Raw genomic sequence first — 432,272 nt, 5'->3', positions numbered from 1 at the left:
GACATGATAAAAGCCTTACCCTCTCTGGGACTCAGTTTTCCCATTTATTAATGAATGGGTTGAAAAATGACATCTAACTTTCCCTCCAATTCTGACATTCAACGAATTTAAACCAGGTAATTTAATCCCAATTTTTCACTGCCTTCTGTGTGTATTGAATGTCTCCTGGAATGAGGTGCATAGAGGATTCGTAACTGAATGGGATGAATCTCTGTTACCAGAAGTTCATAACTGGCGGGAGAAATAGATGCATAAACAGCTAACTGGTGTAACCTGTGGAAGTATTGCTTTGAGAAAAGTTTACTTCTGGCTAAGGGATTAGGAAGGACTTCTTTATCTACACTTTCAGGCTGAGTAAAGAATGCATACACTTCCAAGTCTTCTGCACCCTTGTTTTCTCTCCAGAGCTCCAATATCAGAAAAGATGGTATTTGTACTTTGAAGGCTGTGGCACTTTTAACTGGCAAGGAGAGAAGGTGGGCATTCCAGAAAGGGAGATCAAAGAGCAGAAAATAGCAAGTCATTAATTCTGGTTTGTTTGCCTACTTAATTTAGCAAATAATAGGCAGCCACTGGAGGTTTGTGGAGAGATCAGTGAGCTGAGTAAAGCTCTTCATCAGGAGAATTAAAATAGTATTGTAGTGAATAAAATGGATTAGAGACTACTGGTAGACTTCTAAAAGATGACAAACACCTGAAAGCAGAAGCAGTGGAGAATGGAGACTAGGAGATGAACTGGAGCAAGATTTAGGAGATAGAGTCAATTAGATTTAGAGAGCTGCTATATGGGAGGTAGTGGTGAAGAGCTCAGCTGCTTACCAAAAGTTCGGCAACTCAAGTCCACCAGCGGCTCCTTGGAAACCCTTTGGGACAGCTCTACTCTGTCCTATAGGGTCGACTTCATGGCAATGGGTTTGCTTTTTTTGGTTATATGAGAGGAGGAGAAAGAGCCCTGGTGGCATAGTGGTTAAGAGCCATGACTGCTAACCAGAAGGTTAACAGTTCAAATCCACCAGCTGCTCCTTGGAAACCCTATGGCGCAGTTCTACTCTGTCCTATAGGGCTGCTATGAGTCAGAATGGACTTGATGGCAATGGCTTGGTTTGTGAGGAGGAGAAGAAGAAGAAAGTACCAAGTTTGGGGGGTCTCTTATTAACAGAGACAAGAAAGACCTAAGGTTTGCTGAAGTGCTGAGGGAGATAATGAGTTCAGTTTGTCAAACTGAGATTAAGACAATGGCAAAATTTTTTTGAGACATGTTGAGAGGAAATGTAGGCTTGGAACTCAGGAAGGAGGTAAGGAGTACATATATGCAGTATGTTGGTACTCCTTAAACAAGTAAGCTTTTCATTCATTCATTTGACAAGTATTTATTGAGTGCCTGCAATGTGCCAGCACCGTTCTAAGCACTGCAGATACAACAACATATAAAACAGACAAAATAGTCCCTACTTTCACAGAGTTTACATTCTAGAGAAAGGCAGCTAAGAGACAATGGTGGTAAGTGCTAAGGAGAAGAATAAAGCAGGAAAAAAAAAAACTAGAAAATATTGACAGTTTAAATTTAGAAGGGGTGGCCAGGGAAAGCATTACTGAAAGGTGTCATATGAGAAAAGACCTAAAAGAAAGTGAGGAAATGAGCTATGTAGATATCTAGGAGAAGAAAATGCCAGTCCAAGGGAACTGCAAGTACAAAAACCCTAGGGTGAAAGCTCACCTCCTATGCTCTAGATACAGTGAGCAGCCCAGTGTGGCTTGAATGGAGTGAGCAAAGAGAAGAGTAGTAAGAGATGAAGTCTAGAGAGCTAGCAGGGGGCTAAATCACACAGGTCATTCTAAATCATTTTAAGGACTTTGGCTTTTACTCTGAATGAGCTAAAAAGCCATTGGAGAGTTTTGAAAAGAGGAGGGACAGCATCAGACTTTTTAACAGAATCACTCTAGCTACTACAGAGAATTAACAAAAGAGGGGCAAAGATGGAAGAAGAAAAATTACTAAGAGGTTATCGTAGTATTCCAAACAAGAGATGATAGTACCGTGGACTAGAGTGGTATCAATGAAAGTGATCAGAAATAGTCAGGTTCTGGGCACATTTTGAAGATAGAGCAATAAGAATTCATTCAGAGAAAGGATGAACGAAGGAAATGAGAGGAAGCAAGGATGACTGAGGTTTTTGACCTGAATCAAATTCTTCCACGTTTGGCTGGAAGAATGGAAAAGAGATTAATCAAAATTTCTGAGGATGGAACCTTTAGGAACACTAATAAAGAAGAAGCAGAGAAGGAGATGGAAAAATAGTAGCCAGAGAAGTACGAAGGAATCAGAAGACTATAGTGTCATCGAGGATAAAGAAAGATAAACCCTGGGAGGGCTGGGCTTGTGCCTCTCCTTTCAAAGTAAGACTCTCGGAGACTAGGGACAAGCTTCCCCCATCAGACAGGGACTTCTTGAGATTCCCCATCAGCCTAGGTCTCCTGATCAGAGATTTTTTTTTTTTTCTCTGCCCTCTTGTCTTAAGTAGGGACCAGGTTACTGAGTGTCCACTCCTGAGCCAGCCTGTCTTGTTCCACCCACATCCCACAGAGGTTACTCATCCTTGAAAAATGGAAGGAAAGTGGAAAAACAAACACTTCTTAACCTTCTTAAGAGTGGTTTATACTTGTGGATCTCAAGGTATGACTCACCAGGGGCTAGAATAGGCTGAACAAGATGCCAGTCTTCTGCTGTCACTGCTCTGTGTCTTTCCCTCCCAGTGCCTCTGAATAGCGTCCAGTATACCTGCTGGTCTGCGGCAGCATTCCAGCCCGAGAAGTACCAGGTTACACTCCTCCCTGTCTCCATTTTTTTTCCCCCTCTTTTATACCCTAGGCATTTAGGGTGTCTAAGAGCAGAGGCAGAAAAGACAATCAGCTCTGAAATCTTTTATTCATTCAGCCATCAAGCACTGACCAAGTCATAACATGTGCCAGACATCATGAGTCTACAAAGATGTTCTCACAGAGGCCCAAAGAGGCAGTCAGTCACAAAAGTGCGCAGATAATGATAATACCCGGAAGAAAATCACCTGGGTTTCTTAGGTAGCACATTCCATGCCTGAAGAGTAGAGAGGAAAGAAAGTTCAGATGGACTTGAGAAATCAAAAAAGACTTCGTGGAGAATTGATGCATTTAAGTTAGGCCTTAAAGGACAGGTAAAATGAAGTTTACCCAAAAGGAGTAGGAAGAACAGTGAACAAAAGCATGGATGCAGAAAAGTTCCAGGAAAATTCATAATCAGTAAGTAGAACAAAGGATATATGTAAGAGAGCAGAGGGAGATAAGATTGGAGAGACCAGAAGGAAAAAAGGTTGGCTTGGGTTTAACATTTCTGAGGTTTTGAAGTGACTGGTGTCCTTGGCAAAGGAATATTTTTTCCTGGGAAAACCAAAAGTTGGGATGAATCATTAGAGCCTTGAAAGTCAGGTTGTAGTCCTTTGCACTTACCCAGAAGCTCATAGTTAGAATTAAGGACTCAGGTCTCTGGCTGATCTCTGAGATTCCTTCCAAGTCTAAGACCTATGTGATGACCATAATATAAAGATGCAATTGTCCTGATGAGCATGAAGGAATAAAAATGATTTCAAATTCCAAAAGAATAATATAAACTCAAAAAAATAAATAAATCTCTAAAATATTAAAAGAGACTATAGAAGAATATTTTTTGAATAATGGGATGGGAAGAGCTTTTCTAATCATGACCCAAAATTCAGAAGCCATAAAAAGTGGTTGACAGATTTGATGATGGCAAAAGACCCCATACACAAAGTGAAAAGACACACTGGAAGAAATACAAATAGCCGGTGAACATGAAGATAGTCAACATCACTGATCTTTTTCTTTTTTTTAATAATGTCATAACATTTGTTAGATTTTTAATATGGGAAAAGGGTAAGGAAAATAAAACTAGCCTTTAATCCTACTGCCAGGTAACTCCTGTTAACATAACAATAAAGAAATAAAAATAGATATGCATGGTCAGAAAATTCAAAGAGTACAGAAAGATAAAACACGTAATTCATTCCTCATTCCATTTTCCATCTTAGGGCCCTAGTCCCCTCTCTCCAAAGGTGACCACTGTAAGAATTTCTTGTTATTTATTCATCCAGAAAAAAACAAGTTGAAAGCCCTGTGTTTTATTTACACTAAAGGGGTCATTTTATCCACTGTTCTGTACCTTGTGTTTTTAATTTGACAATATATCAAGGAGATGTTTCAATATCAATCCCTACAGAGCTCACTTACTCTTGTTAACCACTGCATATTCTTCTATTGTTCAAACATAGTAGAGATTGTTAGCCTTGTCCTCTGTTCATAGACATTAGGTGTTTTCCATTTTTTGCTACTATAGGTAAGGCTTTAGTGAACTCCATGTTGTTGTTGTTGGGTACTGTCAAGTCAATTTCTGACTCATAGTGACCCCATGTGACACAGTAGAACTGCCCCATGGGGTTTTCTTGGCTGTAATCTTTACGGAAACAGATCACTAGGTCTTTTTCCTGTGGAGCTGCTGGGTGGGTTCAAACCACCAACCTTTGAGTTAGCAGCCAAGTGTTTAACTATAACACACCAGGGCTCCTTTTTTCATGAACTCCATATACACCTTATATTTTGAGGGGTGGGTATAATTGGAGCATAAATTCCTAATAACAAAATTGAAGGACCAAAAACATGTGTATCAATACAGGGGAGGTCAGCACAACTGGACTGGACCAAAAGCAGTTTCCTGAATAAACTGACTGCTTCAAAGGTCAGCGGAGCAGGGGCGGGAGTTTGGAGACTATGGCTTCAAGGGACATCTAAGTCAATTGGAAAAATAAATTCTATTAAGAAAACATTCTGCATCCCACTTTGACGTGTGGCGTCTGGGGTCTTAAACACTAACAAGCAGCCATCTAAGATGCATCAGTGAGTCTCAACCCACCTGGATCAAAGGAGAATGAAGAACACCAAGGACACAAGGTAATTACCAGCACAAGAGACAGAAAGGGCTACATGAACTAGAGACTACATCATCCTGAGACCAGAAGAACTAGATGGTGCCTGGCCACAACCGATGACTGCCCTGACAGGGAGCGTAACAGAGAACCCCTGAGGGAGCAGGAGAGCAGTGGGATGCAGACCCCAAATTCTCATAAAAAAACCAGACTTAATGGTCTGACTAAGACTAGAAGAATCCCGGCAGTCATGGTCCCCAAACCTTCTGTCAGCCCAGGACAGGAACCATTCCCAAAGCCAACTCATCAGACATGGATTGGACTGGACGATGGGTTGGAGAGAGATGCTGATGAGGAGTGGGGTACTTGCATTAGGTGGACACTTGAGACTATGTTGGCATCTCCTGTCTGGAGAGGAGATGGTAGGGTAGAGGGGGTTAGAAACTGGCAAAACAGTCATGAAAGGAGAGACTGGAAGGAGGGAGCGGGCTGGCTCATTGCGGGGAGAGTAAGTGGGAGTATGTAGTAAGGTGTATATAAGTTTATATGTGAGAGACTGACTTGTTAACTTTCACTTAAAGCACAATAAAAATTACTTTAAAAAAATGTGTAGTTTAAATTTTGATGGATATTGCCAAATCGTCCTGCAAAAAGTTGCACCAGTGTATCCTCCCATCAACAGTATATGAGAATGCCTCCCATGGGAAAATTATCTTGGAAATTATCAAGCTTTTCATTTTTGCAAGACTGATAAGAAAAAAAAAATTTCATTGTTTTGATTTGCATTTCGTTAATTATCGGAACAACCAAACATCTTTTCATATGTTTATTAGTTGTCTGTATTTTTCTTCTCTGAATAGACTATTCATATCCTTTGTCTATTTTTTTCTAAATTTTATTTATTTTGTTGTTATTGTTGAGATCACTGATAATTTTTAAAAATGAAACAAGGCCCCATTTTTCATCTAACAAACTGACAAAAGATGAAAGGATAATTACTACCAATGCTGGTGTGGATGGAGAAATAAGCATTCTTATGCACTGTTGATAGAGTATAAATGGGTAGAACCTTTTTGTAAAGCAGTTTAACAGTGACTATCACAATATGGGGCCCTGGTGGCACAGTAGTTAAGCGTTTGGCTGCTAACCAAAAGGTCACCAATTCAAATCCACTAACTGCTCCTTGGAAATCCTATGGGGCAGTTCCAGCTCTGTCCTGTAGGGTTATTATGAGTCAGAACTGACTCATGGCAATGGGTTTGGGTTTTTTTGGTTATCACAATACATTGTAAAATAAAAAAGCAAGTTAAATGATAATGTATTTTGTACCCGTACGTATATGTTGGCTATTTGTGTTTCTTTGGTAAATTGCTTCTTGACAAGGTACTCTCATTTTTTTCTACTGAATCATTATATTTTTCTTTATTGATTTGTAAAGGTTCTTAATGAACTGGGAATATTAACCCTTTGTCTATTATACGGGTTACAAATATTTTCTTCCAGTTTATCTTTTCAGTTTTAGATAGATTAAAAAAAAAAATTTTTTTTTTTTAGGTAAGATAAATATATAGATGATACATAGACCAACAAAAAAAAACAGATATGTTTAAATGAGAATAGATAAAAGGCTGAAAGAATGTGCACCAAACTATATACTGTGGCTCCTGGGGGAGAAAGGCTTAGCTGGAGGGGGATGAGCAGCAGGACCTGGAACCAAAAAAAAATTTTTTTTTTTTTGAGGGAGAAAAAGTGGAAACCATGTGGGATGTGCAGCAACTGCTGGAAAATGCCCCCACAGAGGAAAGAGAAAAGAATGAAGAACTACCCTGGCTTCTCCCGTCCTCCCGCCCTCCAAACTCCTGCCAGTGCCTCCCATTGGCTGAATATAGCTAGAGTCTGGAGCCCTGCGTAAGAGCTACGAGTGCTAACCAAAAAGGTTAGCAGTTCGAATCCACCAGCCACTCCTTGGAAACACTATTGGGCGGTTCTACTTTTCCCATAGGGTCCCTAAGAGACAGAACTGACTTGATGGCAATGGATTTGGTTTTGGGTTTTAGCTATAATTCAGGTGGCAAGTGAAAGGGAAATGTAGTTTTCAGAAGAACTGAGAATAGGTCTGTGAGGACAGATGCAATGACCAACCCCAGCAAGTTATTGGGTAGTTCATAGAATCAACAAGAGAGTTGGAGAACTAGATGTGAAAATCTAGGGGAAAAGTACAACAGGAAGCATGGCAAGAGTCATACTGCAAGAATAGCCTGAGTAAAAGATAATTAATTTTCTAAATTTTTAAAAAGATGGTGTAGGTAGACTGTCCTGGCACTGGGCCTAAAGAGCACTGTCCATAGTAATCCGTTCAGCTAATACACTGAGGTCTACTATACACCAAGCCCAGTGCTGCATTGGAAACAAAGATTAACAAGACCAGGTTCCACCCATCAAGAAGCTCAGAGGGAAAACAAACACAGAAAGAGACAATTACAACAGACAAATAGTCTCAGAGAGCCTCGAGGATAAGGCTAGTCCCTAGGCTAAACTGTGCCTTTGCGAACAATAGAAAAAGGTGGTTGCAGTGCCAGGGCATAACACCGCGGTAAACTGAGTGTAGCTAGATTTCAGCCTTCTTTGGACCCTCAGCCAGGCCCTTTAGTGTAGACAGTGTGCATCCATACATGGCTGTCCTACTTGAGGAAGTAGAGGCTAGCACTTATGGGAGGCAGAGTGGAGACATCCGGTGAAACTGTGTACTTGTGTAGCAAGAAGGCCCAGGAACCCATCCTACTAGCCCAGAACATCATGAGAAGCCTCCATGGTTTCATTTGCTTCAGGCGCTGCTAACTGTGACAAGTTGGCCAGGAAACTGCTGGGAATCTGGAAAGGCTCCTTTGGAGAGAAAAATTGAGGGATAATGTTTTCAGCTTTGTTTTGGTTCGCCCATCAGGTTGAGTGCCAGATGTTTTTTTCTGGTTCCCAAGATAGCATGTTAGATCTAAAAGGCTCCTTTGTCCAAAGATAATGAAATGTCAGTATACACAGTTAAGTGTGAGAACATGGAAATTGAGTCCTGTGTCAAGTCAGCAAAACTTTGATCTGCTGCTGTGTCAATCCAAGATTTGATATTACCATTTGAGTCTCTACTTTAAGTCACTGATGTATAACAACATCAGTGTCCAATAATGTAGGATCAACTGGATAATCCATATGAGAGAATGTTATGCAGCCATTAAAAAGGAAGTTATACGGCCTAAATATCCATCAACAGATGAACAGTTATACAAAATGTGTTATGTAGGTACAGTGTAATATTACTCAGCCATAAAGAGAAATAAAGTCCTAGTAACATGCTACAACATGGATGAACCTTGAAAACATTATGCTGAGTGTAACAAGTCACAAAAGGACAAATATTATATGATCCCACTTATATATGAAATACCTAGAATAGATATAATGACCAAAGACCAGATGAGTTGTGGGATGACATCAAAGACATCATACATGAAGAAAGCAAAAGGTTGTTAAAAAGAAAAGACCAAAGTGGATGCCAGAAGAGACTATGAAACTTGCCCTTGAACATAGAGTACCTAAACCAAACAGAAGAAATGATGAAGTAAAAGTTGACTAGAAGACTGCAAAGAACGGCTTGAGAAAACCTAGAGTTAGAAAACCAAAAGGGAAAACATGCTCAGCATTTCTCCAGGAAAAAGAACTGAAGAAAAAATTCAAGTCTCCAGTTGCAATTTTGAAGGATTCTATGGGCAAAAGAAACCTGAATGATGCAGTAAGCATCAAAAGAAGATGGAGGAAATATACAGAGTCACTGTACCAAAAAGAATTGGTTGATGTTCACCCATTTCAGGAGGTAGCATATGATAAAGAACTGATGGTATTAAAGGAAAAAGTCCAAGCTGCACTGCAGGCATTGGCAAAAAACAAGGCTTCAGGAATTGAGGAATACCAGTTGAAATGTTTCAATAAATGGATGCAATGCTGGAAGTGCTCACTTGTCTATACCAAGAAATTTGGAAGACAGCTACCTGGCTGTCTTACTTATCTAGTGTTGCTATAACAGAAATACCACAAGTGGGTGGCTTTAACAAAGATAAATTTATTCTCTCACAGTGTAGTAGGCTACAAGTCCAAATTCAGGGTGTCAGCTCCAAGAGAAGGCTTTCTCTCTTGGCTCTGGAGGAAACTCCTTGTCATCAATCTTTACCTGGTTGAGGAGCTTCTCAGTGTGGGTACCCTGGGTCCAAAGGATGCACTATGCTCCTGGTGCTTCTTTCTTGGTGGTATGAGGTTCCATATGTCTCTCTGCTCGCTTCTCTTATCTTTCAAAAGAGATTGGCTTAAGACACAATCTAGTCTTATAGTTCTTATCAACATAATTGTCTCTCATCCATCTCATTAACATCATAGTGATAGGATTTACAAAGCATAGGAAAATCACATCAGATGATAAAATGGTGAACAAGCATACAATACTGGAAATCACAGCCTAGCCAAGTTGACACACATTTTTGGGGGACACAATTCAACCCATGACACGGGCCAACTGACTGAAAGAGATTCGTGTACATGCCCATTCCAAAGAAAGGTGGTCCAACGGAATGTGGAAATCATCTAATAATATCATTAATATGTGCAAGTAAAAGTATGCTGAAAATAATTTAAGAACAATTGCAGCAGTACATCAACAGGGAAGCCAAATTTAGAAGAGGGATAGACATCATTGCTGTTGTCAGAGGTATCTTGGCTGAAAGCAGAGAATACCAAAAAAGATGTTGTCTTAGTTATCTAGTGCCGCCATAACAGAAATACCACAAGTGGATAGCTTTAACAAAGAGAAACTGTGCGAATCTCTGTTTGAGTCTCTGCTTTCAAGTTTTTTGCAAGGCTGTAATCTTTATGGAAGCAGAGTGCCCCATCTTTCTCCTGTGGAGCTGCTGGGTGGGTTCAAACCACCAACCTTACGGTTTGCAGCCAAGCTCTTAATCATTGTGCCTCCAGGGCTCCTTCTGGAAATGATACCAGAACCAAAAACCCATTGCTGTCAAGTTGATTCTGACTTATAGTGACCCTATAGGATAGAGTAGAACTGCCCCATAGAGTTTCCAAGGAACACCTCGTGGATTCGAACAGCTGACCTTTTGGTTAGCAGCCTATCTCTTAACCACTGCGCCACCAGGGCTTCACGGGAATGATAGGATCCCAAAATAATGAGTCCAGATGGCAGCATTTAAACTAAAAAACAAAGATGCAATTTTCATAATGACCAACGAGGTTGGAATGGCAGCGTGAGTGGCCTGACCTGCAGGGAGCTGTGGAGATGTCTGATAGTATACGGTGTTCCTATGGGCAAGGCAGTGAACAAGGATATTACTCAATCTAGACAATTAAAAAAAAAAAATCAAGGTTAGAACATCAAGAGGATGAATCATGATCTATTACTCACTTTCTGGATAAAGGCCAGCTTTCAGACTGGAACACAATCAGGGCTTTGAACTGGTTAATTCCAGTTCGAACCTTGATGAGAACTTGCATTTCCACCACAGATACACTGAATCAGAATCTACATTTTAACAAGATCCCCAGGTGATCCATATGTATAATAAATTTTGAGAATCACTGCTCTACTAGTGGAAACCCTGGTGGCAAAGTGGTTAAGTGCTACGGCTGCTAAACAAAGGGTCAGCAGTTCAAATCTGCCAGGCGCTCTTTCGAAACTCTATGGGGCTGCTCTACTCTGTCCTATACGGTCGCTATGGGTCGGAATTGACTCGACAGCACTGGGTTTGGTTTTTGTTTTTTGGCTCTACTAGTAGGAGCCTTTGTGGTGGTACAGTGCTTAAAGTGCCTGGCTGCTAATCAAAAGGTCAGCAGTGTGAACCCACCAGGCGCTCTGTATGAGAAAGATGTGGCAGTCTGTTTCTGTAAAGATTTACAGCCTTGGAAACCCTATGGGGCAGCTCTACTCTGTCCTATAGGGTTCCTATGAGTCGAAATCAACTCGACAGCAATGAGTTTGTTTTGTTTTTGTTTTTGTTTTGTTTTGTTTGGGCTCAACTAGTGGTTCTCAGGAAACCCTGGTGGCGTAGTAGGTCAGCAGTTCAAATCCACCAGGTGCTTCTTAGAAACCCTATGGGACAGTTCTAGTCTGTCATATAGGATCACTGTGAGTCAGAATTGACTCGATGGCAATGGGTTAGTGGTTCTCAGGGAAACCCTGGTGGTGTAGTAGTTAAGAGCTATGGCTGCTAACCAAAAGATGGGCAGTTTGAATCCAGCAGGCTCTCCTTGGAAACTCTATAGGGCAGTTCTACTCTGTTCTATAGGGTTGTTATGAGTTGGAATTGACTCAATGGCAACAGGTTTAGTTTTTGGGATTTAGTGGTTCTCAGAGTTGGTCCCTAACCACCAGCATTAGCATCCCTGGAAACTTGTTAGAAATGCAAATTCTTAGCAGGGGTTCAAACCAGGATGAACCTGTTAGAAGCCCTGAACACAATGACTGAAGGAGAGGCCAGGAAAAAGGACCCTGTGACATCAGGGCAAAATATATGGTAATGATGCCCCCACTCCTTCCTTAAAGGATCTACTACAATTTACCTGGACAACCACACTGGGGAAAGGAGAATATCATCCAACCAATTCCAGGACAGTTGGACACTGGGCCTGAGATGAAATTGTTACTAGGGAATCCAAAATATCATCATGCTTCTGGGCCATGGTAGAAATGGAATGCCTGACTATAAGACATCAACCACATGGACAGAACAGCCCATAATGAGCTCAGACTTAGGAAGTCATAAAATTAAGTGACCCCAGCATTAGTCCTTCACAAGATGGAAATGGTACTGTCAGGATGAAGCATGAACAGAGGATACAAGTAAGCAGCATGAGCAGATGGCCTGGCCCCCAAGTCATCCACTGGGAGGAGCAGGACACCACCATTTCTCATCCTGTCCACAGTTACTTGTTGCTGAGGCTAAATTTCAGGTGAGTGCTGCTGAGAGGTAGAGGTTTCCTTCTTTTACCCAGCCCCCACACTTGGGATGGAGGCTCTATCTTGGGCATAGAAAAAAAAAAAAAAACTGGGACTCTAATTGCCTTTGCCTCAGCTCACGCCAAGAGAGGCAAGCCAAGGACGCCTGGAGCTGTTTCCTCCTCCATCCACCAACCACTCAGCTTCTAAAGTGGGGGTGTCACTCAAAGGGAAGGGATCATTGTCCCCACCCCCAGCACCAGAGTTATGACTCAGAGATTTCTTTCCAGGGGAGAAGCAGGTCATAGAACAGAGAGCTCCAATCTCTCCCCAAAGGAACTGACTTCACTTGCAACAGAACCTGGAGAAGTTCAAGCCTAAGGGAGCTCTCAAAACCAGTTGAAATTGTGATAAAAAGCAATTGGGAGAAGACTGATTCATTGGAGAAATAGGCTAAACTGTAGGCTGGCTAGTTTTCCAGAAAAATGAAAAGAGATAGCTGGGAAGATCCTTCCTGAAGTTAAAACAAATCTCAAATGCTGACCTCAGGAATTATCTTTTCAAGGACCCCAAATTTTATTGGATTAGCCTGTGAAGCAATTTATACCTGGCATTGTTGAAAACATTAGAACAATCAGCAGGCAATTAGTGGCGCTTAACAGCTGAGTGTGATCAAGGAAAGAGCCATGAGAGTCAAAACCATTATAATCCCATGGTGACTGGGGACACACCAAGGCTCTGCCCCTTGAGGAGCAACATTAGAGACACACACTACAGAGGATAAATAAAAATAAAACAGACTTCATTAAAATAATCCAGCCAATCACTAAACAGGTAAACAAGCAAATAACAATAACAAGTTGCAGGGTGGTAGGGTCTAGTACCCAGAGTTGTTACAATATATTATCTAAAATGTCCAGTTTCCAACAAAAAATTAGACAGTCAAAGAAAAAGGAAAGTATGACCCATACACCAAGGGAAAAAAGAAAGCAATAGAAACTGCCTATGAGAGCAACTAGATGTTGGATTTAACAAAGACTTCACAATAAAAATTCAAAAAAAAAAAATTTTTTTTTCTTTTTTTTCACAATAGCTATTTTAAGTATTTCAAAGAACTAAAGGAAACCATGAGTAAAGAAGTTAAAGAAGTTGTGATCACAATGTCATATCAAATAGAGAATACCAATAAAGAGATAGAAATTATGAAAAAGAACCTATGGAAATTCTGAAGTTGAAAAGTATAATAACTAAGATAAAAAAATTCACTCTAAAGGATCAACAGTAGATTTGAACTGACAGGAAAAATAATTAGTAAACTTGAAAATAGGTCAATAGAGATTATGTAACTTGAAGAACAGAAAGAAAAAATGAACAGCGCCTCAGAGAAATGTGGGACACCATTAAGCGCACCAACATACACATAATGGGAGTACCAGAAGGGGATAAGAGAAAGGAGCAGAAAAAATATTCAAAGAAATAAATGGCTGAACACTTCCCAAATTCGTTGAAAAACTATCTATATATCCAGGAAGCTCAGTGAACTCCAAGTAGGATCCACAAGTAAATTCAACAGCCCAGACTAATTCCAGCCTGACTACTGCAAAAGGCCACTGCTTAGGTTGGCCTGAAATGCTGGAATATTCTACATGTGTGAAGGTCATGAGAGTAAGGGGGTTAACTGGGAGCAGATAGGCAGATAAGAGGAGAAAACAAACATTTATCAAGCACCTGTGCAGCAATTAGGGTTCTAAGATTATAAGCAACAGAAACTGACTCTGGCTAACATGATATGGAAAAAGGGATTCATTGGAAGGACATGGGAATGCTCACTGTCTCAAAATAAGAGCTGAACCACCAAGCCTTGGATAAGGTAAGAACCAGGTGACTCCAGGGATCTAGATGGCAAAAACTATTAGATAGTCTCTTCAGGATGATGCCATTGGGATGAATCAGCTCCAGCCCCAACCATTTTCCATTTTTGTTTCACTCTGCAAAGGATTCAAATCACGGGAAATTTGACAAGGGTCTGGCTGGCCTAAGTTGGGTCAGATGCCCACTTGGCCAGGAACCTTGACTGACATTGCAGTGTGCATTGGGGGAAGAGTAGTTCCCTAAAGGAAAATCAAAATATGCTACTAGAAAAAAGAGGATTAGATACTAGGCCAGGCAAAAACAATAGATTCCACCACAACTTAGTATGTATTTGGCATTCACAAACATCATCTTATTTGTGCCTCATAATAACCCTGTGTGGTAGGTATTAACATCTCAGAGAGATTAAGAACTTAACTGCTAACCAAAAGATCAGCAGTTCCAATCCACCAGCCACTCCTTGGAAACCTTATGGGGCAGTTCTACTCTGTCCTATAGGGTTGCTGTGAGTCAGAATCAATTTGACAGCAATGGGTTAGGCAGTATAAATAGCATTTGAACTCAGGTCCAAACCCTCCTTTCAAAACCCATACTCTTTCTACTACACCATGCAGAAGATTAAATTTGTACCGTTCCTCAGTTTCTCCATTATTAGAAAGAAGTAATTACCTGCTCTGGGTCTCCTGAGTAACTCAGATATCCTATCTAAGTAACTTAGGTTTGCAGAACAGCCAGAGCATCTTTGGAAATGAGTGGCATCCTATTTCCTCTATTTCTTCGGTTACTGATTAAAAAAAAAAAAAAAAGCATGTTCTAATGAAACACATATTAACCATTTTCCAAATGCTTAGTATGTTCCAAGCATAGTGTTTTATGTCCATCTTTGCGTTTAATTCTCATAATAGTTCTATGTAATAGACAATGTTATTACCCCCAATTTACAGTGAAGGAAACAGGATTAGAGAGTGGAAATGATTTCCCAACATCACTGGCTTCCAAACTCAAGGTGATCTGGCACCCAAACTGGAGCTCCAAACCACTGTACAACACTACCCCCATCAGGGGCTCTCTTGCCCTTTTTGCTACTGAGGCTGGTCGTCTTGTCTTTCCTTCTTTTTGAGGGAAGGGATGGTCTCCGTTTCCTCACCTATAAGAGAGAATCAGATTTGCTTATCTATGAAGGCCCCTCTAACTTCTGTTGGCAAGGCAAAGAGCTGAATTCTGTGTTGTCCATATCAGGTCCTAAAAATAGTCCCTTAAATTAACATTTGTATAACACATTACTCAGTGTTTCAGACACATTCCCGATTTCTGGCCCCTGTCCCTACCCCTGGGGTCTCCCAGAAAGTAGTTGTTATTCAGCTGACCAGACCTCAGGTGACCAGACCTTATGTGACTATAACTCAGTCTCAAAGATTTACGAGGAAAAGAGGAGCATTTCAAGCTCCTAAGAGCAATAAAAAAAAAAAAAAGTCTGAACTCATGCTGATTCCCTGGGGGCATCACACTCAGAAACACAGTAGTGTTCTCCTAAAACAGAGGAAAAAGCAGGGCCCCACTTGATGCACTTTCTGCCCCAATCACATGGAAGCTCTAGACCAAGTAGCATAGCCTATTCCAGTAATGAAGGGGGCACTCTGAGAGGCTGAGAGAGGAGAGGTAGACTTATTCTGAAAAGTGACTGGGTAGAGTGAAAAGTGATGTATACAAAAGAGAGAAGTTGATAAGAAAAGTGAACCACCCTTTGAGGCAACCTTCTTCCTCTTCTAGCCTCTTGCCCTCATTGTTAGCTGTCTTTTTTCTTCTCCAGCTTCTTGGGAGGGTGGGGAAGAACGGATGAAGTTGAAGGATAATTGCTGCTCAATGGCAAAAACAGACAAAAAAGTCCAGTTGCTTAAATCAACTTTCTCCTCTTTCCAAACAGCCTACCACTAGTTAGTTTCCTTCTAGTGGTAAATAGGAATCTGAAAAAAACCTTTTTTACTCATGATTTTTCATTATAGAGAATAAATTTTAACAAAATCAGTATGCCACTATTTCTAGAATTCTGTTGTAATATTATTGTTGTTGTTAAGTGCTGTCGAGTCGATTCCGACTCATAACAACCCTATGTACAACAGAATGAAACACTGCCCAGTCCTGTGCCATCCTCACAATTGTTACTATGTTTGAGCCCATCGTTGCAGCCACTGTGTCAGTCCATCTCGTTGAGGGTCTTCCTCTTTTTCCCTGACCATCTACCAAGCATGATGTCCTTTTCCAGGGACTGGTCCCTCTTGATAACATGTCCAAAGTATGTGAGACAAAGTCTCATCATCCTTGCTTCTAATGAGCATTCTGGCTATACTTCCTCTGAGACAGATTTGTTCATTCTCCTGGCAGTCCATGGTATATTCAATTTTCTTCGTCATCACCATAATTCAAAGGCATCAATTCTTCTTTCATCTTCCCTATTCATTGTCCAGCTTTCACATGCACATGAGGCGATTGAAAGCACCATGGCTTGGGTCAGGCCCACCTTAGTCCTTAAAGTGACATCTTTGCTTTTTAATACTTTAAAGAGATCTTTTGCAGCAAATTTGCTCAATGCAATGAGTCCTTTGATTTCTTGACTACTGCTTCCATGGATGTTGATTATGGATCCAAGTAAGAAATCCTTGAAAACTTCAGTCTTTTCTCTGTTTATTGTGTTGCTGTTTAATTGGTCCAGTTGTGAGGATTTGTGTTTTCTTTATGTCAAAGTGTAGCCCATACTGAAGGCTGTGGTCTTTGATCTTCATCAGTAAGTGCTTCAAGTCCTCTTCAGTTTCAGCAAGCAAGGTTGTGTCACCTGCATATGCTAATGAGTCCTCCTCTAATCCTGATGACTGTTCTTCTTCATGTAGTCCAGTTTCTTAGATTATTTGCTCAGCGTACAGATTGAATAAGTACGGTAAAAGGATACAACCCTGACAAACACCTTTCTTGATTTAAACCATTCAATATCCCCTTGTTCTGTGCAAATGACTGCCTCTTAGTCTAAGTACAGGTTCCCCATGAGCACGGTTAAGTGTTCTGGAATTCCCAGTCTTTGCGATGTTATTCATAAGTTGTTATGATCCACATCGTCGAATGCCTTTGCATAGTCAAGAAAACACAGATAAATATCTTTCTGGTATTCTCTGCTTTCAGCCATGATCCATCTGACATCAGCAGTGATATCCCTGGTTCCATGTACTGTTTTGAATCCAGCATGAATTTCTGGCAGTTCCCTGTCAATGTACTGCTGTAACTGCTTTTGAATAATCTTCAGCAAAATTTTACTTGTGTGTAATATTAGTGATATTGTTTGATAACTTGTACATTTGGTTGGGTCTCCTTTCTTTGGAATAGGTACAAATATGGATTTCTTCCAGTTGTTTGGCCAGGTAGCTGTCTTCCAAATTTCTCAGCATAGACAAGTGAGCACTTCTAGCACTGTATCTGTTAGTTGAAACAGTTGATATTCTGTCAATTCCTGGAGTCTTGTTTTTTGCCAGTGAAACCCTGGTGGCGTAGTGGTTAAGTGCTACTGCTGCTAACCAAGAGGTCGGCAGTTCAAATCCACCAGGCGCTCCTTGGAAACTCTATGGGGCAGTTCTACTCTGTCCTATAGCATTGCTGTTAGTTAGAATTGACTTGACGGCAGTGGGTTTGGTTTGGTTTTGGTCTTCAGTGCAGCTTGGACTTCTTCCTTCAGTACCATCAGTTCTTGATCATATGGTACTTCCTGAAATGGTTGAACACTGACCAATTCTTTTCGGTACAGTGACTCTGTGTATTCCTTCCATTTGCTTTTGATGCTGCCTGCATCGTTTAATATTTTCCCCGTAGAATCCTTCAATATTGCAACTCGAGGCTTGAATTTTTCTTCAGCTTGAGAAATGCCGAGCTTGTTTTTCCCTTTTGGTTTTCTAACTCCAGGTCTTTGCAAATTTCATTATAATACTTTACTTTGTCTTCTCCGGTTACCCTTTGAAATCTTCTGTTCAGCTCTTCTACTTCATCATTTCTTCCTTTAGCTTTAGCTACTCAACATTCAAGGACAGTTTCAGAGTCTCTTCTGACATACATTTTGGTCTTTTCTTTCTCTCCTATCTTAATGACCTCTTGCTGTCTTCACATATGATGTCATTCCACAACTCACCTGGTCTTCGGTCATTAGTGTTCAGTGCACCAAATCTATTCTTGAGATGGCATCTAAATTCAGGTGGGGTACACTCAAGGTCATACTTTGGCTCTTGTGAACTTGTTCTAATTTTCTTCAACTTGAAATTGCGTATGAGCAATTGATGGTCTGTTCCACAGAGTGCCCCTGGCCTTGCTTTGACTGATGATACTGAGCTTCTCTGTCATCTCTTTCCACAGATGTAGTTGACTTGTTGCCTGTGTACTCCATGTGGTGAGGTTCACGTGCAAGGCCGTATTTTCTAACTACCAGTTCTTCTTCTTTGTTTCCAACTTTCACATTCCGATCTCTAGTAATTATCAATGCATCCTGATTGTATGTTTGATCAGTTTCAGACTGCAGAAGTTGATAAAAATGCTGGTATTTGAAATACGGTGGCAAAGCTTCCAGTATCACAGCAACACGAAAGCCACCACAGTATAACAAACTGACAGACACGTGATGGTTGTAATGTTATTCACCTGTATTTAAACATATTAAAAATATTCTCATGCTCACGCTGATGACTCAGCTTAAGGCAGGTCTGCAAAAGAGAGATAAAGCTGCAAAAGTTTCCCTAGGGGAGGAGGGAAGGAGATCTTCACTTCTTCAGCCAGAGTAGGCCTCCACCCAGATGCAGCTTTTGGATATTTGTTGGTGGGAAGGGTATACTTCTGTCAAATGGTCCTCTGATGGTAGTCCCAGGGTATCAGAGAGATAACTGGGAGGGAAGGGTTTCTCCATTTTCCAGCCCTCCTCCCTGACAAAAGTGATCCCACAGCCAGATGGTTGGGAATGGGGAGAGGGGAAGGCTGGAGAAAGGAAGGCCCAGCCAGATCAGCATGGGGCTCGTGTGTCAAAGCAGGGCACAGATGGTCTTCTAAGTAATTAGAGAAATGAAATCCCAAGCATTTTTAACCCTTGTACAGCCAGGCGCCTTCAAAATAAATAAATAAGTAAAATAAGCACACGGAAGATGAAAGATGTCTTTCAGGCCCTTTGCATCTCAAGGCCTGACGGCTTGGGTAAAGTGCTACAGTTTGACATTCCTTTCTAGAACCACTAAGGTTTCCCATCCACCTCCTTTACAAATTTTGGAACCATGTTTCATCCTTTGCCTATTCTGGCCCTCCCCCTCTCCCACCTGGCCTATATTAAGGAGAATTGGCGAAATAAAATCTCTTGGCTGGGGCCAGAAATTTCCGTCTTATGGATACTTACTGATTATTTCAGCTGAATAAGTAGTAGAAAAACTCCATTATAAAAACACTCTGTAATGTTAAGACTTGAACTAGGAGCTGGGATAGTGATTCCTGCCTGATTCTTAAGTAGCTGGGAAGGGTGAGGGAGCTCTTTGGTCACAAGCACAGGATCTGGTGTCAGAGTTACTCCTGGCCAAGGAGAGAGAGCTTTAAAAGGACCAGAGGAATAAATGACCTTAACAGACCTACCTGTGCCTACGATGAACCTCCTGGTATATGACAGGCCTTTGTGAGTCCTGATCCCACCATGAAAGGGGATGAACTGAGGAAAGGCCACTGGATTAGGTGGCAAATGATTTTGGTTTTAGTCCTGTCTCTGCCACTGATTTCACTGTGTAGCTTTTGCAACTTGCCTTACCTCTCTGAGCCTCCAATTCCTCCACTGTAGGATTGGGCTAATGCTATCTACTTCTTAGGGTTTTCAAAAGCCTCAAGCAAAATAATGTTTATGATAGTGTTTTGAGAAGGTACAGGGCTAGAGAACAGAGCAGAAAATGATTTTATCCAACTTGTCCTCTAATCACACTGTTACATTTTAAGTGTTGTAGATGGGTCTCCCACCCCTGATTTGTACTTCTGGAAGAAGGGGGTACAAGAGGATTGTGCAGTGATTTCAGAAGGCACCAAGGTTTCAAATTCTCATGGACTTCAGACTTTCTGGAGCCATGGAGACTGAATGAACCCTTGAAACTATTGCCTTGAGATAATCCTTTAATCTTAAACCAAAAACATCCCCTGAAGTCTTCTTAAAACCAAACAGTAGTTTAGCTTAACTAGTAAAAAATGCCTTGAGAATTATGCTCTTTTAAGACTATCTACATGGAATCAAACTAACAACAGCAACTCAAAAGATTAGGGGGCAGTGAGTTTATGATAATGGGGAAGAACAACTCAAAAAAGCAGGGTGAAAATGGTTGTGCAGCTCAAAGAATATAATCAGTGTCACTGAACTGTACATGTAGAAACAGTTGAATTGCTGTATGTTTTGCTATGTATATTCTCAACAACAAAGTAAATAAAATGTAAAAAAAAATAAAAAGGCACCGAGGGGCGTGTGGCTGCCATGGGTCTGGAGAAATGTGGGTCAATGGGCCTTGATTTCACAGGTTCATGATTTCACAGGGAGTGTGTATTCATTCATTCACTCAGCAAATGAGCAGAAGGGGAGGAGTGTCCTTTTCTATTGCCACAACAGCTTGTATAGGCCTCCAGCCAACTGTTATATCTAACTGCCATGCTGAGCAATCAACTCTGTGCCAGGGCAGGAGAAAAGCAGTTGCTACTGTGCTCTCTGTGCAGGTTTTGGGATGCTGGTTTGGAAGATTTTTTAAAACATCTCCAGCTACCACCCAGGAAGCACCATTTACAAGATTAAAATGTGGCAATTAGTTGCTTTTTTTCCAGATTAGCAAATATTTTAAAAACTGATAAAACAACATTGGTTAGGTATAGGAAAATGGATACTTTTACAAAGAAAGTGCAAATTAATACAGTCTTTTGAAGGACAATGTGGCAGTATCCTTTCCATTCCACCCCGCCCCCCCCACACACATACAGAGTCAGGCTATGAAGATGAAGACAGAATCTCTCTAGGTCCTGAAAGTCTATCTTATATAGTAATGATAATTCTTTACATGTCTAAAGCATTTTACATTTTACAATTCACATGTGTGATCTTACTTGATCCTCAGTACAATTCAGGAACACGTATATAGTCATTTTTACGGATTAAATTGTGACCCTGAAAAAAATGTGTGTTTCCTTGGCTAGTCCATGATTCCCAGTATTGTGTGACTGTCCACCATTTTGTCATATGATGTGATTTTTTCTATGTGTTGTAAATCCTACCTCTATGATGTTAATGAGGTGGAATTATGCCAGTTATGTTAATGAGGCAGGGCTCAAACTATAAGATTAGTTTGTGTTTGAAATCAATCCTCTCTTTTGAGATATAAAAAAGAGAAATGAGCAGAGAGATAGGGAAACCTCATACCACCAAGAAACAAGAGCCAGGACAATACTGCATCCTTTGGACCTGGGGTCCCTGTGCTGAGAAGCTCCTTGACTGGGAAGATTGAGGACCTTCCCCTAGAGCTGACAGAGAGGGAAAGCCTTTCCCTGGAGCTGGCACCCTGAATTCGGATTTCTAGCCCCCTAGACCGTGAGAGAATAAATTTTTCTTTATTAAAGCCATCCACTTGTAGCACTTACAGCAGCACTGGATAACTAAGACAGTCATATATCTATTTCAAAGACAAGAAATTGAGGTTTAGATTTATTTCTCTGATTTGTTCAGTTTCACTGTTAGTAAGTGTTAAAGGCAGGATTAAGGAACCCTAAATTCCAGCCAGTACTCTCTTCCCTACACAACAAAATGGACAGAACACTTTTTTTTCACATTGAACTTCTGTTATTAAATTTTTCAACTTACACACTTAACACCATGTACCTTTCATATTGAAATACTTCCAATACTATACCTTAGAATTAACATTTTCTGCTAGTTATCACGATATGCATTTTCTGACGAATACAGAAGTATTTTTATTTTTTTCACTTAATGATGCAACACACAAATGCTGACAATATACATTCACATATAACTTTTTCTCTCTCATTTACAATCAAAAGATTGGTGAATCCAGAGGAACTGCTGTAATCACAATATGGAGGATAATATATTGGTATTTCAATAGTTTATTCCAACCCATTTCTTCTTTTATATTCTTAAACATCTTCATTATGTTGTTTGATGAGATAGACCCAGAGGAAGACTGTGGTGCCCAAGGTGAGTCCAACTTTCAGCCAATCAGGCTTGCTATTCGGCAACTCTTAAATGTAGAACTTTGACCGAGCTGAAAGACCGCTCGAGAGCCAGGCCAGGGCCAGCAACCAGGAGAAGCAGTGCAGCAATGTGGATGGCACCATCCTGCCGGCCGGGATCCCCAGAACACATTTTATAACAAACATCTTGGTAGGCATAGCATCTACCAAAAGGTCACTTAGCTGACAAGTGGTTATTAGTCAAGACTTGTTTGGTTGCAAGTGACTCAAACTAATGGGGGTTCCAGAACAACATTATCAGGGCTGGCGGCTGTCTCTTTGTTCTGTTTTCCTCAGTGTTTACTTCATTCTTAGGTAAGCCTCCCCTATGGGATGGTAAACTGACCCCAGCATCTTCAGCCTCATATTCTTTTAGCTTAGCGACCCCAGCATCATGGGAGCCTTTTTCCCAATAGCTCCAGCTTTGTCCAGAAGTAGATTATGTACACATTCCTAGAGTCAAATGAGTCCTAGAGTCAGCTGCATGGACTGATATTGGGAGTAAAGACATGATTCTTTAACAAAAAGAAAGGCGCAAGTATATTGGGCAGACCAAAACAATAGTTGTCTACTATATCCCGTAAGAGAATGTAGAAAGTTGGAAGTTGCAGTGCAATGGATTACATTTGTGTGGCCTTTCTCACCGTGGTCTTCTAACTCCCACCTAAGTGATTGGGCAGGACTGTGCAGATATGGTAATTGTGGCCCACCAAAGGGTCCAGGAATTGACAGAATACTAACTGAGATGTTTCAACAAATGGATGCAGTGCTAGAAGTGCTCACTTGTCTATGCCAAGAAATTTGGAAGATGACTACGTGGCCAACCAACTGGAAGAGGTCCATATTCCAAAGAAAGGAGATCCAACAGAATGCAGAAATTATTGAACAATATCATTAATATCACACACAACTAAAATTTTGCTGAAGATCATTTGAAAAGCAGTTACAGCAGTACGTTGATAGGGAACTGCCAGAAATTCAAGCCAGACTCAGGCGGGCTTGGAACAAGGAATATCATTACTAATGTCAGATGGATCATGGCTGAAAGCAGAGAATACCAGAAAGATGTTTGCCTGTGTTTTATTGACTATGCAAAGGCATTCAACGGTGTGGATCATAACAAATTATGGATAGCATTGCTAAGAATGGAAATTACAGAATGTTAAATTGTGCTCACGAGGAACCTATACATAGATCAAGAGGCAGTCATTCAAACAGAACAAGGGGATACTGCATTGTTTAAAGTCAGAAAGGTGTGTGTCAGGATTATATCCTTTCACCATGTTTATTCAATCTGTATGCTCAGCAAGTAATCCGAGAACCTGGACTGTATGAAGAAGAATGGGCATCAGGGTTGGAGGAAGACTTATTAATAACCTCTGTTATGCAGATGACACATCCTTGCTTGCTGAAAGTGAAGAGGACTTGAAGCACTTACTGATGAAGATCAAAGACCACAGCCTTCATTTTGGATTATAGCTCAACATAAAGAAAACAAAAATCCTCACAACTGGACCAATAAGGAACATCATGATAAATGGAGAAAAGACTGAAGTTGTTAAGGATTTCATTTTGTCTGGATCCACAGTCAACACACATAGAAGCAGCAATCAAGAAATCAAAGGAGACATTTTTTAATGAGATGGAGAAACAAATCACCAACTTCATATGGAAGGGAAAGAGGCCCCAGATAGGTAAAGCATTACTGAAAAAGAAGAACAAAGTGGGAGGCCTCATACTACCTGATTTTACAACGTATTATACCACCACAGTAGTCAAAACAGCCTGGTACTGGTACAACAACAGATACATAGACCAACAGAACAGAATCGAGAATCCCAACATAAATCCATCCACATATGGGCAACTGATATTTGACAAAGTCCTAAAGTCAGTTAAATGGGGAAAAGACAGTCTCTTTAAAAATGGTACCTGGCATAACTGGATATCCATCTGCAAAAAAATGAAACAAGACCCATACCTCACACCATGCACAAAAACTAACTCAAAATGGATCAAAGACCATTTTATAAAATCTAAAATGATAAAGATCATGGAAGAAAAAACAGGGACAACGCTAGGAGTCCTAACACATGGCATTAACAGTATACAAAACATCACTAACAATGCACAAACACCAGAAGAGAAACTAGCTAACTGGGAGCACCTAAAAATCAAACACCTATGCTCATCCAAAGACTTCACCAAAAGAGTAAAAAGACTACCTACAGACTGGGAAAAAGTTTTTAGCTATGACATTTCTGATCAGCATCTAATCTCTAAAATCTACATGCTATTGCAAAAACTCAACAACAAAAAGACAAATAACCCAATTAAAAAATGGGCAAAGGATATGAACAAGCTCTCCACTAAAGAAAACATTCAGGTAGCTAACAGATACATGAGGAAAATGCTCAAGATCATTATCCATTAGAGAAATGCAACTCAAAACTACAGTGAGATTCCATCTCACTCCAACAAGGCTGGCATTAATCTAAAAAACACAAAATAATAAATGTTGGAGAGGTTGTGGAGAGACTAGAACTGATTGGAAATGTCATAGCTAAAAACTTTTTCCCAGTCTGTAGGTAATCTTTTTACTCTTTTGGTGAAGTCTTTGGATGAGCATAGGTGTTTGATTTTTAGGTGCTCCCAGTTATCTAGTTTCTCTTCTGGTGTTTGTACATTGTTAGTGATGTTTTGTATACTGTTAATGCCATGTGTTAGGACTCCTAGCGTTGTCCCTATTTTTTCTTCCATGATCTTTATTGTTTTAGATTTTATAAAGCGGTCTTTGATCCATTTTGAGTTAGTTTTTGTGCATGGTGTGAGGTATGGGTCTTGTTTCATTTTTTTGCAGATGGATATCCAGTTATGCCAGGTACCATTTGTTAAAGAGACTGTCTTTTCCCCATTTAACTGACTTTAGGCCTTTGTCAAATATACCCTGCTGGTGGGAATGTAAAATGGTACAACCACTTTGAAAATCGATTTGCTGCTTCCTTAAAAAACTAGAAATAGAACTACCATAAGATCCAGCAATCCCACTCCTTGGAATATATCCTAGAGAAATAAGAGCCTTTACACGAACAGATTATATGCACGCCTATGTTCACTGCAGCACTGTTTACAACAGCAAAAAGATGGAAGCATCCAAGATGCCCATCAACAGATGAATGGATAAATAAAGTATGGTATATTTACACAATGGAACACTACACATTGATAAAGAACAACGATGAATCTGTGAAACATTTCATAACATGGAGGAATCTGGAAGGCATTATGCTGAGTGAAATTAGTTGCAAAAGGACAAATATTATATGAGACCACAATTATAAGAACTCAAAAAATAGTTTAAACAGAGAAGAAAACATTCTTTGATGGTTACAAGAGGAGGGAGGGAGAGGGGTATTCACTATTCAGATAGTAGACAACTAATTTAGGTGAAGGAAAAGACAACACACGATACAGGAGAGGTCAGCACAACTGGACTAAAGTAAAAGCAAAGAAGTTTCATGAATAAACCAAACGCTTCGAAGGCCAGCATAGCAGGGGAAGGCGTTTGGGGACCATGGTTTCAGGGGACAGCTAAGTCAATCGGCATAATAAAATCGATTAAGAGAACATTCTGCATCCCACTTTGGAGAGTGGCAGAGTGGCATCTGGGTCTTAAGTGCTAGCAAGCAGCCATTTAAGATGCATCAATTGATCTCAACCCACCTGGAGCAAAGGAGAATGAAGAACACCAAAGACACAAGGTAATTATGACCTCAAGAGACCAGAAGAACTAGATGTTGCCCGGCTACAATGGATAACTGCCCTGACAGGGAATACAACACAGAACCCTGAAGGAGGAGGAGAGCAGTAGGATGCAGACCTGAAATTCTTATAAAAAGACCAGACTTAATGGTCTGACTGAGACTAGAAGAACCCCAGAGGTCATGGTCCCCACACCTTCTGTTAGCCCAAGACAGGAACCATTCCCAAAGCCAACTCTTCAGACAGGGGTTGACCTGCACTGTAAGATAGAAAATGATTCTGGTCAAGAGTGAGCTTTTGGATCAAGTAGACACATGAGACGATGTGGGCAGCTCCTCTCTGGAGGGGAGATAAGAAGGCAGAGGGGGACAGAAGATGGCTGAATGGACACAGAAGTATAGGGTGGAGAGAAGGAATGTGCTGTCTCATTAGGGGGAGAGCAACTAGGAGTATATAGCAAGGTATATGTAAATTTTTATATGAGAGTGACTTGATTTGTAAGCTTTCACTTAAAGGACAATAAAAATTAAAAAAAATCAAAGGACACATTTCAATGGCCAAATCTACTGCAAAAGACCTTTTTAAAGTGTTAATAAAGCAAAGATGTTACCTTGAAGAGTAAGGTGTGCCTGACCCAAGCCATGGTGTTTTCAATCACCTCATATGCATGTGAGAGCTGGACAATGAATAAGGAAGACCAAAGAAGAATTCATATCTTTGAATTATGGTGTTGACAAAGAATTTATGCTCTTAAATTAGTCGATGTTCTAGATAAAATATTTCAGGTTCTGAATAAAGAGAAGGCATGTAAACAACACTAGGAGAATGCTAAAATAAATACTACTTGTAACTTCAAGTGGACCCAAATATTTTTCTCCAATGTGGCAAAGTAGAAATCATCTGAGCCAGAGTTGCTTAGTTTCAGTTTTGGCTCCTCCACTGACTAGCTGCATGACCTGGCTTTTTTGGTTTCAGTTTTCTGTAAAAGCATGAGTTTAATTACATAAGCTGCCTCTATAATGTATTCCACCTTTAATAACCTATGCCCCAGGATATGGATAATATTTCCACAGTGGGTGAAGTAATTACCATTCACATGCCTCAGAGAGCTCTTTGCAAAGTCTAACATCTTTACATCATCAAAGAGCAGTTGTTGAGTGCTTACCATCTGTGCCAGTTCATGTTTCTGTGTCCTCCAAGTCTCTTTCCTTGCTATGTTTTTATTATGGTTTGTATGAGTTACAATCCCAAATCCTTTCTCCTAATAGAAATGCTGTTCTCCTGAGCCTTCATTTGCCCCTTTGTTAGCAAGGATGGTTAATTACCTCCAAAGCGTGAAGGATAGAGTCATACAGGAAATTGTGGCAGCATCTGTTTGTTCCAGAAAATCTATGCAAATAAACAAGAGAAATTACTGTTACTAAGAATGTATAACACAATTCAATTTGTCTGAAGCATTTTGTAGTATTTCCTATTGTTTATTCTTCCTGGCAAGACCAAGCCAAAGAGAAAGTAAGAGGTAGAACAGGTCTTGGGTCCCTAGCCCACTGATGGGTCTCTAGCAGCACATGCATTGTGGTGGAAGGGTTACAAGGACTGAATTGGATGGTGGGAGTGGAGAATATTGGAACTGTTGGGGTTTTTATTTAAAGTTATAAAATAGTATAGCTCAAAATCATCTTTTAAAGGATCTATATAGGTCTGTATACAGATAAAAGAACAGATAGATAAGCACAAACACGGGTACATACAAAAAGAACTGGAAGTCTACAGCCATAGAAACGCCCAGATTGTGTGTCCCAGCCACCCAGTGTGCCATCTTTGTGCTCATTCCTGGTGGTGACATTAATCTCAGATTCACACATAAGGCATTGACCCTTAGGACTCCTTACTCCTTTCTTTTCCTCTCTTGGCTGCTCCTGAATCCCGACTCCTGACATCACCAAAGCCCCTCCAGCCATCTTTCTATGTCTCCTCTAAGTCCTGTCGAAATCGCATCTTCCTGCTCCTTCAGCTCTCCAACTTCTGCTTCATCTGATCATGGTTCTTTTTAAGCCAAAGTAGCATTTTAGTCCCTGCTCCTGCCCATAGTAAAACAGCGTGAAAGGTACCATGCAAGAGAATAGTTTCATGTGGGCTACCTTGGTTTCTATTTTAAAGTGTGCACAATCAGAGTACTATGCAATCTGAAGACAATACAGCACAATTTTTTTTTTAAAGAACTGGAAGATCAGACATCAAGATGTAAACAGTGGCTATCTCTGCAGGTTGAAACTATGGATGATTTTTTTTTTAATGGCTTTCTTTCCTGGAATTCCAAGTTTATAGTTTGAGCACATATTTATTTTGTAATTAAAAAAAAAAGTTATTTTAAATAAGTAAATAAATCCTGGAATCGAGTTACTGCAACATTATTCTCATTGCACAGTCTCTTCCCTTTAGCTTATTGTTAACCCTACTGTGACATACCTAGACTTTGTAAAACATGCATTTGACTTACTTTTCATTCAGTCATTCAACATTTAGGCAGTGTATAAAATGCGCTAGGTGCCTTCCCACTTGTGTGTGAATAAGCGATGCCCTCTGTCTTCAAGTAGCTCCCAAGCTAGTGGGAGAAACAGACATGAAAACAGATTATAATAAAGTATGATAAATTATCCACGAAAAGTCCCTGTGGGAGCAGAGAAGAGTATCTTAGCCAGGCTGAAAGATGGGTAATGGTAAGGGAGGACCAGGTCACAGAAAAGGTGATGCTTGAGCCCAAAGAATTATTGTATTTATTAAGAATAGTATTTACTAGATGGTGGGATGAGTGGACAAACAAGGGACTTTTCTTAACATTGGGAGACAGTTTCAAAATTTTTTCATTTATTAATTTATTCAACAATTTTTTTTGAATGCCAGCAAGTGTTATGCACTACAGATACAACAGTAGCAAAAATAGCCATAGTCCCTGCTCTCATGGAGCTTACATTCTAGCGAGGGAGACAGGCATTAATCAAATAAATCACACAAGTAAATGTAAAATTCTAATTGTGGAAGTGCTACAAAGGAGAGACATCCGGTGCTATGAAAGCAAATGGTGGGAGAGGCGGATTTACAACTAGTCTAGGGAGGTGAGGAAACGCTTCCCTGAGAAAGTAATGTTTTCACTGAGATCTGAACAATAACTAAGTATTACAACAGGAAAGAGGGATAGAAAGAGCGTACCAAGTAGAGCTAAAGCTGTGCTAGGTCCTATAGAAGGACTGAACAAGGGACAGTGTGGCTGGAGTTGAGATAGGAGGAGGAGTGTGGTATGGATGAGGCTGGAGACAAGTTAGGAGCCAGATCATTCAGGGTCTCATAGTTGAGATTAAGGATTTTATCTTTATCCAAAGAGCAATAAGAAGGCATTGAAGAGTTAACCTGGAGGTGGGAATGGGGATAGCTTGATCAAATTTGCATTAAAAAAGACAACTGTATATGCAGAGTGGGGCCCAGGTGGCACAGTGGTTAAGAGCTTGGCTGCTAACAAAAAGGTCAACAGTTCAAATCCACCAGCTGCTCTTTGGAAACTCTATGGGGCAGCTCTACTCTGTCCTCTAGGGTCACTGTGAGTCAGAAGCGACTTGACAGCAATGGGTTTTGGTTTTATATGCAGAGTGCAAACAGAAAAAAAATTTTTTTAATAATTTTTATTGTGCTTTAAGTGAAAGTTTACAAATCAAGTCAGTCTGTCACATATAAGCTTACATACACCTTACTCCATACTCCCACTTACTCTCCCCCTAATGAGTCAGCCTGCTCCCTCCTTCCAGTCTCTCCTTTCATGACGATTTTGCCAGTTTCTAACCCTCTCTACCCTCCTATCTCCCCTCCAGACAGGAGATGCCAACACAGTCTCAAGTGTCCACCTGATACAAGTAGCTCACTCTTCATCAGCATCTCTCTCCAACCCATTGTCCAGTCCCTTCCATGTCTGATGAGTTGTCTTCGGGAATGGTTCCTGTCCTGGGCCAACAGAAGGTTTGGGGACCATGACCGCCGGGATTCCTCTAGTCTCAGAACATTAAGTATGGTCTTTTTATGAGAATTTGGGGTCTGCATCCCACTGTTCTCCTGCTCCCTCAGGGGTTCTCCGTTGTGCTCCCTGTCAGGGCAGTCATCGGTTGTGGCCGGGCACCATCTAGTTCTTCTGGTCTCAGGATGATGTAAGTCTCTGGTTCATGTGGCCCTTTCTGTCTCTTGGGCTCAGTTATCGTGTGACCTTGGTGTTCTTCATTCTCCTTTGATCCAGGTGGGTTGAGACCAATTGATGCATCTTAGATGGCTGCTTGTTAGCATTTAAGACCCCAGATACCACACTTCAAAGTGGGATGCAGAATGTTTTCATAATAGAATTATTTTGCCTATTGATTTAGAAGTCCCCTTAAGCCATAGTCCCCAAACCCCTGCCCTTGCTCCGCTGACCTTCGAAGCATTCAGTTTATCCATGAAACTTCTTTGCTTTTGGTCCAGTCCAGTTGAGCTGACCTTCTGTGTATTGAGTATTGTCCTTCCCTTTACCTGAAGTAGTTCTTATCTACTAACTAATCAGTAAATAACCCTCTCCCACCCTCCCTCCCTCGTAACTACAAAAGTATGTGTTCGTCTCAGTTTATACTATTTCTCAAGATCTTATAATAGTGGTCTTATACAATATTTGTCCTTTTGTCTCTAATTTCACTCAGCATAATGCCTTCCAGGTTCCTGCATGCTATGAAATGTTTCACAGATTCGTCACTGTTCTTTATCGATGCGTAGTATTCCATTGTGTGAATATACCACAATTTATTTAACCATTCATCCGTTGATGGATAACTTGGTTGCTTCCAGCTTTTTGCTATGGTAAACAGAGCTGCAATAAACATGGGTGTGCATGTATCTGTTCGTGTAAAGGCTCTTATTTCTCTATTCCAAGGAGTGGGATTTCTGGGTTGTATAGTAGTTCTATTTCTAACTTTTTAAGAAAACGCCAGATAGATTTCCAAAGTGGTTGTACCATTTTACATTCCCACCAGCAGTGTATAAGAGTTCCAATCTCTCCACAGCCTCTCCAACATTTATTATTTTGTGGCAAACAGAATTTTTTTTTTTTAAAGCCCAGAATGGATTCAGGTGGTTCATCTATGAAATCTTTGCAGATGGTTCACATAAGCAAAAATGGTGACTTGACTAGGGCGGTCATGATGGTGGTGGGGAGACAGGAATAGACTCAAGAGATATTTAGAAGGTAAAAATCAATAGGACGTGATGATGAAATAGATGTGTGAGTGTAAGGAAACGGTATGAGAATAGAGAGAGACAAGAATATTTCCAGGCTTTCCTATGCCTGGAGAGTATTTTTGTTTGTAGTGCTGAAATGATAAATGTTTTCTCCAGGTTAATTTCAGACTAAGGCTGTGGCTTTTTAATTTTTCTTCTTCCCTAGCCTGATCATCTCTTTAAGTGTACAGAGGAAGGGCCCAGGTGGAAGAATTTTTAATATTTATTTTTATTGAGGCATATTTATATAAAAACCAAAACCCACTGCCGTCAACTCGATTCCGACTCATAGCAACCCTATAGGACATAGTAGAACTGCCCCATAGGATTTCCAAGGCTATAATCTTTACAGAAGCAGACTGCCACATCTTTCTCCCACAGAGCAGCTGGTGGGTTCAAGCCGTCTACCACTTGGTTAGCACCTGAGCACTTAACCACTGTGCCACCAGTGCTCCTCCCATATTTATATAAGGTACACAAATCTTAAATGTACAGCTTTATACATTTTTAAATATGTATACACCAGTATAATTACCAACCAGAACAAGATATAGAAATTTCCAGCACACCAAAATGCTCCCTCTGGTCCCCTCCCAGTTAGTAACCCCCAACGATAACAAATATTCTGATTTCTATCATTATTGATTAGTTGTGCCTGTTTTTGCATTTCAGAAAAATGAGAGGTGGGAATGGGAAAAAAAATGGAATTCGTATGTATTGCTTTGTGTTTGATTTCTTTCACTCAACATTGTTAAGATTTATCCATGTAGTATACCACTGTGTGAATATACCACGATTTATCTTTTCTACTGTTGATTGACATTTGAACTATTTCCAGTGTGGGGCTATTATAAACAAAGTTGCTGTAAACATTCTTGTAGGTGCCTTTTGGTGGACATACACACACATTTCTGTTGGGTTTATAACCAGAAGTAGACCTGTTGGCTTAGCTTTAATAGGTGGGTACTGCCGCAGATTTTTCCAAATTTGTTTCATCAATTTACATGCCCTCTCGCAATGTGTGAAAGTTCCAGCCACTGTAACTCCTTGCCAATACTTGGTATTGCCAGTCTTTTTAAAGCAACTGTGAACTTTTAAACTTCCAGATGGGCTTTCATCCTATTTCCACAGAAATTATGAGCTCTGCTGGGAAGTACTTTCAGGGATGGTTCCTGGGATGCAGAATCCTTGTCAAGATAAAGCACTGACCTCAAGAATGAGCCTGCAGCAGTGCCCGGTGTGCCCCTCTGACATGGGCAGAGGAGACCAGGATCCAAACACAACTCAACCCTGCCCTAACCTGGGGATTCTCAGTGGAATTCCAGACTCTTGCCCAGTGGGCTCCTGGGTCATTCAGGGCATTGTGAGTCAACACAGAACTAGAACAACAGGCTCAAAAAAGGAAGCTGACCCACTCCTGACCCACTCACTATGTGCATGTCGCTGAGGGGTCAGGCCTGACAAGTAAGATGGAACTGCCTCTCCCAAGGTGGCATTAGGGGTTAATGGCAGTGCTGGCTTGGGATGGTGGAGGACTCTGTCTCAATCCGTCTTTGGTTTGGCTTGGAAAACAAATCCAAATCTCCTTGTAGGCAGAACTTCAAATGGGCCAACAGAGCTCCCAGGAGGTATGAGGCCTGAAGCCTGAAGGGACCAGCAGGTAACTGGGCATCGCAGCCTGAGGCCGGTCAGCCCCAAGCAAGAGCATCCTGCTTCCTCGGTTTCTTGCCTGAGGAAAGTGGTGGCTGGCACTCAAATACCTACAGGATCTTCTGAAAATGGAGGCAAGGGTGATCCTGAAGAAGCCCCCTTGTTTGGATGGTGACCACTGTCCACACTAGACTGACAATCCAAAAATAGCCACTCTCTTTCCTGTGCTTCAACCTGCCCTGATGGAGACGAAAGCTGGGCCCTGAGGGGAGGCAGGCAGTGACCATCCCGTCTCCTCCCCAGTTTAGGACTGCATGGTAGATATAAGAAATCTATGTTACACAGTGTGAGACCTATTTCAAAAAGCCCAAGAAACAGTGTAGCCTGAACGGCAGGTCATAGGAATCCAAAGTGGGCAAGGTCGCTGTAATGGGAAAGAAACTGAGGGGCAGTTACGGTATGGGAAAGAGAGAGGTTCAAAAAAAACGGGGGAGGGGGAGGATAGAAGGTGGGGTAGAGAATGGAGCCTCAAGGTTCCCAGGGGTGGGGAGACGGCGGCCAGAAGGTCAGGGGCAGCCTGGGCTAGTTGTGCTGGGAAGGGTCTCTGCGGTGCGAAGGTCCGGTCAGGTTGACGAGAGTCTGAGCCGTTCCCCACCCTGAGAGGGGGGCGTTTTTCTGCCTTTCCGGACAGCGTCCGGGGCACGGCTTGTGATAGGTCGGGGGAAACGTGCGCCGGATGGGAGGTACCCGGTGGCGACTCCCAAGTAAAGGCGTGTGGTGGGAGGGGGTCCTTCCCGGACTAGGGATTGTCGTCCTCACTGCCGGGTGCTTGGGGCTGGGCAGGCTGGGGTCCGAGGACGGTGCTCAGAAGCCAGACTCCCTTGGCCCCAGCTCGCCCCCCTCCAGCCGCCACCAGACAACCGTTGGAAAGGGGCGGGCGCCGGCTGAGTAACAGCCACGAACTTTCCTCCAGCCTCTAGACCCCGCCCCCGTCTTTGCAGCGGCTGCGCAAGAGTGACGGCGCGCGGGAGAAGGGGGAGGGGGTGTTTTGGTTCTAGTCGCTCGCCGTCCTTTCCAAACTTGGGCGTCCGATAGTGCTTGTTCCGGCCTCCTCTTCCTCTTCCTTTTCCCTTCCCCGGCCGCGATTTTCCCTACCTTCTTCCCTCCTGTCCGCCTCTTCTTTTTCTACTTGCAACTCCGGGTCCGGGCCACTTTCAGGGCCGGGTGCACTACGGTGCGCGGTCCCGGGGCCCAGTATATGACCCGCCGTCCGGCTGCCGCTCGCTTCCCCCGCCCCATGTGGCTGCGGGGCCGCGGCGGCGCTGCCCACTATGGCCCGGAAAGCAGTTAGCAGGAAGCGGAAAGCGCCGGCCTCGCCGGGAGCTGGGAGCGACGCTCAGGGCCCGCAGGTGAGGCTTGAGAGGCCGGGATCTGGGTGTTAAGGCCGAGTCACCAAGAGGGTTTAAGGTCCGCAGATGAGGGGGCAGAAATGGGGCCTAAGCTCTGTAATCAGAGGCGTGGGACTAGAGCGAGGCCTGGGCCTACAGGGTCAGGGATGGACCCACAGGAGCTTACTGGAAAGCATGTAGGCCGGAGGATGAGGAGTCGAAGGGGAACCCGGAAACGGGGCCTCCGCTGGAGGCTGCAGCTGGGAATGGGGCCTTGAAAGAAAGGGTAACCGAAATAGAAGGAAATCTGGAACAAAACCAGTCAGGAGATACAGGGTGGGAGAATGAAGACCGCCTTCCGGGGACCCCGGGAAGTGGGGTTGATTCCTATCTCATCGAAGAAAGATTCTTTCTATGGATACTTAAGCCGTGAATTTGGGCCTTTTGGCACTTGGACCGTTAGGGAAACTGCGATTCCCTGGTGTCATCTCTATACCGCCCCATTTACAGAGGAAGACCTTGTTGGAGGCAGATTTGGGTTCTCATTTCCCGTGCGCTCCACCCCGTTTGTGTTTGTTTTTTCGAATTCTGCAACTGACTGGAGCACGGGCGCGGTGACGGGAGCGGCCATCAATAGTGCATCCCTGGAAGACCCAGGACCCCAATCTGGCCCCTTAGGTTGGCCCCTTCAGGCTCCGCGGGGAGTGCAAGCTGAAACAGAGGAAGGGTCAGGGTAGAGATGCAGCCTAAGTCGGTATAGGAACCGCTCGACCCCTCATTTCCTTTCTTAGGGAGGGTAATTATGGGGGATCTGAATCCTTCACTCCTAAAATGTCTAGGAAATCTTATGTCTTTTTCTTTTCTGCTTCCATTCCAACGTAGCCTTTGTAATTCACACAGGAAGGTATGAATAGTGTCTTTTCTATGTTGGAAGGGTTAAACTGGACTTTCTGGATTGAGATTGTTGTGTTATATTTCTGTTGTATGTAAAGGCTGCAGGATGAGTTCTTGGTGGCTTCCTTAATACACTAGAATCCCTTGTTCTGAGGGAGAGTAGCCAAAGCCCTGATTTCTAATTTGTTTTCCACAGTTTGGCTGGGATCACTCACTTCACAAAAGGAAAAGACTCCCCCCAGTGAAGAGGTCCTTAGTTTACTACCTGAAGAGCCGGGAAGTCAAGCTACAGAGTGAAACCAGCTACTTCCGAGTGTTGCATGGTTATGCAGCACAGCAACTTCCCAGCCTCCTGAAAGAGAGAGAGTTTCACCTTGGGACTCTCAATAAAGTGTTTGCATCTCAGTGGCTGAATCATAGGCAAGTGGTGTGTGGTACAAAATGCAACACGGTAAGTGTGTTGTTTTGGGGGGACCATGAACTTTCTTCTAGGTGCTGGATATGTGGCTTCACATGCTCTAGAACCTTTCAGGGCTTGTTTCTCCCATCTTTGGGGAGGAGATTGCCTTACTTTTCTTTCTATTTCCCCCTATCTGTTGATGACCTCTTCCTTTTTTTTTGTTCCTTTTCCCACGACTACATTTATTTTCTAGGAAGTTTTCAGAGGCATCTATTTTTTTGGGCTTCTTTTCAGTATGCTTCTACTTTAGACTTAGTTTTTGTTCCCACTTGTTTTTACCTGGAAATGCTGGCGGTGGAGTGGTTAAGAGCTACGACTGCTAACCTAAAGGTCAGCAGTTCTAATTCACCAGGCACTCCTTGGAAACCCTATGGGACAGTTGTACACCATCATATAGGGTTGCTATGAGTTGGAATCAACTTGACAGCGACGAGTTCGACAGGTTTGTTTTTACTTTGTTCATGCCACTTCTAGAGGGTTTTTTTTGTCTTTTTGATGTTTGTTTGTGAGTCCGGAGGCCTCAGAGGAACAATTTAGGCTTTTATGGCATCATTTAGGATGCATAATAATGAAAACCTAGGTGTTACCTGCCAGCTGAAGGGCATATGTAGAATACTTATGTATTTAAAATATTTAACATATTTGAACTAGTATGTAATTGTATGTCGTAAATACTATGACATATTTAAAATATCTCTGAAAATAATAATAATGCAAATATTTGTAAAATTTTTTTTTTGAGGTGAAGGTCACGTGATATAGAATTAATCGTCTTAAAGTGATCAATCAGTTCATTGGCATTAGTACATTCACAGTGTTATGCAACTACCATCATCTAGTTCCTGAACATTTTCATCACTTCTGAAGGAAACCACTAGCCCGTTAAGCAGTTGTTTCTTAGTCCTCCCTCCCTCTGTCCCCTGACAACCACCAATCTTTGCTCTGTGTCTGTGCAACTTCCTATTCTAAACATTTCATATAAATGGAATCGTACAATATACAATATGTGATTTTTCATGTTTGGCTTCCTTCACTTAGCATAAAGTTTTCAAGTTCAACCATTTTATAGTATGTATTAGTACTTCCTTTTTATGACTAAAATTACATCGTATGGAATTTTATATTTTGATTATCCATGTAACAGGTGATACTGAACTTCTATCAGATAATATAGAATGATTTGCAAATATTTCTCCCACTCTGTATGTTGGCTAGAAGTCCAAATTCAGGGCGCCAGCTCCAGGAGAAGCCTTTCTCTCTCTCGGCTCTGGGGGAAGGTCCTTGTCATCAATCTTCCCCTGGTCTATGAGCTTCTCAGGCGCAGGGACCCCAGGTCCAAAGGATGCATTTGGCTCCCAGCACTGCTTTCTTTGTGTTTGGCTCCATGTCCCTGCTTGCTTCTCTGTTTTATATCTCAAAAGGGACTGCTTTCAGACACAACCTAATCTTGTAGATTGAGTCCTGCATTATTAACATAACTGCTCTGATCCCACCTCGTTAACGTCACAGAGGTAGGATTTATAACACACAGGAAAATCACATCAGATGACAAAATGGTGGATAATCACACAATACTCAGAATCATGACCTAGCCAAGTTGACAGACATTTTCGGAGGACACAATTCAGCCCATAACAGACATGAACTCTTTTTATAAGAAAAGCAGGGAGTTTGTGTTAGGTGGTATATTTCAGATTGTAAGCATTTGCTTTATGGAAAGTAGTCTGAAAAGGATTCAGAGGAGAGAGGAAAATTAGTGACACAAGAAGGAGGGTATGGTATTTTTTACAGAGAGTGACTTAGGAGACAGTTAAAAGTGAATCGAGGGGAAAAAATTTATCACTAAGCTATATAACCAGCATGATTACAGGCCCAGATTTAAAAATGCAGACAATATATTTGATTGGAATAGAAGGGCACAAGTAGCATGATGGCATAGGACTGGCAAGTGAAAAGAGGCAGGGCTTGGAGATGGGACATGTTTCAGAAAGAAACATGAGAAAAGATTGGGTCTAGGCCCAACTGCTTCCTCCGTTTTCACCCCACTCTATGTGAGTAGACAAGTAGTGCGGTCGTAACAGCGGAGTAGATTGAACCCAGACAGTGAGATATCTTGGATCAATTGGAAGAGAGGTAGTTGCTCTAGTGCAAGAAAGTGTTAACTACTAGAAGTATGTGTTTGTAAAAGACATAGGTAAAGATTTAAACATGAATTTTAAGGAAGCAAATAAATACCATGGTGGTTGAGGCCAAGCTTTCATTTCCTTTTCTGTTGAAGGTTGTTTGTCATATACAGAAGCCTTCCAAAACTAAGTAGTAGTAAGTGGCAAGCCTCCACAAAACTTCCTGGTCTATCAGGCCGCCCACTCATAGCCTAAGAGAGCTGCCATCTTTTTCACTGAGAGTAGAAAAAGTGTCTCCTGTTTGGAAGAGTTTATTCTACTTCCCACATATGCCATAGGAGTGTATTACATATAGTAGTTGCCCAGCAAATATTGCTGGATTATAAACCGAGTTACTCATCATAGTCTCCTGCTGCTTGAGTTTGCTGCCAGTATTTTGAAGACTAGCATGTTAAGTAGTAATTTAACCTACTCTTAATGCCTGCGTCTTTCCATCTTCCTACATTCTTATTACCTAAAGTGTTTGGGAGAGGGGGTGCTGTTTTTTTTTTCTTTTTATAGCTACTGTTTTTCTTAACTTCCAGAACCAAAGCAGGGAAACAGGAACACTGCTCATCTCTGGGCCTGTGACATTTAGCAAATGATTTCCTTATCTGTGCCTTTGTTTTCCCATCTGTAAAATGGAAGTGGTAATATCCAGTGCTGAGAAGGTACTTGATTGCATCTTTTGCGTCTGGAGAATGCTTCAAGTTGGCAATAGCGTCTTACTTATTCAGAGATATGTGGTGGTAAAATGAGTCCAAAGCCTTTTCCAATGCTCTTGGCATTCCCTGGGACTTCCCTCAGTATGAAAGCAAGGAAAGTTATTTAAATGGTTAAAACTGTCTTGGGATAAATATGTGCAGATCGCAGGGGAGGGAGAGTTCATGTTGGGTTCTCAATAGTAAATTAAGTTTTGATTGAAATTTTACCATTAATGAAATTATATTTAAGCATATTCAGTAGGAAAAGTATGCCCACACCACTCATGTTCTAAAATAACCTTTTATCAGAAGCTGACTTTAAAAGCTAAATGAGGTGGGGAGCTTGGCTGGCTATGAGGGAGTTTTTACTGCTAGTAGGTCAGAATATTTATCAGCATTTTACTGAGGATACACAAATGCTAAAAAGCCAGGTCATTCCAAGCTAATTGGCTGGAGGCTATTGTATTTGAAACCTCTAATGAGGCAGTGGGTCATCTGAAGTAATTTCTCTATGCTGTGGACTAACAATCCAACACCTCCCCAGCCCCTGCTTGTCCTGAGTCAGTTGAGCACAGGGATAACAGTAAGGATAGCCAACCTGTGTTTTAATCATTAATAATAATAACAGGGTCATTTAAAAAAATTTTTTTTTATTGATGTAAAAATATAATGCAACATTTGCTTGTGGTCGGTTTTATATCAAATTGTTTAAAGAGGTAAAGGTAGTATAACCTTAATAGGAACATGGGTCTTTGATTCAGGATGGCTGGGTATATTTTCTTGGTCTAGGGTTACAAACTCAGATTGCCTACAGAGCCAGACTGAAAAGCTGAATGACGGGGAGCTTGCCAGGCCTAAGACAGTAAGGAGTAGTGGGAACGCTGAAGAGCTAGAAGGCATTCTTGGCTCCAGCCAGTTGTTGCCATGTAAGAATTTGTGCCTAGTATTAACGGATTGTCTTTTTAAAGAGAAGCTGGAAATCTGGATTTTTATGGGGAAGAGTTTTGACCATTTATGAGAAATACTGCGAATCCACTGTGATAAGAGCTTTAAGTGTCTGGAAGAGGGTTGTGAGGTTAGGGCTGGAAAGGTTGATGAGGATCAAATTGTGGAAGCCCTTGAATGGGAAGCTAAGATTTTCTTCTCTGGGGAACGGGGAGACAAAGGTCCAAGGATTTTAAGCAGGGAGTAATGTGGTTGGGATAAAGCTTTAGGGAGAGCAGTTATAGAAGGGCTAGTGCCGTGGTATAGCTGAGAGGTAATGAGGTAGTATACCAGGACAGTGTCAGTAGAGAGGGTGAGGAGACAGATAACAGACATCTTAGAGGTAGAACCTGCAGATGATGACATGTTCAGACTTAATTCATTGCAGAGAAATAAGTCAAAATTGGTTTTGATATCTTGAACCCAGGTAACTGGGAGGATAATAGGATGAGTATTAAAAAACCAGGTTTGAAGAGAAAGTTAGTTTCGTGCTTTCCATCAATTAGTTTGGGAAAGGGGAAGGTTTGAAGTTAGTGAGTTGGTAGTCATTTATGTAGAAGGGACTGTTGAAATTGTTATATTACAGTGGGAGAGGGTAGAGCAGGAACTCTTAAGGTTTATAAATCTTTCCTAAAAGTGTAAAAGTTTGTACATTTCCGAGCAGGATTGAGGGTGAGGTGCAGGGAACAGTCCATAGTTTTCAGGGGGAGCTGTGAGGCAAAAATGATTAAGAACCATCGATAATGAGAGAGGGGCTAAGGACCAGAATCTTGGAGAACACATACTTTCTGGGGTGGGGAGCAATGAGGTCATAGGTAAACCAGGATCCTGCAGAAAACAATTCAGGAAAGGGAATATTTTTGAGAGGGTGGTGCTTTGAGAGGAAGGGTGGTGATAGGCAGTGTCAGACGCAGAGTTTGAGGTATTTAATTGTAGATGTGAACTTGGTTTTGGTTTTTTTTTTTTAACTCAATTTTCCATTGTCAGTGCCCTCTAGCCAAAGATTACTAGGGACCTACCTGTAGTAGAAAAAGTTGGCTTTAATTGCTCCTTGCAGCTAAAGAGGAAACTGTGGTGGCATAGTTAGTGGTTAAGAGCTATGGTTATTAACCAAAAGGTCGGCAGTTCGAACCCACGAGGCACTCCTTGGAAACCATGTGGGGACATTTCCACTCTGTTCTGTAGGGTCGCTACGTGTCAGAATCAACTCGATAGGAATGGGTTTGTTTTTTTTTTTTTGGCAGCTAAGGAGAACCTATACTGTAGGAAACCATGGGGCTACTCAGTAAGAGGATATGAGAAAGGACTCGAAAGATTTGGACTTGTTAGGTGATTTGGGGGGAAAGGTTTAAGGAAGCAAGGCTTTGCTCTTGTTTGGATACTGTCAAGAACTAGGAAAAAAATTCCCTATTTGGGTATCTTATCTAGAAGGAGAGAAGACTAGAGGGAGGTTAAAACTGTAATTGGTAAAGATGAAGCAGTCACTCATATGAGCCAGGTTAAGGGAATGTTTGATCTCTGTGGCTTAGACAGAGTTCATGTTTTTGTGTGTGTTCAGATAAGATCACAGACTGACTTTGTTTTTGTCATGATCTATCACAGTCACAGAGTAACCTTGTCTGATGTTGATGTTCCTTGAAATTATTTTCAACAGGAGGACACCAAGAGCTAGCTAGCTGATAGTACTGGGCCAGCTCACAGATGGCAGGACCGCTTTTCGCTTTCTCACCATCTCCCAAAGTCATGGACATAAATACACTGCTGACTTCACAGGTGGACTTGGTGGATCATAATTAAGCAGGGAAGACCAGTTTTTTCTGTGATTTGCGGCCAGATTGAGACAGCCTAATTTGGGGGGTGGGGTAGAATGATAGGCACTGGGGTTGAGAAAATAACTCTAATGTTATGTCCCTGAGTTTACGTATATTTAGATTCCTAAAATTATCAAAGTAGGATATGAAACTCAATTTGAGATGCAGGAAAGTGAAATATGATTATATGTAGGGCTTTTGTTCTGACCAGATTTTTTCGTTTCAAGATGATCCTCTAATTAACTTACTGTTTTATGTTCCCAAAGGGATACAACCTTTTAGAAGAATGCTTTGAAAATGGTTGTAGAAACCTTAGGCTTGGCCAGGTGTACATTTCTTTATTTTCCCGTCTGAACTGATAGGTTGACAATATTCTCATCTGTATGATCCATCTATATTTTCTAGTTCGCATGTTGTTGTTAGTTGCCATCAGGTCAGATCCGACTCATGGTGACTTCATGCATAAGTTGGTGTAGTAACCTGCTAATAAGTCATTTTTTTAAATGGCATATGGCTATTTTCTTTCTAGTAAGAAATGTTCACTTTATCTCAGAATTAGTATTTTCTGAATATTGTACTCTTCTGGGAGGAACATTTTAGATATGGAAGTGAGAGAATGGCTGTGTTGTCAAGTTTTTTCAGTGGGGGCCAGGTGCAGAGTGTCTGTAGATGGAAAATACATGTAGAAATGCTTCATAAACTCTGAGGTTCTATGCAAAGTTAATTATGTTTATTAGGCTTTAGGAGAGGAGTAGAATGAGCTATGTTTCTTACATGTGATGGTGCCATAGTCAGTGATTTCCTGCCCTTTTCTAAACTTCATCTTTGGAACAGGCTTTCTTAACATTAGCACAGGTGTGGGCCCCAGAAACCCTGTCCAGTGTAGTGCTTCCCAGACTTTGAGTTGCCCTTTGTATGTGAGGAAATTAATGATTAAGCATGTTAGGGCCTATGGAGAGAGTCAAGAATACTTTATTTGGAGCAGTTTTTCTCAGGAAGGACATTGTTGGTGTTTTTGGTGGATTCTTATTGTCTGGTCTTTGCCTCACATTGTAGGATAGTTAGCATTTCTGGCCTCTGGTCTCTAGAGGCCGGCAGTGTCCCCTTACCCCAGTTAGTGTGACAGTCAGACAATTATTAAATCCATAATCATTTATTGATTTTTTCCTGTGTATAACTAGACACTGCCTAGTGTCAGGTTGCAGTGATACACAAAGAAATCCCAGACTGGAAGGGACTACGAAGATAATGGATTCTCAATCACCCCCCTCCATTTCTCCTTTTATAGTTGAGGAAACAGACCCAAAGGAGGGAAGTGATTTTCTCGAGATTCCATAGTGAGCTGGAAGCAGAGTTAAGTTTGGGCCCCAGGTCAGAATTCTTTCTGCTGTACCAAGTACTTCTCAAACTTTGTCCTCTGAAATACCCCCAGTAGCAGAGGACAGTAAATGAGTACTTGGAGTCTGGATAGTACTGAGCAAGTATGAAATTTCTTTGATGTTCTAAGTTCCACAGTTTATCCTAAATATTCTTGTACATTTTGTATTTTATACTATAATATATCCACGAATCTCTTAATATAAAAATATTGTGTGTGGGCATGGAAACCTTCCTTCATCTTTTGGTTAAATTAATGCTCCAGGAAGATGATATGCCGTTTTATCCTGTAAGAAGCACAACGCTACGTGTAGTGAGTCCTGACCTCTGCTTAGCTTACCTGGGATATGATACATGGCCACAAACAAAGTTAATTACAACATAAATGCCTCATTAGTAGTGCTATTCATGAGTTGCCAAGGAGGAAGAAGTCATTCATAGTAAGAGTGCTCAGTGAGGATTTCTTAGAGGAGGAAGAAGCCTTCATCTGATGGGAATTTGGAAACAGGGGTGTCCACTCTAGAGCAGAGGCAGAAAAGTACAAGGGTTGTGGGACTCTATATAGACCCATTTGATTGAAGCAGGGCAGAAACTATAGAGGAAGAGACTGATTCAGTGACCAGCTAGCTGAGGATGGCAAGGGCTGTCTCCTTTTCTTTTCCTTTTCCCTTTGGTTCATGTCTAGCCTTTAATCATGAATATTCTTGTTAGTTACTTTTCTCATCTGGAGAATTAGAGTCACATGCCTAGCATGACCCCTGAATTTAGGGTCTGTTCTGCAGCCCTGTAGCTTTGGGGATGTCTTAGTCATCTAATGCTGTTATAACAAAAATACCACAAGTGGATGGCTTTAACAAAGAGAAGTTTATTCTCTCACAGTCCAGTAGGCTAGAAGTCCAAACTCCAGGGGAAGGCTTTTTGTTTCTCGGCTTTGGAGGAAGGTCCTTGTGATGCATCAGTCTTCCCTTGGTCTGGGAGCATCTCAGGGCAGGTACCTCAGGTCCAAAGGACACGCTCTGCTTCTGGGGCTGCTTTCTTGGTGGTATGAACTTCCCATGTCTCTTTGCTTGGTTCTCTCTTCTATATTTCAAAGGAGATTGGTTTAAGACACTATCTCATCTTGTAGATCTCATCAATATAACTGTGGCTAATCCATCTTATTACATCTTAGTGATAGGATTTAAAACACATAGGGAAATCACATCAGATGATAAAATGGTAAACAGTCATACAATACTGGGAATCATGACCTAGCCAAGTTGACACATATTTTGAGGGGACACAATTCAATCCATGACAGGGGAGTAGGGGAGTCCGGGTTGCTAAAAAGTAGAGCTTTGGCAGGAGGAGGGTGGCAGGCCAAGTATAACTGCCTGGGAAAAGTTATTAAGATGTGCCCAGTTACTTCAGTTCCCAGCTTTCTGTGGCCCGTACCTTCTCTCCCTGCCCCCAAGCCTAATCACTTGGAATGGCTGCTTTAATGGCAGACGATTTAAAAAGTTGTTCCATGAGCTAAAAGCATGGCTTCTTTTGCCAGTCTCCAAAACCAACTACCTTTGAATTGATTCCGACTCACAGCGACCCTGTAGGACAGTAGAACTGCCCCAAAGGGTTTCAAGTATGTAATTTTTACAGAAACAGACTGTCACATATTTCTACCACAGAGGGGCTGGTGGGTTCAAACTGCCAACCCTTCCATTAGCAGCTGAGCATTTAACCACTGTGCCACCAGGGCTCCTTTTTGTCAGTCTGCCTGCTATTAAATGGATATTTGATTTCTGACAGCTTAGGCTATTGTTTCCCAAGCAAGATCCGTGAACTACCTGCATCAAAATCACCGGAAGTATGTTTTTAAAATGCAGACTCCTGGTCCTCATCCTGGGACTGATTCAGAATTTCCTTTGGTGAGGCCCAGGAATTGGCATATTTAACAACCTCTCAGGCAGTTATTATATGTGCTAGCATTTGAGAATCACTGGCTTAGACTCTACTGCATAGCTTTTTTTTTTTTTTGCCTCCTTGTTAAATCTAGACCACTTGTTTGATTCCTCCTTATATTTTCTAAACAGGCCCCAGGTCACAGGTGAGGCTTCAGGTTTAATGGTTCAGAGTTTCCTCATAGGCATATTGGTTTATACAGTAAAACCTGCAAAAGCTGGAACGTGTGTAAGGCAGAAACCTGTCAGAGAAGGAAAACTCAAATATTTTCACCAATAGAAAGTGATAAAAAATTGATAAGACTGCGCCCTGTCAAAGACTGAAAACTGCTAAAGCCTGGAAAAAACAAGGCAGTCCCGCCGAGCTCCAGCTCTCACAGATTTCACTGTATCTGTGTAGCAGCTAGTTAGGTGTAATTAAATCTTTTTTCTGCACTTAGAAAAAGCCCTTGACAAATGGTGGTTTTCCTTACTGACCTCTTCCTGATCTCATTTAACACACATGAAAACTTAAGTTGAGCTTTTTAAGTCTTACTAGCTTAGGCCTTTAGTTTTTCAAGCTTTAGGTTCATTTTCTAGGAGGAGAATAATATATAAACATACGTTTAAAAAAATCCAGTTTTATGCCAACAAATTTTGTATTATATGTATGTATTATTTGTTGAATTAAGAGCCTAAAAATTTAATAGCCTTTGACCTAGTAATTTCACAGCTAGGAATTTATCCAAAGGAATAGAAGAGCCTTTTGTTTTTTTTAACAAAATCATCATTGGACTCTGTCTTATCTAAATGCTAACAACAGAATACTTAAGTAAATTATGGTAAATCAAATCTGTATGATATTATGTAGACTAACGTAATTACGAACACTGTAGTAATGTGCAAAACGTATGCTTAGTTAAAATAAAATGCAGAACTCTGTCTCTGCTGATGATAGCAATGCACAATTATATATGCATGTGGTTGAGAAATCCAACAAATTAAAAACAGATTTGAAAAGAGAGAATTCTGAATGACCTTTCCTGGATTTTTTTTTTATCTCCATTGTTGGTATTGTTACTTCAGCTAAGCAAACCTTGCTTTTTCTTGAAAACAATGCTGAAAGTGGCCTTGTGGAGTTAATATTTATGGCTTGTCTTGTTTGTTGAAAAGATTGAACACAGCTGTATATTACACATCTTCTTTGGGAAAAAGGAGTGTAGTCAAAACCAAACCAAACCCGTTGCCATCAAGTTGATTCTGACTCATAGCGACCCTATAGAACAGAATAGAACTGCCCCATAGGGTTTCCAGGGGTGACTGGTGGATTCGAACTGCCAACCTTGTGGTTAGCAGCCATAGCTCTTAATCACTGCGCCACCAGGGCTCCAGGAGTGTAGTAGGGGATCAATAGTAATAGTGTTAGGATATGCAGCAAAAGGAGTTCTCCATCCACCCCATTCACACAAGGAGTTTTTTGGAGCTCAGAATAATACCAAAGGGAGATGTTGCTTAAAATTTCTTGATATACCAGATACATAACTGATATGTAATTACAATCTCTGCTGTCCAGTAGTTTGCATTTTAGAGATAAGGCTTCCTATTAATTGTGAGTAGGAGACTTTATACCTGGAAATGCTGTCAAGGAATGAAGAGCCGAGGCTGTTCTGCATAGAAATTGTTCTTTTCTGAATAATTTCTACATTAGCTTAGCATCCTTGATTACTATAGACATCAATTTCCATCTTCCATAGGAAGAAATTAGGATTCGTATGAGTCAGACTAATAGGCCTATTCTTTTATTTAACTTTTTATCTTTCTGATTGGATAGCATCGCTTGGCAAAATCTTAGGCGTTTTTCCACAACTGACTCTCAAGATTTACTCAATTTTTAGCAGAGAACTCCAGAACCAGGGATTAGAAATCAGTTTACTGAATTTTGCTAGCTATAAAGCTTGTGAAGAATTATGTCACTTAAATCCAGGATGATCATAAGTCCTAATATGGTCCCTCCTTCCACAAAATCTTGATTCTAGTGGGAAATTTTTAGAATTCAGAACATAATATGAAGTACCATGTCTGTTCTCAGCCAGCCAGCAGTGCAACCATGTTTCAGAGAGGCAGTCTAGATTCGTGGCTCAGAGTGTAGTAGATCTTGACATAGCACAAGTACCTGAATTTAGGTACATGGATGTTCATTGCAGTGTGTTTTTTATTACCCCAAAATTGGAAGCAGCATAAATGTTCAATAATAGGGAATATATTCAATAAATGCAAGTGTGTCCATGTGGTAAACTATCTTGTAACCATTAAAAATTATGTAGAAGTGTATTTATTGTTTTGGGAAGGTGTTACTGCTGTATCAAATGAAAAAATATTAAATAATATATATGGGATCACATTTTTATAAATGGAAAAAAAAAAAAGTGCGTGAGTGAGTGTGTAGCAGAGGACCTGAAAGAAAATACACCAGATTGTTAATTCACTGTATCATGGTGGTAATGGTTTTTATTTCTACTTTTCTTTGTTTTAGAAGATTTATAAATTATTATATGTTATTTTTGTAATTACACCCAAAAACCAAACCCCGTTGCCATCAAGTTGATTCCGGCTCATAGCGACCCTTATAGGGCAGTAGAACTGCCCCTAAGGTTTCCTAGGAGCAGCTGGTGGATTTGAAGTGCTGACCTTTTAGTTAGCAGCTAAGCTCTTAACCTCTGTGCCACCAGGAACCCATATTTTTGGTAATTGGGGCCCTGCCAAACGTAATTCTTTTAGCAACCGTGTGGTCTTGCCTTTAATAAATAGCCTTGGAATAGAACCAGCGACCTGGGCTTGCTGGGTGTGGCAACTCTCCTAGTTGCTGACCAGTCCAAAATGTTTGTAGCTACAAAGTCTGGATTGTTCAGGCAGCTTATTGAGCTCAGCAATACCCCCGACTCTTGCACAGCAGGATGTAGGTGGACAGGCAAAACTAGCTTTTAGAGCTGGGCTGGACAGAGTGCCCAGTTGTCCTGTCCTGTCCATTGTAGGAGGCCCAAATGAGCACAGCTTCTTATTGCTTCAGGGCCTGTAGCTCTTTTCTTCTTGCTTTCTTTCGTTTTTTATTATGGATTCACATGTGTTCGTTGTAGAAAAAATTAACATACCAGAATTATGTTATACATTTTTTTTTAATTAACTTTTATTGAGCTTCAAGTGAACGTTTACAAAGCAAGTCAAACTGTCACGTATAAGTTTATATACACCTTACTCCGTACTCCCACTTGTTCTCCCCCTAATGAGTCAGCCCTTCCAGTCTCTCCTTTCGTGACAATTTTGCCAGCTTCCAACTCTCTCTATCCTCCCATCCCCCCTCCAGACAGGAGATGCCAACACAGTCTCAAGTGTCCACCTGATACAAATAGCTCACTCTTCATCAGCATCTCTCTCCTACCCACCATCCAGTCCCTTTCATGTCTGATGAGTTGTCTTCGGGAATGGTTCCTGTCCTGGGCCAACAGAAGGTTTGGGGACCATGACCGCCGGGATTCCTCTAGTCTCAGTCAGAACATTAAGTATGGTCTTTTTGTGAGAATTTGGGGTCTGCATCCCACTGATCTTCTGCTCCCTCAGGGTTCTCTGTTGTACTCCCTGTCAGGGCAGTCGTCGATTGTGGCCGGGCACCAACTAGTTCTTCTGGTCTCTGGATGATGTAGGTCTCTGGTTCATGTGGCCCTTTCTGTCTCTTGGGCTCTTAGTTATCGTGTGACCTTGGCGTTTTTCATTGTTATACATGTTTTTAAAAAGCGTATTCATTCAACATTATAGCATGAGCAAATAGCATGTTAACAAATATCCTTCTATGCCATCATTTTTAAATGATGTATAATATATAATAGTCCATCGTGTGAGTGTATGCAATCCCCTGTGATGTTTCGCTAACGTAAACATGCTGCACTCTAGTTGAAACTATCGATTTATCATCATTTCCTTGGGATAAATTCCTGAAATTAGAATTGACGGGTGTACACATTTTTAATTTTTTATACATATTGTCTGGCCATTTTTTGTTGTGTCTCTTTATCTTCGTTCTCTCCTTTACTCTTCTCCTTCTTGTTGTGGCATAGGGAATGGATTCCTCTGCTTTGATTTCAGTTGTCTTCCCTTTTTCTAACATTCAGGCCTGTTGAGCAGGCTCATGTTGCCCACCTGCCTTTTGCTGTTGACTGCAGTATATCACCTGCCTTGATTTGGCTTTTTTTCCTCCATTAGGCTCCAGTGTAAAATAACTCTTGAGTTTTAGAAACTTTTGTGAGCCGTCTACCTTTTTTAAGCCACCTTGGTCTTTTTATATATACACATTTGCATGTGTCTACATACACAAACATGTCTGTAGAGATGTACTTACTAGTCTTACAATTTTCCTGGGCAACAGCCTTTAGTTTCTTTTTTTTTTCCTCTGTCCTAGAGTGTAGCTGCAGAGAGCCATTCAGCCTCAAGCTTACCTTGCCATGCTGCTAGCTATTGGTAGGGATCCCAATAGGTTAACATGGAGCAGCCCTACTCTAGGAGATGTTATAGGAGCTGCGTGAAGCCTTGGCCCCTTGTCAGAGGACTTGGGGCTCTGTGGCAGCTCACGTACATCCCTGTCCTTTCCCAGGAAGAAGCAGAAAGGCTCTGTCCTTTACATGATGGTTTGTCATTCCTTTGCAAGGATGAGGTTGAGGGTATACTCCTGGGTTCTCTACAGACCCCTTTTCTCAGCTTTTCCATCTCCCTTATATCTCGGCATTTTTCATCCAGTGCATAGCCTTTCTTACATCCTGCAAAACTAAACAAACATCAGAATAATAACAGTAATAACAATATTAGCTATTATTTAAGTACCTATACCGTGCCAAGCCTTGTGCTAGGCGCTTTGCAAGTGCTATTTTATTAGACCTCTTAGCAACTCTATGAAGTGGATAATATCCAAGTTTTACAGATGAGAAACAAGATTCAGAAAGGTTAAGTGACTTGCCCAAGATGGCATAGCTAATAGGTCAGCGATCTGGAATTCAACCCTAGATCTGTGCAACTCTGAAGCTAGAAAGGTTGAACATAAGACTTCCTTGGACATGAATAGATGAAACCTTTTCTCCTCACCTACCTGAATGGTAGAAATGGAACCCTGTCTTAAGGCAAAGGACTAGATTAAAAGAAGTCTCAAGATTTTAGCCAACCCTCAGACTCCATAGAAGAAACTCAGATCTTTATATTATAGGTTGCAAGTCACAGTTTACAGGGGTCGCTATGAATTGAAAATCGACTTGGCACCACACCACAACAACAACAGTGCATGAGATTCAGATACATAAAATATGTCCAAAGAGACAGAAAACTTTTAGTCCAGGATATTTAGGTCCATGGCCTAATGCAAGACCTCTTTGAAGCCATCTGTGAATCTCTAGGCAGAATTTATTGCTTTCTAATCCATTCATGTAGCATATTATATCTATCTCTAACGTTATATTATTTTCATGTTTCATTTGACTAGTAGTCCTGACCATGTCTTTAATAATTCCAGTGTCTAGCATGAGTAGACACTCAGTAAATGTTTGATGGGTAATTGAGTGAATGATGTTTATACCCAGGGTCAGCCACATTTAATAGAAACTGTGTTCAGTGTCTCTATCCCTTTTGTCTTGTAGCTATTTGTAGTGGATGTCCAGACAAGCCAGATCACCAAGATTCCCATTCTGAAAGACCGGGAGCCTGGAGGGGTGACCCAGCAGGGCTGTGGTATCCATGCCATTGAGCTGAATCCCTCTAGAACACTGTTAGCCACTGGAGGAGACAACCCCAACAGTCTTGCCATCTACCGGCTGCCTACACTAGATCCTGTGTGCGTGGGAGATGTAAGTTTTCCCAGTAGTTACAGTTAGAGTGGCCTTGTTTTTATAAATAGGGCCCCTGTAGTATGGGCCCTCCTCTCACAGGCCCTCCTGGGAAGGAGTGGTGTCCTTTAAATTTCTGCTGACTCCAGGGGCATGGGATTGAGGTGTGGGGGTAGAGGTATCAAAATGAGGACCAGACTCCCTGTAGGGAGTACTAGGTTATGTTGACAGAGAATGTATGTTTGTTAAAGGGGACAGTGGCAGTGGGTTGGTATGTCAGAAGGTGGTAAGTGCCTTGGAGAAAAGTAAAGTAGGTTAAAGGGATAAGGAGTCCTGATGGAGGATGATGCTATTTCAGAGGGTAGTCAGGGAAGACCTCACTGATGAGATGACATTTGGGCAGAGAAACTTAAAGGAAATGAGGGGACAAATCATTAGACGTCTGGGGAAGAGGATTCCAAACAGAAGGAACAGTGAAGAAGCTGGTTATAGCCATAATCCTAGGGTGCAAAGGGGAGATTGATAGGACATGAGGTTGGGAGGGGTAGAGGGGTAGGTGATTGTATCCAGGAACTCCAAATAAGACAGCCATATGTAGAAGTCTAGAGCTGTGTGTCTGCTAGACGTATTTATTGTTTGGAGGAGTGCTAATTTCATTTCAGCTTTGAGGTCCTTGAGACAAGCTAAAGATTGTGTGGTCATCTTTTTCCCTGACTTACCATGTGACCTTGGATAGTCATTTCCCCTCATCTTCACTTCTGATCAAGCCCTATGGGCTGAGATCACCAGGGTTGTAATTTTTACGAAGATATTTTAAGTCAGACTTGTATATTTTTCAGGAAGGTGCATTGCAAGCTATATTTCACTAATTTTTTTCCCCCTGTACCCATCACTCCCTCCTCTCCAAGGATGGACACAAGGACTGGATCTTTTCCATCGCATGGATCAGCGACACTATGGCGGTATCTGGTAAATTTGCCTTTTTGTGGGGAGCTTTGGTGTGGTGAAAAGGGAGAGAGGCAGAAAGTTGGAGAGGGATAGTAGTATGATTGGTATCTGTTGCCATCGAGTTGATTCTGACTCATAGCGACTCTATAAGACAGAGTAGAATTGCCCCATAGGATTTCCAAGGAGTGGCTGATGGATTCGAACTGCCGACCTTTTGGTTAGCAGTCGAACTTTTAACCACTGTGCCACCAGCGTTCCCGGTATGATTGGTGATAGCCCAGAAAGAGCATTGGTCAGGGGCCAGGAGATAATGTTTCCAATCTTGGCTTTTTCCCTGGCTTGCATAAGTCATTTCCCCTGTATCTTTACTTCCTGATCTGGGAAGTGGAGATACTGGCATACTTCATTTATTACTTATACTCTGTCTTGTTCCAAAAAGCATGTATGATAGCATGTTAACCTCAAGGTTTTTGTGGGGCTCATCAAGACAATGGTTGTGAAAGTGTTTTAGAAAAGTTGAGTGCTTGCCAAAGTATTAGGAACAATTGTCATTTTCTGTATAATTGTATAGCATTAAATTTCTTGTTGATAAAAGCTATATTGGATTGGGTGAATTTCTTCCTCAGTGGTTAAAACTGCCGGAAAAAAAGATTTGGATAAACGAATGTGAAGAAGATAATGTACAGATACACAAATGTTTTCTGGGTGCCTGTACCAAAAACCCATTGCTGTCTAGTCGATTCCAACTCGTAGTGACCCTATAGGACAGAGTAGAACTGCCTCGTAGGATTTCCAAGGAGTGGCTGGTAGATTTGAACTGCCAGCTTCTTAGTTATCAGCCAAACTCTTAACCACTATGCCACCAGGGCTCCCTGGGTGCCCACAGCAGCCCAGAAGGAAGGCTCAGGGTATAACCAGCTTCACTGGGTACCCATATATAAAAACTCAAAATTCTGTTTCAGATTGCCAAATAAAAATAATCATAATGGTCACTGTAAAACCAAAATATACTAAGTGCTTAATATGTTATCTCATATAGTGCTCAACAATAGCAGATTTGTATTATTAGTCTCATTTCACAGATGAGGATATTTAGATTCAGTGGAGTCAAGATTTGAATCCAGATCTGATTTCAAAGCCCAACCTTTAGAACGCTGCTTACAAAACTAAGAAAACAAAAATGTTTTTTCCTTGAATTCTTAGCAAGGCAATAAAAGCAACTAGAAGGGAAACTACTGAATTGAATAATGAAGCACAGTTGCGGGTCACACGTTACCCAGGAGGGGTTCAGAAGTTTCTAGATTCCCTGTCATTTGTCTCCCCCAAGGAATGTGAGCTCCTTAAGGGCAAAGGCTGCGTCATGTTACCTCTATGGGAATTGTTCCCACGACTGTAACACTAGATTTGGTTGTTGGGATCCAGGATTTGGCTTTGTTTTAGGAGCCTCCCATCTCTTCTTTCAGATACTCTGCTTCAGTGTCCAATATAGTCAAGCTGATAACTCCCTCAACAGTATAGTAAGATTTAAGAGCATTGGGTGTGATACTAGAGACTTGAATTGGTATTCTGGCTCTACCATTTATTAGCACTGTGACCTTGGGCAAATTAGTTAACCTTTTTGAGTCTTGGTTTCCCTATCTGTAACATTAATAATAATTGTGTATACCTCAGAGGGTCACTGAGAAGAATAAGTGGGATGATGTGTAGTGGCTACCGTATTGAAAATGTACAATGCTTGTTAACCGTTGTTAATGTGCAGATTTGACAATGAACATTAACCCCTAAACATTCCACCTCAAAATCCGTATGTTCACACTTACCAGCTCTCTTCCAAAGTGCACCCCTCCCTCCCTTTGACCTCCACTGAGGTGCACAAGCCAGAGAATGGTCTCATCTTAGGCTCTTCAGTCTCCTTAGCCTTCATATGTAGTAGATTAACCAAACTGTGTTGATGTATTTTCTCGAATATTTCTTAAATCTATCAACTAACTTTATTTCTTCTCTACTTGTGTGGTTATCTATCTCAAATTATGCCAATATCCTCCCATATTTTCTCTTTGCCTCTAGTCTTGTCTCCTTCATTCCAATCTTGAGGTTGTTGCCAAATTCTTAAAATGATTTTTTTCCTTATTGTAAAAATAATACATGTTTATTCTAAGAAATTCTTTAAAAAATACAAAATACCCACAGTATCTCCACCCAGATATTATGGCTGTTAACATTTTAAATTATCCTGCTATCCTTTTATTACTTAGCTTATCTTTTCTTAATTAACCTTTTTCTAATACATATCTTTTCACTGGTAAAAAATGAGATGATATAGAGGGGTGGATATATGGATAGATAAGTGATAAAGCAAGTATAATAAAATGTTAACGGTAGGATATATGTGTGAGTGTACAGATACTAATTTTAAAATTCTTTCAACACTTTAATGTGCTTACACATTTTTATAATGAAACCTTGTGGAAAAATGAGATTGCACTATATACTAAGTAATGTCCTGTAACACATCTAATTATGTCACCTTTATGCTTCAGTCTTTGAGTGGCTTTCTAGTATCCGCAGGATGAAATACAAACTTCCTAGCAGAATATAAAAGGCTCCTGTCCGCCTCTCCAAGTTTGTCTATCCTGCACGCACCCTATAATCCAGCATAATGAACCATGTATAGTTCTCCAGATGTGCTCTCTCTGGCCTTTTCTAGATTTTCAAATACACATGATGAACCTTCCACTTTGAATTCCTGCCCACTAGCCTTATGATGCAAACAAATGGGCTAGTATTTCTCCCATGTTAGACACTTTTTACTATGAAGCATTCAGGAGATTTATAATGGGGGAGGATCAGTTTCTGGTCTCAAAGCAACGTTGGCAAATAACTTTACAGGTAAAGGAATTAACCTAATTAGAGCATTTGACATTAGCTGTCAGATTCAAGGCCCGAAGCTCTAACAGAGAGGTAGGGGGAGGCTTCTGTGCATCATCTGGGCATCGTTGAGTTCTTCCCTCACCATGACGAATCCTAAAATCTTGCCAGAATGTCCTTTCTCTCTTCCTCTCTCTCTCGCTGGCTTACTCTTCCAAGATCGGTTTTTCTTTATCATCCTGTTTCTAACCTCAGATCATTTAACATAGGAGCCTGAAATTAGTGGGGCTTCAGTTTGGAAAACAGGCAAAAAAATTTTTAATAACTTCTTCCTGGCAAATTTGAAAAATATTGAAGAGTTAATGTTCTGCAGTATTTGAACATGATTTTCTTTTTTAAAGTGGTTTTTGATAGTCTGTTTTTTGGCTTTCACATATCCCTGCAGCCCTGTTGCTGGACATGTATATGGTTCTGAATAAACATCTTTGTATATAGGTCTTTTTTTTTCCATAATACTTATGATAGTGGATTATTCCTAGATGGGAACATAAACTTTAAGGATTTTGCTGTAGGTTGCTCAGTTGTACTCTAGAAAGATGGTATCATTTTAGTGTGCTAACAGCAGTGTGTTCAGGGCTTACGTCAAAGAAAAACATTCTTAGTTTTTTAAGTGCTTCATTATTGTTCTATAAACCCAGTGCCGTCGAGTCGATTCCGACTCAGAGCGACCGGTTTATCTTTTTAAACGTTCATTCTATGTAGAACACTGGTTTTTAAATATGGGATTGTGGTTCCTCTGGGTCCATGGAGTGCATTTAAGAAGCCCGTGAACCTCCGTGAAATTGAATATAAGACGTGTGTATGCATATTTTTTTCTAGGGAAAAAGGAGTCTGTACCATTCCTAAGTGTCTCAGAGGGATCCAAGACTCAAAAAGGTTAAGCATCACTGATCTAGACCAGAGGTTCTGAAATCCTACTGCACTATAGAAATCCCCTGTGGATGCATACCCACATGACCTAAGCCTGGAAAATTACTGAGCTTTATCACAATGTAGGAAACCCTGGTTGCGTAGTGGTTAAGTGCTACAGCTGCTAACCAAAAGGTCAGCATTTGGAATCCACCAGGCGCTACTTGAAAACTCTGTGGGGCTATTCTGCTCTGTCCTATAGGGTCGCTATGAGTCGGAATTGACTCTACAGCAACGGGTTTTTTTTTTTTTTTTTTTTTTTAATCGCACTGTAAAATCCTCTCTTGAAAAATGTAATCAATCATGTTATGCTTAAAGGTTGTATTTTAATTCCTATACCTTAGCTGAATCACCCTCTTTGTGTGTCTCTTAGAATACATAACGGAAACCCTGGCGGCATAGGGGTTAAGTGCTATGGCTGCTAACCAAAGGGTCAGCAAAAATGCATGCTGCTCTGTGTTTTGGGTTAGGCCACCTGATGAGGTTTTAGCACACCTGAGGATGATAGACCCATCTTGGCTTCTGTGGGACGTGAAGGGCTGGGCATGTCTGACATCTGCGGTCTTCTTGTGCAGGCTCACGAGATGGTTCTATGGGACTCTGGGAGGTGACAGACGATGTGTTGACCAAAAGTGATGCAAGGCACAGTGTGTCACGGGTCCCTGTGTATGCCCACATCACTCACAAGGCCTTAAAGGACATCCCCAAGGAGGACACAAACCCTGATAACTGCAAGGTCCGGGCTCTGGCCTTCAACAGCAAGAACAAGGTATGAGCCCACTAAGTGATCCCTGAAGCCTGTACTTTATCTTCTTGGCTTACAACTTGGAAGATAGTCTCCCTTTCCCCTCCCTAGTCAGTGTCTGCTGCATAGCTTGAAGGGTTGGGGAATGCTGGTGAGAAATCATAACAGGCTGTGAAACCCGCCTGATAAGTATTGAAGTGTGTCCCTCTAAAAAAAAAGTGTTGTAAATCCTAATCTCTGTGCCTATGGTTATAATCTCACTTGGGTTTGGGCTGTCTTTGTTATGTTAATGAGGTAGGTTTAGTGTAGGGTGTGTCTTTAGTCAATCTCTTGGGATTAAACAAGCAACAAGCTAGCTAGCACAGATGGGAGAAGAGCCACATGAAGATGGCCCAGGAATAGAAGCTCAGAGAGACAAGGGCCTTCCTCTAGAGCCGGCACCCTGAATTCAGACTTTTAGCTGCCTAAACTGTGAGAAAATAAGTTTCTGTTTGTTAAAGCCACCCTTCTGTGGTATTTCTGTCATAACAGCACTAAATAAAGACAGAGTTTCCCAGAGCCACTCTAATTTGACTTCTCACTCATTTGCACATGCCTGTCTGTGCAGGTGCTCTGTCTATTTTGGGTGTAATTTTCATGCATGGCTCTGAAAGCAATCACTTTTATTTTCTTTGGTATTCAGTTTCTTCTCAGCCTCCACTCCTCTCCCTCTGCACTGCCACGGAGTCATACCTACTCTTTGAGCCAGATCTCCTGAAGCTGGGGGATGAAATAGAGTGTCAGGATGGAGGCCCAGGGTCAGAAGAGAAGAAGAGCTTCTCCCCGAATCTGAGTTCGGCCACAGTTTGAGGGGTAGTTCCCTGAGCCTCCTATATATATTCATGGTTTATTTAAGTCCTTAAGATGGAGTTATGTGTCCTAGATTAGACCCTCCACTTCTAGAAGCTCTTAAACTGAGACTTACGAAGCTGCCCTTAATATTTGTGCTTTTTTTTTTTTTTTTTTAACTATCCAACAGGATGTCATGGGGATGGTTGCCCAGTGAAGACTTTGTGAACCATGGGTACCTGCGTTATTGCTGGGTCTTGGACTTGTTTCTTGGGTTCTCTCAAGAAGCAGGCTCAGTGTTGTATGCTGCCCAGCTGCATTTCATAGGGGTGCTGAGGCTGATAATTGTTGGCACCACTGCTAGGATCTTCATGGGATAGTAGCGAAGAACGGGGAAGACCGCAACCTTCAGAATCTTCTCCTGGTTACTTTGTATATTAGTTGCTACTGATAGGACTATAATCTGTTTTTCATTGCTTTTGCAGGAATTGGGAGCAGTCTCTCTGGATGGTTACTTTCATCTCTGGAGGGCTGAAAATACACTATCTAAGGTGTGTGAACCTGACTTAGTAACTTTACCTAATAATTCACCTTACAATTAAGATACTCTTGAGTCTCCTTGACCCTTCTCATTTATTTGCATGGTGCATGAAATTCTGTCTAGGTCTGGCATGCCTTTCTTGAAGGAAAGTCTTTTTTAAAGAGATCAGTGGGGGTGGTTCTTTCACATTGCAGTGGCTTCGTGAGAGGCTCCTTTAGCTAGCTGTCCTTCAATCCATAGTGATTATAGACTACTTGGCATGCTGTGAGGGCAGAAAAACCTAAATTGTAGGAACCAGTGGCAACTGAAGATTAATTTAATTAAGCCATCTCTGAAATAAACATGTAAATTAATAAGAAAATGGATTTAATTTACAGTATTTACAAACAGCTTTTGCGTAGAGTTAAACCTACACATGGGTCTTGCCCTCTTCATCCCAGAGGCCTTTGCTCCTTGTTACTTCTGTTGATAGGCTCTTTCTCAAGAGGAAGCAGGACCCAAGAATTATCGATTCTTTTATGTCACAGCCTTCTTTGAGCTCCACTGACCTTACATGGTGCCTCCGTAGGCACTCATGAGGATTTGCTGAATGACGAGGAGCCAGGGTTGAAGCCAGTTTGGATTTTCTGGGATTGAGCCAGTCCTATGAGTGTGCTTTCTCTAGGGTACAGCTCCCACATAATTGGAGAGTTAGGCTGAGGGTAGCCAGAAATCAGTCCTTTATCCTTATCCAGTGAGCAGTGAGGAGGGTGGTGGCTGTTTCTAAGAGAACAAGGTGGGACCTTGGCCTCAGTACCCTGAGGTTACCCCTGGAAAAAACCTGTAGGTCTTGGCCTTTTCCCTCTACCTCTGATTATTTAATTCCAGATTTGCCTTCTTCCCTAATCTTGCCTCTTTAGTTCCTGGATCATATTGTTTAGTATAGTCATCCTCTCTTTCTCGTGGACACCTAGGGGTGGAGCAAGGTGATATTTCCTTAATCAGGGCTCATCATTTTCTCTCTTTTTGTGACTTGTATATGAGGGAAGCCCACAGAGGTGGGAGTCCACAAACACCACCCCGTCCTAGGCTCTCTGGTGATGCCACAGGCTTCTCTCTTTTGTTTTCAGCTTTTCTCCACCAAACTGCCATATTGCCGTGAGAATGTATGTCTGGCCTATGGTAGTGAATGGTCAGTGTATGCAGTGGGCTCCCAAGCACATGTCTCCTTCTTGGATCCACGGCAGCCATCTTACAACGTCAAGTCTGTCTGCTCCAGAGAGCGAGGCAGTGGTAAGAGTCCCAGGGTGCCCCTCAGGCTTACAGCTGCATTGCAAATGGGTTTTGATCTCATTTTCTATGTCGTTTTTGCAAACAGGGATCTATATGGAAAGATGGATGTTTGGTGACACAGAGGGAGCTTAAGTACCTGCATATGGCAGCAGAGTTTCAAACACCACTGACAAATGTGTGCTCACAGAAACCATTAGTGGAGACTAGCAGTCAGAGTATTAGTGGAGACTAGCAGTCAGAGTATTAGTGGTTTCCGTGTTCTTTCACAGAGCTTTACTTTCTATCTTGTAATTTTTTGCAGGAGTCCCACCTGAACTAAAATTAGGTTTATGTTAATGAGTGGTATTGGGGGTGTGAGAAGGAGTTTACAAAGGGGCTGAAGGAAACTTTAATTATTTTGATTGTGGTGATGGTGTCATGGACATGCGACGTACGTCACTTCAAATATGTGGAGTGTATTGTATGTGAATTATACCTCAGTAAAGTGAACAAAGTATTTAGTTCTGACCACTGGGTGACTTAGGCTTCAGCCTCCAATCTTTAATGGTCTGTTCTCTCTGAAAGCACCCTCACTGTGGGTGAGGAGATGAAACTGTCTGGGGGCAGGGGGTGGGGGGGGAAGAGACTTATATTTGTAGTGTACTTTAAGGCTTCAGGATACTTTTTTCTGACATTATCTCATTTCATCTGACTAAGAGCCCTGTGGGAAGCAATTAGGAAAAGTGAGTACTAACCCCATTTTTTAGATGAGATTGAAGCTTACCAAAACCCAAACCAAACCCACTGCAGTCGAGTCGATTCCGACTCATAGTGACCCTGTAGGACAGAGTAGAACTGCCCCACAGAGAGTTTCCAAGGAACGTCTGGTGGATTCGAACTGCAGACCTCTTGGTTAGCACTTAACCACTACACCACCAGGGTTTCTGATTGAAGCTTAAAAAACGATTTAAGCTTAGAGCAGTTAAATAACCTGCCCAACATCACACAGCCTGGTGGGAGAACACCCAGGGGCCAGAATCCAAATCTTCCAATTCTTCACCTCATTTTGTCCCCTTTCTCATGCAAAAATGTGGCTAGAAATGTTTCCTGAGAAGTCCTAGAAAGCTATGGATCACAATTTAACCTTTCAAGTATTTGTCCCTGTGTAGATACTGCAAAAGTGGCATTTCTTTTGGGTTTGTTTTTAATTACAGCTAAGACCCTTAGATTTTGGGACAAAGAGACTAATAATATTTGTCATGAGTAAGAGGAGGAGGAGGAGTAAATAGGCTTGGCTGGAATGATGTGTGTAGTGAAAAAAATTTTTTTTTTTTTATTGTGCTTTAAGTGAAAGTTTACAAATCAAGTCAGTCTCTCACACAAAAACTTAAATAAACCTTGCTACATACTCGCAATTGCTCTCCCCCTAATGAGACAGCCCGCTCCCTTCGTCCACTGTCTTTTCGTGTCCATTTTGCCAGCTTCTAACCAGTGAAAAAGTTTTAAGAGATTTTGGTCACTCTTATCAAACACCTCTTATGTGTCAGGAAACCCTCGTGGTGTAGTGGTTAAGTGCAACAGCTGCTAACCAAAAGGTCAGCAGTTCAAACCCACCAGGCTCTCTTTGGAAACTCTATGGGGCCATTTTACTTTGTCCTATAGGGTCACTATGAGTTGCAGTCAACTTGACGGCAGTGGGTTTGGGTTTCTTTTGGCTCTTATGTGTCAAGAGACATCTTCATGTCCCATGCATTTATTGAGCCACAAGTGAGACAGGTGTATTTTTTTTTTTAACCGTGGTGCAAATACGCAGAACAGAACACTGACCAATTCAAAAGTTTCTACATGCACAGTTGAGATAGATATATTTTTTTCTCTGTGATCCAAAGCGATAAGATAATTTGTATTAAAGTGAGTGAGACAGTGCTTCTTTAGGTGCATACTTTCTGGCTTTTTGCCTTCCTCATAACATGTTTAACCAGATAAAGACCCTTGTAGTGCTGTGCTAGTGGTTTTAGGTCAAAGACAAGGAAGTCTTTATTTATGTAATGATTTATAAATATGTAGATTACCCTGAGTTGCAATATAGGTTGGAAACATAATGGAGAAGAGCTTAGAATCATGAAGGGTGACTCCAGAGTGAGTCCAGAATAAGTCTAAGGGAAGCAAGGAGATTTGAGGCATGCTTATGATTTTAGGCCAGAGGTGTGTTGTGCATCCTCGGGCACCTAGCACTTCTCCAAGACTCATGGGAGGGTCTATGTTAATGTATGGATGGGCATTGTAGCATGAGGCTTCCCTTTGGCTTTTGCATGAGTTATGCCTGTCATTGGAAAGGCACTGTCTGGTACTGGAGGGTACCATGTGGACTCAACACTGGAGAAATTCAGGCTAGCACTATCAGTGCGTACCTCTCCCTCCTCATTGTTCTTTGCCTTTCTGTGTTTCTCAGGGATCCGGTCAGTGAGCTTCTACGAGCACATCATCACTGTGGGCACAGGGCAAGGCTCCCTGCTGTTCTATGACATCCGAGCTCAGAGATTTCTGGAAGAGAGGCTCTCAGCTTGTTATGGGTCCAAGCCCAGATTAGCAGGGGAGAATCTGAAATTAACCACTGGCAAAGGCTGGCTGGTGAGTAAACCCCTGCCTGAGATGATTGTTAGACAGTGACAGAAAAATTGTCTTTACCCTGCTGACACACCGCCTACACATACACTCTTTCAGTAGTAAGAGGCACTTCTTGGAGCAGGGAAAGCCAGGTACTTTCCCTTGGTTTTGCTTTCATATCTGCATATTGTCTGTGGCCCAGTGAAGCCCGTTGTTTGACGAGGATCCCCCCAGGTGGTAACAGCTCAGGAAGGCTAACGAACCTTCTGCCAAAGCTGCCGGTAAATTATTGAAAAACATGATCCCAACTGTCCTGAGAAGACCTTAGGTTTGTGTAGCAATTCTTCAACCTGGTTTGTTCCTCTATAATGTTATGTTGGAAAAATGAGGCCCAGATTCCTATGAGTACCAACCTCCTGGCATCAGATTATAGATATAAGACCTGCTCCTCTCAAGGAGACTGGAAAGCATTCCTGTCTCTCCCTCCCCCTTTTCTGCCCCTTCGCCTAAAGGTGCTAACAGAGTTTCTTTTTCTTCCCGTAGAAGCATGATGAAACCTGGAGGAATTACTTTTCGGACATTGATTTCTTCCCAAATGCTGTTTACACCCACTGCTACGACTCGTCTGGAACGAAACTGTTTGTGGCAGGAGGTCCCCTCCCTTCAGGGCTCCATGGAAACTATGCTGGGCTCTGGAGTTAATGATAATTAACTCTCTCCCAAAATGCAGAGACTTACACTAACATCCATCCTCCGTTTCCTTGTTTCTTCTTTGGATTCCGCCCCCCCCCCCGCCCCGCCCAATTGTGTGAGGCTCTCAAACTATAGGGGGAACAGCGGAGTTTACCTATGGTTTAGGCATTTGACGGGAAGAAGCTCTGTATAGAAATCTGAATAGGGCCTTTTCCTTTTTGGTAATCAGAATTTTAGTTTATTGCTCTTTTTGTTTGTTTCTCACCAAACGTTATTAATACCTATTTGTGTTTTTTTAAGTGACACACAATTTCCCTTCTCTGGCTTCCTCTTTAGGCTGACACACTCATTCTCATCCTTACTTCGCTCATGAGGTAGGGTTCCTTTATATTTACGTGGTTGCTGTCAGACTTTCCGTGAAAGTTTGGGGGCTGTGTGTGTGTGCGAGCTTGCGTGTCTGTAGATACTCTGTGTCACTAAAATTATCTGAAGTGAGGATTACTTGTAATTGAAATATTTATAAAAGAAACAACTTTATTTAGAGTCCAGCTTTGGACTAGTCTTTATCTTGTTTTTTGAAGTCTGACAAGACTGATTATACGAAGTAAAAACAAAGAAAAACAAATATCCATCAGGAAAACCCTTTGAGTTAGACTGTAGGCTTCTGGGGGGGCCCCCATGCCAGGATGTCAGAGTGTTCCAGCCCCTACCTGTCCCTCCACCTGTGCATCCCCAGGTGAGAACAGTTCTGTGTATGTGTCACTTCCACTTACCCACCTCGCCTCTGCTTAGCTAGTGGCCACCCCCCTAAGACATCAAGGTCTCCATCCAGATGCAGCTCTGCAGGCTGCAGAAGGCTTGGTAAGAGCCGGTAAAGAGACTCAGCCCCCCTGGCTTTGGGGAAAAACTCTCTTCTCCTTTTGCCATTCTTCCAATCTCCCAGTGGATTTTGCTTTTGTTTTCTAAATTGAGTTCAGTCCAGAAGGGTGGGGGTGAACAGGGGGTGTATCTGTGTGTAGGGAGTGCTTTGTGTGTGTAATATTTGTTTCCTCAGTGCATTGGGGCTGGGGCTGAGGCTACCCCTCCCTCTCTGTTGGTTCAGCACTAGGGTGGTAATGGGCTGGTCTGCAGCCAGCAACGTTGTGCATGTGAGTAGTATTTGTCTGTTCCTCCCTTGAACTGTCTGTGTAGTCTGAGGTTTTTAAACTTGCAGGCAACTAACTGACTGATGTCCAGTTGTTCCCTGCTTTTTACGTATCATGTTGTAGATAACTAACAGCTGTTCCCACTCACAAATTCTTCCTCTCCTGTAAGCACATACTCTGTGTCTGTCAACAGCCCCTCCTGGGGAAAGGAAAAGTCCTATTTTTACTTCTGCACCCCAGCTTCTAAGCTGCTGTCCCAGTTATCCTCTTCTGCTCTGGGTGTAAGTGGGGAGAGTGGAAAGAAGAGTATCCTTCCCTTGATAATGGGGGACTGCTAGAGAGGGGAAGTAGCAAGTCCAGCCCAGCTTTGTGGTACAAGGTACACACCACTCATTCTAGAATTCCCATCTTCTAACCTAGAGAATATAGGTGCTATAAACAGGGAATTAAGGAAAATGCTGGATGCTGTAGATATTTTAATTGTCTTAATTATTTTCTATTATTAAACTACAAGCTGTAGATTTCTTAGTTCTCACAGAACTTCTGTTATTTTAAACTGACTTGTATAGTTTAAAAAAAAAATCTCAAGTAGGATGTTTTGTACTGTTGCCTGACCCTCTTCTGTGATGGGTAATGCGTTTGATTGTTTGGGATTTTCTGTCTTTAAAAATGTAGTACTTTTTGGAGAGGAAAAAAATAAAAATTATTCCAGAGCAAAGTAGTTTGTGTGAGTGTACACCCAAGAGGCTGCAGAAAAAAAGGCCCCAAATGACTGGTTGGGGGTTGGCTTGGGATGCTGGGATTGCTTGGGACAGTGAGGGAACACAAGAGTTCCTTTAAGGCTGGAGGCAAATCAAGTGCAGAGACATAAACACCAAGACTTGCCTGTCCCTGATCCCCAGCTTTGGCCCATACCGAGAGCAGATATGCCCAGGGGAAGTAGTATGGTACCTAGGAAAAAAAAAAACAGGGTGAAGACGAGGAAGGAAGGTGCTAGTCCTTGCTCTGAATGACTGTGGATGTGGGAAAGATGACCAGCATCTCCTGCCATCGGGCTTCCCTTACATCAATCGGGTGGTGATTGGCCCTGTCTGTTTTAGTCTGGGAGGTGCCCAGGTTACTGTGAGAATGGCTGCACAGTGCCCTGGGAACAGGATTTTTTTTTGGAGTCGGGGCCATAGATCCTAGATGCCCTATATAAGTGAAGGACACAGTGATCATGGTGAGTGGTAACTCTCAGAGCCTGGTTGGCCCTGTAGCTGAAAGAAAGGTGGCTGAATTAGACCACCCTCATCACACAACCATCTCTGGAAGACCCACCAGGGCTGGGCCACTGAACCTATTCCTCTGCCACATGGCACTTGTTCCTTTCTGAGGCAAGCTAGACACAGCGGCCCTTCGCACCTGCTTTAAAGGCTAGTTCAGAACATGGCTCACACAGGGATCAAAGGCTGCAAGGCAGGAAGGGGGAGGCGAGTGAGTTGAAGCAATGTGAAAGGGCTTCCTAGAGAAGAGTTAAATTAGGAAAGAGACTATAGAATCAGCCTTTCCCAATATGTCCTTTTCAGAGTACTAGATCCGTGGAACAGCAATTGATACTTGTAAAATGTTCCATGGTCGAGTCATTTTTGGGAAATACAGGTTAAAGACAAGCTCGCTCTTTCACAACTTCTCAGGTTCTTAGTTGGTTACTGTGGAATTTGTGTTGCATGGAATATGCTCAGAGAAAGGTGACTTAGGGGATACAGGGTGAGCCTGGCCTGGGCCTCTGGTCTCAATGGAATCTTGGCCCTGCTCCCATTTTCCAGTCAGACTTTCCAGCGGAGTATCTATCACAGAAGGGCTTTGTGGACTTTATGGGATCCCTCCCTTTCCTGCCAGCAGTCCCCACTCCCAGGCAATGAAAGAACTTCCTTGTTCTTTCACGGGCTCCTCCCATCATCCTTTGAATCCTTTTGCAGGAAACTCTGGAACTGAACTGAATTCCTAGCCTTCCAAGCCTTGTTTATGTTCCAGGCTCCTGGCCCTAGGTATTTTTAATAAACATGAAGACTCCCAGTCCAGGCCTCTCTGATATAGCTACAACCCAGACAATTCTAGAGCAAGTACCCAGAAATGGCAAGTCAGGATATCAAGACCCTTGGCTTAGCATCAGGGGTCTATCTTGTAGGGATCAGCCTGTGATCCAAGTGTTTTTATCTCCTTTCAGTCGGCTGGTATCTAGGATACAACAAAATGGTGAGGGGGTGAGGAGGATCACTCAATGTTATTTACTTTTAGTCACATCCTATTTCATGCTAGTATTCTGAGATGACAGGAAGCTTTGGGAAGGTAGAAACATGGGCATCTAATTCTGGAACCACTGATGAAGCCAAAAGAAGGCTCAGTTTTCTTAACTTGGTTCTTTTGCCCTCACCTCAGCTCCTCCAGAGAAAGAAATGTGAACCCTACCCCTAGAGAGAGAGGTGTGAAATGAGCTGCTGGAGATGGGTTGTAAGCTGTTCCATGATTCAGCTCTCCAAGACAGAGGTGTGAGCGGTCATCTCAAATTCCTGCTGGGTTGGGCTTTACATCAGAACACTCCCCTTGATTAGCATATAATTGCCAAAGTCAGAATTTTTACAGGATAATAATACTCATTAACTGAGCTCAGTCACAGGTTACTGCATTTCTTGTTAAGCAGTATTCAGAGCTGTAATTAACATCCCAAGTGCTGTGGACAGGAAGAAAACAAATGATCCACTCATATCTTAAAGAAAATAAATTTCCCTCACTTCTGGCTGTTTTGTCCTAACTATTGGCAGCCTGGACAGAGGACTGGAAATAATAATGAGGCCATGAGTCAGGACTGACTCGATGGCAACCAACTATAACTTTGTTCTCCAGGATCAAGGCTATATGCCAAAAGCAGAGAATATCACAGGGCCGGGTACCACAGCCTGAGGTGTTGAAATTTGGGCCTTACAGTGTGTTGGTCACCTGAGAAATCCCTCATCTTCACCACCACCACCCCTCTGCCCCTTTAGATCTTTCTGCTAAAAACACTAAATTGCTGCCCCAACCACCATGTGTAAGGTTCCATACTTAGATGTTTTGGGGGTTGGGGGTGGGGCTGTTACATTACCTGATTTAAGATACCACTTTAAAATTGTAGCTATTCCCTCCAGATACGTGACACCCTGTGTGTCAACCACTCAGACTAAGTATGAACAAAGTATGGAGGATGTGGATTCTAGTTGCTACTCATGGTCAAATGACTTTGAGCAATTCTCTTCTCTTCTCTGGACATCAGTTTTCTCATTTTATAAAATGAAGAGTTCAGATTAGACATTGGATGATTTCCTGGATCCTTAACATCCACATCAACTATTCTGCTGGTGCAGGGAAGACTAAGAAGAATAGGCAGTAGTCACTGTCTTCAGGCAGTTTGTCCTCAAAACAGGTAAACTATAAAGTTTTTGTTACGTACCTCTTATTTCCTAATGGCTTCCAGTGAAACATTGAAACTTGTGTGGGTTGAATAGTGTCCCTGCAGAATTCATGTCCACCCGAAACATCAGAAGGTGACCTTATTTGGGAATAGAATCTTTGCAGATGTGATTAAGGTAAGGATTGATGTGCTCACACTGGATTAGGGTGGGCCCTAAATCCAGTGAGCGTGTCCTTGTAAGAGAAAAGGACACACAGGAACACGCAGAGAGGGAAGACAATGTGAAGATGGAGACAGAAATTGGACCAATGCCTCTACAAGCCATGGAATGCCAGAAGCCACCAGAAGTTGGAAGAGGCAAGGGAAGATTCTCTCCTAGAGCCTTTGGAGGGAGTGTGGCCCTCCTGACACCTTGATTGTAGACTTCTAGTCCCCAAAACTGTGGGAATAAATTTCAGTTGTTTTAAGCCACCAAGTTTGTGGTAATGTGCTATGGAAGCCCTCAGGAAACAATACAGGAGTATTCTAAGGAATTTCTTAGACACCAATTTTTGTAAAATCGCACTTGAGATTTAAGAAAAAAAAAAATTTTTTTTTTTTTAATGATAATATGAAGATGAACTAACACGGTAGAGCTAAGACCTGAAAAAGCAAAAAAAAAAAGCTGAGAACCACACTTAAAAATTAATAGAAATACCACAAGTGGATAGCTTCAACAAACAAAAGTTTATTCTATCACAGTCTAGTAGGCTAGAAGTCAAATTCAGGGAAAGGCTATCTCTGTCTTTCAGCTCTGGAGAAAGGTCCTTGTCATCAATCTTCACCTGGTCTAGTAGCTTCTCTATGCAGGAACCCTGGATTCAAAGGACACTGCTTCCAGTGGTGCTTTCTTGGTGGTATGAGGTCCCCATGTCTCTCAACTGACTTCTCTCTTTTAGGCCTCAAAGGAGATTGGTTTAAGACACAACCTAATCCTGTAGATTGAGTCCTGCCTCGTTAACATAACTGCCTCTAATCCTGCCTCATTAACATCATAGAGGTAGGATTTACAACAGTAGGAAAATCATATCAGATGACAGAATGATGGGCCATCACACAATATTGGGAATCATGGCCTAGCCAAGTTGACAGATATTTTTAGGGGACACAATTCAATCCATAACAAGGACCATAGTAGTACTTCTTAAAGCTGCCCACCACTGGTTGCTTTTCCCTACCTATCTTGAACTCAACGTTTTAAATTTTACTCTAGGTCATCTTTTCACAGTGCAGATTGTGTAGAACGTTAGAATGTTTTTCCTATCCTGAATTTTATTACCCAGCAACATGTACAAGCTATCTGGAGTCTTCTTTGATAGCAGGACATAATAGGAGATCTTGCTGAGATATCTTAACCTGCATTACTCTAGGAACTGCCTTGTGTCCGCCTATGCAGACCTGGAGTTATTAGCCAGGACATAATAAGGATCTCTGAGGATCAAGGATGCACAAGTCACCAGATAAAGTCAGAATTGACATTAATGTCCCTAGGCTACTGGTTTATATAACTGGGGACTACGGTCTTTATTAGGAACCCTTAGCCTAACACACGGGGTCGCCATGATTCAGAATCAACTGGTAACTAGTAGCCTCACAAAATGATACTTGTTGCACTAATTATATCCATTGACCCAGTAGTTTCACCTCTGGGAATTCAAGGAAATAATCTTGGCAAGTGTGCAAAGATGTATAAGGATGGTCATTGTAGAATTAATTAGCAAAAAAAAAAAAAAAAAATACTGGAAGTATCCTAAATTTATCAGTAAGGGAATGGTCAAATAAACATACACAAAAAAGATACCACCAGATACTACTTGCCTCCTAATAAGTTGCAACAAGAAGTAAATGGCATCACCTAAGAAATATTCTTGCCAGAAAATTAAATTTGATCTAAACAAACCTTTAGATTTATCAGTTCTCAGAAAATATAGTGGATAGAAGAACATACTAATAATACCACAGGGATACAAACAACCAAATCCAGAATGTAGGAAAAATGACCTGACTTCAACAAATAAATAGCAAGAAAAAAGAGGGGATGAGAACTGTTACAGATTGAGAGACTTAAGAAAGATATTAAAAAGAAAAAAAGTAATGCACACACTGTTTAGGTCCTAATTCAAAATAATAATTCAAGATAATCATGGAAAATTTAATACTGATTGAATATCAGATAATAGTAAGGAATTATCGTTAATTTTTCTAGGTATAGTGATGGTATTTTTTTTTTTAAATCCTTATCAGAGATACATATTACAGTATTAATAGATGAAATAATATGATGTCATAGACTTGCTTCAAAATAATCCAGAGGGTTGGATTATTTTAAAGCAATATGTTGATAATTGTTGAAGCCAGTGGATGGGCATATAGGGTGTTCGTTATACCGTTGCTGGGTGCCATTAAGTCGATTCTGACTCATCGCGACCCCATGTGATAGAGTAGAACTGTCCCAAAGGATTTTCTTGGCTGTAATCTTTACAGAAGCAGATTACTAGGTCTTTCTCCTTTGGAGCTGCTGGGTGAGTTTGAACTGCCAACCTTTAGGTTAGCAGCCTCAAGCTTAACCGTTAAGCCGCTAGAGCTCTTTTCATAGCAACCCTATAGGACAGAGTAGAACTGCCCCCTAGGGTTGCCGAGGAGTGGCTGGTGGATTTGAACTGCCAACCTTTTGGTTAACACCCAATCTCTTAATCACTGTGCCACCAGGGCTCTCCATTCATTATACTAGCCTCTGATTTTGTAATGTTAGAAATTTCCATAATAAAAAGTTTTTAAACAGTTCTTTGAAAGAATGAGGTAAATCTATTTGTATTCACATAGTGTGATTGCTAAGATACATTAAGGACAAAACAGCTACAAACCAATTTCTAGAGTAGGATCTCTTTTTTGGAAAATTCATAGTCTATAGTTAGGCATGTCTATATTTAGGGTTGCTATGAGTCGGATTCGAGGGTCAACGGGTATGGGTTTTTTTGGTTATATTTAGGCATAGGAAAAATCTAAAGTGTTATCACTAGAATGTCAAGAATGGGTCTCTTGGCAACAAAGTTTTAATTTTACCTTTTTTCTTATCTGTATTTTCTAGTAATATCACTTAAAATGCATTTCTTCCCAGTTTTTTTTCAACATGTATTGCTTGTGAATAAAAAATAGTGACAGAGGAGAACATAGAATATTTATTGTTACTCCTTTGCTCAGAAAGCTTACACCAAGCTCTACTCGCGCTACCTGAGGAGGATTCTCTCCCTCTTAAGCCGCAGCCACGGGCGCCGACCATGAGGCCTCTCTGTTGGCACCTGGATTCATGAGGGCAAAGTGGCACCAGAGGATGGGATACGTAGGCTAAAGCAAAAGAGAAGACAGTAAAGTGTCTTGAAACTGATAAGCCTTGGAGTGAGATAAGTCACCAGCTACTGCCGTAGAAATTGCTTCCAATATTTTCACCTATTGAAAGAAGTGCTTTTTTTGTTTTTTGTAAATCTCTTTTCCTGGTTTGTTAAACTGAAAATAAAGCTATGAAAAGATTTTACTATTTAAAAAAAAAAAAAGCCTACACCAACCAAAAAGTCTTCATTTCCCTTGTCCGCGTGAACCTTATTAGGCCAGCCAGATTATCCAATCCCCTCAACTCACATCAGCATACTCACTAGCTCTCTCCTTGTCAAAGTTGCTCCCACCCAACTCCTAGTCCTGTTCAAATCTTTCATGGTGAAGCTTCCAACTCCTAGAAAGTCTTCCATGATCACACCCCTTCTCAGCGAGACCACCTTTCAGGAGCTTTCCAAGCTTCGCCAAGGTACAGACGTACGTCACTGTACGTGGGTGCACTGGTAGGGCTGCCCTCAAGCCTGGGCCCTGAGTTTTGTGGGGAGACTGGGTAAATTCCTTTCCTTTGGGCCAATGACTCCATCATACATCCAGTAGGGGGAGCCAGAGCTTAGTTCCTGGAGAAACTATGTCTGGATAAACAAACTTCAGATGGAGGTGATAGAACAAAAACCCGTTGCCATCAGTCGATTCCCACTCATAGCGACACTATCGGACAGAGTAAAACTGACCCACAGAGTTTCCAAGGAGTGGGTGCTGGATTCGGAGTGCCGAACTTTTGTTTAGTAGCCGAGCTCTTAACCACTGGGCCACAAAAGATATGCACAAATCATGTTCTTACAGGGAGGAGTCAGGAGAGGCAGGCAGAGCTTAGTGTCAATCTTTGAAGGAAGGTTTTTTTTTTCTTCAGTGACCTTTATAGGGTAGCAATCCCTCAAGGTCCAAGCTTCCCTGTGCATTTGTGTGCGGATTTGATTTATAAAAATATATGCATACATGTTAGAAAAAAATATATACATACACACATACACTTCTCAAAAGTGTGTGTATGTGTTATAGAGAGCAACATACACCTTGTTCCAGCTGCAAGCGTGGAATGTTACCATTGGATCCCCAAATTCAGTAAATTGAGCCTTGGTTGAAACAATTAGTTCTGAGGCACCTTGGACAAAGAGCACTGGATCTGAGGTTGATGCTCCTAGTTAAATCCTGTCTTTAATCATTAGCCAGCTGTTTGGCTGTAGGCAGGTCACTAAATCTCCCTGGGCTGATAGTGAACTTCTGCAGTAAGGGATGCGAAGGTGCTTTGCAAACAAAGAACTCAACTGAAAGACATTCTTAAGGCTCTCAATGTTTGTATCAAAGCCTGAATCATCTGGGGAGAAAATTTCAGTCCCAGGGAGATTGCACATCTCCATCAATTAAACTCAGCCCAAATAGTTGTGACTCTGGTGCAGCCAGGAACATGGGGATTGGTTGGGGTTAACTTTGACAAAAAGCTCCAAGCCCTCAAAATGCCTACAGGCTTTTACACAAGCCTGAACCAGGAGCCTCTTCTTGCCTCCTGGTTATGGCCACAGAGAGGCAAGAGGCTCACCCAGGCTGCCCACGGAGGCTGGAGGAAGAAGCCACGTGGCCTAGGGCACAAGGGACCGAAGCAATCTGGAGAGGACGCTGAAAGCTGGGTTGCCTTAGAGGTTACTGGGCAGCAGCTTCTCAGGGAACACTGAGAATTCTACTAGGAGCTGAGCTGGCAGAACTGGAGCAAGGCCCCAAGCAGAGAGGTGTTGGTACTTGTAGGAAAGGCCCTCTTGAGGAGAAGTGGCCACTCTGCTGGCCAGGAGTGGGGGTGGTTTGAGCATTAATTTTGCTCTGTGGTGGTGGTGGGGGAGGCGCAAGACCCAGCCCAACAGGTCTAGTTTGGGTCGGCCTGTGTTTGGAGGCAGATGCTGATTTGTGTGTTCTCTGAGACCTCTGCCCTCCCCAGGTCTCTTTCTGCAACATCTGTAGCTGTCTGTGGCTACTGTTGGGGACTAGAGTTTTCTGCAGGGGCTATTGCTCAGCCTGGCACGTCTAGGCCTGCAGGAACTGGTTTAACTTGCTTCTGAGAGTCTTGACTCTACCCCATATTCCTTTGGCTTCAGGTTAGGGAGGTGGAAGGATTGAGGGAGGAGACAGGATACAACCAAAGGGATTTATGAAGTCCAGAAGGACCTTGGAGAGGTTAACTTTACTCTGAAGAAGGAAGAGAGGGTCCCCCAGTCTTCCCTGAGCTCCTACCAAGCTAGCTTCTCACAGGTCCCAGGACATATTCTGTCTCTAGCCCCTCTGTACTCCTCCTATAGGACCACTTCTAGTTAGTTTCACTCTTGATTTTCCAGAAAGTCACCCTCTTGCAGAAATCTTCCCCTGCCTCCTGGACCCATCCCCACCTGCAGGCCTCCAGCAGCAGATGCCTCTGATCAGGCCTCACTCCTTATAGACTATGGTTCCTTCAGGGTAGGGCCTGAGCTGTGTCTGTGAACCTCCACCAGCTTCGTGTGGAGTCAGTGTTGGGCTGAGGAGCAGAGCAGTCTCTTGAAACCTCCATCCATCTAGTCCTCTGCTTCTGTCAGTATGTGACAGCCCAGTGCTCTAACTTGCAACTTTCTTGACATCTGTTTGCCATGTTCTTAGTAGCCACTGTGTTACACACTTCATGACCAAATTATAGGCATAAACAATATCGTTTGAAATTAAGTAAATAAAATGATGGTAAGTGTGCTGCTAGCTTCCTTGCAACCCTCCAGATCAGCTCTCTATCCTGCTCAGTGCCTGCTTGGTCTCCATCAACAGGCTTCCTTGTTCTCTGGATTCTGGTTAGGTTCAGTCAGTGGAGATTAGGAGGGAAGGGGGAGATGTGAGGTTATTTATTCCCCATAGCACATCCCACCTTCCTCCAAGCAGGGTCTCTGCCTGTATGCTCACTCTCTGCTTCCTCCCATTGTCCCTGGAGGCCCAGTGGTGATCAAAAGAGATTAAACAAGAGAGCAGAGCAGAGATGGGGGAAGACACATACCAAACCACATCAAGATCACCCAGGAGCAGAAGTTCAAAGAAACAAGGACCTTCCTCCAGAGCCAACAGAGAGAGAAGGCCTTCCTCTAGAGCCGGCACCCTGAATTTGTACTTCTGGCCTCCTAAACTGTAAGAAAATAAATTTCTGTTCGTTAAAGCCACCTGCTTGTGGTATTTCTGTTATAGCAGCAATATATAACTAAGACACCTCCCTAGAGCCCCATGCAGCAGGGAAGAATCAGAAAGCTCTTTTAAAAAAAGGCTTCTGGCAGGCATACAAATGAGGCAGCCAGAACTGACCAGCACCTGGAGCTGCCAGTTAGAGAGAAAGAGTCCCAGATGCTGGAAACTTTTGGCCCTGGAGAAGTTTTCCCAGGCTGAGGCCAAGGCTGACAACTAGTTTTAACTTTACACTTTGGACTGAATCCTCTTTAGACAGAATCCATCTGGCTGTTTCTTTCACTATCCAGGTGCTTTGTACCTGTGATTTCAGGAAAAGTGCTTATAAACCAGAGGGAGGCTGAGAATTCTCTGTAACTGGAGTCAGAGATGGTCCTAGGATTTTTAGAGCTGGATGGAATCCAAAGATTATTTATAGTAAAACCTCTTTGTTTTACAAAGAAGAAACTAAGATCCAGAGAGAGGAAGGGTTTTGCCCAAGTTCGCACAGTAGGTTAATAGCAGAGCTAATAATAACTAAGACATACATAATTCCTTTTTCTGCTCTTTTCATATATTAACTCATCTAATCCTCACAACAATTCTATGGAGGAAGCTCTAGTATTATCAGCTCATTTTACAGCTGAGGAAACTGAGGCCAAGAAAGGTAAAGTAACATGCTTGCTCCACAGTCTATGTTCTCTGCTACTTTACCACTTCCAGGATTATTGTGAGGACTTGAATCCAGGTATCCTAACTACTAGGTCACACTAACTAGTAATGAGGGTAGGGAAGGTGTGTGGGTGGGCAGGGAGGGAGTAGTTTAGTGCTGACCAAGGGTTTCTTAGTTATCTGGTGCTGCTATAACAGAAATACCAGAAGTGGATGGCTTTAGCAAATGGAAATTTATTCTTTCACAGTTTAGGAGGCTAGAAGTCCGAATTCACAGTGCCAGCTCCAGGGGAAGATTTTCTGTCTCTGTTGGCTCTGGAGGAAGGCACTTATCATCAATCTTCACCTGAGTCTAGAACTTCTCAGTGCAGGGACCCCAGGTCCAAAGTATATACTCCACTCTTGGTTCTTCTTGCTTGGTGGTAATAAGACCCCTCTTCTCTCTGCTTTGTGGGTCTCTGCTTGATTCTTTCTTTTATACCTCAAAACGGATTGGCTCAAGATAAAACCTTATCCTTTAGATTGAGTCCTGCCTCCTTAACATAACTACCTCTTGTCATGCCTCGTTAACATCATAGGAAGTTAGAATTTACAACACATAGGATAATCACATCAGATCACAAAATGGAAGACAACCACACAATACTGGGCATTGTGGCCTAGTCAAGTTGACACACATTTTGGGGGGATACAATTCAATCCATAACACAGGGACTGAAGGCAGAGAACTTGGGGCATAGCAAAGGACTGAGAAGACAGCCTTTTTTCTTGGGTCATTTTACTCATCTCCTCATTCTCCCTATCCTCCACCTTCTGCCCAGGTCTTTCTTAGGTCTCCAAGTGGTCTCCAGTGAAACAAGGTTATATGTAGTTTTACCTGATCTTCTCTGAGGACTCTGAATGCCACAAAGCCCTAAACAAATGTGTCCTGATGATGTTATGAATGGAATCACTCCTGGTCCTCAGTGCTTCTCTTTTTAAGATCCCAGCACCTGTGGGAGACACATTCCATCAAACCCTGGGGACCTTGGCTGAATGTGTCTCTAAACTGTTTAGGAATTCACTCCTGGTACCTTCATATTCATACTTCAAAAACCAGGCAAATGGTCCCAACTGAAGGGGCAGCCCTGGGCAGGTCACATGACCTACTACTACCTCCAGCCTCAGCTGGTAAGACCAGGAGTGAACATCTGCATGTCCCATAGTGACCAGTGACCTGTAGCATCACCTGGCTTGAAAAAACTAAGCTAGGCCCTTTAAGACCTCTCTTTCAAGAATTTATACTTTTGTACTTGGAAATGAGGCAGTTTGGAATAATAATAATAATGACAAAAAGCACTTATAGTGTGCCAGGCATTGTGTTAAATATCTCCTTATATCATTTAATTTAATTCTCTCTCTTTTGAAATCAGTATTTTTAAATCCCCATTTTACAGATGGGGAAACTGAGACTTCTTAGGTAAAGTAACTTGCTCAGGGTCATAAGCTGGTAGGCAGTAGAGGAGGTTTGACCCCAGGAAAGCAACTCCAGTGCCTAGACACTTGACCACCACACATCTGCTTCAAGGCGCTGAGGCTGCCTAGATGACATAAGGTAGAATAGGAGCCCTGGTGGGTCATGATAAGCCTGAGTTGTATGGGAGTACAAGTCCTGAGGGTTAGAAAGCTGGTTGGAGGTGAGTAGGAAGAAGAGCAGATATACAGGGAGAAATGAGAGAGATGGAGGGAGCACCCCCAAAATTGCCTTGGTTCCCCACAGCTTCCAGATGGATTCCCATTCCCAATCATGTATATTCTTTTGTTTAAATCCCCCTTTTCTTGAGTTTTCACCATATCAATAAATGGTAATTTCTTCTGTGTGTGAGTATTTAGATATAATTTATATAAGATAAAATGTAGAGCTAGTAAGCGTTCATTGATTTTTGACAGTGTATACACTCAGGTAAACCACCACTCAAAGTAACACAGAGAACACTTCCTTCACCCCAGAAAACTGATTTAAACCTCTTTCCAATAAATATCTACCATGACTTCCAACCCCCCACCAGACACAACCACTCTCTGATTTCATATAAGTGGAATTTCAGCCTTCAGTTGCTCACACCAAAAACCTTGGAGTCATCCTTGACTCATCTCTTTCACACTCCACATCTAATCCATCAACTTTTCCTGTCAGGTAGATTTCAAAACATATATAAATTCCAACTGCTTCTCATCAACTCTGCTGCCTCCCTGGTCCAAGTCACATCATCTGGATTATTGTGACTGGTCTCCTTCTTCCCCACTTGTTCTCTTCCCCTGTAGTCTGTTCTCCACACAGCTGCCTGAGTGATCTTTTAAAAATATATATTCAAAATCAGATCAAGACAACTCTGTGCAAACTCTCCAGTGCTTTCTGTCTCTCAGAACAGAATAGACCCCATAGAACCTACGATGGCCTACAAGGTCCCCTCCACCTTTAGGATCTCAATCTACTGTTCCCCATTGGCTTACTGTGTTCCAGCCAAACCAGCTTCGTTGTCCCCTGAACACTCAAGCACATTCCCACCTTGAAGCCTTTGTCCTTGCTGGCTCCTCTACTTAGGACACCCTTCACATGGTTCACTTCCTTCAGTTCATTCAGGTCTCTGCTCAGTTGTTCGTCTTTAATTAGAGAGAACTTCCCCCACCACGCCACCCAAAAGAACACATTCCCCAGACACTCTCTGGCCCTGACTCTCCTAGATTATTTCTTTCTAGTCTGTAAGACCTCACATTACATTATATGTCTGTTTAATTGTTTATTGTCTGCTTTCCCAGCGGATGTGCCGTTAATATATTTAACAACTAGCTGTCTGAAAAACATGCATGCGTATATGTACATACATAATTCTATTAAAACATTTTACTGATATAAAGGCTATACAGCACACAACTTACAAATAATAACAAAACATACTCTTTGTTGTAAATTCCGCATGCGTTTTTATATGTACATACATAATTCTATTAAAACATTTTACTGATATAAAGGCTATACAGCACACAACTTACAAATAATAACAAAATATACTCTTTGTTGTAAATTCCATATACCCACTGAACACATTTGATTTTGCCAAACCTTGTGTCCATAGCCAATCTATGGTTGCAACTGACTAACGAGTGTAATCCTGATATTAACTTAATATTGGTTGATATTTTCATTTATAGAGTAAGATAAAAGTACAGGAATTTCACTTATTTATCAATGAAGCCAGCAACTTCTTTGCCAAATTAGATAACAGTTTTTGAATACTGGAAAAGTGTTTCTTCCATTTATTGTTCTGTTCACAATATAACAACTACAGATATGACACACTGTTAACTTTAATTTGCGTTATTAACATTTCTTCCATCACTTTTTTTAGTCTAGACAATCAATAAAAGCCTGATTTGTGGCATTTGCTGATTTCTGAACACAAAAGTTAGGAAGAAATGCATAGCAGCATACCATTATATAGTATTTCTACCGTACAGATACAATAGCGTAGATAATAGTAAAATTAGAAAATGATGAAGTTTGACCATTTACTACCTTTGTTTTTAATATAACTTGCTTCATTATGAATTTCTAGAGTTTAATTTTTTAAAAATGTCTTGCAAAATTCCTGAAAAGTTAACAATTAACTTTCATGAGCCAGTATCAGCTGACTCTAGCATACAACTGGTTTTTCTTATTAGAATGTAAGATCCATGAAAAGACTGTCCGGCATATAATACTCAATAAATGCTTCTTGAATAAATGAAAGTTATTTGAGTAGTATTTGGTTCTTTGCCACCCAAATAAAAAAAAATAGCTTCACTAAATTGATTTGAGGGAGGGTCAGGGGTAGTTACCATTTAAGCTGTTGTCAAGCCCTCATACCAGTGTTTGGAACCAGTTTGTTTCCCCGCTAGAACCCCTGCTGAGAATTTGCATGTCTAACAAGTTTCCTGCTGAGAATTTGCATTTCCACCCCAGATACACTGAATCAAATCTACATATTAACAAGATCCCCAGATGATTCTTATGTACAACTTCCTGGAAACTTGTTAGGAATGTAAATTCCTAGCAGGGGTTTGAATCTGAAAGAACTAGTTCAAAGCTCTGCTTTATACCTTGTCTAAAGGAATCTAGGAGCAGGTTGGATAAAGGGGATAAAGAGGGAGACTTGAGACCTCCAGAGCTGAAGAGTGGGAATATCAACAACATTATTATTCATCCCCCGCAAAGCCCCCATAATTTTTTTTTTTAACGCAGATCCACTTAAATTCCTGCCATGTCCTCTAGCACCTTCAAAGTGAAATGCTAAATTCTTCCTAGACTCTTCATGGTTCCAGCTTAATCTCTATCACTATATTCTATACCCCCAATCTCCAGCCTTACAGGCCACTCACCCTCCCCTGAATTTGCTCTGCATTTTCCTGTCTATAGACCTTTGCCCATGCAAGAGCCTCTACCGGAAATGCCCTCCTACTCCTTCCTAACTTGGAGAAATCTCAATCTTTTTGTATCCTGCACACATAGTTTCTCCTTTGTGAGGCCTTGGGAGACATCCCCCTCCCCCAGGCACCATTAGTTCTCTGTTTCCATACACCTAAAGAATTTACATATCTGTTTCCCTGCTGGATTATGAAGGCCTTCAGGACAGAATCTGATTCACTGTCTCCCCATCACCTAACACAGTCTCAGGCATTTATTTAGTAGGCAATGAAAATTGTTTGTCCAAGGGGCAGCCTGGGAATGGGAAAGCATAAAGGCTAATCTCTCTAGGCCTCAGAGTCTTCTCTTTAAAATAAGGATAATGTTTCCTTCTCCGCCAGGAAGCTGAAGGAAATGAGCTCACGAGTCATTTCCCAGATCCATGACCTACTTCACAATTTCCCCTAGAGCAGAGTCTGGCATCAGAAATGTCAAGAAGCATAGTGGTTTATCTTTCAACCAAAAGGCATTTGGTTTTACTTTAAGAAGCCGACAGGTGTAGGCATTTTGTCCCTGCAGAAGACCATACTTAACTATCTTTGGCCAGGAATAGGGCCCAAGCTGCTGGGAGATTAGTGCTTGGGTGGGGGAATGCCAGGGAAGGTCTGGACTGAACAAGCTGTTAAGGCCTCTCCTCCCTCCCCAGTGTTCTGTGGGAGGCGTATTTTCTTCTACGACCAGGCTGAAAAGTATTCTCGTCCTCATTAGAGCAGATTTCTTCTGATGACTACCATGTATACATTCACTTGGAAGATCAACAGCAAAGTTTTGCTCAAGTTTACTCAGCAATTAAAAATGACATGTAAATGGATGCTCAGTGAAAATATTCTTTCTTTAGCGACCACAGCTGGCCCACCCTCAAGTTGGCAGAACTGACGCCATATTACCAGAGGATCTGAGGGGGTGGCCCCTTCATCTAAAATATCAATCCTACCACCTGTCATTCCACCATTAGAGCTTAATTCCTCGGTGTCTCTAAGGAGGCTTTTCTGCTTCTAGAGACCTCTATTGACATCCAAATTGCATAAAAAGGGCATTTTAGTAGGGATTTGTAGCAGAAGGAAATAAATTCCTTAGCCTGGCATTCAAGTAACTATACAATCTGATGCTGCTGAACACTGTAATTTTATCTTCCACTACATGGACCCCAAAGAACTCTCTCCTTCAGCCAAACTGGTCTTTTAACATAGCCTGCACCTATTCCTTTCTGCCTGTTGTTTATACTGTTTCTCCTGCCTGGAATTCCTGCCTGCCTGAAATATCTGCCTGCCTACCTTCTCCTAGTCTCTTTACCTTTTCACAGTAGATGTTTATTTAGCATCTGCTCTGAAACAGCGTGTCAGGATTTTTTTTTTTTTTAAATCATTCACAGCACCTAGAACAGAGCTGGGCACGTACTGGGCATACAATAAATCTGAGGTCAAACTTGCTTCAGGTTCCTCCCGTCTCTAGAATTTGCAAAGTCCATAGTTTGGATATACAGCTGAGTGTGTATTAGTTTCTACATTCTCCTTGTAAGCAAAATGTAAACTTGCAAAACAGACATGTTACTGGATAACTCTGTATCACTCATCATTTTTAAGATATTTATTGATTATGCCTGCTGCGTAGTGGTTAAGACCTTGGCTGCAAACCAAAAGGCTGGCAGTTCAAATCCACCAGCTAGTTCTCGGAAACCCTATGAGGCAGTTCTACTTTGTTCTATAGGGTCTCTATGAGTCGAAATGGACTTGTGGGCACCTAACAACAACGACTATGAGTAGATCCTACACTAAAAGCCAAACTGAACCAATTTCCAGTTGTGGCAACCCCATGTGCTGCAGAATAGAACGGTGCTGTCTCAGGTTTTCAAGGCTGTGCCTGTTGGAAGCAGATCACCAGGCCTTTCTTCTGTAGCACCTCTGGGTGGGTTTGAACCAACAACCTTTTATTTAGTAATCAAATACTTAAATGTTTGCACCACTCAGGGACTGCTGATTCTATGGTAGGTGCTAGCAATACAGAAATAAAAAAAAAAATAGGCCCTCTCTTCAAGGAGCTTAAAGTCCAATGGGAAGTCAAACCAAACCAAACCCATTGCCACTGAGCTTATTCCGACTCATAGCGACCCTATATGACAGAGTAGAACTGCCGTGTTGGGTTTCTAAGACTACGAATCTTACAGAAGCCAATTGCCACATCTTTCTCCTGCAAAGAGGCTGGTGGGTTCAATCTGCTGACATTTTGGTTAGCAGTTGAGTGTTTTAACCACTGTACCACCATGGCCCCCTCCAATGGGGAGAGACAAGCAAAATCACCAATGGTGTGGGAGAAAAATAAAGTACCATATTTGAAGTTAGGGACACCTGGCCTTTAATCTTGTCTCTGCCACTTGGCAGCAGTATAATTTTTAATAAACTATTTCTGAGGAATGATGACGGTGATGACAACACCTACTTCAGAGTTGCTACGGAAGAATAAAATTGTTTTTTGTAAAACATCTTGCACTAGGCCTGGCACTTCGCAGATGCTCAATAAATACTAGTTTTCCTTCCTTCTCCTTTAAACCACAAGCATTTATTGAGTCCCATCTCTGAGTTCCATGGGGGATAGACCAGGAGAGGATTCAGAACAAGTACAAGATATGGTCTTCTACTCTCAAAATAATTGTTTGCATATCAAGACTCGTATGTATAAGAGTTAAATAACAATACAGAGAGTTTCAAACTGTGAGACTGGCAGGATTAATGAGGGCTGGGGTTTCCTGGAGAAGTCAGTCTGGAGAGGAGTTGAGTCCTGTGGTATGGGAAGATAGGTGTTAAAATCCTAAAACATGGGCTCTTAGGTGTTGTGATGCTGGAGTGGAGGGGCTCCGATGGGTAGGGGAGAGAAATAAATTGGGACAGGTAGGATGAAGCCAGGTTATAGGGGACTTTGAAAACCAGGCACAGGAGTTATTTTATACTTGTTTTCACAGGACTGTGTTGACTTTTGAACAGGGTAGAGACATGCTTTAAAAATACAATTTGTATACATTTAAAATGCACTCATGCTATAAAAAGATGGATATGCAATCATCTTTTAAGGAAAAGTGTATTAAGTGAAATCTTTGACCTTGAGGACATAGAAAGTCTTTGGTAGGTCCAGTTCATCAGACAGAAATGGCCCTAGGTCTTTCTACTTATTGCAACTGTGGAATTACCAAAATGAAAGTAATTTCTTCCAAGGGAAAGGAAGACAGCATGCCAGCTGCCTATTCTTCCTGCTTAGTAGAACCCTAACATCCCATCACAGAAATTCAGTGGGCCCTGTTAATTTATAATGTATTCATACATCATGGGTTCTTCTCTTAAAGCATACAGCCTTCAATAGCTCAGCCCTAAATATTTTGTTTAAATATTTTTTAAATCATGAAGGTAAAACCTGAGTATCAAAGGCAATTCAAAAATACAGATAAGTGGAATTCGGAAAACGTCACCTATAATCTTATTATCTAAACATGGACTATATTAATAATCTTTTGATGTATTTCGATAGTCTTTTTTTGTTGTTGTTTTTCTGTGTGTAGTGTTATTACATAGTTATATTCTTTGGCAGGTTTGGTTTTGGCTTTTTAGACCTAACAGTTTATAGCAAGCATTTTCCCATGTTCTGGCATGTTCTTTGTAAATGTTATTTATAAAGGCTGCATTATCTGAGATCTAATATGTATGCCATAGTTAACCATTTACTTAACCATTCCTCTACAGATACATAAAATGCTTCCAATTTTTTCTGTAATAAATAAAGCTGTGAGAAATGTTTTTCCTGCATAACTATTTTTCCATATTTAGAATTATTTCCTTCAGGTGGGGTACCAAAAGTGATTTGGGTGAAGGCATTTTAATTTGCCATGACTTTTTGCTTTCCAAAAGATTTATGCCAATTTATACTCTTATTAACCAAACAAGAAAGTGCCACTTTCACTAAACACTGATTAGCATTGGGTGTCATTATTTTTACTCTATTAATTTGATAGGCAAAACGTGTATTAGTGTTATAATCTGCATTTAAAAAATTGCTAGTTGGGTAAAACATTTTTCCATATGTTTGGTGATTATGTGTGTTCTCTCTTTTGAGAACTGTTGGTATCCTTTGTCCATTTATCTACTGGAATATGAGTATTTTTATCAATTTATTTGAGCTCATTTTTATGGTAGAAGTATAAATTATTGTAACTTTTATCTTCACTGTTTTTTCCCCAGATTTGTTTACCTTTTAATTTTGCTCTTTTTTAAGGTTACATACAGAAGTTTTCTATTTAGGAGTAGTTTTATCTGTCAGTTACTTCCTTTCTGCCCCTCCATAGTTTAGGTGTCCATTTCTTTTTTCTTTACACTTTTTCTATTAAAAAAAAAAAAAATTTAACTATGTCATAAGACTGGCAGCCTGGTTTACTGGACAGATCACATCTTTCTCCCATGGAGCTGCTGGTGGTTTTGAATCACCAACCATTTGGTTAGCAAGCAATCACTTTAACTACTGTGCCACCAGGACTCCTCCTAGGCCCATTAGTGGGTCATTAAGTCTATATTGTGACAAGCCCTATTAAAAATTTTTTTTTTCTTATTTTCAAATAATTTTAAACTTAGAGAAGTTGCAAAGATAGAACAGAGAGTTTCCATATATCCTTCATCTGGCTTCACCTAGTATTGACATCTTACATAATCATAGTAAGAAATTAACGCAGGTATAAAACTTTTGGAGCCCTGGTGGCATAGTGGTTAAAAGCTTAGCTGCTAACCAAAAGGTCAGCAGTTCAAATGTACCAGCTGCTCCTTGGCAACCCTATGGAGCAGTTCAACTCTGTTCTATAAGGTCGCTGTGAGTTGGAACTGGCTTGACAGCACCTAACAACAACAACGTAAAACTTTTTGGGGGGGGGGGACAGAGTTTCCTTTATTATGTTAATGAAGCCATATCATTGTTTTAATTAATTTTGATTGTGCTTAAAGTGAAAAGTTTACAAATCACATCAGTCTCTCATACAAAAATTTATATATGCTTTGCTGTTCCCTCCTAATTGCTCCTCTCCTAATGAGACAGTACACTCCTTCCCTCCACTTTCTCTCTTCGTGTCCATTCGGGCAGCTTCTGGCCCTCTCTGCCCTCTCATCTCCCATCCAGACAGGAGATGCCAACATAGTTTCATGTGTCTACTTGATCCAAGAAGCTCGTTCTTCACCAGTATCATTTTCCATCCTATATTCCAGTCCAATCCATCTGAAGAGTTGGCTCCAGGAATGGTTCTTGTCTTGGGCTAACAGAAGGTCTGGAGACCATGGCCTCTGGGGTCCTTCTAGTCCCATTTTGACCATTAAGTCTGGTCTTTTTATGAGAATTTGGGGTCTGCATCCACTCCTTTCCTGCTCCCTAAGGGGTTCTCTATTGTGTTCCCTGTCAGGGGAGTCATCGGTTGTGGCCGGGCACCATCTAGTTCTTCTGGTCTCAGGCTGATGTAGTCTCCGGTTTATGTGGTCCTTTCTGTCTCTTAGGCTCATAATTACCTTGTGTCTTTGGTGTTCTTCATTCTTCCTTGCTCCAGGTGGGTTGAGACCAATTGATGCATCTTAGATGGCAGCTTGCTAGCATTTAAGACCCCAGACACCACTCTGCAAAGTGGGATCTATTTCTTAATAGATTTTATTATGCCAGTTGACTTAGATGTCCCCTGAAACCATGGTCCCCAGACCCCTGCCCCTGCTATGCTGGCCTTCAAAGCATTCAGTTTGTTCAGGAATCTTCTTTGCTTTTGGTTTAGTCCAGTTGTGTTATCTCTCCTGTATTGTGTGTTATCTTTCTCTTCACCTAAAATAAAACTTATCTACTATCTGATTAGTGAAACCCCTCTCCTTCCCTCCTTCCCTCTCCAGTCTCCTAACGGTCAAAGAATATTTTCTTCTCTGTTTAAACTATTTCTCGAGTTCTTATAATAGCGGTCTCATACAATGTTTGTCCTTCTGCAACTGACTAATTTCACTTAGCATAATGCCTTCCAGTTTTCTCCACATTATGAAATGTTTCATGGATTCATCATTGTTCTTTATCTATGCGTAGTATTCCGTTGTGTGAATATACCCTAATTTATTTATCCATTTATCTGTCGATGGGCACCTTGGTTGCTTCCAAGTTTTTGCTATTGTAAACAGTGCTGCAATAAACATGGGTGTGCATATATCTGTTCGTGTAAAGGCTCTTATTTCTCTTGGATATATTCCAAGGAGTGGGATTGCTGGATCCTATGGTAGTTCTAGTTCTACTTTTTTAAGGAAAGGTCAAATTGATTTCCAAAGTGGGTTGTGCAATTTTACATTCCCACCAGCAGTGTATAAGTGTTCCAGTCTCTCAAACATTTATTATTAACAACATAAAACTTTTAACCAATCTACAGACATTATTTGGATTTTCCCCACTTTTCCCACTAATGTCTTTAATCCAAACCCAGATACCACATTGCATTTACCATATTTTTATGCAAATAACAGGCCCATTTTGTGTTGGTTTGCGGGGCACGCCCTCCACCTGTGAGGCTGCCATGTCAATCTTCTTCCACATGTTGCTATAAAAAATTAGCATGGTGCACTTACAAAAATATGTTGTGGGAGGAGGGCGCGGCCAGCAAACAAACTCAGAAGGCATGCGTCATTTGCATAAAATTAAGGTAGTTATGTCTTTTTAGCCTCCTTCAATCTGTGACATTTTTTCAGTTTTTCCATGTTTTTCATGACTTAACGGTTTTGAAAAGTATCGGTCAGCATTACTGAACATTCTGATCAAAGAGTCTGTAGACAAATCAGTGATCAAAAGACAGGGAAATGCAAAACAGAATGTCAAATGCTCATGGAATCCAGGCTTTCTGAAGCCATAAGAGCTGGTTGAACCCTTGACTATTGCCTTTAAATAATCTTTAAAATTTAAACCAAAACTATCCCCCAAAGTCTTCTTAAAACCAATCAATAGTTTAGCTAGTAAAAAATGCCTGCCTTGAGCATTATGCTCTTTTAAGAACTATCTATGTGGGATCATAGTGACAACAGCAATTTGAAAGATTAGATAGGAAATCTTAGGTGGCAGTGAGTTTATGTTAATGAGGAGGAACAGTTTAGAAAAGGAGGGTGAGAATGGTTGCACAACTCAAAGAATGTAATCAGTGTCACTGAATTATACATGTAGAAACAGCTGATTTGGTGTATGTTTTGCTGTGTATATTCTCAACAACAAAAAGAGTACTGGTCATGTATTTTGTAGAATGTCCCACAATTTGGATTTGTCTGGTATTTCCTCATGATTACACTCAGGTAATAGATTTTTGGGAAGAATGCCACAGAGGTTATATGCCCTTCACATTGCCTCATATCAGGGTGTACGTGATATCAGCATGGCTTCTTACTGTGATGTTAACCTTGATCATTTAGTTAGTGCGGTGTAGGCCAAGCCTCTCCATGTAAAGTTATTTTTCCTATTCCATTCTTTATTTGTGAGACATGAGTTACTAAGTCCAGCCCACACTCAAGGAAGAGGGGAATTGAACTCTACCTCCTAAAAAAGAAGTATCAAAGAATTCGTGGGCACATGTTAAAACACAACAGTGATTAATATTTTGGGGGAGATACTTTGAGGCTGTATAAATGCCTAGTTTCTCATCAGCCTTTGTCCACTAGTATTAGTATTCATTTGGTACAACAATAACTACTGTGGTGTTCTAATGTGGATTTTCTATTTCCCTCATTCCTTTTACATTTATTGGACCCCTGGTGGCACAGTGGTTAAGAGCTCAGCTGTTAACCAAAAAGTCAGCAGTTCAAATCCACCAGCCGCTCCTTGGAAACCCTATGGGGCAGTTCTACTCTGTCCTATAGGGTCACTATGGGTCAGAACTGACTCAGTGGCAACTGGTTTGATATGGTTTTGCTCTACATTTATTAGTTGGAATTCTTCTGTAAGAAAGACTTGTCTCTTTTCCCCATTTACTTATTTATTCATCCATTTTTATGCCAGTATTAACTCATGGAAGAGGCCCTCGTGGCACAGTGGTTAAGAGCTCGGCTGCTAACGGAAAGGTCATTGGCTCAAACCCACCAGCCACTTCGCAGGAGAAAGATGTGGCAGTCAGCTTCCATAAAGGTAGGGCTTCTATGTGGCAGTTCTACTCTGTCTTATAGGGTCACTGTGAGTTGGAACTGACTCAAAAGCAGTGGGTTTGGTTTGGTTTTGATATTGACTCATGGATATTTATTTTATTCTTTGACTGATAATCCAATTCTATCATTATTTATTTTCTTGCTCAGATTGTTCCATCTTTGGCCATTGGAAGCTCTATTTTTTAAAAAAGGATAAACTAGAATTTTAAAAAATCAGGGTTTAATAATTGTAGTATAATTGTATAAAATGTTAACATTAGGGGAAGCTAGATGAAGGATATATGGAAACTCTCAGAGTACATAAATATACAGATGTTATTTTGTAAAACTCATGTTTCAGTTACATATGTATATGTGTGTGTATTTCTTTTTGTAAATTGCAGAAAAAAAGTGAAACAAACAGATCAAAAACAAAACAATAACAACCATACAACCAACACTATAATTCTTTTACTCCCCTGAGCAATTCTCTGAGGTAGGACTGCAGGTGAGAAAAGTGAAACATGATCAAATTAAGTACCTTGCTTAAGGTCGCATCTAGATTCTTCTAGAACAGGGATCAACAAACTTTTCTGTAAAGGGCCAGAGAGTAAATATTTTAAACTTTGTGGGTCACACAGCCTCTGTTGCAACTACTCAACTCTGTTATTGTAGCACAAAAGCAGCCATAGACAATACATGAATGAGCATGGCTGTGTTCTAATAAAACTTTAATTAGGGATACTAAAATTTGAATTTCACATAAGTTTAGATGTCATGAATATATTCTTTTGGTTTACTTTCTTAAACATTAAAAAATTTAAAAACTATTCTCAGCTAGTGGTCATACAAAAGATTGGACTGGATTTGGCCCACTGACTGTAGTTTGCTGATCCCTGTTCTAGAATCCAGCCCTTCCTGAATTCCTCTAAAACCAAAGCTTTTACCATTAACTTGGGCTCTGTAAGTATTGGTGTAACCAAATAAAGCTCTTCCTAGTCATGACAAAAAAAAAAATAATAAATTTTTTTTTGACAGCTCCTGACAATTCTTAAAGTTCAATTATTTGAAGACTTTCACATGCATTATCTTGAATAAATTTAATAATACCCATATTAACTCCTGAGCCTGAAGAAACAGACTTAGAAAGGATAAGTTATTAGTAGAGTCAGGAGGAAGCTTGCTGGACTTTTAGAGAAATAAGACACACTATTACTGAGGAATCTTTTTGGCCATTCCAAATAGGTGTCACACAGTAGCAGTATCATTATCTGTTTTGGGTCACTGCATTTAAGGATCAGCATGCCCAGAGCTCAGCTGGCTTTGGGGATTTACTATTAACTAAACATACCTCAGAAACTGATGGCATATTCCAGATTGTCAGTGTACTCATTTTCTGCAAGAGACACTGCCAAGAAAAATAATACATGGCTCTCTGGTCAACAATGCATTTACTTGCCTGGAGGAAAGTCCTCGTGGGAAGCCAAATTCTAATCAGAAGGTTGCTTGGTGACATGGAAACCAAGTCAGGGAATCTTGGGTCATCTTTATGAATAATAGCCATGGAGCACCCACGTACATCTGCTAAAGGCGGTGACTTCCCAAGGGCACCGAAATGTTCCATGTACTGAGTCAGGGCAACCTTTTCCCTGTATACATTTTTGCTTCTTAAGGTTCATTTTTTTTCCTGACTCTGTACAGACCATCTTCTCTCAGTTAGATGATCATTTACTTTGCATTTAATGATCATTTATTTTACTGTAAGCAAGTATATTAGACTTGAACTGTGATTAGCCTTTCCTAGATTGTGAAATTTCCGCTTTGGAATTTATACATCTTGATTGTATCTTCGTAAATTTCAGCCACCTATTTACTGTTTCTGGGGCAAGGCCTCATCTATGAATGACTCATTTCATCCACCTACCCTACTGCCTCCCATTTGTACAGACATCAGAACGCAGGCTTCTAAGAATTTCCCTATCACACAAACAGCCCTGCTGGCGTAAGTGCTTAACTGAAAGGTTGGCTGTTTGAACCTACCCAGTGGTTCCGTGGAGAAAGACCTGGCGATTTGGTTCCATAAAGATTATAGCCTAGAAAACCCTATGGGGCAGTTCTACTCTGCCACGTGGGGTCACTCTGAGTTGAAAATTGACAGCACCCATCAACAACATTTTTCATCACATTATGTCCTCACTTTAGTCTAGCCAAGAACATTTAGTCAAACAACTGGTGAAAGGGATGGTGATGTTCTTTGTAGTTAACTTACAGGATGTGAAATTAGTCTCACAGTCAATGTCTTAGCCTGGATGGAAAAGAGTGGTAGCAATACTCCTTAGGGGGGACTATTGTGAGAGAATATTTCTATTGCACCCAGATTGTAATAACTGTAATTAGTGAGGTTTTAGGGATTGATTGCACTTATATTCTTTAGTTCTAGGCAGGACATCTCCTTTGATAAATGAGATAATTTACTGAAAGCTCCAGTACAATGTGCCTGGCAAAGAAAAGGCAGATGTTTTTGAATATAACGAAGAGGAAATTGAGACCTGGAGAGGTGACACAACTTGCACAAGGTCACAGAGCTAACATGTGGTATCTGGTCTCCCTTTTCTTAGTCTTTAAGTAATACATGAGTACCTTCTCCATGTAAAAATTAAAACATTACAGATTAGGCTATGGTCTCTTTTGACCAGTGCCCTCAATCACAAACCCTCTTTCTACTCCTTAGAGACAGATGCTGTTATCAGGTTTGTATAAATCCTTTCAGACTTGTTTTCTTGTGCTCTTTCCATTTAAGTCCCTGCCTCTTGAAGGTAGTTTTTATCTTAGAGTCTCCTAAGAATTTCTATAAAGCAGGAATGCAGAGAAAGAAGACTGAACTGGGCAGACACAATCTTAGCTTATTGTCAAAAGGGGAGAGATAAAATACATCTACCTGAGGTTGTCTCACATACCTTGGATATATTATCGGAAGGGACCAATCCCTGGAGAAGGACATAATGCTTGGTAAAGTAGAGGGTCAGTGCAAAAGAGGAAGACTCTCAAAGAGATGGAGACGGACTGACACAGTGGCTACAATGGGTTCAAACATAGCAAAGATTGTGAGGATGGCTAGGACCAGGCAGTGTTTTGTTCTGCTGGACATATGTTTGCTATGAGTCGGAACTGACTTGAGGGGACCTAACAACAACACATGAATGGTCACCACAATAAGCTCTATTTGTTAAAGGCACAGCCAGAGCATTCTCTGATCAATTCAGGTGAATAAGAAAGGCTTCCGTTGAGCTGTGCAGGGCTGTTGAGATTTCTTTTTTTTTTTTTTGTGAACTTTTTAAATCTTGTTGTAGGACTGTTAAGGTTTCAAAAGTTTTACAAGTAATTTAACACACATCAAATATATTAGTAACTGGCAAGTTAGTTAGTAATTGATACAGTGCCTTGCACAAAGTTCAATATGTAATTTCTTTCCCACCTTACTTAGACATGTTGGGGCCAAAAGTGTATCTATAGGGGTGTGAAAATAGTTATAATTTATTGTGCATTTACTATGTGCTAGGCAGGTATTTTCCCCTATGTGTCTGTCAGTTTGTCGTACTGTGAGGGCTTGTGTGTTGCTGTGAAGCTGGAAGCTATGCCACCGGTATTCAGATACCAGTAGGGTCACCCATGGAGGACAGGTTTCAGTTGAGCTTGCAGACTAAGACAGACGAGGAAGAAGGACCCGGCAGTCTACTTCTGAAAAGCATAAGCCACTGAAAACCTTATGAATAGCAGCGGAACATTGTCTGATATAGCGCTGGAAGATGAGCCCCCCAGGTTGGAAGGCACTCAAAAGATGACTGGGAAAGAGCTGCCACCTCAAAGTAGAGTCAACCTTAATGACGTGGATGGAGTAAAGCTTTTGGGGCCTTCATCTGCTGATGTGGCATGACTCATAATGAGAAGAAACAGCTGCAAACATCCATAAATAATCGGAACCTGGAAAGTACGAAGTATGAATCTAGAAAAACTGGGAATCGTCAAAAAATGAAATGGAACACATAAACATCGATATTCTAGGCATTAGTGAGTTGAAATGGACTGGTATTGGCCATTCTGAATTGGACAATCATATAGTCTACTATGCTGGGAATGACAACTCAAAGAGGAATGGTGTTGCATTCACTGTCAAAAAGAACGTTTCAAGATCTATCCTGAAGTACAACGTTGTCAGTGATAGGATAATATCCATACGCCTACAAGGAAGACCAGTTAATATGACTATTACTCAAATTTCTGCACCAACCACTAGGGCCAAAGATGAAGACATAGAAGATTTTTATCAGCTGCTGCAGTCTGAAATTGATAGAACATGCAATCAAGATGCGTTGATAATTACTGGCGATTGGAATGCGAAAGTTGGAAACAAAGAAGGATCAGTAGTTGGAGAATATGGCCTTGGTGACAGAAACAATGCCGGAGATCGAATGACAGAATTTTGCAAGTCCAACAACTTCTTCATTGCAAATATCTTCTTTCACCAACATAAACGGCAACTATAAAAAAAAAAAAAAAAATTTTTTTTTTTATACATATGGACCTCGCCAGCTGGAACACACAGAAATCAAATTGACTACATCTGTGGAAAGACATGATGGAAAAGCTCATTATCATCAGTCAGAACAAGGCCAGGGGCCGACTGTGGAACAGACCATCAATTGCGCATATGCAAGTTCAAGCTGAAACTGAAGAAAATCAGAGCAAGTCCACGAGAGCCAAAATATGAACTTGAGTATATCTCACCTGAATTTAGAGACCATCTGAAGAATAGATTTGATGCACTGAACACTAGTGACTGTAGACCAGACGAGTTGTGGAATGACATCAAGGACATCATCCATGAAGAAACCAAGAGGTCAATGAAAAGACAGGAAAGAAAGAAAAGACCAAGATGGATGTCAGAGGAGACTCTGAAACTTGCTCTTGAGCATCGAGCAGCTAAAGCAAAAGGAAGAATTGATGAAGTAAAAGAACTGAACAGAAGATTTCAAGAGGGCCTCTCGAGAAGACAAAGTAAAGTACTATAATGACATGTGCCAAGAGCTGGAGATGGCAAACCAAAAGGGAAGAACATGCTCGGCGTTTCTCAAGCTGAAAGAACTGAAGAAAAAATTCAAGCCTCGAATTGCAGTAGTGAAGGATTCCATGGGGAAAATATTAAACGACACAGGAAGCATCAAAAGAAGATGGAAGGAATACACAGAGTCATTATACCAAAAAGAATTAGTCCATATTCAACCATTTCAAGAGGTGGCGTATGATCAGGAACCGATGGTACTGAAGGAAGAAGTCCAAGCTGCTCTGAAGGCATTGGTGAAAAACAAGGCTCCAGGAATTGATGGAATATCCATTGAGATGTTTCAACAAACAGATGCAGCGCTGGAGATGCTCACTCGTCTATGCCAAGAAATATGGAAGACAGCTTGCTGGCCAACTGACTGGAAGAGATCCAAATTTATGCCTATTACCAAGAATGTGGGAATTACAGAACAATATCATTAATATCGCACGCGAAGCAGAATTTTTCTGAAGATCATTCAAAAACGGCTGCAGCAGTATATCGACAGGAAACTGCCAGAAATTCAGGCTGGTTTTAGAAGAGGACATGGAACCAGGGATATCATTGCTGATGTCAGATGGATCCTGGCTGAAAGCAGAGAATACCAGAAGGATGTTTACCTATGTTTTATTGGCTATGCAAAGGCATTCGACTGTGTGGATCATAACAAATTATGGATAACAGTGGGAAGAATGGGAATTCCAGAACACTTCATTGTGCTCATGAGGAACCTTTACATAGATCAGAGGCAGTTGTTTGGACAGAACAAGGAGATACTGATTGGTTTAAAGTCAGGAAAGGTGTGTGCCAGGATTGTATTCTTTCACCATACCTATTTAATCTATATGCTGAACAAATAATCTGAGAAGCTGGACTTTATGAAGAAGAACGGGGCATCAGGATTGGAGGAAGACTCAGTAACAACCTGCGTTATGCGGATGACACAACCTTGCTTGCTGAAAGTGAAGAGGACTTGAAGCACTTACTAATGAAGATCAAAGACCACAGCCTTCAGTATGGATTGCACCTCAACATAAAGAAAACAAAAATCCTCACAACTGGACCAATGAGCAACATCATGATAAACGGAGAAAAGACTGAAGTTGTCAAGGATTTCATTTTACTTGGATCCACAATCAACAGCCATGGAAGCAGCAGTCAAGAAATCAAAAGACGCATTGCATTGGGCAAATCTGCTGCAAAGGACCTCTTCAAAGTGTTGAAGAGCAAAGATGTCACCCTGAAGACTAAGGTGTGCCTGACCCAAGCCATGGTATTTTCAATCACGTCATATGCATGTGAAAGCTGAACAGTAAATAAGAAGACCGAAGAAGAGTTGATGCCTTTGAATTGTGGTGTTGGCGAAGAATATCGAATATACCACGGACTGCCAAAAGAACGAACAAATCTGTCCTGGAAGAAGTGCGGCCAAAATGTTCTTTAGAGGCGAGGATGGTGAGACTGTGTCTTACATACCTTGGACATGTTGTCAGAAGGGATCAGTCCCTGGAGGACATCATGCTTGGCAGAGTACAGGGTCAGCGGAAAAGAGGAAGACCCTCAACGAGGTGGATTGACACAGTGGCTCCAACAATGAGCTCAAGCATAACGATTGTAAGGATGGCGCAGGACCGGGCAGTGTTTCATTCTGTTGTGCATAGGGTCGCTATGAGTCGGAACCGACTCAAGGGCACCTAACAACAACAACAGGCAGGTATTTTACATAATCCCGTTTAATTTTCACAATCTTGCAAAGTGGGTATTATTATCACAAGGTAACAAAGCTCTGAGGTAAGGCTTCCTGGACTCAAAAGTCCGTGTATCTAACCAAGTTGGGATAATGCTTTTGAGGCTCAAATAAGGCAATAAATGAGAAAATACCTAACATACTAAAATTATAAATGTACTTATGCTTAATTCCTGAAGGAATAACTGGGTCAGATCTTATGGAGAGGAGGGTCAGCGTTCGAAGACAGAAAACCTGGTTTGGATCTCTTAAATCGGAAAATAACTGAACCTCTCTAATCCTCTTTCCTTATCCTTAAAATCCGGTCAATCCCTGCCTCAGGGGGTTGTTTATGAAATTTAATAAAATGATAATACAAACGGCTAACGTTGAGCAGGCGTCCGATAGATGTTAATCTTTCCACACAGAAAGGAAATGGGGAATGCAGAACCAATTCGATTCCACATTAACCAAGGCGGAACTCGCGAGGTATTCCTGCCCAGCGCACCAGACCCGTTCAGGGTCTTCTTGAACCCGCCCGGGTACTGCAGGTGCTCTGGCGAACCGTTGGCGTTTTCCCGCGCAGGGGGAGGGGCGGAGCGCAAGGCCGGGAATTTGGTAGCGGCGTCCGCCCACCAGGACTACATCTCCCAGCAAGAACCAGGTTCAGTCACCTGGTCGACGTAACCCACTGGTATTAGTCTCAGAAGCTAGAGATGTCCACTTTTCTTCTTGGCCTTCCCTTGGCACTATGTTCCCAGGTTTACGTCTATGAACCTGCACGGAAAAGGCTGTGGTAGTGCATGTCTTTGCTATGGAGCATGCTGGGAGTCGTAGTCCTCTCGTGCAACGTGTGGGAAGCCAGGCTTGCCTTGAATGGTTACACCATATCACGTGATACGAGATCGCCGGAGGTGGCCGACGAGCGACTTGCAGTGCCTTATGAGGTCATCACAGCGCGACAAGCTGCAGTTAGGGCATCCTGGATGCGGTGGGTAATATTTCCCTAGCCTTTTCCAAGTAGGGGAAATCCCATAAAACTTCCCTCACTTGCTCCTTTCTCTTGCCCCCCGCCACCTCAACGCTGTTGGCCTCACGGGGTTGAGAGAAGCAGTGGCTAGAGGAAGCGGTGCGCGCTTTGGGAGGTCTCGGGAGCCGCACGGAAGCGGCTTGTGGCTCCTCCTTCGGTGGTGACGTAGAGGTCACGTGACGGACCGGGCCGCCTCCGCTGCTGCCGCGGCTTTGTAAGCGGCACATTGGCAGGTAACGAGAAGCGGCGGCGGCGGCGGTGGTGGTGGTGGCGGCGGGTCGGAGTGCAGCGGGAGCAGCAGCGGTAATTGCCACCTGTCCTTCTTCTTCCCTTTTCCAGGTTCCTGAGCCTTGCAGCGTGCGCTTTCTAGTCCTGGGTTCATCTTTTCTTTGCCCTAACCATCTTCAGACTGCCCCAGCGCCCACCCGCGAGGACCGGGCCAAGCTTCCCTCCTCAGCTTGACGCTTCCTCCGTATCCTCAGGCCCGGGCACCCCCCTTCCTCTCTGGGTTGCCCTGGTTCTCCTTCCTGTCTACCCCCATCCTAGTTCCACCGGCCCCACCCAGCCCCTGGGGGCGTCTCTCCCCCCCCCGCCACCGATCTTCTGTCCTGGAGGGTGTGGTTTTCTCTACCACCTCGTCCCTGCCAGTCCTCTCGAGCTCCCGCGCCACGCTCTCGCTACCATCCTTACCATCTTTCCGCTTTTACGCCCGTCGCTAGTCCTGGGACTGGCCCTCTTAGAGCCCAACTTCTGCGCTAACCCAGAGGCATAGTTCAGTTCTACCTCTTATTCTCATTTCGGAGGTCTTTGGCCTCAGACTCTTAGAACTCCGTTTTCTTCCTCAGCCCCAGTTCCTGTGATCTGGTTGTGTCACAGTTTGTTCTTTAATGTCGATTTGAGAGCGCTTTGTAAACTGTGGAGCGCTGCCTGTCAGACGTGTTCAAAATGTTGTATCTTTCATTGGTAGATGACAATTCAGTTTTCTTGGCTCTGAATCACTTTCCCACTCTCCTCCAGCCCTCTCCTCATTCAGTGTAATTAGTTGCCCAGGCATCTCACATTCACTCTATGGATTCTTGTTTTCTCTAGGGATCGATCCGTAGTCTTTCATGTTTGACCTAATTCTGTAGTTTACTACTACTTCTCTTGGAGATTGCTTTTCCAAAGTTTACGATCACTCAGTATTCAGGCTTTTCTCTTATCCAGCGCCTGCATACCCTAACAGTTAAGGCCTTTTTAAGGTCTCCATCCAAAGATCATCTTTTATTTGAAATTGTTTTGTATGTATGTATGTGTGTGTGTGTATATATATAAATATATGAAACATTCACTTTCTGTGTGAATTCACTTATATTTTTTCTTCCATTTCGATAGCACTTTTTTTCACCTACGGTTATGTCAAGAATTATTGTGTTCTCATTTTTAATCATGAATTGTACATTCTTTTTACTGTCAATTTGTTTGATAAAGGTGGAGGGAAGATGAACATCACACCTAAGCACTCCTTTACCTTAGTCACTGGGTGGGTAGGTTGGGCTGGTCCCCATCTATCTCAGGAAAGGGAATAAATTCCACTCTCTGAAGATGATATAGTCTTCCAGTATACCAGTGTGGCTTCTCTGCGTCTGGAGCCCCTTGGCTGGAAGCAAAAAAGCATTTTTTGGGGGGCACCCTTTAATTGCTGTGAAGCTTGCCTTATCCTTAGGCAAAGGTGATTAGTTTCCTACATCACTCTTTTGCTTGCCTCCAGTGTGCTGCTCCTGGTTTTTCCTCCTTATGGCTAGTTCACACGTGGGATGAAAGATTGCCCCTGCCCCTCACTCCCCAATGCCCTACTTGTTTCCCACAGTTCTGGTTTCTCCTGTTTCCTTGTTGCCGGCTGACCTTCAATTATTATTAAACGGTTCAGTGAGGGGAAGTTTTTGTTGTGATTGAAATATGGCTGGGAAATGGTGGCTTGGGAGAGAATGAGGCCATAGGAAAGGGCTGTGGTAATTGTCCCTCCTGCCTGTTTCCTGCTGCTCTGGTTTCCTCTGGCCTCTCTCTTTAAATGTGGGCTGGACCAGCAGCACTCACATGGAGCTACCTTTAGAACAAGGCCAGAACATCAGTAACACCTCTGCTTCCCTTTCCTGGTAACTGGTGCAGACTGTATAGTGCTCACCAGGAGTGTCTTGATACTATCGTGAGTGACTATTATTTGGGGGAGAAATGGTGGGAGAACAGGGAGAAGAATGGGTTTATTGTCTTTATTCTAAATATGCAGTTGTGTTTTGATGTGAACTGGTCACTGTCTCTACCACCTTTAAGTACAAACTACATGTAGAAAGTACAGACCTATTTTGAAGATTTGAAGTGATCTCAAGTGAAGCCTTTACTTTTAAAGTGCTAGTCTTATTCCCAATCCTCCCCCCACCCCCAATGGTGACTTACTGTTAAGATTTCCTTTGTTATAAGACCTATTTTTTTTCTCTTTTAATTTTTATTGTGCTTTAAGTGAAAGTTTACAGATCAAGTCAGCCTGTCATACAAAAATTTGTATATACCTTGCTATAAAAAAAAAAAAAAAAATTTTTTTATGTACTTGTAGTTGCTCTCCCCCTAATGAGACAGCACACTCCTCTCCACCCTCTAGTTTCGTGTCCATTCTTCCAGCTTCTTTCCCCCTCTGTCTTCTCATCTCCCCTCCAGACAGGAGCTGCCCACATAGTCTCATGTGTCTATTTGATCCAAGAAGCTCACTCCTCACCAGTATCATTTTCTGTCCTATAGCCCAGCCCAATCACTGTCTGAAGAGTTGGCTTTGGGAATGGTTCCGGATAAGACCTATTTTTCAGGATTGGGAGTGTGTTATAAAAGAGCAAATGCCTGTTCAAAAGAAGCAGTCTGTATGAGCTCACAAAGTTGTGATGCTCCTCTGCTCTTAAACAAACCTATTTTACTTTGTTACTCTTTGTGAAGTAATCTGTACGTCAGCAAATATTGCTAAGCTCTTCGTTAATTTGAGTAAAGGAGTGTCCTTTAAAAGCTAAGTGTTATGGCACCTGTGGTGTTGGCTGGTAAGGCGGTGGATCTCTGATAGATCTTAGAAACAGCTGTTTGTTTGTTTTTTTTCCAAAAAAGAAAGTGGAGATGTAACCTGAAGGAAGGCAAAGCGAGGGAGGACCTGTATCATCATGTAAGCCTGTGGTAGTTGTGAAATAATTTTGACCCAACTATCAAATAAGTATTTAGGAATGGGATAAAGGTCAGAGAACCAAATTTCTCAGGTTTGTTTTGACAATTGTAGTGTAAACTGCTTAAGCTGATAATTGTTACTTTTTGTTTTCTTGACAGTGTTTCTCCCAAAAATGCTGCATGTCGTGTTCTTTTTTAAGAAAGGAAATATTTTAGTTTTGAAATTTCTTGGCAAAGGCCTTGAAGACCAGGTTTGTGAATTTCTGGCTGTCACAGCTTGTATACTAGAGATTGAGTTTCATTTTTCAAATAGCTGATTTTCTTACTGAATCTAATTGAATTGGAATCCAGTTAATTTATTTTTACTTTTTATTTTTTTATTGTGCTTTAAGTGATAGTTTACAAATCAAGTCAGCCTCTCATACAAAAATTTATATACACCTTGCTATGTATTCCTAGTTGCTCTCCCCCTAATGAGACAGCACACTCCTCTTCTTCACCCTGTATTCCCATGTCCATCCAGCCAGCTCCTGTCCCCCTCTGCCTTCTCATCTCCCCTCCAGACAGGAGCTGCCCACGTAACCTCAACCTCATGTGTCTACTTGAGCCAAGAAGCTCACTCCTCACTAGTATCATTTTCTGTTTTACAGTCCAGTCCAGTACCTGTCTGAAGAGTTGGCTTTCAGAATGGTACCAGTCTTGGGCTAACAGAAGGTCTGGGGACCATGACCTCCACGGTCTTTCTAGTCTCAGTCAAACCATTAAGCCTGGTCTATTTTACAAGAATTTGAGGTCTGCATCCCACTGTTCTGCTCTATCAGGGGTTCTCTGTTGTGTTCCCTGTCAGGGCTGTCATTGGGAACCCAGTTAATTTTGAATTAATGTTTGGATTAAGGAGTAGGTGTTAAATTTAAGACAAAGAAATGCTCTGCTTTTCAGAGTTGTTGGGAATGTGTGTGTGTGTGTTTTCTTCTGTTAAAGCTAAAAACCAAACCCATTGCTGTCAGGTCGATTCTGACTCATAGCGACCCTATAGAACACAGTAGAACTGCCACATAGAGTTTCAGGGGAGTGCCTGGTGGATTCCAACTACTGACCTTTTGGTTAGCAGCTATAGCATCTAACCACTATGCTGCCAGTGTTTCCTTCCTTCCATTAGGAACTCTAAAAGTTAATAGGACATGTTTTTGATTGGGTCTCAAAATTAAAAAAAAAAGAATGGTTTTAGTTGTGAGAATATTTTTAAAAAAATTATAGAGGAGAGAATTTGGATTTAGAACTTTGGATGGACTGTATTTCTTGCTATTAGTATGCTGTTAAAACCTGTTTTTAAGTAAGATGTCACACAGGAGTGTTCTCATTTAAAGTTACATTGTACATACACATCTAATATTGAGCACTTTACTGCTTACACACTTTTTTTTTTTACATGTAGTCTTAATCTTCTCATCGTATCTGTTCTGGGATTGTAGGTATTATGTCTATGAAGACTTTCGAAGGCTTACTTCTTGTTAATGGTGCCTTTTTTCTTCTTTCTTTGAAATTCTCTGCACTTTCCTACCTTCTTTCTTTTTTTCTGTTATTTCTCTTTCCCTATTCTCTCTCCGTTTTCTTTTTCTCCCCTCTTTTCTTCCTCTAGACCCCACTTCCCCCAAATATAAAAACACTCTCAACATTTGCTCAGTCTCAGCTGAGAAGGCTGTGGGCCCCAGTCTCTTTGGAGACCAGTCTTCTGACTCCACCTGCCAGCGCAACATGCTGCTTCCCTAGCAAGCAGATTAAAACCTAAAATAAACTTACGGCTTCATAGACTTGAGCAAGGAATATAGTGCTATGTGTATTGTATGTGCCTCCCTGGCTAGGCTGTGTGTTCTTCGAAGGCTTGGATTTTTCATTTGATAACAGTGTTAAATCATTAAACAAGAGACCAAGTGGGCTTTAAAAAATACAGGTTTAACTGAAATAGGGCCTAGAAGAAAATGATTGGCTTTAGGATTTATTGGCAAGCCTTTAAATTGTTTTCCAGACCAAATTAATTTATAAATTTCCAAATTAGGGTAGGTTTTTGGATCAGACTGACTGATACTGTTTTACCTAGGAACGTAGAGATGGGGTACCAAATCCAAATCCGTTGCTGTCGAGTCAGTTCTGACTCATAGTGACCCTATGGGACAGAGTAGAACTGCCCCATGGGGTTTCCAAGGAGTGGCTGTTGGATTTGAACTGCCAGCCTTTTGATTAGCAGCCGAGCGCTTAACCACTGTGCCTCCAGTACTCCAGAGATGGAGTGTGAGACTGTAATTAGGAAATAAATGTAAAAAGCATTACTCTCATTTTTTAATTTCTCTTTCATTTACAGTTAAAAAATTGAAGACACACATTTTAGAATATTTGAAAAAAGACTAGCACAATTTAACATTTTACTATAAATTCTTCATCATTTTCTTTTACATAATGTATATATTTAAAAAAAATGGGATCATATCGTGCATACTTACTGATTTTTATTGAAGAATATAGTATACATGGAAACCCTGGTGGCATAGTGATTAAGTGCTACAGCTGCTAACCAAAGGGTTGGCAGTTCAGATCCGCCAGGCGCTTCTTGGAAGCTCTATCGGGCAGTTCTACTCTGTCCTCTAGGGTCGCTATGAGTCGGAATCGACTCGACGGCACTGGGTTTGGGTTTGGTTTTGGTTTATTTTTTTGATAGTATGCATGCACAAGGTACGATGTGTGAAAACACGTATAGAATCTTGAAAAAAAGAAATAAAATGGACAATCAAGAAATAGAACACTACTGCTGCCTCCAGCCCCCTGCATATTTCTTCCCTTAAAAGCATTCCTTTGTCTCTTCCCCAGAGGTAACCATTACCCTAAAGTTTGGGTTTGTCATGACTTTTTTAAGAATTATTTTTACCCCTTGTATATAACTGTAAATATATGGTTTAACATTGCCCATTTTTGATCTTGATCTAAATGGAATTATATGATTCTTCTGAGCCTTGCTTCTTTCACTTTACATGTTTGAGGTACATCATGTTGCCTCTTACAGCTATCAGTCATTTTCAGTAGTATGGTATTTCATTGTGAGGATCTACCAAATCTTATTAATCTCTTCTATTGTTAATGGATATTTGTCTTACTTCCAGTTTTTTGTGTTTACAAATTGTACTTGTCTCCCAGTGAACATTTGTTCCTCATCCCCCCCAAAAGCAAACCCCAGTTTCTTAGTATAACTACAGGCCTCATTTGAACCATGGAACACAAATGTTGAGTGACTGCTCATTTCTCGAGGGTGGTACGTAAACTAATACCATTCCAGATGCCTAGGGAAGACCTTTAATTCATTACATGCAGTGCATATACCCTAGGCCCAACCAACCTAAATCCACTGCCATCGAGTCGATTGCAGCTCATAGTGACCCTATACGACAAGGTAGAACTGCACCCTATAGTTAGTTTCCAAGGCTATAAATATTTATGGAAGTAGGCTGCCACATCTTTTCTCACAGACCTTTTGGTTAGCAGCTGAGTGCTTTAACCACTGTGCCACCAGGGCTCCTTACACCTTAGGCTTTGGGACTTAATTCTCAAGACTGAGTGAATTAGAGCTTTTCACATTCTTGCCAAATTTTTAGTTTTTCCTAGTTCTGGTGGGATGTTTTAGGTATTTTGTTAACATCACATAGCTGGATTTGTTTTGTTAATAGAACGCATAGCTGGATTTTGCTTGTTAATACAATCTGCCAGCTTTTCTTTTAACTGGATAACTTACTGTAATTAAAAATATATTGATTTTGTGTCTGCCACCACATTTTGTTTTTATCAATCTGGTCTTTGTTTTTTCTATGTCTTTTGCCTTTTTTTTTTTTTTTTTAATTATGATCAAAGGAGGTTTATTCCGGAGATGTGAGGCTGGTTCAGTGTTTGAAAAACAATGTCGCATATGCATGATTCAGTTTATGTAGCCTTCTTGGATTGACAAAGTTGCAGAGATAGAGAACAGATTAGTGGATACCAGGAGTTAATGACAGTGGGGTAGAAGTCCCTGGGTGTTGTAAACATTCGACCACTAACCTAAAGGTTGGAGGTTCATACTGCCCAGCGACGTCGCAAAAGAAAGACCTAGTGCTCTATTTCTTTAAAGATTATAGCCAAGAAAACTCCATGGAGCAGTTCTGCTCTGTCACATGGGGTTGCCATGAGTAAGAATCAGCTTGACAGCAAAGGTTTTAGTGACAGAATCAACTTGATAGCAAAGGGTTTAGCGACAGTAGGGAAATGGCGTTGGGACAAGAGGAGGGAGGAAAATCTTTGTGGTGAGGGACAAGGCCTGTATTTTGATTGCAGTGGTGATTAATATACACATGTGGTAAAATGACATAGAATGAGGCACACATTGTATCAATGTACTACGTGTACTACAGTTATATAAGATGTAACCACTAGAGGAACCCGAGTAAAGGGGTGCAGGACCTCTTTGCAACTTAACCTTGAACCTATAATTATTTTAGAATTTTAAAAATGTTAAATGTTAAGAATCAGAACTATTTGTCTTTTTTCAATTTCTTCTTGTCAGTTTTAGTAAGCTTTTAATTAGTAATTTATTTCATCTAAAATTTCAAAAAATTTTTTGGGTTAAAAAGTTGTTAGTAAAACCCTTTTGTGTCAAACTTTTGTTGATACTGATTTTTTTAAAGTCACTCTTACTGGATTTGTTTTTTGCCTTGTCTTTTTATATAAGTAAACCCGTTGCTGTCGAGTCGATTCTGACTCATAGCAGCCCTGTAGAACAGAGTAGAATTACTCCATAGTTTCCAAGGAGTACCTGGTGGATATGAACTGCAGACCTTTTGGTTAGGAGCTGTATTTCTTAACCACTACGCCAGCCGTGTTTCCATATAAGCGAACGCATACAATATTTGGCCTTTTGTGGTTGGCTTATTTCGCTCAGCATAATGTCTTCAGGTTCCATCCATACTGTAGCATGGATCAAGACTTCATTTTTCCTACTGACTGAGTAGTATTCCATTGTATGTATGTACCACATGTTGTTTATTCATTTGTTGATGGGCATTTCGGTTGTTTCCATCTTTTGGGTATTGTGAATAGTGCTGCAGTGAACATGGATGTACAAGTCTCTTTTTGAGTCTCTGCTTTCAAGTCTTTTGGGTGTATACCTAGGAGTGGAATTGCTAGTGTTGTTCTATTTTCACTCTTTTGAGGAACTTCTGTACTTTTTTCCGTAATAACTATATTGTTTTACATTCCCACCAGCAGTGGGTAAAGGGTTCCAGCTTCCCCACATCCTGGCGAACATTTGTCATTTTCTGTTTTTTTTTTTATCTTATCCATCCTAGTGGGAGTGAAATGATATTTCATTGTCGTTTTGATTTGCATCTCTCTGATGCCTAATGATGCTGAGCATCTTTTCATGTCTTTGGTGGCCATTTGAGTGTCCTCTTTGGTGAAATGTCTCTTGAAGTTCTTTGCCCATTTTATGATTGTCTTTTTGTTGTCGAAGTTTTATATGTATTTTGGTTATTAGATTCTTGCTGGATACATGGTTTCTGAAGATATTCTCCCAGTTAGTAGCTTGTCTTTTCACTTTTTTGGTGAAGGTTTTTTTTTTTTTAATATTTATTGTGCTTTAAGTGCAAGTTTACAAGTCAGTAGCTCACACAAAAACTTACATACACCTTGCTACATACTCCCAATTACTCTCCCCCTAATGAGACAGCCCACTTTCTCCCTCCACTCACTCTTTTTGTGTCCATTTCATCAGCTTCTAACCCCCTCTACCCTCTCATCTCCCCTCCAGGCAGGAGATGCCAACATAGTCTCAAGTGTCCACCTGATCCAAGAAGCTCACTCCTCACCAGCATCCCTCTCCAACCCATTGTCCAGTCCAATCCACATCTGAAGAGTTGGCTTTGGGAATGGCTCCTGTCCTGGGGCAACAGAAGGTCTGGGGGCCATGACCACCAGGGTCCTTCTGGTCTCAGTTAGACCATTCAGTCTGGCTTTTTATGAGAATTTGGGGCCTGCATCCCACTGCTCTCCTGCTCCCTCGGGTTCTCTGCTGTGTTCCCTATCAGGGCAGTCATCGGTTATAGCCGGGCACCATCTAGTTCTTCTGGTCTCAGGATGATGTAACCTTTGGTTCATGTGGCCCTTTCTGTCTTTTGGGCTCCTATAGCCTTGTGTCCTTGGTATTCTGCATTCTTCTTTGATCCAGGTGGGTTGAGACCAATTGATGCATCTTAGATGGCTGCTTGCTAGCATTTAAGACCCAGACACCACTCTTCAAAGTGGGATGCAGAATGTTTTCTTAATAGATTTTATTATGCCAATTGACTTAGATGTCCCCTGAAACCATGGTCCCTAGACCCCTGCCCCTGCTACACTGGCCTTTGAAGCATTCAGTTTATTCAGGAAACTTCTTTGCTTTTGGTTTAGTCCAATTGTGCTGACCTCCCCTGTATTGTGCTGTCTTTCCCTTCACCTAAAGTAGTTCTTATCTACTATCTAATTAGTGAATACCCCTCTCCCACCCTCCTTCCCTCCCCCTCTCATAACCGCAAAAGAATGTGTTCTCAGTTTAAACTATTTCTCAAGATCTTATAATAGTGGTCTTATACAATATTTGTTCCTTTGCAACTGACTAATTTCACTCAGCATAATGCCTTCCAGGTTCCTCCATGTTATGAAATGTTTCACAGATTCCTCACTGTTCTTTATTGATGTGTAGTATTCCATTGTGTGAATATACCATAATTTATCCATTCATCCGTTGATGAGCACCTTGGTTACTTCCATCTTTTTGCTATTGTAAACAGTGCTGCAATAAACATGGATGTGCATATATCTGTTCTTGTAAAGGCTCTTATTTCTCTAGGATATATTCGCGGAGTGGGATTGCTGGGTTGTATGGTACTTCTATTTCTAGCTTTTTAAGGAAGCGCCAAATCGATTTCCAAAATGGTTGTACTATTTGACATTCCCACCAGCAGTGTATAAGTGTTCCAATCTCTCCACAGCCTCTCCAACATTTATTATTTTGTGGTTTTTGGATTAATGCCAGCCTTGTTGGAGTGAGATGAAATCTCATTGTGGTTTTGATCTGCGTTTCTCTAATGGCTAATGATCGTGAACATTTCCTCATGTATCTGTTAGCGACCTGAATGTCTTCTTTAGTGAAATGTCTGTTCATATCTTTTGCCCATTTTTTAATTGGGTTGTCTTTTTGTGGTTGAGTTGTTGCAGTAGCATGTAGATTTTAGAGATCAGGCACTGATCAGAAATGTCATAGCTAAAAACTTTTTCCCAGTCTGTAGGTAGTCTTTTTAGTCTTCCAGTGAAGTCTTTGGATGAGCATAGGTGTTTGATTTTTAGGAGCTCCCAGTTATCTAGTTTTTCTTCTACGTTCTTAATAATGTTTTGTATACTGTTTATGCCATGTATTAGGTCTCCTAATGTCGTCCCTATTTTTTTTCCATGGTCTTTATCATTTTAGATTTTATATTTAGGTTTTTGATCCATTTTGAGTTATGTTTTGTGCATGGAGTGAGGTATGGGTCTTGTTTCATTTTTTTGCGGATGGATATCCAGTTATGCCAGCACCGTTTGTTAAAAAGACTGTCTTTTCCCCATTTAGCTGTTTTGGGGGCTTTGTCCAATTTCAACTGCTTATATGTAGATGGATTTATGTCTGGATTCTCACTTCTGTTCCCTTTGGTGTATGTATCTGTTGTTGTACCAGTACCAGGCTGTTATGACTACTGGGGCGGTATAATAGGTTCTAAAATCAGGTAAAGTAAGGCTTCCCACTTTGTTCTTCTTTTTCAGTAATGCCTTATTTATCCAGGGCCTCTTTCCTTTCCATATGAAGTTGGTGATTTGTTTCTCCAACTCATTAAAGAATGTTGCTGGGATTTGGATCAGAATTGCATTAAATGTATAGATCGCTTTTGGTAGAATAGACATTTTTATAATGTAAGTCTTCCTATCCATGAGCAAGGTACGTTTTTCCACTTATGTAAGTCTCTTTGGATTTCTTGCAGAAGTGTACTGTAGTTTTCTTTGTATAAGTCTTTTACATCTCTGGTAAGATTTATTCCTAAGTATTGTATCTTTTTGGGGGCTACTGTAAACGGCATTGATTTGGTGATTTCCTCTTTGATGTTCTTTTCGTTGGTGTAGAGGAATCCAAATGATTTTTGTATGTTTATCTTTATGCCGATACTCTGCTGAACTCTTCTATTAGTTTCAGTAGTTTTGTTGAGGATTCCTTAGGGTTTTCTGTGTATAAGATCATGTCATCTGTAAATAGAGATACTTTGACTTCTTCCTTGGCAATCTGGATGCCCTTTATTTAGCCTAATTGCTCTGGCTAGGAACTCGTACACAATGTTGAATAAGAGCAGTGATAAAGGGCATCCTTGTCTGGTTCCCGATGTTGATGGGCATGCTTTCAGGCTCTCTCCATTTAGGGTGATGTTGGCTGTTGGCTTTGTATACATGCCCTTTATTATGTTGAGGAATTTTTCTTCTATTCCTGTTTTGCTGAGAGTTTTTATCATGAATAAGTGTTGAACTTTGTCAAATGCCTTTTCTGCATCAATTGATAAAATCATGTAATTCTTGTTTTTTGTTTTATTTATGTGCTGGATTACATTAGTTGTTTTTCCAATGTTGAGCCATCCCTGCATACCTGGTATGAATCCCACTTGGTCATGGTGAATTATTTTTTTTGATATGTTGTTGAATTCTATTGGCTAGAATTTTGTTGAGGATTTTTGCATCTACATTCATGAGGGATATAGGTCTATAGTTTTCTTTTCTTGTGTTTTTACCTGGTTTTGGTATCAGGGATATATATGGTGGCTTCATAGAATGATTTTGGGAGTATTCCATCCTTCTCTATGCTCTGAAATACCTTTAGTAGTAGTGGTGTTAAGTCTTCTCTGAAAGTTTGGTAGGACTCTGCAGTGAAGCCCTCCGGAGCAGGGCTTTTTTTTAATTGGGAGTTTTTTAATTAGCTTTTCAATCTCTTCTTTTGTTATGGGTCTATATAGTTGTTCTACCTCTGTTTTAGTTTAGGTAGGTAGTGTGTTTCTAGGAATTCATCCATTTCTTCTAGGTTTTCAAATTTGTTAGAGTACAATTTTTCATAGTAATGTGATGTGATTCTTTTAATTTCAGTTGGGTACATTGTAATATCGCCCATCTCATTTCTTATTGCTTCCTCTCCTGTTTTTCTTTTGTCAGTTTGGAGGCAAAGCTTTTTTTTTTTTTTTTTAAATAATTTTTATTGAGCTTTAAGTGAACTTTTAGAAATCAAGTCAGTCTGTCACATATAAGCTTATATACACCTTACTCCATACTCCCACTTAATCTCCCCCTAATGAGTCAGCCCTTCCAGTCTCTCCTTTCGTGACAATTTTGCCAGTTTCTAACCCTCTCTACCTTCCCATCTCCCCTCCAGACAGGAGATGCCAACAGTCTCAAGTGTTCACCTGATACAGGTAGCTCACTCTTCATCAACATCCCTGTCCAACCCATTGTCCAGTCCCTTCCATGTCTGATGAGTTGTCTTCGGGAATGGTTCCTGTCCTGGGCCAACAGAAGGTTTGGGGACCATGACCGCCGGGATTCCTCTAGTCTCAGTCAGACCATTAAGTCTGGTCTTTTTATGAGAATTTGGGGTCTGCATCCCACTGATTGCCTGCTCCCTCGGGTTCTCTGTTGTGCTCCCTGTCAGGGCAGTTATCGGTTGTGGCCAGGCACCATCTAGTTCTTCAGGTCTCAGGACAATGTAAGTCTCTGGTTCCTGTGGCCCTTTCTGTCTCTTGGGCTCATAATTATTGTGTGACCTTGGTGTTCTTCATTCTCCTTGGATCCAGGTGGGTTGAGACCAATTGATGCATCTTAGATGGCCACTTGCTAGCATTTAAGACCCCAGATGTGGAGGCAAAGCTTTTTGATGAACAAAAGTTTTTAGTTTTTATGAGGTCCCACTTATTTATTTTGTCTTTTGCTGTTTGTGTTTTGTTATTTTATTAGATAACCCATTGTTGAGAGCAAGATGTGACAGCACTGCCCCTGCTTGTTCTTCTATGAATTTTATGGTTTTAGTTTGCACATTTAGGTCCTTAATCCATTTTGAATTTGTTCTTGTCTATGGTGTGAGACATGGATCCTGTTTCATTATCTGCCTGTGGAAATCCAGTTTTCCTAGCACCATTTATTGAAGAAACTTTTCTTTCTCTATCACATGGACTTAGTACCCTTGTCAAAAATTAGTTAACCATAGACGGTATGGGTTTATTTCTGGACTTTTAATTCTCTTCCATTGGTCTTTGTGTCGTTGTTACACCAGTACCAGGCTGTTCTGATAATATGTTTTAAAATCAGGAAGTCTGAGTCCTACTTTGTTCTTGTCTTATCAACATTATTTTAGCTATTCGGGGCCTCCTGTCATTCCATATAAGGTTGAAAATTAGTTTTTCTATTTTTCTAAAGAAGGCTGTTGGAATTTGATCAGAATTGTATTGAATCTGTACATTGCTTTGGGTAATATTGATATTTTAACAATATTAAGTCTTCCAATCCATGAACTTGGAACATCTTTCCATTTATTTAAGTCTTCTTTAATCTCTTTCATCATTGTTTTATAGTTTCATTGTATAAGTCCTTCACATCCCTGGTTAGATTTATTCCTAGGTATTTTATTCTCTTAGGTGTTATTATAAATGTTGTTTCCCTAATTTCACTTTTAGATTTCTCATTGTTGGTGTATAGAAACCCAGCTAATTTTTGTTTGTTGACCTTGTACCCTGCAACTTTGCCAGATTCCTCTATTAGCTCTAGAAGTTTTCTTGTGGGTTGAGATTTTCTATATGTAGGATCATATCACCTGCAAATAGGGATAATTTTACTTTTTCTTTTGCAACCTAGTTACCTGTTGTTTCTTTTCTTGTCTTATTGCACTAGCTAGGACTTCTGATACAATATCAAGTAAAAGTGGTGAGAGTGAGCCCCCTTGTCTTGTTCCCAATTTCAAGGGGAAAGCTCTCAGTCTTTTTCAACTAAGTATAATGTTGCGTGGTGCATTGTATTTCTTAATATGGCCCTTCTAGCCATAATCTTTGTAACTCCTACCAAATGACTGGGTGGGACTATGCAGATGACGTGCTTTTGGCCCACCAAGGAGATTCGATAGCTTTTAGGTGCATGACATTGTTGTGGGGGTGAGATCATGTAAGTAAGGTGTGTGGAACCCTAATGAGGGAAGTGGTCAGTTTTGCCATCCTGCAAGGCTTAAAATGAGCCATGCAAGAGGTGAGAAGGGAGGATCTCACCACTACCAAGAATGAAGAACCATGAGTGAAGTGCTGCCTTGGGACTTGTGATCCCTGCACCGAGAATATCGTATGTCCAGGACAGCTGTAACACCAGAGACTGTGAGAGACAGTGAGAAGCAACAGCAGAGAAACTGTGGCAGCAGAGGCAGCAGAATGAGTACACTAGCAGGAGATAGTGCAGTGGGTGTCCTGGCCCATGGAGCAAGAAAGCTGAGCTCGTTTGGATCAGGGCTTACATGCGGAGTGGGGTGCCTCTGGGCATTTTTTGGCAAAGTTAAAAGAGCTTTGTAACACTTGTGCGAGCAAGGCAGAGACTCAGGGGCCACAGAGAGGTGTGCCTGTGGGCACAGTTAAGAATAGACTGTTCTGATTTAAGAACTATATCCTGAGCTGGGCCTTCCTGAGCCGAAATTTTAACTTACTGCTTCCCTAATAAACCCCGTAATCGTGAGTATTGTCCGTAGGTTCTGTATTGCCATTGCAACAAATTATGGAACCCAGCAGAGGAGTAGAGAGTGCCATGGGAGGGATGGTTGGTGTCAGAATTGGTAAAAAGTTTGGAGAGGCATGTCTAACCTCCACCTCATAAGAATCAGCCTTGGGCTGTTGATCTTGCCTTGTCTTTCCCCTTGTGAAGTTAGAGGAGGTCAGATGCTCCCTGCCATGCCATTTTTATATGTTGGCTGTTCGCTTTTCATGTATGCCCTGAATCATATTGAGGAATTTCCCTTCTATTCCAATCTTTAGGGTTTTCATCAAGAAAGAGTGTTGGATTTTATCAAATGCCTTTTCTGCATCCAAAGAGATAATCATGTGGTTCTTTTCCTTTGTTCTGTTAATGTGGTGTATTACGTTGACTGGTTTTCTAATGTTGAGCCATCCCTGCATTCCTGGAATAAATCCCACTGGCTCATGATGTATGACTCTTTTAATATGTTGTTGAATTCTGTTCGCTAGTATTTTGTTGAGGCTTTTTGCATCTGTATTCATAAGAGATATTGGAGTGTAGATTCCTTTTTTTGTGGTATCTTTGTTCGGCTTGGGTATCAGGGTTATGTGCTTCATAGAATAAATTAGGGTGCATTCCGTCTTTATCTTTGGAAGAGTTTAAACGGTATTGGTGTCAATTTTTTTCTAAATGTTTGGCAGAATTTTCTAGTGAGGCCATTTGGTCCAGGACTTTTTTTTACCCCCACGATTCAATCTCTTCACTTGTTATGAGTCTGTTGAGACTTCCTATTTCCTCTTGAGTCAGTGTGGGCAGGTTGTGTGTTTCTTAGAATTTGTCTATTTCATCTAGGTTATCCAGTTTGTTGCCATACAGTTCATAATATTCTGTCAGAATTTTCTTTATTTCTATTGAGTCAGTTGTAATGTCCCCTGTTTCATTTATTATTTTGGTTATTTGCATCTTTTCCTTGTCACTGTAGCTAAGGATTTGTCAGTTTTACCGATCTTTTCGAAGAACCAACTTTTGGTTTTATTGATTGTCTCTTGTTTTTCTGTTTTCAATTTTATTAATTTCTGTTCTGATACTTGTTATTTCCTTTCTCTTATAGGTTTAGGCTTAGTTTGATCTTCTCTTTCTAGTTCTTGGAGTCACGGTGTTAATTTGAGATCTTTCTTCTTTTTTTATGTGGGAATTTATTGTTTCCTTCTGAGTACTGCCTTTGTTGCGTCCCCTTAGTTTTGGTATGGTGTATTTTCATTTGACTCTAAGAAATTTGTGATTTCTCTTTTGATTATTTCCTTGACCCATTGGTAGTTTAATAGTGTTTTGTTTAATTTTCATATGTTTGTGTATTTTCCAGGTTTTTTTTCTATTGTTTACTTCTAGCTTCACTCTGTTGTGGTCAGAGAAGATGCTTTGTATGATTTCAGTCTTTTAAAATTTATCAAGACTTGCTTTGTGACCTAAAATATGGTCTGTCCTGGAGAATGATCCATGTGCACGGGAGTAGAATGTATATCGTGATATTTTTGGGTGGACTCTTCGCCTCTTAAGCCTAGTTGGTTTATAGTGTCATTCAGGTCCTCTGTTTCCTTCTTTCTAGATGTTCTGTCCAGTATTGATAGTGAGTGGTGTATTGAAGTCTCCAATAATTGTTTTAGTACTATTTATTTCTCCTTTCAATTCTATCAGTGTTCGCTTTATGTATTTCCATGCCCCAGTGTTGGGTACATATATATTTATGATTGTTAAATCTTCTTGATTAATTGATCCTTTTATCACAATATAATGTCATCTTTAATTCTTGTGGCAGATTTTGTCTTAAAGCTTATTCCGTCTGACATCAAGGTTGCCACCCAGCTGTCTTTTGGTCATTATTTGCATGGAATATTTTTTTTTCCCAGCTTTCACTTTCAACCTGTTTTTGTCCTTGAGTTTAAGGTGTGTCTCTTGTATGGTTGGATCATGTTTATTTTTAATCCATTCTGCCACTCTCTGCTGTTTGATTGGAGCATTTATTTAGTCCGTTTGCATTCACTGTGATTACTGATAAGAAGTGACTTACTTCTGCCATTTTATTATGTTTATTGTGTGTCTTAAGCCTTCCTTGTCTTTGTCCTTTAGTACTGCTTGTTTTTGTGCTTTGTTGTTTTATTGTAGTGAGCCTTTTTGGTTCCCTCCTCCTTTCCTTTTGTATATATATTTTTTATATATTTTTTTTAGTGGTTACCGTGAATATTACATTTAAGAGCTTGTGTTTATAACCTTCTAGGGTAGGTTGTGTCTTTTGCCTTTTGATTCTTTTTTACTTTGCTCTCTCCAGCTTTTTAATTAAAAAATTTTCAAATCAGTAAAATAAAAGTTGAGAGAAGAGTATAATATGCCCTTTACCTCAAGTCAGTACTTAATATTTTGCCACATTTGCATTTCTGTGTATATACACTATACACTTTCTTTTTTTATTGTGGTAAAATATATATGTAACAAAACATTTGCCCTTTCAGCATTCTTCAACACATTATCTTTTGAGGCTGAATGAAAGTAAAGTGCAAACATCATGACATTTACACCTAAATATTTCAGCAAGCATCTCTTTAGAATAAAGTGCTTCTCTTCACGGTAACATCATTCCTAGGAAAATGAATTAATGATTTAATAATATCTTATTTAAATCCACATGGAGATTTTCTCAGTTGTCCACAGTGCCTTTTATAGCTTCCTCTTCTGTCCGGTTAAGGTTTCTGTATTTACATATTTTCACTGAAGTATACCGCTGAATAATACATTTTTTAAATTGTCCTTTAGATGAAGGGTTATAGAGAAAATTAGTTTCTCATTAAACAATACACGTATTGTTTTGTGACATTGGTTGCCAACCCTGTGACGTTTCAACACTGTCACCTTTTCGACATTGGTTCCCATTTCCATTCATCCAGCTTTCCTGTCCCCTCCTGCCTTCTTGTCCTTGCCTCTGGGCTGGTGTGCCCATTTAGTCTTGTATACATAGTTGATCTACTTGTACTATTTTTTTTTTAATGGGCCTCTCCAATCTTCAGCTGAAGGGTAAACCTCAGGAATGACTTCAGTACTGAGTTAAAAGGGTGATCGGGCGCCATCCTCTCCAGGTGTCTTCAGTCTCTGTCAGACCAGTAAGTCTGGTCTTTTTTCGTGAGCTTGAATTTTGTTCTACATTTTTCCCCAGCTCTGCCTGGGACTTTCTGTAGAGATCCTTGTCAGAACATTTGGCGGTAGTAGCCAGGCACCCTGTAGTTGTGAATAATACATTTCATAAGTGATTATTTTCTCAGTTGTTTATCATGCATAACTGCCAGCCAGATTGTCTGATAAGCAAGTGATAAAAAACCAGTTGCCACTGAGTCAGTTCTAACCCATGGCGACCCCATGTGTGTCAGAGTAAAGAACTGTGTTCCACAGGGTTTTCAATGCTGATTTTTCAAAAGTAGACCGTCAGGTCTTTATTCTGAGGTGCTTCTGGGTGGTCTTGAACCTCCAGTTCAGTTAGCAGCCAAGTGTTTTAAGCATTTGCACCACCCAAGGACTCTGAGGAAGAGATAACTACTGCTGTTACTTAGTTTAGATAATCCTCCAATGTTAAGTAAATTGCTAACTTATTATAGGAAAAGTGTAACCTTTTGGGCTTCTGGAATGACTGAAAATGTTCTGTGTATCCTATTACTGCTGTAAAGATTCCAGATTTTGAAACAGTGATGAAAGTTCGTTTTGATGTATGGGAATAAGGTTGAACTACTAAATGTGGTAAATATATTAGGTAGTATATTCTTACGGCTTCATGAAATGCTCAGAATTTAGGTTAACCACATTAGACCTGAGTGACAATTTTTTTTTGTATGATATTTGCTCTACAGGTGACCACTTAAAGATTTATTGTGGTAGTTTTACAACTTGGCACACTTACTAAAAATTATTGAATTGTACATTTAAAATGGGTGGATTTTATGGTATTTAAATCATACCTTAGTAAATTTATTTAGAAAATTTTTGAGTAAATGGATTCAATATTTTTCAATAAACAGATTTTAACAGGCAAAACTGTCATGCGTCTGTCAGTTTATCGTACTGTGGGGGCTTGTGTGTTCCTGTGATGTTGGAAGCTATGTACTGGTATTCAGTTACTGAAGAAGCTGGACTATATGAAGAAAAACGCTGCGTCAGGATTGGAGGAAGACTCATTAACAACCTGTGTTATGCAGATGACGCAGCCTCACTTGCTGAAAGTGAAGAAGATATGAAGCACTTACTGATGAAGATCAAAGACCACAGCCTTCAGTATGGATTACACCTTAGCATAAAGAAAACAAAAGTTCTCACAACTGCACCAGTAAGCAATGTCATAAATGGAAAAAAGATGGAAGTTGTCAAGGATTTCATTTTACTTGGATCCACAATCAGTGGACATGGAAGCAGTGGTCAAGAAATCAAAAGACACATTGCTTTGGGCAAACCTGCTGCAAAAGACCTCTTTTCGTGTAAAAAAGCAAGGTGTCACTTTAAAGATTAAGGTGTGCCTGACTGAAGCCATGGTCTTTTCAGTTGCCTCATATGCATGTGAAAGCTGCACAGTGAATAAGGAATACCAAAGAAGAACTGATACCTTTGAATTGTGGTGTTGGCTAAGAATATTGCATATAGCAGGGACTGCCAGAAGAACGGAACAAATCTGTCTTAGAAGAAGTACAGCCAGAATGCTCCTTAGAAGCGAGGATGGCGAGATTTTGTCTCACATACTTTGGACACGTTATCAGGAGGGACCAGTCTCTGGAGAAGAACATCATGCTTAGTAGATCACCACAGTGAGATCAGGCATGTAATGAGTGCGAGGATGGCGCAGAACCAGGCAGTGTTTTGTTCTATTGTACATAGGGTTGCTATGAGTCAGAACCAACTCAATGGCACCTAACAACAACATAGCAGTTATTGAGTAGCCCTGGTGGCACACTGGTTAAAGAGCTTGGCTGCTAACCAAAAGGTTAGTGTTTCAAACCCACGAGCTGCTCCATGGGAGAAAGATTCCATAAAGATTACAGCCTTGTAAGCCCTGTAGGACAGTTCTGTTCTGTTGTGTAGGGTCACTATGGGTTGGAATTGACTCGATGGCAGTGGGTATGGGGGATGGTTGTTTTTAGGGTCTAGGCTAAGCATATATGCTTGGCTGGTAACTGAAAGGCTGGAAGTTTTATTCTACCCAGAGGTGCCTTGGAAGAAGTGCCTGGTGATCTGCTTCTTAAAAATCAGCCATTGAAAGCCCTATGGAACACAGTTCTACTTTGACACCAATGGGGTTGCTGTGAGTTGGAGTCATGGCATGGGGCTTTTTTTTTTTTTGGTTTTGTTTGATGTTCCCACAGGCTTGAGAGAGAGGAAAGTACTTGGCCAAGGTTACCTGTCTAGTAATTTGTGGAATCCAGGTCTATCTGACTTCCAACCTGTGCTCTTAATCACAATACTGTGCTACTTTACCTATTTGGAATACTGCTATCTGGGAATACAGCCAAGTGCTAGCCGATAAGTCAAACAGCCAACAGGGCTTTACAGTTAAGTGTCCTGGAATCAACAGAAAGGAAAATGAACTCATTTGTGGTACATAAGGTTGGGGTTTTACACTGAATGGGGAATGTGCGATGGATGCACAGGTGGGGCCCTTGAACTCCTGTGCCTTTTTTGACTGGGCTGTAAGTTGAGATTTAGTCAGGCATTTGGTTGGACCTGAGTTCTGTGACTTCAAAAAAAATCTGCCTCTCCTTTAAGTTTTTCATTCTGGTTTAACTAGCTGTTCTGATCTAATAGCGAGCTGGCCCCCTAAGCCCTCAGCTGATTTAGGTGCATCCTATGATGGGATCATGCACACAACAGCGAGGAGTGGCAATTGATACCTCACAGTGAGAAAAGAGAGGAAGGCTATAAAATTACACTTAAGAACTCAAGCTGCTGTTTAGTAGCGGTGTTTATTATATTGCTAAGTGACCCTAAAAAGCCTGAGAGTTAATATTGACATAGAGTAGAAAGTAATTGCTGTTCGCATTGAGGAACACAAGAGATGAGAAAACGGGGCGTATGTTCAGTATGCTGTTGAAGGTAGAGGCAAAAAACATGCCTGTGTAAGGTGGAGGCAAAAAACCAGGTGCAATTTGGAAGAATAGCAAGGCCAGTTTGACTAAAAGTTTAGGGATCAGAAAAATAGTTTGTATTTTATTGAGGAGTTGATGATTTGTGAAAGGAAGGTGACAGGTTTTAGCAGTGTTCTGGAAAATTAAACAGTCTGCTTTGGAATAAGTGTCACAATTAAGATAGTTCAGACAAGAGTTAAATAAGGGCATGGTGTTTCAGTGCAGTACAGAAAAGGAGGTGGCAGTTTTCGATACTGTAGATAGTTAATTAAAGTACCTTACACTTCTGGGTTATATATATGGCAGGTTGACATATCAAAACTAATACTATGGAGGGTTTGAGGGCTACCTAACTTACCAATTGAGATGTTTCAACAAATGGATGCATTGCTGAAAGTGCCCATTCATCTATGCCATGAAATTTGGAAGACAGCTACCTGGCCAGCTGACTGGAAGAGATCCATATTTATGCCCACTCTAAAGAAAGGTGATCCCATAGAATGCAGAAATTATTGGAAAAATATCATTAATGTATGCACAGGTAAAATTTTGCTGGATAATTCAAAAACGGTTGCAGTAGTACATTGACAGGGAACTGCCAGAAGTTCAAGCTGGTTTCAGAAGGGGACATGGTATGAGGGATATCATTGCTGATGTCAGATGGATCTTGGCCAAAAGAAAAACCAAACTAAACCTGATGCCATGGAGTTGGTTCTGACTCATAGAGACCCTGTCGGACAGAATAGAACTGCCTCATAGGATTTTCAAGGAGTGGTTTGAACTGCCGCCCTTTTGGTTAGCAGCTATGCTGTTAATCACTATGCCACCAGGGCTCCCCTAGGAGACCAGAAGGAGGTTTTGGGAGCATAAGCAATGACTCTTAATCAGGTAGGTGTACTAAGTTTATGGCAGGAAGAATTTAAAGGAAGGCACAGATGTAAGGCCTTAAATCCTTGATGACACATGGTTGGAAGAAATGGTGGCATTGAAAGAATGGCTTAAGGGTTTTGAGCTCTAGGATATTTGGAAAATATTGGTCATGGAACATGTTGTAAGTCTTCAAATGCAGATACACATGAGATGGTTTTGGACGAGTTCCATTGTAGGTGCAGATATCCAGTAGGCAGTTAGATGAAGATTTGTCTGTTGTGAAAATATATTTGGAGTTTAATCACTTTTATTAGTGACATCTAATATATGAGAGTGGTTAGCAGAGATGCCACATAACCCAGATGCCAAAATAATAAATAAATACAAGTGAGATAGCGAGTTGAAACTTTCAAGGGGTTATGAGTTTAACTAGGTAACATTTTGAGTAGTGTCATATATGGGATATTTCCTGAAATTCTTTTCTAACCATGGGTGTTGACAGTTTTCCTGTGTTGAATATTGTTATGGCTTTTCCCTGCTCGAAAATAAAAAGCAAAACTTGATCTGAGATACTAGGTTCAGGTGATGTTTTGGCCTAGAGTATCAAGCATCGAAGATAACTTCTGATTGTGGCCAGTGTGACTTGAGTAGAAGAAAGATTTGGTTTATTAAACTTGTCTCCCTAAGAAAGATGAGGTAGATTAGCCTATAGTTTGACACCCTCCTTCCCCTTTCTGACTGGCTCTTATGAGGAGGTTATTTGCCAAAGGGAGAAGAAAGTGGCTTCCCTGTTTACCCCTTTCCCTGTGAAGGCCTTGGGAAGGGTGATGAGTGATAAATTAATCTTGCTCTAATGGACGAGGAGCTGGAGGGTGGAGGTGGAGTGGGAATGAGAATGTGAAGACAAAAATATATAAAAATATGTCTTTAACACAGGCTGTGGCTATTGTTTTTGGCCTTAAGTCTGTCCTGTTCTAATGACTCATTGAGACTTCGCTTTGATTCTTTTCAGATAGATGAGGACCTATGCAGCTGAGCATGGTTGGGGAAGAACCACATTTAACTAGGGTTAGGGATAGAATGTGAGGTGAGGGCTTTTAGTTAGCAATTTATTACCACTTTTCGTTAATAATACGCAGAAAATAGGCTCTCTTTTTCTTTTTTTTTTTTTGTGCTTGATACGAAGCATGCAGCATTGGGTGTTTGCAGGTGGGCAAGGTTGTTCCTTAATCATGCAAGCTAGTAATAGAAGTCATTCTGCAGTTTGCTGAAAATCAGGAAATATTTGAGGTCCTACTCTGTATAAGGTTTGGGATGGAAAAGCAAAAAGGAAAGTTATTCAGTGTTTAAAAACAGCGAAGATGATTTTTAAGTAAATGACAAGAAACAGCTTGAAAGATTGCTTTGTCCTTGAATTTAGAATTTTTTTTTTTTGGGAAAGTAGCCATATTATGCTGCCCAGAAGTCATGCAGATACACATAAACACTGCCACTTTTGAGAAACAGGCCAAGGACAAAGAAAGAAAGGTAAGCCTGGGATTAGAGTAGCTTCAGACTAATTTCCCGCATCAACCATCACATGGTTATAATAACAATCAAGAAAAGTTAAATCAAGTTCAGTAGTATGTACTGCATTTAAGAAGGTTTCTATTAAAAAAAAAAAAAAAGCCCCTGGGTGGTACAGTTGGTTAACCCACTTGGCTGCTAACTGAAAGGTTGGAGGTTTGAGTCCAACCAGAGGTGCCTCAGAAGAAAGGCCTGGCAATCTTATTTTCAAAAAATAAGCTGTTGAAAACTCTGTGGAGAACAGTTCTACTCTGACACACACGGGATTGCTGTGGGTTGCAGTCAACTTGATGGCAACTGATTTTGGTTTTTATATCAAAAAAGGAAGTTTTGGCTCCTAAAGAGTTTGCTGTCATGTTCCCATAAAGCTGATTTCTCAGCTATTCAGGATAATTGAGGTGTTATAATTGTAATGCCACCTTCCTTTTACATAGTAGTTTATATGTTAAGGTTTAGTGATAAAAGCATGACACATGCATGTTTAGTAGATCACAGTGATGCAAAACAACACACTGGAAGGATATGTACTAAACTATTGACTGTTGTTATTTTGGAGCAGTGGAACTATAGGTGGTGTTTTTTTTCCATTTTTCTGCATTTTTTTAAAACTGTAATGGCCATATAGCTATTATATAGATAAAATAATAGTAGTGAAGTTATGCTTTTTGCTACTTTCTCCTCTTTTAATTTGATCCTCAAAGCAATTTTTTTTTTTTTTTGAGGCTCAAACAAATTAGAAATTTATTTCTTTGTCTTAGAACAGTCTGGAAGTAAGTGAATTGTCAGGGGCTGTGGGAGCAGCTCAGCACTACATGGTTATTTAGGAGTCCTTGTTCTTTTTATCTTGGTACCTTACCATCGCCTAGAACAGGGTTTTTGTTTTTTTTTTAAATAATTTTTATTGTGCTTTAAGTGAAAGTTTACAAATCAAGTCCGTCTCTCACACAAAAAACCATATACACCTTGCTAAAAAACCAAAAACCAAACCCAATGCTGTCGAGTTGATTCCGACTCATAGCAACCTATAGGACAGAGTATAACTGCCCCATAGAGTTTCCAAGGAGCGCCTGGCAGATTGGAACTGCTACACCTTGCTACACACTTGCTACACACTCCCAATTATTCTCCCCCTAATGAGACAGCCTGCTCTCTCCCTCCACTCTCTCTCCTCGTGTCCCTTTCTCCAGCTTCTAACCCCCTCCACCCTCTCATCTCCCCTCCAGGCGGGAGATGCCAACATAGTCTTAAGTGTCCACCTGATCCAAGAAGCTCTCTCCTCACCAGCATCCCTCTCCAACCCATTGTCCAGTCCAATCCATGTCTGAAGAGTTGGCTTCGGGAATGGTTCGTGTCCTGGGGCAACAGAAGGTCTGGGGCCATGACCACTGGGGTCCTTCCAGTCTCAGTCAGACCGTTAAGCCTGGTCTTTTTATGAGAATTTGGGGTCTGCATCCCACTGCTCTCCTGCTCCCTCAGGTTCTCTGTCGGTCAGGGCAGTCATCGGTTATAGCCGGGCACCACCTAGTTCTTCTGGTCTCAGGATGATGTAGTTGCTGGTTCATGTGGCCCTTTCTGTCTCTTGGGCTCGTAATAGCCTTGTGTCCTTGGTGTTCTTCATTCTCCTCTGCTCCAGGTGGGTTGAGGCCAATTGATACATCTTAGATGGCCGCTTGCTAGCGTTTAAGACCCCAGACACCACTCTTTCTGTCTCTTGGGCTCGTAATAGCCTTGTGTCCTTGGTGTTCTTCATTCTCCTCTGCTCCAGGTGGGTTGAGGCCAATTGATACATCTTAGATGGCCGCTTGCTAGCGTTTAAGACCCCAGACACCACTCTTCAAAGTGGGATGCAGAATGTTTTCTTAATAGATTTTATTATGCCAATTAACTTAGATGTCCCCTGAAACCATGGTCTCCAGGCCCCTGCCCCTGCTACGCTGGCCTTCGAAGCATTCAGTTTATTCAGGAAACTTCTTTGCTTTTGGTTTAGTCTAATTGTGCTGACCTCCCCTGTATTGTGTGCTGTCTTTCCCTTCACCTAAAGTAGTTCTTGTCTACTATCTAATGAATACCCCTTGGTCTTTTTTTTATGAATTGGAATTTTGTTCTTCATTTTTCTCCTGCTCTGTCCAGAACCCTCTATTGTGATCCCTGTCAGAGTGGTCGAATATTCAGCCTTTTATTAAAGTGTACAATTCACTGGTTTTTAGTTATTCACAAGGGTGTACAACAGTCACTGCTATCAAATTTCAGAACCTTTTCATCACCCAAGAAAGAAATCTCATACCTATTAGCAGTCACTCCCCATTTCTCCATCTTCCCATCCCCTGGCAATTACTCATATACTTCCTGTCTTTATGCATTTGCCTGTTCTGGTCATTTCATATGAATGCAATCATATAACGTGGTCATTTGTAACTGGCATCTTTCACTTAGCGTAAGGTTCATCCATGCTGTTGCATATGTCAATACTTCAGTCCTTTATGTGGATGAGTAATCTATTGTATATATGTGCCACATTTTGTTTATCCACTTACCAGCTGATGAACATTTGGATTGTTTCCACTTTCTGGTTATTATGAATAATACTGTTGCGAACATTTGAACATTCATGTGCAAATTTCTGCATGAACATATGTTTTCAGCTCTCTTTGGTATATATCTAGGAGTGAAATCGCTTGGTTATATGATAACTTACGTCCGACTTTTTGAGGAACTGCCTGGGGAGCTTTTAAAAACAATATTGATGTCTGGGTCCTATTGTAAGCAACTTGGATTTTAATAGGACATGGCCTGGGTTTTTTCGATGTTTGCATTGATTGTATTGTGCAGCCTGAGGGGTGATATATTATTCCACAGTCTTAAACTTCATTTGATAATGAGAAATTTATGATACTTCTGGAGATATAGTCACTATTACCATTCAGACATGATAGAAAATGGCACATTTAGCTGGTGAGCATGCTAACAAACCTGGGCTGAGGCTTTCTAATGTTTTGTGGTTTTTCTGGGCTTCTAACTTGTCTTACCATTCTCTTGGACGTTCAGGCCCATTGTGTAACAATAGGCTCAGAACATGACAGGAGGTAACAGCATAATTATCCAGTAATTCTTTGTTGCCATATCCCGTGAGGAACTTGGAGGGTTTCAGAAATGGAGATTGAAAGCAAAAAGCAGACTGTGAATGTGTTACTGTATATGTGGCTGGGTACAAATTCTGAAGGAACAAGTCCTTAGGATGATGTACAAGAAGGTAAACAGAATCTGATATAATAGAGCAAGAAAAAAAAAAAAAACCCAAAACTAGCCTGTATATGTCTGTGTGTGTTTAACAAGGATGATATATGTGAGGAAGCCGTTAATGATTTGTATAGAAGTTTTTGATCTGGTTACATTTTATTTTTTTAGTTTTGTCACATCCATCACTAGTTCTTGTCTATGTAAATCTCTAATGGTATTGTTTGAGGGGTACTTGTTTGAGTGTATTCTAAACTACAGTATTCTTATAACTTCATAAACCCCCACTAAAACCAACCAACCAACCAACCCACCAACCCACCCACCCATTGCTATGGAGTTGATTCTGACTCATAGTGACCCTATAGGACAGAATAGAACTGCCCCCATAGGGTTTCCGTGGAACGGCTGGTGGATTTGAAATGCCATCCTTTTGGTTAGCAGCTGAACTCTTTAACCATTGTACCACCAGGCTTCCTTATAACTTGATAGGTCTTGGGAAATGCTGTATCAGCTGTGTTTTTTTTGTTGTTGTTGTTGGAGAGAGGGCTCTTAGAAGTAGGGGTTAAGACTGGTCATAAGTAATCAGGACTTTTCAAAGAATTGGAGGGCAAAGAATAATAAGGTAGCTGCCGGACTACGGTCTTAGGTAAAAGACTGTTCAGAGCTGAGATATTAGCAGATTGGGAGGGACAGACACATGAAGCAGCTCTAGGCAGTTAAGTGCTTTTCCTTCCCTGACTTTAGGTAACCTGAAAGGGAAATGTAACTGTAGCAAATCATTTTTTTTTTCTTTTTTCTAAATTTTATTAATTTTGTTGTTGAGAATATACACAGCAAAATATACACCAGTTCAACAATTTCTACGTGTACAATTTAGTGACATTGATTACATTCTTCAAGTTGTGCAACAATTCTCACTCTCTTTTCTGAGTTGTTATTTACTTATTAACATAACCTCACTACCCTCCGAGGTTCTTACCTAATCGAGTTGCTGTTGTCAGTTTGATCCCATATAGATAGTTCTTAAAAGAGCACAATACTCAAGGCAGACCTTTTTTACTAGTTAAGCCTACCTATTGTTCAGTTTTAAGTTGATTTCAGGATATATTTTTGGTTTAAGGCTTAAAGATTATCTAAGGGCAATTATAGTGAATAATTTTTCATGTCTCCTAATATTCAAGAGTCCACCAGCAGTCATCTTTTCCATGGCCAGATTGTGTGCACTGAACAGCAGATAACACTTGGCTCCCCTGCCAGCCAAGCTTGGGAGTGGGGGAGTTCAGCCTTGTCCACCAGCTGCTTGAGGCCTGATCCTGCTCTCAGCAGCTGTGGAGAATAAAAGTATCAGCTTGGTCAGCTTCTGGCATGCAAGGCACAAGCAGTTGAGCGGCATGGAATTGGGTCTCATGGTAGAGTTCCTTGGCACCCCAGCTACCTTACTGTCTCTTGGGTTGGGAGTATAGGCTTCTTCTTGCTGGCTGCCCTGGGCCTCCCAGATAAGGGAATTGGAAGATTAATCTAGACCTATCCTGTCCTCTGCAGGAATAAATACATGAATTGCCTTTGCAGGAAAGGGTTGAGAATAATTAAGAATAATGGGTATTTTATTTTTATTTTTTCGTTCCTGTTCCTGGTTACTATCAGAGAATATATAAATTTTTTTTCTGGTGTTACTTTATAATAATGGTCTCATGCAATATTTGTCCTTTTGTGATCAACTTATTTTACGCAGCATAATGTTTATTCACATTGTGACGTGTTTCAAAGATTAGTCATTATTCTTTATTGTTGTCTAGTGTTCCTGTTGTATATATGTACCACAGTTTGTTAATCCATTCATCTGTTGACGGCCACTTAGGTTGTTTCCATCTTTTTGCTATTGTGAATAATGCTGCAGTGAACATGGGTGTGCGTATGTCTATTTGTGTCATGGCTCTTATTTCTTTTGGGTATATACTGGATCATACGGTATTTCTACTTCTAGCTTTTTGAGGAAGCACCATAGCATTTTCCATAGTGGTTGTACCATTTTATAGTCTCACCAGCAGTGTATGAGAGCTCCAGTCTCCCCACAACCTCACCAACATTTGTTGTTTTTTATTTTGATTCATGCCAGCGATGTCAGGGTGAGATGGTATCTCATTGTAGTTCTCATTTGCATATCTGTAATTGTTAATGATTGTGAGCATTTCTTCATATCTTTATTAGCTGCCCAAATGTCTTTGGTGAAGTGGGGTACAGATTGGAAGTTAAATAAAGCATCGACATATAGAGCCAAAGAGAGCACTTATGGATATCTGAAAGGCTGGGAAGCTAGGTGAGATTCTGGCCCAGAAACAGATCTTTCTTACCAGGTATGAGATAAAATAGTACACATAAAATGGTACAATCACTATGGAAAACGCTACGGCATCACCATAGCGTTTTCCATAGTGGTTGTACCATCGTATAGTCCAACAGCAGTTAGGCTGCCTTATAGAAGAGGAAGCTGGGTTGGAGACTGCCGTATATCTATAATTGAACAGTTAGCCTTGCAGCATAGCATAGTGGTTAAGAGCACAGACTAGAGAGCTGGATGGTCTGTGGCTTGGGTTTGAATCATGGCGTCCCCACTTCTGAGCTGTGAATCTCTGTGTGTCTTAGTTTTTTATCTGCAAGATGGGAATATTAGTAGTATGTAATTCAGAGTGTTATTGGAAAGATTAATGACTTAATACTATGTACGTAAAGCATTTAGAACAGTGCCTGGTACATAGTAAACAGTATGTGTTTGCTGTTATTATTACCATCATTATTTATTGGCTTTAGACTTTTGAGAGTAAGTGGACAGGACCCTGGACACACCCTTGCCAGCCTAAGAATGATCCCCGCACCACTGGCCTCATGACTGAACAACATCTCTGTGGGTATGCTTAGTAGAGATTTGCTTATTGGACATAAATGGTATATCCTATTTTTAGTGGCAAAGCCCTTAGCCCATTAAGTAATTGTTCCTGTTGTCTGGATTAATTATATTCTGTTAGGAAAAAAAAAAGAAGACATGCATATTGTTCTTCTGGAATGTAAATTTTTTAGATGCATTGGATGAGATACTCTGTATGAATGTGTGAACGTCCTGGCCTTAGAAGTGTCTTCTAATCCTGAAGTTTTGTGATACTATCTTAAAGTTCTCTTTGGTACTTTCAAGAAAAAGACCTTTTGGATTGGGTCAAAATTGAGTTACAGATTGTGTATTTGAGTCAAGTTTACATGAATGAGTGAATGCAATATATGCCTGCAATTTGGGATTTAGTGATCTGTTCAAATTTTTACTAAATGTCAACGTAGAAATCTCTGTTCTCAGCATTTTATCAAGTCTCCTGTAACTTTTCAGAATGATCACATATGCCCTTGTACTACTTTTAGGATATGATAATACATGGTTTTTATGTAAGTTTTACCAAGCAGTGTTTTTTGCATGCCTTAGAATCCTCTTATGATAAATCTGTGGTATTTGCTTGTGTAAGCTTTAATAGAAATGCAGGTGGCTGTTAACCCAACCATTTCCAGTTCATTCTAAACTCTGAGATCACTTGAAAATGTAGCTGTTTCACTGAGGCCTCTTATCTTCAAAAAAGTCCTTGGAAAAAAACAACAATTTATAAACTTTTTCTAAAAATGCCCCTCCTGGAGGAAAAGTTTTTATGGTTTACTTTCTTGTACTACAAATAATTTAGTCCAGGCGTGCACTTGAAACAATCTAGGAAGCTTTATATGATATTTTGCTGGTTTTGTTTTTAAAGAGGTTCAGAATGTAGCAGCAGTTCCTACCTATGTTAAACTCTACCACATTTTTAAGTTTTGTTGGCTGAGGTACGGTAAACATGGGTTTTTTTTTTTTTTAATTTAGAGTTTGATAGATTGAAATAACCTGGTGCTCCTGTAGCTTAAAACCTGAGATATATATGTTTGAGTTTCTACTGAATTATTTTTAGAATCTCTTGCTCTTGTCTGTTTCTATTCTAAGAATTCTCTTGGAACCTGTTTCAGGGTAGTAGAACTTGTGGGGGTGGAGAGTGTTAGAGGGGATGAAACACAAGTGTAAACTGAATTCCTATGATCTGGCAGCTGGGTGCTTGTTGTAGAAGTGTTCCTGTTTACTATGCATAACTCTGTTTCTAGAAAAAAGCACGCAGAATTTCCCCATATGACAGTATGTTGATTGACAGTGTCGATTTTTACAATTTAGTTTCCATGCCCTAGTCATTTTCACAGTCCAGTGATGATAATAATTTTTAAAGATGTTGATTATTATTTTGGCTGTCTTGATTTATGAACTGATAGTCTTCATAAATTTTATTTAGAATTAATACAAGAAAGTTTGTCTGAGTCATGCTGTTGTTAGGTGCCGTCCAGTCAGCTCTGACTCATAGCGACCCTGTGTACAGCAGAACGAAACACTGCCTGGTCCTGAGTCATACATCATGTTAACTTCATGTATTTTCTGGGCTCCATTTTTCTCGAGGATTTCAGTACGTTTTATTCCCCTGTTCTTGTTCTGTAAAACAGTATTACAGAAATTTTTTTGCTGGACATCTTAAGCAATAACATTTTTGATTAACAGGACAGAAAATAAGCTAGTCTGTATTTGTTTAAGCAGACATCTTTGGGGGGCATGTGCTATGGCCATTATTTATAGCTTAAACACTTACTCATTTATATATGGAATGCTTTGCACTGAGAATTGATTCTTGGAATTGGACTATAAAGTCTTAAGGTTTATATTGAGGCACTGGATTAGTAAAATTTTAATGGTTTGACATATGAGAAGGAGTTTAAGATTTTCTTGATTGACAGATGAAGATTCAGGTACATCACACCAAAGTAACATTTGCTTGCAATAGCAATGCTATAAAGACAAAAAGTCTTTATTATAAATTAAAAAACCAAGTCATGGCACCCATTCAGTTTAGGTTAAGTATATTCCTGTACATGCGGATTTTCATCACCAGATGGCATTCCTCTAAGGAGAAATTCTCATTTTGTTATATTTAGTGTACCCAGATTATTTTCATAAATGGGGAGATTGAGGAATAAATAGTTCAAAAGATGAATGAGAAGATAATCACATAATTCAGTAAAAAAGAGAATGGTTTGGAAATTTGTAAATAAAAGCTACCAATGATTTTTTTTTTTTTAAAGTTTTACCTTGGGAGCACCAGTCAGCCAGGCAGGTTTCTCTTGGATGCTCAACTTTAGATACTTCAGATAGAATTACAAAGCATTAGTGCAGGGGTGATTTTAGAAATAATCAAGTGGATCTCTTCACTTCAGGAATACTAATATATTTTAAATTTGTATAGTGCTTTGCATTTAAAAAGTACACTTATGCATATCTGAGGACACTAAACTAAGAGAAAGCACTAAAAAAATTAATATAATCCCAGCAAAACAATTAGCCTTGTCTGATACAATACAACCAAAATAATAATAAAAGAACCCAAACCAACAAAATCTCAGAGCTGTTAGATGCAAAGTGTATACTCATATTGAGAGAGGCAGATTCAAATATAATTAAAAAAATAAAATAAAAACTAGTCTATTGGGCAAGAGAAGTATTCTAGTTAATTGGATATTTGCTATTACAGTGTATGTAAAAGGCAGTGCAGTAATGAATGTACCTGTGGCCTTTATCTAACCATTTGGTTAACAGGATCTATCAAGAAAATAAGTAGTAATAATATTAGGACAGCTAACAGAAAAAAGTCTGTCAGATCTTTTCTAGCTACAGTAGGTTTCAGGGACATAATTTTCCTTGTGATATCTGAATTGGTATAATGATTTATGGTTAATTCTACTGAACTTTAAGAAATATAGCTTCAAAAAATAAGATAGTTCTTAATTCGAGGCCATGAAACTTTTTGTAGAAATGCTAGTATATTGTCATTTCCTTAACCTGAAATGTTTAAGATTTATAAATAGGGGTACATTGTTCCACATCATGTGACTGCTTGCTTTGAGGCCTCCATAACTGATTGTTTCAGAAAACAGAATACCACTTATTGTTCTTTTTAGGATCTTTGATTGTGCTATGTTTTGGTCTTTCTTAGGTAAGTCTTAATTTCTAAAAGTTACCAGCTTCTGTAGAGTGTCATTTCAACACATGTAACGAACGTCTCTTATATGTGGCAGTTACTGAGTAAAGGGAACAAAAATAAAAATTTCTTGTCTTCACTTCTTTATAATATTAAGGTTAGGAAGGCAAGTCAGATATAGAAGAGATAGAGAACAAGCAGAAATATAAATGTATACAAGCACCGTAGGATTCAAAGGAAAGTAATATATAAAAAGTTTTAGGAAGTATAATCCTGGAAACCTGTAGCCTGTTTTACAATATTTTATATGGATTTTGATAGAAATTTAAGGACTTGGCAATGTGATCTAACCTATTTGAGTTATTTTGCCTTTACACTTGTAGGTTATTATGCCAACAATTAAAAAGATCCAGGGACTTTACATTTTAATTTTGTGTTTGAAAGACCAAAATGGATGTCACAAGAGACTGTGATGCTTGCTCTTGAACTTCGAGCAGCTAAAACAAAAGGAAGAAATGATGACGTAAAAGAGCTGGAGATAGAAAACCAAAAGGGAAAACAGGCTTGGCGTTTCTCAAGCTGAAAGAACTGAAGAAAAAATTCAAGCCTTGAGTTGCAATCCTTCACTAAGAATTCTATGGGGAAAATATTAAATGACGTAGGAAGCATCAAAAGAAGATGGAAGGAATACACAGAATCATTATACCAAAAAGAATTGGCTGATGTTCAACCATTTGAAGAGGTAGCATATGATCAGGAACCGATGGTACTGAAGGAAGAGGTCCAAGCTGGACTGAAGGCATTGATGAAAAACAAGTCCCCGGGAATTGACAAAATATCAACTGAGATGTTTCAACAAATGGATGCAGTGCTGGAAGTGCCAGGAAATTTGGAAGACTGCTATCTGGCCAACCGACTGGAAGAGATCCATATTTATGCCTATTCCCAGGAAAGATGATCCAACCGAATGTGGAAATTATTGAACAGTATCATTAATATCACATACAAGTAAAATTTTACTGAAGATCATTCAAAAGCGGCTTCAGCAGTCCATCAATAGGAGACCACCAGAAATTCAAGCTGGATTCAGAAGAGGATGTGGAACCAGGGATATCATTGCTGCTGTCACATGGACCCTGGCTGAAAGCAGAGAATACCAGAAAGATGTTTTTATTGACTATGCAAAGGCATTTGACTGTGTGGATTGTAACAAATTATAGATAACATTGGAAAAAATGGGAATTGCAGAATACTTAATCGTGCTCATGAGGAACCCGTACATAGCTCAAAAGGCAGTCGTTAGAACAAAGGGATACTGTGCATAGTTTAAAATCAGGAAAAAGTGTGTTAGGGTTGTATCTTTTCACCATACTTATTCTATCTGTATGCTGAGCAAATCTGAGAAACCAGACTATATGAAGAATGGGGTATCAGGATCGGAAGAAGACCCATAAACAACCTATGTTATGGAGATGACACAACCTGGGTTGCTGAAAGTGCAATTGAAGCACTTAGTGATGAAGTTCAAAAACTATCTCCTTCAGTATGATTACGCCTCAACATAAAGAAAACAAAAATCCTCACAATTGGACGAATAAGCAGCCTCATGATAATTGGAGAAAAGATTGAAGTTGTCAGGAATTTCATTTTACTTAGATCCACAATCAACACCCATGGAAGCAGCAGTCAAGAAATCAAAAGACGCATTGCATTGGGCAAATCTGTTGCGAAAGATCTCTTTAAGTGTTGAAAAGCAAAGATGTCACCTTGAAGACTAAGGGGGGCCTGACCCAAGCCATGGTGTTTTCAGTCATCTCATGCATGCGAAATCTGGACAATGAATAAGGAGGATGGAAGAAGAATTGATGCCTTGAATTATGATGTTGGTGAAGAATACTGAATATGGCATGACTGCCAAAAGAACAAATAAATCTATTTTGGAAGAAGTACAGCCAGAATGCTCTTTAGAAGCGAAGATGGCCAGACTAGGTCTCACATACTTTGGACATGTAATCAGGAGGGGCCAGTACCTGGAGAAGGACATCATTCTTGGTAAAGTAGAGGACTATCGAAAAGGAGGAAGACCCTCAATGAGATGGATTGACCCAGTGGCTGCAATAATGGGCTCAAACATAGGATGGTGCGGGACTGGGCAGAGTTTCGTTCTGGTGTGTATGGGGTCACTATGAATTGGAACCGCCTCCACGGCACACAATAACAACAGCAACAACAATATGTTTGAATAGTTTATCAGGAAAGCTTTTTTTAAAAATTTATTTTTAGGGAATGTGTTTCAAGTATGCATTGCTTTGAAATAATTCTTATTAAATATTGAGTAGCTGGAACAGAATACCTAATCGTAGATGTTGTCGATTTTACTAAGTGTTCTGATTTCAGAGATTTTACAATATGAAAGAAAATATGTTATCAATGATGCATGCTATTTATAAATATATAATAAGTATAAAGAACAAAATAAATAATACCCATATACCATTACCTAGTTAAGAAAAAATATTATTACCTTTTGAAATTCCTGGTATGATACCCCCAGTTCCAGTCTGTGAATTAGGCAGTTAACTCCTAACCAGGATTTTGTTGTTATTCTTTTCTAACTTTTCATTATAGTTTTAACAGCTATTTCCATAAACAGAATATCGCTAATTTTGCATTTTTTTTTAATACTAAATAAATGGAACCAATAGTGCATATGTTCTTTGGAGACTTTTTTTTTTTAATTTGCCTTATAGGGTGTTCCTGAGATTCTTCCAACGTGTAGATTCTTCCATCATGTCTGTAGCTATTGTGCATTCATTTTCATTGCTTTATAGTATTCCTCTGTAGAGCTATGTTGTAAACAGCGTTTGGGTTGTTCCCTTGAAGATTCTTTTGGTGCAGGTATGCTGTTGTTAATGAGTTGCCATCACTTTGGCTCTGACTCATGGCCACCTTATGTATAACAGAACAAAACTTTGCCTAGTCCTGTAGCATCTTCATGATTGCTCGTATGCTGGAGGTATATATAACTAGTAGGGTGTAAACCAGGGAGTGGAATTGGTAAGTCATAGGGTATATGCGTGCTCACCTTTATTAGATAATACCAAATTGTTGTACAAATTAGTTACATCACTTTACTCTTGAGCCAGCAGTGGATGAGAGTTCCTATTATTTCACATCATTATCACTACTTGGTCTTGTCTTATTTCTAGTTATTTGCTAACCTTGGGTGTTTTGAAATGGTATCTCATTGTGATTTTAATTTGCATTTTCTAATTTTACTAACGAGGTCAAACATCTTTTAATATATTGATTAGCTGTTTTTTATTGTGGTAAAGTATATATCACAAAAAATTTGCTGTTTCACCCACTCTTAAGTGTACAATTTAATGACATTAATCGCATTCACCATGCTGTGTAACCATCACCACTGTTCATTTCCAAAAGTTTTTCATCCCCTCAAACAGAAACCCAGTAACTTCTTATTCTCTGCCCCCATCCCAGGGTAACCACAGATAAACTTTTGTCTCTATGCATATGCCTGTTAAAGATATTTCGTATACATAGAATCATAGTATTTGTCCTTTTGACTCTGACATATTTGACTCAGCATGATTTATATATCAGAATTTTATTTTTCTTCATGGCTGAATAATACTCCATTATATGTATGTACCACATTTTGTTTATCCATTCATCTGTTGATGGACATTTGGGTTGTTTCTACCTTTTGGCTGTTATAGATAATGCAGTGAACACTGGTGTACATATGTCTGTTTGTGTTGCTGCTTTCAAGTCTTTTGGGTGTATTTCTAAGGGTAGAATTGCTGGGTTGTATTGTAGTTCTAAGTTCAACTTTTTGAGGAACCTCCAAATTGTTTTCCACAATGGCTGTACCAATTTAACAATCCCACCAGCAGTGGATGAGGGTCCCTGTTTCTCCACAGTCTTGGCAACACCTGATATTTTCTGTTTTTTTGATCATTGCCATTCTAATTGGGGGTGAGATGGTATCTTATTGTGGTTTTGATTTTTATCTCCCTAATGGCTTTTAATGGCTAAGAGGAGCTCTGGTGGCACAGTGGTGAAGAGCTTAGCTGCTAGCCAAAAGGTTGGCAGGTTGAATCCACCAGCCACTCCTCGGAAACCCTATGTGGCAGTTCTACTGTGTCCTGTAGGGTCACTATGAGTTGGAATTGACTCTTTGGCAACAAATTCTTTTTGGTTTGGTGGTGCAGTGGTTAAGCACTTTGGCTGCTAACTGAAAGGTGAGTGGTTTGAACCCACCAGCAGCTCTGCAGGAGTAAAGACCTGGCAGTCTGCTCCTGTAAAGACTACAGCCTAGAAAGCCATGTACTATAGGGTCACTATGAGTCACTCCAAGGCACACCACAACAACAGTGGCTAATGACTTTGAGCCATTTTCATGTATTTGTTGGCCATTTGAATATCCTTCTTGGTGAAATGTCTTCTGTTCAAATCCTTTGTCTATTTTTTGATTGGCTTGTTCTTCTTTTGTTGTTAAATTGAAGAAGTATTTTTTTTTTTAATTTTTATTGTGCTTTAAGTGAAAGTTTACAAATCGAGTCAGTCTCGCTCATAAAAGCTTATATACGCTCTGCTACATACTCCCAGTTACTCTCCCCCCAATGAGACAGCCCGCTTCCTCTTTCCACTCTCTCTTTTTGTGTCCATTTTGCCAGCTTCTAAGCCCCTTTACCTTCCCATCTCCCCTCCAGGCAGGAGGTGCCAACATAGTCTCAAGTGTCCGCCTGATCCAAGTAGCTCACTCCTCACCAGCATCCCTCTCCTACCCATTGTCCAGTCCAATCCATGTCCGACGAGTTGGCTTCTGAAATGGTGCCTGTTGTGGGTCAACAGAAGGCCTGGGGGCCATGACCACTGGGGTCCTTCCAGTCTCAGTCAGGCCATTAAGCCTGGTCTTTTTATGAGAATTTGGGGTCTGCATCCCACTGTTCTCCTGCTCCCTCAGGGGTCCTCTGCTGTGTTCCCTGTCAGGGCAGTCATCAGTTGTAGCTGGGCACCATCTAGTTCTTCTGGTCTCAGGATAATGTAGTCTCTGGTTCATGTGGCCCTTTCTGTCTCTTAGGCTCTTTATTACCTCATGTCCTTGGTGTTCTTCATTCTCCTTTGATCCAGGTGGTTTGAGACTCATTGATGCATCTTAGATGGCCGCTTGCTAGCATTTAAGACCCCAGATGCCACTCTTCAAAGTGGGATGTAGAATGTTTTCTTAATAGATTTTATTATGCCAATTAACTTAGATGTCCCCTGAAACCATGGTCCCCAAACCCCTGCCCCTGCTTCGCTAACCTTTGAAGCATTCAGTTTATTCAGGAAACTGTTTTGCTTTTGGTTTAGTCCAGTTGTGCTGACCTCCACTGTATTGAGTGTTGTCCTTCCCTTCACCTAAAGTAGTTCTTACCTACTATCTAATTAGTAAATATCCATCTCCCACCCTCCCTCCCTCCCCTGTCTAGTAACCACAAAAGAATGTGTTCTCAGTTTAAACTGTTTCTCAAGATCTTATAATAGTGGTCTTATACAATATTTGTCCTTTTGCAACTGACTAATTTCACTCAGCATAATGTCTTCCAGGTTCCTCCATGTTATGAAATGTTTCACAGATTCATCACTGTTCTTTATTGATGTGTAGTATTCCATTGTGTGACTATATCATAATTGATTTATCCATTCATCCATTGATGGGCACCTTGGTTGCTTCCATCTTTTCGCTATTGTAAACAGTGCTGCAGTGAACATGGGTGTGCATATATCTGTTCATGTAAAGGCTCTTATTTCTCTAGGATATATTCGCGGAGTGGGATTGCTGGGTCGTATGGTACTTCTATTTCTAGCTTTTTAAGGAAGCGCCAAATCGATTTCCAAAGTGGTTGTACCATTCTGCATTCCCACCAGCAGTGTATAAGTGTTCTAGTCTCTCCACAACTTCTCCAACATTTATTATTTTGTGTTTTTTGGATTAATGCTAGCCTTGTTGGGGTGAGATGGTGTCTCATTGTAGTTTTGATTTGCATTTCTCTAAAGGCTAATGATCGTGAGCATTTCCTCTCACTTTTTTTTTTAAGTAAACTTTTAATTTTAGGATAGTTTCAGATTTGCAGAAAAGTTGCAAAGATAGTACAGAGAGTTCTAGTATACTCCATACTCAGTTTTCCCTACTTTCACATTGCTTTGGTTCATTTGTCACAAAGAGTGAACCAATACTGATAAATTATTATTAACTTTTTACTTCTTTGATAAAGTCTTTTGATGAATGTCATTAATTTTTAATGTTTTTAAAGAGAGCTTACTAATGAAGTAGAATGTCTGAAATAGTGGAAAGAGTGCAAACGTTGGCATCAGACAGACATGTATATCCTCACAGCTCCCTTACTACCCATGGATCTATGTGATGGGTTACTCCTTCACCTTTAAATAGGTAACATAATACTCACCTTGCACAGATAATGTGAAAATACAGAATTAAAGTGGTTCCTGGGGTGTCTAATAACATAATGGCAATTGCTGCTATTATAATACATTTATAATGCTAAATATTAAAAGTATAGTTAGCTTTGTTTAAAATGCTTCTGTTTGACAAATTAGCATATGTCTGTAATATGTCAGTTGACATAGTTCTGTTTGTAATTCAGTACCCCTTTCCATAAATATTCTGTGGCTCCAGAACTAGCCTAGTACAAGCCTTGAACTTAATTTTTTTTCTTTTATAATTTATTTTGTTACTGCTGAGAATACATACACAGCAAAGCATACATCAATTCAACAGCTGCTACATGTACGTTTCAGAGATTATATTCTTTTAGTTGTATGACCATTCTCACCACCCTTTTGTGAGTTGTTCCTCCCCCATTAACATAAACTCACTACACCCTAAAATTCCTATCTAATCTTTATAGTTGCTTTTGTCAGTTTGATCCCATAGAAATAGATCTTAAAAGAGTATAATGCTCAGGGCCAACATTCTTTGCGAGTTAATCTAAACTGTTGTTGGATTTAAGAAGACTTCAGGGCATATTTTTTAAGGTTTAAAGGTTATCTTAGGGCAGTAGTTTTGGGGGTTCATCCAACCTCCATGGCTCCAGATCATCTGTTCCATGAGAATTTGAAACTTTCTGCATTTTCCTTCTTTTGATCAGGTTTCTTTCTATAGAATCTTTGATGAAAATGTTCAGTATTAATTGCTGGGCACCATCTAGTTTTTCTGGCTTCATGGCAAAGAAGGCAGTTGTTCATGGAGGCAGTTAGCTACACATTCCATTTCTTCCTCCTATCCTTGAGTCTCATTCTTCCTCTGTTGCTGCAGCAAATAGAGACCAATTGTTGTGCCTTGAATGGCTGCTTGTAAGCTTTTAAGACTCCAGGCACTGTGCAGTGAACTAGGAGATAGAGCAGACACACTAAACACGTTATTAGGCCAAGTAACTGGGATGTCCCATGAAACCATAACCCTCACCCTGCAAACCAAGGGACCAAATCTCATGAGATATTTGGAAATACGTACTCTGGTTGTTAATATACTTACTACCTTACAACTTTTGTCTGTTCAACCTTTTATAGATGTACAACATATTGACAGCTCTGATAGTAATTGACTGTGCAACCCTCTTGATCAGTGCGATTTTTCCATCACTGTAAACTGAAACTCAATATTCCATAAGCAAGAACACCTCTGTCTACCTCCCTCCTACCACTGTTGTTGTTTTTAGGTGCTGTCAAGTTGGTTCTGACTCAGTGACCCTGTGTGTAACAGAATGAAACACTGCCTGGTCATGTGTCATCCTCACAATGGTTATGTTTGAGCCCATTGTTGCAGCCACTGTGCCAGGCCATTTTGTCAAGGGCTTTTCTCTTTTTCTCTGACTGTCTTCTTTACCAGGCATGATGTCCTTCTCCAGGGACTGGTCCCTCCTGATAACATGTCCAAAGTCTGTGAGATGAAGTCTCACCATCCTTGCTTCCAAGGAGCACTCTGACTGTATTTTGTCCAAGACAGACTTGTTTGTTCTTCCGGCAGCCCTGGTATATTTTTCGCCAACACCATAATTCAAAGGCATCAATTCTTCAGTCTTCCTTATTCATTCACATGTATATGACGTGATTGAAAATATGGCTTGGATCAGGCGTACCCTATCCCTAGTGACCAGTAAGAAACTTTGGCCTGTTCTTGTCTTTTTATAGAAATGAGTTCATACAATATTTGTGCTTTTGTAATTGACGTATTTCACTCAGCATAATGTCCTCAAGCTTCATCCATATTTAACTCAATTTTCTTCCTATGTGCTTGGTTATCAGATTTACCCAGGATTGACTTCAGGAACCGCCTTTTTTTTTTTCTTCCCCTTCAGGTGCCAACTTTTAAGAAAATAATAAGATTAGTGTGTGTCTCTTCTGCTTTATCAAATTTACCCAAGTTTGACTTCAGGAGCTAAGTGTTCTTCAACAGCAGACATCTTTTTGATTTCCTGGATTGCGGTCTTCTAGTGTCTTGATTCACAAGTTGTGCCTTATTTCTTTGGTGTATGGATTGACCTTGCATCTACAGTCTCCTTGCTTTTGTTATGATTATAGCTTAGAAGTGAATTTGCATGGAACTTATTACTCTTTGTTAAGAGGCTTTTCTTTTCCCCTGTGCCACACATTTCACTGAAGACTCCCTGGTCGCCCATTGCCTGCCAAGTAGGTCATTCCTCGTGCTAAAGATTTTGTCATTTTTTTCAGCAGCTAGCTCAGCCTCTTCTCAGCCCTCAGAGTGGGGGCGGAGGTGGCATAGTGGTATCATTGTTTTTAATATTTTTCCCCTAATTCTCCTGAATCATACACTTTGAAAGTAGAGTCATTTCAAGACTCTCTCTCTAATCTCTTACGTGTTACTCCATTATTTTTGGTTTCTATGATTAAAAAAAGTAAAAAAAAATTTTTTTTTTATCAGGATGTGATCATGTGTTTATTTTTTGTTCTTTGCTGGGAAGTGCCTTTTGTAGACCCAGAACCTTTAACTTTTGCCAAGAACTGTGGATGCAAAGATGTTGTGGGGTATGAGGCTGAGGGAAATAAGGATTTAGGGTCCTAATTATTGTTCTCTGGGTAGAGATGAGGGTATATAGAGGTTTGTTCTCTCTGTCTCCCTCTCTTTTTTCTCTCTTTTCATTTTAAATAACTTATTATAATGGGGCAATGAAATATAATGGGGCAATGAGGGCCTCTTAAATATGATGTAGTGATAATGGTGGTACAACATGAAAAATGTAATCAATGTCATTGAGTTGTAAATGTGGAAGTTGTGTTGGTAGATGTTTTGGTGTGTATGTTTTCACCACAATTTAAAAAAAAAAAAAGGAAACATGACTTGGTGAACTTAGATCCAATTTTTTTTTCCCTTGGCTAAAAGAATATTGTTCCTTTGGAAGCAATGCAGGTGACTTTTGGTTTTAGGGGAAAAAAAAAAAAAAAAAAACATTGCTGTCGAGTCAATTCTGACTCATAGCGACCCTATAGGACAGAGTAGAACTGCCCCGTAGAGTTTATTTAGGGGAATAGAGAGTCGTTTTAAAAAAGGTAGTGCGTGAATTATAAGATTTTGTTTCACGACCAAGTTAGCAGATATGTTCTTAAAATTTTGCCTGATCAGGGATACTCTTAAGCTTTGAAATCTGTTTTAGAGCTGCTAAATTCTTAGAGCAGAGTTTTAGCCTGGGGGGAGGGAGGGTGCCCATGAGCATTGAGGGGGTGGGATGCATGGGTGGGCTTTGGGCAGGATTAGGGGAGATGTAAATTCCTGAAATTCCAGGCAGAATTTTGTGTGCCTGTACATTTTTCTGAGGAGAAGGTCCATAATTTTCATCAAATTGTCGAAGTATTTAATGACCCAAAAGGCTAGAGTTGCCATATTGTAGTGAAACATCTTTAATGAAAACAGATATTTATTTAAAAGTACTGTTTTTATGTTTAGTAAGATTGCAAGTCTGGCAGCCGTGAATTGTAAAAAGCTGGAGAGTATTCCTTAGAGGAAGAATATTTTCAAATACTTATTGACGCTTAAAGGTTTGGGAACGCAACCAGTATTAGAGGTGTATATGAGCAGCTCTTCACCAGGCAGCAGCATCTGTGCCTTGAAAGTAATTTCTTTCCAGTTTAAAATTCAAATCTTTTTTATTGTGGGACATTTAAACAGGGGATCTATTCATCTTAACCCACCTCTCCTTTGATTATTCAATTAAGTTGTGATACTGAATTTTTGGCATTCCAGTTGTTTCCATGGCACTATGTATATTAGTGCCTCTAGATAAGTTTGGTTTTTAGATACTCAAGATCTCTGATTTTAGTTAGGATTCTCAGTAATGCTCTTGCGTTCTTTTTACTTGTTTTTAGTCCTCTGATGTTCATCCTAGTAGCTGTTAGAAACATTTGCCCTTTTTTTTCCTACCATACCACTCAACTCATTCAATACTCACTCCAGATTTAAAAAAAAAAATCTGTTTCACTGAAAAATTAAAGACTGATAAGACTAACTCTGTTGATTGTCTCTCCGAATCCCCTGACAATTTAGCTGCAGCCATGTCTGCCCCTTTCTTTATTCACCTGGACTCAGGAGGGGGATCCTTTTCTCTCGTCCTAATGAATTATTTCCCTTTAATGCTATCCTTTCTGTAGACTCCTTAGGGCTCTTTTCCCACCAGTCATTTTCTCTTACCTGTGTCTTGAAATTTTCCTTCTCAATTATCTCCTTCTCTTCAACTTATAGGTAGGCCTTTTTCTTTTACTCAGTAAATATATTTTAAGTTAAACACATATCATGTGTTAGCCCTTGGGCAGACAAACATGACAGCACAGATATAGTTCCTATCCTCTTGAGGCTTACAACTGTTAGGCTTGTTTAGTTCACTTCATCCTTGCAAAATTCTCTTGATGCTCTGTGTCCCCCTCTAGCCACCACCTGTGCTAAGTACAGTTAGCTTGCTCTTTCCTCTTTCTCACTCACCTTAGCTTTGTCCTCACCACTGTTCTGAAACCTTACTGGCACTGGTCACCAGTTACCTAGTTGACCAGTCCCAATGGATACTTGATTCAAGAAGTGATGTAAAATTCTTGAAAGTATGAAGATCTCACTTGCATGGTTTTTTTTTAACGTGGTAGAATGTATAGAAAAAGACACACCAGTTCAGCAATTTTTACATGTATAATTCACTGACATTGCTTACGTTCTTGTTGTACAACTGTTACTACTTTTCTTTTCAAATTATTCCACCACCATTACCTCCATACTTTCTTTCATAAGTGCAAATCATCTCTTAGGTGGTCAAAAACACATTACCTTCAGCTTTTTCGTTAATCTGTCTCTGGTGGCCCTCCCTTGTACTGCCCTGATTAGATGTGGTTGCTTTGTCGGCCTCCTGCATAAAAACTCTCTTCTTGATGTCTTTCACCATTGTTTGGGGGAGCCCCCCTCTCCTGTGTTGAATCTTCTTGTTATCCCCCCATCCCTGACAACGACTGATCTATTTTCCACCCGTTATAGCTTTGTCTTTCCCAGAATGTCATAAAAATGGAAGCACGCAATATGTAGCCTTTTGAGTCTGGCTTTTTTAACTTTTCATAATGTATTTGATATCTACCCATGTTGCATGCATCAGTAGTTCATTAATTTTTATTTCTGAGTAGTATTCTGTTGTATGGATGTACTCTAGTTTATCTGTTTACCTGTTGAAGGACATTTGGGTTGTTTCTAGATTTTGAGGACTGTGAATAAAGGTGTCATGAATATTCAGATGCATATCCAGAAAAGTAGTCCATGGCTATCGTGTGCTACAAGAGAGGCTGAGAAATTGAGTATTTAGAGGAAGACAAGGGAGAAAGTATGTTGTGAATGAATTTTGGTAGGTAATCTCTGGTATCAATTGCATATGCTTTTTTTTTTTTTTAAATAATATTTTATTGTGTTTTTGGTGAAAGTTTATTCAACAAAGTTGGTTCCCATTTGACAATTTCTACACAAATTGTTCAGTGACATTAGTTATGTTTTTCACAATGTGTCGACATTCTCTTTATTTGCATTCTGGTCGTTCCATTTCCAGTACTCTAGTTTCCCTGCCCCCTTATCATCTCTTCTTTGCTTTAGAGTAATTGTTGACCTTTTGGTTTCATATAGATGGTTTTTTAATGGAGCCCTGTATTCATGTGCCAGTCTGTTATTCCACTCAAAGGTGACCTCGGGGGACAATTTCGGTTCAAGGTTTAAAGAGTATCTCAGGGTGATAGTCTCAGGGAATCCTGTAGTCTCAACTGGTCCAGTAAGTCTAGACTTATTAAGAATTTGAGTTCTGTTCTGTGTTTTTCTCCTGTTCTATCAGGGTCTATCTATTGTGGGTGGCCCTGATGAGAATGGCTGGTAGTGGTAGCCCAGCACCACCTAGTTCTATGCATGAGCCTTCTTGATTGGTTTGCTCTTTTGTTTTATTGGCACATATTTTCCAGGAGTTTCCTGAGAGGTTATGATGTCTTACATATGTGAAAACAACATGTTTCTATCTTCAGATTGGTTGGTGTTTTTGCTTTGTATAGAATTCTAGGTTGGAATTTATTTACCTTTAAACTTTAAAGGCATTGCTACACTGCATTGTTGCTGTTGTAGTCCTCGCCATTCTGGTTTTTGATTGCATGAGACCTGATTTTCTCTTTCTAGAAATCTTCAGTATCTTCACGTCGTCCCCAGACTTCTGAAGTGCTTCAATAGATCTGTCTCCCCTACCCCTTTATTTACAGTGCTTAGAATTCTCCCAAATTGTAAACTAAACATGTTCTTCAGTTGTCAGAAATTTTCTTAAATTATTTCTGTAACTTCCCCTCTATTCCTAGATTTCTTCCTTTCTGGAACTTCTGGAGCTTGGGCTACCAGGACTGAGTCTTATTTTTTTGTTGTTATTCTGCTTTATGTGATGTCTGTGTTATTTATGCTATCATATTTAAGATCTCTTTTGTTCTCTCAGTGTACATTTTAAAATAGCATGCTGTTCTTTTGTGGCTATAATATATTATCTCTCTGAGGAAATTGCTTTTTCTTCTTGTAAATGTTCTCACTACGATGTTTTTTTCAGAGGTCCTTTTATCCCTTTGTTTATTTTAGCTTTTTCATGTTTAGAGACCTTTCTCAAATGTCTGGTGATCCTTGAGTAAGGTTCATAAAATCTGATGGAGTCCTGTGTGCCTGATCAGGGCCTAGGGACTGGTGGGCCTCATTGTAAGTGATCTGACTGAGCCAGTTGATTCCTGGGGTACCCTCAAATGTCAGTTTCTATAAGACTTTTATCTTGGGCTGGTTAGTTTCCCCAGAGATAATTCTTCCATCCTTTTACAATTTTAGAAATAAGTAGAGGAAGGAGATGAAAGTCCACCTGATTAGTGTGTAGATTGTGCTTAAACCCAAACAAAACCCATTGCCGTTGAGTCGATTCTGATTCATGGTGACCCTATAGGACAGAGTAGAACTGCCCTATACGGTTTCCAAGGAGTGCCTGGTGGATTAGAACTGCCAACGTTTTGGTTAGCAGCTATAGCTCTTAACCATTATGCCACCAGGGTTTTTAGATTGCACTTAATCCTCCTATTTTCAGAGCCCTGGTCACGGAATGGTTAAGCACTTGGCTGCCAACTGAAAAGTCAGAGTTTCAAACCCATGAACCCACCAGTGTCTCCGCAGGAGAAAAGACCTGGTGATCTGCTTCCATAAAGAGTCCAGCCTAGGAAATCCCATGGGGCTGTTTATATTCTGTCCTATAGGGTCACCGTGAGTTGGGATTGACGGCACACAGCAACAACAACGTAGAGTCCCTCTGCTGGGCTCTGGTTCAGCCTTTCTGGAGAATAAACCTTAGGGACCTTGACTAGAATGGAAATGAAGTAGTTGCACAGCCGTCTGGTATGAGGAAGGGTTCCAGGAGTTTATTGCCTCTTACATAGATTTTGAACTAATCTGTCTTTATTTCCAGCCCATAAATACCCTTACCTTCAGCGTCATGCAGTGCCCTCAATTCCTTAGCCTTCCTAGGATGCAGCAGCAAGGACTGGCCTGCTTCTGGGCTTTCTACTGCTGCTGTAGGGTGCTTTCTTGGTTCATGAAGTCCATAAGTTTAGCTGCTTCCTAGCTTATAAAGCTTTGTTGCTATCCTTTTTCCTAGTTTTTTATTCCTATGGGTTTATGTGTGGCAACCTGCCCCCCCCCTTTTTTTGTTAAATATAGGGTATGTCATTTGAGTGGGGCTTGGTGATGAACAGTGATAAACATCTTCATCTGCAGTGTTTAGATGAAGTATTTTTACAGTTAATTAATATCATGTTAGTTTACTGTAAAAAATAAAAACCTAAGCCTGTTGCTGTCCAGTCAATTCTGACTCATAGCAACCCTGTAGACAGAGTAGAACTGCCTCTAGGGTTTCCAAGGAGTGGCTGGTGGATTCAAACTGCCTATCTTTTGTTTAGCAGCCTAAGCTCTTAACCACTCAACCACCAGGGCTCAACAGTAAAAAATAGTACTGCCTAATAGAATATTATGTGAGCTAAGCCATGTATTAATTTTAAATTTTCTAGTAGTCATATTAAAAATTAAAAAAGAAATGGATAAAATTACTTTTCATAATATTTTATTTAACCATGTGCATCCAAAATGGTATCACTTCAACGTATAATTAATATAAAATAACTAGTGAGAAATTTTACATCCCCTTTTTTGTACTAAGTCTTTGAAACCTGGGGTGTATTTTAAACTTACAGAACATTTGGACTAACCACATTTCAAGTGCACAATAGCCACATATAGCTAGTTGCTACAGTACTGGACAATGCAGGTGTAGAGGGCCATCTCATTACAGCTCCTACTTCTACTCTGCACTACTTTGTTAGTAGTAGTACATTATTTTGCTTGTAGTTGGCATTCAAAATCCTTAGCCTGAGAACCGTTTAAGAAGACTGAGTGAGGAGTTTGATGTAGTTCAGTTACTGGACAGTAGATAAGATTAAGTTTTGTGTAAAGAGTATCTCATGATTGTGTATAATCACGTTTTAGTGGCATATTATGTTATTTATGTGCTTGGTAAAAAAATACCAAAACCAAACCCATTGCTGTCGAGTCAGTTCTGACTTACAGTCACCCTAAAGGACAGTAGGACTCCCCATAGGGTCTCCAGGGAGCAGCTGGTGAGTTCAGACCGCTCACCCTTTGGTTGGCAGCTAAGCTCTTAACCACTGTGCCACCAGAGCTTGACACTTAGGAGCTAGTCAATAAATATTTGTTGATTAAATGAAGGAAAATTATATGTACAATTTTTTTTTTTTTGGTCTCTTTGGGAGATTGTTTATAGGTATTTTTTGCCTCTGAATATGGCTTGCCCCGAAGATCACATTTTAAACTGATTATTGCCGGATAAAATCTTGACTGGGAGTAGTGTTGACTTAGAATTCACATACCAACTACTTGTGGGAAGAGCAAGATAGAACTACATATAGAGATAGCTATAGGTAGTGGTAAAATGATTGCCTGTTAAAACTGGTGGTACTTAAGATTTTTGTTTAGAATTGCCAAAATTATAACCCATAGATGTTTACATTGCATGAGGAAAATTGGTTTAAGAGCTGCCTGCGCAATTAAGCATTCATGAAAGACTGTTTAAGAATGTGTGTTTCAGAGAGCTTTTGTGTGTTATCTCAGGTGTCCTCCTCACCCCTGTATTCTTACTTTTTTCTATGATTTGGAAGTTTTGCTTACCATGCCTGCTTTCTTGCAGATTTTCTATTTTGTACATACATTATTTTGTATATACTGTATATGATGACTTCGGTGACCAGTGACCGTTCCCGAGGTGCTCGGGAAAAACCACAGATTTCGGCAACACAGGCAACACAACCACAGAAACAAGTAGTACGGGTAAGTTTTTGTAGAACTCTTGTTTGCCTCGTTTAGAATTAAGGAAACTAAGGGAACATAGATGACTTAATGTTTTCCCTTGTAGGAAACTGCAGGACTTTGAACCTTGTGTTAAAAAGTAGGTAGTGTGATAGGAAAGATCATATTGTTGAAGAGGCACAGTTGGGTGTTGTTCCTTGAGAACTTTTTAATCCTGAACTTCCTCCAGCTACTCATCAGCATCGAGGTGTCTCCTTTTCTTTATTATTAATTTAGGTGTGTCCCTGGAATGTAATATGCAAATCCATACTGTTTGGAGAAACAGTACTCGGGAGTTGAGAAGTATCTGCGTTATAGAGAATAATCAAAAGCTGCCTTTTCTTTTAAGCACCATTACCTGAGACGAGTGCTTTAATCTTAGAATGGCTTTTAATTATAAAAATCCATTTGCATTAAAATATTTTATCTTAAATACTTCTCTCTCCTCAATTTGTTTATATTACCATTCTAAACGAAGTGAGACAATCCAAGCACAGTGCTGAGCACATTTCCTGGTACAAAATTATGTTGTTGACTAGATTGGCAAACACTTTTTCAGAGGCAGTATGTAAATAAGTAAATAAACCTTATCCAACCCATTATAATTTCAGAAAACCAAGCCCAAATCCACTGCCCTCGAGTGATTCCAACTCATAGCAGCTCTATAAGAGAGAGTAGAACTACCCCATAGGATTTCTAAGGCTGAAATCCTTATGGAAGCAGAATGCTACCCCTTTCTCCCATGTTGCTGCTTGTGGGTTCAAACTGTGGAGCTTTTGGTTAGCAGTGGAGCACCTTAACCACCGCACCACCAGGGCTTCTTATTATAATTTCAGATGGATGATTTGACTATACTTTGATGGCTAATTATATGAGCTTTTTAAAACCATTCATACCCAAATGCTCTGTTAAAGATATAGAGGGTGGACTCTAATTGTAGAATTAAATTTTTTTTTTTTAATTTTTATTATGCTTTAAGTGCAAGTTTACAAATCGAGTCAGCCTCTCATACAAAAACTTATGTACACCTTACTATATACTCCTAATTGCTCTCCCCCTAATGAGACAGCACACTCCTTCCCTCCACTCTATTTTCTTGTCCGTTCGGCCAGCTTCTGACCCCCTCTGCCCTTTCATCTCCCCTCCAGAAGAATTAAATTTTTTAATATAAGATTAGTCTCCTCTTTTATCTGTATCAGTAGACAGACATGTCTGCTATTTGGTTGTTGTTAGGTGCCGTCCAACTCATAGCAGCTCTGTGTACAACAGAACGAAACCCTCCCTGGTCCTTTACGATCCTCACAATCGTTGTTATGCTTGAGCTCATTGTTGCAGCCACTGTGTCAGTCTATCTCACTGAGGGTCTTCCTTTTTTTTTTTTACTCACCTTCTACTTTTTATGATGTCTTTCTCCAGGGACTGGCCCCTCCTGATAACATGTCCAAAGTACGTGAGATGAAGTCTCATCATTCTCACTTCTTTTTTTTTTTTAAACTGTGCTTTAGGTGGAGGTTTACAGAACAAATTGTTTCTCATTAAACAATTAATACACAAATTGTTCTGTGACATTGGTTGCCAACCCTGCGATGTGTCAACATTCTCCCCTTTTCCACCCTGGCTTCCCTGCTTCCATTCGTTCAGTATTCTTGTCCCTTCCTGCCTTCGCCTCTTTGCTTTTGGGCTGTTGTGCCCATTTAGTGCCGTATACATGCTTGAACTACAAAGTAGGTTCCTCACCTGTGTCGTTGTTTGCCCTATAGACCTGTCTAATCTTTGGCTGAAGGGTGAACCTCAGGAGCGACTTCAGTACTGAGTTAAAAGGATGTCCGGGGGCCATATTCTTGGGGTTTCTCCAGTTTCTGTCAGACCAGGAAGTCTGGCCTTATTTTTTGTGAATTTGAATTTTGTTCTACATTTTTCTCCTCCTCTGTCCAGGACCCTCTATTGTGACCCTATCAGAGCACTTGGTGGTGGTAGCTGGGCACCATTTAGTTTAGTTGTTCTAGGTTCAGGCTAGCAGCAGTTGTGGTAGTTGTGGTCCCTTAGTCCTTTGGACTAATCCTTTCCTTGTGCCTTTGGTTTTCTTTACTGTCCTTTGCTGCAGCCGGGATGGGACCAGTAGATGTATCTTAGATGACCACTTGCAGGCTTTTAAGACCCCAGATGCTACTTACCACAGACGGATGTAGAACGTTTTCTTTATAATCGCTGTCATCACTTCTAAGGAGCATTCTGGCTGTACTTCTTCTAGGACAGATTTGTTCATTCTTCTGGCAGTCATGGTATATTCAGTATTCATCGACAATACCATAATTCAAAGGCATCAGTTCTTCTTTGGTCTTCCTTATTCATTGTCCAGCTTTCACATGCATATGAGGCTATTGAAAATACCATGGCTTGGGTCAGGTGCACCTTAGTCCTCAAGGTAACATCTTTGCTTTTTCACATTTTAAAGAAGTGCAGCAGATTTGTTCAATGGAATATGTCATTTCACTTCTTGACTGCTGCTTCCATGGTGTTGTTCGTGGATCCAAGTAAAATGAAATCCTTGACAACTTCAGTATTTTCTGTTTATTGTGATGTTGCTTATTGGTCCAGTTGTGAGGATTTTTTTGTTTTCTTTATGTTGAGGTGTAATCCATACTGAAGGCTGTACTCTGATTTTCATCAGTAAATGCTTCAAGTCCTCCTCACTTTCAGCAAGCAAGGTTGTGTCATCTGCATATTGTAGGTTGTTAATGAATCTTCCTCCAGTACGGGTGCCCTGTTCTTATTCATATAGTTCAGCTTTTCAGATTAATTGCTCAGCATGCAAACTGAGTATGGTGAAAGGATAACCCTGATGCATAGTTTCCCTGATTTTAAACCATGCAGTATCTCCTTGTTCTGTTCTAATGATCGCCTCTTGGTCTATGTACAGGTTCCGCATGAGCGCGATTAAGTGTTCTGGAATTCCCATTCTTCGCATTGTTATCCATAATTTATTATGATCCACGTAGTTGAATGCCTATGCATAGTCAGTAAAACACAGGTGAACATCCTTCTGCTATCCTCTGCTTTCAGCCAAGATCCATCTGACATCAGCAGTGATATCACTTGTTCCACGTCCTCTTCTGAATCTGGCTTGAATTTCTGGTAGTTTGTCCATGTACTGCTGTAGCCATTTTGAATTATCTTCAGCAAAATTTTATTTGCCTTCAGTGCAGCTTAAACTTCATCCTTCAGTACCATTGGTTCTTGATCATATGCTTCCTCCTGAAATGGTTGAACACTGGCCAATTCTTTTAGGTACAGTGACTTTGTATATTGCTTTCATCTTCTTTTGATGCTTCCTGCACCATTTAATATTTTGCCCATAGAATCCTTCTGTATTGCAACTCGAGGCTTGAAGTTTTTTCTTCAGTTCTTTTAGCTTGAGAAATGCTGAGCATGTTCTTGGCTTTTGGTTTTCTAACTCTAGGTCTTTGTACATTTCATTATACTTTGTCTTCTCGAGCCATACTTTGAAATCTTTTGTTCAGTTCTTTTATTTCAGCATTTCTTCCATTCACTTTAATTATTCTACGTTCAAGAGCTTGCCCCTAAATCCTCTTACCCTGATAGACATCCACAACTGATCAGGAAAGGTTGTCCAGTGTTGAAAAAATTTGGACTTTTTGAACTGGGCCCTGCCTTTAGAGATGAGTGCTTAAGAAAAAGTTTCTTTTATGAATAGTCTCTTTTAAAAGAAGAGATAAAAGTTATGTATATTCATGGGTGCCAGTCTGGTAATCAAAGAAATATAAATCAAAACAAGGACATGTTTTATTTCTTTCATTTATCAAATCAGGAAAGATTAAAAGCTGGTCTTCTGAAGGGAGGGCCAAATGAAATGTTGGGAATGTAAACTGTCTCTCCCCCCCATCCGCCCCACCCATGCTATGTCCTTGGGCTGTTATCCAAAGCATCCAGATTAGAAGAGGGAAGGTTCTCTTCCTCCCAGGAATTGTCACTGATAGTTTTTTGTCTGGGCCTTTTGGGGATGGCTCAGCTTATGTAGTAAGGAGAAAAACCTATCCACTGAACTGTGGGAGGGATTCCTACATACTTCGGTTTCTAATTTTTCCCTTGTATAAAAGTATTGTGAGCGTTTTAAAAAATTATGCATCAGAAATATTAGTTATTTGTCCATTAATCTAATTTTTGGAAGTCTTCCCTAAGATGGTATCCTTAAATTGGGGAAAAAATGGCTTTATTTGGTAAGATGTTTCTTGCTCAGTTGTAAATGTCCAACAGTAGAGGTTTTCTGAGATACCCTATGGAGATAACATGATGTAAGAGAGAAGACCATATGCTCTTTGGAATCTGAATAAACCTGGGTTTGTGCCCTGGACCTACCACTTACCAGTTAGATAAGTTATGCACTTAAGTATCTTTGAACGTCAGTTTTTTTTTTTTAATTAACATAATTTCAGACTTAGAGAAAAGTTTCAAAGTAGTACAAACAATACCTGAATATCTTTCATCCAAATCTGACATTTTTACCATATTTACCCTTTTCTCCCTCTTCCTCTCTACACACATTTTATCTTCTGAGCCTTTGAGAATAAGTTGCGCACATGGTGCTTTACTCATGAATACTTTAGTGCGTATTTTTTAAAAACAAGGATATTCTCTTATATAATCATAGTATAATGATCAATATTAGGAAATTAGCTCGTTAATCTGTAAATCTTATATTTTCCCAATAATGTCCTTTTTATTAGTGTCAGTTCTTGTTAGTCTCCTTTAATGTGGAACTGTTCCTTAGTCTTTCATTGTTTCATGACATTAACGTATTTAAATAAGGTAGGCCAGTAATTTTGTGGAGTGATTCCTAGTTTGGATTTGTCTGATATTTTCTAATGATTAGAACCAGTTTATGCATTTTTGGTAGAACAGATAATCTGTACTCAATGTGTCATTTCATGAGGTACAAGATGTAGGTTTGTTCTGTTTACTGGTGATCAGTTTTAACACTTGTTTAAGGTGGTGTCTGCAAAATTTGTTCAGTGTCTTGTGGGGAAATACAAAGCTCAGTTTGTTTTTTTTTTAAATTGTAAAATGGGGGATGATATTTACTTTGATTTAGAAATTGTGTAAGCTTATGATCAGGAATTGATAACCTTTACTCTTTCGTATATTCCACATAAATTTTGAAGGGATTGTAATTTTTGTGAAAATTATAACATGTCGTAGAAAGTATATGGTTCCTGATCAACTGAGAAAAGATGAAAAATTATATTTACAGTATCACCAAACCAAAAAACCAAACCCAGTGCCGTCAAGTCGATTCTGATTCATAGTGACCCTATAGGACAGAGAAGAACTGCCCCATAGATTTTCCAAGGAGCACCTGGTGGATTCGAACTGCTGACCCTTTGGTTAGCAGCCATAGCACTTATCCACTATGCCACCAGGGTTTCCTACAGTATCACACAACTGTTAAAATATTTAAGAAAATATGTTAGCAGGTGTTTTAGGCTTGGTTCTCTAGAGAAGCAAAACCAGTAAAGCGTGTGTGTGTGTATATCTATATATATATATCTATATATATATATAGATATATATACTAAACCCAGTGTCGTCGAGTCGATTCTGACTCATAGGGACCCTACAGGACAGAGTAGAACTGCCCCGTAGAGTTTCCAAGGAGTGCCTGGCGGATTCGAGCTGCCAACCCTGGTTAGCAGCTGTAGCACTTAACCACTATGCCACCAGCATTTCTGAATACATATATATAGAGAGATTTATATCAAGGAAATGGCTCACGTGGTTGTAGAGACTGGAACGTCCCAAGTCCTTGGGTCAGGATAGAGGCTTCTCCTGATTCACGTAGTTGCAAGGGCTGGCGAACCCAAGATCGACAGGTCAGAGGGCAGGGCTTTAGTTCGCAGGCTGCGAAGATCAATGAATCCCAAGATCCACAGGCACAACTGTAGGAAAGCTGCTCGCTCAGTCCCAAGAACCGGGTCAGATGAACAGGAGCCAGCTGCAGGATCCAGAGTGAGCAAAAAAGTCCAGGAGCTCTGCCAGAATGTCCACTTATATTTGATGCAGGCCACACATCCAAGGAAACTCCTTTCAACTGATTGGCTACTCACAGCAGATCCCATCATGGAGGTGATCATGTTATATCCAGTCTGATCATGGAAGTCATCACATCCTCCTATGACTGCAAAACTATATCATAACTGCCAAACCACTGAGAATCATGGCCCAGCTGACATACAATCTTAACCATCACAGCAGGATATATTAGTAGTGTTTATCTTTGTGTTGTGCCATAAAAAAAATTCCTACTTCATTATGTTTTCTAAATTTTTTGGGTGGCAGAAACAAAAAAAAATTGGTCCCATTAGAAAAGCTATCAGAACAGTCTTCATTGTGAAAGCATACAGCTCCATACAGCTTGTTTATGGAACATAGAGCCCTATACAGATTCTGTATGGAGGAGAGGTCCAGAGAGTTAGTACTGATGCTCCGTTTCTTGGCAAGAATTTTTCTCAGCTTAAGAGTTGCCTGGTGGATGTCACTACTGTTTGTGTTAGGGGAAGGTGCACTGACCTTGTTTAACTTAGAATTACCAGTCGGTTCTGCTTTTTCCCCCCCTTTTTTCCTCAACTTATACAGAGAACTTGACTATTACTCTCTAATTTATGTTTGGTGCTTTATCTAATATTTAAAGTAATTTTCTTCTTGACTAGGGAAGTTGGCAAAGGTAAAAGTATTTAAAGCTCTGATTAAAAAATATATTTAGTTAATATGCTAGTTGTAGTATTGAAATGAGGGCAGTAGTGGTTCAGTGGTAGAATTCTTGCGGGTTTTTCTATGTGGGAGACTTGGATTCTATTCCCGACCGGTGCACACCTCGAGCATAGGCATCACTTACCTGTCAGTGGAGACTTGCTTGTTGCTGTGATGTTGAACAGGTTTTAGCAGAGCTTCTAGGTAATGATAGACTAGAAAGAAAGGCCTGGAAATCTATACCCAAAAACCCTGTGAATCACAATGGTCTGATCGTGCTGTGCACAGGGTCCTCATGAGTCAGGGGCTGACTCAGCGACAGCTAACAACAACAATGTTGTAATACTGTACTTGTTAAACAGCTGTTGAGTGCATTAGCTGTGCTTTCAGAAGTTATATCTGGATGGTCTATAGTATAGCCTCTTAGAACTAAAACAGGTGGTACCACTGGAGAGAAATGCAAAGAATATTTGAGTCATGGTCCTTAAGCTGAAAAAGCCAAGTCTCTGAATAAATTAGTGATTGGTATTTACCTTATGGTGTTGGCAAGGAATATTGAATATATGATGGACTACCAGAGGAAGGAATAAATCAGTCTTAGAAGAAGTACAATCAGATACTCCTTAGAAGTGAGAATAGCGAGACTTTGGCTTGCTCCTTTGGACATGGACTCAGGAAAGACCAACTGCTAGAAAAGGACATCATGTTTGGTGTCAGGTTCAGTGAAAACGAGGCAGACAATGAGTTGGATTGACATAGTAGCCACAACCGTGAACTCAGACATACCAGGAGTTGGAACCAACTCCATGGCAACTGACAAAAACATAGTAATGAATAGAAATATGTGACTAAAACTATCAAAATGAAAATACAGAAATACATAGAAGCCCCAGACAGTTCCTGATAACAAAATGTTATTATTAATAACCATTCTGTTTATAACCTACCTTTAATGAGGCTCTGTCACCTTGAGTGTTTTCTTGTTTATATTTTATGGGATGTTTTTAATAGGGCCAGGGCAGATTGTTTTGTAACTTATGTACATTTTCAAAATATGAGCAGTTTTCAAGTTTAAATATTGCTACCTTAGAACTGTATCATTTTTTGATGTTTTTCTCTTTGTCCATTAGTTCTAATTGGCCCCAAGCCCCTTTTCAGTAAGATTACAGCCAGGGTCCCCGGCTTTGGTTTGTATTATATACTCCATGACATTTCTACATGCAGTTTTTCTGTCTGAAATATCTTGAACCAGGCCCATTCTTATAATACTCATTGTGCATTGAGTGGTTGAGTGTCCACAATTTATTTACTTGGATTTTTTCCCCTTTTTTTTAATCTGTTTGTCTTAGCTCCTGTTTAACACCTCCTCGTTTTCTGTCACCTTTTTTTTTTTTTTTCCCCTCCTTTTTCTTTGCCCTCTCTTTTTGACTTCTTCCAGGGCTCCTTTCCCAATCTGCTGAAATTTTTTCTCCCTTACATTTTGGTATAAATGAAAATGGTCAAACATAATGAAAAGTTGAAAGTTATACCTTTGTGCTGTATTTGCTTTATCACACCTATCTAGCCATCCATCATTCTGTCTTAAGTTTTTGATGTATTTCAAACTAAGTTGAATTCAGCATACGCTTTGCCCCCCCCCCGGACATTTCGTGCGTATCATTAACTAGAGTTTAATATTTATTTACATTTTTTTTTTTAAGGTAAAGTTTACATATGGATACATTGTAAGTGTATCAATCACTGATTTTGTTAAATGCCTATACCTGTATCTGTTTTTTCTCTACTCTGTTTCATTTACTTCCACTGTAGTCTCTCATTTCCTTCCTAATGCTTTCCTTTGGTTTAGCTTTATTTTTTCTGGTCTCTTAAAGGGGAAGTTTAGCTTACTGATTTGACTTTTTTTTTTTTTAAATGCAGTTGTTTATAGCTATAAATTTCTCTCTAAACACTACTTTCACTGTATCCCTTAAGTTTTGGTATGTTGTGTCTTTTTGTTTTTTAATTCATCTTAAAGTACTTTGTAATTTCATCTGTGACTTCTTTGATCCTTAAGTCTCTTAGTAATCTGTTGGTTTTTCTCCGTTTTCTAAGACCCATCTCTTCTGTGCATTCTTCCTCTCAGTACTCCAGCTTCCCTTACTGTGAATTTCTTTCAAGATAATTACCTGTTTTACAAATTTTAAACAGACTAGACAAATTATTGGGAGTGAACACCCCTTAGATCTTGTATAATTTAAAACTATCCACAGTCCAGAACTAATCCATATCAAGAATGGAAGGTATTTAAAGTTTTATTTTAAAACTTTTTACTGTAAAATAAAACACAAATACAGAAAATCACTAAAACAGAAGTATAGTTGCAAAGATGGTGCAGTGGTGTCAAACCTCATCTAACTTCAGGAGAGAAAATCAAGATCAGCATCAGCCCAAGGCTGATTCCAATGAGATGGAGGTCAGACATACTTCCTTTCGTTAACCTTTTTACCAATTCTGACTCCAGCTGCCCTTCCCACGCCACTCTCTACTGGGTTCAGTGATTCGTTGCAATGGCCACACACAACTCACAGACCATACTCACAGTAACAGGTTACAATCCAGGTTCAGGAATGACTCAGGATACAGTTCTTTGGTCAGGACAGCTTCTTCTCAGCCATGCCTGCAGGCAGCCCTCTCTTTGGCCCTCAGCTTCTCTGCCCTTCTTGGGCAAGTGTTAACAAAGCAATTTAGCTCTGCCAGTAAGTGCCCGGAGGCACCCATCTCTGCCAGCAAGCTTCCTGCCTGAGGGTGCTCAGCTCTTCTTGCTCCGTAGATTGGCACACCCCTTGTAGCTGCCTCGCCCCATGGGCTGGGAAGCCCATCTGCATTGTCTTGTGCCAGTCTCCTGGTTCTGTTGCCGACCTTTCTCTGCCACTGGATTCTGCTGTGCTTGCTGCTGCTTCTCTCTGTCTGCAGTTACAGCCCTCTCTATCTCCTGGATCTAGAAGGTCTCAGTGCAAGGAGCCCAGGTTCAAAGGACGCGCTCTACTCCTGACTATTCTTTTTTGATGGTAGTGAAGACCCCTCTTTTGCTTCTGGGATTGTCTCCCTTTAAGTCTAGCAGGATGGCAAAACTGATCAATCCCCTCGTTAGGGTTTCATGGTCCTGTAAGGGTTCCATGTACCTTATTTGGATTTTTAGCAGGCTGTCCAATCTCCTTGGTTGGCCACAAGCATTTATTTGCATAGTCCCAGCTAATCATGTGTGGAGTCACAAAGGCCATGGCTAGAAGGGCTATCTTAAGTAATTCACTGCACTGCAATAATTTAATTAGTTCTTAATTAGGTCACCACCCCTGAACTTCCACCCTGGCCAAGAAATAAAATTTTGTCAGCTATCCCCAAAGTTCTCCATATGTTCCACATTACTTGTAACCTCTTTCCTCTCCCCAAAGGAACCACCACCCTGTTACTGCAATTCTTAGAATTTTATCATCCATGTGTATCTCTAATCACTCTACTTTAGTCTTGCTCATTTAAAATTAAAATTTCATGACTCTTGTAATCTACAGGTTTCTCCTCCATTCTATGCCTTGTTTTTCTCTACAGTTTTTCTGTTGAAGAATCTGGGTCATTTAACCTGTAGAGTTTCCCACAGTCTGGCTATTGCTGATTGCATACTCATGGAGAAGTTCAGCATGTGCCTCTATTCTTTGTATTTCTTGCTAATTGAGAGCACAGTCCAGACCATTGATCACTCGTGTTTGATACTCTTTTGTTCTTTCATTAGGAGACATATAATGTCTGGTTGTTCCTTTTTTCATGATGTTAGTAGCTGTTGATGCTTGGTTCCTGGATAAGTTAATTCATCTGAGGCTGCAGAGTGGTGATAGTCTATCATTCTTTTTTTTTTTTAAAAACAGCTTTATTTATAATCGACACAGAATAAACTGTAAATATTTAAAGTGTATAATTGGATATGTTTTGACATCCTGTATGTATGTTCCTGTGAAGTGATCACCACAATCAAAGAATGAACATATCCATTACCCCAAAAGTTTCCTTGTGCCCCGTTGTAATCCCTTCTTCTTACCTTCCCCATCGCCAAGCAGCCAGTTGACTCTTTTCTGTCATTAGGTTAGTTTGTAATTTCTAGAGTTTTATATTAATGGAATCATACAATATGTACTCTTCTTTTTATTTTGGATCTGGCTTCTTTTACTGAACATAATTTTTTTTACGATCATCCATGTTGTTGTAGCTATCAATAGTTCATTCCTTTTTATTGCTGAGTAATATTCCACTGTATGGATACACCATAATTCATTTTTCCATTCATTTCATAATGGAGATTTATGTTGTTTGCAAGTTTGGACTATTATTACAAATAAAGTTGCTGTGGACATTTGTGTACAGGTCTTTGTATGTCTATGGATTTAGTTTTCTTTTGGGACAAAAACCTAGTGGTGGAAGGGTAGGTGTCTGTTTACCTTTTTTTTTTTTAAAAAGAAAAAAAAAAAACTAGACTTTAATTTTAGAACAGTTTTAGGTTTGTAGACAACCATGCAGAAGTATGGACAGTTGCCATAGCCCCCCTCCCACCTGCACATATTTTCCTCCTGTTAACATCTTGCATTCCTGTGATACATTTGTTACAGTTGATGAACTAATATTGATGTATTATTAACTGAAGTCTATGGTTTACATTAGGGTTTACTCGTTGTGTTGTATAGTCCTATTATGTTTAACTTTTTAAGAAACTGGTAAATTTTCCAAAGTGGTTGTACCATTTTACATTTCCACCAGCAGTGTACAAGAGTTCCAGTTCTTCTAAATCTTATCCAACACTTGATATGCTCAGTCTTTTTGATCATGAAGGTAGACAAATAGATCAATGAAACAGAATAGAGTGTGGGAATAAACCCAAACATATATGAACAACTGATTTTTGACAAAGAGCAAAGGCAGCGCAGTGGGGGAAGAGTAGTATTTCAACAAATGTAGGAGCAATTGGATAGCCATATGTAAAAAAGTAAATTTGGATCCATATCTGACACTATATTTAAAAAATTAAAATGGATCAGAGACCCAAAACTAAAACTATAAAACTTCTAGAAGAAGTTATGGGAGAACATCTTTGACCTCAGATTAGTCAAAGATTTTTTAGATATGATGACAAAAGCATGATCCCTAAAAGAACAAATGAGTAAATTGGGCTTAATCAAAATTAAAAGCTCCTGCCTTTCATAGATACTGTCAAGAGAATAAAAAGACAAGCCACAGACAGGGAGAAGAACTTTGCAAAGCATGTATCTGATAAAGAGTTTGTATCCGATGAACTCTCAAAACATACTAATAAAGGAAGCAAACATCCCATTAACAAAATGGACAAAAGATTTGAACAGCCACTTCCCCAGTGGAAACATGGATGGCAAATAAGTACATGAAAAGATGCGCAACTTCATTAACCTTAGGGAAATACATATTAAAACCATAACGAGACACTATAAACCTATTAGAATGGCTAAAATTTAAAAAGACTATAATTTTTTATTCAGTTATTACTTGAAATATTTTTATAAAGAGAAGCTTCTCACCGATTCAGTAGGATAAATGCTTGAATCTTTTTATTTAACGTTTTTTTTTTGTAACCTTTTAAAATTTGGAAAAATGTTACAAATAATGATACAGAGAGTTCTCTATACCATTCATCCAGCTTTCCTTAACGTTAATATTTTACGTCTCGGTTTGTCAAACTTTTTCAATAAAGTGTCAGATAGTATTTTAGGGTCTGTAGGACCCACACGTTTCCTGTTGCATATCCTTTGTTGTTGTTTGTGTGTTTTACTACCACGGGCTGTAGTTTGCTCCACTCTGTCTTACATAATCATTTGTCAAAATTGAATAAATAACATTAGTACAATTTTAATAACTAAATTATAGACTTTATTTGGATTTCACTAGTTTTCCCACTAATGTCCTTTTTCTATTTTAGGAACCAGTCCAATTAGTGGTCATGTCTCCTTAAGTCTCTTCTGGTCTATGACAGTTTTTAAGTCTTTTCTTGTTTTTAGGACCTTGACACTTCTGAAGAGTAATTTATCAATTTTAAAGATAATGGGTTGCATATCATCCTCTAAACGTAAACAGTGTTTTGTAAAATATTGTTATGAATTTGTAGATCTAAACATTTGGTAGGTTTCAGTGATTTCTAGTTACTATCCTTTTTGAACTTAAGATTATCTAATTTTTGGCTGGTGTGAATCTCCTCGAGTTGGCTCCTTGTTCTTTTTGACTTGGTCCTAGTAATCTTTCATAGTTTATCCATTGCATATGTGACAAGATACTTCAGACTTACCATGTACATTTCCCACCTTGAACCTGTAATCAGTCATTGCACTGATTTAGAGACCTCAGTCTGGTCACTGGAGATGTTTATTGTGGCTAGGTTGGTCATTGTTTATAGGTCTCAGTGGACAGAGCTATGAAATAATAGTTTTTTAAAGGTGAAACACCTCGTGAGTTCGTGCTCATACTTCAAATTCAGGGTTTTTACTTCTTTGATATTTCATCAGAAAACTTTGGTTTCCACAGAACCGGGAGATGTAGAACCATAATTTTTCTTTTGTTTTACCCCACTTTGTGCATATAACAGTCTAAGACTAATGATCCTAATACTACCACCCCATATGTTTTGTTTTCACAATTTCTACCCCAGTCGCCTCTTCTGCTGCAGTACTGTTTTCATTTATATGGAGTTCTGGACTTGGAGAAGTAGAAAAGGCTTCTTTTTCATTCCGGTTGTTGTTAGGTGCTGTTGAGTTGGTTCTGACTCATAGCCACCTTATGTACAACCGAATGAAACACTACCCGGTCCTGTGCCATCTTCATAATCATTGCTATGTTTGAGTTCATTGTTGCATCCACTGTATCAATCCATTTCATCTAGGGTCTTCCTCTTTTTTGCTGGCCCTGTACTTTACCAAGCATGATGTCCTCATCTAGGGACTGGTCCCTCTTGATAACATGTCCAAAGTGTTTGAGACAAAATCTCATCATCCTTGCTTCTAATGATCACCCTGGGTGTACTTCTCCAAAACAGATTTGTTTGTTCTTCTTGGAGTCCATGTTATATTAAGTATTCTTCACCAACAGTGTAATTCAAAGGCATCAGTTCTTCTGTGGTCTTCCTTATTCCTTGTCCAGCTTTCACATGCATATGAGGCAATTGAAAACACCATGGCTTGGGTCAGCTGCACTTTACTCTTCAAAGTGATATCTTTGCTTTTTAACACTTTAAAGAGGTCTTTGGCAGTAGATTTGACCAAAGCGATGTGTCCTTTGATTTCCTGACTGCTGCTTCTATGGTGTTGATTGTGGATCCAAATAAAATGAAATCCTTGCCAACTTCAAAATTTTCTGCATTTATCATGATGTTGCTTCTTGATCCGGTTATGAGGATTTTTGTTTTCTTTATGTTGAGGTGTAATCCATACCTGAAGGCTATAATCTTGGATGTTGATCAGTAAGTGCTTCAAGTCCTTTTCACTTTCAGTAAGCAAGGTTGAGTCATCTGCATAATGCAGGTTGTTAATGAGTCTTCCTCCAACTCCGACGCCATGTTCTTTATATAGTCTGCCTTCTCAGATTATTTGCTCAACATACAGATAGAATAAGTATGGTTAAGGACTACAACCCTGAGCCACACTTTTCCTTGTTCTTTTTGAACAACTGCCTCTTTGTCTATGTACAGGTTCTGCCTAAGCACAATTAAGTGTTCTCGAATTCCCATTCTTGGTAATGTTATCCATAATTTCTTATGAACCACACAGTCAAATGCCTTTGCATATCAATAAAACACATAAACATACCAATACCAATAAACATCTTTTTGGTATTCTCTGTTTTCAGCCAAGATCCAACTGCCATCACCAGTGATATCCCTTGTTCTACATCCTTTTCTGATTCTGGCTTGAATTTCTGGCAATTTCCTGTTGATGTTCTGCTGCAACCATTCTTGAATTGTGTTCTGCAGAATTTTGCTAGTGTGGGATGTTAATGATGTTGTTCGATAATTTCCACATTCTGTTGGGTCACCTTTCTTTGGAATGGGCACAAATTTGGATCTCTTCCAGTTGTTTGGCCAGATAGCTGTCTTCTAAATTTCTTGACATAGATGAGTGAGTGCTTCCAGCGTTGGCATCCTTTTGTTGAAACATTTCAATCGGTATTTTGTCAATTCCTGGACGACTGTTTTTTGCCAGTGCCTTCAGTGCAGCTCAGACCTCTTCCTTCAGTACCATAAGTTCTTGATCATGTGCTGCCTCCTGAAATGGTTGAATGTTGACCAGTTCTTTTTGGTATGGTGACCCTGTGTATTCCTTCCATCTTCTTTTGATGCTTCTGCGTCGTTCAATATTTTCCCAAAAGTTTTTCTTCAGGTCTTTCAGCTTGAGAAATGCCGAGCACGTTCTTCCCTTTTGGTTTTCTAACTTCAGGTCTTTGCACAATTCGTTATTATACTTTGTCTTCTTGAGCTGCCCTTCGAAATTTTGTAATCATTTCTTCTGTTCGCTTTAGCTACTCTAAGTTCAAAAACAAGTTTGAGTCTCTTCTGACATCCATTTTAGTCTTTTCCTTCTTTCCTGTCTTTTTAATGATCTTTTGCTTTCTTCATGTATGATGTACTCCCACAACTCGTCTGCTCTTTAGTTACTAGCGTTCAACGCATCAAATCTATTCTTGAGATGGTCTCGAAATTCAAGTGGAATATATTCAAGGTCCTACTTTGGCTCTTGTGGACTTATTTTAATTTTCTTCTCCTTCAACTTGCGTATGAGCCCCTGGCCTTGTTCTGACTGATGAAGTTGAGATTCTCCCATCGTCTCTTTCCACACATGTTGTTGATTTGATTCCTTTGTATTCTACTTGGTGATGTCCACTTGTATAGTTGCTGTTTATATTGAAAAAAATATTTGCAATGAGTGAATCATTGGTCTTGCAAAATTCTATCATGTGATCTTTGGCATCGTTTCTATCACCAAGGTCATTTCAGTTTACTTCTACAATAAGTTTGTTTAATGGTTCCCGTCAGTACTTAAGTTGATGTCTGTCATGGATTGAATTGTGCCCCCCAGATATATCTGTCAACTTAGCTGGGCCATGAATCCCAGTATTGTGTGATTATCTACCATTTTATGTGATTTCCCTATGTGTTGTAAATCCTGTCACTATGATGAAATGAGGTGGATTAGTGGCAGTTATATTGATGAGATATACGAGATTAGATAGTGTCCGAAGCAATCTCTTTTGAGATATAAAAGAGAGAAGTGAGCAGAGAGACATGGGGACCTCATACCACCAAGAAAGTAGCGCCGGGAGCAGAGCGTGTCCCTTGGACCTGAGGTTCCTGTGCTGAGATGCTCCCAGACCAAGAGAAGCCTGATGCATCACAAGGACCTTCCTCCAGGGCCAACAGAGAGAGAAAGCCTTTCCTTGGAGCTGGTGCCCCAATGTCAGGCTTCTAGACTACTGGACTCTGTGGGAATAAACTCTTTGTTAAAGGCGTCCACTTGTGGTATTTCTGTTACAGCAGCGCTAGATGACTAAGACAATGTCTCTAGTCATTTTGTTTGTCTGAAGCTGATGCTTTTGTTGATTCTTCAGGAAAGGATCATGGGAATATTATTCCCTGACTTCTTTCATGTTGGCAACAATTTGTTCCCTTTATACTTGAGTATGAAGTCAGTTTTGTTGGCTATAAATGCTAAGTTCACATTTTGTTTACTTGAGTATCTTAAATGTTACTTTACTTTCTTTTGGACAAAGCATTGCTTTTGACAAGTTTATTGATAATCTCATTTCTTTCCCTTCTCTTTCCATTTCTGCCTTGATGTCTAATGACAGTTTTCTTTTAAAAGTCCAGTACTTTTACTAGAAAATGTCTTCATATGAATTGTTATGGGTTAATATTCCCAAGTATGGTGTATTTTTACCTTTTTTTTTTTTTTTTTTTTGCTTGCCTCCCAGCATTTTTCTTGAATTTTAGGTTCAAGCATTTGTGTTGTTCTCTTTCTTTACTTTTCTTATTCAGAGATTCCTGTTATCCGTAAGTTGAGGTTGGATTGTCTTTCTTTTCTTCCATTCTTTTTTGCCTGTTCATTTTTCTCTTCCTCTTTTACTTTAAAAATTTCCCCTTTTTATATTCTATTTCTCTTGAGGTGCTATTATAAGTTTTTTTTTTTAATTGTACTTTAGATGAAGGTTTACACAGCAGTTTCTCATTAGACAATTAATACAATACTGTTTTGTGACATTGTTTGCCAACCCCACAACATGTTAACACTCTCACCTTCTCGACTTTGGGTTCCCCATTTCCAGCTTTCTTATCTCCTCCTGCCTTCTTGTCCTTGCCCCTGAGCAGGTGTGCCCATTTAGTCTCATTTTGTTTTATGGGACTGTCTAATCTTTGGTTGAAGGGTGAACCTCGGGAGTGACTTCATTACTGAGCTATAAGGGTGTCTGGGGGCCTTACTCTTGGGGTTTCTCCCATCTCTGTCAGACAAGTAAATCTGGTCTTTTTTTTTTTTGGTGTATGTGAGTTAGAATTTTGTTCTTCATTTTTCTCCAGGTCTGTCTGGGACCTTCTGTTGTGATCCCTGTCAGGGCATTCAGTGGTGGTAACCGGGCACCATCTAGTTGTGCTAGACTCAGGCTGATGGAGGCTGTAGTAGTTGTGGTCCATTAGTCCTTCAATATTTCCCTTGTGTCCTTGGTTTTTTTCTTTCTCCCTTGCTGCAGACAGTATAATAAGTTCATTTTTTGTTTCTTCTAATTGAGTCTTTATTCCTGAAATTATTATTTTTTTATTTCACATTCTTTTCTGAATTCTCTTACATCAAGTCAGAATTAGAAAAACTTAGAAATATGTTTAGGTCGATTTGAAACAAGACTTAGTAGTCTTGCTGTTTTTTTTTAAGCACATTTTCTGGAGTGCTTTCATTGGTTTTGAGGATATTATCCTGCTTCTAATTCTTTTTCACTTATAATAACTTTGTATGAGATTTAACATTTATTTTTCTATTGATCATTTTTTTTTTGTAAATAATTTTTATTGTGCTTTAAGTGAAAGTTTACAAATCCAGTCAGTCTCTCACGCGAAAACCCATATACACCTTGCTACACACTCCCAATTACTCTCCCCCTAATGAGACTGCCTGCTCTCTCCCTCCACTCTCTCTTTTTATGTCCGTTTCGCCAGCTTCTAACCCCCTCCACCCTCTCATCTCCCCTCCAGGCAGGAGATGCAAACATAATCTCAAGTGTCTATTGGTCATTTTTATGTGAAACTCGTTTTCTCGGACTTGCAGAAGATAGCATGGTTCAGGGTGGCTTTTCTAACTTCAAAGAGTATTTTTTCTATGTCATTGTGTTGGCTTCTTTCTGAGACTTACCATTTCTGTTCCCTTCCTTGAATCTGGCCCTTTTCTTCCCTTCCTGTCTATATTGTTCAATTTTAATTTTACTCACAGCAGTTCCAGTTGAAGGCAGCCCTTGCTGGTTAGTTTCAAGAGTTTATAATAGTATACTATCTCCTCCTATTTAAACCTTTCTGCAACCCTTGCACTTAGCCCACTGTTGAAGTGGTCAAAACCCTGCGGTTCCAACTGCTCTTCTCAAATTGGCCCACTTTACTGTCCAGTGAATTAGCTTTTGACTTTCTGAGATTTTCTTCTCCTTAGATTAGTCAGAACTGTTACGTTTGCTTCTCCCTTCTGTGGCACAGAGAGATACCATGCAGGTCCCCTATCTGTTGATGGTTTGTCTTCACTTCTTTGTTTCTGGAGGTTTGTGAGGGATACCTTGTACCTAGTTGTGTTGTAAGTTGTTATTTATGTGTTTTTGATTTTACTGAAAAATTGCAGGAGTTCAGAGAACTCTTATTTACCCTTAACCAGATTCGCCCGATTTTTAACATCGTATAACATTTGCTGTGTCATTTAAAACCAGTCATATACTCTTTGTATTTATGTATTTATGTCTGTGTGTATACACACACAAACATACGCATACATTTTTTATTGTTCTGAACCATCTGAGAGTAGGTTACATGCATTCTGCCTTTTACCCTTTACTACTTAAGTGTGTATTTCCTAAGAACAAGGATGTTCGTTTATATAGCTACAGTTCACCTCTCAAATTTAGTAAGGTTAATATTGCTATAATGTTCTCTGTAGTTCATATTCTAATTTGTCTATTAGAGCAGTAGTGTTAGTTACCCCAATAATGTTCTTCACAGCACGCCTTCCCCTTCCAATACAGAATCATCACATAAGGCATTTAGTTGACATGTTTCTTCACTCTCCTTTAATCTTAATCAGTTTTTCAGCTTTTATCTTCTATAATATTGGCAGTTTTGAGGAAATACAGGTCAGTTTTTTATAGGCTGTTCTTTAATTTGAGTTTTTTGATGTTTGCTGATGATTAGATTCAGGTTGTAGATTTCCTGTTGAACTACTTTGTAAGTGATATTGAGTACCACGTTTAGAGGTACATGATGTTCATCTATCCCCCATTGGTCATGTTTATTTTCATCTCTCAGTCAAAGTTTTGTCCATTTTCTCTAATGTATAGTTACTGTTTCTTTTAACAACTAACAAGCAGCCGTTGGAGAGACACTTTGAGACCATGTGCAGATCTCCTAGTCCTTGTGAAACTTTTCCCCTTAGAATTAGCATTCATTGATAATTCTTGTTTGAACGCATCTTTACTGTGGTGGGTACAAAACGGTGTGTCCCAACTCCATTGCTCCCTCTGCTTCGTCTGGAACAAGGCTGAATATATTTGCTGGATAATGAATAAGGCACATTTTTTAGGTTTGAGGGTCAAGGAATGGAAGGCATTGATATCAGGGAAAACGGGCAAATTATTTATGTAGGCTTTTTACACCAGGGTCATCAACAGTCTACTTTCATTCACAAAGGGTTGCCATTACCCAAAACCTAAATGTATAATGCAGGGTGCCATCTTTCCAGAGCTCATCTTGCCTTTTTGGTTTTCCCTTTTACCTCACCTGGTTACTTCAAGCCTTTGGTCCTTTACTCAGTTTGTTATCGGTCAGGGAAGTGATTGTAGAGGTGCAGTTAGGGATAGTGAGAGTGTAAGTCAGTCCCTTATATTGGATAGGATTAAGGTAAAATCAGCAGTAAATGTGGACACTGAGCTTCTGTGCAAATGTCATTCTGGCTATAATGTAGTAGCATTACAGCAGTTAAGCTGAGGTCACAGTAGGCACAGGCTGGGACAAAGGGACTGGCCATTCGACTGGACAGAGCAGGCAAAAGCAGGCCGCCCATGTGTACTGGAAAGCCCTTGTGAGAAGCAGTCTCATAAAGCTAAAATTGCCAAGAAACCCCTTTCCCTTGTTTTGTTTGAGATCATTTAAAATGGAACATGTATTAAAAGCTGAGAAGAAAAGCTGTTCATTAATTCTTGTGCTTTTTCCTCCAAGGTCATTCAGTAGTTTTAAGTGGTTTAGTTTTTTATTTTTCCTTTTTTAAAACATTTTATTGTATTTTTGGTATAAACTGTATTTACTTTGGGAGTTAATATAGACTTTAGCTAATAAGAATTACCTTCTTTTTTAAATAAACTATTTTGGAGTAATTTTAGATTTACAGAAAAGTTGCACAGATAGTACAGAGAGTTCCTGTATATCCTTCACCTGGTTTCCCTGTTAACATCCTACATAATCATGGTATGTTAGTCAAAACTAAGAAACCAAATTGGTACATTACTATTAACTTACTCCACAAAAGAGTAACTTTTAAAATGATTTTTATTCAACTAAATACATCTTTTTCTTATCAGATCGGACCAGGATACCTTTTTAGAATTGACAGAGATTTGCTGGTTAAGCTGGTTTTAAGGCAGTGTGAGGCAACTTTTTCCACTGCTTCTTGTTCTTCCACTTTTTCTTGTGCTGGATCCCTCCCCTCCCTAAGGGAAAGAAAATTCAAATAAACCACATGGCTAGTGAAGACGAACAATAACTTTAAGTCAGTTGGTCAAAGGAATGGGACCTTTATGCTATTTAATTTGATGCTTATTTATCTTATGAGAACAAGTTGTATACATTCGAGAGGCCAAAATTCAAGGCTCTTTTGTTTTAGTTAAGCAGTATTTCTATTATTGTAGTGCTGTAATTAGCACCAGTATTTGGCATCTAACTTACATTTTTGGTGCTCAAATCATGAACAATTTTATGTGCTTTCCAGGCAACAGCTGAACAGATGCGTCTCGCTCAGGTGATCTTTGATAAGAATGATTCAGACTTTGAAGTTAAAGTTAAACAGGTATGTTTCTGGCAAAGGATAACTGTCATTTTGTAATCTGTTCTTATTGTGCTTAAGAATTTCAGCTGAGATGTTAGTTTTAAAGCATGCTTCTTGTTTAGTCTTAACTCATATCTTTGTATTGAATATTGGACTTGTGATTAAGTACTGTTTTAGGTGGCCAGAATGAAGGAATTGATTATGTTCATCCTCTTGGCAGTAGGATCTTTCTGAGTTACTAGGGTTTGCATGTGAATACTGGGCTAGACATTTGTGAAAGCACATTGACATTTTCTACACCTGTGTACAGAAAGTAGATTTGGCACTTTCTTAGTTTAATGTTAGGAAAGAGTCGAATTGCCTTTTCAAACATGGGTGTGATTCCAAACTCTAGTTAGAAAGGTATAACATTAAGTTTTAGTGAAATGTATTTATATAAAACTTAAATGAGTGGTTTTCTTGGTATCTTAATCTTAATTTCAGCTCCCTTCCCGATAAGACTTCCTTTCCATTCAAGATTCTAAAAAACAAGGTATGACCCCTGTCTTAAAGCCAGGCTTTCCAAGCTTTGGTATGTGTCTTCCAGTAATTGTTCCCTGGAGTGAATGTCCCAAAGTGGACATTTAGCCCCTTACTATGTAGACTCTTTTGTTCTTGCCTATAGTTGCTGAAAGCAGGCTAACGGTAATTTTTTTGGAAGGCCACAAAGGATTTACTAAAAATTATAGAATGTATTCTGTACTTACGTTTTGAGACATACGTCTACATATGAGACCTACTTAGATTTTGAGACATACGTCTACAAATTTTGTTGCTTCTTCCCTGAATAGCATAGCAGATATATAAAGAAGAGAGCATCGGACCATAAGTTCAAAGTTTTGAGTTCTGGCTTGAGGTCTGTCTCTTAGTAATCCTATTACTGGGGGAGTTTTGATGTTGACTGTTCACTTTAACAGTCATATGTAGCAGGTATTCAATTAATACAGATTATTGATAACAATCTGACATTTTTAGTAGATGACTAAAGACTGCAGAACTTCTGCTGCCTAAAAGAATGGATAGAAGAAAACAGGGATGCAGAATGGTATAGTGCAAAGAACTGGGTTCTACACGGGCTTTTTTATTAGCTTTGTGAAATGTCGGGCTTAAGCTATTTTGAACTGCAGCTAGTAGGTATTAAAATGGTTAAACGTAACTGAAACACAACAGATACTTAAATCATAGATTTGTTCACTGACACTTGAGAAACCTAATTGTACCTAATCTATGATTGTTCCCAGTGATGAAAATATTTAGTTTAGCCTTCTTTGTTAAAGGGAATGAGCTGAGGAAATTTCTTTGATTACTTAAAACATAGCACCCTGTTGAAACTTGAGAGAACAGTACGTCCAAGAGTGAGTTTTGTGACAGCTGCGGAATTCCACTTGTGAGACTTCAGGGTGTTAAAACTTTGTATGTCTATGAAGTGTTCTAATTCAAGCAGTGACAGTCCAGGTAGAGAATGCTGATCTTGTACGAAACAGTTGGATGGAATGTTCTATGAAGGGTGGCCACGTAGTCATACTTGGTCTTTGGGAGATACATGTTGTTGTTACTTGATGTGGGGTTGACTCCGACTCATGGCGACCTTACATATAACAAAACAAAATGTTATTCAGTCCTGTATCATCCTCATGGTTGTTGGTATGGGAAACATGTAATCCCATCTAATACTTGAGTAGTTCAGAAGTTTGGGAGTCCCCCTGCTATTGAATTAAGTTTGAGCAGTCAACTGTCTGATCTTGGGTGGTCTGGGAGTGTTGAGCATATGAACAAATATTTGTGTGTGTGCTGCTGATTAATAAATCTGATAATTGGTCAGCTTGGAGGAGGGTTGATTTGTAGTTTGACTCTGCCAGTACTTATAAAAGGACATGGCATGGCGACACACACACACACACACACACACACACACACACAAACGAGTAAACTTGTTCTTGGACTGTTAAGCTCAAAATCTGGAAGAGGACATCTTTCGTATAGGATTGCATAATTTCTGTCTTTATGTAGAAGAATATTGAAATTAATATCTAGTAGTGTTTTTGGCTCACTGTAACAATTTTCTGATAATTTCAACAGCTTATGGAAGTGACAGGAAAAAATCAGGATGAATGCATAGTGGCCCTACATGACTGTAATGGAGATGTGAACAAAGCTATCAATATATTGCTGGAAGGGAATTCAGATACAGTAAGTATTAATAATAATTATTATTAATTGATTTGTAGTGCTCAGATTTGTCTCCAATTCCAGATCACATCTTCAGCTTCACCTTGGTTGTGGGTGGGGGTGGAGGACATTATAAATGGGTACCATTCTATATTTGTTTTAAGTTCCAGAAACAACACTAACCTGAAATGACTGTTCTTGTTACGTATGGCTTCTTCATGAAGTCATAGAATCTGAAGACTTGAAAGAGAACTTGGTCATCTACTCCAGTTTTACACAGTTTCCAAAATTCTATGGGCCTGTGGACATTTTCACCACCTGAAAAATTTCTCTTGGCTCCACTGCTCATGTTTCTTTATCTCAGTCATCACCTCTGACCACTCCTTATATCTTTAGACTAACAGAAAACCAGGATTTGCTGGTACATCTATTTGCTTATGTGTGAATATTATACAGACGCATCCTCATGACAGTTTGACAGATACATATTTATAAAATAGAAAAAGTTTTTTTTAAACTTGGTAAAGTTTGGGGAATGTGTAGCTCACTGGAGCTCATCCGCTTGATTTTTAGGAACGGTGCAACTAAAGCCACACCAGGCAGTCTTAATCTTTTTGATTTCTGTGTGGAGGTTACACCCTGTATTTTGAGATTGAGGAGACCATCACAGAACAGATCAAAACAAATAATGATTCAACTAAAAAGGATTACAAAGATGAGCACAACAAAAATGCCTTCTTTGTCAGTGATCCGGTTTAATGAGGTTCTCATTTTTAGGGACAGGTTGTATTAGGAATAGGCTTTGTAAAAATGAACTGTCATGAGAAGCTGAAAACTAAAATGAATATCTTCATTTGATGTCAAAAAAGCAAAATGAATTTTGTTTGTATAAAGGTTAGATAATTGGAAAAAATATTTTACTATTTGAGTAGAACAGTACCTGTGGGTAAAATTCTATGCTGGAGAACACTGGTTGACACTTACTCACCAACAAATGTGTGAATTGGTTAGGGAAATACATCATTTAATAAAGTGATTAATTAATTTTGGATAATTTTTGTTTGCTGACATTTAGGCATATATTTTCTGAGTTTTATAAAATAATGGGAACTTTACTTCCTTGCTTATGGCTACAACATAGACCGACTCTCCGTTATTTTCAAAGTGAACTGGCGATCTTAACTGCCTTCAAAAAATAAAAAGAAATCACTGTGAATAAACTAAATATTTCCAAATTGTTAATTGGAGGGGCTATTTTCTTTTATGGTAGAGAAAAGCCAGAACACTGTTTTCTGTTGCCGTTCCTTTAACTCCAGCAGATTTCTTTCCTTTGCCTTTTTCTGTGGTAGGTGGATGACTTTCTGAGTTTTAACTTTACAGTTCTTTCTCTGTGTTTTACTAAGATTTAACTTCCTCTCCTCATGTGGGATTGAACCCAAAGGAGGTGGTTCTGGGCTGTGCATTAGAAAGTAAAGATGAATTGTTGCCTAAAGAATGTCTCTGGTTACCTCTTGAACATAAAAATTACATAGTGGGGGCCAGTGTCTGACTCCTTGTTTTCTTCATAGATCAGAAAATAGCAAATCAGGACTGAATACAGACACAGAAGCTGTACGCTTTTTGGGGGGCGAGAGGCCTATGGGCAGAACAGAGAGGCAGAGGGAAAATCCTTCTGAGACCCTGCTTTGTTTAGGATCATCGTTGGTGCATCTTTTCTGTCATATTGTTTGCCATTGTCTTACTTGGTCCTTGTTTACAACACCTGTGGCTGACCAGCTGCAAGGAGCATCTTCTCCTGGCTGGGATGTAATTAATTGGAGTGGGGCTAAACACTGCAGGGTTGCTAGGAGCAAGTGTTTAAGCTAAGCCATTAAGACAAACTCATCTTGTCTTATTGGCTAACCTTATTCTGTGCCAGTGTCTTCTGACACAAAACTATTACTTTGAAAAGATGTTAGCGGAATTGTACATGGTATTTTTAAGGAAATATCTTCCTCATTTAAGAATACCTGTCACAAAAGCAAATATTCTTTTTCTCTTTTTTATTGTGCGTTAAGTGAAAGTTTACAAATCAAGTCAGTCTCTCATACAAAAATTTATATACACCTTGCTACGTGCTCCTAGTTGCTCTCCCCGTAACGAGACAGCACACTCCACTCCTCTCCACCCTGTATATTCTGTGTCCATTCAACCAGCTCCTGTCCTCCTCTGCCTTCTCATCTCGCCTCTGGACAGGAGCTGCCCACATAGTGTCATGTGTCTTGAGCTAAGCAGCACACTCCTCACCAGCATCATTTTGCGTCTTATAGTCCAGTCTAATCTTTCTTTGAAGAGTTGGCTTTGAGAATGGTTTTAGTTTTGGGCTAACAGAGAGTTGGGGGGCATATCCTGTTAAGTCTGGTCTTTTTACTAGAATTTGAGTTCTGCATCCCACTTTTCTCCTGCTTCATCAGACAAAGGCAAATATTGAACATGATAATAAATACTGAACTTTTTTGATTCATCATATTGCTGTTTTGTTTAGGTGACAAAATAGTTTCGAAGTAATCAGCCCCCCTACATTTAATGTACTATTAGATTTTAGTATGTTGTTTGTGTTGTTTAGTTCCTGGCAAAGCTGAAGGAGTGGGAGATTGATTTTGAAATAGGTAGCCTTGAAAACTGCTTTTCTGAATGCTAAATGGTGGTGCCTGGCAAGACCTTTCCTCTTGAAGTTTCTTCAGACTTATCCTATAGACAGCAAAATACAGATGGCAGAGGCTGCCAGAAGTTCTGTTAGATATGTTTTGTCATTATTTCGTTTACCTTGAAAGGCTAAATGCATGCTTATATACCACTGTGAAAAATGCGCGATAATTTCGTTAGCCTTTAATATGATCTTAGACAAATTGCCCCTTCATGGTTCCTCTCCGTAGTTTGCTCCACAAATAAGTTCTTGTTAGTCTTTGTAGAGATCATAAGCCAAGACTTACTTTAGGGGTATTCTTTGCTGAATGAAATGGGGTAAAATGTTTCCCTCTCTCTCAGATGTTTTACATAGAAAATCTGTCCTTTTATAATGATTGAATTCTTTTAGGTCTGGCTGCATAAAGACATTATAAATTGTCTGTGTGTGTGCACACATACACACACACCCCTTGTTCTGACCCTACCGTGTATAATTTTTCCAAGACCTCTGGAATGTGTTTTTTTGTCTTGCTAACCTAAGAGAACCAAATTCTGTTTTACACAGTTGACTTGTGTGTTCATGTTAGTGAGCATAAATTAAGTTCATAGACTATGGATTCTTTTTTCTGGAGTAAATAAGCGTAATTGTTTTCTCTAATTAAAAAAACAGTGCAGAAAGATAAAGTTAAATCAAATTAAACATTTTCACTTAGGTAGCTACCAACACTTTCTCCAGTCTATACATAGGCTTCTATTTCAACTAAAAAACGCAGTCCTATTCTATATGTTGTTTGTTTACAGCTTGCTTCACTTACATCATAGACCTCTTTCTGTGAACATGTGTTTAACTGTCTTAAATGGCTACATACTGCTCCCTTTATGGACTTAACCAGAGCAGGCAGATATACATATTTTTTTACTTTTGTCTGCTGACGATTGCTTGTACCTAAATGTTTGTACAACTGTCAGATTATTTCCTTTGAATAAAGGCCTAGAAATGAATTGCTGGGTCAAAGGGTGTGTACTAATAAAATTTAGAAACCCTGGTGGCATAGTGGTTAAGTGCTACGGCTGCTAACCAAAAGGTCCACAGTTTGAATCCACCAGGTGCTCCTTGGAAACTCTATGGGGCAGTTCTACTCTGTCCTGTAGGGTCGCTGTGAGTCGGAATTGACTTGATGGCAGTGGGTTTTCTTGCCAGGTAGCGTTCCAGGAAGGTTAAATAGGTACCTGCTCAACAGAGCTGTTTGAGAATACTTTAAATATTGGGGGTAAAGCCAAACCACTTGCTGGGTTAATTTCGACTCATGGCGACCTCATGTGTAGCAGAGTAGAACTGTGCTCCGTAGGGTTTTCAAGGCTGTGTCCTTTCAGAAACAGATCATCAGGCCTGTCTTCTGAGGCACCTCTGTGTAGGTTTGAACCACCAGCCTTTTTTTTAGTAGTCGAGCCGTAACCAACTGTTTGCGCCATCTAGGGACTCTACTATTGGGTGTAGATATTTTTCATCTCTAGTCAAAATTTTTTTTTTTTTTGGTCGAAACTTAGAGGCAGAAACTTACTTATTGTACTTTGTATATATTTTTTTTGTAGTCATTTTATGCCTAATTGGTAAATTCATATAAGTCCAAAAATTCCATTAAAAAAAAGAAAAAAACTTTTTAAAGCTGGCTTCTATTGTTTTGGAAGTAATTTAGCTATTGACCTTGAATTTTAATAATTTCCAGTGCTTATGTTTAGATATACAAAGTTAGTAATTTTTTTCCCTTAAGATTTTTAAGAAAGCTTACTTATTGCACTTATTCTGGGATTGAGTCACTTCAAATTCCTTTTGAAATATGGTAGATTATGAGTGAGTATAAGAATATCAAGCAGAGTATTACTAGAAAATTCCAAAATTGGCCTACTAGTTTCTAGTTACTTTTTCATGTACTCACTATTATATGTAGAAGAGTATAGTGTCTCATTCTGAGCAGTTTGTAGGTATGTCCTGTGATTTGAATTGTTATTATTAGGTAAGGGACTGGGAAAAGAGATTATTCAAATTGATATGACTTTTCATTAGAATCTTTTTAGAGGTGGAATTTTTGGGTACTGTTTTAAAAAACAAAATTGAATCCCAAATTTTATTTGTCTCTCATTAAAAAATATTTTTAGGTGCTTCGTTTGGATTACTGACTAGGCAAAGTAGTATTCTTGGACCTTTTAGAACCTCATTTTTATGTAATATATAGTCTTCGAGTTAAGTTTTGCATTAGTAGGCATGAGTCTACCACTGAGGTAGGAGGGAGTGATGTAGAGTGGGAGCTTGGGAAAATGACGTTTGATTTATAGGAAAGAGCTCTATGGTGGGAAGACATATAATATGCTGTCAATTCAGCTAAAAACTAATTTATTTCTGCTCTGCACATGGCAGTAGGATCTTTACAGTTGCTGTCTTTATCATGTGATAAGCTGAAGTATCTGGAAAAAATTAAAATGGTAGGCAAGCTAGCTGCAAGTTGTGGGTAATTAGGCTTGAAAGGTAAGTGCATGCACACTCTACAGTTGTATACACTTTGAATGACAACTCTGAATGACGGCTCTTCTCTTTGGTAGACGTCATGGGAGACTGTAGGGGGTAAGAAGAAGAATTTTGGGAAAGAAAGTTCAGAAAACAAGGAGAATAGAGAGAAGAGAAGTGAGAGGGAAGCGAGTCGTGGACGTGGAAGCAACAACAACCGAAAAGGAAGAGGCGGCAATCGTGGCAGAGAGTGTAAGTACAGACTTTTCTCTTCAACTTTTTTAATGAAAATTTTCAAACATATTGAAAAGCTGAAAGACTAGGCCAGTGAATGCCCAGTAAACCCACTCCCTCAATGCAATCTTTAACATAGTTAGTAACACTTAGGAATGAGCTACAGTTAGGTAGTTTATTAGAACCTACTGATGCAATTTCATATCAGCACTGAACTGGGCTATAGGTAGTTTATTGTGTTGTGTCTTAAGACCGCCTTCTGTTTTGAATCAAGAGCATTGTCTAATTTTAAAGACAGAAGGGGGTTTTCATTCCCTGACAGACAAGGCTGTTTTCTCTTCCTCACTTACAGATGCTCATGGTGTGGGTAAGGGTTAGATTAAGAGGAAAGTGGTTGAATAGGGAGATCTAGGTTTTGACCCCGTTTACCAAAACAAGACTGCCTTCTCTGCAGACTTACCAAACTAGTTAAATTATGAATGAATAAAATGTAAGTATTTACCATATCACCCTAGAGACTTATGCTAGCTCATTTATTCCACTGGTATTTATTGAGGTACCTACCATTTAGCAGGTATTCTTATGGGCGTTGGAAATGCAGCAATGAATAAAACAGATAAAAATCTGTGCCCTCCTAAGACTTCTCTTTTAATAGAGAAGTAAGATATATAATACTTTAATGGTGTTAAGTGCTATGGGGAAAAACAAAAGCACAAAGAGATAGGAATTATGGGAAGGGGTATGGCAAATTTAAATGGAGGGACCGAGGAAAGTCCTCGCTGAGAACTCGTTTGTCTTAAGCCCTAGAAGAGGAGAGGGGAGCAAGCCATGCCAACATCTGTTACAATGCTGCCATACTACAGAGAATTATTAATGCCAATATGGGGTTGAGAAGAGAAGAATGTGTGTTGGCATATTCTGAATTGCATCCTAGAAAAGCTTGTGTCTAACACTTTATTTTTTCCAAGGATTCAGTATTTCCTTGGTATTGCTACTGTGTTTTTCTGTTCCTTCCTAGGCTTTGAACTGAACATAATTTGAGCAAATTTTGTGGTGTATTGCATAGCTGCGTAGCAAAGGTGGTTTTTTGAAGCAGACTTACTTTAGGTGAGGGCGAGCCCAAACAGAAGAAAGAAAAAGCAGTATGTTACTATTTTAATTTCCTTTCAGAAGTTTCACCTGTGAATTAAAAAGAAGTCCTGTCATTCAGTTTTTTGAGCCATTTTGTTTTTTAGTTTTCTGAGCCCTTGGGTTGCGTTGTAGCCTTTTTAAAAGTCTTGTATTTTTGTTCCTACTTTTAATAGTTGTCAGGAATCATCATATACAAGAGGTTTAGAAAAGGAAAGTAGCCTTTTCTGCTCTTTTTTTCTTAGTTATGGGCGAAGAGAATGGAATCAATTGCAATCAAGGGGACAAGTCTTCAGATCGTGGCAAACGAGCCCATGGTAGAGGTAAGCCCAGTAAGGGGGAAGTAAGTGCTTGTGATCTGAGAGAAGAAAGCAGGCTTTACTGGATTCTGAATAGAAATGACAGTGCCCTTTGAAAGAATGGTCGATCTTATGAAATCTCCTGATTTGTTTACTGATGCCTATGAATGAACTGTTGGGATTAAGTAGTTTTGAGGAAACCTGTTGGTTGTTTTCAGATGAGCTGAGAAAGTCCTTTATATCCATAACGTAAAACTTGAAGCTCTGTGACCAAAAGTCATTATCAAATTCGTCTGTATTGGGCTTTGACAGATGTGTTTTACTCATATATGTGATACCAGTCTTAAAACTGAAATTATTAGCTCCTTGATTCCCTCCTCCCCTTCAAAATGTTCCCTGGTAGAGATCACTGCTTCCATTTATCAATTAAGAAAGTCATTTAGCCATTTTAGGAATGTAGTTTCATAGATTTTAAAGTCGTGAATAAATTTTCTCAAGGATATAACATTAAGATATGTAATATAATATGCACACCTTTTTTGAGTTCAGTGGGAGGGTGACCTGAATGAAATGCAGTTTTGCTTGAAGCATTGTTCAGTGCAGTTGGGGCTGTTCTCCACATGGGCATTTCACAGTGGCACAATTTTTTTTATCAGAAATATTAATAAGGGTAGAAATAATGTAGGTAGCACATATACTACCAGTTCTCTTGGTTGTTTGTTCATTCAACTGTTATTTACGGGCCAGAGATAAATGATTTCCAGAGGTCAGAAAAAGTGAAGATTATGTACTAATTTTCTAGGCACGATCAGAACAAGTTTGGCATTGTCCAACGCGTTAACTATAATCCTTTCGCTAGCCTTTTTTTTTTTTTTTTAAGTGATAAATTTCAAACATACGGAAAATAGAGAGAGTAGTTAGTTAAATGAACTCCATGTACCCTCACATATTCAACAACCTAAGATTTTTGTCACACTTACTTCTCCTTCCTTTTTCCTTTCCCTTTCCATTCCTTCCTCCATGTCTCTAGAGATAGTTTAAGGAAGATTTTTGGGTCGTATTTACCCTAATTACTTCAGGAAGCACCTCTGAAAAATATAGACACTTTCATACGTAACCGTAATGCCATTATCACACCTTAAAAAATCATAAGTCTTTATCATCTAATACTTGATCCATACATAAGTTTTTTTTTATTATTTAAAACAATGTCTTTTCATTGTTGGTTTATTTGAATCGGGTTTCAAACAAGATCCATGCATTTGTTACATATTTTGATTCTCTTTTCACTCATTCGTCCCCCTTTGTACCTCCTCCTTTTTTCCCCATGCCTTTGATTCGTTGTTAAAACCATGTCAGTTGTCCTGTAGAATGTCGTTTCACATTCTGCACTGATTTCTTGTGGTGTGATTTAGCTTATTCCTTTAACCCCTAATTTTACTGTAAATATTAAGTTAGCGTTATGCATTAGATTCAAGTTCAGCTTTTTTTGGCAATGATGGTGTTATGCATTCTCTGTTGCATCAGAAGTCATTTTATGTCTTAAACTTTTTTTTTCTTATAGTAATGTGAAGTTAATCAGTGGATTGTCCATTTTTAGTGAGTTTATTGATCAGTGGGTTTTAACATAATCCTAAACCTTGTTTGTTACAGTTTAGTTTTTAAATGAAGTCTCTCAGAGTTAAGAATGCTGTAACATGTACAAAATGGCTTTCCTTGTGGTAAGGGTAGTTTGCTCAGGGGAGGCGTTGGACTTTGCTCTGCCTCTCTGGTGTTGAATGCTTTAGCAAGTCTTGCTAGAACTTTTAGTGAAATGAATTTCTGTGGCATTTACCTAAGTCATTGAAGTTACGTTTTTATGGAATGTTTCTCCTTCTGTGAAATAAATAACAACAACTAATATTTACTGCGTGTGCTTTGTTGTATAGCAGGCATTTTGCTAGCAGTTTACATATATGTAACTCTCTGAGGGTTGTTATCATTCTCATTTTACAGATGAGAAAACTGAGGTTTAAGAGAGCAGATTACTTGCTCAGTGCCAGGGTGAGCTCCTTCTCTTTTGACTTTACATTGGTTCTTTCTTATTCTGGAACCTGGGTTCTTACGGAGTTGGAGGGAGGGAGAGAGAATTGGCTAGAGAGGGTGGTAGGCTGGTTATCTGCCTTGCTGCCTACTTTCTTCAAGGATTGCAAACTTCTTGTTCATCTCTGAGGTCGAGGTAAATAGCTTTTCATTATGAAAAGATGGGAGGGCTGACCTAGTGAATAGCCTTGAAACCAAGGGAATTGTAACTATTGAATAGCTTTTGAGAGACTCTGTGGATTGAAAGGTGTTAATATGTTAAGCACCAAACCAAATAAAAACCTATAAAGAAATGATACTGGCTAGCTTTAAAATCCATCATTCAGGTATGTTAACTTTTAAGAAAGGATTTAAAGTAGCGTATATAGGACTTGGACTGATCCTTTATGTCTCATTCAGTCTTTTTTTTTAATAAATCAACAACACACACATATTTGTATACTTTATTGAGGTGTAATTTATATATCATAGCACCCATGTTTAAGTATATTTAAACGGGCTATTGAAGGGTAGTAGTTTGTCTTTTAGCAAAAAACAGCTATCTTTTCATGTGTGATTTGTCTGGAGAATTCTTTATGAGCATCTTAGTACTCAAAGTCTTGCATGGGGCATGGGAGAAAAAACATTTAGTGTCCAATGTGCCAAAAACCCAGTTATTTTATTTAGTGGATATTGGTAAAGTACAGTTTGATAGTAAGTGCACAGTGGTACAGTTGTACATGTTCTTCTTCACTTTCATAGTTAAAGGACAAGTGTTATTTGTTTTATGTAACTCCAGAAATTTGGTTATAAGTCATTCGATGTCTTAATTTACTCACTTTTGAATTAGCCTTAAAACAGTTGACTGTTCTATCCCTTTCCAAGTTATTTGTTAATCTCTTGGGTAGTGTGCTGATTTTTAAGTGTATGTGTTTAAAAAGTATATGTTTTAAAGTATGTACTTTAAAAATGTTCTTTAAAGTCCCCATTGCATTTGTTGTTTGATTTTTGACCATTCTTATGAGTTCTTTCTCTTTTTGAATTGATCTTTTATGTCTCATTCAGTCTCTTTTTAAATAAATCAACAAAAACGCACACATATTAGTATACTTTATTGAGGTGTAATTTCTATATCATAGTACCTATATTTAAGTATATTTAAACAGGCTTTTGGAGAGTAGTAGTTTGTCACCTCAGCTCCACTCAACACTAATTCACATTTGCTGTTTAATACATGCTAAATTTTCAGTAGTTCACCCTCTACCTCAGTTTTTGCCTTATCTTCTTATTTATTTTCATTGTGCTTTAAGTGAAAGTTTACAATTCAGATCAGTTTCTCATACAAAAACTTAATATACACATTGTTATTCAACCCTAGTTGTCCTCTTTACCATGTGACAGCATACTCCTTCTCTCCACCCTGTATTTCCCGTGTCCATTCACCCAGCTCCTGTCCCCCTCTGCCTTCTCATCTCGCCTCCAGACAGGAGCTGCCCACTTAGTCTTGTGTCTACTTGAGCTAAGAAGCATACTCCTCGCCAGTATAATTTTATGTCTTGTAGTTCAGTCTAATCTTTGAAGAGTTGGCTTTGGGAATGATTTTAGTTTTGGGCTAACAGTCCAGCGGCCATGACCTCTGGGGTCCCTCTAGCCTCAGTCAGACCATTAAGTCTGGTCTTTTTACTAGAATTTGAGGTTTACATTCCACTTTTCTCCTGCTTCATTCCATATCTTCTTATAATTGACTTCAAGATATTATGGAACAGCATGAATTTAATAGGCAAACCTATAATTTTTTTTATTATATTCATAATCTTTGTATTACCTCAAATCATGGATGCTATATATATATGAGAGAATGTTATATAATACAAGAAGTGTGAACTTCAGATATTGGAGTAAAATTAAGTTTTCTATGTATGCTTATTTTTCCTATACCATTTCTGAAAGCATGTCTTATGTTCAGGGGAGCAACACTTGTAACAAATCCTTTTTCGTGAACTCATTTAAAGTTTGTGGAAAAGTATCTGGTGAGTTGTGTGTTTTTGTAAGAAAACAGCAGCCTCTTTAGGGGATGACAGTACTATATTTCTAACCAAATAAAGTGCCCCTTCTATGCTTGTTTACCACCTGCTCCCTCCTCCCACAAGGTATTTTTATATAACACACTTAATGAAAATACCTCATGGGGGTACGGTTGACAAACAAACGTAGAAAAAAGGTATTTGTTATTTGTGTAAAAATACAGTGTTGGTTGTGCAGGGCTGTCCACAATGCCCTGGTCTTTGCTTTTTGGAAGCTGAAGTAACAGTTGGGATGAAAACCTTTGAAACTTTATATTGACAGTTAAAAGGTACTCAGCCACCAAAATAATATTGTGTGTGAAATGTGGAATTTAGCTGATATTTATTAAGTTCCTACTACTTGGCTGGAATTATTCTTGAATGATACTGATTTAATCCTGAGGTTAAGCTGAAGACCATATAAAAAGTCCCTAAGATTTATGACAAAGAACTTTAATGCCATGGAATAATTAGTTAAAACTAAGTATAATTCTGTGTTCCAGGAGCTGAAACTTCCTAATATTGTATATATTTAGAATTAAGTTTTTAAAAAGAAAATTTCTGATTTTCCATTGTCATAGTAATGATAGAAAAATACTAAATGATAAGACTAATGGCATGCATACTCCTGGGGTTTTAGACTTTAGACCCAAAAGTGCACACCTTGGGAGAGAAAGAAGACAGAAGGTAACAAGATGAACCGAATGACCTTATAGGCCACTGAATTTTACTGTGTCCCACTGGACATTGCAGTCAACGTATAGTACCAGTATTACGTACCTGATTAATCCTTACTTCCCTATGCCAGTTAGAAGATCATTGCTGTGAAAATCCTTATCTCTTACGTCAGTTGTTTGAAATATCATCTTTGTTTCAAGATTCTGGGAGTGTGTACGAACAGTGGTGTCTTATCATGGAAAGGTTTTTCTATTCCAGGGTTTTTGATCCTTGAGATGCTTCTGCCAGCCTTAATAGGCCTAGAGAAATGGTCAAATCTTCATGACTCAGTTGCCAGCCACTGCCATATTGAACTCTTCAGTTTGCTCTTTCAGAGTGGTTGCTTAGGACATTTTTAAAGATTAAAGGCAGACCAGTGTTATAAACTGAACAAATGGGTTGTTATAAAAACACATTCTAGAAACAGCCAATGAACATGAGTATAGGTGGGTTGGGTAGAGTTATTACTCTGAGGTAGAATTGGTATGTTTACTTTGGTTTTATTTAGGTAGAGAAAACCAAGATAAAACTTAAGTAAGTAAAATCTCATATAGCTTCTCTTCTTTATAAATGTTACAGATTAATTATGCAAGGGGTTTTTGCTTTACTTGACTTTTTCATCTTCTTTTCTGGACTGTATGATAAATATACTGGTAAATTTAACAGTGAATAGGAACAGAATGCAATAAAAAAAAATACGGTCCATTTGAATTATCTAGGTGAAAAAACAGGAACTTATGGGTCAAAATCTTTCAAAATAACTTTATATAAAACTAGCTAGACAGACCAAATGGCTTCTTTGAATTTGTTCTTCATTCGATCAGCTGGCCTCATTAGATAGCAAGTTTTCACAAGTGTGGAGAGGAGCCAGATTCAAGGTGAACTACTTGGAAAATCTTTCTATTTGGTGTATCTTTCATAGATTTTTGGCTGTCGGAGTTGAAAGTAAGGATTTGGGTTAAGGCTAATTATTAGAAAGTCGGTTAAGTATGTTTGCCAGCAGGCCCTTTGATAGTTTGTCCGTGGTGAAAGGGATTGCTAGCTGCCGGCTGCTGGCAGTCCTGATGGACTTTTCCTAGGACCTTCCTGAGGCGTAGCTCCAAGGTTTTAAAAATCAACTGCAAGGTGTGGGCCTGTATTGAGACCAGCCATGTGTGTGATGATCACAGGGCAAGGAGCAGCTGAAATTGTGTTCTTTAAACTAGTATTCTGAAAAGCAGCAAAAAGATAAGCAGAAAGGAATTAATTGTCACGTGGAGAATAGTGTTTAAATTGCTATTATTCTGATGGTATTTTTTGCAGTCTACATCAGTGCATTTTTTTAAAAAATAAGTAATTTTAGAGGTTCTTGCCTCAGATATTTTAGACTTTATATGTCATAGGCAGAAACCCTGATGGCGTAGTGGTTAAGTGCTACAGCTGCTAACCAAAAGGTCAGCAGTTTGAATCCGCCAGGCGCTCCTTGGAAACTCTGCAGAGCAGTTCTACTCTGTCCTCTAGGGTCACTATGAGTTGGAATTGACTTGACGGCAGTGGGTTTTTGGGCTGGATGTCATAGACCTTTATTTCCTATCATATCTTCTCCCATCTTTTGTCTATTTATATTTCTGAGTGTGTGTGTATGTATATATATATATATATAATTTTTTTTTTTTTTTAAAGTAAATTAACCCATATTTTTCCTTTGGTCCTGGTATATTTAGGACTCCAAGATAATATAAAATTTAACGTATTTCACCATTTTTATTCATTGTTTTATTCAACTTTGTGTTGAATATGTTTAATGCAGAACAAAGGCGTTGAAATACTTTTCCTATGAACTTTATGGTGTAACCTCATCTTTTTCCTGCGCTATAGCAGAGTGCATTTATGTATTAGAAATGTCATTCTCAGCCTGAAGATTAGATTACATGGTAGACACTTATTTTTATGCCATGTAAATAAGTGAAAGATGGTATACAAGCAGCAGTGTCACAAAACAATGTGTGTATTAATTGCCTAATGAGAAGCTAATTTGCTCTGTAAACTTTTACCTGAAGCACAATAAAAAAATAAATAAATTTTAAGATTAAATTGTCTTATTCCTAAATTTGGATTGTATTCTTGCCAAAATCTGTTGACTGAAAGCTTTCTTCTTAGATGGGGTTCATGTTCAGGTATAAGTCATAGTGGTTTAACTGGAAAACCTTGGTTCTATAAAAATGAGGAAAAACAATGATAATCTCATGAGTGAATCTGTGCCTAGAGGTAGCTGTTTAGAATAGTAAAATGAGAATTTGTTCTTAAAGTTTTGTAAAGGATGGGAAGTTCCTGATTTATATATGTCTGTTCCGTATAAACGGGCATCTCTGGAGCCACAGGAGCTCCCTTTTCGCTCTCAGCCCCTACATCTGCTTTTGTCCCTGTCTTAGGCTTGCTGCCATCTTGGTTATTGATCACAGTGCTAGTGTTAAAAATGATAGTTAACACTGCCTGTAGCTTACTGAGAAGTTTTCTCTTTCTGGTTCTTATTTTATTGAAAAGGCTTATGTCATGTGTTTGCACTAGCTGATTTTAAAAGACCTACACTGTTTTGTAAAATAACCTGACTGTGTTAAGGTGCAACATACCACAAATATTCTATAAGCAGAATTAGATGCTGTCCTATATTTGGGAGTCAGTAAGTGGTTAGGTACTTGTGTCAGCAGGTGGTGTGCACTGGATGAGAATGTTGGTACGGTTGGAAACAATGACAGTATTGTTTCAATAAGGGAGTATGAGATGAAATTGGTAGAAGTACAGTAGTGTAGAAAACAGAAAACCAAACCTGTTGCTGTCAAGTCGATTCCCACTCATAGCGACCCTATAGCACAGAGTATAACTGCCCCATAGTGTTTCCAAGGAGCGGCTGGTGAATTTGAACTGCCCACCCTTTGGTTAGTGGTGCTGTAGCTGTTAACCACTGTGCCACCAGGGCTCCAACAGTGTAGAGCATAAATATTAATTTAGGCTATATTCGCTTGTTTCTTCTGAAAGGATTTGGACGTGGCAGAGGGAGAGGGGCTGGAAGGTTCTCTACTCAAGGAATGGGGTAAGTCACACCATCCTACGTTTGTAGTTTGCCTTTTCGAGTTAATACTCTGGTTCCTTCTTCTCTATCCTGTACCCAGTTTATTTATTCTGGTGACTTGAGTGTTGTCTATACTTAAAAAGAGCTTACTGACAAGTGAAATAGTATAAATAAAATTGATATTTCAGTAGACATTAGAGCAGAGTTTCTCAGCCTTGGCATCTGGACATTTTTGATTGGATAATTCTTTGTTGGAGGCAGGAGGTATCCTGTGCACTGTAAGATGTTTGGCAACATTCCTACTTTCTGCCCACTAGATGCCAGTAGCACCCACCACATTCCGCTACCCACCCTACACCACCACTTTGTAACAATCAAAAATGTCACCAGACATTGCAGAATTCTCCCTGAGGGGCACCCTTACTCCAGTTGAGAACCCAATTCTCTTTGAATACTAAGTAAATGCAATACTTAGGTAAAAGTGGAAACCCTGGTGACGTAGTAGTTAAGAACTACAACTACTAACCAAAAGGTCGGCAGTTCAAATCCACCAGGTGCTCCTTAGAAACCATGTGGGGTAGTTCTACTCTGTCCTATAGGATTGCAGTTAGTCGGAATCGACTCAACGGCAGTGGGTTTATGTGAAAGTGATGAGTACTCCACTGAATCCAAGTAGTGAAGAATGTGCATACTATCAATAAATAGATTTAATCAGCAGCTTCTTCATTATTTTTGAGTGTTCTTTCATTTTATGCCACTTCTAAACACATTAGTTCCCACTGAATTTTTAGAAAAGTTAAGTTCTTCAACATCTTGTGGACATCATGTGTGGATGGAGGGCAAGTAAGGAAGGGAATTGGCTCTAGGAAGAGCCCTTTGTCTCTCCATAGCCCCAGGGCAGCACCACTGGGGCCAGTGCCTTCTAGAGGTGGTCATGCCGCTTGCCATCTCTGATTTCTGCCTGAGCTTCCTGTGAAAAAAGGATAGATTAGAACACAGGAAGCAAGCTGACAGGAACACTTAAACATGTAAGCCTAGCCCATTAAGCTTTCAACTGTTTTGTGCATTTTTTAGTTTGCTCTCAAAATTACTCATTTGTGAAAATTTTAAAGATAGTATTTGTTTTGATCCTTGTTAAACCTCTGAATCATGATTCCTTACATGTTTTCAGTGTACGATTTTAATGAAGAGAAAATGGAGAGGTGTCGAACAAAATATTTTCCTTTTATCTATACCCAGCGTTTCTACACACAAAAAATAACCAGTTGCCCAAAAAATAACTCATGCCCACTCCATGTGTGTCAGAGTACAACTGTGATTCTTAGAGTTTTTAATGGCTGATTTTTTGGGAAGTAGATTGCCAGGCCTTTCCTCCATGGCATCTCTGGAACCTCCAGCCTTTTGATTAGCAGCCAATCACATTAACCGTTTGCACCGTCTAGGGACTCCTTCCTAGGAAAAAAAAAAAAAGAGCATATAATTCTGTGGTAAAGGTTCAAAGCCAAAATTGGATTTTGATTTGGGAAGAAAGAAACTTGTTTTCTTCTTCAACCTGGCCTTGGTTTCCAGGGGCTTTCCATTAGAGCTCTTGTTCTGCCTACAATGACTTCAGGTCTTAACACCTTCCTTAGAATGCAGAGGACATTGTATTAGGGAGACAGAACCATCATACAAGGGTGTGTGTAGGATACCTAGGCAACCTCAGATTTTTGTATCCCGACTGTCGGATGAATTAGCTATAACTAAACAGGGGACCAAGGGCGAAGTCTTTTACGGGGGCAGTTAGAAGGAACGGAACTTGTTTGAGGGAGGATCATGTATAGTCAATTTGGTGGCTTTGCTGCTTGCTTCATTTGCCTTTTTCTTTATCTGTTTCAACTCCCAGGACATTTAATCCTGCGGACTATTCAGATTCTCCATCCACAGTTGGATGTGGGACAAAACCAGTAGTTTGGGAAGCTGCTCAGAACGGTACAGATGAGGGAACGGGTAAGTGTTCTACTCTTGCCATGCTTTTTAAACTTTTGAAGTCCTTACTTTTATGTTTTCATACAAAGATGATGTCAGAATGTGTGTAGATGGAGAATAATGAAACACAGACTGCTGTGCTAAGTCTGAGGTGGTTCTTACCTCCAGAGTCTCTCGCTTGTTAATCTCATTGACTGCGAGGTATTTGATTTTTTTCCCTCTGCGGTCTAAATAAGAGGCTGTAGAAGGCAATCAGGCACAAGTCAGTATGAATCCAGACTCAAATCTTAGTGTGTCTAGGATATACAGACTTTCTTAGGAGTACTTACAATTCCCAATGGTGGAAACTAAAATTTAGCAATAGAAAGTGCTAGGTGATAGATGGGCTTGGGGGGGCAGCATTGCTTTTGAAAGTTTTTCTGTGTCCTGCTGTTTTTAGGTTGTTTATTTTCTGAAATTCAGAAGTAAATATTTGTTGTTGGAGTATTTATTTACATAAAGCTTTTCAGACAATTTATTCATGAAAATATATATCAGCAGTGAAATTATAATTACAAAAATATAATGTGGAACATTTGAACACATAAATCTGTAGCTCAATAAATTATCAAAGCCCATTAACATCAACTCTGGTCAAAAAATAGGACAGAGCCACCATCCCAGAAGCACAAATTAATGAACTAGAAAACAAAGATACTGGCGAGAAGATCAACAACAGTTATAATGATTATTTGAAAAGACTAATAAGGTTCAAAATCTTCTTGTGAGGGTGATCAAGAAAAAGAGAGGAAGCGTAAATAATTGGTGGCAGGAATGAAAAAGGGAATATTGATATAGATTGTATAGGTCTTAAGATCATAAGAAGATACCTTATGTATTAAGATAATCTCACTTCTCAACACAGATGTAAAAATTAAACATAATACTAGAAAACAGAACCCAGTAAGACAGAAAAAGGATAGTATATCATGTCCCTGTTAAATTTACACTTGATATTCAAGTTTGTTTAATGTTTAAAAATCAGGTCCTGGATATATACCCAGGAGAATGGAAAATATCTTCCTACGAAACTCTGTACATGAATGTTCATAGCATCATTCATTATAGCAAAAAAAATAGAAACAACCCAAGTGTCCATCAACTGGATGAATGGATAAACAAAATATGGTATATCCACATAATGGAATATTATTCAGCCATAAAAAAGAACAAAGTCCCTGATACATGCTACAGCATGGATGAACCTTGAAAACATTATGCCAAGGGAAAGAAGCCAGTCATAAAAGACCCCATATTGTATGATTCCATTTATATAAATTGTCGAGAATAGGCAACTCCAGAGACAGAAAGTAGATTAGTGGTTGCCAGGGGCTCAGGGAGGCAGGAATGGGGAGTGAGTGTTAATGAGCCCGGGGTTTCTTTTTGGGGTGTTAAAAATGTCCTAGAATTAGATAATGGTGATTCACAACCTTGTAAACATACTAAGATGCACATAATTATATACTTGAAAAGGACAGAGTTTATGATATGTGAGTTACTCAGTAAAAAGAATCAGTATTATTCACTTCTGTATCAGAATAAAGGATAAAATTTGCATGATCGTTTCAATAAGGAAAAGCCTTTGACAAAACTCAGTGTTTATTCATGACTAAAAAAAAAAATATGTAAAAATCAGGAACAGAAGGAAATTTTCTTATACAAGGTAGCTACATAACTTAGAGCAAGTGTTACACTTAATGTTATACTTAATGTTTTCCCTCGGGAAGAAGATAAAGATGCTCGCTCTTCCTACTTCTGTTCACCACTGTACTAAAGATTCTAACGAGTGCAATGAGGAAAGAAAAAGAAAAGCCATAAGGGATGAAAAGGAGAGGACACACCCTGTCATTTTTGGAAATGATATAAAAGAATCTGTAGACAAATTATTAGAGTTAATAAAGGAGTTTAACAGGTGTTGGATACAAGTTAAGCAAACATATTTCTATAAACGATCAACAAAAAGAAGGTAGACAAAAACTGATAGTAACCCCACAAAACATCAAATACATAGGGATAAATCTAATGCTATGCAAGAAAGAAAAAACTTCTACCTGGAAAAATATAAACAATATTGAGAGATTAAAAAAAAAAAAGACATAATAAATGGAAGAATATACCATTTTTATATATTGTTAAGTCTCACTATTGTGACATTTAGATTTTACTGACTCAGTCTTTGGATTTACTTCACCATGGTCGTCAACCACACTAAAATTTTACCTGCTGATTTTTTTAAAAATCCGATTTATTTAAGTGTAGTTTACACACATTGAATTTCACCCTTCTTAGGGTTATAAATCAAGTGGATGGATTCGGACAAATGGATAAAATCATAGAACTATCACTACAATGGAGATACTGTATTTCTGTACTAGCAGTGTTGTATAGTTGAAAGAAAATTGCAAGTTGAAATAAAAAAGTACTGTTTATAACACCACACACACACAGAAAAGATACATCTGACAAAGTGTGTGCAAAGTATCTATTGTATGTTGAAAATTATGTAACATGATAAGAAAAATCAAAGAAGACCCAAATAAAAGGAGAGACAGTCAGTGATCATGAATTGGAAGACTCAGTATTCTTCAGATGTTATTGCTATCCAGCAGACTTTTTTTAATACAAATTGACAACTTGATTCTAACATTTTTAGAAGAAAAGCAAAGGAATAACCAAAACAGTTTTGAAAAAGAACAACAATGTTGAAAAAGTGACACTCCCTGATTTTATGACTTACTCTTAAGCTACAGTATTTAAGACAATGTAGAGTTGTCAGAAGCTTTGTAAGCGGAACATAATAGCAAGTCTAGAAATGAACCCACATACATGGCCAGTTGATTTTTGACAAAGGTGCCAAGGCAATGTAGAATGAATATTCTTTTCTGCAAATGGTGCTGGAACAATTCGTCATTCATATGTAAGAAAAATGAACCTTAATCCATACATTATACTGTATACAAAAAATAACTTGCAAGTGGCTAATTAGACACCTTCACGTTAAAAACCTGCGCGTGATGTTTATATTGCCTTTTTTATAACCCCCACTGTAGAAATAGAATTTTGAATTAGTTGATTAACTGTTGTTTTTAATTTCATCTTCTCTCTTCTTTTCTTCTTCCCTTTCTTCCTTTTCTCCCTCTCCTTCCCCTCCCACCCCCATTTAGAGTAACAGATTGCTTGTTGAAAAACATTTAGATAAGCAAAGTGCATTTGTTAAATGGTAGAGTTAAAGGGTCTCATTAATAGATGGCTGTTTCTCCAGAGGTCTCACTAAGTGCTGTTGTTTTGTTGATAAGACAGTTCTGAGTCTAGACTCACTGTAACCAAACTAGAGACCAGTGTATACTCAGAATGCTATTTTATAAATTTACTCAAAAAATACACTTCTCACATAGATTGGAATGTTCTCTTTGACAGGTGGGAAGGGCACTTGCTGAACTCAGATAGTTGATGTAATTTGTACCTTGTGGGACCATCGAGCTACCAAGATTCATAGCTTGAGTCACAGTGGCCTGCCATAGTGGACAGCAGTGTTTCCTTCTCCTTGGACAGTAGCACAACATATATACTTTTCTTTGATGGTTTCCTTTTTCTGTTTATTTGTTTTGATATGTTAAAACCTTCCATTTTACTTTGGCCCACAGAACTGACATCAGATTCTCAAAGTGTAGCTCAGGATCTGCCAAACAAAAAAAGTTCTTTGGGACTCAGAGGTATAAATCATTATTTAAAAAATTCACTTAGTTTAGAATCTTAGAAAATGCTTGAAATATCTCTCATTTTTATCAAAGCTAGTTAATAAAAATTCATTAGATAAACATGAATTATATTTTTACAACCACTTGATAAAGCCTATCAGCTTTTTGCTTATAGAAGTGTTTGACAGATTGGCCTTTAAGAGCTCACAGAATTTTGCATTATTGTTTTCCTTTTTCCTAAGTGGCTTTCTTCTAAGCGCTTTCCTTCGAGGTGTAACTTAAGTTTAATTGAACTTAAAACAATTCAAATTTGTTGGTTTAAGATGTACATAATTTAACGTCATTAAACTTTTTCCATGTGTTTGGGGTAAAAATCTGTAGGTGTAACATTCTGTAATGTGGACCAAATTTTTAAATGCTGTTAAACTTGAATATTTCAAAGTATGAATAGGACCTGTGACTGTATGCTTCTCTGTCTTATGTCTTGCATTTTTTATAGTCTGTATTTGGGGTTGTGTGTGTCAGTGCAGCAATTTTGTCCTGATTCATGATGAACATACCATTTATTGTGGTGCCCTTCTGCTTATACCCATCTTTATTGGCCTGCTTTTCCTGCAAGCTACAGATTATTTAATCCCTCTGCCTGCTTTTAAATGCGGGTAGGCTGTCACCCTGTTCTGTATGTCCATATTGTGTTCTAATTATTTTCAAAATACTTCTAAGTGGTAAGCCAATCTCTTTACATATCATGTATAAGAAAGTATGTTTTACACTTTCAATATTTTTATATTTGGTTTTTGTAATACCACATTATGGTTTACACCTTCTTTATACCCCTGTCTATTCAGATCTCTTCTAGATTTCAAGCTTTTTGCTGCGCCCCATCTTCCCCATGAAGCTTTCCCTTACTGTTCTACGCTTTCACTAATTTCTTCGTTCTCCAAACTTGCAGTGTACTAATCAGCTCCCAGTAATGTATCATTTGATCATATACTACCTCGATCACACCTGTTTTTAGTTGTCTTTCCAATGAGGTATGACTTTGCTACCACTTACAGTAGTACCTAGCATCCTATGTAATATGTAGACTTTTAATCTAGTAATGGTCAGTTAATGAAAAGGGTTCTTAAGAAAACTTCCACTGTAAATTTTTCCCTAGAAATCCCAGGTGCCTCAAAGATGAAAGTTTTAGGAATGATTTTTTGAGGCTTTGGTTTCTATTTCATGATCAGAATGTTTCCAAAACTGCTTAGGTCAAGCATTAGCTTTTGAGGAGAAGTCATTAGCTTTAAATTGGAGTACTGGCTCCCATGATGAATATGGCAGCATGAACAGAGGGTAGAGTGGATGGAAAGAGTGGCAGCAAGAGCGTTATGTGCTGGCCATCTTTGACGTGAGTCCACTTGTGAGCTTTTAAAAAATTATACAGATACTTAGAGAATAGACTGGAAGGAAATCTATTAAAAGATTGGTGATTGTCAAAATAATGGATGTGGAGAGACAGGAGCACTTACACACTGCTGGTAGGAATGTAAAATGGTTCAACCACTTTGGAAATTGATTTGGCGCTTCTTTAAAAAGCTAGAAATAGAACTACCAAACGATCCAGCAGTCCCACTCCTTGGAATATATCCTAGAGAAATAAGAACCTTTACATGAACAGATATATGTACACCCATGTTCACTGAAGCACTGTTTACAATAGCAAAAAGATGGAAGCAACCTAGGTGCCCATCGACAGATGAATGGGTAAATAAATTACGGTATATTCACACGATGGAATATTACACATCGATACAGAACAGTGAGGGATCTGTGAAACATCTCATAACATGGAGGAATCTGGAAGGCATTATGCTGAGTGAAATCAGTCAGTTACAAAAGGACAAATACTGTATGAGATCAGAACTCAAGAAAAAGTTTAAACACAGAAGAAAATATTTTTTTATGGTTACAAGGGTGGGGAGGGAAGGGAGATGGATATACACTAATTGGATAGTAGACAAGAACTATTTTAGGTAAAGGGAAAGATAACACACAATACAGGGGAGGTCAGCACAGGTGGACTAAACCAAAAGCAAAAAGTTTCCTGAATACAACCAAAAGCTTCTAAGGCCAGAGTAACAGGGACAGGGGTCTGGGGACCATGGTTTCAGGACACCTAGGTCAACAGGCATAACAAAATGTATTAAGAAAACGTTCTGCATCCCACTTTGGTGAGTGGCGTCTGGGATCTTAAATGCTAACAAGCAGCCATCTAAGATGCATCAATTGGTCTCAACCCAGCTGGAGCAAAGGAGAATGAAGAACACCAAAGACAGAAGGTTAATATGAGCCCAAGAGACAGAAAGGGCCATATAAACCGGAGACCACATCAGACTGAGACCATAAGAACTAGATGATTCCTGGCTACCAACTACTGCCCTGACAGGAAGCACAACAGAGAATCCCTGATGGAGCAGGAGAACAGTGGGATGCAGACCTCAAATTCTAGTAAAAAGACCAGACTTAATGGTCTTACTGAGACTGGAGCGACCCCAGAGGCCATGGCCCCTGGACCTTCTGTTAGCCCAAGACTGGAGCCATTCCCGAAGCCAACTTTTCAGACAGGGATTGGACTGGACTGACTATAAGTCAGAAGATGATAACTAGTTGAAGTAGACACATGGGACTATGTGGGCAGCTCCTGTCTGGAGGCGAGATGAGAAGGCAGAGCGGGACAGGAGCTGGCTGAATAGACATGGGGAATACAGTGGGGAGAGGAGGAGTATGCTGTCACATTAAGGGGAGAGCAGCTAGGAGTACACAGCAAGGTGTGTATAAGTTTCTGTATGAGAGACTGACTTGATTTGTAAACTTTCACTTAAAGCGCAATAAATAAGAATTAAAAAAAAGGTGGTTTTAATTCTTGAAGTGAGTTTAGAAGGATGATCTAGGGTAGGTAGATGATTTGTCTTAGATTCATTTAGCTGAGTATATAGTGCGTTCTCTCAGAGGCATATGCAGGGATCTAGAAAATAAGCTTCCACTACTGACTTCCAACAGGGACTACTGGCAACTTGCACTAGTCACTTAATGTATTACTTCTTTCTATCTTTGTTGAAGAAAACATTTTAATTCAAAGGATTGTTGTGGAGCTACATAAATTCATGTTTGTTGTATGACATTTCTGGAGAAATTCTGGAAAACATTTAAATGACTGAGGGGCAAGCCAACAGAAGGGATCACATCATCAAATCCAGTAATGAAATTCTGCTCAATGTCGAGCTTTAAAATATATCAAAGTTAATGCAATCAGGAGATACAGGAGAAGAGAACTGGGATCTCTAGCTCGGTTTCCTAGGTTCTTCCTTCCCATAATGCATATGCCCTCTGATCCAGGGAAATAGATGAGGTCTCTAGGTGCATGAATTTCTCACACAGCAGGGAGTGTTTTCAGTTTTGAAACATCTCCATTTTATACCTATACAGTAGCATAGCTTATATGACATCTTCTAGGGAGCCATGCTCCATAAATCCATAGAGCCCAGGTTTGTTTGCCATGTTGTTTTTAGTTGCTGTCGAGTTGCCTCCGACTCATGGCAACCTTGTATGTAACAGAATAAAGCATTGCCTGGTCCTGTGCCATCTTCATGATCTCTGATATGTTTGAGTCCATTGTTGTGGCTCTTGTGTTAGTCCATCTCATTGAGGCTTTCCTTGTTTTCACTGACCTTCTCCTTTACCAAACATGATGTTCTTTTCTAGTGATTGGTCTTTTTTGATGATATATCCAAAGTAGGCGATCTGAAGTCTCTCCATCCTTGCTTTTAAGGAGCATTCTGGTTGTACTTCTTCTAAGACTAATTTGTTCCTTCTTGTGGCAGTCCATGGTATATTCAGTATTTTTCAGAAACATCTTGGTAAAAGCATTCCATAGTGAAGGACTCTATTCCTAACAAACACCTTCCATTTATTTATGAGGAGATTGGTTGTTACATTATTAGTATGTTTCTAAGGAAGTTAGACCTGGCCACTTGCCTTCTTTTTTTCTCAGGAGCCTGCCCCCTCAGGTCCCCAGTGTACTCAAACAGCGCCCCCCGCCCCCCCCAACCTTGGGAGAGAAATGGATTTTGCAGGTCAGATGCTTAACTCCTTTCTTCTTGTTGAGGAACTGAACAACATTCACAATCTCATTTCCTAAAGATGGTTACTGTTAATGTCTTGGGTGTATTTCCTTTTAAACTATTTTCTCTGAATATGTGTTTGCATTCATACTTTAAAATAATGGGCCTGTACTGAAACAGGGTCTCTGAGCACTGAATCAGCATTTTTGAACACCAGTACTTTTCTTTAATTCACTTTATTTTATGAATGATTATTCTGTATGAACTGTTTGAGTACATCCTCTGTAGCTGTTCCTCAGAAGTTAGAGCACCAGACTTGGTATGAGCAGGGAGACCTGTTAGAAAATCATGCAGTGGAGCTAAGGTCTTTTTAAAAAGTTGCTTCTGTAAATTTGATAATTCAGTAATCCACCTAAAGTACTGTCCAAGTCAGACCTGCTTTAAATTGAATTTTGTTCTGTTTTAAATTATATATATTGTAAGGAATTGTAACATTGCTAAATATGTATATTTTTGGTGTGTCCACATTTTCTCACTCCTGGCAGAATTGCTTGGATGTGATGTTCAGAGTAGATTGAAGCAATAGAATTTTGCCTTGATTTTTGAGACATTGCATTGAGTTTGTGTATAGTACATAGGCAAATCACATTTGAATATGACTGATTTTATTGAGAGTAGATTAAGGGTCTTATATTTCATGGATTATAAACTAAATTGCTAATAAGGTATATAGTATTTATTTTTCTTGTGCAGTACACAATAGAGAGTCATTCGGGATGAGGTGGTATTTGACTTTGTGGTGTAAGCTTTGTTGTCATTTTCTAACAGGGGCCTGGAAGAATTCTGTGGAAGAGTGGACAACAGAAGACTGGACAGAAGATGTAAGTGTTTGGTGTCAGATCAAACTCGTCTTTTTTGTGTCAGGTGGGGCATGTGTACTTTGAAGAAAGCCTGAGACATCTTACCATTGCCAAGTTCTCAGAGATGGGCTTTTGTAGCAGATGATTCTCTGAAGGAAACTGGTGTTTTCAGATATTTAAAGGATTTAGATTTAAAGCATCTACTTAAAAATGACCAGGCATTAAATAGGATGGAGATATTTTTTAGCGTGTCTTTGTTTTGTTTGGCCTGCTAGCCAAACAACCCTGGACTGTGACCTGTTACTCTTTAGAATATTTTTATTAAGGGAAAAAGTATACGTTTTGAGTCACAGTTGAAATTAACCTGCATAAGTCATCCTGGTTCCAGGCTCAGCCCCTCCCCCTTTTGTCTAGAGGATCTCCTTTTATATTTGTTCATTCCACAGACATTTTTGAGCATACTATAGTAGTTTCTGTGTAGTGTCATAAGTTCTTGGCTCAGCCTAGATAATCTTTGAGAAAACATATTCTACTTAGATGATTAAAAACAAAAAAAGAGTGACTAAACTAGCTCAGCTTCATATTTTATACCACTTTCTGTGTGATTTTCAAGGTTTGGACAGAAGCATGTGTGTAATAAAGAGTTTGATCAGACATTAACCAGGAAATAATATAGAGGTTAGAAGTAGTATCTTCAAAATCACATAAAGTGACCCAGACTTTGAGATGTATTATCTCTGTCCTTTCCCTGTCAGGGATTGAACTGTGTCCCCCCAAAATACCAACTTGCTTGGGTCATGATTCCCCGTATTGTGTGATTGTCTACCGTTTTGTCGTCTGATGTGATTTCTCTATGTGTTGTGGATCCTATCACTATGATGTAATGAGATAGATTAGTGGCAGTTATATTGATGAGATCTACAAGATTGGATAGTGTCTTGGGTCAGTCTCTTTTGAGGTGAAGAGATGGGGGAACCTCATACCACCAAGAAAGCAGTGCCTGGAGCAGAGCTTGTTCTTTGGACCTGAGGTTCCTGTGCTGAGCTGCTCCCAGACCAAGAAAAGACTGATGACAACGACCTTCCTCCAGAGCTTACAGAGAAAGCCTTCCCCTGGAGCTGACACTCTGAATTTGGACTTCTAGCCTACTAGACTGTGAGAGAATAAATTTCTCTTTGTTAAAGCCATCCACTTGTGGTATTCCTGTTAGAGCAGCACTAGATGACCAAGACACTCCCATATGTGCTGACAGGAGCTCTTTGGAATGGCAAACAAGATGTAGGATTTCTTCCTGACTTGTTTAATGACCTTAGGGAACTGTTCCTTGGGTCTTGGTTTCTTTCCGAAAAAGGGCATCAGTAATTCCTCATACAAAGTATTATTGAGCTTCCAAACGGTATGTTTTTTACCTTAAAAGCTATCTTGTAAAAAGTAATTATAACTGAATTTACTGAATAGTGTTTAATAATAATAATAAAAAAAACCTTTGTGCTTATGCTTTTTCCTTTTTTATTGGTAGTATATCTGGCTTTTTAGGAAATGACCTGGAATATGGTGTGAGGAAGGATGAGAATAAATACGCTCATTTTGATTGAGATTTATATTCACTGCTGTTGTTGTTAGGTGCTGTTGAGTTGATTCCGACTCACAGTGACCCTGTGTACCACAGAACAAAACACTGCCTGGTCCTGCGCCATCCTTACCATCGTTGTTATGCTTGAGCCCATTGTTGCGGCCACTGTGTCAGTCCATCTCGTTGAGGGTCTTCCTGTTTTCTATGGACCCTGTACTTTACCAAGCATGTTGTCCTTCTCCAGGGACTGATTCCCTCCTGACAACACGTCCAAAGTATATAAGATGGAGTCTCGCCATCCTTGCTTCTAAGGATCATGCCGGTTGTACTTCTTCCAAGACAGATTTGTTCGTTCTTTTGGCAGTCCATGGAATATTCAATATTCTTCTCCAACACACAATTTAAAGGTGTCAGTTGTTCTTCAGTTTTCCTTATTCATTGTCCAGCTTTCACATGCATATGATATAATTGAAAATACCATGGCTTGGGCCAGGTGCACTTTAGTCTTGAAGGTGGCATCTTTGCTTTTCAACACTTTAAAGAGGTCCTTTGCAGCAGATTTACCCAATGCAATGCGTCTTTTGATTTCGTGACTGCTGCTTCCATGGCCATTGATCGTGGATCCAAGTAAAATGAAATCCTTGACAACTTCAGTATTTTCTCCATTTATCATGATGTTGCTTATTAGTCCAGTTGTGAGGGTTTTTGTTTTCTTTATGTTGAGGTGTAATCCATACTGAAAGCTGTAGTTTTTGATCTTCATCAGTTAAGTGCTTCAAGTCTTACTCACTTTCAGCAAGCAAGGTTGTGTCATCTGCATAATGCAGGTCGTCATTGAGTGTTCTTCCAATCCTGATACCCCGTTCTTCTTCATATAGTCCAGCTTCTCAAATTATTTGCTTAACATACAGATTTAATAGGTATGGTGAAAGGATACAACCCTGATATACACCTTTCCTGACTTACTACTCAGTTATTCAGGATACTACTACTCTGTCTGAACAACTGCCTCTTGATCAATGTACAGGATCCTCACGAGCACAATTAAGTGTTCTGGAATTCCCGTTCTTCCCAGTGTTACCCATAATTTGTTATGATCCACACAGTCAAATGCCTTTGCACAGTCAGTAAGACACAGGTAACGTCCTTCTGATATTCTCTGCTTTCAACCAGGATCCATCTGACATCAGCAGTGATATCCCTGGTTTCACATCCTCTTCTGAGTCCAGCTTGAATTTCTGGCAGTTCCCTGCCGATACACGGCTGCAGCCACTTTTAAATGATCTTCAGCAAAAGTTTGCTTCGCGTGTGATATTAATGATATTGTTCGATAATTTCCGCATTCGGTTGCATCACCCTTCTTGGGGATAGGCATAAATATGGATCTCTTCCAGTCGGTTGGCCAGGTAGCTGTCTTCCAAATTTCTTGGCATAGACGAGTGAGCATTTCCAGTGCTGCATCCATTTGTTGAAATATCTGAATTGATATTCCACCAATTCCTGGAGCCTTGTTTTTCACCAGTGCCTTCATTGCAGCTTGGACATCTTCCTTCAGTACCATCAGTTCCTCATCATATGCTAGCTCTCGGAATGGTTCAGCGTCAACTAATTCTTTTTGGTATAATGACTCTGTGTATTCACTGCTACCGTGTATTAACCATAAGTTCTTGGGGTGTGATGTCAGTACGGTCTCTGTTACCAGTGATATGAGGAGACTGACTAGATAAGTGGCTATTTAAACCAGCAGAGGGATGAGTCCCAGTGATAAGGGGAGGTAAGAGTGAGTACCCTGTGGGTAACCCAAAAGTGGGTACCATACCTTATTTCAAACAGAGCCATCCTACTTTTAAGTATTTTATATCAGAATTTTTGCTAGAGTTTGAAGAAAAATAGGTTCCAGGGCTAAAGGCTTTACATCTCTTTGCCTGTCAGGGTCAATAGGCAGGCTAGAAAAGCAACCGGGAATCAAGGCAAAACCTGATATTCAGATTCTAGCTGTGTTGACCTATCGATCTTGGAGAAGACATCTTTCCTTTCTGTGCCTCTTTTTGTTTTTGCCTGTCTAATGAATATCATAATAATTGGTCAAATGAGATCTTACGATAAAAATTTACTGACAAGTAATACACATGTACGTATACAGAGAGACAGTATTCTGCTGTATAGGACATACTGTATCACCATATAATTTATAATTACTGAAAACAGCAGAGGAAGTTCGGGCATCTCATTTTATGTGGAATTATCAAAAAAAATATAAAAATTTTTTGAAATGATAAAAATGCTGACTGGCAGGCTAATAATTTAAAATGTAGTCTTAAATTCTTGAAACCTTAGAACAATAACCATTCACCTCTGTCCCACTAGCCGTATTTTAAGAGAAAGAAGGAAAAATAAATCTAATTTTCAGTATTTTCCCAGGGTTAGATATGATGTCAGTGATGAAAATGCTTTTCATTTGCCTCAAACTTAATGTTTATAAGGCTTTAGCTTTACTCTGTCATTGCTTTTCATAAAATTACTTCCTTATTGCTTTTCTGTCTTAAAACTCTATTCAGTTTGTAAGTTTCTGTGAGGCAGAAATGGATTCCCTGGGACTCTTAAAATACTGCCTTGAAATGGAGTACAGTAGGTCCTTGTTGAAACATCATTAGTTTGGCACTTTTTGTTTTTAAAGAAAAGGAACACCTACTGTCTACTCAGTCCTTGCCTGAGTATTTCTGTCTCAGAAAGTCTGAGTTTACAGTGTTTCAAAGTTTTGAGGCATTTAGGGTTGTGAAGAATAATAGCAGCGTTTGAACAGCACTTCATGTGTCTCTCATGTTATCCCATTAGAACATCATTTCTCAGCTTTCAAAAGACTGTGCCTTGCTTTGAAAATGTAAAAAGGGCACATCTTTCATTAATGACAGTTGAAGTTTCAAAAAATTTTATTGTAAGTAACCTAAAAGTGAGTTAAAACAACATTATGTGTAGAAAGAAGCCAGACAAAAAAAGAGTGCATACTATATGAGTCAATTTAAAATTCTAGAAAATGCAGCCTAATTTATAGTGACAGAAAGCACATTAGTAGTTGTCTGGGGACACAAGTGAGTGACAGGAGGAAACTTTGGGGGGTGATGGATGGATATACGATGGTGCCGATAGTTCCACTGGAGTATACGTATGTCAAAACATCAGTTATTCAGTTTAAATATTTAGTTTATTGTATGTCTGTTATACCTCAATAAAATTATTATTTTTTTAGAAAGGCAAAGAAAACCATGACTTAATAAACATGAAATACAAATTACTAATCAATGAAATACTAAAGCCATCTTTCTTTGGGGAAAAAAGTGAGTTACTTAGCTTTTTCAAACTTCTTCACTCCCTTTTGGCGTTTATGATAACACTGGTAATGGTTTTATTAGTATCTCATTTTGTTTAATGGCATTACAGGGTAGTGGGGCTGGGACTTGAACCCTGGTTTAACTCACTGGTTTGACTTTGCTGTGTTGTCTCCCATGGTTGATTGATATGATGATGTGAAATTTTTATTGTAGGCGTATCAATCTAAAATTATCATCACCTTAAGAAAATTACTGATCATGATTGCATGTATGTTTTCTTTGCTTCAGACGACCATTTGGGTGAGCTACAGTGAGTGTACTGGTGACTAAAAATTGCCAGGAATTCAATACATTTTTGGCTTTATATTATATAGAATAAGATTAAAATATTTTTTCATGCTTTCCACACAGCTTTCTGAAACAAAGGTCTTTACTGCTTCATCTGTTCCAGCAGAGAACCATGTCATGCCTGGGCAAAGGTAAACACTTTTTATCACCTTTTGTTTGTTAGTCAAATCACAGCTGAAATTTTTTGCCTCAGGAAAAGTGTTTAGGTTCTTGAGGTCCCCCCGCTCCTTTCCATCTAAGACTGACTTTTATTTTACCTCTAACCTGCCTGGTCAGCTGACGGAGCTTCAATCATATCCAGATTGGTTGTACTCCCTGATAAAATAGCTAATATGTTTCATTTGTTAGCAATTGTGGCAGATTGTTAAACATATTTAATGATTGCTCTTTTCACTTTTATAAACCTATTGTTTTTTGACAGAATGAACTTAATATAGAATATCCTTTGGTTTCTTTATATAATATCATCGATTTAGATCTCAGGCTAATACAAACTTCTCATATTAGTTTTAATCTACCAGGTGTGTGGATTACAGAAAAGGAAGGAACTTTTGGGGTAATTACAACATTCATAGAACATGCACAGAACTGAATTATTGAAGAATATTAATTTATATCTTAGTGGTACAGTAACTATAAAAACCTTTGATTATGGTTTCAAAAGGCATTGATATAGAAGAATGAAAGTCTTCTTATATGATATCTTAGAAATTAAGGCACTTTTGAACCTTAACATACTGAATCTCATGCTAAATGAGGTGGTTATATAGGGAGAAAAATCTTTTAAAGGCTCTCTTGCAATGTATTGTTTTTGGAATTGCTCACATTTTCTTATTAAATACATATATATGACTCAATTCGATAGGATAGTTTCCATTAAAAAAAAATATTCACTGGAATTTTTTGTAGTGGTTAGTTTTTTTCTTTTTCGGAAGATGGTACTCTACTATTTTTCCATGCCTGTATCTTATTAGGAAACCCTGGTGGCATAGTGGTTAAGAGTTACGGCTGCTGACCAAAAGGTCAGCGGTTCGAATCCACCAGGCGCTCCTTGGAAACTCTACGGGGCAGTTCTACTCTGTCCTGTAGGGTCGCTATGAGTTGGAATCGACTTAACGGCAATGAGTTTGGTTTTTGGTTTGGTATCTTATTAAGTTTTTAGAAAAGAACTTGCTGTGTTTTTTGTAGTCATGCAAATTTTGAGATGAGTCATAAGTAATAAAACTATTTTGGATTTGTATCCCTGGAGTTAGACTATCATAAAATGCTGGTCTAGGACTTCAGTTTGGCTATGGGAAAGCAGGAGCGGCAGTATATAAGGAGAGGAACTCAGGGCTAGGAACTTTGCTGTGAGTCTTGAATTATTTGACCTCCCAGGATGCCTGTCTCACTGGTATAGAGAGAGAACTGATAATAGTAACTGGCCTTTTTTGAAAGCGATTATTAGTGGAATGAGTTACCATGTTAGGTAATCCGGTGCATCTTACAGATCCTATGATACTAGGTAAGTGTGGAGAAAAAATGGTACAGGAAGTTAGCAGTTTGCTCTCATGTCAAGTAGTCTTTATAGAGAAGATCATTTTCCCTTTCTTTCAGATATTTGGCTATGCTTCTCAAATTGGAACATCTGCCTTTCTGGGGACACCACAAGAATTCTAGTTAACATCCCCACCCCATAGGACAGAGCAGAACTGCCCCATAGAGTTTCAGAGGAGCGCCTGGTGGATTTGAACTGACAGCCTTTTGATTAGCAGCCGTAGCACTCAACCACTACACCGCCAGGGTTTCCCTAGTTAACATAGTATTTGTTAATATATTGGGCATTTCCTCCTGAATATTTAGGTAAGAAAATAATGAGATTTACATAAACTTAAATGTATTATGGAGTAGAATGCAAAACTTATAGATAGGAATATTTAAGACAAATGCAGACTGCTTGAAATGGTCTGCTATGGCCGTGACCCTCATTCCCCAAGAATAAGCGTTCACTGGCCTTTGGGAAAGCTTAAGAAACCCTGGTTCCAAGTAATAAATGGAGTAAAATATGCTAAAAAAAAAAAAAAAAAAATGAGCCAAACTTCAGAATATTGGTTAAGTTAATTACTTGAGGTTTTCAAATCATTATCGTTGTGCTGTGAAAATTTCTCAGTACACTATTTGGTTTCCTTTCTCTGCAAAGCCCTGCTTCAGGCTCTGTGACTTCATGTGTTTTGTTTGCTGATTAATGCTCTCCTTTTGGCACCCTCAAACTCCAGTTTCCCAGAGTTCTCATTTAGATAATTTTTAGCATGAATTAGTTAACTGTATCTTGATTCACTTCTCAAATTAATTTTTTTGGTAAGATTTGCTTATAAACTGGTTCCTCATTTCCTTTTTGTCTGCTTAGCATTGATCTGGTAGCCTTGCTCCAGAAGCCTACTCCTCCCAGTCAAGCCTCAGAAGTGAACTCCTTTGAATCTTCCCAACAGCAGAGCTTTGGCCAAGCCCTTGTCTTCACAAATTCTCAACACAACAATCAGATGGCACCAGGGACTGCCAGCTCCACAGTTGTCAACTCCTATTCGCCTCAGAGTCTGGTAACTCACTTTTGTTTCTGTATGGGATCTTAAAGAATATACTCATGGGCAAATGTATTCTAGAATATGATACATGCCTTGCAGTTATTTTCTAAATACAAAAATTTCTACAGTAAATCTCAGTCCAGAAAACAATGATGTAATTTCCAAGCACATATCTGATAATTCCATGTGGAATACAACTACTCTGAGTTTCCTGGACAAACAAAAAAATATTTTTTTATGATTAGCTGAAGTCTTTTCAGCCATGGTCGCTCAGCCAGACTGAAGTCATCCTTCTTATTAATGATTCTTTTTCTTGGGTTTTGTTTCAATACCTGTCGCTAGACTGAAGGTAGTAAAACTTTTATGTTTTGCAATTTCCCTAAACACAAATGTTTGTCAGTATTGGCTTGCCAAAAACATGTAAAATTAATTCTTTTCAAGTCTGCCAAGGTACTTATATTTTTTACATTTTCATTTCTTTGTTATTCCATAAGATAAAGCTACTTTTTCTTAAAATGCCAAACTATGTAGTAGAAAAAAAAAGGTAGAGGCCTGTCTAATTTGGGTGTGTTTTCATGGAAGCAGTGTCATCAATGTTCCACTGAGAGTTAAACTCCCAATAAAAAGAGCTTCAGAAACTATTGGTGAAGAATGCGAGGATAGGCTGAGCACAGCATGTGGAAGAATATGACTACAGAATAGTAAACTGAAGTGCCTGCCCAACTATAGGAAGTTCTGAGCTGGCAATGGGAAGGTTGAATGGACTATGACCATACAGGCCTGTAGCTTTCATTAGTGATATTTATTTGGTTCAGTCTTAGTTGTGTTTTATGTTGAGATCTACCATTGGGAAACAGAATGTTTTATGAATATGATATATTCTTTTTCCCCTACCTGACTCAAATAAGTCATTAGCTGTGCCCTAATAAAATGGAAAATTCACTACATAACCTTTTAATTGCTACCTGTCTTCTACTCTATGTAGTCACTTCATGTTGCTGACTCGGGAACTTGACATTTTTATGAGAACTTGGCATTTTTAATGTCACTCGCGACTGTATCAGATGGTGTTAATGCTTGAAATGGGACAGGTATGATGCCATTTATTTTGAAAAGAACCAATAAAAGGAGGCAGGGCCGAGAAGACAGAGTAGTCAGATGTTTCCTGTGGTCCCTTTTACAACAAAAACCTGAAAAAATAAGTGAATTGATTATATTTGACGGTCTAGGAGCTCTGAACATCAAAGGCAAAGTTAAGGAATTGGACCGAGTGGCAGGGGAGGGAGAGACAGTTGAGAAGCAATAAGGAGTTGCCAGACCTGACCTGGCCAGCACTGGCTCCCCGTAGGCTGGATTGGCTGGCGTGCGTGGTGTGGCAAGCAGTGGCGCTCGGGACGCGTTTTCCACATCAGGAGAGACTGAGCGGCGGAGAGTCTTTTCAAGCCTCTAGAACTAGTAAAAAAATGCCACTCGGCGAAAGATAAGTACAAATGTCTAACCTACCATGTGGATAAAAAAAAAAGCCCTCCCCCACTTTGGGAAGTACTTCTCTTTTATTTACCTGCCCCCTCCCCACTCTGCTCCGGGTCCTGGTCCAGCTTCAGAGATTGCTGCACTCCCTGGACTGGAAGTAGGACCCATTGCATGCCCTGAGCCATTACTCCCACCTTTGGAGAGGGAACAAATTAACAAACAGGAAAAAATAATCTGCCAGCTCCTGTGAGCCAGGAACTGAGGGCAGGCACAGCCCTTTGGCTAGGCACAAGCATAAGGGGTCCACAGACTTTGAATACCTTTCACCTTTGCATACACCTGTGTGGGTCCATTTCAGCAGTGTAGGTCCTCATTAGCACAGTATAACAGGGTATACACATGAAGCCTATTTTTATCTGTGTCTGTATCAAAACAAAGAATCAAGAAACCTTCTAGAGGAATATAACTTCCTGGAATTATCAGAGATAGAATTCATAAGACTAATATACTGAACTCTTCAAGAGATCCGGAAGAAGATCAGGCAAAATGCAGAACAAGCCAAGGAACACACAAAGCAATAGAGGAATTTAAGAAGGTTATACAAGAGCATAATGATTAACTGGCTACGAAAATCCATAGAGAGATAGCAAACAGAAATCCAAAAGATTAACAAGAAAACTTCAAAATTAGACAACTCAGTAGGAAGTCATAGGAGCAGAATTGAGGCAGTGGAATTCAGAATTAGTGAGATTGAAGATAAGGCATTTGAAAGAACCAAGAATTAGTGAGATTGAAGAGAAAGCACTTGAAAAGAACCAGGAAAACCCATTTTTTTGGTTGAACTATCCATGTCCTTTCCTCCTCTGCCTTTCCATCCTCTGCTTATTTTAATGAGCAGCGTCCTTGGTGATGTGCTGGAATCTTGATTAGGCCACTGAAATCATAGGTCACTTTTACAGTGACCTTCAGGTGCGTTATTTACCTCATGACCAACAGCTTGAGAAACTGGAATAAGAAGTGTTTGTTTAGTATTGTATTAAAACAGTGCTTGTCCACAATACAGGCGAGGTCAGCACAACTGGACTAAACCAAAAGCAAAGAAGTTCTCTGAATAAACTGAATGCTTCGAAGGCCAGTGTAGCAGGGGCAGGGGTTTGGGGACCATGGTTTCAGTGAACATCTAAGTCAATTGGTATAATAAAATCTATTAAGAAAACATTCTGCATCCCACTCTGGAGAGTCACATCTGGGGTCTTAAACTCTAGCAGGCGGCCCTCTAAGATGCATCAGTTGGTCTCAACCCACCTGGAGCAAAGGAGAATGAAGAACACCAAGGACACAAGGTAATTATGAGTCCAAGAGACAGAAAGAGCCACACAAACCAGAGACTACATCAGCCTGAGATCAGAAGAACTAAATGATGCTTGGCTACAACTGATGACTGCCCTGACAGGGAATACAACAGAGAACCCCTGAGGGAGCAGGAGAGCAGTGGGGTGCAGACCCCAAGTGCTCTTAAAAAGCCCACGCTTAATGGTCTGACTGAGACTAGAAGGGCCCCAGTGGTCATGGCCCGCAGACCTTCTGTTGGCCCAGGACAGGAACCATTCCCGAAGCCAACTCTTCAGTCATGGATTGGACTGGACAATGGGTTAGAGAGGGATGCTGGTGAGGAGTGAGCTTCTTGGATCAGGTGGACACTTGAGACTATGTTGGAATCTCCTTTCTGGAGGGGAGATGAGAAGGTAGCGGGGGTTAGAAGCTGGTGAAATGGACACAAAAAGAGTGGAGGGAGGGAGAGGGCTGTCTCATTAGGGGGAGAGTGATTGAGAGTATGTAAGGTGTATATAAGTTTTTGTGTGAGAGACTGACTTGATTTGTAAACTTTCACTTAAAGCACAATAAAAATTAAAAAAAAACAAAAAACAAAAAACACAGTGCTTGTTAACCCTACTGTACTATATAAACATTTGGGGAACTTTAATTAAAATAATGATGATAATGCCAGATTCTACACAAGACCAAATGTCAGAATCTTTGAGATTGGACTTGGACACGTGTATGTATTGTGTGTGCGTGTGAGCGTGTGCACACCTGTACCAAGACATGAATTTTTAAAGTCCTCCTATTGATTCAGATGTGAAACTGGGATTGAGAAGCCTTTTGCCAGGTGTTACCTGGGGCAAGGCAATAGTCATTGACTCAGTGATTTCATTGTGTTGTAAAGCATGCAGAAAGCACATTTGATTAAACATAGTTGAGGCAGGATAGAGATTATATAAGAAAGAAGACAGAAGAAGATAAATTTTATCCAGGAAGCCTAAGAGGCCCTGGTGACACAGTGGTTAAGCGTTTGACTGCTAACCAAAAGGTCAGCAGTTTGAATCCACCTGTCACTCCTTGGAAACCCTGTGGCGAAGCTTTGCTTTGTCCTATAGGGTTGCTGAGTCGGAATCGACTTGATGGCAACAGGTTTGGTTTGGTTTGGTTTAAGAGTGTCAGGAATCTGGAACAGTGGTAAGTAACATGAGCACAGCTGCTCTACGAGAAGATTGAGTAGTGGACATCCATGGTGACAACAGCCTAATGTTTGCAAACCAGGCTTCACGCTGGAGAATTTTGGATTTCATTAGAATAACTGTAACACTCCATGCCTTTGAATATTGATTACAGAACTAATTATTCTCAATTTTATAGATTTGACCTTTTGGGGAAATGCAGAGTATTTCTGTTTTTGACCTTTTAGATGGTTTTGAAGTGGTTATTTTTGGTGAAGGACTTATCTTTCAGAAACTGAATGATCTTGGTATGTAAAAATGCAGTTGACCTGCCTCTGTCGTAGGCTTTCATTGTCCTTGGATCCTGATATCTGACCTGACAAGATAACACCATCTTGAGTATACTCATTTTTGAAGCACTTTTGATGTTCTTACTCATCTAAACAACTTGAAATAAACACACAGTGTCAAGGGATCTGCTGAACCTCAAATACTTGTATATTTCATTGTCTAATTTTGGAATATTAGATGTCTAATTAAGTAAATATCATGACCTGCATTTGATCTTGCAGGGTGAACTCATGGCTGATCTCTTCCGTGACCAAACCTGTCCTCATCTTTAAAGATGATTATTGTGGTTCACATATTAAGAAAATACTGTTTTTATTTGTCAAGCATGTGCTTGTCATTTAATGCAAGGTATCTTCTTTAGTTTAAAAAAAGTGGTATTTTGATTGTGGACTTGTGACATTCATTTTTTTTTTTTGTCTTTTGAAATCAATTTCTTCAAATCCATTGTCAAATATTCTCCTTTAACTCTTGTCAGAAGAGATCGTTGGATTTATTTAATCAGCTGTTGCTGCATAATAACATTTTCACGTAGTATATTCTCAGGTGAGTCTTACTAATTGAGATGGTTCTGGTTTATAGTTCTGAAAATACTTGTGACAATAATTGGCATGTTTTTAAGAAGCCTGGCATAGAAATCTATATTTCTGAGGCTTTCTGCTTTTCTTTTCCTTTAAAGTCATCCGTCCTTGGTTCAGGATTTGGAGAGCTTGCACCTTCAAAAATGGCCGGCATCACCAGCTCCCAGATTTTGGACCAGTTGAAAGCTCCAAGCTTGGGCCAGTTCACCACCCAGAGTTCACAGCAGAATAGTACAAGTCCCCCAACAACCACTTCTTCTTGGGACCTCAAGGCCACAGCATCCCAGTCATCAGTCCTCAGTCATTTTGGTAAATATACATTTCCTGGGTTTTAAAGCAGCATGTGAAAAAAAATTGGCATAGCGGTGCTAAATGAAAGTATCTTGTGGGGGAAGGTGCAGTTGGCAAACATCTATGGAAAGCAATTTTGAAGTGTTTTGTGAAATTTTAAAATATGTTTACCTTGTGAACCAGTAGCTGTATTCTAGGAATTGATCCTGCAAGTATACTTGCACTTGAGCAAAATGTCATTCATATAAATACAGTGAAACCTGTGAGGGCCAGAACTTGGTTAGACTGCCTTGTCTTTCCAGGTCTCGCAGGTTTTCTGCCTTTGACAGGGTGCAGTCTTAGCACTTTTCCGTCACTCCTTTTAATGGCAAATATTTGAGCTTCCCTTCTCTGACAGGTTTCCACCTTACATAGGTTCCAGCTTTCACAGGGTTTACTGTGTATTCTCTGTAGCATTGTGTTTAATACCAAAGATTGGGAAACCTAAAAGTCCATTAATATGGTACTGGTTGTATTAAACAAAACCTGTGTACACTGGATTACTATGCCACCATAAAAATGAATGCATTGGTGCTTCATACACTGATGTGGAATAGTCTGTGAAAATGAAATGTTTTATGAAAAAAACAGAGCCCTGGTGTTGCAGTGGTTAAGCGTTCAGCTGCTAATCGAAAGGTTGGCAGTTCAAATCCACCAGCTGCTCCTTGGAAACCCTAAGGAGCAGTTCTGTCCTATAGGGTCACTGTGAACCAGACTCAATTGCAATGGGTAGTAGTATTAGGATGAGAAAAGCAGGGTGTAGAATGGTATATAGTATGTAGGCATGTGTGTATTGTGAGGGAAATAGGCAATAGAATTAAAAATAAACATATATACATAATATATATAGGTATATAAGTATGTATATCATAGGATATCCCTGAAGGTACTCAAGAAAACTGGGTACGGCATTTGCTTCTGTGGAGCAAATCTGGGCATGGTGATGGAAGAGGGGAGGTTCATATCCATCACACACATTCTTGTGCCTTTGAATTTTGTACCATCACATACATTTCTAAGTAGAAAAAGTTTTTAAAATAATATTTTAAAATTAAGTACAAAATCCATAAAACAAAGAAAAACATAATTCTCTTAGCTAAAGGCCAGGTGTGTATAGCACCTTGGTACTGTCCTTATCCACTTATGTCCTTACCATAAACTGTCTCTCCTCTCTGTGTGGGATATCAGACATAAATCTATTCCTTTTCCGTTTGTCATATGCCATTGATCAAATAAACACACACACAAGTGATTCAGCTAGATGTTTAGGAGGAACTGGTGGTGATTGTAACTTTATGATTAGTCATGGTGGAAGAGGAAGTCCTGAGCCTGTATGGCTAATTATTGATTGTATTCTTGTTTTTTTGTTGTTATGTATTTCATAGACTTCAAATCTCAGCCTGAGCCATCCCCAGTTCTTAGCCAGTTGAGCCAGCGACAGCAGCACCAGACCCAGACAGTCACTGTTCCTCCTCCTGGGTTGGAGTCCTTTCCTGCCCAGGTAAAACTCCGAGAATCAGCATCCAGAGACAGTACCTCCACTGTGAACAAACTCCTGCAGCTTCCCAGCATGGCTGTTGAAAACGTTGCTGTGTCTACCCACCAACCACAGCCGAAACACATCAAGCTCCCTAAACGACGGATACCTCCTGCTTCTAAGGTGGGCCTTCCATCGTGAAGTCTCAGTCCCAAAGGCGATTTCACATCTATCTCATGTAGTAAGTTATTAAGTTCCAGAAACTGTGATGTAGTATTTTTCAAGCACATAGCTTACTGTGTATGAGGAGTCAGCTGTTTCAGCGTGACTGGGCTAATATCGGAGGGAACGGGTATGTGCTGAGAGCCAGAGACTCGAGGATCCAGCTAAGAGAGTCTGCTGTTCTTTTGTATTTAGCTGTGTCCCATAGCTGTAGTTGGAGGGTGTGTAGCAGTTCTGTTGTTCACAGAACATGGTTTCTTGTCCAGGTAGAACTTACATCAGTAGTGTGTACCTGAAGCTAGAGCAGTCACCCAGTGTCCACTCTTCCCTCCCTCCTGGCCACCCCAGCACCCTCCCACCTCTGCTCTGAGAAGCATTGGTGGCATTACCACTGACCATTTCCCTGTTAACTTTTCATTTTTCTTTGTTCTTTTCCCTCCCTCCTTTTAAAAATCCTATTCCTTTTCCCCTTGTTTTTGTTTCTCCCTTCTTGTCCCTCAGGCCTGCCAGTAAGTGCCCTGTGCCTGGTGAAACCAGTTGCTTGTTTGGCTCTGTTGTAGGCCTTTGGAATTTGAAATTCTGACCTCTGTTCCTGACGTGACGGCTTTGCTTTCAGATCCCAGCATCTGCAGTGGAAATGCCTGGTTCAGCAGATGTCACAGGATTGAATGTTCAGTTTGGCGCCCTGGAATTTGGATCAGAACCCTCTCTCTCTGAATTTGGATCGGCTCCAAGCAGTGAAAATAACAATCAGATTCCCATCAGCTTGTATTCAAAGGCTTTAAGGTAGAAAACTTCATGCGTCTCTTGTTTTGAATGAATTAAATCCTTAATTTGCAAAGCAAAAACAAAATGGAGCCTAAGAAATTACCTCTTGGAGATACACAACCTGTGGTAAAGGGTTTGTATGACCATCGCCACTATCTGATTCCAGAACTTTTCCATCACTTCAAAAAGTAACGTTGTACCAGTTACCAGTCAATTTCAATTATCCCATCCCTGGCAACCAATAATCTACTTTTTGTCTCTGGATTTGCCTATTCTAGACAATTTATATAAATAGAATCATATAATAGAATCCTTCACTTAGCATAATGTTTTCAAAGGTCACCCATGTTGTAGCATGTGCTAGTGCTTCATAACTTTTTATAGCCGAATAGTATCCCATCGTGTGGATGTATACATTTTGTTGATCCACTCAGCCGTTGGTAGACACTGGTGGTGTTTCCTACTTTCTGGTTGTTACGAATCATGCTGCCGTGAACACGCAGGTGCAAGTTTGTGTGTGAGCATATGTTTTCAGTTCTCTCAGGTTTATACCGAAGAGTAGAATTGCTCTTATATTTAACCATTTGAGGAACCCCCAAACTGTTTTCCACAGTGGCTCCAGCATTTTATGGGGTTTTCAATTCCTCCACATCCTCTCCGATATTTATTGACATATTTTGTATATAGGGAATGCAGATTTGAAATTTTATTGTACTAACTAGTTTTCCAGAGATAAAAACCTGGTATTTGTTTGGGTTCCCTTTCTAAGATGGTCTCAGACACCTGGATTCCTTCAGGATTCTTTATGTCCTCTGCCTGTCATTCAAATTAGATGGACCTAAGTTTTTTTGGGAAGAAGATGTTGCGAAGCATTGTTTGCATCTTTTAATACAGTTAAGGAACGCAGCAGTGTAAGCTTGTAGTTAGTCATAGATGATGCTTAGTTAACGTAGAGTGTGACAGTGAAGTAAAGAAGTAGTTCTGTTTCATGTGAAGCTGTGTAAACTGACACAGATTTACTGAGATGTCTAATACCTTTGATTCTTTTTAGCGATCCTTCAAATACCTCTTTACCAATGACCAGTGCAGTACAGGACTCCACCTATACAACTTCTGTCGTTACTTCCTCCAGTCTGACCAGCTCATCCCTGAGCTCCACTAGTCCAGTAACAACGTCTTCCTCCTATGACCAGAGTTCTGTGCACAACAGGATCGCATACCAAAGCTCCATGAGTCCATCAGAGTCAGCTCTAGGAGCCATCGTGGTAAGTGGTGTTTCAAGTTGCCTCTCTCAGAAAATTCCATTTTGTAACTCAGTATGTGGATTGGGAAATTAAGCCTTTTGGATAAGACTTTCCTTGTAGAAACTGGCTAACTTTTTGAGTAGAACGTTGTAAGTTTCCTTGTAAACTTTAGTTACAATGGACATCTCATTTGAAACCTGATTCTCCAGCACTCATGCATACGAGTGAATAGACCAATACGCACACATGTTTCGCGGAGAAGACGAGACTTGATGTAGTCTAAGCAGTTTGGCTCTGGTAATGTGGCCTAAGCAGTTTGGCCCTGGGACTGCACAGCTTTGGCACACCTCTCCCTTACGGACTCCTTTTTCCTGACTGCACGTGATTCTGCGTCACTCTTAGCTGTATTGAGTTAAAATTGCATTATTCCCTACCCAAATTTTGTTAACAATACGGGGTTATAGTTAAGAAGCTAGATGTCGTTGTTATATTTTTTTAAGTCCCACTCTGGGAATCTCAGTTATCCTTCTTGAGGCCTGCTAGCTGCATATCTGGTGGTCAGCAGTCAGCAGCATTTCTCGCTGTGCCTCTCTTCTTTCCAGACAGGAGCTCGTTCTCAGACAAGGCCTTCAGCTCCTGTTGTTCCTGTGATACCATGAGACAGCTTGTCATGTGCTAGGCTTGGCCTCTTTTACACGTTTTGACCCTGAAGTATAGAGGCGTATAAATACCTCCTGAAAAACTTGGGGATAAAACTTAGAAAATTAATAATAATAATAAAAAAAAAGAAGCCAAATTTCTGATATACCAACTTAACTGTTTTTACTGTCTTCATTTTCTAGTCTACTCTTTAAAGAAAAAAAAAACTCATACTAGTAATACTTGAGCATCTTTGCCTTGTATGAAATTAAAATATTATAGATAAGCCTATAGCCTCCCTCCCCAGACCTATAAACAGTTTGGGGTGTATCCTTCTACTCTTGATTCATATGTCCACATTTTTTTATGAGAGTAAAATAAATACATGAACGAGTTTTCTGGAGTGATGGTAATGTGATATGGATTTGAGTTAACTCTAGCAGGTGCATTTGTTAATACTTGTGTTCCCTAGGCGGAAACGCTTTAAACTTTTTGTTTCTGGGGCCGGGGAGAGGCAGTTTTCTTGATATTTTGCTTCATGTTGCTTAGTAACGTGATGAATACATTGCTACTCCTTGATTCCCCAGCCTCATTTTCGGTATTAGCAGTTTACTTGCCACTGTTGAATGTAAGGATTTAGTTCTCTTTCCTCACCGTCAACCTCACCCCATCTGTTTTCTGAGAGTTTATGTAGGATTGTTCTTTCTGCCTTAAATGTTTGATAGAATTCACCAGTGAAGCCATCTGGGCCAGGAATTGTCTTTGTGGGAAAGTTTATAATTATACATTTTTTTTTTAAATAATATTTATTGTGCTTTAAATGAAAGTTGACAAATTAAGTCAGTCACTCACACAAAAACCCATATACATCTTGCTACACACTCCCAATTACTTTCCTCCTAATGAGACAGCCCGCTCTCTCCCTCCACTCTCTCTTTTTTTGGTGTCCATTTTACCAGCTTCTAGCCCCCTCCACCCTCTCATCTCCCCTCCAGGCAGGAGATGCCAGCATAGTCTCAAGTGTCCACCTGATCCAAGAAGCTCACTCCTCACCAGCATCCCTCTCCAACCCATTGTCCAGTCCAATCCATGTCTGAAGAGTTGGCTTCGGGAATGGTTTCTGTCCTGGGCCAACAGAAGGTCTGGGCGCTGTGACCACCGGGGTCCTTCCAGTCTCAGTCAGACCATTAAGTCTGGTCTTATGAGAATTTGGGGTCTGCATCCCACTGCTCTCCTGCTCCCTCAGGGGTTCTCTGCTGTGTTCCCTGTCAGGGCAGTCATCAGTTGTAGCCGGGCACCATCTAGTTCTTCTGGTCTCAGGATGATGTAGTCTGTGGTTCATGTGGCCCTTTCTGTTTCTTGGGCTCATAATCGCCTTGCGTCCTTGGCGTTCTTCATTCTTTGATCCAGGTGGGTTGAGACCAGTTGATGCATCTTAGATGGCTGCTTGCTGGCATTTAAGACCCCAGACACCACTCTTCAAAGTGGGATGTAGAATGTTTTCTTAATGGATTTTATTATGCCAGTTGACTTAGAGGTCCCCTGAAACCATGGTCCCCAGACCCCTGCCCCTGCTACACTGGCCTTCGAAGCATTCAGTTTATTCAGGAAACTTCTTTGCTTTTGGTTTAGTCCAGTTGTGCTGACCTCGCCAGTATTGTGTGTTGTCTTTCCTGTCACCTAAAGTAGTTCTTACCTACTATCTAATTAGTGAATTCCCGTCTCCTACCCTCCCTCCGTCCCCCCCGTAACCATCAAAGAATATTTTTTTCTCTGTTTAAACTATTTCTCAAGTTCTTATAATAGTGGTCTTACACAATATTTGTCCTTTTGTAACTGACTAATTTCACTCAGCATAACGCCTTCCAGATTCCTCCATGTTATGAAATGTTTCACAGATTCATCACTGCTCTTTATCAATGTGTAGTATTCCATTGTGTGACTCTATTGTAATCTATTTATCCATTCATCCGTTGATGGGCACCTTGGTTGCTTCCATCTTTTTGCTCTTGTAAACAGTGCTGCAATAAACATGGGTATGCATATATCTGTTCACGTAAAGGCTCTTATTTCTCTAGGATATATTCCAAGGAGTGGGATTGCTGGATCGTATGGTAGTTCTATTTCTAGCTTTTTAAGGAAGCGCCAAATCGATTTCCAAAGTGGTTGTACCATTTGACATTCCCACCAGCAGTGTATAAGTGTTCCAGTCTCTCCACAGCCTCTCCAACATTTATTATTTTGTGGTTTTTGGATTAATGCCAGCCTTGTTGGAGTGAGATGAAATCTCTTTGTAGTTTTGATCTGCATTTCTCTAATGGCTAATGATCATGAACATTTCCTCATGTATCTGTTAGCTACCTGAATGTTTTCTTCAGTGAAGTGTCTGTTCATATCTTTTGCCCATTTTTTAATTGGGTTATTTGTCTTTTTGCAGTTGAGTTTTTGCAGTATCATGCAGATTTTAGAGATTAGGCACTGATCAGAAATGTCATAACTAAAAAATTTTCCCAGTCTGTATGTAGTCTTTTTACTTTTTTGGTGAAGTCTTTGGATGAGCATAGGTGTTTGATTTTTAGGAGCTCCCAGTTATCTAGTTTTTCTTCTAGAAAAAGCCGTGTATTCTTGATCTGTCATCTTTAACAAGAAGCTTATTCTTGTGCTTTTCAGTATAGTAACTGCAGCTGCATGTGGCTATTTAAACTTAATTAAAATTAAATAATTAGAAATTCAGTTCCTCAGGTACACTAGCCACATTTTAAATGCTCAGTAGTCACATGTGGTTAGTGGCTACAGTATGGAACCATGCAGATACAGAGTATCTCCATTATTGCAGAAAGTTCTCTAAGACAGTACTTAATGTGCTTTTTCTTAAATAAAAATCAAACATGTGCTGTCCAAGCTTAAATTCATTCATCTCCAGGATATCTCAATTCCAGTTTTAACCCTATCTTCTACTCTGCTTGCACACATCACTGCCCACCTCATGCCTTGCTCAGCTAGTGAGCTACTACTCTAGGTGTTTCTCCTGACCTTCTGATACTTTTTTGCTTTTGCTCCTACCATTCTTCTGGTTAGAATTTTCCCACCCTAAATAATGTAGATCCTGTGTTGTGTCAGTGTGTTCACTGTGTGTGTTTTAAAAAATGATTGTCAAGGTGGAATTAAATATCCTAAGGTATGATGGCTGCTATTTCCTGTTCCCCTTTCCTGTTCTTTTTGTCTGGTGCAGTTTTGAGGGTACTTATTTCTGTGACCCTGGTGGCATAGTGGTTAAGTGCTGTTGCTGCTAACCTAAAGGTCAGCAGTTCAGATCCGTCACGCACTTCTTGGAAACTCTATGGGGCAGATCTACCCTGTCCTATAGGGTTGCTATGAGTCGGAATCAACTCGATGGCAGTGGGTTTGGTTTTTTTGGTTTTTATTTCTGTGACAGGGTTTGTGCTGTTTAGGATGTTTGATGTCATGTCTATGTGTTTAGCAACTAGTAAACCCTAGCTTAGGGAGAGGCAGGAGGGCATAGCTTTACTTGCCACCAGCCTTTATGTATTTGGATCCCTTTCCCAATCTTAATCTTTTAAGTTGTGTGGGATTTTTTTCTAATAATTCTGTTTTATTATCTATATTTCTTGTAAATAATTTCAAATTGTTTTTAGAAGAAGGTGTATTGTAAATAAATATAACAGTTTATGAGCAGAAATTATATGGGATTTGGGTTAATGCACAGGCAACAGCTGTCCGATCCCTGTCTTTTTCTTTAGTAGTTTTGATACTCGGAAGAACAAAATCTGTTTTAGCTTTTTTTTCTTCTGTTAGCGTGGTCCTCCTCTCATCTTTGGACAGTGTTTGAGCCGCGTAAGCCCTGCCATCGATCACCTCTGCGGCATCTCCCCACTCAGTCTGTGCACAGAAGGTGGCTTTGAGTGAGGACGCCTTCTTGTGTGAAATTCCTGATGTTCGTTCAGACCGGCTGCTTTCAGCTTGTCTTCTTTGGGGCTCTACCACATTGTACTTACCTGTTGTTCACCCTCCCGGTTCAGAGAAGCATGTTTTAAAGTAACATCTCTTTTTCTCTGAGAACCGTTTTGCTAATAGTATAAAATATGATCATTCCTGGTATGGAAGGTATCCTTATTTTAATTTTGGAAACATTTTCTTTCTTGTGTGAGTGGTACTCAAGAGAGAGTACTTACATGAGACAGGAAGCTGTCTGGTGCCTTAAATATAGTAAAGCTTTCCAAGTTCTTTGAAAAGTTTGGACCTTTTAGAAATTGTTTTAGTACTGTCTCATTGCTTTCTGTAGTTTGGGTCTTGTGTCCCTGTTACTTCTCTAAATATTCAAAACTGGTTCTAAAAAAATGCAACAGACCACAGTTACTTCATATGTTTGTTGCCAAATCCCAATAGAAAGTTACCTAGAGTATCATTTTATTTGGTGGTTTACTTACTTTTCTGTTCTTTATAGAATGGACATGGTGGTGGTCGAAGTCAGCAGACCCTAGACAGTAAGTATATAAGCTAACTATTCTTATCATGGCTTGTGGAAGCTAAGGAAAGATAGAGCGTAGCTACTGTGATTGGGAAAACACCAATTGGCCAATGCCCAGTCCTGCAAAAAGAGTTGTTTTGCATTATTTTCTGATAACTGCTTCTGATCCATTATTGGAACAGAGAGAAGCCAGGTTCGTTGGTTAAGAGAAACCAACTCTGTTAAGAAGGTCAGCTACAGATTCCTGTGTGACAGATATTATTAGAAATGTCATAGCCACAGTGTGAGGGAGGTGATAGTCTTGAACTCTTGTGCCTTAGTGAGACTATACCCTAAATGTAGTATGTCATTTGGATTTAAAAGACATTTGGCTCAGAGGCAGAGGTTCTAAGATGGTGAAAGAACTCTAACACCAATAATACGAAGGACTGTTAAAGGAAACATTGCTGAGCTAGTTCAGGAAAGGACATGCGCATTGCTTTCAGTATCTGAAGGGCTATTGCCAGGAAGAGAGAAAATGTTCACTATGGGCCCTTGGGAGAAAATGAGGGAGCTCACCTCGCCCCACCCCACTCTGTAGCAGCTCAGCTCAGTGGTCACTGGAGGCAGTGCAGATGAATCTCTGTTAGTTGTTTCTTTGTGTTTGGCTAGCTTGTCAGTGATCATTTACGTTGATTTTCTTTCATCATGCAGCAAGACAGACGGGTATCTACTTTTGGTATTGATGATATTTCTGGGTCTGCCAGGGCTGCTGGGAGAGACCTTGGCTGGTAGCTCTGAGCTTGTTGGATGACAGAGGAACTTCTCACTCCAGCAGAGTGGTGGCAAGTCTCCTTCATCCAGACATGGGAGCTGGCTGACTGGGGTCGAGTATATACAGGTGCCCTAGATTGTTTGAGCATTTCAGATGAGATAATGAGATGTGAACTACCTAGAAAACATAATATACATTTAATTTAGATTTTTTATTTTCTAAACTTTCTTCTCCACCCCATTTTCTCCCATGTCTTCTCTGAGAGGCTTGCCGTGAACCTGTTATCACTGTGATCCAAGGCCCAGGGAGGTAACTTGTAGGGTCAGTTTTGAGCCAGGGACATCTATAGTGTCCTCATCTAGGTCCTCTAAGAGCAGATTTTCTGTATGTAATGGGTTCTCAGTGAAAAGAAGCCCTCAGAAATGTAAAGATCACTCTAAGAATTGATTTAGTTGATTCAGTTGTGTGTTGACCCTGTGACTGTGTTTGTTTTACACACCCCATCCTTCAGACAGATAGCTTTTAGAGGATAGAGTTTTTCCCAGTCTGAGGGGTAAAGGTTGGTCCTCCTTCCTAATTGGAAAAGACAATGATGTTGTATTTCCAAGCACATATCTGAGCTGTATGTGTGGACAGCCCTAAAACTGAGTCTTTTCCACAGCTAGGAGCGATTGTATTCTTGGCTTTTCTTAAGATCTAAGCTTGTTGTGTGCTCTGAGGCTATTTTTTGAAGTACACACAAGGAAATTCTCACTCTGCACTGAGAAGTAGGTGCTGGCCAGCAGGTGTATGTATGTTCTTTTTGCAGATTTTAGGCATGTGTGTATCTCTACAGTGCATGTACTCTGGACTCTCAACCCCTACTCTGCGTTAAATTGACTGTGACCTTAGGCAGTGGCAGCTTGATTTGATACTGATTTTATAGATGCAAAGACCTAACCTTTGGGTAGTCTTGCCCACCAGGTTTTCATTGTATCATGCTGGTGCCCTTTAAGAAAAGTTTGCCTCACCTTATAATCATACACAGCAGCCTCAGAGCCTCCTGCCCTTTCTGGATGCTGCTAAAGGGCAGCTTCCTCTAGGTGGCAGAGGCATGTCTGCATCATAGGACAGCACTACTAGTTCATGATTATAAAGTTGTCGTTGCCCATCTTTGCTTGAGTCCTGCATGTCTGTCCATGGAGAGCCCTTGTGGTGGTCCTTTCTGACAGAGATGGGGCTATCCAGTACATGCTTGGGCTTTTCTGTGGGGATTGGAATTTTCTGTGTTTCAGCTGAGCCTGACATGTCACAGGTTGTTTAGCATATTTCAGATCCTCAGAACTGGCTCTGTAGCCAGACCTGTTTCTTGCAGCTACTTCATCCGTTCCAGCTCCAAAGACAGCAGACACTCCCTCCACCCTTCCATCTGTGGCCTCCCCGCCCAGCACCACCTCCTGCACTACGCTGCTACCTTCTGCATCCCAGCACACCGCCACTTTGCCCTCCTTATCTCAGCCTGGAGACCTATCCAGTGGCCCCCTCTCTCAGCTTAGCAGGTATGGAGAAAATGTGGGCCCACAGTGAGGGGCATGCTTGGGTGAAATCCTGAAGTCCCTATAGAAAGTTGTTCCATGAACAGAACACATTTGTTGCTCTCAGCATCACGTACTGGCCTTTTGCTTAGGTTTTGGCTGGGTGGTGTCTCAAAACTGCCAGACCTGAAAACCTTGCCTGCTTTAATGCCTCTGCTGGCACAAAACACTGGGTGCCCTGGGAATGGGCCAGGGAGTGCCTGCTACTCCTCTTGGACCCTCAGGAGGGCGCCCTGAGCCTAGCCTCTCCTCCCAGCTCTGGGCCATGTCACTGTGATGTGGAGTAAGAGTAATGTGGAATTTGTTGGTAACCTTAGTGTCTGGTTTGCACTTGTCTGGCTTCAGAGGTTGAGTTATTAGAACAGGGTGTAGGAAAATGGGTTTTATTCGGTCCTATGTCTTCTGAGTAGAGTCTTCCCCTTTCCTTGAGCCAGAAGTATTCGATTTGAATTCTCAGTTTGATGGGAATTCAGGCTCTGACTCTGGCATGTGGGGTTGAACATAGGAATCTGTTTCCCTCACTCACAGATGTAATGGGGTATCCAAGGCTGGTAAGTATTCTTAGTACAATCCTGTTTTTACTTTTTACAGCTTAAAGAGCAAATGGTTATAGTTGACTGAAGTTGGCTGTGGAGGTTTCCCTGGTCAAGACGTACTAGATCCTCATGGCGAGTGGCCTTTTAGGTCATTTCTAACCGCCCGGACCCCATCCCTAGGGTCTGAGGGGATGAGGAATGATGAGTCTGAAGCCGGCTCTTCCTGGGGATGGGGCCAAGTTTGGATCTAGCCCCCTGGCTCTGTGGAGGAACTGTTCAGATGGACACGTGGTGCTCTGTTTTGTCTTCCAGTTCACTCTCCAGCCATCAGAGCAGCCTCTCCTCCGCGCACGCAGCTCTCTCTTCGAGCACATCGCACACAGTAAGTGTCCTCTGCCCCCTGATCCACCACCCTGTTCAGTGAGCTTAGAGCTTAGTCATGTGCAGATTAACTTTAAATATCTGAAATGCTCTAGAGTTGCTTGGCTGAAGTGTCCTGATCTAGTTACCTGGTTTGAGCTGTTGATTTCCTAGGCGGCATGGAGAACATTTTTCTTCCTGAGTAGGGGCCTACCTGGAGGACTCGCTTCTCCAGACCTTTGTGTCACTGGCAGGGGGGTCAGGTGGTGAGCTTACTCCTAAGGATTTGCTGGGCTCTCTGGTTGTTACATGAGGCTTTTCTACCTAGCCAGGGAGAAGCTTGAGGTTTTATGGGCCTTGTTATGGTGAAGCATTTTAAGGGAAAATAGGCTCTACTAACTTTTTTTTTTTTTTAACTCTAGCTTGGGCTCCACTCAGAATCAAATTTAACCAAGAGCGTGGTTCCCGATAGAGTCTTGAGCAAACCTTGTGTTACTTTGTGGAGGCCACTGTAGAGAAAAGGGAGAGCTTGTGAAAGAAACAGCCTTCCTTTGCCATGAGCATGTGCACGTACATCTCTCTGAGACTGACAGCCTGACTCCCTGCCCAGTCGATGTAATAGCCTTCTGATCTGTTGGCAGTCATGGGCACTTTCCTGCTTGTGCCCGTTAGGAGTTCATTTTGTTCTTTTCCTCATGCTCTCTCACACCCTCTCCCCCACCTCAGAGGCAGACACTTCGGGGAAGTCGACATTGAAGAAGGGAGTCTGAAGGGTGGAGAGGCAAGGAACCAGAGAGTGTACTGTCAAGGAAGCCAGGCCAGGAGTCAGTCACAGTGGGTGGGCTGGCTGGGAAGTGTCCTGGTGTGCCAAAGAGTAACCCCAAACTATGGCTTATTGAAGTGTGGCTTACTGGGTTGTGAGGTTGGGAGCGTGGTTTTAAGTGGTCGGGTCAGGCCTTGTTGTGGTGTGTTGAGGAATGAATAGTAGTGAAGTGGAGAAGAGGCACAGGGTAGAGGGAGGGTGTTTAACTAAAAGCCAGGAGGGACTTGAGCATAAGAGTAGGTAGAAAGGAAGGCACCTGGAAAAAACAAATGTCCATGCTCCCGAGAGAGAGAGTAGAGGCTTCAGGCAAGGTTGGCACGGATGGGGTCCTCATGCAGGAAGGAGGGGCTTGGATGGGGATGAGTGGAGGAGGCAGGAAATTAGAGAAGTTTGTTCTCTCTGAACGGAGCATGTCATTTGTAGAGTGAGGTAGTAGAAAAGGGGCAGTCCTATCCTTCCATCAGGATTTGGCTAACATTAGGGCTTTCAAACTCTATTTTTCCAAGTGAAATTTCATACATAATTCTTTGTCATAAAACACATAGATGGCCTTCTTCAAACCAGAGCCCAGTGTGGATACCTCTGCCCGCCCTTGGAATATATGCCTGCCCAGCCGCCTATACCCCGTTTGGCTAGTGAAGCCATGAGTTGTCCCCATGTGAGTGCTGTAGAGCTGGCCTCCTAGGCCTGCAGCACTGGCGCAGGAGTTGACCTCTTACAGGCGCTCTTGCGTGCATGGGTTGGCTGCACTCTTCAGTTTCTCAGTAACAAACTTCAAATCATACAACCCAACTGCCACAGCCAGATATTGTCTGGTCCAGTGAGTCCTATACTTTGTGAAAATGACAGCATTGCCACATTGCTAATAAATTCACAAAAATAAATAATAAAAGATATGAAAGATAATATACTGAAAAGTTTTTCTGTCTTTTGTCTGCTTGGTTCTGCCCCTCACCTATTTTTTTGATCCTCTAAAGTTGTGTTTTTTTTTTTTTTTTAACTCATAGAAAATATATGGATATAGTCATCTTTCCTCTGCCTTCTTTCCTTTTTATCCCTTTTAACATAAATGGGAGTGTTGCATAAACAATATCCTTCTACTTTTTTCCCCCACTAAGCAATGTGTCCTGGAGATGTTTCCATGTTTAAACATCAAGTTCTTTGTTCTTTTTCCACAGCTCTGTTGCATCACATTAGCAGGTCCATTGATGGACCTTTAGGTTCTTGATACCACAAACAATTTTGTGTTGTAACCTTACACATCTGTTGTTTAGTCTGTGTGGATAGGAAATATGTGTGGAAGATAAATTCTGGGTGTGGAATTGCTAGGCACTTGTCATTTTTATAGAGATTGACAAATTGCCCTGCATAGTGATTTTAACCTGTTTACCCCCCGCCAGCAATGAATAAAATGTGGTTTTCCCACAGCCTCCTCAAAATGCTGTTGTCAAATATTTGCATTTTTCAAACCTGGTAGGAGAAAAATGACCCCTCAGTATAGTTTTTTTTCCCTGCCTTTTAAAAACATTTTATTCTGTTTTCAGTGGAAGTTTACACAGCAATTTGGTTCCCGTTTAACAGTCACTACACAGCTCGTTCAGTGACAATGGTTACATTTTTCACAGTGTGTCAGCTTCCTCATTTCCGTTCTGGTTGTCTGTTTCCACTAATCTAGTGTCCCTGCTCCCTTGCCTTCTTATCTTTGCTTTTGAGTATAGTCAGCCCCCCGTATCCGTGGGTTCTGCGTCCACAGACTCAACCAACTGCGGATCAAAAATACGTGGGGGAAGGGGAGAGGAACCAAAAAGCAAAACTTGAATTTGCTGGGATGAGTGCTCCACTGAATGGGGCGCCCCCTGCTGTAGCCTCCCACCATCTGACAGATCCTCAGTCTCTCTCCAGCACTTGGGCATCCTTCACCTCGCGTCTTGTCACTACTCCCTAAACCATACAGTGCTGTATAGCAACTATTTACATAGCATTTACATTGTATTAGGTATTATAAGTAACCTAGAGATGATTTGAAATACACGGGAGGATGTGTGTAGGATATGTACAAATACTAAGCCATTTTATATGAGGGCTTGCCTCACCCTGGTCTGTCCATCTGTGCTGAAGCAGCAAGAGTCCCTGGTAATCCCAGGAGACCGTTTTCTCCCCTTGCCGAAATTCTTTTGGGTGTTGGGTCCCTGAAGCCAATGCTCAGCTGGGCAGAGGAGGGTGTGGGGATGGGGCCTTCACCCAGCCTTTTGTGTCTGTGGAAGGTGGTCCCCATTGACCTGGGACCTTCTTCCTCTTCTCATTCTTCTCTGGAGCTTCTGTGCTTTGCACACAGCCTGGTTTGGAGGCTGGTCTCAGTGTTATGGAACCGTTTCCAATCTTTTTGGGTTTCCCTTTGCCCAGCCAGGTGTATCCCACCCTCCAGCCCTTGAAGCCTTTTCTTGGTGTCTTGTTACTAGATAGAGTCAAGCTGCTGGACAGCATTCCTGGAACTGCTCAGGCGCTTGTGGGGCTTTCTGCTGGGTGTCGCCTTTCCTACATAGGTCAAGCAAGCACAGTAGCAGTCCATGTTCTTTTAGGTGGGCCTTGGTGAGGCTGTGGTGGCCTGCAAAGTGCCACCAAGTTCACTAAGAGCCAAAGGCTTCCAGACCAGAGTAGCTGAGCAGCCCAAGAGAAGAAAACCCCAGAAGGCTGTGACTTGGGCTGGGCCGCCTGTGGCCCTGGGGTCACCTCTCTTGGGACTGCTTAGTTTTTCTGTGAGTGGATTTTAACCTCATGTACTGTGGTGGTGTTTCAGTTATAACCTAAGGTTTACATCGGATTTCGGTGCCTTGTTTCAGGTACCAAAGCATGTGAGACTTGAAGGGTTTTTAGCAAGGTTTTAGTCTTAGAGCTCATTTTTAACAATCTTGGTGCTCAGTTGTGTCCTGGATGGCCGGATCTAGCTGTGGTATGAGGGGGCTGCGGTGAGCACTGAATACAGCCTTACCTTAGCATCCCCGAGTGGTTGCATTGTTTGGCTGCCAGTCCGTCCTGGAGATTGCAGGCCCAGAGGCCAGGCTGGGCTCTCTCAGCACTGGCCTCCTTCGCGCCCCCCCCCCCCCCCCCCCCGCCTGCCCCGATCCATGTGTCCTGGCTTTTTTCTTGCCAGCATGCCAGTGTGGAGAGCACCCCTTCCCTCCAGTCTTCGGCCACCTTGTCAACGGCAGCAACCTCCGCCACGAGTGCCACCTCCTCAGGGGTCAGCCTCCCCAGCACCATGAACACTGCGAATAGCCTCTGCCTGGGTGGGACCACTGTGAGCACACCCAGCAGCAGTACCAGGGCTGCGCCCTTAGTGACCTCAGGTATGTGCTCCAGAGGACTTTCCTGCTGCCTTCCTGCCTTTCCTCACATGTGCCCACTTGGCTTCCCAGGAGGAATCTCAGAGGTGGCTGCCAGGATAGGGTAGGTAGCCACACGCATCAGATTGATCTCATTCTGGCCCTGCCATTGCTCGGTTGTGGTGGTGGTCCAGCCCCATGAGGAGGTGAGCAGAGCCTGGATCTTTGGGTGGTGGCTTAGGCAGGGTTCCTGGCAGTCTTGGTGCCTCTCGTGCCTCAGTCTTTTCTGTCCTTGTTTTTCCCTTGAGCTGAGGTGACATGGTGACCTGGAGAGCCAGGGTCAGCAACATCTCAGGCTCTCCTGGCTGCTGTGCATGACTGTCAGCCAACCGGACCTGGGCAGTCTGTGTGGGCAGAGCAGACGGCTTTGGTAGAAACTGCTAAAACCCACCTTGGCCACAGCCTTCCCCTCCTGGCTCTGCCTGGCTGGCCTCCTTTCTCCTGTTTTGAAGAGGCAGATTGTTGCTCCTGCTCGAGTTTCCTCAATGCAGCGTGACCTTTGAGATGGCGGAGCTGTGCTTCTATCTGGATGAAGGCTGCTTCCCTTCATTCGATTTTTGCCTTTGCAGGCAAAGCGCCCCCCAACCTGCCCCAGGGGGTGCCTCCACTGCTGCACAACCAGTACCTCGTGGGCCCAGGAGGACTGCTTCCCGCCTACCCGGTGAGCGCACGGTGGAGCTCCTGGCCGGCCCCAGCCCCCCTGGCCTCAGGGGCTGGCACCTGGCAGGACCTGGTGAGGGGGGTCTTGGGTCGGGCCGGGGGTGCCCACCTTGGGCTGCTGCTCCTTCCCTGAGCCCGTTTTTCTCTGCTCCTCTGATTCCTGGTATGCCTCTCCCATCTAGACTTCTCCAGGTTCCCACAGCAACTGATCCAGGTCCCTTTCCTGGGTGTATCCTATGCCCCCAACCTTGTGATGGCTTCCCAGATGGGCCTGGGGTGGGGTATGGTCACCAACATACCCTTTCTGGTCCTTATCCAGATTTATGGCTATGATGAGCTCCAGATGCTGCAGTCACGGCTGCCGATGGTGAGTAGGGTCTGGGGTGGTGGGCCAGGGCCAGTCAGGCCCTTTTACATGTCCTTCTTTGCCTTGATTCCCACCTTGCCTGGCCCTCAGGATACGTGGTCTAATTCCCCCTCGGCACCACCACTTAGATAGCTGCTTCCATTTGGTGGGTGTGCCTGGTGAGACCAGAGCATGGGTATGTGAGCGTCCTTTGGTTGTTCCTGCGGAGCGTGAAGGTCGTTGGACCTGGGGCCCCAGTAGGCAGCACCCCAACTAAATGTGAGCCCATCTGTCCTTCCCCATTTTTTTTTTTTAAAGGAAAAATGGTATATGACACAAGGCATGGGGGTTGCTTACCAGGCCCTGGAGTTTTATAAAGTCTTTCTCACCCTTGAAGGGCCATTCCATGTCTCTGGGCTCTGGGGTGGCCGTTAGTTATCTTGTGATGGCAGCATTGCTCCTCCATCCCCACCTGGGTGAGTGGCCAGAGCAGACCAGCTTCATCTGGGCTCCCATCATTTGCTGGTACAGGGTGCTCCCTGGCTGTCGTAAACTCACTCTGAGGCTGGGCTGCCTCTTGTTTCTGTGTTCCCCGGGGATGGCTACGTGCACAGGACTGCAGTAGAAGAGACTATGGGAGCAGGCATGCTTCCTTCCTGGATAGCCTCCCTTCTTGATCCAGCATTTCTCACACTCCTGATAACTTCAGGAAGTTGAGGGCACCTGTCAGAGACTGTCAGGTGGTGAATATCAGTTTGGACACCAGTGTCCCTCTCCTGGAGGTGGTCTTTCCTGTTCCGAGAGGAAGATGCAATCTCCCCAGGGGAGGTGAAACCTGTCCTACCTTTGCCTGGCCACAGAGAGCTTAGAGAGCTGCAGGCGTTCCCTGGTCTTGGCCCGGACCACCTCCCAGACACAGCTGCTGAAGCTCTTGTCTCAAGAACTTCATCTTCTGCAAGTATTTCCTGAGTCAGAGGCCAGTAGCTGGGCGGCTTGTCCCCCACGTGCTCACCAGCAGCGTGTCACACTGCTGGGACCCCCCGCTGTTGCCCACAGCCCACGAGGGCCCAGAAAGGTTTTGAATGTATGATGGCAGATCTCCAGGGTAGGCCACAGACCTCAGGTTCTCAGGGCTTTGTGAGGAAACGGAAGTGGCCTTGGCCCCACATGCTCCCATGGAAACCTCCAAGCCATCTGGTCCAGTAGCTTTAGGCATTCCAGATGGAGCACAAGAAGTGGTCCTGAGTGAGTGCATGTGGCGCCTTGGGCTTCATGCACATTTATTCACAGCAGTCATCTTCTTTCATTATCTTGTCTTAGAAGAAATCCCCTCTGAGCCCACTTTCTGAAATGCTTGCTTTCATTTCTCCTTTGGTCATTCATTAACGACTGGTACTTTTGTGCTAGTTCCCTCCTTTAGATTTCATCCTCTGCCAGGAGGCTCCCTCTTCCGGGCTTTCTCGTCTCCCATCCCCAGTTGTGTTAATAGCTGTGCTGCCTCCTCCTAGGCCTCTGGGTTGAGTGGATGCTCTGGGTTTCCTGGAGGTTATCAGCAAATGTGGCCAAGGAGGGTGTGAGTGCCACCCCAGCCGGGGCAGCCCGTCTGGCTGTGACCAGGCACCCTTGGCCTAAGGAGTGGAAAGGCATTCCCTTTGCTCAGAGGCCAGGATGCTGACCTCTAGGACTGCCAAATCCCTGGGTGGTGATTACGGGCAGGACAGGCCTTGCCTTCTCCACAGAGCCCTCTTTCCTTCCACACTGTGTTGTATCTGCCATACTTTTCACTGAGCCAGGGCAGAGTGGGCAGTGAGAGGCTCTCAGCCAGTTCAGGGGCCTCACCACCTGAGGTCCTGCTTGCACCTGTGCCTGCCTGGCGTTCAGGGCACCAAATTATCCTGTCCACTTTTAAACCCTTAGGCACCTCCTCTCCTGCTGACTCCTTTTGAGGTTTGTACTGTTTGGTTAATTTTTCTAATTGCTCTTTGAAATCTTTCACACAGGAAAAGCCAGTAAAGTTGGTTAGGCTTGTGGCATTCACAGCCATCCATCTGTGGTGTAAAATGGGGATGTGTGAGGTTGGGCCTCTAGTGGCTCAGCCTGGCGAAGGTGCAGGGGTGGTCAATCCGTCTCTGTGCAATCAGTCAAGCAGGGTTGCTACGCTATACATCTCTGACTGGCACCACTCACTCTGTGTTCTCGGGGGGTGCGTGTGAGGTCCCACAGCCTGGGTGCCTTGAGCCTGGGCTGCCTGTTGGCTCTGCTCTCGCAGAGGTGGCAAAGCCATTCTGATGGAGTCCCCTGGTCTCTCCTAGGATTACTATGGAATTCCCTTTGCCACGCCCACAGCCCTTGCCAGCCGAGATGGGAGCCTAGCAAATAATCCATATTCAGGTTTGTCTGTTCAGTGGGTGAGGAGTGCGTGGGCATAGGACTGGCCTATAGCTAATCTCCGAAGTCTGGAAAACAGAAGCAGAGGGCTTTAAGGCATTTTGCTTCCCATTTTTGAGCTGGCAGCCAGACCTGTTTCTGTTTGCAGGAGCCAGGCTGGCTTCTTCCCTGGTTGGATAGTGGATGTTGACGAGCCAGTGCTCCCCTTTTCCTAGGTGATGTCACAAAGTTTGGCCGAGGTGACTCTGCATCCCCCGTGCCCCCTACCACGCTGGCTCAGCCACAGCAGAGCCAGTCTCAGAGCCACCACACGGCCCAGCAGCCCTTTCTGAATCCTGCACTGCCCCCTGGCTACAGCTACACTGGTCTCCCCTACTACACAGGCATGCCCAGTGCCTTCCAGTATGGGCCCACCATGTTTGTGAGTATTTGTCGGGTATCATTCCTCCCCATCCTTGGGGTGCTGGAAAGTTGAATCCCTGGGACTCTATTCCAGCTCATGGGAGCAGAAGCAGGGAGGGAGGGTCATGACCCCATTGAGTCCCCCCTGAGCCTTTGGCAGTGGTTTGGGCTGGGGGTGAGGTTACTTTTCCCAACTGGTTTTTAGCCCCAGCATGTGGTTTTTTTCTCTAATGAACACGAGTCCCTTGTGGTGGGTGGGTTTGCCAGCTGCTACCTAAGTCTAAGGCACAGGGTACCTGACCTGTTCTATCCTGCCTTGTTCCTATACTAATGCCTCATCTGTGTGCCCCACCAGGTCCCTCCAGCCTCAGCCAAGCAGCATGGTGTGAACCTCAGCACCCCCACCACGCCTTTCCAGCAGGCCAGTGGTTATGGCCAGCATAGCTACAGCACAGGTGTGAGGGTCTACCAGTAGGGAGAGATGTGGGGTAGGAGAGGCTTGCTGGCTCATACATGCCTCTCGTACCCTGCCATGCTAGGTTATGATGACCTGACCCAGGGGACAGCAGCTGGCGACTACACCAAGGGAGGCTACAGTGGGTCATCACAGGCACAAAGCAAGTCTACAGGTTCTGGGCCTGGCAAAGGTAGCGTCTACCCCTCCTTTCCAGGATTGAAGCCCTGAGTAGTTGTCTCCTACCCTGACTGCTCCTTGGGTAAGGCTACCCCAGAGTGCCCTGGAGGTGTGGGAGGCAGGGTCTGGGGCCAGCTGCTTTGGGAAACAACTGCTTTTTCTTCCAGCAGTATCAGTGTCCTCAAGCACCACTAGCCTACCTGATATGACTGGTTCCGTCTACAAGGCCCAGGTGAGGGAGGGCCCAGGTGGACAGGTAGATTGGTGGGTGGTTCAGCCCAACCTGTACCTGACATCATCTTTGTCCTGCAGACTTTTGACAAGCAGGGATTTCATGCAGGGACTCCTCCACCATTCAGCCTGCCCTCGGCCTTGGGCTCCACGGGGCCTCTGGCCCCTGGTGCAGCCCCTGGCTACGTGCCCCCACCATTCTTGCACATCCTGCCAGCCCACCAGCAGCCCCACTCACAGCTGCTGCACCACCACCTTCCGCAGGATGCCCAGGTGAGGCCTCTGCTAGAGGCAGCCACCCTTCCCTGGGCTGGGGGCTCAGCTCTAGCCTTGACAGCCTTCTCTCTCCCTCCTCCTCCTCAGAGCGGTTCTGGTCAGCGTAGCCAGCCCAGCTCCCTGCAGCCCAAGTCTCAAGGCTCGAAGCCTGCCTACGGCAACTCTCCGTACTGGACAAACTGAACCTTGAAGAGCAGTGGGCTGGGGTGGGGCTTACCCCAGGCAGGAGAGAACACATGGAGCCCTTATCTGGGAGCCCAGCACCCTTCCCTGGAATTCCTGAGACATATAACTGTGTTAGCCGAGCCTCTATGGGGAGCCTGCCTCCCAGACTATTGTATGTAATGTATTTATGTATGTATTTGTAAATGTGATAGAAGTCTTAGGGGAGCAGAGGTATGGACTGCCGGTAGCTAGGCCTGCTGTCCCTCCTCAAGCCCCTTCTCTGTGTAGCAAAGCCAGCCCCCTCCTCTCTGCCCTCAGGCCTTCCATACAGACCCCTGCCCACCCAGCTGCTAGGGGCAGTCTTTGGAAGGGCTGGTTCCAAGGCAGTTTGGGTGTTGGGGTCAGGTAGCAATGAAGAATCACAGCTTATCTCACACCCTTGTAAACACTGAGGTTTTGCCCCCGTGTACTTTATCCCTCTTTTTGAGAAAATGGCCCTTTTATCATTTGTCATGTTTCTTGTCACGTTCTTTTTTTATCTGGGAATAGTAGAACTATCCCCCTGCCTCATGTAAAACCGGGCACACCTGTTTGTCTTCATGTAGAGCAGGGGCTTCTGCTTCTGGTCTGGTCTTGTCCCCAGAGACTTGCCTTCTTCTGGCTGACCATTTTTTAAAAAATAATCTGAACTTGGGCTCAGATGCTCAGCCAGTCAGCTGCTCTTTAAAAAAAACCAAAATCAAAGATACGCTTTCACCTCAGTTGAGAGCACGTCTCCGTGCAAAGGCTCCTCTATTCCAGTTGTCCTGAACCAGGTGGGGGACTGTTTCCAGGGGTTTTCTCTTTTGCCCAAACTCCACCTAATAAAGTTCTGAGAGCATCGCATGGTCTCTGTGTGGTGACTGAGGGGTAGCTCAGGACAGAGGCAGCCTTCACTACGGCTCCATGTCCTCTGCTTCTCCTGACAATGCCTCTTGCCTTGGCCCCAATCAGCATCTGGGGAGTGAAAAGGTAAATGATAGGGCTGAAAAGACAGCTAAATCTCCTGACAGGGTACAGGCAGTGTTTATCGAAGTTAACTTTGCTGTTCCTGCGATCCCTTCACGGACGGAGGGAAAGGGTGATCAACCACCAGGGCAGGGTAATTTTCTCCTAAACCTCAACTGACTTTCAAGTCTCAAGCGAAGCCAAGAATTGACAGCAGCGTTGTATGAACAAGCTCCATGCCTTCCTGGTAAGCCTGTCTGCTCTCCATTAACCACACAATCTTGACCAGTGGTCTAGGGCTGTGGGAGAAGAGAGATGACTGGTGAGTCAGCAGGCAGATCCTGAGCTAAATATCTGCTCCGGAAAAGTCCCAACCAACCATTCACCAGAGGCCAGGATTCTGACCTCCCCAGCTGGATTCATGCTTCCAGGCCACCAGCAGAGAAGAGTCAGGGGCATGAACTAACCCTGTCTGGCCAGCAGGAGGGAGCTCGCCCCACTCAGCTACAGTGCTCCAACCTGGCAAGCAGCTCAGGGCTGAGAGGTGCTGCCCGAGGTGTTATGACCTCATTTCAATCCTAAATAACCAGACCAGGCTAATAAATGAACAAAATGAGACCTGCTTCGAGCCCAGTATCGGTCAAGTCCAGGACCAGTTAGGGTCACAGGCTTACCTTTTCTGCTTTTGGCCTCTAGAGTCAGCTGCAGTGGTCATTTCACTGACCGCTGTTAACACACAACCTGGGATTGTGGCTAGAAAAATGAGAAGTGTTCACAACAGAAACTAAATAGGGGCTTTTATTAAACAATGTGAGGTTTCCCGACAGGAGTTTGGAAGACAAATGACAAAACAAAATGCTTGCCTAAGGAGGGCGTTAGAGCACCCCCCGTCCTCTCACTCACCTGCTCACAGTGGCAGACTGTGCCCTAGTTTAGAGTTCAGCTTAAAAAATGGCTGGCTATCTTATCTTTAAGAACCTCTTTTAAAAAACTAGTAAAGACTGCAGATGATTATTTTCCAGGGAGACAGAGCTGGGCAGGATGTTATAAAAGGCAAGGCCAGCAAGTCCTGATTTTTTTAAATTCTTCAGCTGAATCCTGGGCATGACCTGAAAGGTAACAGCAAACATACTCAGAGACCACCTTCAGTTTCTTTAACAAGAAAAAAGAGGTTCATCCCATGGGGAAGTAGCAATACAGGTATATTTTATTTCACATTTTATTAGTAGACAAATGGGCTGAAAAAGACAAAATAAAGCACTAAAAGGGAAGCCGACATAAAATGCATCAGGTAATCCTTTCCCATAAGTTAAACTGAAGAAAAACATCTACAATTTCAACTAAGAAAACTATTAAAAGTCAGATGTGTCCTTGCTGGTTCAGTTGAAAATTGCATCTGAATCTTTTTAGTTCGTAAATGTAAACCTTATTTATCAGGATGGGCAGGGTGGAGTTAATTTTCAGTAGACAACTACGTACTTTCCCCTTCAATCTCTTATTACAAATGTCCCAAACAAAAGGAAACCAGCAAGTAAAGAAGCAATTACCAGGGAAGGGGGACAAGGGACTACAAAAAACTTTGGCTAAGAGAAAAAAAGTCTGGAATGACAGGAAATAAGGGGATGTGTGGGGGCGGGGGGGAGGCTTTGCGAGAAGCGACAATGGTGACGGTGTACTTGTCTCTACCCAGCCTTGAGCTACAAAGAACTGAAGAGCATCCAGTGAGGCCTCAACTAGAATCAAAGGCAGTCTAAAAATGCACGATCTTGAGTTCATGTCACATCAAATCATCAGCACAACTGTACTCACAAGGTTCTGGCCTAAGCCAGAGACCTCCACTCCCACAAAGGAAAAAAAAAAAAAAAAATTGTTTCCCCCACAGGATAGATTCTCAGGGCCAGAATACAGGGCTCTGGAACCAACATGTGGGTTTTATAAGTCAGGCTGGGCTATCAGAACGTCTACCTGCTAGCAGATCGACACACTCTAGTCTTTACTGGAACTGATTGTACTCCCATCAGAGGCAAACGCAGCCCTCGATAAAACTCCAAAGGGCTGAGAGGTACAACCTCCACCTGGCTCTCTGGCTCCCTGAGTCAATGTGCAACAGAGGCCAACAGGACCTTGTGAGACTGGGCTGAGCAGCACAGCACCTCCCATGATGCCAAGGTGCCTGGCCAGACCTGGGAAAGATGCTTCAGTAGTAAGGGGAAAGGCAGGTTTAATGTTAGGGCCCCGAGTCAGACCAAGCAGCTGGCTGTAAGTGGAGGTGCGGGAGGGGTGGCATCAGAGAGCACTGGAAGAGACTTTGGCTCCAGAAGGTCTGCAGCTTATCTGGATGCATCACTTAAGAAATGTGGAGAGGAAACTACTTCCAAAGTCCTTCTGGGAGAGTTTGCAGTCTGACAACTTCAGAACGTTTTGTCATGAAGAGCCCCTTTGTTCCCTAAATCTGATTGGAATCACTAGATTCAGGGGTTCAGAGTTGCAGCCCTGGCCCCATGGGGATTGTACATAAAGCTATAAGGACCTATAAGGACCAGGCTCAACCATGTCCCATATGAACTTTTTCACGTTAAACAGACCTACTCAGTTATCAGACCAAACTTTAGAAACCAGAAGGGGCTGCTGGGGAATAGTCAGCAAATGTTTGGAGAGTTTGAAGGAGCGAATGAAAACCCTGAGATCAGAAAGGAAGGAGGAGCTAAGGAAATAAACATCCTAGAATCCATCCATTGCACCCCCATCTGGAATCAGCCCTCTGGTTCTGAGTCACGATCTGAAGCAAAAGGGATTAACGCTAGTGCGCAGGGATCCAGAATCAGGCATGCTGTATTTTCCCTCCAAAATCTGTGATTTTACATTTTAGAGATTTTTCCCACTGACAGAATCCTGCCCTCCTATGGCCTCCCCCAACCCCGTAAGAAACAAAAAAATCACCCTCAAGTTCTGAAGTCCCTGGTTGGTAAAGGCTGCTGGATCTCAGTACTGGCGGAAGCAAGACATGATTGAGAACTGGAAATCGAAGCTTCCTCAGCCTGCAGGCAACTTCCCTCATTCCTTCGGCTCTGCCAGGAGAGAGGAAGCAGCCCAGGGCAAGCTCCATGCACATTTCGCTTGCACACCCACAGCCAAAGCACAATGAGATAAAAGTCCGGGTCACATCCAATGAGGAAAGTGGGAACAGGTCACTCGTGTCTCACGTCCACATTTATCACTATTGGTATAAGCAGCTCAATAAAAACCAAAATCTTAACACATGCACCTAGGATTAATACTGAGTAATTAAAACTGGCTACTTAAAAACTCTCACGGTCAGTGTGTCTCTCTGAGGTGAAGGCCATGGTAAGTATACAAAACAGATGTTTCTTCTCCCAACAGTGGCTGCCAGTAGTTTTGACTTTTCCCCAGTAGCATCAACCAAAAATGGCATAGTGATTAACTCTTCGTTCTCTTCACTAAAAATCCACACGCACTAATACCCACTTCCTCCCCACCCTCCCCACTCCTTGGGGAAAAATAACCCTGCCTTTAAAATAAATAGCAACCAGGTGCTCAGTTCTATGTAAAGTATGAATATTTATTTTAGGCTTTAGATCCCAACTGATTTCAAAAAACAAACTGATTTCTCTCTTTCAGAGTAGCTGAGGCCTCCGTGAGAGGATGATTTCAGGGAGGCTAAAGAAGCTCTAGGCCCTCAGGAACACACTTTATCAGGCTTAGCACAAAGTTCCTGACACCCACTGTACCCCAGCCTTATGGAGGAAAAAGAAAAAAAATTTGCTACCATGGGGCTGAATGCATGTGTACACAACTAAGGTTGTAAATGAGCAACTAAACCTTGGCAGATTTGTTTTTTGTTTTGTTTTGTGTGTGTGTGTGTGTTTCCGTTTTCTTTTGCTATCCGGTATATGCAGCACTTGTGAACTCCCAGTGGGTTCCCAGCTTTTAAATATATTAAACGTCTTGGTGAAAGACTATTTAATTCTTCAAGAATCTAAAAACAGACCAAACGTGTTTTGCTGTGAACACTTTGTAGAGACGAAGTGAGGCGGGAGTTTGGGTTTTTTTTGTTTTGTTTTGTTTTTTTTTAAAAAGAATCAATACAGTGATGAAGGGTAAAGAATGCAAGAATGCAGACATTCTGTGGAGGGTTACTTTCTCTCCATTAAGAGGTCCATAAAAAGGAGCAAACTGAGATCCATAAGGGGAGCCAGCAGGAGCTGTGTTTGTTTTCCCCACCCCCTGTGAATAGGTTTCTGCTGAGGGGCCACTGCTAGGTCCCCACTTGCTCCCCTCCCTTTGGCCTGAGGCGGCAGGGCAGTACAGGGGCAGCAAAGGAGCACGTCACGATTCCTCATTCCCAGAATCGTCATCATCATAACAGTCGGCATCTTCCTCCTCCTCATCTTCATCATCAATGTCGTCATCATACAAGTCGTCATAAAGCAAATCTGAGCTGTTGTCATTGGAAGGCACTTTAGTTTTGATGCAGTATTCTGCCAGGGTTGTGGGGACCTTCACGCCATCTTTTTCTGCTTCTGCCTTAGTGGCTGAAACCTGTTTCCTAAAGGGAGGATGACAAAAACTGTTAAGTCTCATTCTTAAAGACGGATTTGGTAACTGGCCTCTAAATAATCAAGACTCCTTATGGTTCTGCTTTCCATATCTCAGTACCTGCCCGAAAGCATGTGACAGACACCCTGTACTACACCAAAAGCTCTCAGCCTGTCAGGTACCATTGTGAAGGAAACTTGTAATAATAACCTATTTTAGGGGAAAATAAACTGTTGTGTGAAGGGTGATTAAAGTGGTGGATCTCTTTTAAATAACTGTTAGCCAGACATCACCTTGGAGGTTTCTCCTCCCAGTCTTCAAGATATGCAGCCCCAGTACACAACGCAGGCCCAACAACTCTTCTGAATACAGTAATTCTCCTTATTTGCATTTACAGTAAAATTCTAATACTTTATCCCAGGTTCCAAAGGCTTGCATGACCCACCTGTCTACTTCTTCATTCTCACAGCCCATTACTTTCTCCAACTGTAAAACATCCAGGCCACGTCGTCTTACGGTAACATGAACACCTAGATGTTTTTCTCTGTTTGGACCAACTGCTCATCCTCTGGCTCCTTGTCACTTAGTTTTCGGCTTAAATGTCCCCTTAGAGGACGGAAGCCTTTCCTGACAATACAACTTAAAGTAGCCATCTCGTTACATTTATCCTACTTATCACTATCTAGTATTTCTTTTTATGATCGCCTTTATTCATTTTTTCTATTTCCCCTCACTAGAATGCGGGCTTCATTAGAGCAGAGACCTTTTCTGTCTTAGTCACTTTCATTTCTCCAATGCCTAGAACACAGCCTGGCAGATATTATTATGTGTGTAAAAATTACTGACTGTATTAATGAATGGAAGGGTAAATAGTTTCCTTCAACAAGTACAAAAATTCAAGCCTCCAAAGGAATGGAAAACCAGAATTAAAACATCAGAACACCACTGCTTTGATCATCCTTGGTCTACCTTTTCAATTAGACCTCTTTCAGCTTCAGCCACTGTTGCTGCTTTACTCACTTTGCCGTGTTCCTGAGGCTTGTGGGCTTGAACCTCTTCCCACTCAGCATTCTTCCTGGTTTTAGCCACTATTAACGGACTGAATTCTACCCCCTGAAAATAGGCGTCGAAATCTTAACTCCTGTACCTGTGACCCTGTCTGTAAATACAGGGTTTTCTTGTTATGTTAATGTGGTCATAACAGAGTAGGGTGGGCCCTACACCTAATCACATTTGAGTTATAAAAATAGCAAAATAGAGACAGAAACAGGGAGAAGACAGATACCAAAGAATGCCAAGGAACTTCAGGGGCTACTGACAAGGAAGGACCTTTCCCTAGAGCCATGCCCAGATTCAGACTTCTAGCCTGAGAGTGAGCAAACAAATTCCTGGTTCTTTAAATCCACCCACTTGTGGTATTTCTGTTATGGCATCACTAGGTAACTAAGACAACCACCACACCCTTCATGCTGACAGATTTCCTATCAGGCTCCAGCCCATACGTTTCTTTTGTGCTCTAAACCCTTATATAACCAACTGCCTTTTGGATGTCTCCAACCTGATGTCCCAGAGGAATCCTAACTCAGCAAGACTAAAACTGCATTTGTTATTTTCCACCTCTAATTTTTTTTTTAATGCCAGTTTCTCCCATTTTTCCATTCTCGGTGAAAAATACCAGTTCCTAAAATCAAATCTCACCCCATGTATCCAAAATCACTAATGTCCTCCTATTGCTTTACAGCCGACATGTTTTCAAATCTGTCTTCTCATTCCCACTGCCACTGCCTTAGTTTAGTTTTCATCTCAGCTCCCTACTGGTCCCCGGTCAGCTGCATTCTTCCAGAACTCAAATGTGATCATTCCTTTCCTCCTAAACATCCTTAAATGATACCCCATCACCTCTAAGATTAAGGACCACATTCATCACGACTTCAGTGTCTTTTAAGACCTGTTGCTTCTCTTGCTTAATTTGCTATTACTTCCAAAATCAGAATTTATGTTCAAGCAAATTAAAAGTTACTTATAATTCCCTTAACATGCCATGTTCTATACAAGTGTGTCACAGCAAACACGTTTCTCTCTTCCTGAAGATGCCTTTTTCTTCCCCCTTTTACTCTGGTGGCGCAGTGGTTAAGAGCTCAGCTGCTAACCAAAAGGTCGGCAGTTCAAATCCACTAGCTACTCCTTTACCCTATGGGGCAGCTCTACTCTGTTCTATAAGGTCACTGTGAGTTGAAAGCTGACTCAATGGCAATGGGCTTGGTTTTCTGTTTTTTTTTTACCTGAAAAATTCTTAGTCATCTTTAAAAATTCAAATAACGCATTATCTCTCCCAGCAACTCCACAGCATTATATACTTCTTCCTGTGTTATTTTATTTACACTTTTGTAGTTGCACTTAGCATATTACATGGTCACTTGATTGTTAATAAATGCTTGTTACCCTAAGTAAAGCGTGAGCTCCTTAAGGAGACAGACCGTGCTCTAATCAGCTGTGCATCCCCTATACCAGGCAGAGCACTGACACAAAGCTGGCACATATAAATTTTGAAAACATAAAACAAAGAATGAGATAAAAAGACCTTTAGAGTATTATTCACCATAAATAGAAATAAAGTTCTGATACATGCTATGACATGAATGAACCCTGAAAACATTATCTGAGTGAAGTAAGAAAGACACAAAAGGACAAATACTGTACGGCTCCACTTACATGAAATATCCAGAACAGCCAAATGCATAGAGATGAAAGCTCCTTAGTGCTTATCAGGGGTGACTGGGAGGGGGAAACAGAGGCTATTGCTTAAAGGGTCCCAAGTTTCTGTTAAGGGTAATGAAAACATCTGGAAACAGATAGTGGTGACTGTTGTACAACATGGTGAATGTAATTAATGTCACTGAACTGTACACATAAAACTGGTTGAAATGTTTTGTTAACATATTTACCACAATAAAAATTAGATACCAAACCAAATCTATTTGCCACCAAGTCAATTCTGACTCATGGTGACCCCATGTGTCACAGAGCACAACTGCTCCACAGGGTTTTTCTTGGCTGTAATCTTTACAGAAGCAGATCACCAGGTCTTTCTTCCGCGGTGCTGCTGGGTGGGTTCAAACTGCCAACTTTCAGGTTAGTAGTCAAGTGCAAACTATGTGCCATCCAGGGCCTGACAAGAGATACAGACCCTTAAACGAGAAATATAATGAGTAGAAGAACTCTGGGAATATTCATGCCTTCTTCACTTACTAAATCCTACCTTTCCTTGAACATCAGCTCCAATCCTGACTGTTCTGTGAAGCATTCCCATCCTTCAATCCTCAGTCCACTCCCACTCCTCTAAATTTCTACAGGTCCTTACTATTTATACTAATTATCTTCAAACTTTGGTATGCATCAGTCACCTGGGTGGCTGGAGAAAAACGAACAACAAAAAAACAAAACAAAACAGATGCCCAGGTGCTAGCCTTATAATCTCATTAAATGGCTATGGCTTAGGAAGGGGTTTAAAAGTGACTTCAATGAACTTAAAACTTTGTGACCTGTTGATCTATATTATTCAGCTGTCAGATGACATGCTTTTATGTACACTGTTTTTATTGTTTTATGTCACATGCTATCATGCTGACTAGGTTCACAGCTAGGGGCTGTATCTGTATAAATTCCAGTCCTTACTACTAAACTCCCATGTACAGAACGAGTTGGAACTGTCCTTAGGGCTCTATTTTAAAGGTATAAAAAAGGGGGGTTAATTTATTACAAAATTCTTGGGTATTATTATGAAAACCTTATGTCCCACTTAGGGTATGATCGTGAAATGAATGGTCGAGCCCAATACATTCACTGTTTTCCCTTTTACACAGATGGAGAAACTAAAGACCAAAAGTTAACTGATAAATGGTCACAAAAGGAGTGGCAGAGCTGACAGCAGATTCTAAGTCTCCTGGTTCCTATTCTAAAATTCTGTTATACCATATATTAGTGTTGTGATAATGGAGATACCCAGAAGACACGTGCTACTATGACCAAAAAGGCCAATAAATGGTAGGGTTTCATTAATAAAAAGTTCGAAAACAAAATTACTCTGTCTTATATACCTGGAATATCCTGGGTAGTTGCGTTTGCTGCAATGTTCAAAGTCCAGAATAGGGTCCCTAAAAACGATTAGGAGGGAGACTTCGCAAACATGACTAGTTTAGAACTTGTAAGTGCTGGTTTCCTGGAAATAAGATCTAATGTAGCATTATCCCTCCTAGTGGGTGCTCTCTCAAAATCCAAGCTCATCAGGCTCAGGTAGAAACCTACTTTACTCTTCCCACACTATAAACCTAACTGAGAGAAACGGAGTAGACAGGATATTTAAGCTTGATTTAAACCCTTGGTTCCAAGATACACTTTGATTCTGTAGGAGGACTTGAAGTAATAAAAAGGAAGACAAAACAAAGCACCTTACCTAATGATTTCAGCATACTCTTTGTCTTTTCCTTTACTGTCCCTCCATTTCCTGAACATAACTGAAGCATCCACATTGGCTGGGGAGAAGGTGTTAGGCTCATTAAGCAGTGAGATTACACTTAACAGGATAGTCCTAGAAATGGAAAAGAGGTTCAGCTATGAATACTCATATCCACAGTATTCAAAAGAATCCAGATTTCTAATTTATGTACATTCAGAATTAAAATTTTCCCTCAATTTTTTTTCCTAATATTATTTAATTTTAGACTATAATACGTGAGGTTTAGGGGAATGGAAACAGAGCATCATAAAATTTTATTTTCAGTACTCAGTTTGGCTAGGCTATGAAGACAAGGCAGAGGAAATCTCTGAGTTTAGCACAAAGGTCATGTGGAAGGGCGCAAAATGAACTCTAGGAGGCACTGTCTTGACTGGCTGCAAAATAGAGATGTCTGGAATATTTTCAAATACCATGTACAGCAAAATTACCAATTAAGTGGAGTAGAAAAGAGAAAAAGCTTCAAGACAATCTTTAGTAGGGTAAGGTAAAACATAAGACCTGAAAAACAGTATTACATACAAATGTAATTCTTCTCCGCACTTGTAAGAGAAGGAAGACAGTTAAAGAGGAGAACGGAGGAAAAGTAAAGACCTTGACATAGAAGAACTGGTTTGTGAATAACAGAAATCTGCGTTCAAAAATATTTACTGATTACAAAGCATCTTTTCTGACCATAAAGCCATAAAAGTAGAAATCAGTAACTGAAAAAGGAAAAAAAAAAAAAAATTAAATACTAAGAAACTGAACAACATGTTGCTCAAAAGCTACTCGGTTACAGAAGAAATCAAGGATGGAATAAAGAAATTCACAGAATCAAATGAGAACGAAAACATATCCTACCACAATCTTTACGACACTGCAAAAGCAGTGCTCAGAGGTCAATTTATAGTACAAAATGCACATGTCCAAAAAGAAGATAGGGCCAAAATCGAAACAATCATCCTACAACTCTAACAAACAGAGAACAGCAAAAGAAGCCAACAGGCACCAGATGAAAGGAAATAATAAAAACTAGAGCAGAAATAAATGAAATAGAGAATAGAAAAACAACTGAAAGAGTTAACAAGACCAAAAGCTGATTCTTTGAAAGATCAACAAAATCTATAAACCACTGGCCAAACTGACAAAAGAAAAACAGGATAGGAGGGAAATAATCCAAATAAGAAATGAGATAGGCAATATCACAACAGACCCAACTGAAACTAAAAAATCCTAAGAGAATACTATGAAAAATTGTACTCCAACGCATTTGAAAACCTAGAGGAAATGCATAAATTTCTAGAAACACACTACCTACCTAAACTAACACAAACTGAGGTAGAACAACTAAATAAACCTATAACAAAAGAAGAGATTGAAGAGGTAATTAAAAAACTCCCAACAACAAAAAAAAATCCCTGGCTACGACAGCTTCACTGGCGAATTCTACCAAACTTTCAGAGAAGAGTTAACACCACTACTACTAAAGCACAGGAAAGGATGGAATACTCCCCAACTCACTCTATGAGGCCAGCATAACTCTGATACCAAAACTATGTAAAGACACCCACACTAAAAAGAAAATTACAGACCTATATCCCTCATGAACACAGATGTAAAAATCCTCAACAAAATTCTTGCCAATAGAATTCAACAACATATCAAAAACAATTCACCATGACCAAGTGGAATTCATACCAGGTATGCAGGGATGGTTCAACATTAGAAAATCAATGTTATCTATCACATAAATAAATGATAAGAACCGAATGATCTTAACAATTGATGCAGAGAAGGCATTAGACAAAGTCAAACACTGATTCATGATAAAAGCTCTCAGCAAAATAGGAAAAGAAGGGAAATTCCTCACCACACTAAAGGGCATTTATACAAATCCAACAGCCAACATCATCCTAAATGGAGAGAGTCTGAAAGCATTCCCCCTGACAACAGAAACCAGATAAGGATGCCCTTTATCACCACTCTTATTCAACACTCTGCTGGAGGCCCTAGCCACAGCAATAAGGCAAGAAAAAGAAATAAAGGGCATCCAAATTGGTAAGAAAGAAGTAAAAGTATTCCTGTTTGCAAATGATATGATCTTATATACAGAAAACCCCAAAGAATCCACAAGAAACCTACTGGAATAGAAGATTTCCACGAAGTATCAGGATACAAGATAAACATACAAAAACCAGTTAAGAAAACTTCGAAGACAAAATCACCAAATCCATACCATTTTATAATAGCCCCCAAGAAGATAAAATACTTAGGAATACATCTAACCAGACACATAAAAGACCTATACAAAGAAAACTACAAGACGCTACTGCAAGAAACCAAAAGAGACCTACTAAGTGGAAAAACATACCTTGCTCATGGACAGGAAGACTCAACATTGTGAAAATGTCGATTCTACCCAAAGCGATCTACAGATACAATGCAATCCTGATTCAGATTCCAACTACATTTTTTAATGAGATGGAGAACCAAATCACCAACTTTATATGGAAAGGGAAGAGGCCCCAGATAAAGCATTACTAAAGAAGAACAAAGTGGGAGGTCTCACACTACCTGATTTTACAACCTGTTATACAGCCACGGTAGTCAAAACAGCCTGGTACTGGTACAACAGATACACAGACCAATGGAACAGAATTGAGAATTCAGATGTAAATTCATTCACCCACGAGTGGCTGATATTTGATGAAGGCCGAAAAGACAGTCTCTTTAATAAATGGTGCTGGCAAAACTGGATACCCATCTGCAAAAAAATGAAACAAGACCCACACCTCACACCAGGTACAAAAACTAACTCAAAATAGATGAAAGACAAAATTTAAAATGATAAGGATCATGGAAGAAAAAATAGGGACAATGCTAGGAGCCCTAATACATGGCAAAAACAGGATACAAAACATAACTAACAATGCACAAACACCGGAAGAGAAACTAGATAACTGGGAGCTCCTAAAAATCAAACACTTATGCTCATCAAAAGATTTCACCAAAAGAGTAAAAAGACAAGCTACAGACCGGGAAAAAAGTTTTGGCTACGACATACCCAATCAGGGTCTAATCTCTAAAATCTACAAGATACAGTAAAGCTTCAACAACAAAAAGCCAAACAACCCAGTTAAAAAATGAGCAAAGGATATGAACAGGCACTTCACCAAAGACAATATTCAGGTGGCTAACAGATACATGAAGAAATGCTAATGGTCATCTGTCATTAGAGAAACGCAAATCAAAACTATAATAAGATACCATCCCACCCCAACGAAACTAACATTAATCCAAAAAACACAAAATAGTAAATGTTGGAGAGGATGTGGAGAGACTGGAACACTTACACACTGCTGGTGGGAATGTAAAATGGTACAAACACTCTGGAAATCAATTTAGCCCTTCCTTAAAAAGCTAGAAATAGAAGTCCCATACAATCAAGCAATCCCACTCCTTGGAATATATCCTAGAGAAATAAGAGCAATCACACGAATAGATATATGCACACCCATGTTCACTGCAGCACTGTTCACAACAGCAAAAAGATGGAAACAATCTATGTGCCCATCAACAGACTAACGGACCAACAAATTATGGTATATTCACACAATGGAATACTACACAATGATAAAGAACAATGACGAATCTGCGAAGCATCTCACAAAATGGATGAATCTGGAATGTATTATGCTGAGTGAAACTCTCAGTCACAAAAGGCCAAATATTGTACGAGATCACTATTATCAGAAGTCAAGGAAAGGTTTAAACACTAAAGAAAACATCCTTTGATAATTACGAGAACGGGGAGGAAAGGAGAAGGGAATTCACTAACTAGATCCCAACCCACTGCCGTCGAGTCCATTCCGACTCATAGCAACCCTACAGGACAGAGTAGAACTGTCCCATAGAGTTTCCAAGGAGCACCTGGCGGACTTGAACTGCCAACCTCTTGGTTAGTAGCCGTAGCACTTCACCACTATGCCACCAGGGTTTCCTAACTAACTAGATAGTCAAATAGTAGACAAGAATTATCTTAGGTGAAGGGAAGGACAAGGCACAATACAGGGGAAGTCAGCATAACTGGACGAAACCAAAAGCTAAGAAGTTTCCTGAACACAACCAAACACTTCGAGTGACAGAGGAGCAGGGGTGGGGGTTTGGTGACCATGATTTTGGGGGATATCTAGGTCAGTTTGCATAACGAAGTTTATTAAGGAAATGCTCTGCATCCCACTTTGGTGAGTGGCGTCTGGGGTCTTAAAAGCTTTTGAGCAGCCATCTAAGATGTATCAATTGGTCCCAACCCACCTGGAGCAAGGGAGAATGAAGAACACCAAAGACACAAGGAAAACATCAGCCCAAGAGACAAAAGGGCCACATAAACCAGAGACTCTGTCAGCCTCAGACCAGAAGAACTAGATGGTGCCTGGCTACCTCCAAGGACCGCCCTGACAGGGAACACAACAGAGAGCCCCTGACAGAGCAAGAGAAATACACTTAAAAAGACCAGACTTAATGGTCTGACTGAGACTAGAGGAACCCCAGAAGACACTACCCCCAGACTCTCTGTTAACCCAGAACTAAAATCATTCCTGAAGCTGACTCTTCAGAAAAAAAATTAGACTGGATTATAAAATATAAAATGATACTCGTGAAGAGTGTGCTTCAAATGGATAGCTCCTGTCTGGAGGTGGGATGAGAAGGCAGAAAGAGAGAGAAGCTGGTTGAATGGACATGGGAAACCCGGGGTAGAAAGGGGGAGTGTGCTGTCACATTACAGGGATTGCAACTAGGGTCACATAACAATACGAGTATAAATTTTTATATGAGAAACTAACTTGAGCTGTAAGTTTTCACCAAAAGCACAATTAAAAAAAAAATTTTTTTTTTTTTAACCAAGCATCCACTGTGTGCCAGAGGCATCAAGTTATATGTTAGATATATAACGGTGGACAAGTTAGATGCCGTCCCTGAGCTCCCAGGGCTTATTAGTGGGAGACACAAATAGGCAATTTTTATCCACAGAAAAAAATTAGATACTTCAAACAATCACAGGGAATAAAGTTGTATTAGATAAAATAACCAAGAAAGCACAACAGGCCTCAAAAATATTTCAAATTATTCCAAGTCCCCCCCGCCCACCCAAAAGCTGTATGTGTGTGGATAAGAAGGAAAATGGGAGGAAAATTAAATTTCTCTACCTTTTCTCATTGGTGCGAGGTTATACATTGTGTTGTTGCAATATTGCCTTTTGCTCCTGGCCCCAAGCAAAAAATAAAGGGAAGGAACCAGGCAATTAGCTGTTTGATTTCATGAAACCTTTTCCTAAAAAGGGTAAAGAGTTTCTGTTATGTGTTTATACAAGATTATGACAAAGGCACATTCAAAGAAAACTTTTCCATGTGGTTAAACTCTATCACACATACACATATCCCTTTCTATTAGGTTAAGAATAACTCCCCACCCCAACTCCCAAGATCCTTAGTAAGTTCATTAAAAAGATTCAAAGACACTTATCACTGCCAATGAGGGATAATGGGCCGACATAACATCCCAGAAGCAAAAGAAAAATGTGGGTAGAAAATTATATGAGAGTTTCTTTAGAAAATATGTACAAAAACCGCCAGAAAGATTAAGCAGAATAAAGTATGATAGAAAGGGGGGGAAAAAAAAACAGCTTTAACAGTATAGGGATCAGAACTGTTTAATAACAACTTTCTATGATGACAGAAATGTTCTATAATCTGTTATCCACAACAGTAACCATTAGCTACATGTAACAATTAAGCATGCTGGAGTGTGACTTGTATGACTGAGGAACTGAAATCTTTTTTTTATTGTGCTTTAAGTGAAAGTTTACAAATCAAGTCAGTCTCTCACACAAAAACCCATATACATCTTGCTACATACTCCCAATTGCTCTTCCCCTAATGAGACAGCCCGCTCCCTCCCTCCACTCTCTCTTTTCGTGTATATTTCACCAGCTTCTAACCCCCTCTACCCTCTCATCTCCACTCCAGGCAGGAGATGCCAACATAGTCTCAAGAGTCCACCTGATCCAAGAAGCTCACTCCTCACCAGCATCCCTCTCCATCCCATTGTCCAGTTCAATCCCTGTCTGAAGAGTTGGCCCTGGGAATGGTTCCTGTCCTGGGCCAACAGAAGGTCTGGGGACCATGACCACCGGGGTCCTTCTAGTCTCAGTCAGACCATTCAGTCTGGTCTTTTTACGAGAATTTGGGGTCTGCATCCCACTGCTCTCCCGCCCCCTCAGGGGGTCTCTCTTGTGTTCCTTGTCAGGGTAGTCATCGGTTGTAGCCGGGCACCACCTAGTTCTTCTGGTCTCAGGCTGATGTAGTCCCTGGTTTATGTGGCCCTTTCTGTCTCTTGGGCTTGTAATTACCTTGTGTCCTTGGTGTTCTTCATTCTCCTTTGGTCCAGGTGGGTTGAGACCAATTGGTACATATTAGATGGCTGCTTGCTAGTGTTTAAGACCCCAGATGTCACTCTCCAAAGTGGGATGCAGAATGAGGAACTGAATTTTTAATATCTAATTTTAATTAACTTAAATGGCTACACGGGGTTGGGGCCCTGGTGGTGCAGCGGTTAAGCATTTGGCTGCACCAGCTGCTCCTTGGAAACCCTATGGGGCAGCTCTACTCTGTCCTATAGGGTCACTATGAGTCAGAACTGACTCAACGGCAATGAGTTTGGTTGTGGTTTTACATGGGGTTAGTGGCTACCATACTGGACAACACAGCACCTACACAAATCATATTGACTAAATTAAGATGTTTTTCTCCCAAGTAGTTCCACCAAGTTGATTTTCTTACATCTCATGTTTACTATTAAAATAGTATACTGAGAAATAGAATTCTTTTAAAATGATGAATCATGTATTTCTATCGAAACAAGAACTCATTTCCAATGCCATATACTCCTAAGTTGAAATCCATGATGATTTTAGGAATGTCAGGTACTACAGTGGACTGTAATAACAGTTTTATTCAGCCCAGGCATTTTCACTTCCTCTCTTCATCTGGAGAGCAGAATCCTTTTTTATACGGGGAATCCATTTCACGTGGTTCAGGAAGGGCTAATCTCCTTCCCCCATAAATGTCCACATCCCTCAAATACAGAACAATCTATCTACCCACTGCTGTAGACACGTGACCAAGGGCTGACCAAAGGATTTCATCTATTTTGCCATGATAATTGGTTTTGGGATACGCATGTGACCCAAGCAGGGCCATTAGCATTCTGCTAGGATCTATGCTGGTCCCCAACTAAAAGGAGTGTGTTTTTATTCTTGAATGGATTTATAGCTGTGAGAATAACAAAAGCCTAGAGGAGGTGGCCATCTTTGCACCATGTGGTTAGAGCCTGCCTAATAACAAGGCCAATATAGAGTAAAGAAGAATTGAGATCTTTTTCATGTAACATAAATTCCTAATATAATCCATATACAATATCCTAATCAGAGTTGCCCAATCAGTATGTTGTGAATGGGTTAAAAAACCAAACCAAACCCTCTGCCATCAAGTCGACTTCAAGTCATAACTATCCTATAAGACAGAGCAGGACTGCCCCATAGCGTTTCCAAGGAGTGGCTGTTGAATCTGAAAAGCCATCCTTTGGGTTAGCCGCCAAGCTCTCAATCACTGTGCCACCAGGGCTCTGAATTACTTACAGTAGATTGCATGCTGATCCCCCCAGGCACCAGGGTGGGTAGGACGTGGGACAGCCTGAGCCTCTGGGTCAATAAATTCTGGCTAAGGGAGTATCTTCAGTTTACCTCAATGTGATTTACAAATATTATCATTTTTTATTTTATGTACCATGACTGGAAAAGGCTAGAAAGCAATGTTTTATGTAAACTGTCCATCACTTGTACCAAAATAATTTGACACAGGCATTACACCTGCAGTAATTAAGCACTAATGGACAGCAACTACCACAGCCTCTACCAGACTTAGTCCAGCACAACTAGATGGTGCCCGGCTACCACCACTGACTGCTCTGACAGGGATCACAATAGAGGGTCCCGGACAGAGTTGGAGAAAAACGTAGAACAATATTCTAACTCACCAAAAAAGACCAGACTTACTGGCCTGATAAGAGATGGGAGAAACCTAAGAGTATGGCCCCCGGACACCCTTTTAGCTCAGTAATGAAGTCACTCCTGAGATTCATCCTTCAGCCAAAGATTAGACAGGCCCTTAAAACAAAACAAGAGTAAAGGGACACACCAGCCCAGGACTAGAAGGCATGAAGGGATAGGAAAGCTGGTAATAGGGAACCCAAGGTCAAGAAGGGAAAGTGTTGACGTGTCGTGGGGTTGGTAACCAACGTCACAAAACAGTGTATGTACTAATAGTTTAATGAGGAGCTAGTTTTTTATGTAAACCTTCATCTAACATACAATTAAAAAAAAATGGAATCCCTTTGCCTCACTACAAATAATGTAGAAACAAAAGCGGATAGGAAAAAGTATTCCAGACTCACTCGTTAGGCAGTGTTTTCCTGACTTCCCCTCACAGTTCGGAGCACCACCCGGTGTTTCAGGCAAATGAGGTTTCAAACAGCATACAAAAGACCATGTAGCCTCTAGAAATTCCCAAATACCGTACCCTCCACTCACTTGTCCATTTCCAAGATCAACACATTGAAGGAATATACAATGATTATGTGGAGCTAAGAGGCAGAAAGTCCAAGAAGGTAACTAATGATTTCCAAAGCAAATACCTTATAGAGCTGGGTATCAAGATGGTGGGGTACTTCAAAAATAATTAATTCCGATTGTAAAGCCGCTAAACAAAAAACCATAAAAGCAGGGAGGAAATTCCAGAGGCAGAGTCCAGGGAATGTCCTCAATTGGGGCTTAAAAACCAGACCAAACCCACTGCCATATCGAGTTGATTCTGACTCATAGTGATCCTATAGGACAGAGTAGAACTGCCCCATAGGGCTTCCAAGGAGCGCCTGGTGGATTCGAACTGCCAACCTTTTGGTTAGCAGCCAAAATCTTAACCACTATGCCACCAGGGTTTCCCAACTGGGGCTTAGGGGACTATAAAAAACAAACAGGCAAGCAAAAGAAAAACAAAAATGGGACGACTTCAGAAGTCCAGAAAGAGAAAAATGATGATGGTACTCAAATGCCAAAGGCAAGTTTTAGATGGATGGATTAATATGAAAGGAGTCCCCTGTCTCCAAAGGATGGGGTTAAATGAGAAGTAAGCCTACCTTAAAAAAAAAAAAAAACACAATATTTTAAGCTAAAATAAGGCAAATAATATATACAATCTGTGAGTACCTAATACAGGAGAAGTAAAGAGAAAAAAATCTTGAATTCCACTGGGTAGTGGCAATATATTATCCAGTCAGGCTGGATATGCACTAGAGAAAAAAATTGTTTGGGGCTTGGCTATCTGAGGATAGGGGCGGTTGGTTTCTCAAAGAGGGAGAATGTAAACAAAAATTTGCTTCAGTAACCCAAAAAATAAGATTCACCAGTACCTTAAAGCTATCACTTGCCTTAGTCCTGGGTTACTACTAGCCCTGATAAACAAGCGCCAGAATCATACTGAAAGGGCAACTCTGCATTTTTGTCCTATTTTTTCAACATATCTTCCTAGACACTTAAAACTTTTTTATGTACATTAACGGTTTAATGATATTGCCAAAATAATGTGCCAAAATTACTTTCAAAGGCATGCCAGCCTTTTTAACAGGTTCTTGAGCCACACTGAAAGTAGAATAAAAACTCAGTAGTTTTAATACTTATTTAAAACCATATTTTAATGTCTCTTACTATATAGTTCATATACACATCATTTGCTATACAGGGTATTCTTTCCCCTGGGAGAAAAAGTATATTTTAAATTTTCACACATATAAAATAAAATTTCTCAATACAATCATCTTGAACTATTTTCATGTATTTAGCACCCAAGTTAAATTCTGTACTACTTAAAATGGTTTGGCTGTGATATAAGCATCTAACGATTATGTCTATGTGTAGCCAAATGAAATAAATTTGAGGAACTAAGAAATACATTCCTTTGCTAACTAAGAGCAAACTGATAGCATTTGACAAAAAAATTCCAAACAAATATTTTCAAATGATAGCAGCGATCCAAGTGTGCTAAGTAACAGACATCATTCTAGGTACTTTACATGTGTTACTCATTTAAATTCTTTAAAAAACCTGAGGTAGGTATTCCTTGATTTACAGCTATGAAAAGGGGCTAAAAAAATGTCAAGTGGTTTGTAACCACTGCACTACTAATAAAACCCAGTGAGTTTTTTTTGTTTGTTTTATTTTGTGTATGTGTGTTTTAAGTTTTTAAAATATAAAGCTCTGGCATACCACACCTACCTAGGAAGTTCATCTTTTACTTCAGCAAGAGCTAAAACTATCCCTATTTCTAGTTTTTTGTTAAAAAAAAAAAAAAAAAAAATTTTTTTTTTTTTAAATTATCAAAGAGATTGGAATAAAAGATGTAAAAACGTAAAAGGCTAAAAACAATACTCAGGAAGAGGTAAATAACTATAGTGTGTATCGTATTTGAATCCAAAATAACAAATACGAAACTGAAATCTCCAAAAATAATGATCTAGAATTGTTGTTAGTTGTCATTGAGTCAGCTTTGACTCATGGTAACCCATGTGCAACAGAATGAAATATTGCCGGTCCTGCACAATCTTCAGGATCGTTGCCATGCTTGAATCCACTGTGGTACCCACTGTATATTTTGCCTACCTTCCAACCTAAGGGGCTCTTCTACCAGCACTATACTGAACAATATTCTGTTGTGATTCACAAGGTTTTCACTGGCTGATTTTCACAAGTAGATCACAAGGTCTTTCTTCCTGGTCTGTCTTAGACTGGAAGCTCTGCTCAAACCTGTCCATCATGGATGACCCTACTGGTATTTGAAATATTGGTGACATAACTTCTAGCATTGTAGTAACGTGCATTCCACCACAGTACAACAAACTGACAAATGAGTAGCAGGATCTAGAATTTGTGTTGTTGTTAGGTGCCACCAAGTTGAATCCAACTCACAGTGACCTTATGTATAACAGAACGAAATACTGCCCAATCCTGTCCCATCTTCGCAATTGTTCCTACGTTTCAGCCCACTGTTACAGCCACTGTGTCAATCCATCTCATGAAGGGTCTCCCTCTTTTCCATTGATCCTCTACTTAACCAATCATGATGTCCTCCTCCAGTGATCAGTCTCTCCTGACAATGTGTCCAAAGTGAGTGAGATGAAGTCTCGCCATTTTTACTTCCAAAGAGTATTCTGGCTATACTTGCTCCAGGACAGATTTGTTCTTCCTTCTGGCAGTGCATGGTATATACAATATTCTTCACCAACACCTCAATTAGAATGTGTCAATTCTTCTTCGGTCTACCTTTTTTATTGACCAGCTTTTACATGCATATGAGGTGATGAAAAAGGCCATGGCTTGGGTCTGGTGTGCCTTAGTCTCAAAGTGACATCTTTGCTTCTTAACACTTTAAAGAGGTCTTTTGCAGTGGATTTGCCCAAAGCAGTACGTCATTTGATTTCTTGACTGCTGTTTTGATGGGTGTTGATTGTTGATTCAAGAATGAAATTCTTGACAACTTTCTTTGCCATTTATCATTTTGGTGTTTGCTGATCCATTTGTAAGGATTTTCACTTTATGTTCAGAAGTAATTCATACTAAAGGCTGTCGTCTTTTACCTTCATCGGTAAGTGCTTCAAGTTCTCTTTACTTTCAGTAAGCAAGGCTGTGACAGATAACATATTGCAGGTTTATAAAAATGGCGTGGGGGTGGTGTCTGACCTCCACGCATTTCACAAGGGGGAAGGAGAATCAAGATCAACAGCCCAAGGCTGACTGCTATGAGGCAGAGGTCAGGCCATGCCTTCTCTCTCCAACATCTTTACCAACTCTGACATCAACTGTCCCTACCACGGCACTCTTCTCTGCTGGGTTCAATAATTCACCATAATGGCCACTCAGAACTCACAGACCATACTCACAATTATAAGGTTTATTAGGAAAGTAACAGGCTCAGGAACACTCAAGGATACAGTTCTTCCACCTGGACAGCCTCTTCCCAGCCAAGCTGGCAGGCACACCTCTCCCTGGCCCCAGGCCTCTGCCCAAAGGCACTCAGCTTTCTCTCTTCGTGGGCTGAGAAGCACACAGTGCTGTTTCCGGCTGCCGGGTCTCTCCTACCACCACTTCTCACCATCTTCAGGGTTACAGCTCACTCGTTCTCTCGGTCTCCTGTTTCCAGGAGCTTCTTAGCACAGGGATCCTGGGTTCAAAGGACGTGCTGGCTCCTGGCTGTTCTTCCTTGGTGGTGGTGGTGGTATCTTCTTTTTCCTACCTCTGGGGTGGTTCATTTCAAGCCCAGTGGGATGGCAAAACTGACCAATTCCTTTGGTGGGCCACAATTACCATATCTGCACAGTCCTGCCCAATCACTTCGGTTGGGAGTTACAGGACCATGGCTAGAAAGGCTCCACAAAAGTGACCTATGGCACTGAAAGGTTGTTAATGAGTCTTTCTCCAATCTTGATGCCACATTCTTCTTCATATAGCCCAGCTTCTCAGATTATCCGTTCAGCATATAGATTGAACAAGTAAGGTGAAAGAATACAACCCTGCCACACACCTTTTCCAATCTTAAACCATACAGTATCCCCTTGTTCTGTTGGAACAACTGCCTCTTGATTCATGAACAGGTTCCACATGAGCACAAGTAAGTGTTCTAGAATTCCCAGTAGTTGCAATGTTATCTGTAACTTGATATGAAGATCTAGAATTAGGGATTATTAATTACAGTGCAAGATGAATTTTACGCATCATCCAGAAGTCGGTTAATACGTAACTAAGACATAATGTGGTTAAACTTACATTCCTTTATGCAGATTCAGCTAATGAAACAGCAGTCAAGTTTATAAAAGAAACCTCAAAACTGCTGTAATGTCATTCAGAGAAAATACTGCAAAATACAGCAAAATTGCTCAGCCATTTATATTTATAGGACTACATGAGACTTAACACTATATTTGAAAAATGTGGATTCCTTAAGGCAAAATCCTGACCACACAAATACTAATGCTAAATATATGAAGAGACCGATCACCAGTAATTATCAATGCATCCTGAGTGCACGTTTGATCAATTTCAGACTGCAGAAGTTGATAAAAATCTTCAATTTTTTCATCTTTGGCCTTAGTGGCTGGTGTGTAAATTTGAATAATAGTCATATTAACTGGACTTCTTTGTGGGCGTATGGATATTATCCTGTCACTGACAGTGTTTTACTTCAGGACAGATCTTGAAATGTCCTTTGTGACAATGAATGCAATGCCATTCCCCTTCAATTTTCCTAGATTCATACTTTGTACATTCCATGTTCCAATTATTAATGGATGTTTGCAGCTGTTTCTTTTCATTTTGAGTCTTGCCTCATCAGGAAATGAAGGTCCCAAGAGCTTGGCTCCATCCATGTCATTAAAGTTGACCCTGCTTGAAGGAGACAGCTCTTCCCCAGCTGTATCTGGAGCGCCTTCCAGCCTGAGGGACTTACCTTCCGTCACTGTATCAGACGATTTCCCGCCACCACTCATAAGGCTTTCACTGGCTAATCTTTTCAGGAGTAGACCACCAGGTCCTTCTTCCTAGTCAGCCTTAGTCCGGAAACATAACTGAAACCTGTCCGCCATGGGTGACCCTGCTGGTATTTGAATACAGGTGGCATAGCTTCCAGCATCACAGCAACACGCAAGCCTCCACAGTACAACAAATTGACAGACGTGTGGACAACAAAGGTTGATACGTATGCTAAATAGGTGTGGGGGTTGTACAGGAGTACATCTGCTTGCAGATGCAGGTATGGTTGTGGATACTTCTATATACATATTTACATAGGCTGCGTGTATATTCATATGTGAAATAGACCACACAGGGAGTAGTTATGGAAACTTCTTAGACATAAGAAAACACTTTTCAGGGCAGAGATCCTGGGATTGAAGATGAAGGACTGTAGTCTCGGGGGACACCTAGGTCAACTGGAAAACATAGTTCTCAAATAAAATGTTCTACATCCTCTTTATGAGTAGCATCTGGGGTCTTAAAAGCTTGCGAGCAGCCATCTAAGATACAACTATTGGTCTCATCCTGTCTGGAGCAAAGGAAAGTAAAGAAAACCAAAGGCTCAAGGAAGTAATTAGTCCAAAGGACTAATGCCCACATGAACCACAGCCTCCACTTGACTGAGACCGGAAGAACTACACGGTGCCCAGCTACCTCTACCAACTGCTCTGACCAGGAGTACAAGAGAAGGTCCCAGTTAGAGTATGAGAAAGATGTAGAACAAAATCCAAATTCATAAAAAAGACCAGACATACTGGTCTGATACAGACCTGATGAATCACTGACACTGTAGCCCTAAGACACCCTTCAAACATGGAGCTTAAGCATTCCAAAAGATCGATCACCTTTCAGGCAAAAAAGACAGGCCTATAAAATTTACAGTAACACCCAAGAGGAAGGTACTCCTTAGGACAATTAGCTATAGGAGACCCAAAGGGCAACATCTGCCCAAAAACAAATATGAGAAGGCAGGACAGGACAGGGAAACCAGAAAAATGGCAACAGGGAACCCAGGCCGGAAATGGGGAGAGTGCTGATAAATACAGGGATTGCAACCAATGTCACAGAACAATTTTATGTATGAATTATTGAATGGGAAACTAATTTACTGTGTAAACTTTTACCTAAAGTACAATAAAATGTTCAATAAATAAATAAATAGAGCCATACAGTAAAAAAAAAAAAAAAAAAGGAAGGAAGCAGAGCTTAGGGTTTTATCAGGCAGTCACAAATGAACAAAGCAGTGAAAAATGGCTAAACCCAAGCTAAAGAAGACAAGGTACTACATCAAATGAACCGAAAATTGAGCTGGGGAAGCTGAGTTTTAAGAAATAATAAGGGGGAGGAAAAGGGAATCATAGTGGGCTAAACTCATACCTACTAAACTCTTTCTGCTACAAATTTTAACAATGCTGGAAAAAAATTAAATATGTATTTAACACAACTATACGTGAAAGAAAGAAAAGGTGGCAGAAATTAAGAAGTAAAGCCAAAAAAATATATTTCAACTGATGCCCTGGCACATCAAGAATTCAACAAACTTTGCCAATAGGCCCTAATGGTTAGGCACTGGGCTTTTAAAGTCCACAACGAGAGAAGACATGGTCTTCTCCATGTAACTCCATTCTCTGGGTGGTAGAGAGGGAAAGACTCCAGTGAAAAACTGAATCCACAAAGAACATTCAGAAAAACTCAGGAAATTAAACCAGAAGATAAAGAGATAAGATCAAGTCACCTATGTGGGATAGGAGGGATAGGAGAAAGGGTAGTCAAGCTTTTCCACAGCAACAATAGGAAGAGCCAAGTAATGCCTACAATATCCTCAAGGAAAGAAAGTATGATTCAAAACCTTATGTGCAGCCACACTGTCACTTAATATATAATGGTAATGTGTGTGTACCTTCTCACCACCCACCCCCTCCCCCACCAACACTCAACATTTTAAACATATAAGAACTCAGGGAATATAATATGGCTCCCATGAGCAATTCCTGGAGAAATTATTTAGAGTACAACTAAGAGATCAAACGGAGAATGTGTAGCAAATAGTTAATTTAACTGCAGGACTAAGACTAAAAGGATTTGTGGATTATGGTTACAGAACAACACAGATTAGAAGCCTTTTAACCCGGCAGTAAAGAAAACTAATTTTAAAAGTTAAAAAGAATAGGGAGAGAGAAGGTAGGAAGTAGAGTAAGTATGCTAATTTCTTTTTACTTTATAACTGTCAGAATATATACCATTTGATGCTGAAAAAAAATAGGTATAAGTTAAAGATAGAAATAATCAGCTACAAAGGTGTAACGTAAGGGAGATGAGGGAGGAGGAAGCAGAAATATACTAACTTTCTTACTGATCATAAAACATCCTGCGTAGAATACTGCCTGGCTGCCATTACTGAACATTTTGATCAAAGATTCCACAGACAAATCCTGATCAAAAGGGGGAAAACACAGAACAGAATTTCAAATTTCCATGGACTCTAGACTTTCTGGAGCCACAGAGGCTGGATGAACCCTTGAAACTATGCTCTGAGATAATCTTTAAACCTTAAACCAAAAATATCCCCTGAAGTCTTCTTAAAACCCAACAATAGCTTAGCTTAACTAGTGAAAAAAAGGTCTGCCTTGAGCATTATGCTCTTTTAAGAACTATCCATATGGGATCAAAGTGACAATGGCAACTCGAAAGATTAGACAGGAACCTTAGGGGATAGTGAGCTTATGTTAATAAGGAAGGAACAACTCAGAAAAGGAGGGTGAGAATGGTTGCAAACTTGAACAATGTAATCAATGTCACTAAATTGTACATGTAGAAACTATTAAATTGGTGTACTTTTGGGTATATATGCTCAACAATAAATAAAACTTAGGGAAAACAAAAAAAACCCTATGGAGCACAGTTCTACTCTGAAACACATGAGGTCACCATGAGTCAGAATCAACTGGACAACAACTGTTTAGGACTGCTGCTAAGATCCCAACGGAAAATCCAGCACAAAGATTTAAGTTTAATAAGTTTAAGTCTATAGTCAAAAATAAATAGTTCTCATTCAGCATGTGGACGCTGTCATTCTCTTTTCATCCTGTTGTTGTCTTCCTAAAAATTTCAAGTTCGAGAATCTCTCTCGACACCTCACAGAAAGATATGTGTACTGGGGAGAACTTACTGACTTCAGTTCTGTTTCCCCAGAATTGACAAAACCTAATAAGCAGCTGCCTGTGGACTACTTCAAGAATGATGTTTCAATAAAGCTTTATCCTCCTGACCCCCCAAAGAAAGATCCTGTGTGAAGCAGTGGTCTTAAAACTAATATATACGTGCTCTTCGGGGTACATGAAGTATCATATCAGTTGTCCTTTCCAACCTCCCTATTAACAATTGCCCTCTACAAAAGAAAGGCATACCTCCCACCCATCCCAAACATCCCCTAAAACAGGGTACATAGTTTTCCAATACTGCCCATGGTGGTAAAATGTTAGGGGTGCAAAACAGAGAGAAATTTAAATGTATCCATCCCCAAAAAGATGACTATTTTTCCTGTCTCATAAGAAATTTTGTTAAAAGTATCTAGTGCATTTTAAAAAGGACTATTTTGGTATGTGGTGAGGTGTAATAAATTCAGATATATAAAGATTGGGGCTGCTGGAATTATAGCAATTACCAATTCCATTCTCTGATTGTTGTTAAGAAATACATCTTCATTGAGTAATGGTCCTGTTACAGTAAAGTAGAAAGTGTAGGAAACATGTGGTGATATTTTATAGAGGTAATGAACTTATGGCAAGGCTCCATGCCTTACCTATCTATTTGAAAATTAAAATTCAGAGGCATGATGGTTGTCAAAGAGAACTATATCAACACATATATTTGAAATTTTAAAGGGATGTCACATTTTTTTCTGACAATTAAAAAATACACTGGCAAAATGTGTGGAAATTCACAATATATCTACTTTCTCAACTCTAAGTATACTGGATTGGACAATGTACCCTAAAGGAATGAGTAACCAGCATAATCAATAGTAATTTGATGTTTCTTGAAGAGTCTCTTTGATATATGTTTCCCAGAAATTGGGAAGCACGTAACTCCAATAATTGGGTAAGAAATCCTTTTGCAAGTCAGGAATCTTCCAATTCTTTGCTTTCAACAAAATTGGAGATCCTAATTAAGTTACTAGCTTTCAGATCATTAAAAATGATTAACAAAAGTATTGAATAAGTAAATAAACATATGGGGAAGATAAATTTCCCATGCAGAAGAATTCCAAATGATTTATGCAGATACTCTACCCTCATAAATTCCCACTCCTGTGGGCTGTACATAGAGACTTCCTTTTAAAGATGTAAGGGGGAAGGAAGGGATTGATAAAGAGTAATTTTACAGTGGAGTAACCTTAAAAACGCTATTTCAGCCAGGTGATGAAGGTTAACATCAACAGTGATGTACCTTTGATACGTGATGAAAATAATACTTTACCTCTATGATCTTCCTACCCAAAACACATAACTTCAGTCTAATCATGAGGAAAACACCAAACAAATCCCAATTGAAGGACACTCTACAAAATATCTGACCAGTACTCCTCAAAACCACGAAGTTCATCAAAAACAAGGAAAGTCTGAAAAAACGTTACAGGCAAGATTTGCCTAAGGAGACACGATTGTTAAATAATGTGGTATCAAGCATGGAACTCTGAAACAGAACAAAGACATTAGGTAAAAATTAAATCTGAAAAAGTATGGATTTTAGTTAATAATAATATATCAACATTGGTTCATTAATTGGAAGAAATATACCACACTAATGTAAAATGTTAGCAATAAATAAAACTGGATACAGAGTATATGAGAACTCTGTACTACCTTCTAGATTCTTCTAAAAATCTAAAACTGTTCTAAAATAAGAAAGGTTATTAAAAGAAAGACTGATGGCAAAATCACAATGAGATACCACTTCATGCCCATGAGGATGGCTACAATAAAAAAGACATAACGACAAGTATGGATGAGTATGTGGGGAAAACGGAATTCTTATACACTGCTGGCGGGAATGTAAAATGGTGCAGTTGCTTTGAAAACAGTTTGGCAGTTTTTCAACAGGTTAAACATAAGGGTAGCATATGACAATGACTCAGTGATTCCACTCCTAGGCATATACCCAAGAGAAACAAACATGTATGTCTAAACGAAAACTTGACCGCGAATGTTCATAGCAGCACTGTTGATAAATAGCCAAAAAGTGGAAACAACTCAGTGTCCATTAACTGATGAATGGACAAATAAAATGAGGTATATCCATATAATGGAATATTACCCAGCCATAAAAAGAAATGAAGTTCTGATACATGCTACAACATAGCTAACCTTGAAACATTATGCAAAGTGAATGAAGCTAGCCATAAAAGACCACATATTGTATGATTCTATGTAAATGAAATGTCCAGAATAGACAAATTCATAGGGACACAAAGTAGATTGGTGGTTTCCTAGAGCTGGGGGTGGGGGGTGGGGTGGGGTGATGGTTTGAGAGGTAATGGGGAGTGACTGCTACAGAGTATATGGGTTTCATTTTAGGGTGATGAAAGTATTCTAAAATTGATTGTGGTGGTGGTTGAACAGCTCTGTGAGCATACTAAAAATCACTGGACACTTTAAATGGGTGAACTGTATGGTACGTGAATTATATCTCAATAAAGGTCTTTTATATATATATCTTAATAGAATGACATGATTTTTTTCAAATAACTTATAAGAAATTTTCATTGCCTTAAAATTTTTACTCCATTATCATATTTAAACAAGGCTTCTTAGTTCCTGTGTGCAGAATGTGTGTGCATGTGTGTGTGGGTGCGTATATAAAAAAACTGACGGTAAACGCTACACCATTCTAGCAATGTAACATCCATGAGTACATGAGCTAACTGAAAACAAATGTTCTATCCAATTAAGAAATGCATTTCCAATAATTATTAAATGTAAAAAAATCAAAATTTTAATAATTATTTTGCTTTTAATCAACTGTATATTAATGTTACAATACCTCAATATAGAAAACTTTTAACATTTAGAGCCTTACTGTCACAAGCAGTTAAAAAAATTTATATAGATTTTTGTTACAGAAAAGTACTATAGGGTAAGCAATACAAGGCTGTCAAGCATAAAAACTGTAAGTACTAGAATAAAACTTAATAGGGGTAAGAAAGATAAAAAAAAAAGCGAAACCCACTGCTGTCGAGTCAATTCCGACTCATAGTGACCCTAAAGGACAGAGTAAAACTGCCCCATAAGGTTTCCAAGGAGCACCGGTAGATTTTGGAATAAAATACAAACTCATGGAGAAATTTTTCATCTTTTAACCATCTAAATTAATGATTAAAAAATTGACATTCACTTAAAAATACAGACGGGATTCACAGTTTTTCAAAATTCTTTTCTAGATCACTAAACAAACAGATGATTAAATACCAACCTATTTAGATAGATTAACAGATTAACAGATGAATAATCAAAGGAAATCAAAAGAAAAATACAACCTTTCCAAATCAGAAGAAACACCCACAAACACATACTTATAAAACAAAGAAAAACACCCATAATGAAAGCTCTTTTAAGCAGTATGTAAAGTCTGTTTTGAGTTTGTATAGACTAAGGCTCTTCTGCAAAAAGTAGTGAGAATCCTAAATAAGGAAGCACCCTTACACAGAATCCATGGGATCCAAAGAAACTGTAGACCTGAGAAAATACAAGAGGAGGAACTCAGACTAGAAAATTTCTTACACAGTGAACACAGGGGAAATGAGAATCATATACATTATTGCTTAGTAAATACAACTCTTCAGGACAATACATACTACTTAAAGCACTAGCTAAAGATAAGACAGCCAATTAAAGAAATGATTCTTCTGTACTGGTTAAATGACAGTACTCAATTTCACTTCATTAGAGGCAAATAAAATAAAACTCTAGGCTGAGGTCTACCCCCAAAATAGATTATTTCTGATGTTAACCCCTTACCTGACATTCTGAGTAGGATTCCACCTTTCAGAGGGCAGTTCTCCACTCTGTGGGTCATCTACAGGCGGATGAAGAATCGAAATGCATACATCTCCATTCTATGAGAGACAAATATCACATCTCATAAATACTCCAAAAGAAATTTGCAAAAATGAACATCGGTTCAGCTGAAGTTTCCTTTATTCCTAGAAAACTCTTCTGATCACTAGAAAAAGCAAAAAACCAAACCCGTTGCCATCAAGTCAATCCTACCTCACAATGACCCTGTAAGACAGAGTAGAACTGCCCCACGGGGTTTCCGAGGAGTGGATGGTGGATTCAAACTGCCGACCTTGTGGTTAGCAGCTGAGTTCTAATCACTAGGGAAGAAAACAATTCTTTCGCTTCACTTTCAAAATCAAAGTCAAAGAAGAATTAAGCATTATTTTAATATTATAAATATTCATTTTGACCGATCTTCAAGATATATCTGTTACGAAAGAATACCATATCTATAACATCATCCTTATAAAAATTTTTTCAAAAACAGAAACAGACAAGCATGATATACTAAGAATCAAAAGTCCTGAGAGGCAACTAAATATACCTTTTAGGTACAGATTGTGTTTTCAGACACATCTGTACCTAAAGTAACTAAAAACAAAAATATCTGGCTTTTCTTAAAAATCTGCCTAAAGACATGCTATAATCACCTTTAATATCAACCAACGGTTTCGATGCCTATGGCATACAGCAGCTGCCTTACAGCATTTAACCATAGCTTCCCTCAGAGTTCTCCCTGGATAGGGGAACTCATCACTATGGTTATATTTTGCTTTATGAACTTAATTTAATTAATTTCAAACATACAGGGATTGCCTACCATATGCAATGCAGAGTGCTTGCTATTCAATAGAAAAGACAAGTTGAGTAAGATACAGTCCCTGTCTTGAGACTTAGTCTAAAATGGAGGGTAAGATTTAAGTTTTTTAAAAAAGGAGATTAATCTTAGGTATACATCCTTAATTTATACATACATATACACAAGTATGGAAATACTGGTGGTGTAGTGGTTAAGTGCTACGGTTACTAACCAAGAGGTTGGCAGTTCAAATCCACCAGGAGCTCCTTGGAAGCTCTATGGGGCACTTCTTCACGGTCCTATAGGGTCATCATGAGTTGGAGTTGATTGGCCGTCAATGGATTTGGTTTAGTTTTTTTATATACAAGCATATATAATTTACATACACTCACATAAACAACCACATCAATATTTAAAAAAAAAAAAATCCATTGCCACAGAGTTGATTCCGACTCAGTAGTGATTCTACAGGACAGAGCAGAACTGGCCCATAGGGTTTCCAAGGTGCGGATAGTGGATTCGAACTGTTGACCTTTTGGTTAGCAGCCGTAACTATTAACCACTGAGCCACCAGGGCTTCCACTTCAAGATGAAAGCGTTTTTTATTGTTGTAAATACGTATTTAACAAACATTTGCCATTTCAACATTCTTAATATGTACAATTTAATGACATTAATCGTATAACAGCACATTTTAAAAAGATTACAATTTCAATAAAATGAATACCAAATACTACATTCTAAAACTGTATTATAGTTAGATGCCATAAGGAAAGTAAAAACAAAGAACTATAGTAACTGGAAGAGGTGGGGAGTGGGGTGAAGAATAACAAGAGACTTTGTGGTCCAAGAAGCTTTGAAATTGGCCTTGAACAATGAGTACACTTATAACAACAAATTTTAAAACTTAGACTCGGTTTGGCCTGAATAAACCAACATCAGAAAAAGTAAATAAAATATGCTTGAGTTATTATATTCATCTTCGATTGCTGCTTTAACCAATTATCACAAACTTAGTGGCTTAAAACAACACAAATTTATTATAGCTCACAGTCTGGCATGGCTCTTATTGGGTTAAAATCAAGGTGTCCCTAGGGCTATGTTCCTTTCTGGAGGCTCTATGGGAGAATCTCTTTCCGTGCCCTTCTTAGCTTCTAAAGGCTGCCCACATTCTTTCTGTTAAACCCCCTACCCCACCTCCATCTTCAAAGCAAGCAACACCGCATTTCTCTGTGTCTTTCGTCCAGCCACATTCTCACTTACTCTCCTTTCCTGCTTCCCTCTTTCACTAATTTTAAGGACCCTTATGATTACACTGGGCCCATCCAGATAATCGCGGATAATTTATCTATTTTAACATCAGATGATTAGCAATCTTTATTCCATCTGCAATCTTAATTCATTTTTCCAATGTAACCTAATATACTTACAGATTCTGGGATCAGGAGTTGCTCACCTTAAAAAAAAAACTCATTGCCATCAAGTTGATTCCAACTCATTAGAGACCCTAGAGAACAGAGTAGAACTGCATTACTCTGCCTACATCAGTAATGAAGAGCCCAGTTTGGCTAAAAAACAGAGCACAAAATTAGGCCACATGAACAGGTTATTTGGTTCAGAGTTTAATATGTATGTAAGTAAAATGTGAGTAGAATAGTAACAGAATTGTACTTAGAAAACACACATTAAAAGACGGGCCTACAACAAGTAAAGAGATTGAATGAGTAATCAAAAGCCTAACCCGCACCCCCCCCGCCCCCAAAAAAAGACCAGGACCAGAAGGCTTCACTGGTGAAGTCTACCAAATAGTTAAAGAAAAATTAATACCAACCCTTCACAAGAAAAATATATACCAACCCTTCACAAACTTCTAAAAATAGGAGGGAACACTTCCTAACTCACTCTATGAGGCCAGCAATACCCTGCTATCGAAGCTAGATAAAATGTCATAAGAAAAGAAAGTTACAGGCCAATATCCTTTATGAATATAGATGCAAAAATCCTCAACAAAATACTGGCAAATCAAATCCAACAACATAGTAAAAGCATTATATACCTTGACAAATGGGGTTTATCCCAGAAACGCAGGAATGGCTCAATATAAGAAAATCAATCAATATCCTTTCATGATAAAAACACCCAGAAAGCTAGGAATAGAATGGAACTTATTTGACATAAAAAAGAGCATTAAAAAAAAACCCACAGCTAACATCATACTCGATGCTTGTGATGGTTAAGGTTATGTGTCAACTTGGCTGGGCCATGATTCTCAGTGATTTGGCAGTCGTATGATGTTGTGATTAGTTCCATGATGAGATCTGATATAATGTAATCACCTCCATGATGGTATCTGCTGTGAGTAGCCAATCAGTTGAAAGGGAGTTTCCTTGGGCATGTGGCCTGCATTCAATACAAGTGGACATTCTGGCAAGGCTCAGGGGCTTTTGCTCGCTCTGAATCCTGCAACTGTCTCCTGTTCCTCTGACCTTTGGTTCTTGAGACTTAAGCTAGCAGCTTACCTACCATTTTGTCTGTCAGTCGTGGGATTCATTGATCTTCACAGCCTGTGAGCAAAAGCCCTGCTCCCTGACCTACCGATCTTGGGTTCACCAGCCCCTGGTCAGAAGCCTCTATCCTGACTCACAGACTTGGGACGATCCAGCCTCTACAACCACGTGAACCATTTCCTTGAAAAAAATCTTTACATATATTTATACGCTTTACTGGTTTTGCTTCTTGAGAGAACCCAACCTAAGACAATGCTGAAAGACAGAAAGCTTTCCCTTGAAGATCAGGAAAAAGACAAGGATGCCCAATTTCACCACTGGCATTCAACATTATTATAGAAGCCCTAGCCAGAGCAATCAGGTAAGAAAAAATTACATAAAAAAAAAAAAAAATCAAGTTGGAAAGGAAGAAGTAAAACTATCTTTATTCGAAGTTGAAATAATCCAATATACAGAAAATCCCAAAGAACCCACAAAAGAGCAATTACAAATAATAAATGAATTCAGCAAAGTTGCAGGGTATACAGCCTCCATCAGCCTGAGCCCTGAAAATCTAAATGGTGCCCAGCTACCACCATGGACCGCTGTGACAGGGATCACAATAGAGGGTCCAAGACAAAGCAGGAGAAAAATGTAGAACAAAATTCAAATTCACACACCTATAAAAAAAGACCAGACTTGCTGGTCTGACAGAGACTGGAGGAACCCCTGAGTCTATGGCCCCTGGACACTCTTTTCACTCAGAACTGAAGCCACCCCCAAAGCTCATCTTTCAGCCAAAGATTAGACAGACCTATAAAACAAACAGTAACACACATGAGGAATATGGTTAGTTCAATCAAGTACATGAGACCAAATGGGCAACATCTGCCCAAAAGCAAAGACCAGAAGGCAGGAAGGGACAGGAAAAACAGACGGATGGAAACGGGGAGCCTGGGTTAGAGAATGGGAGAGTGTTGACACATCACAGGGATTGCAACCAATGTCACAAAACAATCCATGTATAAACTGTTGAATGAGAAACTAATTTGCTCTGTAAACTTTCACCTAAAGCACAACTAAAAAAAAAAAAAAGTTGAAGGGTACAAGACCAATGCACAAGAATAAGTTGTATTTCTATATAACAGCAATGAAAAATCCGTAAAGAAAATTAAGAAAACAATTCCATTCATAATGGTATCTAAAAGAATAAAATTACTAGGAATAAATTCAACCAAGGAGATGAAAGACATGTACACTGAAAACTAGAAAACACTGCTGAAAGAAATTAAAGACCTAATAAATAGAAAACATTCTATGTTCATTACTGAAAGACTTAATATTGTTAAGATATCAATACTATCCAAAGTGATCTAGAGATTCAACACAATCCCTACCAAAATTCCAACAACCTTTTTTGCAGAAATGGAAAAGCCAATCCTCAAACTCATATGGAATTGCAAGGGGCCTTAAACAGGTAAACAATCTTGTAAAGAAACAAAGCTGGAGAGCACACATTTCCCAATTTAAAAGCTACAGTAATCAAAGCTGTGTTGTACTGGGATAAGGATCACATATAGACCAATGCAATACAACTGGAGAGTACAGAAACAAACCCTTACATCTGTGGCCAATTGATTTTCAACGAGGATGGCAAGTCTCTTCAACAACATGTAAATAACTGAATTAGAACACTTACCTTACCCCTTCTATAAAAATTAACTCAAAATGGATCAATAATCTAAATATAAGAGCTAAGACCATAAAACACTTGAAGAAAAAAATAGAGGTAAATGTACATGACCTTGAATTTGGCAATGGAACCTTAGAGCCTATATCAAAACCATGAACAATGAAAGAAACAAAAAAGATAAACTGGACTTCATTGAAATTAACCTTTGTGGATCAAAGGACATTAGCAAAAAATGAATAGACAATCTACAGAATGGGAGGTAATATTTACAAATCATATACTGATAAGAGATTAATATCCAGAATATATAAAGACCTCCTATAATTTAACAACAACAAAAAAGACAACTCAATAAGAAATGGGGAAAGGAAACTGTCATGGGTTGAACTGTGTCTCCCAAGAATGTGTGTCAACTTGGCTAGGCCATGGTTCCCAGTATTGTGTGACTGTCCACTATTTTGTCATCTGATCTCATTTTCCTATATGTTGTAAATCCTATCTCTATGATGTTAATGAGGCAGGATTAGAGGCAGTTATATCAATGAGGCAGGACTCAATCTACAAGATCAGGTTGTATCTTAAGTCAAACTCTCTTGAGATATAAAAGAGAGAAGGCACCAGAGAGACAGGGGAATCGTATCATCAAGAAAGCAGTGCCGAGGGGCAGGGCCAAGATGGCGGAATAGACAGACGCTTCCAGCGAGCCTTCTTACAACAAACACCTGAAAAAACAAGTGAAAGGAGTATATTTATGACAAGCTAGGAGCCCTGAACATCAAAGGCAAAGTTGGAAAACAGACTGAGCGGCAGCGGGAGAGAGAGACATTCAGAAGTGGAGAGGAGTTACCAGACCTGAATCGCTGGGAGCCCTCAGGCACCATTCCTGGGAGCGGGGGGGCTGGTGGTAGCGTTCGGCCGCAGTTTCCTCAGGGAGAAGCAGCCAGCCACACAGCTTACTCACACCTCCGAAACCAGAGAAGAACGGCGCTCTCGGCAAAAGCGAAGTACTTGCGTATATTTTACCGTGTCCCACAACCCTAAGCCAGCTTCAGTGGCTGTTGATTTCCCTGGGCCTCAGATAGGCCTTGTGGAGCATATACAGACATCCTCCCGGCCTTGGAGAAAAAATAAACACACAGTTGCGGGAAAAGATAATTTGCCAGCTCCACTAACCAGGACAGCTCAGGATAGAAGCGGCTCCTGTCCAGGCATAAATGGTACGTGGACTTTTGAATAACTTTCCCCCCTGCATGGACCTGTGTGGACCTATTTCAGGAGAACAGGCTCTTGTTGGCAGACTACAACTGTTTCAGCTGTGCGGTGGAGAGGTGGGTGTTTCATGTTTGACACCGCTTTGCCTATTAAGCAGGGTCCTCACCTACCCACATCAGGGGCCTAAGGACTGGTGGCTCCACTCAGGTCACCCACCCACCCATGACAGGGGTCCAAGGATAACTGGTACCTCCCAGTTGTTACAACCAAAAACACTGGGTACCCATGGTCCATTTGGAGAACCCACCCACCTTTACACTCTAGAGAAGAGGGACACGCTTTCCTCAGAGACACTTAGGGGACAATTCTCAGCCCCCTGCCTTGTTCAGAGCATGACCCCCTGCTGCAACCAGATACCGGTCCCTACATCAATCACCCCTGCCCCTCAGAGACTGTTGGACAGAGCCTGTACCACACACTTGATGATCAGCTATCTGGACACCTGAGCTGAATTCATACAAGAAAAGTGAATGGACACCTAGACTGATATACCTGATAATAAACAGCTCTAGCCATCTGAGGACAGGATGTCAGAGCTCCAAAAGTGACAATAATCAAGCTAGCTCACTCAAGCAACCCATTTGGGCATATCAAAACAAAACAAAGCAAGAAGCTACGACACAGTAAGCAAACATAAAATAAATTAATGCAAAAATTTATAGATGGCTCGGAGACAACAGTCAGTATCAAGTCACATAAAGAAACAGACCACGATCACCTCAACAAGCTCTCAAAACAAAGAATCAAGGGATCTTCTAGATGAAAGCACTTTCCTGGAATTACCAGAGAAAGAATACAAAAGATTAATATACAGAACCGTTCAAGACATCAGGAAGGAAATCAGCAATACGCAGAACAACCCAAGGAACACACAGATAAAGCAGCTGAAGAAATTAAAAAGGTTATTCAGGAACATAATGAAAAATTTAATAAGCTCGAAAAATCCATAGACAGCAATCAAAAATTCATAAGATTAACAATAAAATTACAGAACTAGAGAACTCAAGACAAAGTCAGAGGGGCAGAATTGAGCAAGTGGAAGGCAGAATTTGTGAACTTGAAGATAAAGCACTTGGCGCCAATTTATCTGAAGAAAAATCAGATAAAAGAATATAAAAAAATGAAGAAACCTTAAGAATCATGTGGGACTCTATCAAGAGAAATAACCTACGAGTGACTGAAGTACCAGAACAGGGGGGGATGACAGAAAATACATAGAGAACTGTTGAAGATTTGTTGGCACAAAACTTCCCTGATACTGTGAAAAATGAGAAGATATTTATCCAAGATGCTCATCGAACTCCACATAAGGTAGATTTTAAAAGAAAGTCACCAAGACGTATTATAATCAAACGTGCCAAAACCAAACAAAAAGAAAGAATTTTAAGAGCAGCTAGGGATAAACGAAAAGTCACCTACAAAGGAGAGTCAATAAGAATAAGCTCCGACTACTTGGCAGAAACCATGCAGGCAAGAAGGCAACGGGCTGACTTATATAAAGCATTGACAGAAAAAAATTGCCAACCAAGAATCATATATCCAGCAAAACTGTCTCTGAAATATGAAGGTGAAATTAGGACATTTCCAGATAAAGAAAGCAGTGCCAGGAGTACAGCATGTCCTTTGGACTATGCATTCCTACACAGGGAAGCTCCCAGACCCGGGGAAGATTGATGACAAGGAACTTCCTCCAGAGCCGACAGAAAGAGAAAGTCTTGTCCTGGAGGTGACACCTTGAATTCGGACTTCTAGCCTACTAGACGACTGTGAGAGAATAAGCTTCTGTTTGTTAAAGCCATCCACTTGTGGTATTTCTGTTACCGCTGCACTAGATAACTATGAAAGAAATGAATAGATATTTCACCAAGAAGATTTACAAATGGACAACAAACACATGAAAAGATGCTTGACATCATTAGTCACTAAAACCAGCTGCCACCGAGTCAATTTTGACTCATGGCAACCTCACATGTGTCAGGGTACAACTGTGCTTCGCAGTGTTTTCAGTGGCTGCTTTTTCAGAAGTACATCACCAGGCCTTTCTTCTGAGGCACCTCTGGATGAACTCGAACCTCTAATCTTTCTGTTAGCAGCAAAGTGCATTAACCTTTTGCAGCACCCAGGAACTGCCATTAGTCATTAAAAACAAACAAACAAACCTGTTGCTGTCAAGTCGATTCTGCCCCATAGCGAACCTACAGGACAGAACAGAACTGTCCCACAGGGTTGCCAAGGCTGTAGTCTTCACGGAAGCAAACTGCCGAATCTTTCTCCCGGAGAGTGGCTGGTGGGTGTGAACTGCCGACCATTCAGTTAGCAGCCAAGCGCTTAACCACTGTGCCACCAGGGCTCCCTTCCATTAGTCATTAAAAAAACAAACCCGTTGCCATCGAGTCAATTCCGACTCATAGCAACCCTACAGGGAGATGCAAATCAACATCAAAATAAGATACCACTCCACCTTCACTAGAATGGCTATGATCAACAAAACTGAAAACACATCTTGGCAAGAATGTGGAGAAACTGAAACCCTCATCCATTACTGATGGGAATGCAAATGGTACAGCAGCTGTGGAAAACAGTTGGGCAGTTCCTCAAAAAGCTAAAACAAAGGGCTACTATATGACCCAGCAATTCCACTTCTGGGTACATACCCAGAAGAATTGAAAACAGACTCGAACAGATACTTGTACAAAAGGTTCATTGCAGTATTATTTAGAGTATTCAATAGGTGGAAAACCCAAAAGTCCATCAATGAATGAATGGATAAACAAAACGTATATGCTATACACACAATGGAATATTATTCAGCCATAAAAATGAAGTTTTGATACATGTTTCAACATGGATGAACCTTGAAAACAATATTCTAAGTAAAATAAGGCAGACACACAAGGACAAATATTATATGATTACATTTATATGAAATATCTGGAATAGGCAAAATTTCAGAAAGGTAGAATTTAGACTACAGGTTACCAGGTACTAGATGGGAGGAAGGAAAAGGAGTTACTGCTTAATGGGTACAGGGTTTTTGTTTGGGGTGATGAAAACATTTTGGAAATTGTGGTGATTGTTGCTTGACATTGTGGGTGTAATTAACATCACTGAATTGTACACTTAAAAATGGTTAAAATGGCAAATTTTATGTTATAGATATACCAAAAACCAAATCCGTTGCCACTGAGTCAATTCCAACTCATAACAACCCTATAGGATAGAGTAGAACTGCCTCACACAGTTTCCAAGGAGCGACTGGTGGATCTGAATTGCCAACCTTCTGGTGAGCAGCCATAGCTCTTTACTACTGCGCCACCAGGCTCCTATATTACATGTTTTACCAGAAATCAAAAAAAAAAAAAAAAGATATGAAAGTTTCAGGCCTCCAGAATTACAGTTACAAAATGAAGACTATTTAGCCTAGGCCCCATCCAGATCCAAATGAATCAGAATCTCCACAATTCTGTATTTTTAACTCCTCTCCACATGATTCTGATATGCAGCCAAAGTTCGGGCCCAGCACTACCTAGTGAAACCTCTTTCTCATACCTTAAAGTTAGAGACAAAGCATAAGATCTGCAAGCCCATTAATATAATTACATAAATACTGTTAAATTCTGTTTGTTTTAAATCATTTACAAACTAGAGTCTGATTCTAAAAAACACAAATTTAGTTGCCTAAATATTAAGATGGAACCCGGAAGCACAGTGGTTAAGAGCTACGGCTGCTAACCAAAAGGTGAGCAGTTTGAATTCACCAGTCGCTCCTTGCAAAGTTCTACTCTACCCTCTAGGGTCGCTATGAGTTGGAATCAACTCAATGGCAAAGGGAACGATAAAAAATATTAAGATGTTCTAAATGGTGGCTAACATATAATCTATAGGTAATCCTTAATGTATGTATATTTTCACAGAGCAACCTGCTGCCCTAATTTAAATTTTTTGAAAGAAAAAATATAGGGAAAAAGGTCAAAACAAAAATATAAACAATATGACATAGGGTTCAAACCTTTAATAAATGTATATTACTAAATCACATTTGCTAGGTAAAATTTCAATATCAGGTGAGTCAAAGTCTTCTGGTTTCAGCTGATTTTCTTTATGATTCATTTGGTTCATATAAACTAAGGTGAAATTCACACATAGACTGGAAGTTCTACAGGAACATTCTACAAAACTCTTCTCCCACATTTTAGAAATAAGGAATATTTTACAAGTCAATTAATGACAAAGATAAAACAATTAAAAGGATTACATATAATCAAAACCTCATGGGACTTGGTTTCCTGGTTCGAAGGTTTAGGGTCAGGGTTTCATGGGACATCCCAGTTAACTAGCCAAACCTGTTTGTGCTTCTGTTCTACCTCCTAGTTTGATGCATAGTGCCTGGGGTCTTAAAAGCTTGCAAGCAGCCATCCAAGGCACAACAGTTCATTTCTATTTGCCAGGAAAAATAAGAGGAAGAAGAAGAGTTAGGAATAGGAGGAGGATATGGAATGTGTGGCTAACTGCCTCCACAAACAACCGCTTCCTTTGCCATGAGACCAGAAGAGGAGTGAGCTTTTTGGATCAAGTAGACACATGAGACTATCTGGGCAGCTCCCGTTTGGTGGGGAGATGAGAAAGCAGAGGGGGACAGAAGCTGACTGGACGGACATAGAAATACAGGGTAAGAGAAGGAGTATGCTGTCTCATTAGGGGAAGAGCAACTAGGAGTATATAGCAAGGTGTATATAAATTTTTGTATGAGAGACTGACTTGATTTGTAAACTTTCACTTAAAGCACAATAAAAAAAAAAAAAAAAAAGAATTAACTAAGGAAAAAAAAGTCAAATCAACCAGAAAGAAAGTATTTACAATGTACCAGATGAATTCGTTTTCCTTGCTTCCATAATCCCTCCCTCAAAATTAGAGACTTCTCAAGTAACCAACTGCTTAAATTTCTTTGTTCACTTAACCAACCACTGAGAATTTCTTTGTTACTGACTGCCTATAAAACCTCTTCTCTCTTTTAAAACAGGAAACTTCACACCAATATGGGCTGGGCTCCCCTGATAATAGATTTTAGGAACTTATTAAATATTTATTTAAAGGACTAAAAAAAAAAAAAATCCCATAGCAGAATCCTGATCAAAAGGCAGAAAACGCAGAATTTCAAATTCTTACGGACTCCAGACTTTCTGGTATCATGAAGTTTGTACAAACCGTTGAAACTATTGCCCAGAGATATCTTTAAACCTTAAACCAAAAATATCCCCTGACATCTTAAAACCGAACAACTAAGCTTAAGCAGTAAAAAATATCTGCCTTGAGCATTATGTTCTTTTAATAACTAGACAACAGCAACCTGAAAGATTAGATAAGAACCTTAGGGGGGCAGTGAGCTTATGTTAATGAGTGAATAACAACTCATAAAGGAGGGTGAGAATGGTTACACAACTTAAAGAATGTAATCAATATCACTAAATGGTACATGTAGAAACTTGAATTGGTATGTTTTGCAGTGTATATTCTCAACAACAATAAAATTATATTAAAAAACAAATATACTTTACTACTTGTACTATCTGGGAAAAGTTATTATGTCAATTTATCCTAGTAGCTAAAGCAAAATAAAAAACATATTCAGTTATATATTTCTGAGCAGCTAATAAGAAAATATTCATGTTCATTTGAAGAATGCTTTAAATGAAATCTAAGAGAAATGTAAAAAAAAAAAAAAATTTTTTTTTTTTTTTTTTTAAAAGAGAAATGTTTAATTCGGGTCCCTACTTAAAAGCCACTAAGAAAAATAATACAAAATTTAAAACTAGAGTTTTGCACAGAAAAGTGTTCTTCAAATGGACATTTTAAAAGAATGGACACCTTTAAACTGATACGTATAACAAATTTTAACACACCATTCAGCACTTTCATGTGAGGGGTTAATATCACAGAAGTTATGCATGTTGCTTGTGGTGACTAAATAATACAATACAGGAGTATGGTTTGCTGCACCTAGAACAGAGAGCTATGGACAATTAATATATGCTTTAAGCTCTGCATTCCAAATTTCATTCCAAATGAAGACTGTAGTTTAGTTAATAGCATTGTACCAAAATTAATTTCTTAGTTTTGAAAAATACACCGTGGTTATATAAGATGTTAACATTAGGGGAAGTTGGGTAAAGTGTATATGGGGACTTTCTGTACTGTTTTTGCAACTCTTCTGAATTATTCAAAATAAGAAAAATTCTTAAAGTGGAGCTAAACTTATTTTTTTAGTATGTTTACAGTATCTAGAAGGAGCCCTGGTGACACAACGGTTAAGTGCTCGGCTGCTAACCAAAAGGTTGGTGGTTCGAACTAACCCAAGAGCTCCATGGGATCTGGGAGAAAGACCTGGCGATCTACTTGCATACAAAGTACAGCCAAGAAAACCCGATGGGGAAGTTCTACTCTGTCATGTGGGGTCATTATGAGTCAGAATCGACTTAAGGGCACCTAAAAACACAGTAGCTAGACATTGAAATCAACTCATTTTAATGAAAACTATCCCAAATTTTTTAGAATTTTAATGAATTTAAGCAGTCTGTCCTAATCTTGAAAAATCATCAGAAAATGCAATACTACAACCGTCTGTGTAATAAAATCTAATGTGATTTATTTGTCTTCATTATTTGATGCCTGGTTTGAATAGCCATTAAAATTAATTTTCAGAGAAATCACAGAACTACCACAGACACTCTAAGACAGAATTCTATTAAACAATGAAAGAATAACTTTCAATAATTTAATCAAGGAAGAAAAATGTATGTTAAACAACTAAAGGAGATGCAGCATAATCAACTGTGGTGCCATTTGTTTTGACATCTAAAAATAATTTTACTGTGTTATGAAGTAAGAAAGTAACCCCTTCTTATAAAATATCCTATTTCAAGGATTCAAATATACCTATAATCAAATAACATCCCCTGTGAACATATGAGGTATATATAGTACAGAAAAACCATATGTGGATTACAAGGAAGGAATGGGAGGAAAAGATAGATAGGTACTCTTGTTTTTGTCTGGACTCTTCTTCGTAATTCTGAAATATAATTTACAATTACATGGCTTTATTTTCAAGGACCCCTTGATATACCCGGTTCTTTCAGTTTTTGGAAGCTAATTAAGTTCTCATCCATTTTACTTCTAATGGCTCAACATCATAAAACACATGCCATTAGACAAGCAATGGTTCTACAGACTTGGCAAAAACCTTTAATATCACACCGTCTCAGTATGTTCAGATGTTATATCAGTTATTTGATATGGATTAGGAAAACCATATTAAAACAGCAGTATTTATAACGTCAGGTTGTACTAATATGCCATATGTGTTTCTAACAAAATTGTAACTAAAGTTCTTATAATTTTTAAAACTGTACCAAAAATTCTTTCATCAATTCCTATTTTGACATTTGGGTAGGGGTTTACTTTTTTTGTTGCTGTTGTTACTGTTTTTTCCCTCTTGGTTCTATTATAAATAACCCTGCAGTGAACATTTTGGTAACCAGGGCAATTTTGTTACCAAGGTCCATTTTGCTTTTTTCACAGGTGGCAATACATATAGGAGAGTAGACACTACTCCCATGGCCAAAAACTATGAACCCCAGATCTCTAAAATCACAAATATGACAAGAACCCTCAACAAGTTCAATTCAGAAACCATCTTCAAAAATGAAGGCAAAGGTAAATGAACTTACATGAGAAGAGTGTCTTAGGACTCCTTTGACTACACTAAGTTTAATTCCTACCCATGACTTACCACATCTTTAAAAACAAAACATTTACAGTATGAAAAACTGCATATTCACAGGACATGCACACATTATTTTGTTGTAGAAAAATTACAGCTATAAAAAATATCTTTAAGAATCATGACCCAATGCTAAATCTTAAAAGACAGAATTAAAAAGACTAGTGAAAAAAAGGGAAGTTTAATTACCTAATACCACTTTCTTCCTTTAGAGCTTTGAATCCTAACATTCTGTTTTGTTTGGTTGGTTGGTTTTTGAGGGGGGTTTGGTAATCATATAACTAAGATGAAAACACGAAACTATCTGCTTTCATGTTAATTAGTACTTCATAGCAAGACAAAAGCCTGGGTCCTCTCATCTCTTGCTACCTAAAATCTAATATTCTACATAGTTTCAAAAGTAAGAACTTTTGATAATTAAATGAACAGAGACACAAAAATATTTCTATGTATACTGAACTGTTTTAATTTATGAAACAATGACTTGTTTCTACAGACTCTCCTACAACATGGTGATAGCTTTCTTACGCAGAATACCAGTTACCAGCTGTTACTGAGTCGATTCCAAGTCATAGTAACCCCATGTTTTACATAAAAAACTGCTCCATAGAATTTTCTTCATGTAATCTTTATGGAAGCAGATTGTGAAGCCTTTCTTCCATGGTGCCGCAGGGTGGGTTTCAAAGACCAACCTTTAGGTTAGTAGTCTGAGCACAAACCGTTTGTCCACTTAGGTACCTTGCACCATCAGGGTTATTAACTGTTCTTGTCAATACGTGTGATATTAGAGATCTGGGGTTCATAGTTCTTGACCATGAGAGTGGTGCCTACTTGCCTACAAGTGTTGTCACCTATGGTCCACAAATGGACTCTGATAGCAAATTACCCTGGTTACCAAAATGTTCACTGCACGGTTATTTATAACAGTACCAAGAGGGGAAAAAACAATAACAACGATAACAAAAAAGCAAACACATAATGTATTATGATTGTCAAATACTAATAAAACCAATACTCTCTGAGCAAATTTTTTTGGGGAAAAAAAAAAAACTACGTATTTCCTTTTTCAGCATGGTTGTTCTATTTTAAAAAAGAAAAATGAAGATAATGTCTTACAACAGAAGCAGATTCTGTAAAGTGATAAAGCTGCTGAAATGTCCTAATTTATAAAGACTGAGTTCCAAGTTCAAGACCCAAAGTAGGTTCTCCATTTCTTGCCTAGAAGCATTTTCAAAGGCTGTGTAGCTTTGCTTATGGATCAAAGGTGCTTCTCAGTATCCACTAGGTGAAAAGGGGGAATAAATAACTAAAGCTGCAAGTATCAAAAGCAATTCTAATGCTTGGCCGCTGCAGCAATAAAATGAGATCACTGCCAAGCCAATATTGCAATGAAAAGATTACAGCATGGTAAAGAGCAGCCACAAAGAATATTTTAGTGGGACCTGCCATAAATATCATCCAATGCATTGTTCTAACATATTTACAGATTACCCCAAAGCTACGTATGGTTCACTAACAAAACTAGAAATGTTTTACCCAGGCAGGAGAACCTCATCTTGGATTTATTCCAAAAGAGGCTCTCAAATGCTCAGCAGCAACTCCTGAAAGGAGGCCAGTCCAAATAGAGTGGGATAAACCCCCCCCAAAAGCTGAATTTCTGATCACAGCCACAGGTGAACCCTGCTGTGAAGTCAGAGGATACAAAAATAAATTTATATGACTGTCTACTAAATTTAAAAATGCAAATGTTAACACATATGCATTATAATCTTAGTACAAAGTGGCAAAACTTTAAAACCTCAATCTTAACTAAAATAGACACTGGGTCTCAAAAAACTATCTTTGATTTTGAACAATTAAACCAGAGACTGTTAACTAAAAGTGAAAAACCATGAATACTCCTTTGTGGCTACAAAAGTAACTATCACAGCATACTGAGATACAGAGGCTATTTTAAAGTATATATCTGAAAAACAAATCTTCAGAGAAATGTCTTACAAACATCCCTTACCTCATAAATGTTGGGGTGCCACATTTTGGTCAAGAATCTGAAGGTAGGTGGTGAATACGGGTAGTCAATAGGAAATTTAATATGTGCCTGGAGGAAAAAAGAAGGAAAATGTTAATTTATGAGACCACTAGTTATTCATCTGCCCAATAATATACCCTATTATACCTCAGTGAAGCAAAGCTCCTCTCTATATTTAACTCATACCAGTTAAAGGCAGTATGATGTACAGGTATGCCTCAATGTTTTATCTTATTTTTATAATAAAAAACGATTAGTACAAACTTACAGCAGAACATACAGAACAAAATATTTTTTAACCCACATAATTTAACCATCATTCCGTCACCTGGAAATAATAAATGCTAACATTTTGATGTAGTCCCTTTCAGTGGCTTTTTGGTGCACACATATACTTACTTATAAAACTTATTTTAAAATATTTGAACATACTGCATTTTGTATTCTGCTTTTTTCACTTACATGATATCATGAACATTTTCCCATTATAAATACTGCTGCAGTAAATGTCCTTGGCATGTTCCCATATCTCGAATACGAAGAGATCCAGGAAAAAAAAAAAAAAAAAAGGTTCATTTAACAGTACCAGTAAGAGGAAGGGGAAAAGGGGCTTAGAGGACAAGCAAAGAGTTACTGAGGTAAGGACATCAGTAAAAATGACAGACTAAGGACCTCTAAAAATCACCTTTGCCATAAATGCAGTAAGAAATGTGGCAAAAATTGCCAACTTTTTCAGAACTCTAGAAAGTAACCAAAAGCTTGCAGCAATCTGGGGAGCATGTATTCAAGAGAAATGGCTTAACCTCCATAAAACAACAAGCTTTATGGTATTTTAACTTGCCCCAGACCCATCCCCCACTCTCTACAATTCTGCAGTAGACTTCAAACTAACAGCTCAAACTCACAGTGAAAACCAGCAGCCAGGCAGCCACTGGAAGGGACAGAACAGGGATGAAGCCTCTTCGAAGTTCCAATCCCAGGGAACTGTCATTACTTGACCTGCTGGTGGTTCTGGCGGAAGACCCCACATGCAAGACTGTCTGTATTTGACCTGATGTGGAACATTTTTCCTGAGGGCATTTGTCAAAAGCAAAGACAGGCAATGGTTTAACTTTGCAGCTGCCTAAGATGGTGAGTAACAGCTGGATGAAATGACAGACCAATAAAAAAAACTGAAAAGGAAACGTTGGGGTATCACATGTCAATAAGGCCTTTAAAAAGTTCTGACATATTCCTAAGGCTCTAGAAGACCACATGCACATGTGGGGCCAAGCACATGCCCAAGGCTGTGTGCACGCACAGGCCCTAAACTAACACCAGCTGACCTTGGGGATCCATGCAAGAAGGAAGTAAAGGCTAAGGTAGAGCTCTTAAATGCCTGGCTGTGTGATGAAGGAATACCCCAACATGCACACGGAACCTCTCAGCAAAGCTCAGTGGACCTACTGGCTCTGTCCAATCATTAGCTGACCACTAAGCTAACTGAGCAGAGGCTTCAGTGGTCACACATGACAAAAACTATAGACTTTATAGAAGTAATTCATAAAAGTCATTAAACAAACAACCAACAACAATTACAACAAACAGCAACAACAAAAAACCCTAAGGAAGGAGAAGAAAGTGATTTTCACAGATGTTACATATTTAAAACACCCACAGTTTAACAAAAAATTATGAGACATGAAAAGTGACAAGAAAGTATAGTCTATACACAAGAAAAAAGGCAATCAAGAGAAATTTCCTAAGAAAGCACGAATATTTAAGTTACTAGACAAAGGCTTTAAATCATCAATTTTAAAAATGTTCAAAGAACTAAAGGAAACCATGGCATAAGAACTAAAGTATGAGAAAAACATCTCACCAAATACAGAAGATCAATAAAGAAAGAGAATTTATATAAAAAAGAAGCAAATAGAAATGACAGAGTTCTAAATTACAGTAACTGAAGTGAAAAAACTCAAGGGGCACAAGAACTACAGATTTGAGCAGGTGGAAATAATAAACAGAGGACTTAAAGATAGGTCAATTGAGATTATCCAATCTGAGGAACAGGAAGAAAAAACAAGGAAAAATGAACAGAAACTCAGAGACCTGTGGGAAACCATGAAGCAAACCAAAATATGCATAATTGGAATCCCAGAAGGAAAGGAGAGAAACAAAGGGATAAAAAGAATATTTGAAGACATAACGGACATAAACTTACCAAATTTTATGGAAAACATTAACCTTTACACCCAAGAAGCTCAAAAACTCCAAGTTAAAAAAAAAAAAAAACAAAAAACTCAGAGGCTCATACCTAGAAACATGAGAAAGCAGAGGAATAATATGTTCAAAATTCCGAGGGAAAAAAATTGTCAACCAAATATTCTACAACCAGCAAAACATTCTTAAAAAATTATGGAGAGAGCGCCGGGGCCAATATGGTGAAGCAGTCAGAGGATTCCAGTGATCCCTCTTACAACAAAGACCTGAAAATACGAGTGAAACGAGTATATTTATGACAAGCCAGGAGCTCTGAATATCAAAGGCAAAGTTAGAAAATGGACTGAGCAGCAGGGGAAGGGAGAGACGGTTCGAAGGCAGAGAGGAGTTGCTGTACCTGAACCACTGGGAACCCTCAGGCACCATTCCCTGGAGCAACCAAGGTGGGACTCCAGACCCAGTTTGCTCAGGGAGAGACAACCACCACATACCTACTCACACCTCCAGAACCAGAGAAGAAGGGCGCTTACTAAAAGCTAAGTTCTGGCGTATATTTTACTGCGCCCCGTGCCCCCAAGCAGCCTTCAGTGGCTGTTGATTTCTCTGGGCCTGAGACAGGCTCTGCTGAGTGCCCCCATTCTCCCAGCGTTGGAGAAGGAATAAATTCACAATTAAGGGAAAAGATGATACACCAGCTCCACTACACTGGGGAGCTCTGGACAGACGCAGCTCCTGTCCAGGCACAAATGGTCTGTGGACTTGAATACCTTTCCCCCCTGCATGGACCTGTGTGGACCTATTTCAGAAGATCAGGCCCTTGTTGGCAGACTACAACTGTTTCAGCTGTGCGGTGGAGAGGTGGGTGTTTGATGTTTGACACCACTTTGCCTATTAAGCAGGGTCCTCACCTACCCACATCAGGGGCCTAAGGACTGGTGGCTCCACTCAGGTCACCCACCCACCCACGACAGGGGTCCAAGGATAACTGGTACGTCCCAGTCCTTACAACCGAAAACATTGGGTGCCCATGGTCCATCTGCAGAACCCGCCCATCAGTACACTCTATGGAAAAGGGACATGCTTTCCTCAGAGACACTTGGGGGACGATTCTCAGCCCCCTGCCTTGTTTAGAGCATGACTCTCTGCTGCAACCAGATACTGGTATCTACACCAATCACCCCTGCAACTCAGAGACTGTAGGACAGAGCCTGTACCACACTTGATGACCAAATAACTGGACACGTGAGCTGAATCCATACAAGAGAAGTGAATGGACTCCTAGGCTGATATGCCTGATAACAGCTCTAGCCATCTGGTGACAGGACATTAGAACTTCGAAGGTGATAATCAAGCTACCTCACTCAAGCAGCCTATTTGGGCATATGAAAACAAAAGAAAGCAAGAACCTATGATACAGTAAGCAAACATAAATACAGTAATTTATAGATGGAGACAACAGTCACTATCAATTCACATAAAGAAGCAGGCCATGATTGCTTCAACAAGCTCTCAGAACAAAGAATCAAGGGATCTTCAGGATGAAGGAGTATTCCTGGAATTACCACATGCAGAATACGGAAGATTAATACACAGCACTCTCCAGCACATCAGGAAGGAGATCAGGCAAATCACAGAAAAAGCCAAGGAACACAGATAATAGAGTTGAAGAAATTAAAAAGGTTATTCAAGAACATAATGAAAAATTTAATAAGCTGCAAGAATCCATAAAGAGACAGCAATCAGGAATTCAGAAGATGAACGATAAAATTATGGAATTAGACAACTCAACCAAAGAGTCAGAAGAGCAGAATTGAGGAACTGGAAGGCAGAGATCAGTGAGACTGAAGATAAAACACTTGGCACCAATACATTCAGGGAAAAAAAAATCAGATAAAAGAATTTTAAAAAATGAAGAAACCCCAAGAATCATGCAGGACTCTATCCAGAGAAATAACCTTCGCATGACTGGAGTACCAGAGCAGGGAGGGATAACAGAAAATAAGAGAGAATTGAAGATTTGTTGGCAGAAAACTTCCCTGATACCGTGAAAGATGAGAAGATATCTATCCAAGATGCTCACTGAACTCCACATAAGGTAGATTTCAAAAGAAAGTCACCGAGACATATTATAATCAAACTTGCCAAAACCAAAAAAAAGAAAAGAGAGAATTTTAAGAGCAGCTAGGGATAAACGAAAAGGAGAGTCAATAAGAATAAGCTCAGACTACTTGGCGGAAACCACCCAGGCAAGAGGGCAACGGGATGACTCCTATAAAGCACTGAAGGAAAAAAATTGCCAGCTAAGAATCATATATCCAGCAAAACTGTCTCACAAATATGAACGTGAAATTAGGACTTTTCCAGATAAACAGAAGTTTAGGGAATTCATAAAAACCAAACCAAAACTACCAGAAATGCTAAAGGGAGTTATCTGGTTAGAAAATCAATAATTTCAGATATCAACTAAAGAGCAATCAGATGTCAACCCAGATAAGGAAAGCACAAAAATAAATCAAGATAAAAAACACTCAAAACGGAAATAGCGATGTCATTATGTAAAAGAAGAAAACATTAAAACAATAAAGAGGGACGGAGAAATGTAGTTATAGACCTTTCATATGGAGAGGAAGTCAAGGTGATACAAAGAAACAAAAGTTAGGTTTAAACTTAGAAAAATAAGCGACTAACTATCCTACTCATCAAAATAAAACACAAGAAAAAATAGAGACTCAGCAGAAACAAAATCAACAACAAAGAGGAAAAGACAATACAAAAAGATAAACTACTCAGCACAAAAAATTAAGTGGGAAAAAGAAACTGTCAACACACACACAAAAGACATCAAAATGACAGCACTGAACTCATACCTATCCATAATTACACTGAATGTAAATGGACTAAATGCACCAATAAAGAGACAGAGAGTGGCAGAATGAATAAAAAACATGATCCGTCTATATGCTGCCTGCAAGAGACACACCTTAGACTTAGAGACACAAACAAACAAAAACTCAAAGGATAGAAAAAATATATCAAGCAAACAACAATCAAAAAAGAGGAGTGGCAATATTAATGTCTGACAAAATAGACTTTAAAGTTAAATCCACTACAACGGATGAGGAAGGACACTATATAATGACTAAAGGGACAATATACCAGGAGGATATAACCATATTAAATATTTAGGTACCCAATGCCAAGGCTGCAAGATACATAAATCAAACTCAACCAGCCTTGAAAAGCGGATAGACAGCTCCACAATTACAGTAGGACACTTCAACGCACCACTTTCAGTGACGGACAGAACATCCAGAAAGAAGCTCAGTAAAGACACTGAAGATCTAAATGTCACCATCAACTGACTGGACATCATTAAAAAAAAAATTTTTTTTTTTTTTATGATAGACATATAAAAAACACTCCATCCAAAAGCAGCCAAGTATATTTTCTTTTCCAGCACACTCGGAACAGTCTCTAGAATAGACCACATATTAGCTCATAAAGCAAGCCTTAGCAGAATCCAAAACACTGAAATACTACAAAGCATCATCTCTGATCATAAGGCCATAAAAGTAGAAATCAATAACAGAAAAGGCAGGGAAAAGAAATCAAACGCTTGGAAACTGGACAATACCCTACTCAAAAACAACTGTAGAAGACATTAAGGATGGATTAAAGAAATTCATAGAACCCAATGAGAATGAAAACACTTCCTAGCAGAACCTTTGAGACACAGCAAAAGCCGAGCTCAGAAGTCAATGTATATCAATAAATGCATACATACAAAGAGAAATAAGGGTCAAAATCAAAGAATTATCCCTACAACTTGAACAAACAGAAAGAAAGCAACAAAAGAAACCCTCAGGCACCAGAAGAAAGCAAATGATAAAAATTAGAGCAGAATTAAATGAAATAGAAAACAGAAAAACAATTCAAAGAATTAACAAGACCAAAAGCTGGTTCTTTGAAAAAATTAACAAAATTGATAAACCACTCGCCAAACTGACAAAAGAACAACAGGAGGGGAAGCAAATAATCTGAATAAGAAGGGAGATGGGTGATATCACCACAGACTCGAAGGAAATTAAGAAAGTATCAGATTACTATGAAAAATTGTACCCTAACAAATTTGAAAACCTAGAAGAAATGGATGAATTTCTAGACACATGCTACCTACCTAAACTAACACAAACAGAGGTAGATCAACTAAATAAACCCAAAACAAAGAGACTGAAAGGTAATTTAAAAACTCCCAACAAAAAAAGCCTTGACCTGGACAGTTTCACTGGAGAGTTCTACTAAACTTTCAGAGAAAAGTTAATACCACTACTACTAAAACTATTGCAGAGCATACCTGGTTTGCCAAAACCAGGTAAAGACACAAAAAAAGAAAATTACAGACCTATATCCCCCCAAGAATTTACATGCAAAAGTCCTCAACAAAATTCTAGCCAACAGAATTCAACAACATATCAAAAAAAAAAAAAAAAGTCACCATGACCAAGTGGGATTCATATCAGGTATGAATTAATAGGACTCATACCATTACCAAGTGGGATTCATACCAGGTATCAATTAATGTAATCCATCATATAAATAAAACAAAAGAACCACATGATCTTATCAATTGGTACAGAGACGGCAATTTGACAAAGTTCAACACCCATTCATGGTAAAAACTCACAGCAAAATAGGAATAGAAAGAAAACTCCTCAATATAATAAAGGGTGTTTATATAAAGCCAACAGCCAACAACATCCTAAATGGAGAGAGTCTGAAAGCATTCCCCTTGAGAACAGGAACCAGACAAGGGTGCCCTTTATCACCACTCTTATTCAACATTGTGCTGGAGGTCCTAGCTACAGCAATTAGGCCAGATAAAAAAAAATAAAGGGCATCCAGATTGGTAAGGAAGAAGTATCTCAATTTGCAGATGACATGATCTTATACACAGAAAACCCTAAAGAATTCTCAAGGAAGCTACTGAAACTAATAGTTCAGCAGAATACAAGGATACAAGATAAACATAAAAAATCAGTTGGATTCCTCTACACCAACAAAAAGAACATCGAAGAGGAAATCACCAAATCAATACCATTTACAGTAGCCCCCAAGAAGATAAAATACTTAGGGATAAATCTTACCAAAGATGTAAAACAACTATACAAAGAAAGCTACAAGACACTACTGCAAAAAACCAAAGGAGGCCTACATTAAGTGTAAAGACATACCTTGCTCATGGATAGGAAGACTTAACATTGTAAAAATGTTCTACCAAAAACAATCTGTAAACACAATGCAATTCCAATCCAAATTCCAATGACTTTTTTTTTAATGAGATGGAGAAACAAATCACCAACTTCATATGCAAGGGAAAGAGGCCCTGGATAAGTAAAGCATTACTGAAAAAGAAGAACGAAGGGGAGGCCTCACACTACCTCATTTTAGAACCTGTTATACCACTACAGTAGTCAAAACAGCCTGGTACTGGTACAACAACAGGTACATAGACCAATGGAACAGAATTGAGAATCCAGACATAAATCTATCCATGTATGAGCAGCTGATATTTGACAGGGCTCGAAGTCCATTAAATGGGGAAAAGACAGTCTCTTTAACAAATGGTGCTGGCATAACTGGATATACATCTGCAAAAAAATGAAACAAGACCCATACCTCACACCATGCACAACAATTAACTCAAAATGTATCAAAGACCTAAACAAAAAATCTAAATAAAGATCATGGAAGAAAAAATAGGGACAACGTTAGCAGCCCTAATACATGGCATAAACAGTATGCAAAACATTACTAACAATACACAACGCCAGAAGAGAAACTAGATAACTGGGAGCTCCTAAAAATCAAATACCTATGCTCATCCAAAGACTTCGCCAAAAGAGTAAAAAGATTACCTACAGACTGGGAAAAAGTTTTTAGCTATGACATTTCTGATCAGCGTCTGATCTCTAAAATCTGTATGATACTGCAAAACCTGAGCTACAAAAAGACAAATAACCCAATTTAAAAAAGGGCAAAGGATATGAACAGTCACTTCACTAAAGAAGATATTCAGGTAGCTAACAGATACATCAGGAAATGCTCACGATCATTAGCCATTAGAGAAATGCAAATCAAAACTACAATGACATTCCATCTCACTCTAACAAGGCTGGCATTAATCCACAAAATACAAAATAATAAATGTCGGAGAGAGGTTGTGGAGAGGCTGGAACACTTATACACTGCTAGTGGGAATGTAAAATGGTACAACCGCTTCGGAAACTGATTTGGCACTTCCTTAAGAGACTAGAAGAAATAGAACTACCATACAATCCAGCAATCCTACTCCTTGGAATATATCCTAGAGAAATAAGAGCCTTTACACAAACAGATATATGCACACCCATGTTCACTGCAGCACTATTTACAATAGCAAAAAGATGGAAGCAACCAAGATGCCCATCAATGGATGAATGGATAAATAAATCACGGTATATTCACACAAATGTATGCATTGATAAAGAACAACGATGAATCCATGAAACATGTCATAACACGGAGGAATCTGGAAGGCATTATGCTGAGTGAAATTAGTCAGTTACAAAAGGACAAATATTGTATAAGACCACTATTATAAGAACTCGAGAAACAGTTTAAACAGAGAAGAAAATGTTCTTTGATGGTTACGAGAGGGCGGAGGGAATGACGGAGGGAGACGGGTTTTCACTGAATAGGTAGTAGATAAGAACTATTTTAGGTGAAGGGAAAGACAACACACAATACAGGAGAGGTCCGTACAACTGGACTAAACCTAAGCAAAGAAGTTTCCTGAATAAACTGAACGCTTCGAAGGCCAGCACAGCAGGGGCGAGGGAGGGTTTGGGGGCCATGGTTTCAGGGGACACCTAGGTCAATTGGCATAATAAAATCTATTAAGAAAATATTCTGAATCCTATTTTGGAGAGTGGCGTCTGGGGCCTTAAACGCTAGCAAGCAGCCATCTAATATGCATCAATTGGTCTCAACCCACTGGACCAAAGGAGAATGAAGAACACCAAAGACAAGGTAATTATGAGCCCAAGATACAGAGACTACATCAGCCTGAGGCCAGAAGAACTAGATGGTGCCCAGCTACAACCAATGACTGCCCTGACAGGGAACACAGCAGAGAATTCCTGAGGGAGCAGGAGAGCAGTGGGATGCAGACCTCAATTCTTGCAAAAAAAAAAAAAAAGAACAAAAACAAAAAAACCAGGCTTAATGGTCTGACTGAGACTAGAAGGACCCTGGAGGCCATGGTCCCCAGACCTTCTGTGGGCCCAAGACAGGAACCATCCCCAAAGCCAACGCTTCAGACAGGGATTGGACTGGACTGCAAGACAGAAAATGATACTGGTGAGGAGTGAGCTTCTTGGATCAAGTAGACACATGAGACTATGTAGGCAGCTCCTGTCTAGAGGAGAGATGAGAAAGCAGACGGGGTGAGAAGCTGGCTGAATAGACATGAAAATAGAGGGTGGAGATGAGGAGTGTGGTGTCTCATTATGGGGAGAACAACTAGGAGTATATAGCAAGGTGTATATAAGTTTTTGTATGAGAGACTGACTTGATTTGTAAACTTTCACTTAAAGCACAATAAAAATTTTTTTTTAATTATGGAGAAATTATACAAGGTCAACAAACAAAACTCAGTTGGGTTTCTATACACCAGCAATGGGAAATCTGAAAAAGAAATTAAGGAAACGATTCCACTTACAATAGCATCCAAGAAAATAAAATACGTAGGAATAAATTTAATAGGGGTGTGAAGAACTCAGACAATGAAAATTATAAAACACTGCTGAAAGACATTAAAGAAGACTTACATAAAATGTTCCATGAGTCATGGATTGGACATTTTATTGTTAAGATGTCAATACTACTCAAAATATAGATTGAATGCAATCCTGATCAAAATTCCAACATAAAAACCAATCCTTAACTTTATATGGCATGGCTAAAGCTTTTGAATAGCTAAAGCAAGGTTGAAGGAGAAGAACAAAGTAGGAAGACTCATACTTCCTGATTTTAAAACATACTATACAATTACAGTAATCAAAACAGCTTGGCACTGGTATAATAATAATAGACACATTTTATCGTTATTAGGTGCTATCCAGTTGATTCTGACTCATAGCAACCCCATGTACAACAGAAAGAGACACTGCCTGGTCCAGTCCTGCATCACACTCACACAACCTTTGCTATGCTTGAGTCCACTGTTGCAGCCACTGCATCAATCCATCTCACTGAGGGTTTTCTTCTCCTTCGCTGACTCTCTGCCCTATCAAGCATGACATCCTTCTCCAGGGATTGATCCCTCCTGATAACATGCTCTAATGGAATAGAACTGAAAGTTCAGAAATAAACCCACACATCTACGGTCAACTGATCTTTGACTAAGGTGCTAAGACCATTTAATGGAGAAAAAAGAGTCTCTTCAATAAATGGTGCAGGGAAAATTAGATTTCTACATGTAGAAAAATGAGATAGGATCCATGCCTCACACCATACACAAAAACAAATCCAAAATGGACTAAGGACCTAAATGTGAAAACTAATACCATAAAATCCTTAAAAGAAAATGCAGGGACAAGGCTGTCGGGCTTTTAACAACGCATTATTTAGTACAAAAGCAAAAGACAAAATAAATGGGATCTCATAAAAATTAAAAGCTTTGTTCATCAAAAGACTTTACCAAAGAAGCGAAAAGATAAGCTACCCCCTCTTACCACTCTCATTCACCATCACACTGGGGGTCCTAGCAAGAGCAATAAAGCAAGAAAAAGGAAGGCATTTAAACTAAAAATGAATAAAACTACCCCATTCACAGATTATAAAACTGTCTATGTAGAAAATCCCAAAGAATCTACCAAAATAGCTCCTAGAACAAATAAATTAGTTTAGCAAGGTTATAGGATACAATGTCAATACACAAAACAGTTTCTATATATTTGCAAGGCAGCAACTGAAATCAAAACATAATGTAACACTGCACTTTGAAATACTGAATATGCCAACCAAAAGATTATATATGAAAGCTTTATGAATTATAAAACACTACAAAAATAAGCTCATATAAAATTTTCCTATAAATGACTCAAGGAAGGTTGACCAGAAACATCTAGCAAACATATATAAGGAAAGATAAACCAAGGTGCCTAGGTAAATCATTTTTCTGCAATTACACGTACATAAATCAAAATTAAAACTTAATAGTTTTTTAAATTTAACAGACCAACCTGGGATCCTTTGAAATACAGTAAAACAGCACCAAAATGCTCTAAGCGGGGCCTAAAAATTTCAAATGCTTAAAATGTTGAGTCACATCTGAGACTAGAAGGACCCCACAAGTCACGGTCCCCAGACCTTCTATTAGCCCAAGACAGGAACCATTCCCAAAGCCAACTCTTCAGACAGGGATTGGACTGGACTATGGGATAGAAAATGATACTGGTGAAGAGTGAGCTTCTTGGATCAAGTAGACACATGAGGCTATGTGGGCAGCTCCTATCTGGAGGGGAGATGAGAGAGAGGGCAGAGGGGGACAGAAGCTGGCCGAATGGACATGAAAATAGAGGGTGGAGAGAAGCAGCGTGCTGTCTCATTGGGGGAGAGCAACTAGGAGTACATAGCAAGATGTATATAAATTTTTGTATGAGAGACTGACTTATTTGTAAACTTTCACTTAAAGCACAATAAAAATTTAAAAAATTAAACAAAAAAAGACATGCCCTAGGGGCATGCATAAATGAAAAGACTATGAAAATGGCATTTCCACTCTATTTGTTGTTACAGCAAAATGCACATGCAATTATGGAATTATTGTCTATTTTCTTAGATGAAGGCATTATTGTAAACTTTCTTAGATGTGATAATGGTATTGTGGTTATGTAAAAAAAAAAAATGTTGAGTCATACTATGAGGTTAAAGAAATGACGAACTGCCTAATGCAAAGAAAAGAGCCAACTGCGAATCATATTTTACCCAAATTTGTAGCATCAGAGGGTTTCACTGTATAATGGAAGAAGCTATATATCACTTGTGCTCAGTGTTGTTAAAATATTGAATTTGACCTTATTTTTTAAACTTAATAGAATCAATAAAAAAAAGTAAAATTCTAATATAAAAAGCATTTAATTAGGAAAAATATTATAGAAATCTAGGTGCCTCTTCCTGTCCTATCTTTGTATTACATACTTTATTTTCTATTTGTTTGGACTCCAGAGCTCAGCATTCATGAATGAACAAACCATGGCTAAATAAAACCCTATCAGATTAGTTTTGAAATCTTAAGCAGGTAAAGTACTGAAGTAGTTACAGAGGTGTTAATGTGTTCACTAACTGCTTCCTTTATAGAATCATCTCCTAGCAGACAATTAAGCTTAGAACATCCACATTTCACAAGTAATAAGTGAATATATCTTATTGTGTAAGAGTTGGATAATGTGGGGCAAGACTTTTTGATCACTCTAGGCTCAGTTTCTAGTCTCCACACTAAGTATTTTCTGTGACTGAAGATTCGTAAGACTGAAAAACAGATATTTCCTTCACCAAAAAAAAAAAAAAAAAAACGTGAGGAAAGTTCCCAATTATTCACTGGGCCTCAAAAAGAAAATATTTAGGGTATTCCCCAGTACAACTAAGAAGTCATTAAATAAGAAATCATGTGTTGGTTTTCAAATGGCAAGGAAGAAGCTGCAGAACAAAATGAATACAAATTTAAACATCTTGGACGAGGTGGTGGATAAAAAAATCTAAAAATTACTTCTTAAAACTTTAAATGTATAAAAGCAAACAAAAAAAGTTAATTTCCCCACCATTCATTTACTTTGTTCATTCAAAATTTTATTAAGCACTAAGTCCAAGGCTGGGTACTGAGGACCCATAGATGAAAATAATCACACACACTCCTTACAATCCAGCAGAGCCATAGTCACTCATGTAACTACAATACATACAATATGTTAAATGGAAGCATGAACAGGAAAGTGATTTATTCTGCTGGGAAAAGAGGGGAAAATCTTCATTCGTTCAACATCTATCGAGTGCCTAGGACATACAGGTACTGTGGCTAGCTGTTGGCTGAGTAGCTCCCTGGGTAGATAAAAGCAGAGGAAATAGCGTGAAGGTAACAGATACAGAGTAACAGCCTGAACTAAAGACACTGAGTTTTCAGGTATGGCTAGTGGGATACTTAGTAGTAACTAAGAACAGAAGATAAAACTGGATAAAGGTAGGTTGAAGCCTTAAGGCATTTAGGCCATTTCCTAGGTGCTACTGGGACACTAAGGAGCCCAGGTGGCACACAGTTAAGCACTTGGCTACTAACCAAAAGGTTGGTGGTTTGAACCCACCCAGCGGCTCCAGAGAAACACCTAGCAATCTGCTCCCATAAAGATTATAGCCTAACTGGAGAAAAACAAGGCTGCAGGAATTGATGGAATATCAACTGAGGTGTTTCAACAAACGGAGGCAGCACTGGAGGTGCTCACTCGTCTATGTCAAGAAATATGGAAGACAGCTTCCTGGCCAACTGACTGGAAGAGATTCTTATTTATGCCTATTCCCAAGAAAGGTGATCCAACCGAATGTGGAAATTATAGAACAATGTCATTAATATCACACGCAAGCCAAATTTTGCTGAAGATCACTCAAAAACGGCTGCAGCAGTGTATCGACAAGGAACTGCCAGAAATTCAGCCCGGTTTCAGATGAGGATGTGGAACCAGGGATATCATCGCTGATGTCAGATGGATCCTGGCTGAAAGCACAGAATACCTGAAGGATGTTTACCTGTGTTTTATTGACTATGCAAAGGCTTTCGTATGTGTGGATCATAACAAACTATGGATGACATTGTGAAGAATGGGAATTCCAGAATACTTAACTGTGCTCAGGGAATTCCAGAATACTTAACTGTGCTCATGAGGAAACTTTACATAGATCAAGAGGCAGTTGTTCGGACAGAACAAGGGGATACCGATTGGTTTAAAGTCAGGAAAGGTGTGCATCAGGGTTGTACTGTTCCACCATACCTATTTAATCTGTATGTTGAACAAATAATCCGAGAAGCTGGACTATATGAAGAAGAATGGGGCATCAGGATTGGAGGAAGACTCATTAACAACTTGCATTATGCAGATGACACAACCTTGCTTGCTGAAAGTGAAGAGGACTTGAAGCACTTACTGATGAAGATCAAAGACCACAGCCTTCAGTGTGGATTGCACAACATAAAGAAAACAAAAATCCTCACAACTGAACCAATGAGCAACATCATGATAAATGGAGAAAAGATTGAAGTTGTCAAGGATTTCATTTTACTTGGATCCACAATCAACAGCCGTGGAAGCAGCAGTCAGGAAATCAAAAGACGCATTGCATTGGGTGAATCTCCTGCAAAGGACCTCTTCAAAGTGTTGAAGAGCAAAGATGTCACCTTGAAGACTAAGGTGTGCCTGACCCAAGCCATGGTATTTTCAATCGCATCATATGCATGTGAAAGCTGGACAACGAATAAGGAAGACCTAAGAAGGACTGACACCTTTGAATTGTGGTGTTGGCAAAGAATATTGAATATACCATAGACTGCCAAAACAACTAACAAATCTGTCTTAGAAGAAGTACAGCCAGAATGCTCCTTAGAAGCAAGGATGGCGAAACTGTGTCTTACATACTCTGGACATGTCAGGAGGATCAGTCCCTGGAGAAGGACACCATGCTTGGCAGAGTACAGGGTCAGCGGAAAAGAGGAAGATCCTCAGCAAGGTGGATTGACACAGTGGCTGCAACAATGAGCTCAAGCATAAGAACGACTGTAAGGATGGCTCAGGACCGGGCAGTGTTTCGTTCTGTTGTGCATAGGGACGCTATGAGTCGGAACTGACTCAACGGCACCTAACAACAACACAACAATCTTTACAGAAGCAGATCGCCAGGTCTTTCTCCTGTGGAGCTGCTGGGTAGGTTCGAACTGCCAACCTTTTGATGGTTAGCAGCCAAGTGCTTAACCTCCAGGGTTCCTTAAAATATATATTATGAATTTGTGATTAATAAAACATTGAAAGCAACATAACTGTCCATTAAAGACACTTGTTAAATGTTGTTGTTAGTTGTCTTCTAGTTTAGTTTAACTCATGGTGAACCCATGCACAATAGAACAAAGCATTGCCTGGTCCTGTACCATCTTCATGATTCTTGGTATGCTTGAGTCCGATATTGCAGCCACTAAGTATTTTGAGAGCATTCCAACTTAGGGGGCTCATCTTCCAGCACTGTACTGGACAATATTCTGTTGTGATTCATTGGCTGATTTCTGGAATTAGATCGTCAGGCCTTTCTTCCTTCCACTGAAACCTGTCCACCATGGGTGATTCTGACGGTATTTGAAATACTGGTGTTATAGCTTCCACATTGTGAAGAGGACACTTGTTCACAGTATGAGAGCTCAGACAAGAAGGCAGAGCATCACCTTGTTCATCTTCGGCTGGGACACTGGGTAACTCAAATTTTTCATCCCTCTGCACGTGTCTGAGAATGGCTGTGGAAAGCATAGCAAGTGTTGATTTGGGGTTACAAATAAATTTTAGCAAGTAGGCGAACTGCCGAATATGAAATCTACAATTAATAAAGATCAACTGTAAATAAAATAAAAACATATTGAAAGGAAGCAATGTTGAAACAAGGCTTGGGGGAAGTGAGAATTGGGACCAGGGTGACTAGTGAACCCCAAGAGGACAGGCAACCAATCCTCTTCTTCTTTTTAACCATTATGTGCCAAGTGCACATGGTAGATTGTTAATAAATGTTTTTTAACTCAAAAAAAAAAAAAAAAAACAAGATTATAGCCTAGAAAACTCTGAGGCAATTCTACTCTGTCACACAGGGTGGTTATGGGTGGAAAATCAACTCGACAGCACGTAACGGCTAAAAACATTTTAGTAGAAAATGACAAGATGTATATTTTAGAAAAATGACTATATTTCAATTACTGTCACCGAACTATATAACCTTTTTAAAAGGAAAAAAAAAAGTGGATGACATTGAAATCAACAGCCCTGGATTCTAGCTCTGGAACTCTTTGCAAATCAGTAACAGTCTCACTCTAGTAACCATTCTTCCACAGGTGATCTACCAGGTCTGTAAAAAATCTGCCAGTCCTGATCAGCAGTTTGTTCTAGTTGGAGAGACTGTGACTGGCCAGCAAATAACCTGAGTTTTGTGTTTCTTTGGTTCAGATTCTGCAGCCATTATAAAAAATGTGGTAGACCTATACATACCAACACAAAAAGATATCCAAAGACATGTTAAGTGAAAAAAGGCAAAGGGCAAAAAAAGGCATACATACCCACTCCTCACTTATCTGACATTTCCCATTTATAACAACAGTAAAAAATCTATTATCCAACTATTTTGTGCATTTACGAGGCGACAGGCATGGCAGCAATGGCTGCAGAGTGTCCCCTCCCCTGAGGAGGGTCTCAGGGCACCCTCCAGGAAGCTGGGTCAAGCTGCCCCCACCCACCTGCCACGCGGGATCAGCCTCCTCTGTTGCCATGGCCTCTGGGCAGACACACAGGCAGCATCCAGCCAGCAGCACCTGTTCTGGATTCCCAGCTCCTACGCAGTCTAAGGAAACCCTGGAGGCACAGTGGTTAAGTGCTACAGCTGCTAACCTAAAGGTTGGCAGTTCAAATCCACTAGGTGCTCCTTGGAAACTCTATGGGGCAGTTCTACTCTGTCCTATAGGGTCGCTATGAGTTGGAATTGACTCTACAGCAATGGGTTTGGTTTGGTTTTTTTTTATGCGATCTAAGACCCTGTGTGATGGGGTAGGGGTAGGCAGGGAGGAGTCAAAATTGTGGTGGGGTAGGCAGGGAGGAAAGAAAGAGGCACCAAAGAGGGTGTTTGGAAGAAATGCACGTTTAATGACATCCCAAAGTGGACTGAAGCCTCCGCCCTGGTGGAACCGGGTGTGCAGCCAGGCTCCCAGCCCCTCACAGGGAGCCTTGGTGACTTGCAGAGGAGACTTGTGAACACAGAGCTTGCAGGTGGGGAGATGGGAGGGGGATGGGGGCGGTGGGGATGGTGCCCTGGAGATGGCCCCCGAGAGGGAAGCTCTGACCCAGCACCGAAGTAAGGCAAACTGGTTAAGCCACAGGCCCTCCAGTTACACAGCCCAGCCACATTCAGCTTTGTCTCCTCCAAGCCTCCTTTTCCACAGAGGAATAAATTATAACGGGACTCGTCACAGTGATGAGAACATCAGTAAATCTTGGCTGTTATTATTTTTATCATAATTTCTAAAAAAAGAAAAGACAAAAGGATGGTCTGAAAACGGGGGAAAAACCCTCTATTTTTACATACTGTCAATTTTCACATAACATCCTTATGGAGTCTTTATGTGTGGGTCATGTGTGGAATTAGCACCTTTACTTTGCAGTTACAGATTGCATATATGTAAGCACTGGTTCTTTCTGCAGAAATCTTTTATGCAAGTTATCAATAAGTGAAAGTAGCATCTATGATATTAAGATCTTATCCATTTACTTATTAAACTGTTAAGTAAAGTACTAGAGCCTAAGCTAATCAAATTCATACGCAGATAAAATAAAAACTTAAATACCTGAAGTTCACTATTTAAAAAATTACTCATGAAATATGGTTTTGAATTTGACCTATACAGAGCTATATAAAGACATACAAGAAATAAATCTGAAAAGTCACACCTAAAAATACACAATTGTTACAGAAGTAACTCTGAGAGGCTTTCTCAGGTAACTCCTTGTATCTTTCTTGGCTAACCTGCAAGCTCATAAGGACAAAACCTGCAAAAAAGCTTCTGTAGTATTACCATATATGCCCACCTTAAAATGATCAAACCACTCCCAAATGAATCCTCAATGAAGTCGCTGAACTCACCAGACAGTTCCATTCCTAGTTATTCAAACACGGAACATTATGCAAATATTTTCATTTATTCATTCAATAAATATTTATTGAGAACCAATCGTGTTGCCAGGTATTAATATAGAAGGTAGGAAACAAAGATATTTAGAATGCTTTCTCTATCCCTGAATGGCTTATGGTCTAGTTGAAAAGACAGACATGCAAATAAATAATTACAAATTAAGTGCCTTAAATGAGTTATTTACTAGGTGCTAAGAGCAAACTATGAAAGAAATGCCTAACTGCCTGAAATAATAGAGAAGATTTACAGAAGAGTGATGCTGTTACTGTCAGCTGCCATCAAAAGTGAGCCCCCAACTTATAGCGACCCCATGCACAATGGAAAGAAACACTGCCCGTCCTGTACCATCTCCAACTTAATTCAAGTATCCTGGTGATACCTGAGCTAAACTGAGGCCAAGGTGAAAGGGACCTTACAGAAGAGAAAGAATGAAAAAGGCTTACAAATGTGAACAAAGGCAGACAACAGGAATGAATAATACTTATTTTGAGATATCCAGGAAGTGTAATCAAAGAGACCTAGTGGCTGATTTGATATTAGGATTGAAAGAAAGGAAAAAACTAAAAGAGACTAAATTTTCTGGATTGAGGAAATGGCATGATGACAAAAGTGGTGACAAATAATACTTAAAAAGTGCTAAACATTGTGCTAAATACCTTATATGCATTATTTCATCACTCAGTCATAAAATTTACAGGTGAGAAGTATAGTTGCAAACGCATATGACCTACTAATTAAGGAAAAGATTATCTTCTAGTCCTCATCTCTGACTACCAAAAACCATTTTCCCATGTTTATAATTTTATCTTCTTGAACCTCTTCATTCCCTTGGCTTCTCAAATTCCATCGTCTCCTCATGCTCTTACTTTCTGCCTTCTCTTTCTCATACTTAGTTCCTCCCAAGATCTTCCTTTTAACTTAAAGTGCTCTCACAGTAACTTTCACTGGTTCCCTAGTCTCCCCAAATGTGACATGTTATAAAAACAAAAAAATTCTGGGCAAGAAAAGAGATACCTAAGAAGTATGACCAAAAAGTCATTTTAAAAAACATTAATATATGTAAATAAAGTATACATTGGTTTGGAACAAAAATTTCATAGCCTCCAATGTGCAACATTAAAAATCATTTTGTTATCTCACTGATTATTTCCATATGGTATTTTAGCCATGATAAAAAACTATTATGAGTGTTGAGATTTATCCTAATTGTTCCTGCTGCTTGGTTAGTACTATTAAATAGGTTAAGTAAAAGTTTCCCTGCCCTAAAAACAACCATAGTTGGTAATGGCTTAGTTGACAACAAATGTGGAGTGTTTACTGCTGCATCTGGACTGGCGCCTGGAGTTAGTGTGAAATGAGGACACTCCCATCTCTGAGTTTTTCTGCTATGTCATCAGCTCACATCTGCTATAGGATATGTTTCCAACATGACATCAGCAAAAGTAATCAAAACATGTTTTCTTCACTCGCTGAAAGTTTCAAAAGTCTGCTAACCACCAGTATAAACTTTTAAATTGTTCATTAACAGTATGTGAAGAACAAAATGAGTTCTAGTGATACTATCAAATGTGCCACAGGCTTTAATGTTAAGAATTTTTTTATTAATTAAAAATTCCAATCTAAAAAAATTAATTCAGAATTACTATAGTATAGAATATAATTATCCTAAAATAATGATGAAATATAGATGATAATAGGAAATTCCTGATGCTCTTATTGAACTCTAAAAAGTAAACTTCAGACCTTAAAGGAGAAGCATGTATACTGAGAGTCTTCTGTAGTGTTGTTTTTTTTTTTTTTAATGCAATACTGTTTTTATGTTTCTTTCAGCTTGGGAAGTAAAGTCTTTTTCCCCAAAATAAATCCTAGAGGAACCCACGGCACCACCAGCTGGGTTAATGTTTGTTAAACATAAAAATAGAGAAGACATTTAGACTTTTGGTTAAAAATGTGTGAACACACAATTACTGCTACTTTCTTATGACCACTAAAACTACAGAAAAGGGATTTTTATTTTTTAAAAAGTCATAAGCCCAGAAGGACAAATACGAAGAGACAAAAATAACACTTTGGAAGCTGTAAACTAGAAGGATGAATGGGTTAGAAGACCAAAGAAAACTTAAACCCATCCTGGTAGCTGGGAAACCAAGGAGTAGGCTTACTTCCTCCTCAGAACCACAGAAAAATTCAGAAATAGTAGGCACCAGGCACAAGTGTGGCTGAAAATAGGAAGATTGGTCAAAAGTTTGTATATAAAGTAGCCAGATCCCCAGAGACCCTCCCTCATCCTGATCAGTGACTAGTCCTCTACACTGGCAGAAGACTAGAGAGAGTTTACTCTCTGCCATGGGTGAGCCAGAGACACTGAACTCAGGATCATTAGGCTGAGTTGAGCCTGTGGAAGCCAAACTGAACACAGGGAAAATCTAACAACTGAATGGTTAAGATCCTGCATTTCCTTTATCTACTTGGTTCTAAGAAAACTGGCAACCAGGCCTATACGTACCAGGTAGAAGAAAGGATTTCTCTTTGAGTGAACTGACCAGTCCCCCAGCCCCTAGAAACTTAGAAGATATAACAGATGGGAAAAAGTCCAGCCAGATCACCGTACAGTAACACCCTACAGAGTTTTCAATCTGCTTAGTAACCTCACTCTAAAATATGAATGGAGTGCTCGCTTCGGCAGCACATATACTAAAATTGAAACGATACAGAGAAGATTAGCACGGCCCCTGCAAAAGGATGACAAGCAAATTCGTGAAGCGTTCCATATTTTTAGATCTTACGTATGGGCAGGAAACCAAGGCGATATAGGGCCATACAAGTTAGGTTTTTACTTAGTCAAATATTAAGGTAACCACAAAGAGGTCTAACAATTCCAAACCTCAAAATAAAAACCAAGATAAACATAACAACTCAGCAAAAATAAATTCAACTACTATGAAAAGGAGGAACACACAATCTACAAAAAACTTCTCAGCACTAAAAAGTGGAAAAACAAAATTATCAACAACACACCAAAAAAGACATCAAAATGACAGCACTAAACTCAAACTTATCTATAGTTACGCTGAATGTAAAAGGCCTAAATGCACCAATACAGAGGCAGAGATTGGCACACTGGATAAAAAAACACGATCCGTCTATATTCTGCCTACAAGAGGCACACCTTAGACTTAAAAAAAAAAAACCCACCTTAGACTTAGAGACACAAATAAACTAAAACCCAAAGGATGGAAAAAAATATACCAAGCAAACAACAAGCAAAAAAGAGCAGGAGTAGCAATATTGATTTCTGACAAAATAGACTTTAAAGTTAAATCTACCACAAAGGATAAAGAAGGACACTACATAATGATTAAAGGGACAATAGACCAGGAAGATATAACCATATTAAATATTTATGTACCCAATGACAGGGCTGCAAGATACATAAAACAAACCTTAACAGAACTGAAAACTGAGATAGACACCTCCACAATTATAGTAGGAGACTTCAACACACCACTTTCGGTGAAGGACAGGACTTCCAGTAAGAAGCTCAACAGAGACACAGAAGATCTAACTGCTATAATCAACCAACTTGGCTTCATAGAATTATACAGAACACTCCACCCAACAGCTGCAAAGTATACTTTCTTTTCTAGTACACATGGAACAGTCTCTAGAATAGATCACATATTAGGTCATAAAACAAACCTTTGCACAATCCAAAACATCGAAATATTACAAAGCATCTTCTCAGACCATAAGGCCATAAAAGTAGAAATCAGTAACAGAAAAATCAAGGAAAAGAAATCAAATACTTGGAAACTGCTCAAAAACAACTGGGTTGTAGAAGACATTAAGGGGGGAAAAAAGAAATTCATAGAATTCAACAAGACTGAAAACACTTCCTATCAAAACCTCTTGGACACAGCGAAAGCAGTGTTCAGAGGTCAATTTAGATCGATAAATGCGCACATACATAAAGAAGAAATAGCCAAAATCAGGGAACTATCCCTACAACTTGAACAAAACAGAAAGTGAGCAACAAAAGAATCCATCAAGCACCAGAAGAAAACAAATAATAAAAATTAGAGCAGAATTAAATGAATTAGAGAACAGAAAAACAATTGAAAGAATTAACAAAGCCAAAAGCTGGTTCTCTGAAAAAATTAACAAAATTGATAATCCACTGGCCAGACTGACTAAAGAAATACAGAAAAGGAAACAAATAACCCGAATAAGAAATGAGATGGGCCATATCACAACAGATCCAACTGAAATTAAAAGAATCATATCAGATTACTATGAAAAACTGTACTCTGACAAATTTGAAAACCTAGAATGGATGAATTCCTAGAAACACACTACCTACCTAAACTAACACAAACAGAAGTAGAACAACTAAACAGACCCATAACAAAAGAAGAGATTGAAAAGATAATCAAAAATCTCCCAACAAAAAAAAAGCCCTGGCCCAGACGGCTTCACTGCAGAGTTCTAACAAACTTTCAGAGAAGAGTTACCACCACTTACTACTAAAGGTATCTCAAAACATAGAAAAGGACAGAATACTACCAAAGTCATCCTATGAAACCAGCATAACCCTGATACCAAAACCAGCTAGACAGCACAAAAAAGGAAAATTACAGACCTATATCCCTCATGAACACGGACGCAAAAATTCTAGCCAATAGAATTCAACAACATGTTAAAAAAATAATCCACCATGACCAAGTGGGATTCATACCAGGTATGCAAGGATGGCTCAATATTAGAAAAACAATTTATGTAATCCACCACATAAATAAAAGAATCACATGATTTTATCAACTGATGCAGAAAAGGCATTTGACAAAGTCCAACACCCATTCATGATAAAAACTCTCAGCAAAATAGGAATTGAAGGAAAATTCCTCAACATAATAAAGGGCATTTATACAAAGCCAACAGCCAACATCATCCTAAATGGAGAGAGCCTAAAAGCATTTCCCTTGAGAACAGGAACCAGATAAGAATGCCCTTAATCACCGCTCTTATTCAACATTGTGCTGGGGGTCCTAGGCAGAGCAATTAGGCTGGACAAAGAAATAAAGGGCATCTAGATAAGTAAGGAAGAAGTAAAATTATCTCTATTCGCAGATGACATGATCTTATACACAGAACACCCTAAGGAATCCTTAAGAAACTACTGAAACTAATAGAGGAGTTCAGCAGAGTTTCAGGTTACAAGATAAACATACAAAAATCAGTTGTATTCCTCTACATCAACAAAAGGAACATCGAAGAGGAAATCACCAAATCAATACCATTCACAGTAGCCCCTAAGAAGATAAAATACTTAGGAATAAATCTTACCAAAGATGTAAAGGACCTATACAAAGAAAAGTACAAGACACTACTGGAAGAAACTGAAAGGGACCCAAATAAGTGGAAAAACATACCTTGCTCATGGATAGGAAGACTTAACATTGTAAAAATGTCTATTCTACCCAAAGCCATCTATATATACACAATGCACTTCTGATCCAAATTCCAACGACATTTTTTAATGAGATGGAGAAACAAATCACCAACTTCATATGGAAGGGAAAGAAGCCCCGGATACGTAAAGCATTACTGAAAAAGAACAACAAAGTGGGAGGCCTCACTCTACCTGATTTTAGAATATATTATACAGCCACAGTAGTCAAAACAGCCTGGTACTGGTATAATATACACACAGACCAATGGAACAGAACTGAGAACCCAGATATGAATCCATCCACATATGAACAGCTGATATTTCACTAAGGCCCAGTGTCAGTGAACTGAGGAAAAGATAGTCTTTTAAACAAATGGTGCTGGCATAACTGGATATCCATCTGCAAAAAAATGAAACAGGGCCCATACCTCACACCATGTGGAAAAACTAACTCCAAATGGATCACGGACCTAAACATAAAATCTAAAATGATAAAGATCATGGAAGAAAAAATATGGACATTAGGAGCCCTAATAAGGGGCATAAACAGAATATAAAACATTACTAAAAATGCCAAAGAGAAACCAGATAACTAGGAACTCCTAAAAATCAAACACCTATGCTCATCTAAAGTCTTCGCCAAGAGAGCAAAAAGACCACCTACAGACTGGGAAATTTTCAGCTATGACATCTCTGACCAGCACCTGATCTCTAAAATCTACCTGATTCTGTTCAAACTCAACTGCAAAAAGACAAACAACCCAATTAAAAAATGGGCAAAGGATATGAACAGGCACTTCAATAAAGAAGACATTCAGGCGGCTAACAGATAACATGAGGAAATGCTCTCAATCATTAGCCATTAGAGAAATGCAAATTAAAACTGCAATGACATTCCATCTTGCTCCAACACGGCTGTCACTAATCCAAAAAACACAAAATAATAAATGTTGTAGAGGCTGTGGAGAGATTGGAACACTTATACACTGCTCGTGGGAATGTAAAATGGTACAACCACTTTGGAAATCGATGTGGCGCTTCCTTAAAAAGCTAGAAATAGAACTACCATACGACCCAGAAATCCCACTCCTCGGAATATATCCGAGAGAAATGAGAGCCTTTACACGAACGGATATATGCACACCCATGTTTACTGCAGCAGTAAGTTTACAATAGCAAAAAGAGGGAACCAACCAAGGTGCCCATCAACGGATGAATGGATAAATTATGGTATACTCATACATATTCACACAATGGAATACTACGCATCGATAAAGAAGAGTGAGGAATCTGCGAAGCATTTCATAACATGGAGAAACCCGGGAGGCGTTATTCTGAGTGAAATTAGTCAGTTGCAAAAGGACAAATATTGTATAAGACCACTATTATAAGGTCTTGAGAAATAGTTTAAACTGAGAAGAACATACTCTTTTGTGGTTACAAGAGCGGGGAGGGAGGGAGGGTGGGAGAGGGGTATTTACTAAATAGTAGACAAGAACTACTTTAGGTGAAGGGAAGAACAACACTCAACACAGTGGAGGTCAGCACAACTGGACTAAACCAAAGCAAAGCAGTTTCCTGAATAAACTGAATGCTTCGAAGGTCAGCAAGGCAGGGGCAGGAGTCTGGGGACCATGGTTTCAGAGGACATCTAAGTAAACTGGCATAATAAAATCTATTAAGAAAACATTCTGCATTCCACTTTGAAGAGCTGCATCTGGGGTCTTAAACGCTAGCAAGTGGCCATCTAAGACGCATCAATGAGTCTCAACCCACCTGGATCAAAGGAGAATGGAGAATACCAAGGACACAAGATAATAACGACCCCAAAAGACAGAAACGGCTACGTGAACCAGAGACTACATCATCCTGAGCCCAGAAAAACTAGATGGTGCCTGGCCACAACCGATGACTGCCCTGACAGGAAACACAAGAGAGAATCCCTGAGGGAGCAGGAGAACAGTGGGATGCAGACCCCAAATTCTCATAAAAAGACCAGACTGAATGGTCTGACTGAGATTAGAAGGACCCCGGTGATCATGGCCCCCAGACCTTCTGTTGGCCCATGACAGGAACCATCCCCAAAGCCAACTTGTCAGACATGGAATGGACCTGGTCAATGGTTTGGAGAGGGATGCCGGTGAGGCGTGAGCTACTTGGATCAGGTGGACACTTGAGACTATGCTGGCATCTCCCACCTGGAGGGGAGATGGGAGGGTAGAGGGGCTTAGAAGCTGGCAAAATGGTCACAAAAATAGAGAGTGGAAGGAGGGAGCGGGCTGTCTCACGGGGGTGAGAATAATTGGGAATATGTAGCAAGGTGTGCATAAGCTTTTGTGTGAGAGACTGACTTGATTTGTAAACTTTCACTTAAAGCACAATAAAATTATCTTTAAAAATAAAAATAAATATTCAACATAAAAAAAAAAAAATGAAAGGATAGGATCTCCAGACATTTGATGAAAGCCTACAGGGTTCAGGGAAAAAAAAAAAAAAAAAACACCTTAGAGCCAAAAAAAAACCAAACCAAACCCACTGCTGTTGAGTCAATTCCGACTCATACTGACCCTACAGGACAGAGTAGAACTGCCCCGTAGAGTTTCCAAGGAGTGCCTGGCAGATTTGAACTGCTGATCTTTGGTTAGCAGCTGTAGCACTTAACCACTATGCCACCAGGGTTTCCTCACCTTAGAGCAGACAAGCAAAAACACAAGGGCAGTAGGAAAAACCTCAAAATCTATAATACCCTTAGAATGTTAAGACAGGGAATCCGTGAAATAAGAACAGGAGACAAAAAAAAAAAGGACCATACAAATAAGAAAAAAAGAGGAAACTTTAGATACCTCCCAGAAGATAAAACAAGAACAAAGATTTTAAAACAAAATTAGAAGACAGCCCAGAAAGATAAACATTCACGTAACTGGAATTCAAAAATGACTGAATGAAGAATAAAGTTGAAAGACTCACACTCCCCAATTTAAAAAAACTTAACTACAAAGCTACAATAATCAAAACAGTGTGGTACTGGCATAAAGATAGATACACTAACCAATGGAAGAGAATTGAGAGTCCAAAAACAAACCTTCACATTTACCGTCAACTTTTTTCAACAAGCGTGCCAAGACCATTCATTGGGAGAAAGAACAGTCTCTTCAACAAATAGTGCTGGCAAAACTGGATATCCACAGGCAAAAGAATGAAGTTGAACCCTTACCTTAAATCATCATATGCAAAAATTAACTGAAAACGGATCAAAGACCTAAATTTAGGAGCTAAAACTATAAAACTCTTAGAAGAAAATATATGCAGAAAATCTGCGTGACCTTTAATTTGGCAATGGTTTCTGAAATATGAAACCAAAAGCACAGGCAACAAAAGAAAAATTAGATAAATTGGACTTTATTAAAAACTTATACAAGAGATAATATCAACAAAGCGAAAAGACAACCAACAGAATAGGCTCTTACAGTAAGTACTGGTAATGTTGTTTCTTGATGTGGGTAATGTATATATGGATGGCCCAGTTTGTGAAGATAGATCAAACTTATGACATGTACTTTTGACATATTCACTTTTCTATATATGCTTATAAAATTGTAAATACTTACTTTCAATAAAAAAGTTAAAATAAGATAATCTTGTGTATTTAGACATTTTGAGAAGAGATTTATACTTCTGGCAGAATTCAGGGATAAATTGCAAATAAGTAAGTACATTAGAAAGCTAAGTAAATGAGGTGGAGAGGACAATCATTAACTCTGGCAAAAACAAGACACTTCCCATGAAAAAAAAGGTGATGATGGCATACAACATAGCTCAACTGGGACTATTATTTACATAGTCACATTAATGTAAACATTGAAAATTAATCTAAACCAAAATTATAGCTAAACTACTGGAAGGGTGGGGGAGCTAATGAGTGTATCTGTGGGATGGAGTGCAATAGTAATGAGAGAACGCCATTTTCCATAGTACAAATTCACTAGTTATTAACAAAAGAACAGCAAAATAAAATAAACAGCAAATAAGAATATATAGAAATATGGGGACACATATCAGAAGAAAGGGTTTTTACCCCTGAACCCTCTGGGGAAAAGGGCTCAGAGATAGGAAAAGGATAGGGCAGTATTTTTCATTATAAATCTTATAGAATAACTAGATCTTTCAAACCATTTACATGTATTACTTTGATAACAACTTTAAAAATAGGTTTAGTGAGAATGTAAAATGGTACAGCCGCTGTAGAAAACAGTTTGGCAGTTCCTCAACAGTTAAACATAGAACTAACATATGACCCAACAATCCCAATTCTAGGTATATACCCAAAATAATCAAAAGCAGGAACAAAGACAGAAACTTGTACACCAACTTTCATTGCAGCGTTGTTCATAATAGCCAAAAGGTAGAAACAACCAAAAAGTCCATCAATGAATGTATGGATTAACAAAAGGTGGCATATACACACAAATGGAATATCACTCAGCTATAAAGAGAAAGGAAACCCTGGTGGCGTAGTGGTTAAGTGCTACGGCTGCTAACCAAAGGGTCGGCAGTTCGAATCCATCAGGTGCTCCTTGGAAAGTCTATGGGGCAGTTCTACTCTGTCCTATGGGGCCGCTATGAGTAGGAATCGACTCGATGGCACTGGGTTTGGTTTTTTTGGTTGATATAAAGAGAAATGATGTCCTGATACATGCTACTACATGGATGAACCTCAAAAACATTATGCTGAGTGAAATAAGTCAGTCACAAAAGGCCACATATCATATGATTCCATTTAAATGAAACAGGCCAAGTGCATTGAGACCAAAGTTTATTAGTGGTTATGGGGGGGGGGGTGGCGGGGAGTTTGGTTAGCTTAGGGAGCCCTGAGTTTCCGTGAATGGTGGTGAAATAATTCGGAAATGGATAGTGATAATGGTTGTAGATGATGACTGTAACGAGTATCACTGAATTATACATGCAAAAAATGGTGAACTGGCCAATGTTTTGTTATATACCGTTATTACACTAAAACAATTTTTAAAAAGATTTATTTTTTAAAAGGCCAAACTTGCCCTGACAGGGAACACAACAGATAGCCCAAGACAGAGCAGGAGAAAAGTGGGATGCAGAACTCAAATTCTATAAAAAGACCAGGCCTAATGGTCTAACTGAGACTGGAGAGACCCCAGAAGACATGGCCCCCAGACTCTCTGTTAGCCCAGAATTGAAACCATTCCTGAAGCCAACTCTTCAGACAAAGATTAGACTGGACTATAAGACATAAAATGATACTCGTGAAGAGAGTACTTTAGTTCAAGTAGATAAATACGTAAGACTAAATGGTGAGCTCCTGTCCAGAGGCGAGATGGGAAAGCAAAAAGGAAAAGGAGCTGGTTGAATGTTGGACACGGGAAATTCGGGGTGGAAAGGACAAGTGTGTTATTACATAGGGAGAGCAATGTGTGCATAAATTTTAGTAGGAGAGACTAACTTGAACTGTAAACTTTCGCTTAAAGCACAATAAAACATACACTCACACACACGCGCAAACACACACAAAATAAAGTATTATTTAAAGAATTAGATAAAAAAATAAGACCAGACTTAATCGTCTAACAGAGACTGGAGGAATCCCCAAGACTACGCTCCCCAGATACCCTGCTAACTCAGAATCGAAGCCACTCCCAAAATTCACCTTTCAGCCAAAGATTAGACAGGCCTATAAAACAAACAAGAACACATGTGACAAACATGCTTCTTACACCAATCAAGTATACGAGACCAAATGGGCAACACTGCCCAAAAGCAAAGAACAGAAGGCAGGAAGGGACAAGAAAGCTGGACATATGGACACGAGGATCCAGGGGCTAAAAGGGGGAGAGCACTGACACATTGTGGGGATTGCAGCCAAAGTCACAAAACAATTTCTGTATAAATTTTTGAATCGGAAACTAATTTGCTCTGTAAACTTTCACCTAAAGCACGCACACACACACACGCACACACACAACAGATAAGTGACTGATGTCTTAGTTATCTATTGCTGCTATAACAGAAATACCACAAGGAGATGGTTTTAACAAACAGATTATCCTCTCTCAGTATAGGAGGCTAAACCCTTTGCCATCGAGTTGATTCTGACTTACAGAGACCCTATAAGACAGGGTAGAACTGCCCTATAGGGCTTCCAAGGAGCAACTGGTGAATTCGAATTGCCTACCTTTTGGTTAGCAGCTGAGCTCTTAAGCACTGCGCCAGGGCACCAGCTCCGGGGGAATGCTTTCTCTCTCTGTATGTTCTGGGAAAAGGTCTTTGTCATCAATCTTCCCCTACTCTAGGAGCTTCTCAGCTTAGGGACCCCAGGTCCAAAGGATGTGTTCCACTCCCAGAGCTTTCTTGGTGACATGAGGTCTGTCTCCTCTCTGTTCCCTTCTCTCTTTTATATCTCAAAAGAGATTGGCTCAAAATACAACTTAATCCTGCAGATTGAGTCCTGCCGGATTAACATAACTGCCTCTAATCCTGCCTGATTAACATCATAGAGGTTAGAATTTACAACACATAGGATAATCACATCAGATCACAGGATGGCAGATGATCACCCAATACTGGGACTCAACGCCTAGCCAAGTTGACACGCATTTTTGGGGGACACAATTCAATCCATAACAATGAGACAAAGAAAAAATTTAAAAAATAATATGTTGTGAAGTTTAAAATGTAAGTATAATAAAATACAATTAACAAAGATTGGGAGTGGAAAATTTCAAGTATACTATTGTAAGTTTCTTACATTATACCTGAAATTGTATAATATTTTGGAAGTAGACTGTGATGAGTTAAAAATATTATAAACTCTAAAGCAACCACTTGAAAAAATACTAAGATAAATAGTTTAATAAACCAAGAATGCAGATAACATGAAATTATTTATTTTTTTAAAGTTTATTTGTTAATAAGAACAGAATTACATGGCTTCCTGGCCTCTCAGAATTCCTACTATATGACCATGTTGTAGGTAACCTATGAATGATTTGTTACAGCCAACCTAAGAATAATGAGAACCTTGGCGGCCAGGATGAGATATTCTGGGTTCTTGGTCTTCTGAACACATGGGCTGAAAGCTAAAAGCTTATGTGTTTTCAGGCACAAGAAAAGCATTCAGTGCTAAGGGATTATTTCTCTCAGCTTTCTGCCCTTATTAAAAAGGCATCTTTAGCATTATATATTTACATATATGAATGGTGACAGATAAAATTACTAATCAGTTTTGTCCCTATATTAGGAGAATGTACCAACAAAAGTTAAACGTAATTCTGCTTAATTATCAATTCCAAAAGGTACAGATGACAAGATAAAAATAAATATCAATTATATTCTTTCTAAATTTATTTTTCACGGAAAATTTTCTCTGGTCATGATACCAAAGGTTAAAAACCTAACAGAAATGACTGAGGAATTTTATTACACAGGATAAAAATTACATAATTCTATATAACTAAATATACCATAAGATAAACATGGTTAAAAGGCAAAATCATAATCTATAGTAAAATAATTTTAAAAAAGAGAAATATATTCTACTACTTAGCAGCCTATTCATGGAATCTCTAGGGCTTTCAGAAGCTTTGATAGAAAACCAATCCTACAGGCAAAGTAAATCAGCAACTTTTAAGAAATATAGGATAATTTTCTTTAAGTATGCCACTGGGAAATGAGATGAGGGCATACAAAATATAATTCATCCAAGCAGTGGGAAATACATGCGAAGCACCAAGTTTCTCAACAGCAAGAAAAGGAATTTAATAGTCATCTGACTATATATGTACTATCTTTTGCATTCCTGCCTGTCTTAGTTATCCAGTGCTGTTGTAACAGAAATACCACAAGTGGGTGGCTTTAACAAATAGAAATTTATTCTTTCACTGCCTAGGAAGCTAGAAATCTGAATTCAGGGCACCAGCTCCAGGGGAAGGCTTTCTCTCTCTGTTGGCTCTGGTGGAAGGACCTTGTCATCAATCTTCCCTTGGGTCTAGGAGCCTCTCAGCATAGGGACCCTGGGTCCAAAGGACAAGCCCACTCCTGGTTCTTCTTGCTTGGTAGTAACAAGGTCCCTCTCCTGTCTGCTCCCTTCTCTCTTTTATATCTCCAAAGAGATTGACTCAAAATACAACCTGCCTCATTAACATAACTGATTCTAATTCTGCCTCATTAGTATCGTAGAGGTTAGAATTTACAATATAAAAGAGAATCACATGAGATCACAAAATGGTGGACAACCACACAATACTGGGAGTCATGGCCTAGCCAAGTTGATAAACATTTTTGGAGAGGACACGATTCAATCCACAACACTGCCTAACTAGCTCCCAGGGTAAGACACTACAGATTCTTCAGCAGGGGTCTAACATAAGTGCTATTTAGAAAGAATTATCTGATATGGTGTATGCATGACAACCGAAGGGGGGCTAAAATAATTCACTGGAATCCATTCAGGAACCTGGTATGAAGTTAAAAAAATTCTAGACAATCACAGTGGCCATGACAAAAAAGAAAAAGGAACAAATCTAACTCTTGGCTATGGTTCTCATATCAAATGACAAAGAAATAAAGTTTTATTACCAAAGGTGAAAGCAAATCAACAAATAATACCTGTAGTGGCAGCCATATGGAGAAGAAACAATAGACTGAAAAGATTTAAAACTCCTTTCTTCACTAATTCATATTTTACTCTGTCAAATAATAATAAAGCATAATTTAAATAAATGTCATCTTTTTTTCAAAATTAAAAACTGTTACTTCAATTTCTGAGATAAAGAAAAAAGATTCTCATTAAAACTGCAGAGGACTATGTCAGATCCTGCTGCCTCACATTGTCTAAGTACTTGTTAAAACTTAACACTGAGGTAACTCATATTCTTTTTTACCACACCACCCCCAGAAAGAAAAAAAAAAGGCATGTGTCAGACATGCCAAACAAGTCAAAAATGGAAATTTGATGTTATACAACCATGGATCTGTGAAAATTCTGATTTCAAACACACATAAATTCAAGGATGGACAAATGTAACATACAGAGAAATCATTTAGAAAAGGTATTGGCAGTACTGTTTCTACTTTCCCCAAGAATGGTAGAGCATACAGGTATGAAATGGATACCATGCCACTATCATAAGATGCCAGATCCTAACTGTCCCAAAAAGGTACCTGCTATCGGTATCCTATTTAATGACAGAGAAGGTTAGAGAAAGTCACCAGGAATCAAAATGAAAAAGGAAGGTAATAAAATACAAACTTACACCAAAGACTAAGATGCCAGGAGAAAAAGAAGCTTATGTCAGGAAAGTTTATTCGCCCTGTCAGGAAAGTTTTATGCCCAATCAAGAGAATTTCCTCGACAAAATTATTTGAAAAATCTGCCTTCCTAAAATTCAGTTATATTAGTAAAAAACTTGGACACTGTCATGTACTGAATTGCGTCCCCCCAGAATGTGTGTCAACTTGGCTAGACCATGATTCCCAGAGCTGTGTGATTGTCCACTATTCTGACAATGGATATGATTTTCCTGTGTGCTGCAAATCCTGTCTTTATGATGTTAATGAGATAGGATTAGTGGCAGCTATGTTAATGAGGCAGGACTCAATCTACAAGATCAAGTTGTGCTTAAACCAATCTCTTTTGAGATATAAAAGAGAGAAGCCAGCAGAGAGATATGAGGACCTCATACCACCAAGAAACAAGAGTCAGGAGAATAATGCATCCTTTTGACCTGGGGGTCCTGTGCTGAGAAGCTCCTAGTTCAGGGGAAGGTTAATAACAAGGTTTCCTGCAGAACTAAGAAAGCGAGAAAGCTTTCCCTTAGAGCTGGCACTCTGAATTTGGACTTGTAGCCTCCCAGACTGTGAGAGAATAAATTTCTCTTTGTTAAAGCCATTCACTTGTGGTATTTCTGTTACAGCAGTGCTAGATGACTAAGAGAGACACACACAAGGATTATATACTAAACATTAAAACTACATTAAAAACACACACACAAAATGTACCTTACTGAATCCAAAATCATTCTGGAAAACAAGACAAAGAAAAATAATGACTCAAGGCTCTGATGCCACACAAAGTCATATGTAAACTTGTGCCTTCAACTATTCAGGAAAAAAAAATTCTGTTCTAATAATAATAAATTTTCCAAAATAAATATGTAAAAACAATATTAAGAGTCTTATTCTACTCTTAAGACTTTATGAGTCCATTTTAATGCTTTATACAAATCATTCTTGTGGGCACTTAAAAAACAGGACTTTTCAGTTAAAACAGGGATATTCTTATGGGTCTAAAACTATCACCCCAACAAGCCTGGCACTAATCCAAAACACATAAAATATTAAATGCTGGAGAGGTTGTGGCAAGATTGGAACACTTACATACTCCTGGTGGGAATGTAAAATGGTACAACCACTTTGGAAAACGATTTGATAGCTCTTTAAAAAGCTAGAAATAGAAGCACCATATGATCCAGCAACCCTACTCCTACAAATATATCGTAGAAAAATAAGAGCCGTCACATGAATAGACATATGCATACCCACGTTCACTGCAGCATTGTTCACAATAGCAAAAAGATGGAAACAACCTAGGTGGCCATCAACAGATCAATGCATAAACTATGGTACCCACACAAAATGGAATACCATGCAACACTGATGAACCCACAAAACATCTCACAACATGGATGAATTTGTAGGGCTTTATGCTGAGTGAAATTAGTCACAAAAGAACAAATGTTATATGAGACCAATACTGTAAGAACTCAAGAAAAGGTCTAAACACAGAAAAAAACATTATTTATGGTTACGAGGTGGGAAGGCAGGGAAAGAAGATTTCACTAACTAGATAGCAGACAAGGATCAACTTCGGTGAGGGGAAGGACAACACACAATACTGGGGAAGTCAGTACAACTGGACTAAACCAAAAGTTAGGAAGTTTCCTGGACACATCCAAACACTTTGAGGGACAGAGTAGCTGGGGCCTGGGGATAATAGTTTTGGGGGACATTCAGGTCAACTGGCATAATAAAGTTTATTGAGAAAATATTCTGCATCCCACTTTGGTGAGTGGCATCTGGAGTCTTAAAAGCTTGCGAGCAGCCATCTAAGATGCACCAATTGGTCCCGTGCCACTTGGAGCAAAGGAAAATGAAGAACACCAAAGACACAAGGAAAATATTAGCCCAAGAGGCTAAAGGACCACATAAACCAGAGACCCCACCAGCCTGAGAAGAGAAGAACTAGACAGTGCCCAGTTACCACCAATGACCGCCCTGACAGGGAACACAACAGAGTCCCAGACGGAACAGGAGAAAAGTATGCAGCAGAACTCAAGTTCACATGAAAAGACCAGACTTAATGGTCTGACAGAGACTAGAGGAACCCCTGAAACTACGGACCCCGGATGCTCTGTTAACCCAGAACTGAAAACATTCCTGAAGCCCACTATTCAGACAAAGATTAGACAGGACTATAAACCACATGAGGAATGTGCTTCCTAGTTCAATCAGATACACGAGACCAAACAGGCAGCTCCTGTCCAGAAGCAGGATAAGAAGGCAGGAAGGGACAGGAACTGGTTGAATGGACACAGGGAACCTGGGGTGCAAAGGAGGAGTGTGCTGTCACATGTGAGGATTGCAACTAATGCCACAAAACAATACGTATATAAATTTTTGTATGAGAAATTAACTTGAGCTGTAAACTTTCACCTATCAGGTAGGGACTTTAAATTAAACATGGGCAATGAGCACAAACAAATTTAAATAGAAATTCTCCTTCCTAGTTCAGCTTAGTTTTCATGAGTAGAGCTAAGTGTGTCATCTTTGGGCAGATATCAGAGCAGTCTTAATCTACCAAGAGATAAAATACACAAAGAGAAACTAAAGTTATCATTTACAAATATGGATGGGGTAATTACCATTTTAAAAACTAAAAATTTATAAAGGTGTAATGGTTTTCGAATCATTTGCATTACTGCTCCCAAACACAAAAATCATAATTTATACTAGTATTTTTTTTTTTTTTAAAGATGAAAATTTACTCTTCCATAAAATGAAATGTAAAGAAATAAGACTTTTATCCAGCACCGTCCTAGTGTGGGATGAAAGGATTTAGCAATGGCTCTAGCTAGAAATTTAACATTTATACCATACTATAGATCGTCAATTTTCAAAAAATTATGCTTAACAAAATATAATCATTGCCCTTTCCTGTTCCTGGTAACTTTGTCCATATTTTCTTTAATCTCTGATTAGGATGTAAAGGTAAAATATCTCTCAGGAGTGTAAGCAGTACTATCTTCTGATAATGGCAAACTACCCTTCTGAATCCAAATTAATCTTCCTGAGACGGTTCTGAAGATACTTCAGGATACTGTATCAAAATTACTATTTATATCACTGAGTAATGTATACACTACATGTAGATATGTGAAGGTGAACAAGTATTTTATCTGCCAGAATGGATAATTAGCTTTTACTATATACAATTAATCTGTGAGTTGGAAAAAAAATCTAAATTAGGAGAAAACAGTGCCTTATTAGCATCCTAACTTTACTGTAGTCAAAAACAGAATTTAACCCAAGACTACCTGTGTTATATGCAAGTCCCTGGGTGGTGTAAATGGTTAACAAACTCAGATACTAGCCAAAAGACTGGAGGTTCAAGTCTACTCAGAAGCTCCTCAGAAGAAAGGCTTGCCAATTTACTTCTGAAAAATCCGCCACTGAAAACTCTATGGAGCACAATTCTACTATGACACACATGAGAGGCTGCCATGTCAGAATCCACTCAAAGATAACTGGTTTGATTTTAGTTTTACCTATCTTGTAAGCCGAAAACGACTCAACAGCAGTCGGTTTTTTTTGTTTATATGTAAACAAACGAAAGGAGATATTCCCTTAGGACTTTAGTCATTATTAAGAAACAACTCTGAGCAAAGTAGCAAAAAAATTCTCAAGGTATTGTATACTAAACCAAGCCTGTTGCCATCGAGTCAATTCTGATTCCGACTCATAGTGATGCTATAGGACAGAGCAGAACTGTCCCATTGGGGTTTCCAAGGAGTGGCTGATAGAATCGAACTGCTGACCTTTTGGTTAGCAGCCAAGCTCTTAGCAGCTACACCATCAGTGCATGTGCCTTTCAGCAATTAGTCAACTTTTATGTAGTTAAAACATAAAAAGTTCAACTCTAGCCTAATTCACTAGTTAAGTTGTTTAAAAACACACATACAGAGAGAAGCAAAGAGAGAGACATGGGGACCTCATACCACCAAGAAAGTAGTGCTGGGAACAGAGCGCCTCCTTTGGACCTGAGGTTCCTGCACTGAGATCCTCCCAGACTGAGAGAAGACTGATGACAAGGACCTTCCTCCAGAGCCGACAGAGAGAAAAAACCTCCCCCTGGAGCTGACGCCTGAATTCGGACTTCTAACCTACTGGACTGTGAGGAAATAAATTTCTCTTTGTTAAAGCCATCCGCTTGTGGTATTTCTGTTATAGCAGCACTAGATAACCAAGACAGATGGTAAATAAAGCAAAGGAAAATAGGAAGCATAGTGCAGGGGGAAGTTGCTATTTTATATAGAATGGTGAGGGAAGTCCTCTCTGATAAGGTGACACATGAACACAGACTTGAAGAAGTGAGGAAATAGCCTTGCAGTTATCTGATGGAAGAGATGCCTGAAGAATGTCCTAAGAGGTTATTGAATTAAAAGAAAAGAAGAAGAAGAAGATACCAAATTAAGTAGGCCTGGGTTTGTGGGAAGGAATGGCAGAATCTCTGATAAACTGGAAGAACCATGCCTCATCTAAGTCATGCCTCAGTTCCAGTCAAGTGAGGAAATGTGGACCTACTCAGATCTGTTTTTCGTTTTTTTTTTTTTTTCCAAGAAGAACTGTATCTGGACTTTTTCATATGAACTACCCTAATGTTTAAAACTGTATAGGCATAAATGCATACATATGTTCATCCACAGACGTTATTCAGAACACTGATAGTGGCGTTATTTGTAATAGCCCTAACCTGGAAACTATCCAAATGTCCATCAACTGTAGAATGGATCATTCGCAACACAGTGACAGCTTCTCCACAGCAATGAGAAAGAACCACCTACAAGTTCAGACATTGTGGATGAATCTCACAAATATAATGTCGAATGGAAAAAAAAGTCACAAAAAGGGTACTACTGTATGATTCCCATGGGTTATGTTCAGATTGTACAATTACGTGTATACTTTCCTGTACACGTTATATTTCAATAAAAAGCTTAAAAAACACACACACACACACACACAAAGGTAAATATTTTACCCTGCAAATTAAATAATACCTAAAGATAACTTTCAAGTATTGTTTGTCATAGGAAATAACAATTAAAATGAAAAACTATTTAAAATTAAGTAAAATTCAATTTTAATTTTGGTTCAAACACATAAGAATGAGTGTAAAGAGACTGTCTTTTCCCCATTTAACTGACTTTGGGCCTTTGTCAAACATCAGCTGCTCATATGTGGATGGGTTTATGTCTGGATACTCAATTCTGTCCCACTGGTCTATTTATCTGTTGTTCTACCAGTACCAGGCTGTTTTGACTACTGTGGGATGGTATAAGGGGTTCTAAAATCAGGTAGAGTGAGGCCTCCCACTTTGTTCTTCTTTTTCAGTAATGCTTTACTTATCCGGGGCTTCTTTCCTTTCCATATGAAGTCGGTGATTTGTTTCTCCATCTCATTAAAAAATGTCGCTGGAATTTGGATTGGAATTGCACTGTATCTACAGATGGCTTTTGGGAGAATAGACATTTTTACTATGTTGTCTTCCTATCCATGAGCAAGGTATGTTTGTCCACTTATGCAGGTCTCTTTTGGTTTCTTGCAGTAGTGTCTTGTAGTTTTCTTTGTATAGGTATTTTATATATCTGGTAAGATTTATTCCTAAGTATTTTATCTTCTTGGGGGCCACTATAAACGGTATTAATTTCATTCTTTCCTCTGCGATGTTCTTTTTGTTGGTGTAGAGGAATCCAACTGATTTTTGTATGTTTATTTGATCTTATATCCTGACAGCCTGCTGAACTCTTCTATTAGTTTCAGCAATTTTCGTTAAGGATACTGTAGGGTTTTCTGTGTATAAGATCATGTCATCTGTGAATAGAGATACTTTTACTTCTTCCTTACCAATCTGGATGCCCTTTCTTTCTTTATCTAGGCTAACTGCTCTGGCAAGGACCTCCAGCACAGTGTTGAATAAGAGTGGTGATAAAGGGCATCCTTGTCTGGTTCCCAATCTCAAGTGGGATGCTTTCAGACTCTCTCCGTTTAGGATGATGTTGGCTTTGTATAAATACCCTTTATTAAGTTAAGGAATTTTCTATTTTGCTGAGGGTTTTGAATTTTCTCAGAATGGGTGTTGAACTTTGTCAGATGCCTTTTCTGCATCAGTTGATAAAATCGTGATTCTTGCCTCTAATTTATATGACAGATTACATTAATTGTTTTTCTAATGTTGAAACATTCCTGCATACCTGGTATGAATTCCGCTTGGTCATGATGAATTTTTTTTTTTGATACGTTGTTGAATTCTGTTGGCTAGAATTTTGTCGAGGACTTTTGCGTCTAAGTTCAGGAAGAATACAGGTCTGCAATTTTCTTTTTTTGTGATGTCTTTACCTGGTTTTGGTATCAGGGATATGCTGGCTTCATAAAGTGAGTTTGGGAGTATTCTGTCCTTTCCTACGCTTTGAAATACCTTTAGTAGCGGTGGTGTTAACTTTTCTCTGAAAGTTTGGTAGAACTCTGCAGTGAAGCCATCTGGGCCAGGGCTTCTTTTTGTTGGGAGTTTTCTGATTACCTTTTCAATGTTTTCTTTTGTTATGGGTCTATTTAGTTCTTCTGCCTCTGTTAGTGTTAATTTGGGTAGGAAGTGTGTTTCTAGGAATTCATCCATTTCTTCTAGGTTTGCAAATTTGCTACAGTACAATTTTTCACAGTAATTGCATATTATTCTTTTAATTTTGATTGGGTCTGTTGTGATATCACCCATCTCATTTCTTATTCGGTTTATTTGCTTCCTCTCCTGTTTTTCTCTTGTCAGTTTGGCCAATGGCTTATAAATTTTGTTAATTTTTTCAAAGAACCAGCTTTTGGTTTTGTTAATTCTTTCAATTGTTTTTCTGTATTCTATTTCATCTAGTTCTGCTCTAATTTTTATTATTGGTTTTCTCTGGTGCCTGAGGGTTTCTTTTGTTACTCTCTTTCTATTTGTTCAAGTCGTGGGGATAATTTTTTGATTTTGGCTCTTCTCTCTGTATGTGTACTTTTAATGATATAAATTGACCTCTGAGCACTGCTTTCTCTATGTCCCAAAAGTTCTGATAGAAAGTGTTTTCATTCTCATTGGATTCTATGAATTTCTTTATTCCATCTTTAATGTCTTCTATAACCCAGTCTTTTCTGAGCAGGGTCTTGTTCAGTTTCCAAGTGTTTGATTTCTTTTCCCTGCTTTTTCTGTTATTGATTTCTACTTTTATGGCCTTATGATCAGAGACAATGCTTTGTAATATTTCAATGTTTTGGATTCTGCTAAGGCTTGCTTTATGACCTAATATGTGGCCTATTCTAGAGAATGTTCCATGTGCACTAGAAAACAAAGTATACTTGGCTGCTGTTGGGTGGAGTGTTCTGTATATGTCTATGAGGTCAAATTCATTGACTGTGGCGTTTATATCTTCGGTGTCTTTACTAAGCTTCTTTCTGGATGTTCTGTCCTTCACCAAAAGTGGTGTGTCGAACCCTCCTACTATAATTGTGGAGCTGCCCATCTCACTTTTCAACGGTATTAAGGTTTGATTTATGTACCTTGCAGCCCTGTCACTGGGTGCCTAAATATTTAATATGGTTAATATCCTCCTGGTATATTGTCCCTTTAGCCATTATAAAGTGTCCTTCCTTATCCCTTGTGGTGGATTTAACTTTAAAGTCTATTTTGTCAGAAATTAATATTGCCACTCCTGCTCTTTTTTGATTGTTATTTGCTTGATATATTTTCCATCCTTTGAGTTTTAGTTTGCGTCTCTAGGTCTAAGGCGTGTCTCCTATAGGCAGCATATAGATCGATCATGTTTTTTTATCCATTCTGCCACTCTCCGTCTCTTTATTGGTGCATTTAGTGCATTTACATTCAGCGTAATTATGGATAGTTATGAGTTTAGTGCTGTCATTTTGACGTCTTTTTTTGTTTGTTGTTGACAGTTTCTTTTTCCCACTTAATTTTTTGTGCTGAGTAGTTTATCTTTACATATTGTCTTTTCCTCTTATTCGTTGCTGATTTGTTTCTGCTGAGACTCCTTTTTTCTTGTACTTTATTTTGATGAGTAGGATTGTTACTCTCCTTTGTGGTTACCTTTACATTTACTCCTATTTTTCTAAGTTTAAACCTAACTTTTATTTCTTTTTATCACCTGACTTCCTCTCCATATGAAAGATCTGTGATTACATTTCTTAGACCCTCTTTATTGTTTTAATGTTGTTCTACATAATTACATCGCTGTTTCCCTGTTTTGTACATTTTTTTACCTTGATTTATTTTTGTGATTTCCCTATCTGGGTTGACACCTGATTGCTGTGTCCAGTGGTCTAGTTTTGGGTTGATACCTGATATTGATTTCCTAACCAAAGAACTCCCTTTAGTATTTCTTGTAGTTTTGATTTGGTTTTTACAAATTCCCTAAACTTCTGTGTATCTGGAAATGTCCTAACTTCACCTTCATATTTGAGAGACAGTTTTGCTGGGTATATGATTCTTGGCTGGCAATTTTCTTCCTTCAATGCTTTATATAAGTCATCCCATTGCCTTCTTGCATGGTTTCTGCTAAGTAGTCTGAGCTTATTCTTATTCAATCTCCTTTGTAGGTAACTTTTTGTTTATCCCTAGCTGCTCTTAAAATTCTCTATCTTTGGTTCTGGTGGGTTTGATTACGTCTTGGTGACTTTCTTTTAAGATCTACCTTATGTGGAGTTCGATGAGCATCTTGATAGGATATCTTCTCATCTTTCACAATATCAGGGAAGTTTTCTGCCAACAAATCTTCAACAATTGTCTCTATTTTCTGTGATCCCTCCCTGTTCTGGTACTCCAATCACTTCTAGGTTATTTGTATTAATAGAGTCCCACATGATTCTTAAGTTTTCTTCATTTTTTTAAATTCTTTTATCTGATTCTTCTTCAAATACATTGGTGCCAAGTGCTTTCTTTATCTTCAATCTCACCAATTCTGCCTTCCACTTTCTCAATTCTGTTCCTCTGACTTTCTACTGAGTTGTCTAATTCTGTAATATTATTGTTAATCTTCTGAATTTCTGATTACTGTCTCTCTATGGATTCTTGCACCTTATTAATTTTTTCTTTATATTCTTGAATAACCTTTTTAATTTCTTCAACTCCTTTATCTGTGTGCCCCTTGGCTCGTTCTGTGTAGTGCCTGATCTCCTTCCTAATCTCATTCCTGATGTCTTGAAGAGTTCTGTATATTAATCTTTTGCATTCTGCATCCTGTAATTCCAGGAAGGCACCTTCATCCAGAAGATCCCTTGATTCTTGGTTTTGAGAGCTTGTTGGCACGATCATGGTCTGCTTCTTTATGTGATTTGATATTGACTGTTGTCTCCAAGCTATCCATAAGTTATTGCATTAGCTTATGTTTGTTTACTGTATCCTAGCTTTTTGCTTTGTTTAGCTTGATGTGCCCAAATGGGTTGCTTGAGAGAGCTAGCTTGATTATTTTAGCCTTTGAAGCTCTGAGGTCCTGTCCTCAGATGGCTAGAGCTGTTATCAGGTATATCACCTTAGGAGTCCATTCGCTTTTCTTGTATGAATTCAGCTCAGGTGTCCAGGTAGCTGGTCATCAAGGATGTGGTACAGGCTCTGTCCTACAGTCTCAGAGGGGCAGGGGTGGTTGGTGTAGGTACCAGTATCTGGTTGCAGCAGGGGGTCACACTCTGTACAAGGCAGGGAGCTGATAAGCGTCCCCAGAGTGTCTGTGAGGAAGGCATGTCCCTGTTCCCTACAGTGTACAAGTAGGTGGGTTCTGCAGACAAAGCATGGGGCCGCAATGCTTTTAGTTGTAAGGACTGGGAGGTACCAGTTATCCCTGGATCCCTGTTGCAAGTGGGTGGGTGACCTGAGTGGAGCCACCAGTCCTTAGGCCCCTGATATAGGTAGGTAAGGACCGTGTTTACTAGGCAAAGAGGTGTCAAATATCAAACATCTCTCCACTGCACAGCTGAAACAGTTGCAGTATGCCAGCTAGGGCCTATATTCTCCTGAAACAGGACCACACAGGTCCGTGCAGAGGGGAAAGGTATTCAAAGCCCACGGATTGTTTATGCCTGTACAGGAGCCGCTTCTGTCCTGAGCTCCCCAGGTCAGTGGAGCTGGCAAATTATTTTTCCCCCAGTTGTGAATTTATTCCTTCTTCAAAGCCAGGAGAATGGCTCAGAGCACTCAGCAGGACCTATCTCAGTCCCAGGACCATCAACAGCCTCTGAAGCCAGCTTAGGGGTGGGGGGCACGGTAAAATATACTCAAGTACTTAGCTTTTGCCAAGAGCACCATTCTTTTCTGGTTATGGAGGTATAAGTAGGCTGTGCGGCTGGCTGTTTCTCCCTGAGGAAACTGCAGCTGAATGCTACTACCACCCTGCCGCAGTCGCACCCAGGCTGGTGCCTGAGGGATCCTGGCTATTCAGGTCAGGTAACTCCTCTCCACTTCTGAACCATCTCCCTCTCCCCCTGCCGCTCAGTCCATTTTCTAACTTTGCCTTTGATGTTCAGGGCTCCTAGCTTGTCATAGATATAATTGTTTCACTTATTTTTTTCGAGTCTTTGTTGTAAGAGGGATCACTGGAAGCATCTGGCTATTCCACCATCTTGACCTCGCCTCTGAAAACATTTTTTTAAAGAGCTATTTTACACTTACTAGATTGGCCAAAACTAGAAAGCCAGATACTGACAAGTGTTGGTTGGAATGCAGAGATAAAGAAAACATACACTGCTAATTGGAATACATATTGGTGAAACTATCCTGGACAGCAATCATACACTACTTAATGAAATTAAGTATATACCTTCCCTATAATTCAGTAATTCTGCTTTTGCACCTATATTTCAAAGAAATTCTCACAAAGGTACATAATAAGAGTCATATCTGGATATTCACTATAGTACTGACTGTCACAAAGTGAAGCTGGGGACAACCTAGGTGGTCATCACTGAGAATGGGTAGGTAAAGTGTGATGGAAGTACACCATATAATATCATGCAGTAGTCATAAGCAATAGATTAGGTGTACACGTAACAACACAGATGGATCTTTAGAATATATACCTACTCCACTTATCAACTACCTCATTATCCGATATTTAGCATTTATGACGATAGTAAGAAATTTACTATCCAACTATTTTGTGCATTAACAATGAACGTCTGGCAGTAACAAACGCTGAAGGGTGAGGTGAGAATAGCGCTTGCTGTGATGGTTAAGGCTATGTGTCAACTTGGATGGGTTATGATTCTCAGTGGTTTGGCTATTATGTAATGATCTAATTTGGCTGTTATGTGATGATGACATCATCCTCCATTTGTGATGTGGTCCTCCTCCATCTTCACGTAACGACCTGGTCTTTGGAAACTAACCATGTTGATAAGTGAGGAGTGGGTATACTGCTTAGTGGGGAAAATTTAAGAAATAGTATGAAATCTGAAAACACAAAAATTAAAATACATGTACACAGAACAACAATACCAGAATACATTCAAGTAAAAAGAGACACATGAGAATGGCTGCCTATGAAAGGGAGAATAACACAAGTGGTGTAAAGGGGTAAAAGGAAGTGACACGAGAAAGGTGGCTTGCACAGATCAATGACAGTAATGAGCCATACACTGAGGGTAATGATTAACTTTACCTGCAACTGAGATTCAAAAATGTTTCTGAGTAAATAAACGTTCTGAATAGAAATTTGAAGAGTTCAGCAATGGTGATAATACATAATAGAATTAAAATGGAAAAGGTAAACTCAGATAAAACTTGGTTTGGGAGAGGAGTCGTTTTACATGCTGGGAACAAGTAGTGATAGTAGGTCTTAAATATCTACTACTTGAACATATTTTTCAAGTACTGTAAAATAATTCCTACATAAACTGCCTAACCAAAAAAAACCAAACCCACCGCCATCAGGTCGATTCTGACTCATAGCGATCCTCTGAGACAAAGTAGAACCACCTCATCTGATTTCCAAGGAGCACCTAGTGAAATCAACTGCTCTTAGCCACTAGCCACTAGGGTTTCCAAAAACTACCTACTTCGTGTGATTTCCCTTATTCCTAAAAACAGCTGGATCTTTTATCTTAATTAACTCAATTGTCTTTCTTCTGTGAAAAATTAACCTTAATTTCCACTCATACATGTTAATTTGGAGAAAATCAGAAAATATTAGATTTTTTAAGAGAAAATAAAAATCACTTATAGTACAGTAAACACATCATCCCCAACACTCCCACCTCCACCTGCCCCAACACAAATGTGAGGCCTGGCAGAGAAAAGCAGACCTTAGAAAGCAGGGGGGTAGAGAATAGGTCTTCTCATTTCCAGTATTCTCCTGGCCCAACCCATCAAGATTGTGCCAAAAGACCTGACATCAACTAACCATGCCTGAAACTGCTGTCAACACCCTGAAAGTCCTGGCCAGGTAGATATGTCCCCTTTTATATAGGTATGTGCATACACACACACACACACACACACACACACACACACACACACACGCTGAAATGGACAACTGCCACCAGGAGGCACCAATTCACAGCCAGGACCAGGTCAGATTTGCGTCAAGCGGCTGGAATCCTGTATCTCTACATCAGCTAGGAAAAACACTATCTCATATCTTCTGTGTTTGAATTTTTTCAACCCACCACCAACCATATAATCATATAATCCTAGACTTTCATGACCTTGATAGTTTTGATGAAGACTATGGAACCATTACAGCCTGAAAGAGACTACAGAGATAGGCCAGCTGAAAACAACACACGACTCTGAACTGGATCCTTCTGCTACAAAAGCAGAATAATTAGCAAAATTGGATGAGATCTGAGGAGTAGATGATACTAATGCCTCCACGTTAATTTTCTGATTGCTAATAGTTACACTGTGATTATGTACCAGAATGAACTTGTTTATAGGAAACACATGCTAAAATATTCAGAGGAATGACGGGACATCAGGTTAGCAACTCATTCCCAAATGATTCAAGAAAAAGTTCTTTGAACTCTTCTCCAAGTTTGTGATTGTTGTTAACATTTATTTTTTTAAGAGGAAATGCCTACTAATGGATAAATATAAACACATTAGAATAGTTGCCTATGTGGCAGAATGGCTGCCTACCAAAGACTGAAGTGGGAATGGGAATAAAAAGAAATGAATACATACATACATACCAACAACAAGATAAGAAAAGGGTTGGTATGGGCAAAATGATGATAAAGAGCCATGAGCTGAGTAGTATGATTATTAACTCACCTTAGAAAGGTCAGAGACTACAGCCTTCAGTAAGGATTACGCCTGAACATAAAGAAAACAAAAATCCTCACAACTAGACCGATAGAGAAAAAACAAGTTGATGATTTCATTCTACTTGGGTCAACAATCAATGTCTATGAAAGCAGCAGTCCAAATAATCACAGGGCACACTGCATTAGGCAAATCTGCTGGAAAAGACCTCTTTAAGGTTTTAAAAAGCAAAAATGTCAAGCTGATGACTATGGCGCACTTCGTCTTTTCAATCATCTCATAAGCATGTGAAAGCTGGACAATGCAAAAGGAAGACAGAAGAATTACTGATGCGTTCGAATTGTGGTACTGGTGAAGAATACTGAATGTACTGTAGGCTGCCAAAAGAACGAACAAATCAGTCTGAGAAGAAATACAACCAGAATGCTCCTTAGAAGCAAGAATGGCAATTCTTCATCTCACTCGCTTTGTACATGTCATCAAGAAAGACCAATTGCTAGAAAAGGACATCCAAATCTGTTGCTGTCAAGTCGATTTTTTGGTAAAACAGAGGGTCACAAAAATGAAAGAAACCCTCAGTGAGATGGACTGACATAACAGCCACAATAATACACTCAAACATACCAACAATCATGATGATGGCTCAGCACCGGGCAATGTTTTGCTCTGTTATACATAAAGTCGCCATGAGTTGGAGCCGACTTTGCCATGAGTTGACGGCAGCTACCAACAAAAACACCAACAAGAAACAACAAAAAAACTGGTTTAAATAAATACTGGCACATGTGACTAAGTCTGGAAGTAGGGCTTACCTTGAGGCAGCCACAGGAGGTAAGTTAATACTCACTTTCTCTCAATTTTTGAAAGAGGCTGCCTCTGAGGAGCAGGGAATGGTAACGGACTTGTGTTCCTTACTGTAAGCCTTACAGTACATTTGACTTTTAAAACTATATATATTATTTTTATAAACGAAAATAATTACATTTAAGAAAAAGGAAAGAACCAAGTGTCAAACCAGTGATGTGAAGACAGTAAGGAATCTGCACTGGCAAGATCTGGAGGGGCATGCAAATTTTAAGAGGTTAAGATTAATTCAGAAATCAGGAATCCAGATAGGTAGATCTGTTAAGTCATCAGCCATCAGGACACAGACGAAACTTGGTATAACAGAGCATCTAAACCTTGAGTTCAGTAGCTCACAAATTCAGCAGCTCAAAATTTCAACTTATATCAGGGTACAAAGGATCGAGTATCGGGGATGAAGAGTGGTTACAGGTGACTGAGAAATGAAGTAACTAATGACAGACAGCCTCATTTCCAGTCTCTGCAGCAATCCTTCTTGCACACTACCAGCTCCCAGGGGCAATTCCAATCGAGACAATTACGGCCCCAGATACTGAGATGCAGTCCAATCCTGAATGGTCTAATTACTGGACTCCAACCTCTTTCCTGGAACCCAAATGCCACTATGCACCCAACTCTAATTCTGAAGTTCTTATTTTAAGAGTGTATTCAGTTTTTGCTTGCCATGGCCAGTATTTCTTTCCAAAGAATGCACCCTGTCCCCAAACTCCAGTCCAGTAGCAGGGGTTTACCTAGTCCTCTTACACACTGACAAAACCTCCCTACCTGAACATCCAAGTTATTGCCAGCTTTAGGAGGCAGGGCAGAATAGAGTTAAGGCACACAGACTCAATAAGCAGCAGAGCCAGGAATGCAGCTTATCTGTGTAAACCTTAGACAAGTCTATCTCCCTATAAGCCTTAGTTTCCCCTGAATATATAGAATTGGGTCAACGATAGTTATCCCATAGGCTTGTTGTAAGAAATACATAATTGTAGTGGCAGCTCTCACTTACCAAGTGTTTACTGTGTGCCAAGGACTACTATAAATTTTTTACATGTACTAACTCATTTAGTTCTTAGAACAATCCTATGAGGTAGATATTATCATTAAACCCATACTACAAATGAGAATGAGAAAAATGAATACAAAGAGTTCGAAAAACTTGGATAAGGTCATACAACTAATAAGTGATAGAGTGAATATTAGAATACTGTATTCACTTATTCCTTCCTCCATATGCCTTAGCACAGGGCAGGGCACATATTAATCACTCAATAAATTATAGCTATTATTATCTTTGTGGTTCTCTGCTGAGTTAGCCAATTCTCTCATCTTAGACCCCTCTTAGCCTGAAAATCCCTGGCCCTTAGATTGGACTGTTTTTCCACATGTGAGGCTGGCTCAGTTCCAGGGAGCCTTATTTCAACTAAGTGGGCAAGTCTGGTCCCAGGTCTGGACCCTCTCCACTTATCTCAACTGGTTTTAAATAACAGCCACACTCTACCAAATCATAATATTTAGCAAATGGTTTGATAATTAATAGATCAGGAGTAAAAAGATCATATCTCCATAAATACTAAAAAGGCATGTAACAGAATTTAACATCAGTTCTTGATTTTTTTCAAAAAACTAGGTACTTTATTAACATGATGAAGTATAGATCTCTCACTCAAAATTCAAAATCATATTTACTAAGTACCACGAGCATTCCCAGGAAAGTAGAAAGTATATCCTTTATCATCAGTTATTTAGCATTATTCTGCACACAACAGCCAATGTAACCAGGCAAAAGAGTAAAAATTAGAAAGTAGAACTAAAAGTATTACAATTTTCACATTACATGCTTCTTTACTTGGAAATCTAAACAGAATAAACTAGAAAATTATTCCAAGTGGTAACAGGATCCATTCAGTTAGGCTGCTAGTACAAATTAACACATAAAACTCAACAGAACTTCTACATAAAAATACCAACTTAGAAAACATAATAGAAGATTCTATTGAAAACAGTAACAATAAAGATAAACTACCTAGCAGTAAGCTTAACGTACAAGATCAAATTGAAGAAAACTTTAAAATGTAAAAGAATGAAGACACCCTTTAACTATATAGAAAGATCTTCAGTTTAAAGTAAAAAATAAAAAGGCAAGGTGCTGCAAAGTAAGTATGCAATCATTTATGTAAGGAGCCCTGCTGGCACAACAGTTAATAAGCACTTGGTTGCTAACGGAAAGGTTGGCAGTTCAAACCAGGACTCTGAATCGGTTCATTCTGGTTCAAATACCTGTCGAGAATTTGCATTTCTATCCCCCAGATATACTGAATCAGAATCTACATTTTAACAACATCCCCAGTTGATGCTTATGTATAACTCCCTGGGACTTGCTGGAAATGTAAATTCTCAGCAGGGAACTTGTTAAAAATGCAAAGCCACTGGAAATAATAGAAGTACTCAGCAAAGTGGCAGGGTACAGGGTCAACATACAAAATTAGATTCCTCTACACTAACAAAGAGAACTCCAAAAAGGAAATTGGGATAACAATATCATTTACAATAGCCACCCAAAAGATAAAATACCTAGGAATAAATCTAACTAGACATGTAAAAGACTTGTACAAAGAAGCCTACAAGACACTATTGCAAGAAACCATAAGAGATCTTCATAAATAGAAAAACATACCATGTTCACAGATAGGAAGACTTAACATCGTGAAAATGTCAATACTAACCCAAAGCAATCTACAGATACAATATAATCCCGAACCAAATTCGAACAACGTTCTTCAGCAAGATGGAAAACCTAACCACCAACTTTATATGGAAAGGAAAGAGCCCCTGGATAAGTACAACATTATTGAAAAAGAACAAAGTACGAGGCCTCACACTAGCTGCAGCTCAGAACCTACTATACAGCTATGAGTCAAAACAACCTGGTACTGGTATGACGACAGACACACAGACCAATGGAACAGAATTGAGAACCCAGAAATAAATCCATCCACTTACGGACATCTGATCTTTCAGAAAGGGTCAAAGTCCATTAAATGGGGAAGCAATAGATTCTTCAATAAATGGTGCTGGCAAAACTGAACTTTCATTTGCAGAAAAATGAAACAGGATCCATATCTCACCCCATACACAAAAACTAACTTGAAGTGGATTAAAGGCCTATATGTAAAACCTAAAACTGTAAAGGTCATGAAAGAAAATATAGGGCCAATGCTAAGGGCACTAATTTACATCATAAACAGAACTATCAAAAATAACTAAATATGGCCCGGCCACAACCAATGACTGCCCTGACAGGGAGCACAATGGAGAACCCCTGAGGGAACAGGAGATCAGTGGGATGCAGACCCCAAATTCTCATAAAAAGACCAAGACTTAATGGTCTGACTGAGACTAGAGAAATCCCAGTGGTCGCAGTCCCCAAACGTTCTGTTGGCCCAGGACAGGAACCATTCCCGAGGACAACTCATCAGACATGGAAGGGACTGGACAATGGGTAGGAGCGCGATGCTGATGAAGAGTGAGCTACTTGTATCAGGTGGACACTTGAGACTGTGTTGGCATCTCCTGTCTGGAGGGGAGATGGGAAGGTAGAGAGGGTTAGAAACTGGCAAAATTGTCACAAAAGGAGAGACTGGAAGGGCTGACTCATTAGGGGGAGAGTAAGTGGGTGTATGGAGTAAGGTGTATATAGGCATATATGTGACAGACTGACTTGATTTATAAACGTTCACTTAAAGCTCAATAAAAATTATTAAAAAAAAAAAATAACTAAATATGTACAAACTCCAGAAGATAAACTAGGTAACTGGGACCTCCTAAAAATTCAATACTTATGCTCATCAAAAGACTCTTCCAGACTACATCATCCTGAGACCAGAAGAACCAGATGGTGCCCGGCTGCAACCGATGACTGCCCTGACAAGGAACACAACAGAGAAGCCCTGAGGGAGCAGGAGAACAGTGGGATGCAGACCCCAAATTCTCATAAGACCAGACTTAATGGTCTGACTGAGACTGGAAGGACCCCGGCGGTCATGGCCCCCAGACCTTCTGTTGGCCCAGGACACGAACCATTCCCGAAGCCAACTCTTCAGACATGGATTGGACTGGACAATGGATTGGAGAGGGATGCTAGTGAGGAGTGAGCTTCTTGGACCAGGTGGACACTTGAAAATATGTTGGCATCTCCTGCCTGGAGGGGAGATGAGAGGGTGGAGGGGGTTAGAAGCTGGCAAAATGGACACGAAAAGAGAGAGTGGAGGGATAGAGCGGGCTGTCTCATCAGGGGGAGAGTAATTGAGAGTGTGTAGCAAGGTGTATATGGGTTTTTGTGTGAGAGACTGACTTGATTTGTAAACTTTCACTTAAAGCACAATAAAAATTATTTAAAAAAAAAAAAAGACTGTTCCAAAAGAGTACCCACAGACAGGGAAAAAATCTTTGGGAATAACACAACTGATAAAGGTTTAATCTCAAAATACGCAGAAAACTAGAAAACTTCAACAACTCAACAATAAACACAAGCAACCCAAATACAAAACGGGCAAAGGACATGAACAGACATGTCTCAAAAAGAGGCCATTCGGGCGGCCAACAAATACATGAAAAGATGCTCATGATCATTACCCATTGTTGTTGTAAGGTGCAGTCTGAGTGGATTCCAAATCATAGCGATCCTATGTATAACAGAACGAAGCACTGACTAGGCCTGCATCATCCTCACAAATGTTATGCTTGAGGCCATTGTTGCAGCCACTGTGTCAATCCATCTCGTTGAGGGTCTTCCTCTTTTTTACTGACCCTCTACTCTACCAAACACGATGTCCTTCTCCAGGGACTGGTTTCTCCTGATAACATGTCCAAAGTATGTGAGACAAAGTCTCACCATCCATGCTTCTAATGAGCATTCTGGCTGTACTTCTTCCAAGACAGATTTTTTGGTTCCTCTGGCAGTCCATGGTATCTTCAAGATTCTTCACCAACACAATTCACAGGCACTGATTCTTCTTTGGCATTACTTATTCACCGTCTAGCTTTCATATACATATGCGGTGACTGAACACACCATGGCTTGGATCAGGAACACCTTAGTCTTTAAAGTGGCATCTTTGCTTTTCAACACATTAAAGAGGTCTTTTGCAGTGGATTTGCCCAATGGAATACATCATTTGATTTCTTCACTGCTGCTTCCACAGCTGTTGATTGTGGATCCAAGTAAAATGAAATCCTTGACAACTTCAATATTTTCTCCGTTTATCACAATGTTACTTATTGGTCCAGTTGTGAGGATTTTTGTTTTAAGTTAAGGTGTAATCCATACTGAAGGCTGTGGCCTTTGATCTTCATCAGAAAGTGCTTCAAGTCCTCTTCACTTTCAGCAAACAAGATTGTGTCATCTGCATATCACAGATTGTTAATGAGTCCTCCTTCAATCCTGATGTTGCATTCTTCTTCATACAGCCCAGATTCTCAAATTATTTGCTCAGCATACAGATTGAATAAGTATGATGAAAGGATACACCCTTGACTTTAAACCATGCGATATCCCCTTGCTCTGTTCGAATGACTGCTTCTTGGTCTAAGTACAGGTTCCTCATGAGCACAACTAAGTATTCTGGAATTCCCATTCTTTGCAATAATTTCTTATGCTGAGCATGTCGAATGTCTTTAAATACTCAAGAAAACACAGGTAAACATCTTTCTGGTTTTCTCTTCTTGCAGCCATAATCCATCTGACAGCAGCAATGATATCCCTTGTTCCATGTCCTCTTCTGAATCTGGCTTGAATTTCTGGCAGTTCCCTGTCAATGCACTGCTGCAATCACTTGTGAATAATCTCCAGCAAAATTTTACTTGTGTGTGATATTAATGATATCTTTGATAATTTCCACAGCCTGTTAGATCACCTTTCTTTGGAAAGCGTACAAATATGGATGGATCTCTTCCAGTCGGTTGGCCAGGGAGCTGTTTTCCAAATACGTTGGCATAGACATGTGAGCACTTCCAATACTGCATCCTTTGTTGAAACATCTCAATTAGCCACTCCAAATCAAAAAACTCATTGCTGTTGAGTCGATTCCAACTCACAGTGACCCTAAAAGACAAAGAAGAACTGCCCCATAGGGTCTCCAAGGAGCACCTGCTGGATTGGAACTGCCAACCTTTTTGTTAACAGCCATAGCTCTTAAGCACTACACCACCAGGGTTTCACAATTAGCCATTACAGAGATGCAAATCAAAACCACGATGAAGTACCGGGCTCACCCTTGCAAGAATGGCACTGATCAAAAATACAGAAAACAGTAAATGCTGGTGAGGTTGTAGAGAGACTGGAACTCACACACACTGCTGGCTGTTGTTGTTGTTGTTGTTAGGTGCCGTCGAGTCAGTTCCAACTCATAGCGACCTTATGCACAACAGAACGAAACACTGCCCAGTGCTGTGCCATCCTTACAATCGTTGTTATGCCTGAGCTCATTGTTGCAGCCACTGTGTCAATCCACCTCATTGAGGCTCTTCCTCTTCTCCGCTGACCCTGTACTCTGCCATGCATGGTGTCCTTCTCCAGGGACTGATCCCTCCTGACAACATGTCCAAAGTATGTAAGACACAGTCTTGCCATCCTTGCCTCCAAAGAGCATTCTGGCAATACTTCTTCAAAGACAGCTTTGTTTGTTCTTTTGGCAGTCCATGGTATATTCAATGTTCTTTGCCAACACCACAACTCAAAGGCATCAACTCTTCTTCCATCTTCCTTATTCATTGTCCAGCTTTCACATGCATATGACACGAGTGAAAATACCATGGCTTGGGTCAGGCACACCTTAGTCTTCAGGGTGACATCTTTGCTCTTCAACACTTTGAAGAGGTCCTTTGCAGCAGATTTACCCAATACAATGCGTCTTTTGATTTCTTGACTGCTGCTTCCATGGCTGTTGATCCTGCATCCAAGTAAAATGAAATCCTTGACAACTTCAATCTTTCCTCCGTTTATCAAGATGTTGCTCATTGGTCCAGTTGTGAGGATTTTTGTTTTCTTTATGTTGAGGTGCAATCCATACTGAAGGCTGTGGTCTTTGATCTTCATTAGTAAGTGCTTCAAGCCCTCTTCACTTTCAGCAAGCAAGGTTGTGTCATCTGCATAACGCAGGTTGTTACTGAGTCTTCCTCCAATCCTCATGCCCCGTTCTTCTTCATATAGTCCACCTTCTCGGATTATTTGCTCAGCATACAGATTGAATAGGTATGGTGAAAGAATACAACCCTGACGCACACCTTTCCTGACTTTAAACTTCTCAGTAACCCCTTGTTCTGTCCGAACAACTGCCTCTTGATCTATGTAAAGGCACCTCATGAGCACAAGTAAGTATTCTGGAACTTCCATTCTTCTCAATGTTATCCATAGTTTGTTATGATCCACACAGTCGAATGCCTCTGCATAGTCAATAAAACACAGGTTAACGTCCGTCTGGTATTCTCTGCTTTCAGCCAGGACCCATCTGACCTCAGCAATGATATCCCTGGTTCCACGTCCTCTTCTTCATATGGCCTGAATTTCTGGCAGTTCCCTATCGATATACTGCTGCAGCCGTTTCTGAGTGATCTTCAACAAAATTTTGCTTGTGTGTGATATTAATGATACTGTTCTATAATTTCCACATTCAGTTGGATCATCTTTCTTGGGAATAGGCATAAATGTGGCTCTCTTCCAGTCAGCTGGCCAGGAAGCTGTCTTCCATATTTCTTGGAATAGACAAGTGAGCACCTCCAGCAATGCATCTGTTTGTTGACACATCTCAATTGATACTCCATCAATTCCTGCAGCTCTGTTTTTCATCAATGCCTTCAGAGCAGCTTGGACTTCTTTCTTCAGTACCATTTGTTTCTGATCATATGTCACCCCTTGATATGGCTGAACATCGACTAATTCTTTTTGGTATAATGGCTCTGTGTATTCCTTCCATCTTCTTTCGATGCTTCCTGCGTCGTTTAATATCTTCCCCATGGAATCCTTCACTACTGCAACTCGATGCTTGAACTTTTTCTTCAGCTCTTTTAGCTTGAGAAACACCGAGCATGTTCTTCGCTTTTGGTTTTCCATCTCCAGCTCTTTGCACATGTCATTATAATACTTTATTTTGTCTTCTGGATACGCCCTTTGAAATCTGTTCAGTTCTTTTACTTCAATTCTTCCTTTTGCTTTAGCTGCTCAACGCTCAAGAGGAAGTTTCAGATTCTCCTCTGACATCCATCTTGGTCTTTTCTTTCTTTCCTGTCTTTTCAATGACCTCTTACTTTCTTCATGTATGATGTCCTTGATGTCATTCCACAACTCATCTGGTCTTCAGTTGCTAGTGTTTAATGCATCAAATCTGTTCTTCAGTTGGTCTCTAAATTCAGGTGGGATATACTCAAGGTCATATTTTGGCTCTCGTGGACTTGCTCTGATTTTCTTCAGTTTCAGCTTGAACTTGCATATGAGCAATTGATGGTCTGTTCCACAGTCGGCCCCTGGCCTTGTTCTGACTGATGATATTGAGCTTTTCCATCGTCTCTTTCCACAGATGTAGTCAATTTGATTTCTGTGTGTTCCGTCTAGCAAGGTCCATGTGTATAGTCGCTGTCTATGTTGGCGAAAGAAGGTATTTGCAATGAAGAAGTCATTGGTCTTGCAAAGTATATCATTCGATCTCCAGCATTGTTTCTATCACCAAGGCCATATTTTCCAACTACTGATCCTTCTTCATTTCCAATGTTCGCACTTCAATCACCAGTAATTATCAGTGCATCTTGATTGCATGTTCGATCAATAAAAATCTTCTATTTCTTCATCTTTGGCCCTAGTGGTTGGTGCAGAAATTTGAATAATAGTCGTATTAACTGGTCTCCCTTGTAGGCGTATGGATATTATCCTATCACTGACAGCGTTGTACTTCAGGGTAGATCTTGAAACATTCTTTTTGACGATGAATGCAACACCATTCTTCTTCAGGTTGTCATTCCCAGCATAGTAGACTATATGACTGTCCAATTCAAAATGGCCAGTATCAGTCCATTTCAACTCACTAATGCCTAGGACATCGATGTTTATGCGTTCCATTTCATTTTTGATGATTTCCAATTTTCCTAGATTCACACTTCGTACATTCCAGGTTCCAATTATTAACGGATGTTTGCAGCTGTTTCTTCCTATTTTGAGTCATGCCACATCAGCAGATGAAGGTCCCGAAAGCTGTACTCCATCCACGTCATTAAGATCGACTCTACTTTGAGGAGGCAGCTGTTCCCCAGCCATTTTTCGAGCGCCTTCCAACTTGGGGGGCTCATCTTCCAGCACTATAGCAGACAACGTTCCACTGCTATTCATAAGATTTTCACTGGCTGATGCTTTTCAGAAGTAGACTGCCAGGTCCTTCTTCCTAGTATGTCTTAGCCTGGAAGCTCAGCTGAAACCTGTCCTCCATGGGTTACGCTGCTGGTACCTGAATATCGGTGGCATAGCTTCCGGCATCACAGCAACACACAAGCCCCCACAGTACAACAAAATGACAGACACATGGGGGACACTGCTGGTAGGAATGTAAAATGGTACAACCACTATGGAAAACAATATGGCGCTTCCTTAAGAAGCTAGAAATAGAATTACCATATAATCCAGTAATCCTACTCCTAAGAATATATCCTAGAAAATTAAGAGCCGTCACACGAATAGACATATGCACACCCGTGTTCACTGCAGCATTATTCACAATAGCAAAAAGACAGAAACAACCTAAGTGCCCATCAAGGGATGAACAGATAAACAAGTTATGGTACATACACACAAGGGAATATAATGCAGCAATAAAGAATGATGATGAATCTGCGAAACGTCTCATGGATGAATCTTGAGGGCATTATGCTGAGTGAAATAAGTCAATCCCAAATGGACAAATATTGTATGAGACCACTACTGTAAAATCTCAACAAAAGGCTTACAAAGAAAGAAAGAAACAAATTTTGATGGTTACAAGTGAGGGGAAGGTTGGAGAGGGGAAATCACTAACTAGATAGTAGACAAACGTTAACTCTGGTGAAGAGAAAGACAATACACATTACAAGGGAAGTCAACACAACTTGACTAAGGCAAAGGAAGACACTTAGAGGAACCCAAGGTAAAAAAAAAAAAAAAAAAAAGGCAATCACTGTAAATACTACAGGATATTCAACCCTATGACAACAGTAAAAACAAATAACTTACTATCAGATACTTATGCTGAAGAGCGGAGGAAGGGCATACAGGAGTATACCCAGATACAAATAAAGGTTATGCCATGGATATTTTTACATACTTATTCGTATGTACAGCATGTATACTCACATATATAATTAAGCACAAAAGAAACACAGTCATAGAAGCTTCCTAGATATCCAAACACCTTCAGAGACCAAGTTACTGGGACGGAGGGCTGGGAGCCATAGTCTCCCGGGACATCTAGATCAACTGGCATAACATAGTTCATAAAGAAAATGTTCTACATCCTACTTTGGTGAGTAGCCATCTAAGATACATCTATCCAGTCCAGAGAAAAGGAGAATGAAGAAAACTAAAGACACAAGGAAATTATTAGTCCAAAAGACTAATGGACATGAACCACAGCCTCCACCAATCTGAGCCCAAAACAACTAGATGGTGTCTGGCTACCACCACAAGCCACTCTGACAGAGATCATCATAGAGGGTTCCAGGCAAAGCAGGAGAAAAATGTAGAACAAAATTCAAATTCACAAAAAAGGCCAGACTGACTGGTCTGACAGAGACTGGAGGAACCCTCGAGACTATGGCCCCAGACACTCTTCTAACTCAGAACTAAAGCCACTCCTGAAGCTCGCCTTTCAGCCAAATATTAAACAGGCCTATAAAACAAACAATAACACACTTGAGGAATATGCTTCTTAGATCAATCAAGTATGCGAGACCAAGTGGGCAACACCTGCCCAAAATCAAAGACAAGAAAGCAAGAAGGGACAGCGAAAACTGGACGAACGAAAATGGGGAACCCGGGGTGGAAAGCAGGAAAATGCTGACATACTGAAGGGATTGCAACCAAAGTTACGAAATAATTTATGCATAAATTTTTGAATGAGAAGCAAATTTGCTCTGTAAAGTTTCACCTAAGGCACAATTAAAAAAAAAAAAGGTCAATTAAAAAAAAAACCCTACGGGGCTGCTATGAATTGAAAATCAACAGCATCTAACAACATTACTTGTATAAAAGGAGGCGGAGGTGAACTATATGTACATTTGTATGTGTATGCATAAAAAATGGAAAGACACAAAAACACTGCTAATACTGGTTGTGTTGAGGAAGAAAAATAAGTAGGACGGGGGAAGCAGTGAGAGGCAGAGTTTCAGCTTTTTTTTTTTTTTTCCTTGAATTTCAGGTTGTTCCTTAAAATACTGACTGAATCAAGGGGTGTGAACAATTTAAAGGCCCTTGGTACACATTAGGAGGCCATGGGTGGTACAGTTACCGTGCTTGGCAGCTAACTGAAAGGTTGGAGGTTAGAGTCCAGCCAAAAGTGCCTCAAAAGAAAGGCCCAGAGATCTACTTCTGAAAGATCAGTCACTGAAAACCCTATGGAGCACAGCTCTACTCCAACACACATGGAGTTGCCATGAGTCAGAGTCCACTTGACAGAAACTGGTGTTAGTACACATTTTCAGGTTACTTTCTACAAAGATGGAATCTCTTTGCATTCCCCAGAATATATTATGAGAAGACCTTGTTCATCACTGTATGATGGGACCTCCTGTACCTTGAATTATAAAGCTCTTTAACTGATACAAGAACTTCTCCTATGCATGTGGGTCTAGGAAAAAGGGACCATTTCCTGAGCCCTAGAAGGGTACAGGAAAAAGCCATGTATTGGTTAGCTTACAACAACAACCATTCGTTATTTCTTAGGAGTCTATGGGTCACAACCGGGTGGCTCTACTGATCCGTGCCAGGGCTTGGCTGATCTTGGCTGTGATTAGCAGATGACCGGGGTCAGCTGGTGGGTCAGCTATGATGGCCATGGCTGGGTCGACTCTGCCTGTTGAGCTAATCTGCTGTAACTCTCACATCCTTCCAATCAGCTGTCGCAGGTATATTCTCATGACAGTGACAGGATTCCAAGAGACAAATCTATAATGAGCAAAGGCTTTTGCAAGGTTCTGCAAATATCAAGTTTCCTACCATCCCATTGGCCAAAGCAAGTTACACTGCCAAGCGCGAAGCCAGTGTGGGAGGGTACCACCAAATAACGTGACTATGGAGAAGCAAGAAACATTTGGGCCATTATTAATCCACCTATCGCATGCTGCATCCCCAGCAGATAGGGCATGTGGTCCCCATGGAAATGAGCAAGGCCCACTCAAGAGGCCCAGACAGTATCAAGAATATCTCAGTGAAAGCTGCTGACCCTTTCCATGACTTGGCACCAAAACTGATTCCCGCAGAATGTAGATAAAGAGTCTCTGACTGGTGCAAAGGGCTAACATGCGTAGCTGCTAACTAAAAGGTTAAAGGTTCAACTCTACCCAGAGGCACCTTGGAAGGAAGGCCTGGGGATCTACTTTCAAATAATCAGCCATTACTACAACCGATGACTTGCCCTGACAGGGAACACAACAGAGAACCCCTGAGGGAGCAGGAGAGCAGTGGGATGCAGACCCCAAATTCTCATAAAACCAGACTTCATGGTTTGAGACTGGAAGGACTCCGGTAGTCATGGCCCCCAGACCTTCTGTTGGCCCAGGACACGAACCATTCCCGAAGCCAACTTGTCAGACATGGATTGGAGTGGACAATGGGTTGGAGAGGGATGCTGGTGAGGAGTGAGCTTCTTGGATCAGGTGGACACTTGAAAACATGCTGGCATCTCCTGCCTGGAGGGGAGATGAGGGAATGGAGGGGGTTAGAAGCTAGTGAAATGGACATGAAAAGAGAGAGTGGAGGGAGAGAGCGGGCTGTCTCATAAGGGGGAGAGTCATTGGGAGTGTGCAGCAAGGTGTATATGAGTTTTTGTGTGAGAGACTGACTTGATTTGTAAACTTTCACTTAAAGCACAATACAAATTATTTTTTAAAAAATCAGCCATTAATAACCTTATGGAGTGCAGTTCTACTCTGACACATATGGGCAGCCATGAGTTTGAGCCAACTCAATGGCAACTGCTGGTAGTAGAATGAATGTTAGGTGCGTCCTGGGGGTAGGAAGAAGAGAAGCCTTGAATTGCCACCCTAGAGGAATATGATCTAAAAAGAGAACTTAAGTTGGAGTATTAAAAAAAAGGCACAATTCTTGCACAGCTGAATTTAAGACTAGAATTTAAATCCACTACAGGTGAGAAAGCAGTTGACCTTAGGTGGAATGGAGAGGGGACTATAAAGCAGTAGTACAGTATATACCGGAAATTTTTCCAATGTTGAAGGGAAGGAATCCTCCGACTTCCTTGGAGTTGCCCACTTTGGGGCCAGCAGGATCCTTCGATATTAACTGCCATAATCCCCTCATTTCACAGCCCATAATACAGGAGCCCGATAAGGTAAACGACTTGCTTGAGGTCTCACGGTGAGTAAATGCAGGAAACAAAATCTGAGCCTGTGGTTCTGTCTGCTCCACTGGGCTGCTGCTGGGGTTTGCTGCATGTACTCCAACTGCTTCTTTTTTCATAATTTCAATATTTTTTTCTTTTTCTAAACTTTATTTTGTTGTTGTTGAGAATATACATAGCAAGACACACACCAATTCAACAATTTAGTGACACTGATTATATTCTCCAAGTTGTGCAACAACTCTCACTTTCCTTTTCTGAGTTGTTCCTCCCTCATTAACATAAATTCATTGCCCCCTAAAGTTCCTATCTAATTTTTTGAGTTGCTGTTGTCAATTTGATCCCATACAGATAGTTCTGAAAAGAGCAAACTGCTCAAGGCACACCATTTTTACTAGTTAAGCTAAACTACTGTTTGGTTTTAAGAAGACTTCAAGGTATTTTTGGTTTAACGTTTAAAGGCTATCTCAGGGCAACAGTTTCAGGGATTCATCTACTCTCCATGGCTCCAGAAAGTCTAGCGTCCGTGAGAATTTGAACTTCTGTTCTGAATTTTACCCCGTTGATCAGAATTCTATGGAATCTTTGATCAAAATGTGCAGTAATGGTAGCCGGGCACCATCCACTTCTCCCGGTCTCATGGCAAAGGAGGCAGTTGTTCATGACTATTCCTGACTATCCTCCTATTCCTGACTGTCCTTCTTCCTCTGTTGCTCCAGGTGAATAAAGACCATTTGTTGTGCCTTGGACGGCCACTTGGCAAGCTTTTAAGACCCAGGTACTACACAACAAACTAAGAGATAGTACAGAAGCACTAACAGACGCACCATATGACTCAGCGATTCCACTCTTAAGTATATACCCAAAAGACTTGAAAGCAGACAAAATAGAGAGACATGTATACCAATGTTCACTGCAGCACTATTCACAATAGCCAAAAGGTGGACACAACCGAAATGCCCATCAACAGATGAATGGATACACAAAATGTGGTACATAAATACAATGGAATACTACTCAGCCAGTAAGAAAAATGAAGTCTTGATACATGTTACAGAGTATGGATGGAGCTTGAAGACATTATGCTGAGCAAAGTAAGCCAATCACAAAAGGACATATACTGTATGACCTCACTTATAGAAAAAGACAAGAAAAAGCAAATGTATAGACACTAAAGTTTACTAGTGGTTACTAGGGGCAACATATGATCAGGAACCGATGGTACTGAAGGAATAAGCTCAAGCTGCACTGAAGGCAATGGCAAAAAACAGGGCTCCAGGAATTGACAGGTTATCAATTGAGATGTTTCAAAAGACGGATGCAGTGCTGGAAGTGCTCACTTGTCTATGTCAAGAAATACGGAAAACAGTTTCCTGGATAACTGACTGGAAGAGATCTATATTTATGCCTATTCCCAAGAAAGGTGATCCAACCAAATGTGGAAATTATCGAACAGTATCATTAATATCACACACAAGCAAAATTTTGCTGAAGATCATTTAAAAGCAGCTGCAGCAGTATATCAATAGGTAACTGCCAGAAATTCAGGCCAGATTCAGAACAGGATGTGGAACCAGGGATATCGTTGCTGATGTCAGATGGATCCTGGCTGAAAGTAGAGAATACCAGAAGGATGTCTGCCTGTGTTTTATCGACTATGCAAAGGCATTCAACAGTGTGGATTATAACAAAATAAGGATAACACTGCAAAGAACAGTAATTCCAGAACACTTAATTATGCTCATGAGGAACCTGTACACAGATCAAGAGGCAGTTGTTTGGACACAACAAGGGGATACTGAGAAGTTTAAAGTCAGGAAAGGTGTGTGTCAGGGTTGTAACCTTTCACCATACCTATTCAATCTGTATGCTGAGCAAATAATCCAAAAAGCTGGACTATATGGAGAATGAGGCATCAGGAATGGAGGTAGACTCACTGACAATCTGCATTATGCAGATGACACAACCTTGCTTGCTGAAAGTAAGACTTGAAGCACTTACTGATGAAGATCAAGAACTACAGCCTTCAGCATGGATTACACCTCAACATAAAGAAAACAAAAATCCTCACAACTGTACCAATAAGCAACATCATGATAAAGAGAGAAAGGATTGAAGTTGTAAAGGATTTCACCTTACTTGGATCTACAATCAACAGCCATGGAAGCAGCAGTCAAGAAATCAAAAGACGCATTGCATTGGGCAAATCTATGGCAAAAGACTTTCTTAAAGTGTTGAAAAGCAAAGTTTCACCTTCAAGACTAAGGTGTGCCTGACCCAAGCCATGGCATTTTCAATCACATCATATGCATGTGAAAGCTGGACAATGAATAAGGAAGACCGAAGAAGAACTGACACCTTTAAATTGTGGTGTTGGCGAAGAATACTGAATATACCATGGAGTGCCAAAAGAATGAACAAATCTGCCTTGGGAGAAGTACAACCAGAATGCTCCATAGAAGCAAGGATAGCAAGACTGCATCTTACACACTTTGAACATGTAGTCAGGAGGGATCAGTTCCTGGAGAAGGACATCATGCTTGGTAAAGTACAGGGTCACCGGAAAAGAGGAAGACCCTCAACGAGATAGACTGGCACACTGGCTGCAACAACGGGCTCAAGCATAACAACGATTGTAAGCATGCACAGGAACAGGCAATGTTTCATTCTATCGTACAACAGGTTGCTATGAGTTGGAATCAACTCGACATCACCTAACAACAACAACAGGGGTGGGGGGGGGTCAGGGTTAATGGTGATGGAAAAATCACACTGATTAAGGGTAGGACTGCACAGTCCATTACTGTAATTGTACACCTGTAAAAAGCTGAATTGGGGAGGAGGTGGGGCTGAGATGGCTAACTATGAAGAAGCTTCCACTGAACCCTCTTGCAACAAAGACCCGAAAAAACAAGTGAATTGATTACATATATTACAATCTACGAACCCTGAGCACCAAACACGGAACTAAGGAATCAATCTGAGCAACAGGGGAGCGAGAGACTGTGCAGAAGCAGTGATGAGTTGTCGAGCCCACGCTGCGCCTCAGCTCCGATTCCTCGGCACCATTCTTTAGCACGAATGTGGCAGGGCTGATGGTAGTTTCCTGAGATATGGCAGATTCAGCAAAAGAAGGCAAGCAAAGTGGTGCACCCGTGACCCTGTGGCGTGTCTACAGCATGGCTGGCCTCAGGGTTCAGGGAGCGGCTGCTTCAGTGAAAAACAGCAAACAAAGTGCCAGCACCCTGACCCCCTGGTGTGACAGCTGCTGGTCTGGCTGTGGAGTTTACAACAAAGCTGCTTCAGCTAAAGAAGGCAAGTGCAGGACACAGCCCTAACCCCCTGGGGCAATCTTGGCAGGGGCCCAGCCAGCACACACAGGCTACACACGCCTCTGGAACCTGAGACGAAATGGCACTCTCGACACAAGATAAGTGATTTTGTCTAACTTAGCACAAGCAGATCTAATAGTCTCTTCTTCTAAAAGTACTCTCTTCTACGTATCTGATCCCTCTACCCTCTACCCCAGCCTGCTTCATTAGCAGTTGAATTCCCTGCACCCTCTCTGACCCATTCTCCTGGCCTGGAAGAAGGAGCAAATTAACAGACGGGGAAAAATACTTTCCCAACTTCCCTAAACTGGAAGCTCAGAGCAGAAGCAGCTCCAGTCCAGGCATGAGCGATCCACACTTTAGCTTTCACCCCTACATGGAACCAGGTGGCTATTATAATGCAAGGGCAAATCTATTAGAGGTCTGACTGTAATTGTTTTAGCAGTGCAGTGGAGAGGCAGGTTTTGGGGGTCTGATACCGCTCTGCTTATTAAACAGCACCCTCACCTACCCACAGCAGGAACCTGAAGGCTGAGGCTCCATCCATGCCACCTAGCCACCCGCGAAAGGGGTCTGAGCATAGTGGTGCCTACCAGTATTTACAGGTATAAGCATTGGGTGCCTAAAGTACAGCTACAGAGCCCACCTACCAGAGCGCTCTAGAGAACAGAAACACTCCTTCCTCACTGACACTTGGGAGAAGGTTGTCAGCACCCTGCCCTCCTCAGACTGACCCTCTGCCACTACAAGAAACCAGCGCATACAACCATCACCACTACTCCTCTAAGATAATAGGTGAGAGACGACACCACACAGTAGGTAACCGACTATCAGGACACCTAAGCTGAATCTACACAAGAATAGCGAATGGGCTCATAGGCTCATATACCTGATAACACCTCTAACCATATGGTTAACAAGACATTAGTGCTTCAAAGGCTCTAATAAAAAATCAAGTTAGCACACTCTAGTATCCTATTTAGGTATACTGAAACAAAACAAAACAAGAAGACAGGACACAGGGAGCAAACATAAATTATTACAATAACTTACAGATGGCTCGGAGACAAGAGTCGATATCAAATCACATAAAGAAGCAGACCTTGACTGCTTCAACAAACTCCCGAAACAGAGAATCAAGAACTCTCCTGGATGAAGATATATTCCTGGAATTGCCAGATGCAATTAATATACAGAACACTTCAAGACATCAGGAATGAGATCAGGCAATATACAGAAAAAGCCAAGGAACACACAGATAAAGCAGTTGAAGAAATTAAAAAGATTATCCAAGAACATAATGAAAAATTTAATAAGCTGCAAGAATCCACAGAGAGACAGCATTCAGAAATTCAAAAGATTAACAATAAAATTACAGAATTAGACAACTCAATGGGAAGTCAGAGGAGCAGAAATGAGGAACTGGAATGCACAGTTAGGGACATGGAAGATAAGGCACTTGGCACCAATATATTTGAAGAAAAATCAGACAAAAGAATTTAAAAAAAGAAGAAACCCTAAGAATCACGTGGGGCTCTATCAAGAAGAATAACTTTGGAGTGATGGGAATACCAGAACAGGGAGGGACAACAAAAAATACAGAGAGAATAGTTGAAGATTTGCTGGCAGAAAACTTCCCCAACATCATGAAAGATGAAAGAATATCTATCCAAGATGCTCATCGAACCCCATACAAGGTAAATCCCAAAAGAAAGTCACCAAGATATATTATCATCAAACTTGCCAAAACCAAAGATAAAGAGAAAATTTAAAGAGCAGCCAGGGATAAGCGAAAAGTCACCTACAAAGGAGAATCAGTAAGTTCAGACTACTCGGCAGAAATCATGCAGGCAAGAAGGCAATGGAGTGACATATATAGAGCATTGAAGGAGAAAAACTGCCAGCCAATAATCATATACACAGCAAAACTGTCTCTCAAATACGAACGCAAAATTAAGTCATTTCCAGATAAACACAAGCTGAGGGAATCTGCAAAAACCGAACCAAAACTACAAAAAATACGAAACGGAATTCTCTGGTTAGAATCAATAATATCAGATATAAACACAACACTGGGACACAGAACAGAGCATCCAGATATCAATTCAGACAGGGAAATCACAAAAATAAGATTAAAAAAAGAAGAAAAAGCCTCAAAACACGGAACCAGTGATTTCATCACATAAAAGATGACAATAATCAATAAAGAGGGACTAAATAAAGTAGGCACAGATCTTCCATATGGAGAGAAAATCAAGGCAATATAGGGAGATACACGTTAGGTTTCTACTTAGAAACCAAAAAGAAGACTAACAATCCCACACTTCAAATAAAAACCAAGATAAACATAAGACTCAGCAAAAACAAATTCAACTACAATGAAAAAGAGGAACACACAATATACAAAGAAAAGCTTCTCAGCAAAAAAAAGTGGAAAACTGAAACTGTCAACACACAAAAAAAGGCATCAAAATGACAGCACTAAACTCGAACCTATCCATAAATACCCTAAATGTAAATGGACCAAATGCACCAATAAAGACAGAGTTGCAGAATGGATTAAAAAAAACATGAACCAACTATATGCTGCCTACAAGAGACACACCTTAGACTTAGAGACACAAGCAAACTAAAACTCAAAGGGTGGAAAAAAATATATTAAGCAAACAACAATCAAAAAAGCAGAACTGGCAACATTAATTTCTGATAAAATAGACTTTAAAGTTAAATCCACTGCAAAGGATAAGGAAGGACACTATGTAACAGTTAAAGGGACAATTTACCAGGAGGATATAACCGTATTAAATATTTACATGCCCAGTGACAGGGCTCCAAGATACATAAAACAAACTCTAACAGCACTGAAGAGTGAGACAGACAGCTCCACAATTATACTAGGAGACTTCAACACACGGATTTCGGTGAAGGACAGAACATCCATTAAAAAGCTCAGTCAGGACAAGGAAGATCTAAATGCTACAATCAACCAACTTGACCTCATAGACATATACAGAACACTCCACCCAACGGCTGCAAAGTATACTTTTTTTTCTAGTGCACATGGAACATTCTCTAGGATAGATGACGTATTTGCTCATAAAGAAAGCCTTTGCAACTTCCGATCCAAATTCCAATGTCATATTTTAAGGGCATAGAGAAACAAATCACCAATTTCATATGGAAGGGAAAGAAGCCCCGGATAAGCAAAGCATTACTGAAAAAGAAGAAGAAAATGGGAGGCCTCACTCTACCTGATTTAAGAAGCTATTATACAGCCACAGTAGTCAAAACAGCCTGGTACTGGTACAACAACAGGCACATAGACCAATGGAACAGAATTGAGAACCCAGATATAAATCCATCCACATATGAGCAGCTGATATTTGACAAAGGACCAGCGTCAGTTAATTGGGGAAAAGATAGTCTTTTTAACAAATGGTGCTGGCATAATTGGATATCCATTTGCAAAAGAATGAAACAGGACCCATACCTCACACCATGCACAAAAACTAACTCCAAGTGGATCAAAGACCTAAACATAAAGACTAAAACGATAAAGATCATGGAAGAAAAAATAGGGACAACCCTAGGAGCCCTAATACAAGGCATAAACAGAATACAAAACATTACCAAAAATGATGAAGAGAAACCCGATAACTGGGAGCTCCTAAAAATCAAACACCTATGCTCATCTAAAGACTTCACCAAAAGAGTAAAAAGACCACCTACAGACTCGGAAAGGATTTTCAGCTATGACATCTCAGACCAGCGCCTGATCTCTAAAATCTACATGATTCTGTCAAAACTCAACCACAAAAAGAAAAACAACCCAGTCAAGAAGTGGGCAAAGGATATGAACACACATTTCACTAAAGAAGATATTCAGGCAGCCAACAGATACACGAGAAAATGCTCTCGATCATTAGCCATAAAAAAAAGCCATTAGAGAAATGCAAATTAAAACTAAGATGAGATTTCATCTCACACCAACAAGGCTGGCATTAATCCAAAAAAACACAAAATAATAAATGTTGGAGAGGCTGCGGAGAGATTGGAACTCTTATACACTGCTGGTGGGAATGTAGAATGGTACAACCACTTTGGAAACCTATCTGGCGTTATCTTAAACAGTTAGAAATAGAACTACCATACAACCCAGAAATCCCACTCCTCGGAATATATCCTAGAGATACAAGAGCCTTCACACAAACAGATATATGCGCACCCATGTTTATTGCAGCTCTGTTTACAATAGCAAAAAGCTGGAAGCAACCAAGGTGTCCTTCAACGGATGAATGGGTAAATAAATTGTGGTATATTCACACAATGGAATACTACGCATCGATAAACAACAGTGACAAATCTGTGAAACATTTCATAACATGGAGGAACCTGGAAGGCATTATGCTGAGCGAAATTAGTCAGAGGCAAAAGGACAAGTATTGTATAAGACCACTATTACAAGAGCTTGAGAAATAGTAGAAACTGAGAAGAACACATACTTTTGTGGTTACGAAGGGGGGAGGGAGGGAGGGAGGGAGAGGGTTTTTTATTGATTAATCAGTAGATAAGAACTGCTTTGGGTGAAGGGAAAGACAACACTCAATACATGGAAGGTCTGCTCAATTGGACTGGACCAAAAGCAAAGAAATTTTCGGGATACAACGAATGCTTCAAAGGTCAGCAGACCAGGGGCCGGGGTCTGGGGAACATGGTTTGAGGGGACTTCTAAGTCAACTGGCAAAATAATTCTAGTATGAAAATATTCTGCATCCCACTTTGAAATGTGGCGTCTGGGGTCTTAAATGCTAACAAGTGGCCATCTAAGATGCATCAATTGGTCTCAACCCACCTGGAGCAAAGGAAAATGAAGAACACCAAGGTCACACGACAACTAAGAGCCCAAGAGACAGAAAGGGCCACATGAACCAGAGACCTACATCATCCTGAGACCAGAAGAACTAGTTGGTGCCCGGCCACAATCGATGACTGCCCTGACAGGGAGCACAACAGAGAACTCCTGAGGGAGCGGGAGATCAGTGGGATGCAGACCCCAAATTCTCATAAAAAGACCATACTTAATGGTCTGACTGAGACTAGAGGAATCCCGGCGGCCATGCTCCCCAGACCTTCTGTTGGCACAGGACAGGAACCATCCCCGAAGACAACTCATCAGACACGAAAGGGACTGGTCAGCGGGTGGGAGAGAGATGCTGATGAAGAGTGAGCTAATTATATCGGGCAGTCACTTGAGAGTGTGATGGCAACTCTTGTCTGGAGGGGGGATGGGAGGATAGAGAGAGAGGGAAGCTGGCAAAATTGTCACGAAAGGAGAGACTGAAAGGGCTGACTCAATAGGGGGAGAGCAAGTGGGAGTATGGAGTAAGAGGTATGTAAACTTATATGTGACAGACTGATTGGATTTGTAAATGTTCACTTGAAGCTTAATAAAAGTTAATAAAAAAAAGAAAGCCTTTGCAGAATCCAAAGTATCGAAATATTACAAAGCATCTTCTCTGACCATAAGGCCATAAAAGTAGAAATCAGTAACAGAAAAACCAGGGGAAAGAAATCAAACATTTGGAAACTGAAAAACACCCTGCTCAAAAAAGACTGGGTTATAGAAGACATTAAGGATGGAATAAAGAAATCCAATGAGAATGAAAACACTTCCTATCAGAACCTTTGGGACACAGCTAAAGCAGTGCTCAGAGGTCAATTTATATCAATAAATGCACACATACAAAAAGAAGAAAGGGCCAAAATCAAAGAACTGCCCCTACAACCTGAACAAACAGAGAGCAACAAAACAAACCCTCAGGCACCGGAAGAAAGAAAATAATAAAAATTAGAGCAGAATTAAACAAATTAGGCAACAGGAATACAACTGAAAGAATTAACAAGACCAAAAGCTGGTTCTCTGAAAAAATTAACAAAATTGATAAACCACTGGCCAGAGTGACAAAAGAAAAACAAGACAAGGAGCAATGACCCAAATAAGAGATGAGATGGGCGATATCACAACAGACCCAACTGAAATTAAAAGAATCATATCAGATTACTATGAAAAATTGTACTCTAACAAATTTGAAAACCTAGAAGAAATGGATGAATTCCTAGAAACACACTACCTACCTCAACTAACACAAACAAAGGTAGAACAACTAAATAGACCCATAACAAAAGAAGAGATTGAAAAGGTAATCAAAAAAGTCTCCCCCCGCCCCCAAAAAAGAGCCCTGGCCTGGACTGCTTCACTGCAGAGTTCTACCAAACTTTCAGAGAAGAGTTAACACCACTACTGCTAAAGGTGTTTCAGAGCACAGAAAAGGACAGAAAACTCCCAAACTCATTATATGAATACAGCATATCCCCTCATACCAAAACCAGGTAAAGACAGCACAAAAATAGAAAATTACAGACCTATATCCCTCATGAACCTAGATGCAAAAATCCTCAACAAAATTCTAGCCAAAAGAATTCAACAACACATCAAAAAAATAATTCACCATGACCAAGTGGGATTCATACCAGGTGTGCAGGGATGGTTAAACATTAGAAAAACAATTAACGTAATCCATCATATAAAGAAAACAAAAGAACCACATGGTCTTATCAATTGATACAGAAAAGGCATGTGACCAAGTTCAACACCCATTCATGATAAAAAGTCTCAGTAAAATAAGAATAGAAGGAAAATTTCTCAACGTATTAAATATATAATATACAAAGCCAACATAATCCTAAATGGAGAGAGCCTGAAAGCATTCCCCTTGAGATCAGGAACCAGACAAGGATGCCCTTTATCACCACTCTTATTTAACATGGTGCTGGAGGTCCTAGCCGGAGCAATTAGGCTAGGTAAAGAAATAAAGGGCATTCAGATTCATAAGAAAGAAGTAAAAGTATCTCTATTTGCAGAAGACATGATCTTATACACAGTAAACCCTCAAGAATCCTCAAGAAAACTGCTGAAACTAACAGAAGAGTTCAGCAGAGTACCAGGATACAAGCTAAACATACAAAAATCAGTTGGATTCCTCTACACCAACAAAAAGAACATCAAGGAGGAAATCAACAAATCAATACCATTTACAATACCCCCCAAGAAGATAAAATACTTAGGGGAATAAATCTTACCAGAGATGTAAAAGAAAACTACAAGACACCACTCCAAGAAACCAAGAGACCTACATAAGTGGAAAAACATACCTGCTCATGGACAGGAAGACTCAACATTGTAAAAAATTCTATTCTACCAAAAGCCATCTATAGATACAATACAATTCTGATCCAAATTCCAACAACATTTTTTAATGAGATGGAGAAACAAATCACCAACTTCATATCGAAGGGAAAGAGACCCCGGATAAATAAAGCATTACTGAAAAAGAAAAACAAAGTGGGAAACCTCACTGTACCTGATTTTAGAACCTATTATACTGCCACAGTAGTCAAAACAGCCTGCTACTGGTACAACAACAGATACATAGACCAGTGGAACAGAACTGAGAATCCAGACATAAGTCCATCCACATATGAGCAGCTGATATTTCCCAAAGGCCCAAAGTCAGTTAATTGGGGAAACGACGGTCTTTTTAACAAATGGTGCTGGCAAAACTGGATATCCTCCTGCAAAAAAATGAAACAGGACCCATACCTCACACCATGCACAAAAACCAACTCAAAATGGATCAAAGACCTAAATATAAAATCTAAAACGATAAAGATCAAGGAAGAAAAAATAGGGACAATGCTAGGAGCCCTCATACATGGCATAAACGGTATATGCAACATTAATAATAATGCAGAAGAGAAACCAGATAACTGGGAGCTCCTAAAAACCAACCACCAAAAAAAAGAAAAAAAAATCAAATACCTATGCTCATCCAAAGACTTCACCAAAAGAGTGAAAAGGCTACCTACAGACTGGGAAAAAGTTTTTAGCTATGACATTTCCAATCAGCTCCTGATCTCTAAAATCTACATGATACTGCAAAAACTGAACTACAAAAAGAAAAATAACCGAATTAAAAAATGGCCAAAGGCTATGAACAGGCACTTCATTAAAGAAGACATTCAGGTTGCTAACAAATACAGGAGGAAATGCTCAGGATTATTACCCATTAAAAAAAAAAAAAAAACAAAACCCATTAGAGAAATGCAAATCAAAACTACAATGAGATTCCATCTTAGCCCAACAAGGCCGGCATTAATCCAAAAAACACAAAATAATACATGTTTGAGAGGTTGTGGAGAGACCGGAACACGTATACACTGCTGGTGGGAATGTAAAATGGTACAACCACTTTGGAAATCAATTTGGCTCTCCCTTAAAAAATTGGAAATAGAACTACCATCCAATCCAGCAATCCCACTCCTTGGAATATATCCTAGAGAAATAACAGCCTTTACACAAACAGATATATGCACACCCATGTTCAGTGCAGCACTGTTTACAAAGCAAAGAGTTGGAAGCAACCAAGATGCCCACCAATGGATGAATGGATAAATAATGATATGTTCACACAACGGAATACTACCCATCAATAAAGAACAATGATGAATCCATGAAACATTTCATAACACAGAGAAATCTGGAAGACATTATGCTGAGAGAAATTAGTCAGTTGCAAAAAGGGCAAATATTGTATGAGATCACTATTATAAGAACTAGAAAAATAGTTTAAACAGAGAAGAAAATATTTTTTGATGGTTATGAGAGGAGGGACGGGGCAGGAGGGAGGGAGGGATGGAGAAGGGTTTCCACTAATTAGTAAGTTTTATTTTAGGTGAAACGAAAGACAACACGCAACACAGGAGAGGCTGGCACAACTGGACTAAACCAAAAGCAAAGAAGTTTCCTGAATAAACTGAACGCTTCAAAGGCCAGCACAGCAGGGGCAGGGGTTTGGGGGATCATGGCTTCAGGGGACATCTAAGTCAACTGGCATAATAAAATCTATTAAGAAAACATTTTACATCACACTTTGGAGAGTCACATCTGGGGTCTTAAATGCTAGCAAGCAGCCATCTAAAATGCATCAATTGGTCTCAATCCACCTGAAGCAAGAAGAATGAAGAACACCAAAGACACAAGGTAAGTATGAGCCTAAGAGACAGAAAGGACCACATAAACCAGAGACTACATCAGCCTGAGACCAGAAGAACTAGATGGTGCCCGGCCACAACCAATGACTGCCCTGACAGGGAACCCAACAGAGAACCCCTGAGGGAGCAGGAGAGCAGTGGAATGCAGACCCCAAATTTTCGTAAAAAGACCAGACTTAGTGGTCAGACTGGGACTAGAAGGACCTCAGAGGTCATGGTCCCCAGACCTTCTGTTAGTCCAAAACAGGAACCATTCCCGGGGCCAACTCTTCAGACAGGGATTGGACTGGAATATGAGATGGAAAATGTTACTGGTGAAGAACGGGCTTCTTGGATCAAGCAGACACATGAGACTGTGTTGGCATCTCCTGTCTGGAGGAGAGATGAGAGGGTAGACGGGGCCAGAAGCTGCCCAAATGGACATGAAAATAGAGAGTGGAAGGAAGGAGTGTGCTGTCTCATTAGGGGGAGAGCAACCAGGAGTGTATAGCAAGGTGTGCATAAATTTTTATATGAGAGTCTGACTTGATTCGTAAACTTTCACTTAAAGCACAATAAAAATTAATTTAAAAAAGTTGAACTGGCAAAAGTCGTGTAATAGATATATTTGCTACAGTGACCAAAGAAAAAGTAGCTGCTTATGTACAAGCAAATACCTCATGGGATTTGGTTCTTGATTTGGAGGTTTAAGGTTCATGGGTCATGGGACATTCAGTTAAATTGCCTAATAACGTGTATTTTTTATTTTTGAATCATCTGAGTGTACTATCAAAAAAAAATAAAAATAAAAATAAATGTTTGGAAGAGACACAAAAGAAGTTCCGAATAAAACGACAGCCGTAAAAAGACAACACTGTCAAGATGTCAAGTCTCTCCAAATTTGTAAATGTGATGCGATGACAAGAAAATACCAAAAAGATCTGGGAGGGAGGTGTGACAAGCTAAGTTGATTCAAAGTTTCACACAAAAAAATAAGGAAGAGTATTTGGGAAATTTCTTGGGGAAAGACAAAAGCATTGAGGGGAAAATAGCCCTAACAGATATTAAAATATAGTATAAGCCAAAACAAATAAAACTAGATAGATAGTTTAACGGAACAAACTATAGAAATAGACCGAAATAAACAGGAAAACTTGAATTATGACAAAGGTAACATTTCAAATAAGTAGAGAAAAAAATAAATTATTACAACTAACTTTTTTTCAGGTACTGAGTTTATCTGAATGGACGAGGAACACCTCAGAAAAGGAGAGTGAGAATGATTGCATAATTCATAGAATATTATCAATGCCACTGAATTGTACATGTAGAAACTGATGAATTGGTATATGTTTTGCTGTATATATCCTGAAAAACATAAAATAAATTATAAAAAAACTAACTTTTTACTCTACAGACCTTATACCTTAAGGTTTTATACTATATTTTCCTTTTTAATATTCCAGATTGAACATATTTATTTTTTGCTCACTCTCAAAGACCCAATAAAATTTACAACAGAGTTTTGTTTTGTTTTGTTTAAGGACAAAGACACAAGGACACTGGGACAAAGGACCCACAAGGACAAGGGCAATGAGAAAAAAGACAACAGCAATTAAATTTTAGAAAGTGGAAAGCAGATGGGAAAGAGACATTACCAGAACTGACCTGACAAAGTCAAATCCTAAACTGGCAGTAGAAAAAGCAGAGAACCAAAATAATTTACACACACAATCCCCCCCAAAACTTGGGAACTGAAGGTATCAGGTACCTCCAAAGCGGAGGGAAAGGAAAGCTAAGAGAAGGAAAACTGGCTGAAAGTTTATTTACAAACAACTAGAGCCTCAGATCTATCTCCTCCTTCACTTTATGCAGCTGGTGCCCAAGCCAAAAGCCTGAAGCTTTATTCTCTGGAGAAGGTAACTCTCTGAGTTGGGGAACGTCAGGCTCAGTTGAGGGCAGGAATGCCATGCCGCATACAGGGAGTATTAGGTAAAAGTTAACACTTTAAATTTTGACATCTTTAGTCCTCTTTCCCGAGGTGGCTCTCAGAATGCTAGGAGGTAGTTCCTTACCCTCCAGGCAGAAAACTAAAAGAGTCTTCAGTGGAGAAACTCACATGTCTAAGAGAAAGGCCTAAAGATAGTGACACTTGGGGGTTCCATTTGCAAAAGACCAGCCAGTTCACCCGACAAAAAAGTCAAAAGTTAGCTTCAGCAGCACACATATTAAAATTGGAAGGATACAGGTAAGATTAGCACGGTCCGTGCAGAAAGATGACACACAAATTCGTAAGAAATTAAAAACTGTCAACCCCCATCCACGTATTCAGGACTTCTTCAACTTTTTGGTCACCCACTCATATATTAAGTAGAAGAGAGTTTTACTTCCAAGTAGGATGTAGTAGGTCATAGGAAACTAATGCTCCGACTGCAATTAACTGGGCGGGGCGGCGGGGGGGGGGCGGGACGGGAGAGAAGAACTGTAAAAATCAATTTAAAGACTTTGGAGAACTTACAAAAAAAACAAGAAGTATTTGAACGATAATTTCAGAAAGAAAAGAACCTTTCTTTGGTGAGCCAGAAACTGATGGCCATTTTCTTTTATGGGGGGCATCTGCCAATTTTGAGTGTAGGTTGAGAAATCCGATTGGGCACAGGCAGAGGGACTCTATTAAAGTAAAGATAAACCCGCACAGGTTTTGCTAGTCACAAAGGGCTGGAACGAAAGACTACAAACCAAAAGTGCTTAAACACTTGACCAGTTTTCCCCAAATTTGCTAACTCTAGGGCATTGACACAAAAACATAATTTCCCTTCAGATTTTACAGTCGCATGGTGTGGGAAGCTAAATTCAAAACCTCTGAAGGATAGAATTCATTCTCCCGTAGTCTTTCCAAGCTGAGGAGACAGAGACCTGCCTCTCACTCAAAAGCCCAGGAGAGGCACACCAGAAGAACAAGGACAACCAAAGGTGCACTGGGTCTTACTAAAACTGCAACCCAGCACCAATCTAAATATATCCTTGGCTAGTTTAAGGTGAACAGCCCCACGTCCTATTAACCTAACATAGGAAGGTATCATGAGCCTCCACGGTTCTTTCGTATACAATGCCGGCATACGTTAAAAAAAAAAACTGGTATGCAAAGAGGCAGAACAATGATAATTAAGAAGAAAAAAATAAATAAAAAAAAATCCACAGATGACCATACACTGGAGTTAGCGGACAAGGACTTTAAAATGACTATTAGTGTCATAAAAGAAAATAGAGGAAAAGATGAATACAGTAAATTTTAAAAATGCATTTTAACAGATCATTGTAAATCTGTTTTAAAAATCCAAACCTGAAATATAGTATCTGGAATCAAGAATTCATTGAATAAATTTAAGAGCAGACTGAAAAAGGCATAAAACAGCATTAATGAACTCAAATTCAGATTAATAGAAAATATAGAAACTGAAGCACAGAAGAAGGAAAAGACAACAGAAAAAGAGTGTGAGAAAAAGGTGGGACATAGCCAAAAGGTCTAATATGTATGCAAATGTAAAGAAGAAAGAATGAGGCAAGCAATAAATGGACAGGAATTTCCCAAAACTCATGCACGATATCTATCCTTAGATTTAAGAAGTTTAAAACCGAACACATTGCCATCGAGTCAATTCCGACTCATGGCAATCCTACAGGACAGAGCAGAAATGCCCCACAGAGTTTCCAAAGCTGTAATCTTTACAGAGAAGCCCTGGTGGCACAGTGGTTAAAAGCCTGTCTGCTAACCAAAAGGTCAGCAGTTCTAATCCACCAGCCACTCCTTGGAAACCCTATGGAGCAATTCTACTCTGTCCTACAGAGTCATTTTGAGTCAAAATCGACTCGATGACGAGTTTGGTTTTGATTTGAATCTTTACTGAAGCAGACTGCCACATCTTTCTCCCGCAGAATGGCTGGTAGGTTCTGGGTCTGAACCATCAACCTTTTGGTTAGCAGCAGAGCACTTAACCACTGCACCACCAGGGCCTCTTGGAAAGGGTAAATATATAGTTAAATACAAAAGAACTGTATCTGGAACACATAAAGATTATGTCAAATTCAAATTTCAACGTTCATAGTAAGAGTTCTGCTGGAATGCAGCCACAATCATTCGTTTCTGAATTGTCTTTGGCTGTTTTCACCATACAGTAGCAGAGTTGAGTTGTAACAGAGAGCCTCTGTGGTGCTCTTATGGCTTCATGTTCCTGTCGGATGCACTACAAATTGCTGTGATGTAGTTACATTCAACAGCATTTTGAGCACTAAGGCACAGTGGAGTGTGGCTTATTTTGTTATCAAATTAGATGGTAAAGTATTGCTTTCATTATGTAAAGACACTATTAGTTATGCTAAAATACGGTATACACAGACATTACCAAATTGAAGTCTCATCACAACAGTTCTCAATTCACAGGTAAGCAATGGTCAGAAAAACTAAAAAATTTAAAATTGAGTATCTCATTACAATAAAATTTCTTCATAAAATAAAAAAATGAAAATGAGACTGCAACCAAACTAGTCTACTGAGTGATCCATTTGTTAGTCAAGCAAGGAAAGCTATTTACAGATGGTGACTTAATTGAATTGCATTTGATTACAGCAGTCGAAGAAATCGTGTCCAGAGAACATAAACTTATTTAAGACTATCAGCTTTTGGTGAGAAGAGTTGTTCAGAGAGTTGGGGATACAAGAGCAACATCAACAGTCAATTAAAAAACAAAGCAAATGATTTCAAGTGGTTTCCTTCGCTCTTGATGAGTCAACAGATGTTACTGATACTGCTCAGTTCTTGTTTATCTGAGCAGTCAATGGGGAGTTTGAAGTGACTGAAGAATTAGCCTCTATAAATAGTCTGTGTAGAACAACTACAAGCAAGAGTATTTTCAACATTCAGAAAACACTAATTTAGTACAACGTGAAGTGGAATCTGCTAAAAACAAACAAACAAAAAAAAAAAAACTTTACAACTGATAGTGGCAAAAATATGTATGGAAGAAATAAAGGCTTAGTTGGAGAAATTAACAAAACTTGTAAAAATATAAGGTGTTTAAAGCCTGTGGCTGGTCACTGTTTTATTCATCAGCAGGTACTTTATGGAAAATATCTGAATCTATCATGTGTTACCGACCCACCAAAACCCACCAACTGCCATTGAGGCGATTCTAACTCATTGAGTAGAACTGCCCCATAAGGCTTCCAAGGCTGTACATCTTTACGGAAGCAGGCTGCCACATCTTTGTCCCTCAGACTGGCTGGTGGGTTCAAACCACCAACCTTTTGGTTAGCAGCCAAGTGCTTTAAACACTGTGCCACCAGGGCTCATTTTTATTGACCCAGTAGTGCCAAAAGGTGAACTTCATTTGTTCTTATTGATTTAACCATCATCAGCTCAAAACAGAAGCTGAATATCCTGACTTGCCCTACCACACAACAGTTTAATGGTTTGGCTCTGGTAATGTTCTACTGCAAGTTTTCGAACTTGAACTCAGGGCCAAGACTGAAGTTCTTCTTAAGGAGAAGAATCACCCCCTACCACTATTATCAAACATTGAATGGCTTTGGGAATTAGCTTTTGCTGCAAATTTGCTAATGTTTCTTAAAGGATTTAAAATAAAAATACAAGGCAAAACAGTGCTTTTATGTGAAACATATACTCAACAAAGTCATTTTGATGACAACTAATCCTGTTTGGGAGTCCCTGGGTGGCAAAACAGTTAGTCATTCAGCTATTAACCAACCAAAAGTTTGGCAGATCGAATCCACCAAGAGTCACCTCAAGGAAAAAAGGCCCGGTGATCTCCTTCCAAAAGATCACGACCACTGAAAACTCTATGGAGAGCAGTTCTACTCTGAAATACATGGGTCCATATGAGTTAAAATCAACTCAACTGCAACTGGTTTGTTTTTTTAATGCTGTCTGAATCATAAGAAATTTCAAACTGCTTTATACACTTCCTATGCTGTCAAAAGTTAAAACATGAACGGATGTCTCCAAACCTTATTAACGGTTACTAGGGGCTTTTTTTTAGGGGCAGGAGGGAGAGGGAAAAGGGGAGTCATGTTTATGAGGCACCGAGTTTCTATTAACAATGACTGAAAAATTTGGAAACAGATAATGATGATGGTTGCACAATGATAAACATAATTAATGTTTCTAAATTGTACATGCAAAAAACGTTGAAATGTTTTGTTATATGAATTTTACCACACACACACACACACAAACAAGGAAGATCTCCATTCTCGCAAAAATTTGCGACAGATCATTTTGTGAACTCTAGCTACAATTCTGGCAGCGGTTTTGGACCCTGACCCATGCACAAAGGAAATTTACACATCTTAAAATCCATTTAATTGAGGAGCATCCACCTTCAATTGGAAATGATTAATCTGCACTGTAGTGACACACTAAAAGGCAAATATCAAGAGAAGAATCTAATAGAATTCTATAATGAATTCTATTCTAAGCAATGACATTCCCAATTAAAAACAAATGCTTATGGACTGATATGTGTATATGGCAGTATTCATCTTTGTGAAGAGATTTTTCAAAGATGAAATACACAAAATTTCATTAGAGATCAGCATTAACAGATGAATTTGGATAAAGAAACCCTAACTCTGAACTCAATTCAGTGAAATGTTACCCCCAAAATAATTCCATTCTTCTCATTAGATCTGTACTACAAAAAATATATATATATATACAATATTCTGAATTTTGTCAATAAAAATTTGTGGATATTTGTTTACTAGGAGTAGATCAAGTCATTTAGGAGCCTCCATGAAGAAAAGGTCTGGAGATCTACTTCCATAAGATTACAGCCATTCAAATTCCTATGGATCACAGTTCTACATGAAATACACGGGATCACCATGAGTCAGAATTGACTTGACAGCTACGGCGTTTTTTGTTTTTTTATTCTGACTCTACAGCAACGCTTAAGTTAAACTGTAATAAATTAAGGATGCAGACTGAAATATCTAGGGCAGTGGTTCTCAGATACAGGGAGGAAGATTTTGTTCCCCAGGGGACATTTTTGGTTGTCACAACTGGCTGGAGGGGAGGAGACACCTAGTAGGTGGAGGTCAGGATGCTGTCCATCAACTAAGGAATAGATAAACAAAATGTGGTATATCCATACAACTGAATATTATTCAGCAATAAAAATGAAGTACTGATACATGCTATAACATTAATGAACTTTGAAAACATGCTAAGTGAAAGAATCCAGATACAAAAGACCACATATTGTATGATTCCATTTACATGAAAGGTCCAAAATAGGCAAATCTAGACAGACAAAAGTAAGCCAGCAATTATCCAGGGCTGGGGAGGTTGGGGGAAATGGAGAGTATCTACTACACGGTGCGGGGTTTTCCTGGAGCGGGGAAGGGCAGTGACGAAAATATCCTAAGATTGATTGTGATGATGGTTACACTACTCTGTAAATATACTAAAAAGCACAAACTACTTTAAATAGGTGAATTGGATGGTATGTGAACTATATCTCGATAAAGTTAAAGCTGTTATTACAAATATAAAGGGAAAGCTTCCAGAGAGATTTCCTAATAAATATAAAATTCATACAATGCCTGATGAATGAAAACATCTAGAGAGAAGATTTAGACAACTGGCAGAAATCACTAATTCTTGGGCAGAATTAACAATAAGTGGTCCAAGAATTAGTGATAAGTATATGGAAAACTAAGAAAGAAAACAAAAGATAATTAACTACAGGGTAAACAAGATATTTACATGAGAAAGAAAAAGCTATTTTACTACATCTTAATAAGAAGCAAATATTTACATTATGATCTAACATTGTAAAACTGAAGGAATATATATGCATGTGTGTGTCTGTGTGATAGAGAAGGAGCCCTGGTGGTGCAGTGGTTAAAGTTCTCAGCTGCTGTCATGGACTGAATTGTGTTCCCCAAACGTGTGTAACAGCTTGGCTAGGCCATGAGCCCCAGTACTGTGGCTGTCCACCATTTTGTCATCTGATGTTGATTTTCCTATGGGCGGTAAATACTATCACTATGAGATGAATTATTGGCAGTTTATGCTGATGAGATCTACATGATTAGATCACATCTCAAGCCAATCTCTTCTGAGATATAAAAGAGAGAAACAAGCAGAGAGACACAGGGACCTCATACCATCAAGGAAACAGCACCAGAAGCAGAGCGCATCCTTTCAACTCGGGTTTCCTGCAAGGAGAAGCTCCAAGACCAGAGGAAGACTAATGACAAGGACCTTCGTCTAGAGCCAACAGAGAGAGGAAGCATTCCCCTGGAGCTGGCACCCTGAATTTGGACATCTAGCCTCCTAGACTGTGAGAGAATAAATTTCTCTCTGTTAAAGCCACCCACTTGTGGTATTTCTATTACAGCAGCCCTAGATAACTAAGACAGCTGCTACGAAAAGGTCAGTGGCTCGAACCCACCAGCCACTCCGAGAGAGAAAGATGTGGCAGTCTGCTTCCGTAAAGACTGACAGCCTTAGAAACCCGATGGGGCAGTTCAACCCTGTCCCTGGTCACTATGAGTCAGAATCGACAGGATGGCAATGGGTTTTGATTTTTGGAGGGACAGATATGGGTGTGGAGGGAAAGAGAGATAAAACTTTACCTTCTGTGGTGGATAATCATAGATAATGAACAAAGTTGAAAAAACAAAAAGTCGCAATAGACATACTATTAACAAGGAGGCAAATGTTGACTCAAAAGTTGTTTACTGGGGAGATAGTGGAAATAGGAGGAGGGACTTGGGGAACTGCTATTTTACATAATAACTTCACAGAGAACCATCTAATCCTTTAAGCTAGGGACATGTATAACCTTGATTTAAAAAAAAAAATTTTTTTTAACTCATTGGAACAAGAAATTGAAGGTTTAAGATTAAAGCTAAAAAAGTAACTCTTAGAAAACTGGGGGATATGCAGCAGAGAAGTAAACGGCATTTTACATGATCATCTTCCATGGCAGAAAACCAGATACCTTTTAAAGTACAAAAATAAGTAAATAAACGTATAAACATACTTAGAATTATGATAGTGACCACTAGAAAAGTAAACACTGAAACTGGTGAAAAGCGCTGGGAGACGAGACCAGAGATATGATGAGTGGGTACGGTGGCAGGCATGTAATATTTTTCATTTAGTATCATTCTGTGCTGTTTATGGAAACCCTGGTGGCGTAGTGGTTAAGTGCTACAGCTGCTAACCAAAGGGCTGGCAGCTCGAATGCGCCAGGCACTCCTTGGAAACTCTATGAGGGAGTTCTACCCTGTCCTATAAGGTCGCTATAAGTCGGAATCGACTCGACGGCACTGGGTTTCGTTTTTTTTTTTCCGTGCTGTTTATAACTTGTAACGTATTTCTTATAAAATTAAAAGTATCACTCAAAACAGAGTTGCTAACACTAACAGCAACCAACACTTATGGAGTGCTTTTTACCTATCAGGCACATTCTAAGTGCTTTACATGTAGGAACACATATTATTCTCACAGCATCCATAACAATGTAGATGTTACATTTTGCCCCATTTCAAAGAGGAAACAGGCATACAAGGGTTAAATAATATCCCCAAGATCACACTTACAGAGCCAGGATTACAGATTACAGAACCTAGTTGTCTGACTGTGGAGCCCATATTTTTATCCACTATATTACATTTCATCCCTGTTAATTAACTTTAAGGAAGAATGTGGCTTAGTGCAATAAAATTCAAAGTATCATGAAATACAGAATGCCTACTCTCTTTAACCTCTAATGTGAAATAAATATAAATACAGGTATCCCCCACTTTTCAAAAGTTCTCTCTATGCCACTTTGCTTTTACAAAAGACTTACATTAGTACCTGTTTTCGATAACCGAAAAAAAGCTGAAGAGGATTTTCACTTATTACAAACGAAAAGCAGAAATAGCGTTCAGCATTTGTTTTGCAGCCAGCCGTTAGAGGCAGCATGCACCCTGAACAGTTAAAGCATCACCAAGCTCCTTCCCCAAGAAACTACACTCAGAATTTCAGCTTCAAGCTGCCATAGCTTTGAACTGTGTCTGTGAAACTACACTATACATACATTATTTCTACTTTACACATAAGCTGCGTATTTACCATATCATTCCTGCTTTTACTATATGTTAGTGTTATTTAAAGTTTTATGTGTTACTAGGTATGGTTATTTTTTGAGTCTGGGAACACTCAAAAAAATTTCTCATATATATTAATGGTAATTTCTTCTTGCATACGCCATTTCAGCTTAAGGAAAATTTCGTAAAACACTCTACTTTTGGATATCAGGCGAAACCTGTAGTTTTAAGTAACATTTATACACTGGCTTCTATCTGATAAACACAGTAAGGTGTACAATAAAAAACAACATTACTTTTTAGCTCTCCAATATGGAAGATGTTCTTCCCTGGATCCTCAGAGTTAGCTCCATCCCTTCCTTATAATTTTATTCAAAAGTCACCTTTCTTCAGGGCTACCTAAAAATGTCAAAAAAAATTTTTTTTTTAAATATCCTCATCCCTACTTCAGATCCTACTTCCCTTGCTTCACTTTTTTCTCCTTAAGACTTATCACTTTCTAAGAAGTCATATACTTGTTCACTGTCAACCTCCCCACTAGAATGTAAACTCCATGAGAGTAGAGATTTTTGTCTGCTTTGTTTACTGTATCCTCAGCATCAACAACAGTGCTGACACACAGTAAGTATTCACTAAATATTTGTTGAATAAATGAAACTGTAAATAGAACAAAAACAACAAACAAATGTCAAACTAAATGTTCTTCTCCACATTCTGAAGCTGATATTGATAGCCACCACCCTTCTGTCAGTTTGTCATTAACTGTGGTGCTAGGAAGCTATGCCACTGGTATACAATTACCAGCAGGGTCACCCATGGTGGACAGGTTTCAGCAAAGCTTTCAGGCTCAGACAAGGAAGGAAGGCCTAACAATCTACTTCCGAAAATCAGCCAATGAAAACCCTATGGATCACAACAGAATATTGTCCGAGATAGTTTTGGAAGGCACTCAAAATACACAGTGACTGCAATAACAGACTCAAGCATAGCAACAATCATGAAGATAGCACAGGACTGGGCAACATTTCATTCCATTGTACACAGGGTCGCCATGAGTTAAAGCCAACTTGATAGCAACTAACAATGTTGACAGATTTAATTATATATGAAAAAGAACATACTGGTGACTTTAGGTCCCAAATGCTTCTCTAAATGGTAAACCACTATCTAAGAAACTAAAATATTGAACTTACTACTTTCTACTCATGCTCTCGTTTACTAAGGAAAATTATTACTGGCTCCGAAAGATACTGGAAATCCTGTAAAGTAAGTGCCTTGTTAACTACTTATTAAAAACGTACAAAACATAAAAATCCTTCAAAGAAAATTATGCAAGTATTAACATAAAAAATCCAAAGTTTAAAGAAAAGCCTATCCACATACATTTGGAAAATTTTCATCTCACAGATGTGAGTTTCATGATAGGATAGGGAAGGGAGATGGTATTCGGTGGAGAGAAGCCAGACAAATACAACAATAAATATTAAAAGTACCTTTTAAGGCTAATAAAGAACTTACAGTTATCTTTGGAACATAAAGGCATTCTATTTATAAAATATAGCAAAACAGAATCGTAATAAATCTCAGGATTAGGCACCATGTTTCACACCAGAACCACGTGAAGATTCCTGCCGGATAGCTACGTCCTATGCCAGAAGATTCTGATGCATAAAGTATGAGGTAGAGACCAGAAATCTGTATTTTTAAACATTTCCAACATAATTCTGAAGTAGTTTAATCACTTATCAGATGCTTAATGCCGTAAGAACACTGTCCTAAGTATCACCCAACATGCTTTCAACTATCCCCACGGGCAAAAAATTAGCACTTTCCAAAACACTTTAATCCTTATGGAAAGCACTTTAATCCTTATAGAAAGCAATCCTTATTTATGATGAAATGAAATCTGCCTTCCTTAACCTTTTCACCTGCCTCTCATTTTTTTTTTTTTTTTAAATCCCATCAGCCTATTTTATGTCTGGGGCTGGCTGGGAGGGCTTGTAAGTATCCATTTCTCACCTTATCTTGTTCTCACGAATTGAATCCAACTGAATGGTTAGACACACTACTACTACTCACTGCCGTGGAGTTGATCTAACTCATGGTGACTCTACAGGAGACAGCAGAACTGCTCCATAGAGTTTCCAAGGTTGTAATCTTTACAGAAGCAGACTGCCACATCTTTCTCCCGAGGAGTAGCTGGTGGTTTGAACTGCTGACCTTCTGGTTAGCAGCCAAACACTTTAACCACTACACCACCAGGGCCTCTAAATGGTTACACGGTCAGATGGAAATACCGATAGCTTTGTGATGGCTGTAACAGTAAATGACTCCTTCTATAGTCCAGGCAGTTTGCTTAACATAAATTATCTCCAACCCTTATAATAAAACTACAAGGTAAGTATTACTGGCCACATTTTACAGATGAAGAAACTGAGACTCTGAGCTCAATGTAATGTTAAGTAACTGATCTGAGATCACAGAGTGGCTGCCTCTAATTTTTATGTAACAGGAAATTAAACTAAGATGCCTATATGATTCAGACCTTAAATGTAACTCAGGAAAGAAAAGAAAATCTAAATCTTTCAGGAACTTGCTTCAATCTAGTTTTTGTGAAAATTTTATTAAATTTGTGTAATAAATATTTTTAGATGTGAACATATTTGACCTATAAATTCCACTTCTAGGAATTATCCTAAACATATAACCAAATTGTATTTGTAATGTTTGTTTCATAAGCTGGATGGTGGTTATATAAATGCTCATAATATTAATCTATTTCTAAATCTAAAATATTCTACCTTTTTTTTAATTGTACTTTAGATGAAGATTTACAGAACAAACTAGCTTCTCATTAAACAGTACACATATTGTTTTATGACACTGGCTAGCAATCCCATGACATGTCAACACTCTGCCTTCTCAACCTTAGTAAAATATTCTACTTTTAAAAAGGAAAAACATTTTAAAGATGTATGAAGTAAAATTCCCTGTAACTTTTTTAAAAATTAATTGTGGTAAAATATATATAATAAAATTTGCCATTTTAACCATTTCTATGTGTACAATTCAGTGACATTACATTTTCAATGTTGTGCAACCATCACCACTATCTACTTCCTAAACTTCTTCATCAATCCAAAAAGAAACTCAATAACCCTTAAGCAATAACTCTCTACTTCCTGAAGTTCAATTTATCTATTTTCTTCTCTTCTTTGTGTGCTTTGGTGTCATATCTAAAACACCAGTGCCAAATCCAAGGTCATAAAGATCTGCCCCTATGTTTTCCGCTAAGAGTCTAATAGTTTTAGCTCTTAAAATTAGGCCTTTGATCCATTTTAACTTTTTTACAGGTAAGGGTCTGTTATGGATTGAATTGTGTTCCCCCCCAAAATGTGTCAACCTGGCTAGTCCATGATTTCTAATATTGTGTCACTGTCTACCATTTTGTCATCTGATGATCTTCCTGGGTTGTAAATCCTACCTCTATGATGTTAATGAGGTGAGATTAGTGGCAGTTATGTTAATAAGGCAGGACTGAACCTACAAGATCAGGTTGTATCTAAAGTCTATCTCTTTTGAGATATAAAAGAGAGAAGCAAGCAGAGAGACAGGAGCACCTCATACCACCAAGAAACAAGAGCCAGGAGAACAGCGTGTCCTTTCGACCTGGGGTCCCTGTGCTGAGAAGCTCCTAGACCGAGGGAAGATTGACAAGGACCTTCCTTCAGAACCCAGAGATAGAAAGCCTTCCTTTGGAGCTGGCGCTCTGAATTCAGACTTGTAGCCTACTAGGCTGCAAGAGAATAAACTTGTTTGTTGAAGCCATCCACTTGCGATATTTCTGTTATAGCAGCACTAGATAACTAAAACAGGGTCCAACTTCATTCTTTTGCATATGGATATCCAGTTTTCCCAATAATGTTTGCTGAAGAGGCTGTTCTTTTCCCACTGAATCGTCTTGGCACATTAGTCAAAAATCAGTTGACCATAAAGGTGAGGGTTTGTTTCTGGGCTCTTAATTCTATTTCATTGATCTGGATGTCTATGTGTATGCCACACTATTTTGGTTACTGTAGCTTTCTAGTAAGTTTTGAAATTAGGAAGTGTGAGTCCTCCAACTTGCATTCTTTTTCAAGGTTGTTTTAGCTATTTCAGGTGCCTTGAACTTCTACATAAATTTTATGATGGGTTTTAATATTTCTGGAGGATAAAAAACAAAAGTTGCTGGGATTTTGATACGGATTGCACTGAATCTGTATACAGGTTTCCCCTGCTATCCAACAACAGACCGTTCCTATGAAACCCTTCATAAGCCAGAATGGCATACAGCAAAGAAGCAATCACCACTCATTTAAGTGGGAAAAATTTTTGAGCATTCCCAGACCCAAAAAATAACCTAATAAATCACACTAAATAACACATAAAAACTCTCACAAGCTCTCTTAGGCTTTTCTGATACCTTAAAGACACATCTTGCTAATAGATGCACAAAAGAAATGGAGATAAAGCACAGATGCTCACAGACATAGTTCCAAGCTATGACAGCTTGATGCTGAGTGTAATTCCTGGGGAAGGAGCTTGGAGACACCATGCTTGCTGCTCAGGTGTGCACTGCCTTCAACGACTCACTGCAGAACAAGCACTGAACACTACTTCCACTTTTTGCCTTTTTTGGTAAAGGTGAAAATCTTGTTTGGACTTCTTTTGGTTAGCAAAAACACACACTAACGTACGTCTTTCATAAAAGTAAAGCAAACTTTTGAAAAGTGGGGGATACCTATTTATCTTTGGGTGGTAATCTTAATTACATCATGCCTTCCAATTCATGAACAAGGTATGTTTTTCCATTTATTTAGTTTTTCTCTCAACAATGTCTTAGTTTTTGGTGTACAAGTGTTACATATCCTTAGTTACATTTACTCCTAAGCATTTTACTCTTTTTGATGCTATTGTTAACGGAATTGCTTAATTTCCTTTTTAGATTGTTTATTGCTAATGTATAGAAATCCAACTGATCTTTTTGTGGTGATTTTTGTATCCTACTTCACCGAATTTGTTTATTTAGCTCTATGAAGTTTTGTATGTGTGTGTGTGTGTGTGTACCCCAGGGTTTTCTAGATCATGTCATCTGCATTTAGAGATAATTTTACTTCTTCCTCTTTATTTTGGATGCTGTCTTAGTTATCTAGCGCTGCTATAGCAGAAATACCACAAGTAGATGGCTCTAACAAACAGAAATTTATTTTCTCACTGTTTAGGAGGCTCTAAGACCAAATTCAGAGCACCGGCACTAGGGGAAGGTTTTCTCTGTCAGCACTGGCAGAAGGTCCTTGTCTCTTCAGCTTCTGTTGCCTGGTTCCTTGGAGACCTCCATGTGTCTTGGCATCTGTCTTACCCCATTTCTCTTCTGCTTACTTGTTTAATCTCTTTTATATTTCAAAAGAGACTGACTCAAAATACACCCTATATTAATTCTGCCTCATTAACATAACAAAGACAACCCATTTCCAAATGAGATTATAACCACAGGCACAGAGGTTAGGATTTACAACGCTATTTTTAGGGGACACAATTCAATCCATAACACGTCTTTTCTTTCTTGCCTAACTGCTCTGGCTAGCCCATCCAGCAGAGCTGGGTGAAAGCGGGCATCTCTGCCTCATCTTTAACCTTATAGGAAGTCTTTCATCATTGAGTATGATGTTAGCTGTGGATTTGTCATACACGGCCTTTACCAAGAATTTCCCTTCTATTCATAGCTTAAGAGTTTCAATCATGAAAGGATGGTGGTTACTTTCTCAAATGCCTTTTCTGCATCAACTGAGATGATCATGTGCTTTTTTTCCCTCATTCTTCATCTCACTTACTCTGAACACATCATCAGGGGGACCAATTGCTAGAGAAGGGAATCATGCTTAATAGAAGGCAACAGAAAAGAAGACCCAAAATGAGATGGACTGACACAGCACTACGACTCTTCATTCTCTAATTCAAATAGTCCAAAGCTACAGATAAATAAATAAATAAATAAATCGAATTTTTCCAATGGATCTAAGAAATATAAATTAAAGTCATCGTAACAGTCTCTCCTCACAATCTGGAGGAGATAATTACCCTGTGACCCTTAAATTTAAGTAAAATTTAAAACAGTGCGTTAAAAAAAATGCTCCATAAGCCCTAATACAAGGCATAAACAGAATACAAAACATTACTAAAAATGACGAAGAGAAACCAGATAACTGTGAGCTCCTAAAAATCAAACACCTATGCTCATCTAAAGACTCCACCAAAAGAGTAATAAAACCACCTACAGACTGGGGAAAAATTTTCAGCTACGACATCTCCAACCAGCACCTGATCTCTAAAATCTACAATGATTCTGCTAAAACTCAACCACAAAAGACAAACAACCCAATTAAAAATTGGGCAAAGGATATGAACAGGCACTTCACTACAGAAAACATTCAGGCGGCTAACAGATACATGAGAAAATGCTCTCGATCATCAGCCATTAGAGAAATGCAAATTAAAACTACAATGAAATTCCATCTCACTCCAACAAGGCTGGCGTTAATCCAAAAAACACAAAATAATAAATGTTGGAGAGGCTGTGGAGAGATTGGAACACTTCTACACTGCTGGTGGGAATGTAAAATGGTACAACGACCACTTTGGAAATGTATTTGGCGTTTCCTTGAAAAGCTAGAAATAGAACTACCATACAACCCAGCAATCCCACTCCTTGGCATATATCCTAGAGAAATAAGAGCCTTTACACAAATATATGCACACCCATGTTTACTGCAGCTCTGTTTACAACAGCAAAAAGCTGGAAGCAACCAAGGTGCCCAAGAACAGATGAATGGATAAATAAACTATGGTATATTCACACAATGGAATACTACACATTGATAAAGAACGGTGATGAATCTGTGAAATATTTTATAACATGGAGGAACCTGGACGGTGTTATGCTGAGTGAAATTAGTCAGTTGCAAAAGGACAAATATTGTATAAGACCACTATTATAAGATCTTGAGAAATAGTTTAAACTGAGAACAACACATTCTTTTGTGGTTACGACAGGAGGGAGGGAGGGAGGGTGGGAGAGGGGTATTTACTAATTAGACAGTAGATAAGAACTACTTTACGTGAAGGGAAAGACAACATTCAATACAGGGGAGGTCAGCACAACTGGACTAAACCAAAAGCAAAGAAGTTTCCTGAATAAACTGAAAGCTTTGAAGGTCAGCGAAGCAGGGGCAGGGGTTTGGGGACCATGGTTTCAGGGGACATCTAAGTCAACTGGCAAAATAATACATTAAGAAAACATTCTGCATTCCACTTTGAAGTGTGGCGTCTGGGGTCTTAAACGCTAGCAAGCAGCCATCCAAGGGGCATCAATGAGTCTCGACCCGCCTGGATCAAAGGGGAATGAAGAACACGAAGGACACAAGGTAATTACGACCCCAAGAGACAGAAAGGGCTCCATGAACTAGAGACTACATCATCCTGAGACCAGAAAAACTAGATGATGCCCAGCTACAAGCGATGACTGCCCTGACAGGGAACACGACAGAAAACCCCAGAGGGAGCAGGAGAATAGTGGGATGCAGACCCCAAATTCTCATAAAAAGACCAGACTTAATGGTCTGACTGAGACTAGAAGGACCCCGGCAGTCATGGTTCCCCAAACCTTCTATAGTCCCACAACAGGAACCATTCCCGAAGCCAACTCGTCAGACATGGATTGGACTGGACAATGGGTTGGAGAGAGATGCTGATGAGGAGTGAGCTACTTGCATCAGATGGACACTTGAGGCTATGCTGGCATCTCCTGTCTGGAGGGGAGATGGGTAGGTAGAGGGGCTCAGAAGCTGGCAAAATGGTCACAGAAAGAGAGACTAGAAGGAGGGAGCAGGCTGTCTCATTAAAGGGAGAGTAATTGGGACTATGTAGTAAGGTGTATATAAGTTTACACGTGAGAGACTGACTTGATTTGTAAACTTTCACTTAAGCACAATAAAAATCATTGAAAAAAAATGCTCCATAATTTTCATTTCTTAAAGCTCTACTTTTACACTTTCAAATATCATCTTACATAGTCAAAAGTCTCAGTAACAGAATAGCACTGGCATTAGAATCAAGATGTCTAGTGTTACAAATTTCTCGGTGAGGACCTCTGGACAAGTTAAACGAGCTCTATGTGATTCAGTTTCCTTATGCATAAAATGACAGTAATAGACTATGACATTACTAGACTCACAGGAGAATCATATGAGATATTCTACGTAAAGTACTTGGTACATAGTAAGCACTCAATAAATGTTAGCTACTTATACCTATTATTACTGTATTAAGGATGCTCAACTCAATCCTACCCATTGGTGCAGAGTCGATTCCAACTCATAGCAACCCCACAGGACAGAGAAGAACTGCCCCATAGGGTTTCAAAGCTATAATCTTTACGAAAGCAAATCACCAGGTCTTTTCTCCTGTGGAGCAGCTAGTGGGTTCAAACCTCCAAACTTTTGGTTAGCAGTCAAGTGCTTAACCACCGTGCCACCAGGGCTCCTTATGTACTAAGGGTAGTAGTGTTTAACTGCAATAGATATGGCACGCAAAGTTTTAGCGTATTTTAAGTGCTACCTCTACTTACCTTGCCAATAATTTTACATCGGCAATTCATCATTTGTATTATTATAATCGAAACACTTTTTTCGTTACTAAAACAAATCAAGAAAAGATGTTCAAAGCAGACAGTTCACTTTTCATCTTAAACATATATTCCAAAATCTGAGTTTTACCAATTCTCATATGGAAAAACATTTAAGTAATACCAAACCTTGGCAATCTAAACTAAAATTACCTCTTCAATTACACTATCTACACTACTCTATCCACTTCAGAATCAACTAATTTAGAAGTGTATAAGCATAAACTCTAAATAACAATTTCTTGCTCAATAAAATTGAAATAAATTAGTTCTGTGATGACAGAACACAAAGTGGCTCAATCTTACTCATCTATGCAGTTGTATGTGAAGCAATACAAGAAAAAGTTCAGGAACTTAAAACAAACTTTTTTAATACGATCTTTCAGCAAGATGGAATTCTACAGTTCTGAGCCCTAAGTTTGCAACTCTTCCTCACTATTATTTTTCCAGAACTAAATAAGCAGGCACCACCTATCTGTCAGTTTGCAATACTGTGATAGCCTCCATGTTGCTATGATGGTGGAAGCTGTGCCACCGGTATTTCAAATACCAGCAGGGTCATCCACAGTGCACAGGTTTCAGCAGACTTTGCAGACGAAAACAGACTAGGATGAAAGGGCTGATGATCTACTTCTGAAATCACCCAACGAATACCCCATGGATCACAACAGAGTATTGTCCAATACAGTGTTGGAAGATGAGCTCCTAGGTTAGAAGGCACTCAAAATACACAGTGGCTGCAACAACAGGCCCTGGCATACCAATGATCATGAAGATGGTGCAGGATTGGGCAAGGTTTTGTTCTGTTGCACAAGGGGTTGCCTTGAGTCGGAGCTGACTCAACCGGCAACTAACGACATTAAATTAGCAGAGGTGGACCAATTTGCTGGATGTCCTCCTTCACCTCATCTGTCACCAAACAGGTTCTTCTGGAAAGTTAGACTAGGATCACTAATATTAAGTTGAAAAGATGGAACAGAACATTTTATCATGATGGACAGTGGTTACGCTGACAAATGCTCTAACTGGCTTTAAAACTTCAGTAACTTTGCCTTTAATTACTGTGTCAATAATACCTACACCTCACATTTCTGTATTTTAAAGTATACACACAAAATTTTTACAAAGATCATTCATAAAAGCTTTAAGGTTATCAATGTCGTAATACTTCCCTTACACCCTAAAAGGGAGTGATTCTTCCTATTTGGCTTTGCTCAATATTGTTTACTAACGACAAATCTCCAAAAAAGGAAAATCAACATGCTGCCAAGAAAGTATTAATTAGGGCCCAAATCCTTTATTCACAAAGAAATCCTTATTTTAACAAACAGAAGACACTTTAACACTGGCATATTTTTTAAATTTTACCAGACCATTTCAATGGAAGTTCTCTCACAACTGGGTCACAAGTGCCACCTGGCTGTTAGCAGTTGTAAGACTTTATGTTTAAGACATCCCAATTTCAGAGAAGTTAAAAAAGTAGAACAACATACATCTTGGAATTGATTGTGTAAAAGCATATTCTATAAAATACTAAGGAGCTATATTTGTTTGAAAAATAGAAAAAAAAACTGAAACATCATTGACTGCCCAAAAGTGTTCAAAATTAACTGTTTCCATTTACAACGCTGCCTTAGTTCACTACTCTCTCCTACTCAAGACCAAAAAATGCCCTAAGAGCTATTCTCAAAGTTCACTGAGAAGAAAAAAATAATAATTTTTAACTGACTGAAAAGTTCACCATGAAATTGTACAGGGGGAAGGACTACTTTCAGTTTTTAAGTTTAATTTTGTTAAGTTGCCTATCCAAAGCCCTTAAAACAGAGACTCTAACCCTATCAGTTAACCCTCTGAAAATATATTCAAATCAGTTTGTGTGCCCATTTTCTCCCAGACAATTCATCAGTTTCTCAAAAGGATCCATATCAGCAAAAAGGCTAAAAACCACTTTCTTAAAAGGTCTGTTTAAATTATATACTAAGAATTACAGTCATAAAATAGAGTGTGCTATAATCTGAAGGACGCTGCCAGGTAAAAAAGTTAAGTTTGGTGCTTTGTTTTGTTTTTTAAGAGGAGGGGGCAGAAAAGAGATTCTTTTATTCTAGAACAAATGAACCCTAACAAATAACGTATTCTGCTTTATTAAAAAAAAAAAACTACCATTGAAGAGCTTCGTTAATACACGTCAAAATGTTAATTCTGATAAAGAAGCCTCTCTTAAAAAAAAACTTTAAGTATATAGCAAATATCTTCTAAATTTTTAGCTCGGAGTTTTCTAAATATGGAACACACCTATATTTCATTACTACAATCAGAAGTACAGCCAGAATGCTCCTTAGAAGAGAGGATGGCGAGACTTCATCTCACATATTTTGGACAAGTTATCAAGAGAGATCAGGCTCTGAAGAAGGACATCATGCTTGGCAAAGCAGAGGGTAGGCAAAAAAGAGAAAAACCCTCAACAAGATGGACTGACACAGTGGCTGCAACAACAGGCTCAGGCGTAACGATCACGAGGATGGCACAGGACTGGGCAGTGTTTTGTTTTGTTGTACACAGGGTCGCTGTGAGTCGGAATCAACTCGATGGCACCTAACAACGACAATCAGATATTGAATAAAATTAAAACTATAAAAAAATCAACTGCAAAACTCCAAAGCTTTCTCTACCATTTAAACTTTATATTATGGACATCATGAAAAAAGTACTCTGTTTCTGATCTCTAGACTCACTGCAATCATGCTGTTGTTGTTAGGTGCCACTGAGTCGCTTCCGACTCTTAACAGCCCTATAGGACAGCGTAGAACTGCCCCATAGGGTTTCCAAGGAGCAGCTGGGGGATCTGAACCGCCAACGTTTTGGCTGGCAGCAGAGCTATCACCCACAATGCCACCAGGCCTCCTACGGCTATCATGTTTTTATATAAATAATGCAATAATTTCAAGGAGGTATTATACCAAAACAGCCACACTAAGTTATGATCATTATCAGAGTTATTTAAAAGGATAGATTCTCTTAAAAGAATGGGGTGAACTTGTTAAAAGTCATCATTAATCGCTGACTTGATCAACAACTTATTCTTCCAGTAATATGATAAAATTCCGACTTGCTCCACAGTAGCAAAATCAAGCTCAGGGTGTTCTCAGTGTTCTAGGTCATCTCCTACTTTGTCTCTGTGCATGATTGGCCCCTAGAGGAAAAATTCCAAGAAGCAAAGAAATTCAGAGGGTCAGTCAATGAGATCAAAAAACTGGGCAAGAAAATAGCAAAGCCAAAAATTATTTTAAACTATGCAGAACACATACAAGAAAACTACTTCTACCCATCCATATCCCCAAAACTCAGAATTACATGGATTGGGAAGACAAAAAAAAAAAAAAAAAAAAAAGCCAGGATGAATCAAAATAATTTTGTGAAATAGTGATCTCATACATCTCCACCACAACAAATCCATGGTTAAAACAGACTAGAGCCAATTATTTCATGGCAAAAAAGATCAGTTAAAAACCTATTGATATGTAAGAAAAATTCAGAGAATGACTGGCAGTCCCACTGCCTTCAGAAACTATTACGCAAAATACAGGAAAAAAAATTAACTTAAAATGGATTATACTAAATGTTCAAGGACTAACATTTGATAAGGAGGAGAGCAGAGGCAGGGAAAGCTCTGTGCCAACTTTTAACTGCAGCTCTAGTAGAACACACCAAAAGCCTTGTTTTAAAACAGAAGCAGTGAAAGAAAACAATGGTTTTAAATCTATCACCAGTATTAACTACTCATGACCATAAATTTGCCTTTTTCCAATGAAGGAGTAATAGCATTAAAAGCCATACAATAAAGGACAGAAGAAAATGCAATTAAATTTCTCACACAAGACTAGATTATGAAACCTGTTCAGGAATTTTTAAAAGAATATTTTTATGTCAGAACTAAAAGTTAAAAAAAAAAAAACCTCAAGGATTAAGAAATCTAGCACACACAAGGAAATGAGAGATTAAACCATTATTTTAAACAGGACTGAAGTTTAAAAGTATTTAATCAATGTACGTTCCAACAAATCCTCCTTCCACACTAACTATTTCATCAAATCGAAAGGGCTCTCCATATTCCTTCCCCCCTCAAAAAAAAACCAAACCCAGTGCCGTCGAGTCGATTCCGACTCATATTCCTTCCCCAGTTAGGGAAAAATACTACAACTTACAATTCATTATTTTCTTTCAGAGTTTGTTTTTTAAAGGAAAAAAAAAAAAAACAACCTGCATCGGAATGGGATTATTCTGAACAGAACTCATGTACCTTGACTATTAATTGTCCGAAAGAATTATACTTTTTAGGAAATTAAACTTTATTCCACTAGTTAACCAACAGATTTTGCTAAGTATTACCTCGCTAAAAAAGTCAACACATAAATTCCATTTTGTGCAAATATTTTTCCAACATCTATAAATGAAAATTTGTATGTGACAACACAGTAAAGAGGCCTCAACATAGACCCAGCAATATTTTCTCCAATTTATCACTAATAACTTGTACACTTACTTAGTGATTGTAAATACCTACATCTGAGAAGTATTGAGTATGCTCACCACAATAGATGAAACACATAGTTGGTAAGGATACTGCTCTCATACAATGTTATGAAAATGCTCTTTTACTAACTTATTAAGTGACTACCACAGGCTTGAATATTAAACACTGCCACATCAATCCTTCAAATTTTCTACAAAGTTGACCCAATTTCAAGCCTGAAACTGAGGCTTATACCTTTAGAAAACAAGGGTTAAGTAACTGGGTAGTCCTAAAAATACACATCATAACTACATGACTAAGATACTCACTTAAAACTTGTGCCAAGATAGTCCCTCCCTTCAAAACAAACTAAAACTGGCTCACCGATTCTCTTTTATTTAATTTTGGAAATAAAAAAATTAAATTAAATGGATTCCTAAGCACTCATTTCCTCTGTCTCTGTCCCCACCATTTAAAATATTCAAACTTTCAATCTGTGAGCCATCTCTGCAAAAACGCTAAAATAAAAACAAAGAACTAAGTCATATCTCCAAACTATCTACCTTAGGAGTTAAAAAAAAAAAAAAAAAAAAAAGCTAGATTCAGGAATGATAATGACCACGGTTCTAAATCGTGGAAAACAACAGAAACCATGTCTACAGTCGCTGTCTAAGGAGCCAGCCCTCCCTCCCAGTGAATCACCTCACCTCAGATACTTTTAAACCGTGAGACCACCCTATTTGCTTGAGTAAACCACCTGAGTAAAAGGTTTCAATTTTGTGTCCCTAAAGTGGGGAACTATCAATCTCCCTCCATGACATGTTCCACCTTCTATATGTAGATTATTTCTACGTGTAGGAAAAAGAGCCAAGTAAACTCAGTGGCAGGGTGAGGACAAAGGGCACTCTGAAATACCACTGAAGTAAACAGAGCATGAAGACAGGAGGCAAAATTAAAGTTCTCTAAAGTGAATAACGGCAAGAAAACGCAGACACTCTCTTTTACCACCCTAGGGTCCTAATCCCCATTACTGCCCACTGGAATGCAAAGTTGAACTACCACTCCCCAGGAAATCCTCAAAATGTCAGGTTACTAGGCAGCCTCCAGGATGACAAGTTAGTACCCCTTCCCCACCCCCACCTCCACCAAACAGAAAAGCCCAATAAGTGCAGGTCACCCTGCCCTCTGGGGCAGTTCCAGCCTGCGCAGGGATGGTTCTGATGAGAGGACGAGAAGGGACAGACAGACTACCTTTCTTCCCATACACCCTCAGCTAAAGAAACAAAACAAAGAGCTCTCCTTCCCCAGGAGCCACTACCCCCGTCGGAGGAGAGGCTTTCCCATTTCCCGGGGCAGAATGGCCTCCCCTCCGCCCCCGCCCCCATGACAAAGAAAAGGCACTTGGTGAGCAAGGCCTTCCTGCCTCCACCGAAGAGGGAGGGGGCTGCCAAGATGAGGAGCCCCCTCCACTCACCCGCGCTCCCACTCCTGCCCGGCAAACAGCGGAGAGCGGCGGGGAGAGCAGGGCTCGGCTGGGGAAGCCCGGTCCGGAGGGGGTGGGGGGTACCTTGAAGTAGCCGCCTTCGTAGAGGGTGTTAGGGGGTCCGAAAATGGCCACCTCCCAGTTGTAGAGGTCGGACTCGTCCACCAGGGTGATCCGGAAGCCCTCCACCGGTTCCTCCTGCAAGGATTTCAGCTCCAGCATTAGGGCCTTCTGCGAGCTGGTCATCTGCTGCTGGGCCATCGCGGCGGCGGCGGCGGCGGCGGCGGCGGCGGCGCCGGGGCCCCAGTCCTCACGCACCGGCCGGGCCGAGCAGGCCCCTCCCCTCCGCTCGCGCTCGGGCCGGGCCGGGCCGCACCGGGCCCCGGTCTTCGCCCACCAGGCGGGCCGGACCAGGCCCCAGACGGCCCGTGGGCCGCCCCGGGTCTCCTCACACACGACGCGGGCCGGGCCGGGCCGGGCCCTTCTCTTCACACTCAGGCCGGGTAGGGGAAGGGGTTAAGGGAGTTAGGGGGAATTCGCTCCCGGTCCTGGGCCTCCCCCCCCCGGAGGGGGCCTCAACTGAGGGGGGGGAGAGGAGGTGGAGGCGGAGGAAGGCGGCGGAGGGCCGGCGATGGTGAGCGGAGGGGGCCGGGCCAGCCCGGGAGCGCCGCGTTCGCTCGCCCTCTCCTTCTCCTCGGGGGCCGCCGGAGCCAGAGGGCGCGCGGGGCCGGACGGGGAGGGGGAGTGCGGCGCGCGGGGGTCTCGCGGCGGCGGCGGCGGCGGCGGCGGCGGCAGCGGCGGCTGCGCGGGGGGAGGGGCGATGGCAGCGGAGAAGGAGGAGAAGAGCTAGAGCGCCTCGCGCCGCGGGAGCGACCGAGCCGAGAAGAAGGGAGGGAGGGAGGGAGGAGGGGCGCGCGCCGCGAGGGGGGCGGCTCTCAGCGGCTGGCGGCCGGACGCGCGTGCGCGCGCCCCTCCCTCCTCGTCCTCCTCCTCCTCTTCCTCCTCCCACTTCCCCGCCTCCTTTGGTCGGTCCAGCGCGGTGGCAGCGCTTTGTGACGCCGGATTGTGGTCCCGGCTATTAAAGAGCCAAGCAGCGATAGGAGCCGAGGACGGTCGCAGGGGGCAGCCTTGCCCCCAAAGTGGCGGTTGTGCGGCTCCACGCCGCGGTTCCAAAGACACACCCTCGAAGGGACCTCAAGTCCTAGAACAGTCCGCACCCTCCTCCCTGCTACGAACCAACACGAGCCTGCGCCCTGCGTAGCCCTCCTCAGACAAGCTCCAGTCCTCTGCAGGCCCCTCCCCGTGACACTCATTCTGCGGGCGCTGCACCCAGTAGGCGCTTAGGTCCAGCCGTCATGCCAGTGTGTCCTTGGGCAAGTCATCCAACGGGGGGAGAAGGGGTACTGCTAGTTTCCCATCTGAGAAATGGGGGAAGATAGATGGGCGAGTTCCTATTTCTTAACTACAAAGAGGAAGGGGGTGGGGAGTAATGACAGAGACTGAAGCTGGGTTCCTGGGCCTTCCCTGCGAGATTCTAGGCAGGTCCTGTCGCTGTCCCTCAGTTTACCAATTCGTAAAATGAAGTACCACGGTTGGACGTTGACTCCTACAGATCTTTTCAGCTTGAAGTTTCAGCCTGGAACTGACAGACTTTTGAGATAATCATGATTGAAGTAGAGACAGTCTTTAGTTCCGGTGAGTTTAGAATATCCCTTTCTCTTAGGAATGCTCGTCTTATGATAATTGCCTAAACATTTTCTGGAAAAGCCAGGATGTGAGTGTTCCAAGAGACTCCGAACTTGGGGAACAGAAAGATCTTTATTTCAACTCTGGCTCCACCGTTTACATTACATTACCTCTCCCTGTTTCATCAGTTTTGTAAAAGGTGGTTAATTACACCTAACACAAGCAATTATTGTTATAATTAAATGAGATCACCTGTGTACAGTTTTTAGCACAGTGATCGGCACATGGTAAATGATCCATAAATAGGAGCTTTAAAGAAATACAAAATTTTTTAAAGGCATAGCTGTATTTTGGACGCCACCCCTTTTTTTTTAATGTACTTTATTTTTTACAATAGCTTTAGACGTACAGAAAAATCGAAAAGATACAACAGAGTTCCCATATACCCAGCACCCAGTTTCCCCTATTATTAACACTTTTCCTTCCTATGGTACATTTGTTACAATTAATGAACCAATATTGATACCTTATTACTAACTAAAATTAATATCACGCACAAGTAAAATTTAGCTGAAAATAATTCAAAAGTGATTACAGCAGTACATCAACAGAGAACTACCAGAAATTCAAGCCAGATTCAGAAGGGATGTGGAACCAGGGATAGCATTGCTAACATCAGCTGGATCCTGACTGAAAGCAGAGAATACCAGAAAGATATTTACCTGTGTTTTGTGACTATGCAAAGGCATTCGACTGTGTGGATCATAACAAATTATGAATAACATTATGAAGAATGGGAATTCCAGAACACTTAATTGTGCTCATGAAGAACCTATACATAGACCAAGAGGCAGTTGTTTGAACAGAGCAAGGGAAGGGGATGCTGCATGGTTTAAAATCAGGAAAGGTGTGTGTCGGGTTTATCCTTTCACCATACTTAATCACTCTGTATGCTGAGCAAATAATCTGAGAAGCTGGACTATATGAAGGAGAACGCGGCATCAGGATTGGAGGAAGACACATTAACTTGTGATATGCAGATAACACAACCTTGCTTGCTGAAAGTGAAGAGGACTTGAAGCACTTACTGATGAATATTAAAGACTACAACCTTCAGTGTGGGTTACACCTCAACATAAAGAAAACAAAAATCCTCACAACTGAACCACTAAGCAACATCCTGGTAAACAGAGAAAAGGTTGAAGTTGTCAAGGATTTTATTTTACTTAGATCCACAGTCAACACCCATGGAAGCAGCAGTCAAGAAATCCAATGACACATTGCATTGGGCAAATCTGCTGCCGAAGACCTCTTTAAAGTGTTCAAAAGCAAAGAAGTCATTTTGAGGACTGAGGTGCAGTGTTTCATTCTGTTGTACATAGGGGTGCTTTGATGTGTAACTACCTCAACAGCATCTAGCAACAACAAGAACATATTTTATTCAGATTTCCTTAGTTTTTACCTAATGTCCTGTTCCAGGATCCCATCTAGGATACCACATTACGTTTAGTTGCCATGTCTCCTTAGGCTCCTCAGGGCTGTGACAGTTTCTCAGACTTTCCTTGTTTTTGATGACCTTGACGGTTCTAAGGAATACTGTCAGGTTTGGGATTTGTCTGATGTTTTCCTCATGATCAGACTGGAGTTACAGGTTTCTGGGAGAAAGATCACAGAGGTAAAGTGCCATTTTCATCACATGTCAAGGGTAGATACTATCAACATGACTTATTACTGTTAAAATTGACCTTTGTCACCTGGCTAAGGTAGTGTTTGTCAGATTTCTCCACCATAAAGTTATTATCCCCCCTCCCCTTCCATACTATACTCTTTGGAAGAAAGTCATTATGTGCAGTCCACACTCAAGGAACCCCTTTTTTTTTGTCTCTTTTCTCAAAGATGAGGTCAGTAGTGTCACTAGGATGCAGAGGGTGCAGGCCACACCGGGTACACTGTCAGAGGGCATGACACCAAAATGAGTGTCTATAAAAATTTCGTGCAGTGTTTCAGCAGAAATTTATTATTTTTCATTAAAAAATCCCTGTAGTTAGTTATAACAAAGACATTTTTCATAAGCCCAGCTTACATGCATCAATATCCCTACAAAACTAAAACGCTGCTTATTTACTTTTTGAACTTTCTAATGTGGTCAGAGCTGTCATAATGACCCAATTACAGTGAGGCTTCAAATTGGTTTTGCCTGTCCACCCTAAAAGCACATGCTGTTGTTTTCGTTGCTACCAGTGTGTTTATAGTCACTGATTTTGTCAAATTTTCCGACATTTTAGCTACAATATTGTGGTAATCAGTATTTGTGAACCTATATCAATAACTTTTTTGAGAATGAAGTAGTAATTAAAGGAAAAGAAGGAGAAAAAGAAAGGCTTCCACTCAGTAATAATATTGTAACTAATAATGTAATTCAATGTAAAAAGATTTTACAAAACAGTTTTGTTGTTAGTATTCACATGATCTGGAAACCCTGGTGGCGTAGTTGTTAAGTGCTACGGTTGCTAACCAAAGGGTCAGCAGTTCAAATCCGCCAGGCGCTCCTTGGAAACTCTATGGGGAGCAGTTCTACTCTGTCCTATAGGGTCACTATGAGTCAGAATCGACTCAACGGCACTGGGTTTCTGGGTTATTCATATGATCTAAGAAATATTACACTTAAGTAATTTGTAACTATGTTAGTCACATTATTCTATGATTAAAATTTATAATAAACATTACTAAGGATTTATATGGTCTGGTATAGGAGGAGGTCCATGGGGGGATTAACACCATGAGTTACTGCACTGGGTGACGCCAACCCTAGTGACGCCACTGGATGAGGTTTCAGTATTTAAAGAATCACCCCTAGCCCTCAACACCATTCTCTGTCTTGAGACCAAACTCCACTGTAATTAGAGTTTCCCTGAAGGGAGAGGGAATGTCCTAGTCAATGCAGCCCCTTCTCAAAAATGATGGCTTATGACTGGTCCTGGCTCCCCTCCCCCCACCACTCACTTTAGGGACAAGAGGACTGCTGACCCAGAAAGGTGGGAGGTGATGTGGACACCTTTAATAACAAAGCTATGAGTAGACAAATAGGCAGAAAGTTAATCTTCAAAACATTTCACCCACATAAACTCATAAAAGCCCCACCCTGACCCAGAGGATGGCAGGTCCCTTAGTCTAACTCACTGGGACATACACCTGGCACCCAGATCGGAAGCTGCTCTCAGGGCTCAAATCGACTCACAAACTCATACCAAGTATCCACTGTAATCATGGCCCCAAGCAGGGTAGCTGGTAAACATACCTGTCTGAAGGCTTACACCCCAGTGTGCGAACAAGCTGTATATTCAAGGATCTCCATCCTCAGGTCAGAGGAACTTGAATTCCACAGGACTGGTCTCATGCCTTTTTAATCCTAGCAGGTAAGACATTGTTTATTAGTAGGCTGCAACTATGTCTTATTCATCCCCATATCCTCAACAAGCAGCACACCACCTAACACAAAGTAAACATTAAGCAATTGTTCTATGGATTCACAGCCAAGGGCAGGGAGACAATCAGTAATCAAAAAATCACAAATCTTCCACCCACCCACCCCTTCCCCTGCCTAATATGATCTGGCAGGCATACAGTAGGTACTCAAGACTATAAATTCTGTAAGGACAACGGGTCTTGTTCATAACTGTATACCAGCTACTACAATACTCAAAAGTGCTCAAAACATATTTGTCAAAAGAATAAATGGCAGAAACAGCTTCCTAGAGTTTTCTCATATTCTCATGATGGCAGGTAGAGATTGACCACTCTAGTTGGTGCCTTCTGGTGGTAACTAAAACAAGACATCTATACTGGCTCTGGAGTCCCTGGGTGGTGCAGTTAACATAATGGGGTGCTAGCCAAAAGGTTGGAAGTTCAAGTCCACCCAGAGATACCTCAGAAGAAAGACCTGGTGATCTGCTTCTGAAAAGTCATCCATTGAAAAGCGTATAGAGCACAGTTCTACTCTGACACATACGGGGTCATCATGAGTTGGAATTGACGATGGCAACTGGAAAAACACTGTCTCTGTGACATTACCTGTTACTCCAAACTAGAAAGTTTCTGAAGATTCTATTAGCTTTCTTCCAAACAGAAGAGACATGGAAATCTTGATAAGATAAACAAGAGGGGAAGTATTTGTATTAGGTAATTCAGACCTTAAGGAATGACTCTTTTTAACTTTTTTTATTCATTCGACACATGTTAACACCAACTGTAAGACTTGAACACTGTTCTTAAGGAGCCACAATCTTTAGTAATAATAGCATTTTCTGAGTATCACTATATGAAAGGCATTTTACATCAGTTTCCCACTTTATCCTCACCAAAACCCATTATATGGTCATTACTAAAAGTCTCCATTTTACTAATGAGTAAACTAAGGCTTAGAGAGGTTAAGAAAGTTGTCCAAGGTCATACAACTAGTAAATGGAAGAACCTGGAGTTGAACCTCAACCGTCCCACTCTAATGCGACTGCTATTAACCACCATGCTGTAATTTTCCTAGTCTAATGTGTCCACAGCATTCTGTGCATATCATAGCACTCCCCCACGGTGTGCTGCAATTATCTGTTTACTTCTTTCTCCCAGCCTTTGAGGTGCACTTGAGAGTCATTCATTCATTTCTTCATTCAACAAGTATTTATTAAATGCCTGCTATGTGACAGGCCCTGTACTACATGCCAGGGATACAGCAGTGAATGAGACAAAAGTGATTAGGCCCTGCCCTCATGGAGCTTATATTCTAATAGCTGAGATAGAGACAGACAAAAACAAGTAGTTAATAGACAATATTGTTGCAAGTTTTGGTGAATATCAACAAAAGTGATTAAGAGGGGAGTCTACAAGTAAAAATATTGGGGTGGGATGCAACTTCAGATAGGTAGGAGGGCAGGGAAAGAAGAAACCGCTGTGAGGTTATTTTGAAATGGATGAGAGCGAACCAGGCTATGAAATGTGAGGGCAAAAGCATTCTTCCAGGTTTCTGGCTTGAAATCATCATTCCTTACTCATCTGTATATCCTCAACAATGATCTTAGGGCCTGACACTTCTAAGACATCATTTAATGTGGTATAAACGATCAACTAATCTCACTTTGATCTTCCTCAGACTTCACACATGCTGTTTTTTCCTCTTGATCAATTCAAATCCAAATCAGACTTACTTTAAGTCCTATCTCCTCCAGGAAAATTTCCTTAGCAATCAAAAGAGGGCAGCAAGGTCAACTCCCAGGAAAGAAAACAAGATAGAGTAGGGAAACTCCAAGTTCAATATGACTGGGGCATAGAATTTGAGGCGAAAGGCTGGCAAATAGACGGTGGTCACATTTATTCTTTCAGTAAACATTTATTGAGTACCTACAATGTGCCAGGCATTGGACTTGTAGATCCGATCCTTGTTTTCATGGGTTCATGATGAATGGCAAGGAGATGGACAATTGGTAAACAAAAATTGTGAAAAGTGCTAAAAAGGAAATTAATGAGTGATGAGATAAAGGGAAAATACATTTTAGATTGGGTGGTCAGGGAAGGCCTAAGTAGAGGATATTTATGCTGAGGTTGAAGGATGAAAAGAAGAGCTAAGAAACAACATTCCAGGCAGGGCAAACAGCTTGAATTACATTCCTAAGGTGGGAAAGAACCTGATGCAACCAAGGAACTGAAAGAAGACTGATGTTGCTGGAGCTTCATGAGCAAGGGGTAGAGGAGCAAGGGAAAGCATGGGACAGTGGGTGAGGGGCCATACTGATCACGGTCTTGTAGAAGATTGTATTTGTTCTAAGTTCAATTATGAACCACTGAATTTTTAAAAGGGAGTGGCATAATACAATTTCAGTTTCAGAAGACTCATTCTGGCAGATGTGTGGAAAATGGATTGAAGAAGGACAAATGTGGAGTAGGGAGTTCCTTTAAAAGCTATTGCATGAACCAACTGATGCTGTAAGAAATCAGGATAGTGGTACTGTTGGGGGTTAGTGATGAGAGGTGCTTCTAAAGGTGTGGAAATGTTCTTTCTGGAGGTTGGTTGCATGCATACATTTGATTTGTGAATATACAAGCTTACACTTAAGATATGTGAATCTTTATATACATATATTGAACTTCAATAAAAAAAACAAAGAGAAAAGTGATTGCACAAAACTGTCCTATATTCTTCAAAAATGTCAACATCATAATAGACCAAAAATGGGAGGGATTAAGAACTGTTCCAGAGACATGGAGACATGACAACTAAATCTGATCCATGATCCTGCATCAGGAAAAAAAATTGCTGTTGTATAAAGGATATTATTGGGATAACTGACAAATTTTGAATATAGACTTCGATAGTATACTGTTGTTGTTAGGTGCCATCAAGTTGGTTTCCACTCATAGCGACTCTAAGGAACACAGGAGAACTGCCCCATAGGGGTTCCAAGGAGTGGCTGGTGGATTTGAACTGCTGATGACCTCTTGGTTAGCAGCTGTAGCTCTTAAGTACTGCATCACCAGGGTTCCTTAAATAGTATATCAAGATTAAATTTCCTGAATTTTACAATTATACTATGATTATGTAAAGGACAGTCCTTGTTCTTAGTAGGTACATGGCCAAATATTTAGGGATATTTGCAACTGATTCTCAAATAGTTCTGTAAAATGATAGTATGTAAATATGAGGAGAAAGATAAAACAAATTTGACAAAACATTAATACATAATGAATCTAAGTGAAGGGTACGTGGGTGGTCATTATGTCGTCCTTCCACTGTTTCTGCAGGTTTGAAATTTTTAATGATAAAAAACTGGAAAAAGCTATTACAATAACCTAGGCACAAGATGATGTGATTTGAACTAAACATGCCAGTAATGATAGAGAAGAGTAAATAAATTCAAGCTGTATTTTGGAGGTTAGGACTGAAAAGATTTGGTAATTGGTAAGATGTAATGGATGAGGAAAAAGGGAGGAATCATAGATCACTCCCACCCCCAACCTGAGCCAGGACTCATATGACAACTAGGCTAGTGATGATACAATTTACTGAAACCGGGAAGAGGGAGAAGATATAGGGCAAAGAATTACTGGCACCTCACACAGATCCAAAACTGAATGTATCATCTTCATCCCAAATCCTGTTGCTTCTTTAGAGTCCCTTATCTCAAAGAATGGCACCATGATCCACCTACATATGAGGCAACTGTTCAAGTAGTAATCCTTAACATTACCCTATACCTTACTTCTCCATATCCAGCCAATCACCAAGCTCTGTTGATCCAACCTTCAAACGTCTTTGGAAGAAACAATCCCACCTCTCCTCATGTCCATTGTCAACCACCTTCATAAACTGTCTTATCAGGATTATAATAATAGCTTCCTAACTGATCTTCCAGCTTCCATCCTTGCTTTCTTTCAATCCACAGACTGAAAACACGGACAGTGGTCTCTAAAATAGAAATTAGATCGTGTCTCTCCCCTGATTAAAACCTTTTAATGACTTCCTTTGAGGACCGGGGGCTGGGTGGGGTTCTTGAAGTCAAGGAGAACCTGGAGGAGACTGCCTACGCAGGTGAGAGACGAGGTACGATCCAAAGATACAGATAGTGACAGTGGTGATGGAGGAAGGGACAGGCTGAAGAAATATTAGGAATTCCCTGGGACACTCTTCTCCAGAGTCTTCTCAACTGCATTCAGATGTCTCTTTAAAAATCAGCTCAGAACGCTTAATGACCACCTGCCTAAAAGATTCTCCACCTTCCGACGTCTTCTAGCCCCTTACCCAGCTTCTTATTTTCAGCACTTACCACTACCCGAAGATACTCTAGCATACGTTCATTGTCTTTCTTCCCCCCACCCTTATTAGAATGAAACTTTCCAGTATGTCTTGGTCACCAGCGACTTGAACTTTGGCCTGGCACATAATAGGAAATGTTAATCGTCGGTATAAATCAACAAACACCGCCCCCCCCCCCAACAGGGCCAAAGCTAGCTCCGCCCTTCCCTTCTTGATCCAAGCGAAGGAAGTGAGGAAAAGGAAGCTACATCGAAGCTACCAGCCGGCTTCCGGCCTAGAGTCGCGAAGAGGCCGTAAATCGTAGACCTCGTCTGGTCCTTCCCCCAATGGGCGGTCCTGAAGAGTGAGGAACCAATGGCGAGCTCCAGTCCAATGGCTCTGGAGCTGGGCGGAGTCCTGAGGAGCAGGACTCTCACTGAGTTCTGGAACTCACCACTTTCGCCCACGTGGAAAGCTGCGCCGTGTAGAACGAACCTGAATCCGAAGAGCGGGAGCGGGACCTGGAGTGATGGGTCCGGCACCTCCCGGAGCGGCTGGGGACCCGGAGGTGAGTGAGCCAGCTGGAAGGAAGGGAACCTAAATGTGACGCCCACCCTGGCTGCAGGACTGGCTGTAGATACCGGAACCTGACAGTCCGCCGGCGAGGGACACGAGGACAGACTCCTCTGGAGTAGTCCCGTTTCCCCGATGTTTCCAAGCCCGGGCACTGGTACAGCCAAGGCTTATTAGGGGAGGTGGAGCCTGACAGTATTTGGGTAGAAGCACTGATGCCTACTGAGCTTCTGCTTCGTTTTTCAACCCTGTATCTTGGAGGTGAAGAGCCCCGAGGTTTGCACTATTTCCTTGCCCGGGTTCTTTTTCTTGACGTTGGGCGGGATATTCCTCTCGTGCTCAGTTCTGTGACCCCTGCTCTAGTGAAAGGCACATGGTGGGGTTCCCGGAGCGTTCCAATAACCCCCTCTCCGGTGTGGGACTGTGGAGGGGGCGGGCCCAGGGCTACTGGCGAAAAGGTTTGGAATCTCACACACCTGGGTTTGAAGTCTGCTCACAGTACAGTACAGTGTATACCAATTGTGAAACCTTGAGTGAGTCACAAGACTTCCCTTAAGTGCCTGTTTTCTGCTAGGATTATTGTGGGGATTGAATGACATGTGAGTTTACACTCCTGGGCCCAGTAGGTTCTAATTCCTTGCATTACCGAGTACTTAATGGGTACTGATACAGTCAGGTCTTGCTAGGGGAGATAAAACCTGGCAGGATATGGATAGAAGCAAGAGTGAAGAGGGCATCTGAGAAGACCCAGGCCCAACCCAGCAGAAGAGGAAGTTCTTCCGTGCGTGGCACTTGGAAATACAGGGGGGCTTGGGCAGAGCTTAGGGCAAAGCCCAGTCAGCTACCCCTACGAACTCCAGGCAGAACTCTGCTTGTGCTGTGAGGTAAACAGAGAGCCCTCACTTCAAGGAGTTTTCAGTCTAGGGCTTCCAAGTAATGATTATCCTGAGTTTTACGGAATCTGACTCCTATTCAAAAGAGGAACCAGGAGGAGATGAAGCCTTTACCCACATCCTATCATGGTAGCACTTAATGCAACAGGTGTTAGACACCTATGACCTCACACTCGTTTCTTCCTCTCACTGGCCACAGGTGATGGAGCCAACTCTGGAAGGCACAGGGGAGGAAGGGAAGAAAGTGTCCTCAAAGAAACGCACATTGGCTGGTTCTCCAGTGGAGGGCCTCTTGCAGCCAGTGAAGCTCAGCCGGGCAGAACTGTACAAGGAGCCCACCAATGAGGAGCTGAATCGCCTTCGGGAGACCGAGAGCCTGTTCCATTCCAGCCTGCTTCGTTTACAAGTACTGCTGGGCGGCTGAGGTTTGGGTTGGGGGGATGGGCCTGGGACCCTGAGGCTGTTGCACTTACCCCTTTTCCACTTATAGTTAGAGGAGCTACTAAAGGAAGTGAGGCTGTCAGAGAAGAAGAAGAAGCGCATTGATGCCTTCCTAAGAGAGATCAACCAGCGGATCCTGAAGGTGCCCTCAATTCCTGAGATAGAGGTAAAGTGAGTGGCCCAAGGGATTGGGAAGCCCAGAAGAAGTCCTCAGTGGGGGCATCTCCGAGAGGGGCCATGTTATTCTCTGGAGGGGATGGATGATAGGGAACCCATTCTCACTGCCAGAAGGCTCAGCCTGGAGTGTGGTCATTCACATATTTATTCATTCAAGAAGGACTTAAGTGCCTGGCAGTATTATGTCTTTAAGATACATCAGTGAATAAAACATACTATATTCTAGTGTTAGGGGGATAGGCATAGATAATAAGCATGACAAGTTATGGTAGCATTAAAAGGTGGTAAATACTCTCTTGGGAAAAGACAGAAATATGGGAAGGTAAGGAAATTGAGAGTATCAGGGAGTGGGAGTGGTTTGCAATTCTAAATAGGGTGGTCAGGGTAGGCTTTTGAAGTGACAATTGTGTGAACGTTTGAGGGAGGTGAGTCAGGGAGGAAAAACATTCCAGGAAGGGTAAATAACCAGCACACAAAGGCTCAAAGTCAGGAACCTGGACCATTCTTTGCAGTGAATGAGGGGGAGCTAGAAGGAGATGTATTCAGAAAGGCAGTGGGGGAAAGGGACATGTCATGCAGAGCTTTAGATACCAAAATCAGGACTTTGTCCACTGCTCCGAATGAAATGGGGAACCACTGCAGAGGTTTTTTGGAAAGGAGTGATGTGATCTACCCTGGGTTTAAAAGGTTCACTCAGGCTGTTATGCTGAAACTAGGATGGAAAGGGACAAAGGTGAAATCGGGGAGACTAGTTAGGAACCTATTGTGTAGTGATTCACTAAAAAATGGTAGTCGTTCAGACTAGGGTGGAGAGTGGAGAAGTGGTCAGTCTCTGGATACATTTTGGAGGTAGAAACGGGCATTTTTAACAGACGTGTCAAGGTGATTTAAATGTCTTTGGTTTGAGCAACTAGTGTGCAGTTGCCATTAAGTGAAATGGAAAAGCATGTTTTGGGGAAGGCAAATGAATATATACTTGTCACTATCTCTGTCCCCACAGCTGATAGACCAGACGTGGCTCCCAGCTGGGGTTCGAGTCCCCCTCCACCAAGTGCCTTTTACTGTGAAAGGCCGCTTTCGCTTCCTGCCTCCAGTCCAGGTCATGGTTGTGGGCAGCTACCTTCTGGGCACCTGCATCCGACCAGACATCAATGTGGATGTGGCACTGACCATGCCCAGGGTGAGGTCCATGGGTTGGGGCTGGAGAGAGCTGACACTTTGCCACCTACAAATCCCTAGGGCCCTCCGTCTTTCTCACCTTCCACTTGTCAGGGTGTTGAAATCTGAATTCTAAATCAAAAGAGCAGACCACTGCAGTCATTCTGAGGGCAGTTTAGCTGTGCCTTTAGGCTAATTGCTGCCTCTTTGGGACTTCGCCTTCCTCATCTCAGAACTGGGTAGATTGTTGTTAGCCCTGGATCAGGCATTCTGGCCTGGGGTTGCCAGGCTGGGCTCTCACCTTGGCTTTGTTTTTGCCCTCAAGCCCTGCAACACCTCACAGTCATCTCTTTGCTCTTCTGGCTCCTCCAGGAGATCCTACAGGACAAGGATGGGCTGAACCAGCGCTACTTCCGCAAACGCGCCCTCTACCTGGCCCACTTGGCTCACCACCTGGCTCAGGACCCCCTCTTTGGCAGTGTTCGCTTCTCCTACAGCGGTGGCTGCCACTTGAAACCCTCATTGCTGCTGCGGCCACAGGGTAGGAAGCACACACAGGGCTAGGGCATAGTATGGGTGACAAGTCCAAGTGGGGAGGCATAGGCCCCTCAAGCACAGGGGCCTCAAGTTTGGGGTGGGAGTTGTGGGAGCCCCCCTCGCTCCAGGTGGCCACAGGATCTCAGTGCCCCCTGTCTCTGCTCAGGGAAAGATGAGCACCTGGTCACTGTGCGTCTGCATCCATGCCCCCCGCCTGACTTCTTCCGTCCGTGCCGCCTGCTGCCGACCAAGAACAATGTGCGCTCTGCCTGGTACCGAGGGCAGAGTCCTCCAGGAGATGGTGAATGGGCATTGGTGTCAAGGTAGAGCTGGAGAGAAGGGGTATCTTGGGGACTTCTTACCTCATGTCTTGCCCTTGTTCCCACAGGGAGCTCAGAGCCCCCCACGCCTCACTACAATACGTGGGTCCTACAGGACACAGCCCTGGAGTCCCATGTACAGCTGCTGTCAGCTGTACTGGGCTTGTCTCCAGGACTGAAGGATGGTGTGGCTCTTCTGAAGGTCTGGCTGCGGCAGCGTGAGCTGGACAAGGTGCGTTGGGGGTGGCCCAGCCTCACTGCCCTGCTCAGTGGTGGGCTGGCTCTGAGCTCAAGCCTCTCCCTCCGTCTCTTTCAGGGCCTCGGGGGGTTCAGTGGGTTCCTGATCTCCATGCTGGTTACATTCCTTGTGTCCACACGCAAGATCCATACCACCATGAGCGGCTACCAGGTCCTAAGAAGCGTCTTGCAGTTTCTGGGTGAGGCAGCTAGACTGGGAAAGGCCAACAGTTTCACTCCTCTTGGGATTCTTCTCATCCCAGCAGGGATCAGTCTGCTCCTTGCCATCAGACAGATGAGCAAACTGAATTCCAGAGATAGGCAGTTGCAGGCACCAGGGCTGAGGGAAGGTCCTTAGGGCTGTGTCCCCAAGAAGGGGCACCCCTGACATACCCACCTTCTCTGGTTCACTCCAGCTACCACAGATCTGACAGTCAATGGGATCAGTTTATGTCTCAGCTCAGATCCTTCTTTGGTGAGTTGGGTCGGGTCTGGGTGAGGGGACCTGAAGCTAAGGCCCCAACCCTGATTGGTTTCACTCCCCCTGCCCCCAGCCCGCCCTGGCTGACTTCCACCAGGCCTTCCCTGTTGTCTTCCTGGACTCCTCAGGCTATCTCAACCTCTGTGCTGATGTCACTGCCTCCACTTACCACCAGGTACCAAAGGGCCCCCGTTCCTGGGTTTTCCCAGGTGGCCCAGCCCCAGACTCTGTCCTTTCTGCTAGTACCAGAACCTCTTCAAAGAGCTCAGGGCAGGCATGTTTCCTAGCCTGAGCCCTCAGGTCGATAAGGAGGTACAGTGGTACCAGTTTCACATCTGAGTTCCCTCCTGACCCTGTGGCCCCAGGTGCAACATGAGGCACGGCTGTCCATGGCGTTGCTGGACAGCAAAGCTGATGACGGGTTCCAGCTCCTGTTGATGACTCCCAAACCCATGATCCGGGCTTTTGACCACATCTTGCAGTGAGTTTAGGGGTGACAGAGTGTCTAGGCGAGTCCTGTTTCCCTGGGGCTACAGTGCCTGGGCAAGGTCTTCGGGCAGGTGCTCAGGCCTTCCTGGGAGTGAGTGGGACTTGGTGCCAGCAGACCCTGATTCTTCCTCTTTGTCTTTCTCTGTACCTCTAGTCTCCGCCCACTGAGTCGTCTGCAGGCAGCATGTCACCGGCTGAAGCTGTGGCCCGAGCTGCAAGACCATGGTGGGGACTATGTTACAGCTGCTTTGGGCCCACTAACTACCCTCCTGGAGCAGGGCCTGGGGTCCCGGCTGCACCTGCTGGCCCACTCTCGGCCTCCTGTCCCAGAGGTGAGGTGGTGCACATTGGGGGAGTGTGTGGGAGAATGGAGCTGAATTCAGGGCTCAGGGGACACAAGTGACATGCCATCCCTCTAGCTGGAAAAGAATGTGGGAGGAGGCCAGGCTGGGGGACTCTTGGCTTGGGCTCAGCCTCTCTATATCCTACAGTGGGATATCAGTCAGGATCCACCGAAGCACAGAGACACCGGGGCCCTGACCCTGGGATTGCTCCTCCGGCCTGAGGGGCTGACCAGTGTCCTCGAGATGGGTCCAGAGGCCGACCAGCCTGAGGTGAGGAACGCTGGCGGTGATTTGACCCTGGGGAGCCCAGCAAGTGCAGTGAAGGGAGTGGGTGGGTGGTGTTCATGCCACCTGAATTGAGGCTTGTCAGGGAAAGTTCTGACAGAGCCCTTCTTCCTTGCCTCTCCTCAGGCTGCTGATTTCCGCCAGTTCTGGGGATCCCGCTCGGAGCTCCGGCGTTTCCAAGATGGAACCATTCGGGAAGCTGTGGTCTGGGAGGCAGCCTCTATGGCCCAGAAGCGCCTTATTCCCCAGCAGGTGGTCACCCACCTCCTGGCACTGTGAGTGTTAACACCTGAATGCCAGGAGGCAGTCATAGGCTGGGGAGCCTTTTACTAGGGTCTGGCCCAGGCTCTTGGGGGTGAGGAGCTCATCTGCTGGGTCACAGTTCCCCATGCCCTCACTGTCTGTGCCCTTCTCCAGCCATGCAGACATCCCAGATACCTGTGTCCATTATGTGGGGGGCTTCCTGGATGCACTTATCCAAGGCCTGAAGGAGGTAAGGGCCCTGGGATGGGGTCAGGCTAGCAGTTGTTGACTATTGTAGATTGTAGATAGGGTGGAATTAGTCGGGGGAGAGAGCCCTCACCACCTCAGCGGGCACCTCTGCTGTTCCAGGCCAGGCTGCACCTCCTGGAGTGTCCAGTAGAGGGGGCTCTGGCTCTTCAGCTGAGCCATGGCAAACTCCCTGGTGGTGCTAGGGTTCTGTATGGTCCTGGCTTCCTGACTGTCTTCTCCCCCTCAGACCTCCAGCACAGGTGAGGAGGCCCTGGCAGCTGCAGTGCGTTGCTACGACGACCTCAGCCGCTTGCTGTGGGGGCTGGAGGGCCTCCCGCTGACAGTGTCCGCTGTTCAGGGAATTCACCCGGTGCTACGCTACACAGAGGTAAGGTGTAAGGGGAGAAGGGAGCCCTCTCTGGTTGGTGACCCACAGCTCTGCTCTAGCCATCTAGTGTCCCCCCGCCCTCCAACTCTTGACTCTGGGCACTCCCCCGCAGACCCAGACACCTTCCTCAGCCCCCCTTCTTTCACAGGTGTTCCCCCCAACCCCCGTCTGGCCAGCCTACTCCTTCTATCAGCGTCTGCGAGAGCGAGCCTCGCTGGTGCCCCGGCCTGACAAGCCCTGCCCAGCCTATGTGGAGCCCATGACTGGTGAGGGGGCTCTTGGGAGGGTGTGGGAGTCAGTGAGAAGGGCAGCGCCCACCTCAGACTGCAGTCAGAGACAGGTCTCTTGCCCCTCTCCTCCAGTGGTATGTCACCTGGAGGGCAGTGGTCAGTGGCCGCAGGATGCTGAGGCTGTGCGGCGGGTCCGAGCTGCCTTCCAGCTGCGTCTGGCAGAGATACTGATGCAACAGCATGGGCTGCAGTGCCGTACCACGGCCACACACACTGACGTCCTCAAGGTTAGCGTGGTCCGAGGCAGGGATGCCCTGGGGAGCACAGGGATGGCAGAGCGCCCCCGGGGTCCAGGCTGACATTTACTTCCCATCCCCATACCCCACCTGACAGGATGGATTCGTGTTCCGGGTGCGTGTGGCCTATCAGCGGGAGCCCCAGATCCTGAGGGAGATGCGGAGCCCCGAGGGGATGATCTCACTGAGGGACACGCCTGCCTCCCTCCGCCTTGAGAGGGACACGAAGCAGCTGCCCCTACTTACCAGCGCCTTGCATGGGTATGGCCACCTGCACAGGGTCTCCCTGTCTGGACGCCCTTCTGGCCCCCATTCTGCTCTCTTGGCTGCCTGTTCCTCTGGGAGACCAGACGGTGTTATGGTCAGGGATGTATGTCCTGGAGTTAGACAAGGTCTGGAGTCCTGACTCACCCCTTCCTGGCTGCGTCCCTTTGGTCACATTCTCCTTGGGACGTTATTTTCTTCATTTGTAAAATGAGAATAACGATAGGCCCGATCTTTTAGGGCATTTGCTAGGAGAACGTGAGATTATGCATGTAAAGCATTAATCAGCACAGGGGCCGACACTGGGTAAGGGTTGAATGAATGGTGGCACTGGGGTTGAGACACTTTCCCTGGGCTCTGGGTGTCTGGGTCTCATTGTCACTATCCCGTTTTCCCCCTAGACTCCAACAGCAGCACCCAGCCTTCTCAGGTGTGGCTCGGCTGGCCAAGCGGTGGGTGCGCGCCCAGCTTCTAGGTGAGGGGTTCTCCAATGAAAGCCTGGACCTGGTGGCCGCTGCCCTTTTCCTACAGCCTGAACCCTTCTTCCCACCCAGGTGATTTCCTCTATCCTTTCCTCAGCAGGGAAGCTCCCCTTGGGGCCAGCCTTCATCCTTTATGCTGCACCCCCAGTTTAGATGGGGGAGGGTAGTGGAAGCAAGTGATAGAAGAGGTTCTAAGACGTTCCTCTCCCAGTCCATGCCAAGGGGTCTGGGCTTCTTAGGTTGTGACTGATGGGAGAAGACGAAGGGTGAGCTGGGCTCCAGGCTCTGCTTACGCCCTGCTCTCAGCTCCCCCCAGGTTGGCTTCCTTCGGTTCCTCTATCTGGTTTCAACCTTTGATTGGAAGAACAGCCCCCTCATTGTCAACCTCAACAGTGAGCTCACTGGTGAGTGGTAGGCCTGGGGTGAGACTGCCAGAAGAACCACCCTTTGCAGACTGCACAATGGGACAGGCGAGAGTTTTCCCTGCCAGTCTTAGGTTTTCTCTGCCTCTTCTGTCTCTGATATCTAAGCCTGGCCCTTGGGGTGGAGAGTTGTCAGGAAGAAGAGCCCCAGGTTAAGGCTTTAGGGAGCTCTAGGGCTGTATGTAAAGACATGTTTTGTCCACATAATGGTCAGAAGCAAAGTGGACTGTGGGTGGTAAGTAAGCTACGCTTCGGGCATGGAGGGAGAGAATAGCAGAATGGGGACCCTGAACACCAGGTGAGAAGTCTTGTGGCAGGGAACAGGGAAGGGCCTGGATTAGAATAGATGCCCAGACCCCTTGGGGATTGGGGATGACGATTTCCAGTTGTAATATGAGGAGCTCTTTGTGCCAGCAGAGAGCAAGGTGTCAACTTCCTAATTCCCCAGGTGTGTGGGGCACAAGGGAGAGGGGGTTAGGGACAGGCCTCAGCTTGTGCGGTCCCGGAAACCAGAATGGGTGTGCCAGGCTGTGGAAAATTCTGCTTCTGGGCTGAGGCTGGGAGATTAATGCCCCCCTCTTTGAGGCAAATGGAGTATTCCCAAAGCTACTTGGGGTAGGGGCTTTGGAAAACCCCACTGATGGGCAGTTGCTGGGCCTACAGTAGGAGGACCTGGGGGAGCAGAGGGTGTCTGGGGGAGGGGCAGGCTGACCTGGGATCCCTCCTTGTCCTCAGTGGAGGAGCAGGTAGAGATCCACAGTAGCTTCCTGGCAGCTCGGGCACAACTCCCTGTCATGGTCATCATCACCCCCCAGGACCGCAAGAGCTCTCTGTGGACACAGGATGGACCTTCAGCCCAGGTTCAACCCATCCCTACCCTTAAATGTGTGGTTTCCTCCTCCAGAAAAAAAGCAGGCCCAGCCTGTGCTAAGAGAGAACGGTGGTCAGGTCTGGTCTGGTATTTCTCTACCCACAGATTCTACAGCAGCTCATGGTCCTGGCAGCTGAGGCCCTGCCCATCCTAGAGAAGCAGCTGATGGATCCCTGGGGGCCTGGGGACATCAGGGTAAGCCCCTGACCAAGAGTGACTCCAGTATTCTGAGGATTCTGCCTTTGATCCTGGTACCCAGAATTCAGTGGGGCCTTCCCAGATGTCCCATCCCCTGTTTTGGTGACTGTCCAGAGAAGGCAATGGTGGAGCCTGGAGAACTTAGGGCCCCGGTTCCATCCAGGCTTCATGTTTGTGTCCCTTCTGCCGGACCCAAGCTTGCACCAGATGCTTCCTCCATTGGTCTTAGTGTTCCCACATGTAGGCCCATGATGGGTGGTTAACAAAGAGAATGGAGGGAAGCATGTGGAGGGGTTCGTGGTCCTGCTCCCAACCCTAAGTGAGTACTGCCGACCCCTCCCCACCCTTCCTCAGACCGTGTTCCGGCCACCCTTGGACATATACGATGTGCTAATCCACCTGTCTCCCCGCCACATCCCCCGGCACCGTCAGGCTGTGGACTCGCCAGCTGCTTCCTTCTGCCGTGGCCTGTTCAGTGAGCCCCGGCCCTCACCCTTAATGCCTGTGCTGGGCTATGACCCCCCTCAGTTCTATCTGGCACAGCTCAGGGTAGGTCTTAAAGGGCTGGGTGACCTGGAGAGAAGACTTCTAGAAGGAGCTGGGGCCGTGGAGGAGGTGCTGAGGTGTCCACTTGCAATCTTGTCTCTGTTCTGCTCCTTTAGGAGGCCTTTGGGGATCTGGCCCTCTTCTTCTATGACCAGCATGGTGGACAGGTGATTGGTGTCCTCTGGAAGCCCACCAGCTTCCAGCCCCAGCCCTTCAAGGTGCGCTGGCTGGTGACCACCATGTGTTCCTGAGTGTACATGTGGTTCTGTGTGGGCTTGCATGTCTGGGTGGTCTGTGCCATAAGTGACCTTGTGTCAGCTGCGAGGCCTGTGGGCTAGTGTGTGTCTGTCTGCACAACCCCACACAGCCCCTGGTTTGTCGGTCTCTGAGTGTGGCTTTGTGACACCTCCACCCATGTTTCTTCTCTGATTCCTCCAGGCCTCCAGCACAAAGGGGCGCATGGTGGTATCTCAAGGTGGGGAGCTGGTAATGGTGCCCAATGTGGAAGCAATCCTGGAGGACTTTGCCATTCTGGGCGAAGGCCTGGTGCAGAACGTGGAGGCCCGAAGTGAGAGGTGGGCTGTGTAAATCCCAGTGCCAGGTGCAAGCTGTGGATGGATAGCAGGACTTCAGACCTTGGGAGCAAGATGTCAATGGGGCGACCTTCACCCTCATTGCATGTGGACCGTCCATGGAGGGCCTCCTGGCCTAAACACACAGAATCGTCCCCCACAAAAGCCTTGCTCCAGCTTTCTGTCTGATTCCTCAAGGGCCTCCCCCAGCACTGAGGCAGTGGCCGTGGTGTCTGTGAAGTCCCTTGGGCCCAGCAGTCTGAAGCTCCAGTAGAGGAGTGGGAGCCATCTCAGAGAACAGGATCCAGGAGATCTAGCCACCTGCAGCTCTGGGCCTGGACCATTTTCTTCTCCTAGGCTGCTGCTTTTTTCTGGGTTAGGCTGCTTCCAGAAGCCCTGGGCCCGGGGCTGAGACAGCTCTCTTCCCACTGCCAGATGTGTGCTTAGACCTCAAAGTGCCCTTTACTGCAGCATCAGGCCTTTAGATGGGGCCCGGAGAAGAGGTGGCACTTCCTGAGGGTCACAGAGCACCTGCAGTGAGCAGTGGAAAGAGGGCAGTGTGTGTATCAATGGACCATACCGAAGGGGCACAATGTCCTGTGTGGGTGCTGCTGCTTGGCTTCCCAGAGTGGGGATGGCAGAAAAGAACAGAGGACAGGAAGGGGATGGTTAGATGAGGGGAACTGGTGCTCTTGGCCACTTGGGTTCCCTAGTCCAGGAGAGAGATGCACAAAGCAGTGGACACTGCCATGACCTCTCAGCATCATAGTCCCTGCACCTCTGTGTGTCTGCCCCTGACTGCCTGCCCTTTGCCGTCACACTTCCCAGCTGCCATGGGCTGCAGAGGTGACTGAGACCTTCCTGCTCTCAGGAGTTCCCAGTGCCTGGGAGGGGGCTGCCTCCTATCAGCCTGGTCCACACCCCACTTCTGGCAGGCTCTCCCTGCTCCTCTGCCTCCCTTAATCCTGGCTATTTTTCCAGACTCAGCTCAAATAGTGCCTCCTTCAACCCTTCCCTCGCCCCCAGCCTGAAGTGATCTTCCCTCCTGTGAGCTATTAGAGCAATTACTGTCTGTTCAGTTCACTTTGCAGTTACGGACAGTGCGAACTCTTCTATTGTCTTGAGCATTGATTTATAATTAAATTGCTTCATTTTCTCCAAGTTCCTGGCCTGTCTTTTTCACGTGGTTTTAACCTTGTCTCTTACATGTTAAACTCCTTGCAGGCGGGAAATGTATTTGAACATAGGTTTCTTGGTGTCCTTCATGGCACCCAGTACAGTGGTTTGCTCAAGCAGGATATAGGTGTGTGTGGAAAGGGCCTCTATCCTAGGCAGGTGGAGCGCAGGGAAGGCCTCTAGAAGACTTAAAGGAAAAGAACTCAGAACTTGCATATTCTGCCTAGAATAGGTAGAGGGTGATGGTGAAAAATAAAGCCTGAGAGGTAATAAAGGGTTTACGTTTACATTTACTGAGTGTAGAATAGGTTCTTGTACGTATTTCACATATAAATATGATCGTATAATCATTCTTGCCCTCTGAAGTAGGTGCTTCTGGGTAACTTCATTTTTCCGACAAGGATACAGGCCCCATGGCAGACAGGGCACCTTGTAGAGGGGTTTCGATTTCTGGCTATTGAGCTTCCTCATCAGGATGAGAAAGCAGAACTCTGGTCTCTAATTTTGTCTCAGCTCCGTTAGTCCTTATGAATCTATGCCAGTCCCTACCTGTCATTGTTATGGGACAGCTACAGCCCAGGGTTGAAATTGGCTTGTGAGCCAGGGTCTACACTCTTGAACTCCAGGCACTATCATGCTAGGATTTGTCTGCAGTGAAGGAAACCTAACCCCAGCCTCATGGAGCCCCACGAGGATGTCTGGCTCTTCTACCTCCATTTTTCTTGGTCCCTTATTCTCCACAGTCCCTCCATTTGTGTCGGTTCTGGGGAGGGACAGGGCTTGCTGGCTGGTTTTAAACACTTGTCTTTCATCCCCAGGCCAGGTGCAGGCCCAGAGCTTCACGCCCTTTCACAAACCTGATTCTGAGTTATCCCTGTGGCTAGGGTGGAATCTGACCCCAGGCAGGACTGTGAAGCAGGTGATGACACCAGCCCCAAACAGGAATGAGCCTGGACCCTGCTACCACCTCCCTATGTTGCCCTGTGCAAATTGCTTCCCCTTGCTGGATACAATCTCCCCACCTATGAAATGGGCATGGTGATGGCATCGTCAGGCACCCAGCACCCAGTGTGGCAAGAGAAGAGGGTTAAAAACTCAGAAACCTGAGTTGCTGCTCCATCCCTTCCTGAACTCACTCTACCAGCTTGATGAGGGTCGGGATGAGTGTGGGGAGAGGGTAGTCCTCTTTCCCAGGCCCCTTAAAGAGCTTTGGGATCAATCCAGAAAGCCTGGGTTCTAACTTCAACCCCTCACATTGCAGCTCCAACCTGTTTTCTCTGGGAAGTAGGTGAAGATGTTGGCGTGGTCCGAGATGACTCTGCCCAGGGCTCCTTCGCCCCAGCCCAGGATGACTCCTGTGTGGCCACTCGGGCCCCAGTACACAGGGCTTCAGGGGACGGGGAGGGAACCCCCTGAGGGTTCCTACCTCAGGGTGAGGGGAGGAGAGAAGCCTAGGGGGATCTCTTTATGTGTGAGCAAGAATGCATGTCTACATGGGTGTGTCTGTGTCTGGGGGCCTCTGCATTTACCTGTGTGGGCAGACATATATGGCTGGGCATCTTATCCAACATATGGCATGATTTGGCCCCTCTGTGTGTGTTGGGATGTGCATACGTCTGTGAGCACTAGTCTGTGTGTGTGCGTTTCGCCTCCAGCTCCGGGTTGTTATAAAAGGGAAAACCTGCAGTTATTGGAGAGCAGGCCAGGAGAAAAAAGCTCTCAGGTGGGAGGCAGGAACCCTGAATCCTTTCCTGTGGCTTTAAATAAAGCCTTCCCCTCTTGACCCTCGGTTTCCCCAGTTTTGTCTGGGCTTCCGAACTTCTCTATGTAGTTACAGTCAACAAACTCTCAAAGGGTCCTCTCTTTTGGCTGTGGCATCTGACAACTCCCTCCAAACCAGTATCCTTTTAGGTGAAAACCCCATTTTCCTTTGCTTGGCTCCTTACTTTGGAGAACAAGAGCAGGACCCCAAAGTCTAAGGTCCTTGCAGCATGTTATCAACAAAGCCTTGAGTGGTGCTCAGTCCCTAAGCTATTAAGTCAGGTTTGGGTTAGGCTGCCACCTGTATATATAAAAAAAATAACCCATCGCTGGTGAGTTTCTGACTCATAGTGACCCTATAGGACAGAGTAGAACTGGCTCATAGGGTTTCCAAGGAGTGGCTGGTGGATTTGAACTGCTGACAATTTGGTGAGCAGCCGAGATCTTAACCACTGTGCCACCAGGACCCCCTACACCTGATACACATGCAGGTACCCCTCCACCCACGACAACATCCTGTACTTGCTTTGTGAGTCACAGATTATTCCGAGGTGAGCTGATAAGGGGGAGTGGACGCCTAGGGCACATGAGTCACCCCCACCCTCCACAGGAAAGGCCAGGCAACTCAACCCCCAACTGCAGAGAGATGAAGGAGAAGGTGGCATCACTGGCTGTCCCAGGGAACTAAGGGGGGTCAAGAAGAGGACTGTTTCTGACCAGGAGTGAGATGTACTTTCCCTCACCCTCTTAATCAACTAACAATAACAACTTCATCTTCTGGGAGGTGGGTGGGGAGGATAATTTTTCCGGTTTACATCGGCCCAGCCAGAGAGGTGTAGAGACTTGTCTAAGGTCACACAGGGAAATGAGGGTGGAGCTACAGAGACCTAGGCGTCCTGGCCCCAGGCAAGCCACCTGCTGCTGAGCCTGGGCTTTCCTGGGGTCCAAGGGTGGTGAGAGGAGGAAGAAAGGAATAGAGAGGCCTGAGCTCCAGATCCTTCCAATAGGGAAGGGGAGGAAACACCTGGCCCCCTGCTCTGTCCTGGTTCCCTGCCCGCCTTGCCCCTCTCCCAATGCCCAAGATCCAGGGGAGCAGGAGCAAGGGTAGGGGTGGGAGTATGAGCACTCCTGTCCGCTTCAGCTCAAACCTAAATCTTCTGTCCCCTAGCCTGGGAGCTCTCCAAAGCAGGACCTAGCTCTCCTCTTTTCTCCCAGACTGTAAATTACCACAGGATGGCTTGGATATCCCAAAGACAGAAGAGGCCAAAGTTGGGTCCTGACTGAGGGGGCAAGGCAGCATTGAGATCCAGCCCCTGTTCCCCTTGCCAATGGTTTGGATGAGAAAGTCAGATATGGAATCCTGGACTTTTCCCATCTCCATCCACAACACCCCTACCCCCATCTCCCAACTAATGGAGTCTTTCTGGAACCTAGTTCCCACTTGTCCCAGGTCTAGAGACCCTGAAGAAGTCAGTCCTGAAGTCTTACTACAGCATCTTCTGCTGCAGCCTGTTCTCTCCCTCGGATTCTTCCCTTCTGACTCCTCTTCCCTAGGACTAGTAGCTGGTGGCTGCCCTGTAATTAGCAGGCAGGCTGCTGGGATGAGGAGAGGGTACACTGGGGCTTACACATGCCTACCCACCTTTCTGAATGCAGACCCTCCTGCCACCCCCCCCAACCCCAGGCTACAGGCCCCTCAGAGAGCAGTTGTCCTGCTGGCTCAAGGGCCCCACTTCAGGTTCAGATTCCTGTCCAGCCAACTCTGTCCAACTTCAATGTCTTGCTGATCTGCCAGTTGGCCTCCTGAACCCCAAATTCAAGCCCCACTCCCTCCCTACAGCCATTGCCCTGCCTCTGGCCTCTTTTTCTCCTCCATGGGCTCCTTAGGGTCTCCTGGTCTCCTTCTTTGCCTTCCAACCCATCCTCCACTTGGCAGCCAGAGGGACTCTTCTAAAAGGCAAATGGGGACCACGTCATTCCTCTACTTAAAACATTCAGGGCTCCCATTAGCCATTGCTTTTGGTGGTAGAACATTTGTTAATGTTCTAAGTGTAGAATGCTTTGGTTGAAGCAGGTGGTGGGGGCCAGGGCTCTGCCCACTTGACTTCCTCTCCACACCTCCACCTGCAGCAGTCTGTGCTTAAGTCCCTGGTGCTTGGAGGAGCATAACTTAAATACTCTAGCTCCTGGGATAAGAACTGTCAGTATAGCCCTTAGTATAGAGCCTAGGTCCTTCCGGCACTACCCATCTCTCGCCTCAGTCTCACTATTGCTGCTGTCTTCATGTAACAGGAAGGCAGCCATCCCTCCCGGGGCTTGATCTAGCAGTGTCTCCCCTGGAAATCCCTTCGCAAAATCCCTAACCAAATGTTTCCTCCTCCAGGAAGCCCTCTGATTTCCCTAGCCCAAATGATGCTCCATGCTCCCTTCCTGGCTGCAGGCACTGGGCTAATGCTGGGCCCCGCTTCAGGCCACTCCCAGGCAGCCTGTGTGCTTTCCTTCCCTCCTTGGCCTCTGGTTCTGACTCCTCATCCTTTGACTCCAATCCCACCCTGGTTCCAGGAGCTTTCCTGCTAGTGAGGAGGGAGATGGAAAGTCACAAAGCCCAGGGGCTCCAGGGAAGTGGTCCCTGAGGTGTGAACCAGAGCCCTCCAGGCACCCTAAGCCTTTTTGCAGTGATGGCCTGGTCTGTGTCAGCTCCATGTCACTGGATCCCCTCCTCCTGAGGCTAGCATGGGGCCGGACCAGATGTCTGGCCTGTTCCCCCCCAGGCTCCTCAACTAATCCCCATCTCCTATCTCTGGGTTTTATAAACACTGGACCCAGACTCACAGCCAGATCCAGACAGGGACACAGAGATATACACACAGACCTCCATGGATGCACACATCACATGGATGGGCCCTCATGGGCCCACACACACACATGCACATAAAAGACCTCCATGGGTACACACATGCACACATGCACACACACGTTGATATTCACACATTAGGAAATGTGGCTCTGAACAAAGAGGCAGCTTCTGGAATGGATCTTCCCTCCCATGTTGACTGTGTGATGTTGTTTTCAAGCCAGAAAAATCCACAATCTTATTTGAGTTGTAGGTCCTGGAGGTGGGGATGAAACTTCTCCAGGTAACTGATGAAGAAACTGAGGCTCTGAGAAGTGGGGGAAGACAGCTGTCTAGGTTTCCTCACAAGTCAGTGGCCAAGGCTTGGAGCTCAGACTGGCTCTGCAAGAGGCCTGTGCCCCCTGTCTGGGGTCTTAAATGCTAGCAAGTGGCCATCTAAGACACATTAATTGGTCTCAACCCACCTGGAGCAAAGGAGACTGAAGAACACCAAGGACACAAGGTAATTACGAGCCCAGGAGACAGAAAGGGCCACATAAACCAGAGACTACATCAACCTGAGACCAGAAGAGCTAGATGGTGCCCAGCTATAACCGATGACTGCCCTGACAGGGAACACAACAGAGAACCCCTGAGGGAGCAGGAGAGCAGTGGGATACAGACCCCAAATTCTCGTAAAAAGACCAGGCTTAATGGTCTGACTGAGACTAGAAGGACTCTGGTGGTTATGGCCCCCAGACCTTCTGTTAGCCCAGGGCAGGAACCATTCCCAAAGCCAACTCTTCAGACATGGATTGGACTGGACAATGGGTTGGAGAGGGATGCTGGTGAGGAGTGAGCTTCTTGGTTCAGGTGGACACTTGAGACTATGCTGGCACCTTCACCCTGGAGAGGAGATGAGAGGGTAAAGGGGGTTAGAAGCTGGCAAAATGGACACGAAAAGAGAGAGTGGAGGTAGGGAGCGGGCTGTCTCATTAGGCAGAGAGCAATTGGGAGTATGTAGCAAGGTGTATATAAGTTTTTGTGTGAGAGGCTGACTTGATTCACTTAAAGCACAATAAAAAAAAAAAGAGGCCCCTGCCCCAATTACCTTAACCCTGTGACTCTGGATCCTTCCTCAGCAAAGGGTCTAGCCCTCCCTCCCATCCCTCTGCCTCCTTAATATGATCCTCCGCTGTTCTCAAAGGGAGCTGAGAGCAGCTTAGGGACACCAAGAGGTGAGCTCAGAGTCCCTAGGATATGGGTCAAAAGGCATTCTGCTGGAGGTGCCTGAGAGGGACAGTTTATGTTCGCTGGCTCTTTGCCACCTTGCCTGTCCATAGACAGGGGGTGACTGTGCTGGTGCAGGATGAGCCACCTGCCCACCCCCCTGGCCTGGGGACACTCATAATAGGGTGATTCATCTCTTTTCTCTGTTCCCTACTCTAGTTCAGAGCCAGCTCCCCACCCTTGAGGCCCCAAAGCAGGACTAGTGTCCAGCACTGGCCTAAAAGTAGGGGTACACCCTGGAAAGAGGAGGTCAAGCTTGAGGAACTCAATGGGTTTCTGTACCCTGGCTCCCCACCCCATCTGTGCGTCAGCCCTGTGGCTGCTGACTCTCTGCCCTCTTTGGCTCTCCCCTCCATCCCCATAGGGTGTGAATCCCAGCTCAATACTGGGTGGCTGAGTGAGAACTTAGCAGGTGACTTTTCTCCAAACCTCGGTTTTGTCCTCTGTGAAATTGGGAGCATAACACCCACCCTGGGGGTTGTTGTGCAGAAGCGGGAGGCAGCACTCTCTAAGCTTGAAAATGTCTATATGTTTTGATCTACTCTCCTCCCACCCCTCTCCAAGGCTCTGGAAGAGGCTAGGAGGGCTGGTGGGGGCAGGGTTCTACTTCTCCTCACCCCACCTCTGAGTCCCTGACAGCAGGACCCATGTCTTCTCTGTTGGTTCAGGCTGCACCGATTCAGACAAAAAGAGCTTGGGGGTCAGGAAATAAAGGGCGTGCCACCCCTACCCCTTACCGGGCCCCAGTCAGCCCCTCTGATCCAGCAGGCTGGGACTTGCGTCTTCAGCCCTTCCCTCTCCTGGGAACCCACTCCCTCATCTCTGACCTCAAAGGACTCACGGCCTCCCACAGGGTGGATGGACTGTCAGGCCCCTTTCTGGGCTCAGCCCTTCCGCCCTGGTGATATACACATCTTGCTCAAGATGCCCTGGGAAGAGGTGAGGCCTCCTCATCTGCCTCCTCCTGGAGCTTGGCCTCCTAGGCAGCTGGCTCCCATCCTGCAATGGGCCCTGGCTTTCCTCCCCAAAGTGCAAGAGGGAGCCTACAGGGCTCTGGGTAAGCTGTGTGACTCAGAGGGTTGGGGCCCCAGCAAATTAACTTTTCTCTCTGTAAAACCACGTGGTCTTCTGCCTTCTGCTCCAGGGGTGCCACTCACAACAACTGCAATGAGGATGATGCCCCTGGGTTGTGCAGTGACCTACTTCTGCAGCCCAAACTCAGGCCAGCCTGGAGCTTCGGTGCCAGCATCCCCAGACCTTGATTCACCTGGTCCATTCCAGATGATCCAAGGAGGGCTGAGGGAATAAGAGGTTCTCAGAAGGCATTGTACCCTTCCTTGTGCTCTCATGCCCATTAAGAAGCACAAAGACCTACCCGTAGCTTCTTAGTTCCAGCCCTAACCACTCCCAATGTGCCTGTGTACATACATATGTGAACATGTGTGTACACACTAGTTATGTCTATGAATGAGTTGTGTGGGAGCACACGGAGTCATGGTCCTGAAGACTGGGCCATGGAGGTGGTCACAAAGGCTCTCTATGGGTGGGCTGTAGCCCTCGGCTTATAGCTAGGCACAAACATGCATGCACATGCAAGTACATGTAGGTACACATGTGTGAACAAGTGCTGATTAATGTAAACAAGATAAACAAATCTATAGTTACATGTGCCTGCTCCCTCTTGGTACAACACATGTGAACCCCTATGTGAGCTGAGTGTAAACACGTGTGTACAGGAACTTGCATGTGCCTGCTGGTGGCAGAATTGCTGCTGTTTTTATCTCTGGCCCTGGTTCCCAGACTCAGCTTCTGACAGGCTCAGGATGAAGCAGGGTGTGATGGGACACTGTCGGCTGGGATTCATATTTTTTTTTTCAGTGTTGAGGAGTCCCGTGCTAGTTCCTGCCCCATGCTGCCCTGTGGGAGGCCCTGAGGTGGTGAGGGTCTGAGGGGCTGAAGGGTGCATCACAGGCTGAGGAGAAGAGAGAAGAATGGCAGGGGTGCTCCCCAGCTCCCACAGCCTATGGTCTGGGCTCTGGCACCAGGAGGCTAGGGTTCTGTCTTGAGTCATAGGCTGGCAGTGGGGCAGTGGAAAGGCAGTTGGTGATGGTTTTCTGATTCACCATGGGGCCTCCCAGCCCGTGGGGGCCTGGTAGGGTGGGGTGCACCTTTCTGGGCCAAGGGCCATGAGAGGCTTTATGTGTAGGTTCCACATATGCGTGAGCCTATGACCAGGCTCTCATGTGAATGGGATCCCATGAGCATGTACACAGAGCTCAGTGTCTGCATGCAAGAGTATGGCTGGGAGCCTCAGAGTGGGTGCATGTGTGTGGATCTCCCTTATGTATGTACTGCATCAGTTCAGTTGTTGTTGAGTTGGGTCTGACTCATGGTGATCCCATGTGTGTCAGAGTAGAACTCTACCCCACAGGATTTTTAACAGCTGATTTTTCTGAAATAGGTCTCAAGGCCTTTCTTCCAAGGAGCCTCTGGTTGGACTTGAACCTCCAACGTTGCGGTTAGCAACCCAGTGAGTTAGCCATTTGTACCACCCAAGCTGCTATACCCCATCATTTGGGCCTGAGCCTCCTCTGATAGCCATTCTTCAAGGGGCAAGTGTGTAGGGTCCTTAGCCCACTTATATGAAGTCTTTCTAGAAATGGGGTTTCTTCTGACTCCCCTGGCAATGCTGCTAGAGACTTGGGGTGATGGCACATAGCCTCCAGTCCTGTGAGAGCAGGGACCAGGCTGCCAGGCCTCAGTTTCCGAATTATTAAATGAGACATAGGGGACAGGGTTGCCCATGACCTCCCTCAGATGGGACTGACACCAAAGCTTAGCCAGCTTAACCTCTTAAAGAGATAGACTCTCCCCTGGCCTGGGATCAGCCAGAGTGGGAGAAGACAGGGTTAAAAATATCTGGGACTCACCCTGCTGGCAAGCATGTGGCATGTGACATGTGACATGTGGCATGTCAGGACAACTGCAACTCAGCCTCTGGAGCCATGTGAAAAACACACACAGGTACATGCGTGACAAGCTCAGTTGTCCCAGCCATGTTCAACAGGCACGTGCACAGTCATAAGGGGTGTCCAGCAAGTGTGATCAGGCACACAGGACATGTGCAATGCGTGACCCCAGCTGTGTCCACAGCTGGCCAGGACAAGCAACAGGTGACCACGTACTCAGAGCACAAGGAGCAAGGGCTCCTGGGCTCTAGCTGGAACTCAGCACATGTGCTGGATGCACTTGGGACTGGGCCGTGAGAGGGTTTCTTCTCACTTGGGGCCCACAGCCTCCTCCCTCCCAGGCCCCCTACTGAGGCCATGCTGGGTCCAGCCATCCTCAGAGCTGCAGCCACTTCCTTTCCTTTCTGACATGTCTCCCCTACTCCCTCATCCCCATGGTGGAGATAACCACTCGACTCACTGTGAGTGGGCCAAGGGGTCCCCCTCTTTGGCAGCTCCACTCTTTCCAGCCATGGTCCTGCACACGGCCAGTACACCTGACAGTTCTTTCAGCCACAGTGACCCCCCATCTTCTCAGTGCCCTCCAGGTCCACCCCAGCCCACAGCGCCTCACACTCCCTGCGCCCCACCTTCCTCCTAGCGTCCGCCAGCCTTCCAGGCAGGGTGAGGGGCTGGGCCGCCTGCTCCCCCAGCCGTGGCCACGCGGGGCGAGGCGGGCGGGGCCGCAGGCGGGCGGGGCCGCGCTTCCCGCACTCCTATAAAGGGCGTCACCGTCGCTGGAGGCCACTGCTGGCTGCGCCCGCCAGTCTCCCCCGGACAGAGCCGCCGCCTGCCCCCGCCATGGGTCGACAGAAGGAGCTGGTGTCCCGCTGCGGGGAGGTGCTCCACCTTCGCTACCGGCTGCTGCGCCAGGCACTCGCTGAGTGCTTGGGAACCCTCATCCTCGTGGTGAGTGGAGGGAGCCCGGGAGCCCTTCTCCCTGCAGCCCCGAACTCCCTCACCCCGCTGTTCACCCGAGGGGCTGTTTTTCGCCCTTCAAGACAGCGCTGACCCCCATTTCCCAGCTCTGACCCCCAAGGCTTGACTACCTCCAGACCCTCTCTCTTACGTAGCTCTAACCCCGTCTATGACAGCTCTGGCTCTTGCCGGAATGACAGCTGTTACTCCTCAGTGCCATCCCTGATTCCTTACTCTTCCACAAGGGGTCACCCTGCAGTCTGGGACCTCCAGACCGTTCCTCTCACAGCCCCCCAGGGTCCCAGGGTGCCAGCCCCGGGGAGGCAGTAGCACGGAGGCAAATGAGTTGTTAGGTTATTTGGGTTCTGGATGTCTGGTCACTAATGAATAATTAAGCTTGAGAAAGTCCAAAAGTTGCAGTGAAATGAGGACAGTTTGCCACGGGCGGGGGTAGAGGGCGGAGGCCAGGCGGACACCAAACAGCAAAGTGGGAAGAAAGGAGAATCCTGAAGACAGGAGGCTGTTGAATAAAGCTGGGGCCCAGAGTGCAGAGCAGAGGATGGGCGTCCTAAAGTTACTTCCCTATCAGTTCCCCAGGCAGATGCTGTCAGCTCCTGTGCAGAGGTTGCTGGCACCTGCAGTACTGCCCAGCCTCTTAGTTACTCCCTGGGCTCTCTGAGTCAGATTACTTTCCCCACCTGGGCCATTACTCAGCCCCAGTTATGCCACTTTTCCCTCTGGGTTGTTCCTGGGTGACTCTGTTTGCACTTCTTGGGCCTGGCAGACATACCAGTTACAGTCTCCATTTCCTGTCCCAGTTACTTCTCTGAATTTCAGTTGCTCAGGTGGTAACACCTGTTTTCTCCTGGGTTACTTCTGGGTCAGTCTCTTGATTGCTCCAAGTGGTTGGGTTCCTGCATTCCTGCCCAGCCCCAGCCTAGGGCAATACAGACCAGCCAGGCCCCTGTGGGCTAGGAGGCTTCACAGTCAGCAGATAGGGGTGGCGATTGTTGTTGCTAAGTGCTGTGGAGTTGATCAACTCAAAACAACCCCATGTGAAAGAGTGGATGGAACTGCCTCATAGGGTTTTTCGGGAGCAGATAGATCATCAGGTCCTTCTCCTGCGGAGTCACTGGGTGGGCTCCAATGACCAACCTTTCAGTTAGCAGCCAAACACTTAACCATTGCATCACCAGGGCACTTAGGACTGGGGGTAGCCCACCCTAAAGTGGTGGCAGTGGTGGGGCAGGCTCTGTGGGAAGAGGAGGGCTGAGACTCACCTCTGGCTGTGGAAAGCAGGAAGGAGGATAAGCCAGGTGGGGCAATTTGTCCACAGCCCCTAACAAGACCAGTGGTCCTACCAGTGTCACCCCACCCTGTGCCAGTATGGGAGTTGGGGGAGGTGTTTATCACCCTCCTGCCTCAGCCCTTGTGTGCCCTACTAGCCACCTGAGTCATAGGTACAGCCAGGACAGGGGAGTGTCTTCTGTATTGTAGATGGGATTACCTATGGTCTACCACGTATCAGCTCACCTCCCCACTCAGAGGAGCAATCAGTCCTTAGGCTGCACCAGGATTTCTTGGTTTATCCCAGACCAAAAAAGGAGGGTGTCATGTTTGCGGAGAAGGCTTTCAGGCTCAAGTGGGTGTGAGGCATCAGGTGTCAGTGAAAAGCAGAAACTCAAGGGCTACCTGAAGAGGAGCGGCCAGGCCTGGAAGACCTGGGGATGGGTGAGGGTCTGACTGCATACCTCTGTGGGTGGGTTCCTGTAGCCTGCAGTGGTAGAATCAGGGCTAGCTTTCAGTGAGAGAAGCCCCTTTATCTGAGGTACCTGGTGGGGGAGAGTGGCTGGTCAAGAAGACTGGGGAGAGGAAGAGGAAGATTAGCCCCAAGGTGGTGGAACTGCTCTGACAGCTCCTCCCTCCAAGGCCTCCTGGGATGGAGCCAGGTCTGGGCCTCAGGCAGGCAAGGAGCTGAGGTCAGGAACTGCCAAGCTGGGCAGGGTGCCCTAGACCCTCACGTGCCTGCCTTCCCACTCTCCCTGCCCCCCCATACACCCACAATCTCTGATCTTTTTTCTCACCTGCCTGCACACCTTTGCCCTGCATTATTGCCACTGGCATCCCCACTATCTCTTTTTGAGGGATGATAATCAAAATGCTTAACAAGCCAGGACACTGAGCCACTGGAATGAACTAGGGCCCTTAGCATTTGGGCAGGGTCCTGGAAACTACTTAAAACCTTTAGTTATGGGGAGGTGAGAGAGGAGACCTGGGGCAGGGGCTAGAGCACTTTGGGGAGCTCTCAGGGAGCTTGGAGTGATAGCTCTTTACCAAATGGTACAGAAGAATTTTTATATTTGAACAAGGGGAACAGCCATACAGGACTTTCTGTACTTGTAGAACGCCAGGGGTATACTGTAACCCACTTTAATCCCCTTTGTCCCTATCAGAAAGTTCAGAGCTAACTCCTCATTGGACTCAGGGTAGTGAGAGGAGCCACTCAGATCTCTGTCTTTGGGACCCCTGAATCTGAGTGGGGACCCTGGACTGCTGAGGGCAAAGAGGTCAGGGTGGGTGGAGAGAGGAGATGCACCTTAACAGGAACACGTTAAGGAAGACCCGTTGTGGGGGTGCTGAGAGGGGGACATGGAGAGGACTGGGGGCAGGGGCTCTGACATCCCAGATTCAGAGGAAGTGGCTTTAGCCTCACTTCTGAGGCAACTGCAGCTGGGGAATTCAGAGTGAAAGCCTCCCCAGCTTTCTGGGGAGAAGTTGTGCCAAGGTGAAAACTGTTTTCCTACACCCCAGTCCTGCCTGGATTCAAGCCTATCAGTGAAGATGTCCCAAGCAGGTTGTGGAACCCAGTGGTAGGCTCTGCTTCCAGTCTATCCCAACTATAATATTAAAGCTGGGACTTTGAGGGTGGCAGGGCATGTCTCCTTCTTCTAGGGGGTGTGGCTGGAGCAGGAGGGGTTTGAGTTGGGTTCTAGAAAAGCCCTCCAGCTCTCCGGATAGTGGCAGGCAGGGGTTGCTGGCTTCAACTTTTCCCTCTGGAGTGACAACTTCTGGTCCTCAGCTGGGCGTCACCCTCCCTGTCTTGCTCTATTTCCTGCCACAGATGTTTGGCTGTGGCTCTGTGGCCCAGGTCGTGCTCAGCCGGGGCACACATGGAGGCTTCCTCACCATCAACCTGGCCTTCGGCTTCGCTGTCACTCTGGGCATCCTCATTGCTGGCCAGGTTTCTGGTAAGGCCTTAACCCCACCCACAGTCCTTGACCCCAACAGCATTCTCACCAGGTGTCCCTCTGGGGACTGGGATGAGGGAGGGATTCCCAAGGGCAGGGCATAGCCATGGCCTCAGCTTTGGGCCCTAGGGACAGGCGGGAGCAGAAGGCAAGGTAGCTTTGGAACTTAACACATAGAACCTTCGACTCTCACCTTGGAATCAGAGATTATCAGAGTTAGCCTGTTACATAGTCCAACCCGCCATCCTGTATAAGAAACCCTTCTCTGCATCCTTGTTTGCTGGGGCCAGAGAAGAAGAAGATGTCAGAGGCCGTGGCCTCCCCACTATGGCAGGCTGTGGCTAATAGGTCCCATCTACCCTGTGCCCAGGGGCCCACCTGAACCCTGCTGTAACCTTTGCCATGTGCTTTCTGGCACGCGAACCCTGGATCAAGCTGCCCGTCTATACCCTGGCTCAGACGCTGGGAGCCTTCCTGGGTGCTGGGATCATTTTTGGACTGTATTATGGTAAGCATCCTGCAACCTGCCCTCTTCCACTACCCCCTCCCCTCTGGCTCCAGGTCTGCTGGCAGCAGGCCTTTTGCTGACAGACAGCCAGGGCCTGCCCAGGCCTTGGGCTCATGACTCACTCATTCATGCACAGGCCCAAGGTGGGGGGCCGCGAGGGAAAGTTGGGCAACAACAGCATCTTGGTCCCTCCACCCCACTCTACCCCACACCCTCCAGCTTCAAATAATACAGCAGTAATTATACTCACTCCTGACCCCTGGGAGGGTTGGGAGGGCCCAGGGTGAGCAGGGAGGCTGGGCTCAGGCCTCTGCCATCACCTGCTCTGAGCCTAATCTCTTGCCAGATGCAATCTTGGCCTTTGCCAACAATGAGTTTATAGTCTCGGGCCCCAACGGCACAGCTGGCATCTTTGCCACTTACCCCTCTGGACACTTGGACATGGTCAATGGCTTCTTCGACCAGGTATGGGCTGGGGACATGTAAGGGGAATAGAGGGGGGAGGCCAAAGCTGCTCCAGGTCATTCATGGGGGACAGGACTCCTCTACAGTGGTGGTTTCTCAGTACCTGGGGATGCCTACGTCACAATCGTGGTGGCAGGTCCTTATAAAAAATGCAGAACCCTAGCAATCTGCATATTTAACCAGCTCCCCAGGGGATTCCTGTGGCTCAAAAATTCTAGCACCACTGCTCTAGAGAGCAGAATTTGGAGATGAAGACTACGAGCTAGAACGGAGCCAGAGGACAGAAGAAGGGACCAGAGGGTGGGGTGGAGCTGCTCCTCACCCCTGTGCTCTCCCACTCTCCAGTTCATTGGCACCGCCTCCCTCATTGTCTGTGTGCTGGCTATTGTTGACCCAAACAACAACCCAGTCCCCCGTGGCCTGGAGGCCTTCACCGTGGGCCTGGTGGTCCTGGTCATCGGCACCTCCATGGGCTTCAACTCCGGCTATGCTGTCAACCCTGCCCGAGACTTTGGCCCCCGTCTTTTCACCGCCATCGCTGGTTGGGGCTCTGAGGTCTTCACGTGAGTGCAGCCCCCACCCTAGCTTGCTCCAGCCTGCTTCTCCTCTGCTCTGTCCTGCCCACCCCTGAACATGTCTGTCTGCCCCTCAGGACTGGCAAGCACTGGTGGTGGGTGCCCATTGTCTCCCCACTCCTGGGCTCCATCGCTGGCGTCTTCGTGTACCAGCTCATGATTGGCTGCCACCTGGAGCAGCCCCCACCTTCTACTGAGCAGGAGAATGTGAAGCTGGCCCATATGAAGCACAAGGAGCAGATATGAGTGGGCAAGGGCCATCCCCACTGCCCCCTCCCTTGAGCATCCACTGACTGTACAGGGGCCACTCTCTAGACACCCACTCATGACCTCCCTCCCAAGCTCCCTGCCTACCCCCCAATTGCTGGACGGCTCCCTTAAGGATTTGTCACTGGACCCTGCCCAAATGAGACCTCAGGCCACTGCCCTTAAGCTGTGGTGGGACAGGGAGCCAGGCCAACACATCCCTTTGTCTCCCAAAGGAAGAGAATGGGCAGCAAGGATGTGTGTGTGTGTGTGTGTGTGTGTGTGTGTATGTGTTTCTCCAGATGTTCAGGGCAAGGAACCCAGTGCAAAGGATTCTAGCCGTGGGAGAAGCCTGGAGGAAGGGACGAGGTGATGTGTACATATGGAAGGAAAATGCCAGGGGTGTGTTCATTTCAGGACCTCCATATAGAGGAGGGTCCTGATAAATGTGTTTCAGAGTATATGTGTGTCTGCCCTTTTTTCTAAGGGGGGCTTTTATAGGCTTTTGGGGAGGTGGGGTAGGAATATATAGGGTTGGGGGAGGGGAATCACAGCCTGGGTTTGGAGTTCTGGCTTTATATAAGTAGAAGCCATATAATGTGCTCTGGCATAATCTAGGCCTGAGCGGGTTGGGGTGAAGCCCAGGTCATAATTTTCATGTTGGCTTAAAAAAAAAAATATATATATATATAGCAGATGTTACATACAGTCTTAGAGTTAGGGGTTGAGTGACTTCACTACAAATAGGGTCCTCACTCCTTTAATCCTCCATCAGTATATGCACTTCTTTGTCTTTTATAAAAAAAATAATAAAATGTATACCCCAAACTGCTGATTGTGCAATATCTTTGCTTTCTCTGCTGATTCTCTGGACCCTGATAAGGAGCGTCAGTGCATCTGGCTACAAATACCCAAAGTACCCTGCTGGGTGTCCTTAACCTGGCCAGTGTACCCTGGGGGTGAGGGGCAGTACTCCAGCCCTGCTCTGGGTGGCGGGAGTCAGTCACACAGAGGGATCAGAGAGCCTCTTCACCAAGCTTTTCAGCTCGAACTTAGGGTCCTGAACTTTCCCCCAAGCTTCCACCATCTTGGGTGCTGTTAGCACAGTCATGGCATCTCCTCCCTGATCCCTGAACCCACCCATCACCCCAGGGAGACAGGTTTGAATTGCCCAAAGGGGAGAACCGCTACCCAACAAGTACTGAGCTCCCTGTCACTGGGGGAGACCAAAAAGACCGGGGACCCGTACTGTTCTCTGCAACCTGCAGCTGTTTAGTTTAGGCTCCCTCACCTCAACCCACACTTTTGTCACAGCTTCCTCAGTAGCCGACCTGCCCCAGTCAGTCCACACAACAACCAGAGGATCTTTTTGAAACCCCTCCTGAAAGTGGGACTATTTCTATGGCCATCCTGGCCCTTGGGAGATAGTCCAAAAACCCTTCTATCCAGCATTCAGGCTGTCCAGGACCTGACTCCTGTCATTAGCGACACTACCTCTTCATAATAGTCCATCTCTCTTGGACTACCCTGTGTGCTCCTATGCTTCTTCCTAACTTCAGATCTTTGCTCATCAAAACCCTCCTCATCTGCTCTAATGCTCCCTCCTCCATGAAGTCGACTCTGCTCTTCCCCACTCTTCCACCATCAGCTACAGTCAGTTATCTGATCCCAGAGACCTCAGTAACTTTCATCCCTGTCCCTCCCTATGCCTCATTTCCTCAGTCTAGGGCACCTCCAGTAAGGCAGGGGTTGGACTCACTGACCCTGGCCCCCTGACCATCCAGGGAAGTGGGGCACACCTGAGCCCAGGAAGCTCTGCAGGAGATCATGTGCCTCCTGTCTTGCCTTCTCCTTCCTTACCAGGTCTTCCTCCTTACCAGGCGTTTCTCCTAACCAGGTCCTCCTCCTTACCAGGTCCTCCTTGAGTTTCACTGGGAATAAAAGAAGAGGTGGTCCCTACCCAAGCCCTCCTGCAGAGTTTAACCAGGGGATCCCTAGGTCTGGTTTTTAGAGGCTAAACCAGCTCTTGTTCCCCAGCCACTTCACAGATGAGACCCTGGCCCAGAGAGGGTGGGTGGCAAACCCAGGGTCACACAGCCAGGGCTCTGCCTGGGGAAGTGGGGGTGGGAGAAGCAGTTCCACCTCAGGCCCCCACTCCCTCCCTGTCCCCAGCTCCTAAGAGGCGTGTCTGGAATGCTGGAGGGACCTGAGCCAGAGGGAGTGTCCCCTTCCCAGGGCCTTTGGGGAGGAAGGGCAAACCTTGGGAGGAGAATATGGCTATAGAGTTTCATTCCAGCCACCCTGTTCCACCTTTGGGTCCCCACCCTGCTGTTGTCCTGTCCTTCCCAGCATACCTCAGGCTCTTCTGTTCTCGCCTCTCTCAAATCCTGCGGTTGTCCCTGACCCTCAGTCCAGGGGGTGGCAGGAGGCCTTCAGTGTTAACAGATAGTAGGACCTGCATTCCAGGCCAAGCTCGACCGCTCTCTAGCTGTGTGAACTTGGAGTGGTCATCCTCTTTTTCTGAAGCTCAGTTTCCTCATCTGTCAATTGGGGATAATAAAAGGATGAAATGACAGAAGATAATTCATAAAAAGACTTAGCACAGTGGCCAGCAGATGGCAAACACTCAATAAATGTCACCTCATGATTTTTCCTACAAAACCAGAGAAGGCGAGGGAGGAGGGGAGATGCTGAAGGCTGTTTTTTAAAGGTCATTGAATTCAACATCCTCTTCCGCCTCAGATTCCTGAGACAGATTCTGAATTTCCTGAGAGAAGGAGGTAGGAGGTGGGAGTGATGGCTGATATGTGCCTTAACTTTAGGAGGCTCTTGGGGAGGAATAGAGGGGAGGCAAGAGGGTCATACACAGACAGGTTCATAGGGCAGAGGAGCATGCAGCAAGGGGAGCAGGTTTGGTGTAGGGTCAGACCACAAGATAAGGGATAAGGCCAGAAGCAATGGGTTCAGGACAGGGCTTAACATGGATAGGAACTGTCTAGAAGCTGTGTGACCCCTCCAGAAATGGGAGGGAGGCTCCCCACCTCCCCACCCCACTGCCTGTTAGCAAGTTCTAGAGAGAAATCCCACGCTCTTTGGGAAAGTATCTTCTCCCACATTCCACTTAATCCATCTTCTAAAGTAGAAGTGGAGGAAGAACCGCTGGATGGGAGGGCAGCCAGAACCCATGCCTCGTCTCTGTTCCTTTTTCCTGAGCCACGTGTTCCCCGTAGCCCACCATGGAGTAGCCCAAGTTTTCTTAAAGTTCTGACTTGTTTGGATTGAAATCAGCCTCCCTGAAACTTGGACTTGGTTCCAGTTTTTTTGTGTGCCTGCCTCTATGTGTATACACACAAATGCATGTGTGCATATCTCAGCGTCTCTGGGTGTATCTGTCTTTCTCTCAATATGTCTCGTTATGTCTCCGTGGGCCTGTGCTTCTGGGCCACCATGTCTGTCTTTTTCTGTGTCTCTATCACTGCCTGTCTCTTTGTTTCTGGTTTTTCTTTGTGTAACTTTAAGTGAACATTCCTGTGTATCCCCTTGTGTGGCTCTGAGCACATCTGTGTGTATACTTGAGCAAATCTTTGTGTGTACTCAGAGCATATCTCTGCATGTACTGAAAGCGTGTCTCTGTGTGTACCCAAGGACATCTCACGTGTACCTCCGAGCACATGTATGTGTGTACTCATAGCATATCTCTTCCTGTATCTCTGAGTGACTCCTGCCAGCCCAGTCCCACTTGGTCTTACCCTGGGGCAAGCCTCCTCCTTAATTTCTGGTAATGAGCTCCCTCCTTCTTGCTCACTCTCCCCTTGATTTTGTTTTTCTGAAAATCTGGGTGGGGTCCCCCTAGGCTTGGGAAAACATGGGTGGGGTCGAGTTGGGTGGGGTGGGAAGGAGAGAGGAGAGAGTGCTCCACCTAGCATAGAGACCCCAGCAGGAAAGGCCTGTGAAGGTGTTGGCCTAAGCAGGGCCCTGAACTCCCGCACTGGGAGGAGGAAGCTTGTCCTGGGGTGGGATCCCTGAGCTGGAGGCCAGGGAAAGCTGGGAGTACATAAGGAGGAGAAACTGAGGTACTAGGGCTCTCCGGAGGACTGGAGGGGGGCTTAACAGGAGAGCACCTCTGAGTCTTGAGAGGAGTGGGTGTGTCTGCCCAGCTGCTGGGGTGGCCTTCTCAGGGGCTCAGTGTCACCATACCTGGGGCTTTGGCCTTTGGCATCAGGTTTGTTTGGGGTGAGGGAGAGGGTGGCAGTAGGAACAAAGAGGCTCTGTCTAGTCTGGGTACCTTGGCTACCCTAGAGTGTGCCCCACCTCTTCTATGTGTAAAGGGGAAACTGAGGCCCAGAGTCTCACCCAGGTAACAGAGAGGTGCAGCAGAGCCCTACTAGAACCGAGTCCTTTGTTCCCACCCTGGATCCTCTCAACTCCTTCCCTAGACAGCACTTTGAGATATCTCAGGGAGCCAGGCTGTGGATCCACATGGCCTGGGTCCCAAACCACCCCATTACAGCCATGGGGCCTTGGGCAGGTACCTTAACCTTCTCACTGGGGCTCTATGTTTGCTTCACTTCCACCCCTAGATACAATCTCTGCTCTGCTCTGTGTCCCAGGAGCCTAATACCTATGGGCTGCCTCACCTGGGCCTTATTGCTGTCTGGGTTCAAGCTGGTTTTGGCAAGTAGAGGCCCAGCTAGGAAATCAGAGGGCAAGAAGGGAGGTGGAGAGGGAGGTTGGGGTATTTGTGCCTTTTCCAGAACTCCAGCTTTCACTGGGGTTCAGTAACATTGCTCTGTTCCTTTGCTCTTCTGACTGCGGGGTGGAGCTCTGTGCTGTTGTGAGTCCTTGGGCCATCACCATCTCTTGCTGGTTCCCTTGACCCTGCCTCCACCTCTGTAATAATCTCTTTATAAGCCCTCTTCAGCTAAACTCTCCAGGGATGCCATCGGTTTCCTGCTGGATGCCTGACTGGTTTCCCCTCCAGTGCTTTAGTTTCTTCATCCTTAAAATGGGGATAGGAATAGTACTTACCTCATAAAGTTGCATAATATGAGGATTAAAAGAGTGTGTATCAGAACAATGCCAGATGTAGGGGTAAGTGCCATAAAAGCAGAGGCTACTATTATTATTATCACTATTATTCCTCTTTTTAAGCTCCCTGTGTACTGTGGGGAGGGTAAGTGTGAAGCCAGGCTTGGAGGTGAGGAACACCTGACTCTGCATGTTCATCTTCTCCAGCTCCAGGCTGCTTGGAGCTTCACAGGTCCTTAGTCAGCTGGGAATCTAGCCTCAATCCCTCCAGCTCCAATGGAGCCAGCTGTCCCCGGGATCACTAGGTAAGGGGAGATAGAAGCCAGAGTACCTTTCTCACCCTGGTTCTTCTCCAGAAAACTCAGGCTCCTGAGAAAGGGGGAGCTGGAATCTGAGTACCCCATGACCTTTTGGGGCTCAGGGATCTAGCAGGGGTTAGGAGTGGTGATGGTGAAGAATTAGAGGTTTGGAAGGTAGTGTGCGTGGGGTTAGTGGAGAGAGTCGATACTGGAGAGGTTGAGGGCAGAAGCAAAATCCCAATCTGTGTTTACTAATCCTGCTTTACAGCCTCCTATAGGGAAGTTCTTTCTAAGATCTCACTGCCATCCTGTTTTAGCTCTTCAAGAAGAGGGCTAAATTGCAGGACAATTACTGTGACTCTGGGGAGCAATTCTAGTTCTCACCAACAGCCTGGGAGTTGCCGCTCCCATCCCTGCATATGACCAAAGCACTGGAAACCTGGGGGGGCATTAATGAGGGATCTTAGGGAACAGCTAAGGAGCCCTGGTGGTGCAACAGTTAAGCGCTCAGCTGCTAACTGAAAGATTGGCAGTTTGAACCCACCCAGCGGCTCTGCAGGAGAAAGACCTGGCAATATGCTTCTATAAGGTTACAGCCAAGAACGCACTATGGGGCAATTCTACTCTGTTACGTGGGGTCACTATGTGTCGGAATTGACTTGATGGCACCTAGCTTCCTTCTTTTTTTGGAAGCTTCTTCAAGGAGGTGATAGGCTTCCTCATGTGCCTCAGAGCTAAGGAGGCCAGGCTGGGAGAGGCTGGGGGAGGGGAGAGAGGATGTTGGGAGTTCTGATAATCATCTGGACATGGCCCACCACTCATCTCTGTGGAGACACCTCTCATAGCCAAGGAGGCACCTGGGACGTCCTGCCCACCACCCTCACCCTCACCGTCCTCCTCTCTGCTCAGGGCCACTGCCAGGGCCTAGCCGGAAACATGCTGAGGGAGAGGAGGAAGTGGTCTGGCCTGAGGCACGAGGCAGGCTGCAGTTCCCAGCCTGAGGGAGCTCTTTCTTGGTAGAGGTAGCCTTTAGCTGGGGGATCCCCAGTTTCATGTCAAAGAGTAGGGGACAGTGACCCCTAACCTGTGGACAAAGTCTTCCCTTTATTGGGCGAAAGGATTATAGCTTGAGCCCCCCTCAGCCCTTAGAGGTGTGTGTATGCCCACATACACATGAGGGTGTGTCTGAAGTGACTGGGGATGTGCACATGCACGCACAAACACATTTACACCCCCACTCACTGACTCATCCATGCATACTCACTCCACACTCAACCCATCTATACTCATTCATGCACACTCATACCCTAACATCCACTCATAGTCATTTACACACCCAGTTGCTCAAACACACTTAGGCACACTCATGTGTACGCCTGCACTTCCACATTCATGCCTTTACACACTCACTACATTCCCACCTACTTACTTTCACACACACTCTTACAGTCACACGGGCTTAAGCACAAGTAGACACTCAGGTGTTCTCATACTCTAACACACACATACTCGTGGGGGGCCAGAAATCACACATCTGTGCAGTGAGTCTGACAGTCTGGAAGTGTGTGTGTGGGAGGTGAGGTTGGGGATAAAGAAGGGGGGATTTTGATACTCCAGACAAGCAGGCAAGTAACTGGGGTTAAGAAGTGGGGCTGGGACTCCTTTAGGTCTTTTTTCTTTTAAATTTTATTTATTTTGTTGCTGTCGTTGAGAATATACACAGCAAAACATATGGTGTGATGGTTAAGGTTCTGTGTCAACTTGGCTGAGCCATGATTCTCAGTGGATTGGCAGTTATGATGTAGTTTGGCAGCTATGTAATGATGTAATCACCTCCATAATGAGATCTGATATAATGTAATCACCTCCATGATGAGCTCTGCTATAAACAGCCAATTAGTTGGAAGGGAGTTTCCTTGGGGGTGTAAGCTGTGTCATGGATTGAATTATATCTCCCCCCCAAAATGTGTGCATTTACTTGGTTAGGCCGTGATTCCCAGTATTCTGTGGTTGTCCTCCATTTTGTGATTATAATTTTATGTTAGAGAGGTTTAGGGCGGGATTGTAACACCCTTACCAGGCCACCCTGATCTAATGTAAAGGGAGTTTACCTGGGGTGTGGCCTGCACCACTTTTTATCTCTTAAGAGGCTGCTTGGAGCTTCTCTTAAGAGATAAAAGAAAAGGGAACCAAGCAGAGAGTGGGGGACCTCATACCACCAATGAAAGCCGTGCCAGGAGAAAAGCCCATCCTTTGGACCTGAGGTTCCTGTGCTGAGATGCTCCCAGGCCAGGGGAAGATGGATAACAAGGACCTTTCTCTAGAGCTGACAGAGAGAGGAAGCCTTCCTCCAGAGCTGACACCCTCAATTTGGACTTGTAGCCTACTAGACTGTGAGAGAATAAATTTCTCTTTGTTAAAGTCATCCAATTGCAGTATTTCTGTTATAGCAGCACTAAATGACTAAGATAGCCTGTAGTCAATATATGTGGACTTCCTGGCAAAGCTCATGGGCTTTTGCTCTCTCTGGATCCTGCATCTGGCTCCTGTTCATCTGACCTCTCATTCTTGGGACTTGAGCTAGCAACTTACCTGCTGACCTTGGAATTTGTCAGCCTCTGCAGCCTGTGAGCCAGTGGCCTGCCAGTTTACCTGTTGATCTTGGGTTCCTCAGCTGCTGCTGCAACATGAGTCAGCAGAAGCCTTCAGCCTGACCCATGGACTTGGGACTTTCCAGCCTCTATACCCACGTGAGCCATTTCCACAATATAAATCTCTCTTTCTCTATATATACATGCATCACTGGTTTTACTTCTCTAGAGAACCCAGTCTATGACATTTGTTACCGAGAGTGGTTCTAAAGAAATAAAACTGTATGTATGAGTTTTCTAAATTGGTTCTCAAGTCTGGATACTCTTAAAGTTGTTGATGATTCTGCTTCCAGCAGTAAAGATGGCACTGCTAATCCATGGTGTGTGGTAGCAATAGAAATATGGAAAATACCGCCACCAGTTGATCAGATATTTGTGAGAGGAGAGGCTCTAGGTGATCACATGTGTGATACCTTTCTACAATTCTGTGAGAATTGTTTGGTTGGTCCTACTTTCACTAGGCAAAGTGGTAAAAGAAAGGTGAGCTCAGGGCCTCAGAGTCACAGCTCAAGTGCCACATAAACGACCTCAAAGTTTCCACTTGTGCCTTGAAAGAAAGCCTTATTACTTGTAATAACAGAGCTGATATTGCTGAAAACCAAACCCAGAGTCTTATTGTAAGAGTGGCTGAATTACAACATGGGTTGAATTCCCAACCTTGAATGGAGTCTAAAGTTAAAGTGAGGGCATTGATTGGGAAGAAATGGGATCTTGACACTTGAGATGGGGATATACAGGCAGATAATCAAGAAGCTAGGCTCACTAAGCCTCTAAATTCCATTGAATCACTTCTGCCAATAGAGCCAGCCCTCTCACTTCTATCTGAAGAGATTACTCCATCTTTGTCTGCTAAGCCACCCTCCCCAGTAAAACCATTAGCCCATCCACCCCCATCTGATGAGTGTGTCTGAAGAACCTTTGTTTGAGTCATCTCCTTGGGAGAAGTCTGTGTCATTACCTGAGGCATTGCCTGAGGCAGATGCCTTACAAGAGGTTGCTAAATGCTCTCAGAACACACACCCACCACCAATTTTTGCTTCTAGACCTATAACTAGACTTAAGTACCAGTAAGCCTCAAAAGGTGAAGTATGAAGTGTGACCCAGGAGGAGGTACGCTACACCCCAAAAGAACTGCTTGAGTTTTCTAATATATACAAACACAAGCCTGGGAAATATGTGTGGGAATGGCTATTAAGGATGTGAGATAATGGTGCAAAGAACATAAAGTTAGACCACTCTGAGTTTATTGACATGCGCTCACTAAGCGCAGATCCTTCATTCAATATTTCATCTCAAGAGGTTAGGAAAGGCTCTAATAGTTTATTTGGTTGGTTCGCTGAAGCATGGATTACACTGTGGCCCACGCTAAATCAAGTTGAAGTGCCAGACCTGCCTTGGTATACTGTAGAAGAAGGAATCCAAAAGCTTAAGGAGTTTGGCATGTTAGAGTGTATTTTTCAGGTTAGATCCACAGACCCACACATGGAGTGCCCAGAGGACACACCTTTTACCACAATGGTGAGGAACAAATTTGTGAAAAGAGCTCCAGCATCCTTGAAGACTACTGTGTTTGCAATTTTATGTAAGTCATATTTGACAGTGGGAACTGCCCTAACTGAATTAGGATACCTAACTACCATGAAGCTGATTGGACCCCTTGGTGGTAGGGGTTATGTGTCGACACTCAGTTGACAAAGACGAGGTGGGCATGGTTCCTATAATAGACAGTAGATTCAAAGCAGTAATCAGAATCGTCTGACTTATGTGGACTTATGGCATTGGCTACTTAGCCATGGTGACCCCAGAAGTGAAATGGATTGGAAACCTGCTAAATATTTACTTGATCTGTACAAGCAGAGGAATTCTACTTCAAGTGAAGAGCAATCTAACTCAAATTGCCAGAATAGAGGGTCACAGCCCCGCAAACAAATCCCAGACTTGAGCCAGTTTACAAACCTACAACCCCTTGAATGAAGGGGAGGCTGGGTCCCCTTGAGGAAGGATCCCACTATGCTGCCAAAAATTTATACTGTTAATCTTTCTCCCAGCCATCCCCAAAGGGATCTACAGCCTTTTGTAAGAATGACTGCTCATTGGGGAAATAAAAGGAAATAATCAGACTTTTGGGAGATTACTGGATACTGGCTCTGAACTGACACTAATTCCAGGAGACTTAAAACATCACTGTGGCCCACCAGTCAGTATGGAGGTCAGGTTATTAATGGAGTCTTAGCTCAGTTTTGGCTCACAGTGGGTCCAGAGTGTCCCTGAACTCATTCTGTGGTGATTTCCCCAGTTCCAGAATGCATACTTGAAAAATATATACTCAGCAACTGGCAGAACCCCCACATTGGATACTTGGCAAGTGGAGTAAGGGCTATTATGGTAGGAAAAGCCAAATGGAAGCAATTAGAACTGCCTTTATCTAGGAAAATACTAAACCAAAAGCAATACCACATTCCTGGAGAGATTGAAGAGATTAGTGCCACCATCAAGGACATGAAGGATGCAGGTGTGGTGATTCCCACCACATTCCCATTCAGCTCGCCTATTTTGCCTGGGCAAAAAACAGATGGACCTTGGAGAATGACAGTGGGTTATCGAAAACTTAACCAAGTGGTGACTCCAATTGCAACTGCTTTTCAGATGTGGTTTCATTGCTTGAGCAAATTAATACAGCTCCTGGTAACTGGTATGCAGCTGTTGATCTGGCTAATGCCTTTTTCTCCATACCTGTTTTGAATGACCACCAGAAGCAGTTTGCCTTCAATTGGCAAAGCCAGCAATAAACCTTCAGTGTCTCACCTCGGAGCTATATCAACTCTCCAGCCCTATGTCATAATTTAGTCTGCGGGGACCTTGATTGCCTGGTGGGCCTCTTTGGGTTTTGGAGGCAATATATCCCTAATTTGGGTGTGCTACTCTGGGCTATTTATCAAGCATCTCAAAAAGCTTCTAGTTTTGAGTGAGCCCCAGGACAAGCGAAGGCTCTGCAACAGGTTCAGGCTGCCGTGCAAGCCTCTCTGCCACTTGGACCATACGATCCGGCTGATCCAATGGTGCTTGAAGTGTCAGTGGCAGATAGAGATGCTGTTTAGAGTCTTTGGCAAGCCCCTAATGGTGAATCATAGTGTAGACCCTTAAGATTTTAGAGCAAAGCCCTGCCATCTTCTGCAGACAACTACTATTCTTTTGAGAAACAGCTTTTGGCTTATTACTGGGCCTTACCCACTGCCGTCGAGTCGATTCCAACTCATAGCGACCCTATAGGACAGAGTAGAACTGCCCCATAGAGTTTCCAAGGAGCGCCTGGTGGATTTGAACTGCTGACCTCTTGGGCCTTAGTAGAGACTGAATGCTTAACCATGGGCCACCAAGTCACCATGTGGCCTGAGCTTCCCCTCATGAACAGGGTGTTGTCTGATCCACAGGGTCATAAAGTTGGTAGTGCACAGCAGTACTACATCATTAAATGGAGGTGGCATATACGAGATCGGGCCTGAGCAGAACTTGAAGGCATAAGTAAGTCGCATGAGGGAGTGGTCCAAATGACCATGACCTCATTTCTGTCATATTATCTTCCCTCTCCCAGTCTGTGATCAGCCATGTGATCAGCCTCATGGGGAGTTCCTTATGATCAGTTGACCGAGGAAGAGAAAACTCTTGGCTGGTTTATAGATGGCTCTGCTTGATATGCAGGTACCACTCAAAAGGGGATAATGGCAGCACTACAGCCTCTTTCTGGGACCTTCCTGAAGGACAGTGGTGAAGGGAAATTCTCCCAGTGGGCAAAACTTTGAGCAGTACATCCAGTTGTTCACTTTGCTTAGAAGGAGAATTGCCAGATGTGCAATTGTGTACTGATTCACGGGCTGTGGTCAGTGGTTTGGCTGGATGATCAGGGACTTGGAAGGAACATGATTGGAAAATTGGTGACAAGGAGGTAGGAGGAAGCAGTATGTGGATAGGCCTCTCTGAATAGGCCAGAGAAGCGAAGATATTTGTGTCTCATGTGAATGCTCACCAAAAGGTGACCTTGACAAAGGAAGATTTTAACAATCAAGTGGATAGGATGACGTGTTCTGTGGAAATCAATCATCCTTATTCCCCACCCACTCCTGTCATTGCCCAACAGGCTCATGAACAAAGTGGCCACAGTGGCAGGGATGGAGGTTGTGCATTGGCTCAGAAACATGGACTTCCACTCACCAAGGCCAACTTAGCTACAGCCACTGTTGAGTGCCCAATCTGCCAGCAACAGAGACCAACACTGAATCCCCAGTATGGCACCATTCCTCAAAGTGATCAGCCAGAAACCAGGTGGCAGGTTGATTATGTTGGACCACTTCCATCATGGAAAGGGCAGCATTTTGTTTTACTGGAATAGACTCTTATTCTGGATATGGATTTGCCTTCCTTGCATGCAATACTTCTGCCAAAACTACCATCTATGGACTTACAGAATGCCTTATCCACTATCATGGTATCCCACACAGCAACACCTTGGATCAAGGGACTCACTTCACAGCAAATGAATTGTGGCAGTGGGCCCATGCTCATGGAATTCACTGGTCTTACCATGTTCCCCATCATCCTGAAGCAGCTGGCTTGATAGAACGATGAAAAAGCCTTCTAAAGACACAATTTTTACCTTGCGGAGTTGGGGCAATATTCTCCAGGACACTGTATATGCTCTAAACCAGCGTCCAATGTATGGTGCTGTTTCTCCCATAGCCAGGATTAATGGATCCAGGAATCAAGTGGTGGAAATAGGACTGGCACCACTCAAAAGTACCCCAAGTGACTCCCTCAAAAATTTTTTGTCTCCTGTCCCCACTGCCCTATGCTCTGTGGGTCTAAAGGTCTTAGATCCAAAGGGAAGAATGCTCCCACCAGGAGACACAACACTGATTCCATAGAACTGGAAGTTAAGAATGCCGCCAGGCCTCTTTGTGCTCCTTATGCCTCTGGATCAACAGGCAAAGAAACGAGTTACTGTATTGGCTGATGTGATTGATCCTGATTACCAAGAGGAAATCAGATAGATATTACATAATGGAGGTAAAGAAGAGTATGTCTGGAATACAGGCAATCCCTTAGGGCATCTCTTAGTACTACCATGCTTTGTGATTAAAGTCAATGGAATACTACAGCAACCCAATTCCGACATGACTACTAATGGCCAGGCCTTTCAGTAATGAAGGTTTGAGTCACCCCACCAGGCAAAGAGCCACGACCAGTTGAGGTGCTTGCTTAGGGTAAAGGGAATATGGAATGGATGGTGGAAGAATGTAGTTCTAAAAACCAGTTATGACCATGTGATCAGCTGCAGAAATGAGGACTGTAATTGTTATGAGTATTTCTGCCTTATAATCATGCATCAAATATTTTAGTTTCTTTCACTTATAAAATATAAGATGTAAACAGGGCTAGTGCATTTTCGATTGCATGTGTGTTAGTTGTACAGTGTTAGGTACAAGTATAACTTTATAATTGTCTTTATCTAGAAATTGTGTATGGTTTAGGGAGGCATGTATTGGTGCTAAGTTGACAAGGGGTGGACTGTGTTGGTTAAGGTTGTGTGTCAACTTGGCTAAGCCATGATTCTCAATGGATTGGCAGTTTTGATGTAGTTTGGCAGCTATGTAATGATGTATTCATCTCCATAATGAGATCTGATATAATGTAATCTTACCTCTATGTTGAGATCTGCTATGAACAGCCAATCAGTCGAAAGGGAGTTTCCTTGGGGGTGTGGCCTGCCTCCAATATATGTTGACTTTCTGGCAAAGCTCGTGGGCTTTTGCTCACTCTGGATCCTGTATCTCGCTCCTGTTCATCTGACCTATGGTTCTTGGGACTTGAGCTAGCAACTTACCTGCTGATATTGGGATTCCTCAGCCCCTGCAGCCTGTGAGCCAGTGGCATACAAGCTTACCTGCTGACCTTGTGTTCTTCAGCTGCTGCAGCTTCATGAGTCAGGAGAAGCCTCCAGCCTGACCCATTGATTTGGGACTTTCCGGCATTTACAACCATGTGAGCCATTTTCTTGAAATTAATCTCTCTGTTTATATGCATATATGCTTCACTGCTTTTGTTTCTTTAGAGAACCCAGCCTAAGACATACACCAATTCAACAGTTTCTACATGTACGGTTTAGTGATATTGATTACGTTCTTTGAGTTATGCAACCATTCTCACTCTCCTGAGTTGTTTCTCGCTCATTAACATAAAGTCACTGCCTCCTAAGGTCCCTACTTAACCTTTTGATTTACTGTTGTCAGTTAGATCCCATACAGATAGTTCTTGAAATAGCTTAATGCTCAAGGCAGACCTTTTGTACTAGTTAAGCTAAACTATTGTTTCGTTTTAAGAAAACTTCAGGGGGATGTTTTTGTTTTAATGTTTAGAGGTTATCTTAGGACAATAATTTCAGGGATTCACCCACCCTCCATGGCTCCAGAAAGTCTACAGCCCATGAGAATTTGAAATTCTGTTCTGCATTTTCCCCCTTTGATTGGGATTCTTCTATGAAATTTTTGATCAAAATGTTCAGCAATGGTAGCCAGGCACCATCCAGTTCTCTGGTCTCATGGCAAAGGAAGCAGTTGTTCATGGAGACAATCAGCCACACATTCCATATCCTACTTCTATTCTTGACTCTCCTCCCTCTGTTGCTCCAGGTGAATAGAGACCAATTGTTGTGCCTTGGATGGCCGTTTGCAAGCTTTAAAGACCCCCTATGCTAAACAGATTACTAGGCCAATTAACTGGGATGTTCCATGAAACTATGACCCTAAACCTCCAAACCAAGAAGCCAAATTCCATGAGGTGTTTGGCTGTAGATAAGCAGCCTCAGCAGCTACTCTTTTTTTGGTAAATATATTTGTCACACAACTTTTGCCAATTCAACTTTTTAAGTCAGGTTTTGAGGTTACAACCCAGATTTTCAGCAAGAGGTCAGGAAGCAGCAGGTTTGAAGAATGTGACAGACAGCCCCAGTGCGTGAGCAGGGCAAACAGTACTACCGCAATTACCAGTTGCTGTCAAGTCGACTCCAACTCATTGTGAGTCCGTGTGTGTCAGGGTAAAATTGTTCATTAGGGTTTTCAATGATTGCTTTTTTGGCAGTAGATTGCAGGCCTTACTTCTGAGGTGTCTTTTGGTGGACTCGAGTCTCCAACTTTTCAGTTAATAGCCAAGCACTTTAACCATTTGTACCACCCAGAGACTCTGGGCACACAGTAGCTATCAACAACTACTTGCTGAATGAGGGAAAAGCAGGCTTAACTCAAACCCCGATTTCCAACTGGTAGAGCCACTGTCTGTCTCAAAGAATTTTGAATCCTAGGCAACCAGAGAGTCAGGGCCATCCAACCCTCTGACATCAACAAGGCCACACCCCACCCCCATTCGACAGAGCAGGAGAATGAGTCTAAAATACAGGTGACTTGCACAAAGCTACAGGGTGAGGCAGTGGCCAGTCCAGGCCTGGGTCCCAGACTCATGGTACAACTTCTAATTCCAGGGACATCTAACTGTACAGAGAAGCCTCAGCAGGTCCAGCTGCTTGGGACTGGACAGAAAGTGACTGTACTCTGAGCTGCCCCAGAGATTTGGGCCTTAGCCAGGGAAGAAGGGGATCTATGGGGGGTCTCCTGAGGCATGCAAGATCAAGGAGGCCAGCAGCACTCTGCAGAAGGGCTCCCAGATACATATCATGTGAAAAGTATTACCTCCTACCTTTCTGCTAGAGGACTTGAGGTTATTTGTTTCCACTACCCATGTTTCAGTTTGTCATACTGTAATGACCTGCATGTTGCTATAATGCTGGAAGATATGCCACTAATATCACCAGTGGTAGGCAGGTTTCTTCCAGGCTAAGACAGACTAGGAACAAATGCCTGGCAATCTACTTCCAAAAATTAGCCAATGAAAACCTTATGGATCACAACGGAACATTGTTTCACTTGTTTGCTTTGGACACGTCATCAGGAGGAATCAGTCGCTGGAGGAGGACATCATATTTGGTGACGTAGAGGGCCAGTGAGGGTATGGGAAACCCGCAAACAGATGGAGTGCCACAATAGCCACAAGAATGGACTAGAATATGCAGGTGATCATGAGGGAGATACAATACCTGGCAATGTTTGGTTCTGTTTTATATAAGGTCACCATGAGTTGGAGTTGACTCAGAGACAGCTATCCACCCACCCACCCACCCATCCATCCATCCATCCATTACTTCACCAAATATTTATTGAACACTTATTTTATGCCAGATTGTGGTAGATACCAAGATAAGCAAGATATATATATATATGTAAAATATCAGATAGGAAGCTTCTGGGTACAAAAAAGAGGAAACATGACTCAAAGTGGCTTGGGTAACAATGGTATTTGGTTGGAACTAAAAAATTTAGAGGAATAACTTCAGGTGAGGCTTGATTCAGCAGTCAGGGCCTTTCTGTCTCTACTCTCTCCTTTCCGGGTTGTCAGTCTCCTCCTAAGGCTGGCAAGACAGATGGCTGCAGTTCCTAGGCTCCATGCTTCCTTGTTAATGTCCAGCAGGGAAAAGGGAGCATCCTTGTTACAGCAGTTCCAGCAAACACTCTGAGGTGAACCCTGATTGGAACAGCTTGGTTACATGCCCAGTCCTGAGTAAGGGGGATGGCTTGGCCTGGTTGGATTAACCTAAATCACATGCTCCATATCTGGCCTCAAGGGAGAAGTCAGCTTCCTCCGAAGAAAATGGATTCCCAAATGGAAACTGAAGGTTGTTAAGAAAGGGGAAAGCAGAGTTCATCATATGGTTTTACATTCAAGGAATTTAAAAACTAGTGGAGAAGACTGCAAATACAGCCAGTCAAGGGAATTAGGAATTGGGAAATTTTCCCAGAACAAAACACCTCTGCAGGACTGGCTGAAAATGCAGGTCCCCCTGTTAAAAAATTATTCAGAATTTCCAGACAGCAACAGGACAGCATTGAAACTAGTGTGGGGCCTTTCTAATCTTGCAGCCCCATGCGACTGCCTAGGTCACATGTCCAGATGCTGGCCCTACACCTCTACATTGAGACCTGAGGATGAGAAGGAGTTAGCCAGGTGGACTGTTCCCAGTGGAGGTAATAGCTTGTGGAAAGGCCCAGCAGCAGGAGAGCAGGATGCCTTGGAAGAGCTGATAGGAGTTTAGTGTGACTGGAACTTAGAGTGCCAATGAGGCTGGAAGTGTGGGTGGGGCCAGGTCATGTAGGATCCTGTCTGCCCTTCCTGGAAAACTGAAGCCTCCTGTGGGCCCTGTGAGCCTAGCACTGAGCCAGGAGGCAAGAGGGAGCCAACTTGGGGGGACCAGACCCTGCCTTGAACGGAGACCAGGTGGACAATGTGGTAGGGTAAGAGGTCTGGTGTCAGGAGCTCCAGGTTACTATGAGACCCAGACAAGTCCCAACACCACTCTGTGTCTCAGGTTCCTCCTCAGGACCACAAGCCTGTTGATGAGATTATTTAAACCATAACTTCTCCAGCCCTGGTATTTTGTGATTCTCTTCTGGGATTTCTAACAGCCTTAACATTCAGATGGGGGCAAGGGAGGAGGAACATTGTAGCTGACAGCCAGTGTGAGAAAAGGGACCAAGATGCAGCTGGGAACAGAGAGTTCCTGAAGGCCACCCAGGAGACCAGAAGCAGCAGCAACCGGAGGGGACTTGACTGTGAATGCCTGGAATGGCAAGTGTAGGAGTTTGAAGATTTAAGTAAGGATGGTTGGGATAATGTGTCCAAAACTGACACTAGAAAAAGGGCAGGGAGGAAACCCTGGTGGTGTAGTGATCATGTGCTACGGCTGCTAACCAAAGGGTCGGCAGTTCGAATCCACCAGGCGCTCCTTGGAAACTCTATGGGGCAGTTCTATTCTGTCCTATAGGGCCGCTATGAGTCGGAATCAACTTTACAGCACTGGGTTTTGTTTTTTTTTTATTGAAGGCAGGATAGGAGGGAGGTGGGACACATACCAAGAGAGGGTAAATTCTGCCCTGAGTTGATACCCATTGTCAGATTCAAATAGGGAAAGACTGAGGTCCTGCCATCACCTTAGGCTAGACCCTTGCATCCCTGAAACAGATCATGGCAACCCAGATGGGGACTTACTCCCTTTCTCTATTTTCTGTTTTAAAAAAAAAAATCCCTGATACATGCTACAATATGAGTGAACCCTGAAAACATTATACTAAGTGGAAGAAGTCAGTCACAAAAGACCACATATTATATGATTTTATTTATATAAAATGTCCAGAGTAGGCAAATCCATAGAGACAGAAAATACATTAGTAGTGGCCAGGAGCTGGGGAAGTGGGGAGTGACTGGTAATGGGTATAGGTTTTCTTTTCGGGGTGATAAACAGTTCTGGAATTAGAGAATGGTGATGACTATACATCTCTGAGTACACTAAAAGCTACTGGATTCTACACTTTAAAAAAGTGAATTTTTCTCAGATTCAGAAAATAGGCTTTGAGAGGAAAAGTGACCTCAGGTCACATGGTCATGGAACAACTACTATTTGAACTAATTTTAACTCTGACTTTTTAGTTTACTTTCGTTCTCTCTCTTCCTACCACCTGGCTGGAAGCATTTTCTTTGATTAGATCTGATATTAGTATCCTTTTGGCTTGTGTTAATTTTTGTTACCTCATTCTGATGAAGTAAAGCTGACAAATAAAGTTAATGTTGACCTAAAAAGGGAGGGGGATTGATTTTTATGATATGTGAACTATAGCTCAATAAAACCAGTTGTCGTTCAGTCAATTCTAACTCATGGTGACCCCATGTGTTTCAGAGTAGAACTACACTCCATAGAGTTTTCAATTACTGTGACTTTTTGGAAATAGACAGGCCTTTCTTCTGAGGCTCCACTGGGGAGGGGTGAATTTGAACCACCAACCTTTCAGTTAGTAGCTGAGCTCTTAACTGTTTGAGCTAATGAAGGGACCCATATCTCAATAAACTTGTTATTACACGAAAGGAAGAAATCCCTTACTCACAGCAGGTTTTTATGTTGGTAACAGACTCTGTGGAAGGCTTGGGGAGATGGAAGGAGTTTACTTTGCACAAATTCAACAACCTCAAATTGGGTATTAGACATCCCTGTCCTTAGGGATGGCTCCTCCACCATTGGCGATTTCTCACTGGCTCCTTCACTTCATTTAGCATCCTAGCCTCTAGCCACATGGATGGTTCTTTTTCCCCTCTCATCTCTCCTCCTCAGTCTCTCCCTACAGATTTCCCACAGTACTCTTTTTTTTTTTTTTAAGTGTCCAGCTGAGCAAACAGGCCACTTAGCACAGGCCCTGAGATTTCCTTTAATGGGACCGCTGTCCTCAGGTTTTAAAAAGCAGTTTGTCCCCCTCCATTACAAGTGACTAGCACTTCCTCCTTGATGGCAATTGCCATTTACTCTCTGTCCCCTCGGACTGTGAGCTTCATGGAGACAGAAACATAGATCTGATTGTAAAAGCCAACCTCTGGTAAGCTGCAAGGGGCTCAAAAAATATATGTGGGATGAATGGATGGGATTTTTCAGAACCCCCTTGAAGCTCACCTTCCTTTCTATTTCCTTGCAGGGGAGTGTTATGACAAAGCATTACAAGGCCCAGAAACTTCTAATGGGGTCAGCTATGGAGGAAGCGTCGTGGAATAGATGGGCAGAAGTTGTGTTCTCCAAGGAGCGGAGGCTAGAGACTCTTGATAGAACTCAGATTGGTGCGGATGTGGACTCAGGAGGGAATAAGTAGAGATGACACTAAGGTTCCATGCCTTGGTCCCTCAATAGGCCTGGGCACAGCAGGGACAGGCACCCAGCCAGCCCCCATGGCTGTGGCTACGCCTGGAGATCGTATCTGAGACATGGCTGATACATGGTACTGAGTCACAGGACCTGCGGCCTAGAAAACAGTTCTGATGTTGAAATAGATACGGGGGAGGGTTTGGGGAGTGTCTTTAGTTTGCCGCCAGCACAGACATCATCACCACCCACACTTCTGTCATCTGTGGGTTACCTTGGTGGTCACCACTCATTTCTGACCCTGTCACTCATTTGTCACACTCAGTATCACTGCTGCCTAACAGCCACTGCCCCTTTCTTATTAAGCATGCTGTCACTTGATGCTATTTCCATCACCCTGTTACCTACCCCTGTATTGTCACCGTCCCTGCCCCAGGCCCATGCCTAAGATTGTTACCACCTGAACCAACCTTATCATTTTCATCAACTGCCTCCACCCCAAGCCTGTCACTGGCTAGCTCCATTTACATCTCTCCTGTCACCTTGACTGTCACCACTTGTCCCTGTCACCCCAGTCACTTTTACCATCACAGCCCCATCCTTGTCACACTTGTCCCAAGCACCTGTCCAGGCCCCATCACCTCCTTCCCTGGACTATCACCTCCTTTCCTCATCTTCTCTGTGACTTCCCCATCACTGCCACCTTCCTGTCACTGTCATCAACATCCTCCTTATCTCTAACCCTCACCTAGGTTCCTAAGATGTCTGGTGTAGACATCTTCTACATGCTCAGTGCCCACCTCTCATCATTGTTCCTGCCTTTCCAGCTGCCTGGCTTCCTCTGGGCTTTCCTACCTGGATCTGCCATGCTCCTTAAACCTTCTGTCTGCCCTGGTCAAGGTGCTTCCTTGCCACCTGTGGATTGGCTAGGACCTGGAGCCAGGTACCTATTCCCAGGGTATTGAAGAATACTGGGTAGGAGCCTTGCTAGGAAGCTCTGAATCTTTGCACCTATGACAAAAGCCAAGTGTTGCCTCTGCCCAGCCTACACCTCCCACCTCTAGCTCTGGGCCTAAAATCCCAATTTATTAAATAGGCTATTATTTCCCTTTTTAGATGATGTCCCCTCAGACTATTATTATCTTTCCCATTATATGCGTTCCCATAACCCTCCAGTACCTTGACATTTTGGAGGACTGGCTACTTATTCTTGCAGTCATGTGCTCAAAGCCATCTTGTCTACTAGGCAGTAACTGTGTCTGTCTCAGTCACTGCCATGTCACCAGTGCCTAGCACAGTGTCTGGCTTATGGTGTTGTTGTTAGGTGGCTCCGACTCATAGTAATCCCACATACAACAGAATGAAATGTTGCCTGGTCCTGTGCCATCTTCACAATTGTTGCTAGGTTTGAGCCCATGGCATGGCTCAATAAATGTCTGTTGATTGAATCAGTATCATTTATTGAGCACTTAACATGTGCCAGGCATTGTGTTAAGGGTTTTTCACATATTAACTTGTTCATTCCCTGTCTGATTTCCGGTATTCTTTTATATTTTATTTGCTTTTGAGCGTTTCGAGGGCTTATTAACCAAACTGGCACAAGGACTTCTAACAAAGTTCAAGCAGAGAAGCACACTTCCAGTTACTCATCAGAAAGTGAGGGCACTTAGAGAAAGTCAGTTAGTCACAGAACAAGGAGAAATACTTTCCTGTAATTAGGGCAAGGACAATCTCAGCTTTTGTCACCTCTTGATGTTATTAAAGGGTTGTGACATTTCAGAAGCAGATCACCAAGCCTGTCTTCCGAGGCACCTGGGGTGGGTTTGAAATGCCCACCTTTCAGCTAGTAGACTATTGCTTAACCATTTTTGCCACACAAGGTCTCCTTTAATAAATACAAGTGGAATGAAAGAAAGATTAGTAAAGTGCAACGGGGTTGATCAAAGGCGCTTTTTTTGCTGCATCTCTTACCTCTTTCAGCTACCTCGATCTACAAAACCAAAAAACCACACACACATTGGCACATTTAAGAAGCATTCTGGGTAGTGCAATTGGTTAACTCATAGTTAACACGCTCAGCTGCTAACCCAAAGGCTGGTGGTTGGAGTCCACTCAGAGGCTCCTCAGCTCTACTCTGACACATGTGGGGCTGCCATGAGTCAGAGTCCACCAGAAGCCAATTGGTTAGTGAATTTGAGAAATTCTTATCAGGAATATAAAAATAAGCCCTGATTATGTACCCAGCTTGCTCCTCCTCCTGAGTTCCTGTCCCAGCCAGAAAAGAAACCTGGGAATTACCCCATGGTTCCCGCTCCTGCGCCTCCACGCTCAATCACTCACGAGCCCAGCCCCTTTTTCCATCCCTTCTGCTACTCCCTTTGTTCCAGCCACCACCATCTCTTGCCTTCTTTGCTGCGGCTGTCTCCTAATCAGGTGCTCTATTCCAGCCTTGCTGCTCTTCCCATCCAAACCCATGCTTTTTGAGCTGCACCAATGCTGAGCTTTCTAGTTCACTAATCTACCCTTCACTCCCTGTTTAAAGCCTTCCGATGGCTCCCCATCATTCTCAGGAGTGAGTACAAGACAGTTCATGATCTGGCCCAGGTTCAACTCTCTAGAGCCTTGGCCACTCTCAGTAGATCCCAACTCATATCTGCCCTAGGACAGAGTAGAACTGCCCCACAAGGTTCCCAAGGAGCTGCTTCTGGATTCAAACTGCTGACCTTTTGGTTAGCAGCCAAGCCCTTAACCACTGCACAATCAGAGCCCCCACTCTGCACTAGCTACACAGAATTTCACTGTTGGCATTTGCCAGGCTCTCTCTGGGCCTTTGCATGAGTTGTCTCTTCTGAGGGTGAGAGTACTACTTTTCCTGCCTCCTACTCCTTTGTTTTCCTTCTTGCCTCTCAGTGAATGTCCCTTCCTCCGGGAAGACTTCTCTGATACCCCCACCCCCAAGCTGGGTTGAGTGTCCCTCCTTTGAACTCCCATAACCTCTGTGCCTATGGCCTGTAATACCCGTATTGTAACTGCTTATTCACTCACCAGCTTCCCTATGTGACTTGTACACCCTCCAGGGCTGGGACTGTAACTTGCTCTTCAATGCGCATCCAGCACCTAGCACTTGGTAGGGGTTTCATGGATGTTGAATGAATGAATGAGTAATGAAAAATTGAAGTACCCTTGTAGGAACTGATTAATACTTCTTAAGATGCTCAGAAATAGACAATCACAAAAAGTTATCCTAAAAGGATCCATAAATTCTGCAAAGGAGATGAAATTGTCTTATGATCTAAGAAATATTGTGGATTTGACAGGCAGAAATTTAGGGGTGACTATCGACGGCACTGGGTACTGGGTGGATGTAGTTAGGAGAGGAAACCCTGGTGGCGTAGTGGCTAAGTGCTATGGCTGCTAACCAAAGGGTCGGCAGTTCAAAACCACCAGGCGCTCCTTGGAAACTCTATGGGGCAGTTCTACTCTGTCCTATTGGGTTGCTATGAGTCGGAATCGACTCGGCGGCACTGGCTTTTTTTCTGGGTATGTAGTTAGGAGGAAACCCTGGTGGCATAGTGGTTAAGTGCTACGGATGCTAACCAAAGGATCAGCAGTTTGAATCTGCCAGGCGCTCCTTGGAAACTTTATGGGGCAGTTCTACTTTGTCCTATAGGGTCACTATGAGTCGGAATCAACTCGACAGCACTGGGTTTGGTTTTGGTTTTTACGTAGTAAGAAACAGTGGTGTAACAAGGTGGGGGGGCAGTGGGAGTGGGCCACCCCATCCGGGAGTAGTATTTTGTCACTGACATTGTTTAAAATTGCTCCCGATGCTGATAGTAAGAAGCAGACCAATTTTTAGTCAGTCTTATTGTTTTTAAGTTCTCTATTGCTTCTTGCTTGCCCCTGGGGAGGCCTGATCCCACCTTCCCTCCTATTTAGTCTGCCACTGGTAAGGAACCCTCACCACTGGGCAAGCTGATCTGTTTCCCTCTCCTCAGCACTGAGCTGCAAGTGATTTCAGAGGCATCCAACTTCCCAAAACTCTGCAGGGCAAGGCTGTCCTGTCCCAGAGCTGGAACCCACCTCCCTGTGACTTCTCAGGGGAGCCCTCTGAGTCTCCATGCTGGCTGCTGCCTGTCTGCGGGAGTGAGGCCATCTTGTATAGGGGTGGGAGCACTACATCCAACCTGAGGCCTAATCCTGTCCCTGTCACTAACTCACTGTAAGGCCTTGGGCTGGCTCTCATGGCCCATACTCTCAAGCCACCTCTCAAGGCCTCGCTTTGCCCATCTATAGCAAAGTGACCTGGGCCTTCAGGTCCTTCACAGAACTTCCCAGGCTGGGAAGGGATGTCAGCCATGGGGATGACAGGAAGTTACCCCCTCAGGCCCCCTCTTCCTCTCTCTGACCTGAGTGAGATATTCTACCACAGGGAACTGGCTGGGTTGGGTGTCTCAACTAGCAGGACACAAGGCGAGTCTGGACAGGTGGGCAGTGGAGCCTAGGCTCCAGGGTGGGGTGTGTGTATGTGTTGCAGTGCAGGGGGTGGCATGGGCGGATCCTAGGCAAAGGTCAAGGATGGGAGAGGTGGCTCCAGCAGGCCAGCTGCCTTTGCTTGGTGACCGCCTCCAGGAACTGCAGAGACAGACCCTGGGCTTGGTTCTGGCTCTGCTGTGGGGCTGGGGAGAGGCCAGGGGTGGAGAACAGCCTCTTGGTGAGGTCACTTCTAGGGTGGAAACCACTGTCCTACTCTGGGAAGGAAAGACAGTGTCATAAAAGCAGGAGGGATTCAGGTTGGAGTACAGGAGGGGCAGGTGATAGTGGATCAGGGAGGATGAAGTGCCTCCTTATTTGGGCTGCATATGAGGAGGGAAAGGAACAGTCCTCCATGGGAGAGAAGGCTGCTTTGTTAGAAGACAGGGGAGATGGGTAGAATGACACAGGGAATAGAGTAGCCTATAGCCCTCAGCCTGGGTTAAGGCGATTCTCAGCTAAAGAGGAAAGCCCTGGGATATCTGAGGCTTGGGTCAGATGCCCATCAGCCCTGGGCCTCAGTTGTTCCCTTGTGATATGGAAAGAATCTCCTTGGTTTCTGTCTGCCAAAAGGAACTCAAAGACAAAGTGTTCCAAGCTTCTTGCCCTGGTCACTGAAGACCGGGGATATTCCCTTACTAAGTTCCTCCTGAAGTCCCTATAGGGGACCTGGGGTGCTAAGAGAAGTTGGGGGTGAGGGTGGAAGAAGGGGGAGGTGAGAAGAGCCTAGACCTGTTGGGGGCAGAGTGGATGTACGAATGGCATGGCAGCGGCAGAGTCTGATCTCTAACTTCACAAGGGGAAGGAGAATTAAGATCAGCACCAACAGCTCAAGCCCTATTCCTGTGAGGTGGGCGTCAGACATGCCTCTACCCTCCAACCTTTTTACCAGTTCTGACACAAACTGTCCTTCCCATGGCATTCTCTACTTCTCTG

General features: G+C 41.3%; 5 protein-coding genes, 1 long non-coding RNA gene, 4 other non-coding genes and 1 pseudogene across 19 annotated transcripts; 8 read left to right on the top strand and 3 right to left on the bottom strand.

Moving 5' to 3' along the window:
* Positions 1-21,975: 21,975 nt before the first annotated feature.
* On the bottom strand, positions 21,976-22,206 carry LOC126083386 (NADH dehydrogenase [ubiquinone] 1 subunit C1, mitochondrial-like; annotated as a pseudogene).
* An 11,610-nt stretch (positions 22,207-33,816) lies between these two features.
* Positions 33,817-63,657, top strand: DCAF12 (DDB1 and CUL4 associated factor 12). Its single transcript, XM_049897059.1, has 9 exons — positions 33,817-34,208; positions 35,278-35,532; positions 50,168-50,374; positions 51,262-51,322; positions 55,714-55,907; positions 57,197-57,262; positions 58,362-58,524; positions 60,956-61,134; positions 61,654-63,657. The coding sequence occupies exons 1-9, from the start codon at positions 34,131-34,133 to the stop codon at positions 61,810-61,812; spliced, it is 1,362 nt and encodes a 453-aa protein (XP_049753016.1). The 5' UTR covers positions 33,817-34,130; the 3' UTR covers positions 61,813-63,657.
* Positions 63,658-94,014: 30,357 nt separating this feature from the next.
* On the top strand, positions 94,015-226,969 carry UBAP2 (ubiquitin associated protein 2). 10 transcript variants are annotated; one of them, XM_049897042.1, is made up of 28 exons: positions 94,015-94,074; positions 142,819-142,958; positions 163,994-164,071; positions 166,169-166,279; positions 171,524-171,680; positions 173,036-173,113; positions 180,946-181,000; positions 182,865-182,968; positions 191,619-191,671; positions 196,964-197,031; positions 199,287-199,476; positions 204,460-204,670; positions 206,077-206,351; positions 207,007-207,176; positions 208,210-208,423; positions 213,507-213,546; positions 215,657-215,822; positions 216,707-216,776; positions 220,729-220,924; positions 221,530-221,693; positions 221,940-221,987; positions 224,279-224,357; positions 224,570-224,775; positions 225,112-225,211; positions 225,296-225,403; positions 225,558-225,622; positions 225,703-225,894; positions 225,985-226,969. In XM_049897042.1, the coding sequence occupies exons 1-28, from the start codon at positions 94,026-94,028 to the stop codon at positions 226,078-226,080; spliced, it is 3,483 nt and encodes a 1,160-aa protein (XP_049752999.1). In that variant the 5' UTR covers positions 94,015-94,025; the 3' UTR covers positions 226,081-226,969. The 10 variants fall into 10 exon arrangements, with proteins under 10 accessions (XP_049752999.1, XP_049752998.1, XP_049752997.1 ...); XM_049897041.1 differs by having other exon boundaries at positions 215,639-215,822; positions 225,561-225,622; XM_049897040.1 differs by having other exon boundaries at positions 215,639-215,822.
* LOC126083502 (small nucleolar RNA SNORD121A) lies at positions 199,599-199,678 on the top strand. Its single transcript, XR_007518844.1, has one exon. It is a non-coding gene; the product is annotated as a small nucleolar RNA SNORD121A (small nucleolar RNA).
* On the top strand, positions 214,862-214,943 carry LOC126083503 (small nucleolar RNA SNORD121A). Its single transcript, XR_007518845.1, has one exon. It is a non-coding gene; the product is annotated as a small nucleolar RNA SNORD121A (small nucleolar RNA).
* Positions 226,970-227,834: 865 nt separating the features above from the next.
* Positions 227,835-371,752, bottom strand: UBE2R2 (ubiquitin conjugating enzyme E2 R2). The gene is made up of 5 exons (XM_049897072.1): positions 370,944-371,752; positions 272,876-272,962; positions 256,793-256,890; positions 236,060-236,194; positions 227,835-231,616 (listed from the first exon to the last, which is right to left on the bottom strand). Exons 1-5 carry the CDS (start codon positions 371,118-371,120, stop codon positions 231,397-231,399), a joined length of 717 nt encoding a protein of 238 aa, XP_049753029.1. The 5' UTR covers positions 371,121-371,752; the 3' UTR covers positions 227,835-231,396.
* Positions 293,781-293,887, top strand: LOC126083504 (U6 spliceosomal RNA). The gene has a single exon (XR_007518846.1). It is a non-coding gene; the product is annotated as a U6 spliceosomal RNA (small nuclear RNA).
* LOC126083481 (U6 spliceosomal RNA) lies at positions 348,229-348,333 on the top strand. The gene has a single exon (XR_007518825.1). It is a non-coding gene; the product is annotated as a U6 spliceosomal RNA (small nuclear RNA).
* A 1,352-nt stretch (positions 371,753-373,104) lies between the features above and the next one.
* On the bottom strand, positions 373,105-380,538 carry LOC126083387 (uncharacterized). Its single transcript, XR_007518791.1, has 3 exons — positions 380,357-380,538; positions 375,844-375,954; positions 373,105-374,200 (listed from the first exon to the last, which is right to left on the bottom strand). It is a non-coding gene; the product is annotated as an uncharacterized LOC126083387 (long non-coding RNA).
* A 211-nt stretch (positions 380,539-380,749) lies between these two features.
* NOL6 (nucleolar protein 6) lies at positions 380,750-392,434 on the top strand. The gene is made up of 26 exons (XM_049897050.1): positions 380,750-380,893; positions 381,991-382,197; positions 382,282-382,398; positions 383,410-383,589; positions 383,940-384,108; positions 384,271-384,405; positions 384,493-384,656; positions 384,741-384,861; positions 385,078-385,136; positions 385,216-385,317; positions 385,508-385,623; positions 385,786-385,963; positions 386,123-386,245; positions 386,387-386,535; positions 386,678-386,753; positions 387,000-387,140; positions 387,289-387,406; positions 387,503-387,657; positions 387,764-387,927; positions 388,332-388,484; positions 388,719-388,816; positions 389,570-389,694; positions 389,811-389,900; positions 390,258-390,452; positions 390,566-390,667; positions 390,888-392,434. The coding sequence occupies exons 1-26, from the start codon at positions 380,855-380,857 to the stop codon at positions 391,035-391,037; spliced, it is 3,426 nt and encodes a 1,141-aa protein (XP_049753007.1). The 5' UTR covers positions 380,750-380,854; the 3' UTR covers positions 391,038-392,434.
* Positions 392,435-401,837: 9,403 nt separating this feature from the next.
* AQP3 (aquaporin 3 (Gill blood group)) lies at positions 401,838-407,554 on the top strand. Its single transcript, XM_049897070.1, has 6 exons — positions 401,838-401,998; positions 405,129-405,255; positions 405,626-405,763; positions 406,110-406,228; positions 406,574-406,791; positions 406,881-407,554. Exons 1-6 carry the CDS (start codon positions 401,891-401,893, stop codon positions 407,047-407,049), a joined length of 879 nt encoding a protein of 292 aa, XP_049753027.1. The 5' UTR covers positions 401,838-401,890; the 3' UTR covers positions 407,050-407,554.
* The last annotated feature ends 24,718 nt before the right edge of the window (positions 407,555-432,272 follow it).

This window comes from Elephas maximus, chromosome 9 (assembly GCF_024166365.1).
Source record: "Elephas maximus indicus isolate mEleMax1 chromosome 9, mEleMax1 primary haplotype, whole genome shotgun sequence".
NCBI lineage: Eukaryota > Metazoa > Chordata > Mammalia > Proboscidea > Elephantidae > Elephas > Elephas maximus.
Note: the sequence above shows the minus strand (reverse complement) of the source record. Positions and strands in the feature narration are given on the sequence as shown.

Bases quoted from the DNA above. Each gene is read 5' to 3' on its own strand.
- DCAF12 (XM_049897059.1), top strand. From the start codon at position 34,131: ATGGCCCGGAAAGCAGTTAGCAGGAAGCGGAAAGCGCCGGCCTCGCCG. The intron at 34,209-35,277 runs GTGAGGCTTGAG...TGTTTTCCACAG, and splicing joins GCGACGCTCAGGGCCCGCAG to TTTGGCTGGGATCACTCACT. The intron at 61,135-61,653 runs GTGAGTAAACCC...TTCTTCCCGTAG, and splicing joins CCACTGGCAAAGGCTGGCTG to AAGCATGATGAAACCTGGAG.
- UBAP2 (XM_049897040.1), top strand. From the start codon at position 94,026: ATGAGGTCATCACAGCGCGACAAGCTGCAGTTAGGGCATCCTGGATGC. The intron at 197,032-199,286 runs GTAAACACTTTT...TTGTCTGCTTAG, and splicing joins CATGTCATGCCTGGGCAAAG to CATTGATCTGGTAGCCTTGC. The intron at 216,777-220,728 runs GTAAGTGTCCTC...TTTTCTTGCCAG, and splicing joins CTTCGAGCACATCGCACACA to CATGCCAGTGTGGAGAGCAC.
- UBE2R2 (XM_049897072.1), bottom strand. From the start codon at position 371,120: ATGGCCCAGCAGCAGATGACCAGCTCGCAGAAGGCCCTAATGCTGGAG. The intron at 272,963-370,943 runs GTACCCCCCACC...TTTTTCCTCCAG, and splicing joins ACGAAGGCGGCTACTTCAAG to GCACATATTAAATTTCCTAT. The intron at 231,617-236,059 runs GTAAGGTGCTTT...TCCTCCCTTTAG, and splicing joins GAGTATGCTGAAATCATTAG to GAAACAGGTTTCAGCCACTA.
- NOL6 (XM_049897050.1), top strand. From the start codon at position 380,855: ATGGGTCCGGCACCTCCCGGAGCGGCTGGGGACCCGGAG. The intron at 384,862-385,077 runs GTGAGGCAGCTA...GGTTCACTCCAG, and splicing joins AAGCGTCTTGCAGTTTCTGG to CTACCACAGATCTGACAGTC. The intron at 385,624-385,785 runs GTGAGTTTAGGG...CTGTACCTCTAG, and splicing joins GCTTTTGACCACATCTTGCA to TCTCCGCCCACTGAGTCGTC.
- AQP3 (XM_049897070.1), top strand. From the start codon at position 401,891: ATGGGTCGACAGAAGGAGCTGGTGTCCCGCTGCGGGGAGGTGCTCCAC. The intron at 401,999-405,128 runs GTGAGTGGAGGG...TTCCTGCCACAG, and splicing joins TGGGAACCCTCATCCTCGTG to ATGTTTGGCTGTGGCTCTGT. The intron at 405,764-406,109 runs GTAAGCATCCTG...ATCTCTTGCCAG, and splicing joins CATTTTTGGACTGTATTATG to ATGCAATCTTGGCCTTTGCC.